Source organism: Saimiri boliviensis, chromosome 7 (genome assembly GCF_048565385.1).
Source record: "Saimiri boliviensis isolate mSaiBol1 chromosome 7, mSaiBol1.pri, whole genome shotgun sequence".
Taxonomy (NCBI): domain Eukaryota; kingdom Metazoa; phylum Chordata; class Mammalia; order Primates; family Cebidae; genus Saimiri; species Saimiri boliviensis.
The window spans coordinates 10,210,745-10,783,789 of record NC_133455.1 but is presented as its reverse complement, the minus strand read 5'-3'; the positions used below and the strand labels follow the sequence as shown (position 1 = coordinate 10,783,789).

Below are 573,045 nucleotides of genomic sequence, written 5' to 3'. Positions count from 1 at the left end.
AAGTTCCAGTCTATGCCAAGGGAACAAGTGTCACAGAGGTCCGCGGTGGGGCCGAGGATGGATTGCAGACCCTAAAGGCCAAGTCCAATTTCCCTCTGTCGCTCCTCTGAGTGAAGAATGCATGTTTTCTCCAAAGCCTCGGGTTAAACATCCCTTGACCTTTGTCTCTCCAGTTCTGTTTCCCTCTTCTTCCCATAGGGGTCGCCCTCCCTCCCCAGACCTCAAGTGGGGCGGGCACTTATCCCAGGGTGGCCATGTGACCCAGTCCTATCCAATCACCATAGTCCCGCCTCCTAGCTACCCCAATTGGTTCAGGGATGAGCACGTGGCCCAATGAGAGTCAGCCCTGAGGTTTCTGTGCGAACTGGTGGGAAAAAAATTCTGCCTGAGCATCTGGAGTTGCTCAAATGGAGGCCTGCAGCTATCTTTCCCTCCACGTGGGGAGGAGTCGGCCTGAGAATGAAAGCAGCACAGTAAAGGGCTGAAAGACAGTGAGTATGTGCTTTTTTTTTTTTTTTTTTTGAGACGGAGTTTCACTCTTGTTACCCAGGCTGGAGTGCAATGGCGCCATCTCGGCTCACCGCAACCTCCACCTCCTGGGTTCAGGCAATTCTCCTGTCTCAGCCTCCTGAGTAGCTGGGATTACAGGCACGCGCCACCATGCCCAGCTAACTTTTTGTATTTTTAGTAGAGACGGGGTTTCACCTTGTTGACCAGGATGCTCTCGATCTCTTGACCTCGTGATCTACCCGCCCCGGCCTCCCAAAGTGCTGGGATTACAGGCTTGAGCCACCGCGCCCGGCCGAGTGTGTGCTTTTTGAGGGCAGCATTTGAGACTTGGCCCCAGCTGGCCCCGAAGCCAGCACTCCCCCTGAACGTCTCAATTTTGTGAGCCAATATATCCCCTTAATGGTTTAGGCGAGTTTTCACTGGGTCTTACCCTACGTGAGCCCCCACTCGTCCATATGGACCTGTTTTGGAGCAGTGAGGCATCCCCATCTGTAGTCTTCAACATTCGGAGCGTCATCACTCCTGAGCAGTGTGACCTCAGGCAAGTATCTTAGCCTCTCTGGGTCCCTGTTTCTTCATCTGTATGGTGGAGAGAATAATAGTGCCTACTAAGGTTGTTGTGAGGATTAAATGAATACGTGTAAAGCACTCAAGGCAGGCCCTGGCACATGGTGAATCTCAAATGTTAGCTGCTACTTTATGATTATTATCCTCACGCACCTCTAGCTCCGGAAGACCAGTTCCGAGGGCAAGAGGCACAGGGAAGAGAAGAACGGCACCACCTCTGGTGGCCTTGGGTTTGCCCTCAGTACACTTTACTCTCTGAAGACCCGCCTCTTCCCCAAGTGATTGACACTGGAGTCATCGACACAGCAAATCCCAGATGCCGCACAGCCTGAGTCAGGCCTTGTGGGATAAATCCACCCGGGAACAGGAAGGAAAGACGTGCCTGACTGAGCAGAGCTAGAGGTCAGACAACACGTCCCTACCCTAGGCACTGGCTGCTCAGTATTTTAAAGCAGACCCAAATAGCTTCTGGCCCGGGGCTCAAAGGAACAGCCTATTAGAGACTCATTTTTCCAGTCTCTCTTCCACTGTTGTTGTGTCTCCACAGGTGGGGTTGGGGAAAGACTCAGGGTGGCAAGGACCAGGATCTGCTGCCGAGCCTGTGGGTCCTGTCTCCCTCTGGGATGCCCCTGGGACTCTGTGTCCATGGATGCACTGGGTGACTTGAGGTCAATGGCTTTCTCTCTCCAGATTTAGGCAGAAAAAAGCAATCTGCTTTGCTTTGGAGAACCTCAAGAGGCTCTTAATCCTGCTGTTTTCTCCCTCTGGGCTCCCTCTGTGATGAGCTCATCTGACCTCCTGGCAACCCCAAAGGGTAGTTTAGAGCAGGGATTCAGCCTCCCGATTTACAGAAAGGATAACTCAGGCCGGGGAAGTGACTTGAACAGAGTCCTGTAGGGACTCAGTGAAGGAGGCTTCGGAACCCAGCCTGTCTTCCAGCAGACCCGGAATCAGCAAATCTGGCTGACCACCTGTTTTTTATGTATGTATGTATTTATTTAGAAACAGAGTCTCGCTCCTGTTGCCCAGGCTGGACTGCAGTGGTGCAATCTCAGCTCACTGCAACCTCTGCCTCTCGGGTTCAAGTGATTCTTGTGCCTCAACCATCAGAATAGCTGGGATTACAGGTGCATGCCACCACCCACCTGATTTTTTTTTAAACGAAGTTTTATTGGAACAAGCCATGCTCACTCATTTACATATTGTTCCTGGCTGCTTTCACCGTACAACAGATGCTCTTCAATTTACAATGGGGTTACTTCTCACTAAGCCCATAAACTGGCCTGTGGTCCCAGCTAACTTGAGAGGCTGAGTGGGGAGGTTGAGGCTGCAGTGAACTCTGATGGTGCCACTGCACTCCAGCCTGGGTGACAGAGTGAGACCCTGAATGAGGGTCCCAAGCGGCCGGAACCACACAGGTGTGTGCCACAATGGGCAGCTAATTTTTTTATTTTTATTTTTTGGATTTTTTGTAGAGATTGGGTTTTGCCATGTTGCCCAGGCTAGTCTTGAACTCCTGGCTTCAAGTGATCCTCCTACCTTGGCCTCACTAAGTGTTGGGATTACAGGCATGAGCCACTGTACCCAGCCCTGAATTTTTAATCAACATATAAGGGTGTAGCTCAATGATTTTTCACCCACTGCACACACCTGCGTGACTTGCACCTGGATCAATAAACAAAACAGTACTAATCCCAAGTCTCCTTCTGTTGGAAATAGACGCTCGGTGTTGCAAAGAAAAATGAGCACTGAGACAAAGTATCTTTTCAGCAACACAATTTTTACTTCCTGGACTGCAGGAAGGGTACCCTCTCTAGCCATCTTGCCACGAGAGTACCTTCCTATCCCCGTCTAGTCCTTACCCCGCTAAGTGTGGCTGATACCCTGACTTCTACCTGCACTGATTTCTTTGACTTATTTTCGAGCTTTGCATTCACAGAATGATGTAGCATGTGCTCTTGTGTGTCTAGCTTCTTTCACTCAACACAATATTTGTGAGATTCAACACTGGTATTTGAGAGTGTATGCCATACATTCTCATGGCTGGAAAATACTCCATAGGGTGAGTGTACTACAATGTGCTATCCATTCATTGGACATTTGAGATATTTCCAGCCAATGGGGTGGGGAGAATTATAAATTCTGGAGGATTGCTTAAGGCCAGGAGTTCAAGGCCAGCCTGGGCAACATAGCCAAACCCCATCTCTACAAAACAATTTAAAAATTAACCGAACATGTGATACCCACCTCTAGTCCCAACTACCCAGGAGGTTGAGGTGGGAGGATCGCTTGAGCACAGGAGTTGAAGAGTGCAGTGAGCCAAAATTGTACCACTGCCCTCCAGCCTGAGCAAAAGAGCAAGACCTTATCTTAAAAAAAAAAAAAAAAAAATGGAAAAAAGGCCTGGCACAGTGGCTCATGCTTGTAAGTCCATCACTTTGGGAGGCCGAGGCAGGCAGATCACTTGAGGTCAGGAATTCAAGACCAGCCCGGGCAACATGGTGAAACTGTCTCTACTAAAAATTAAAAAGTTAGCCGAGTGGCCAGGTATGGTAGGCATGTAAGCCCAGCACTTTGGGAGACTGGCCAAGGTGGGTGGATCACCTGAGATCAGGAGTTCAAGACCAGCCTGGCCAACATGGTGGAAACCCGTCTCTCCTAAAAATATAAAAATTAGCTGGGTATGTTGGCAGGGGCCTGTAATCCCAGCTATTCGGGAGACTGCGGCAGGAGAATCACTTAAACCCAGGAGGCAGAGGTTGCAGTGAGCCCAGATTGCGCCACTGCACTCCAGCCTGGGTGACGGAGTGAGACTCTGACTCAAAAATAAAAATTCACTTTGGGAGGCCGAGGCGGGTGGATCACGAGGTCGAGAGATCGAGACCATCCTGGTCAACATGTGAAACCCCATCTCTACTAAAAATACAAAAAAACTAGCTGGGCGTGGTGGCGCATGCCTGTAATCCCAGCTACTCAGGAGGCTGAGGCAGGAGAATTGCCTGAGCCCAGGAGGCGGAGGTCGCCGTGAGCCGAGATCGCGCCATTGCACTCCAGCCTGGGTAACAAGAGCGAAACTCCGTCTCAAAAAAAATAAAAAAATAAAAATAAAAATTCGAAGCCCACACTCATCTATTTCTTCACCCTTCTGAGCCTCATGTTTCCTATGTGTAAGATGAAGGTAACTGTCCCTGACCTGCCCACCTCCCAGGGTTTTGTGGGAGCCAATTAGATTGGACCTGTGAGGAAAACTGTCCAAACCCTTGAGGGCTGTTCAGTCAGGAGACTTCTACCCACACCCCCTACATACAATTAGGTGCTTGCTGCAGAGGCATCGGGGTCTTTGGCCAGAGGCGACATCTGAAGCAATCAGGATCCTGTTCGGTTTTTCCACATCCGACCTGCCGCCGGGCCAGGGCAAGAGAGCCACGCGCGGCGGATGCACCAGCCCTGAACTCTTTCCCGAGTAGTCCCCAGAGGTAGCTGCTGCCTTTCAGTTTCTGCGCTTGTTTATTTTCAAAGGGACGTTGCCAGACCGCGAGGCCACCCTGCCCTTTCATGGTTTGTTTTATGCAGATTTCAGGAAGAGAGAGAAGAGGTAAAGGGACCAGAAACAAAGTCTTCTGCGAGCAAACAACGGCAACAGGCCCCAGCTGTTAGGTTTCAGGGGCATATGAGGCAGGGAACTGACTGCAGAGTTGGGCCAGAGGTCCCCTTGCTGACCCCCTGAGCCCCAGGAGCCTTGAGAATACTGACCGTGTTAACAATAACTGCAAATATCCCACATAGGATGCTAGAATAATCCCACAAAATTCACTCAAAACGGATCAGAGACCAAAATGTAAAACATCAAACTGAGAATAGCAGGGGAAAATGGGAGAAAATCTTTGTGACTTTGGAGTTAAGCAAAGCTTTTTGCTAAATACACTGATAAGAGATTGAAAACCAAGCAGACAGATTGGTAGATAATCTTTGCAAAGCATATATCTGATAAAAGACTTCTATCCAGAATATATAAAGAACTCTCTCTTTTTTCTTGATTTGTTGTGTTGTGTTGTGTTGTGTTTGAGACGGAGTCTCATTTTGTTGCCCAAGCAAGAGTGCAGTGGGGCGATCTGGGCTCACTGCAACCTCTGCCTCCCTGGTTCAAGCAGTTCACCTGCCTTACCCTCCTGAGTAGCTGGGATTATAGGCATGAGCCACCATATCCTTTAGATATATACCCAGTAATGGGATTGCTGGGTCAAATGGAATTTCTATTTCTAGGTCCTTGAGGAATCGCCACACTGTCTTCCACAATGGTTGAACTAATTTACACTCCCACCAACAGTGTCAAAGTGTTCCTATTTCTCCACATCCTCTCCAGCATCTGCTGTCTCCAGATGTTTTAATGATCGCCATTCTAACTGGCGTGAGATGGTATCTCCGTGTAGTTTTGATTTGCATTTCTGTAATGACCAGTGATGATGAGCATTTTTTTCATATGTTTGTTGGCCTCGTATATCTCTTCTTTTGTAAAGTGTCTGTTCATATCCTTCGCCCACTTTTGAATGGGCTTGTTTTTTTCTTGTAAATCTGTTTTAGTTCTTTGTAGATTCTGGATATTAGCCCTTTGTCAGATCCATAGACTGCAAAAAATTTTTCCCATTCTGTTGGTTGCCGATTCACTCCAATGACTGTTTCTTTTGCTGTACAGTAGCTGTGGAGTTTGATTAGGTCCCATTTATCTGTTTTGGCTTTTGTTGCCAATGCTTTTGGTGTTTTGGTCATAAAGTCCTTGCCTATGCCTATGTCCTGAATGGTTTTGCCTAGATTTTCTTCTAGGGTTTTTATGGTGTTAGGTCTTATGTTTAAGTCTTTAATCCATCTGGAGTTAATTTTAGTGTAAGGTGTCAGGAAGGGGTTCAGTTTCTGCTTTCGGCACATGGCTAGCCAGTTTTCCCAACACCATTTATTAAACAGGGAATCCTTTCCCCATTGCTGGTCTTTGTCAGGTTTGTCAAAGATCAGATGGTTGTAGATGTGTGGTGTTCCCTCTGAGGCCTCTGTTCTGTTCCATTGGTCTCTATCTCTGTTTTGGTACCAGTACCATGCTGTTTTGATTACTGTAGCCTTGTAATATAGTTTGAAATCCAGTAGTGTGATGCCTCCAGCTTTGTTCTTTTTGCTCAGAATTGACTTGGCTATATGGGCTCTCTTTTGGTTCCATATAAAGTTTAAGGTTTTTTTCCAGTTCTGTGAAGAAGGTCATTGGTAGCTTGATGGGGACAGCATTGAATCTGCAAATTACTTTGGGCAGTATGTCCATTTTCATGATATTGATTCTTCCTAGCCATGAGCATGGAATGTTTCTCCATCTGTTTGTGTCCTCTCGTACTTCGTTGAGCAATGGTTTGTAGCTCTCCTTGAAGAGGTCCTTTACGTTCTTTGTTAGTTGTATTCCTAGGTGTTTTATTCTCTTTGTAGCAATTGTGAATGGCAGTTCGTTCTTGATTTGGCACTCCAAAAATATGGAACGCTTCACGAATTTGCATGTCATCCTTGCACAGGGGCCATGCTAATCTTCTCTGTATCATTTCAATTTTAGTATATGTGCTGCTGAAGCGAGCACAATTTTTTTTTTTTAAACAGACAGAGTCACCGGGCGCGGTGGCTCAAGCCTGTAATCCCAGCACTTTGGGAGGCCGAGGCGGGTGGATCACGAGGTCAAGAGATCGAGACCATCCTGGTCAACATGGTGAAACCCCGTCTCTACTAAAAACACAAAAAATGAGCTGGGCATGGTGGCGTGTGCCTGTAATCCCAGCTACTCAGGAGGCTGAGGCAGGAGAATTGCCTGAGCCTAGGAGGCGGAGGTTGCGGTGAGCTGATCGTGCCATTGCACTCCAGCCTGGGTAACAACGAAACTCCGCCTCAAAAAAAAAAAAACAAAAACAAAAAACAGACAGAGTCTCACTTTGTAACCCAGGCTGGAATGCAGTGGTACGATATCTCAGCTCGCTGCAACATCTGCCTCCCAGGTTCCAGTGATTCTCCTGCCACAGCCTCCCATGTAGCTGGGACTACAGGTGCATACCACCTTTGCCTAGCTAATTTTTGTATTTTTAGTAGAGATGGAGTTTCATCATGTTGGCCAGGCTAGTCTTGAACTCCTAACCTCGTGATCCACCCACCTCCACCTCCCAAAGTGCTGGGATTACAGGCATGATCCACCACACCTGGCCCAATTTTTATATTTTTACCAGAGATGGGGTTTTGCCATGTTATCCAGGCTGGTCTCTGACCTCAAGCAATCTGCCCATCTTGGCTTCCTAAAGTGCCGGGATTACAGGCGTGACTCACCACACCCAGCCTCTTTTCTCTTTTTTTTCTTTATTTTTTGTTGCGACAGGGCTTTGTTCTGTCAACCAGGCTGGAGTGCAGTGGTGCGATCTCAGCTTATTGCAACGTCTGCCTCCTGGGATCAAGCAATTCTGCCTCAGCCTCCAGCATAGCTGGGGCTTCAGGTGTATGCCACCATGCCTAACTAATTTTTGTATTTTTAGTAGAGACGGAGTTTCACCACGTTGGCCAGGCTGGTCTTGAACTCCTGACCTTGTGATCCGCTCGCCTCCACCTCCCAAAGTGCTGGGATTACAGGCGTGATCCACCACACCTGGCCCATTTTTTTTTTTTTTTTTTTTTGAGACGGAGTTTCGCTCTTGTTGCCCAGGCTGGAGTGCAATGGCGCGATCTCGGCTCACCGCAACCTCCGCCTCCTGGGTTCAGGCAATTCTCCTGCCTCAGCCTCCTGAGTAGCTGGGATTACAGGCACGCGCCACCATGCCCAGCTAATGTTTTGTATTTTTAGTAGCGATGGGGTTTCACCATGTTGACCAGGATGGTCTCGATCTCTTGACCTTGTGATCCACCCACCTCAGCCTCCCAAAGTGCTGGGATTACAGGTTTGAGCCAACGCGCCCAGCACTTTTTTTTTTTCTTTTGACAGAGTTCACTCTGTCGCCCAGGCTGGATTGCAGTGGTGCAATCTTGGCTCACTGCAAACTACACATCCCAGGTTCAAGCAGTTCTGCCTCAGCCTCCCAAGTAGTTGGGATTACAGGCGCATGCCACCACACCCAGCTAATTTTTGTATTTCACCATGTTGGCCAGGCTGGTCTCAAACTCCTGACTTCAAGTGATCCGCCTGCCTCGCCCTCCCAAAGTGCTGGGATTATTAACGTGAGCCACCGCGCCCAGCCCTGTTCTGTATCTTGATTATGGTAGTGGTCACTTGACTGTGTATGTTTGTCAAAACTCCTGGAACTGTACATTGAAAACAGAGAACTTTTCCAGGCGCAGTGACCCATACCACCACTTTGGGAGGCCGAGGCAGGTGAATCATTTGAGGTCAGGAGTTCAAGACCAGCCTGACCAACAGGGCAAAACCCCGTCTCTACTAGAAATACAAAAATTAGCTGGATTTGGTGGCACATGCCTATAGTCCAGCTACTGGGGAGGAGGAGGCACAAGAATCCCTTGAACCTAGGAAGCGGAAGGTGCAGTAAGCCAAGATCACGCCACTGCGCTCTAGCCTAGGTGACAGGGTGGGACCCCATCTCAAAATAAATACATAAATGAATAAAGAGGACAGTCAAGCTGTGCACAGTGACTCATGCCTGTAATCCCAGCACTTTAGGAGGCCAACGCAGGAGGATCTCTTGAGCCCAGGAATTCAAGACCAGCTTGGGCAACATAGAGAGACCCTGTTCTCTATAAAAAAAATTAAATAGCTGGGTGTGGTGACTCACGCCTGTAATTGCAGCACTTTGGGAGGCCAAGGAGGGTGGATCACCTGAGGTCAGGAGTTCAGGACCAGCCTGGTCAACATTGTAAAACTTGTTTCTACTAAAAATACAAAAATTAGCCGGGCGTGGTGGTGCACCTGTCATCCTAGCTATTTGGGAGGCTGAGATGGGAGAATTGCTTGAACCTGGGAGGCGGAGGCTGCAGTGAGCTGAGATTGAGCCTCTGCACTCTAGCTTGGGCAACAGAGTGAGACCCCCATCTCAAAAAAAATAATTAAATGATATAAAAATAAAGAGGACACTGGCTAGGCATGGTGGCTCACGCCTGTAATCCCAGCTCTTCAGGAGGCTGAGGCAGGTGGATCACCTGAGGTCGGGAGTTTGAGACCAGCCTGACCAACATGGGGAAACCCCATCTCTACTGAAAACAAAATTAGCCAGGCATGGTGGCGCATACCTGTAATCCCAGGGCTGAGGCAGGAGAATCCCTAGAACTTGGAAGGTGAGCCGAGATCACTCCCTTGTACTCCAGCCTGGGCAATAAGGGTAAAACTCCATCTCAAAAAAAGTAAACAAATGAAGAGGATAGTTGCTCCTGAGCTCGTTGCTTGCTGTTATGTGGAAATAAAGGCTCAGTGTTGTCAGGTGTTCTGATAGTTCAGAAAAATTCTAACTTTTCTTTCTTTCTTTTTTTTTTTTTTTTTTTTGAAAAAGAGACCCACTCTGTCACCCAGGCTGAAGTGTAATGACATGATCTTGGCTCACTGCAACCTCCGCCTCCCAGGTTCAAGCGATTCTCCTGCCTCAGCCTCCCAAGTAGCTGGGACTACAGGTGCGTGCCACCACGCCTGGCTAATTTTTGTGTGTTTTTTTTTTTTTGAGACAGAGTTTTGCTCTTGTTACCCAGGCTGGAGTGCAATGGCACGATCTCGGCTCACCACAACCTCCGCCTCCTGGGTTCAAGCAATTCTCCTGCCTCAGCCTCCTGAGTAGCTGGGATTACAGGTACGCACCACCATGCCCAGCTAATTTTTGTATTTTTAGTAGAGACGGGGTTTCACCATGTTGACCAGGCTTGTCTCGAACTTCTGACCTCAAATGATCCACCTACCTCGGCCTCCCAATGTGCTGGGATTATAAACATGAGCCACCTCACCCGGCCAATCCTAATATTCTTATGTCTCTATAATATGAAATGTCACGATTTTTACAACCTTAGCAAATCATTCAAAATTTTACTAAACTGTCTAGATGTTAGTTTTTACTATGGTAAAAACATGGTCACCCCTTTTGTTCCCAAATCATCCTCAAAGTACAAGAGAACAAGAAACCGAAGGAGAAAATCCATATTGAGTGAAATAAGACAACACCTGTAGCCCCAAACCTACAGAAGCAGATCCCAGTGAAAGCAGGCCAGTCCTCTCCTGGAATCCCAGAAAGTCTCAGGAATTGGAGGCTTCCTTGCTGCCATAGGGAGGGGACATCCAGGTTCTCATCCCCATCTTGTGCGGTCTTGGGTGACTAGCTCTCTCCCTCTTCAGGTTTAGCTTCTGGAGAAATTAAATCAAAGAGGCTCCAGAACTGGGGATGGCATAGAATGAGTGCAGGGAGCGAGTGAGTTGCCAGAGGCTGATAGCAGAGAGATTTAGTGGCAGTGGGCAGAGCAAACAGCAAAATGACTGCCCTCTTCCCTGACCTTGCTCCAGAAACTGAGCAGCCAGACACACTTTCCCAGAAGGCAATTGGAGGTCCTCGCCTGGGCAATCAGAACCACCCACAGAGAAGACCTCCAGATACTGACATTGAGAAGCCTCGGACCAGAGAGCCGCCTGGCCACCCACTGGCTCACTCGCTGACAGGCCAGGCTCCTGCCGTACACACCGATCCTATCAGTCATCCTCATGGGCTCCTTTCCAGACTTCTGAGGAAAGCTTCCAACATGAAGAGGGAGTTCAAAACAAACTAAAAGAGAGAGAGAGAGAGAGAGAGAGAGAGAAAGAGAGAGAGAGAAATGTAAACAATTCAGGGAGCAAAAGATAACTTCAAATAAACTCAAAATATTCTTCTGGGAGAGATAAGAGACATTATTGCATACATGAACCAAGAGGAGGATGCTGTTGCTATTTAAAAAAAAAAGAAAGTAAGGCCGGGCGCGGTAGCTCAAGCCTGTAATCCCAGCACTTTGGGAGGCCGAGGCGGGTGGATCACGAGGTCGAGAGATCGAGACCATCCTGGTCAACATGGTGAAACCCCGTCTCTACTAAAAATACAAAAAATTCGCTGGGCATGGTGGCGCGTGCCTGTAATCCCAGCTACTCAGGAGGCTGAGGCAGGAGAATTGCCTGAACCCAGGAGGCGGAGGTCGTGGTGAGCCGAGATCGCGCCATTGCACTCCACTCCAGCCTGGGTAACAAGAGCGAAACTCCGTCTCAAAAAAAAAAAAAAAAAAAAAGAAAGTAACAGAAAGTAAGAAAGACCTCTAAGAAACTTTTCTGAAATTAGGTATAATTTTTTTTTTTTGAGGGGGAATCTCAACTCTGTCGTCCAGGCTGGAGTGCAGTGGCGCACTCTCAGCTTACTGCAACCTCCGCCTCCCAGCTTCAAGTAGTTCTCGTGCCTCCGCCTCCCAAAGTGCTGGTATCAAAGGCGTTACCTACCATGCGTGGACTTTTTTTTTTTGAGACAGAGTTTTGCTCTTGTTGCCAAGGTTGGAGTACAATGGTACAATCTCAGCTCATTGCAACCTCTGCCTCCTGGGTTCAAGTAATTCTCCTGTTGTAGCCTCCTGAGTAGCTGGGTTACAGGCACATGCCACTGTGCCTGGCTAATTTTTTATTTTTTTTATTTTTAGTAGAGACAGGGTTTTACCATGTTGGTCAAGCTGGTCTTGCACTCCTGACCTCAAGTGATCCACCCACTTCAGTCTCCCAAAGCGCTGGGATTATAGGCATGAGCCACCGCACCCAGCCTGAAATGCGGTACATTTTATTTATTTATTTATTTATTTATTTATTTATTTATTTATTTTTGAGACAGAGTTTCGCTCTTGTTACCTAGGCATGAGCCACCGCACCCAGCCTGAAATGCGGTACATTTTATTTATTTATTTATTTATTTTTGAGACGGAGTTTCGCTCTTGTTACCTAGGCATGAGCCACCGCACCCAGCCTGAAATGCGGTACATTTTTTAAATTTATTTATTTATTTATTTATTTTTGAGACGGAGTTTCGCTCTTGTTACCCAGGCTGGAGTGCAATGGCACGATCTTGGCTCACCGCAACCTCCGCCTCCTGGGTTCAGGCAATTCTCCTGCCTCAGCCTCCTGAGTAGCTGGGATTACAGGCATGCACCACCATACCCAGCTAATTTTTTGTATTTTTAGTAGAGACGGGGTTTCACCATGTTGACCAGGATGGTCTCGATCTCTTGACCTCGTGATCCACCCGCCTCGGCCTCCCAAAGTGCTGGGATTACAAGCTTGAGCCACCGCGCCCGGCCTAATTTTTTGTATTTTTAGTAGAGATGGGGTTTCACCATGTTGACCAGGATGGTCTCGATCTCTTGACCTCGTGATCCACCTGCTTCGGCCTCCCAAAGTGCTGGGATTACAGGCGTGAGCCACCACGCCCGGCTTATTTATTTATTTATTTATTTATTTTTTTTTTTGAGACGGAGTTTCGCTCTTGTTACCCAGGCTGGAGTGCAATGGCGCGATCTCGGCTCACCGCAACCTCCGCTTCCTGGGCTCAGGCAATTCTCCTGCCTCAGCCTCCTAAGTAGCTGGGATTACAGGCATGCACCACCACGCCCAGCTAGTTTTTTGTATTTTTAGTAGAGACGGGGTTTCACCATGTTGACCAGGATGGTCTCGATCTTTCGACCTCATGATCCACCCGCCTCGGCCTCCCAAAGTGCTGGGATTACAGGCTTGAGCCACCGCGCCCGGCCATTTATTTATTTTTAAGATGGGGTTTCACCATGTTGGTCAGGCTGGTCTTGAACTCCCGACCTCAGGTGATCCGCCTGCCTTGGCCTCCAAAGTGCTTGGATAACAGGCATGAGCCACCATGCCCGGCCCAAATGAGGTATAATTTTTTATTTATTTTTATTTTTTGAGACGGAGTTTCGCTCTTGTTACCCAGGCTGGAGTGCAATGGCACGATCTCGGCTCACCACAACCTCCGCCTCCTGGGTTCAGGCAATTCTCCTGCCTCAGCCTCCTGAGTAGCTGGGATTACAGGCATGCGCCACCATGCCCAGCTAATTTTTTGTATTTTTAGTAGAGATGGGGTTTCACCATGTTGACCGGGATGGTCTTGATCTCTTGACCTCATGATCCACCTGCCTCGGCCTCCCAAAGGCTGGGATTACAGGTGTGAGCCACCGTGCCCGCTCAATTTTTAAAATTTTGGTAAAATTTTATTTTTAGTGGGTCAAAAAGGCAAAAATGAGAAAATGTAATATAAATGGAGGGTTGATTCAACAAGTTCAATATCTAAAAGAAGTTCCAGAAAGCAAATGAAAAAATAAAAGGGAGAAGATAATCAATTAGGTAATATAACAAAATAACTCTCAACTGAAGACATGAACTTTCAGGTTAAAAGAGCCTACAGAGGGTCACCATTTTTAATCTTAAAAGGACCTACACTGGCCAGGCACGGTGGCTCATGCCTGTAATCCCAGCATTTTGGGAGGCTAAGGCAGTTGGATCACGAGGTCAAGGGATCGAAACCTTTCTGGCCAACATAGCGAAACGCTGTCTTTACTAAAATACAAAAAGTGGGTGTGGTGGCATGCACCTGTAGTCCCAACTACTCGGGAGGCTGAGGCAGAAGAATTGCTTGAATCTGGCAGGCAGAGGTTCCAGTGAGCCAGTATCACACCACTGCACTTCAGCCTGGTGACAGAGCAAGATTTCCTCTAAAAAAAAAAAAAAAGGGACCTACACCAAGCCACATAATTATGAATTCACAAAATTCAGAACACTAGTGATAAAGAGATTTCAAAGCTCCCAGAGGAAAAAGACAGCTCACACAAAAAGGATCTGACATAAAAATGACATTGGACATCTCAAAAGCAACAAGACAATGGAATGATACCTTTCAAATTCCAAGGACAAATGATTTTTTTTTTTTTTTTTTGAAACAGAATCTTCCTCTGTCACCAGGCGCCAGGCTGGAGTGCAGTGGCACAATCTTGGTTCACTGCAACCCTCACTTCTCGGGTTCAAGCAATTCTCCTCAGCCTCTGGAGTAGCTGGGACTACAGGCGCGTGCCACCACAACCAGCTAATTTTGGTATTTTTTTTTTGTAGAGACGGGGTTTCACCATGTTGGTCAGGATGGTCTCGATCTCTTGTCCTCGTGATTCACCCGCCTTGGCCTCCCAAAGTGCTGGGATTACAGGTGTGAGCCGCCGCGCCCGGCGACAAATGAATTTTAATTTACATTCCTTTTCCTAGCCGAACTGTCAAATACATGTGCAAGTAGAATGAAAGCACTTTTAGAGATGCAAGATTTCAAAAGTTCTTTCCATGTCCTTTCTGAAAAGGCTTCTGGAGGATATGCTTCTGCAAAACGAGGAAGTAACCGAGGAAGACAAAGACAAAGGATCTAGAAAAGAGTAGATTTTACACAAAATCCCAGGGAGGGGAGTCGAGACTTCCTCCTTGTTCTTACGGACACTGATTGTGAGCTTGGAGCACCTTTCATGACTGGACCTCCCATGCAGTGGTCCTTTGCTTTTTGCAATTTTTTGTTTTTTATTTTATTTTTTCCATTCACCTAATACACTTATTTGCTTTTTGCATTTTTAACTGCAATTTCCCCCAAGAGTCTTCCCTGATATAGTCTCTTAGGAATTGATGGTACCATTAAACAAGGCATGTTTCTGCATTGAATATGGTCCCTGGGTTGCCACTTTGCAACCTCAGCCTTGAGGCTTATCTCCTCCCAGGGAACTGATTTTTTTTTTTTTTTTTTTTTTTTAAATCAGCCCTGCAGAAACAGGGCCTCAAAAAATTGGATTAAAACTCAGAATTAGGCCGGGCGCGGTGGCTCAAGCCTGTAATCCCAGCACTTTGGGAGGCCGAGGCGGGTGGATCACAAGATCAAGAGATCGAGACCATCCTGGTCAACATGGTGAAACCCCGTCTCTACTAAAAATACAAAAATTAGCTGGGCGTGGTGGCGCGTGCCTGTAATCTCAGCTACTCAGGAGGCTGAGGCAGGAGAATTGCCTGAACCCAGGAGGCGGAGGTTGCGGTGAGCCGAGATCGCGCCATTGCACTCCAGCCTGGGTAACAAGAGCGAAACTCCGTCTCAAAACAAAAAACAAAAAAAACTCAGAATTGTTCCTCTACACGGAAATCTTAGTAAAAGGTGAAAGATTTATATGATTTGAAGCGAAACCAGAGTCAGAGAACTGATTTTAACCTTTTTAAAAAAAAAAAATAATAAATACAAATAACAGGGTCTCACTCAGTCACCCAGGGCTGGAGTGCGTGGTACAATCTCGGCTCACTGCAGCCTCTGCCTCCCAGGTTCAAGCAATTCTGCCTCAGCCTCCTGAGTAGCAGGAACTACAGGTGCATGCCACCACACTTGTCTAATTTTTTAAAATTTAAAATTTTAGGCTGGGAGCGGTGGCTCATGCCTATAATCCCAGCACTTTGGGAGGCCGAGGCAGGTGGATCACATGGTCAAGAGATCGATACCATCCTGGTCAACATGGTGAAACCCCGTCTCTACTAAAAATACAAAATTAGCTGGGCATGGTGGCATGTGCCTGTAATCCCAGCTACTCGGGAGACTGAGGCAGGAGAATTGTTTGAACCCAGGAGGCGGAGGTTGCGGTGAGCCGAGATCGCGCCATTGCACTCCAGCCTGGGTAACAAGAGTGAAACTCCATCTCAAAAAAATAAATAAAAATTTAAAATTTTATCCTATATCTGTATTTCTAGTTATTTATTTTTATTTTTATTTTTTAACTTTTAGTAGAGATGGGATTTCACTGTGTTGCCCGGGCTGGTCTCGAACTACTGAGCTCAGTCAATCCGCCCACCTTGGCCTCCCAAAGTGCTGGGATTATAGGTGAGAGCCACCGACCAAACTCAGCCAATTTTAACTTAATTTAAAAATGTTTATCTACATAATACACGTTTATTTTGGAAATTAGAAAATACAGGCTGAGTGTGGTGGCTCATACCTGTAATCCCAGCATTTGGGGAAGTCAAGGTGGGAGGATTGCTTGAGCCCAGGAGTTCAAGACCAGCCTGGGCAACATAGGGAAGCCCCATCTCTATAAAAAATTAAAAATTAGCTGGGCTTGGTGGTACCCACCTGTGGTCATAGCTAACTGGGAGGCTGCAACCCCCGCCCCAGATTGGTTTTGAGGTGGGAGGATAGCTTGGGCAGGGGAGGTTGAGGCTACAGTGAGCCGTGATCACACCAATGTGACACAGTGAGACCCTGTCTCAAAAGAAGAGATAAAATATAGGTAAACATAAAAACAAAAATAAAAACAGGGCATGGTGGCTCACACCTGTAATCCCAGCACTTTGGGAGGCTCAGGTAGGAGGATCACTTGAGGTCAGGAATTCGAGACCAGGCTGGGCAGCATGGTGAGACCCCCATCTCTATAAAAAATACAAAAATTAGGCCGGGCGCGGTGGCTCAAGCTTGTAATCCCAGCACTTTGGGAGGCCGAGGCGGATGGATCACGAGGTCGAGAGATCGAGACCATCCTGGTCAACATGGTGAAACCCCGTCTCTACTAAAAATACAAAAAATTAGCTGGGCATGGTGGCACGTGCCTGTAATCCCAGCTACTCAAGAGGCTGAGGCAGGAGAACTGCCTGAACCCAGGAGGCGGAGGTTGTGGTGAGCCGAGATCGCGCCATTGCACTCCAGCCTGGGTAACAAGAGCAAAACTCCGTCTCAAAAAAAAAAAAAAAAAAAAAAAAAAAAATACAAAAATTAGCAAGGCACAGTGGTGTGCGCCAGTGGTCCTGCTATTTGGGAGGTTGAGGTGGGATCACTTGAACACTGGAGGTTGAGGTTGCTATGAGCCATGATGTCACCACTCCACTCCAGTCCAGGTGACAGAGCCAGACCCTGTCTCAAAAAAAAAAAAAAAAAGTGGCTGGCCATGTAAACTTACCAAGGAGACAAGTCTTCAGATAAAGGAAGGCAACTCAAAGGATGAACTTTCAAACATTTGCAGCCAGCACTGGGAACAGGAGGAGGAGGGAAATCTAGAACTCACGCCTGAAAGCTGCCAGACATCCAGCCCATTTTTCCTTACAGACATTTGGAAAGAAGTTAGTGTGGCCATTTTGGTGAGAGCCCTCTGTTCCCTTCAGGGGGCGCTTGTCAGGAGGGTGGAGAAGGGTACTTATCCCCCACCCAAATCTGGAACTGAAACTGGCTTCAAAGCCCAGTGCAGAGCCAGATTGGTGGCTCTCTCCTGTAATCCCAGCACTTTGGGAGGCTGAGGTAGGGGAATCACTTGAGGTCAGGAGTTCCAGACCAGCCTGGCCAACATGGTGAAACCCCGTCTCTACTTTAAAAATACAAAAATTAGCCGGGCATGGTGGCAGGCACCTGTAGTCCTAGCTACTCAGGAGGCTGAGGCAAGAGAATCCCTTGAACCTGGGAGGTAGAGGTTGCAGTGAGCCAAGGTCGCGCCACTGCGTTCCAGCCTTGAGTGACAGAGCAAGACTTTGTCTCAAAAAACAAAACAAACAACAATAAATCAAACAGAGTGCGGGAATGGCGGTGGAGGACTCTAGACGCCCTGCTAGGATTAGGATGGGTGCTTCTGGCTCATGGGCCTCCCTGGCTCTCCTGCTGCACTGCCACCTCCACCCCAGACTGGTTTTGAGCCCCGGAAACTTTGATAGCTTTCTAGAGGTGTCTGTAAGCTTGGTTGTTCCATGTGAATTTGTTTCTGCAGGTCAAAAGTGGTAGACTATTGGCAATTTCTAGGCACCTCTGGTCTGGATGATCCAAATCCTCCAACCTGTGGCACGTTTATTTAGTGCTCATTTTGTACCAGCGTCCCTGCTAAGCACCTTATAGCCACTTTTGTTTGTTTATTTATTTATTTATTTTTGAGACGGAGTCTCGCTCTGTCGCCCAGGCTATAGTGCAGTGGCGTGATCTCGGTTCACTGCAACCTCTGCCTCCCGGGTTCAAGCGATCTTTCTGCCTTAGCCTCCTGAGTAGCTGGGACTACCGGCGCCGGCTACCACGCCCAGCTAATTTTTCTTATTTTTAGTAGAGACGTGGTTTCACCGTGTTAGCCAAGATGGTCTTGATCACCTGACCTCGTGATCCACCCGCCTCAGCCTCCCAAAGTGCTGGGATTACAGGCGTAAACCACGGCGCCCCGCTATAGCCATTTAAAAATTGTGACAAGTTCCTGAGGCACAGAAATTTTTCCCCATTTGACAGAGAAGAAAACCCTGGCTTAGATATTCCCCTTTTGGAATTGTTTCGGGCGCTGGCTTGTCTGTTGAACTTAAAAAAAAAAAAAAAGCATCCTGAGTTGAACTTAAAAGAGCTGGGGTCTGCAGGCCGCTCGGCTCAGGGGCGCTGCCACTCAACAGCTGCGCCGCGCTGCGGTTGTGCACGGGCAGCAAGTTCCCAGCTCTCTGGACGCCAGGTCTTAGAAAAATCCTGTCGGAGGGGTGGGGAGTTGGGGAGAGATAGCATGCGGAGAAATGCCAGATATAGGTGATGGGGAGGAAGGCAGCAAATCACACTGCCATGTGTGTACCTATGCAACAATCTTGCATGTTCTTCAATGTACCCCAAAACCTAAAATGCAATAAAAAAAATTATAAAAGAAAAAAGAAAAATCCTGTCGGTATTCAGCCACCCAGTCTTCCCATCAATACGATGAGAATAATGGGGACAATAGCTACCACGCCCGGCAAAGTCAGACTTGAGTTGCAGGACTCGGTTACCGCCCGGCCGGGAAAGCAGGGTCTGGAGGGAGAGGAGCCCCTCCCGCACCCACCACGTGGAGCCGGCCCGGTCCGCGGCTAGGCCGCAGGGCTACTCCAGGGGCGCGGGGCGGGGAGGGGGTGGGACCAGCACGGCCCCACTCCGCCGACGCCTCTTCCAGGCCGCGACACCGGCGAGCTGCTCCGCCCGGCCACCGTGTCCCTCGGCACCCGCGGCCGCCGGGAGGGGAGGAGGAGGCCAGGGGCAGGGCCGGGAGGCGGGAGGGGAGGAGGCGGCCAGGGGCAGGGCCGGGAGGCGTGGCCTCCGCTTCCCTTTTTTTTTTGGTCCACTTAGCTAAGGAAAGGTTCCCCTGCGCCTTTAAGAGGCCGATGCGGGCAGCCGATTGGCCCAGATGCCCCGGTGACGTCACGCCGGGGCCGGCGCCTTCCCCCCTCCCGCCGCGCCGCGCCGCGCCGAGCCGCGCGCTCGCGAACAGTCGGCGCGCGGGCCGGGCCGGGCCGGCGCCCCTCAGCCACAAGCTCCTGTAGCGTCTCCCTGGGCTCCGGGGGATGCCGGGCCCTTCTCATGGCCGCCGACGTCTTCATGTGCTCCCCGCGCCGGCCCCGCAGTCGGGGCCGCCCGGTGCTGCTCAAGCCCCAGGTGCCCGAGGACGACGACGACTCGGACACAGATGAGCCGTCCCCGCCGCCCGTCTCCGGTGCGGCCACCCCGGCTCGGGCCCACGCGAGCACCGCGCCGCCGCCGCCCCGGGCCGGGCCGGGCCGCGACGAGCCTCCGCGCCGCCAGCAGATCATCCACAGCGGCCACTTCATGGTGTCGTCGCCGCACCGAGAACACCCGCCCAAGAAGGGCTACGATTTCGACACGGTCAACAAGCAGACTTGCCAGACCTACAGCTTCGGCAAGACCAGCTCCTGCCACCTGTCCATCGACGCCTCGCTCACCAAGCTGTTCGAGTGCATGACTTTGGCCTACAGGTAGGGACCCCAGCGACCTCCGGAGGCCCCTCTTTGACAAAACAAGCGTGGAGGGAAGGGCCACCTGGCAACTCCGTGGCTTCATGCATTTCCTTTGGGTCTTACCCCTTCGGGAGGGTGTATGAATCTGGGGTTCCCCGCACTGCCAGAGGGGCCGGGGTCCTGGCCGCTTCCCCTGCCAGCAGTTCCGGGGTGCTTTCGGCTTCACGTTCCCCATCCAGGCTCTCCCCTCCAGTATCCTGGGGCCACCGATCTTGGACAAGAAAGAGGTATAAACACTGGCTGGATTTTGTGTTACCCGACTCTATCGACTCCTTCCCCCAAACGCTTTGTGTGTTTCCCGCATATCCAGCGGTGGTCAGGACCACCTGTTCGGGGTGTCTGGAGGCTGGCTCTGCTGTTTAATGGTTGTGTAACACCTCGGAGCCTGTTTCCTCCTTTATCAAAGGGGAATGACTGTAGTGTCTGCCTCCCAGGGGCTGTCGTGGGAAATGGAGTGAGGTGGGTAAATTGCTTATTCCAGTGCTTGGCCAGAGTTAGGTGTCCCTGCACCAGGAGGCTGGCCCCCTTACAACCGGCTCATCGGGAGGCCCTCCCCCATCTCGGGAGGGTTTTGGGTGCCTCCTAAGAAGACTTTTGGTGCCACAGCTGTTGGAGGTGCAGTCTGTCCTGGCAAGTCGGAGGGTTTTCTGGCCGGTCCTGAAACATTATATGAGGGAGATGTCAGTGTTGAGGGCAGACATCCCAGACACCATCCTGACATGTGGATTCAGCTCTGGGCAGAGATCCGTCTTTTCCAAGTCAGGGAAAATGCCTGGTGCTCAAAGGTTAAAGCACTTTTCCACTCTCTCTCCCTTCCCCAGTATGAATATTAGGTATTTGCTGCAGGTAACTTTTCCGCCTTGTGCAACCGAACTTCTTTGGACGGGCATCAGCGGCCTTGATCAGCTCGGCCCTGCGTAAAACTCATGATAGGATCGCTGCTGAGTTGAGCGTGTTGCATTAGTAACTGGACTGGCTGGGACTGTCTTAGATTTGCTCTGCAGGCATCTCGGGAGAAGTTTCCTAGGAGACTCCAGAAACAGTGTAATGAAAGAGCAGGAGTATCCTGCCCCCCACCCCAGGTTTAAACCTGGATATGCTTGTGAGCTCCAAGCATATCCAGGTTTAGACATTACGCATTTAACTGAAGTTAAAATACTAGATACTCAGCTCTGGATGCCCCCACCCCCACCCCCCACTGCCGCCATCCCAGGAATAAACGATTAGTCAACTTGTTCTTTGTTATGTTCCTGAAACACCCCTATTTCCTCTCTTGAAGGTTTCCCTGATGATATGTTCCCGTAGCTCTTCCTCCCATCCCCCCATACCCAGCACATTGGTCAGTCTCTGCTGATTCTCTGGTCTTGCCAGTTTGAGCTGGCACTAAGCCTGTAAAGATGTTCTCCTTTTTAAAAAACAAATGGCGTTGAGCCTGCAGCTCTGTGCGCCCTCCAGTCTCAGATTTTGAGCACTTCCATTGTAATCAAACCCAACTGGATCACAGGATATGCTATGCCTTTAGAGAGCCGTTTCAAACAAAGCTCGAGGTGAAAGACTGGAATGTGTCTTATTAAGAAAACTTAATCCTCTTGTTCATTTTAATATAAAAGTCTACATATACAGGGAGAGAATGGATGATTGAGTCACCGGAGGCATGGGCTGGGAAGGTCTCACCTAAGTAAGCTCTGCTAAATGAAAACCAAATCAGTCTCTCCTTTGCACTGTTTGGGTAACCTAAAGGCTTATTCAACACCACCAAAGAATTTTAGTAATGGCATTTTTTCCCCCCATTTATTTAAAAAATACTTTGGCAGCCAGCAATTGCTCAGTTAACTTTGGTGACTGCAGAATGCACCATCAGTTTGGTTCAAGCTTACCTTGCACTCTTTGCTCTCCCCTTTTGCTGCTTTTCCCTGTGCCTAAGGTCGTCCCTGCTGAGGTCTACTCCGCAGGCGCTTGGGTGGGATCTGTCCAGTACTTTCTCGTGAAGATGCCCTTTGTCTGTCTGTGTGAGGCTAGTTTGTTCAGTCCTGAGTTTAGTTGGCAGTGTGGAACTTTGGTATGGATGACAGACAAATGACTCAAAACCAGTTGTCTGGGCTGTAGCCTCTGGCACAGAAATAAGCTCCGAGAAGGTGAATTTCTGACCCCAGCTCTCCTAGTGAGGACCACTACCTGGCTTTCAGGGAAGGAAGGTCAAGATTGGGGCAACGCCGGGGGCGGTGGCTCACGCTTTAATCACTTTGGGAGGCCGAGGTAGAGGATTGCTTGAGCCCAGGAATTCAAGATCAGCCTGGGCACTGCAGCAAGACCCCATCTCTAAAAAAGAAAAAGAAAAAAAGGATTGGGCAGGGCAGAAAGAAGACAACCTCAGAGCTGGTCTGGCTCCCATCCCGGTGGGGCTGATGCCTTCTCTGCCGGCCGTCTGGGCCCTCCCCTCCTGCCTGGGCTGAGGAAGGCCAGCTGGGTCTCCTCTTCTGTGACTGTTTCTGGCCTAGGTTCTTTCTAACTTCAACTTCCTGTCTGTCCCCTGGCCTCTTCGTTCTTCTAGCTGCCTAACTCGCCGTGGTACACTCTGCTTTTTTGTTGTTGGTATTTGATTTCCGGTTAGCTGCTGCCTCCCAGCAGTTTCCAGATGAGGTTCAGCAGCTCTTTGGGGAGGAACTAAGTGCAGGGGAAGTTGTGGTTATTTTTTACCGAGTCCTGAGAAGTGGCCTAGGGATTCGACTGTGATCCGTTCCTCAAATGGCAGCAGCTTCACCTCCTGAAGGGTCTTTGCCCAAAGCTGACTTTGGGTGGGGAACAGGGTGTTTGAGGACTTGGGTGTGAGTGTGCCCAGGGCATGCTGGGTAGGGAACAGTGCAGATGGGATTTCATGTTCTTCTCGCTCTGTTTTGCTGAGAAGCCCTGTGGCAAAGGGTCTTGATTTGGTCAGGAAAACGTGCTCAATTACTGAGACCTTTTGGAGAGAAGGGGTTGCCTTTGCCCGAGGCAAACCAGGTGTAAAGGATGGTGGTGGGGGCGGGGTAGTTAGCATACCTTGTCTAAACTCTAAGAACTCTATTCCTTGGGGAAGATAAAACTTCCCTGCGAAGTGGAAGTGAGGATCAGCAAAGATAACCTGGGAATGCAGCTGGTGCTGGCAAATAACAGACTAGAGGAGGGTTAACTGGCTCCGCACAGCAGTGGGGTGATGGCGGAATTTTAGTTCTGCATCCGCGTTCATCTGACATTTATGAGGAGCCTGTGTCTTATCTATGAACTGAAGGAAATAGTGTATCTGACTGGGGTCTCAGCTGGGCTTTCGCATGCCAGCTTGACAAATACTAAATAGAAGCATTCTTGATTTGACCGGGTGCTTTCTGAGGCTCTACAATGGAGCTATGTACTGCGGAACATAGTTCATGGTTCTTGCCCTCTTAGCACTGTAAGGAATGTCACACATGTACATCACCCACACAGATTTTTTTAAAAAATTAATTAATTAATTAATTAATTATTTTACTAAGATGAGGTTTCACCATGTTGGCTAGGCTGGTCTTGAACTCCTGACCTCTAGTGATCTGCCCACCTCCACCTCCCAAAGTGCTGGGATTACAGGCGTGAGCCACCACGCCTGGCCCAGAATTTTTTTTTTTTTTTTTTTTTTTTTTGAGATAGGGTCTCACTCTGTTGCCCAGGCTAGAAGATAGTGAGCAGATCATAGCTCACTGCAGCCTTGACCTCCTAGGCTCAAGCAATCCTCTTGTCTCATCCTATTGAGTAGCTGGAACTGCAGGTGCACACTATCATGCCTGGCTAATTTTTTATTTTTTGTAGAGATAGGGTGTTGCTATGCCTACCAGGCTGGTCTCGAACTCCTGGACTCAAGCAGTCCTTCCACCTCGGCCTTCCAAAGTGATGGGATTATAGGAGTGAGCCATGGTGCCCAGCCCTGCCCACAGATTCTGAACACATCTAGTGTGTAGCTTTTTGTGGTTGGTTTTGGTTCTTTTATTTGCCTTTTTAGAAACTCCTTATCTCAGGGAGCCTTGGTATGAATATTTCAGGGTGGGGGGAAGAGATGGTCTTTTTCTATATTTAGAGATAATCATTTTCTGCAAAATGGGTTTCTGTTTAAAAAGTGGATGTTTGAGTAGACTTACATTAGGGCTTGTAAAATAACCTTGGGTTGTAAGTTTCCAAGATGTAGCCCCAGCCAGGTGTGGTGGCTCACGCCTGTAATCCAAGCACTTTGGAGGCCAAGGTGGGCGGATCACCTGAGGTCAGGGGTTCAAGACTAGCCTGACCAACATGGTGAAACTCCATCTTAAAAAAAAAAAAAAGATGTAGCCCCCTACATGAATGCTTTGTCTAGTAACTCTTCGTTCTTGATCAAGGTGGGAATCTGTGCCAGACTTAAGGAATAGCAAGGACCAAAGGTTAGAGCACTGTGTCTTGCAAATCTTGAATTTCCAGTAGAGGAACACAGTTAACCAGTTGTAAATGGAAACCTTTCACGCAAATAACTAAATTGGTTTTTCTCTTTTGCGGTCATCACGAAGATAAGCAGTATTTCTTCTCTTGCATTCTTCAGTCTTTTTTTTTTTTTTCTTTTTTTTTGGAGACGGAGTTTCGTTCTTGTTACCCAGGCTGGAGTGCAGTGGTGCAATCTCGGCTCACCGCAACCTCTGCCTCCTGGGTTCAGGCAATTCTTCTCCCTCAGCCTCCTGAGTAGCTGGGATTGCAGGCACGTGCCACCATGTCCAGCTAATTTTGTATTTTTAGGAGAGACGGGGTTTTACCATGTTGAGCAGGATGGTCTCGATCTGTTGACTTCGTGATCCACCTGCCTCAGCCTCCCAAAGTGCTGGGATTATAGGCGTGAGCCACCGCGCCCGGCCCATTCTTCAGTCTTTAACCATTGGATAGCGTGCCATTGCGGGGTGTGCACTGAGGCAGGAGCTGGGGTGCAGAGATGAAAAGCAGTGTCTCCCCTCACAGGCTAGGCGTAGTGACTTACGGTTGTAGAACAGTTAGTAAGGGCTGTGAGAACTGTGACCAGGTTTTGTGGCCGTACTGGGGAAGAATGTCTCAGCCAGACTGACAGAGTGCGTGCGTGTATGTGCGTGTGTGTGCATGCGCGTGCGCATGTGCACGTGTTGACATGACCAGGAGCAGTGCGGATGGTTTTCCTGACATCAGGGTTTAACGCATATCTCCCCTTTTGCTGTTAACTCTCAAAGACTATGGACCATATTACCCAACAGGAAGCCCCAGTGCTCACCGCTTTAGTGGTGCGGGACCAAACTTCCATTGTATGTAGAGGCTGGTTGGTTCATTGCCCACGTGCTGGAAGGGGAGGAAGGGTTGTTAGACTTGGGGAAACAGAGTCTGGGCAATGAGGTTGGAGGAGAGGATGGAGAGAGGCTATTTTCTGGGTGGGAGAAGAAAAGAGAATTCACACAGATTGAGCATTTATTTTGTTCCACATTCTCTTTCCATTTTGAGATGGAATTTTGCTCTTGTTGCCCAGGCTTGAGTACAGTGGCACGATCTTGGCTCACTGCAACCTCTGCCTCTCGGGTTCAAGGGATTCTCTTGCCTCAGCCTCCAGAGTAGCTGGGATTACAGGCATACACCACCATGCCCAGCTAAGTTTTTTTCTTTTTAGTAGAGACGGGGTTTTGCCTCAAGTGATCCACTGGACTCGGCCTCCCAAAATGCTGGGGTTACAGGCTGTCAGCAACTGTGCCCGGCCTTTTTGCATGATCTTAAGCAACTCACCCAACAACCCTCTCAGATAGGTGGTGGTGGAGTCCTCATTTAAATAAACAAATAAATTAATCAAGCTCAGAAGTTAATTAGCTGTGTTGCGAGAGATTAGGCACCTTGTCCGTGGAAAAGTGTCTCTAGCAAAAAAGTGACCTCCCTTATCTGCCCACAAAGCCCAGCTGCTGTTAGAGGGGAGTGCAAGTGCCTGTTCCTCTCCAGAAGGGGGAACCTAGATGGGGAAGGCAGATGGCTCGGGCTACTCCACATCCCTCTGTGCTGCCCTCCCTGCCGTCAAAACCCTGTGCTTCCCAGAGTGCATGAGCATCACATGCCCCTGGAAGCTGCCCTGATGTCATTCGGCCTGCGTCATGGTGTGATCCCGGCTTACCAGAATCCCTGCTATCTTCACCTTTGACTTCCCCACTGAGCCTAACAGTGTCGGTGCAGCCTAGACGATTCGGAATTATATGATGGATTGAAAGGGACACTCAGGGACCTGGAAGCCAACTTTATAACCTTAGCAAAACCTTTTTTTTTTTTTTTTGAGACAGTCTCACTCTGTTGCCCAGGCTGGAGTGCAATGGTGCAATCTCAGCTCACTGCAACCTCCACCTCCTGGGTTCAAATGATTCTCCTGCCTCAGTCTCTTGAGTAGCTGGGATTACAGGTACACCACCACACCTGGCTCATTTTTGTATTTTTAGTAGAGATGGGGTTTCACCATGTTGGTCAAGCTGTTTTTTGTTTTTCTTTTCCTGCTTGCAGGCTAACAAGTTAAGCGGATCCTGTTTATCTTCAGCTCTGTAGAGACAAACACAAGCTTTGTGGAATGTGCTTTAGGGGACATTGTCGTGGAGTGGGACAACAGGAGAAGTGCTTTTGCTGGATGGTGTTTGTATCATGGCCGGCTTGGGCTGGTATGGTGGGCAGATTAATGGCCCCCCAAAGATGTGCACATTCTCATCTACAGAACCTGTGACTGCGTGAGGTTATATGGCAAAGGTGAATTCGGGTTACAGGTGGAATTAAGGTTGCTGGTCTACTGACCTTAAAATAGGGAGATTATCTGGATCATCTGAGTGAGCCTGGTGTTATCACAAGGGTCCTTAAAATTAAAAGGGAATCAAAGAGAGAACCAGAGAGCGAGCAGTGGAGGAAGGACGTTGGCTGCTGTTGCTGGCTTTGAAGATGGAGGAAAGACCATAGGATTAGAATATGGGCCCCTCAGAGCCTGAAAAGGCAAGGGGACGAGGTCTCCCCCAGAGCTTCTGGGAAGAACGCAGCCCTGCTGAACCTTGGTTTTAGCCCCGTGAGTCCCAAACCAGACCTCTGACCTCTGGAACTGTAAAATCATAAAGTCTGTTGTTCTAAGCCACTAAGTTTGTGGTAATTTGTTATGGCGACATCAACTCCCCTTCACTCTTCTTCCACTACAGGAGAGCACAGCAGCCTACCCTGGTGTAAGATTGAGCTATGCCGTGTGTCCTCGGCACCAGCCGGGGCATCTAGTGATAGGAGGGCCCTGGTTATAAAAGAAAGGGTTTGTGAAGTGGATCCTTGTTCCCTGGCATAGTTTCTATAATAGAGTGTTGCAGAAAGTTAATTTTCCTTTTTTAAAAGGATTTATTTAATGGCCAGTGGGAGCCTGAGCTCTCATTCCCTAGAATTGAATTACTTCTTGGGTATAAACTGTAGAGTCCAGATAGCCAGTGTCTTAGATGATTGCTTTCTGTATTTTGTTGGAGTTCTCTTGTCTATTATTAGAATTCAGGCTACAGGGCTGAATTCCAATGTGTTTTAGGCATACCTCTCTGTCTGCATGGATCAGGGGCCCTCATGCTAGCCTGTGGAATGGGGATGCTGATTACCTCATGCTAACTCCAGGACTCGCAGATTTCAGTGGAAACTGGTCCTGGGTTCCAGGTAGCGCTAGGTCCCCAGCAGGGGGAGATGCTCTTCTTCACTGTTAGGCCAGACGCCGTGAAGAGACTGGCTTTCACAGGCTGGCCCCCAACTGCTTTGCATCCCTGCTTCTGGCTGCCAGTGGCTCTCACCCACCACCCTGTTTCTTCTCTGGTGGACAGCTCTGCTCCTGAAAGCTTCTGTGTCTGCCAAGCTTGAGCCTGCTAGGGCCTGTGTTTCACATATGGACTTCACTATGAGCTTCCTGGGACTATCAGTGCTCTTTGCCAGTTGTCTAATTGAATTAGCCCCGTGGTCTCCATGTCTGATGTTTGAGAGGGATCCTGGCTGGCTGGGCCCCACAGCATGGGTTTGGCCGCCCCAGCATGAGTGCTTTTTCCCTCCAGAAGTATTAATCAGGCACATAATGTCGTGTGCAAGCACGGTTCTAGCCCTTGGGGGTAAAGCAAGATGTGTTGGTCTTCTCCCCGTATGGGACTTCTATTCTAGTGGGGGGATCATCAGCACATCAGATCTTATATCGTGAGTGCGGGCAAGAATGGAAAGAAGTTGAAAGTTAGAGAGTACTGGGGTTGGGGAGGCTGGGCAGATACTTTAGGCTGGGCAGAGAAGTCCTCTGAGGCAGGTGACCTTTCTGGGTGAACTCTGAAACCTAAGTGCCTAGTAGGAGCCAGGCACCATGGTTGTTCTTCCAGGCGCGGGAAGAAGCCCAGGCAGAGGCCCTTGGTCGAGTGAGCTTGGTGCATCGTAGGGTTAGAAAGAAGGCTGGCTTGGCTAGAATATTGAGGGCAGGGGTGAGCAGTAAGAGGTAAGATAGAAGAGGCAAGGGGCCTGTGGGCCAGGATAAGAAGTTAGGAGACGGTTTGGGTTGCACTGGGGAATACTGGTGTACCTCTACAGGGCAGCTCGGGCCAGTCTGCAGGAGACGGGTGTAAGGAGGGCGAGAGCAGGGGCAAGGCTACCAGTTGGGCAGCTGTGGAACTCCAGCCTCAGACTAAGATGGTAGCCGCCAACATGGTGAGGAGCCGGATTCAGGGTGGTTTCTGGACTTGCTGGTGAATTGGACCTGGCAGATGAAAGGAAGAAAGGAATCCAAAAAAAAAAAAAACAAAACACGAACAGCCTAAAGAGGCTGGGTGACTCTGAGATTTGGCCTGAGAGCCGAGGCCATTACTGAAATGAGAAAGGTTGGGGAAGGAGCGGTCCGCTGTGAAGCTAGGGTGTGTCACGCTGAGGACACCACAGTGCACCAAGCCCAGCTGCCCCAGGGCTGCCCTGACAGCCAGAGGGCGGGTAGCTTCCCTGAGAAGGCCTGAGGAGGTGTCAGTGTGGTGGGCACCACAGCTGTCCACTTTGCTCTGCCCTGCCTAGGTGCCCTGGGTTTCTTCTTGCCCCCTAAGCTCTGCTGTCCCTCTCAAGGGGAGGCTTTGGAGTTTGGAGCTTGCATTCTGAGTGCTGTGGAAAATGTACCTCCTGCGGGCTGTTTCTGCTCAACTGCGTCTGGTGGTGCTGGGGAAATACTGTCCACTTTGTATTCCCCAGAGACCTCTCCAAGCCTAGCATTCTTGATGTATTTGGGAGTTGACTGTACCATCAGAAAAATCTAGAAAGAGGCAGTGGAGATGGGGTGATTTGGTTAGCTCCAGAAGGGGGTCCAGGATCTGGAGAAAGAATTCTAGAAACAAGTTTCCATGTCATTCACCTTTAAGTCTCAGAAGTGAGCATGAAGAATCCCCATTGGGTGAAGGAGAGGAAAGGCTGAGGAGTGAGAAAAAGCTCCTAAAAAAAGACTGAGCAGTTCCCACAAAGAGGTGGCTGTGGGTAGAAGCAGCGGCCTGGGGGAGTTTTCAGGCATTGGAGAGGGGAAGCAGCTTCTCTGTTGAGGAATATTCTGCGAGTGGGCGATCCAGTTTGAAAGCTGGTTACTATTCCTTCCTTCTAGGCCTGTGGGCAGGGAAGGAGGGCAGTCGTTTTTGCTGTGCTCCCATGAGGCAGATTCGGTGACCAAAACAAAAAAACAGCTTCATATATGGAAAGTAGGGGAATTAACCTGGTTTTCAAATATTCACTCAGTATTCCAGAACAGTCTGGGCCAGGCGGAGTGGCTCACGCCTGGAATCCCAGCACTTTGGGGGGCCGAGGTGGATCACGAGGTCAGGAGATTAAGACCATCCTGGCTAAGATGGTGAAAGCCCATCTCTACTAAAAACCAAAAACTAGCTGGGTGTGGTGGCACATGCCTGTAGACCGAGCTACTTAGGAGGCTGAGGCAGGAGAATCGCCTGAACCCAGGAGGCAGAGGTTGCAGTGAGCCAGGATCATGCCACTGCATTCCAGCCTGGGTAACAGAGCCAGACTCCGTCTCAAAAAAAAAAAAAAAAAAAAAAAGAACAGCCTGAAGAGGCTGGGTGCAGTGGCTCAAGTCTGTAATCTCAGCACTACGGGAGGTTGAGGCAGGAGAACTGCCTGAGCCCAGGAGTTCGAGACCAGCTTGGTCAGGAGTTCGAGACCAGCTTGGTCACTGTAGCGAGACCTGCCCCCCTCCCCACCCCACCGCCATCTCTACAAAAATAAAAAAAAAATTAGCCAAGCATGGTGGCATGTGTCTGTAATCCCAGCAACTGGGGAGGTTGGGGTAGAAGGATCCCTTGAGCCCAGGAAGTGGAGGCTGGAGAGCTATAATCCTACCACTGTACTCTAGCCTGGATGGCAGAGCAAGACACTGTCTCAAACAAGCAAGCAAGTAAAACAGAACAGCTTGAAGAACCTCTTTATATGCTTACGTGGCCACATGGTAATCAGCCCATTCACAAATGGGCTGCCTCATTTTAAGACTGGCGCTTGGGACCTGCCCAGATAGCTTGATACTAAGCTTTTTTGTTGATTTTTTTTTTTTTTTTCTTTTTGAGATGGAGTCTCAGTCTGTCGCTCAAGCTGGAGTGCAGTGGTGTGATCTGGGCTCACTGTGACCTCTGCCTTCTGGGCTCAAGCAATTCTCCTGCCTCAGCCTCCCTAGTAGCTGGGATTACAGGCACCCACCACCATGCCTAGCTAATTTTTGTATTTTTAGTAGAGACGGGGTTTCATCATGTTGGCCAGGCTGGTCTTGAACTCTTGACCTCAAGTGATCCACCCACCTTGGCCTTCCAAAGTGCTGGGATTACAGGCGTTAGCCACCGTGCCTGGCCTGATACTAAACTTTTGAGAGAAAGTAAATCAATAAATCCCTTTTATTTATTAAAAGGAAACACTTTCAATGCATTCTTAAAACAGTACATAATTATCTTAGCTGGCTATTTTAAACAACTGTTTTCTAGTTGAGTAACGGGGTCTTTTAAATTGCCTCCTTTGTTCTTTAAATTTTCAAACAGATCTTTCTCTGCCTTGGAGCAGAAGCCTCTTGCATCCATTTGTAGTCGGACTTTTTTCTTTTTAAAGCAACTTTCTGTAAGTGTAATTTACATAGCATAAAATGTGCTCATTGTAAGTGGAAGGTTCCGTCATTTCTTTTTTAATTGTGCAGTCATTGTCACAGCCCAGTGCTGGCACATTCCATCACCTCAGTAAGATCTCCAAAGTTCATCATGTTGTAGCACACATCAGGTATTTAGCTTGAATAGTGTTCAGTTTTTTGGATGTACTACATTTTGTTTCATTGACATGTTTTTGAGGAACCACCTAATGCCTTTGTGATTCGGATATTGACTTCCCATTCTCTCTAATAAGTCTCTCTTATAGAATCAGCTAGGAACCTCCTTACAGGGTGAGAACGAAATGGCTGTGAGGTATGTGGAAAGATGATTCTTGCCGTTTGGGAATGGGAGCCTAGTGTGATGGAAGCCACAGGACAGCGGTGCCACAGGTTAGCGTCTACCACTTAGCTCCGCTATGTCTTGGTGCCAATGAGGGTGGGGGATGCAAGAGAGAGAGGGTTAGACTGGAGTCATGGTTACCAACCTGACTCTTCTTCATGGCTTGATTTTTTTGGAAAGATATTACCTTAGGAACAGTGCATTCAGTAATTTAAAAAGAAACAAATTATCGGTATATGCCACAACATGGATGAATCTCAGAAACATTATGTTGAACGAAATAAGCCTTACCCAGCTGGGTGGTGACTCACGCCTATAACCCCAGCACTTTGGGAGAGTGAGGCAGGCAGATCACTTGAGGTCAGGAGTTCGAGACCAGCCTGGCCAACACAGAGAAGCCCCGTCTCTACCAAAAATATGAAAAATTAGCTGGCATGCTGGCATGCGCCTGTAATCCTAGCTAATTGAGCGGCTGAGGCAGGAGAATTGCTTGAACACAGGAGGCAGAGGTTACAGTGAGCCAAGATCTTGCCACTGCCCTCCATCCTGGGCAACAGAGCGAGACTCCGTCTCAAAAAAAAAAAAAAAACAAACAATAAAACAAAACACCCATAAAATAAAATAAGATACATTAATGGATGGAGAGATGGCTTAGTGGTGATAATTGTAGAATCCAGGTGGTGGGTACTTGAGTATTCATTGTACAGTTCTTTCAACTTTCTTGTATATTTGATCATTTTCTTAGTTACTGTAATTCATAAAATGTCAGGAAAATTACATTTATTTAAAGAATGACCATCATGGCTTTATCATGGGCAAATAAATACTTTAAAAAGGATTGATCTACCTGAAGCTATCTTCCCAGAAATAAAAGAAAAAATATTGAAACCAGCTTTTGAAATGAAGTACTGATGCGTGTTCCAACATGGAGGAACCTCGGAAACTACGCTAGGTGAAAGAAGCCAGTCGCAAAAGGCCACATATGTGATCCTGGGTTTTTGTTTTTTTGTTTTTTTGAGACAGAGTGTCGTTCTTGTTACCCAGGCTGGAGTGCAATGGCGCGATCTCGGCTCACCGCAACCTCCGCCTCCTGGGTTCAGGCAATTCTCCTGCCTCAGCCTCCTGAGTAGCTGGGATTACAGGCACGCGCCACCATGCCCAGCTAATTTTTTGTATTTTTAGTAGAGACGGGGTTTCACCATGTTGACCAGGATGGTCTCGATCTCTCGACCTCGTGATCCACCCGCCTCGGCCTCCCAAAGTGCTGGGATTACAGGCTTGAGCCACCGCGCCCGGCCGTGATCCTGTTTATGTGAAAGGTTCAGAGTAGCAAACTCATAGAAACAGAAAGCAGGGTAGTGGCTGTCAACGGCTGGGGGAAGGGAAAATGGATAGTCACTGCTAACGAGTTTTTTTTTCTCCTTTGAGGCTGTGATGAAAATGTTCTAAAATTAGGGCGGTGATAGTTACACAACTCTGAATATACTGAAAACCACTGAACGCTTTTAAAAGGTCACTTTGATGGTATGTAAGTTATGTCTCAGTAAGCCGTTATTGTTTCAAAAATATTGAAAACAGTTTTGATTTTCAACATTATCTTTAGCAGTCTGACTTGGGAAGTGCAAGATCAGATGATCTTAGAGATCCTAAAATGTCAGCATCTAGAAATTCCATGATTCTGTATCCTTACTGTGTACAGTAAGTGGAGTAATGTTTAGGAAAGTGACCTCCTTGGAGCATTCCTTCTAGACTGAAAATGACTTGGGAATTGGTTTCTCCACCTTGCACAGAGCTTGCCAAATCACCCTCTATAAAGTTAGTTTGTTAAGACCTTTTACAGCCAGGTGCATTTGCTCAGGCCTGTAGTCCCAGCACTTTGGGAGGCTGAGGCTAATGCATTGCTTGAGCTCAGGAGTTTGAGAGCCTTGGAAACATGGCAAAACCTTGTCTCTATTTAAAAAAAAAAAAAAAAAAAAATTGCTTCTCTTAACATTGTTTATCTGGGACAAGGGTCACAAACTTAAACGCTCACAAGGGTCAGGAAACAGGATATCTATAAGGCTAAAAAGACCTTTTCTATCATTTTTTTTTCTCCTTTTAGTAAAGTCATGATCATGGAGAAATCTTTCTTTTTTGGGAACACTGTAAGCATAAACTGCAGTTGACTTGGTCTCAATGGCAGGCAGTAGGGAGTAGTGGAGACTGTGGCCAACCACAGAGTGTTTGCTGAAAGGGCAGCCATCACTAAACTTCGGGTGATTCTTACCATTTGGGAATGTGAGGCTAGTGTGATGAGATCTGATGTATTTGAAAAACTGGAGGAAATCTGGATTTAAAGTTGGAATTCAGCTATTAGGTCTTCTGGGGATGTGAGTTTAATCTAGATTGAATCTGGTTTAGAAGTGAGTCTTGGCCTAAGGGTGGTGTGCCGTTTGTCACAGATTGGCTCTGGCACAAGAAATATTGTTTTTTTTTTCTTTTCTTTTTTTCTTTGAGACAGGATCTCTTTCTGTTACCCAGACTGGAGTACAGTGGTACAATCTCAGCTCACTGCAGCCTCCACATCCCAGGCCCAAACTACCCTCCTGCCTCAGTCTCCCAAGTAGCTGGGACTACAGGCATGCACTGCCATGCTTGGCTAATTTTTGTCTTTTTTGTAGAGAGAGGGTTTCGCCATGTTGCTCAGGTTGGTCTTGAACTCCCGGGCTCTAGCAGCTCACTCGCCACAGCCCCCCAAAGTGCTGGGATTACAGGTGTGAGCCACTGAGCCCAGCCAAGGTAGATTTTTTTTTAGGTGTTCTTATGCTTTGTCTACTTTCTTGCCTCCGCTCTGTTGAAAGTCGAAGGACAGTAATCTTCTGAATACCAAATCTAAGGGTGTCTGCCTGTTAAACCCCAGAGGTATGCATGTGCCTAGGAGACAGTTACTCTGAGTTAGTAGGAGCTAGGGTGATGATTTTAAATATTCTTGTCCTAGCCAGGCGCAGTGGCTCAAGCCTGTAATCCCAGCACTTTGGGAGGCCGAGGCGGGTGGATCACGAGGTTGAGAGATCGAGACCATCCTGGTCAACATGGTGAAACCCCGTCTCTACTAAAAATACAAAAAAAATTAGCTGGGCATGGTGGCACGTGCCTGTAATCCCAGCTACTCAGGAGGCTGAGGCAGGAGAATTGCCTGAACCCAGGAGGCGGAGGTTGCGGTGAGCCGAGATCGCGCCATTGCACTCCAGCCTGGGTAACAAGAGCAAAACTCCGCCTCAAAAAAAAAATAAATAAATATTCTTGTCCTAGGAATGGAGGGCATATTCTCCACTTTGTAGAATTCTTGGACTATAGCTTACATTCCATTTTAAACTCTCACCCCGGCCGGGCACGGTGGCTCACACCTGTAATCCCAGCACTTTGGGAGGCCAAGGTGGGCAGATCTCCTGAGGTCAGGAATTTGAGACCAGCCTGACCAACATGGAGAAACTTCATCTCTACTAAAAATACAAAATTAGTCGGGCATGGTGGTGCATATCTGTAATCCCAGCTGCTTTGGGAGGCTGAGGCAGGAGAATCGCTTGAACCTGGGAGACGGGGGTTACAGTGAGCCGAGATTGTGAGATTGTACTCCAGCCTGGGTGACAAGAGCAAAACTCCATTTCAAAAAAATAAATAAATAAAAATAAACGATTACCCCTCAGCATCACCACCATATTTGACTAGGATGTTGCTGTTTGCATAGGGTAATTTTGGGATGGGGGAAGGGACAATATTTTGAGCTATAAGCAGTTGATTTGGCTGGAGTTGAAACAAAATTACAGCATGAACTTAGACTGAGGAGGCCTCTGTCTTGGCTCTTCCTTAGTTTCTGACCTGCAGGTTTTATATTATGTTACATATCTCTGGCTTTGCTTCCCTAGTGTATGTGTTGTGTGTGATGTGTGTTGGTGTGGTGTGGTATGTTGGTGTGTGGGATGTGTGTTGGGGTGTGTGTGTTGGCATGTGGGGTGTGGTGGGTGTTGGTGTATGTGGTGTGGTGTGTGTTGGTGTATGTGGTGTGTGGGGTGTGTGGTGTGTATTGGTATGTGTATTGGTGTGTGTGGCATGTGTATTTGTGTGTGTAGTGTGTTAATACATGTGTTGGTATGTGGAGTGCATGTTTGTGGCATGCATGTCGGTGTGTGTGGTATTTATGTTTGCAGTGTGTATGTGTGTGTTTGCACTATCTGTTGGTGTGTAGTGTGTGTGTTGGTGTGGGGTGGGTGTGTTTGTGGTGTCTATGTGTATGGTGTGTGTTGGTGTGTGTGTGGTATGTTTGTGTGTGTGTCGTGTATGTGTGTGGTGTGTGTGCAGTATTTGTGGGGTGTGTGTTGTGTGTTGGTGTGTGGTATGTGTGCAGTGTTGGTGTGTTTTCAGTGTGTCTGGTGTATTTGTGGTATTTGTGGTGTGTGTGTTGGTATGTGTGTAGAGTACATGGGTTGTGTGTGGTGTGTGTTGGTGTGTGGTGTGTGTTTGTGGTATCTGTGTGTGGTGTGTATATTGGTGTGTGTGATATGGTTGGCATGTTTTTGGGGGGTGTGTGTTGGTGTGTTGTGGTGTTTGGTGTGTGGTGTTTGTGTTGGTGTGTTAGTGTGTGTGGTGTGTTTGCAGTGTCTGGTGTGGTGGTGTATGTGTGGTGTGTTGGTGTGTGTGTTTGCAGTGTATGGTGTGTGCAGTGTTTGTTGGTTTGTGTGGTGTGTTTGTGGTATTTATGGTGTGTGTGTTGGTATGTATGTGGGATACGTGGGGTGTGTTGGTGTCTGTGGTGTATTAGTGGTGTGCATGATGTGTGGTGGGTGTGGTGTGTGCGTTGGTGTATATGTTGGTGTATGTGGTGTGTTGGTATGTGTGTGGGGGATGTGGGTGTGTGCAGTGTCTGGTGTGTGTTGGTGTAGTGTTGGTGTGTGTGGGGTATGTGTGGATGTGTGTTTGCAGTGTGTGTGGTGTGTAGTTCGTTGGTACGTGTGTGGGGTGCGTGGGTGTGTGTTTGTGGTGTCTGTGGTGTGTTGGTATGTGTATGGAGTGTTTGTGGGTGTGTGTATGTTTGCGGTGTCTGTGTGGCATGTGTTGTGTGTGGTGTGTATGTGTGTGGAGTATGTGTGTGTGTGTGTGTATGCAGTGTCTGTGTGTGGTGTGTGTAGTGTGTTGGTATGTTTGTGGGTGTGTGTTTGCAGTATCTGTGTGGTATGGTGTTGATGTGTCGTGTGTGGTGTGTTGGTATGTGTGTGGGTATGTGTTTGCAGTGTCTGTGTGTGTAGTATGTTGGTATTTGTATGGGCTGTGAGTGTGTGTTTGCTGTATCTGTGTGGTGTGTTGGTGTGTCATATGTGATGTGTTGGTATGTGTGTGGAATGTGTGTGTGTATGTTTATGGTGTCTGTGGGTGTGGTGTGTTGGTGTTTGTGGTGTGTTGGTATGTGTATGGGTGTGTATGTTTGTGGGGTCTGGTGTGGTGGTGTGTGTCGTGTGTGTGTTTTGTTGGGGTGTGTGTGTGTGTGTGTGTGTGGAGTGTGTTGGGTGTATGTATGTTTGCGGTGCACACTCACATGCACACGTAATGCTTGTGCAGCCGCTTTGGCACAGGTTCCTTAGGATTCCCAGCTGTGGCTTTTGGATCTGATTTAGAAAGGTGTTGGCAAGTAGCTTTATGGTTCTTAAGTGCCTTAGCAGAGGCCTCTAAACCAGATTCAAGGAGCATTTGTATTTATCCCAATGCAGTGCTTCCTCTGTGGAGATGTGTTTGCTGAAAAGTGGGGAATTCTTTGAAGCTTAGGACCTTACTTTTTGGAATTTGTCCACATCTTTCAGGCCTCCTTCCAGATTTTACTCATTGTTATTTCTCTATGTTCATAGTATAGATTTTTTTTTTTTTAACATTTTAAAATTAAAATTAACCTTTTCTTTTCAAGTTGCATTTTAATTATCACAGAAAAATCAGAAATATAGGTAAAGCTAAAAGAAAAAATAAAAACTACAGCATCCAGAGATAACCTGTCAATTCTCTAGTGTTTATCCTTATAGACTTTATTTTTTATTTTTATTTTTTGCATGGTGAGTGTATATATTTTTTCCTTATTTTTATTTTAGTTTTGGGATGGAATCTTGCTCTGTCACCAGGCTGGAATGCAGTGGCACGATCTTGGCAGACTGCAATTTCTGCCTCCTGGGTTCAAGTGATTCTCCTGCCTCACCCTCCCAAGTAACTGGAACTACAGGCACATGCCACTGCAGATTTTTCCATTTAATAGAGTGTGAGCATCCTTCCAAGTCACAAAATATTCATTTGCAATTTTTTATTTTATTATTTTATTTTATTTTATTTTAAAGACAGGGTTTCACCGTGTTGGTCAGGCTGGTCTTGAACTCTCGACCTCAGGTGATCTGCCTGCCTTGGCCTCCAAAGTGCTTGGATTACAGGCGTGAGCAATCATGCCTGGCCTGCAATTTTTTATTTTTTAAAGACAAGTTTCACTCTGTTGCCTAGGCTGAGCTGCAGATGTGTGATTGTAGCTCACTGCAGCCTTGAACTCCTGGGCTCCAGCAATCCTCCAGCCTCAGCCTCCCAAGGAGCTGGGACCACAGGTTCATACTACCACACCTGGCTTCTGCAGTGTTTCTTAGTGGCTGGATAGTATTTCTTTGTGTGGATGTACTATTGTTTATTTACTCTCTGTTGATCACTGAGAATATTTCCGTGGTGTTTTTGGTAACCCCTCCTGTGTTTCTGGGCCCCTGTTCCATTCATCTCTGTTTTCATACCCCCAGTTGGCTACTTTCTCTGAAAGTATCTTTGCGTCCTCTTTCTTCCTGACAGTAGCCTTTATCCTGGGAAGCTTTCAGGACTCTAAAACGGCAGCAATTCCTGTCATCACATTAGGCACCCCTCCCTGTCCCACTGTCCTACCCTCCTGGGACAGGCATGTCTGGTGGAATGGTGGTCAGCAAGTACGCAGCTGATCTGTTTACTCTGGGTCCAGGGCTGAAAGCTCCTGCACTTTCACATGTGTCCAGCAGCCTGCAGCGGGGCAAGGGTAGAACGCACGGTCAGCAACGTGCCCACAGGACTGATGTCTCAGCTTGCGTGCCTTGTGGCACACTCCGCCGACAGACCCCTGAGGCTGTGACGGTAGTGTCCCTGCAGTGATTCCTGCCTTTGGCTGTTTATTCTGCCTGAGGTAGGAAGAGCAAGACTGCATGAAAGTTGTGAGTCCTCCCAGCTGGCGTGAGCTCTCACGTGGTACTGGAACGCTGCGGATACGTGTCCCTGTGAGTTACAAAACTAGGGAATGACTCAGTACGTGGAAGGAAGAGCTGACTCAACACTCTGAAAAATGATTTAAGTACTTCTTCTCAGATCGAGTCTGGAGGTGCTGCTCGCTGGCTTGGCAGCCTTGCTTCTCAGCAGCTCGCTTATGGTGCTTCCATGGTTCTATCTGTCCTAATACTTGCGCTGTCAGCGGAGTGCTTGGCAGAGGGGCTGTGGGTTGAAGGCATGAGGACTTTGGTTATGTTTTGTTTTTGTTTTTTGTTTTTGATGGAGTTCTGCTCTTGTTGCCCAGGCTGGAGTGCAATGGCGCATTCTCAGCCTGCTGCAATCTCTGCCTCCTGAGTTCAAGCAATTCTCCTGCCTCAATCTCATGAGTAGCTGGGATTATAGGCACCCGCCACCATGCCCGCTAATTTTTGTATTTTTAGTAGAGACGGGGTTTCACCATGTTGACCAGGCTGGTCTCAAACTCCAGACCTCAAATGATCTGCCCACCTCAGCCTCCCAAAGTGCTAGGATTACAGGTGTGAGCCACAGATGCGAGCCACTGTGCCTGGCCTTTTTTTCTTTTTTTTGAGACAAGGTCTCTCACTTGGTTGCCCAGGCTGGAGTGCAGTGGTGCGATCACAGCTCACTGCAGCCTTGGACCCCTGGGCTTAAGCGGTCCTCTTACCCTGGCCTCACTGCAGGTGTGAGCCACTGCACCTAGCCTCAATTTTAAAACATAACCAGGGCCAGGTTCAGTGGCTTATACCTGTAATCTCAACACTTGAGCTCAGGAGTTAAGATCATCCTGGGCAACATAGCAAGACCCTGTTTCTACAAAAACCAAAAGATTAGCCAGGCATGGTGGTCCCAGCTACTCAGAAGGCTAAGGCGGGAGGATCTCTTGAGCCCAGAAGTTGGAGGCTGCCGAACTATGATCACTGCACTCCTGCCTGGGTGACTGAGTGAGACACTGTCTCTAAAAAAAACCGCAACAATAAAATAAATTAAAATTGTTTAGGCCCAGCTGTGTGAAGGCCAGTGTCCCCTGCCCTGCCCACCATCCCCCTACTGTGTTCTTGCTGAGAACTCCTTACTGAGGGCTCCATTTCCTGGCCCAGTGGAAGGCCTACTCCCAGCTCCCTAATCTCCCAGGCTGGTCCCTTATCTGTTGGCCTAGTCTCTCTTTCCCTTTAGTTTTGGAATCCGCAGTTTTTTTCCCTCCATGAGAAACCTTGGCAGAAGGCCTTGTCCATGGGAAATCAAAGAACCCAGTTAGCAGCTCAGCTCTGGCCTGTCCTTGGCCTTGGCCTCGGCTTTGGCTTTGCACAGTACTGTGAGCCAGCAGGTAGGTAAGCTCACCTGTGCTATGCACAGCCTTCTCCAGATCCTTCTCAGAGCAGCCTACCAGAGACTATTTGCAGAGGAGCTGGCAGGGCCTATGCGGAGCCAGCTGCACTGCACCTGATAAGTTTGTTTGCTTATCTTTGTTTGTGTGCTTGTTGCTGGCTCCTTGGAGCTACGGGTGTGTATGTGTGCTGTTGGAGATGGCTGACCCTGATTGGTAAAGTAGGGATAAAGCAAGCAGGGCAGGGTGTGGTGTAAGAAATTCTGTCATCTGTTCTGCCCGTGCCCCCAGTTCTCCACAGAGAGATTTTCCTTCTGTTCTCTGTCCTAGAGGGCCCTGGAACAGCCACTTTTAGGTTCTTAGAAAGATGGGGAGCAGCCACCCCGGCTAAGCAGCTCAGATTGAGGTTGGGGTGTGCTGCCCTCCCAGACAACTGGAAGATTGACACAGCACCGCCGTGTTTCAGTGCTTTGTTCTTTGTTGGCTGGGATCACTGGAAATATATCAGTGAGATGTAAATGTGTCCTGGGAGCTTGAGCTGCCCAGTAGGCGACCCATGGCTGCAGAACAACCAGCTCCAGTGATGTGTTGTCTTGGAAGGGCAGCTGGCCTGCCTTCTGTCGGGTCTCATGGGTTGGCTGATACTGGTTTATGTGTAATTTTTTTTTTCCTCCTTTTTAATTAACATGGTGCCTGAAAGTCATGGGGACTTGAGGATAGAAATTAGGAGGGAAGGGCAGGTTTTTCAACTGGCTCCTGGGCTATGCTTGACAAAGGCATTATTGTTTTGAATAAAGTGCCAGTTGGTGTAGTTTGCGTCACTTTGGTGCTCTGAAACTGGCTTCTCTTCTTCCAGCTCTGCCGCTGATCCTGGGGCTGGGTTGGGAGGAGGACCACTGTTTCCAGAGGAGAAACCACTTCCCTTTGTGTCTCTGCTTAGCAGGAGCAGTGGGAACACCTCTTAGGACAGTGAGTTAACTACTGCAGAGCACCTGGGCGTGGCAGCTCACGCCTGTAATCCCAGCACTTTGGGAGGCCAAGGCGGTAAGATCACTTGAGCCCAGGAGTGTAAGACCAGCCTGGGCAACATAGCAAGACCCTCTACAAAAATTATCTTAAAAATTATCCAGGCATGGTGGCCTGTGCCGGTGGCCCCAGCTACTTGGGAGGATGGCTTTAGCTGGGGAGTTTGAGGCTGCAGTGAACCATGATTGTGCCACTGCACTTCAGCCCGCCTGGGCAACAGAGCAAGGCCCTGTCTCAAAAAAACAAAAACAAACCCCAAAACAAACAAACAAGCACAAAAGCCAAGCTATTGCAGAGCAGACTGCTGTCTCTCGGTCTGTTGGGCATCCTGGACCCCAGCCGTTGCAGCCAGCCTTGCCTCTTGGTAATGCCCCAGGGGCATTGTGCTTCAAGGCATTACGCTGTATGCTGGTGGCCTCAGCCTCACTTGGCCCTTGCTTGTTCCAGACTTGAGACCACCTGCTCTGGCCAGGTTCCCCACCTGCTGTCCCTGCAGCCCCGGCTGATCTTCCCAACACCTTTTTGGTCCGGTGTCTTTCCTATGTGTGTATGATGCTTCAGGCTACAAATAACCAGCAAGAGAGAATAGTTCCTCTGCTGAACTCCCTCAGGCTGAGGAGCAGAGCCTCGGGGTTTTGGCTTTCTGATGCCAGCTTAGGTTGCATTGTCCTACCTCTACCCCTCCTTGGTTTCCTATTTGTGTGGCTATATGAGGAATATTCCTCATACCCAAATATCTTTGTGGAAATCCCAGCCCCGAAGGAGTTTAGTGCATTAGGAGAACTCCATGGCGGGTGGGAGGATGGAGGTTGCTCACATGGAGAAGTGTTTGTAGTGAGAAGATGGAGACTCATTTCCTCCCCAGGTCAGGAACTTCGTTTCTCTGCATTTGAATTAGTAGCTCTCCAAGTGTGGTGTGGTTATACCCCTACATTTGAAGAGCCTAAAAGAAGGAAATGCAGAGTGCAAAAAACATGTCAGGTCCCTTGCCCCAGACAGCCAAGTTCAAGTGTTTTTTTCTCAAAGCTAGAGCTGCAGTGCAGGAGGAGTGTTGACCTGGTAGACAGAGGAGCTGGATGGCTGGGTGGTGAGATGGAGTGATCTTATCCATAGGGTTTGTCTTATTCAGAGACAGACTTGGGAAGCACCTCCGTGGTACCATTTGAGGAACACAGAAGAATCTGTGAATTGATCTAAAATGACTTCTTTAGGTCAGTCTTTTGAGTTTTATGGGATTAGAGTTGGCTTGCTATTAAAATGTTTTTGCAAAAATAACTAGTTTGTCTTCCCCTCTCTTATTTTTTTTTTTTTGTTGTTGTTGCCCAGGCTGGAGGGTGGTCGTGCAATCTTGGCTCATTGCAACCTCCACCTCCCAGGTTCAAGCGATTCTCCTGCCTCAGCCTCCTGAGTAGCTGGGACTACAGGCACCCGCCACCATGCCCAGCTAATTTTTGTACTTGTAGTGGAGACAGAGTTTCACCATATTGGCCAGACTGATCTCAAACTCCTGACATTGTGATCCACCCGCCTCAGCCTCCCAAAGTGCTGGGATTACAGGCGTGAGCCACAGCGCCCAGGCTGTCTTCCCCTCTCTTAAGGAACAGAGAGCTTCCATTGATGTTAACCAGTTTTCTACATCACTGTTGTTTATTGTGTTAATCATCTCTTTTATAAAAATTAATCATTTTTGATCGGGCATAGTGGCTCACGCCTGTAATCCCAGCACTTTGGGAGGCCCAGGTGGGCAGATTAAGAGGTCAGGAGTTTGAGATCATCCTGGCCAATATGGTGAAACCCCATCTTTAGTAAAAATGCAAAAAAATTTAGCTGGGCATGATGGCATATGCCTGTAGTCCCTTCTACTTGGGAGGCTGAGGCAAAAGACTCGCTTGAACCTGGGAGGTGGAGGTTACAGTGAGCCGAGATTGCACCACTATACTTCAGCCTGGGCAACAGAACCAGATCCTGTCTCAACAACAACAAAAATTAACCATTTTTAATGGGAAGTGGAAATCTCTCTCAAATGCATACTCATTTTGGCTGCTTTCTTGAAAATATTAAACACAATATAACTTTTGATTATTTAGAAACATTTTGAATATTATTTATTACATTATTATGTAATCTATTATTTATTTAATATTATTTATTACATTATTGTGTAACAATCTCCGTTGTTAAGGTATATTGAATTCTCTGCTCAGCAGTCCTATATTCTCTCATGAGTTAGGTTTTCAAATTGAATGATCGTCTCCTCTAGGCTGTTGGCTGCCAGTTGCTCAGCAGTGAGTTTCCCTTTTTGTCTGGTGTCTCCCATTTTCTGTTGGTTTGCATATGTTGTTAAATTGAGTGTAAAATCAGGGTAATTAACTTAGTGAGGGTTTAGAGACTCTCCTCTGAGTCAAGTGCAGAGACCTTTGTTATCTATCTTTTTTTTTTTTTTTTTTTTTTTTTTTTTTTGAGACAGAGTTTCGCTCTTGTTACCCAGGCTGGAGTGCAATGGCGCGATCTCGGCTCACCGCAACCTCCGCCTCCTGGGTTCAGGCAATTCTCCTGCCTCAGCCTCCTGAGTAGCTGGGATTACAGGCACACGCCACCATGCCCAGCTACTTTTTTGTATTTTTAGTAGAGACGGGGTTTCACCATGTTGACCAGGATGGTCTCGATCTCTCGACCTCGTGATCCACCCGCCTCGGCCTCCCAAAGTGCTGGGATTACAGGCTTGAGCCACCGCACCCGGCCTATCTTTTTTTTTTTTTTTTTGAGACGGAGTTTCGCTCTTGTTGCCCAGGCTGGAGTGCAATGGCGCGATCTCGGCTCACCGCAACCTCCGCCTCCTGGGTTCAGGCAATTCTCCTGCCTCAGCCTCCTGAGTAGCTGGGATTACAGGCACGCGCCACCATGCCCAGCTAATTTTTTGTATTTTTAGTAGAGACGGGGTTTCACCCTGTTGACCAGGATGGTCTCGATCTCTTGACCTCGTGATCCACCCGCCTCGGCCTCCCAAAGTGCTGGGATTACAGGCTTGAGCCACCGCGCCCGGCCTGTTATCTATCTTGAATTACTTTAACTTACTTCTGGATAACTAAATTAAGCTCCAGATCATTGTGAGATAATGGTATATGTACAGACTCCTTTTACAGAATATTCCAAAGCCATTATTAACCAGTAACATCAGTGAATGTTGTTCACCAGATTAGCTTGTATATGTTATAGAAATTATCTGCAAATCATGTGAAAGGGCAAAGATCCTAAACTCTTTTCTTTTTTTTTTTGAGACGGAGTTTTGCTCTTGTTACCCAGGCTGGAGTGCAATGGCGCAATCTCGGCTCACCGCAACCTCCGCCTCCTGGGTTCAGGCAATTCTCCTGCCTCAGCCTCCTGAGTAGCTGGGATTACAGGCACACGCCACCACGCCCAGCTAGTTTTTTTTTGTATTTTTAGTAGAAACGGGGTTTCACCATGTTGACCAGGATGGTCTCGATCTCTTGACCTCGTGATCCACCCGCCTCGACCTCCCAAAGTGCTGGGATTACAGGCTTGAGCCACCGCGCCCAGCTGATCCTAAACTATTTAAAAAATTACAGTATATTCTCATTTTTGTAATGTGGCAGATAAGTAAACTCAATCAACAGGGTAGACTGTCCCAAGCTAACTGAATTTTGCTTTTTGTCAATTATGCGATGGACATTCCCTTCTTCCCCTTTGCCAAGAGGAAATCGTTTCGTGGAGGTTCTTTTTCTTCCCCCTCCCTCATTGTATAGAGGTGCATACTTTTGGTCAAATACGGGATTCAGACATTTCAGAAGATAGGAAGAAAAGAGCCTTGGAAAGGTGCTCTTGGAGTTACACCCTGTTGTTTTGTCACTTTGCTTTCTTTTTTCTTTTTTCTGTGCCCATGTAGTTAAAAATAGACCTGCAGCATCATTTTCAGTAGTCTTTTGAAGAGCAAAAGTTTATTTTGAAAAAGTCTAATATATCTGTCTTTTTTTCCTTGTCGTGCTTTTTGTGTTAGATTTAAGAAATCTTTGCCAGTCCAAGTTCTCTAAGGTTTTTCTCCTATAGTCTCTTCAAGAAGTTTTATAGTTTTAGCTCTTACATTTAGGATGTGAATAATTTTAAGTTAATTTTTGTGTATGGTGTGAGGTAAGGGTTGTGATTCAGTTAAATAGTCCTTTGATGAATATTCTTGTTAATAGCTCTTCTAATTACACTTCTTAAATTATTTCCTTAAGATACATTCTTAAAAGTGAAACTACAGTGTCAAAGTAGGTATCTACACTGAAGTCTGATGTATATTGCGAGGGTAGTTTTCAAAAGTTCTATTAATTAGAAAAGACAGCCTCTAGAATGGGAGAACATATTGGCAAAGTATATATTTAATAAATGATATATATTTTGAATATATAAAGAATTCTACAAATTAAAAATAACTCAATTTAAAAAAATGGACAAAGGACTTGAGTAGACATTTTCCCAAAGAAGATATACAAGTGGCCAATAAACATGTGAAAAGATGTTTAATACCAATAATTGTTAGGGAAATGCAGGCAAAAACCACAGTAAGAGGCTACTTCATAGCATTAGTATGTGGAATGTGTTGGTGAGCATGGAGATTGGATCCCTCTGCATGCTGGTGTGAATGTACAATGGTGCAGCTGCTGTGGAAAACAGTCTGGCAGCTCCCCAACACACTAAACATGGCGTTACCATGTGACCCAGCAATTCCTTTCCTAAGAATCTCCCCAAGAAAATATAGTCCCTACAAAAACTTGTACACAGATGTTCACAGAAGTGTCACTCATAACAGCCAAAAGTTGGAAATAATCTAAATGTCCACCAGCTGATGAATGGATTAAACAATGTGATATATGCATACAATAGAATATTATTCAGCAGCAAGCAAGAATGGAATGCTGACAAATGCCACATGGACGACCCTTGAAAACATGATGCAGAGTGAAAGAAGTCAGTCCCAAACAGTTACATATTATATGATTCCAATTATATGAAATACCAAATGTCCAGAATATGTGTTCATACAGAGACAGAGTGGATTGACAGTTGTTTAGGGTTGAAGTGGAATAACTAAAGAGTGTGGCCATTTCTTTTAAATGTGCTAAAATTGTGATGGCAGTTGCATAGCTCTCTGAATATATGAAACATGATTGAATTGTACACTTTATTTTTTGAGGCAGGGTCTCACTCTGTCGCCCCGGCTGGAGTGCAGTGGCGTGATCACGGCTCTCTGTAGCCTTGACCTCCCAGGCTCAGGCCATCCTCCTGCCTTGGCCTCCCAAGTAGTGGGGACTACAGGTGGACGCCGCCATACCTGGCTAATTTTGTATGTTTTTGTAGAGATGGGTTTTTGCCCTGTTGCCCAGGCAGGTCTCTAACTTCTGGGCTCAAGCAGTCCTCCCACCTTGGTCTCCCAAAGTGCCGAGATTACAAGTGTAAGCTACCATGCCTGGCCGAATTGTATACTTCAAATGAGTGAACTGTATGGTATGTGAACTATATTCCAATAAAGCTGTTACAAAAAGCAAGTCGTAGCTGTTAATAGTCCCACTAGCGTTATTTAAGAAGGTCCAACTCCTTACGTTATTCCTGACCCTGGATGTCATTACTATAATTTAGAAACTTCAATCAGCTCTATTAAGGTATAATATGTAAACAATAAAATTCATCCTTACAAGTGTACTTATCTATAGTTTTGGCAAGTTTATGCACATGTGTGACCACTGCAATCAAGATGTAGAACATTTCCGTGACCCTAGAAGGTTCCCTTACCCCCTTGCCAGGCATCCTCCCCTTCACCATCTGTGTGCTATCACTGTGAATTAGATTAGTCTTTCTGTGTGTTTTATATAAATGGAATCAGACAGTTTGTATCCTTGTGTCTCTCTTCCTCTGCTCAGCATGTTGCTGTCTGCACCTGTAGTTAATATTCTATCATATGGATGTAGCAGTGTGTTTTCTCCATTCATCTGTCGATAGATGTATTTGGTTTAGCTTCAGTTTTCTTGTCTTCAGCTTTACTGTAGTTACCCTTTTTATTTTTTTTTGAGACAGTGTCTCTATTGCCCAGGCTGGAGTGCAGTGGTGTGATCTTGGTTCACTGCAACCTCCGCCTCCCATGTTCAAGCAATTCTCCTGCCTCAGCCTCCTGAGTAGCTAGTACTACAGGTGTGCACTACCATACCCAGCTTTTTTTTTTTTTTTTTTTTTTTTAGTAGAGACAGGGTTTCACCATGTTGGTTAGGCTGGTCTTGAACTCCTGACCTCAGGTGATCCGCCCGCCTCGGCCTCGCAAAGCACTGGGATTACAGACATGAGCACCTGGCCTAACTACCCTGCTTTTAAAAATCTTTGTTAATCTGAAAGGCAAAAGAAAAAACAAGGTATCTCTGGTGCTTTAATTTGCATTTCTTTAGTCTCCAGTCTTCTAAGTTTCTTTATATTTGAGAACGTCCTTTTACCTCTTCTGTTTTTTTTTTTCTTTTTTTTAATTGGGATATTGACCTTTTTGCCAGTTTTTTTTTTCCAACTTTTTATTATTAGAAAAATCGTAACAGAGAAAAGTTGGAATAATGGTGGCGTCATCTTTACAGCCACTGTCCCACTTAACATTCGCCTCACTTGCTTTATGGATCTCTCTCTCCCACTTTGAGACAGTTTAGGGGAAAAATTGCAGATATTTATGACATTTTATTCCTGAAAATAAGGATATTCCCTTTCATAACTATTATGTCATTTTTATGCCAAAGAAAATGTTGATTCTATAATATGTAATGTATGGTCTATATGAAAAGATTTCCCAGTTTTCCTCAAAATGTCTTTTGTGACTAGTTTTATGACTCAGGACCCAACCTGGCACTTGGTTTTCATCTCTGTAGCCTTTTTTTTTTTTTTTTTTTTTTTTTTTTTTTTAGACGGAGTTTCGCTCTTGTTACCCAGGCTGGAGTGGAGTGCAATGGCGCGATCTCGGCTCACCGCAACCTCCGCATCCTGGGTTCAAGCAATTCTCCTGCCTCAGCCTCCTGAGTAGCTGGGATTACAGGCACGTGCCACCATGCCCAGCTAATTTTTTGTATTTTTAGTAGAGACGGGGTTTCACCATGTTGACCAGGATGGTCTCGATCTCTTGACCTTGTGATCCACCCGCCTCGGCCTCCCAAAGTGCTGGGATTACAGGCTTGAGCCACCGTGCCCGGCCTTCATCTCTGTAGCTTTTTTTTCTTATGGAAAATCCTTCTGCCTTTCCACCCGCTGTGGCTCTGAACTTTTGAGGGGACTGGCCCAGTTGTCCTGAAGTTTGTCCCACAGTCCGCATTTGTCCTCGTGTGGGATGTGTTTCCTCTAGACCACGTGTGAGTCCTGAAAGGCTTTGTTAGATTTAGGTGGAACATTTTTGGTGGGTACTTCATGGGTGATCACATCAAAGGTACATACTGCCAGGTTGGCGCACTGTTGGTGGGGCTAAGTTTGGCCATTTGATTCAGATCTTGACAGCCACATCTTTTTGATCTCTATGTGGTGAAGCTTTACTGATTGTGGAACTCCTTACACCTTTACGACTAAGCTTTTTTCACAATGCCTCCCTCGGTTTCAGTTTGACACTTATCTTCTTCTTCTTTTTTTTTTTTTTTTTTTTTTTTTTTTGAGAGGGAGTTTCGCTCTTGTTACCCAGGCTGGAGTGCAATGGCGCGATCTTGGCTCACCGCAACCTCCGCCTCCTGGGTTCAGGCAATTCTCCTGCCTCAACCTCCTGAGTAGCTGGGACTACAGGCACACGCCACCATGCCCAGCTAATTTTTGTATTTTTAGTAGAGACAGGGTTTCACTATGTTGACCAGGATGATCTCTTGACCTCATGATCCACCCGCCTCGGCCTCCCAAAGTGCTGGGATTACAGGCTTAAGCCACCGCGCCCGGCCAGTCTGACACTTATCTTCTAACTTTGATTATTGATTTTTTTTTTTTTTTAATTTAGAAGAGATTTTTCACTTAAAAAAATTTTTTTTATAGATACAGGGTTTCACCATATTGGCCAGGCTGGTCTCAAACTCCTGACCTCGTGATCCGCCTGCCTCAGCCCCCCAAAGTGCTGGGATTACAGGCGTGAGCCACTGCGCCCAGCCCACTTTTTTTTTTTTTTTTTTTTTGAAATTGAGTCTTGCTCTTGTTGCCCAGGCTGGAGTGCAGTGGTGCCCTCTCGGCTCACCACAGCCTCCGCCTCCCACGTTCAAGTGATTTTCCTGCCTCAGCCTCCTGAGTAGCTGGGATTACAGGCATGTGCCACCACGCCAGGCTAATTTTGTATTTTCAGTAGAGACAGGGTTTCTCCATGTTGGTCTCAAACTCCTGACCTCAGGTGATCTCCCCATCTTGGTCTCCCAAAGTGCTGAGATTACAGGGGTGAGCCACCGCGCCCAGCTGATTTTTCACTTTTATGTAGTCAAAACACCCATAGTACAAAAGTCGTGTCTCTCAAAACCTTCCCTTTTATAAGCTCTTCCTTCCCCTTCTTTTCCTCCCCTCTTTCTTGGCCTGCTTTACTTCAGAACCTGGTATGATAAGTTAGCTTTGATTCCTATTCTGTTGTCTTTTTGGACTATAGATTCAGAAAATTACATTTGACTCAAGTGTGAAATCTTGGCCAACTAGCTTTTCCATCGCTTCACTTGCTCTTCTTTTTCAAGGACTTGGCTGTCGCCCAGGCCAGCCCCTGGCTGGGAAAAGTAGCAGCAAAGTTGGGACTTTGATCCTAGGCTCCGCACCACTAGTGGTGTTATCTTAACTCCTCTGTCTTCAAAGCTGCAGGCCCATTTATGGTGGCGATGGAGAAGGGAGGGAAGAGCATGGGCCAGATGCCAAAGCCATTCATATCTGGAGAAGGCCTCCTGATTCCCTCTGCCTGAAACCCTTTTCTCTACCTTCTCTTTCCCTTGGAGATACTGCTCAGGCATCCTGATTAAGGAAAACACCATTGAGTGCCCCTCCATTGTGTTTCTGTACACTCTACATGCCTTTGTTCACTCAAAGGAAGACCTTTTATCATTTTTTTTTTTTTTTTGGAGATGGAGTTTCACTCTTGTTACGCAGGCTGGAGTGCAATGGCGCGATCTCGGCTCACCGCAACCTCCGCCTCCTGGGTTCAAGCAATTCTCCTGCCTCAGCCTCCTGAGTAGCTGGGATTACAGGTACGCGCCATCATGCCCAGCTAATTTTTTGCACCTTTAGTAGAGACGGGGTTTCACCATGTTGACCAGGATGGTCTCGATCTCTTGACCTCGTGATCCACCCGCCTTGGCCTCCCAAAGTGCTGGGATTACAGGCTTGAGCCACCGCACCCGGCAGACCTTTTATCTTCTACATTAGCTCATGAGATCCTGAGGGCAGGGCCAGGGATGGCGTCATCTCTGGCCCTCCGTGCAGAACCTGACACATCAGGCTTTGGGAAGTGTTGCTGGGGTGTTTCATTCCCTGGCCTGCAGAGGGTTTCTATATGGTATGGATGCATTGATTCCTGGTAGTGAAAGCCAGATGGAACCGCTGGCTCCTTTTTTTTTTTTAATCCAAACAGACATTTATCTTTACCTTATAAATAGAAAGGACCTTTTGTCCTTTCCCTTTGTAACCATTGCAGCTCCCCTGAAGCTGGCTTCTCAGCATTCTAGGGGAATCATTTCTTATTTCACTACTTTTTTTTTTTTTTAAAAGACAGAGTCTCTGTTGCCCAGGCTGGAGTGCAGTCGTGCAATCTCAGCTAACTGCAACCTCTGCCTTCCGTATTCAAGTGATCCTCCTACCTTAGCCTACTGAGTAGCTGGGATGACAGGCTACTCAGTCCCAGTAGTCCCACTACTCAGTGCACCACCATGCCTGGCTAATTTTTGTATTTTTAGTAGAGACAGGGTTTCACCGTGTTGACCAGGCTAGTCTTGAACTTCTCACCTCAGGTGATCTACCCACCTTGACCTCCCAAAGTGCTGGGATTACAGACGTGAGCCACCACGCCCAACCTTCACTACTGTTTATTCCCATAGATTCGTAGAACTGAAAGAGATGCAGCAGCATCAGCGGCACTAGCTACTGGGTGCAGGACTCCAGCTGGGCCTGTGTTCCTCGTCGGAGAGCACTGACAGGTGTTCACCCATCACCAGCACTCCTCTTTGTGTTCTCTATCTCTCACCCTCTCCCAGGTTGTCCACTCTCTAGCCTGACTAAGAGGCACTTGATAAGGGTCACTGCTGTGAAGTGTGCCTGAGAGCTGATGCTGCAGGCAGTCATCGGGCCCTCAGCAGCCTTTCCTTGCTGCGGGAGCTGGGGGTGCAGGTGATGGGACAGCTGTGAAACCCCAGCTGCGATTCCTGTGGAAAGGCTAATAAAGAAAGACACTTACTTCTTCTGCTTGTGCCGTAGCTGCTGGTAGGATGCGTTTGCATTTTCCTGGATGTACCTAATCTCACAGCTCTGGTACTCTCCAGCTTCCTAGCACCTTTGCCCATCACCGTCTCCCCCATCCCCCACAGTAGTTCCTCCTCTTCCCCTCCAGAATTACAGAGACTTTAATCATGCCTTCCCATAGCACAGCGAGTCAGAGAGCCCTGAACGTCTTGGGAAGCATCAGCTGAATGCATGAATTCTTTTTACTGAGAACCTCCTGTGTTCTAGATAGAATACTCAGTCTGCTCTAAATACCTGGCTTCATTTCCTTCTTGCCACAGCTCTGTGAAGCAGGTTTCTTTTTTTTCCCAAAGAAAGTGAAGTTCTGAAAGGCTGCAGAGCTGGCAGGGGGTGACACTGGCTGCCTTCTCCTGGCTCTCCCGTAGCCAGTGGTGATGGGATGGTTAGAGAAGTATCTTTCTGAGTTGGCCCTGATTGGAAGGTGTGGGGTTTGGGGGGACACTGCCCTCTCTCGGCTCTCCCCTGGCCAGCGGTGACCAGGTGGTGATAAAAGCATCTTTCTGAGTTGGCCCTGATTGGAAAGTGTGCCATGTGTCTCCTGTGAAGGGCAGCCTGGTCTGTGATGCTGCTGATGGAGAAAATGAATTATTATTATTTTTTTTTTGTAGAGAAAATGAATTTTTATGACGTTAAGAAAGAATCAGATTTCCTCAGTAAAATCTGGGATAATATCTGATTTCTTCAGATATTATCATTCCTCCTTAGGAAAGGGTAGCAGGCGTTTGCACGTAACATGAGTCACATTACAGTAAAAAATCAGCATAAGTGGTTGGCTTTAAGTTTTGTTCATAATTCCTCTCTCCCTTCTTGACTCCTCCCCACCTCTAAATGCATACTGGTCCCCAAAATCTGCAGGAAGAAGAAGACACAAAATCTCCTTCGAATTTGGGTCATACCCTTTCATTAGTCTGTGATCACTGCAGAGCCTGTGTTTTGATTTCATTTGTGAGTGTGGCGGGAACCCATAGTACATCAGGGACTTCTGAGAAATACCACTCTCTGGGCAGACTTCTTTTTCCTGCTATGTAGTTTTTCTTAAATTATCAGTGCCTTACAAATTCTCATTTCATTTTAGTCTATTCTTCCGGGAGGCCTTGAAACACAGGGATAAATGAAAAAGAGAGACATTAGTTACTCTGACCTTGACTTTTAGTGACTAAACGGGTGCTCACCCTCACATAAAACTATAAAAAATATACTTTCCATTTTAGGTGGCACAATCTGAGCTCACTGCAACCTCTGCCTCCTGGGTTTAAGTGATTCTTCTGCCTTAGCGCCCCGAGTAGCTGGAATTACAGGCACCCACCACCACGCCCAGCTAATTTTTGTATTTTTAGTAGAGATAGGGTTTCACCATGTTGGCTAGGCTGGTCTTGAACACCTGATCTGAAGTGATCCGCCCGGCTTGGCCTCCCAAAGGGCTGGGACTACAGGTGTGAGCCACCATGCCTGGCTAATTTGTATTTTTAGTAATGACTGGGTTTTGCCATGTTGGCCAGGCAGGGCTCAAATTCCTCTCCTGAAGCAATCCGCACTAGGATTATAGGTGTGAGCCACCATGCCTGGCCCAAACTGTTGCTTTTGACAGGAAGGAAAGAAATGTCTGTGGAATGCTGACAAAGATGTAATTCATCCATATGTCTCGGGACACAGAGGGGCTGTTTGACCTCAGTTGGTTTGGCCAAGGAGATTTGCAGCATTTCTGAAATACAAAATCTGTTTCTACAGTTTGCCTTCAGTTTAGTGGATTAGGCTTAAACTCTTTTGCCCATCCCAAACTCCTCTGCTACTTGGAAGGTTAATAAGTTGACTAAAAGACACCCATGGGAAGAGGATGAAAAGGAGAGATTTAGGATGACGACCGATTCTCAGCAGCAGATGGGAGGGAAATCATCTTTAGCAGGCAAAGGGAAAACGAATTTTATTTTAGAATTTCTATTACGTGAGGAGGGTAGTACAAAGTTGTTTGTATGCTTTTTTGAATTCTCTTACTCAAGCCAGAATCCTGTGTTTGCAGTGGGTGTTACAGGATCCAGCTATTCTTCCTTTTGCCTAATGGAAGAGGGTGTGACCCCAGTGCATCCCTGCTCTGGGTGCCTCTCATTTGTATTCTTTAGGCCCAGGAACTCTTTTTCTGGGGAGGGATACAATTCCAGACCATTAAAAGTAGAAAATAATTGGGAACAATCTTATTTAATTATCTCTTGTCTTTAAAAGGGAAAAACAAAACCTATTTAAAGCCTATTTAGGTTTAGGGGCAGGCATGGTGGTTCACATGTGTAATCTCAGCACTTTGGGAGGCTGAGCAAGGCAGGAGGATTGCTTGAGTTTAGGAGTTCGAGGCCAGCCTGGGCAGCATAGGAAGATGCTTATCTCTACCAAAAAAAAAAAAAATTTTTTTTTTTTAGCTGGGCATGTTGGTGCATGCATGTAGTCCCAGCGTCTTGGGAGGCTGAGATGGGAGGATCACATGAGCCCAGGAGTTCAAGGCTGCAGTGAGCTGTGATTGTGCACTGCACTCCAGCCTGTAACAGAGCTAGACCCTGTCTCTTAAAAAGAAAAAAAAAGTCTATTTATAGGTCTTGGCTACCTGGCGAGTGTTACCTTATCCTTTTAAATGCATCAGATAGCTTCAGATTTCTCTGACTTGTAAGTAGCTTGTGTAGCCGGCAGTGCCTTGAGATGACTAATAATGGTGATAATAGCAAATTTGTTTTTTGTCAGTCTTCATAGGAGCGTTTCATTTGCAAGTATGATCTGTTTCTATTACCTCTCTGGTAGCCAGTTTCTAGAGTCTTGATTCCAGGTGTGTACTCTGGCCAGAGAACACTGTTCCTTGATTTATTTCCTCTTTAAGCCAGATGTCTGCAGTTGGGTGGAGTTTTTCATTCTTTACATAAACATTTTACCTTGGTGAATATTTGAACCAACTACCCACTAATTACCTTTTTATGAAGGTGCTAGGGAAAAGCTGTATTCTTTGGGGACAGTCATTTCTAGTACTGAATATAGTGGAAACCTTGCGCTTTTGTCTGTGGCTTAGCCACTTGGTCAGGGAGAGGGTGGCAGTTGCCCTAATCAGTTAGGTGGGGCTATGTCAAACACAATAAAATGTGGATAGTGCTTGTGTTTGAGTGCCGTAACTGCGTGATTTGGTTTGTTTTGCTGTTTTTTCTTTCTTAATTTCCTTTTTACATTATTTGGAAATGTTACAAAAGTATGATCGGAAATGTGAAAGAGGTACATGAAGCAAATTATAGAAAACCGGACAGCTTTAGATTTCTCTTACGTTTAAGTAGGTTAAGGTAGAGTAACATTCCTTAATCTGGTGTGGAGATGGCCCAGTTTGAAGTGGGGTGCTGCCCACATTAATTTATTAAACACAATCCCAATCAAAATATTAGAATATATTTTTTTCTTTTAGAATAGTTAGTTTTCTTTTGAGATTTGTCGACATGGTTGTAAAGTTCACTTGAAAGAACAGTAGGCAAGAATTCTAAAATTGTTTTAAAAGATGATAGGTGCTAACCTTACCTAGATAGTAAAGCATATGACAGAGTCGTAATTGTTAAATCAGCGCGATAGCAACATGGGATTGGACACAGGTCAGTGGTGATGCAGGGCCAGAACAGGCCCTGGTGTATGTGGAGAATCAACGTATGTTAATGGAAGTGTCATAAGTCACTGTGGGAAGATGAGACGATGAGATAACTAGTTGGAATTTGTTTTGGTGAGCTGAATAAAGACTAAATTGTTTTTTTTCCCCAGATGAATCAGGTATATGAAAAGTAAAATCATTAAACATGTATGTACAAGACACCATAAGAAACAGAACATCAAGAAGTGGTCTCAAATATATGTATCTATGGGGAGGTGGGTGTATGGTGAAGATGGACCTTAGTTTAATGGGGAAAGATGGATTATTTAGGAATCCTACATAAAGCAGGATCACTACATCATCCCTATGTGTTCATTCACCAAATAAATCCCAGTTGACTTTATTAAACTGAATGTAACAAGGGAAGCTGTGAAAGTTCTAGAAGAAAATAGATAAGTGTTTTCACAGTCTTAGGCTAGAAAAGCCTTGTTAAGTACAACACCAAAAACAGAAACATAAAAGAAAGGACTTTTAAATTTCAACTATGTTAATGAAAATTAGTGTTTATCACAGCATTGTTTGCAATAGTGAAGAATTGAAACAGCACATCTCTTAATATATATGTATATCTATGGGGAAATAGCTAAGTGGATTATGGTAAATATGTACAGTGAATACTCTATCTAAAAATAAAAACAATATAAAACTTTATTGGCATAAGATGTCTGTGACATATAAGTGAAAAATGGGTAATAAAACAAACTTGTTGCTACCTGTTTTTCATTATGTTATTCATATCTGTGTGTGTGTGTGTGTGTGTGTGTGTGTGTGTGTGTGTGTGTGTATTTTGTTTGTTTGTTTGTTTGTTTGTTTCCTGAGGCCGGGTCTCACTCTGCCACCTAGGCTAGACTACAGTGGCAAGATCACAGCTCACTGCAGCCCTGGAGCCTCTCCCTCCCGGGCTCAGGTGCTCCTCCCACCTCATCCTCCTGAGTAACTGGGACTGCAGGCATCTACCACCATACCTGGCTAATTTTTTTTTGAGATGGAGTCTCGTCCTGTCATCCTGGCTGGAGTGCAATGGTGCAATCTTGGCTCACTGCAGCCTCTGCCACTGGGGTTCAAATGATCCTTCTGCCTCAGCCTCCTGAGTAGCTGGGATTACAGGCATGAGCCACCAGGCCTGGCTAATTTTTTGTATCTTTAGTAGAGATGGGGTAGCCAGGCTGGTCTCAAACTCCTAACCTCATGATCCACCCACCTCTGCCTCCCAAAACGCTGGGATTCCAGGCATGAGCCACTGCGCTGGCCAATTTTTGTATTTTTAGTAGAGATAGGGTTTCACCTGGTTGGCCAGGTTGATTTCAAACTCCTGACCTCAGGGGATCCACCGGCCTCGGCCTCCCAAAGTGCTGGGGTTACAGGTGTGAGCCACCACACCTGGCCCTAATTTTTGTATCTTTTGTAGAGGTGGGGTTTTGCCATGCTGTCCATGCTGGTCTGGAAATCCTGGGTTCAAGTGATCTACACGCCTTAGCTTCCCAAAGTGCTAGGATTATAGATGTGAGCCACCACACCTAGCCTATTCATATTCTTTATTTGTATAAGTATGTAATCAGATAAATACGTATTGCCAGGACTTAAGGGCCAACTACAGAGTTAGAATAGTACATACAACTACCTTCATTTTCTTTTTTCTTTACTTTTCTTTTTCTTTTTTTGAGACAGTTTCACTCTTGTTGCCCAGGCTGGAGTTCAGTGGCACGATCTTGGCTCACTGCAACTTCCATCTCCCAGGTTCAAGTGATTCTCCTGCCTCAGCCTCCCAAGTACCTGGGATTACAGACATGTACTACCACACCTGGATAATTTTCTATTTTTAGTAGAGATAGGGTTTCATCATGTTGGTCAGGCTGGTCTCGAACTCCTGACCTCAGGTGATCTACCCACCTTGGCCTCCCAAAGTGCTGGGATTACAGGCATAAGCCACTGCGTCCAGCTGACTGCCTTCATTTCTTCTTTTTTTTTTTTAGACGGAATTTCACTCTTGTTACCCAGGCTGGAGTGCAGTGGTGCACTCGGCTCACTGCAACCTCCACCTCCTGGGTTCAAGCAATTCTCCTACCTCAGCCTCCTGAGTAGCTGAGACTACAGGCATGCGCCACCATGCCCAGCCAATTTTTGTATTTTTAGTAGAGATGGGGTTGCACCATGTTGACCAGGATGGTCTCGGTCTCTTGACCTCATGATCCACCCGCCTCGGCCTCCCAGAGTGCTGGGATTATAGGCGTGAGCCACCGTGCTCGGCCGACTGCCTTCACTTCTAACACCAAATGAAAAAAAGCGTGGATGGAGAGTTCCTAAAACCACCCTCAGGTTCAGTAACTCACTGGAAAAACAGAACACACTGAAAAGGATTATATTCATGGTTGCAGTTTATTATAAGGAAAGGATTCAAATTAAAATCAGCCAAGAGCCGAGTTTTTCCTGGACATGATTCATTCCACCCCTGTGGCTGACCTATAGTCTCCAGCTCCTCCCAGATGTCTGGCAAAGACCTTTAGTTATCCTTTCCTCTGGAGGTTGGAACTGATTCCCTGTGCTGCAGGACCCTCACTGTAAATCACATTGGCCTTTCTGTGCCGGTAGCGCTCACGCAAAAATGGTGAACGTTCCTAAAACCCGCCGGACTTTCTGTAAGAAGTGTGGCAAGCACCAACCCCACAAAGTGACACGGTACAAGAAGGGCAAGGATTCTCTGTATGCCCAGGGAAAGCGGCATTATGACAGGAAGCAGAGTGGCTATGGTGGGCAGACTAAGCCGATTTTCCGGAAAAAGGCTAAAACTATAAAGAAGATTGTGCTAAGGCTCGAGTGCCTTGAGCCCAACTGCAGATGTAAGAGAATGCTGGCTATTAAAAGATGCAAGCATTTTGAACTGGGAGGAGATAAGAAGAGAAAGGTCCAAGTAATCCAGTTCTAAGTGTCATCTTTAATGAAGACAATAAAATCTTGAGTTTATGTTCAAAAATAAAAATAAAAAATCAAATTGGCAACTGTTCTGTGGCTAAACAAAGACACTCCCATCAGGCAGAACTAATTTCTAATTTCAGGAGCCTAGAATTCACCTCCCAGAGTATAGGCTGGACCTCTCTTTGGGAAGGTCACTTCTTTTTTTGGGAGGAGCGAGGGCAGGGACAGGATCTCACTCTTATCATCCAGACTGGAGTGCATGGCGCAATCTTAGCTCACCGCAACCTCCACCTCCCGGGTTAAAATGATTCTTCTTCCTCAGCCTCCTGAGTAGCTGAAATTACAGACATGTGCCACTACCGCCCAGCTAATTTTTGTATTTTTAGTAGAGACAGGCTGGTCTTGAACTCCTGACCTCAAATGATCCATCCGCCTCAGCTTCCCAAAGTACTGGGATTACAGGCATAAGCCACTGTGCCGAGCCAGGAAGGCTACTTCTTTACTACACAGTATTATTGCCAAAATGTAACAAATTATTTTTAGGTGGTAGAATTGAAGGTGACTTTGTTTTTGTTCTTTGTACTTTTCTTTATTGTTTGAATTTTCGTTCATTATGAGTGTGCATATATATATATATATATATATATATATATATATATATATATTAAATCAATAAAACTACAAAAGCTTAAAAGATAAAAGTGAAAACTTAATCTCTGAATGGGTGGGAGGGCAGACAGGGAGGCAATACAAGAAATTATAAAGAACGACCAGTAGAGGCCAGGTGCGATGGCTCACGCCTGTAATCTCAGCACTTTGGGAATCTGAGGCAGGTGGATCACCTGAGATCAGGAGTTCAAGACCAGCCTGGCCAACATGGTGAAACCCTGTCTCTACTAAAAATACAAAAAATTAGCCGGGCATCGTGGCGGGCACCTGTAATCCCAGCTGCTTGGGAGGCTGAGGCAGGAGAATTGCTTGAACCTGGGAGGCAGAGGTTGCAGTAAGCTGAGATTGCACCATTGCACTCCAGCCTGTGACAAGAGAGAAACTCCATCTCAAAAAAAAAAAAAAAAACACCAATGGAGATGACTCCGCAAATATGTAACCTATATTCAAAGACTTGCCATAAAAACAAGTAAAGGCAGTGAAAATCTTAGGGGAAACATTTGCTGAAACATCACAAAACATTAGTACCACTAATATTATAGTATTGCAAATATAAAATAGCAAGGAAAACAACAGCTGACAGCTGGGCGTGGTGGCTCATGCCTGTAATCTCAGTACTTTGGGAGGTCGAGATGGGCAGATCACCTGAGTTCAGGAATTTAAGACCAGCCTGGCCAACATGGTGAAAACCTGTCTCTACAAAAATACAAATATTACCCAGGTGTGATGGTGGGTGGCTGTAATCCTAGCCACTCAGAAGGCTGAGGCAGAAGAATCACCTGAACTCAGGAGGCAGAGGTTGCAGGGAACTGAGATCATGCTGCGTCACTCCAGCCTGGGCAACAGAGCCAGACTGTGTCTCAAAAACACACACACACACACACACACACAGAGCGACTGACGTTTTAATGGCTGTAAATGATGTGTAGTCTGTTTACTAGTAATGTCTCAAAGCAGATTTCCCACTTTTGACATTGTGCTGCAGCAACACAAGAGCCACCACTGGGGAAAGCTGGGTGAAGGGTACATGGGGCCCTTTGTTCTATTTGTGTGACTTCCTGTGAGTCTCTAATTATTTCAAAATAAGTTTTTAGAAAAAGCGAAGGGCATGGACAAACAGCTCAGAAAATAAGAGACGCATAGCTAACGTACAGGTTTTTAATTATGAAATTTCATTAATGATACAAATTGAAGTGAAACATGGAGTTTGTCTATCGCAAATCTGGACTCCCATCTCCAGGCCAGAGGAGTTGGGAACACCCTGGAGTCTGACTGGGGTTTACTCACCTGGCGAGGAAACCTGGGACTCTGGCTTTAAATGGTACCCTGCCCAGGGGTGGCTGCCCCTGCTTGAAAGTCCAGTTATGGCTTGAATCTGACAGGAAACTTAAGAACATGCCCAATAATCTCCTAAAACTCAGGAGCATGCCTCAGTATCCCAGCATTGACCCTCCTACCTGCTGTGGCTGACCCAGCTGTCCTGCCTGGTGGATCGTGGTTGCTGTTTTGCTGAGGGTAGGCTGGGGCGGCCTGAGTGACGAGGCCAGAAATGGAGCCACTCTCCTTTCTTTGTTGGTTAGCAGTGGTGTAGGCATGATGGTGTCTGTGCTTCAGCGAAAGGCCAGGACACAGCTCTCCCAGGCAGAGTGAAGTCACCATCGCAGCAGGCACATCTTGCCTGGTATCCATGTCCTCAAGTTGCACTATTTTTGGGTCATCATGGAATGATTACTCCCTGCTTTTCACAAACACAAAAGACAAATATATACCCTCACAAACAAGCTGGCACACATGTGGGCAGAGCACCTGCAAGTACTTGAACGCTGGCACACTGGAGGGTACTCCTGCCTTCCTGTCACAGTCCTTGGAGCCCACTTCTCTTAGCAAGATGTTCTAGAACAGAAAAAATGAAGATGCCAAGGGATCCACTATGAGGTTGCAGCAGGGCCTGAAACCCCTGGGCTTCCTCTGTAGGAGGCTCTCTGTGGGCAGGTGGCCCACAGAGGTGCACACTGCCCCTCCTGCCAGGACACTGGTTGTGGCCCCTCCCGCAACCCGGCTCCTCAGTGTACCTTTGTCTGTCTGTAGCCTGTTAGCTTTGGCTCCTGGCAGCCTGTGCTACCAGGCCCAGATTCCAGGACCAGCCAATAGAGACTGCCCTTTTGAAGCAAGTGAATTGGACTCCTGGAAGAGTCATTCCTCCATTCCCTCATTGAAACCACCTAATAACCGTGATCCTCATATCTGGATCTGGTGCACAAAATTGACTCATCCATAAGTTTATATCTGTTTTTGTAATTAATTGCCTTTCATAACTAATTAGAAGCCCTGGAATGTCTTGTACCTGGCCTGGTCTTTTTTCCTTGTTTATTTTGAAAAAGTACTACAGTATCCCCCCATATCTGAGGGCATGTGTTCTAAGACCCCAGTGGATGCCTGAAAGCACAGGTAGTACCAAACCCTGTATACACTACATTTTTTCACTGTATGTATTTGTGATAAAGCTTAATTGATAAGTTAGGCACAGTAAGAAATTAACAACAGGGGGCCAGGCGCGGTGGCTCAAGCCTGTAATCCCAGCACTTTGGGAGGCCGAGGCAGGTGGATCACGAGGTCAAGAGATTGAGACCATCCTGGTCAACATGGTGAAACCCCGTCTCTACTAAAAATACAAAAAAGTAGCTGGGCATGGTGGCACGTGCCTGTAATCCGAGCTACTCAGGAGGCTGAGGCAAGAGAATTGCCTGAACCCAGGAGGTGGAGGTTGCGGTGAGCCGAGATCGTCCCATTGCACTCCAGCCTGGGTAACAAGAGTGAAACTCCGTCTCAAAAAAAAAAAAAAAAAAAAAGAAAGAAAGAAAGAAATTAACAACAATAATCACATAGAGCAGTGACGGCAATCGGCGATTCACAATTGCATGGACAGAAGATACATTTTTACCATAGATCTTAGCCACCTCAGCATGTGATTTTTTTCTTTATTAAGTTAAGAACTTGCCTTTTCACTTCATGAAAACACTTTAAGTCTTCTAGTGGTCATATCTGAATTACCAGCATCACTACTCTTTCGCTTTGGGGCCATTATTAAGTAAAAGTAAAATAAGCGCTACCTGAACATAAGCACTGTGACACCGTAACCATGGATCTGATCACTGAGATGGCCACTACATGACTTAGCAGACAGGTGCCATTTACAGCATGGATCTGCTGGACAGAGGGATGAGTCATGTCCCAGGCAGGACAGAGTGGTATGGCATGAAATTCCATGCACGGTTTACGATTTACAGATTGTTTATTTCTGCAACTTTCCATGTAATATATTCAGACAGCAGTTGATCGTGGGTAAACCACAATACCGCAGAAAAGGGAGGAATGCTGTACATTCCAGTGTTCTGTTTCAACAACACTAAGCAGTGACCAGTGAACACTGCAGCTCACTGGACCCCTTGCTTCTCCAGCACATCTCTGCAAAGAGAAATTGCTATGTCACTCTTAGCCTTTTCTAATGTATCCATCTTGAGATCTGCTGCCTGTCTTTTCTCCTTCCTTTCCTATGTGTCTGTGTGACTGTGTATATAAATGATAGCCATACTGGGCAAGGCGTGGTGGCTCACACCTATAATCCCAGCACTTTGGGAGGCTGAGGTGGGTGGATCACATGAGGCCAGGAGTTGGAGACAAGCCTGGCCAACATGGCAAAACCCTATCTCTACTAAAAATACAAAAATTAGCCAAGTGTGGTGACATGCCTGTAGTGGTGGCACATCGCAGCTACTCGGGAGGCTGAGGTATGAGAAACACTTTAGCACAGGAGGCAGACGTTGCAGTCAGCCAAGACTGTGCCACTGCACTCCAGCCTGGGCAACAGAGTGAGACTGTCTCAAAAAAAAATAGGCTGGGTATGGTGGCTCTCACATGTAATCCCAGCACTTTGGGAGGCTGAGGTGGGCAGATCACGAGGTCAGGAGATTTGAGACCATCCTGGTCAACATGGTGAAACCCCATCTCTACTAAAATATGAGAAAAAATTAACCGAGTGTGGTGGCGTGTGCCTGTAGTCCCGGCTACTCAGGAGGCTGAGGCAGGGGAATTAGGCAGAGGTTGTGGTGAGCCGAGATTGCGCCACTGCACTCCAGTCTGGTGACAGAGTGACACTCTGTCTCAATCAATCAATCAATCAATCATTAAAATAAAAAATAAATGGTAGCCACACCTTATATCTTGCGCCTTGGTTTTGTTTTTGTTTTTTCACTTACTTAACAGTGCGTCTTGTAGGTCTTGCCTACGTATTACCACATAGGAATGTGTTATTTTAAAAATTGCCCCATAGTGTTCCACTATGTAGATATGCCACAGTTTTAGCTGGTCCCCTGTGATGACTATCTAGGTTATTTCAACCCTTTGCTGCTGCAAACAGTGCTGCAGTTTCATGTCCCTCTCTTCACGTCTCTGTGCCTATGTGCAAGTGGATCTGTGGAATCACTTCCTAGAGTGGATTTGTGGGTCACAGGGATGCACATTTTTGATGTCGATGGGCAGTGTCAGCTTGCCCTTCAGGAAGGCTCACAATTGTTTTTGCCCATCGTTCTATCCCCAGCACCAGCTCAGTGATGAGAACTCTTCCCCACCAAGAGTCCTAAACTGATTGGGAAATAAAACAGAGGAGTCACTTTGTAACAGCAGTATTCACAGTAGCCCAAAGGTGGAACGACCCGTGTCCTGCTGATGATGGATAAACAGAATGTGGTCCATCTATGAGTGGAGTATGATTCTGCCTTGAAAGTAGTGAAGTTCAAAAAATAATTTTTCTTTCTTTCCCTCTTTCTCTCTTTCCTCCCCCCCCTTCCCTCCTCCTCCTTCCCTCCCCCCTCCCCTCTTTCCCTTCCTCCCTCTTCCTTCCCTCCTTCCTGCTTCTCTTTTTTTCCAAATTATTTGGGAAAGAACTTCCTCTCTCTTTCTCTCTTCCCTTCCTTCTTTCCTTCTCTTTCTTTTCTCTTGTCTTCTTTTGAAACAGGGTCTTGCCCTGTCACCCGGGCTGAAGTGCAGTGGTATCATAGTGGCTCACTGCAGCCTCGACCTCCCAGGCTTGAGCAATCCTCCGCTCTCAACCTCCTGAATAGCTAGGAACACAGGCACATTCCACAAAGCCCAGCTAATTTCCTAATTTTTGTAGAAATGGGGGTCTCACTATGTTACCCAAACTGGTCTCGAACGCCTTGGCCCCTCAAAGTGCTGGGATTACAGGTATGGAACTAGGTAATTAATGGTGCTGGTTATAAAACATGGTGAATGTTCTTAATGGCACAGAATCACCTACTTTAAAATGGTAAAATGGTAAATTTTATATTTATTTTCCACAAGAAAAAGAGTCAGCAGATGGTGGCCAAAATATTTCCTTTATTGTTGTCCAAGTGAGGATATGGCTTGTTAAGTAAACCCCAGACTGACCTCCTACCCCCACCCTCCCTCCAGGAGCAGAGGAAAGAGGGAACGACCCCAGCCCAGGTTCCCCTTCAGCGCTCACTGTGACATGCCCCACTCTACCTGTCTGTCAGGGAGTAGGGAGGGTCGGGAGGAAGCCAGGGATGTGGTTTTTTTGGTTTTTTTTTGTTTTTTTTAGGTGGAGTCTTGCTCTGTTGCCAGGCTGGAGTGCAGTGGTGCACTTGGCTCAGCTCACTGCAGTCTCTGCCTCCTGGGTTCAAGTGATTCCCCTGCTTTTTAGCCTCCTGAGTAGCTGGGTCTACAGGCATGTGCTACCATGCCCAGATAAGTTTTGTGGTTTTAGTAGAGATGGGGTTTCTTGATGTTGGCCAGGATGGTCTTGAACTCCTGATCTCAGGTGATCCACTCACCTTGGTCTCCAAAAGTGCTGAGATTACAGGCATGAGCTACCACACCCAGCCATTTTTTTTTTTTTAATTTTTTTTTTTTTTTTGGAGACAGAGTGTCGCTCTTGTTACCCAGGCTGGAGTGCAATGGCACGATCTCGGCTCACCGCAACCTCCGCCTCCTGGGTTCAAGCAATTCTCCTGCCTCAGCCTCCTGAGTAGCTGGGATTACAGGCACGCGCCACCATGCCCAGCTAATTTTTTGTATTTTTAGTAGAGACGGGGTTTCACCACGTTGACCAGGATGGTCTCGATCTCTCGACCTCGTGATCCACCCGCCTCGGCCTCCCAAAGTGCTGGGATTACAGGCTTGAGCCACCGTGCCCGGCTTTTTTTTTTTTTTTTAACTGAGACTGAGTCTCGCTCTGTTGCCCAGGCTGGAGTGCAGTGGCAAGGTCATAGCTCACTACAACCTCCACCTCCTGGATTCAAGCCATTCTCCTGCCTCAGCCTCCTGAGTAGCTGGAATTACAGGCACACACCACCACACCTGGCTAATTTTTGTATTTTTAGTAGAGACAGGGTTTCACCATGTTGGCCAGGCTGGTCTCGAACTCCTGACCTTGTGATCTGCCCACCTCGGCCTCCCAAAGTGCTGGGATTACACACATGAGCCACCACACCTGGCCTCTGTGTGCTTTCTTTTGGAGAGAATGATCTGAGCATGAGTCAGGAGTTCATCCCAACCGGAACCAACAAAATTAGCCATGCCCTGCCTGCCCTTTCTGCCTGCCCCTGTTCTTACTTCCAGCTTGGTCTGTGCAAGGCTTTCAATTTAATTTCCTTCCATTCCAAAGCACTCTTTTGCCAGACTTCTGAGGAATTCATGGTTTGCTAGTTTCTTCCAAGAAAAGTTTTGAGAGAGACCTTTGTTGTACTGTGAATTTCCTGTTTCATGTCAAGAACCTGCCTTCTAGGAAGGGCGGCCATGGCAGAGCTGTGTAAAGATTGTTCTTCATGGAAAATTTAGCATTCGTTTAATAACTCCATATTTAAAACACCTCTCATGTGCTAGGCCCTGTGCTGGCGACCCTAGGCAACAGTCTTCCCCCAGAGGGGAGGAGAGGGCTAGCGAATGGGTGAATGCAGTCCGGCTTCGCTGTTTTCATGGGGAGATGGCAGGGGTGGGTTCAAGGGGCAGAGGCCGGAGGAGGATTGTGGGTCTTGGGGGGAAGCCAGTGGTCTCACAGAAATGGTCAGAACATGTTTCTGGTCTACTTCTAAGAAAGATTCCGACATAATTCTGAGTTAGACTCAGGGGCAGCCCAGTCACCTTTGTCTGGAATATGTTAAGCTGGTGGCGTGAGTTGGGAGAGCAGAAGTCCTCCCAACCACAGATGCTTTCTGCTGGTGCTGCCCTGGGGGCTCTGCCAGGGCAGGCTCCCTCCACTGCCGCATCCCTTGTGGGCTTTTTAAAAGAGAATTTTAGACAGGGTCTCTTGTCACCCAGACTGAGGTGCAGTGGTGCCAGGATAGCTCACTGCCCTCTCCAGCTCCTGGGATCCAGGGATCCTCCCAGCTCAGCCTTCCAAATAGCCTGGACCACAGGCTGCTTGGTCTGTACTTGGCTACTTTAGCATTAATTTAATAACTCATTTAGTAACTGCACACATTGCATCCAAAGGCACAGGTCACCACTCCCCGCTATTTTCTTTTTTCTTTTTGAGACAGAGCCTCGCTCTGTCACCCAGGCTGACAATCTTGGCTCACTGCAACCTCCGCCTCCCAGGTTCAAGTGATTCTCCTGCCTCAGCCTCTTGAGTAGCTGGGATTACAGGTGCCCACCACTGTACCCGGTGTATTTTTAGCAGAGACAGCGTTTCACCATGGTGTTCAGGCTGGTCTCTTAACTCCTGACCTTGTGTCGCCCGCCTTGGCCTCCCAAAGTGCTGAGATTACGGGCGTGAGCCCCTGAGCTTGGCCGGCTTTGTCTGCCTCCTCTCTGGTCCCTCCCCTCCCCTCCCCTCCCCTCCCCTCCCCTCCCCTCCCCTTTCTTTCTTTTGTCTTGCTGTGTTGTCCAGGCTGCTTTGGAACTCCTGGGCTCAAGTGATCCTCCCACCTCAGCCTTCCAAAGTGCTGGGATTACAGGCTTGAGCCATTGCACCTGGCCTCTTGTGGGACTTTTGGAACAGGTTTTCCTGAGTACCTTGTGAAGAAGGGTCCCCGTGGATGTCTTGTCCTCTCCCCTCCTTTGAAGATTGACAGTGCACAGCCTAACAGCTCTGCCAGGCCCATCAGGAGAGAAATCTACACAAGCCTGCCCAGCGTTGCCAGGCATGAGTTGTCCAGGGCATCCCTTCCTTTGTAACACCTGAAGCATTCATTTTCCCTCGCCACCTTCTGAGGCATCATAGAACTACACGCATTACCTCCACAGATCTTGACTTGAAATTGCCGTGGGGGTGGTCTGGAGGTGCTGGTGGTCGACCCTTTCTGGCTGTGGCTGGTCGAAGTTTGGGTTTTGATTTGGACACCCTTCTTTGTGTTGGTTGAGCACCACCTGTTGGCCATGGAGGTATTACAGAAACCCGGGGTGGAGGGGTGATCCCATTTGGGAGTTCTGGTCTCTGTGTTGCTGCTGAAGTCTGACTGCTGGACGTAAACACCAAAGAAAAGGGAAACATTTCAGCTCACGGAGAGGAAGAAGAGAGGACCCTCAAACTAAACCTTGAGGTTTCTAGCCGGTAAGGCTAAATTTCCCTGCATCTTGCCACTCCCCTCATTGCATGGGATTGAAGCTGTTGGTGTGTGACACCCTTTTTGGTTTCTTTTTTTTTTTTTTTTTTTTTGGAGACAGAGTCTTGCTCCTTCACTTAGGCTGGAGTGCATCGGTACCATCATGGCTCACTGCAGCTTCAAACACCTGGGCTCAAGCATTCCTCCTGCCTCAGTCTCCCCAGTAGCTGGGACTACAGGCAGGTGCTACCACACCTGGCTCACACATTGAGGGCTTTTCACTGCCTGGATCAGGCTGAGTTCCTGCTCACTGGAGCCACCACAGGCCAGGCAGAAGGAACTGCATGGGCCTGGCCTCCTCTCGGCTGAGCTGGTGTTCCTTATCCACTAGGCCTTTGCTTAAATGCCACTTCCTCCAGAAAACCTCTCCTGGCTGCTCTGGCCAGGTTGGTTATCCACCTTGTGCCTACAACTGTCTGCCCTTCAGGACACTCAGCTTACAGGCATGACATGTGCCTCCGCCAAGGGCATGCTGCATGAGGGGGACCTCACCGCCTCACCCGTCCTCCGACCTCAGTCTTCAGCTCTTCACAGTGCGGAGCGGGTGAGGCTTCTGCAGCTACAAGGATCCTACCCTCAGGGCTGGCCTCTCACTTGAGGCCGACCTCTGCCCAGGTCTCTGTTCCTGGTGTTGGCAGAGGGCACAGGTGTCACCTTTTCCACTTGTGGAGGAAGAGGAACCACATGGCAATATGGCAAATGTAAGAGAAAGGGCTTTTGAAGTCAGGGCAGGGGTTGTTAAAAACATCATGCCCGGCTGGGCGTGGTGGCTCATGCCTGTAATCCCAGCACTTTGGGAGGTGGAGGTGGAAGGATCACTTGAGGTCAGGAGTTCAAGACCAGCCTGGCTAACATGATGAAACCCCATCTCTACTAAAAATACAAAAATTAGGCCGGGCGCAGTGGCTCACACCTGTAACCCCAGCACTTTGGGAGGCTAAGGTGAGCGGATCACCTGAGGTCAGGAGTTTGAGACCAGCCTGACTAGCATGGTGAAACCCCGTCTCTACTAAAAATACAAAATTAGTCAGGTGTGGTGGCACATTTCTGTAATCACAGCTACTTGGAGGCTGAGGCAGGAGAATCACTTGAACCTGGGAGGCAGAGGTTGCAGTGAGCCAAGATCGTGCCACTGCACTCCAGCCTGGACAACAGGAGCGAAACTCCATCTCAAAAACAAAAAAAATTTGGCAGATGTGGTGGCTTGTGGCTGTAGTCCCAGCTACTCGAGTGTCTGAGGCCGTTGAATCACTTGAACCCAGGAGGCAGAGGTTGCAGTGAGCCAAGATCGTGCCTCTGCACTCCAGGCTGGGCAACAGAGTGAGACTCCATCTCAAAAAAAAAAAAATATGCTTTTCAGTAATAACTGTAGATCATTAAGATGGTTATTAATATCTTTGTGTTTGCCGGGCGCGGTGGCTCAAGCCTGTAATCCCAGCACTTTGGGAGGCCGAGGCGGGTGGATCACGAGGTCAAGAGATGGAGACCATCCTGGTCAACATGGTGAAACCCCGTCTCTACTAAAAATACAAAAAGTTAGCTGGGCATGGTGGTGCGTGCCTGTAATCCCAGCTACTCAGGAGGCTGAGGCAGGAGAATTGCCTGAACCCAGGAGGCGGAGGTTGCGGTGAGCCGAGATCGTGCCATTGCACTCCAGCCTGGGTAACAAGAGCGAAACTCCGTCTCAAAAAAAAAAAAAAAAAAAAAAAAAAAAAAATCTTTGTTTTTGCTTTAGGGTTTACCAGTTGTGTGTGTCTAAGCATGTACGTGTGTGTGTGTGTGTATTTTACTGTACACAAGTATGCTCTCATTTAGTCCTTATTAACATACTCTGGAGGAGAGTGTGTCATTCTGCTTGTACCCAGGACACTGCTGTGGCTGCCACAGGTAGGCAGCAGGTATGCCATGACACAGTGATGGCTCTCTGGTGCCGCAGCTGCCTGCTGTACCACCAGTGAGGCCAGGCCATCAGCATGGAGGTAGGTTAGACAAGCCTTTGAACTGGGGAGAGAAGGAAGGAAGAAAACGTGTGATTGCTCTGAGTGCCTGACCTGTTGGGCGGAGGCTGCTGCTCTCTGCATGTCTCTCGTGTGCTAAGAGGATGCACCGTGACATATTTCTGGGGGTGACATAACCTTCTGGCCTGTATTGCCCAGAACCTGGGCTCCTTGCTGGGTTGGGTGTGGACAGGCGTGAGGGTCCTGCCAGGGTCATAGTCAGGGGCATCTGCCTTCCAGAGCAGGTTCCAGCCTCACGGAATGTTTGTTGCTCAGGCGCTTCCTGTGAAGTCTGCAGCTATTGTTGGCAGATGTTGGCTTGCCACGTGGCCTTTCTGAGTGGGACTGGAGAAGGGGCAGGGCTGTGGCCTGTGGTCAGATAAAACCTCCACAGCCCCCCTGTGGTAGGGGCCAGAAATAGTGCCTTGCCCATCTCAAGCCATCTGAAAAAGAGAAACCCTATGCCACTCCCTAGAGACGGCTCCTGGCCTAGCACTTGGAAAACTGAGCTGCCCAAGACGGCTGTGCCATGGGGAGGCTGGGTTTACAAGTGCTCTTGACTTATTTAATGAAGAATTGTTAATTGAGCCCCTACTGTGTGCCAAGCCACCTAATGGTCCTCCCTAGAGAAGCTGCACTGTCCACAGGGGAAGGTGCGTGTGTGCAGACACTGCTACAGAAGTGCTCCTGTGAGACTGTCCTGAAGCGGAGAGCAGACAGACGCTGAAGGAATCGGCGCAGCCTGGGAGAGGCCAGGCCAGCTCAGAGGAGATGATGTGGGGGCAGCATCTTGAGGGATGAGGAGGTGGCCAAGTGGAGGGACATCAAGAGTGAGGACCATGTCAGAGGCTCTGGGAGGCAGGAAGGGCCCTGCCCTGCAGCAGCTCAGGCCAGCAGGATACTCAGGTGCTTGGGTTGTGAATGCCTCACGGGGGCTGGTGGCAAAGCAGATCAAAAGAGCCTAGTTTTCACTCTGTGGTCAACAGATTTCTTTTTAATTTTTAGTTATGGAAAATATGTAGCATAGGCCAAAGTAGACAGAGACTATAGTGAACCCCATATGCCGTTGCCTGCGCCAGTGGCTACACTCCATGGCCAGTCCTGTCCTCTGAACCCTGACAGCATCCCGACCACTCCCTGCCCCATGTATCGCTCTGAAGAAATCCCCCAGTGACCTGAATTCCATGAAGCCCGACCTGTGGCTGGGGTGGATCAGTCAGGAGTTTGGACCTGGAATGATTGGGTAGCACTTTTAAATTTCACTTCATTTTCAGAGGAACCACTGAGTCTCCCCACTTTGCTTTGCCTTTCAGTGGGAAGTTGGTGTCTCCAAAGTGGAAGAATTTCAAGGGCCTGAAGCTCCAGTGGAGAGATAAGATCCGGCTGAATAATGCCATCTGGCGGGCCTGGTACATGCAGTGTAAGTGCCGCCCAGCCTGCGCGCCTGTGGCGGTCAGAGCTCCATGCCTGGAGGCCTGGGCACCCAGGGGCCAGAGTCTGCTCTGCCGACAGGAAACCCAAGCCAAGTTTCTAACAGAAGTTTAGTCTCTGCCGACAGGAAACCCAAGCCAAGTCCTAGGGAAGTGGACATTTGAGGGGTGACATCTGAAGAGTCAGGGAGCAGGTCTAGGAAGACTCGGGCACGGGCCGTCTCTCTCCAGCCTGGGTGCCACGGACCTGGCAGCTTCTCCAGGAAATGAGTGTGCTGGGGCAGGCTTGTGTTGGGCTGGTCTTTCTCTGAGAAGCCACGCTGCTTTTCTGGCTGAGGGGTTATTGACAGATCCTCCCCTTTCACCTGGACTCCTTTATTCCCCTGAAATCTCCTTTTCGAAGGGAAGGAGAAGGAAAGGGTACCTGGGAATTTGTCCGCCCTTGGGGAGGGGTGCAGCAGACAGGACAGGGCTCCCTTGGGTCTGGATCATGGTGATGACTTTCACCCTCTCTCTTCTCAGATCTGGAGAAGCGCAAGAATCCTGTGTGCCACTTTGTGACGCCCCTGGACGGCTCTGTGGATGTAGATGAGCACCGCCGGCCAGAGGTACTTGGCGGTGACTCAGGGTGGCTGAGAGAGGAAACGCACTGGCACCTCACCAGGAGCGGCTCACAGCGGGCTAGTCCTGCAGGAGAGGCTGTGGAGGGGAGCCCTGGGCCTGCCCTGTGCCATCCATGGCGTGGGGGCCAGGCCTGGAACCTGGTGGCCTCTGGCAACCCCAGGCTGCCAGAGCCTCCCCCTTCTCAGAAGGGCCAGCTCGAGGATGGAGAGGGTTAATGTCTTTCTGGTAATTTTTAAAGTGTTTGTCTATGTGTGATTATACATGCACAGGAAGCGTCTAGAAGAATATACAGAAGTCTCTTAATAGCAGGAGCCTCTGGGGATAGGATTAGGGCTGCCAGGTGAGGGGAGGTTGTATTCTTCACTGCATATTCTTCCGCGTTGCTTTCATGTTGTCCAGGCATGTCTCACTGTTACGATAAAGATGGAATTTAGAAGGTAAGCTAATGAAAGACAGGGGTAATCTGGCATTAGATAGTATCAAGGGATATCATTTTGTTGGGTATGGCAATATTGTCATCAGTTCTTTATAACAAAACGTCTTTGCCATAGAGGACACACACGGAAGTGTTTGTAGGTGAGGTGATTCGGGCCTTGAGATCTGAAAGTGAGGCAGGCCCAGGCACGGAGGGGGCTCCTTAGCTCTAGAGCTGGAAGGCTGTCGTGCACGGCATCCACACTGGCAGCACTCGATGGTTGGATGTGAGGCCCCTGGAGGGCGCATTCCACCTGAAACTTCCTGGAATTGGCTGTTCATTTTTGCTCTTTGAATGTGGCAGAGGCTTTGGGGAAGGGGCATTTGTGGCGGGGGGTTGGGAGTTTCCGCAGCATTTCCCTGCTTCTTCCCCTGCTGGAGCATTCTGCTCTCAGCCCATACTCCTGGGCAGAGCCTCAGGACCGTGCCCCCAAGGCCTTTGGCTACCTTAGGTCTTGAAATGAAAGTGCATTATTAGCTAGAGGACCTGCTCGAGCACAAAAGTGGGATTTGTTTTCTGAGTGACATGGTAGCCATTGTGGGATTTCCAGCTGGATTGCCTGAGTCCTGATCATAGTGCCAGACAGGTACCTCAGTTAAGCTTTGCTGATCAAGCAGAGCCCCCTCTTTTCACTCTGCCCTCTGTCTCTCAGGCCATCACCACGGAAGGGAAGTACTGGAAGAGCCGCATCGAGATTGTGATCCGGGAGTATCACAAGTGGAGAACCTACTTCAAGAAAAGGGTATCCGGCTAGAGTTTTCAGGCAGCCAGCCGAGGGAGGGAGGGGCAGAGCCCGGGTTCAGAGCCCTGGCCGAGGCCGTAGACTCCACAGCTGCCCCACCTGGGTGTGGTGCGTCAAGAAGTAAAGCTGGGGCCCAGCGTGCCAGACTAGCCCAGGCGATGGCCTGCCGAGGTCGTGTCGTTTTTGCTCTGTTTCCCCATCTGTGCCCTGGGTGGGAGTCTCCTTTGTGCAGGCATCAGCCTGGGGTGGCATGAGCAGGACTCTTCTCCCTACATGCCTCCCTGAGAGTTCTGTATATTCTAGAGCCCTTGGGCTCTCCTAGAGCCCCTGGTGACCACCCTGTTCTGTCCCTTTGCCTACAGCTACAGCAGCACAAGGATGAGGACCTCTCCAGCTTGGCCCAGGTGAGTGGGCCTGGGATCTCTGAGGACCCCCACTGTGACATGAGACAGCAGGCACTTCAGTGGCCCACTGGGAGCCCTGCAGAAGGTGGCAGGCCATGAGCCCTCACTGGGGTCTTAGGAATGGCTCAGAAGCAGTCCAGCTCTCTCTCCTGGGTGAGCTGGAGGGAGCCACTCTCTGAATGCCTCCACCCTGGTGCCTTACTTCCGTGGAACAGCCCCTGTGACAAATTTCCCAGGTGACAGGTGTGGGAATTCTGCGTCCCACTGTTACCCTTTGACACTTCCTCCCCTGTGTTGGTGTTGTGTTAGGACTATGACATGCTGTACTGGCACAAGCACAGGGACGGATGGAAGACCCCCGTCCCCATGGAGGAGGACCCCCTGCTGGACACAGACATGCTCATGTCGGAATTCAGTGACACCCTCTTCTCCACGCTGTCTTCACACCATCCAGTGGCCTGGCCCAATCCCCGGGAAATAGGTAACCCAAACCAGGGCCTTGGGCTTTGAACAGCCAGCTGCTTCCTTCTCTGCCAGCCCGCTCCGGGCCAGGCTTCCTTCAGGGCCGGCTCTGAGCTGCTGCATGTCACGGTTGGGGGTGGGCAGTAAGGAAGGGAAGGATAGTTGGCCTCATTTAACATCCAGGCTGCACATACTGAGTGGGTGGGGTCTGCAGAGTGGGCCTACTGGGCAGCTGCCATTCCCGTGGTGCCATGGTGGGAAGACAGCAGCAGGGTCTGGTCTGAGCCAGTGGCACATTTCAGTACTGTTGTCTTCACAGGGGACATGGGCCTTGTCTAGGCTGAGGTGGCCGGGCCGTGACTCATGCTAAAGAAAGTCAGAAGCACCCCTGGGTGTGACCGCTCACCTCAGTGACATTCAGTCTTCAGTTAACCCCTCAGGGAAGAACACAGAGATTGAAAATTAGAACAGTGTTGGAGGAGGTCTCTGTTCTCTGCTGAGCTCTTCACAGCTTCCTGGGGTGTCCATTCCCTGATACTCAATTTTACCTTCCTGGCAAAAACTTACTTTCCTGCCTTTTGAGCGTGCAGAATGGCCACAAACCCATGAGAAGGTAGAAATCCCAGCCAGCTCCTTGGAAAACTCTAGAATGTGAGCAGGGCCTGGCAGGTCTGTTCCAGCCCTTTCTTCCATTCTTACATCATTGTCTGAAAAGACAAAATGGTTCCTCTTCTCTGTGGTTCCTGCAGCACATCTGGGAAATGCAGACATGATCCAGCCGGGGCTGATGCCTCTGCAGCCTAACCTGGACTTCATGGACACCTTCGAGCCTTTCCAGGGTGAGGACCAGAGGCCGAGCGCGCGGCTGCCTGCCTCTCCCGGCCCAGCACAGAGCAGATCACTGCCTTCCTTTAAGAACAAGAGTTGGTAGAATGGACAAGGGGACAGGCACAGAATTTTTTTTTAACTGAACTGTTTTTTGTAGTAACTGCAAGGTCTGGAAAGTTTTTCTGGGACATTGTTCTCCAAGGAAATTGGCCCTGGGTTTAGCCATGACTGTAAGCAGTTCTCCCTCGAAGCAGCAGAGGGCAGTGATGACACAGCCAGTTCCCTGCGAAGGCCCTGCAGTTAGATGGGTCTTTGAGCCCCTGCCATGTGAGAACAGCAGAAATCCCAGGCCTGGGCGTGTTTCAGAGCCCAAGATAGTTGACAGCATGTGTGGTTCCAACCAGAGTCCCCTTTCTACAGAAAAAAAAAAAAGACATCTCTGAGGGTAATACCCTCTGGCCATGGCATCCCCCCTCAGCCATGTGGGGTTTAGGGGTTTAGTCCTTGGTTTGTTTGAGTTTTTTGTTTTTAGAGACAGGGTCTTGCTGTGTCACCCAGGCTGGAGAGCAGTGGCTTAATCATGGTTCACTGTAGCCCTGAACTCCCAGGCTCAAGTGATCCTCAGACTTCAGCCTCCTGAGTATCTCGGACCAGGGGCATGCACCACCACACCCAGATTATTTCTTCATTTTTAAAAAAGATGGAGTCTCCTATGTTGCCCAGGTGATCCTCCTGCCTCTGCTTCCCAAAGTGCTGGGATTACAGGTGTAAGCCACCACACCCAGCCTGTTTTCGTCTTTTATTTTGAGACAGAGTCTTGCTCTGTAGCCCAGACTGGAATGCAGTGGCATGAACACAGCTCACTGCACCCTCAATCTCCTGGGCTTCAGCGATATTCCTGCCTCAGCCTCCCATGTAGTTGGGACCAATGGTGTGCACCGTCGTCATGCCTGGCTTTTTTTTTTTTTTTTTTTTTTTTCCCCCTCCAAAGATGGAGTCTTGCTCTGTCGCCAGGCTGGAGTGCAGTGGTGCGATCTCGGCTCACTGCAACCTCTGACTCCCTGGGTTCAAGCAATTCTCCTGCCTCAGTCTCCTGAGTAGCTGGGACTACAGGCACGTGCCACCACATCCAGCTAATTTTTGTAGTTTTAGTAGAGACGGGGTTTCACCATGTTGGCAGGGGTGGTCTTGATCTCTTGACCTCATGATCCACCCGCCTCGGCCTCCCACAGTGCTGGGATTACAGGATGGTGTTGACCTCACGATTTGCCCACCTTGGCCTCCCAAAGTGCTGGGATTACAGTTGTCAGCCACCACTCCTGGCCGGCTTTTTTTTTTTTTTTTTTTTTTTTTTTTTTATAATACTGATGAGGTCTCATTTTGTTCCCAGCCTGGTCTTGAACTCTTGATCTCAAGTAAGTGATGATCCCACTTAAGCCTCCCAAAGTGCTGGGAGTATAGGCATGAGCCGCCATGCCTGGCCCTGTTTGAGTCTTGATTCCAGCAAATGCCAGGCACACTGAGCTCAAGAGACCCTGTTGTTGTTTTTCAGACCTCTTCTCTTCTAGCCGCTCCATTTTTGGCTCCATGCTACCTGCACCTGCCTCAGCACCTGTACCAGATCCCAACAACCCACCTGCACAGGTAGTGGAAGCTGGGGAATGGGTGGAGGAAGGGACCAGCAGGCACAGGGCTGCTCATCAAAGCTTTACCGCCAGAGCGAGGCTAATGACACAGCCACACAGTCACCAGCAAAGCACCAAACAGTGCCAGACCAGCGCTAATGTGCAGAGGCACAATTCCAGCCCTGTTGATGGCATCCTTCAGCACCCATGAGGTTCGAGAGACCCTGTTGGTCCAGGTGTGCTCCTGCCTGAGGTGCCAGGTAACCTATATGCAGCTAGGTCTGCTCCAGCTAATTAAGGCAGAATTAGCTAGACAACGAAGAAAAACATGGATTACTAACAAAAATAACATCTGTATATTTCTTTCACATTTTACTAAGCAATCAAAAAAGTTGCTTACAAGTGCTTGGGCTACAGAGCTGAGTGAGGAACCGTTCTTTGTCCTTATGGATCCCTCATGATTATGCCCATGACCAGTTAGACACTGGTAATAACCTGGCACCATCTTCAAACCAACTCCGGAAAGAATTTCTGCTGCAGAGACTGGGATCTGAACTACTGATTCCTCATAGCTTTTCCCATTTAGCAAGAGGTGGCCTCACAAAGAGTTGACACGTGAAACTGTTCTCGGGAGCCCCGAGCAGCTGCAGTCCAGGCTGCCTCTGCTCAGTAATAGAAGATGGCAGAGACTGGGGAGAGCTGGATTCTAGAAACAAAATATTCCCAGGCTGCTAACCAGCCGTGCCAGGGCCGCTGCCTGGTCTGAGGACTGAGTATTTAGTTTTTAATGGAAACAAGACCCCTAAGCCACACAGGAAAACACAGATCGGTGTCCCGAGATTAGCAGCCACAGGCATGGAGACCTGGCCTTTGTCCCTCTGTCCCAATGCCTAGCCTGTCTCGTTGGACTTGCTAGTGTGCAGCTCTCGAAAGGAATCGTCTGAACCAGCATTGCTTCCAAGCTCCTCTGTTCCTTTTTCAGGAGAGCATCCTGCCGACCCCCGCCCTCCCCACCGTGAGCCTTCCTGACAGCCTCATCGCGCCCCATGCTGCCCCATCCCTGGATCCTGTGGATGGGCAGGGCTGTGAACCCGCTTCCCGGACTGAGGACCCATTTATCCAGCCCACAGACTTCGGTCCCTCAGAGCCGCCTCTGAGTGTCCCACAGCCCTTCCTGCCCGTCTTCACCATGCCCCTGCTGTCCCCCAGCCCTGCCCCGCCATCTGTGTCCCCAATGTTACCGATAGTTCCTCCTCCAGCCACTGCCCTGAACCCTCCGGCTCCACCCGCCTTCCAGCAGCCACAGAAGTTTGTTGGAGTCAGCAAACCGCCGTCTGTCATCACCCACACAGCCTCCGCAACCCTCACCCATGATGCCTCCGCCACCACCTTCAGCCAGAGTCAGGGCCTCGTCATCACCACCCATCACCCTGCCCCATCAGTGACTCCCTGTGGCCTGACACTGTCTCCTGTCACCCGGCCTCCCCAGCCTCGGTTAACTTTTGTGCATCCCAAACCTGTATCCTTGACGGGGGTAAGGCCTAAGCAGCCTCACAAAATAGTGCCTGCTCCCAAACCAGAGCCCATGTCCTTGGTGTTGAAGAATGCCTGCATCGCCCCAGGTGAGCCAGGTGGGGGACTCAGTGTGGGGCTCCCCCAACCCAGAGGGATGTTTTCCTGTCCCAGAGGCTTTCAAACTTGTTATCACCACCACCCTGGTTCTCACACATGCGCACGTGCATGTGCGCACACACACAAATGAAACAAAAGTGTCATGAAATAATACATGTGTATGATCTATTCTGTTTTCTATTCTCTATGTTTTGTTTTTTGTTTTTTTCTTTGAAACAGAGTCTCACTCGGTTGCTCAGGCTGGAGTGCAATCTCGGCTCACTGCAATCTTCCCTCCTGGGTTGAAGCGATTCTCCTGCCTCAGCCTCCTGAGTAGCTGGGATTACAGGCATGCACCACCATACCTGGCTGATTTTTGTATTTTTAGTAAAAATGGGGTTTCACCATGTTGGCCAGGCTCGAACTCCTGACCTCAGGCGATCTGCCCACCTTGGCCTCCTAAAGTGCTGTGATTACAGGTGTGAGCCACTGCACCCACCCTCTACTCTACCTTTTTTTAAAGTTAGTCACAACCTACAATGTTAAAACATGTGGCCCTGGCCATCTCTTTCCTGGGTCTATAACATGTCTCCTTCAAGAAATTACACAAAGTTTTAGGTGCCTTGATGGCTTTGTCTTCCTATCCCCTGTGATTGGGAACAAGCTGTCTCACTGGCAGAGAGGCAGCCTCTGCAGGGCGGGCCAGGCGCTGTGTCCCAGGGCTACAGCTGAGCCTCCTCCTTGTCCTGGCAGCTCCCTTTTCAGGCCAACCACAAGCAGTGATCATGACATCAGGGCCTCTGAAGAGAGAAGGGATGTTGGCCTCCACGGTGTCCCAGTCCAACGTGGTCATCGCACCTGCCGCCATCGCCAGGGTGAGGAGGGCCCTGGACAGACCCCCGGTGTCCTTATCACCCTGGAGCAGCTTGCTCTTGGGCGGCCCTCACCTGAGATGACAGGTGTCCTGCCCTGCTGTGCATCAGCGGTCGAGGGTGACCTCTCTCCCATGTCACTGCAGGCTCCTGGGGTCCCGGAGTTCCACAGCAGCATCCTGGTGACAGATCTCGGCCACAGCACGAGCAACCCACCCGCCCCCGTCTCCCGGCTCTTCCCAAGCACAGCGCCAGACACCCTGGGGAAGGCCGAGCAGGTCCCACTGCATGGGGGCAGCCCCCAGGTCACTGTCGCAGGGCCCAGTGAGTATCCACTCAGGGACGGTTGGGCATCGCAAGGGAAGTAACTGGGCCTGCCGTGGATCAGGAGGCTGCTTGCCAGGCTCTCCAGGACAGAGCCTGGGCTTAGGACACACAGTGAGGTCTTGGGAGCCTACTGATAACACAGGCTGGGAACACGCTCTGTGGATGGCACGATGACCTGTGGTGGCACTGGCAAGGCGAAAAGTAGTGGGCACGTGGCAGTGTAGGTGGCCGGTGTGCTTTGGAGTCCCTGCTGGCCACCCTCAAAGGCCTGGCTCTGAGCTGCCGTTCTCACCCAGAGAAGGGATTGAGGGACCCTGGTGTTCCAGTTTCTGGGAATGTCAGCCTGGGGTTGCTGTGGTCACAGAAGCTGCCCGGCCTTATTTGGGCACCAATGTGGCCTTCCCCAGCAGGTCTTAGCCTACAGGGCTGTGGCCCATGTCCACTCTTGGTTCTCCCAGGGATGAGACAGTCAGGGCAGGACTGATTTTGCCCAGGGACATCTGAGAAGCCAACAGGCCATGTCAGGGATGAACGGCTTGCCCAAGGCTGTGCTGCTGGTAGGGGATGCAGGCAGATGGGGGCCCCTTCCCTCAAATGCCTGCCATGCCAGGAAGGGAAATAGAAATGGCCCCTTTTCTTTTTTTTTTTTGAGACGGAGTTTCACTCTTGTTATCCAGGCTGGAGTGCAATGGCGCGATCTCGGCTCACCGCAACCTCCATCTCCTGGGTTCAAGCAATTCTCCTGCCTCAGCCTCCCGAGTAGCTGGGACTACAGGCGTGCACCACCATGCCCAGCTAATTTTTTTTTTTTTTTAAGTAGAGACGGGGTTTCACCATGTTGACCAGGATGGTCTCGATCTCTTGACCTCGTGATGCACCCGCCTCGGCCTCCCAAAGTGCTGGGATTACAGGCTTGAGCCACCGCGCCCGGCCTGGCCCCTTTTCTTAAAAGCACGGTGTGGGTCGGGGGCAGTGGCTCACATCTGTACGCCCAACACTTTCAGAGGCTGAGATGGGTGGATCACTTGAGGTCAGGAGTTTGAGACCAGCCTGGCCAACATGGTGAAACCTCATCCCTGCCAAATAAAAAAAAATTACCCGGGTGTGGTGGCATGTGCCTATAGTCCCAGCTACTCAGGAGACAGAGGTGGGAGAATCAGTTGAACCTGGGAGGTGGAGGTTGAAGTGAGCCAAGATCAAGCCCCTGCACTCCAGCCTGGGTGACAGAGTAAGAATCTCTCTCAAAAAAAAGAAAAGCATGGTATAGCTGCTCCTGGAACTCTGTGAGCCAACAGTTGTCTCCCTCCTCCCTCAGGAAGACACAAATGAGGAGGGAAAGTTATGAGTCAAGCCCCTGAAATAATTGAGGGAGAGGTTAGGGCCAACATCACCTCATCTCTGGAGTCACAGGACACAGAACTTAAACAGCCTACTGCACAGCCTCACGGGGAGCTGGAGGATGGTCATCCAGCACAAAGGAAAGGAAGCGGAGGCATGTGTACAGTAAAGCAGGATGGGCCGAGAAGGCTGAGTCCACCCGGGCGGGCACAGTGGCTCACTCTTGTAATCCCAGCACTTTGGGAGGCTCAGGCAGGTGGATCGCTTGAGCCCAGGAGATTGAGACCAGCCTGGACAATATAGTGAGAACTTGTCTCTATAAAAAATGTTTTTGTGGCCTGGTGTGGTAGCTCATGCCTGTAATCCCAGCACTTTGGGAGGCCTAGGCAGGCGGATCACCTGACATCGGAAGTTCAACACCAGACTGACCAACAGGGAGAAACCCCGTCTCTACTAAAAATACAGAATTAGCTGGGCATGGTGGCGCATTCCTGTAATCCCAGCTGCTCAGGAGGCAGAGGCAGGAGAATCGCTTGAACCCAGGGGGCAGAGGTTGTGGTGAGCCGAGATGTCACCATTGCACTCCAGCCTGGGCGAAATGCCATCTCAAAAAAAAAAAGAAAAAGTTTTTAAATTTAAAAATATGATAATAAAGAGCCCACCTGGGAAATACCTCCTAAAGTGCCACCAGTGACTGGACTATGTCACACAGGGTTGCTCCATTGTGTTCTGTGTGGGTTAAGGGTGTTTTTGTTGTTATTAATTTAAAATTTTCAGGGAATGGGTAAGAAAAATCCAAGGAAGCATGTGTGCGCAGTTTAAAGAACTAAGTGCCATATGCGGGTAGCAGCAAGCACCTCGTAGCCCTGCAGAGACCCCAGGCTGCCTCCTGGTGGCTTTGGGGGGCCAGAGCTCCATCCCTCAGAGGAGACTGTTCTCACCAGGTCGGGACTGCCCAAACTCAGGGCAGGCCTCTCCGTGTGCGTCAGAGCAGAGCCCCAGCCCTCAGTCTCCCCAGAACAACTGCTCAGGGAAATCCGACCCCAAAAATGTGGCTGCATTAAAGGTACCGAATGTCTCTCTCAGGTCTTGGTTCCCTTGGGAGGATGGGAGGGAAGGGCAGAAGGATGTTAAGGAGCTGTGTCTGTCTGGAACGGAGACCTAGACCCAGCCAGAGCTGCCCCAGGCAGGGGTGGATCAGAAATCGTTTCTCCTTGTCCCTTCCCACGAACCAGCCCTGTGGGGACGGTGGGCCCACCGGAGGCTTCTGGGTAGGCCCAAGCCCGGGAGCCAACAATGAGTCCACCTAGTCTGGCAGGTACCTCTCAGGCTGCCCAGCTCCAGAGGGGCATGGCCACCACCGGGGCTGGGTTAGGGGGAGGAGGCGGGACTGGGTGGGGAAGGAGAGGCTTATCGGCGGGCTGGGCAGGACCCAGTTCAGCCCGTGGTTTCCTGCCCTGGCTGCACCCCATTTTGCAGTGCTGGTTTTCTAGGGTTCCTAGTCCTGTCGCCTCCTGGCTCCTCATTGGAGCCTTCAGCTTCTCGTTGTGCCCTCCTCCCACGTAGCTCTCTAGCCTTGGCCCTTAGGCACCCACCATCAGCATAGCGGGCGAGGAGGGGTGGGCAGCGTGCCTGCAACATGCCTGTCTCAGTGATCAGCGGGTTCTCCAGCAGAACCGGCAGATGAAACACATCTCAGCTGAGCAGAAAAGGCGCTTCAACATTAAGATGGGCTTCAACACACTCAACAGCCTCATCTCCAACAATTCCAAGCTGGTAAGTTGCCAAGAGTATGGGGCCGTGGCAGGGCAGGGGAGCTGGCAGGATGTGCTCCCTGCGTGGTCGTTGCTGGTGGCAGGCCTGCTGGTTGTGGGCGCCGCCTCCAGCCGCCTGCCCCTTCTGCAGACCAGCCATGCCATCACGCTGCAGAAGACCGTGGAGTACATCACTAAGCTGCAGCAGGAAAGGGGCCAGATGCAGGAGGAGGCCCGGCGGCTGCGGGAGGAGATCGAGGAGCTCAATGCCACTATCATGTGAGCTTCTGAGCCTTGGGGCTCCAACCAGGCACCCCATCCCCATGCAGGGCCTGTCTCAGAGGTGGGACCCTGAGGCCTCATCACTGATCGATGCCTCTTTACTCCACTTTTGGTCACCCTCCTTCCACAGACCTCTCTTCTCTGCACCTGGCTGTGGCCCAGCACTAGGCCAGCCCTGCCCATCTTGTGTCCCAGGGTCCTTATGGGCCACTGGCTGCTCCACAGCTCCCCTGGCTCCTGTCATTTCAGCTCCTGCCAGCAGCTGCTCCCTGCCACAGGAGTCCCCGTCACCCGGCGCCAGTTCGATCACATGAGAGACATGTTTGATGAATACGTGAAAAGCCGAACCCTACAGAATTGGAAGTTCTGGATTGTATCTTTCGGTTTTCTTTTTGCTCTTCCTAGCCCTCAGCCAATGCACTGAAGCCACAGACCGTGACACTAGTTACTCTAGAAAGACTCTTTAAATGGCTGTTACCAAGCTCCTCACAACAGGCAGTGCTAATGTTCGTCTCAGAAGAGAGTCTGGCCTGGCCTGCTGTGTGGGCTATGGCTGTTGATGGAGCTTCAGGGTGCTTTGCAGGAAAGGCTAGGAAGGTGGAACAGTGGGCTTTGCTCTCTAGGTCCTTAAGAAATCAGGACAGGCCGGGCACGGTGGCTCACGCCTGTAATCCCAGCACTTTGGGAGGCCGAGGTGGGTGGATCACGAGGTCAAGAGATCGAGACCATCCTGGTCAACATGGTGAAACCCCGTCTCTACTAAAAATACAAAAAATTCGCTGGGCATGGTAGCGCGTGCCTGTAATCCCAGCTACTCAGGAGGCTGAGGCAGGAGAATTGCTTGAACCCAGGAGGCGGAGGTTGCGGTGAGCCGAGATCGCGCCATTGCGCTCCAGCCTGGATAACAAGAGCGAAACTACTCCATCTCAAAAAAAAAAAAAAAAAAAAAGAAATCAGGACAGTGCTAGAGCCAGTTGCAGAAGGTGCAGGGGAAGGAGGCGTGGTCCCACACAGCCCGGCAGCCAGCTTGGTCCTTGAAGCCACCGGGAGGGCGAGTAGCAGAGCCCAATTTGAAGCCTAGTGAAGCACATCCACTTGAGCGCTAGGAGCTGTCTCGGGCCGGGGCTCTCACGGGGAGTGGTTCCGGCCTGGTCACTCCCCACCCTGCCACCGCTCTACCACTGAGTTAACAGTCAGCACATGAGTTGATTTAGCCGTGACACTGGGGCATGGGTCTGACAGTCAGAGGAGACAGTTGTGCAGGAGGAGAGAATCCCAGTTGCCGCTGCCGGGCAGGGCAGGCACAGCAACTGTGTATGCTGGAAGGGGCAGGCTTTTATTTGTTTCTTTTTTCCCCCTGAGAAAGGGTCTCACTCTGTCACCCAGGCTGGAGTGCAGTGATGCAGTCATGGCTCACTGCAGCCTCCACCTTCCCAGACTCAGGTCATCCTTCTGCCTCAGCCTCCTGAGTAGCTGGAACTCCAAGTTCATGCCACCATGCCCAGCTAATTTTTGTATTTTTTGGTTGAGACAGGGTTTCAGCATGTTGCCTAGGCTCTAAGGGGCAGTTTTATTTTCTTTCTCCTTTTTTTTTTTTTTTTTTTTTTGATTCCGGAGTATCACTCTGTCACCCAGGCTGGAGTGTAGTGGCATGATTTCCACTCGCTGCAATCTCCACCTCCCAGGTTGAAGTGATTCTCCTGCCTCAGCCTTCCAAGTAGCTGGGACTACAGGTATCTGCCACCACGCCTGGCTAATTTTTGTGTTTTTAGTGGAGGCGGGGTTTCACCATGTTGGCTAGGCTGGCTTCAAACTCCCGACCTCAGGTGATCCACCCACCTTGGTTTCCCAAAGTGCTGGGATTACAGGTGTGAGCCACCGTGCCTGGCTATAAGAGGCAGTTTTTAAATGAAGAGATGACAGGCATCAGCTCTGGTTCCCCTGTGTTGCTATTTTACCACCCGCCTTGTCCCTGTCATTCATAGAACTGGACGATGTCTGGAAGGAATCAGAGCCTCTTTGATAAAATGGCACACTCCCCACATCAGGCTGAGGTGGGGGAACTGGGCACCTTCCTGATCAAAGTCCCAGAGGAAACAGGCCTTGGGCCTTCACTAAGCTGGTCTAGGACACCCACACGCACCTTTACATTTAACACAGAAGGCAAACACCACCTTCAGGCAGATGGCTGCTGCCTTTTTTTTTTTTTTTTTTTTTTTTTGAGACAGAGTCTGTCTCTGTCGCCCAGGCTAGAGTACAGTGGTGCCATCTCAGCTCGCTGCAACCTCAGCCTCCTGGGTTCAACCGATTCTCCAGCCTCGGCTTCCTGAGTAGCTGGGATTACAAGTGCCCAGCGTCACATCTGGCTAAATTTTGTATTTTTAGTAGAAATGGGGTTTCACCATGTTGGCAAGGCTGGTCTCAAACTCCTGACCTCAAATGATCCACCTGCCTTGGCCTCTCAAAGTACTGGGATTATAGGTGTGAACCATCTTGCTCAGCCAGCTTCTGCCCTTCCCCCTGCTCTGCGCCTCTGATGTTCCTGCCAGTGTATGTAAGAACCATTTTGGTCACGTGTTTGTGCTGGGACCTGTTCCATACTAGAGACCTCTGTGTCCCTGCCTCCTGCCTGCGTGGGGCTCGGCCCTGTTGTCCAGGTACAGTTAAAGCAGAGTATTTTCATGAAGTAGAAGACACTCCTTGCCTAGAGGTCTCTCCCCCTTTTCCCCAGTGATCCATTCTCTGTGTATAGATACTTAGTAGTCCCAGGGAAAATGAGTAGGCCAGCCCAACCACCTTTGGGTCCGCAATCCCCAGCCCTCCTCCGTGCCTGCCTTTTCTTTAACCACAGCTGCAGTTCAGCATCATCATCAAGCCGCTGTTCGAGTCGTTCAAGGGCATGGTGTCCACCAGCAGCCTGGAGGAGCTGCACCGCACGGCGCTGTCCTGGCTGGACCAGCACTGCTCCCTGCCCATCCTCAGGCCAAGTGAGTGGGGCAGTGCCAGGGCGGGGGGCTTCATGCTAGTCCTGGAAGGAGGATAGCCCTGGGATGAGGACAGTGTTGGGGGAAATCCAGACTCCAGTTTGGGCAGCCAGGTGGGTCAGGGTACAATGCCGTCCAGGAGGCCCTCAAGAGCCCCCAGTGGGGGCAGGAGTGGGCACTAGGCTCCTGTCCTCACGTTCTGCCAGCCTGCTCAGATCCCAGCTTGCATGGATCAAGTGCCCACTATTTGTCAGGCCCTGTATCAGGTGCCTTCAGGTGTGTTTTCTTGTTTAATTCTGATAATAACAAGCAAAGATGATCCCATATGTTAAGGTTATAGATGCTTAACATCAGAACAGCTGGCAGCCCTGTGCAGCAGAAGCAGCGTAGGATGCTCCGCCCATGGCAGCTCCTGCTTGGATTTGGGGAGGCTTCTGGAGGCAGAGGGGTGAGTGCTCAGGTCTTGGAGAAGGCCCCCGGCACTCCTCCTTGCAGTCCAGTGCGGCTGCCGCTCGCCAGTGCCTGAGCATTTTCACGTGGCTTGTAGGTCCCAAGCTAGGCGTGTGGTGTGTGATGGGTCTGTGTCCCGCCTGTGTCTGACCCTCTCTGTCTTTCAGTGGTGTTGAACACGCTGCGGCAGCTGAGCACCTCCACCTCCATCCTCACAGACCCGGCGCAGCTGCCGGAGCAGGCGTCTGAGGCCATCACCAGGATTGGCAAGAGACTGGGGGAGTCTTAGCTGCTTAGCTGGCATGTGGCCGCATGAGATGCCAGGAGACCCTTCCCTGCCCATTGAGAGGAGGCTGCGCCGCCCCCCCAGCCCTTCCTGACACTCAGCCTCGGTGCCTCCCTCCAACTCTGCTGGCCCACCGCACCGTCGGGAGGCCTTGCTCAGGTCTGAAGCAGGTTTGGGGCCTGCTGACAGCAATAGCCCACCTTTGGGAACCCCTTGCTGTGAACTCTCTCACTCAGTGACCTCAGTCACCAACCTCCACTGCCCTTGGGGCAGACAAAAGGGAAGTGCTGGCCGTGCTAGTCTGCCCTCCTGGTGGCCTGCCAGGCCGAGCGCCGGTGAGTGGAACCCTTGAGTTGAGGGTGACAGGGCCTGCTCCTGCCCTGAGACCCAGCCTTGTCCCTCTTGCCATGCCTGTCCACATGCATGCCTCTGATGTCCTGCTCCACTCTCTGGCCTGCCCATGGGGCTGTTAGAAGGTGTCTTTCTTTCTCCCCTCAACTCTGACAGCACCCAGCCCTTGTGGATGGACTTGGGCTTCTTTTCAGGCTTATGCATGGCAGGCTGCGAGGGGGAAGTGCCTTCTTCAGAGACCGCTGAGGACACATGTTTGCAAAAACAATGGATGTGACACACAGGACCAGAATGGAAGTGTACGATGCCCAGTGGCTGCTCTGGCTGGGAGGCCCTGCTGGGCATGTTTCATCTGTCCTCTTATAGTTCCACGGGGCCTTCTTGGATGTCACCTCACCACCATGGCCCTTCTGCCATTCTTCTCCACACACCTCCAGCGGCAGCTGTGGACAGGTCAGGTGTGTCCGTAGGAGCTTAGAACCCTGAAGTTCTAGCATGCAGAAGATCAGACTACACGTCCTGCTGTCAGCCTTGTCATCTTGTCTGACGTTCAGCTAGGAGCCCCAAACCAGGACAGTTCTTGGACCAAAGATGCCCCCACAATCAAAAGTCTGTCGCGTCATGTGTTTGGAGAAGGAAACAATGTTGGCAGGCAGCAGTCTGCGGTCATCAGTCCTCAGCTGTCTCTAGGCATCTCTCAGATCAGACAGCAAAGAATCTACCCAGATCTGGGCTGGGTGGAGGCATGGCTGGGCTGAGGGCCATTCTGAGCCCACAGCCAGAGGCTGGCTCAGCCTCAGTCCTTGCCTTTCTCTGGTTACCTCTGCAGAGAGCTGCAGGGGCAGGCACTCTCTCCAGCACTCAGGAAGCCCAGCCAAGAGTACCTCCACGTGGAAAGAACGTGCTTTAAAGCCCTGCTGAGGAGTTCGGAGCTGCCAGCAGGCTTTCCAGGCGACCTCTGCCCTCTCTGCCTGCAGGGCCTGGGGAGGGCTTTGAGGGAGCCTGGGAGCCATGTGAAGAGGGGCACCCCTGGGATGCCCCCAAAGTTTAGATCCAGTTGGAGGCTCTCCCTGGCTCCTGCAGGCCTGCAGGGGTTCCCCTACTGTAGGCCATGGGCCAGCTGCCTGCCCCTTTGTGCTTCAGCCCCACACAAGAGCAGCTTGGTGACACCACTCAGCTACCCAGAGCGCGTGTTTAAAGGCTTTCCAGATCACCTTCCCGTGGGGTGAACGTAAGATGAGGCCAGGCTGGTCCTTGGAAATTCCCCTGGGAAATGCTAATAGACTCCATCCTTTACGTGGGGATAAGCATGAAGGCATCATCCCAAAGGTAGAGACCACCGTGGTAGGAATTCCACCAAGGCCAGAAGGGAAAAAGGAAGCACCAGCGTGGCCAGCTGTGCAGGCGCTGGGGAGGGTTGCGAGTGCAGCCCCTCTCCACTTCCGTGCCTTTGTAAAACGTGTAGATCACCGCAGTGGTTGGCTGAGCCAAGAACTCCTAAATCAATGGCTTTCTCCCCACCCCTTGCCGGGGAGTCATTTTTTAAAACTCCGTGGGATATAAAATTGGCCTCCTGCCGCTTCGGCCTACCTCTCCCTCTGCTGACTTAATGTTGTGATTCTGTTTCTTCAGATATTTAAGGCTGTTAGGTTGTATGAGCCTTGAAGGATGTGTGTGTGTGTGTGTGTGTGTGTGTGTGTGTGTGTCTGTGTGTCTGTGTGTCTGTGTGTCTGTCCGTTCGTCCTAGCGACTGCCTAGTAGATGCATATCTTTGGAGACATTTCTGTAACTCATTCTCTTGGTGCTCACGATTGCCATGGCCATAGGGCCACAGTGCCATATCTCTGCTGCAAACATGATCGTTTCTTTCTCTAGAGGTTTTCTTGTTTTGGAATCTTGCCTGATGAATCCAGCCAGACCAAGGGCCCTAGATTTGATCTCTGTCCTGGGCTCCTGGGCCAGGCGCAGGGACGTCTGAGGCCACTCTGCTGGCCGCCTCCAGTGGATGCTGACCACAGGGTGGGCTTTGTTTACACTCACTTCACCCTGATTCTTGTCCCCACTTCCATAAAAGAAACTTGCCGTTGCTTTAGAGAGAAAGAAAATCAACCTGGGCCATGCGCGGTGGCTCCTGCCTGTGATCCCAGCACTTTGGGAGACTGAGGCTGGAGGATCACTTGAGCTCAGGAGTTGGAGACTAGCCCTGGCAACATAATGAGACCCTGTACTCTATAAACACACACACACACACACACACACACACACACACACACACACTTAGCTGGATGTGGCAGTGAGCACCTGTGGTCCCAGCTACTTGGGGGGCTGAGGCTGGAGGATTGCTTGGGCCTAGAAGTTGCGGTGAGCTATGAACATGCCACACTGCATTCTAGCCTGGGCGAAAGAGTGAAACCCTGCCTTTAAAAATAGATGCCAGGTGGGTGGCTGACACGTGTAATTCCGGTACTTTGGGAGGCTGAGGCAGGTGGATCACCTGAAGTCAGTTCACAACCAGCCTGACCAACATGGTGAAACTTTGTCTCTATTAAAAATACAAAAAAATTAGTTGGGCTTGGTGGTGCACCCCTATAATCCCAGGTACTCAGGAGACAAGAGAATCACTTGAACCCGGGAGGCAGATGTTGCAGTAAGCCGAGATTGTACCACTGCACTCCAGCCTGGGCAATAGAGCGAAACCCTGTCTCAAAAAAAAAGAAAATACAAAGTCCGAAAAGAAAAGCCAGAAGAACTGATGGCATACAAATCCCTGTGCTAGTTTCTGGGAAATCCCTGTACACTGCACCTACTGCTTTCTGTGGTGGGTGGGAGACCCCAGGGCAGGGCAGGTGCCACTGAGGGCCTTTCTGGGAGCCAGCCAGCAGGCCATGCAGCAGCTGACACCCCAAGCGGGCTGGCCTCCTTCAGCAGGAAGCAGTGGCAGCTCTGGCTGTTGGTGCTGATGACAGCACTGGGTTGAGGGGAAGGGGCTAGAAAGCTGCAGACCCTCCCGGTGCTGCGCAGGGCCCTGGAGTTGTCAGCCAGGAGAGCAGGGTCAGCGGTCAGCCAGCCCTCCCATTTCCCGCCCATGGACCCTGACCACACTCCCTTTTCTAGAAGTCAGTCCTAAGGTTTGTCTGCTCTGGCTAGGAGGATGTAAATTTGGATTCTTAGAGGGGACAGCACCCAAAATCCCAGGGTGGTGCCAGACCCCCCGTCCCTGCCCAGATAAAGTGGCACAGTGGCATGCAGCACTACTGTCTGTTGCTGGGGGTGGGGACGTCTCAAACACCCACCCCATCTCCATGCACAATTGTGACTGGCCCCGGTGGCAGCTGGGGTGCAGGTAACTCAGAGATGGGAGCTGCAGCTGGGAGCTGGTGAGGTCTTGCTGTCATCTGGACAAGACCTTGTGCTCTCAGAACTTGTGGAGTGGAGCTGGGCCTGCCCCGGGCCAGTGGACCCCTGTATGTCAGGGGATTTGGGTGCTGTGGGCCTGGTCCTGCACTGGCAGATAGACCTTGCTTTGGCACAGCTCTTTTTTACCCTGGCTCTGACGGCAGGCTTGAAGCACCCTCTCACCCCTATTCACCCTCAGCTGTCCCTTTCCCTTGTCTGGCCCCTGCCTGGTCCATTTGAGGCCTCCTAGCAGGCAGCCTGGGTGTGATTTGAGCCTCTCTGTTTTCCCTCTGGTGGGAAAGTGGCCTTTTACCTCTATACCTGCTCCCCAGTGTTTCCTTGGGGAGGAGGGAGAGAGCTGAGCAGCAGTGATCCAGGCAGGCAGCACGTGCAGTGGTGGCCAGCCAGGATGCCAGAGCTGCCCGGGGATGTGGCGTGTGTCTCCGGGCCCTTGTCATCTCTGCTTATAGAGGATTTTACCACGTCTGCACACCTGTCGGGGGAGAGGGGACAGCAAGGAGGGAGACTGAAGAGCTTTGAGGCTCAGCAGCATGTTTGTGGCATTCGGTGGGCGCTGTGGCCTTGGGCGGCTGGACAGGTTTTTGTGATGTGAGGGACACACATGGGGCAGGTGTGAAGCTTGGCAGAGGCTCCAGGAATACTGAGGAAGCTTTTTAGGACCCCCAGCTCCATGCCTTTACCAGGGCCGGCCCCCTCTCCGCCCCCCACCACCACATGGGACTCTGCTTGTCAGGGCTTACAAAAATCAACCTTTAAGAAAAGGGAACTCAGGCCGGGCGCGGTGGCTCAAGCCTGTAATCCCAGCACTTTGGGAGGCCAAGGCGGGTGGATCACGAGGTCAAGAGATCGAGACCATCCTGGTCAACATGGTGAAACCCCGTCTCTACTAAATATACAAAAAATTAGCCGGGCATGGTGGCGCGTGCCTGTAATCCCAGCTACTCAGGAGGCTGAGGCAGGAGAATTGCCTGAACCCAGGAGGCGGAGGTTGCGGTGAGCCGAGATCGCGCCATTGCACTCCAGCCTGGGCAACAAGAGTGAAACTCCGTCTCAAAAAAAAAAAAGAAAAGAAAAAAAAAAAGAAGAAGAAGAGGGAACTCTTAACATTGAATGTTGACTGTCTGAGTGTGCATGTGTGTGTGCACAGGCGTGCCCTTGCACAAGCTTGCGTGTGTGTGTTTACTTCATGGAATTTTGTGTGAAATTCTCTTCAAGCGTATAGCAGAATTCACCTCCATTTCCTAGTCACACTGTTGGTTCTGTGCTCTGAACCTGGGTGTAGCTCATTTGAAGGACTCTCTTCTGCATTTCCTAACAGGTATTTGTTGGTCTCAAGAGCTGAGATTGTGGTGGGTTGGGAGAAACCGAAGTTCTGTACATTTCTATAGAGTTTACATCCTGCAGTTAAAAAGGCAGGAAGGGCTCAGCCAGGGCCCCACAGCTCCAGGCCGTCCCCCACAGGCCTCCCAGAGTGCCCCTGCTTCTCTAGCTGAATCTTTTCCCACAGCCTGGGAAAGGAGAGTGGGTTCACTTGCTGTTCTGTTCACAGCAGAAGCACCATGTTCTGGTCTTTTTTCAGGTTCAGTTTATTGTGTAAATGGCGTTTTTTTTCTGGTGTGAGCTTTGGTGATCATGGCTGGGCTCCTTTGAGGTGATGGTTACACCTCATGGTCTGAAGAAGAAACCCAGAAAAGAGTCTGGTTTGGCCAGAGGCCCCCCGGCCCACGCCATCCTGAGCACGCCCCTCTGATGCTCTGCTGTCGAGAAGCACGTTTCCACCAGCTGTATTTAACACTACAATGCATTTTTAAAACTATATTTGCATCCAAGACAATAAAGAAACCTTATTTTTTGAAAAGCCTGTGATGTGTGGCCTTAAATGCTATGCTGTTGAGCTATGGAAGAGATGGGAAAATGAAGAGATCTGAGCACAGCGATGCCCTTGGCCAGCTCGCTTCTAACCTCAGGAGGGTAATCAGCCCGGAATGGAGGCAACCGGGTGAGGAAGAGGTCCAGGGTGGGAGGGCAGTTCTGGAGGTGTGTCCAGAAAGTCGACGGTCCTTAAGACAGGCCTTCCCACAAAGGCTGATAAGAAAGGCCCAGTGGGGTGGATTCTGCCTGTGGCCTCAGCAGGGGCTGGTGAGTCAGGCCACTGCTCCAGGCCATACCCAGGTGGACAGAGCTCACTGGTGCCCCTATAAACTTCTCCTCATCCAGGACTTGGGCAGACAGCACCAGCCCTGCACGATCGGCAGTTTCACGTGAAATCACGTGTGTCTGAATGTTCAGGAGACTGTGGAGCTCTGTGCTTAGATAGTACAGTCATCAGCAGCGAGCACTAGCCCAGCTCTGCAAAGGCTTCAGAAATAGTGGTGGCCTCTGGGCACCGTGGTCCCCGTGCTTGTTATTGACCCCACACCAGAGGTGGGAAAGACTAGAAAGCTGACCAGTAGAAATGCCCCTTTGTTCAGGTACCAAGAAGGTTTGGCTCATCTCTGTTTAATGTAGAAGCTTTTCTCTGCCATTTTCCTGGGCCCCACACCCACCCACTGGCTCCTTGTGCTTTGCCAGGGTGACCCAGTGAGAAGAGCCAGCCTGCACAGAGCCGCGGGGTTGCTTCACGGGATGACTGCCAGGATCTGGATCTCGATGTAGAATGCAGTGGGTTGATACACAAGCTCTTGTTGGATCAAACCCCCATGCCTCCCCTGAGGAGAAGTCCATGACTCAAAGCAAGCCTGGGCCCTGAGAACCGGGGGTCCTAGAGGGAAAGGTGAGTGCCTCACAGGTTCCTTTGGGCTGGAAGGAACTTGGTTTCCGCTGAGCTCAGCAACAGGGGTCTGTGTTCATGTTTTGAATGCAGCTCCATATTTACCTGGGATTTCTAAAAGATGGTAGAGGCATGAGTGGAGGAGAAAGCAGAGGTTGGGTGGGTGGGGGAGGGAGGAACAGGGACACGAGCAGGACGGAGTGCCGTTCCTCTGTGCGCTGGGCGGTGCTCAAGCTCACACTTTGGGCTGCTGCAGGGGTGTATATGGCCCTGAACGGTTCTCAAGGTGGTGGCGTGGCTTATTCCATTTACAGACAAACCAGAGTCATGTCCAAGGTAGTAAGGCCACATGGGTAAAGCCTGTTAACAGGGCTTTTCCATCGTGTAAGTGGCCTCTTCATCCACCGTTTGCCAAGCCCAAATCCAGAGAATTATCCCCAGTGCCCTTCCTCTCCTTCCCAATACCAAGTCCTGCCGAGTTTCCCTTCTCTGTGTCTTCTAAATACGTCACCCGCTTTTCTCCATCCCCGCTACCGTCACCTCCATCCAAGTCATGTCACTGCCCAAGCGGCTCAGCCGGTGGCCTCACCCGTCCTCCACGTCCATAGCATGAGCTTTCAAAAGCCCAAGTCTAGCCAGGTTGCTCTTCAATTTTTCCAGCGCTTTCCGGATAAAGGCCCAGGCCCTCATGGAGGCCCCTCCCCTGCTTTCTTGGCTGTTTTTTCATTTTCTGAACACACCAGGTTTGGTTTGGTTTTGCCCTTGACAGTTTTCCCAGGGCCTGTCTCCTCTGCCCAAGCCCTTCCCCATCTTCACTCTTTCCCTTCAGGGTCTTCCTTAAACATCAGATCCCCAGAAACCAGCCTTCATATTCCCTCCCCACACACAGGCATGCGCACACACAGAGTCTGGCCTCAGAGCGGCTCTCAGGACACCGATTGTGTTGTGATTACGCAGTTTCTCTTCCCCATCGGATTCCAAGCCCACCGGGACGAGGGCCTGGTGCTGCACCTCACACAGACCTGGCAGGAGCAGACATCCAGACAGCCTGTGGATGAAGCCTTGCCACGCCACCCCACTCCAGCTGCCTCTGCCCACCGCCCTGGGCACCGGCGGGGCAGAAGAGGAAGGGGGATCAGAGGGCGTTGACTCTGAAGACTGCATAGGTAATTTCAAAACTTCAACTTGAGTAATTGTAGATATAAGATTCATCTCTAGATGGCATGAAAAGCATTTCATCTTGATATGCACTTGGCTTCTGCAGAACATGGTTTCCCTTAGTTTTAGTCAAGATCTGAAATTAGATTTGTATAGGGTGGTATGATTGAACTTATCCTGAAGTTTGATGAATACACTTTTTACCTTTTGAGTTCAGAAAATCTCCAGTACACACAGAAGTGGAGAACGGTATAATGAACCCTCGTCTCATCAAGAATGCCCATCATCCACTTTAACAACTGGCAACTCAGAGCCAATTTTGTTTTCTTCTAAGACCTCATGCCCACCTCCATTATTTTGAAGCACATTGCAGACACCATATGGATTTCTTCTGTTAAGTATGCCTTTCTTTGCTTGGTTGCTTGCTTTTTTATTTTTTTTTGAGACAGACTCTCACTCTGTTGCCCAGGCTGGAGGGCGATGGTGTAATCTCAGCTCACTGTAACCTCTGCCTCCTGGATTCAAGTGATTCTCATACCTCCTCCTCCCAAGTACGTGGGACTACAGGTGCCTGACACCAGGCAGGGCTAATTTTTATATTTTTAGGAGAGACAGAGTTTCACCATGTGAGTCAGGCTGGTCTCAAACTCCTGGCCTCAAGTGATCCACATGCCTTGGCCTCCCAAAGTGCTGGGATTACCGACATGAGCCACCACACACAGCTGTAAGTATGCTTTTTAATACCAGTTCCAGAATTGCATATATACCTGCAATATTGGTCATTTAGAAGTTCCCAATCGCCGGGCGCGGTGGCTCACGCCTGTAATCCCAACACTTTGGGAGGCTGAGGCGGGTAGATCACGAGGTCAAGAGATCGAGACCATCCTGGTCAACATGGTGAAACCCTGTCTCTACTAAAAAAATACAAAAAATTAGCTGGGCATGGTGACGCGTGCCTGTAATCCCAGCTACTTAAGAGGCTGAGGCAGGAGAATTGCCTGAACCAGGAGGCAGAGGTTGCGGTGAGCCGAGATCGTGCCATTGCACTCCAGCCTGGGTAACAAGAGTGAAACTCTGTCTCAAAAAAAAAAAAAAAAAAAAAGTTCCCAAAGGGGCAGCTGGGCATGGTGGCTCATGCTTGTAATCCCAGCACTTTGGGAGGCCTAGGCAGGCAGATCACCTGACATCAGGAGTTTGAGACGAGCCTAACCAACAGAGAGAAACACCATCTCTACTAAAAATACAAAATTAGCTGGGTGTGGTGGCACATTCCCGTAATCCCAGTTACTAGGGAGGCTGAGGCAGTAGTATCACTTGACCCAGGAGGTGGAGGTTGTGGTGAGCCGAGATCTCGCCATTGCACCCCATCCTCAGCAACATGAGGGAAACTCTGTCTCTTTCTTTTTTCTTTTCTTTTTTTTTTTTTTAAGACGGGGTTTCACCATGTTGGTCAGGTGGTCATGCTGGTCTTGAACTCCCGACCTCAGGTGATCCGCCTGCCTTGGCCTCCAAAGTGCTTGGATTACAGGCGTGAGCCACCACACCCGGCCTCTTTCTTTTTTTCTTTTTTCTTTCTTCCTGGAAGATAATCACACTAGTCCAGAAACTCTGTCTCAAAAAAAAAAAAAAAAAAAAAAAAGTTTCCAAAGTCTTTGTGAAAAGCTACAAAATCACAGTTAGTGAGAAACCTGGGGAATGAGGCATTCTGATTGATCAGATATTCTGTTTTACTGAAAATCATTAGCTAGAAAACCCTTATTGTGTAGAGAGAGGAAAAGCTTTTTAAGATAAAAGTCTCCTTTCCTGCCTTAATGGGTATGGCCCAGTGAGCAGTCTAATCTCTTCATCTAAGTCTGACTGATTTTCACTCCCGGGGAAAGTACTGAACCGAGCTGGTTAGTTCTATTACAGTTATGCAGTGGGGGTGGGGCCTGAGTGAGCAGGGGTTAGTGGTCCTCCCCACCGGCCCCCCTCACCTGTCCCACAGCCCTGATTCCAACCTGTTGGTGTCTCCCAAGTTCCCAGCACCACCCATCGGTGGACTATAATGACCTTGTGTCAACTCTCCTCTATGTACTGAGATCTGTGTAAGTTTCTCTAGCTTCTCTCCCTCCTTTCCCTAATACTTGCTGTGTGTTTACCCGACTCTTCCTTTTTATTCTCCTTTGATTATGATGTGTGTACTGGCGGGGCGCGGTGGCTCACACCTATAATCCTAGCACTTTGGGAGGCCGAGGAGGGGGGACCACTTGAGGTCAGGAGTTTGAGACCAACATGGCCAACATGGCGAAACCCTGTCTCTACTAAAAATACAGAAATTAGCCAGGCGTGGTGGTGCATGTTTATAATTCCAGGCACTTGGGAGGTTGGGGCTGGAGGATCACTTGGAACTCAGGAGGCAGAGGTTGCAGTGAGCCAAGATCATGCCACTGCACTCCAACCTGGACAGCAGAGCGAGACTCTATTTAGAAAAAAAAAACAAAAAAACAAAAAGACCAGGAGCAGTGGCTTACATGTGTAATCCCAGCACTTTGGGAGGCTGAGGTGGGTGGATCACCTGAAGTTAGGAGTTCAAGATCAGGCTGGCCAACATGGTGAAACCCTGTCTCTACTAAAAATACAAAAAACAATTAGCTGGGCACGGTGGCAGGTGCCTGTAATCCCAGCTACTTAGGGGGCTGAGACAGCAGAATTGCTTGAACCCAGAGGCAGAGGTTGCGGTGAGCTGAGATCTCAACACTGCATTCCAGCCTGGGTGTCAGAGTGAGCCTCTGTTTCAAAAAAAAAAAAAAAAAAAAAGATGTGGCCGGGCGCGGTGGCTCAAGCCTGTAATCCCAGCACTTTGGGAGGCCGAGGCAGGTGGATCACGAGGTCGAGAAATCGAGACCATCCTGGTCAACATGGTGAAACCCCGTCTCTACTAAAAATACAAAAAAACTAGCTGGGCATGGTGGCGCGTGCCTGTAATCCCAGCTACTCAGGAGGCCGAGGCAGGAGAATTGCCTGAACCCAGGAGGCGGAGGTTGCGGTGAGCCGAGATCGCGCCATTGCACTCCAGCCTGGGTAACAAGAGTGAAACTCCGTCTCAAAAAAAAAAGAAAAAAAAAAAAAAAAAAGAAAAAAAAGATGTGTGTACTGAAGGTTGCATTTGAATGAGGCTCAGAGAATACAACAGTGACTTTACTGTAAATGCAATAAAATCTGTGTTGATACTTGTGGTAGGTTGTGGTAGGTGACTTCTGAGCCAGGAACCAGCAGAACAAGCAGATATCAACCAGCGAAGGGTTGTGGGGGCGAGGAGGCAGAAGGGAGCTCCCATGCAGAGCCCCTTAGGGAAGAGCAAACTTCACAGGAACAGCGGCCACATCGCAGAGGTGGTGTCTTTTCCTGGACCATTGCCTTTGTTCCCCGCTGAGGCTTTCTCTTGTCAGTGATCTCTTCTGTCCCTTGCATTTTTCTCCTTTTTCATTGACTCATTCCTCTCTATTCACAAGTTTCTCTTTCTCAAGTCTCTCTCCCTCTAACTAACCCTACTTTCCATCTCTGTGCCCAAAACTTGTTCTTCCGCAAACACTCTGCATCCCGATAAACGGCACTGGCATCTCCCCAACTGCTCCAGCGGGACACTCAGACAGAACCCTGGCCTCTCCCTTTCCCTGTCTTCCCACATTCAGCCTATTATCAAGTCTCCCCAATAACACCTCCAGAATACAGACGGCCCTGGCTTCCCCCTTCCTCCCCTGCCAAGATGGAGTCTTACTCTGTCGCCCAGGCTGAAGTGAGGGGTGCAGCCTCAGCTCACTGCAACCTCCACCTCCTGAGTTCAAGCGATTCTCCTGCCTCAGCCTCCTGAGAAGCTGGGATTACAGGTGTACAGGTACCTGCCTCCATGCCTGGCTAAATTTTGTATTTTTAGTAGAGATGGGATTTTACCATCTTGGCCAGGATGGTCTTGAATTCCTGACCTCAAGTGGTCCGCCTACTTCAGCCTCCCAAAGTGCTGGGATTACAGGCATGAGCCACCGCATCCAGCCTGGAATGGTCTTTTAGAAAGATGCTGCTTCAACTTCCAGCAGCTTCCCATTGCATTGAGAATTAAATCTAAGGCTGGGCGTGATGGCTCACACCTGTAATCCCAGCACTTTGGGAGGCCGAGGCAGGCAGATCACCTGAGGTCTGGAGTTTGAGACCAGCCTGGCCAACACAGTGAAATCCCGTCTCCACTAAAAATACAAAAAATTAGCCTGGCGTGGTTGCAGGCACCTGTCATCCCAGCTATTCAGGAGGCTGAGGCAGGAAAATCGCTTGAACCGGGGAGGCGGAGGTTGCAGCAAGCCGAGATCGTGCCACTGCACTCCAGCCCAGATGACAGAGCGAAACTTCATCTTAAAAAAAAGATGAATCAAAAGTCCTCATTGGCCGGGCGCGGTGGCTCACGCCTGTAATCCCAGCACTTTGGGAGGCCGAGGCGGGTGGATCACGAGGTCAAGAGATCGAGACCATCCTGGTCAACATGGTGAAACCCCGTCTCTACTAAAAATACAAAAATCAGCTAGGCATGGTGGCGCACGCCTGTAGTCCCAGCTACTCAGGAGGCTGAGGCAGGAGAATTGCTTGAACCCAGGAGGCGGAGGTTGCGGTGAGCCGAGATCGCGCCATTGCACTCCAGCCTGGGTAACGAGCGAAACTCCATCTCAAAAAAAAAAAAAAAAAGAAAAAGAAAAAAGAAAAGTCCTCATCATGAAGTGCTAGTCCCTCAAGATCTGGGTCCTGAGTGACTGCCTGGGTGAATGACAGTATCCTGTGCCTGGAAGTCTTCTATGAAATGTGGATAATAATCACACCTCTCCTGTGGATTCCTAGAATTACATATGCTGAGTTTGTAGTCAGCACCTATAAAGGCAGCAACTTTTCTTATTCTTCATATCTGTTCCAATTCCCAACAAAATGTCTTGGTTTATATCAAGGCCACCATTAAGACTGGTTGGCTCAGTCAGTAACACCCTGGGCAGCATTTCTGAGTTTTCTTTCTTCACGACAGCCTGCCCTCCCCTTCTCATTCATCGAATCTTGGACTGTGAATTCTTTCTCCAAAATGTTGCTAACTGCGGTCCCATCCCCTGCCATGCACACAGCTGGCATAAGTCAGAATTCTGTTATCTCCTAACAGAACTCTCCCAGCGCTGATCAAAAAATATCAGGAAACATCATCCTGCTTTCTTTTCTTTCCTTTTTTTAATTTTTATTTTTTTTAAAGACGGGGTTTCACCATATTCGTCAGGCTGGTCTTGAACTCCTGACCTCAGGTGATCCACCTGCCTTGGCCTCCAAAGTGCTTGGATTACAGGCATGAGCCACCTCGCCTGGCCCTTTTTTTTTTTTTTTCCCCCCCCGAGATGGAGTCTTGCTCTGTTGCCCAGGCTGGAGTGCAGTGGTGCAATCTCGGCTCACTGCAACCTCTGCCTCCCAGGTTCAAGTGATTCTCCTGCCTCAGCCTCCCGAGTAGCTGGGATTACAGGCTTCTACCACCATGCCTGGCTAATTTTTGTATTTTTAGTAGAGATAGAGTTTCACCATGTTGGCCAGGCTGGTCTAGAACTTCCAACTTTGTGATCTTCCCACCTGGGCCTCCCAAAGTGCTGGGATTACAGGCGTGAGCCGCTGTGCCTGGCCAACATCATCCTGCTTTCTAACACCTATTCCTTTTTCTTTTTCCTTTTTTTTTGTAGAGACAGAGTCTTGCTATGTTGTTCAGGCTGGTCTCAAACACTTGAGCTCAATCAGTCCACCCACCTCAGCCTCTGAAAGCGCTGGGATTACAGGTGTGAGCCGCCACACCCAGCCTTTCCTCCTTCCTTTTTCTTTTCCTTTTCTTTTCTCTTCCTTCCTTCCTTCCTTCCTTCTTTCTTGCACTCTCTCTCTCTTTTTTGAGATGGAGTCTTACTCTGTAGCCCAGGCCGGAATGCAGTGGCACCATCTTGACTCACTGCAACCTCCACCTCCCTGGTTCCAGCGATTCTCCTACCTCAGCCTCCCGGGTAGCTGAGATTACAGGCATGAGCCAACACGCCCAAGCTAATTTTTTTTTTTTTTTTTTTAGTAGAGACAAGGATTTACCGTGTTGGCCAGATTGGTCTCAAACTCCTGACCTCAGGTCACCAACCTGCCTCGGCCTCCCAAAGTGCTGGGATTACAGGTATGAGCATTGCACCCAGCCCCCATTCTTTTGTCAAAACTCTGCCTCCCTTCACCCCTGCCCCCAGCCAGAGCACTTGAATTTACATGTCTGCTAGAATAAATCCCCCCATCTCCATCCATTGCTCAGCATTCAATGCAACGGTAACTTCAATCCCATTGCTTCTGATTCCACAGCCCAGCTCCCACCAAGAGGAGCTCCCTGTGGCTACTCAACCACCCTCCACACTTCTTCCCTCTGTGCCGCTGCCAACGTTTCCCTCCCTGGAAGGGCGAGAGCTCTCTCCCCACTGTGGCCTGGCCTGCTGCCCTCCTGTGTACCGGACCCACCGCCAGTGCTCCATTTCTGTTGCCAACATCACATGTGATGTTGCTGTCAGTACCACATTTTATCTCTCTTTTCTCAGGACGAGGACTCATTTTATCTGTCATCTATCACAGCATACGCTTTCTACGTCCCAGGCACGTAGCAGTCTCGCTATTTAAATCACATCTACCACTGCCTGCCCATGAGGTAGGTGCTTTATAATACCCATGCTAGAGATAAGAAATAGAGGCCTACAGGGTTAAATCAGATGTACCCCAGGCGTGAGCCACTGCACCCGGCCTTATGTTATCCCATTTTCAACCTCAAAAAACTCTCTACATAGAGATTGTTGTCTTCATTTTACACATGAGAAAACCGAGGTCTACCTTTCAACATAAGAACATTCCGCAAACCAGGAGTAGTTGGAGTAGAACTTCCCCAGCCTGATGAAGAGCAGCTACAAAAAGTCCAAGCTAACATCACGTTGCATGGTGAGAGACTGGTGCTTGCCCTGCAGTCAGGAACAAGAAGCGGATGACTGCTCCTTCCCCTTCAGTGTTGTCAATATCAGTATTGTTGTGGAGGTTCTGGTTAGGGCAATTAGGCAAAACATAAAAATAAAAGACGACCCAGCAAGGTGGCTGACACCTGTAATCCCAGCACTTTAGGAGGCCAAGGTGGGCAGAGGGATCACTTGAGCCCAGGAGTTCCAGATCAGCCTGAGCAACAGTGAGACCTTGTCTCCACACAAAAAATAAGCAAAATTAGCTGGGTATGGTGGTGCACGCCTGTAGTTCCAGCTACTTAGGAGGCTGAGGCAGGAAAATCTATTGAACCTGGGAGGCGGAGGTTGCAATGAGCCAAGATCGCGCCATTGTACTCTAGCCTGGGCAACAAGGGCGAAACTCCATCTCAAAAAAAAAAAAAAAAAGAGGCTGAGCATAGTGGCTCACGCCTATAATCCCAGCACTTTGGAAGGTCAAGGCAGGTAGATTGCTTGAGCCCAGGAGTTTGAGACCAGCCTGGGCAACTTAGCAAAACCCCATCTCTACAAAAAAAATACAAAAATTAGCTGGGTGTGGTGGTGCATGCCTGTAGTCCCAGCTACTCGGGAGGCTGCAGTGGAAGGATCACTTGAGCCGGGGAGGTCAAGGCTGAAATTCAGTGAACCATGATTACACCACTGCACTCCATCCTGGGTGACAGAGTGAGACCCTGTCTCAATCAATCAATCGATCAATCAAAAAAAGAGAAATGGGCCGGTCGCAATGGTTCATGCCTGTAATCTCAGCACTTTGGGAGGGTGAATCACCTGAGGTCAGGAGTTTGAGATCAGCCTGGCCAACGTAGTGAGACTCCATCTCTACTAAAAATACAAAAATTAGCTAGGTGTGGTGGTGGGCACCTGTAATCTCAGCTACTCAGGAGGCTAAGGCAGAAGAATCACTTGAAGCCGGGAGGCAGGGGTTGCGGCGAGCTGAGATCATGTCACTGCACTCCAGCTTAGGCGACAGAGCCAGACTCTGTCTCAAAAGAAAAAAAAAAAAAGGCAGAAGTAGTGTCGAAATGTTGGTTAAGGTGGAGAGATATTGAAACCATCATACATGGCTAATGGGAATATGAAATGGTGCAGCCGCCGTGGAAAACAGCCAGGCATTTCTTCCGGAAGTTAAAAGTAGCACTACCATGTAGCCCAGCAATTCCATTCCTAGGTATAGACCCTAAAGAAATGAAAACAGAGATACTTGTAGGTAAATGTTGGAAGCAGCATTATTCACCATGGCCAAATGTGGAGACAGCCCAAGTGCACCTGAGGTGATGACTGAATAAACAAAATGCGATCCACCCGTACAGTGGGATGTTACCTGCCATCGGAAGGTGGGGTGCACTGACACACGCGGCAACATCGATGAACCTTGAGGAAGTCAGACTTAAGAGGACGAATGCCATATGATTCTCTTTGTAGGAAATTGTGGTCCGGGCGTGGTGGTTCACACTTGTAATCCTAGCACTTTGGGAGGCTGAGGCAGGCACATCACCTGAGGTCAGGCATTTGAGACCAGCCTGGCCAACATGCTGAGACCCCATCTCTACTAAAAATAGAAAAATTAGCTGGGCGTGGAGGCAGGCATCTGTAATCCCAGCTACTCAGAAGGCTGAGGGAGAAGAGTTGCTTGAACCCAGGGGACGGAGGTTGCAGTGAGCAAAGATCCTACCACAAGGGGCCGGGCGCAGTGGCTCAAGCCTGTAATCCCAGCACTTTGGGAGGCCGAGGCGGGTGGATCACGAGGTCAAGAGATCGAGACCATCCTGGTCAACATGGTGAAACCCCGTCTCTACTAAAAATACAAAAAATTAGCTGGGCATGGTGGCGCGTGTCTGTAATCCCAGCTACTCAGGAAGCTGAGGCAGGAGAATTGCCTGAACCCAGGAGGCGGAGGTTGCGGTAAGCCGAGATCGTGCCATTGCACTCCAGCCTGGGTAACAAGAGCGAAACTCCGTCTCAAAAAAAAAAAAAAAAAGATCCTACCACTGTACTCCATACTCCAGCCTGGGCAACAGCACGAGACTGTCTCAAAAAAAAAAAAATTGTGGAATAGGCAAATCCATTGAGACAGAAAGCAGATTAGTGGTTGCCAGACACTGGTGAGATTGAAAGCAAATGGGGAGAGAAGAATGTTCTGGAATTATATAGTGATGATAGGTGCGCAACTGTGAATACACACACACACACACACACACACACACACACATACACACACAACTAAATTATATAATTGTTTAATTGAAACTTTTAGAGATGAAGTAGTTTGTCTAAGGTTACGTCACTTATGGTAAGTAGAGAACCAGAAACTGGAATCCAAGATTAGCTGCTCTCAGCACTAATGCTGTTGGGGGAAATGTTTCCAGGGCCATTGAATAGGAAATGAATAATGGTATCTTGGAGAGCCTCAGAATTGTCATTTTAAATATTACCTCTCATGTAAAGTACTGTCGTTTTGGGTAGTGCATAAAAGGGCTGAAAGAAATAAATTGCATTGGTTTTACTGTAAAATTGGTTATACAAGGAGGCATGCCGAGGGGCCACTTTGCCCATTCAGCTGGGAGATCCGAAGAGCAGGTGAAGAGCTGTGAACAGTGGAGCCAGGCTTGATGTCAGACGTCATTGAGGAGAAGCACCGACGTCACAAACTCGCTGCTACAGTAAGAAACCTGGGGGGTCCCATGGTCTTTTACCCTTAATACCAAGACTTGAAAACCCTTCACTTAAAATTTGAAATCATGTTTATTTGACTGATTTCTAAAATAATACACACTAACTTTAGAAACTTTGGAAAACACATGAAAATATAAAGAAAATTCTTGACTGAGCATGGTCACTCATGCCTGTAATCCCAGCACTTTAGGAGGCTGAGGTGGGCAGATCACTTGAGATCAGGAATTCGAGACCAGCCTTACCAACATGGTGAAACCCCATCTCTACTAAAAATACAAAAATGTGCCTGGTGTGGTTGTAGGCGCCTGTAATCCCAGCTACTCAGGAGGTTGAGGCAGAAGAATCACTTTAGCCTAGGAGGCAGAGGTTGCAGTGAGCAGAGATTGCAGCATTGCAATCAAAAAGGAAAAACTCTCACCCTGCCCAAAGATGTTTTTTGCCAGTCTCGCTTTCTGTCTATATGTAAGACAGATGGGGACATACACACACACAGACACACACACACAGACACACACACACAGAAACACACACACTTTTAAAAAAATGTTTATTTTAGGTTCAGGGGCACATGTGAAGGTTTGTTACATAGTGACATGGCTAGCTTTGTGTCGCCACCCAAATCTCATCTTGAATTGTAATCCCATGTCTAGGGAGAAACCAGGTGGAGGTGATAGCGTCATGCGGGCGGTTTCCCTCATGCTGTTCTCGCCATAGTGAGTGAGTTCTCACTGAAGGTTTTATAAGGGGCACTTCCTCCTTTGCTCGCCGCTTTCTCTCACCTGCCGCCATGTAAGAAGTGCCTCTTCCATGTCTGCCATAATTGTGAATTTCCTGAGGCCTCCCCAGACCTGAGAAAAACTGTGAGTCGGTTAAACCTCTTTTCTTTATAAAATACCAAGTCTCCGCTACATCTTTATAGCAGTATGAAAATGAACTAAGTAAACTTGTGTCATGGGGGTTTATTATACAGATTATTTCATCGCCCGCGTATTAAGCCCAGTATCCAATAGTTATCTTCTCTGTTCCCCTCCCTTCTCCTACCCTTCCCTTTCCCCCTCTCCCCTCCCCCCTCCCCCCTCAAGTAGACCCCAGGGTCTGTTTCCTTTTTTATGGTCGTGAGTTCTCATCGTTTAGCTCCCACTTATAAATGAGAATGCATGATATTTGGTTTTCTGTTCTTGGGTTAGTTTGCTAAGGATAATGTCCTCCAGCTCCATCCACATTCCTCCAACACGTTATTTTTTAACTTAATGGGGGCCCGTCATAAACATATTTTGTGACTTGCTTTTATAAATTAACATCATACTTGAAGCATTTTACCCTGCCATTAAACATTCTTTGAGAAAATGACTTTGAACGGCCACGTAATGCTGCCGTTGAGTCATTGCCTTATTATCAGTCGTCGGGGTTGTATGGCAGCCGTGAAAATGTGCCCCTCAGATTTCCCACTCTGGGGAGTATAATTGCCTGAGGGCCCAGCTGCTGTGCCCCGAAATCACCCGGCTCATGGGACCCAGCTTCCTGCAGGCTTCTCCCAGCTAGGGACAGCACAGCAGGGATGCTGGGGGCGGCTGGTTCCTGGGAGACCGGGGCTCCTCTGTCCGAGGATTTTCCCACATTCGTGCTGAACTCTCACAGGATGGCACCCCCAACTTCCCTTCCTTCTTTCCTCCTGTCGTCCAGCAGGAGTCAGACCTGCCTTGTGGCGGGACAGCTCCCCCAGACCCTGGCTCCCTCCTCTTTTCCCTCCCAGGCTTGGCTCTGATGAATCTCTTTCTTCTTTCTTTCTTTCTTTCTTTCTCATTCCTTTCTTTTCCTTCTTTCATTTGAAACAGTCTTGCTCTGTCACCCCGGCTAACCTCCGCCTCCTGGGTTCGGACGATTCTCCTGCCTCAGCCTCCCAAGTAGCTGGGTTTACAGGCACACACCATCACGCTCTGCTAATTTCTGTATTTTTAGTAGAGACGGGTTTCACCATGATGGCCAGGCTGGTCTGGAACTCCTGAGCTCAGGTGATTCTCTCACTTCCGCCTCCCAAAGTGCTGGGATTACAGGCATGATTGCACCTGGCCTTAATGAATCTCTTGTATGGCAAAGAATCCCATTTGGCCTCTGCTTCTAGAGGGCCTGGACTAGCACAGGGCATCTCCACTTTTGTTGGCTTGTTTGGGTTTTGGTGTTATCCTTAATGCTGGTATGAACATATACATGCACATATCCTGTCCAAATCTAGGATTATCCCCTTAGGAAGTTCTGTGAGGAAGGAATACCAGGAGGGGGTTATTGCGTGGAGACAGAATCCTTTTGTAAGGCTCTGATGCATGTTTCAGAAGTGGCTGGGTGGACCTCTCTCATCCTCTGGCCTGCACCCTTGTAAAGCTCTGCTGATGTGAAGGTATTAAAAACCTCCTGTTGGCTGGGCACGGTGGCTCACCCCCTGTAATCCAAGCACTTTGGAGGCCAAGGCAGGTGGATCACCTGAGGTCGGGAGTTCAAGACCAGCCTGACCAACATGGTGAAACCCTGTCTTTATATAAAAACAAAACAAAACGAAAAACTCCTGTTTTGAGAATTGCTTGAACCCGGGAGGTGGAGGTTGCAGTGAGCCGAGGTCGCACCATTGCACTCCAACCTGGAGTGAGACTCTGTCTCAAAAAAAAAAAAAACAAAAAACAAAAAACCTCCTGTTTATTTGCCTTTCTTAGTTACCTCTGTGGTTGAACAGAGTTTCACATTTACTGCCTATTTGATTTCTGGTTTTATATTTAAGCTTTTCTTTTTTGTGTTGTTTTTTTGAAATGGAGTCTTGCTCCGTTGCCCAGGCTGGAGTGCAGTGGCACGATCTCAGATCACTGCAACATCCACCTCCTGGGTTCAAGTGATTCTCATGCCTCCCAAGCAGCTGGGATTACAGGCATGCACCACCATGCCCCGCCAAGCTGTTCTTTTTTTCTCTCTCCCCTCTCGCCGCCTTCTTTTCTCATCTGTCTCTCTTTATCTGATTACCTCTTCTATTTGCGTTTTCTTTTCTTTTCTTCTCTCTTTTTTTGAAACAGAGTCTCGCTCTGTCAGCCAGGCTGAAGTGCATGATCTTGGCTCACTGCAACCTCTGCTTCCAGGGTTCAAGCGATTTTCCTGCCTCGGCCTCCCAAGTAGCTGGGATTACAGGCACTCGCCACCACGCCCAGCTAATTTTTGTATTTTTAGTAGAGATGGGGTTTTACCATGTTGGCCAGGCTGGTCTCGAACTCCTGACCTCAGGTGATCTGCCCATCTCCACCTGCCAAAGTGCTGGGATTACACGCGTGAGCCACCGCACCCACTTCTTTTTCCTCTCACCTCTTAATTCTCCAGAATAGGGAAATGAATTTCTTTAAAATTGTTTTCTTACCACTATGTATTCCCTGTTCTTCCTTGATAAACTGGGCATGTTTAAGCTTTCACCTTGTCTTGGAAAGGTTCCCTTGAAATAAATAAATCATATTATCTTTACTGTTTTGGTCTCTGTGACTCTTGGTTTTTTGTTTGATTGTTTATTTTCCTTTCCTTTCTGATTCTGTGTCACTGATTTTTTAAAAGTCAGTATTTTGGACTGTTCCCATCACACTATACGTCCTCAAATTGATGTCTTTTCTCCTCTTTCTATTTATGTATTTATTTCTGAGACAGAGTCTCACTCTGTTGCTAGGCTGGAGTGCATGCAGTGGCTTGGTCTCGACTCACTAGAACCTCCACCTCTTGGGTTCAAGTGACTCTTCTGCCTCAGCCTCCGAAGTTGTGGGGATTATCCACATGCACCACCACAGTCAGCTAATTTTTTTGTATTTTAGTAGAGACGGGGTTTCATCATGTTGGCCAGGATGGTCTTGATCTCCTGACCTCATGAGCTGCCTGCCTCAGCCTCCCCAAAGTGCTGGGATTATAAGTGTGTGTGAGCCACCGCGCCCAGCCTTTTTTTTGAGATGGAGTTTTGATCAGTTTCTCAAGTAGCTGGGATTACAGGCCCCTGCCATCATGCCCTGCTAATTTTTGTATTTTTAGTAGAGACAGGGTTTCACCATGTTGGTCAGGCTGGTCTTGAACTCCTGACCTCAGGTGACCCACCTGCCTCGGCCTCCCAAAGTGCTGGGATTACACGCGTGAGACACCACACCAGGCCCTTTTTGCCTCTTTCTAGGTTTTGGCAGATTATCATAAAAATAAATTTGGCCGGGCGCGGTGGCTCAAGCCTGTAATCCCAGCACTTTGGGAGGCCGAGGCGGGTAGATCACGAGGTCAAGAGATCGAGACCATCCTGGTCAACATGGTGAAACCCCGTCTCTACTAAAAATACAAAAAATTAGCTGGGCATGGTGGCACGTGCCTGTAATCCCAGCTACTCAGGAGGCTGAGGCAGGAGAATTGCCTGAACCCGGGAGGCGGAGGTTGCGGTGAGCCGAGATCGTGCCATTGCACTCCAGCCTGGGTAACAAGAGCAAAACTCCGTCTCAAAAAAAAAAAAAAAAAAAAAAAAAAAAAAAAATCCTAGTGACTTGAGAGTTTGTGCTAGCTGTGTTCCAGGTAACATAGGATTCATCGCACTCACCCCTGTGGTCGGTTCTGTCCCATGTTGCGTCTTTCGGGAAAGGCAAATATGAATTAGGTTTTTTCCTCTTGCGTAGACTGTGGTAGGTGACCTTGATTTACATGCAAATGTCTGCCCCTAATCTCCTTCTCTATCTCCTTTTGAAGTTTTTCTTCTTTCTGAGAATCTGTGGGGAAAACAGGCATCAAGTCAAATGTTGCCACACAGGTAGACCCCCTGCGTCAGTCCTCGGGGGCTTGCGCAAAAAACATCGATCCTGATGAGTAGGCATGCTGATACAGGCTGCAACCTGGATGAACCTTGAGGACACCAGGCTAAGAGAAAGAAACAGCCACAGAAGGCCGCATGTTGTCGAGTCCATGCATATGAAATGGCCAGACAGGCAAACCCAGGGAGGCAGGGAGTAGCTTAGTGGTTACTGGGGCTGAGGCTAGGGAGGGATGGGAAGTGTCTGCTCATGAGCACGAGGTTTCTTTCTTTTTCTTTCTTTCTTTTTTTTTTTTTTTTTTTCCTAGAGATGGGGTCTTGCTGTGTTTCCCAGGCTGGTCTCCAATTCCTGGGCTCAAGCGATCCTTCCACTTCAGCTTCCCGAAGTGCCGGGATTACAGGTGAGCTGCCTCGCCCAGCATGGTAGAGTTCCTTTTGGGGATGATCAAATGTTCTGGAATTAGATAGCGGTGATGTGGCACAACTGTGACTATCTTTAAAAACATCAAACTGTGGTGGCTCATGCCTGTAATCCCAGCACTTTAGGAGAGTAAGGTGAGAGGAAGGCACGAGCCCAGGAGTTCGAGACCAACCTGCACAACATAGTGAGACCTCGTCTGTATTAAAGCACACACACACACAAAAGATACCCAGCTGTACACTTCATGTATGTATGTATTTACTGAGATGGAATCTCGCTCTGTCATCCAAGCTGGAGTGCAGCGGCACCATCTCAGCTCACTGCAACCTCTGTCTCCCAGGTTCAAATGATTCACCTGCCTCAGACTCTCGAGTTGCTGCGATTATAGGTGCACACCACCATGCCTGGTTGATTTTTGTATTTTTAGTAGATATAAGGTTTCACCATGTTGGCCAGGGTCGTCATGAACTCCTGATCTCAAGTGATCCACCCGTCTCAGCCTTCCAAAGTGCTGAGATTACAGGCATGAGCCACTGTGCCTGGCCCAAATGTACACTTTAAATGGGCTAACTTTACAGTATATAAATTATATGTTTAAAAAAACAATGTAGGCTGGGGGGCACGGTGGCTCAAGCCTGTAATCCCAGCACTTTGGGAGGCCGAGGCGGGTGGATCACGAGGTCAAGAGATCGAGACCATCCTGGTCAACATGGTGAAACCCCGTCTCTACTAAAAATACAAAAAATTAGCTGGGCATGGTGGCCCAGCTACTCAGGTGGCTGAGACAGGAGAATTGCCTGAGCCCAGGAGGCGGAGGTTGCGGTGAGCCGAGATCGCGCCATTGCACTTCAGCCTGGGTAACAAGAGCGAAACTCCGTCTCAAAAAAACAAAAACAAACAAACAAAAAAAAATGTAAAATGCTGATTCCGGGCCAGGCACAGTGGCACACGCCTGTAATCCCAGTACTTTGGGAGGCTAAGATGGGTGGATCACATGAGGCTAGAGTGCATGACCAGCCTGGCCAACATGGTGAAACCCCGTCCCTACTCAAAATAACAAAAATCAGCCAGGCGTGGTGGCGTCCATCTGCAATCCCAGCTACTCAGGAGGCTGAAGGAAGTGCATCGCTGGAACTTGGGAGGCAGAGGCTGCAGTGAGCTGAGATTGTGCCACTGCACTCCAGCATGGGTGACAAAGCAAGATTCCATCCAAAAAAAAAACTGATTCCAGGGCCCAGCCGAAATTACTAAATCAGAACCTCTGGCTGTAAACCCAGGAATGTGCATTTCAACTCCCCATCAGCAGTACTGGCTGTGCAATTTGTTTAAAAATCACTAAGCATTTCAAGACAGATGAGAACAGAGGGTGAAAACAAGCTCGGGGCCCTCTGAGCTTCAGGCCCCATGACTCAGTAGGTCACAGGCTCGAGAAGCTGCCGTCTCTGCAGCCCGGAATGACGCCTGGAAAGGACGGATGGAGCGTTTGTTTAGCGGGTTTGCCTCTTCCTCCGAGGACCTGGAAGTAGGAGAGGAGAAATTAGCAACTTCAAAAGGTTTCCTCTCCCTGCAAGAGCAGTGCGGTGGTTTAATGAGAAGAGTGCAGCGGAGTCCCCCAGCTGAGTCATCTCCAGAACTGTGGGCTATCAGTGACAGATGGAGAAAGGCTGAGTCTGCGCGAGATCTGCGAGCGCTCCTAGGTCAGTGCATCCGTCTGTCGGCATTGAATGACTCTTCTGGTGGGTAAGCAGAATGGGAGTTCATTAAAGGAGACCAGGTGGCTCGCGGAATCGCTGCGAGCCTGTTGCTCACGGGGAACCCCTCTGGGGTGGGAGCACCAGGCGGCCACTGAGAGTGCAGCCCCTTTTCCTCCAGAGAGGGAATCTTGTTGCAGTTGCCACCTCTCCCTGCAACGAAGCACCTGCCACCATCTCTGCTGCTCGTGTCACCAGCGTCTGATCTGAAGTCCGATTGCATTGCCACAGTCTCGTGCCCACAGCTTAGCGACAAGATAGGCTGGGAAGGCAGGTGTCACATTTCAGCTTTTGCAGCCGACAGCAGGCCCTGCCGCACCAAACAGCCCTTACCCAGAGTGGGCACGAGTCAAGCTTCTATTCAACTCAGTGCTCAGGGAATCTGCATGACACAGCTGATTCAAAGGAGGAGGTGAGAGACTACTATCGGCCTCTCATCTGCCTGTCTGTCTGTCTGTTGTCCTCGAGGACAAAGAATGCCAGAAGCAAACAGCTCTGTTAGATGGAAAGTGGTTAATGGCCTACATTAACACAGTACAAACGTCAACACAACCTTTGGAGTCATCTTCTCTACTTGGTAGAGCTCATTTGCATCTTATCTGTTTTCTCTAAATTGAAAGACCCTGGGGCCTAATGAGGAATAAATAATACGTCAAAGTTGCAACGCCATCTAACAGAACTTGCTGCGGTAAGGGAGATGTTTGTCTGTGCTGTCCAGTAATGTCACCTCTAGCCTCTGTAGCTGTCGAGTACTCAAGATGTGAGCGACACTGAGAAACTGAATTTTTTAATGTTTTTTTTTTATTTTTTAAATTTTTTGAAATGGAGTCTCACTCTGTTGCCAGGCTGGAATGCAGTGTTAGACCATGATCGATATCATAACCTACTTAACCTGTACTTTTATATACACCGAATTTACTCCATCTCAATGACAATATTCCCCACATCTAATAATATGAAAATAAAATGACAGTTTGAAAACACAAAACCCGTACGACTCCTCCCCCTACTAACCATTTCTTCTACCCTCCTCTTACCCATCTTGCCATTAATATTAACTATAACTTAGAGATTTAGGTTAAATAAGACCAAAAGGGCTGGGGGCAGTGGCTCACACCTGCAATCCCAGCACTTTGGGAAGCCATGGCGGGTGGATCAGGAGGTCAGGAGTTCGAGACCAGCCTGACCAACATGGTGACACCCCGTCTCTACTAAACTTACAAAAATTAGCCCGGCATGGTGACGCGCACCTGGAATCCCAGCTACTCAGGAGGCTGAGGCAGGAGAATCGCTTGAACCTGGGAGGCGGAGGTTGCATTGAGCTGAGAGCATACCACTGCACTCCAGCCTGGGATACAGAGTGAGACTCTGTCTCAAAAAAAAAAAAAAAATGACCAGGCTGGGTGGGGTGGCTCATGCCTGTAATCCCACCACTTTGGGAGGCTGAGGTGGGTGGATCGCCTGAGGTGAGGAGTTCGAGACCAGCTTGACCAACAAGGTGAAACCCCCGACTCTGAAAAAAAAAAAAAAAAAAAAAAAAAAAAGACCAAGGGCCTTCAACACCCTTAGTTAGTAAATTACACTTAATTTCTATAACAGACCTAAGGACTGCAAGACTCTATTCTGCATCAGTTGAACGCAAATCAACCACTTTCATTAAGCTAAGCCCTTGCTAGATTGGTGGAATTCAAACCCAGAAAAACTTAGTTAACAGCTAAACACCCCAATCACCTGGCTTCAATCTACTTCTCCAGCCCTTCCCGGGAGAAAGGCAGGAGAAGCCCTGGCAGGATTGAAGCTGCTCCTTTGAATTTGCAATTCAACATGACAGGTCACCTCAGGGCTGGTCAAAAGAGAGGCCTTGACTCCTGTCTTTAGATTGACAGTCTAATGCTTACTCAGCCATTTTACCTTTTTTTCCACTTATGTTCATCAAACGTTGATTGTTTTTAACTAACCACAAAGATAATCGGAACACTCACTATACCCGCTATTCTGAGCATGAGCGGTGAGAGGGGGCACCGCCTTCAGCCTTCTAATTTGAGCAGAATTAGGCCAGCCAGGAACTCTGCTAGGAGATGATCATCTATAATATTATTGTCACTGCCCATGCATTCGTCATCATCTTCCTTATAGTCATACCAATTATAATTGAGGGTTTTGGCAACTGACTGGTCCCTCTGATAATTGGTACCCCCAGTATGGCATTTCCCCAGATAAATAATATGAGCTCTGACCTCTCCCCGACTCTTTCCTACTTCTGCTTGCATCTTCAATAGTAGAAGCTGGTGTGGGGACTAGGATTATCCCTTTAGCAGGAAACCCAGCACATGCAGGAGCCCGTGTGGATCTGACTGTCTTCTTGTTCCACTTGGCAGGTGTTTCTTCTATTTTAGGGGCATTAACTTTAATACTACAATTATTAACATAAAGCCCCCAGCCGTATCTACCATGTTGGCCAGGCAGGTCTCAACTTCTGACCTCAGGTGATCCACCCGCTTCGACCTCCCAGTGCAGTATAAGCCACTGCACTCAGTCAGAAAAAAAAAAAAAAAAAAAGTTTTGGGCTGGGCGCCGTGGCTCACACCTGTTATCCCAGCACTTTGGGAGGCCGAGGCAGGTGGATCACGAGGTCAGGAGTTCAAGACCAGCCTGGCCAAGATAGTGAAACCCTGTCACTAAAAAAAAAAAAAAAAAGAAAGAAAAAGAAAGAAAGAAAACAATGTTTTAAATTATTTTTAAAAAAAATAGAGGTGGGAGGCCGGGCAGGGCGGCTCACACCTATAATCCCAGCACTTTGGGAGGCTGACGATGGCAGATCACCTGAGGTCAGGAGTTTGAGACCAGCCTGACTAACATGGTGAAACACTGTCTCTACTAAAAATACAAAAATTAGCCAGGCATAGTGGCGGGCACCTGTAATCCCAGCTACTTGGGAGGCTGAGGCAGGAGAATTGCTTGAACCCAGAAGGCACAGATTGCAGTGAGCGGAGATTGCGCCATTGCACTCCAGCCTGGGCAACAAAGGCAAAACTCCCATTTCCAAAAAAAAAAAAAAAGAAGGAAAATAGAGGTAGGATCTTGTCATGTTGCCCAGGCTGCTCTCAAACTTCTGAGCTAAAGTGATCCACTCGCCTCAGGCTCCTGAAGCTCTGGGATTACAGGGGTGAGCCATAGCACCTGGCCTATTTTAAGTAATTTTAGATTTATAGAAAAGTTATAGACAGTACAGAGTTCCCCTACATCCTTCACCCAACTTCCTTTTACAAAACTGTGCACATTTATCAAAACTAAGCAATTAACGCTCGTATGATATTAATAACTAGACTAGCAGCTGGCTTTGAATTTTCTTCTGTTTTTTCACTAATGTCTGTTTTCTGGTCCAAGAGTCAGTCCAGGTTCCCACATTCTGCTTAGTCCTCAAATCTTGTTAGTCTTCAGTCTGTGACCCTTTCTTTTTTTTTTTGAGATGGAGTTTCACTCTGTTACCCAGGCTGGAGTGCAATGGCGCGATCTCGGCTCACCACAACCTCTGCCTCCTGGGTTCAGGCAATTCTCCTGCCTCAGCCTCCCGAGTAGCTGGGATTACAGGCATGCGCCACCATGCCCAGCTAATTTTTCGTATTTTTCAGTAGAGACGGGGTTTCACCATGTTGACCAGGATGGTCTCGATCTCTTGACCTCGTGATCCACCCGCCTCAGCCTCCCAAAATTGCTGGGATTACAGGCTTGAGCCACTGGGCCCGGCTGTGACCCTTTCTTAACCTCTCCTTGTTTTTCATGACCCTGACACTTTGGAAGAGTGCCAGTCAGGGGTTTTGTGAAATGACGCTTGGTTGGGCTTGGCAGGTGTTTTCTCCTGATTGGACTGGGATGGTGGGTTTGGAAGATCACAGAGAGGTTAGGGAGGTACCTTCTCATTGTGTCACCTGAGGGCTGTGTGATACCCAAGTGCTGGGCGACATTCACCTGGATCGCTGGCTGGAGGTGGTGTCTGCCACCCATCTCCCCCTTCTCCTTGCAGTATTCCCGCTTGTGCTCTGTCTTTTTTTTTTTTTTTTTTGAGATGGAGTCTCACTCTGTCTCCAGGCTGGAGTGTCATGGTGCAATCTTGGCTCACCACAACCTCTGACTCCCTGAGTTCAAGTGATTCTCCTGCCTCAGCCTCCCCAGTAGCTGGGACTACAGGCGTGTGCCACCGCGCCCAGCTAATTCTTGTATTTTTAGTAAAGACGGTATTTCACTATGTTGGCCAAGATGGTCTCCATCTCTTGACCTCATGATCCTCCCGCCTCAGCCTCCCAAAGTTCTGGGATTATAGGCGTGAGCCACTGCATTCAACCTGTGCTCTGTTCTTTAGAAGAGAGTCACTAGGTCCTACCCACCTTCAAGGGGAAGGAGTTAAGCCCCACCTCCTGGAGGGGAAATATTTGTGGACACATGTTAAAGCCACCATCACAGTTTGAAGGCAGATTCTTTGAGGCGGTGCAAATTTCCTGTTTCTCCTTGAAGTTCCACCTGCTAACTTTAGCATTCTTCCGTGGATTCTGCCAGAGGCAGCTATTACTGTGGTGCTCTAATGATGATTTTCTATTTCCCTCATTCCTTCTGTATTTATGATTTATCAGTTAGAATGCTGTAAGGGACATTTGTATCATTTTCCTCATTTATTCATTTTGTCAGCCATTTATTTATTGTGTTTTTTGTTTGGTTTGGTTTTTGTTCTTGCGGCAGGCTCTCACTGTCGCCCAGGCTGGAGTACAGCGGCACCATCGCAGCTCATTGCAACCTCCGCCTCTCGGCTTCAAGCAAGTGATGCCTCCGCCTCCCGAGTAGCTGAAATTACAGGCGTGAACCACCACACCCAGCTAACTTTTGTATTTTTGTGGAGATGGGGTTTCACCATGTTGCCCAGGCTGGTCACGAACTCCTGACCTCCAGCGATGCTCCTACCTTGGTCTCCCAAAGTGCTGGGATTACAGGTATGAGCCACCATGCCTGGCCGAACTATTTGTTAATATCACAATGAACTTGTAGATGTTTACTTTATTCTTTGAAAGGACATATGGCCATCTTTTTGCCTGATTTCCCAGTTTTAGATAATGTTTCTAATATGAGTGAAGGTGTTCTGATGTAGGGCAGTCAAGAGAGACAGAAGTCTGCCACAGTGGACGTTTTCTGGAAAGATCACCAAAACCTTGTCACTGGAGGCTAGGCTATCTGGAGACTTTAAAGCCTGCTACAGGGGCGGGTGTGGTGGCTCACGCCTATAATCCCTGCACTTTGGGAGGCCGAGGCAGGTGGATCACTTAAGGTCAGGAGTTTGAGACCACCCTGACCAATATGGCAAAAACCCATCTCTACTAAAAATACAAAAATTAGCATGGTGGCTTGAGCCTGCTGTCCCAGCTACTTGGAATGCTGAAGCAGGAGAATTGCTAAGGTGGAGATTGCAGTAAGCCAAGATTGTACCACTTCACTCTAGCCTGGGTGACAGAGTAAAACTCTGTCCAAAAAAGAAAAAGCCTGCTAGGGGACTGCAGTAGAAATACCTACAAGAGGCCAAGCGCAGTGGCTCATGCCTCTAATCCCAGAACTTTGGGAGGCGAGACGGGTGGATCACAAGGTCAGGGGTTTAAGACCAGCCTGACCAAGATGGTGAAACACCATCTCTACTAAAAATATAAAAATTAGCCGGGCGGGGTGGCAGGCACCTGAAATCCCAGTTATTCAGGCAGAAGAATCGCTCGAACCTGCGCGACAGAGATTGCAGTGAGCCAGGATCACGCCACTGCACTCCAACCTGAGTGACAGAATGAGACTCTTGTCTCAAAAAAAAAAAAAAAAAAAAAAGAGAAAAAGAAATCCCTACAAGAGTAAAACTGAAAAGTCCAAGACTGAACTGCATGTCTCAGAGTCCTGACCACATCCTCCCTTACATGTGCAAACCGCACCTCTTTGGTCCTCAGTTTCCCCAGAGATAACATGAAGATATTGGTGCTGGTAGACTCAAGATTAGTGATTCTCAAACTCAAGGGTGTCTTAGAATCCCATGGAGGGCTCCATAAAGCCCAGATTGCTGGCTGTACCCACAGACCTTCTGATTCAGTAGGTCTGGGATGAGACCTGAAGATTTACATTTCTAAAATGCTGCCACAGGCTGCTTCTGCTGCTGCTGGGGCAGAGACCCTACTTTGAGTCCGAGTGATCGCTAAGAAACTTTAACAGTTTGGGACTTAACACTAATTCAAATGACAAATTCTTTGAACCTGGCTATCAAGAAGTCCCCTAGGCACTGAAAACCAAGTGAGGAGTTGTGCCCAGGATACTGTAAGATTGCTGCATGCCACACCTGGCATCGAGGGCCTGTGAGACCCAGCCACTGCCCAGGGAGGAACAAAGCCTGGGTAAAGCAGAGAAGCCCAAGCTGGAATCTGGGCTCTACCCCTTAAGAGCAGTGTGGCCTTGAGCAAGTGACTAACAGACTTCCTGCCTTGGTTTCCCTACCTATGAGAAAAGGATGATACTTAACATGTCTTGGCATAAAGAAAATGCTCAATGAGTGTTTATTGCTGCTAGGATCACACTTTGCCTCTGGGGTGCAGTGGTGCTGTCCTAGCTCACTGCACCCTCAGATTCCTTGGGCTCAAGCAATCCTCCCACCTCAGCCTCCCAAGTAGCACACCACCATGTCTGGTATTTTTTTTTTTTTTTTTTTTTAGAGATGGGATCTTGCTATGTTGCCCAGGCTGGTCTGAAACTCCTGGCCTCAAGCAGTCCTCCAGCCTCAACTTCCCAAAATGCTAGGATACCTGATCCATGTTGCAACCCTGTGAGGCTGTGGCCATCACCAACACCATGTCCAGACAAAACTAGCCACTGTGCCCGGCCAGGATCATTATTATTTTTTCTTTCTTTTTTTTAAATAGAGATGGGGTCTCACTATGTTGCTCATGCTGGCCTTGAACTCCTGGGCTCAAGTGATCCTCCTGCCTTGATCTCCCAAAGTGCTGGAATTATAGGTGTGAGCCATGGTGCCTGGCTCAGGGTCATTATTTTTTTACTGAGCCTGTCCAGTGGGGAGTAATGACAGTGGTAGAACTGACGCCTCTGTCTAGAGCATGTCCGTCTGCCCTCTGCCACAAGTCTACCCAGCTTGGAGTCCCATTTGCTAATTTCAAGCCCTTCATCACAGATTATGAGAAAAAATCAATACAGTTTATTAAACAGATTGCAAGGGCCCTCCCAAGAAGCATTAACAACTCTTCATATAATGAATACCAACAAATTAACACAGCTGCCACCTCCAACTCTCACAAGGGTGTAATAAGTAAGATTTAAGCCTGCAGAAGAAAAACATTCCATAAATACCAAGACTAATAACAATAGCATAATGTTTTTCAAGGTAATCCACAAATTTACATCTCAGCCCTCCCAGGACTAGCCCATCTGAGGGGTCGCTGAGATTATTGGAAAAATATACTTTAGGAATCATGGCAGAGTTTCCACATATAGCTGTCAGTCATTTTTTTAAGGCTGCTTAAGCTCCTGCCATTTAGATGGCCTTAGGTGGTGGCCTGCTGGGCTCCAGAGGTCAATGATTTTAATGCGAGGTCCATGCATTCTGAAAACTGCTGAAAAATAGTCAGGATGAAGCGTTTACGTTCAAAGGTGCCTGTTGGCATAGAAATGTTTGTTTCTGATGCATCTTGAAATATGAGTTTGTCAAGTTGCTCTATGATTTCGTCAATAACAGGTTTGCTGTCTACCTGACTGATCACCTTGAGATAGGCCCGGATGGCTAAGCTGTGGATGTTGTTTGGCGGCTGGGCGTTGGGGCCGAAACACGGCAGCGTGTAGTTCTGGGACACGGGCACCCCCTTCTCTTCCTCCGCCTGTGGAATGAGGAGAAATGGTGAGTGCTGGGTTTGCAATAACAGCTGAAAGTCTCAGCAGCGAATGTTCACATGCTTCCTCCGTGACCCGCCTGGTTGATATATTTATCTGACCAGTGTCACAACCCTATGAGGCTGTGCCACCCCCAACCCCATTTCCAGACAAAACTAGAGCTTAGGTGGCCGCAGTCCTGAAGCCCGTGCTCAGAACCGCTGCTCCATCCAGCTGAGGTGTGTCCAGCCTTCCAGAAGCCACACTAACATGCCCAGCGAGGTGGGAATTGGAGCACATCTGGCCTTCCACGGCAGCTCCCTGCCCTGTGGGACTCCGTGTTGAAGCCACACACATCCCACTTACAGAGGAGAGTGTTAGGCTTGTCCAGAAAGGCCTCCGAGATGCAAGGAAGAGTTTTCCAAACAAACCAAGGAGTGCGAACCACTCCGTCCCTTCTCTCTTCCTAAGGACTAATCATTTTTGGGTCAGACCGAATTGCTAGCAACACCTCACTCACCAACCTGAACTGTCCAGTCACCTTTGCTTGGTAACAACCTCAGCCTTTTATAAAAGCCAAGGCTAGGCCGGGCGCGGTGGCTCAAGCCTGTAATCCCAGCACTTTGGGAGGCCGAGGTGGGTGGATCACGAGGTCGAGAGATCGAGACCATCCTGGTCAACATGGTGAAACCCCATCTCTACTAAAAATACAAAAAATTAGCTGGGCATGGTGGCACGTGCCTGTAATCCCAGCTACTCAGGAGGCTGAGGCAGGAGAATTGCCTGAACCCAGGAGGCGGAGGTTGCGGTGAGCCGAGATCGCGCCATTGCACTCCAGCCTGGGTAACAAGAGCTAAACTCCATCTCAAAAAAAAAAAAAAAAAAAAAAAGCCAAGGCTGAAGTCTAAATGCCAAGGTAGGGCCGGGCTCGACGGCTTATGCCTGTAATCCCAGCACTTTGGGAGGCCAAGGTGGGCCGATCACAGGGTCAAGGATGGAGACCATCCTGACAAACATGGTGAAACCATATCTCTATTAGTAAAAATACAAACATTAGCTGGGCGTGGTGGCACGTGCCTGTAGTCCCAGCTACTCAGTAGGCTGAGGCAGGAGAATCACTTGAACCTGGGAGGCAGAGGTTGCAGTGAGCCGAGATTGCTCCACCACACTCCAGCCTGGGCAGCAGAGTGAGACTGTCTCAAAACGAAAACAAAAACAAAAAGCCAAGGTAGATGAGAAGGGTAATGCCAATTTTATGAATTGTTTCCAAGTTTGGGTATTTGTTCATTGGACAAAGCTATCTTGTCGGGGCGCCGATGCCTCATGCCTGTAATCCCAGCACTTTGGGAGCCTAAGGTGTATCAGAGGTCAGGAGATCGAGACCATCCTGGCCAATATGGTGAAACCCTATCTCTACTAAAATACAGAAATTAGCTGGACGTCGTGGCACACATCTCTAATCCCAGCTACTTGGGAGGCTGAGGCAGGAGATTCCCTTGAACCGGGGAGTCAGAGGTCTCAGTGAGCCAAGATTGCACCATAGCACTCCAGCCTGGCGACAGAGGGAGACGCCATCTCAAAAAAAAAAAAAAAAAAAAAAAAAAATGGCCATCTTCGCCTGTCTAGTTGCCCCCATCCCTTCCTGGCATAGCCACAGACCCAGCTTCAGGTCTGAAGAGAGGAGCCTCTTTGGAGAGCAATGGAAGGCATTTTTAAAACATGGTTTGGAAAAGAAATCTCTACAGCACTCACGTCTTTCAAAAGTATCTTCGACAGGAACTGCAGTTCCTCAACTACCTTCTGTACTTCACTTGGTTGTAGCAAACGGACGGGCAGCATGTGGCAAGCCAGCCAGCTTCCCAGGCAGCAGAGCAGGAACAGCACAGACGTGGTGGGGCCTGAGGAGAGAAGAATGAGGTGAGCACATGCCTCACACACCCCTGCCCACCCCAGCTCCATCCCTCCAGCCGCTGCTGAGCCATCCCTGGGGTGAATGCTTCCAGAATCTTCCTGGCGACATAGATGCTGCCCAAGACTTCGGAAGCACCAGAACCAGTGATACCTGAGTGAGAGGCCATGGCGAGAGGGCGTGAGGCTGGCTTCGGTGGGGGCGCTGGAGCCAGATGTGCCAGCCATGGCTGCCTGGAGATATATAAAGGGCCGGGCTGAGGAGGAAGAGCCGTCAGCGTCCTGCCCGTGGCAAAACTACTACTCAGCTTTTCCCCAGAAAACACTCAAAGTTCTGCTGGTCATGGTGGGTGAAAGGGCTGGAAGGAAATGCTGGGGTTACCCTCAAGGTGGGCAGATGTCTGACTCAGCGCAGATACGCGCAGACTTCACAGGAAGGCACAGGCATCTTTGCCTTTTCTTCTTGGAAGGAGCCTGTTGATTTGACTAGACAAAATTTTGAAGCCCAGCGTTGACAGACACAATCTACCACCAAGGAGCGGGTGACCTACAGGGGTTCACGGCCAGGGCCCATAGGGAATTTCTGGGGAGGAAACGCGAAGCTGGCATAAGATGCGCAGAATGTGGTATCTCTGGAAATTTCTGCAGCCTGTGCCCACACTGGTGTGAGGGACTGCCCTGTAGCTGCGGCTGGAAGGCTCCATCTCAGCTCTGGGTGGCCTTGGACGTCACTGGACTCTCTGCCATGGCTCAGCAACCTCAGGGTCCGGAACCAGAGACTGTGCTCCAGAGTTATTGGTTGAAATCCTTGTTCATATGGCTTTGAACACCTGATCTCGAGATCTGCCTTGGCCTCCCAAGGTGCTGGGATTACAAGCGTGAGCCACCGTGCCTGGCCTCAATTTTTATGTTTTTAGTAGAGATGGGGTTTCACCATGTTGGGAGGAGGTCGGTCTGGGCGGCTCATAGAACCCAAGATATGCAGAGGGACCCAGCCAGGAAGCGCCACCACCCTTGACCCCGAGGCTCTCTGCAGCCACCACTGACTTTTTCTTTACTTCCCAAACTGCCACAATATGGCTTTCACCACCCCAATAATGTAATCAAAATCCTCTAGCAAAGTCCATGGTAGGCATGACTTTCATCCACAGGTGTTTACTACGATAATTCTGTTGCATTGCCTGGCAAATGGATTTTGTAGATGTAGTCATAGTTACCAATCAGTTTACCTAAGATAGAGACATTATCCTGGGTTCCCTGGCAGGCCCCAGTGCAAGCCCATGAGCCCATAAAGCAGAAGAGGAAGTCGGAGAGATTCCGAGTGAGAGAAGGGCTCACCTGCTGTTGCTGGCTTGAAGATGGAGGGGGCGGCGTGGAAAGTTCGAGAGGGAGATAGTTTGGTCAATAACCACTGAGCTTGGAAGAGGATGCTGAACCCTAGATGAGAAAGAACCTTAGCCAGCCAGCACTTTTATTTTAGCTCAGTAAGTTCCTAAGCAAAGAAGCTATCCACAGCATGCTAGGACTGACCTACAGACACTATGAGAAACAAAGTGTGTGTGTGTGCACGCGTGTGTGAGTGCGCGTGTGTGTGTGTGTGTGTGTAATGGACAGCATCTTGCTCTGCCACTCAGGCTGGAATGCAGTGGTGTGATCATGTCTCACTGCAGCCTTGACCTCCCAGACTCAAGTAGCCCTCCCACCTCAGCCTCCCAAGTAGCTGGGACTATAGGCCCACACCACCATGCCTGGCTAATTTTTGTATTTTGTAATGATGGGGTCTCACTATGTTGGCCAGGCTGAGGTTGAACTCCTGGACTCAAGCAATCCCGCCTCAGCTTCCCAAAGTGCTGGATCACAAGCGCGAGCCACTGCATTTGGTCACATTTGTGTGTGTGTGTGTGTGTTTTAAATTTTTATTTATTTATTATTATTTTGTGATAGGGTCTGGCTCTGTTGCCCAGGCTGGAGTACAGTGGCACAGTCTTGGCTCACTGCAACCTCTGCCCCCTGGGTTCAAGTGATTCTCCTGCTCTAGCCTCCTGAGTAGCTGGGATTACAGGCGTGAGCCACCATGCCCGGCTAATTTTTTGTATTTTTTAGTTGAGACGGGGTTTCACCATGTTGACCAGGATGGTCTCGATCTCTTGACCTCGTGATCCACCCGCCTTGGCCTCCCAAAGTGCTGGGATTACAGGCTTGAGCCACCGCGCCCGGCTTGTTTTCTTTAAGAGGCAAAGTCTCACTCTGTCACCCAGGCTAGAGTGCAGTGGTGCCATCACAGCTCACTGCATGCAGCCTCAAACTCCTAGGCTTCAGTGATCCTCCTGCCTTAGCCTCCTGTATAGCTGGGCTACAGGCACACAGCACACCACCATGCCTGGCTAATTTTTTAACTTTAATTTTTGTAGAAATAAGATCCTGCTATGTTGCCGAGACTGGTCTTGAACTGGGCTCGAGCAATCTACCCACCTTGGCTTTCCAAAGTGCTGGGGCTACAGGTGTGAACCACATGCCCAGCCTAATTCAGTTTGTTTGTTTGTTTTTGAGACTGAGTCTCACTCTCACTCAGGCTGGAGTAAAGTGACCAAATCTCGGCTCACTGCAGCCTCCACCTCCCGGGTTCAAGGGATTCTCCTGCCTCGGCCTCCAGAGTATCTGGGATTACAGGTGCCCACCACCACGACTGGCTAATTTTTGTATTTTTGGTAGAGACGGGGTTTCGCCATGTTGGCCAAGCTGGTCTTGAACTCCAGAGCTCAAGAGATTAGCCTGCCTCGGCCTCCCAAAGTGCTGGGACTCAGCCTCCCAGGTGCGAGCCACACGGCCAGCCTGATTCGGCTTGTGACACAGTGAATGCGAACGTTACAGAACGCTCAGCTGAAGACACACAGCAGGCCATTGGACTTGTGGACCTGAGCGTGAAGGAAGGAACTGTCAACATAAAGGTGGGTGCCATCAAGGTATTGTGGCAGATAAAACCGTAAGCCAGTAAGAGATGAGCAGTGTGAGGTATGGGAGTCAAGTGTGGAGCCCTGGGACATGCCTTCATTAACAGGACAAGGAGAAGATGATGATTTAGTCTAGAACATGGAGAAGGTGCTCTCAAGAGAAAAAGAAGGCCAGGCGTGGTGGCTCAAGCCTGTAATCCCCGCCCTTTGGGAGGCCAAGGTGAGCAGATCACAAGGTCAAGAGATTGAGAACAGCCTGGCCAACATGGTGAAACCCCGTCTCTACTAAAAATACAAAAATTAGTTGTGTATGGTGGTGGTGCCTGTAATTCCAGGTACTCAGGAGGCTGAGGCAGGAGAATCACTTGAACTCAGGAGGTGGAGGCTTCAGTGAGTCAAGATTGCGCCACTGCACTCCAGCCTGGTGACAGAGCAAGACCCTGTCTCAAAAAAAAAAAATGAGAGTGAGAAAAAGAAAAGTACTAGAAATACATGTTGTTATGGAACAAGATGAAAAGTAACTTTCGGACCGGGCGCAGTGGCTCAAACCTGTAATCCCAGCACTTTGGGAGGCTGAGGTGGGTGGATCACGAGGTCAAGAGATCAAGACCATCCCGCTCAACATGGTGAAACCCCGTCTCTACTAAAAATACAAAAAGTTAGCTGGGCATGGTGGCACGTGCCTGTAATCCCAGCTACTCAGGAGGCTGAGACAGGAGAATTGCCTGAACCCAGGAGGCGGAGGTTGCAGTGAGCCGAGATCGCGCCATTGCACTCCAGCCTGGGTAACAAGAGCGAAACTCTGTCTCAAAAAAAAAAAAAAAAAGTAACTTTCAAGAAGGAGGAAATGGTTGACATCATCAAAAGCCATGAAGAGGGCCGGGCGCGGTGGCTCACGCCTGTAATCCCAGCACTTTGGGAGGCCGAGGCGGGTGGATCACACGGTCAAGAGATTGAGACCATCCTGGTCAACATGGTGAAACCCCGTCTCTACTAAAAATACGAAAATTAGCTGGGCATGGCGGCGCATGCCTGTAATCCCAGCTACTCAGGAGGCTGAGGCAGGAGAATTGCCTGAACCCAGGAGGTGGAGGTTGCAGTGAGCCGAGATCTCGCCATTGCACTCCAGCCTGGGTAACAAGAGTGAAACTCCGTCTCAAAAAAAAAAAAAAAAAAAAAAAAGCCCTGAAGAGGTGAAATAAGGTAAAGATTGCAGAGATTGGGCAACATGAGGTCACAGGAACTGTGCTAGGAGAGTTTGAATACATTTTTGGTTTGGTATATTGTGGTGGTTTGGGAAGTGAGGAAAAAGTGAGCATAGGCCGGCTGTGGTGGCTTACGCTCGTAATACCGGCACTTTGGGAGGCCAAGGCAGGCAGATCTCTTGAGGACAGGAGTTTGAGACCATCTTGGCCAACATGATAAAGCCCCATCTCTACTACAAATACAAACATTAGCCAGGCATGGTGGTGGGCACCTGTAACTTCAGCTACTCGGGAGGCTTGAACCCAGGAGGCGGAGGCCGCAGTGGGCCGAGATTGTGCCACTGCACTCCAGTCCATCAACACAGCAAGACTCCGTCTCAAAAAATAAATAAGGGAAAAGAAGGGAGCCTAGACCACTGTGTCAAGAAGCATGGATGACAAGGAAGAGAAAAAGAGACAGCGGTGGCTGCAGGGGGACTTGGGATGAAGGGTGGAAGGGCTTCCTGGCGGGGCCCTTCTGTGCATCTTGGGTTCTGTGTACCACCCAGACCTGACCGCATCCCTGAGCCTCCTAACCAATGGCTAGTCTGACAGACGCCCATTGGCATCTGGACCTTAACTTGTTTCAAACAGGATGTTTGATTTCCCCTCTGAGTCTTGTCTTCCTTCGCTGCACATCGTCCACCTGTTGCTCCATCAAAATCCCACGAGCCCCATCTGTGGTTCATCTCCTTGACTTATTTACATCAGTATGGACTCATAGATACTGATTTTATTCTTTGAGGGCCAGGCAGGGTGGCTCATGCCTATGATCCCAGCACTTTGGGAGGCTGAGATGGGTGGATCACTTGAAGTCAGGAGTTCGGAACCAGCCTGGTCAACATGGTGAAACGCCATCTCTACTAAAAAATACGAAAACCTTAGCCAGGCATGGTGATGCGTGCCTAAAGTCCCAGCTACTCAGGAGGCTGAGGTGGGAGGACCACTTTAGCTTAGGGGGTCCAGGCTTCCGTGAGCTGCTATGATCACGCCACTGCACTGTTTTCTGGATGACAAAGTGAGACCTGTCCCCACCCCCCAAAAAAATGATATTTTCTTCTTTGAAAGAAGATATGGTCATCTTTTTGCCTTAGATCCCAGTTTTGGATAATTTTTCCAATAACAGTAAAGTTGTCCTGATACCGTTTAGTTAAAAAGAATGAGAGATGTTGATGTGTTCCTCCATGTGGGGGATGGGTCAGAGCGGCCAGAGTGGTGAGAAAAACTACTGTATAGGAAAAGGACGCAAACCTACTGAAAAGTCAAAGGTTTTGTCGAGCCCTGGGGGAGAATAGCTGAAGGCAGCTGTTATCTAGCCCTGACGCAGAGGGCGAGGAGTGAAGGGGGAAGTTATCTTGATCAGGCTTGTTTGTTTGAAGTTGTCCAGGAACTGACCTTTGAACATCACTGGTGAAGTTCCCTGAAAGGGGAACAATAAGTGTTAATTACTTACAGATTGTGTTTGCTCCAGGCATTCGGCATTGTGCCTGCACTGGGTAAAAGCAAGCAGCTCCAGCTTCTGGGGCTGCCTCTCTGGCCACTAAAGCCAGGCAGTCCCCTTGCTGCTCTTACACTGCGCTGAGTACTCATTTCATCCGCCGCCAGAGTCTGTGGGACAGACCCAGAACCTCCAAAATTCATTTGTTGGAACCTGATGCCCAGTGTGATGGTATTAAGAGGTGGGGTCCTTTGGGAAGTGATTCAGTATGGGGGCTCCTCATGAATGGGATTCATGTCCTTACAGAAGCGGTTTCATGGCTGCGCGCAGGGTGGATTGCCTGGCCTCAGGAGTTCGAGACCAACCTGGGCAACATGGTGAAACTCCATCTCTACTAAAATACAAAAAAATAGCCGGAAGTGGTCGTGCGCCTGTGATCCCAGCTACTCGGGATGCTGAGGCAGGAGAATCGCTTGAACCTGGGAGACAGGTTGCAGTGAGACGAGATTGGACCCCTGCACTCCAGCCTGGGCGACAGAGCAAGACTCCATCTGAATAAAATAAAATAAAAAATAAATAAAATAAGGTCTGAGTGCTTAAACAGTTATACAGGTGGACAGTGATAAAACCCCTGACTGCAGGCTTAGAGAGACCCACCCTGGCACCCACTGGCTGGCTGGAGATGTTTGACGTTGGGGTCTCTTCTTTCTCGATCTGTCAGATGAGTATAGGATGACTTTTGGTGGGGAGTGCTTGAGAGGAGGTTAAGAAACAGGTCAGCTACAGCGCTCACTGCCTGCGGGAGCTGCCACACCTGGAACCACCAGCTGTGATCCCATTTTACAGATGAGGGCGGAAGAGAAAACCCAGGTGGTTGGGCCCGAGCTGTCTGTGATCCGGGTGGGGGGGGTCTCTTCCTCGCGGCAGGTGAGCGCACCTGGAGAGGCCCCGGGCCTCGCGCACGCGTCCCGGCGGTTGCCGGGCAACGCGGCCCCGCGGCCATGGAGGCGTCCTCGGAGTCCGAGTCTGAGGACGGGCCTGGGACCCAGCGGCCCGGGACGGGGACCGTGAGCGCGGCGGTGCGCGAGCACCTGCGGAAGCTGTGTCTGCGCGAGTTCCCGTGCGGCTCGGGCAGCTGGGTGCGGGCGCAGGGGCCGGGGCTCTGGGGGCCTGGAGCGGCTGCAGGGAGGGACGTGCCCGGGCGAGCGGGGTGGGCCGAGGGGCTGGCGCAGGGGCGGGCTAGTCCCTGGGGCCTGGGATCTGCGCATTTTGGGGGCCGCCGATGTGGGGGCGGGTGGGGCTCGGAGGTGACGGTGGGGCCCGGGCCGTGGGTACTGCCTGGGGAAGCGCAGGGCCGGTCCTGAGCACATCGGCTGACCTGGGCCGGGGCTTCTCCCTGACTTGAAGACGCCAACACCCCAGATTTCCAGTGGGCAGGCTCCTTTTGGGGTGAAAACCTTTTGTTTTGGTCAAAGAGTTTCGCAACTTTTCCCAGCCTCGGAGCATGTAATGAAAGCCCAAGGCAGCGTGAGAGGTAGCTCTGAGCCTGCAGCCTGCGACCTGGGGTCCAGGAGAAGGGGTCACCCCCCACCCATCCCGTCTCCAGAGTCCTAGACCCTTCCCTACCGTGGCTTCAACCACGAGGGGAGCCCAAGTGTGGCCCAGGACGACCTCAGGCTGGAGTGCAATAGCACCATCTCAGCTCACTGCAACCTTCGCCTCCCGGGTTCAGGCAATTCTCCTGCCTTAGCCTCCCCAGTAGCTGGCATTACAGGCCTGCGTCACCATGCCTGGCTAATTTTTGTATTTTTAGTAGACACAAGGTTTCACCATGTTGCCCAGGCTGGTCTCAAAGTCCTGACCTCAAGTGATCCTCCCGCCTCAGCCTCTCAAAGGAATGGGACGTTTTACTTATTTTGTATCTTCTCTCGTCTATAGTTATATCTGTGGCTAACAATCCATCAGAATTATTGATTACTGTTTAGATTGCTAAACTCTTTTTTTTTTTTTTTTTTTTTTTGAGACGGAGTTTTGCTCTTGTTACCCAGGCTGGAGTGCAATGGCGCGATCTCGGCTCACCGCAACCTCCGCCTCCTGGGTTCAGGCAATTCTCCTGCCTCAGCCTCCTGAGTAGCTGGGATTACAGGCAGGCGCCACCATGCCCAGCTAATTTTTTATATATTTTTAGTAGAGACGTGGTTTCACCATGTTGACCAGGTTGGTCTCGATCTCTCGACCTTGTGATCCACCCTCCTCGGCCTCCCAAAGTGCTGGGATTACAGGCTTGAGCCACCGCGCCCGGCCAGATTGCTAAACTCTTTATCCCCAATCTTCCAGTTTTACGATCTGTTCCGTTTTGAGAGTCTGGCATCCATAGGGGGCTGTGTCACACCTGGAGAAATCCCCTCTCTGCCACTGCAGAATAAGTCGCGATTTCTTCCTCAAACTTGGCGAACGTGGAGGGAACTGGTCCCCAGAGAAGAGAACGTGGTGAGCCCAGGGGAGGAGACGGTGGAGGCCCTGCTGGGCCTGGTCCGCAGCCCCCACTCCCCCTGGGCTCTGCTGAATGACTCCAATTCGGAAGACAGTTTCCTTAGAGAACTGGCCATCCGGAACCCGCTGATGATCAGAGACACCTTCTTCTACTCCTACTTCCGGTCCCTGCGGGTGGTGGACAAGGAGGTGAGTGCCGGGCATGGGTCGGGGGGTGATGTTGGGGTGGCCGCTCCCCTAAGGGAGGTTGGGGGGAGGGCACCCTTCCCACAGTGCCTCTGGGGTCCTCTTTTGGGGGCTGGAGCCAAGGCCAGCCTGCCCTCCATCTGCTTCATCTCCCTGGCTTGTCAGCCTGTGTCTCTTCTTCCTTCACCCTTGACCACCATCTGCTGAGTTCTGCAGTGGACCCAGCTGGGTCTAGCAAAGGTTTTTCGAAGAGTCTGTTTTAGTTTTACTTCGTCTAAACCATGGGGGTCAGGGGAGTGGAGGGTTGGTGTAGTTCTCTTTTAATTTCTGTCACCAAAAAGCCACCTTTGTCTACATTGGTAGCAGAGCCCAGGCTGGGCGAGGTGGCTCCCTGGTGCTAATAATCCCAGCACTTTGGGAGGCTGAGGCAGGAGGTTCCTTTGAGTCTAGGTGTTAGAGACCAGCCTGGGCAACATAGTGGGACCCTGACTCTATAAAATTTTAAAATGTAGGCCAGGCACGGCAGCTCATGCCTGTAATCCCAGCACTTTGGGAGGCCAAGGCGGGCGGATCATGAGATCAAGAGATCGAGACCATCCTGGCCAACATGGTGAAATCCCGTCTCTACTAAAAAATGCAAAAATTAGCTGGGTGTGGTGGCACGCACCTGTAGTCCCAGCTACTCAGGAGGCTGAGGCAGGAGAATTGCTTGAACCCAGGAGGTGGAGATTGCAGTGAGCCGAGATTGCACCACTGCACTCCAGCCTGGCACCTGGTGACAGAGTGAGACTCTGTCTCAAAAAAAGAAAAAAAAAAATTTTTTTAATGTAGCTAAGTATGGTGGTGCATGCCTGTAGTCCCAACTACTCAGACGCTGAGGCAGAAGGATCACTTGAGCTGGGGAGGCAGAGGCTGCAGGGATCGTGATTGCACCATTGCACTCCAGCCTGGGTGACAGAATGAGATCGTGTTTCCATCAATCAAGCAAGCGTGAGACTCTGTCTCAATAAATAAATAAATCCAGCAAGCCAGCCCAAAAATTGCCTGGAAGCAGCGGGTGGGAAAGCAGGGCAGGCAATGCTGATGAAGGAGCCACTGTCTTTCTACTGTGGGCGGGGGCTCTGTGCCTGTGCTCCCTCACCCACCGCAGCCCTCGGCTTCTCCCCTCTTCCAGGTGACCCTGGTGGATAAAGACCTCCTGAAATTTCTAAAGCTGGAGGAATTGGTACTGAGTGCCAATCGAATCAAGGAGGTGGAAGCTGCCAATCTGCCCCCCACACTTAAGGTGAAGGAACCCCGGTCCGTGCCGAGTCTTTGGGCCAGCACTGCCCAGAGGCCTTGCCCTACCCTGCCCGGCATAGATGTGGCCAGCGTGGGTGGAGGCTAGGACCCAGCTCCAGGCTTTTTAAAATGTAGGTCACTTTCCTCAAAAAGTTAATCAAAATTACTGCAAGACCCAGCGCTTCATTTCCTAGGCGTATCCGTGAAGGAACTGAAGACAGGGATGCAGCCAGAGTCTCATCTTCAGAGTTCAGAGCTGTGCTACTCACCATAGGGGAAGGGTGGGCTCAAGTGTCTAAAAACAGATGAATGGATAAACAAAAAAATGTGGTCAGGCTGGGCGCAGTGGCTCGCGCCAGTAATCCCAGCACTTTGGGAGGCTGAGGCGGGCTGATCACCTGAGGTCAGGAGTTTGAGACCAGCCTGGCCAACATGGCAAAATCCCATCTCTACTATACAAAAATTAGCTGGGTGTGGTGTCGCATGCCTGTAATCCCACCTACTTGGGAGGCTGAGACAAGAGAATCGCTTGAACCTGGGAGGCAAGAGTTGCAGTGAGCCGAGATTGTGCCACTGCACTCCAGCCTGGTGAGAGTGAGACTCTGTCTCAAGAAAATAAAAGTCATCTCTCCGTACAATAGAATGCTATTCACTCATAGAAAGGAATCAAGTCGGCCTATAATCCCAGTGCTTCGGAGGCCGAGGTGGGCAGATTGCCTGTTCTCAGGAGTTCCAGACCAGGCTGGGCAACATGGGGAAACCTGTCTCTACAAAAACAGAAAAATTAGCCAGGTGTAGTGGCATGCTCCTGTAAGCCCAGCTACTCAGGAGGCTGAGGCTGGAGAATCTCTTGAACCTGGGAGGCGAAGGCTGCAGTGAGCCAAGATTGTGCCATTGCACTCCAGCCTGGGTGACAGAGCAAGACTCCACCTCAAATAATAAACTATAAATAAATTAAAAAACAAAAAAACAAAAAAACAGCAACAACAAAAAAAATGGGTGAGGCTGTGGATAAGAACCATGAACCCAGAAGGTTAGTGTTGGGTTTATTCTGGATCCATCCAGGGTCCCTTTTGGCTTCCCAGGGAAGCATCCCCATGGGTTGAGAAGGTGCCAGATCTATGCAGCTTCTGCACCGCCAGTCCGACATCATACCCCCCACCCCCCGTTCCAAATATTGACGTGTCTTTCACAAAAGGAAAAGAAACTTCCCAAGACCTGCTGCAGGAACCTTTTCTTCCTGGGTCTTTCACAGGGAGGCCGGGTGGCGCCAGGGGGGGCCAGGCGTCAGTAATTTGTGATTCTTCCGAGTTTCTCAGCGCAGAAGGGCGGGCCTGCTCCTCACCGCTGACTCCTGCGGCCCGGCCGTCTGTGGTCTCCCAGGTGCTGGAGCTCTACGGCAATGAGATCAGCAGCATGGAGTGTCTGTGCGCCCACCCACCCCCCGGCCTGCAGCACTTGGGGTTAGGCCACAACAAACTTCTAGGCCCCTCGGAAAGTCTCCACATCACCACTGACCACTGGTAACTCAGGAGCCCAGATGGAAAGAGAGGGAGGAAGTCTTAGGCTAGGGGGACTCCTTCCCGGCGGCCTGAGAACTTAGCTTTGCTGTTTTCTGTAACTCCCAGTTGGCTGCCAACTCCAGACCTTTGGTTTATTTCTCTGACCCAATAGCAAAATTCCACTGAGGCCCTGGGAAAGAGAACAAGAGGTGGGGGGTGTGAGGCAGAGCCTTTGCTTTGGTGCCATATTTTATTTTTTATTTATTGATTTTTGAGATGGAGACTCACTCTGTTGCCCAGGCTGGAGTGCTGTGGTGTGATCTCTGCTATGCAGCCTCCACCTCCCGGGTTCAAGCAGTTCTCCTGCCTCAGCTTCCCAAGTAGCTGGGACTACAGGTGCCCACCACCACGCCTGGCTAATGTTTGTATTTTTAGTAGAGACGGGGTTTCACCATGTTGGCCAGGATGGTCTCGAACTCCTGACCTCAAGTGATCTGCCCACCTTGGCCTCCCAAAGTCCTGGGATTACAGGTGTGAGCCACCGCGCCCGGCCTGGTGCCATGTGCTAGAGCAGAGTTCCTCACCTTGGACTCCGTTGGCATTGGAGTCCTGTCATTCCTTGCTGTGGTGCTGCCCTGGGCACAGCAGGATATTGAGCGGCGTCCCTGGTCTCCACCTGCAGAGCCAGGAGTACCTCCCTGCTAGTTGTGACAAGCAAAAGTGTCTCCAGACAGAACCTAATGTCCCTTGAGCAGCAAAATACCCTCATGCTGAGAACCACTGCCCCGGTACCAGGCCCTCCTAGTGCCAGGCGCCCCATCGCTATCGAAGGTTCAGGCTCATTAGGAAGCCAGCAGAAGGTTCTGGTCCCAGTGGATATTCACCTTGGTCTCCTTGGTGGGCAGATGGTAGAAACCTTAACATCCTGGATCTGAGGGGCAGGAGGGGACCAGAGATCACCCAGAAAAGGCCATGAAAGGAAGCCAGGAGGGGAAGGCTTTGCAAAGCATGCTCTGAGACGTGCAGGACTTGAGTGGCTTGGCAGCATCTCCGTGGTGCCCATTCGAAGCTAGGCAAGGGTGGACTGGGTAGAACCACCTCCCCTCTCTCCTTCCCCCAGGAACCTGGAGGGCATGCCCTTGGGGGGGGTCCAACCCTCCACACGCCTGCAGGGAAGGGAAGCTCCCTCTCCGACTCTAGATTCTTCTTCCTCCCCTTCTCTTCTGCTCTTAGGGGAAGGGCAAGGCGGGGCGCCTCACTGGGATTGGGAGAGGCTGTGCTGACAGCGGCCCCTTGTGTTTTTCTTGTGTCTGTTCTCAGCTGAGATCAATTTGCTTTCCAGTTTGTGGCAGCAGGAAAGTCACCCTGCCCCTGCCCTGTGTCTTGGTCTGGCCGAAGGCCCCTCCCAGCCCCCTTGCCTCCTGGGGTCCCGCCCCAGTCTGGCTTTGAGATGCCATCTCCAGCTTCTGGACCGCCCAGCCCTCCGGCCTCTGGCTCCCTCCTCCCAGCCCCCAGCGTCAACCCCATACCTGCCCTGTCCAAGGCTCCCCCAAGGAGGCTGTCCCCGGCTGTGCCACCCAGTCTGCCGGCAGTATTTGTGCAGAACCTTCTTGACGCACGCAGTGCACAAGGCTCCACGGGAGCTACTGAGAGGTTTGGCCAAGAAGAGAGGAGCCCTGTGAAGGGCGGCCTGTGGGGGCCAGTTGTGAGGGACATCCCTGTGGCTCTGACTGTGAGGATAGCAGTGCTATGGAGAGAGGAGACGGGAGCCAGGCACTCGTTCCTAATGTGGGTTAACTTGGGTCAAGTTGACAGGGTGTGCAGCCCACGGATGGCAGAGTCCTCAGCCCCAGGCCCCTGTCTGCTTTGGCTGTAGGGCTGCTGGCCCCTGGTCACCTGGCTTCTTGACCCTCAGAGAGTCCTTGCTCACCTTCCAGGCCCAACCTTGTCTCCCTGGACCTGGGCTTCAACGACCTGACGGACCTGCAGAGCATGCTTGCCAGCCTGAGGACCCTCCGGCACCTGCGGCTTCTGGTGCTGCAGGGAAACCCGCTGGCCCTGGTGCCCTACTACCGAGGCCTCACTGTCGACAGCCTGGCCCAGCTCTGCGTGCTGGACGACATCACCGTGTCTCCCAACGAGAAGCATCTGTTCCGGGGGCTCAGCCTCAATGGCGGTGAGGGTGCCAGCGTGCAGGGAGGGGGTGGCACGTGACACCCCAGCCTCCGCCTGGCTGTGCCCTGCCCTCCTGGGTCTGTGCACCCATCTTTCCTGCAGCTCCCCATCTGACCCAGACCCTAGTCAGGTGTAGCCTCACTTCCGGGTCAGACATTTCCCAGGCTTTGATTCCTGTGATTGGGATTTGGGGACAAAAGTGGTAGTGGGAGGCCAGGCGCAGTGGCTCACACCTGGAGTCGTAGCACTTTGGGAGGCTGAAGCGATCACTCTTTGGGATCTCTTGAAGTCAGGAGTTCAGCACCAGCCTGGCCAATAAGTATCTCGTCTCTACTAAAAATATAAAAATTACCCAGGTATGGTGGCGGGTACCTGTAATCCCAGCTACTCGGGAGCCTGAGGCAGGAGAATCTCTTGAACTCAGGAGGTGAAGGTTGCAATGAGCTGAGATAATGCCACTGCACTCCAGCCTGGGCGACAGAATGAGACACTGTCTCAAAAAAAAAAAAAAAAAAAGAAAAGAAAGTGGTGGGAGCGGATCACTTGAGCTAAGAGGCAGAGGCTGCAGTGAGCTCTCATCTCACCACTGCACTCCAGCCTGGCCACAGAGCAAGGCCCTGTCTCTTAAAAAAAAAAAAAAAAAAAAAAAAAAAAAAAAAAAAAAAAGAAATAGCAGGGTACGGTGGCTCACACCTATAATCTCAGCACTTTGGGAGGCCGAGGCGTGCAGATCACCTGAGGTCGGAAGTTCAAAACCAGCCTGACCAACATGGAAAAACCCCATCTCTATTAAAAATACAGAATTAGGCTGGGCGCGGTGGCTCACGCCTGTAATCCCAGCACTTTGGGATGCCGAGGCAGGTGGATCACGAGGTCAAGAGATCAAGACCATCCTGGTCAACATGGTGAAACCCCGTCTCTACTGAAAATACAAAAAATTAGCTGGGCGTTGTGGCGCGTGCCTGTGATCCCAGCTACTCAGGAGGCTGAGGCAGGAGAATTGTTTGAACCCAGGAGGCGGAGGTTGCGGTGAGCCGAGATCGCGCCACTGCACTCCAGGCTGGGTAACAAGAGCGAAACTCCGTCTCAAAAAAAAAAAAAAAAAATACAGAATTAGCCAGGCACGGTGGCATGTGCCTGTAATCTGAGCTACTCGGGAGGCTGAGGCAGGAGAATCACTTGAACCTGGGGGGTGGAGGTTGTAGTGAGCGGCGATCACGCCACTGCCCTCCAGCCTGGGCAGCAAGAGTGAAACTCCATCTTAAAATAAAATAATAAAATAAAATAAAATAACGTATAGGGAGTTGGGACGGTTATTTTAATTAGCTTCTTTATCTCCCTGCTGGCTTGAGATCGCCCCCTTGTGGCCTATACCACAAGGTGCACCGGAGGCTTCTCCAGGTCATAGTGACATGCTGGATAATGCTAAGGTGACCTGCAGAGCAGCCGTCATCGCTGCCATACACAGATCAGGAAAACAAGGCCAAAGAGGGGTGTGATGACACCCAAATCACTCCAAGTCAGCTTGCCATAGTGGCACGTGAACCTGCCTGCCCCACTAAGGCTCAGCCCTGAGTGGTGGAGTGAATCCGGGGACCCGTACCTTCCCGTCCTCTCGTTTTTTCTCTGCCCACTTATATTCCATGGGGCCCCTCTGTCCTGCCCATTTCTCTCTGCAGATCTCTTGGCACAGGAGGCGCAGTTTGTGGTGACCATTGGAAACATCAGGGGAGTTCTGGACGCTTCTCTCTTGGACCCGGAACCAGGGCCCGAAGGCCCTTTCATCACTTACAGCTATTACGTGACCTACGATTTTGTGAAAGACGAAGAAGGTGAAGCGAATGAGTACCCGGACGTGCTGGCCGAGGTGCGCCCCAGGCTGTCCGGGAGTATGGGGGCCCTTGTGCAGGCTGAACTGCTTCGTGGAACCAGGAATATCCTTTTTTTTTTTTTTTTTTTTTTAATTGAGACGAAGTTTCGCTCTTGTTACCCAGGCTGGAGTGCAATGACGCGATCTCGGCTCACCGCAACCTCCGCCTCCTGGGTTCAGGCAATTCTCCTGCCTCAGCCTCCTGAGTAGCTGGGATTACAGGCACGTGCCACCATGCCCAGCTACTTTTTTGTATTTTTAGTAGAGACGGGGTTTCACCATGTTGACCAGGATGGTCTTGATCTCTTGACCTCGTGATCCACCTGCCTTGGCCTCCCAGAGTGCTGGGATTACAGGCTTGAGCCACCGAGCCCGGCCTTGGAAAATTCTTAATGTGGAATCTGGTGATTCATGCAGGCACCTGGCTTCAGCTCGGCTTCTTTTTTGCAGCTAGAGCAGTTTTCAGCCATGCACACATTCCTCTTGCCCTCTTAAAATCTGAGCCTAAAAAAAAAAAAAAATCTGAGCCTAAAAAGAGAGCCACCCAGTGTTTCATAACTCGGCCCCTTGCTCCCAGCCCCATTCTGCAATTTCTACAACTACTTCTATCTCCCTCCATATCACAAGTAAACCCAAGGACACCATCTGACTAGGGGAAGCGTGATGACACTGGTCTCCTGCTCCCACGTGGAAGTGGTTATTGCTTTCACACTTAATGTAGGTCTTTCAGAAGAGACAAGACTGGGTTTCTCAGAGCCTTCCTGCCTCCTAGCATGTTCCTCTGCTCACACGTGAACCTCAACTAGATGTTGGGAGCTGTGTTACAGACACGGCCTGGGCACCAGCTGAGCACGTCTTGGAGACGGCAGCCTTGGATGAGTTTCTGTTTTTCTGCAGATCGTCAAGCCCTCTCCCAGCTTAGAATTATTAGTTGAGGAATCTCCTGAAGAGGTCATTGAAAGCGTCATCGAAGATGTTGTTGAAGAGGTCACTGAGGAGATGGAAGGATCCCTGGAGTCTGAGGTGGAGGAGTGGGGAGAGTCGGAGGTGTCCATCATCTCAGTCCCTTCAACTGTCTTGCCGACGCCCAGGGCCTCTGCAGAAGAGCTGGCCAAATTGCGGCCACGTATAGATCCCCGGCTCTGCCCATCCCCAGGGTAAGGTTGGAAACCTAAACCAGGGCAAGTGGTCAGAGCAGTAGGGTCATAGCCTAGACCACACCGTGGCCTCCGCTTAAAAGTCCTGAGGTGGGCTAGGCGCAGTGGCTAGGCGTGAGCCACCGCGCCTGGCATATATTACATTTCTACATGCCATAGCCCAAACTGCAATTTTATAGATGTTGTCTTATGCTATTGCATTTTATTCTTTTTTTTTTTTTTGAGACGGAGTTTCGCTCTTGTTACCCAGGCTGGAGTGCAATGGCGCGATCTCGGCTCACCGCAACCTCCGCCTCCTGGGTTCAGGCAATTCTCCTGCCTCAGCCTCCTGAGTAGCTGGGATTACAGGCACACGCCACCATGCCCAGCTAATTTTTATATTTTTGGTAGAGACGGGGTTTCACTATGTTGACCAGAATGGTCTCGATCTCTTGACCTCGTGATCCACCCGCCTCGGCCTCCCAAAGTGCTGGGATTACAGGCGTGAGCCACCGCGCCCGGCTGCATTTTATTCTAATTAGAATCAAGGACAAGAAATATATAACTATACTGTCTTCTGTATTTGCCTACATGATTACCTATATTGGTGCTCTTTCTTTTTTCACATGAATTTGAATTACCCTCTGGTGTTACTTCCTTTCAGCCTGAAGAACTTCCTTCAGGAAGTTAATGTATTCATGTATTCAACTTCTTTTCATGTTTTGTGTAAGGCAAATCTATTGGCAACAAAGTCAGTTTTTTGTTTCTCTTGATATGTCCTTATTTCAAAAGCAATTTTGAAAGATAGTTTTGCTGGGTATAGAATTGTTGGTTGACAGGCCGGGCGCGGTAGCTCAAGCCTGTAATCCCAGCACTTTGGGAGGCCGAGGCGGGTGGATCACAAGGTCAAGAGATCGAGACCATCCTGGTCAACATGGTGAAACCCTGTCTCTACTAAAAATACAAAAAATTAGCTGGGCATGGTGGTGCGTGCCTGTAATCCCAGCTACTCAGGAGGCTGAGGCAGGAGAATTGCCTGAACCCAGGAGGCGGAGGTTGCGGTGAGCCGAGATCGCGCCATTGCACTCCAGCCTGGGTAACAAGAGCGAAACTCCGTCTCAAAAAAAAAAAAAAAAAGAATTGTTGGTTGACAGTTTTGGTGGGGTTTTTCCCCCCACTACCTCAGAACATTTGTTTTGTTTTGTTTTGTTGAGATGGAGTCTTGCTCTGTCACCCAGACTGGAGTGCAGTGGTGGGATCTTGGCTCACTATAACCTCTGCTTTCTGGGTTCAAGTGATTCTCCTGCCTCAGCCTCCAGAGTAGCTGGGCTGACTTCATTAATCTACTGGGCTTATCTGCTGTGATATTTCAGTCTGCAACTTGGTCTCTACTTATCTTTGAGGGAAAATGTTCTCCATCCTCAGTGATGGAATTAGTGAGGAGGTTTGTATTAACATTTAACTTGGACATACTTTAAATTTGATAGAGTATATTATTAATTCTCCTTCAGGCTGCGATCCAATTGGTAGAACAATTTATGTTAAATCCCTTCCAGAGTGGGATGCTACTTCATGGTTGACATGGTGTTCTGAGACTAAGGCAATGCCAGTCAGGGATCTGTGTTCTAGCCTGGGGCTAGGCTAGATTTGTTTCTGCTTTTTTTTTCTCCAGCAGCAGGGTCTCACTTTGTCACCGAGGCTTGAGTGCAGTGGCATGAACATGGCTCACTAAAGCCTTGACTTCCCAGGCTCAAGCAATCCTCCCACCTCAGCCCCCAGAGTAGCTGGGACTATAGGCATGTGCCACCTTGCCCAGCTAATGTTTATATTTTTGGTAGAAATGAGGGCTCAACTTGTTGCCCAGGCTGTTCTTGAACTCCTGGGTTCAAGCGATCCTCCCATCTTGGCCTCCCAAAGTGCTAGGATTAGAAGCGAGAGCCACCACGCTCAGCCCTTTGCTGAACTTTTAACAAATACCTCTTGGTGAGTTTCAAATGGTTTCTATCAGTTGTTCAGGGTGGTCTTGCCCCTGAAGGAGGGCCCCATGTGCCTTTTTTTTCTTTTGCTGTCTCCTCTGCGTCCACATTCCTTTCTGGCCTTCTGGTCCCCTCACCTTGCCTGGTGGCAGCCAGGTCCCCTGCCTCACTCTGTGGGCTTTTTTTTTTTTTTTTTTCTTTTTTTTTGAGACAGAGTTTTGCTCTTGTTAACCAGGCTGGAGTGCAATGGCGTGATCTCGGCTCACCGCAACCTCCGCCTCCTGGGTTCAGGCAATTCTCCTGCCTCAGCCTCCTGAGTAGCTGGGATTACAGGCACGTGCCACCATGCCCAGCTAATTTTTTGTATTTTTGGTAGAGATGGAGTTTCACCATGTTGACCAGGATGGTCTCGATCTCTCGACCTTGTGATCCACCCGCCTCGGCCTCCCAAAGTGCTGGGATTACAGGCGTGAGCCACCGCGCCCGGCCCACTCTGTGGGCTTTGATGCTTATGGTCTCCTCGGATGTCCCCTCACCGTCCTGTCCCGGGTTCCCGGCCACAGCCTCTGGGTGACGGCACCACGTCTTCATCTCTCCTTCCCCAAGGACTGTCCTCTTCAACACCACCCACAAGCCCTGGGCTGAGGTCATCCCATGCAACTATGAGATGCAGCACGTGCTCAGGGACCTGGTACCGCTGAAGGCCTTCCTGCTGGCAGGGACCACCGTGACTATTGTGGAGGAGAAGGTGGGCAGGTAGAGGCAGTGCCTGGCCACCCACAGGCTGCATCTCTGCCCCTGTTGCTGTTCCCACTGGGCCGTCCCCTGTAGAAACCTCACTCCCTGCTTAGCTGAGGTCTCAGCACCGCTCCAGAAAGGGTGAGGGAGAGGCAACCCCAGACGGCCCCCATGGGCCTCTGCTCACTTGAGGCCACATCCCTGCCCCTAGATTCTCTCCTGGCCGGTGGCGCTGCCTGCTGTCGACAGTCCCCTGTCTGCCAAGAAAGGAAAAGGAGAGAAAGACAAGAAAGAGAAGGAGAAAGACGGGAAGGGGAAAGGAGAGAAAGAGCCGGCCAAGGTACCGGGCCCTGGTGCTGGGGAGGGCGGTCCGGCCACAGCCTCAGCGGTCCTCGTCCCACCTCGTCGCACCCTTCTGGCCTCCCCCAGCAGGCACCAAAGAAGAAGAAAGAGCCACCCAAGGAGCTCCGGCAGGACCCCCCCACCCTGCAGGTGCTGGGCCGAGGCCTGGTGGTTCTGGAGCCCCTGCTGGTGGGGGAGCCCCTGGTGTCCACCGTGTGCAACTTTGGCGTGGTCCGCACCTTGGCATCTAACAGGCTGGCATTTGCCAGGGTACCATATCCTCTGCCTCTGCCTTTGCCCTCCCCATGGGAACCCCGAGGGCAAGCAAGGGCTGTGGGCCCAGGTCACTGGATGGGGAGAGGGGCTGGGGAGGGCTTTTCCCTGGGTCACACAGCCGGGTGCTGGTGCTGCCACCTGCACACAGGGCCCCTCCATGGGTTTCAGGCCAGTCAGCCTTCCCCTTGGGGTGGGCACCCCTCTCTGAGAGACCCCCACCTTCCTGGACCTGTTAGAAGGAGTGGAGGAGGTGGGGCCCCAGAGAAACCCCTTCTCCAGCACCTCCTCTCTCGTTTTGTGGTTCTGTCTCTCAGGATTCAAAGAAGATTAAGAAAACTGCCAAAAAAGGTGAGTGCTGGTGGTGGTGGCCGAAGGCAGGCAGTGGCAGGAGGACCTGCCGAGGGCCGGCTCTGGTAGAGGCCAAAGGAACAGAAGGGCAGGGATGGGTGCTTCCGGCCTGGGGAGAGGCCACGTCCCGCCTTAGGATCCAATGTTAATACTCCCTCCCTGCGGCCCTCAGACCACCCGACCTGCGGGTTGTGACGCAGGTGGGGAAGGCGCCTGTGGTAGAGCCACAGCGGGGTGAGGGCTCACAGCTGGGGTGGTTTGGGGTCCCTCCGCTTCCGAGGTGTCTGCATCCAGCTCTAGGCTATTGGGCCTCATTTGCTGTAAGAGGAGCCTGGACTTGTCCAGTGGGGAGCTGCAGAAGCATCTGAAATGGGTGCATCTCGGGTTTGAGGTTCAGAAAGAATGTCCGGCTGGGAGGGAGAGGAAGGAGACGGGGAGCGCTGTGGGAGGCAGCTGCAAAGCCTGAGGCCCAGTCACAGCCGAGCAGCCATCATGCTGAAGCTGAGAAGTGGAAACAGGCAAGGGGTGGTGGCTCCCGCCTGTAATCTCAGCACTTTGGGAGGCCGAGGTGGGCGGATCACCTGAGGTCAGGAGTTCGAGACCAGCCTGGCCAACATGGTGAAACCCTGTCTCTACTAAAAATACAAAAATGAGCCAGGCACGGTGGCAGATGCCTGTAATTCCAGCTACTTGGGAGACTGAGGCAGGAGAATTGCTTGCACCCGGGAGGCAGAGTTTGCAGTGAGCCAAGATCGGGCCATTGCACTCCAGCCTGAGCAACAGAGTGAGACTCTGTTTCAAAAAAGTAAATAATAAAATAAAATCACTGAAGAAGTAAATGTTGGAGAGCATACGCTACTGGACTTCAAAACCCATGCCTATACGAACACGTGATTTGTGACACTTACATGTGGGTTAAGATGGACTTAAAAAGGTGTTTTTTTGTTTTTTTGTAAATCTCTTTAATGTCTAGCTGAATTGAAGACACCTGGATTCTTATAGCTACTTCTGCAGTCAACTGCTTGCAATATGTTGCTGTAATTGAAGTGCGTAAAGAAAATCCAACCTCAGCCCCATAATTGGAAAAGAGGGGAGTATTTTAATAGACCCTCAAAGGGCCGGGCGCAGTGGCTTACGCCTGTAATCCCAGCACTTTGGGAGGCCGAGGCGGGTCAAGAGATGGAGACCATCCTGGTCAACATGGTGAAACCCCGTCTCTACTAAAAATACAAAAAATTAGCTGGGCATGGTGGCGCGTGCCTGTAATCCCAGCTACTCAGGAGGCTGAGGCAGGAGAATTGCCTGAACCCAGGAGGCGGAGGTTGCGGTGAGCCGAGATCGCGCCATTGCACTCCAGCCTGGGTAACAAGAGCGAAACTCCGTCTCAAAAAATAAATAAATAAATAATAAAAAATAAATAGACCCTCAAATAATTGGGGATTTTTTCTTTAAAATTACACCAAATTTGACAAGTGGTAGTTTCTTTTTTGAGACAGAGTGTCATTCTGTCGCCAGGCGCCAGGCTGGAGTGCAGTGGAACAATCTCGGCTCACTGCAACCTCTGCCTCCTGGGTTCAAGCAATTCTTCCGCCTCAGCCTCCCAAGTAGCTGGGACTACAGGCACACGCCAACACGCCCAGCTAATTTTTTTTATTTTTAATAGAGATGGGGTTTCACCATGTTGGCCAGGATGGTCTCGATCTCTTGACCTCGTGATCCACCTGCCTCGGCCTCCCAAAGTGCTGGGATTACAGGCTTGAGCCATCGCGCCCGGCAGACAAGTAGTAGTTTCTTAAAGGTTGTTACAATGTGAAAACTGAATGTATATTCAATTTTTCATAATCAGATTAAAATTCATTGGCCCAGTTTACATTTTGAATGGATATTTTACCATGCACAATTTGTAACATGCATGAGTTACTTATAAAATACAGGTTAACCAACTTAATCAGATGTTCCAGCTGTTGACCCCTGTCACTATCCATTTTCCAAAAATGATGTTCTTTACTATCACCACCCACGTCATTAGAAAGGTCTTTGAGTATTGCAAAATTGATAAAATTCATGGTGGCAGATACAACGTTATCTCATTGTTAGGGCGAATGTTCTAAATCTATTGAAATACTTTCAGTTGTTTTGCCTCAAGTGCCAGAATTACAGAATTACTTTTCTTTTTTCTTTTTCTTTTTTTTTTTTTTGAGACGGAGTTTCGCTCTTGTTACCCAGGCTGGAGTGCAATGGCGCGATCTCGGCTCACCACAACCTCCGCCTCCTGGGTTCAGGCAATTCTCCTACCTCAGCCTCCTGAATAGCTGGGATTACAGGCACGTGCCACCATGCCCAGCTAATTTTTTGTATGTTTAGTAGAGACGGGGTTTCACCATGTTGACCAGGATGGTCTCGATATCTTGACCTTGTGATCCGCCCGCCTCGGCCTCCCAAAGTGCTGGGATTACAGGCTTGAGCCACCGCTCCCGGCTCTTTTTCTTTTTAACTATTGTCCAGGCTGGACTGCAGCAGCGTGATCTTGGCTCACTGCAACCTCCACCTCCCGGGTTCAAGCAATTCTCTTGCCTCTGCCTCCATTGTAGCTGGGACTACAGGTGCACACCACCAAACCCGGCTAATTTTTGTATTTTTAGTAGAGACGGGGTTTCAACATATTGGCCAGAATAATCCCGATTTCCTGACCTCGTGATCCACCTGCCTCCGCTTCCCAAAGTGCTGGGATTACAGGTGTGAGCCACCACGCCTGGCCGAATTACCTCATTTTTGAGAAAATATCTGCAGCCAGGCGCGGTGGCTCATGCCTGTAATACCAGCACTTTGGGAGGCCGAGGCAGGCGGATCACTTGAGGTCAGGAGTTCGAGACCAGCCTGGCCAACATGGTGAAACCTGTCTCTACTAAAAATTAGCTGGTCGTAGTGACGGGCGCCTGTAATCCCAGCTACTCGGGAGGCTGAGGCAGGAGAATTGATCCCAACTACTCGGGAGGCTGAGGCAGGAGAATCGCTTAAACACAGGAGGTGGAGGTTGCAGGGAGCCGAGATCACGCCACTGCACTCCAGCCTGGGCGACGGAGCAAGACACTCTCAAAATAAAAAGCAGCTAGTACGTCTTGCACCTCACAGCTGCGACTTATTAAATGATCTAATTAAATGCAATTTGATTTTATTTCTCATTAGTTAAGACCCGAAGACCAAAAACTCCTGCCAGGACGGAGTCCAGGGCTTGCATTTGGAATGAGTCAGGGCTGCCGAGAACGCCAGCCCATTTGTTTCCCGGGACTCATGCTCGCATTTTTATTTTCTCAGAAAAGCCAAAAGCCGTGATTCCCATCGACGAAGGCGATTACCACCCCGAGCCCCTGACGGTGGAGGTGCAGATCCAGCTGAACCAGTGCCGCTCGGCGGAGGAGGCGCTGCGCACGTTCGCCGTGTAGGGCGCGGGCAGTAAAGGCTGTTCCCAGCACTCCCGCGTCGGTGTCTGTCTCGCCGCGCGCGTCGGAGGGCGGGTGAGGCGCCGGCGTCCTAGGGAGGAGGAGCCTCTGCCCCACTGGGCTCTTGCGGACCCCAGGACTGGGTGGGGGTCGGGACACGTGCGTCCAGCCGCGGGCGTGGCAGAGACTGGCGGCCCGGAGTCCGCCCTCGCCAAAAGCCCCGCCTCCCCGTAAGCCTCGCCCCAAAGAGCCCCCACTCGAGCTCCGCACACCTGGGCACTATCAGCCCTGGCTCCGCTGCGCTAGCTCCTCGCCTCTGCCCCGGCGTCACGCTCAGGTAGGTCGGGAACCGGGACCCCGCTGCTGTGAGGGAGGCTGGGTCACCATGTGGGGAGGGGCGTCGCTAGGGCGGCCGTACCTTTGCACCCCGCAGCCTGCTCTCCGGTCCTCTCCCGGGTCCCGGCGAGGACGCCGGCCCCGCCCGGGTGCTGCGCGGGTCTGGCCTTGGCAGGCCGGGCTCGGGGCCCACGGGCCGTTCGGCTTCGGTTCTCCGGGCTGGGGCTAGAGACCGGAGCCGGGCGTCGTGGACCCCGCCAGCCTGGGCTGCCCGCCCCCAACGCGCCGCGCTGCCTCCAGCCCCGGCCCGGGGTCCCCCGCGGGGTGGGTCCCTGTCTCCGCCAGCCCTCCGGAGACCGTCGCGTTGAAAGAATGAACCAGAGCTCGGCCCCTGCCCGCGCCGGGGCACTTGGGTCGCTGCGTCCTGTGGGGACCCCAGGCGGCTCTCGCCCCAGGCCGAGCCTCAGGACCCGTAACCACCAGGAGGGGTCGTGCGCCCCGCGGCGGGTGGAGAACGGGGCTTTGGGGTCACTGCGACGGGGACCCTGCTCGGAGGGCGGCGGGGCGAGGCCGTGCGGCCAGCGCGTGGGGACGCCCGCGGAGGGACGGCGCCACCCGGGCCGCGGCGCAGCCTGGGCTGAAACCTCCCGGGACAGAACCAAGCCACCTACTGTGCGCGCTTCTCGTTGAATGGCACCGCCGCACACCCGGGCCCCTCGCCCACAGCCCGCGGTGCTCGCACACCTGAGACCCATCTCGCTCCGACCCCGCCACCGGCCGGCATTCTGAGCATGGAGACAGCCTCCAGCTGCCCTTCCTCCTTCCTCCCCAGCTTTCCGCAGCCCACCAGGGAATAAGCGGTAGGAGTGAGCTTTTACCAAACGTAGATCCTTTTACGGCCTCTGCCAGACCTTCCTGTCCCCCGGCCCCCCCTCCGCATAGATCTCCAGGGCGCTCAGAAAATCCCGGTAGGTGGCTTACGCCTGTAGTCCCAACACTTTGGGAGGCCAAGGTGGGAGGAACGCTTGAGGCCGGGAGTTCCAGACCAGCCCAGGCAACAAAGGGAAACCACATCTCTACTAAGCAGAGCCGGGCCCTGCAAGGCTGCAGTCCCAGCTACCGGGGAGGCCGAGGCCAGAGGATCGCTTGAAGCCAGGAGTCCCAGGCTGCACTGAGCTATGATTGTGCCACTGCACTAGAGTCTGGGTGACAGAGACCCTGTCTCAAAACAACAAAAACCCTAGCTCTTTCCCTAGCCTGGTCGACGTTTCCTACTGTAAACCCGCTCGGCCGCCCCAAATCCCGCACCCCCCACCTCCCCGCCCCGCCCTTCTCTCCCCCCTCACTCCTGCTCTGGAGCCGCCTGGCTGCCCTGGGCCTGCAGAGGCCCCCGGTCTTCACACAGGGTACCCTTCCTCAGTCAGTTCTTGCTCAAATGTCCCTCCATCAGGGAGGGCTTTGTTAGCTACCCTTGGCTATGAGGTCCGTCCTCCAGCCATCTCACTTCGTTCGGCTGTAACTTCTAAGCGTACCTGTTTCTATGTGTTTTGTGCTCTCCTGTCGGTAGCGGCCCTATCTTGCTTGCCACTGAATCCCTAACACCAAGCAGTTGCTTTTCTGGTAGTAGCAGCTACGGCAGTGGCCAGTGCGGCAGACTGGTCAGAGGTGAAGGGCCAAAGACTTGGCAGTGGAGGGGACTGGGGCAGTGGAGGGACAAAAATGATGAGAAACTGAAGCCTGTCTTTGCTACTGTGGACCTCAGGCAGGCCATTCTGGTCGATTCCATCTCCTCCTCTTTTCGTCCCTGGGAGAAATCAGCACTTAGAATGGGGTGGGAAGGCATGGCGGGGTGTCTCGGAAGCCAACCCTGATACAAGTCCCCAGCTTTCCTGCTTCCCTCTTGCTGTGTGTTTTATCTCACTGACTCCCCCGGAAGCCCTGGTCTCTGAGGCAGGTGTGAAGGGGTGTGTGCTTTGTTGACCACAGCCACCTTGCTGGTTCCTCTTCCAGGGAGGCAGTGCACTCCCGGTCATCTTGGAGAGGCCCAACACAGAACCCCACAGGCACCAGGCATTTTTTTTTTTTTTTTTTTTGGAGAGTTTGACTTCACACTTGAAGAGCCCTGAATGCCAGTTTCATGCTTAGTGAATTTGATCCAAAGCTATACTGAGTCTGTGCCATTTTCTTTTTTTGAGACGGAGTTTCGCTCTTGTTGCCCAGGCTGGAGTGCCATGGCACATTCTTGGCTCACGGCAACCTCCACCTCCTGGGTTCAAGCGATTATCCTGTCTCAGCCTCCCAAGTAGCTGGACAGACATGTGCCACCACGTCCGGCTATTTTTTTTTGTATTTTTAGTAGAGACTGGGTTCCACCATGTTGGCCAGGATGGTCTCGATCTCTTGACCTCGCGATCCACCTGCCTCGGCCTCCCAAAGTGCTGGGATTACAGGCGTTGAGTCACTGCGTCCGGCCCATTTTCACTAAAACTCATCAGGTGCTCGAGTTTCCTGGGAGAAAGGCGGGGAACGTTTATGGTGTCAGCTGTAAAGTGGCTGCAAGTCATTTTGGGAAAAACAGACCCCGGAGTCCTCAGATGATGGCAGAGGGCAAGGGCTGGATGTGCTTGGCCCATCCTTAGGGGAGGGAGGACTCTGGAAAGAGCGTGAGGACATGCTGAGAATAAAAAGAAGCCTAGGGGCCAGCAGGGACTTAGCTGCTGGGGTGCAGTTAACTCCTGCCCAGCTCCTGGGGCTGGGACCTGCTCAGGCGGCTCTCTCCTTGCAGGGACTGGCAATGCTCCGCAAGCTGGGCTGGCTGGTTTCCTACAGCCTGGTTGTGCTGTTGCTGGGCTGCCTGCTCTTCCTGAGGAAGGAAGCCAAGCCCATGGGAGACCCCACAGCCCGCCAGCCTTTCTGGGCTCCTTCAGCACCCTGCCACAGCCGATGTCCACCCAACCACACAGCGGCTAGTGCCTCTCTGTCCTTGCCTAGCCGTCATCGCCTCTTTTTGACCTATCGCCACTGCCGAAATTTCTCTATCTTGCTGGAGCCTTCAGGCTGTTCCAAGGACACCTTCTTGCTCCTGGCCATCAAGTCACAGCCTGGCCATGTGGAGCGGCGGGCGGCTATCCGCAGCACATGGGGCAGGGCTAGGGGCCAGCAGCTGAAGCTGATATTCCTCCTCGGGGTGGCAGGACCCACTCCCCCAGCACAGCTACTGGCCTATGAGAGTAGAGAGTTTGACGATATCCTCCAGTGGGACTTCACTGAGGACTTCTTCAACCTGACACTCAAGGAGCTGCACCTGCAGCGCTGGGTGGCGGCTGCCTGCCCCCAGGCCCGCTTCATGCTAAAGGGAGATGATGATGTCTTTGTCCACGTCCCCAATGTGCTAGAGTTCCTGGATGGCTGGGACCCGGCCCAGGACCTCCTGGTGGGAGATGTCATCCGCCAAGCCCTGCCCAACAGGAACACTAAAGTCAAATACTTCATCCCACCCTCAATGTACAGAGCCAGCCACTACCCACCCTATGCCGGTGGGGGAGGATATGTCATGTCCAGAGCCACTGTGCAGCGCCTCCAGGCCGCCATGGAAGAGGCTGAACTCTTCCCCATCGATGATGTCTTTGTAGGTATGTGCCTGAAGAGGCTAGGGCTGAGCCCCACGCATCATGCTGGCTTCAAGACATTTGGAATCCGGCGGCCCCTGGACCCCTTAGACCCCTGCCTGTATAGGGGACTCCTGCTGGTGCACCGCTTGAGCCCCCTCGAGATGTGGACCATGTGGGCACTGGTGACAGATGAGGGGCTCAAATGTGCAGCTGCCCCCATACCCCAGCACTGAGGGGTGGGTTGGGCAACAGCCCGAGTGGACTCTTGATTTTCTATCATGATGAGAAATTGTTCCCTGCTGGTCTACAGGAAATGCCGACTTGAGTTTTTGTAACCCCCTCACCTTGTTAGCTCTAATTAAAAATACTGCAACCTGGCTAACTTGTGTTGAATGGGAGCCAAAGTGGTGCCAGGAACCTGTCGGGGATTCCTGAAGCCTGAAGGAAGGAGGCTGCGTAGGGCCCCAGGAGTCACATTTTCTCATTTAGATGCAGAAAAAATGTTACTCTTCTCCTTTGGATACAATGCAGAAATGCAAAGAAAAGAAAGGAACAAGAAGCATGTGTTAGGAAGAGTCCTGTTGAGAGTACCAGGTAAACACTCTGCATCCCTTTCCTTAGTAGTAACAGATTTTTCACTGCTTGGCCTGAGCTGTCCTCACAGGGCAGTGGGGGCAAATCAGAAAACACATTAGAAACACTTCAGTCGTACAAACTGGACAGGCTTCCCGCCCCCTGCCACAACGCGCATCCCAACAGAGGAACAAACACTAAATCATTTTCACAATAAAAACAGGTTAAATAGCTACTGAACTTAAAGGGCATGACAAAAAGGATTCCTCTATCTAACCCAGGTTGGCAAAATGCTTTGGGTGTGAGGTAAAAAGATGGGTGGGTAAGAGAGCAGCTGAAGAGTGGGATGAAATGTTAAAGAGGGTGCGGTGCCCAAGAGGTCCAGTGCAAGCCTGAGACCACAGGAGGAGCACTGACGGCTCACAAAGGCATTCTGCCTGATTGGCCAGAGCCGGACCTGCTGCCTCTTCTCAGTGCAGACAGTCATGCCAACTCTGGGCAGGATGGCGTCTGCCCCTGCTTTCTCCACTGAGTGGGGAGACAGGGCAGTAGGCTCAGGCCTCAATCCTCACGCAGGTAGGCTTCCTGCTCTGTCTCCGCCTGCTCGTCCCCTTCCTCCTGCATTTTCTGACGGAGCTCTTTTATTTGTGCTTCTGCCAACTTGGTTTCTGCTTTCTGGGAGAGCTGGCGCACCTCCTGCACCTGCAGTTTCACCAACTGAATGTGATTCCTGGCGGTTATAGAGGCCTGATCTGCGCCTGCAAAAGATGGGACAATCGGGTTGAGTAGCTGAGCAGGGCAGAAGGCACATGTGGATGTTGGCCTGGGGGTGCTATGGCTGTCATGTGAAGCCTTCCTGGGGTCACTTTCCTTGACCTACCAGCCTTCTCTCTGCAGAGAATTTTCTACCTCTGTGTTCAGGTCTGCATTTAACCAACAGTCAAAAACAGCATTTTTCTTCAGCTACCAGTGGCTAACATCACAATTATTAAATGCAACTCTCACAATCTTTATAGCTAATTTTTTTTTTTTTTGGTTATGATCAGTGTATGACAGAACTGTATAGCTAATTTTTTTTTTTTTTTTTTTTTTTTTTTTTTTTTTTTTTTTTTTTTTAGACGGAGTTTCACTCTTGTTACCCAGGCTGGAGTGCAATGGCGCGATCTCGGCTCACCGCAACCTCCGCCTCCTGGGTTCAGGCAATTCTCCTGCCTCAGCCTCCTGAGTAGCTGGGATTACAGGCACGCACCACCATGCCCAGCTAATTTTTTGTATTTTTAGTAGAGACGGGGTTTCACCATGTTGACCAGAATGGTCTCGATCTCTTGATCTGGTGATCTGCCTGCCTCGGCCTCCCAAAGTGCTGGGATTACAGGCTTGAGCCACTGTGCCCGGCCTATATAGCTAATTTTTTTTTTTTTTTTTTTTTTAGATGGAGTTTCACTCTTGTTACCCAGGCTGGAGTGCAATGGCGCAATCTCGGCTCACCGCAACCTCTGCCTCCTGGGTTCAGGCAATTCTCCTGCCTCAGCCTCCTGAGTAGCTGGGATTACAGGCACGTGCCACCATGCCCAGCTAATTTTTTTGTATTTTTAGTAGAGACGGGGTTTCACCATGTTGATCAGGACGGTCTCGATCTCTCAACCTTGTGATCCACCCGCCTCAGCCTCCCAAAGTGCTGGGATTACAGGCTTGAGCCACCGTGCCCGGCGGAGTTTCGCTCTTGTTACCCAGGCTGAAGTGCAATGGCGCGATCTCGGCTCACCGCAACCTCTGCCTCCCGGGTTCAGGCAATTCTCCTGCCTCAGCCTCCTGAGTAGCTGGGATTATAGGCATACGCCACCATGCCCAGCTAGTTTTTTTGTATTTTTTTTTTTAGTAGAGACGGGGTTTCACCATGTTGACCAGGTTGGTCTCGATCTCTCGACCTTGTGATCCACCCACCTCGGCCTCCCAAAGTGCTGGGATTACAGGTTTGAGCCACCGCGCCCGGCCATAGCTAATTTTTAAACTACACATCATCCATTTCTTTTTGACAGATCCCGAATAAAATTGTCAAAGATCCCTTTTATCACCCTACCTAATCTTTGGAGGTAACCCCTTGGGATTTTGGGGTATTCTCATCTTTCAAAATGTGACCACACACATACGGAATGCATAGAAAAATATTTTGTTGCTGGGTGTGGTGGCTCCCGCCTGTAATCCAAGCACTTTGCAGGCGGATCACCTGAGGCTGGGAATTCAAGACCAGCCTGACCAACGTGGTGAAACCTCGTCTTTTTATTTAAAAAAAAAAAAAAAAAAAAAAAAAAAAATTGTTACTATAAATTTACATAACGGCATAAAAGAGATTAAACATGTTTTATAATTTTTTCTTTTCACTTGAAAATTTGTTTTGAGCTCTATCATTTTACTTGCTGCTACTATATTTCATCACCTAGGTATGTATATTTTATCAATTCACCTATAGAACATTTTAATCTGTTCTCACTGCACTAACAAGAACCTTCAGCACAATGCTGACGGGTAGAGAATGCAGCCGTCCTCGTCTTCTGACCTTGATGAACACACTTGATAGTTCACAATTAAGTGGGATTACTTAACCTTTATTTCATTAAGAAAATTCTATTCATAATTGTATTTACATTCAAATCTTAAATGGCTACTACATTTTATTGAAGGTTTTTTTTTTTTTTTTTTTTTTTTTGAGACGAGTCTCACTCTGTCACCAGGCTGGAGTGCAGTGGCATGATCTTGGCTCACTGCAACCTCCACCTCCATGGTTTAAACAAGTCTCCTGCCTCCGCCTCCCAAGTAGCTGGGACTACACACTTGCGCCACCATGCCTGGATAATTTTTTGTATTTTAGTAGAGATGGGGTTTCACCATGTTGGCCAGGATTGTCTCAATCTCCTGACCTCAGATGATGCACCCGCCTCAGCCTCCCAAAGTGCTGAGACTATAAGCATGAGCCACCAGGCCTGGTAATTGACATAAATAAGTGGTTTTTCTCCTTTAATCTATGGATAGATGATCTCAGTAGTGAATTACATAGTTTTTTTTGTTTTGTTTTGTTTTTTTACAATGTTGAACTATCATTCTGTTTTGAGGGTAAAGGGCTACATTTGATTTACAGCTACATTTTGAAGTGATACTGAACTATAGCCTGTTTTGGTGCTGCCCCAGGCCAGTCTGAGATCAGGGCTATGCAGGCATCATATAGTGGTAGCTTGGCATTACTTTCTATGCACTGGTACACTTACAGTAACATAGGTATTATGGTTTTAGATTTTTTTTTTCTTTTTTTTGAGTCAGAGTTTCACTCTTGTTACCCAGGCTGGAGTGCAATGGCGCCATCTTGGCTCACCGCAACCTCCGCCTCCTGGGTTCAAGCAATTCTCCTGCCTCAGCCTCCTGAGTAGCTGGGACTACAGGCACGCGCCACCCTGCCCAGCTAATTTTTTGTATTTTTAGTTGAGACGGGGTTTCACCATGTTGACCAGGATGGTCTCCATCTCTTAACCTCGTGATCCACCCGCCCTGGCCTCCCAAAGTGCTGGGATTACAGGCTTGAGCCACCGCGCCCAGCGGTTTTCGAATATTTGATAAAACTCTTCCACAAAACATCCTAGGCCTGGTGTCCATTTTGGGGACATCAAAATCTTTGAATAACATTTCTACTTTTATAGTTACTGATCTTTTGTTTTGTTTCTGGGGATGCAGTTTCTCTCTGTTGCCTAGGCTGGAGTGCAGTGGTGTGATCTTGGCTCACTTTACCCTTGGCCTCCCAGGTTCAAGTGATTCTCCGGCCTCAGCCTCCCGAGCAGCTGGGATTACAGGTACCCACCACCATGCCCAGCTAATTTTTGTACTTTCAGTAGAGACAGGGTTTCACTATGTTGACCTGGCTGGTCTTAAACTTCTGACCTCAAGCGATTCCCCGCCTCAGCCTCCAAAAGTGCTGGGATTACAGGCTTTTTGTTTGTTTTGAGATAGGTTCTCTCTCTTGTCCAGGCTGGAGTACAGTGGCACAATCATGCCCATTGCAGCCCTGAACTCCTGGCTCTTAAGTGATCCTCCCATCTTGGCTTCTCAAGTAGATGGGAACACAGGTGCATACTACCATACTTGGCTTTTTCTTTTTTTTATATAGAAATAGGTGCCTAGGCTGGTCTCGAACTCCTGAGCCCAAGTGATCCTCCTGCCTCAGCCTCCCAAGTGCTGGGATTACAGGTGTGAGCCACTGTGCCCAACCTAGTCTTATACACATTCATTTTTTTTTTTTTAGAGATGGGGTTTCACCATGTTGGCCAGGACGGTCTCGATCTCTTGACCTCGTGATCCACCCGCCTCGGCCTCCCAAAGTGCTAGGATTACAGTCGTGAGCCACCGCGCCCAGCTCTCATACACATTCTCTACTCCTTGAGACTGGCATAAAGATGATAATATTCTCATATAATTAAAAAAACTATATCTGTAATGATTCTTTCTGATGTTACTTTTGCACTCTCTAAAAAATCATACTTAAATCCTTGCCTCATTTTTTAGTCTTTTCAAGGAAGATTTTGCCTTTGTGATTATTCCTATATAACTTCCAATACTTTTTTTCTGTTCCACTATTCTCATTTTGCCTTTCTGGTAACTTACGAAGTTGAAAAAGTTTAATTTGCTTATTTTCAGTACTTTGTTACAGTAAACATTACCTGTCATTCATGGTGTTCATATTAACGACATGTGGCGTAAAACTCCCTTTAAGCACTAATTTTGGCTGCAGCCTCCCAGTTCTGCTATATACTGTGCTTGTCATCACAGTTCTAAATATTTTTAGATTTCCATTTACATTTCTTTAGCCTGTAGTTTTTTTTTTTTTGAGACGGAGTTTCGCTCTTGTTACCCAGGCTGGAGTGCAATGGCGCGATCTCGGCTCACCGCAACCTCCGCCTCCTGGGCTCAGGCAATTCTCCTGCCTCAGCCTCCTAAGTAGCTGGGATTACAGGCATGTGCCACCACGCCCAGCTAGTTTTATTGTATTTTTAGTAGAGACGGGGTTTCACCATGTTGACCAGGATGGTCTCGATCTTTCAACCTCGTGATCCACCCGCCTCGGCCTCCCAAAGTGCTGGGATTACAGGCTTGAGCCACCGCGCCCGGCTAGCCTGTAGTTTTTTAAGAAGCATGTCTTTAGCCAGGCGCGGTGGCTCACGACTGTAATCCTAGCACTTTGGGAGACTGAGGTGGGTGAATCACCTGAGGTCAGGAGTTCAAGACCAGCCTGGCCATCATGGTGAAACCCCATCTTAAAAAAAAAAAAGCATGTGTTTAAACTTTGCAGACATAAGGAATTTTGTTTTTAGTGGTGAGGTGAAGGTTGGTGAATGTGATATATCAACTTTTTAAGTGATTTTGTTGTCTTTTTGTCACCTGGTACAAAATTAACTGTGTCTTAGAAGAATATGTAGTTTTAGAGGGGAGGGGGAAAAGTTTTATATTGTTTAAAAATCACTGCAAAATCAGCCTGAGAAACTTAGCTAAACTCTGTCTCTACTAAAAATACAAAAATTAGCCGGGGCATGGTGGTGTGACCCTATTATCCCAGTGACTGGGAGGCTGAGGTAGGGAGGAGGTCCTCTACTCGAGCCCAGGAGGCCGAGGCCACAGTAAGCTATGATCTCTGATTGCACCGCTGCACTCCAGCATGGACCCTGTCTCTCTCACACACACACATCTGATTTTCCTTTGTTTAATAACAACAATAATCACAGACAGGCATGGTGGCTCATGCCTATAATCCCAGCACTTTGGGAGCTGAGACAGTTGCATCACCTGACCGCAAGAGTTCAAGACTAGCCTGGGCAACACGGTGAAAGCCCATCTCTACTAAAAAATACAAAAAATTAGTCGGGTGTGGTGGCAAGTGCCTGTGGTCCCAGCTACTCAGGAGGCTGAGACAGGAGGACGGATTGAGCCTGGGAGGTAGAAGTTACAGTGAGCCAAGATCAAGCCACTGTACTCCAACCTGGGCGACGGAGTGGGACCCCGTCTCCAAAATAACAATCAGTCTGAGCTGGACACAGTGGCTCAGCTCAAGCCTGTAATCCTAGCACTTTGGGAGGCCAAGGCGAGAGGATCAGTTGAGCCCAGGAGTTCAAAATGAGCCTAGGCAACATAACAAGACCCCACCTCTTAAAAGAAAAAAAATTAGTTGAGCCTGGTGCATGTGCCTGGCCTCCCAGCTACATGGGTGGCTGAAATGGGAAGATGGCTTGAGCCCAGGTTGAAGCTACAATGAGCTGTGATCATGCCATTAACACTCCAGCCTGGTCAACGGAGCAAGACCCTGTGTCCAAAACAAATTCTGTTCTATTCCTTAACAGCTTTAATTTTTTTTGGTCTTCCTGACCTACAAGGGTGCTCAGAAAATTGAGTTTTACACATATCTCTGAGATCTCCTTGTAATTCTGTCAATTTTTGCCTTATGTACATGTTTCATGATTGATAATGTCTTAATGAATTGTTCTGTCCTTTTTTTTTTTGAGACAGAGTTGCTCAGGCTGGAGTGCAATGGTGCAATCTCGGCACATGGCAACCTCTGCCTCCCGGGTTCAGCCTCAGCCTCCCAAGTAGCTGGGATTACAGGAATGCACCACCATGCCCAGGTAATTCTGTATTTTTTTTTTTTTTTTTTTGAGATGGAGTTTTGCTTTTGTTACCCAGGCTGGAGTGCAATGGCGTGATCTTCACTCACTGCAACCTCTGCCTCCTGGGTTCAAGCAATTCTCCTGCCTCAGCCTCCTGAGTCGTGTGCCACCATGCCCGGCTAATTTTTATATTTTTAGTAGAGACGGGGTTTCACCATATTGACCAGGATGGTCTCAATCTCTTGACCTCATGTGCCACCATGCCCAGCTAATTTTTATATTTTTAGTAGAGACACGGTTTCACCATGTTGACCAGGATGGTCTTGATCTCTTGACCTCGTGATCCACTCTCCTTGACCTCCCAAAGTGCTTGGATTACAGGTGTGAGCCACCGTGCCTGGGCTCTCTGTCCTATTTATTGCTTTTTATCTTGAATCTTTCCTCTGATTTAGCTAATTTTAGCTAGATTTTTTTGGAATACAATATAAAAGTATCATTTAATAAGTGTATTATTGCAATCACTGATGTTTGAAATTATTCCTATAATTTTGTATTTTCTTTTTTTTTTTTAAATTAGAGATGGGGTTTCGACATGTTAGCCAGGCTGGTCTCGAACTCCTGACCTAAGGTGATCTGCCTGCCGTGATCTCCCAAAATGCTGGGATTACAGAGGTGAGCCACCGAGCCCAGCCCAATTTTGTATTTTCTTTTTTTTTTTTTTGAGACGGAGTTTCGCTCTTGTTACCCAGGCTGGAGTGCAATGGTGCGATCTCGGTTCACCGCAACCTCTGCCTCCTGGGTTCAGGCAATTCTCCTGTCTCAGCCTCCTGAGTAGCTGGGATTACAGGCACGCACCACCATGCCCAGCTAACTTTTTGTATTTTTAGTAGAGACGGGGTTTCACCATGTTGACCAGGATGGTCTCGATCTCTTGACCTCATGATCCACCTGCCTCGGCCTCCCAAAGTGCTGGGATTACAGGCTTGAGCCACCGCGCCCGGCCCAATTTTGTATTTTCTAATTAACAGGTTTTATTTCTTTAAACCTTTCCTGCCTCAATTGGATCTATCAAGTTTCCTCCCACTAATTCTCTTTGCAGTGTTTAACAACGTCTAATGTTGTCAATGTGCTTAGCATGTTTCACTTTCCCAAATTTAATTTAAAAACCTGTTTTACACTCAGAACTTCTGGAAAAAAATCTCAGTAACTTCTTTCAAAACTCATTTTTCCTTCTTCATAGTTCTTCCAAAAAGTGTATGCAGGTGGTACTTTGAGTCTATGTCAGAAGGTATCTTTTATTCTCACATTTTGATGGTAGTTGGCTGTATATAAAAATGCTGGGTTATTGATTTATTGTCACCTCTAGTGTTGCTGAGAAGATGCCTGATGTTTGATTCTACTTCCTTTGTAAGTAATCTCTTTTTTTCCTAGTTTTTGGGATTTTGTTCTGAATCTTTTTGTTATGCTGTTAATGTTTATTGTTTATTTTGTTTATAAGACAGGGTCTTGCTTTGTCAACCAGGCTATAGTGCAGTAGCCCAATCATGGCTCACCGAAGCCTTGACCTCCAGGGCCCAAGTGATCCTCTCACCTCAGCCTCCGGAGTAGCTGGGACTACAGATGCCCACCATCATGCCTGGCTAATTTTTTTTATAGAGACCGGGTTTCACCATGTTAAGGCTGGTCTCAAACTCCTGAGTTCAACTAATCCCACGCCCAAAGTGCTGGGATTACAGGTATGAGTCACTACACCTGGACCAGAATTTTTGTTAAAAAAGTGAAATTAGCTGGGCATGGTGGCCAAGCCTGTAATCTCAGCACTTTGAGAGGACGAGCCAGGTGAGTCACAAGGTCAGGAGATCAAGACCAAGGTCAGGAGATCAAGACAAGGTGAAACCCTGTTTCTACTAAAAATGCAAAAAATTAGCCAGGCGTGGTGGCACACGACTGTAGTTCCAGCTACTCAGGAGGCTGATGCAGGAGAATCGCTTGAATCTGGGAAAGGCAGAGGTTGCAGTGATCTGAGACTGTGCCAATGGCACTCCAGCCTGGATGACAGAGTGAGACTCCATCTCAAAAAAATAAAATAAAATAAATAAGGCCATGCACAGTGTCTCATGTCTGTAATCCCAGCAGTTTTAGAGGCCAAGGCAGATGGATCACTTGAGCTCAGGAGTTCAAGACCAGCCCTGGGCAACACGGCAAAACATACTCTCTACCAAAAACACAAAGTACACCTGTAATCCCAGGTACTTGGGAGGCTGAGGTGGTAGGACTGCTTGAGCCCACAGGTTGAGGCTGTAGTAAGCAGTGAGCCGTGACTGTGCCATTTTATTCCAGCCTGGTGACACAGTTAAGACCTTGTCTCAAAAAAACAAAAATCCTGTTACAACTTTGTTACCCCTTTCGATGAGTTCTAGGAAAATGTCTACTTTTTTTCAGATGATGCTTACATATCCTCTCCCTCTTTTCTCCTTCTAGATGTAAGCACATCCTCCTGTTCACTGCACCTGAGAATCCACTGCCATTTTTGTGTGGCACGACTATAATGCTTCTGTTGTTTCCACACTTCCGTTGTTTCATTCTTTGTTCTGAATCTCCGATCCCTCGGGATCACTAATAATTCTTTTTCTGGGCCAAGCGTGGTGGCTCACGTCTGTAGTCCCAGCACTTTGGGAGGCCGAGGCAGGCAGATCACTTGAGATTAGGAGTTCCAGACTAGCCTGGCCAACATGGTGAAACCCCATCTCTACTAAAAATACAAAAATTATCCAGGTATGGTGGCAGGCGCCTGTAATGTCAGCTGCTTAGGAGGCTGAGGCAAGAAAGAGAATTGCTTGAACCAGGGAGGTGGAAGTTGCAGTGAGGGGGACAGAGTGACACTCTGTTTCCAAAAAAAAAGCCAGGTGTGGTGGCATGTGCCTGTAGTCCCAGCTACTTGGGAGTCTGAAGCTGGAGGATCACTTGAGCCCAGGAGTTCTGGCCTGTAGTGTGCTATGCCAGTTGGGTGTCTGCACTAAGTTCGGCATCAATACGTTAATCTCCCAGGAGCAGGGGACCACCAGGTTGCCTAAGGAGGGGTGAACCAGCCCACCAGCCCAGGTCGGAAATGGAGCAGGTCAAAACTCCTGTACTGATCAGTAGTGGGATCGCACCTGTGAATACCCACTTCACTCCAGCCTCGGCAAGATAGACCCTGTCTCTCTCTTTTTTTCTTTTTCTTTGAGACGGAGTTTCACTCTTGTTACCCAGGCTGGAGTGCAATGGCGCCATCTCGGCTCACCGCAACCTCCGCCTCCTGGGTTCAAGCAATTCTCCTGCCTCAGCCTCCTGAGTAGCTGGGATTACAGGCACGTGCTACCATGCCCAGCTAATTTTTTGTATTTTTAGTAGAGACGGGGTTTCACCCTGTTGACCAGGATGGTCTCGATCTCTTGACCTCGTGATCCACCTGCCTCGGCCTCCCAAAATGCTGGGATTACAGGCTTGAGCCACCGTGCCCAGCTGAGACCGTGTCTCTTAAAGTAAAAAATATATATATATATTTTTTGTTTTTTCAGTATGATGATGGGACATTTACCCTTTTTTATTTTTTGAGATGGAGTTTCACTCTTGTTACCCAGGCTGGAGTGCAATGGCACGATCTCGGCTTACCGCAACCTCCGCCTCCTAGGTTCAGGCAATTCTCCTGCCTCAGCCTCCTGAGTAGCCGGGATTACAGGCACGCGCCACCATGCCCAGCTAATTTTTTGTATTTTTAGTAGAGACAGGGTTTCATCATGTTGACCAAGATAGTCTCGATCTCTTGACCTCGTGATCCACCCGCCTCGGCCTCCCAAAGTGCTGGGATTACAGGCTTGAGCCACCGCGCCCAGCCTAATCCTTTGTTTTTTTGAGATAGGGTCTCACTCTGTTGCCCAGGCTGGAGTACAATGGTGTGATGTGATCTCACCTCACTGCAACCTCTGCCTTCCAGGCTCAAGTGATCCTCCTGCCTCAGCCTCCCAAGTAAGTAACTGGGATTACAGGCACAAGCCACCATACCCAGCCCTTTATATCATTAAGATTTGATGCTTGAGACCACAGTCTGCTAATCCTGACAACAGAAAACAAGAGTATGTTTTAATATAACTTCGTTTTTTTTTTTTTTGAGGTGGAGTCTCACTCTTATTGCCCAGGCTGGAGTGCAATGGCGCGATCTCGGCTCACCGCAACCTCTGCCTCCTGGGTTCAGGCAATTCTCCTGCCTCAGCCTCCTGAGTAGCTGGGATTATAGGCACGCACCACCATGCCCAGCTAGTTTTTGTATTTTTAGTAGAGACGGGGTTTCACCATGTTGACCAGGATGGTCTCGATCTCTTGACCTCGTGATCCACCCGCCTCGGCCTCCCAAAGTGCTGGAATTATAGGCTTGAGCCACCGCGCCCGGCCAAATTGTATTTTTTTTTTTTTTTTAAGAGAAAGGGTCTCACTCTTTTGCCCAGGATGGAGTGCAGAGGCATGATCATAGCTCACTGCAGCCTTGAACTCCTGGGCTCAAGCAATCCTCCCACCCCTCAGCCTCCAGAGTAGCTGGGACTAGAGGCACGTGTCAGGCTCCATCAATCTGCCCACCTCAGCCTCCCAAAGACAGGCGTAAGCCCCTGTGGCCGACCCCTATCAGCTTTTTTCTTTTTTTTTTTTCTTGAGACAGAGTCTCATTCTGTCACCAAGGCTTGAGTGCAGTGGCGCCATCTCTGCTCACTGCAGCCTCCACCTCCTGGATTCAAGCGATTCTCCTGCACAGGTGTGTGCCACTACACCCCACTAATTTTTTTTTTTTTTTTTGAGACGGAGTTTCGCGCTTGTTACCCAGGCTGGAGTGCAATGGCGCGATCTCGGCTCACCGCAACCTCTGCCTCCTGGGTTCAGGCAATTCTCCTGCCTCAGCCTCCTGAGTAGCTGGGATTACAGGCACGTGCCACCATGCCCAGCTAATTTTTTGTATTTTTAGTAGAGACGGGGTTTCACCATGTTGACCAGAATGGTCTCGATCTCTCGACCTCGTGATCCACCCGCCTCGGCCTCCCAAAGTGCTGGGATTACAGGCTTGAGCCACTGCGCCCGGCCAATTTTTGTATTTTTAGTAGGGACTGGGCTTTGCCATATTGGCCAGGCTAGTCTTGAACTCCTGACCTCAAGTGATCAGCCCACCTCGGCTTCCCAAAGTGCTGGGATCACAGGCATAAGCCACTACCTTGGCCACCAGTTTCTTAATAAGAGCTAGTACTAGGATATAAGTTCTGTGAGCTGGCTCAAACAGTGTGGTGGCTCATGCCTATAATCCCAGCACTTTGGGAGGCCAAGGTGGGTGCATTACCTGAGATCGGTGTATTACCTAAGGTGAGGAGTTTAGTGAGACCAGCCTGGCCAACATGGCAAAACCATGTATCTACTAAAAATACAAAAATTAGCCAGGCATGGTGGTGCATGCTTGCGACTGGGAAGCTGAGGCAGGAGAACTGCTTGAACCAGAGAGACAGAAGTTGCAGTGAGCTGAGAACGTGCCACTGCATGCACCCTGAGTGCCAAGAGTGAAATTCCGTCTCAAAAAAAAAAAAAAAAAAAAAAAATTCTGTGAGCATACCTAGTTTGGAACCAATCAGATAAGATGTTCTATGATGGGCACCTTGGGGCACTGGCTGCTAGGAGAAGGAAAGGCTTCAGAATTCGACCCACTTGGCTAGGTGGCTCACGCCTATAATCCCAGCATTTTGGGAGGCCAAGGCAGGTAGAGTGCTTGAGCCTAGGAGTTTGAGATTAGCCTGGGCAACATGGTAAAACCCCATCATCACTATTAAAAAAAACAAAACAAAACAAAAAACCTACTCAGCTTAATCTCAGTTTGGCTGCTTACTCACCATACCATGTCATCTTAGGTGCATTATTTGGACTATCTGCCCTCTAGTTTCTTCATATATAAAAAGTGCCTATGAAATGCTTACCACAAAGCCTGAAACAGACACATAATAATTTGTCCTGGTTTTGCCACTATGATTCCAGGTCTCATTTTCTCTACCTGTACAAAAAGGTTCACACAGACTAATGATCTCAGGTCTCACCCAACTGTGTAATTCTTTTTTTTTTTTTTTTTTTTTTTTTTGGCGACGGAGTTTTGCTCTTGTTACCCAGGCTGGAGTGCAATGGCGCGATCTTGGCTCACCGCGACCTCCGCCTCCTGGGTTCAGGCAATTCTCCTGTCTCAGCCTTCCGAGTAGCTGGGATTACAGGCACGTGCCACCATGCCCAGCTAATTTTTTGTATTTTTAGTAGAGACGGGGTTTCACCATGTTGACCAGGATGGTCTCGACCTCTTAACCTCGTGATCCACCCGCCTCGGCCTCCCAAAGTGCTGGGATTACAGGCTTGAGCCACCGCGCCCGGCCCCAACTGTGTAATTCTATGATTAATTCATACAGACTAATGACCTCAGGTCTCATCCAACTGTGTAATTCTATGATTAACTGTTAAAAAATTGTATTGCTAAAAAAAAGCTCAAACTATTTAGAAGCAATCCAATTTTCCAATGGTAATAGTTTGATCATTTTTCATTTTGAAGATACTGACAACCGAGCTTCTACTGGTCTGGTCTGCAGGGATATGCTCATTTTTTCTATTGTGGAAATAAAATGTTGGTTAATATACAGAAAATGGAGAAAATTTCTCAAAGTTAGAGCCACAGAGACCATCTAATATAAAGCCCTCATTTTAGAAAACCAGATGAAAACTCAAATGGCACCTCCCTAGTTAAATAAAACCAACACAAAGCTTTAACCTACCAGTTTGATATGCAGCTTCTGCTGCCATCTCTGAAAGACCAACTGCAGTCATCCAAGTGGTTTCCAGCTTCAAGTATTCTTGTTGTTTTGAAGTCATCTATATAAAACAAGCAAAGTGCTTCATACAGCATGAGTATGTATAGCCCATTTAAATGGACTTAAAGTAGTAGATTTAAAGAACAGTCACTGATTATATTCGACTTAATAATTTAGATACCACCTGAGGTAGGTGCACTAACACAGAAATGCCTATAACTTTTTGCTTACCTCAACTCTGGCTCCTATGATCACCTGCCACACTTCATCTTCCTCCTGTGAATTCATTTTCCCAAGTAAACTTGTATATTGTCGGTAAAGAGAAACTAAGGTATAAACAGCCTGCAAATATAGAATAAGTCTGAGTAAAATAAGTGAGACATATTAGAAGGAATAGAGAGATTTCCACCTGAAGGAAATTAAGTCCCATTATAGCAAACTGGCTCTTTCATACTACGGCCTCACTAAAAAACTGCACTATTATGAAGTAAAGTTATCACTCCAGGACATCAATATTTTTTTTTTTTTTTTTTGAGACGGAGTTTCGCTCTTGTTACCCAGGCTGGAGTGCAATGGCGCAATCTCGGCTCACCGCAACCTCCGCCTCCTGGGTTCAGGCAATTCTCCTGCCTCAGCCTCCTGAGTAGCTGGGATTACAGGCACGCACCACCATGCCCAGCTATTTTTTTTGTATTTTTAGTAGAGACGGGGTTTCACCATGTTGACCAGGATGGTCTCGATCTCTTGACCTTGTGATCCACCCGCCTCGGCCTCCCAAAGTGCTGGGATTATAGGCTTGAGCCACCGCGCCCGGCCAGGACATCAATATTTCTATCTGTAAACTTCTGTGTTTTTAAAAGCTTGTCAACAATTCAGACACAGAGAATACAATGCAAGGGAAAACTCTAAAGCCTCAGAAAAACAGCTACTAGAAAATATATGTAAAATAAATGCAAAAAATGAGACTTCAATAATTTTGATTCGCTACTTTCTTTTTTTTTTTTTTTTTTAAGACAGAGTCTCTGTCTCACCCAGGCTGGAGTGCAGTGGCACGATCTCGGCTCACTGTAGCCTCCACCTCTTGGGTTCAAGTGATTCTCCTGTGTCAGCCTCACAAGTAGCTGGGATTACATGCACGTGCCACAACACCTGGCCAATTTTGTATTTTTAGTAGAGACAGGGTTTCACCAGTTTGGCTAGGTTGGTCTCAAACTCCAGACCTCAGGTGATCCACCCGTCCTGGCCTCCCAAAGTGCTGGGAATACAGGTGTGAGCCACTATGCCCAGCATCCATATACTCTTTAAAAATGTTATTTTTTTGGCCGGGCGTGGTGGCTCAAGCCTGTAATCCCAGCACTTTGGGAGGCCAAGGCAGGTGGATCACAAGGTCGAGAGATCGAGATCATCCTGGTCAACATGGTGAAATCCCATCTCTACTAAAAATACAAAAAATTAGCTGGGCATGGTGGTGTGTGCCTGTAATCCCAGCTACTCAGGAGGCCGAGGCAGGAGAATTGCCTGAACCCAGGAGGCGGAGGTTGCAGTGAGCCGAGATCACGCCATTGCACTCCAGCCTGGGTAACAAGAGCGAAACTCCGCCTAAAAAAAAAAAAAAAAAATTATTTTTTACAAACAGGGTGCAACATCACCCAGACTGAAGTGTAGTGGCATGATCGGAGTTCACTGTACCTCAAACTCCTGGACCCAAGTGATCTCCTACCTCAGCCTCTGGAGTAAGTGGGAATAAAGGCACACAATACACCATGCCTGGCTAAGTTAAAAATTTTTTTTTGGTAGAGACGGGGCTCACTATGTTGACTGGGCTGGTCTTGAAGTCCTGGCCCCATGTGATCCTCCCACCTTGGCACCGCAAAGTGCTGGGATTACAGACGTGAGCCACCATGCCTGGCCCATACTAGTTTAGATCAGTGGTTTTTAAATAATCCTTACAGAGACGCCTCTGTTGATAGACCATGGACCCCTTTATCTGTAACTGAACCACATCAGCTTGACTCCTGTTTTATATTCTAAGCTGCCATATTTAAGACTTTTCTGTAAAAAAAAAAAAAAAAAAAAAGGTTCCTGGAAAAAGTCTAAAAACCAGTGATTTAAATCAGGGGTCAGCAAACTTTCTTTGTGAAGGGCCAGACAGTAAATATTTTAGGCTTTGTGGTTGTTATAGCCTCTGTTGAAACTACTCAAACTCTCAAAAACAGTTATTGACAATACATAAATAAATAGGCCAGGCTGTGTTCCAATAAAATACCAACATGGGCATCAGACAATTTGGTTTTGAGTCATTATTTGCTAAACCATTGTTTAGAAGAGCAAGAGTTAACAAGAGGAGACATACCTTAGTATAGTCAGTAATAGCTTCAATCAACGCATATGTGGTCTGAGAGAGAAAGGTAGAGGTGCTATCTGTTACCAAAGACACCGCCCTCCTCATCAATGCTTCATTACTAAGGGAATGAGGCTCCGATTTCTGAAAGATACAAACATTGTCACTAGACCTCTAGAGCTCAAACTGAGAACTTTTTCACCAACAGGCAAGTTAAAAAAAAAAAAAAACGTCATGCTGCTTAGTGCTTTAAGCTGAAACTGCACTATATTTGTGGGAGTTACATTTTTTTTTTTTTTTTGAGACGGAGTTTTGCTCTTGTTACCCAGGCTGGAATGCAATGGCGTGATCTCGGCTCATCGCAACCTCCGCCTCCTGGGTTCAGGCAATTCTCCTGCCTCAGCCTCCTGAGTAGCTGGGATTGCAGGCATGCACCACCATACCCAGCTAATTTTTTGTATTTTTAGTAGAGATGGGGTTTCACCATGCTGACCAGGATTGTCTCGATCTCTTGACCTCGTGATCCACCCGCCTCGGCCTCCCGAAGTGCTGGCATTACAGGCGTGAGCCACCGCGCCCTGTGGGAGTTACATTTTTTAAGGCCTTATTTAGGCAATTTAAGCAATATAGGGAAGTAATTCCAGAGTATATTTTCTACTGACTTTCATTCTCTGCTCCAAAAAGCAAATTATTTCTTTCTATATAAAATAAAATGGGGCTAGACATGGTGGCTCACGCCTGTAATCTCAGCATTTGGGAGGCCGAGGGTGGGGGCCAGATCACTTGAGGTCAGGAGTTTGAGACCAGCCTAGCCAACATGGCAAAACCCCATCCATACTAAAAAATACAAAAATTAGTCGAGTGGTAGTGGTGTGTGCCTGTAATCCCAGTTACTTGGGAGGCTGAGGCAGGAGAACTGCTTGAACCCGGGAGGCGGAGGTTGCAGTGAGACAAGATCACACCACTGCACTCCGGCATGGGCGACGGAGCAAGACTCTCAAAACACACACACACACACACACACACACACACACACACACACACGCTATTGATTATAACCAACAGATTCATAAGATTACAATTCATTAACAGTGTTAGATACTTGAGACACAAAGTCTCAATAAGACATTCTCTGCCCCCCAACACAGGTGCAGAGGCAGAGAGAGGAAGATGACGGGCTAACAGAACTAGAAAAATGAACACAATCATGTATCATGGAAGCAGTGGCAGGAGTACGTATGAGCTACAGTGGGGGCATGCAGAAGGGAGCAATCGGTTCTACTTAGAGTGATAATGGCTTAGAAAAGGCTTCACAAATTTGATGAGGATTAAGCTGAGTCTAAGTGGACAGGGAAGGCAATTCTGAGCAGAATGAAGCAGTAGGGTGTTGATGGGGGGACCTCAGCTATTTTATTTGATTTTTTTTTGAGACAGAGTCTCACTCTGTCGCCCAGGCTGGAATGCAGTGGCTAAATCTTGACTCATTGCAACCTCTGCCTCCCAGGCTCAAGCAGTTCTCTTGCTTCAGCCTCCCAAGTGGTTGGAATTACAGGCACCTGCCACCACACTTCGCTAATTTTTTTGTATATTTAGTAGAGATGAGGTTTTGCCATGTTGCCCAGGCTGGTCTTGAACTCCTGATCTCAAGTGATATACCCACCTCAGCGTCCGTAAGTGCTGGGATTACAGGCGTAAGCCACTGAGCCCGACCTGACCTCAGCTCTTTTAAAAAAGAAAAGACCAATATAATCATCACCTGTGGCTACCTTGACTAAATACTGGCAACTGTAATGACACATCATCCATGACTCTGCCTTTTTCCTCCTCAGCGAAGCACTTCTTGTATCAGAACCAAAAAAGAAATCAGTCACTCAGCTGGGTGTGGTGGCTCATGCCTGTAATCTCTGCAGTTTGGGAGGCAGAGGCAAGAGGATAACCTGAGGTCAGGAGTTTGAGACCAGCCTGGCCAACATGGTGAAACTTCATCTCTACTAAAAATATAAAAATTAGCTGGCGTGGTGGTAGGCGCCTGTGATCCCAGCCACTTGGGAGGCTGAGGCAGGAGAATTGCTTGAACCCAGGAGGTGGAGGTTGCAGTGAGCCAAGATCGCATTATTGCACTCCAGCCTGGGTGACGAGTGAAATTCCATCTCAAAAAAAAAAAAAAAAAAAAAAAAAAAATACACCATGTTCTGTCTTGTTTTTGATATTCAGAGTACAAACACTCAGAATCACTGCATGTTGAAAGCATCAGTCAATAAATATTTTTGATATGAACAAATCAAGAACTTTATATTTCATTCAATCAAGTACAAAGGGAAGAATGACATCTCTGCTCACAAGAAGCTAATTTTGTCTTAATGTTCTGATAAGTCTTTATAATGTACTATATTTTATAATGTGTTTTCACTTGTTTCTCACAACAGTCCAGTTATTATCACTTCTTTTCTACAAGCAACAACATGGAAGCTCAGAACAGTTATGTAACTTTTCTAAAAAGTCACATCTAGACCTCAAACCAAATCTCACCCCAAAGTCTGTACCCTTCCCATTATGCTTTGCTGACTCAGGAGAGTGCCATAGGATTATCATAAAATATTAAAATACAAAATATTAAGTGGCAGGAAAGGAGACAGTTGTTGGACAGGAATAAGGAAGGGTTTTAAACAGAGGTGAGACTTAAAGACTCCTAGAATCAGAATGGCCAGGCATCCTGGATAATAGGAAACAATGAGGAAAAGAATTCATTTGTTGCAGGGGATGTCCAGGGACCTAGACTGGTTGGAGCAATGGCACAAGACAGATGAGACTCGTCAGGGCTTTGGAGTGCAGGGCGACTTGGCTGGATTTTAGTTCTGAACACCTCATGGAGAGCCATTCTAAGTTTTTCATTTCTCATTCTGTCACTCAGGATGGAGTGCAGTGTTGTGATCCCAGCTGACTGCAGCCTTGAACTCCTGGGCTCAAATGATCCTCCCACCTCCCAGGTAGCTAGGACTACAGACACATGCCACTACACCTGGCTGTTTTTTGTAGAGGGAAGGTTTCGCTATGTTGCCCAGGCTGGTGTCAAACTCTTGGCCTACGGTGATCCTCCCGCTCAGCCTCCAAAAGTACTGGGATCACAAGACTGAGCCATCATGCCTAGCTGACCACTGAGGGGTTTTAAAGAATGGAAGTGGGATTGCTATACTAAATGACTAGAGGACCCAGTCATGTGGCCCAGAACTGAGGTAAGTGGGACTTAGGAAGTAATATAATAACTGAGAATGGACAAATCTTAAAAAAAAAATCTTTTGAATGAAAAAATGTTGTCCCATTTGTGGCCGAAAATGGCCTGGTATTCCAGTGAGCGTTGTTTTAGGGCTATAGATTCATCAGCATGCAAGGATGACAACTGAAGTGAAGTACAGTAAGACAAGGGCTCATGAGTGAGCCTCAGAAGATGCTGAAAATACCTGTGATACATGGAATTAATCTTGCTTTTGTGATGAACACACACATCAGTAGCAGGAATATTTTGCTGAAGTGGAGCTTGCTGGTTTCCTACCTAGTTCTTACCATAAACCATTTAAGCTACAATTTTTAAAATGAAATGCCGCCCCCCACCCCACCCCCTTTTTTTTTTTGAGACAGAGTCTCGCTCTGTCTGTCGCCCAGGCTGGAGTGCAGTGGTGCAATCTTGGCTCACTGCAACCTCTGCCTCCCAGGTTCGAGCAATTCTCTTGCCTCAGCCTCCCAAGGAGGTGGGACTACAGGTGCATGCCGCCACACCTGGCTAATTTTTTGTATTTTTTTTTTTTTTTTCCTAAACAGAGACAGGGTTTCACTGTGTTGCCCAGGCTGGTCTTGAACTCCTGAGCTCAGGCAATCCACCCACCTTGGCCTCCCAAAGTGCTGGGATTACAGGCGTGAGCCACTGCACCCGAATGAAGTGCCATTTTTTTTTTTTTTCTTTGAGGCGGAGTTTCGCTCTTGTTACCCAGGCTGGAGTGCAATGGCGCGATCTCGGTTCACCGCAACCTCCGCCTCCTGGGTTCAGGCAATTCTCCTGCCTCAGCCTCCTGAGTAGCTGGGAATAAAAGCACGAGCCACTATGCCCAGCTAATTTTTTGCATTTTTAGTAGAGATGGGGTTCCACCATGTTGACCAGGATGGTCTCGATCTCTCGACCTCGTGATCCACCCGCCTCGGCCTCCCAAAGTGCTGGGATTACAGGCTTGAGCCACCGCGCCCGGCCTTTTTTTTTTTTTGAGATGGTGTCTCGCACTGCACCCAGGCTGTAGTACAGTGGTGTGATTTCGGCTCACTGCAATCTCTGCCTCCTGGGTTCAAGTAATTCTCCTGCCTCAGCCTACCAAGTAGCTGGGACTACAGGTGTACACCATGCCCAGCTATTTATTATTATTAGTAGTAGTAGAGATGGGGTTTCACCATGTTAGCCAGCATGGTCTTGATCTCCTAACCTCATGATCCGCTTGCCTCGGCCTCCCAAAGTGCTGGGATTTCAGGCATGATCCACCGCACCCAACCAAAGTGCCATTTTTTTAATCAACTACTTAATTGACAGCTCTACCTAGATGTTTCTTAGACATCTTGGAAATGACATTTCCAAAACTGAATTGATTTTTTTTTTCCCCTTTCAAAACTCACTCCCCTCCATCCTACTAAATGTCTACTCCATGCATTCAGTTGCTAAGGTCTTTAAAAAAATCTTGGAATCGGCCAGGCACAGTGGCTCACGCCTATAATCCCAGCACTTTGGGGGGCTGAGGCAGGTGAATCACCTGAGGTCGAGAGTTTGAGACCAGCCTGACCAACATGGAGAAACCCCGTCTCTACTAAAAATACAAAATTAGTCAGATGTGGTGGCACATACCCATAATCCCCGCTACTCCAGAGGCTGAGGCGGGAGAATCATTTGAACCCAGGTGGCAGAGGCTGCAGTGAGCTGAGATTGTGCTATTGCACTCCAACCTGGGCCATAAGAGCACAACTTCGCCTCAAAATACATAAATAAAAATAAATAAATCTTGGAATCTAAAGCAGTGGCCCTCAACCTTTGTGGCACCAGGGACCAGTTTTGCAGAAGACAATTTTTCCATGGACTGGGTGGGGGAGGATGAGGTGAAACTGTTCCACCTCAGATCATCAGGCATTAGATTCTCATAAGGAGCACACGACCTAGGTCCCTCGCATGTATAGTTCACAAAAGGGTTCATGCTCTTATGAGAATCTAATGCCACTGCTGATCTGACCAGAGGCGGAGCCCAGGCGGTAATGCTCGCCTGCCTGCCACTCACCACCTGCTGTGCAGCCTGCTTCCTCACAGGCCACAGACCAGTACTAGCCCAGGGGTTGGGGACCCCTAATCTAGAGAATACATCCCACATCCAATCCATCAGCAACTCCTGCTGGCTACGTTCAGCTAAATTCCCCTCACCTCTCCTGCTTGCCTGGTCCAAGCCACTATCATTTCACGCCTATATATGGCAAGATCCTTCTATTAGTCTTCCTAGTTCCACACAGCAACTTTTTAAAACTTTTAAAAAATTTAGGCCAGGTGTGGTGGCTCATGCCCGTAATCCCAGTACTTTGTAAGGCCGAGGTGGGCGGATCACCTGAGGTCAGGAGTTCAAGACCAGCCTGACGAACATGGAGAAACCCCATCTCTACTAAAAATACAAATTTAGCCAGACATAGTGGCACATTCCTGTAATCCCAGCTACTCAGGAGGCTGAGGCAGGAGAATCGTTTGAACCCGGGAGGCAGAGGTTGAGTGAGCCAAGATTGTGCCATTGCACTGCAGCCTGACAACAGAGTGAGAGACTCTGTCTCAAAAAAAAAAAAGAAAAAAAAATTCCTGTGGCTTCTTTTTCAGAATAAAACTAAAAGCCTTACAATGGCCCACAAACTATAAAGCACACAATCTGATTATCAGTTAACTCTCTGGCTTCATTACTGTTTCTCCCATTCCACTCCATCCACATTAGTCTCCTTGCTCCTCAAACGTAAGAGGCATACTTCTGCTTTTAGGTCTCTGCTCTTCTGAGTTCCTTCTGCCTGGAAAGCTCTTCTCCCCACCAGACAGTATAATGGCTTACTTTTTCAGAATTCAGATCTCTACTTCTCTACTCTACATTCAGAGCAGCTCTTCTTGACTACCTTTATCTAAAACAAAACAACCCCCTCCCAGTATTGCCTATTCACTTACCCTATTTGTTTTGTTTTCTCTTTTTTTTTTTTTTTTTTTTTGAGAAAGGATCTTGCCCTGGTGCCCAGGCTAGACAGCAGTGGTGAGATCACAGCTCACTGCAGCCTCAAACTTCTGGGCTCAAGCAATCATCCTCCTGCCTTAGCCTCCTGAGTAGTTGGGATTACAGGTATGGGCCACCACACCTGGCTAATTTTTTTTTTGAAGAGACAAAGTCTCCCTATGTTGACCAGGCTGGGTCTCAAACTCCTGGGTTCAAGCCATCCTCCCACCTCGGCCTCCTAAAGCACTGGGCATCAGCCACTGTGCCTGGCCCTGTTTTCTTCCTACCATGTATTACCAGCTGATAATTTTATATTTACTTATTTGCTCCTCTTTCATCTCCACAAAGCATTTTGTGAGAGCAAGAATTTTTTGTTATTCATTCTTACATTCTCAGTACCTGGCACATAAAAGTTGCTCAATAAATTTTTGTTAAAGACTATTTTGTTGACAGACTGTAATATCCTCTTATTTCTCTCTCTCTCTCTCTCTTTTTTTTTTTTTTTGAGACAGAGTCTTACTGTTACCCAGGCTGGAGTGCAGTGGCAAGATCTCGGCTCATTGCAATCTCTGCCTCCCGGGTTCAAGCGATTCTCCTGCCTCAGCCTCCCGAGTAGCTGGGACTACAGGCGTGTGCCACCATACCCGGCTAATTTTTTGTACTTTTAGTAGAGATGGGATTTCACCATGTTATCCAGGATGGTCTTAATCTCCTGACGTCGTTATCCACCCTCCTCCGCCTCCCAAAGTGCTGGGATTACAGACATGACCACCATGCCTAGCCTACCTCTTACTTCTCTCTATCCCCTTTATACAATTTGATGTGCTGTTCCTACCTGTTGGAAATAGATGCTTGGTGCCACAAATAAAAATCAGCACCAAGACAAAGGATCGTTTAGCAACGCAATTTTTACTTCCTGGACTAGAGGAAGGGTACCCTTACTAGTCATCATGCAAGAAGTAGCAATCTATTGTCATTAGCAAACAGGAGTACCCTTTCTGGACGAAGTAAAAAGAACTGCTTTGCTGAGAGATCCTTTGTCCCAGTACTAATTTTTCTTTGTGGTACCAAAAAGAAAAATGTAACACTACCAAATGAGACAATCAAAATGAGAATATTAATACATCTGCTCAACTGTGAAAAGATCCTGGTGTCGTACAAAGTATATCATCATGTGGGGGAAGGGATAGGCGCACTGGGTAAAAACAATGGTAGCTTGTCTGATGCTTCACTGCCCACTTGAGACTTCAAGAGAACACGGTACACTAAGATAAGAAACACTGCACAGGGCAGTACTTTACCTGTGCCATAGGAACCGCACACAGGGTTACTCCAAAGCCAACTGCCACCGTTTTGTGCCATGGCCTTATCAATTCTGAGAAACAACGCTTCTTAAAGTTAGCCACGACAGGAACACACTGTCTGTACCTGGAAATAGAAGTCATATTTCATAAGGCACAGCTGCCAATCTGTAACAGGCTCTTGGATTTATTTGCAGGGGCTATAAAACTCAAACTCGGGCCAAGCAGGAACCTAAATGAGGATGTGGGACAGCCTTCCCGATGACAGGGCACAGTGCAAGTGGGCAGGGGGGGCGGGCAGCGGGGCGTGACGGCCTGGGGAGCCAGGCCAACCATCACAAGCAGGAAACCAGCGAGGGGTTTTGAAATTTTCAACAGACAACACTTCAGTTTAAAATGTTGCCTCAGGTAGGGCGTGGTGGCTCATGCCTGTAATCCTAGCACTTGAAAGACCAAGACAAGAGGATTACTTGAGCTCTGGAGTTCAAGACCAGACTGGGCAATATGGCTGGCAAAAAATAAATAAATAAATAAAAATAAAGGCTGGGCACGATGGCTCACGCCTGTAATCCCAGAACTTTGGGAGGCCGAGGCGGGTGGATCATCTCAAGTCAGGAGTTCCAGACCAGCCTGATCAACATGGTCAAACCTCGTCTCTACTAAAAATTACAAAAACCAGCCGGGCATGGCGAGGAGCTCCTGTAATCCCAACTGCTCGGGAGGCTGAGACAGGAGAGGAGAATAAGCTTGAACCGGGGAGGCGGAGGTTGTAGTGAGCTGCGATCTGGCCAAGCACTCCAGCGTGGGCGAGAGAGCCAGATCCTGACTCAAAAAATAAAATAAAATGTCGCCTTAAAGCTTTTTACAGCCGGGCGCGGTGGCTCAAGCCTGTAATCCCAGCACTTTGGGAGGCCGAGGCGGGTGGATCACGAGGTCAAGAGATCGAGACCATCCTGGTCAACATGGTAAAACCCCGTCTCTACTAAAAATACAAAAAAATTAGCTGGGCATGGTGGCGCGTGCCTGTAATCCCAGCTACTCAGGAGGCTGAGGCAGGAGAATTGCCTGAACCCAGGAGGCGGAGGTTGCGGTGAGCCGAGATCGCGCCATTGCACTCCAGCCTGGGTAACAAGAGCGAAACTCTGTCTCAAAAAAATATATATAAATAAATAATTTAAAAATTTTAAAAAAGCTTTTTACAATAAACGCTCCTGCAGGCAGGATTTAGCTCTGCACCCCTGGCCTGGGTACCAGGTGTGTCTGACGATCCCGTTACCAACGCCCAGGAGCCTGCAGCGCGAGGAGTAAGCCCCGCGCCGAGGACGCCCGCGCCAGCTCCCCAGGCCCCTTCCGCCCTCTGGGAGGACGTCCTCAGACGCTCCCTTCTCTCCCCTGGCTCCCCCACGCCGTGTCCCGCCTCCTCTCCAAGTCTCCTCAGGGACTAAGAGGGGCCGACGCGAGCTGGCCGGGAGGCGGAAACGCCCCATGAAGGCAGCTTAGGGTCTGGGAGGCTCGCTTCTAGAAAATGGACGAACTCAAAAGAAAGGAAGCCCGGCTTGACCCAGGGGGCGGAGGCAGGACGGTCCTCAGTCATCCCGAGCCGGGAGAGACGCTCGGGCATCTCCCGGCGCGGCTCGGCCGACGAGGGATAAGCATGTAAGCAAAGCGAGCGCCGTGGGCCGTGCCTCAGCGCTATCCACGTCGGTCCCTCCCTCTGGTTCTGCCCCACTACGTGGCTGCAGCGGTACCTGAACAGCGAGGTTACGCTGCGCGACAGCCAACTCCTCAGAGCCGCCATCCCGCGGCGGGCGGACGCCGGACGCACACGCCGGAAGCGACGTAGCTTCGTGAATGCGGGGCGGGGCGCGGCCTCCACCTGAGAGAGCATCGCCCCATGGCCACGCCCCCACCCAAGGAAGTAGTCGGGATAGGGCAGATGGGGAGAGGGCGGGGCTTAGGGCAACGGTCGTAACGGCCGCGCCAGGCAACCAACTGCCGGAGCTTCCGCGCGGGGCGGGGCATACGCAGGGCCTGAGGGCGCAGAGCTGAGTCGGGCGCCGCGGCGCTGGGGGGTGGGCGGGGCCTCGGCTCCCGGACTTGAGGGGAGATCCGCGGTGAGTTGGGTCCGGCGAGCGGAGGGGCGGGGCGCGGCGGCGGCGCTGTCACTTCAGCACCAGGAAGTAGGTGGTCCAGCCGGCCAGCAGCAGCGCCCCGATGAGCACCGTGTAGCTGAGGAGCACGAAGGCGAGCAGCTCCCGCAGCAGCTGCAGCACGTGGACGGTGGACGAGGCCGGCATCGCGCTGCGCAGGAGCCCCGGGACGGTCGGCAGCTTTGAGGCTGGCGCCGTCCAGAGGGGCGGACGGGAACACACGAGGTCCTGGCCCTCGAAACAGCAAACGAAGGCTAGGGAAGCCCACAGTACCAGCCTCCCCAGCAGCCTCCTGGACGCTCGCTTCTTGGTTACACTGGAGACTCCTTCTCAACCCAGACTGCCCTCGTTCTTCGGCTCTGATCTAGGCTGAGGAGGCAGAACCCGGCTCTTCCCCGCGCCTCGCTGCTGCACGAGTCTTCCTCCCGGCCCTCTCTTCCCGCCACCTCCTGCATTTTTAATGCTGTTTGTGCCGCTAATGGGCTGGTAAAGTAAAGCTTTCTTTTCCCGTCACTCAAGCTGCAGCCCCAGCTGCGGCCCTGGCTGGAAGGGGAAGGGGAGAGAGACCCATCTGGGCAGGAGGAAGGCACGGGCCCAAACCTGCCCTTCTGTGAGTTCCCTGGCCCCAAGGCTTGCCAGCAGCAGAGTCGGAGGATCTTTGCTTTGTGGTCCAGCATGCTTGTCTCCTGGCCAGCCAGGACTGCAGGGTGCCAGGTGGTGGGTGGGCATCAATCCGATCCTGGGCTCGCCTCCCCTACCGTGCTCTATGCATCTGCCCCCTCGCTGCTAACTTCCACCAGAGACGGCATCAGACAGTAAGAACCCCACACCAGCTCATCAGACAGTAGGAACCCTACCGCACCGCCACTGCTGCCCTGCCCAGCTACTCCCCGCAGTGCCAGGCACTGGCTTCCCTCTCTCCCATCTCACTTACTTGGCAAAGTTTCCAGACTCTTCCACCCAGAAGCTCCGCTGTTCCCTTTCTGCCCTGGTGCCCAAAGGTAGCTTGTGTGTACTCCGCGATCTCGGCAGAACTGAGATTTTCAAGCAGCGGCACTCAACAACTAGGTGTGGTCTAGAGACCAATTACAACCTCCGCGTGGTCCCTGAGCTCTCAGGGAGCTGCGCACAGGCGTTCCCAGCCCAGGCGGGGCGCTGGCAACCCTGCCCGCCCTCCGCCCTCCGCCCTCGCCACCACAGCCCACACGGCTCAGCTGTGGTTTCACAGACCTAGATGGGCTGAGCAGGTGGTACACTAGGGGGTATTTCAAGCCTCTTCTTGTCTTGTGTTTTTCTCAATACTGTAAGGGGTTAGAGTGACAGTAGTTTCGTTTCTGACACATGGAGGGCAGTCCCATCTCCTCCGAGTCTGGGCACCAGAAGAACCACTGCACCAGTGGTCACTTAGGACCACCCAAATAAAACAAAAACTGTTGTCTTAAAAAAAAAAACATGCAAATGCAAGCATGCACGTGTGTGAGAACCAAGCTTAGGTGACCGAAATCTCCCAAGTGCTTGATTCCAATTTACAAAGAGTTTCACAGCTTACAGACTCATTATACAGGCAGGCACCTTTCCAATGTGACACTTCCAATTTCACCTCCTCCAAATGTGAGGCAAAAGGAGCCAGTGACGATTTCTGCAATGAACACTTTCCCAGATGCAACAACAAAGGAAACGAAAACACAAACTAAGCTACTTCCCATTATTTTGCTTGTTGCAGTTTTTACCTCAAGACTTGTTTTTTTGACCTTAGAACGAGCAGGCAGTGTGGACATCAACCCTTTTATCAACATCATCATCCAGAAGCAAATGGCTCCTTAATTTAATCAGGATCTCTTATTATCAAATTATAGCTTTGGCCACAGTGAGGCTGAAAACAGGAGCAGAACATTATCAAGCTGCTCAGGAAGCCACTGAGTAGTAATTACTACCCCAGAGAACTGGTCATCTTCCGTGTCCTACCTACTGGAAACGGAGTACAGCTGAGATTTATACCATCCCCATCAAAATAATGGATGAACCAGACAGGCTATTAAAAATAGGCCTGATTCTGTTCCCTTTTAACTCTCACATCCTCCAAATGATGTCTCCAGGCAGTTACACGTTCTAGCCTTTGTAGCCTCTTGTTACCACCTGATTTTGGGTGTTTCACAGCAACAGGGTAACTGAAGCTAAGAAACACTATGTGGCTGGAAATTCACACTAATCCATTTAGAAATAAAATGAATCTGAGAAATTTTAAATAACTGCCTTTTGCTTCTGTTGTCTGACCAAAAAAAGTATCCTCTATTTTCTATGGGATGTCATATTAAAGCATATGATTGAATATGTCAGACTTTACAGTAAATTCACAGTCCAAAGAAGATGGTCTACATGATGCCTGCATTTCTCACGATCTTTATCATAGTCCCTCTTTATCAGAGTCCTTCTTACTGTCTGCTTTAGACATCCAGTTCATTTTGATATTGTAAAAAGAGTCTTTCAGCTGGTGTGGTGGCTCACACCTGTAATCCCAACACTTTGCGGGGGCTGAGGCAGGAGGACTGCTTGAAGCTAGGAGTTTGAGACCACCCTGGCCAACATAGTGAGACTGTCTCTATAGAAAATTAAAAAGATAATACATTTAATAAAAAGGAAAAAAAAAAAAGACTTCTCTTGAGGCCAGGAATTTGAGCAACATAGACCCTGTCACAGGAGGAAAAAAAAAAAAAAAAATAGCTGGGTGCATTCCTATAGTCCCAGCTGCTCATGAGACTGAGCCAGGAGGACTGCTTGAGCCCAGGAGTTCGAGGCTGAGGTGAGCTATGATTGTGCCACTGCACTGCAGCCTGGCCAACAGAGTAAGACCTCGTCTCAAAAAAAATTTCTTCTTGAATTAAACTCTGCTCAATACAAACACTTCCTCCTGGTGACAGGCTGGTCTTTACCGAACAACTGAGAACAAGACAGACCAGCATGTCATGCTTAATCATAATCCATTTCCAGTGAGGAAAGATCTGAATGGAATAGAACTCACAATGAGACTGTCCCAGCTTTCTCTGAGAATTACATGTGCTGTTTTAAATCATTCCTCTTTCACCATTAATCTTTTGCTCCACAATTAACAAATACTTAATTCTCTGTTGGCCACAATTCAACAGTGTGTAGCAAGACACAAAACAGTGTCTATGTAGACTTCTTTAGTTAGGGGGCTGCGGGTGTGGAACTGTCTACCCAACTAGACAAAAGTGCAGACACGATGTAAACGATCCACTCTCTCCGACAATAAATGTACCGTTCACATACCCTTTCTCGGTAAGGGCACACTCTTTTGCGACAAAGACTGCTTCAAGTATTAAATGAACTTACACAAAGGCATACAATATATAATTCTCTGCCACTTTCTATTTGGATACAAATGAAGCAACTGATATTTTAAAGTCTTCTGCTGAATGCATTTTTAAGAGCTGACCTAGCTATGTTCTGAGCAAGCAAGCATATGAGTGAATGCAGACACATGACACTACAACTGAGTATCTGTTCACAGGACAGAATCCCCAGCCAGGGAGACTTGAACAGACTTGAATTGAGCCCCAGGAGGCAAAACATAGAGAGGCAGGGTAGATTTCATTCTCTAAAGCAGCAGATGACTGCCTGAGGCGGAAGGTATAAACTAATCTCCCTGGGATAACAAGCATTTGAAAAAGGATTTTCTACAACGAGAATGGTTTTCTTAAAGACATTTCCCAAATACTGAATGTCAAGGCCAAATTAATTCCATGAGAAACAAATCTTTCAAATATTATCTCTGCCACCCTTCATTCTTTTACTAAAGAGATTTTTTAAAGTATACAGAATTTCTCTTTCATTAATAACATTTACCGTGCCCATCAGAACTCCACTAAAGGTCCGGGTACCGTGGCTCATGCCTGTACTCCCAGCACTTTGGGAACTGAGGTGGGTGGATCACTTGAGGTCAGGAGTTTGAGACCAGCCTGGCCAACATGGTGAAAACCCATCTCTACTAAAAGTACAAAAAATTAGCTGGGTGTGGTGGCGCATGTCTGTAATCCAAGCTACGTGGGAGGCTGAGGCACAAGAATTGTCTGAACCTGGAAGGTTGTAGTGAGCCAAGATCGCACCACTGCACTCTAGCCTGGGCAAGGGCGTGACTCTGTCTCAAAAAAACAAACAAACAAACAAACAAACACTCCGCTAATGAAAAAGGTGGGGAAAAACAATGTGTGGTTAAGTAACAACCAAAACCACAGCTGGCTGGGATCCAGCAGAGCAGGGGACCAGTTAATTTTGCTGGAGGCTTGGGCAAGGGCAGCGAAGTCACCAACCTTAGTGCCCTTCTTGGTGCCTCAACTCCTCCAGAAGCTGAGATGGAGCAGCTTAGAGGCAGGGAACACACAGATTTCTAACTTCTCCTCCAGCACCCCTGCTCTCCACCACAGCCTGACAGTCTCCTGCATGAGTAGCAGCAGCTTGACTGCTGGTCTCCAAGATCATCAAGAGGTACAACTGGAGAAGGCTGAGTTCACCGGAGAGGGGCCTGAAACAGAGTGTTTTCTAGAAAAGTACATGTGGCAGTTACCATGGAGATGAAGTGGCCAGAGGCTGAAGAGGCAAGAGCTGCCCCTGCTCACTGTGGGATCAGCTGGATGGTGGGCCCATGATGGACATAAGAGAAAATGAAAACCACAATGGAGGTATCCACCACTGCTGTGTCTGGAGTTAATAATGTGTGGGCTAAGAAAGCGTCTTTGAAGCTGGGCACAGAGGCTTCTGCCTGTAGTCTGAGCACTTTGGGAGGCTGAGGTGTGTGGATCACTTGAGGTCAGGAGTTCAAGATCAGCCTGACCAACATGGTGAAACCCCATCTCTACTAAAAATACAAAAATTAGCCAGGCATGGTGGTGTACACCTGTAATCCCAGCTACTCGGGAGGCTGAGGCAGGAGAATCGCTTGAACCTGGGAGGTGGAGGTTGCAGTGAGCCGAGATCACGCCGCTGCACTCCAGCCTGGGTGACAGAGCGAGACTCTGTCTCAAGACAAAAAACAAAACACCAGGAAGTGTCTCTGAATTCTTTCAAAGCTGAATTCTCAGAAGGCTGCTCCCCAGTTACCACATTCTTTCATGTCAAAAGCCGCTGATAGGTATGGAACCTACAGAGATGCAGCTGATCCCATAGAGCATAAACTTTGTTGCTGGCCAAGAAGCTCCCCCAAACCTCTTGCTTTGTAAGAAGCAAGCAAAGCTGCCTTAGTGATCAGTTAAGACAGCGACTGGTGACCCTAAATATAATCTCCCATACTCGCAGGAAAAATAAATCTCAATTCAGTGGTAAAATGATCTCCAGCTCCTAACACTTAACCACTGTCCTAGGCCTGATGCACCTTGAAGAAGTACAGCACTGGAGATCAGGGGATGGACTTCCTCTTTTTATTTTCAGTTTTACCTCCTCAGTCTCAGCTTTAAGAGCTGGCCCCGTTTGTGTGGCTGAATGGATTATCTACCCCCACCATCCTTAATGTATTTCCAGAGGTCTCTAATGAAGACCCTAAGCTTAGAAACCTCAAAACCAGTGCTTCTTTCACTCAGGCTGATTCTCTTCTATTCTTCTTTCTTCAGAAGATTGGAGGCCAGGGATGGTGGCTCATGCCTGTAATCCCAGTACTGTGGGAGGCTGAGGCAGGTGGATCACCTGAGGTCAGGAGTTCGAGACCAGCCTAGCCAACGTGGTGAAACACCATCTCTACTAAAAATACAAAAATTAGTCAGGCGTGGTGTCGCATGCCTGTAGTACCACCTACTCAAGAGGCTGACGCAGGAGAATCACTTGAACCCAGGAGGTGGAGGTTGCAGTGAGGTGAGATCATGCCACTGCGCTCCAGCCTGGGTGACAGAGCAAAACTCCATCCCCTCACCACAAAAAAAAGGAATACAAAAGAGAAGGAGAAAGGAGTAAACAGTAGTATAATTTAAGAAGCTGACCCCAGGTTATATTCTGTAATCCCATGTTTCTTCCATGGGGTTTTAATTCCTTTCAGCAACTTCTTCAATGAGGCAGTTTACTCTGCAGTACACTTGTTAGGTCTCTTCTGAACACCCTAGAAAGGTTTTTCCATCAGAGCCTCTATCCAACTGGTTCCATTCATTAGTTTAGTGGTGGCAATGACATATTCTGTACCTCCGTCTTCCAACTGGGATAGAAATCGCAGGGCAGCAATTTCAGCAAAGGTTACGCCTCCGAGGAAAAACACCAGAGTGACTCGGTTTTCTCCTGGTTGACCTAAAATGTAAACATTTCAGAATTAAAAACTATTTATTAGTGGTGCTTCTCTTCCCACCCCTTCAAACATTTTATCATTCATCATAAATGAGAGTCTTCATCCAGACAGTTCATCTGAAACCCAGGAACACTGATTTTAATCTCAATGTTTTTTCTAACTCCTTAGAGTCTCAACACAGAGGTTGAAAGCTGTTACCCCTCGGAATAATCTGATTCTCGTGCCTACTATATACAATAGCAACGAACAAAAGAGGTATATTTAATTGACTCCTCTGTGCTTTCCCAAGTATTTTACAAAGCCAACTGTCCGATACCTGAAAACCACACTGACAGTACCTAATTATCTGTAGATGCTGGACTGGGACTTACGTTTCTTCTGCAGTCCTGTGGGCAGTGGCTGCCTCTCCTCAAAGTGGGGCCCTGGGAGGATGCGGAGGACCTCCTCGATGCTCCGCCAGCCAGGCCGGGAAAGCAGCTGAGCCAGCCGCACGCTGAGCGGGGCATAGCCGCTGTACACATAGGATATGTCCGTGGGGTTCTGTGAGATTTAAAGAACAAAAGCCTGTCGATACAGAGTCTTAGAGCTACCTGACTGTGGCCTTTTGGGTAATCCGAAATTATTTGATTTGGACTTAAAGACAGATATACAACTGCCACCCCTGTTCTCATCCACCCCAGCGGGGCTCAATTTTAGCAGCCAGAGCTTCACTTTTGACTCAAATCTTGAAAAGCTACTCAAAGCAGCTCTAGGTACAGATGAAAAACTGTTACTTGGTCTGACATGAAACTTCTTTTTTTTTTTTTTTTTTGAGACAGAATCTTGCTCTGTCACCCAGGCTGGAGTGCAGTGGTGCAATCTAAGCTCACTGCAACGTTGGCCTCCCAAGTTTAAGCAATTCTCCTGCCTCAGCCTTCCAAGTAGCTGGGATCACAGATGTGCACCACCACTACTGGCTAATTTTTTGTATTTTTGGTAGAGATGGGGTTTCACCATGTTGGCCAGGCTGGTCTTGATGACCTCAGGTGATCCACCCGCCTTGGCCTCCCAATGTGTTGGGATTACAGGTGTGATCCACTGCGTCCAGCCAGCAGGAGACTTCTTGTGTGGGTGGAACTTGGCACTCCCTAGCTGAGCAACGATGTACGATTACCTTTGAACTTAGCAATTCTACTTTTAGGCATTAATACTACAGAGTTGCTTGCAGAACAAAAGATAATAGACCAAAGTATAAACATATTTACTGCAACACTGCATGTAATAGCAAAGACTGGAAACAATCAGAATTTCTATCAACTGGAATCTGTTAAATCATTAAATAAGGTATAGCCTCAAGACCACTATGTAGCAATTTAGAAAAATTAAAAAGAAGGGGAAGACCACAGAAGACTCTTCAAGATCCTTTTGTTAAGTGGTGGGTGAGTCCAAAGACAGAAAGGTCAGAACAGTGAAGACAGCTGAACTAATATGTACATGATATACATAATACACATTAGAGATCTCTATTTTTCCAATGGGAAAACAAATCATCCAATTTTGCTCCTGACAGAGGAGACTGTCTAGTTATCAGCTTTTGTTGCAAGAGGCAGCCTAATAAATTCCCTTATGAAAAACCAAAAGAGACTGAAATTTAGAAACATAAGAAAAAATAATAAATATAAAGCAAAGTGCACCCCGCTCTGGAGACCAACAGTAGAGAATATGCACTTTGTGTAAAAATATTTGTATATGCATAGAATCTTTCTGGAAGGATAGATAAAAAACTGGCCACAGTGGCTGCCTTTGAGGGGAAACTGTGGAAGGATACTCACTTGACCCTGACGGCCCTGCTTTTGCATAGCTTTTTTAAAATTTGAGACAGGGTCTCATTCTGTTGCCCATGCTGGAGTGCAGTGGTGCCGTCTCAGCTCACTGCAGCATCTACCTCCCAGGCTCAAGTGACCCTCCCACTGTAACCTCCTGAGTACAGTAGCTGGGACTATAGGTACATGCTTCACCATCTGTATTTTTTTGCATTTTTTGGAGGATCACTTTTGTATTTTTTGGTAGAGACAGGGTTTCACCATGTTGGCCAGGCTGGTCTCAAACTCTTGACTTCAAGTGATCCTCCTACCTTGGCCTCCCAAAGTGCTGGGATTACAGGCATGAGCCACCGTGCCCGGCCATGGCTGGTTTGTTTACGAGTGCTGGACATCTCCTGACTCCTTTCCACCCTGTCCGCAATGCTCTATGCCCAGAGATGGGCCTGTAGGTCTCACACCAACACTCTCCAATGCCTTCTCTTTGGGTCTGACCAATGCAAAGCCTCAGAGTGGACTGGAGAGTGGGCGGCAATGTGAGGACAAGGTTGTCACTGGCCGGCTCTGTCTGCTGGAGATCGACCATACCTTCAGCCAGGGGCCCCCTCACCCCTTACCTCATCAAATGGCCCCACCACAGCTCTTCGCTCCAGGTTCCAAGATGAGTTTCTAGAATAGCCCCTCTCCTTGCCCTTCAGGCCTTGGCTGGCAATGACTCCCTCCTGCACTGCCTCTTACTGGTGTCACTCTTGCCACACCTTTATTTGAGACAGGGTTTCGCTCTGTCGCCCAGGCTGGAGTGCAGTGGTGCAAACATGATTCACTTCAGCTGCCTCCCAGGCTCAGTGGTCCTCTAACCACAAGCTCCCGGTCTAAAGAGTCATGCCACCATTGGCGTTTTTTTTTTTTTTTTTTTTTTTTGTAGAGCCAGGGTTTTGCCATGTTGCCCAGGCTGGTCTCAAACTACTGGACTCAAACAATCTGAATGCTTCAGCCTCCCAATATATTGGGGTTACTGGCATGAGCCACTGCACCTGACCCCATACCTTTTTTTTTTTTTTGAGAGAGACAGAGAGTCTCACTCTGCTGCCCAAGCTGGATTGCAGTAGAGCAATCTGAGCTCACTGCAGCCTCCACCTCCTGGGTTCAAGCGATTCTCCTGCCTCACCCCCTCAAGTAGCTGGGGTTACAGGTATGCACCACGACGCCCGGCTAATTTTTGTATGTATAGTAGAGATGGCGTTTCACCACGTTGGCCAGGCTGGTCTCGAACTCCTCAGCTCAAGTGGTCCGCCCACCTTGGCCTCCCAAAGTGCTGGGATTATAGGCGTGAGCCACTATGCCCAGCCCACATCTTTATTAAACTCTCTAGAAACTCCCCAGTTTAAATGTATTCTCTGTTTCCTACTGGGATTCTGATAGATACCGTACATGAATACATTACTTTTTCAAAAACATTAGAAAACTGCTTTCAGAAAGCAAGGCAGACGTGCAGGTTCAGAAGCATATGTTGTCATGTGGATGATCTAACCAGTCACTAGGCTGAGGTAAGTGTGGCATACCTGCTCATTGACATCATCCATCCAGAGGCGTAATGTTTTCCGAATAGTCGGGTAATTGTTTCTGCCCCCCGTCTGTGGTTTCAGCAGGCCAGCCTTCTCCAGGTTATGTAAGGTCAATATGTGCTCATAGCCGTACGTCTGCAAGGGAAGTCATTTGGCCTTGATGTCGGATCAGGAAAAGGATTTCTGCAATTTTCAAAGAAGGGCACTTCCAACAAATCAATTTGGTTTGTACTGCAGGACATGCTACCGAAGTCCAGCAATGCCAGTGGACGGGCACAGAGGACAGGGTGGAGGGATGAAACCTGCCCTAAAACTCCTTCACCTGCTACTGTTAATTAGCAGTTCCAAAAAGAAATTTAAAATTTTTACTTTAAAGTCAGAATTTATGGACTCAACGTAAGTGAGCATCAAATAAATGACAGTATATTTATATACTGAATATAATTAGCTCTAAAAAAGAATAAGGCATATCTATACATCCTAATAAGAAAGCTCTCAAGAATATATTAAAAACAATAAAAAACATTGTGTAGATTAGGATATTATTTCTATTTTTTAAAAGTAGCCAAGGGCCGAGCATGGTGGCTCACACCTGTAATCCAAGCACTTTGGGAGGCCGAGGCGGGTGGATCATGAGGTCAGAAGTTCAAGACCAGCCTGACTAATATGGTGAAACTGTATCTCTACTGAAAATACAAAAATAAGTCAGGCATGGTGGCGTGTGCCTATAGTCCTAGCCACTCAGAAGGCTGAGGCAGAAGAAAAGCTTGAACCCTGGAAGTAGAAGTTGCAATGAGAAAAGATTATGCCACTGCACTCCAGCCTGGGCAACAGAGTGAGTCTCCAACTCAAAAAAAAAAAAAAGTTGCTAAGGTCTGGACGTAGTAGCTCACGCCTATAATCCCAGCACTGAGGTGGGCAGATCACTTGGGGTCAGGAGTTTGAGACCAGCCTGGCCAACATGGTGAAACCCTATCTCTCCTAAAGATACAAAAATTAGCTGGGCCTGGTGGCAGGTACCTGTAATGCCAGCTACTCGGGAGACTGAGGCAGGAGAAGGGCTTGAACCCAAGAGGCAGAGATTACAGTGAGCCAAGATTGTGTCACTGCACTCCAGCTTGGGCAACAGGGTAAAGACACTGTCTCAAAAAATAAATAAATTTTAAAAAGTAGCCAACATTTATGTAATACTTTCGACGAGCTGGGCCCCGTTCTGGTCTAAGCACTTTTATACATTAACTCAGTCATCCTGGCTCTAAACCCATGATATAGGTATCATTATTATCTTCATTTTACAGAGATGTTTCAATAACCTGCCTAAAGTCACACAGTTAGTGAAGAGCAGAGCTGAAGGATCCAGCCAATCTCGCTGTGAAGTCTGTGTATGGAAAGATTCTCTGTCTATAAATGCAAAGAATGGAGTTTGGAAGGAAGCAAACCAGACTGCTGACACTAGTCACCTCTGGGGAGGGAAATGGGGGTGTGAGCAGGGTATAGGGGACGTTCACATTTTGTTCCGTGTACTTCTGCATTATTTGACTCTTATACAAGAATGTATAACTTAAAAAAAAGACAAAAACAAAAAATTAATGAGCTCTTGATTTTAATAAAAATGTACTTAACTGTGCCTGGTAATAGCAAAGAAATACTACCTGAGTCATCTTCAAACGAAGGGGAGAATTTTTTAAAATAAGAGTGGGCTCTTCCTTATTACAAAGTAACATAGGCTTACTTTAAGTAAATCTGCTAAGCAACTGTTATCAGAAACTGGCAGAAAGTTCTTTTCCTCCATTGTATAATTGCCAAGTTAAGAACATGGGCACTACACCCAAATTGCCTGGGTTTTACCACTGGCTGTACCACTTACCAGCCAGGTAACCTTGGGTGAGTTACCTAAACTAGTCTGTGCCTCAGTTTTTCATCCATAAATCTGGGATGATAACAGTGTCTAACTCACAGGGTGGTTGTGAAGATTTGTTGTTGCTATTGTTGTTAACTACAGTTAACAAGGTACAGTGTTGTGAAGATTAAACGAATGCACATAAAACTTTTCCAATAGACCCTAGCATAGACTAGATGCTCAATAAATGTTATCTATCATTATTTTTTACTTTCTGTAAAAAAAAGCTATGTTGCCCAGGCTGGTCTTGGTCTTCAGGATCTTCCTGCCTCAGTCCCACAAAATAGTGGGATTACAGGGGTGAGCCACTGTGCCTAGCCTGTTAGCTGTTATCACACAAATGCAATAAGCAATGATGGCTTCCAAGACCAATTCCTCTAGGTGTTAAAAAATTTAAAAAACAGTGGTAACAATACACCAAAATGGCAGCTTTGAATTTTTTATTTTATTTTTTTAATTTTTATTTATTTATTTATTTTTTTTTTGAGACGGAGTTTCGCTCTTGTTACCCAGGCTGGAGTGCAATGGCGCCATCTCGGCTCACCGCAACCTCCGCCTCCTGGGTTCAGGCGATTCTCCTGCCTCAGCCTCCGGAGTAGCTGGGATTACAGGCACGCGCCACCATGCCCAGCTAATTTTTTGCACCTTTAGTAGAGACGGGGTTTCACCATGTTGACCAGGATGGTCTCGATCTCTTGACCTCGTGATCCACCCGCCTCGGCCTCCCAAAGTGCTGGGATTACAGGCTTGGGCCACCGCGCCCAGCCTTGAATTTTTTATTTTTAAAAAAAATTTTATTTTATTTTTTATTATTTTTTGAGACAAAGTCTCACTGTGTCACCCAGCCTGGAGTGCAGTGGTGTGATCTTGGCACACTGTAACCTCCGCCTCCCGAGTTCAAGTGATTCTTTTGGCTCAGAAGAATTCTCCCAAATAGCTGGGACTACAGGTGCACGCCATCACGTCTAGCTAATTTTTTCTATTTTTACTAGAGACAGGGTTTCACCATGTTGGCCAGGCTGGTCTCGAACCTGTGACCTCAAGTGATCTACCTGCTTCACCTTCCAAAAGTGCTGGGATTACAAATGTAAGCCACTGTGCCTGGCCCATGATGTATTTTTTAAAAAGATGCTGTCCCCCTTGGCAAATTAATAATTTAAAAATATACTTACCTGGAGAATCTCTCTTTTGTAATAATCCAAAACTTTTTGTTTGAGCCCACTATTACACACGGATTGGAGGCAAACTAGTCTTAACACCTTGATCAATGAGTGCTTTTGGGCAATACAATCCTCAATGTAATTGTTGACCTAGAAATAAAGTAGCATACATATACATATATACATACACACACACACACACACACACACACACACACACACACACACACACACACGAATGTGTACACACACACACACACACAATATCCCGTTTGGGAACTTAAAAGAACTTGATGTTTACTATTATTTTTCAAAGTCCAATAAAGGAGACGTGGGAAAATGAGTTATTTTTTCACAATTCCTAACCCCTCCCTGAAATAGCTCTCCTAGCCCCAGCCACATATACACCTTGGCTAACACACACACACACACACACACCCCCCCCAAGTGATTAGGCCAAGTCACTGGAGCCCAAGGCCACTGAGAATACAATTGGTCACTAGAAATGTCTGTTTGGACCCATCTGTCTCTAAGGACATGCTTCTGAGAGGCTACCAGATGCCTAGTCCATTTCAATAATATCAACAATTTATCTAGCAAAAAGTATCAGTAATTGTTTAATGTTAGGAATTTTCATAAAGTTAATTTAAAATTTGTTAACGGCCAGGCGTGGTGGCTCACGCCTGTAATCCTAGCAGTTTGGGAAGCCGAGATGGGTGGATCACCTGAGGTCAGGAGTTCAAGACCAGCCTGGTCATCATGGTGAAACTCCATCTTAAAAAAAAAAAAAACTGTTAACAGAGCTAGATATTTAAAGGAATTATATAAGAAACTCTCTCAAAAGAACAAATACCTTAATTTAAAAATATTTGATTTCAGGGGTTAGGTCTCATCTTGCCATGTATGGCAGAAAGAATCTTGCACAGAATAACGGTAAATATCTGTTACATGATAAAATCCACACTTGCACATTTATTTGTTTTAAAAAATATTTAGGCGGCTGGGCGCAGAGGTTCACGCCTGTATTCCCAGCACTTTGGGAGGCCAAGACGGGCAGATCACCTGAAGTCAGGAGTTTGAGACCAGCCTGGCCAAAATGGTAAAACCCTGTCTCTACTAAAAACACAAAAATTTGCTTACACCATTACTGGAGACAGTAAAACAAACAAACAAAAAAACAAAAACAAAAACAAAACAAAAAAATTAGCCAGGCTTGGTGGTACATGCCTGTAATCCCAGCTACTCAGTAGGCTGAGGCAAGAGAATCACTTGAACCCGGGAGGTGGAGGTTGCAGTGAGCCAAGATCGTGCCACTGCATTCCAGCCTGGGCAACAGAGTGAGACTCTGTCTCAAAAAAAAAAAAAAAAAATTTAGGCAAGGCATGGGAATCAAAGCAGTTGCTTTTCTGGCTATAATCTGATGTTTAATAAGCTTTTAATTACTTGTTAAAGAGGTTTTTTTCGTCCACATACCTTATCGGTGTCTATTCCAGACATAAACTCCTGTTCCACGGTTAATTTATCAAAGAAGTCTTCAGAAGCTAAAATGAATTAATTAGCAAATTTGCAACTTAGAAATTAAATGTTAATTTACTAGAGTGGCATGCTTTTATACACAGAGCATGGTTCAGAAACTAGACAGGAGGCTGGGCATGGTAGCTCAAACCTGTAATCTCACAACTTTGGGAGGCTGAGGTGGGTGGATCACTTCAGGCCAGAAGTTCAAGACCAGTCTGATCAACATGGCCAAACCCCATCTCTCTTTTTTTTTTTTTTTTAATAGAGGTGGGGTGTCACCATGTTGGCCAGGCTGGTCTCGAACTCCTGACCTCAGGTGATCCACCCATCTCGGCCTCCCAAAGTGCTGGGATTACAGGCATGAGCCACTGTGCCCGGCCAGCCAAACCCCATCTCTACCAAAAATATAAAAATTAGCCAGCTGTGGTGGTGCACACCTGTAGTTCCAGCTACTCAGGAGGCTGAGGCGAGAATCACTTGAACCTGGGAGGCAGAGGTTACAGTGAGCTAAGATCATGCCGCTGCATTCTAGCCTGGGCAACAGAGCAAGACACTGTCTCAAAAAAAAAAAAAAAAAAAAGAAAGAAAGAAAGAAACAAACCAGACATCATGTAAAAAAAGCAAGCAAGCAATAAGCAATAAGTTCAAGTCATCATCTCAAGAAAATCTTCTAGGAAACATGAAAAACCCTAGGCCACTGTACTCCTAAGTTACACTGAGATAGAGTTGACAACGGCCCTCCTTTGTATCCTTAGGATTTCAGTACAGACCCCAGAATGAGCATCAGTATCAATAAAGGCTAATTCCTCAAGAGCATTTCATTTTCATCATTAGGTTCAACCCAATTTCAACTGGTTTCCACTTCTACTAACAGGAAAACAAAGGACTGATTTTCCAACACCATGCTCTAGTTAAGATTCGAAGTATACTTCATGAAACAATCTCCTAGTCAGCTTTTACAGCCCTGTGTTGTAATGAACAAACTCATGTCTGCTTTAATAGACATCTGAGCTCTTTCAAAATACTCAGCATATACTCTCTGTACCAATTCTGCATAGAGTATTCAAGGTAAGAACAACAACAACAACAAAATCACCCTGCGCCAATTAAGTAATCCTTCAAAAAGGAAAAAAGCAGCCAGGCGCAGTGTTTCACGCCTGTAATCACAGCACTTTGGGAGGCTGAGGCAGGCGGATCACCTGAGGTCAGGAATTCAAGACCAACCTGACCAACATGGTGAAACCCCATCTTGACAAAAATACAAAATTAGCTGGGCATGGTGGCACATGCCTGTAATCCCAGCTACTTGGGAGGCTGAGGCAGGAGAATCGCTTGAACCCAGGAGGCGGAGGTTGCGGTGAGCCAAGATAGTACCACTGCACTCCAGCCTGGGCAACAAGAGTGAAACTGTCTCAAAATAAAAAAGGAAAAGGAAAAAAGCTATATTAAAAAAATTAACCAACTCGGCCGGGCGCGGTGGCTCAAGCCTGTAATCCCAGCACTTTGGGAGGTCGAGGCGGGTGGATCACGAGGTCGAGAGATCGAGACCATCCCGGTCAACATGGTGAAACCCCGTCTCTACTAAAAAAAAAGTGCAAAAAATTAGCTGGGCACGGTGGCACGTGCCTGTAATCCCAGCTACTCAGGAGGCTGAGGCAGGAGAATTGCCTGAGCCCAGGAGGTGGAGGTTGCGGTGAGCCGAGATCGCGCCATTGCACTCCAGCCTGGGTAATAAGGGCGAAACTCCGTCTCAAAAAAAAAAAAAAAAAAAAAAAAAAAAAAATTAACCAACTCAAATAATGATGTCAAACTTAAAATTTTTTTCTCTTATCTACATTCCAAATATTTTTCATATAAATGATAATGAAAAAAATTGAGTTAACAAATGGAACATTCTTTTTTTTTTTTTTTTTTTTTTGAAATGGAATCTTGCTCACCCAGGCTGGAGTGCAGTGATGTAATCTCAGCTCACTGCAACCTCCACCTCCAGGGTTCAAGTGATTCTCAAGTCTCACATTCCTGAGTAGCTGAGACTACAGGCATGTGCTACCATGCCCAGCTAATTTTTGTATTTTTGGTAGAGACGCGGTTTCACCATGTTGCCAAGGCTGGTCTTGAAGTCCTGGACTCAAGTGATCTGCCCGCCTTAGCCTTCCAAAATGCTGGGATTACAGGCGTTAGCCTTCATGCCCAGCCAACAAATGGAACATATTTTTGTTGTTGTTGTTGTTTTGAGATGGAGTCTCACTCTGTTGACCAGGCTGGAGTGCAGTGGCATGATCTCGGCTCACTGCAACCTCTGCCTTCAGGGTTCAAGCGATTCTCCTGCCTCAGCCTCCCTGGTAGCTGGGACTATAGACATGCATCACCATGTCTGGCTAATTTTTGTATTTTTAGTAGAGACAGGGTTTCCCCATGTTGGCCAGGCTAGTCTCAAACTCCTGACCTCAGGTGATCTGCCTACCTCAGCATCCCAAAGTGCTGGGATTACAGGTGTAAGCCACCATGCCCAGCCTGGAACATTCTTTTTTTTTTTTTTTTTTTTTTTTTGAGATGGAGTTTCACTCTTGTTACCCAGGCTGGAGTGCAATGGCGCAATCTCGGCTCACCGCAACCTCCGTCTCCTGGGTTCAGGCAATTGTCTTGCCTCAGCCTCCTGAGTAGCTGGGATTACAGGCACGCGCCACGATGCCCAGCTAAGTTTTTTTAGTAGAGACGGGGTTTCACTGTGTTGACCAGGATGGTCTCGATCTCCTGACCTCGTGATCCACCCGCCTCAGCCTCCCAAAGTGCTGGGATTACAGGCTTGAGCCACCGCACCCGGCCACCTTGGAACATTCTTAACTGTTAACATACGTATGCTTAGTTAACACAGGGAATAACACATGGTATTAAGACAGAGCTGACTCTCCCACGGAGGCATCGTGGTGTTGATGACCTACGTGTAAAATGTTGTGTGTGCTAGTGGCCTCAGATGGAAACCACCATTACAAAGGATACTCACTAGTGACATCTTTGATCAATTCTGCAATTGAGGTATGGTTTGCCAGCGAGCCCCTTGCTGCCTGCATGTGTGGCAACTGGGAAACAAACTGCTTGATCTCCCCCACAGTCTTTGCGTTGTGTCTTTCCTGAAAGAAACAAGACAGCAGTGCCTCAGGCAGGGAAGACAGTTTGTTTATGCATTTATTTATTTTATTTATGTTTTTGAGACAGAGTCTTGCTCTGTCACCCAGGCTGGAGTGCAGTGGTGCTATCTTGGCTCACTGGAACCTCTCCCTCCAGGATTCAAGTGATTCTCCTGCCTCAGCCTCCTGAGTAGCTGGGATTACAGGTGCCTGCCACCACGAACAGCTAATTGTTGTACTTTTGGTAGAGATGGGGTTTTACCGTATTGATCAGGGTGGTCTCAAACTCCTGACCTCAAGTGATCCACCCACCTTGGCCTCCCAAAGTGTTAGGATTACAGCTGTGAGCCACCACGCCTGGCTGATATTTTAAGTGCTCTGTTTTTTGTATTGTTCAGAGGAGGTTTCATTTATATTAATATGAAAGGCAGAATGAACAACAAATAAATCGGGCCAAACACAGCTCCAACATTATACAGAAAAACAGACATTATACATGTCACTGAAACGTAGAGCTCATGGTGCCTGTCTCCCAAATTAGCACTTCTTAAGAGAAGCAGATGTCTCAGCATCTCTCTTCCAGTGTACCAGCTCACACACTGTGTCAGTATTTTGTGGGCATCTGGGTATTGGTAAAAGACGGTATTACATAAATCATACAAATTTCTGAGTAAAAAACTAAGACAAAAAATGTTTAGAGGGTACCATAAAGAGGAAAAGTTTCCTATGTAATAGAAAAAAAAAAAACAAACACCGTTTTTTTCTGTTGAACCTTAGTCTTGTCTTTGAGACAGGGTCTCTCTCTGTCGGTGAGGCTGGAGTGCAGTGGCACCATCACAGCTCACTGCAGCCTCTCAGCCTCCCGAGTCACTGGGATTACAGGCACATGCCACGGTGTCCAGCTAGTTAAAAAAAAAAGAAGAAGAAGTTGTTTTGTAGAGATGGTGTCTTGCTGTGTTGCCCAGGCTGGGCGCGAACTTCTGGGCTCAAGCGATCCTCCTGCCTCAGCCTCTGAAAGTGCTGGGATGACAGGCAGGAGCCACCGCACCCGGCCTGAACCTTAGTCTTGAGTATGGTCTATGAACAAAGCAAAGCTAGCTTGGTGATGGTATTTTTTGGCAAAATGTAATAATGTAAACGAAAAGTAACTACAGAAATATGAAAATCAATTAATGAATATAATTCCTAAGAAAGATAAAATCTGGAATTACATGGCCAAGTTCCAAGCCAGCCTGGAAAACACAGGGAGACCCTGTCTCTACAAAAAAAAAAAACCAAAAACCAAAAAACTTAGCCGGGCATGATGGCATGTTCCTATGGTCCCAGTTACTCGGGAGGCTGAGGTGGGAGGACTGCTTGATCCTGGGAGGTAGCAGCTGTAGTAGGCCGTGATTGTACCACTGTCTCCATCCTGGGTGACAGTGAGACCCTGTCTCAAAAAAAATAAATCTGGAACTACATACTCAATGAAAAATCCATCCTCAGAAACTTCCGATTTATGTTTCTAAAGTCTTTTTTTTTTTGAGACTGAGTTTCGCTCTTGTTACCCAGGCTGGAGTGCAATGGCACAATCTCGGCTCACCGCAACCTCCACCTCCTGGGTTCAAGCAATTCTCCTGCCTCAGCCTCCTGAGCAGCTGGGATTATAGGCACGCGCCACCATGCCCAGCTAATTTTTTGTATTTTTAGTAGAGACGGGGTTTCACCATGTTGACCAGGTTGGTCTCGATCTCTCGACCTCGTGATCCACCCGCCTCGGCCTCCCAAAGTGCTGGGATTACAGGCTTGATCCACGGCGCCCGGCCTTCTAAAGTCTTAAGTATTCAGAGTTTACCATCTTGTTGAATCCCCATGTTTCAAAAAGGAGCCTGAGCCAAAATAAGCTAGTGAATGGGCAAGAGGAGGCAGAAAGGTGATAACTAAGCCACTAATTTAAAAGCCCTGGGTTGCTGGGGATTTCAGTCTCATTAACACTCACCAGACGTGCTAGGGTCTCCTGCCACAGTCACACTGGCTAAACTTGAGTTTGCGGCATGAACCACACGTTCCATTAGAGAGGAACTGTTATTTATAGTACAGATGGCTTCCTCTTAAACGAGGTAGGAAATAATTTAAAAGATGATAAAGCAAATGTTTATGATGGAAGTCTGTAAACTGTAAACACTTGTGCCTCCACCTACCCCCCATGCAAAAAGAGCTTTACACCAACCACATGGGTGTGAGAAAGTTTAAAATGAAAGAAAACCTTGGATCCTCCAATACGGAATTTGTAGTTACTGAAGATTCGTCAAGTTGCACCGAAGCCCAGCTTAATGGCTCCATATTTTTGGAGCTTTTATTCACTCCCCTCTGGGATGGGCATCTACCTGAGACCTAGAGTTTCAGAATGACACCCCAAACTTGCCTCACCTCGAATGCTGCAGAGATGATCTTTGCTTTCTTGCTGAGCACAGAGCCCACCGCATTGAAGTTCTTATCTCGGATCTCAGCATAGAGCTCCTCTGCAGAATTCAGCTGCAGCTTCTTTGCTTCTGTGGGGAGGTCCTTACCACCATCGCCCTGTTTCTTAGGTGCAAATTTCTCTGGAGGTAATTTCACATAACCTGAACGGCAGTGGAAGGGAATAAGCACCTGTGTGCAATGACTGGAAGAACCAATCAAGCGCCCAAGCACAAAACGGTTTCCAGCTCAGGAGACAATGTAAGATGGCAAACGACACACAGCTCTGAGCTTTCGATTTTCCATATCAAAGTACAGGAAGTAGTGACTCTAATATTGATACCACAGTTCTAATTATCTTTGGCGCATTTATGTAAACCACATGCAGCAATGTCCACTTCCTGAACTTATTCAGAGAGTAGGTCACTTTTCCACTCAGAAAGCTTACAAGGATCTCCCTAGTGTCTCTGTGTTTTTTCAAACTGTAGATCATGTTCCATTAATGGATCATGAAATCAAGCTGGTGGGGTGCAAGTAGTATCTTAAAAACAAAAAGAAAACAACAGTACCCAAAACAGCACAGAGCAGAAAATACAAAAGCTGATCACATGACATTAGAGAAGCTAGTGGTGGCTTCAGTTTTTTTTTTTAAATAAAACTTTTGTTTCAGTTTCACATGCACATGCATATACATGTATGTATATACTGGGTCATGATGTAAAATATATTACTCACTGATTCTCACTCTATCTCATGACATAAAATACATTTCTCATATATTTCTCCAAAATAGCATGGTATTCACTTCCTCTGCGAAGTAACCTTAATCTCCTTCTCTCCACTCTGCTCCCGCCAAGCCAAGTGAGTCTCTATTTCCCTGGAACACCCCACATGTGCTCATGCACAGCTGATGGCATGGAGCTGGTGTCACTCTGCAGTAAAGCAATTTGGCAACATGTACCAAGTGCCTTTTACCCCAAAATCCTGCATCAGGGAATCCAGGGAAAGAAAATCATCTGATGTATTTAAAAAAGTCTTATGTAGGCTGGGCATGGTGGCTCACGCCTCTAACCCCAGCACTTTGAGAGGCTAAAGTGGGAGGATCTCTTTATATTTTATTTATTTGAGACAGAGTCTTGCGCTGTCACCTTGCCTGGCTAATTTTTATATTTTTAGTAGTGACGGGGTTTCACCATGTTGGCCAGGCTAGTCTTGAACTCCTAACCTCATGTGATCCGCCCACCTCAGGCTACCAAAGTGCTGGGATTACAGGCATGAGCCACCACACCCGGCCACTTTTTTTTTTTTTTTTTTTTTTTAACTGAGACAGAGTCTCGCTCTGTCACCCAGGCCGGAGTACAGCGGCGTGATCTGGGCTCACTGCAACCTTGGCCTCCCAGGTTCAAGCGGTTCTCCTGCCTCGGCCTCCTGAGTAGCTGGGACTGCAGGTGCACACCACCATGTCTGGCTAATTTTTGTATTTTTAGTAGAGACGGGGTTTCGCCATGTTGGCCAGGGTGGTCTCAAACTCCTGACCTCAAGTGATCTATCTGCTTCAGCCTCCCAAAGTGCTGCGATTAGAGGTGTGGGCCATCATACCTGGCCTGGGAGGATCTCTTGAACCTAGTTCAAGACCAGCTGGGGAAACACAGGGAGACCCTGTCTCTATAAAAACTTGAAAAGTTAGCTGGGCCTGGTGGAGCATTCCTCTAGTCCTGGCTGCTTGGGAGGCCGAGGTGGAAGGACCGCTTGAGCCAAAAAGGTCAAGGCAATAGTGGGGTATGATCACGCCACTGTTCGCTAGCCTGGGCGGCAGAGTGAGACCCTGTCTCAAAAACAACAACATTGGCTGGGCACGGTGGCTCACACCTGTAATCCCAGCAATTTGGGAGGCTGAGGAGGGTAAACTGCTTGAGCTCAAGAGTTCAAGACCAGCCTGGGCAACATGGTGAAATCCGTCTCTATTAAAAACAAATAAACAAAAAACAAAAACTCCACTTATGTATATAGATGTTTTTATAATGACACACACAGGAAAAAACCTAAAATGCCCAATATTAAAGGAATGATTCTGTCAACTGGGGTTTAAATGTACTGTGGATTTTTTTTTTTTTTTTGGTGAGACGGAGGAGTTTCACTCTTATTGCCCAGGCTGGAGTGCAATGGCATGATCTCAGGTTACTGCAACCTCTGCCTCCTGGGTTCAGGCAATTCTCCTGCCTCAGCCTCCTGAGTAGCTGAGATTACAGGTACGTACCACCATGCCCAGCTAATGTTTGTTGGTATTTAGTAGAGACAGGGTTTCACCATGGTGGTCAGGCTGGTCTCGAACTCCTGACCTCCAGTGAACTACCTGCCTTGGCCTCCCAAAGTGCTGGGATTACAAGCGTGAGCCATTGTGCCCAATCTATATTGTGGATTTTAATGAATGCATATGCTAGGAAAATGCTCGTTAGCTTACCAAATCAAAACTCAGGTTTGAAACTATTTGTGCAACCTGATTCTATTTTTCATTCATTAAAATAAACTACTCAAGGGGAAAAAAAGACGATAAGGAAATACACCACAAAATTAACAGTGGTTTTCCCAAGGTTTGAGGCCACAGGTCCATAGGGTAGGGTTGGAAGATAATAAGGGATCTATGTTTTCTTCTACTTTTCCAACTTTTTCCCTAATCAATGTTTGACTTATATCACAAAAAAACTTGCTACAAGGAGGCTGGGAATTTAAATATACTGTCTTCTTAGAAAGCTCCCTCCCACCCACCCCTCTCACTTGTCCTGCATAGCTGTCTCCTGGGCCAATTCCCAGCCCCCTTTCCCGTGTGCCACTCCCCATCCTCAACTGCAAAGCACTCCTTTCATGCCTTCCTGGGTGGCACACACTCTGGGACCACCCCATTTCGCTCATTTCCACCCACGACCCAGCAGAGGGCTCTCCTGAAATGAATTCCTCCGTCAATAAATAGAGTTTTACAAAGTAGTAGCCATTTTTTTGACAAATAACAATAAGAAGAAGAAAAAGACTTTTTACAATCTTATAAAAGACCTTAAGGAGGCGTGTGTAGAAACACCTGTTCATGTCTCTCTCTTCATTCCCTCACCCAGGTCATGCATTCATTCATTCTTGCGGTAAATTGCACATCATACAAAAATTACCACTTTGTTTTACGATGAATGATCCAGTAGCATTTAGTACATATACAACGTGGTAGGACCACAGCCAGTCTCTAGTTCCAGCGTTTTTTAACCCAAAGGGAGGCCCCATAGCCAATAAGTAGTCACTCCCCATCTCCTTCCTGCAGTCCTGGCAACCAAGAGTCTGTTTTCCCTCTGAATTTTAGGCCTATCTTTTTAAAAATATTTTTTCAATTTTTCACCTTGTTTTTTTTTTTTTTGAGACAGAGTCTCACTCTGTCGCCCAGGCTGGAGTGTAGTGGCATGATCTTGGCTCACTGCAACTTCCGCCTCTTGAGTTCAAGCGATTCTCATGCTTCACCCTCCTGAGTAGCTGGTACTACAGGTATGTGCCACCAAATCTGGCTACGTGTGTGTGTATGTCTGCCTCAAACTCTTGACCTCAAGTGATCTGCCTGCCTTGGCCTTCCAAAGTGCTAGGGTTACAGGCGTAAGCCACTGTGCCCAGCCCCATCTTCCTTACACATCCCTCCCCTCGGGCCCTTCCTTGGACCCCTGTGACTTCATTCAGGATGGCAATAGAGGCCGGGGACTACGCAGATGAGGGAAGAAGGCAGGCTGAGACAGGCGTTGGGTCTGTGGTGAGGCACGAAGCTCTGGATACTGGGTCTCAGCCACCCAGTGGGAACATGGCCTCTTGCCAGTGCTTCCAGAATTTTTCAAGTTATGGCAAAATTCAGGATTATTACTTAAAATGTATCACATTAAAGCCGACAAAAATATCATGTGGGCCAAGACCAACCAAACCAAAATGCTTGTGACTCTCACCAAATCACCCACCAAGCCCAAGCTCTGGCCAGCCACCCAAGTCTTCCATCAAGTGGCCTCAACCTTCTATACCAGCCGTTTCTCTAAAATATTTCCCCAGTCGTGCGCTCCGCTCAAGCACGCCGCTTGGCTCTCATCATGACTTTTTGTGTGAGGCCGCCTGCCCCTGCCCCAGGACTCCCGTCTAAACTGTGCTTCTTTCCAAACCCAGCACAAACGCCACGGCTCCCACAGCCTTCCTCAACTACTGCTGGCCGCCAGGATGTGCGCAGCCCATACGCCAGTGCCCTCCGTAGGAGCCCCGCTGCCTCGGCTCACAGGGGACAAAGACAGGCCTGGGCACCAAACTGCTGCCAATTCTTGTGTCACCAACAACCGCAGTTTGCTCAGAGGTCACTGAATCCCAGTGTCTGAAAGTCAAAGTCAGTACTTTTATTGTTTCAAGGATTCTCTGATTTATATGTAAAGCAAGCAGCTTTCTGAAAACCGACCCTTTGGAGGCATGATCTGATTAATACGCCTCCAGTTATTTCCCTTTCTTATGATATTCTGAGTTATTTTTTATATATTATAAATATAGTTTGGAACACAAATACATACGCATACAAATATATAATAATTTCCAATTGAAATAAGCATGCCTATGCAGCTTTTTATGTTCCACAATTACTATTTTGATGTTTACATAATTTCTTTGTTTTTTGAGACAAAGTGTCGCTCTGCCACCCAGGCTGTAGGACAGTGGTGCTATCTCGGCTTATTGCAACCTCTGCCTCCAGGTTCAAGCAATTCTCCCACCTCAGCCTCCCAAGTAGCTGGGATTACAGGCACACACCACGATGCCCAGATAATTTTTTGTATTTTTAGTAGAGACAGGTCTCACCATGTTGGCCAGGCTGGTCTCAAATTACGGACCTCAAGTGATCCACCTGCCTTGGCCACCCAAAGTGCTGGGATTACAGGTGTGAGCCATCATGCTGGTTCCATAATATTTTATAACATACTCCACCACTGAGATTGTTTGGGAAATTCCGGTAAGAAAATGGAAATTGAGGCCGGGCGCGGTGGCTCAAGCCTGTAAACCCAGCACTTTGGGAGGCCGAGGCGGGTGGATCACGAGGTCAAGAGATCGAGACCATCCTGGTCAACATGGTGAAACCCCGTCTCTACTAAAAATACAAAAAATTAGCTGGGCATGGTGGCACGTGCCTGTAATCCCAGCTACTCAGGAGGCTGAGGCAGGAGAATTGCCTGAACCCAGGAGGCGGAGGTTGCGGTGAGCCGAGATCGCGCCATTGCACTCCAGCCTGGGTAACAAGAGTGAAACTCCGTCTCAAAAAAAAAGAAAATGGAAATTGAATTTTTTTTTTTTTAGGTGGAGTCTCACTCTGTTGCCCAGGCTGGAGTACAGTGGTGCCATCTCAGCTCACCACAACCTCCACCTTCCAGGTTAAAGTGATTCTCCTGCCTCAGCCTCCCAAGTAGCTGGGACTACAGGTACACACCACCACGCCTGGCTAATTTTTATTGTTTTTCATAAAGACAGGGTTTTGCTATGTTGACCAGCTGGTCTCAAACTCCCAACCTCATGATCTGCCTACCTTGGCCTCCCAAAGTGCTGGGATTACAGGCGTGTGCCACCATGCCCAGCTTGGAAATTGAAATTTTTATGCAAATCTCATGTATCCCCTTTTTTGGAATGATTCCTCAAAGGACGTTCTTAGGCTTTGGGTTTTCTTGAGCCAAGGATTAGAAAAGTTTTATATGGGCCGGGCGCGGTGGCTCAAGCCTGTAATCCCAGCACTTTGGGAGGCCGAGGCAGGTGGATCACGAGGTCGAGAGATCGAGACCATCCTGGTCAACATGGTGAAACCCCGTCTCTACTAAAAGTGCAAAAAATTAGCTGGGCATGGTGGCACGTGCCTGTAATCCCAGCTACTCAGGAGGCTGAGGCAGGAGAATTGCCTGAGCCCAGGAGGCGGAGGTTGTGGTGAGCCGAGATTGCGCCATTGCACTCCAGCCTGGGTAACAAGGGTGAAACTCCGTCTCAAAAAAAAAAAAAAAAAAAAAGAAAAGTTTTATATGTTGCCAAATGGTTTACAAAAGGGTCTGTATTAATCTACACTTTGAAATCATCATTAAAATTGGATCTCTGACTTCAAATCCGCTTAAGTGTCCAATATACAAACAGCAGCCTCCACAAAAGATATTCTTCTCATATTACCTATTAGTAGAAACAGACATCATGTACTTACTGTTCTGAATGCCATAAATTTCATCAATGAGTCCTTCATATGTCAGCTGAGTGGCAAGGGGCGTTAATAAATCCACATTCCGATCAAGCAACAAGAGATTATCAAAAACAGGAAATATTGAATTCTGGCTTCCTGTAAACTCTCTCTTCATCCTGATCATCATATTGGCCACTTGCTGGAAACAAAACATTGGATGAGGTGGGGCCCTCCTGGGAACCAGCAGATTTTAAATTTTGTCCAAAACCAGAAAGAAAATCAAAAAAGTAAAAATGGAGAAAACTGTGGAAGAGTGCATTGCTAAGAAATGCGCAGCTCTAGAAAGCGCCTTGCTGCCGGCACCCGTCCCGACACTGGCGCCAAGGGAGCTGCCATTGGCCAATGAGGCATAAAATCAGGTCAGTCTGTTCTTGGGATTTGCAGTAGTTATGTTCTATGAAGTCACTGTAAACACTAAATTAGCGAAGATGGGACCACTGTTCCTGGGGGAAATGCAGAGTTAGCTTCCTGTGAGCCTCTGATCTCAACGTTTTTGTCAAATGATCAACACAGAACCCAGTTTTATATGTGTTTCTGCTTAAAGATGCCTGACTAGCCGGGCGCAGTGGCTCAAGCCTGTAATCCCAGCACTTTGGGAGGCCGAGGCGGGTGGATCACAAGGTCGAGAGATCGAGACCATCCTGGTCAACATGGTGAAACCCCGTCTCTACTAAAAGTGCAAAAAATTAGCTGGGCATGGTGGCGCGTGCCTGTAATCCCAGCTACTCAGGAGACTGAGGCAGGAGAATTGCCTGAACCCAGGAGGCGGAGGCTGCGGTGAGCCGAGATGGCGCCATTGCACTCCAGCCTGGGTAACAAGGGCGAAACTCCGTCTCAAAAAAAAAAAAAAAAAAAAAAAAAAAAAAAAAGATGCCTGACTTAACATCATTGTTATCATTCACCTTGAACTCACAGTCCCAGCTCTCTGTGCCTGAATGAAGTGTCTCTGACACATGCAATGTCTCTGCCAGGCATATCACAGCCTTCTTGTGCTCAGGACACCAGACTGCACCTCAGCCCTACGACTGGGGGCCATTTTAAGTAGTGAAATCACCAAAAAATGTACAAATGTGTGAAAAGCATGACAGTGAGACTGTGAAAAGGACACTTGCTGGCAGTCTGAGAGCTGAAATGCGAAAGTGGAGGGTCACCCTGCCTAAGATGGGAACATGCACAGTTGGTTACTCAAACTCACCACTGTGCCCACCCATAAAAGCACCCGGAATACTAACGTGGACGGTTCTAAGTGCATTTTAATGAGCAGGCAAATTCACAAGTACAGTATTCATAAATAGTTAGGATCAACTGAATTTGTGTGTAAGGAGCTTCCCGTTCCTGCTCCCTTTTGGGGTGTGAAGGGCCCCTCCTTTGCCACCAGAAAGCAGCCGGTTCTCACCCGAGCGCATTCTCCTTTCCCGAAGATCTGGGGGATCGTTCCGTACAGGGCTTGCAGGGTCATCAGCCCCTTGGCTGCGTGGTACAGGCTCGTCTGGTCGCCCTCCAGGTAGCACTCCTGTGAGGGGAAAGGCCAATTACTGCCAGGCCACGGGGTCCTCCTAGGGGCCCCTCTCTGTTCCTGGGGCTGGGGCACAGCAACAGATAATATAATCATTTCCGGTTATTTCACCCTGTGCCAGGAATACTGGGGACTCAAGTTCATTTTCCAAATTGCTGCCTGCCAGTCTAGGCCCTAAGGCTGGCAGCCCCAAGGGCGGGTGCAGCCATGGAAGCACCTTTCCTGGGCAGAGCTGGGGCTTCTGGAAGAAAACTGTTCACCCAGCATGCCAGCTCTTCTGAATCAGCTCTTGAATAAAAGACTGTAGAACACAGACTTACACTGAGACATGGGGTCCTATTCACTGGTGAGTGTAAACTCTGGCAGGACATGCTGGGAGAACCACATGCTAATGCCCAGAAATGCAAAAGACCACAGGACAGATACTGCATCCTTCTTACAAAGGATGAAGCAGATTTTCACGACAAGTGACAACTGAAAGCCACAATCTCTTGAGAAATGAAAAGAACAAGTTGAACAACCTTGAGTATAATCTCAGTTCATAAAATATATATATTTTTGCATTGAAAAAAGGACCTCCAAAATACACACAAAACCACCTGGGAAGACTGGGTGCAGTGGCTCATGGCTGTAATCCCAGCACTTTGGAGGCTGAGGCAGGTGGATCACCTGAGGTCAGGAGTTCGAGACCAGCTGGACCAACATGGTAAAACCCGATCTCTACTGAAAATACAAACACTAGCCAGGTTGGTGGAGTGTGCCTGTAATCCCGGCTACGCAGGAGGCTGAGGTGGGAGAATCACTGGAGCCCGGGGGACAGAGTTTGCAGTGTGCTGAGACTGAGATCGCGCCACTGCACTCCGGGCTGGGTGACAAAGTGATAATCCAAAAAAAGACAGAACAACAAGGGTGTCCATGTGGATGTGCAACTGGACCCCTCACACACTGCTGCTGGAAGTACAAACGGTACAGCTTCAGCGCAGGAGTCTGGCATCTCCTCAAAATGTTCAATGTAGAGTTGCCCTATGAGTCAGCAATTCTACTCCTAGGTATATCCACGATAAATGAAAATATACATCTACAAAAAAACTTTTCTCAAAAATATCATGACAGCCAAACAGTGGAAACAGCCCATCAGGTGTCCATCAACTGATGAATCGTATCATTACAATGCCATGCTATTCAGCAACAAAAAGAAATGAAGCCCTGACACAGGCTACACCCTGGACGAACCCTGAAAACATGACACTAAGTGAAGATGCCACACACAAAGACCACATACGTATTATATGATTTCATTTCTAAGAAATCTCCAGAATAAGTTCAAAACCAGCCTGGGTAACATAGTGAGATCTGTCTCTCCACAAAATAAAAATAGAAATAAAGGAAATTTTAAAAATACTAGCCGGGTGTGGTGGCACATGCCTGTAGTTTCAGCTAATCAAAAGGCTGAGGCTAGTGGATCACTCAAGCCTAGAGGTCAAGGCTGCCGTGAGGTATGATCACATCACTGCACTCCAGCCTGGGCAAAAGAGTGAGACTCTGTCTCAAAAAAAAGAAAGAAAATTCCAGAATAGCCGGGCGCGGTGGCTCAAGCCTGTAATCCCAGCACTTTGGGAGGCCGAGGCGGGTGGATCACAAGGTCGAGAGATCGAGACCATCCTGGTCAACATGGTGAAACCCCGTCTCTACTAAAAATACAAAAAAATTAGCTGGGCATGGTGGCACGTGCCTGTAATCCCAGCTACTCAGGAGGCTGAGGCAGGAGAATTGCCTGAACCCAGGAGGCAGAGGTTGCGGTGAGCCGAGATCGCGCCATTGCACTCCAGCCTGGGTAATGAGAGTGAAACTCCGTCTCAAAAAAAAAAAAAAAAAGAAAAGAAAACTCCAGAATAGGAAAATTCAAACAGACTGAACTAGATTAGTGCCTGCCAGAGGCTGGGGAAAGGAAGGAGAGGGATGGACTGCCACCGGGCACGGGCTCTTTTTGGGGTGGTTAAAATGTGCCACACTTCGACAGTGGTGATAGCTGCACAACTTTGTGAATACACTAGAAACCATGTATTCTAACCGTCAAGGAGAGAATTTCATGGTATTGTGAGTCGTTTTTTTTTTTTTCCTTTTTGAGATAGTCTCCCACTGTCACCCAGGCTGGAGTGCAGTGCCACAATCTTGGCTCACTGCAGCCTCTGCCTCCTGGGTTCAAGTGATTCTCCTGCCTCAGCCTCCTGAGTAGCTGGGATTATACCCGGCTAACCTTTGTATTTTTAGTTGAGATGGGGTTTCGCCATGCGGCCCAGGCTGGTCTGGAACTCCTGACCTCAGGTGATCCACCCGCCTCAGCCTCCTAAAGTGCTGGGATTATAGGCGTGAGCCAAAGCGCCCAGCCAGTATTGTGAGTTATAATAAAGCTATTATTTAAAAATTTAATGGCCGGGCGCGGTGGCTCAAGCCTGTAATCCCAGCACTTTGGGAGGCCGGGGCGGGTGGATCACAAGGTCGAGAGATCGAGACCATCCTGGTCAACAAGGTGAAACCCCGTCTCTACTAAAAATACAAAAAGTTAGCTGGGCATGGTGGCACGTGCCTGTAATCCCAGCTACTTAGGAGGCTGAGGCAGGAGAATTGCCTGAGCCCAGGAGGCGGAGGTTGCGGTGAGCCGAGATCGCGCCATTGCACTCCAGCCTGGGTAACGAGAGCGAAACTCCGTCTCAAAAAAAAAAAAAAAAAAAAAATTTAACTACTTTTAATGGGAAATGTCTACATGACAAAAGACATTATAAACAAAGTTAAAAGACAAGTCAGACTGGGAAGACACTTGCAGCTTTTATAATCCATAATGATCGACACCCAGAATATACAAAGAATTACCCAAAAAGAAGAAAAGGGGAAAGAAAATGAACAATTTGCTGAAGAGAAAATCTTAAACATCAATAAACACAAAAAATGGAACTCAGCTTCACAGTAATCACAAATTACAACAATACTGCGACACTTTCACACTCATAAAGTGGGCAAAAATTAATGCCTGATGTTAAGGAAACACCAAACTTACTTTGAATGCACACTCCGATTCCATGGATAAGAGATCCCCATCGAACGGAATGAGATCTAAGCTGTACTCTTCCCTATGAATAAAGGATCCCAAGACACCCAGATCCTTCAACCGCTGTTCACACAACAGGCTACGGCGTGGCACAAACAGAATGTGGAAATCTCTCGCTGGGCCTCGTCTATCTTCACTGCAAAGGAAGTAACATTTGTTAGCTTATGAGCTCCTAAGAGTCATGGACCATTTTGCTTTGTATATCCTTATTACCTGGCACATCCTAGGCACTATAAAGCTGGCTAGACAAATCATATAAATAATGACTCTCAGGTCGGGTGCAGTGGCTCACACCTGTAATCCCAGCACTTTAGGAGAACACAGTGGGCAGATCACCTGAGGTTAGGAGTTCAAGACCAGTCTGGCCAATGTGGTGAAATCCCATCTCTACTAAAAAATGCAAAAAATTAGGCGGGCATGGTGGCAGTCACCTGTAATCTTAGCTACTTGGGAGGCTGAGGCAGGAGAATTGCTTGAATCTGGGAGGTGGAGGTTGCAGTGAGCTGAGACCATGCCACTGCACTCCAGCCTGGGCAACAGATCAAGACTCCGTCTCAAAGATAAATAAATTAATAAAATATACAAAAATTAGCCGGGTGTGGTGGTGTGTATGCCTGTAATCCCAGCTACTCAGGAGGCTAAGGCACGGGAATCGCTTGAACACACGAGGCAGAGGTTGCAGTGAGCAGAGATCCCACCACTGAACTCCACCCTGGGCAACAGAGTGAGCCTGTGTCTCAAAAAAATAACCAAAAACTGACTCTCAGACCCAAACTGTTACAGCCGCACCCACTCTCTCTTTCTTCCCCGACAGAAAAGCAGCATTGAGTCCTGGCTAGTACTTTTTTAGTATTCTCTTAAACTGTCTATGGGGCATTAAAGCTCTGAAGTTTACTGAAATACATATTTGTGTCTCACTAAATACAAATGGCAGCCACAAAGAGTCTTAAATTAAAATGAAAGATCACTCTTGACTCCCACCCCTACTCTCAATGACAGCAGACTTCCAAAAATAGCCCTTATGCTTTTAAGATTTTAGGGGCTACATCAATCAATTGTACCACAGAGTGCAGACTGGGCTGGGAGCACTTCCTCTATAGACTGGATGCTGTATTAAATTTTAATCAGCTCTTTTTTTTTTTGCTTATGAAATTCAAGTACATGCAGTATATTTAAAAATAACTGCTGGAGGCTTATTTTTTAAAATCAGGGTCGTTTTACTGACACGTTTAAACTTTTGGCTATCCTTAAAGAATGGGGTTAGAAGATGATCCTTCTCTCAAACTGCTGAGAACGACTTCCTCAGTTTCCCATCCTCTCTCTTTTACATATTTAATTTTTTGGAGGTACACAGCAGGTGTATACATTTATGGGGTCCATGAGATGTTATGATATAGGCATGCCATGTGAAATAAGCACATCGTGGAGAATGCGGGGGACACATCCTCTCAAGCACTTAATGAGTTACAAACAATCCAATTACACTCTTTTTTTTTTTGAGACTGAGTCTCCCTCTGTCGCCCAGGCTGGAGTGCAGTGGCAGGATCTCGGCTCACTGCAACCTCGGCCTCCCAGGTTTAGAAGACTCTTGCCTCGGCCTCCCAGGTTTAGAAGACTCTTGCCTCGGCCTCACAGGTGGCTGGGATTACAGGCACGTGACACCACACCCAGTGAATTTTTGTATTTTTAGTACAGATGGGGTTTCACTACGTTGGCCAGGCTAGTCTCGAACTCCTGACCTCAAGTGATCCACCCACCTTGGCCTCCCAAAATGCTGGGATTACAGGTGTGAGCCACCTTGCCCAGCCTCACTCTTTATGTTTAAAACTATGCAATTAAGGCTGTGGCTGATGGCTCACACTTATAATCCCAGCATTTTGGGAGGCCGAGGTGGGCAGATCACCTGAGGTCAGGTGTTCGAGACCAGCCTGGCTAACACGGTGAAACCCCATTTCTACTAAAAATACAAAAAATCAGCCAGGCGTGGTAGTGCACACCTGTAATCCCAGCTACTCAGGAAGCTGAGGCAGGAGAATGGCTTGAATCCGGGGGTGGGGGGATGGAGGTTGCAGTGAACTCCATCTCAAAAAAAAAAAAAAAAAGGCTCACACCTGTAATCCCAACACTTTGGGAGGCCAAGGAGGGTGATGGATCATGAGGTCAGGAATTCAAGACCAGCCTGACCAACATGGTGAAACCCTGCCTCTACTAAAAATACAAAAAAAAGAAAAAAAAAGAAAAAAAAAAAGCAATTAAGTTACTATTAACTATAGTCCTCCTGTTGTGCTATCAAATAGTAGGTCTGATTCATTCTATTTTTTTTTGTACCTATTAACCATCTCACCTTCCCCCAGCCCTCATCTTCTCTTTTATATTCTTCCACGCCTATCTCAGTTTTCCAAAAGACCACCTAGCACTGGCAAGAGTGAGGGTCTTCCATGAGAGGGAGCTCATACATTAAAAACATGATAGGGACCAAACTCTTTTAGATCAAACACAAGCTCTGAGATACCTGAGCACGTTTTCAGCAATTATATCCATCAACTCTAGCCTCGGTCTGACAAAAAAAATAATATTCTTGACATCAGCTGCCGGCAAACGACTTCCTTTAAGTGTGAACATTTTTTCCACTTCATGTTCCTAGGCAAACACATACACAAAAGGTTAACAAAAAGACTGAAATTTACCTATCATTTTCAGACTCAGAAATCATAAACACTTCCAGTCAAGTGCATATCAATATTTTAATATCAAAATTTAGATTCCCTCGAAGCCAAATATATACAGAACAAAGTTTCAGTATACAGCCACTGTTTTTGGTTTTTTTGAGAGGGAGTCTCACTCTGTTGCCCTGGCTGGAGTGCAGGCTCACTGCAGCCTCCACCTCCTGGGTTCAAGTGATTCTCCTGCCTCAGCCTCCAGAGTAGCTGGGATTACAGGCACCCACCACAACGCCCAGCTAATTTTTGTATTTTGAGTGGACACGGGGTTTCATCATGTTGGCCAGGCTGGTCTTGAAATCCTGACCTTATGCAATCCACCTGCCTCAGCCTCCCGAAGTGCTGGGATTACAGGTGTGCGCCACCACGCCCGGCCCTAAAGCCACTGTTATTGCAGCAGCATTCAAATGACTCTTACATAATGAACTCTCAAAAACATCAGGTAATGGTTACATAATATAATGTTGGGATCAGTACAGAACCACTGGCCAATGGATACAACATGTTAATTGGGCACTAGTATCAGTGTTTATAAAGACCAAACAGCTTTGCAAAGCAATGATTAAGGAAGAAATATAAAATCCTATCATAACAGCTGAAGTACAGAATTATTATTCCCCTAACAAAACCCAAATAGCTCATTTACCTTCAATAGTGAATATTGCGCAATCAGGCCAAAGGGTCCAGTTAGGTATTCATCCCAAACTATTGCCTGTGAGAAGGGAGAAACATTCTCTTATTATAGTTAATATCAGGAATTTAAACAGTATCAATAGAAAATAGCCTATAACAAACAGAAGGATTATTTGCTTTGAACTCTGGTGATTAAAAAAGTTACTCCTTGTGTTACAAGATTTAAAAAATAAGAGAGAGATCCAAGATGGCTGATCACTAGCAGCTCGGGATTGTAGCTCCCAATGAAAGTGCAAAGAACGAGAGGACGCCACACCTTCACATGAATTCTTGTTGCTCACGCACCAGGAGATTCCCAGCGGAGGAGCCCCACGGGTCGCCAGCGCGACTCTTGTGACCAGTGAGGCGGTTTTGCCGGCGCCTCGGAGCGTCGGTTCTTGGTGCAGAGTCAGAAAAGCACCGTCAATCTTAACGCCGCTGATTTAGTCGGCGCAGTGGGTTGCTCAGACTTCGGCGCTGAGAATCAGTAAGTGGGACGTCCACTCAGAAACCCAATTACAAAGATGGTAATTATAAAGACCACAGATGGATAAGTCTACAACCAAGGGAAGAAAACAGCCAAAAAAGGCTGAGAATACCCGAGATCAGAACGCCTCTCCCTCAGCGGGGGATCCCAGTTCCTCATCAAGCAACGGAACAAGGCTTGATGGAGAACGAGTGTGTTCCAATTGCAGAAGCAGGCTTCAAAATGTGGATAATGAGAAACTCCTGTGAATTAAAAGAACTTGTTCCAACCCAATCCAAGGAAACTAAGAACTTTGAAAAAAGGTTTGACGAAATGTTAACATGAATATACAATTTAGAGAGGAAAATAAGGGAATTGATGGAGCTGAAAAACACAATACAAGAACTATGTGAAGTATGCACAAGTTTTAACAGCCGAATTGATCAAGCAGAAGAAAGGATATCAGAGGTCGAAGACCAACTCAATGAAATAAAACAAGAAGACAAGATTAGAGAAAAAAGGATAAAAAGGAACGAGCAAAGTCTCCAAGAAATATGGGACTATGTGAAAAGACCTAATCTACGCTTGATAGGTGTACTGAATGTGACGAAGAGAATGAATCCAAGCTGGAAAACACGCCTCAGGATATTATTCAGAAACATTTTCCCAACCTACTAAGGCAGGATAATATTCAACTCCAGGTAACACAGAGAACACCACAGAGATATTCCTCAACAAGAGCAACTCCAAGGCACATAATCGTCAGATTCACCAGGGTTGAAATGAAGGAGAAAATACTAAGGGCAGCCAGAGAGAAAGGTCAGGTTACCCACAAAGGGAAGCCTATCAGACTTACAGCAGATCTCTCAGCAGAAACCCTACAAGCCAGAAGAGAGTGGGGACCAATATTCAACATCCTTAAAGAAAAGAACTTTCAACCCAGAATTTCACATCCAGCCAAACTAAGCTTCATACGTGAAGGAAAAATAAAGTTTTTTGTGAATAAGCAAGCACTCAGATTTCATCACCACCAGGCCTGCTTTACAAGAGCTTCTGAAAGAACCACTACACATAGAAAGGAACGAACAGTATCAGCCTTTCTAAAAAAATACCAAAAAGAGCATCAATATGATGAAGAATTTACATCAACTAATGGGCAAAATAGCCAGCTAATATTAAATGGCAGTATTAAACTCACATATATCATTATTAATTCTAAATTTAAATTGACTAAATCCCCCAATCGAAAGACAGACAGGCAATTTGGATAAAAAACTAAAACCCATCAGTATGCTGCATCCAGATCCATCTCACATTCAAGGATACACAAAGACTCAAAACAAGGGATGGAGAAAGATTTACCAACCAAACAGAGAGCTAAAATAAATAAATAAAAAGCAGAAGTTATAATTTTTGCCTCTGATAAAATAGTCGTTAAAGCAACAAAGATCAAAAGAAGCAAAGAAGGACATTATATAATGATAAAAGGATCAATGCAACAAGAAGAGCTTAAGATCCTAAATATATACGCACCCAATACAGGAATATGCAGACATACAAGACTTATAAAGAGACTTAGACTCCCACATAATAATAGTGGGAGACTTCAACATTAATATTAGACAGATCAATGAGATAGAAAATTAACAACGATATCCAGGACTTGAACTCAGATCTGGAACAAGTAAACGTAATTAACATTTATAGAACTCTCCACTTTAAATATACAAAATATACACTCTTATCAGTACCACATCACATCAACTTAGAAGTTTAAACGAAATGTCGGTTGGCTCCTTGTTTGTTATTCTCTTCCCTCATTTTCTTTTATGTCTCCATTATTAAGGACAATTATAGGCATACCCATATTTAGACTGCATTCTAGCCCGGGCAATAAAGCAATACCCCCATTCTCTCTCCCTCTTCCTCTTTCTCTTTCTTCCTCTTCTTTATTCTTTTTCTTATTATTCTTTAAATAAATAAATAAATAATAATAAATAGTAATAATAAAGCAGAAAAAAGAAATTAAAACATTTTGGGGTTTTTTGTTGTTGTTTTGTTTTTGAGATGGAATCTTGCTCTGTCACCCAGACTAGAGTGCCATGGTGTGATATCAGCACATTGCAACCTCTGCCTCCAGGGTTCAAGTGATTCTCCTATCTCAGCCTTCTGAGTAGCTGGGATTACAGGCATGCAGCACCATGGCTGGCCAATTAAGTAGAGATGGGGTTTCACTATGTTGGCCAGGCTGGTCTCTAACTCCTGACCTAAGGTGATCCACACACCTCGGCCTTCCAAAGTGCTGGGATTACAGGTATGAGCCACTGAGTGCAGCCAAATAAAAACAAATTAGCTCTGAACACATTTACATACTTAATCTAAAGAAAAATCGCATCCAGGGAAAGCAATGCTACTGTTGGTCCTGAGAAAATCAGAAGTAATCAGTGTCCTGAACAGAAAGAAGGAACTTTAGTTGACTGTATTATCTGTGTTATGGTATTATTAGATCGAGCCATATGGAAATTGTCAATTATACAAAATTAAAACCTATGATATAGGTATTACAAATCTTATTTTGACAAAAGAGGATTTTTTTTTTTTTGAGACAGGGGTAGTGGTGGAATCACCGCTCACTGCGGCCTCGATTTCCCAGGCTTCGGTGAGAGTAACTGGGACTACAGGTGTGTGCCATCACACCAGGTTAATTTTATTCATTTATTTATTTTTTATTTTTTTTAGTAGTAGAGATGAGATTTCGCCATGTTGCCCAGGCTGGTCTCCAACTCTAGGCTCAATCGATCTATCTGCCTGCCGTGGCCTCCCAAAGTGCTGTGATTCCACTGCACCTCCTCTTCCACCACGCCAGGCGAAAAGAGAAAATTCTTAAAAGCTCATTAAGTTTAAGTACTTTCCAAGGCCATATAGAGATCTGGAATCACACAGTGTGTAAGGGAGAAAGGACTCCAACCTATGACTTTTTGACACCCCGAGTCATTGCTCTGGGCCCCTATGAGTATTTCTACTACTAAACTCCAGTATCATTTCTTTTTCTTAAATTGAAATATTTATTTAAATAATTGTATATTAACATTTAGTTAAAAGAAATAATACAGAGGGAGCCCCTATATACTTTGCTCAGTTTCCTCCAGGGGTAACATATTACAAACAGGATATTGACATTGATACAATCCACGATGTTACTCAGATTTCAGCATCCTTCGCTGAACTGAAACTGGACCCCTATGATTTAGCCTGCTTTCTTCTCTCAAAGGCTGCTAGCACCCTCTCTACTTCTTGGGGTTCTGCTCTCTCCAAGACTGAGGCTCCCCAGTTGGACCTTTCACAGTTGTACTGTCAGTTACTTAGGGTGACTGATTAACCCTAAGGGGATGAGGAAGGGGTGATACCATTTAAAAGGAATCCTGGCCAGGTGCGGTGGCTCACGCCTGTAATCCCAGCATTCCGGGAGGCCGAGGCGGGCGGATCATGAGGTCAAGAGATCGAGACCATCCTGGCCAACATGGTGAAACCCGTCTCTACTAAAAAATACAAAAATTAGCTGGGCGTGGTGGCGTGCACCTGTAGTCCCAGCTACTCGGGAGGCTGAGGCAGGAGAATTGCTTGAACCTGGGAGGCGGAGGTTGCAGTGAGCCAAGATTGCGCCACTGCACTCCAGCCTAGCGCCTGGCGACAGAGCAAGACTCTATCTCAAAAAAAAAAAAAAAAAAAAAAAAATTCTATAAAATCTCTGATCTAGTTCCTGATTCCCTTGTGAAAAGGGTGCTACTAGAGAAGAAATACGATTTTAGGAGGCCGGTTTAAAAGCCCAAATGATTACAACGTCTCTACTAACATGCGTGAACAGCAGGTTGTGAGGTGTTGGTGTTTCAAGAGACTTTCTAACGTTACGATATGTACTGACACGTATGATCCCTGTAATGAATGGACACTTGACCATCCACATTCTTGGGCCGCCCACCCGTCCCGCGCCTCGGCAGGCAGCAGAAGAGGCACCTGACGTAAACCGGCTTATCAGGAGCCAGGATAGCACAGTGGCTTACTCCGCTCTCACAAAACAATCTGGAAGCCACTCTGGCTCCAGGCTGTTCGCCCAGGCCCCCCCCCCCCCCACTTCATCGTTAACGCCTGCACAGGGGTGCAGGTAGAAAGGCCTTGAGGCTCGCCTCCTGGGAAGCCCTGGGGACCTCGTACACCGCGAGTTCAGGCGGTCAGAGAACGGATTAAGGCAGGCCGGACTAGGGGAGGCGAGGGCGGTGTTGCTGCCTCCCGCCCCTCACCTTGCTTCCCGCGCACTTGTCCAGGAACTCGCGCAGCTCGCGACGCACCGCCTCGCGCAGCACGTTCAGGTTGACTCGCCCGTAAGATAGGTGCGCCGCCATCTTGCCCCACCACCCCCTGCCCCACAATGTCCACCACGTCCACTGGTTCCAACGGGAGGGCCATGGACGCAGTCACGTGACCACGCGTCCACGTGACCTGTGCGGCTGCGCACGCCAACCCGGAAACTGGAATCGCCGGGTTCGGCTTCTATCTCGTCTGGCCCTAGTGTCCACCTCTTTCTTCTACCCCGGTGGTGGTTCAGACTCCTGCTAAGACTCAGTTCGCGTTTCAGACCCTGCGTCACTCCAGGAGTCGTCTGGCGCTGAAAGGCGATTTTAAAGATGTGGACTAAGCCTAGGCTCGGTGGTTCACGACTGTAATCCCTAACACTTTAAGAAGGCGAAGTAGGAGTAATCTCTTGAGGCCGAGAGTTCGGGACCAGCCTGGGCAGACTTCGTATCAAAAAAAAAAAACAAAAACAACTCTCTAGTCTCTTTTAAAAATCGCGAATTTTTATTTTCAGCAAAGGTGCTTGCTGTAAAATCATATCTTAAGGCTAAACTTGGATAGAAAAAGACATATTTTTGAGACAGGGACTCCTCGACAGGTCGCCCAGGCTGGAGTGCAGTGACTTAATCATAGCTCACTGCAGCCTCCACCTCCCGGGCTCAAGTGATCCTCCCACCTCAGGCGCCGGAGAGGCTGGGACCACAGTTGCGCGCCGCCACCCACTGCGCAAATCTTTTAAATTATAGCAGTCACAAGATTCTTAGCTTTGCACTAATGAAGACTGTTTTGATTTGTGAGCTAAAATGTATGAATATAGGGATCGAGGGAATTTTGAGTGGACTTTTTTGGTAATCCCTTCCTAACAGACTTTTACAGCGACATGGCATTTCACACGAATAGTATTGCTTCTGAAATCCAGGTCCTATCACTTGCCTCAGTAAAATTCCATGTTAACTGTGAGTTGTAGTGAGGATCAAAGAAGGTATGAATTACATCACGTAGTCCACGTGAGAAGCTTAGCTGGGTGCCTGGAATTTAATTGCTCAATAAGCTTAGTATTAGTAGGACATAAGCTTTTAGATACTTTGGGGTGGACATGGGCTTTTGGAATCTGGTCAAAGATGAAAATTTTCTTCTTCGAGTGCATAGCTTCCTTCAGTATCTTCTATACACTTTACATGAAGTGTATAGAAGCACTCACCACAGAGTCTGAACGAGCAAAAAGTGGTATTTGTGGTTGGTGCGGAAAAGCAGCCACTCAACCAGAACTTCTATTCTCAATCTTATTTCAACAAGGACATTGATATTTTAACAATTTAACACACATGGAAATGCTTCCACGCGTTAGTTCTCAACCTGGTTTTCAAGGTGGTTCTCCAGCCTCAACTGAGAATTTAAAAAATAATAATTAGAGATGGGATTTCCCTATGTTGTCCAGGCCGGGCTCTAACTCTTGGGTTCCAGCTAACATATGGCCTCAGCCTCCGGAGTAACTGGGACTACAGATACCTCTACTGCTCCTGGCTGATAATACACAATTTTTTTTTCTATTTACAGACTCATAGCCAAGAGAATGCATCATTTTAACACCTGTGAGAATAAATGTTGTGTTCAGCAGGACATGTTATGAGCTGTTAAATGAGGGTATAACTTACTGTAAGAAGTGAAATCTCAAGCATGCATGAGTGTACCTAAGACAAGGACGATAAACTATCCCTAAGCAGGATCAGGATGCTAGAAAATGGTTAAGTAACAACAGGTGCTTTTATAGACCAGGAGAGACATTGCTGAATTACTATAGTTCCTCTACAAATACTGCAGACTTGTTTAGTCTTTTAGTCACCTAAGGTCAGTACTAAAGTTGAGAACTACTGTGTCTTAGCATATTATTTAGGTAGAAGTAGTATTCCTTTTTTTTTTTTTTTTTTTTTTTTTTTTTTTTTTTTTTTAAGACAGTCTTGCTCTGTCACCAGGCTGGAGTGCAGTGGTGCAATCTCGGCTGACTGCAACCTCCACCTCCTGGGTTTGAGCGATTCTTCCACCTCAGCCTCCCAAGTAGCTGGGACCACAGGCATGTGCCACCACACCCAGCTAATTTTTCTGTATTTTTAGTAGAGACAAGAGTTTCACCATGTTGGCCAGGATGGTCTCAACCCCTTGACCTCATGATCCACCCATCTTGGCCTCCCAAAGTTCTGGGATTAGAGGCATGAGCCACCACACCCGGCCTAGAAGTAATATTCTTATTCAAGGAGTAACTACTTTGGAAATATCTACCTGTGGGTGAATCTGTATTCATGAAACGGATGTTAGGTGAGGCATGGTGGCTAACGCCTGTAATCCCAGCACTTTGGGAGGCCATCGTGGGCAGATCGCTTGAACTCAGGAGTTTGAGCCTGGTCAATGAAGCAAAACCCCGTCTCTACCAAATATACAAAAATTAGACAGTACGGTGGCATCTGCCTGTAAACCCAGCACTTTGGGAAGCTGAGGTGGACAGATCACCTAAGGTCAGAGTTCGAGACTAGTCCGGCCAACATGGTGAAACCCCGTCTCTACTAAAAATACAAAAATTAGCTGGTTGTGGTGGTACATGCCTGTAGTTTCAGCTACTTGGGAGGCTAAGGCAGAAGAATTGCTCAAACCTGAGAGGCAGAGGTTGGAGTGAACCAAGATGGCACCACTGTGCTCCACCCTGGTGACAGAGTGAAACTCTGTTTCAAAAAAAAATAATAAAATTAGTCAGGCATGGTGGCATGCGCCTGTGGTCCCAGCCATTCAGGAGGATCACTTGAGCACTGGAGGCGGAGGTTGCAGTGAGCTGAGATTGCACAACTGTACTCCAACCTGAGTGACAGTGAGACCTTGCCTCAAAACAAGAAAAGCATGTTCAAAGGACTAGCACTCAGTTGGTTCAGTAATAATTTTTGTAAATGTCATATTGACATTTTAGTTTCTAAGACTTCATGAATGAATAGACAGTTGGCACCATATGGTGACACATTTTTTTTTTTGGTCAGGTAATGTGGCATGATATAGTAATGGATAACCATAGATACATTATGCTAAATATCTCACGAAACACTTTAAGAAGGACAGAAAGACATACCACAAAAAATTTTTAAGAGACTGTCTTACTCTATTGCCTAGGAGTGCAGTGGCACAATCATTGCTCACTGCAGCCTCTTATCTCCTGGGCTCAAGCAATCCTCCTGCCTCAATTTCCTAAGTAGCTGGGACTACAGATTTGTGTCACCATGCTTAGCTATTTTTTTTTTTTTTTTTTTTTTTTGAGAGATGAGATCTCATATTGCCTAGATTAGTCTTAAACTAACTCCTGGGCCCATGTGATCCTCCCACCTCAGCCTTACAAAGTGTTGGGATTACAGGAATGAGCCACCGATGCCCAGCCACCAATTTCTTAAAAGTCGTTTAGTAACAAGACTGCAGTAGAAATTGCTGTATGGATGTATAGGGCTTGCTCATTGGACAAACCTGAGAATAATATCAGTTTACTACCACTAGCAAAAAAGAATAACCATTTATTGGCTGGGTGTGGCAGCTCACACCTGTATTCTGAACACTTTGGGAGGCTGAGGTGGAAGGATCACTTGAGCTCAGGAGTTCTTTTTTTTTTCTTTTTTTAAAAAATTCTTTTTAAGACAGAGTTTCACCATGTTGGTCAGGCTGGTCTTGAACTCCCGACCTCAGGGGATCTGCCCGCCTTGGCCTCCAAAGTGCTTGGATTACAAGCATGAGCCACCATGCCCAGCCTTGAGCTCAGGAGTTCAAAACCAGCTCGGGCAACATAAGGAGACTCACTCTATACAAAAAATTAAAAAATTAGCCAGGTGTGGTGGCACTTGCCTGCAGTCGTAGCTACTTTGGAGGCTGAGGTGAGAGGACTGCTTGGGCCCAGGAGTTGGAGGCTGCAGCAACCTATGATTGTGCCACTGTATTCCAGCCTAGACGACAGAGTGAGACCCTGTCTAAAACAAAATAAAACCAACAAAACAAAAAGAATAAGCATTTATTAAAGTAGATACAGAACACTTGTTTGGCCAGATTTTAATACTGCTTTACATATTTTCTGTTTGTGAAACAATTTGTATTACATTTATAATCAAAAATTTCAACTCATAACAGATTTAATATTCACTGTCAAACACACGGTTGATAATCTTCAGGGGAAAATACATCAAAGGCATATATACAATTATAGAAGTTCTTATTGTACATGTAACATGGAAGATACATTTTATTACTTTTTACATATTCTAGAAGACATTCAAATGAAGATAAATAGATTCAAAATGGTTGATAAACTGTTCTGGTGCTTTGAGGTCCTTCATTTTCTTTTTTGTGATAAGAAAATCCAAAATTATTAATGTTGAATTTCTCATCGTACATTCATCTAAAAACAGTAAAAAAAAACTTGTAAAGGAAGATTGTAGATTGGTTAATTTAGGCATTTTATAGTGGCTATTGTTAACTGACTGCTGGGGATACCTGCTACAGAAGGAAAAAAAATTGGAGAAAATTCCTCCATTTATTTAAATATAATAAAGAAATAAAAGGAAAACAAATGAAAATAGTTGCAAAGCCACGTGATGTTATTTCTGGCTCAGATTGTTATGTCCTAATGATCATTTTAAGTGTTTCCCTTTTCATAAAGGTAAGTATCCAAAAAGAAAGACACATTGTGTTTGTTTTTTCCCAAAATAGAGATTTTTAAAAAATATATACATATAATATATAGAAGCCGAAATTATGCAAAACTAATGAACCAAACACCACAGTAGAGTAAGTGGGTGCAGCATAGAGATTATAAAATGTCCCCACAGCAGTTTGGGGGTTTCCCCTCCCTTTACCTGCTTCATGATTTTATAATCACACCTAAGTATTATCAAGCCTGAAATAAAGGCACTACTGATAACAGGTAGTGCAAAGAGCTCAGATATTTCTTTGAATAAGAATAAAATACTTTAAATGAGTAGATGAAAATGCAAAATGGCACATTTTTTCAACTCATTCCAGTGTCAAAGCTTAACCAAAAAATCTAAATATACAAATGCAGCCTGGAAATATTTTAGTGCAAATATGAAAAGTAACGGCATAATTTAAAGTTACTTAAATAAGGTATTGCAAGGGTAGGGATTTTTCTATGAGGTCTAGGGACAATAAATGTAATGGCATCTGGTGCAATGTCTTCAAACTTAAATACCAAGAAAACAAAATCTGAGGTGAAATTTCACCTACTAAATATTTATTATTCTAACTCATAAGGGGAGACTAAAGGGTAATTTGTTGAAGATCAAAATATTTTCCTAGATTTGTTGATGGGGTAAAAAATAATATGAGTTCTCCCGAAATCTGCACACACAATGCTGGTGTTATGTTGTGTCAATGCAAGTGCATCTGAGAAAGCCCAGTTCTCCACTTGAGGCTTCATCAGAAGGTCTCGTCGTCATTGCAGTTGGTGGCCCAGTGTCCAAACATCTCACAGATTTCACAGTATGGCCGTTCCTCACTCCGACTGCCATGGTGTGTGGAATGGGGAGGGTCCTCTGACATCTGTGCCTGGGTAGGGCAGTCCTCTGTGTCGTGGAGATCAAAGCAGTCACAAATGTCACAGAAGAGGCGAGGTTTCTTCTTGGACTGTTTCTCCTGATCATCACTATAAATGTTAATGTGTGAAATCAGAAAATTTATCAGAAGAAACTGAAGAGACAAGAATGCTTGCAAAGAATTTAAAAATTAAGCAAGAACTAATTATGGCCAAGTCTGTGAGCATCAGTGGTAGTAGTACATTATTCCACATTTAAAGGTTGTTTTTTTTTTTTTTTTTTTTTTTTTTTTGAGACGGAGTTGCTCTGTTGCCCAGGCTGGAGTGCAGTAGCATGATCTCAGCTCACTGCAACCTCCACCTCCTGGGTTCAGCCTTCCAGGTAGCTGGGATTACAGACACGCACCACCATGCCCAGCTAATTTTGTTGTATTTTTAGTAGAGATGGTGTTTTGCCAAGTTGGCCAAGTTGGTCTCAAACTCCTGACCTCAGGTGATCTGTCCACCTTGGCCTCCCAAAGTGCTGGGATTACAGGCGTGAGCCACCGTGACAGCCTCACATTTAAAATTTTCATGTTAAACCATTTGTAGTCTCCTCTTGCTTGCCAGATTTACAAAAATCTATTTATGGCAAAGGAACTGCAAAAACAATTGTGGTTTTTTTTGTTGTGTCTTTTTACAATCCACTAGAGAAGCTCACTTTAAAAACATACATTTATTTTGATGACACTAAGGTTCCAATCTGTATGGCTTTTTTTTGAGACAGGGTTTTGCTGTGTTACCCAGGCTTGAGTGTAATGGTGCAATCTCAGCTCATTGCAACCTCCGCCTCCCAGATTCAAGCACTTCTGCCTCGGCCTCCTAAGGAGCTGGGATTAAGAGGCATGTTTCTAGACTGGGTGTGGTGGCTCACGCCTGTAATCCAAGCACTTTGGAGGCCAAGATGGGCGGATCACCTGAGGTCAGGAGTTCAAGACCAGCCTGACCAACATAGTGAAACCCCATCTTTAAAAAAAAAAAAAAAAAAAGAGGCATGTGTCACCACACCTGTCTAACTTTTGTATTTTTAGTAGAGATGGGGTTTCACCATATTGGCCAGACTGGTCTTGAACTCCTGACCTCAAGTGATCCACCTGCCTCCGCCTTCCAAAGTGCTGGGATTACAACAATCCGTATGTCTTCCCTATGAAATACCTGTCATAATTGTTCAAATCATCCCCGTTCCCATTCAGGGCTGCTTCTGACATCATCTCCACCTTCATCTTGAGGTCTTGATTCTTTCTTTGAAGGTCCACTATTACCGAATTTAGGAAATCAATCTGTTAAAAAAAAAAAAAAGAAAGTAAGATGTGTAAAATGGCAAGAATATATATATAAGCTGGAGCATCAACAAGTCATGAAGTATAGGCCTTTAAGCTATGGCAGCAAAGTGTGCCAAAGAGGCCAACAGTGGCTGTTAGGAACCCATACTTTTCACTCTCCAAGGACAGGAATGCTGAGATTGTGTGAGTAAAGAGCTGAACTTAAATGAGGTCATGTCTAGGTGGTGAAGTTATGGCAGTTTCTTTTAACCCCTCACACCTTTCAGTATTCTTCAAATGTTCCTTACTGAGTAGATGCTATTTTATCTTTAAAAAAACATTTAAAGTATACTTCATTGAATATTTCTAGGTATAAATGGATAAACTTCATTTGTTTTTGAGGCAAATGAAATTACTTTTTTTTTTCTTCTCACTGTGTCGCCCAGGGTGGAATGCAGTGGCAGGATCTTGGCTCACTGAAACCTCCGCCTCCTGAGTTGAAGTGATTCTCCTGTCTCAGCTTCCTTAGTAGCTGGGATTACAGGGGCATGCCACCATGCCCAGCTAATTTTTGTATTTTTAGTAGAGATGGGGTTTCACCATATTGGCCAGGCTGGTCTCGAACTCCTGACCTCGTGATCTGCCCACCTCCCAAAGTATTGGGATTACAAGCATGAGCCACCGCACCCCACCGAAATTATTCTTAAACATATAAATCTGTGGGTTGGTGGAGTGCTATTGATTCTTGAAAAAGTATAAGAAAATTTTTTTATTGGAAAAAAAATCTTGCATTCTCCAAAAGTCATAATCTTACATTTCTGAATATATGGGCACAAGTTTGTTATCATTCTACCACATAAAAAATATTGGCTGGGGACAGTAGCTCACACCTGTAATCCCAGCACTTTGGGAGGCAGAGGTGTGTGGATCACCTGAGGTCAGGAGTTCGAGACCAACCTGGCCAATATAGTGAAATGCTGTCTCTAGTACAAATACAAAAAAAAAAAAAAAAAAAAAAATTAGCTGGGTGTACTGATGCATGCCTGTAGCCCAGCTACTAAGGAGGCTGAGGCTGGAGAATTGCTTGAACTCAGAAGGCAGAGGTTGCAGTGAGCCAAGATCAGGCCATTGCGCTCCAGCCTGGGCAACAGAGCAAGACTCCATCTCAAAAAATAGAAAAAAAAAAAAAAATATATATATATATATATATATATATGTGTGTGTGTGTGTGTGTGTGTGTGTGTGTGTCTAACATATATATAAAATCTTGCATTCTACAAGTCTCACACATGCGCGTGCGTGCGCGCACACACACACACACACACACACACTTTACAAAATGCATAAAAAGGTTAGTTCTTCCATTAAACTCCAGAATTCATCTAAGACTTTTCCATTCTGTAGATTTGAAAAAGTCATATGGAAATTTCCTTCAGACTGTCCTTTATCAGCTGACTGGTAATGGTGGAGAGATAAGTACACATGTCCTCAGGGAAAATGGAGAGGGCTAACGCTCTCTCCAAACCGAGGACAAACAGCCTGGCACACCAACAGGGCAGCGTTCAGGGCACCCAGAGGAAGAGCACCTATGCCAAGCCCTGGGGTAGGGGGGACACAACAGGAGGGACTGCTCTTGTCCTAAACATTTCCTTTCAAACTAAGGGCACTTTAACTTAAAAACAAAAAATTTCTTTCTTCTTCTACAAATAATAAAAAGGTCTCATTTCTGTAAATTGAAAAATTCCACTTTATAATATTTAAAATACACACACACACACACACACACACACATACATATTTTACTTCTTAAAGAAATATTTGTTTTTTTTTCTCCTGCTGGGGCAAGTTACGAAGCAAAGTTAGCAATCACTCCAGTCTTTCTCCGCAGAATATCCCCAGCATCATGGAGGCCCTCTAAAGGCAGACCTGCTGAGTCCATCCTCACTTCCCAAAGTACATTTTCTAAGTCATTTTCGTGTTAAGAGCTCCATTGCAGGAGGAAGAAAAAGCCAAACAATGGACATTAGTGGGAAACCATACACACACACACACACACACACACACACACATGCTTGTACAAAAATTAGGAAACATGAAACGAACCATTTGCTGATTGGAAGAAAAGTGTTGTCAGCAGCAGATGAAACAACCGAAGCAGAAAGGAAAGGGGAGAGAAGACACTGTTAGTTATTAAGCCCAGTAGACATAAAAGAGGACCGTGCTACTCCATGTAAGTTTATACAACGTTGAATCATTGCATGCCCCTCAAAGGAGATGTCTGGCAGCTAAAACAAATCTCAAGGTGAGTTTTCTTTTATTTAAAATTTAAAAGTGGCTTTTGTACTTTTGAATTTTGAACTTAATACATCCAAAATATATCAAAATTAAAAGATCGGCCAGGCACGGTGGCTCAAGCCTGTAATCCCAGCACTTTGGGAGGCCGAGGCGGGTGGATCACGAGGTCGAGAGATCGAGACCATCCTGGTCAACGTGGTGAAACCCCGTCTCTACGAAAAATACAAAAAACTAGCCGGGCGTGGTGGCGCGTACCTGTAATCCCAGCTACTCAGGAGGCTGAGGCAGGAGAATTGCCTGAGCCCAGGAGGCGGAGGTTGCGGTGGGCCGAGATCGCGCCATTGCACTCCAGTCTGGGTAACAAGAGCAAAACTCCGTCTCAAAAAAAAAAAAAAAGAAAAAGAAAAAGAAAAAAGATGGGCCGGGCGTGGTGGCTCACGCCTGTAATCCAAGTACTTTGGAGGCCAAGGCGGGCGGATCACCTGAAGTCGGGAGTTCAAGACCAGCCTGACCACCATGGTGAAACCCCGTCTTAAAAAAAAAAATTAAAAGATGGATGTTTGTTGCGTTATACAATTATATTTACAAATACAGAATACTTTGCCTTTATATAATCCCTTTTTACAAATTTTTGTTTGTTTTGAGACAGGGTCTTGCTCTGTCACCCAGGCTGGAGCACCCATGTTGCCCAGGCTGGTCTTGAACTCCTGGGCTCAAGCAATCTGCCTACCTTGGCCTACCAAAGTGCTGGGATTTCAAGTGTGAGCTACTGTGCCCAGGCCCCCAACCCTACCTTTTTTTTTACTGCAGCCTCAACCTTCTGGACTCAAGCAATCCTCCTGCCTCAGCTTCTGGGGTAACTGGGACTATAGGAGCATGCCACCATGCCCGACTAATTTTATTTTTTGTAGACACAGGGTCTTGCTATTTATTGTTGCTCTGGCTGATCTCAATCTCCTGGCCTCAGACAGTCCTCTTGCCTCAGCCTCCCAAAGTGTTGGGTGCTGGGAATATAGGTGTGAGCCACTACACCTGGCCCAGGCTCTTAAAAAAATGCCCTGTCACCCAGGCTGCAGTCTACTTTTGTTTTTGTTTTTGTTTTTTGAGAGATGAGGTCTTACTATGTCCAGGTTGGTCTCAGACTCCTGGGCTCAAGCAATCATCCCACTTTGGCAACCCAAAATGCTAGAATTACAGGTATGAGCCACCGTTCCAGGCCTAATCCCATTTTTAGTTTAAAACTTTAGTTGTTTTGTTAATGTTTACTCTAAGAGACTGAGTTTTCAAGACACCAGTCTTTTAAAGATTAATAACAAACCCTTTGACAGAGCAATTCTACTTCTAGGAATTCATCTTGCAGAAATACTAATATGTAAATGATAGCTGCCCAAGATAATTACTTACAGCATTGTTTATAAAACACCCAAAGGACCAGAAACATCACAAGGGTCACTGTCAACCAACAGCAAACTGACTCAATTATGGTAAATCCACATAATAGAACATTAGATAGCTGTAAAAAAGGTTAGGTGCAGAACTGTTTATATAGTATGCCATCACTTATGTTAAAAAAAAAAAGGGAGGACTGTATTAGTGCTGGCTTATACATACATTTGTAAAAATCTCTGAAAAGGAAAGACACTAATAACATTAATTTCTTGTTTGGGGAATTGGGAACTGAGCAGAAGAGATAGAAGGTTTGGAGGAGAACATTTAATGTATATAATTTTTAATTCTGTTTAATGTTTGAACCAGAGGAATGTATTATCCATTCAAATGACTAACTGATACCAAAGGCATCAAATGAGAAGGAAAATAAACCAAAAGATTAAATGATTTTGAAAAATAGCAACCAAGCAAAGCAAGAAGACAGGAGCATTACCTGACTCTCCTGGGCTCTTTCATCCTCGTCTGCCTGAGTATCGGTATTACCTTATATTTGAGGAGAAAAAAAAATAAAACAAGTGGAGGGAGGATATATGTATATTTTTAATCACAATCTAAACTGCAGTGAAAGGGCCAGTGTTAAAAACTCATTTTCCCGTGTACTTCCCAATATACCACTTTGAGCACATGTGGATGAGGTCCTGTCCTCGTGTGGGACCCTATGGGCTCTCACAGACACCAGCCCTGCCCTTCACGTGCCCTCGCTCAGGCCGGCCAACTCCCGAGTAAGAATGCCGGTCACATCCATCTGAATGTACAGTGGCGATCCACCCTTCTTCACCACAGGAAACACCTCCTTCTCCTGCACTGTTGTGTCCTTTAATACCCCCCAGTCTGCATAGCAGCAGGCAGCCATCATTGTAGGTTTGTGACAACATTCATAGACCACAAGAAAGCCCATTAAGTGGTGGAAGAGCTAAGGAGAGTAGGAGTCAAGGCAGCATGCGAGCTGTCTTTGAAGAGCGTCTGTACTAGAAAGGGCTCCTTGGGAGGAAGTGTGGCGTACAGAGAAGCCCTGGGCAGGCGTCTTTTACCTGAGGAGCTGCTGAGCTGCCTCTTGTTTTCTTTGAGTTGAAGCTCCAAGTTCTTTACTTTGAGCTCAAGCTTCACCTTATCAGACTCTAGAGTCTGAACGACTGAATGCAAGGACTTGGCAGAGGCGTTTTCTCCCCTGAGCACTGTGACCTGAAACACAGTTGTTTGGCTTAGGCTCGGAGTTTGAACAAAAGGAGGCGGAGTGAAAGCTCATGAGCCCTGGGTGGTACTCTACCTCATTTCTCAGTTTCTCCAGTTCGGCATCCTTTTCTGTGAGTAAGGCACTAGTTATACTGATGGATTTCTGCAAGGAAGCTTTTTCTTCATCTGCGTCTTTTATGAACTTGGATTCTCTAAAAGATCAAAGAGTTAAAAGTTCCACAAATCAACCGAAAGAGCGGTTGATATACAACTGTTCTAGAACAAACACATAATTAACGTTAATGTAAAAAAAAAAAAAAAAAAAAGTGTAACAGGGAAGTTTTATAGGGAGTTAAGGCCATTATGCTCACAAAATTTTACTTGAAATTTTACTTACTGTGAGGGGAGAAAAAGTGTACCTATGCATAGACATGCCAGAATCTGCATATGATTGTATCCATTTGAACTTAAAGAAACAAGTTAATAAATTTGGAAGAGGTAGAGTTAAAAAGAAAGAACGGTTGCACCCTCCCCAAAATTCTACCAAAATCTAAACCCGAGTTGAATTTTGTTAATTCTCGAATAAATGATTACCAAGCAATACCAACAATTAAAATACACACATGCAAAGCAGTTATACAGATGTCATGCAGAGCAGCTTTATGCTGGACATATCGATTGGTTCTCACTAATTTCAGTAACTTTTAGCAAGTTCCAAGAATGAGTATTTATGATGTTATGGGCCAAAACAGTAGCAAAGATTATTATTATTACTCATTACTTTCCAGCCATAGACTCTGAAGAGGACATTAAATTAGCTCATAGAAATTAATGGTAATTACATAAAGGCTAGAACAGAAAATGTTAAAATGGTTTTCTCAGGTGCAGAATGAAAGCATGGGAGCCTGGAAGGAGAAATTCAGAGCGCCTGATTTATGTTCTTGGCCTGACTCAGCACTTGATTATCAGCAGAGGGAGGGGGTGAGACCTTTAATGAGAGGGTCAGGGGAGTGGGAAGAGAAAGGGAAAGATGAAGGAAGAACAGGGAGGGACACCGGGACACAGTGAAAAGAGCCCAAAGGGCAGGCTAGCATGTGTTACATATGTGTACCTATTTAAAGTTGTTGGGGGTTTTTGTTTTTATTTTTGAGAGTCTAACTTTGTCGCTCAGGCTGGAGTGCAGTGGTGCAATCTCGGCTCACTGCAACCCCCACCTCCTGGGTTCAAGAGATTCTCCTGTCTCAGCCTCCCGAGTAGCTGGGATTACAGGCATGCACCACCATGCCTGGCTAATTTTTGTATTTTTAGTAAAGATGGGGTTTCACCATGTTGGCCTGGCTAGTCTCAAACTCCTGACCTCAAGTGATCCGCCCACCTCAGCCTCCCAAAGTACTGGGATTACAGGTGCACACCACCATGCCCAGCTAATTTTTATATTTTTAGTAGAGACGGTTTTACCACGTTAGCCAGGATGGTCTCGAGCTCCTGACCTCAGGGGATCTGCCCACCTTGGCCTCCCAGGCATGAGCTACTGCACCCGGCCATACTTAAAGTTTTCTTATAAAAAAAACTACATGCATTCAAGAAAAGGCTGAGAAACTGTCACATATAGAAGAGACGAAGGAGATATGACAACTAACTGCCAGATCCTAGTTTGGATGGTGGAACACAAAAGGACGTTAGTGAGAAAACTTGGTGAGATCTGAATGAAGTCTCTTGTTTCAGCTGAGAGTATGGTGCTCATGGTAATTTCTTAGTTTTGATAAGTGTGCCAGGGCTGTGTAGGCTGTTCAATTAGGGGCAGCTGGGGGAAGGTCTATGCAAACTGGATGCACTACTTTTGCAACGCTTCTGGAAATCTAAATTATTTTTAAATAAAAAGTTTTTAAAATGACATGCAGTGTGAAACACGAGAGGAAAATGACAAAAATACTTCAGGAAAAACAAAACTGGAGAAAAATTTCCTAGGTTAGGCCAAAGGCCATACAACCTAAGACACTGCCTTAGCACAGGCGATCATCAGTGAGCCATCGTGACCTTAACAAGAAGCCAAATCACACCTGGCTCTATTCCAAGTAACTGGGAAATCCAGAGGATGTACTGCTTGTCTGTTTTGGAACCAACTGGAAGAACAGGAAACTGAGGCCCAGGTTAGAAACGGCAGAATGTATGTCTGGTTAGTGAGACCCAAGATATCCGGCACACAAGTTACAGAAATCTCATGATTTATGGCAAATTGAAATTCTACACAAAGATGAAAATATAAGTGTTGTATTTATCTCATTGTGTGGCTTACACTTACACTCCAGAATGAGAAGTAGTAAGAAAAGAATCTGAGACAGAAACTTCTTGAATTAAAAACCCCAGCATTACTCACGCACTGGAAATGGGTAGGCATCAGTGCGGGTAAATTACTAAGCTAGTAACACCTTGTTAGGCCATAGGCTCTTGCTTAGGTTAAAACAGCAACTTACATGAAAGGAATGTACAGGCACTTTTTGCCACCTGGGAAGTAAAAACATCTGATGTAATCCAAAGATGCAATAAAGCCTGGGTTTCAGCCAGGTACGGTGTCTCATGCCTGTCATCCCAGTACTCTGGGAGGCCAAGGCAGGAGGATCACTTGAGCCCAGGAGTTCGAGACCAGCCTGGTTGACACAGTGAGACCCCTGTCTCTACAAATACTTTTTAAAAAAATTAGCTAGGCATGGCAGCGCATGCCTGTTGTCCCAGCTGCTAGGGAAGCTGAAGCGAGAGGATCGCTTGAGCCCAGGAGCTTGAGGCTGAAGTGAGCTGTGATTGTGCCACTGTACTCCAGCCTGGGTGACAAAGCAAGATCCCATCTAAAACAAAATATCAAAAAAAAAAAAAAAAAAAAAAAACCCGGGTCTCTTATGTTTCTAGTAAATGTACTTGGTAGTTGATTCTGTTATAAAAATGATTTTCAGAGCTTCACTTGCTATAAATCCAACTCAAATTTGAAAAATGTAATTTTAAATGCTTTTACTAAAAAAAAACACCAGGATTTGGGGGTTGTCAAGAAGAGATTTCGATTTTCCTATAATCGGGACTCCAGTTGGCCAAGATCCCACAGATGCTTAGTGCTGGGGAGGGATAAACAAATGTACAGCTGGTAGAAGGAAAAAGGGACAGGTGTCCTTTTCTGGGGCCACCAAACAGACTCTGCTCATCATCACATAGACACACAACCTCTCAGCCCCCTGCTTTCTAAGGAGATGGCTGCCAGAATGCTCCCTATACAAGTTACCGACACGTGCATGATTAAGAAAGAAATCTGACTTGTGATTTATACACCAAATGACAGGATGAGTAGCCTCTGGCAGCTCATCTTTGTGACCCATCATCACTGCTAGCTTCTTAGGCCATCTCTAAGGCTCAAATCCACTGTGCAAACCACCAGCAGGGGCTAAATTAAACCACTGTTTATGCCAACATTACTGATGTCTGAGTCACAAATCGTATTAAGCTATTAGCTGGAATGACTTGGTATTACAAAAAAATCAAGAAGGGAAAATAAACATAACATGAAAGAAGGGATAGAGGGACCAGAAATTTTTCTCTCCCCATCCCCCAGGGGAATATTTTATCCAGATTCTTTCCTTACTACTTACATAAGAAATAAATTCCAGTAATGAAGCAAATACCTTAAAGTGTTACTGGGCAAGCTTTAAAAATGCAAAATAACAAGAACCAAATATTAGAATCATGAAGAGAAATGCAAATACAGTAAGGAGACTAAATTTGCACTGAAGTTCTTTGCTGTATATAGATATAAAAAGGAAATATATGTGTGTGTGTGTGTGTGTGTGTGTGTGTGTGTGTGTATGTATATATATATGTATATATACTGCTGAGAATATTTTACAAAACAAAAGCAAGACACAGAGGGACAAAGGCAGCCAAAAAATATATACAACAATTTGGTTTGCTAAAAATATATGAAATTTATTTATTATAACGTGGATAGACTTTCTTTAGTCTTACCATTAAAGACACACAGATATAGCAAAGGAAGCAAGAGTAGGAAAGGGAAAAGAGAGGGGTGAAATGAGCATTGGTAAGTAGCGCAAGCTCGGAGACAGTCAGACAGTTAGCAACCCACAGTGAGCCGGATGAACTGAAGTTGCACGGGACCTCTTCAGAATTTGGGGGCTTTATGGTCAAACCAGTTTTTACTCCTGACAGAAATCCTGCATTGGCACTGATAGGATGAATTCTGACTCCAAAAATCCATGCCTCATAGTTTGGCTTTGGAGTCCCTTCTTTGACACTAAAAAGCCCGGAGAAGGGAGCAAAACCAAACCAGCTCCCAAATCTGCATCTGGCTTCAGTTTAATGCTACAGTTGGGAGTAAATTCTGCACTTGAAAATCATGACCATCTGGCTGAAGTGATTATATAACTATCTTAACTATGTATGTTTAATGATCACTTCTGAATTCAAGTGTTGACTAAGCTCTCAGTTCTTGCATGACCAACTACATTTAAAATACTTTTCTGTGTAAGTATTTGGAAGGCTTTCGAAATTAACAGTGTATCAAGTTCTTTTTAGTACTCAATGCTTGGTACATTTATTTAACCATTACACACATAGAGCTACATATGAATCCTTTATCAAACTGACTTTTAGAAGGCATTTAAGGGTCCCAACTATAAGCTAAAATAAATTTACATTCATTTCTAAAATCGAAATAACTTTCCATAAGGGTTAATTAACAAAGAACACGTCTACATATGATAAACTAGGAGTGAAATTTTCACTCCCAGAAAAAGTCATCTTTATATTTTCTGATGAAAATTAAGAGTGATTTTTCAAGACACATTCTCCTAAACAATGAGGACATAAAACAGAAACAGAGAGAAGGAACAGAGAGAACTTCACAGCCCCCAAATTTGTTCCATCTTTTTTTTTTTTTTTTTGAGACCGAGTTTTGCTCTTGTTGCCCAGGTTGGAGTACAATGGCGCAATCTCAGCTCACTGCAACCTGCCTCCTGGGTTCAAGGGATTCTCCTGCCCTCAGCCTCCGGTGTAACTGGGATTACAGGCATCTGCCACCACGCCTGGCTAATTTTGTGTTTTTAGTAGAGACGGGGTTTCACCAAGTTGGCCAGGCTGGTCTCAAACTCCTGCCTTAAGTGATCTATCTGCCTCGGCCTCCCAAAGTGCTGGGATTACAGGCATAAGCCACTGTGCCCGGCCACGTTCCATTTTTCTTTTTTTTTTTTTGAGATGGAGTCTCGCTCTGTCACCCAAGCTGGAGTGCAGTGGTGCGATCTTGGCTCACTGCAACCTTCGCCTCACTGGTTCAAGCAATTCTCCTGCCTCCGCCTCCTGAGTAGCTGAGACTACAGGTAAGTGCCACCACATCCAGCTAATTTTTTGTATTTTTAGTACAGACGGTGTTTTACCATGTTGGTCAGGATGGTATCGATTTCCTGACCTTGTGATCCACCTGCCTCAGCCTCCCAAAGTGTTGAGATTACAGGCATCAGCCACCGCGCCCAGTTCACATTTCATCTTTTTAAGCCACGAAAAAAGTCCCATGCCTAACCATATTTTGAAAGGCATGTAATTTAGTTAAAGTTACATGATAAAGACTTCATCATTAAGCATGTCTTCTCTTTTTTAAAAAGCCGAACCAGCATAAAAATCTGATGACCTGAGTCTTCAGCCTGCACTTGTCCTTTATTAGTCCTGAGTCCTGGGATAACATGCCTAACTTCTTGAGCTTTAGTTTCATTGTTTTATTTCCTTATTTTATTTAGAGACAGACTCTTGCTATGTCACCCAGGCTAGAGGGCAACGGCTATTCTCAGGCATGATCCTAGTGCACTACAGCACTGAATACCTGGGCTCAAGCGATCCTCTCGCCTTAGCCTCCTGAGTAGATGGGACTACAGGCACGTGCCACCATGCCTGGCTAATTTCATCCTTTAAAAATGCAAGCTCCACCATATAGTTCACTGCGTTGTTTTGAGATTAATTTGTGAATTATGAAGTGCTATTTAAATGTAGGGGTATACCAGTTTTTTGGTTTTTTTAAAATGGAGACAGAGTCTCACTATGTTGCCCAGGCTGGTCTTGAACTCTTGCGCTCACGTGATCCTCCCTCCTTGGCCTCCCAAAGTGCTGGGATTACCATCATGAACCACGGTGCCCAACCACAGCTCCCTTGCCAGAATGCCACAGGAACAAGCCCTGTGGTCCTAGCTACTCGAGAGGCTAAGGCAGGAGAATCGCCTGAACCCGGGAGGTGGAGGTTGCAGTGAGCTACGATTGCACCATTGCACTCCAGCCTGGGCAACAAGAATGAAACTCCATCTGAAAAAAAAAAAATTAAAAAATAAAAGAGCAAAGACTTATCAGGGTCATGGCAGTGGTGAAACACACATGCATTCTTTTTTTTTTTTTAATTTATTTTTATTTTTTTTTTGAGACGGAGTTTCGCTCTTGTTACCCAGGCTGGAGTGCAATGGCGCGATCTCGGCTCACCGCAACCTCCGCCTCCTGGGTTCAGGCAATTCTCCTGCCTCAGCCTCCTGAGTAGCTGGGATTACAGGCACGCGCCACCATGCCCAGCTAATTTTTTTTTTTTGTATTTTTAGTAGAGACGGGGTTTCACCATGTTGACCAGGATGGTCTCGATCTCTCGACCTCGTGATCCACCCGCCTCGGCCTCCCAGAGTGCTGGGATTACAGGCTTGAGCCACCGCGCCCGGCCAACACACATGCATTCTGAGTATAAACACCACCTTAGTTAATTTCACTACGTATTTCTTAATTTAAATAAAGAAAAGGCAGCCTAGGCAACATAGCAAGACCTTGTCTCTATAAAACATTAAGAAAAAGAATTAGCCAGGTGTGGCCGTGCATGGGTGTAGTACCAGCTACTTGGGAGGCTGAGAGGTGGGAAGATCAATGGAGCCCAGGAGATGGAGGCTGCAGTGGGCCATGACTGAGCTGCTGCACTCCAACTGGGGTGACAGAGAGAGGCCATTTCTCAAAAAAAAAATATTAAAAGAAAAGTAAATGCATCCCTGGACCAAGGCCTAATGTCCTTTAGAGTGTGGCTTATGGAATCCAAATAGCTAACTCTAAATAAATAAATAAAGCCCTCCACTCCTAAGCAACTGCCATGCTGGCAGAAGAGAGACTGCTGCATAAAACACACACCTCAGTAGGCGGGTGGGGATCCATCCTCTGCCCTGACAAATGGGAATAAAATGCTTCACAGGACCATGGAGAAATTATTGTTTATGCTATTCTTTAAGGTTTGTTTTTTAGTTTTGTTTCTAAGAAGCAAAAAAGCACATCACTGTTGTGGTATGCACCCATTCTGCAGCAGCCACTGCACAGGCCATGGTTCTCAGCAGTAGCAACCCCTAAACCTGCTTGTCACCATGTAAAGCACAGACATTCTCTAAACAAGACTGCACGTTTTAAAACAGCAAAGACTTATCAGCTTATAGAAGCATCAAGCTTCCAGGTGTCCCCAAACTTTTTACACAGGGGGCCAGTTGACTGTCCCTCAGACTGTTGGAGGGCCACCACATACTATGCTCCTCTCACTGACCACCAATGAAAGAGGTGCCCCTTCCTGAAGTGCGGCGAGGGCCGGATAAATGGCCTCAGGGGGCCGCATTCGGCCCGCGGGCCGTAGTTTGGGGACGCCTGTTCTACACAATTATTTCTGTGGGCCATGTTCTTCCTTACTGAAAAGTACTGAAAAAATTATACTAATTTTTAATTTGAATACCATTTGACTACCATGGGAGAATAATAAGTAACAAAGCCTTTTTAAAGAAAATAGAAACACTTAAAATGATGTTACCCATTATTCATGAACATTAAAATTATTTATTTTTGAGACAAAGTCTCACTCTGTCACCCAGGCTGGAGTGCAATGGCACAATCTCAGCTCACTGCAACCTCCGGCTCACTGCAACCTCCGCCTCCCGGTCTCAAGCAATTCTCCTGCCTCAGCCTCCCAAGTAGCTGGGACTACAGGCACGTGCCACCACGCCCAGCTAATTTTTTGTATTTTTTGTAGAGATGGGGTTTCACAGTGTTAGCCAGGATGGTCTCGATCTCCTGACCTCATGATCTGCCTGCTCTGGCCTCCCAAAGTGCTGGGATTACAGGCGTGAGCCACTGCGCCCAGCCTAACATTTTTATGTAATTGAAATCAGTATTTATATCCAGATCAATAACTACATGTAAGATTATAGTATTTTTAGTTACTGAAACTAGGAGGTAACAGTCGTATACATGAGACAATCTGATTTTAGATCATCTCTAAATAAAAGCAACTCAGCATGGCTTAAAATAAGAATTATTTTTGTTTTAGTAATAGTGAAACTTTTGCAAATGGATTTTCTTTTTCTTTTTTTGAGAGGGAGTCTTGCACGTTATCCAGGCTGATGTGCAGTGGCGCTATCTTGGCTCAGTGCAAGATCTGCCTTCCAGGTTCAAGCAGTTCTCCTGCCTCAGCCTTCTGAGTAGCTGAGATTACAGGTGCCTGCCACCATGCCTGGCTAATTTTTTGTATTCTTAGTAGAGACGAGGTTTCACTATGTTGGTTAGGGTGGTCTCGAACTACTGACCTTGTGATCCACCCGCCTCAGCCTCCCAAAGTGCTGGGATTACAGGCATGAGCCACTGTGCCTGGCCCAGCAAATGGATTTTCATAATTTGTCAATTACAAATACCTAACTATCACAATGCCATTTTCTGAATATAAGGAGGTCACTTGTTTTCTACTGCAAGTTACCATATACAGTATATCATGTTCTGACATCTTATTAAACACACACACACACACAACAATAAACAGAAAGCTTACCTTTTTTTCATTTCTAACAACTGATTATTGAGCACAGATCTTTCTTCCTCCAGCTAGGAAAAAAACACAAAAAAAGTTCAGTTCATAACCAGGCCACAGAGAGGTATATTTCTCATTCACATGTCATCCCCTAGGCTCCAGGACAGCTAAAGCCACTGGCTTTCCTCAGCACCAATGAAGACGAAAAAGTGGTTACTCTATCACAGGATGTACAGTTATTAATATATAAATCACAACCTCAGTAACTCCCCCTCCTCAGGGACCTGACAGTTAAAAATATTAACCTTGAACACAACAAAGCACACTTAAGCATTCAAAAATGTTCGTTGGCCAGGCATGGTGGCTCACACCTGTAATCCCAGCACTTGGGGAAGCCAAAGTGGGTAGATCACCTGAGTTTAGGAGTTTGAGACCAGCCTGGCCAAGATGGTTAAAGCCCATCTCTACTAAAAATATAAAAATTAGCCGGGTATGGTGGTGTATGCCTGTAATCCCAGCTACTGAGAAGGCTGAGGCAGGAGAACTGCTTGAACCTGGGAGGCAGAGAGCTGAGATCCTGTCACTGCACTCCAGCCTGGGTAACACAGTGAGGCTCTGTCACACCCACACACACACACACACACACACACACACACACACAAATTGTTAAATGAGTGAGTAAAGCTCCAATGCTAACAACATTCTGGTTCCTTTACTTAAACCACAGAGATCAAGTGTCACTAAACTGCAGAGGAATAGGAACAGGCCATGTATTCTCTGTAGACCTCAATTTACTCATCCATCAATTCAACACACATTCACTGAATTGTTTCTACATTCATGCATTAGTAAAGCATGTGTTTCTCACCTACAAAAACAAAGAGGTTACAAAAGAATTTCCAGTGGTTCTTTATTATCCCATTAAGGATTAACAAACCCAAAAGATTCAGGTAGTTGATCTTGTGAAGGAAGAATCACCTCTACGTCCAACCTGCAGTTTGGCCAAATACCAATTTCAACTCGCTTTTTTTTTTTTTTTTGAGATGGAATCTTGCTCTGTTGCCCAGAGTGGAATGCAGTGGTGCAATCTTGGCTCACTGCAACCTCCACCTCCTAGGTTCAAGTGATTCCCCTGCTTCAGTCTCCTGAGTAGTTGGGTTTACAGGTGCTTAGCACCATGCCCAGCTAAAGTTTGTACTTTCAGTAGAGGCAGGGTTTTGCCATGTTGGCCAGGCTGCACACTGTTAATTTTTTTAAAAGGGTAAAAAAGCTCTCGAGTGTGTGTGTGTGTTATTGTTGTTTTTTTTTTTTTTTTAAATAAAAAGATAACACCAAAGATATATAATGGCTTCCAAAAGCCTAGAATTTACTAGCTCACTCTATGTAGTTACAGTCATTATTAATTATGTATTAGGTATGTTCATGCTTTGCTACAAGGTCTTATTTATTTATTTATTTATCTTTTTTGTCTGTGTGGAGAACAGGGACTCGCTATATTGCCCAGGCAGGTCTCGAACTCCTGGGCCCAAGCTATCTTCCCACCTCTGCCTCCCTAAGAGCTGGGATTACAGGCGTGAGCCACTGCACCCGGTGAGGTCTTATTTTTTAAATTCTTTAATATACTGGGACTTGAATGTAGCTATTAAAAAAATTCTTTAATGTACATAAACACATGTTCTGAACATAAATATCCCTTTACCATGAAATCTATAGAGGTTAACATAACATACTTTTATAGAATCTTTGATGTCCTAACCCATTAAGATATATGTTTTTGCTGTATGACTAATTCACTGAAATATTTAGAATGAAAGGAAGAAAAGAGTGGGAGGCAAACTTTAAAAAATGAAATGAGAAAGAGAACATCTGGAGAGTGGGATATGGAGATGAGAAGGGCTTTCATTTTGGTCTTTATGCCCTTTGTACAATTTATATTTATTCTTTAAAGAAGGAATCTGTTTTACTTTTATAATTTAAAAGTTAAAAAAAGTTGGCCAGGCGCGGTGGCTCATTCCTGTAATCCCAGCACTTTGGGAGGCCGAGGCGGGCGGATCATGAGGTCAAGAGATTGAGACCATCCTGGCCAACATGGTGAAACCCCATCTCTACTAAAAAAAAATACAAAGAGTGCGGGGTCGCCATGGCGGAGCTGCAGCAGCTGCGGGTGCAGGAGGCGGTGGACTCCATGGTGAAGAGTCTGGAGAAAGAGAACATCCGGAAGATGCAGGGTCTCATGTTCCGGTGCAGCGCCAGCTGTTGTGAGGACAGCCAGGCCTCCATGCAGCAGGTGCACCAGTGCATCGAGCGCTGCCATGCGCCTCTGGCTCAAGCCCAGGCTTTAGTCACCAGTGAGTTGGAGAAGTTCCAGGACCGCCTGGCTCGGTGCACCATGCATTGCAATGACAAAGCCAAAGATTCAATAGATGCTGGGAGTAAGGAGCTTCAGGTGAAGCAGCAGCTGGACGGTTGTGTGACCAAGTGTGTGGATGACCACATGCACCTTATCCCAACTATGACCAAGAAGATGAAGGAGGCTCTCTTATCCATGGGAAAATAAAAGTCTTTGCCAATGCCCATTGGGGCGGAGGGCAAGGATATATTTTTTATAAGGAATTGGGAATTTTAGTCTTTTAAGCAAAGTTTATGAATGAAGAAATTAAGGATGGCCGCAAGCGTAAGGCATATGTCAAAAAAAAAAAAAAATACAAAAATTAGCTGGGCATGATGGCATGCGCTTGTAGTCCCAGGTACTTGAGAGACTGAGGCAGGAGAATTGCTTGAACCCAGGAGGCGGAGATTGCACCACTGCACTCCAGCCTGGCGCCTGGCGACACAGCAAGACTGTCTCAAAAAAAAAAAAAAAAAAGTTAAGGAAAATCAATACTTACAACTTGAAAATTTTTACAATGAATGGACAAAGAGCATGGCAGATAACTCATAATACAGAAAATAAAAATTATTAATGAACATTTGAAAAATCATTCAACCCTACAAAAAAGTATGCAAAGATTCTCCCTCTTTCTTAGAGGGTCCATGTGCCTGAACTTCCAAGAAAGAAATGTTTGGTATTTATAATACTGATCTTTATACAAAATGATGTTTGTTGTTCTTCTGATCCAGTATTGTTACCCAATCCAGGAGATAACAAATTGCATCTAAAGTTTTATTTCTTTTTTTTTTGAGATGGAGTTTCACTCTGTTTCAAGATGGAGTGCAGTGACATGATCTTGGCTCACTGCAACCTCTGCCACCCGGGTTTAATCGATTCTCCTGTCTCAGGTTCCAGAGGAGCCGGGATTACAGGGATGTGCCACCACGCCCCACTAACTTTTGTATTTTTAGTAAAGACGGGGTTTCACCATGTTGGCCAGGCTGGTCTTGAACTCCTAACATCCGGTGATCCGCCTATCACCTAACATTTTTATAGAATGTCAGTTTGGATTCGTCTGATGTTTCCATTTGATTAGAGTCAAATCATGCACTTTTTGTCAGGAATACCACAGAAGAAATCCTGTGCCCTTCTCAGCACATGGTATCATGAGGTACACACTGTTGATTTTTGGTGAGGTTAACTTTGGTCACTTGGTTAAGGAGGAAATACCTTCCATGTTTCCCCACTGGAAAGGTACCATGTTTTCCTTTGTAATTAATCTGTACTTTTGGGGAATACATTTTAAAACTATGTAAATATCCTGTTATTCAACAAACTATTGCCTACTTGTTTAAGCACAGATTGATGATTCTTGCCTGAACAAATTATTAACATGCTGGTTACCATATGGTGATTGTATGATTCCATTATTCCATCCATTAAATATTTATTAGTTGGTCTTCTACCCTGAGGAAGGGCTGTCATTTTCCATTCATTCATTCATTCATTCATTCACTCACTCACTGAAGAGGCTTGCTCTGTCACACAGGCTGGAGTGCAGGGATGCAATCTCAGCTCACCACAACCTCCGCCTCCCAGGTTCAAGCAATTCTCGTGCCTCGGCCTCCCAAGTAGCTGGGATTACAGGCATGCACCACCATGCCTGGCTAATTTTATGTATTTTTCTTTTTTACTTTTTTTGGTCATGTAACAAGAACCTAGTTTTAGCTGAGGTTTTGTTTCGTTTTTTTTAAGTAGAGATGGGGCTTCACTATATTGGCCAGGCTGGTCTCAAACTCCTGGACTCAAGTGATCTGCCTGCCTCGGCCTCCAAAAGTGCCAGGGTTACAGGTGTGAGCCACTACTCCTGGCTTCCATTTATTTACTAATGCCAGTTTAGATTCATGGTTTCCTGTTACTCAATCTGTTATAATCCATTATATCTTTATGTATTTTTTCTCATATCTTTATGTATTTTGATGTTCAAATATTTGGTCAGTGGGAGTTTCTTCAAGATGGTTCTAATGTCCTCTTCATTAATCTCCATTATTCTTTTTTTTTTTTTAATCTTTTTCTTTCTTTTTTTTTTTTTTTTCTAATCTCCATTATTCTTTGAGCACTTCTTTGCTTTTTGGGACACAAAATATTCCAGGCTCACCTTATAGTCTTTCTGTCTATGGATTTCTGGTTTCTTTAGTGAAGAGTATTTATAAAACAAGCTCTAGGGACTAGCTGTGCTCATTGGTACTGGGTTTTGTTGCTTCTAAGCCCTGTCAATGGAGTTAACCAAAACTTAAAACTTCTACTCTTCAAAAGACACTGTTAAGAAAGTATAAAGCCGGGTGCGGTGGCTCAAGCCTGTAATCCCAGCACTTTGGGAGGCCGAGGCGGGTGGATCACGAGGTCGAGAGATCGAGACCATCCTGGTCAACATGGTGAAACCCCGTCTCTACTAAAAATACAAAAAATTAGCTGGGCATGGTGGCTCGTGCCTGTAATCCCAGCTACTCAGGAGGCTGAGGCAGGAGAATTGCCTGAACCCAGGAGGCGGAGGTTGCGGTGAGCCGAGATCGCGCCATTGCACTCCAGCCTGGGTAACAAGAGCGAAACTCCGTCTCAAAAAAAAAAAAAAAAAAAAAGAAAAAAAGAAAGTATAAAGCCACAGATGAGGAGAAACCATTTGCAAAACACAACCCAATAAAGAACTTGTATCTAGAAAATATGAAGAACTCTCATAACACAAAAATGTGCAGATTAAAAAAAAAAATAAATGAAACTGACCAAAAGATTTGAATAGACGTTTTACCAAAGAAGAGAGACAAATGGCTAGTAAGCACAGGAAATGACACTCAGCATCATCAGTCATCAGGAGAATGCAAACTGAAACCACACTGATACACTCCACGTGCCACCTGGGCACCCAAGCCCTCTGTCCCAGCAGTTCCCTAGTTGACAAATGGATAAATGCTTAATATTAAAAAGATAAAAACTGAAGTTTTTCTTAGTGCTGAAAAGTATGTGGAATAACTGGAAACCTCATAAATTGCTGGTGGGAATGTAAAATAGTACTCATTTTGGAAAATCGTTTGATAATTTCTTAAAGAGTTAAACATAGACTGACCATACTAGCAATTCCACTCTTAGGTATTTACCCACGATCAATGAAAACATATACCCTGGCCTCTTCACAAATGTTCAAAGCAACTTTACTCATAATGGCCCCAAACTGGAACAACCTAGCATCCAAATGGATAAAGCATCTATGATATAATCCCAAACTACTGATATACATAACATGGAGAGATCTCCAAGGCATTATATTAAGTGAAATAAGCTAGCAACCCGGTGCAGTGGTTTATGCCTGTAATCTCAGCACTATGGGAGGCCAAGGCAGGAGTATCACTTGAACCCAGGAGATTGAGACCAGCCTGGGTAACACAGTGAGACCTTGTCTCTACAAAAAAAATCAAAAAATTAGTGTAGTGTGGTGTGCATGCCTGTAGTCCTAGCTACTCGGGAGGCTGAGCTGGGAGGCTACAATGAACCAAGATTTTGCTACTGCACTCCAGCCTGGGTGACAGAGTGAGACCTTGTCTCAAATAATAATAAATAAAAATAAAAAATAGAAAAAGATTTTATCTTTGGGAGGCTGAGATGGGCGGCAGATCATTTGGGGTCAGGAGTCCAAGACCAGCCTGGCCAACATGATAAAACCCCATCTCTACTAAAAATACAAAAATGAGCCATGTGTGGTGGTGTGCACTTTTAGTCCCTACTACTCGAGAGGCTGAGGCAGGAGAATCGCTTGAACCAAGGAGGTAGAGGTTGCAGTAAGCCAAGATCATGCCACTGCATTCCAGCCTGGGCAACAGAGTGAGACTCCATTTCAAAAATGATAAAAGAAACTAGATACATAAGGCTATATAATGTTTTGAATTACCCAAATTGCCTTATGTATAATGTCTAACCTTTTCTACTGTGGTAAGGGAACATACTAAATATTTCATCCTTTTAAATTTATTGAAAATCATTTTATGGTCTAACACATAACCTGTCCTGGAGAATGCTCCATGTACACTTGAGAAGTGTGTGTTTTCTGTGGCTGATGGATGGAGCAATCTACAGATGACTATTAGGTTTTGTTGATTTGTAGTGTTTTTCAAGTCTTCTGTTTCCTCCTTCATCTTCTGTATAGTTGTTCTATCCATCACTGAAATGGGGTATTGAAGTCTTCAGCTATAATTGTTGAATTGTCTATTTCTCCTTTTTATTCTGTCAGTTTTTGCTTTATGTATTTCAGGACTCTGTTATTAGATATATCTATGTTTAAAATTGTTATATCTTCCTGATGGATTGATATTTTTTTGTCATTCTCTGTCTCTAGTAACAATTTTTGCCTTAAAATCTATTTTGTCTGATACTAGTAGTTTCTCCAGCTTGCTTTTGGTTCCTGTTTGGATGGTATATCTTGTTCCAACCTTTTACTTTCAACCTATTTATGGCTTTGAATCTAAATGGTATCTTTTCTAGACAGCATACAGTTAGATTATGTTTTTTAAAAAAATTCATTCTGCTAGTCTCTGCCATTTATTCAGAATGTTCAATCCATTTATGTTTACTGTGTTTGTGAATAAGGTTACATACTGTTTTGACTCATTTATGTGACCTACCAAAAAAAAAAAAAAAGGCAAAACTATTGGGCCAGAAAAGAGATAATAAGCGTTTTCAGGGAGTGAGAATGAACTGACTGTAAAGGAGGATAAGAGAACCTTTTGGGGTGAAGGAAACTTGATTGTGGGGTCAGTTTTATGACTGTATATATTTGTCAAAACTCACCAAACTATACACCTATGAAGGATGAATTGTATTTTATGTAAATTAGACCTCAGTAAAGATGACTTTAAGAAAAAGAAACCAATTTGGAGTAATTTGTACAATATAGCTTTTGTAAAAAACAAAAACACTGTATGCATATATGCATTTGTATATGCTAGCATACAAATAAGGAACACCAAGGAAAAATATACCAAACCATTTATAATGAATGCAGCTTCAATGAAATGGCAATGAGAGGAGTAATAATTTTTAGATTATACATATTTGTACTCTTTCATGTTACAAATGTATTTCTAATTTAAAAATAACATTATAATTTAAAATAAATAATTCTAACTTCTTTGGAAATAAAGAATTTATAGATGAAGTGACAGGATACCTAGGATTTAGGATTTGCTTCAAAATACTCAGGGTAGAGCTGGGTACAGTGGCTCATGCCTATAGTCCCAGCTACTCAGGAGGCCAAGGCAAGGAGGATTGCTTGAGTCCAAGAGCTGAAGGCTTCAGTAAGCTGTGATCGTGCCACTGCACACCAGCCTGGGTGACCAAGTGAGACTAACTAAAAAAAAAAAAAGAAAATGCAGAAGTAGAAAGGATGAATGGGAATAAAGCTGAGACGAGTGGCCAAGAGTTAATTGCTAATGAAATTTTATACATGGAGATTCATTGTACTGTGCATTCTGCTTCTGTGTATGCTTGGAACTTTCTATAATAAAACGTTAAAAAAGAGGCAAAAGAGGCCAGGCATGGTGGCTCATGCAGTCAGGAGTCTGAGACTATCCTGGCCAACATGGTGAAATTCCATCTCTACTAAAAACACAAAATGTAGCCGGGCATGGTGGCGGGCACCTGTAGTATCAGCTACTTGGGAGGCTGAGGCAGAAGAATCGCATGAACCCAGGAGGCAGAGGCTGCAGTGAGCCGAGACCATGCCATGGCACTCCAGCCCAGGTGGTGATAATCATAGTTTGGGGAACACTGGACCGGAAAATCTCCGAGAGCTCATCTATGCATAACCCTACTTTGAAAACAAACATGGTGGGTACTTTGTTCCATGTCTGTTGGTTAAGCTAAGAAAAATACTAGCTCGGGTGAAATGAAGGGCGTGTAAAAGTTCTTAGTCATTATATACACAACTTCCACTTTGAGGCTCAGTAAAACCACTTGAATAAAAACCTCCAGAGAGAAGTGCTTTTCTGTTTTGTTTATTGTGATCTCCTCTACTTTTGGAACACTGATGGGCACACAGTAGGCACTCAATAACTGCACTGAGTGAACGAATGTGTCATCGTCAGTAAACTGGTGCTCTCAATGGGTGTGAGTTAGTAGTGGCACTCAGAAGCCAGGGTTCTCACAGAATGAAGAACTCTCTGCTCAACTGAGGTGGTTCACATTTGGGCTATTTTAGTCTCTTCTTGAACCAAGCAAGTGTTCTGAGGTCCAAAATAGCAGCCCTACCTTGACAGCACAAAACACACTCCCTGCATCTGAGAAATTCTAGTCTCGCCTCCCACATACAGACAGACTTCTACTGCTGGAAGTGGAGAAGGTAATGGGAAAAAATGAAAGAGGAAGACTCAGTCATTTTTGCATGGCAAAGCCCTTTCAGAAAAGAAAGGAGTAGGGCAGACACAGTGATCAGCTGTGCAGATGCCCCTTTTCTAGGCAAGCTGTGTTGCCCAGCTTCTGGGACAACTTAGCTGGTGATCCCCTCAGGGATCATCACAACTACAGAGCCACTTCTGGCAGGGTCACGTTGGATAACATGGATGACTCGGACAAATCTGCATAGCCACTCCAGCTCCAGAGCTCTGGAGCTGTGGAGCTGTGGCTGGGGCTGCATCATGCCTCAATTTTCCCCACTGTCCAATCCTGTTTCTTTCTCCTCCTTTCCACAGGAGCTGCCCCGAGAGTATCCTTTAATAAAAGTCATGACACTAAACTCTCTCTCAGCCTTCTTCCTAGGGAACTCAGCCTGATGCAGTATGCATTATGCTACCAATCTAAGTTCTATATAATGCAGGAAAGACTGCGTGCCTTAGGACTGGTTTAAGTTTATATGAACATGTACATGAATTATGTAAGAATATTTACATCTTCAGGCCAGGCAAGGTGGGTGGATCTCCTGAGGTGAGGAGTTCAAGACCACCTGGCCAATATGGCCAAACTCTGTCTCCACTAAAAATAAAAAAAATTAGTTGGGTGTGGTGGCAGGCACCTGTAGTCCCAGCTACTAGGGTGGCTGAGGCAAGAGAATTGCTTGAACCCAGGAGGCAGAAGTTGCAGTAAGCTGAGATCTCACCATTGGACTCCAGTCTGAGTGACAGAGCAAGACTCTGTCTCCAAAAAAAAAAAAGTATTTACATCTTCAAATACATTCACACAGAAATCACCATCCTTTACCAAAGAATGGTATCAGGGCCGGGCAGTGGCTCACGGCTGTAATCCCAGCACTTTGGGAGGCTGAGGCCAATGGATCACTTGAGGTCAGGAGTTCAAGATCACCCTGGTCAACATGGCAAAACCACCTGCCTCTACTAAAAACACAAAAATTAACTGGGCATGGTGGTGCATGCCTGTAGTCCCAGCTACTCGGGAGGTTGAGGCATGATAATCGCTTGAACCTGGGAGGCGGAGGTTGCAGTGAGCCAAGATTGTGCCACTGCACTCTAGCCTGGGCGACAGAGCAAGACTCCATCTCAATAAAAAAAATAAAAAATAAAAAATAAAATGATATCGATGGTGAGGCCACAGGGTGGGGGTATCGTGACTGCCTGAAGCCAATACATACGAGTAGTTCTTCACAGAGCATGCGTCACCCTAATCTTCACTTTTTACTCCTGGGTGCTGAAAAGACAACAGCTACTCTTCCCTTAATACTGCTAGTATCTTTAGTGCAGCTAAAGTGCATCTTCTGTTCAGATGCAAACATCAATAACTATGCAGAGGCAGAGTGGAAAAGACCTCCAACCTTTGGCCTAGACTCTGGCAGTCATTTCCAGAGTGAATGACTGGAAATGACTTTCTACAAAACCCCTCAAAAGTCGGAAAGACTAAGAGGACTGGCTGGTTGCGGTGGCTCATGCCTGTAAATCCCAGCACTTTGGGAGCCAAGGCGGGCAGGTCACGAGGTCAAGAGATCAAGACCACCCTGGCCAATGCAGTGAAACCCCGTCTCTACTAAAAATACAAAAAAATTAGCCAGGCGTGGTGGCACGCACCTGTGGTCCCAGCTACTCAGGAGGCTGAGGCAGAAGAATCGCTTGAACCCAGGAGGTGGAGGTTGCAGTGAGCCGAGATTGCGCCACTGCACTCCAGCCTGGTGACAGAGCAAGACTCCGTCTCAAAAAAAAAAGAAAGAAAAAAAGAGGACTCTAGATAAGTCTAGAGAAACGTCTCAAGCAAGAAACTTAAAAGATGCCAAAGAGAATATACAGGCTGTAAAAAGACTTTCAGGAACTGAACATATCCCTTGGACCACTTCCTAAATGTAATAATGATTGAACACGCTTGACTGGATAAAAGGATGATTCCCCCAGAATCTAAACAAATCAGAGGTTTGGCTTTAGTGATTCCCAAAGTTGTAGATATAATTATTATTTTTTAAAAATAATGACATTATTGTTTATATGATACATGCTTTTTTTTAAAAAAAAAAGAATTCAGCAATATTTAAAAAAAAAAAAAGACCAAAAAAAAGGAAAAATATTTCCCCAATTCTTCCACTTAGAAATAACCACAAATAGGCTGGGTGTGATAGCTCATGCCTGTAATCCCAAGCACTTTAGGAGGCTAAGGCCAGAGGATCACTCTTGAGTCCGGGAGTTCAAGATCAGCCTGGGCAACATAGCGAGACCCTGTCATTACCAGAAAAAACAAAACGAAACAAACAAACAAAAAAACAAACCTTAAAAATCAGCCAGGCAGGCCAGTCACAGTGGCTCACACCTGTAATCCCAACCCTTTGGGAGGCCAAGGAGGGTGGATCGCCTGAGGTCAGGAGTTCAAGGCCAGCCTAGACAGCATGGTGAAACCCCGTCTCTACTAAAAATACAAAAATTAGCCAGTCATGGTGGCAGGCACCTGTAAGCCCGGCTACTTGGGAAGCTGAGGCAGGAGAATCGCTTGAACCCATCAGGCGGAGGTTTCAGTAAGCTGAGATCATGCCATTGCACTCCAGCCTAGGCAACAGAGCGAGACTCTGCCTCAAAAAAAAAAAAAAAAAAAGTTAGCCAGACATGGTGGTATGCGCCTGCAGTCCCAACTACCCGGGAGGCTGAGGTGGAAGGATGGCTTGAGCCAGGGTAGTTGAGACTGCAGTGAGCTGTGATTATGCCACTGTACTCAAGCCTAGGAGGCAGAGCAAGAAACAATCAAAAGAAAAAAAAAGACCATAATTAACACTAGCTGAATGACATGCCAGACATCTCCATGTATATACAGAATGAAAAGGACAAAGAGAGGGAGGGAAAAGCAAATTTAATTTTACTTTAATAGGAGGGAGAAAAAAATTGAAGTAAACAAAATAAATTTGTTGAGAGCAAAAAAATATTTACCACAAGATACATATGATTCTAAGACATCCCAATAGGTTCACACTATTGTTTTGTAAAAATTTTTTAAGTAAAATATGTTTTTAAAATGTAAGACGTTGACATCATTTCAAATTAATTCTTTTTTTTTTTTTTGAAGCAGGGTCTTGCTCCGTAACCCAGGCTGGAGTGCAGTGGCGATCAAATTTTGTTAGTCAAGTTCTCTATGTATTTTTTCTACATTTTTTCTTTTTCTTTTTACCTTGCAAATGTTTTAAACTTGTATTCACCAAATGATCAAAATTAACATCACCAATAATGGGACAAAGAAACAGCATATGCTGTTAAGATTCACTTGGGGTAGCTGGCTTAAACAACATGCCTCCTGGCAGGACACAGTATCACTTACATAGTCTTCCTGCTAAAAATGCGTAACCTGAATATCATCAGGAAGAAACATCACACAAACTGAAAATGAGAGACTTTATGCAGCTTTAACTGGCCTGTTCTTATAAAAAATGCCAATGTCATGAAAGACAAAAACAGAGGAATCTTTCCAAATTAAAGATGACTAAAGAGACATGACAATTCAGTGAGAAGAATGCATGAAATTGGACTGGATCCTGAATTTAAAAAATAAAGCTGTAAAGGACATTACTGGGACAACTGCCTGAACAGGAATAGGGTCTGTACATCGGTGATTGTGTTGCATTGAGGTTACACTCCCTGAATTTGATGACTGCATGGTGTTTATGTAAAAATAATAAAATATGAGCATTATTTGTTCTATTCTTACAACTTTTCACAAGGTTTGAAATAATTTCCAAATAAAATATTAAAAACATTAGTATGGGCTGGGCACAGTGGCTCATATCTGTAATCCCAATTGGGAAGCCAAGGTGAGAGGATCATGAGGTCAGGAGTTTGAGACCAGCCTGGCCAACATGATGAAACCCCATCTCTACTAAAAATACAAAAATTAGCTGGGCGTAGTGGCATGTGCCTGTATTTCCAGCTACTTGGGAGGCTAAGGTAAGAGAGTCCCTTGAACCTGGGAGGTGGAGGTTGCAGTGAGCCGAGATTGCGCCACTGTACTCCAGCCTGGGCAACAGAATGAGACTCCGTCTCAAAAAAACAAAGAACCCCACATTAGTATGTGCCCATAAACCCCACAGCTCTGTGCTTAGCTATCTGTTTACTTGGATTTAATGCTCACAGCCAATCCTTGTGTCCATTTCTCTTTTGCTAATGCCTTTATTTTGATTCATGTCTTGCTTGGCTCAAATTTACCATCAAGTGTCTACTTTCCAGAAGGACCCACAGACACCACAGCTTCCAAGTCCTTTCATATCTGAAAACATGAACCTGAATAGGCATTATCTGGATATGACAACCTTGGCCATATTTCCTGTCCCTCAGAACTCTGGACGCAGTGCAGCAGAATTTTCTGGCACTGAACATATCTACAGTGGGCTGGTTTTTAAAGTTTTTATAAGAAATTTGATTTTTCTGCCTGGGCACTTAGAATTATTTCTATATTGTTGAATTTCAATAATCACCAGGGTATTTGTGTGTGTGTTTATTATTTTGGACCAATTTTTCCCAGTGGGTTCCCCTACTGGGTTTCCATACAACCCACTCTCTTTTCCATTTGCGGATTCAGTTCTTCCTTTACTTGGGAAAACTTCTTATCTCCTAATACTTAAAAAAAATTATATACATATATATATACACACACAATATATATATGTATATATGCATATAACATATATGTATATTATAACATATAACACATGTTATATGTAATATACACATTCATAATACATTATATATGTATAAGTATATATTATATGTAACATACATATAACATAGGTGTAACATCTATAACATGCTATACATGTATATTGTACATATTATGTATACATATATGTATATGTTTATATATATGTTTATATATTATACGCACATACCCACACATATATATTTTTTGAGATGGAGTCTTGCTGTGCCCCCCAGGCTGGAGCGCAGTAGTGCCATCTCGGCTCACTGCAACCTCTGTCTCCCAGGTTCAAGTTGTTCTCCTGTGTCAGTATCCAGGTAGCTGGGATTACAGGTGCTTGCCACCATGCTCAGCTAATTTTTGTATTTTTAGTAGAGACAGGGTTTTGCCATGTTGGCCAGGCTGGTTTCAAACTTCTGACCTCAAGTGATCCACCTGCCTCACCTCCCAAAGTGCTTGGATTACAGGCTTGAGCCACCACACCCAGCACATACACACACACACACACACACATACATACATACATATATATATTTTTTGAGACAGGATCTTTCTATGTTGCCCAGGCTGGTCTTGAACTCCTGGGCTCAAACAATCTCCTGCCTTGGCCTCCCAAAGTGCTGGGATTACAGGAGTGAACCACTGCACCCGGTCCTTTCCTTTGTATTTTTAGGAAATGTTTATAAGGCTGCTTTCTGTTTCTGATTTATTTAGTAGTCTTGATATGGTATGGTTTGGTCTTGAATTTGTTTCCTTAATTCTTCAATCTCCCTGTTAAATTTGTGTCATTTTATCATCTCCTCTTAGAACAGTTGTTTTATTCAAATAACTTTAGTTTTACGTAACACAAAGCACTATTTTCCCTGGGTATCAACTTCTCTTGGCCTGAATTCCTGTCTCTCTCTGGCTCGCAGTGTTCTGTTCTTTCCCTTTTCCGTCTTAGGTTATGGTATGCATACATTTCATCTTATTCTGGATGGCTCTACCTAGACCTTCCCTTTGCTCCATATGCCATGAGTTTCTCCCAACACCCTTCCTACCTTATCTGAGGCCTTTATCTTCAACCCTGTGCTAAACATAGACTCTGTTGGCGATCTCTTTCCTGAGATTTTTCTTCAGTGTTCTGCACATATCACTCACTCTACCTGAATACAGGTAATCCCATTCCCACAGGAGAATATCCTCTGCCTTGGGGCACGTATCCCCAGCAAGCTCTTTCCACAACTGCTCCTACCACTTCTGCCTACCTTCCCTTCCTAGAGACTGGACCCCAGCCTCTCCTGTAGTCAGAGATGGTTATGTGATACGATCACAGAAATGTGAACTTTCTTCCCCAAATTAGAAGACAGGGCATGTGAGAAGCGCTTTTCGTTTCCCTGCCTTGTCCTCCCCTGCTTCCTTCCGGACAGCTCTGCGATGCTTGAGGTACAATAGCCAACCGGGGATCAGGTGGACAAGAACTACACGCCTAGGAGGGGAGCAAGCAGAAGGAAGAGCCAGCTCCGTGAGGACGTTCCGGAGGAGACACCAGCCCTGGGCTGCCCACCTGCAGACTTCTTATCACTTGGAAAAAATACCCGTGGTGCCCTGTGCCTGTCAGCCACAGTTTGTTGGCTGGCCTAGCTACAGAAAATGAACACTGGCAGATGTTCCCACTGCTAGTAAAAAATCCTGAGGTGGTACAAGACGGTATCAAGCCTCAAATTTTTCCTTGACTTTTCCCAGGCTGTCTACTCACCTCTTCAGTCTAATTTTTTCCAAACTGGACTGGGCAAAGGGACAGACAGAATTTGAGTAAAAATTCTCAGGATTTTGCTGTTCATCATTCTTTCCACTTACCACTGGGGACACAGTGTCAGAGTCAACCCACAATTTTGTTTCCTTTTTTGGTTGCCAATTTACTTTTTATTTTTTGAGACAGAGTCTTGCTCTGTCGCCCAGGCTGGAGTGCAGTGGTGCAATCTCAGCTCATGCAACCTCCGCCTCCTAGGTTCAAGAGATTCTCCTGTCTCCTGCCTCAGTCTCCTGAATAGCCGGAATTACAGGCATGCACCACCATGCCTGGCTCATTTTTGTATTTTTTATTGGAGATGGGATTTCACCATGTTTCTCAGCTGGTCTCGAACTCCTGACCTCAGGTGATCTGTCTGCCTCAGCCTCCTAAAGTAAGTGCTGGGATTAAAGGTGTGAGCCCCTGCACCCAGCCTTGGTTGCCAATTTAAAAGTTTACAGCAGCACTTTGGGAGGCCAAGGCGGGTGGATCACAAGGTCAGGAGTTCAAGACTAACCTGGCAAAATTGGTGAAACCCCATATCTATTAAAAATACAAAAAAATTAGCTGGGTATGATGACGCACAACTGTAGTCCCAGCTGCTTAGGAAGCTGAGACAGGAGAATTGCTTGAACCTGGGAGGCGGAGATTGCAGTGAACCGAGATTGCACCACTGTACTCCAGGCTGGGTGACAGAATGAGACTCCGCCTCAAAAAAAAAAAAAAGTTTACAGCATGAAGTTGACTGTCTTTGTTGGCTTTTGCTGGACACATTTTTTAATGCAGAAAAACTGTGTTCGTAGCATTGGGTACTGAAGGGAGACAGCAGAAGGCGGTGATCCCGCTTCAATTGGCCCTAGTTGCCCAGAAGTCCTCTGAGCCCAGATTAAAAATATGATGGCTGATAACCACCATTTTTCCAAACTAATACACAATAAGCTAAAAATAGCTTTCCCTTTCTAAGCATTCATGTCTGGGAATTCAGGCTCATTTAAATGGCAGGTGACTACTCATGATCAATTTAGTTGCTAACCCCAGTTTTTTTGTGTAACACATCTACTGTAACCTCTGTCAGGAAAAATTGTTCATGAAATACACTTATTGAGTCATTTAATCCCTGTCCAGTTTCCATAAGCAAACTGTAACCTCATTCCACAAATAGCCAGGGGGAGAATCAGCTCTGTTCCCATAGTGACAGCTCACTGTATTTGCTATCTTTACAAGGGGGAACACATGTGAGGTTTGGAAACAATAAATCAGACATATCAAAAGTGACTACCTAAGGTGACTATTTCTATAGAAGAACTAACACTATTTTTAGAATTCCCTTTGAAAATAAAATAGCGGCTAGACTATACCTGTAGTCCAGCTCCTGGGGAGCCTGAGACTGAAGGATCCCTTGAGCCCCGGAGGTTGAAGCTGTAGTGAGCTATGATAGCATCACTGCACTCCAGCCCAGGTGATACAGTGAGACCCTACCTCTTAAAAAAAGACATGATACTCTGCATGGTTTCCAATAATCTTAAACTACATGACCCTGCCTGAATTTACACTATATGCTTCTACCAGCCACGCAGAAAGCAAATGCCCTACTAAGTTGGCGATGAGGTTTTTGGCAAGTACAGTTCTCCAACAAAATCTGTTGTGATGGTTCATACTGAGTGTCAACTTGACTGGACTTTGGAAGCAAAGTCTTGATCCTAGGTATGTCTGTGAGGGTGTTGCCAAGGGAGATTAACATTTGAGCCAATGGGCTGAGAAAGGCAGGCCCACCCTTAATCTGGGTGGGCACAATCTAGTTAACTGTTACGCAGCCAGAACAAAAAGCAGGCAGATGGCCGGGTGTGGTGGCTCACACCTGTAATCCCAGCACTTTGGGAGGCTGAAGTGGACTGACTGTCTGAGCTCAGGAGTTCGAGATCACCCTGGGCAACAGGATGAAACCCAGTCTCTACTAAAATACAAAAAATTAGTTGGGTGTGGTGGCACTTGTCTGTAGTCCCAGCTACTAGGGAGGCTGAGGCACAAGAATCACCTGAGCCCTGGAGGCAGAGGTTGCAGTAAGCCGAGATAGAGCTTCTGCACTACAGCTTGGAATACAGAGTGAGACTCCAGCTAAAGAAAAAAAAAGCAGGCAAAAGAATGTTTAAAGGCTAGACTGGCTTAGCCTCCCAGCCTACATTTTTCTCCCAGGCTGGACACTTCCTGCCCTTGAACATTGGACTTCTAGTTCTTCGGCTTTGGGACTCGGACTGGCTTCCTTGCTCCTCAGCTTGCAGACGGCCTCCTGTGGGACCTTGTGATTGTGTGCGTTAATACTCCTTAATAAACTCCTCTTTATTAGATTCTGTCCCTCTAGTGAACCCTAATACAGCTATGAAACTGGAGGTAAATGGAATCATCTAAAAAAGTGGAAAGAGCAATCACAAAGTCTCTTTTCTGTAAAACAGAAACTGGGGCTCTGGCTAAAAACAAGATACTCACCAAACACCCATGCATTCATTCAAACCTACACGTGGTGCTCTATGATTCCTATTTTCTCACAGTCTGGGAGAAGCAGAAGCACATGATACTGACCACAGTGCTGGGTTCTAAGGGTCATGGCACTGCAGAGCCCACACCTGATCACAGAGTGGCAGGAGCTTGCTATGCTTGAGATCAGAGGCAATGACCATTAAGATGGGCCTCTAACAATGAGACACACTTACCAACCGGGAAAGGAGACAAGAAAGACACAAAAGCAGATCTGTGAATGGCAAGATTCTGAGATACACTGGGTTTTCTAAGCAAAATAAACATTTGAGGCAGGAAAAAACAAGTACCAGTAGTGTTCCAAGTGCATTTTTAGAGCACTGTTTGACCCCACCTACCCTATTTCTAGCTCACAGCTTTTTAAAAATCTTGAACAATAATAATGAAGTAAGTAGAAATAAGTTTTATTCTCAGTATAGGACAGCAGCTGGACAAACAGGCTTTCAAGTTAGACAGACATGATTTCAAACCTCAGTTCCTCCACTGCCTATCTGTGTATCCTTGGTAAGTTAGTTCACTTTTGAGCCTGTTTCCTGTCTAAAAAGAATCCTACTATCTCTGAGGTAGGTTGTGATGATTTCATGAAATTATGGTAAAGAAATCAGCTCAGTTCAACAAATTATGGTGCTTCTAAATAAGGAATCAGGAGAAATTCCTAGGTTGTGGGTCAGTATTTACCTTTCCCAAGTCAATCTAGTCTCCACTGTCTCGATTTTAGAATGAAAAAGTAAATTTTTCTGTAGTACTACAATTGAAAATCTTTTTTTAAATAGCATTTCTGCCAAATACTATAGCTTTATAATGTATTTCTAACACAGCTGATCAATAATAGTTTGACTTAACTATAGAAAGCAACTAAGTGAAATTTTATAGAAATCTTGGAGATGATATAGTAAGAGAGTAACAGAGCCCGATGATTAGTCAGTCTTTATTAAACTAAGGTTGCTTCTAAGTTATTTTAAATGGGTGGCTCACTCCACTCTTTTGAAATATATATTCCATGGAAAGAATGATCTGTAATCTTTTTGGGTAATCAATATTTTCCACAATCTCCATCATGAAAGCCTATCACATTTTAGTTCACGCCCACATTATTTCTCCTTCTGAGTTAAATACAGAAAACTACCAGTAGCAAATTCCTCAAGGACCTAGAAATAGAAATTCCATTTGACCCAGCAATCCCATTACTGGGTATATATCCAAAGGATTAAAAATCGTTCTACTATAAGGACATGTGCACACGAATTTTCATTGCAGCACTGTTTACGATAGCAAAGACCTGGAACCAACCCAAATGCCCATCGATGATAGACTGGACAGGGAAAATGTGGCACATATACACCATGGAATATTATGCAGCCATAAAAAACAATGAGTTCGTGTCCTTCGTAGGGACATGGATGAACCTGGAAACCATCATTCTCAGCAAACTGACACAAGAACAGAAAATCAAACATCGCATGTTCTCACTCACAGGTGAGTGTTGAACGATGAGAACACATGGGCACAGGGAGGGGAGCACTACACACTGGGGTCTGTTGGGGGGAAATAGGGGAGGGACAGTGGGGGGTGGGAAGTTGGGGAGAGATAGCAGGGGGGGAAATGCCAGATACAGGTGATGGGGAGGAAGGCAGCAAATCACACTGCCACGTGTGTACCTATGCAACAATCTTGCATGTTCTTCACATGTACCCCAAAACCTAAAATGCAATAAAATAAAATTTAAAAAAAGAATCCACCCCATTCTTTAAAAGGAAGTCACTTCTTCACTCGCACCCCACCATCCCCCTGTTCCTGTAGGCAATATTTTCTATCACTCTGCAAAGTGCCTGATTTTTACATTTTTAAATCGCAAAACCTTTTCAGTAGGAAGCTAACTGAAATCTCTACTGCAAAAAAGAACAGAGTTGCTAGGATAGAGAGGAGTCCAACACAGGCAAAGAAACTGTGGGAAATTCTAAACAAGGAAGCATGATGTCTCCTGAATCCCTTCTGGTTCCGAGTGACAAAGACAAGAACTATAAACATCAGTCCAGTTAAGGTCACAGCATAAGATAAGAGGATAATCTCTGTATGTTCCTCCTATTTATGGAAACCACTCTCTCTACCAGAGAAATGATACAAGATGGGAACAGACCCAGCACTTAGCCAAAATCCTTCTCTTCCAAGTCCCTGTGGACAAACTGATATTGGAGATGCCAAATGATATGCGTGTTTCAGCTTATGCCAGAAAAAAAAAGAACCCCTGCTGGTCAATGGTCTTTGATCCTTCATGAACTCCAGTTTCCCACAAACTCATCAAAGGAGAGTGCAGTGACCCTAGTTAAGTCAACACACTGATTCTTTCCTTGGCCTCCATCAGAAGATGACATCTCTTGACACTACTCACCGAATAATGCTGAACAAATTACTATCATCTTTGTGCTCCCGTTTCCCCTTTCACAAATGGGGAGAATAATAGTGCTATTGCTTAGAATTATGGCAGGGACTGAGATGATAGCTACCATTTATTTGTGCCTGTCACATAGCAAGAGCCCGTAAGTGTTAGTTACTATCACCAATAGCATCGTCATCAACTTGGAGTCTGGAGAGACGTGGCATTTCTTTCACAAAATAAGAAAATTGTGGAGAGTGATAGTGAAGATTTTAAAATCTAAAATTAACTCTCCAAAAAGTGCTTTTGCCACAAACTGCACCACGTCAATGGCTACTCCTTACAATTACGCCAAACTACTCCATTCCAAGTAAGAATTAATGTTTGCAACATATAATGAAAAAAAAATTCCTCTTGGAGTACAAAGCAAGAATGAATGACTACACAGCAAAAGTCTCTTAAAAATGTAATTTTAAGCTGCTGCGCTGAAGTCAGATGTGACTCACAATTCAGCACTTTGATTCAACTGTTAGAGAAGAATAAAAGGTAGAATACAGCTTCCTTTAAAATCAATTTTGTTGCCACGTTTAACTTCTGTAAGAAACCTCTGTAATTTAAATATAGAAGCGAACAAGTTGTGGTCTGCTTGTAGTTCATTCCAGTTGTAACATACATTTTCTATTTACCAAAGCACACAAGGGCACATATATGCACAGTTCCATTAGGAAAGGCATAAGCATGTTTTCTAATTTAAAGAAAAGCAGAGTTCTATTAAAAATCAGTTGCCAACACTCATTATCCTTTACACATGAATATGCACAATATTTGATCACACCAAATCTATATTCTTGGAATCTGTTCTTCGAAATCAATTTTGATCAAAGTGAAAAAAATCTTAAGACAAAAATAATTTTGAAATCCAAGTCGTAGTAGGTAGAAGATACTGTCCTCTTCTATTTAAATGTTTAGCTGTAAGATTGTCTAATAAAGACCATATTTTCTACTTGCTTGGAAGTTCCAATATTTTGTGTGTTTTTTGAAGGACTTGTCAAATCGCTGCTACCCTAAATCCTACAGCAGTACGTTTGAAAACAAGGAGACACATAGCACAAGTAACTTGGAATTCCATTTGGAATGACCCCACCACACTGAGCAGACCTCTGAGTAGCCTCTGAGCACGCTGCCAACAGCAGCAGCAGCAGCAGCCATGGCAGAGCTGGAAACCCTGCCAAAGGACACTGACCTTTTGATGACTTGTGACTTCGTCCCTGCTTCTCCCCAGCTCCTCAGCAAGTTTAACGTTCTCTTCTTGCAATGCTGAAAGCTGCTGGGACTTCTGAGCTGCTGCCTGCTTTAGGGTTTCTCTGCAAGGACAGTGAGTGCCGGGTTACCATAGAAACAAGACAGGCAAGGAAACTGTGGGAGACAACCAGCTTCACAGCACTGAGGAAAATATATCTGGGTCACGTGACTGATAGGATCTATAATAACAGCAGACAGTATTATCTACATGCAGAAGGGCTAAATGGCCATAACCTCCCAAAAGGAGGACTGCCACCCACAATTACATTTTTCAGAACCTAATAAACCCTGTCCCCACCCTCCCATCACTCGAACTTACACCATAAAAAAGGAATTTTGCTATAAAATAAATGGCAGAAGAGATGGTCAGCCCTCCTTTAGGAATATTTCCCTTAGATGATTTTACTAAAACACACTTCATTGATAAAGTGATTTAATTTGCTGCCAAGGCACTCTGTTCTAACTGCATAGATCTATAATTTGTTTTTCTCTGGAAGAAATAAAAATCCAATGGTCCCATTTACCAGTATCTGTCAGAGTCAAGTGCTGATGTAAATCTGAGTATATTTTTAGGACAACTAGAGGCGGAATGCCCAAAGGAAATAGTTTTCTAATTACATAACAAGTGTTTTATTTTGATAGTCTTTCCACAATGCTAATTTATAACTGAAAAAAGCAAATAAAAATATAATACAGCCTGCTAACCTATACCATGAATAACCATAGAAAATATGAACAGGATAGGTATATTTATTAAACATCTTCTTGTTCTTAAAATAATCAAAAACATACATCCTAAACATTATCCTTTATATATGAATATGCACAATATTTGATCACTAAATCTTAGTTTTATGCTGTAGAGGGTTTTGATGCAATTGTGAATTTTAAGTACGTCTGTGTTGGTTAAACTCCATTTAGCAAGCTGTCATACATGGCTGAATTCTGAATCAAGTCATCTGGGTATGAATCCATCCGCTGATGCATGAACGCATCTATTTTTAACTTCAATTGTCTAATGGGTGGCGGTTCTCCGCACATTCAATTTTCTCAATTTTTAATTCTCCATCCACCTATAATATGCACACTGGGATGACCTCAGGAAGACTTAGGGAAATAAATCTACACAAAAATTCTCTTAGCACACTAATTAGGTAGGCTTTCTACAGAGATGTTTATTTAGCAATTAAAGAAAAACTGAGAAGGAATTTTAGCCTCAGCTAGTTACTCACAAGAGAGATTCATATATACGAATTTCTATTCATATATGTATGTATGTACACATGCATACACACATCACAGCTAAAGTTCATCTGTCCAAGTCCATCAATCCTTGACAAATCAGATTTCCTTATGATAAAATTATCATAAGCCAAATGTTATATTTTCCAGGTGGTCACTACCTTCATGAGTGGCTACATGGTGTCTGCATGTGTGTGGCCTGTCAAAGTACTACACTTACACTCGTGTTCCTTCTCTCTCAAGCCCACAGAAAAGAAAATTAAAACAATGCATCAAGGAAGTAATCTAAAAGTGGCCAAAGTGGCCTAAAGCACTGACCTATAAAAACAAAATTTAGTGTTTTAAAATGTACAAAATGCCTCCATGTCCATTTTCTCACTTAATCCTGGAAGCCCAAAGAGGCTAATGTTATTTATGTTTTAACAGGAAGATTGAAGCTCTGGAAAGTAAACAGATTTGCCTCAAATCATAAAGCCAGTAAGCAGCAAAACCACAAGAATAGGAGCTACAATTGGCAGATGACTTCAGTCGTGATTCAGATATAGAGCACTTCATTTTTTCTTTAGTGGGTAGCGGGTGAATTCATTTCATAGAGGACAGAGGCTCTAATAACCCAAATTCTGGAAATACTCAAAGAATGATTCTCAAAATAGCCACAAAAATATTTCCAATGGTTTTTAAAGAAGCTACTTTTCTTTCTACATGACAAGATACCTTGACACAGAAAAGACTGTGGGTTTAAAATGGAAGACAAAATAAACATAATTAATCCTGACATGCAAACATTTCACTTATAAATCCATCATAAATCTATTATCATGCTAAATATATTGTAGATTTACTACTGTGTCAGGTGAGTAAAGACAAAAATTAAATTGCTTGGCTGGGCATGGTGGTTCACGCCTGTAATCCAAGCACTTTGGAGGCCAAGGCGGGCGGATAACCTGAGATAGCGATTTCAAGACCAGCCTGACCAACATGATGAAACCCTGTCTTTAAAATTAATTAATTAATTTAAAAAATTGAAAAAAACATTAACTTGCTTATATCCTTTTTTCCCTAAGATCCAAAATTATACACCATGAGAAACTGTTTTATTGTTGATCTCCAACTGAAAATAGGAGCTGGCTAACTGAAATCAAGCAAGAGCTTTCCTAAAACCAGCCTTGTAAGTGGTACACAGGAAAAGAACATTCAGTTACAAGTGCTGGTTTCCAGGGGCAAGGGCAATATTCTAGAGGGAGTGGCTCCTATTAGAACCCCTGTGGTGGCCGAGTACAGTGGCTCAAGCCTGTAATCCCAGCACTTTGGGAGGCCCCGGCAGGTGCATCACTTGAGGCCATGAGTTTGAGACCAGCCTGACAAACATGGCAAAACCCCGTCTCTATTAAAAATACAAAGATTAGCTGGTCGTGGTGGTGCGCGCCTGTAATCCCAGTTACCTGGGAGGCTGAGGTGGGATGCTGAATTGAACCCAGGAGGTGGAGGCTGTAGTGAGCTGAGACTGCTGCCACTGCATTCTAGCTTGGGCAACAGAGTGAGACCCTGTCTCAAAAAAAAAAAAAAAAGAAAAAAGAAAAAGAAAAAGAAAAAAAGAAACCCTGGTAGGCCGGGCGCGGTGGCTCAAGCCTGTAATCCCAGCACTTTGGGAGACCGAGGCGGGCAGATCACAAGGTCAAGAGATCGAGACCATCCTGGTCAACATGGTGAAACCCCGTCTCTACTAAAAATACAAAAAATTAGCTGGGCATGGTGGTGCATGCCTGTAATCTCAGCTACTCAGGAGGCTGAGACAGGAGAATTGCCTGAACCCAGGGGGTGGAGGTTGTGGTGAGCCGAGATCATGCCATTGCACTACAGCCTGGGCAACAAGAGCGAAACTCCGTCTCACAAAAAAAAAAAAAAAAAAAAGAAAGAAATCCTGGTCTATGTTGGTGCCTCCTTTTCTCCAGGAACCACAGTCCTATTAGGTGAGGAGAAACACCAAAAAAGCTCCAGAGGACACACAAAATCCCACACACGCTAAACCACCACCGAAGAGGCAAACAGCTGTTCATTCTCCAGCTTTGAGCCCTGAGGAATAAGACTAAGGAAAGGCAAAGTGACTGCTGTGTCTTGAGAAGCATGTTCCCATTACACAGTCCTCTTACAGCAGAAGGCCCTTGAAATCTGACCAGGGAGCCACCAGTCATCAGGGGTAGGGGCTTTTTCAACCTGCTCCCCATACCTCCTGTGCCAGCTTCCATGGAACGCTACCAACGTGTCTCCCACTGCTCCTCCCTCTCGTAAACAGTCCTGGCCATGAAGTGTCATGTCACTGACAAGAGAGTGTGATTTCCTCACGTCTGTTGGGGCAAAAAAAAGGTAGAGAATCCAAAGCAGCTGAGGCTTTTTCTACCTGGGATCTGGTTGCTCCTCACCTGAATGACTGAGCTCAGGGATCAGAGGTCTGGGAAGCGCAGCAGCAGGAACAGCTCAGCACAGGCTGGGGTTAGCGCGACAGCAGCTGTAGCTACTATCTCAGCTAAGCTTTTATTAGTCAACGAAATAATTCGAAGGAGGCGGGGCACAAAAACAATTTATGTCTTCATGGGGTGAAAACAACCCCACGCTAACGGCAGGTAGATGACATGACAGGATTCAGTGAGGACTCTGAACATTAAAGGGTGATCTCACTGGAATACTAATAATGACCGCAACAAAAGACTACTAATGACCGCAACAAAAGACTACTAAGAGCTGGCGCAGTGGCTCACGCCTGTAATCCAATCACTTTAGGAGGCCAAGGCAGGCAGATCATTTGAGGCCAGGAGTTCAAGACCAGCCTGGCCAACAGAGTGAAACCCCATCTCTACTAAAAATGCAAAAATATGGCCAGGCACGGTGGCTCACGCCTGTAATCCCAGAACTTTGGGAGGCTGAGGTGGGTGGATAACAAGGTCAGGAGTTTGAGACCAGCCTGGCCAATATGGTGAAACCCAGTCTCTACTAAAAATACAAAGATTAGTTCGGCGTCATGGCGCATAACTGTCATCCTAGCTACTTGGGAGGCTGAGGCAGGAGAATTGCTTGAACCTGGAAGGCGGAAGTTGCAGTGAGCTGAGATTGCACCACTGCACTCTAGCCTGGGCAACAAAGTGAGACTCCATCTCAAAAAAAAAAAAAAAAAAATAGCAGAGCATGGCAGTAAGCACTTGTAATCCCAGCTACTTGAGAGGCTGAGGCATAAGAATCACTTGAACCGGGGAGGCGGAGGTTGTGGTGAGCAGAGATCACGCCACTATGCTCCAGTCTGGGCAACAGAGTAAGACTCTGTCTCAGAAAACAACAACAACAACAACAAAAGACTCCTAAGTAGTACTACATAAAACAAGAATTTTATCTAAACCTTAAGAGCTCTATTGCACAGGTCCACTTGGCCCTGCCCCTCCATCACCTAGTAGGACTGAGTTAGCATCAACAAAGGAAGTATTAACAGTCTGTCTGCCTGAAACCGTGAAACAAATTGATGTGTAAACCTTAATTTTAAAGTCTTCCAAAAATGCTAGTCATTTCATTTCCATGCCAGATGATTTGATTACTCTTAAAATTGAAATACTGAAAATGTAGAAAGTGACATGCTGTTTGTTTTTCCTAAAAAAAGAATTTTGAGGGACTTGCTAATAAAGGGTCTGACATTTCCAAATGTTAAAATTGGCTGGGGGCCGGGCGCGGTGGCTCAAGCCTGTAATCCCAGCACTTTGGGAGGCCGAGGCGGGTGGATCACAAGGTCAAGAGATCGAGACCATCCTGGTCAACATGGTGAAACCCCATCTCTACTAAAAATACAAAAAAGTAGCTGGGCATGGTGGCATATGCCTGTAATCCAAGCTACTCAGGAGGCTGAGGCAGGAGAATTGCCTGAACCCAGGAGGCGGAGGTTGCGATGAGCCGAGATCGTGCCATTGCACTCCAGCCTGGGTAACAAGAGCGAAACTCCGTCTCAAAAAAAAAAAAAGAAAAAAAAATTGGCTGGGTAGGTGTGGTGGCTAAAGCCTGTAATCCCAGCACTTTGGGAGGCCGAGGCGGGAGGATCAGTTGAGGTCAGGAGTCCGAGACCAAATGTTAAGACTGGCCATTCTGACTCTACTTGTACTTTCATAAGGCTTTCAAGTCACTTTTTTCTTTTCTTTTTTTTTGAGACAGGATCTCACTCTGTCACCCAGGCTGGAGTACAGTGGCATGATAATGGCACACTGCAGCTTTGACCTGCCGGGCTCATGTGATCTTCCCACCTCAGCCTCCCAAGTAACTGGCACTGTAGGGATGCACCACCATACACAACTAATTTTTGTATATTTTGTAGAAACAGAGTTTCATCATGTTGCCCAGGCTGGTCTCAAACTCCTGGGCTCCAGTGATCTACCCACCTTGACCTCCCAGTGCTGGGATTACAGGCATGTGCCACCGCACCCAGCCCCAAGTCACATTTGAATCCCCAAGATAACTCATCAGCCAGTACACATTTCATTCTGATCCTTTAACTTAGATGTGGTTCTGACTTAACAGTGGTTACTGATGTTACCTCCAGGGTATGCGACAGAGTTTGCATACTTTATGTACCTCTCAAATTTTTTTTTTGGGATGGAGTTTCGCTTTTGTTACCCAGGCTGGAGTGCAATGGCGCGATCTCCGCTCACCGCAACCTCCGCCTCCTGGGTTCAAGCAATTCTCCTGCCTCAGCCTCCTGAGTAGCTGGGATTACAGGCACGCGCCACCATGCTCAGCTAATTTTTGCATTTTTAGTAGAGACGGGGTTTCACCTTGTTGACCAGGATGGTCTCGATCTCTCGACCTCGTGATCCACCCGCCTCGGCCTCCCAAAGTGCTGGGATTACAGGCGTGAGCCACCGCGCCCGGCCTCAAATATTTTTTAACTGATTAGCAATGTGTTCACTTTTTCAATTTAAAATAAATTTCATAATTTTTCTCAAAGGAGATAAACTTACATTTCTTTCCTGAATTCTTCCATTTTTTGATTCTCTACAGTCAGGAGTTCTTTTGATTTGTTCAGCTCTTCCACATTTTTCAAGTTGTTTTCTTTAAGTGTGTCCAACTTAAAGACCAAGAGAAAAAAACTTGATGAAATTATTTCCTTTTCCAATGACATAAATGAACAAATTATTGATGAAAATGTGTATTGAAAAGATAGATGAAATTAGTCACTTGCAAAAAAAGTCTCCTGAGTCTCAGATGACAAGTCTATTACAAACTGTAAACCTCTTCCTTACATTTAGTCTGACATATCCTGTACACCTGGCCAAAATGTCAAACTAAATTGCTACACAAAAGTAAAATTTTCTTTCATCTTGTGTACAATTCTCAGCACTTATCACTGAACTTCCTAACCAAATGATTAAAAAAAAAAAAAAAACAAGAAATAAAATGCAAAGTAATGACATAAGCAAGGATTATTCTTTGTAATGAAAAGAAGCCCTTTTCTTTCCCCAAAGATTAGTGATTTAGGATATGATTTTTTTTTTCTTTTTTGAGATGGAGTTTTGCTCTTGTGTCCAGGCTGAAGTGCAATGGTGCAATCTTGGCTCACCACAAGCGCCACCTCCCAGGTTCAAGCGATTCTCCTGCCTCAGCCTCCCAAGTAGCTGGGATTACAGGCATGAACCACCACACCGGGCTAATTTTTTTTTGCATTTTTAGTAGAGACGGGGTTTCTCCATGTTGGTCAGGCTGGTCTCAAACTCCCAATCTCAGGTGATCCGCCTGCCTTAGCCTCCCAAAGTGCTGGGCTTACAGGCGTGAGCCACCACACCCGGCCAGGATATGAAAGTTTTCAATGTCAGTGCCAGATTTACATAGTCCTCACTACAAAAATTATTTATTTGAATCAAAAGTATTTGTAGATTGGAAAAAAATTTAGTTACCCATCTGAACTTGAAACTGAAGAGGAAAAAGCCATAACATGGGACTGAAGAGCACTCACACCCACTTAGCCACATCAGTAGCCCATGGGGATGCAGCCAGGTGTGGGCCTGGCCCTTGGTGGAAAGCCAGAGTTGTCACTGGGATAAGTGGGAATGTGACTGATTACAGGCTCTGGCAGGCGGCTGGAACTCTAGGTGTAGAGACCTCACCAAGGATGGTAGCTCATGTGGGCCTCCATTCCTCAAAGTGGCTCCTCGGCCTTGGGAAGTTGTCTCCTACAGCCAGAAAAGGGAGCTATCTCCTTTTGCCATGCTACATGCCACCAGTCAGGAGTCCCAGAAAGTGTCTTGCTCATTTTAAAACCAACACCTTCCTTTTAACACCTTCTAACATTCCAGATTAACAAAACAAGAAAAATAAAATATAACAATGGGTCCGAAAACATGGTTCATCCAACCCTGTATACTGGCTATAACAAAGACACAAAGGAATTTGTGGTAGGACACAGTTTCCCCGATTCCACTGCTGCAGGTTAGACACATTCCCTAAAATCTTCTCATTTACTTCAGGTTCTAATTTTGATTAACAGCTATGTTTTTAAATGCTTTCATATTTTTAGCTTAAGTCATCTTCTCTTAGGATTGCCCCTTCTATAAATGTACTTCCTTCAATGTGAAGTGCTGTTATTGACCCTATCATTACCTCCAAATGTTCATCTCCTTTGAGAAGTTGATCCTTGACCTCCACAACAAGGAGTCCTAGTTTTTACAGTGGCTCCTCAGTTTGGTCACCGCCTTCCCCTTGTTTTCCTTCCTTAATGTCTTACCTGCCTGTTACTTTTAAAACCATCTGGGCCAGGCGCAGTGGCTCATACCTATAATCCCAGCACTTTGGGAGACCGAGGCAGACGGATCGTGAATTTGAGACCAGCCTGGCCAACATGGCGAAACCCTGTCTCTACTAAGAATATAAAAATTAGCCAGGTGTGGTGGTGCACACCTGTAATCCCAGCTACTTGGGAGGCTGAGGCAGGAGAATTGCTTGAACCTGGGAGGCGGAGGTTGCAGTGAGCCAAGATTGTGCCATCTAGCCTGGGTGACAAGAGCAGGACTCCATCTCAAAAAAACAAATGAAAAAAAGCATCTGAAGTTCCATAGGACTCCACATAACCATTTCGGTGCATCAGTCTTAGGATTTAGATAACAGCTTTCCAAACAAAGACAGGGTTGGTACGAGCTGGGAGGGTGGGAGCAGGAAAATCGAGGAGGAGAAATGCTACAGAAGGAGAAATGCTACTTGTGGACAGAATCAAAATATCTTGACGCCACAGATTTGTCCCAGCTCCAAAAGTGACTCATTCAAGATGGTACAAAAGGAAATCAGTACTGAGCTGGGCCAAGAAAAGGCCTACATCAAACTCAGGGCTGAGGAATGAAATTTAGTGGCTCAAAGTTGGGAAAGAGAGAAAAAACAAAGGGTGTGATGTAAGACAAAGGATACAAAAGCTAGAGCAGGCCATCAGTACCTCCTTTTGCTACTGCTATTACTAAATAGTTATCTTAGAAACCCACGCTATTAAGGTTTTTTCCTCAATTTTTAAAGTTTGATCCCAATAAGTAATGAAGTGATACACTTTATTAAATATTATCATGGCTCTGGCATACATTTCAAACCTGTGTAAGGCCACACTTCGAAAACATAAGCAATCCTGAGTTAGTGATCAAACATTCCATCAAGTCGGTAAGCTGTTCTTTGAACAAAAAGCCATTTAAATCTGATTACTTCATTCTGTAGTTTTGCATTTGTTTGCTTGGTGTCCTCCAAGGAGGCCAGTGTCTCGGTCTTCTCTTTGGTCATCTGTTCCATTATCTGCATTGCATCTTCTGCTGTTTGAGCAGCCTAAATACAAGGAAACACTGTGAGAAATGAGGACACCCCTCACCGACACCATCAGGTAAGGGAGGCACACTGAGAGGGTGAATCAGTCACCAATCCAGACAGGAAATCAGTCACAGACCAAGACAGGAAAGGTCTTTACTCTGAAGTAGAATATGCAGACCCCTTTCCTGCCATTTTTCAATGTCAATTGTTATGCAATTTGCATGTTTTCAGAACCTCTAAACATACATCTTCCAAGGAAAGTTCCAAGTTATACTGACAAGCATGCTCCCTTCATTCTGACTTATGCTTAAAAGACTATTCAGTGGTAACAATGAACAACACCCTTATTTAGCCGAATTTCTTGGAATCATATTTACTATTAAAAGTTTAAAATACTATCCTTGCTATTTCAAATCTGGGGCTTTTGAAGTCACTCAAATTTAGGTTGAGAAATTTTCAAATATATATCGAAATTATTTGGGCACTTCTAACATAAGGCTGAAGTGTTTAATGAGAAGTATTTAATGCAAGCTGTGGGCAATGAAAAAAACACGGCTATGAATAAAAAGAGGCATGTGGAGACCAACTCTTAGCTGCTATAAAAAGTTTAAAAAAGTTAGATATGGCCAGGCGTGGTGGCTCACACCTGTAATCCCAGCACTTTGGGAGGCTGAGGCAGGGAAATCATGAGGTCAGGAGTTCGAGACCAGCCTGGTCAACATAGTGAAACCCTGTCTCTATGAAAAATACAAAAATTAGTCAGGTGTGGCGGCATGCGCCTGTAGTAGCAGCTACTCAGGAGGCTAAAACAGGAGAATCGCTTGAATCTGGGAGGCGGAGGCTCCTGGCTGGGTGACAGAGTGAGACTGCATCTCAAAAAAAAAAGTTAGATATAAAAATAACCATAAAAATAAACCAAAATATAGCCAGGTGCGGTGGCATGTACCTATAGTCCCAGCTATTCAGGGGGCTGAGACAGAAGGATTGCTTGAGCCCAGGAGGTCAAGAGCAGCCTAGGCAACCAAGCAAGATTTCCACCTTTAAAAAAATAAACGAACAGGCAAGCTGCAGTGGCTCATGCCTGTAATCCTAGCACTACGGGAAGCTGAGGTGGGCAGATCATGGGGTCAGGAGTTCAAGATCAGCCTGGACAACATGATGAAACCCCCTCTCTACTTAAAAAAAAAAAAAAAAAAAATGACAAAAATTAGCCGTGAATGGTATCGGGGGCCTGTAATTCCAGCCATTCAGGAGGCTGAGGCAGGAGAATCGCCTGAACCCGGGATGTAGAAGTTGCAGTGAGCCAAGATCACACTACTATACTCCAGCCTGGATGACAGAGAAAGACTCTGTCTTAAAAATAAATTAATTTAGAAAATCCTTTTAGGCACTTGTTTATAATTTATTGGTCTAATAAAGTTTATGAAAATTCTCCATTATACCTATCCAATTATCAGCCATGAAGATTTCAATGGAATCTTCCAACTCCAAATGGATAGACACAATGATTCTCCATTATACCTATCCAATTATCAGCCATGAAGATTTCAATGGAATCTTCCAACTCCAAATGGATAGACACAATGAAATAGTTAAAAGCCAAACAGAAGACTCTGTATTTCAATATGTGCCAATTTCACCACTGCTTTTCTTTTTTTTTTCCCTTGAGACGAAGTTTCACTCTTGTTGCCCAGGCTGGAGTGCAATGGCGTGATCTTGGTTCCCTGCAACTTTTGCCTCCTGGCTCAAGCAATCCTCCCATCTCAGCCTTCCTGAGTAGCTGGGACTACAGGCATGTGTCACCATGCCAGGCTAATTTCTGTATTTTTTGTAGAGACCAGGTTTTGCTATGTTGTCCAGGCTGGTCTCAAACTCCTGGATTGAAGCCATCTGTCCACCTCAGCCTCCCAAAGTGCTGAAATACAGGCATGAGTCACTGTACCTGGACGACTTTCACTATTGCTCCTAAGCCTTTAAGAAACCACAGTTGGGCCGGGCGCAGTGGCTCAAGCCTGTAATCCCAGCACTTTGGGAGGCTGAGGCAGGTGGATCGTAAGGTCGAGAGATCGAGACCATCGTGGTCAACATGGTGAAACCCCGTCTCTACTAAAAATACAAAAAATTAGCTGGGCATGGTGGCGCGAGCCTGTAATCCCAGCTACTCAGGAGGCTGAGGCAGGAGAACTGCCTGAACCCAGGAGGCGGAGGTTGCGGTAAGCCGAGATCGCCCCATTGCACTCCAGCCTGGGTAACAACAGCGAAACTCTGTCTCAAAAAAAAAAAAAAAAAAGAAAAGAAACCACAGTTAACTTTTTCACAAAGTTTCTCGTTAAATTTAAAAATAAATCCTTTTTATTCACAGTTTGCAATTTTTTCAAATGGGGAGAGACTACTGCAATGAGATATTAGGTTTAAAAAAAAAAAAAAAAAAAAAAATCTCCCTTTCAGAGGCAGAGGTTATGGTGAGCTGAAATCATGCCATTGCACTCCAGCCTGAGAAAAAGAGCAAAACTCCATCTCAAAAAAAAAAAAAAAAAATCTCCCTTTCAGACTGTAACAAACAGCTTGAAACATATAAGCAACTGACTTAATGAGGTGGATTTCCCTGAGCAGAAACGAAGAAAGATGACCTACGCCACTTGAGTTAGTGCACAGTGTTAGTAAGCAGTCTGGGTGCTCAACACTTGACTTCTCACTTTACCGTAAGTGAATGAAGAGTCTCGAGCTCTCTAATTTTAAGGGTAAGCTTGCTCTTGTCTTTCCTCAAAGTACGGTTTTCATTTTGAGATTCTAGGAGATTGGCTGAAATATGGCTGTTGGTTTTGGCCAACTGACTGATCTCTTTCTGAAGGATGAAATAGCTTTCTGCCAGGGTTTCCTTCTCCTTCAGGAGCTCATCCTTTTCCAGCATCATTTCATTTTTCTCAGCCAAGAGGTTCTGGTTGTCTTGCATCACCTGGGCTTTTTCGGCCAGGGTCACCTCGTGGTTAAGCTGAAGGTCATCCAGAATCTTGGTGAGGCAACTGTGCAGTTCCTGCAGTTCTGCCTTGGATTTGGACATGGCAGCAAAATCGCTTTTCAGAGTCTTTATATGGGCAGCGAGTTGAACTGCTTCTGCAGTCAACAGTTCCTTCTCCTCAATGATCACTGCCACTTCTTGCTCCAATTTGGTCTTCTCTTGGAGTAGCGCAAACTTCTGGGACTCCAGCTCCTCAATACACACTCTTAACTCCCCCACCTCCTGCTCCAGGAGCACCATCCTCCCATGAAGTTTATTGTTTTCATACAAGGATGACTCATTCTCCTTTGCTCTGGCTTCCTTTTCCAGGATTAAGGACTGCTGCATTTCCTGGATCTCCTCGCTTAATTTCTGACACTCTTCTTGCAGGGTCAAGCCATCTCTCAGCAAAATCTTCTTCTCAGAACAACACGTGTTAAGTTCAGCATCCAAACTTTCCTTTGCTTGCAATATGTGAGTGTGTTCTTTTTCTAGATTCTTTTTGGCATTTTGAGCCTCTTTCAGCATCAAAGACAGGTCGCACTTGCTGGCCACTAGTTCTTGGTTTTCCTTTTTTCTCTCTTGAAGCTCCTTCTTCAGAGCATCAATATTACCAAGGAGTTTCATTTTCTCATGCACAATTATCCTTCTGTTTGCAGACTCTTGATCATATTGCCTTTTGAGGTCTCCTATGGCTTTGATGGAATCCTCTCTCTCTGCAAGTAAAACTCCATTTTGTGTTTCCAGTGCGGATTTTTCTTTCAAGAGACTATCCTGCTGCTTTTTAAGTTTAGTCATTTTCTGAGAAGCCATCTCCTTCTCAGAAGTCAGGTAAGTGATCTTCTCATTCAGGCTCATCTCAGTATGGGCAGCCTCTTCTGCGCATTTGTGGAGTTTTTCAGTGATGATTCTGTTTTCACTTAAAAGTTCCTCTTTCTCTGCCAAGAGCCTTCTCTCGGAGGCAGCCAAAGTTTCTTTCTCATGCAGAAGCTGGATGCACTCGGAGTCTGTGACTGCCCGGCTGGCCTTAATTTCCTCCAAGAGCTTCGTGAGGCTTGTGTTTGTGGCCTGGAGTTGCATGTTCTCCAGCTCTGCCTTCCTCAAGGCCTTGCTGGCATCATCCAGCTGTAAGCAGAGCCCACTGGCTTCTGAGCGGAGCAGCTGTTTGACCTGGAGGGCAGCCTGGAGGCTGGCATTCAGCTTTTCCTGATCTTGAAGCAGCATGTCCTTCTCTAACTGCAGATCTCTGTTGTTCTGAAGAATATTATCTCGTTCTACCTTTAAGGACATGCATGTGTTATCGAGATTGGACAGTTTCTCTAAAGCTGACTTTTTCTCAGCTGTGATATCTTCAATCTCCTGTACCAAAGTTTTCTGATCTTTGACTAGCTCCTCATAAGAGCTTTGAAGCTTCTGAATGATGTCATCCTTATCCTTGGCCAAGATGAAGTTTTCGGTAATAAGTTTCTTGACCTGGTCCTCCAGGTGATCTTTTTCTTCCTGGTCCTTCTTACTCTTAGCAATCAAATTATCTTTGCTCAGCTGGAGTTCTTCGATGAGGGCCTGCATGCTCACCTTAGAAGCTTTCAGAGAGTCATTTTCCACATTTATCTTCAAGAGTTCTTCCTGTGCTATGTTGATTTCTTTAAGCAGTTTCTCCCTCTCAACAGCCAAAGCTTCTTTACTGAGATGTTCTTGCTCATAAAGCTTTTCAGCATCTTGCTTTTCTTCTAAGAATTTCTCCTTTTCTAAATTAAGAGTTTCATTCACTGACCACAGTTTCTGCTGGTCTCCCTGAAGTAAAGCTATTTTGGCCTCCAATTCTACAAACTTGGATAAAAGTGAACCGTTTTCTAACTTTAAATCATTTCCCTCCTGCGAAAGAAGCTGCTTCTCTGATTTCAGACCCCTCAGCTCTTCTGTCATTAGTTCAATTTCTTTTTTGGCTGATGTTAACAAATAAGTTAGCGACTACAGAAACAGAAGATGAAAAGAATGGAAACAAAAATGAAATCAAGCAGACAAATGCAAGCCCAAATAACTTAATGTAACTTAAATGATAAAAGCTTTAAAATTTCTACAATAACTTTATAGAAACTATCTGAATAACAAGGGAAAGAAACAAAACAGAGCCCACAAAAGATAATTCAAAAGTGTAGCTTTGCAAAGTGCTTCCATATCTGCTAGTTTATTTTATCTTTGAAACAACTTGTGAAATTATTCCCAGTAGCTACCTAGAAGATAAAAATAGTAGCTTGATTTTGGTATCAGGGCATAAGATTCTTTCCTGCCATTCCAATTATCTAATTATTTTGAATGCAGAAAGGATTCATAGAAGAATTTTTAAAAATACAATTAAAAGAAGTACATAAAGTCAGTATATTTTAATGAAAAATGGAAGGGGCCTAACAACAACAACAAAAAACTATTGCCTTCCAAACGTACCACAGGACCTTACGTAAGGGCAGCCACGGGGCTGAGAGTGATTTAGTCCAAATGTCACATAAAAACATAAAAACTAGCCTAAATTCTAGGCTTTGATAACTATAATAAATAGTGTTTTTGTTTTTGTTTTTTTTTTAATTTACAGAGTTATAAGATAATTTGACCACAGTGTCTATACTAGTGCTAGTGCTATCCGGAACTTTCTGCAATGATACACATTTTATTTTATTTATTTATTTATTTTTTTTTGAGACTGTGTCTCGCTCTACTGTCTAGGCTGGAGTGCAATGGTGTGATCTCAGCTCACTGCAACATCCACCTCCCAGGTTCAAGCTACTCTCCTGCCTCAACCTCACGAGTAGCTGGGATTACAGATGCCTGCCACCATGTCCAACTAATTTGTTTGTTTTTAGTAGAGAGACAGGGTTTCACCACATTGGCCAGGCTGGTCTCCCTCCTGACCTCAAGTGATCCACCTGCCTCGGCCTCCCAAAGTGCTGGGATTACAGCCGTGAGCCACCGTGCCGGCTGATATAAATGTTCTTATCTGCACTTGCATAGTGGTGATCATATGACTACTGAGCACCTGAAATGTGGTGAGTGCATGAAGAGCTAAATTTGTAATTAAAATATAACAAATTTAAAATTTACTTATTTATTTATTTATTTATTGGAGACAAGAGTCTCACTCTGTGGCCCAGGCTGGAGGGAAGTGGCATGATCTTGGCTGACTGCAACCTCTGCCTCCCAGGTTCAAGTGACAGAGTAAGACTGTCTCCAAAAACAAACAAAAAAACTGAGGAAACCTTAAAACAGTTATAGAATGCTGTGATTTGCTCAGTCTGCAACATTTTAAAAGGCAATACAAAAAAAAAAAAAATCTGAAGTCTTCCCAGATAAAAGAAAGCACAAAGACAAAATATCTGGGAATTATATCTAGTGTTAAATGGCACATAGAACTGGAGGTATTTCAGAGAAAGAAGAGAAATCCTCAACTATCAGCGTGTAGAAGAGGGAGAATATGGGTTTCGCAGATGACACGCATGGCACATACATACCATGTCATGTCCACTTAGTTAGCAGAAGGTTTTTCATGGGATTGGTTTCAAGTCCTATGCATGCTCTTTTTTCATTTCTACTAAACTCCTATAACACATTAAAAATAAATAAAAATGAATCTTTACTTTCCTTTGAGCAATAAAAGGTTAAATTGTGGGAAGGTTGAACTTCATGAAGTTACCAGAGTCACAAAATACACTGGGCAGGCCAGGCGTGGTGGCTCGCACCTGTAATCCCAACACTTTAAGAGGCTGAAGTGGGAGGCCTGCTTGAGCCCAGGAGTTCGAGACCAGCCTGGGCAACATAGCAAGACTCCATTCTCTTAAAAAGAAAAAAAGAAAAATATATGTATTGGGGACAGATACAATCCTGAAATCATAAAATAAAATCCAACGTATGGAGTTCTGCTCTATCTACTAACAGGATGTTTCCTCCCTGCCCTTGAATCCAGCTTCCTTGTCAATAAGCTCACGGTACCTTCCTGGGGACACATAAAAGCCCCTCTGTAATTTCTCAATTTTAACTCTTCCTAGAAGAGCTCTGTTCCTCCAACCAGGCTCTCTCTCGTCCTGATTCCTTGCTCGCTTGCTTCATGTGAGCTCTGCCTCTTGCTTTATTGCAATTTCTCTCCTAACCTAGTGCAAGGCAGCAACAAGCATGGCCAAGATTAGAGCAAGAAGCAGGCAAGCAGAGCTCAGGCAGCGTCAGAACCTTTGTGACAGCTGGGAAACAGGTGGCACGGGGTGACAGCTGCACCGTCCATTCCAGTAAAGACCTGCAGCCATCACTGACCCTCAGAAGGAACAGCAGCTGGCACAAAACACTTGAAGCCACAGGAAACATAATGCGCCACCCTGCCATGCACTGAGAAGAGTAACATTTATAGAGGCCACCTTAACTTGTCCCACTGACTGCTGCTTTCTAAGCACCCTTCCTGCTTTGACAAAGAGCTCAGGCAAGCTACAGCATAAGGCAATTCTCTCCCGTCGCGTACTTTGGCTTTATCAGCTTGCTTTCTCAGCTCCTGCAGCTCCTGCAGCAAGCCACCGCTCTCCTCTTGTGCAGCCTTCAGCTTGCCCTCTGTGTCCAGCAGCGTCTTCTGGAGGTTCTGTAGGATTTCTTCATGCTTGGTTTTTGTCTCGGAAGTGGCTTTCTCATACCTGGCTTTCAGATCCTGACACTGGTTGTGGCTCGTTTCCATCTTCTTTTCCTGCAGAGACCCCAAGTGAGGGAATGAGTCATCCAGCCATATGTGTACTGCCCCTTGCCTTCCTTGCCAGCAAACAGGCCCACTGAGGCTCTCCTTACCAGGTCCAACAATTTCTTCTCCAATTCTTTCTTTTCTTCCTCGTGCTTTTTAGCTGCTTCTTGCTGGTTCTGTTCAGCTTTGAGAGTCACATCCTCAATACTTTTTTGCAGAAAACTTGCATTTTCATTAGCCTTTGTAAGTTTGAGCTGTAATTCTTCTACATATCTAGAAAAAGTTTAGATACAAGATGTCAAATTTTTCATAAGAATGTTTTAAATTTAAGATTTATATTAATATATCCTATTAATAACCATTGTATTAATAATTTTCAATTTTAATTTTTTATTTTGAAACAGAGTCTCACTCTTGTCACCCAGGCTGGAGTGCAGTGGTGCAATCTCGGCTCACTGCAACCTCCGCCTCCCTGGCTCAAGCAATTCTCCTGCCTCAACTTCCTGAATAGCTAGGGGGTACCTGCCACCATGCCCAGCTAATTTTTGTACTTTTAGTAGGTTTCACCATGGTGGCCAGGCTGGTCTCAAACTCCTGACCTCAGGTGATCCACCCACCTTAACCTTCCAAAGACCTGAGATTATAGGTTGTGAGGCATGGCACCCAGCCTATATTAATGATTTTTAAAAGTTATGTGTAATTAATAACATCTAAAATAGGCAAAAAAATTTTTAAAGCTTTGCCTAAAGAATCATTTTACCAGCTGGGCGCAGTGGTTAACGCCTATAATCCTAGCACTTTGGGAGGCCGAGGTGGGTGGATCACCTGAGGTCAGGAGTTCAAGACTAGCATGGCCATCATGGTGAAACCCCATCTTTAAAAACAAAACAAAACAAAAAGAATCATTTTACCAATTATGATAAGTAATTATTTAGAGTAACAACTACTATAATTGTGAAGGTTTACTATTTTATGTCAATAGATCAAAAAAACAAAAAAAAAGGGTAAATAATAAACATATTAAAGGAACTGAAGGCAGGCATGGTGGCTCATGCCTATAATCCCAGTACCCTGGGAGGCTGAGACAAGTGGATCACTTAAGTTCAGGAGTTCGAGACCAGCCTGGTCAACATGGCGAAACCCCATCTCTACTAAAAATACAAAAATTAGCCAGGTGTGGTGGCACCTGGATTACAGGATTACATGCTTGTAATCCCAGTTACTCAGGAGGCTGAGGCAGGAGAACTGGTTGACTCTGATAGAGTGAGGTTGCAATGAGCCGAGATTGAGCCACTGCAGTCCAGCCTGGGCAACAAAGCGAGACTCCGTCTCAATTAAAAACAAATAAAGGAAATGGGGCTTTTAAAAATTTTAGCATACTAGATTACCAAAAAATCATTCTAGTACTTCTGAAGAACAGAAGATACAAAAATCACAATAAATAACTCAAAGTTTTACCTTAAAGAGATCATGTGGTTGAACAAAAATATACTTATAAAATATGGGACACTGACCTAGAAAACAGACTCTCAGATGAATCACAGATACACGAGGGAAACTTGGGGGTAATTCGAGATTTTACATTCACAAAACACCTATAAAATGGAGCTTCTTGAAGGCACCGAGCCACCACCACCTGTGCCGGGGCACCACCTCAAGGCAAGTTTGACCACAGTTGTCCAACTAAGGCCTGGCCACCACTCAGCACTGACTGAATTGTGTGGGGTGAAAGGTTGGATATATTAATAAATAGAACTTTGCAGCCAGGTGCAGAGGCTCATGCCTGTAATCCCAGCACTTTGGGAGGCCAACATGAGAGAATCACGAGGTCAAGAGTTCGAGATCAGCCTGGCAAACATGGTGAAACTCTATCTCTACTAAAAATACAAAAAATTAGCTGGGTGTGGTGATGGGTGCCTGTATTCTCAGCTACTCGGGAGGCTGAGGCAGGAGAATCACTTGAACCCAGGAGGCAAAGGTTGCAGTGAGCAGAGATCGTGTGCCATTGCACTCCAACCTGGGTGACAGAGCGAGACTCACTCTCTCTCAAAAAAAAAAAAAAAAAAAAAAAAAAACACACACACACAACAAAAAAGAACTTTGCAGATATTAACACTTTTAAGTAGAAGTCTAATGCGTACAGACTTCATTTATAAATCTTTGCCTTATAAATTATTTGATTTTTATATGACAGCTATTAAAAGAAAAAGATCAAAGCAACAAAATTCCAGAATAAAGACAAGAACAGATATTAAGACAGAAGAAACTTGAGCACTGAGGAAGTACAATGCAGTTATTAAGAGCAGGAAGGGCTCTGGGACCAGACTGCCCAGATCTGAAACATCAGGCTTAACCCCAGTTAGCCTCAGTTTCCCTTCCTCCCTGCTTCTCTCCCTCCCTTCCTTATTTTTTTTTTTTTTTTTTTTTTTTTTTGAGACGGAGCTTCGCTCTTGTTACCCAGGCTGGAGTGCAATGGGGCGATCTCGGCTCACCGCAACCTCCGTCTCCTGGGTTCAGGCAATTCTCCTGCCTCAGCCTCCTGAGTAGCTGGGATTGCAGGCACATGCCACCATGCCCAGCTAATTTTTTGTATTTTTAGTAGAGATGGGGTTTCACCATGTTGACCAGGTTGGTCTCGATCTCTCGACCTTGTGATTCACCCACCTCGGCCTCCCAAAGTGCTGGGATTACAGGCTTGAGCCACCACGCCCAGCCCATTCCTTATTTTTTAATTTTAATTTTATTATTATTATTTTTTTTTGAGACAGAGTTTCACTCTTGTTGTCCAGGCTAGAGTGCAATGGCGTGATCTCAACTTACTGCAACTCTGCCTCCCAGGTTCAAGTGATTCTCCTACCTCAGCCTCCCAAGTAGCTGGGATAACAGGCATGCGCCACCACGTCCAGCTAATTTTGTATTTTTAGTAGAGAAAGGGTTTCTCTGTGTCAGTCAGTCTGGTCTCAAACTCCTGACCTCAGATGATCCACCTGCCTCAGCCTCCCAAAGTGCTGAGATTACAGGTGTGAGCCACCACCCTTGACCTTATTTATTTCTTTGAGATGGAGTCTAACTCTGTTGCCAAGGCTGGAGTGCACTGGCATGATCCTGGCTCACTCCTGGCAACCTCCACCTCCTGGGTTCAAGTGATTCTCCTGTATCAGCCTCCCAAGTAGCTGAGATCCCGGGTGTGCGCCACCACAACTGGTTAATTTTTGTATTTTTAGTAGCAATAGGGTTTCACTGTGTTGGCCAGGCTGGTCTCAAACTGCTGACCTCAGGCAATCCGCCTGCCTCGGCCTCCCAAAGTGCTGGGATTACAGGCGTGAGCCACCATGCCCAGCCTCTTTTTCTTTTTCTATGAGATGGAGTTTTGCTCTTGTTGCCTAGGCTGGAGTGCAATGGCGCGATCTTGGCTTACTACAACCTCCACCTCTCCCCGGGTTCAAGTCATTCTCCTGCCTCAGCCTCCTGAGTAGCTGGGATTTTAGGCATGCACCACCACACCCAACTAATTTTGTATTTTTAGTAGAGATGAGGTTTCTCCATGTTGGTCAGGCAGGTCTTGTACTCCTGACCTCAGGTGATCTGCCCACGTTAGCCTTCCAAATTGCTGGGATTACAGGGGTGAGCCACCGTGCCTGGCCTGTTTTTCATTAGAATGGGAAAAATGCTAAATTCACCTCCTCTCACCTCATAGGATAATGATAAGAATTAGAAAGCTGTTAGCATAATGCACAGCCCACAGTGATAGGTAATATGTGCTTCCCATTAAAATAAGTTAAGGTCAGGCATGGTGTCTCACGTCTGTAATTCCAGCACTTTGGGAGGCCGAGGCGGGCAGATCATTTGAGGTCAGGAGTTCAAGACCAGCCTGGCCAACATAGTGAAACCCTGTCTCAACTATAAATATAAAAATCAGCTGGGTATGGTGGCACACACCTGTAATCCCAGCTACTTGGGAGGCTGAGGCAGAAAGATCACTTGAACCTGGGAGGTGGAGGCTGCAGCAAGCAGAGATTAAGCCATTGCACTCTAGCCTGGGCAACAGAATGAGACTCTATCTCAAAAAAAAAAAGTTAAAAATATTTTTAACTGCCTGTAAAAGATATTATTGCCATTAGTGAACTACTGCCTTTTCTTTTTTCTTCTTTCTTTTTAGATAGAATGTTGCTCTGTTGCCCAGGGTGTAGTGCAGTGGCACAATCACAGTTCACTGCAACCTCCACCTCCTGGGTTCAAGTGATTTTCTCATCTCAGCCTCCTGAGTAGCTGGGATTACAGGCAGACACCACTATATCCAGCTAATTTTTGTTTTTGTTTTTGTTTTTTTTTAGACGGAGTTTTGCTCGTTATCCAGGCTGGAGTGCAATGGCGCGATCTCGGCTCACCGCAACCTCCACCTGCTGGGTTCAGGCAATTCTCCTGCGTCAGCCTCCTGAGTAGCTGGGATTACAGGCACACGCCACCATGCCCAGCTAATTTTTTGTATTTTTGGTAGAGACGGGGTTTCACCATGTTGACCAGGACGGTCTCGATCTCTTGACCTCGTGATCCACCCGCCTTGGCCTCCCAAAGTGCTGGGATTACAGGCTTGAGCCACCGCGCCCGGCCACAATTTTTGTATTTTTAACAGAGACAAGGTTTCACCATGTTGGCCAGGCTAGCCTCGAACTCTTTACCTCAAATGATTCACCCACCTTGGCCTCCCAAAGTGCTGGGATTATAGGCATGAGCCACTGCGCCCAGCCTTATTATCTTTTCTTTACAAGTCACCAAATGGTCTATAAATAATATTGTATTCCTTAATTCCGTTGTTCTTGATAAGATAAGTAAAACCCATTTTAGAAGGTTAAATAGTTTATTCAAGGACACAATGAGGTAATAATAGAAAGGAACAGAGATGGGAGATTTTAAAACGTAATAATCCTAAACATTTGTCTTCCCTCCCACCTAGACCTTCCCACAGAGCCTAAGGTGGGCACTCTAATCAACAGTCACCTATACCTTTCTTTCAGACGTAATTCATCATTCATTTTCATCAGCTGAGAAGAGTTATCTCCTGACATCTTCATTATTTCTGCAATGTCATTTTCCAGTTTTTCCTTTGCCTTTATCAGCTGCTCTTCTCGCTCATCTTTCTCTCTAAATTTTGCCTCCATATCTAAATATATAGAGAAAAAGAGAATAGCACGGCTGTGTCATAATCAACAAACACTGACCGAGTGCATCCTTGCTCTGGTAATATTTTCACAAAGCAATTCCTGTCCTCATAAAAAGCACATTCTAGTGAAGAAGGCAGACAATCAGAAAGATAAAGGAAAGAAATCGTAGAATTAATTAAGTGCTAACAGGAAGAAAAATCAATGCAGGGAAAGGAGCTGGGAAGAAGGTTAGCATCTTAGACGGCACTTCCCTGAGGTGGTGACATGGACGGGAAAACCTGAAGGAAGTGAGGGCACAGGGAAAAGTAAGCACACAGGCTCTGTGGCAGGAACACGCCTGACACGTCCAAGCACGAGCAAAGAGGCTGAGGTGGCTGGAGTGGAATGAGCAGGGAACGGGGGTCCCAGATGAAATCCGAGAGGTAATAGGGCCTGATCATGGTAAGGACCACAGCTCTTTCCCTGTGTGGGATGGGAGCTGCTGGATGATCTCGAGCAGAGAAGCAACATGATCTGACTTCATATTAAAAGGATTGCTCTGGCTGTGGTGTGGAGAACAGACTGAAGCAGGCACGGGCAGCGGCAGTGAGCCCAGGTGGTCAGCTGTTATGGTAGTTCAGGTGAAAGACAGCCATTGGCTTGGAGCAAGGATAACAGTGGGAGTGGTGAAATGCGGCAGATTCTGGCTCTCGTGAAAACAGAGCAAAGAGGACTGGGTGTAGGTTACAGATCTCAAACAAGTATTTCGTCATGTTTTTATGTCACCATAATGAGTAAAGAGGCTACGCTTGAATAGCACATTTGTTATGTAACATCCTACAACTGTCTCAAATATGAGGAAGCCTGTATTTAATGTTTAGTCACCAGAGATGTCTTCTTACCTGCTAAGTTTTCTCTCAGCTTCTCCAAGTCAGAAGACAGCTTGGTAAACTGTTCCTCCTTTTGGTGTAACTTATTTACAGTTTCTATTTAGGATAAAGTTAGAAGTTTAATAAGCTTCATATTTTATAAGCTATCTGGATCCAATCATATGCTCAAGAGATCTGAGAACACAGGAATACTAAAAAATCTCCTTCCAAATCACACTGCTAGGTGCATCCTGAAAAAAGCAGGTCTGCCGCTCTCTCTGGCCTCCCCAAATCTGTACTTGAGAGGCATCAGGCCCTTTCCACTCATCTCTTTTCCACTTCCAGTTAAAACTCAATAAAGCTATTAATGATGAAAGCATAAATAACACTCTTCCCAAGAATATTTACTTTTTTTTTTTTTTTTTTTTTTTTTTTTTTTTGAGACAGAGTTTCGCTCTTGTTACCCAGGCTGGAGTGCAATGGCGCGATCTCGGCTCACCGCAACCTCCGCCTCCTGGGCTCAGGCAATTCTCCTGCCTCAGCCTCCTGAGTAGCTGGGATTACAGGCACGCGCCACCACGCCCAGCTAGTTTTTTTGTTTGTTTTTTTTTTTTTTTTGTATTTTTAGTAGAGACGGGGTTTCACCATGTTGACCAGGATGGTCTCGATCTCTCGACCTCATGATCCACCCGCCTCGGCCTCCCAAAGTGCTGGGATTAAAGGCTTGAGCCACCGCGCCCGGCCGAATATTTACATTGTAATGCAGAACAAGCCTTAAGCCAGAAGAAGAAAAAATTAATTGGGAGTTTGAGGCTTCAGGAAACCAATGGAAGCCAGTATTTCTGAGCATGGCAGGAACTCCCAGGAGAGTGAAATTAGGCTACAGGCAGCGTCTACTCTGTGCACTCCACAGGCCAGCTCCAGTTTAAGAGTACGATATTCTTTAAAGCGATCTACGCAAGCTCTAGTAAGACGTACCTTGCATACTTCTCTGAACGGAGACTGCCTCCTCCGAAGCTTCAGCAAACTTTTCTTTCTAAAGAAAAAGAACCAGAGATTCTGAACAGAAAGATTTCACATTGTAAAGATAAAGAGTTTCTATCAATTATAACTACAATACTATCGACTTTTCGTTGCTGGTCTTGTTTTATTAAAACTAATATATATGAAACACGTGATGCCAATCACTACCACATGTGGGTCATACACATGTGCATGGATACACACAAATCAGTGCAGTTTGCATGTGTGTGTGTGCACGCATGGGAAGGCATCACCTGCATGCACCCGTAGGCATGTTCATACCTAGGGAAGTACATGCACGTGTGTGTATACACATGGTGCACGTGTATGCTTCAAGTTGCTACCCCTCAAACAGCAGTGCTTCTCTTCAGAAATCTGCCTGAGATGGTGAAGAAAGCTCTGAAATTTGTTATTTCTGAGAGTAATCTGAGTCTAATATCTTGAATCTAGGTCGGTATCGCTACTTTTTAAACTGAAAAGGCCCATCAGTCACTTACTGTTCAAGGACTTCTTTTCTAAACATGACAATAGGCCAAGTTAAAAATCATTCTCCTAGTTGTCCTGAGATGAACTTTGAGCTAGCTACATCAAGAGGATTGTTACATGGGTATTTCTAACTAGCTGGGATTATGAAAAGATGGCGCAGGAGCCACAGTGTATCCCAGCCCACAGGCTGCCCCCTGTGCATTCCCACAGTCACACTCAAGGTAGCATGTCTTGTCCTAAGATATACGGAAGGATATTCTAACTTAGGGGGGTAAAAAAGGCAAGGTTTCCTAAAAGCTTTGGAAGGAGGGCAGAGAAATGATGAACTTAAAACATTTTCTTAAAGGACATCAAGCTGGGTGCGATGGCTCACGCTTGTAATCCCAGCACTTTGGGAGGCTGAGATGGGTGGATCACTTGAGGTCAGGAGTATGAGACCAGCCTGGCCAACGTGGTGGAACCCCATCTATATTAAAAATATGAAAATTAGCCAGGTGTGGTGGTGTGCACCTGTAAGCCCAGCTACTCAGGAGGCAGAGGCAGGAGAATCTCTTGAACCTGAGAGGCGGAGGTTGCAGTGAGCCAAGATAGCACCACTGTAACTCCAGCCTGGACAAAAGAGAAAGAAAGGAAGGAAGAAAGAAAAGAAAAGAAGGAAAAGGAAAAGGAAAAGGAAAACAAAGAACAGAAACGAAGGGAGGGAGGGAGGGAAGGAAGGAAAGAAAGACAGGAAGAAAAGAAAAGAAAAGAAAGGAAAGAAAGAGCCATACATTTTTATTCACACTGTTAATAGCATAGAAGTGTAATGAATGGGTAATGGGAAGGGACGTGGAGGACCTGAGACAGCCGACCCTTCGCGGATCATGTGCCTCTTATCTAGTTTCTCCATAAGCCTCTGGCTTTTCTTTCCATGGTGCGTGGGTGGGCACTCTTGGCACCCTTTGTGAATATCAGCCTTGTTTAAACTTGGTTTTAAAGTGCAGGAGGCAAGTAGGAAGGAACTAAGTTGAGAAAAGGTAAAATATATACATATATATGTCATACAACTTGAGATTAAGGAACTAGAAAAAATGAAAGGGAAGGTAATTTTCTGAGGTGGAATAAACTGAGTTAGATTTCTTTGAATTTGTTTGATTAGACGGCAAGCATTCTGTCTCACCGAAGGAGGGCGCCGATGGCCCAGGACGACTGCTGCCCTGAGACTCACAGATCAAGTAGGAGAAAGCACAGTTTAGGTGCCTCATTCAATATGAAACCTAACTGTGTTTGATGCATAACTTGGAAGGGCTCTGCGTTTAGCAAAACTAAGTAGTCAATAACATTCCAAGCAGTGCATTAATAGAGGCAAAGGGATAGATTAAAAAAAAATAATAATAATACCTACCTTGGCTGTTAGTTTGGGTTTGATCTGACTCCCCTGGAGGGACAATTATCTACCAGCCAGTAAGTAATACACTCAAGCTGAATCAACACTTAGAAAGAGAAGGCAAACAACTACAATATTTCTTACTGGAGGATTTTTTTTAAAACAGGAAGTGGCCAGAAACCCTGAGATTCAGATTCCCAAGAGGTACTTACCAAAATCTGAAGTTCTTTTTCCAAAGTCTCTTTCACTTGACTGACTTCACTCAAATTTTCCTGAAGGTTAGTAAGCTTTAGCTCTCTCCCCTGGAGCTCTTTGGTAATGCTACTAGCCTAACACACGGAGTTACATGGCATAGAAGTAAATGAACAAAAGGAAAACAAAAAAGAATGAGAAGAAAAAAAAAACGTAAAAAATTTATGAGCAACATAACAAAACAAAACTGAAAGGAATACAACAAATTTGGTGTTGGTTTTTAATTCTTTTTGTTGCTGTTTTTTGTTTTAATCTTATCTTATTGGTGTTTAATTCTAAGAGGTCAACAACTTCTTGAACAATCAGTTCTATATATGATTTTCTAGTGGCTATTTTTTTTTTTTTTTTTGAGACAGAGTCTCCCCTGTTACCCTGGCTGGAGTGCAGTGGCGTGATCATGGATCACTGCAACTTTGAACTCCTGGGTTCAACTGATCCTCTAGCACCAGCCTCATAAGCAGCAGGGATTATAGGCACATGCCGCCACAGCTAATGTTTAAAAAAATTTTTTTCAGATGGGGTCTCTGGCCAGGATTGGTGGTTCATGCCTGTAATCCCAGCACTTTAGGAGGCCGAGGCGGGTGGATCATTTGAGGTCAGGAGTTCGAGACCAGCCTGGCCAACACGGCAAAACCCCATCTCTACTAAAAATACAAAAATTAGCTGGGCGTGGTGGTGTGCGCTTGTAATTACAGCTACTCGGGAGGCTGAGGCAGACGAATCGCTTGAGCCTGTGAGGTGGCTGTTGTGGTGAGCTGAGACTGCGCCAGTGCACTCCAGTGTGAGTGACAGAGTGAGACCCTGTCTCAAAAGAAAAAAAAAAAAAAAAAAAAGAGAGAGAGAGAGAGGGGGTCTCACCATGTTGCCCAGGCTGGTCTCAAACTCCTGGACTCAAGCAATCCTCTTGTCTTGGCCTCTCAAAGTGCTAGGATTAGAGGTGTGAGCCACTGTGCCCAGCGGCTATTTTTATAGTCAAAATAGACTACTTATATCAGCATGATCTGAAGCAGAAGGTATGGATGCTTACTTTCTAAATGAGCTACTTGAGTAATTTCATTTCCTAGACTTTAAAAACCTTAAGGCCGGACGCGGTGGCTTATACCTGTAATCCCAGCACTCTGGGAAGCCAAGGCAGGCAGACCTCACCTGAGGTCAGCAGTTCAAGAACAGCCTGGCCAACATGGCCTGACTCTACTAAAAATATTTAAATTAACCAGGTGTGGTGGCACGTGCTTATGATCCCAGCTACTCAGGAGGCTGAGGCAGGAGAATCCCTTGAGCCTGGGAGGCAGAGGTTGCAGTAAGGGCAACCGAGCGAGACTCTGTCTTAAAAAATAAATAAATAAAACAAAAACCTTAAGATGGGAATGGAATATATGTGGGCTACATTATTTTCTCTATTTTTGTATATGCTTAAAGTATTTCAACACTTAAATAAAAATGAAATTTAAAAATCCACTGGACAGGCCGGGCTGGACAGCTCAAGGCTGTAATCCCAGCACTTTGGGAGGCCGAGACAGGTGGATCACGTGAGGTCAGGAGTTCGAGACCAGCCTGGCCAACATGGTGAAACCCTGTCTCTACTAAAAATACAAAAATTAGCCCGGTATGGTGGCGGATGCCTGTAATCCTGGCTACTCAAAAGGCTGAGGCAGGAGAGTCGCTTGAACCTGGAAGGCGGAGCTTAAAGTGAGCCGAGATTGCACCACTGCAGTCCAGCCTGGGTGACACAGTGATAATCTGTCTCAAAAAAAAAAAAGTCCACTGGACAACAGTCATTAGAACTTGGCTTTCATGAAATCTTGATGTGAAAAACTAAACATTAGCTAAATATTATCTAATTAATTTTTGTGTTTTGATTAGTATTTTGGTACCACATGAGGAGATTTGAGAAAAATTTCCTGTAACCAGTTTGTCATCTCAACTATGGTTAGTTAGCAATTTTCTGCTGTTTGTCAGTCCTCACCTCACCCCATTTAACTATTACAACCCTTCCTTCTTTGCCAAGAGAGCAGCTTCTCCCACAAAAAGCTCAGAACATTCAGCATCAATACCAGTACCACAACTAGCAGCAGGACTGCGAAAGAATTCCTTGAACCACCCTTAAAAATAAAAATGACATTTAACAAGGCTAGTTAGTAAGGAATGCAGCTGGCAAATGTTTCATGTAATTTCCTAAGCCTTGACCAAATGCATACTTGTTCAGTATTTCCCCCAGTAGAGGAGGGGACAGATTGTATTCTCATTGTGCCATAGAAAAAACTCCAAAGAGTTTTTCTGCCATGCAAAGTGCTCCAGGCTCTTATCCTTAATTTTGCTGTGAATGTTATTTAGCACAGCATGCTTTTTTGTTTTTGTTTTTGTTGGAGATCGAGTTTTGCTCTGTCACTCAGTGGCACAATCTCAGCTCACTGCAACCTCTGCCTCCTGGGTTCAAGAGATTCTCATGCCTCAGCCTCCCGAGTAGCTGGGACTACAGGCGCATACCACCACGCCTAATTTTTGTATTTTTAGTAGAGAGGGGCCAGGCTGGACTCTAACTCCTGACCTCAAGTGATCCACTTGCCTCGGCCTCCCAAAGTGCTGAGATTACAGGTATGACCACCTCGCCTGGCCAACATGTTAATTTTAATAGTCAAGAAGCATTGAGCTCACATTCTGTTTTTATACATAACCCTATAGATAAGGCAATTACAGTCATGCATTGCTTAAAAGAACCAAGATACCTTCTGAGAAATGCATTACTAGGCAATTCCACTGTCGTGTGGACATCATAGGGTGTACTTACACACACCTAGAAGGTATAGCCTACTACACACCTGAGCTACCTGGTACAGCTACCTGTTCCAAGACTATAAACCTGTAGAACATGTTACTGTACTGAACACTGCAGGCAACTATAACACAATGCTGAGTATTTGTGTATCGAAGCATATTTAAACATGCAAAAGGTAAAGATACCATATTATAGTCTTATGGAACCACCTTCGTTTATGTGGTCCACTGTTGATTGAAACATCATTATGTGGCACCTGAGCGTATATGGTTAGGAAAGGAGGAGATGATCTTTTAAGTTTCTTTTCTTTTCTTTTCTTTTTTAATACAGAGTCTCGATCTGTCATCGAGGCTGGAGTGCAGTGACATAATCTCAGCTCACTGCAACCTCCACCTCCCAGGTTCTAGAGATTCTCCTGCCTCAGCCTCCCAGGTAGCTGGGATTACAGACATCCACCACCATGCCCAGCTAATTTTGTATTTTTAGTAGAGATGTGGTTTCATCATGTTGGCCAGGCAGGTCTCAAACTCCTGATCTCAGGTGATCCACCCACTCTAGCCTCCCAAAGTGCTGGGATTACTGGTATTAACCACTGCGCCCAGTCAATCTTTTTTTTTTTTAACTTAACCCAAAGAATAGTCATCTAGATGACGATCTTTTAAGTTTCTGTTCATTCATTCATTCATCTTAACACCACAGTGTTAGGGCATTCTCTATTTTAACTAGAATATAGTCTGGAGCTAAGCTTAAAGAAGAGGTCATAGCATAGCCCAGAGATTAACAGATAAGGTACCCAGATAATAGGCAACCAAAATAAATTCACGTGGTTAAGCCATTATTTTCTCTAATCTCCTCAGATGAAACCATACTCAGAATATACTACACTATACTCAACTGGGGACATCAAGCAATTTAATTAAATCGGCAATTTGGAAGATGAATGACCTCAACTCAAAAGTAACAATGCAAAAGAAGAGTAACAAATGGAAAAGAAAAAAATGGAGGATGTCAATACAAACCTTGCTACTTTCAGCATTCTTTTCAATCTCTAAATGTTTAATCTGTTTCTCAGCTGCCTCAAGCTGCTGTCTAAGTTTCTCAATTTCCGATTTACCTTCGGAACCGGCTTTCCGAAGTGCATCAAGATCCAAGAGCTTTTCTTCGGTAGCCTTGAGCTGTGATGTAAAATTATCAATAACCTTGGTTTGTTCATTGCATTTGGCTTGCAGTACCTCTAGCTCCTTTACCTTTATTTCAGCTTCCTGTAATTTGTTTAACGTCTCTTCCATTTCTACGAGATGCTGGTCTTCTGCTTTGTCCAGTTTCGACTTGATGGCTTCCAGGCTGTTCTCCTTTTCTTTAATGACTTTCATCAGTTTAGCCCTCAGGGCTTCCATCTCTTTAGCATGAGCAGACCGTTCAGATTCTTGTTGATTCTGCAAATTTTCTATTTCGTGTTGGTAATCTAGTCTTATTTTCTCTATTTGTGTTTTTAGCTCAGCAAATTCTGCCGTCTCTGTTCCAAGACCTTTGCTGAAAGATATCTTCAGTTCTTCCATCGCCTGCTGGTGGGATGCGATGGCAGTCTCCAGTTTGGACTTCCACAGGGCTATCACATCTGAGTTCTCTTTGTTGGCATGCTCGAGCTTGCTTTTCAATGACTCGTTCTCTTTGGAGAGCTTTTCCGTGGCAGTATACAGAGCCTTTATCTCCTTCTGATGAGTTTCTTCCCGTGCTCCAAAATGCTCCTTCAGTGAAGTTATTTCTCGCTGGTGGTCAGTACGAGAGACTTCTAACTTTTCTTGCAAAGAGCTTATCTCTTGTAAAAGGGAAAGTGACATATCCACATCCCCAGCAGGCTTATTGGACTCTAGCCTTCTTCGGAGCTCAGCTACTTCTTGTACTCTCAATGCTAGGTCTTTCTCCAGTTCCATTATACGCGACTTTTCTGAAACTGTAGCCACCTATTAACAGCAGTCCAAAGAAGAAAAGATCATTTAAATAACAAGTCACTGACAATTTCTTTTTTCTTTTTTTCCCCAAGATGGAGTTTCGCTCTTGTTGCCCAGGCTAGAGTACAATGGTGTAATCTTGGTTCACTGCAACCTCCGCCTCCCTGGTTCAGGCAATTCTCCTATCTCAGCCTCCCAAGTAGCTGGGATTACAAGCACATGCCACAACACCTGGCTAAATTTTGCATTTTTAATAGAGATAGGGTTTTACCATGTTGGTCAAGCTGGTCTTGAATTCCTGACCTCAGGTGATTCACCCGCCCTGGACTCCCAAAATGCTGGGATTACAGACATGAGCCACTGAGCCTGGTCTGACGATTTTCTGTAACACTGAAGATATTTAATAACTATCCCATTTCAGGCAGCAAACAATTATGAATGTTTACAGGTTAATACATATTTCTATTTGTGGTAATGGCTTAAGTCCAATTTGGTAGCTCCAATTCTGAAGAAGCTTAAATCAGAGAAATACCCATTAACTGGTAAGTTAAAAGAAACAGTTAAGTTTCAAAGTTCTCAGATATATCTGCCTCCTGAAAGACACCATTTCCTTATTTTGCCAGTTTGTTCTACCCCACTTCATCCAGGCTGCATAAATGCTTATCCATTTCATGGAAGTGATCTTACAGAACTGTGCCATCGGAACATTAACTGTTACTCACTCATGGCCACAGGGCACTTGAGATGTGGTTAACCTGAAGTGAGGTGTGGTTTAAGGGTAAAATATACATCAGATTTTGAAGACTTAGAAAAAAGGAACACAACATGTCTTGTGGGCCAAGCAGAGTGGCTCACGCCTGTAATCTCAGCACTCCAGGAGGCTGAGGCAGAAGGATCACTTGAGGCCAGGGGTTCAAGATCAGTCTGAACAACATAGCAAGACCCCATCTCTGCAAAAAATAAAAAATTAGTCAGGCATGGTAGTACCTGCCTGTGGTAACAGCAACTTGGGAAGCTAAGGCAGGAGGATCGCTTGAGTCCAGGAGATTGAGGCTATAGTGAGCTGTGATTGCACCACTGCACTCCAGCCTGGGAGACAGAGCAAACCCTGCCTCTTGGGGGGGAAAAAAAATTATATTTTAAAATGTTTAAAATATCTTGTTTATAATGTTTATATTGATTACATTAAATGATATTTTGGATATATCAGTTTACATAAAATATATCATTAAAACTAATTTCACTTGTGACTTACAAAAAAGTAATGTGAGTACCAGAAAATTATAAATTGTATATATGTGGCTTGCATTATACTTCCATTGGATAGCACTTGCATTAAAGGTCTAAAATTACCTGTCAAATGTTTCAATGTAGAATGAAAGCTTCAGTTGAAAAATGAATAATTAATGTACTATGTACTAATCTTTTTTTTTTTTTTTTTTGAGACAGAGTTTTGCTTTTTTCGCCCAGGTTGCAGTGTAATGGTGTGACCTCAGCTCACTGAAAGCTTTGCCTCCCAGGTTTAAGCGATTCTCCTGCCTCCTACCTCAGCCTTCCAAGTAGCTAGGATTACAGGTGCATACCACCATGCCTGGCTAATTTTTGTATTTTTAGTAGAGATGGGGTTTCACCATGTTGGTCAGGCTGGTGTCGAACCAGCCAGTGATCACAGCCAGTGACCTGCCTGCCTCGGCCTCCCAAAGTGCTGGGATTATAGGCGTGAGCCACCATGCCCAGCCTACTAATCATTTTATTAAAACACAAAGTAAGAATGATTACTTACCTGCAATAATACATAAGAATGTTACACAAATTCCCCTTTTTAGATTTTATAATTCTATCGGCATTTTGATGGAAACATCTTCCTCTAACCCCCTAACCCAGTGGTTCTCAGACATTAGTACGTACATGAATCACCCGGAATGGACGACTAAAGTACAAGTTTCTACCTATTCCCACATACTTTGATTCTATCTGAGCTCTGGGGTAGTACCCAAGAATTTTCTTCTTTTAAATAAATACCCCAGGGCTAGAAAAACACTTTCTTAACCTTGTCCCTTCATTGCTAGAAATTTATTTCCCTCTGCTACCTGCTATGCAATCCATTTAGCACATAGGATATGTGGAAAATAGCTTCCAGCATAAAAACTCAGACTAATCTAGGAAATGAAAGGAAACAAAATAATTTTAAAACAGCAGTGAGTCCAAACTTTCAAGGATCAAAACTCCTCTGACTGGCCAGGAGAGGTGGTACATGGCTATAATCCTAGTGCTTTGGGAGGTCAAGGCAGGAGGATCACTTGAGGCCAGTAGTTCAAGATCAGCCTGGGCAACATAGAAAGAACCTCATGTCTACAAAAAAATGTTTTTTTCTCTTTTTTTTCTTTAAATTTATTTTTATTTTTGTTTTTATTTTATTTATACAAAATAATGTTTAAAAATTCCTCTGAATTTAAGACTCCTCTCCCATACTGCCTTTCTTTGAGACAGAAAATAACAGATATGCTTCTTTCATTTCCTCTGCCCACCTACAGGCTGTGACACCAATAAAGATTACAATGTTCACAAGAGAAGAGGAAAAGCAAGCACTGGGGGTCTCCAAAACTGCACAATCAAAGCAAATAAAATTAAATATTACAGAGCTGATTATAACTGTTGTGCTTCATAGTTATAGACTCCTCAGGTTAAAAGATGTTAATTCATTTACAGCTGATTTTCTGGGGAGGGAAGAGTCCAAGAGTTTGTTACCTCAAAATGACATACAAAACATTAATAAACCTATCAGGATCTGATAGAATTTGCTAAAAAATACAAAACATTAACAAACCTCATTGCTACAAGGTCTATAGCATAAATACATTAAACCCAATAGGGCAATGATTCTTAGTTACAACAAAACAGGTACAGAAAAATGCCAAGTAAAAATAATAAATAATAATGTGATTTTACGTTCCATGGCATTTTCCTATAAAGTATAGCAATTTATTTTTCATTTCCCAAAATCTGCCCTCATTCAAAACTCTGTGTATGTCTGCTTCTCCCACTAGTTCAAGACCATAAATTAAGTCAGAAATCATTTTTATTCTTGCTCACATCTCTACAGCACCAAGCACACTCTTTGGAAACTGGATTTATCGGCTAAACAGAATTCTAAAGTGCTTCCTAAAAAGTAACATAGGTGATATAAAACTTACACGGGTACTTGGTTATTTTAACACTTGGAAAACCAAGAGTGAGGATCCACAGAAGATATACTTTCGTTACGGAAAGATATAAAAAGATATAAGCTTTTTTTTTTTTTTTTTGAGAAGAGTCTCGCTTTGTCACCCAGGCTGGAGTGCAGTGGCAGGATCTCAGCTCATTGCAACCTCTGTCCTGCTGGTTGAAGCGATTCTCTTGTCTCTGCCTCCTGAGTAGCTGTGATTACAGACATGTGCCACCATGCCTGGCTAATTTTTGTATTTTTAGTAGAGACGCGGTTTCTCCATGGTGGCCAAGTTGGTCACAAACTCCTGACCTCAGGATCCGCCTGCCTGAGCCTCCCAAAGCCAAAGTGCCCGGATTACAGGCTTGTGCCACTGTGCCCAGCCGATATAAGCTTTACACTGAAATGCTTAAATAAATCATGGTGTAAATGAATGCCTTCTTATCTAGAGCGGGGGAAAAAAAACATCAAAATTGTTTGCCGATGAAACTAAGACAAGGGAGAGGAGTTTACCTGTTTAAAAAAATTTTATTACTTCAACAGCCATCACACTAAAGGAACTCAATCTCATTAGTCCATTGTATTTCCCAGATCAATTATTTGGCTCTAAGTTAGTAAGAAACAGCACCAAATTACCACATTAAATTTTTTTTTTTTTTTAGTTTCATTCTTGTTGCCCAGACTGGAGTACAATGGCGCAATCTCGGCTCACTGTAACCTCTGCCTCCTGGGTTCAAGCCTCCCGAGTAGCTGGGATTACAGGTGTGTGCCACCACACCTGGCTAATTTTCGTATTTTTCGTAGAGACGGTGTTTCACCATCTTAGTCAGGTTGATCTCCAACTCCTGACCTCATGATTGGCCTGTCTCGGCCTCCCAAAGTGCTGGGATTACAGGTGTGAGCCGCACTGCGCCCGGCCTCATTTTTTTTTTTTTAAAACAGGGTCTTGCTCTGTCACCCAGGCTGCAGTTCAGAGACAAAACATGGCTCCCTGCAGCCCCGACCTCCTGAGCTCAAGAGATCCTCCCACCTCAGCCTCCTGTGTAGCCACCACACCCAGCTAATTTTTTTTAATTTTTTGTAGAGGCAGGGTGTCACATCATCTTACCCAGACTGGTTTTGAACTATTGGACTCAGGCGATCCTCCTGTCTCAGCCTCCCAAAGTGCTGGGATTACAGGCATGAGACACCATGCCTGGCCCACTTTTTTTTGTTGTTGTTGTTTTCTTGCCAAATACACAGGAGAAATCTTTAGTTCAGGGGCCAACAGAACATGTTCCTTCTTCTTAAGAAATAAAAACGTATGATTTAGAAAAGAAAAATTATCTAGATTTTTAGATTAGTCAGTGAATTCCCAACATGAGAAATTTCTACAAACACTAACAATTTTTTTTAAAATGAGGATAGCAAATTTGATTAGAGACAGAGTAATTTTTTAAATTCTGAAGTTAAGGATCTGGGCAATTTAGTCACTGACAGACAAATTCATTATTTAAAAGGGAATGTGAATATATATTTTATATGTAACTGACTATTTCTTAATCTTTAAACACAAAACAACTTCCATAATAGACAGCCTCCATCTTGTGGTCTTTAAGAGCACCGCTCTGAGGCCAAAGGGCCTAGATGCAAATCCTGCCTCCACTATTACTATTTGCTGTTTTATCTTAGGCAAGTTACTTAACTTTGCTGTGCCTCAGTTTTCTTGTCTGTAAAATGGGGACACTAATACTCCCTATCTCCTAGGGTTGTGTTGAAACTGAATACTTGTAAAGACACAACAATGTCTGGCATGAAGTTCGCACTATATAGGTGCTTTAATATATCAATAAACTAAAATATGACTAATGTCCTGGCTCCAAGGGCCAAGCACAATGAGCTGGGGGCAGGAAGAAGCCATTCTGTTCCCAACATACATTTCCCTCCTGACAACTGAGATTTTTTTTTTGTTTTTTGCTATTTTTTTTTTGAGATGGAGTCTCACTCTGTCGCCCAGGCTGGAGCACAGTGGAGTAATCTCAGCTCACTGCAACCTCCGCTTCCCAGGTTCAAGCGATCCTCCTGCCTCAGCCTCCCATGTAGCTGAGATTACAAGCACATACCACCAGGCCCAGCTAATTTTTGTATTTTCAGTAGAGACAGGGTTTTACCACATTGGCCAGGCTGGTCTCAAACTCCTGACCTCAAGTGATCCACCTGCCTCAGCCTCCCAAAGTGCTGGGATTAGAGGCATGAGCCACTGCATCTGGCATTCACTGAGGTTTCAATCCCCTGAGTGACAGAAAGCAGGAAGATGCAGAGATCAGCCTTCCAAAATAAAAAGGTAACTGGGGTGAAAGTCCTTAACTCTCATTAAACAGAGCCCATGTTTCCATTTCCTTCTCCCATGAGACCAGGGCAGAAGGCAGGAAAAGAGCTAAAGTAAAACAACAGTAACAAAAAATTATTTAGAAAGCCTAATAACTAGACATATGAGAACAAGAGGACAATTGACTGCTTGTGGCCAGCTGGAGAAATGTGTTTCATGGTATTAATATAAACAACTTTAAATACAGTTACACCCGTTTGTTTATTCAGTTGTAAAGTTTCTGATCTTGATTTGGTTGGGTTACCAAAGGAACCAGTCTTTACTTTTGACAAAAGACTAAATATAAAACACCTGTTCCTACTCATCAGTCTCATCTCACGAACACCTGAACAGTAACAAGACCAAACTCAGGTTGAACCACTGGGTCAAGGCTCAGGCCAGTATAAAGCATGTCACCTGAGGCGTCCACCATTCACATGCATGGGTCTGCTTCATTAAATAGTGAAAAGCATTACCCTAGTGTCTTCTAACTCCCTCTGGAGTTTGTCAGCTTTGGTCTTTTCAAAGAGCAGGCTCTGTTCAAGCTCCTTAATGCGGGCATGCTCCAGTTTGGTCTGCGTCTGTTAGTAAAAAGGAAGAGGAAGAGAACACAACAGTGCCACCATGACATGCCAGCACGAGAGGAGAGAGAGCGGCATGCAGGCTGAGCCACCAGTACCTTCTGCCAAAGGATGAACAAAAGGGGAATGGAGAAGGGAAGAGGTGGAGGTGAGATGAGGTGGGCAGTGAGGATGAATACCATGGACAAAGGATGCTGGTGGGCAGGGGGCATGGGCTAGTCTGTTCAGAAAGAAAAAATGGAAACACATGAGGCCAGATGAAGTGTCAGAGGCATGCAGCCAAATATAAGTAATATTGATAAGTGAAGTTTATCAGCACCAATTAGAATAGTTAATATCCCTCCCTCTAAACTATCATTTTCCCTCTACCCCACAAAGGCTACTTGACATTAATGTGTATGTAACTGACTCAATAACTTTAAAAGGTATATTGACCCTCAGAATGATCATCACCATCACTATCATCTAAATATGGCAAAGATAATGTCATAAATTTTAAAAGTGTTCAACAGGTCCTTAGAGCAGATCCGTGCACCCTAGCATATAATCTGATGTAAATAAAGGTCAGATAGTAACCCCAAAAGAAGGAATCTGGAAACTAGAGCTAAGGAAATCACGCTAGCAGCCTCTGCAGAAATGGGTGAAAAGGGTCTGAGTTAGATCCTCAGCAACATTCCTGTTATGACGGGGAAAGCGCCATGGAAGCTCTAGTTTCCTTCCAGCAGTGGATTTCCCAAAGGCTACTTGGCTCCAGGGAGGGAAAAAAAGGAACCATAATTACAAAGAGAAAATTTGGTAATAATTATCCTCTATCATATCCATCTCTGAAGCAGGCCAGTTAAGAGGCTCAGGGCAGAAGGAAAGTTTAGCTCAAATTGGTAAGGGGTTTATTATTTTTACCTTAAGATGAAGTTTTTATTACTCACACGTAAAATGGCAACTCAACCCAAAGGCATGAGTTTGAACTCATGCAAAAACAGCTGGTGAGTTAGTAATGTGATTTACAACCTCTGTTAACTCAGATATTCTGCTCTCCCCACTATCAGGCACTTGGATGTAGCCTGATGGGGAACACAGAGGATAATCTCCAACAGGTTTAAGTGCAGCAGAAATCTTAATCAATTTGAAATAATCTGGGTCCAAATATCTCTCTTCCCACCCCCATCTCTCCTACACAAGAGGTTCCCCATTATCAGAATAAGCCACTGACGAGGTCCCCACCCACAGGGCTGCTCTCAGCAGCTGTCATTTACTTGCAGTAATTTAAATAATTTGTGGTTCTAACTGACGTATCAATCTGGACAATTAACAGGCAATGAAAAAATGACAACAGACTCTAAACAAAGTGACACAAAGTGGTGCAGAGCTTCAGTAGAGGGAGGAATGTTAAAGTGAAGGTTACAAACATCTTCACTCATTCCAGTGGGACTCAGGGACCTCAATGCATTCAAGAGGTCACTTTGCTTGTAAATCAGGTATCGATGGACCATCATGGGATATTTAAAAGGTGAACAAAAATTTGTTTTTTCAATTCATCACCTGCTTCAACTCTGTATACTCCACAAAATAATGGAATATAATTCAAGCCCTAACTGTCTGGATAGTCCCCTTGGTCCGTATGTGCCTTGGATGGACACTGTTTCGTTTCCCTGCTTTTATAAGAACCTAATCTTGATCTTCATAATTGAGGTCACAGCCTCAAGAACTGAAATCCAAAACTACAGTAGTTGGAAAAAGAAAAGGCACTAGAACCTTTCTTCTCTTGACACTGTTAAGTGTCCTCTGGGTAAAAGGTCACTATTTCCAGATAAAAAGCAAATATACATTTAATGTGATCTCCTCCCCATTCAGAGATCTTCCAGATGAGCGTGGCCAACACCTCCTTACTGATTGATGGGTCTATATACACATTATCTAGGGTTCTACAGTGCTTCAACCTCCCTAGTAGCTGGGATTACAGGTCAGCACTACCACACCCAGCTAATTTTTATATTTTAAGAGGCAGGGTTTCACCATGTTGGCCAGGATGGTACTGAACTCCTGACCTTAGGTGGTCAGTCAGCAACGAGGGAACTAGTGATCCACTTCCATGTCGCAGCACACAGTAAAAATGTGACACTGAACAGGACAACCCTCCTTGTAAAAATCATTCCTTTCTTTGAATAAGACACAGAGTATCCCAGGAGGAAAGTCCTGGGACAGGGGATTGAGAAGGAAAGCAAAGGCTTTGTGAGAAGCGCACAAGAGAGGCAGGGGGAAATCCCATGCAGACTGACACCGAGGGCAGCAGGAGCCTGTTTTGGAAGGAAAGAAGAGACCCAGATCACTGAAGTAGCTTCACAAAAAGGAACCCTTTAGAACAAAGACCTTTCAGAAAGCTCAGGTTTTTTTGTTTGTTTGATTTTTGTGTTTTTTTTTTGAGATGAAGGTTTGCTCTTGTTGCCCAGGCTGGTATGCAGTGACGTGATCTCTGCTCACTGCAACCTCCGCCTCTTGGATTCAAGAGATTTTCCGGCTTCAGCCTCCCTAGTAGCTGGGATTCCAGGTGTGCACCACCACGCCTGGCTAATTTTTATATTTTTAGTAGAGATGGGGTTTTACCATGTTGGCCAGGCTGGTCTCAAACTCCTGACCTTAGGTGATCTGCCAGCCTCAGCCTCTCAAAGTGCTGGGATTATAGGTATAAGACACAGCGCCCGGCCAAAAGTTTAGTCTTGAGTTGTTTATTTCAGCTGCCAGGAGGTGGTAGGAAGTAATGTCATTCTTTAAATTCCTTCTTATGTGGCAGTAAATCAAAGCAAAACATTTCCAGGTTCTTTACAACCAGCAGCACAGCTGGCAGGGTACACCAGGAAGCAATGCTCTGGAGACAACATGGCAAGGACTTGCACTGGGTGTATGGACTTAGAGGAAGAAAAGAAAAATATCTGCATACCTAGTAATGCTACAGCTAGAAAACTCTCACTTCAGTAATAACAATTTAAAACATACTGTGTCTTCACTGACAAATGCTTGCCTCTAGGTTCACAACTAAGGAAAATACTGTAGAAACAAAAGGAAGTTTGAATGTCTCATCAGCTGCACTGGCAGGCACTGGTCAGTGGCGGGGGGCACACTGAAAAGGCAGCCAGTCAGCTCCGGGACAGCCACCAGCCTCACAATCCCCTTTCTTCTCATGGGAAGCAAAATTAGACACCTTGGAAACTTCCCCAGAATTCCCACGACTTTACATCTAGAATGTTTTTTTTTTTTTTTTTTTTTTTTTTTTTTTTTTTGAGACGGAGTTTCGCTCTTGTTACCCAGGCTGGAGTGCAATGGCGCGATCTCGGCTCACCGCAACCTCCGCCTCCTGGGCTCAGGCAATTCTCCTGCCTCAGCCTCCTGAGTAGCTGGAATTACAGGCACGTGCCACCATGCCCAGCTAATTTTTTGTATCTTTAGTAGAGACGGCGTTTCACCATGTTGACCAGGATGGTCTCGATCTCTTGACCTCGTGATCCACCCGCCTCAGCCTCCCAAAGTGCTGGGATTACAGGCTTGAGCCACCGCGCCCGGCTAAAGGAAAGTTTTTTTTTTTTTTTTTTGAGATGGAGTTTTCGCTCTTGTTACCCAGGCTGGAGTGCAATGGCGCGATCTCGGCTCACTGCAACCTCTGCCTCCTGGGTTCAGGCAATTCTCCTGCCTCAGCCTCCTGAGTAGCTGGGATTACAGGCACACGCCACCATGCCCAGCTAATTTTTTGTATTTTTAGTAGAGACGGGGTTTCACCATGTTGACCAGGATGGTCTCGATCCCTTGACCTTGTGATCCACCCGCCTCGGCCTCCCAAAGTGCTGGGATTACAGGCTTGAGCCGCCGCGCCCGGCAACATCTAGAATGTTTTATGCTCCAGTCAGGTATCATCTTTTTTGGAATAGTGCCACTAAAATTAGAACACATTACGAATTAGGTGAAGGAGGCCAGGTCTCCAGACAAAAAGTTCTTATCCCCCTTTTCTGGCAAAATTACTTATAAAACAAACATTGGCCTATTCATTAAACACATGAATTTGTGGAGCTTAGTCATTACATACAATTTCTTCAGGATATAAACATAACTGCTTTGAAAGCCACATGCACAGAAATATTAAGGTCAATGTCCCAAGGTCAGATTACGGAGTTAGTGTTTAAGTATTATCAATAAGCATTTTAATCTGTGATCAATCTTTGTTAACAAGGGAAATATCCACACAGTTAAGTGCCCTCTTACATTCTCAGGATCTTCAGAAATCTGGCTCTTTTGCTATCAGCAAAAAAATAAAATAAATTAAACAACAACAAAAAAGAGATTCCACTAAAGTTTCAATATGTGTTAGGGTTTCGAGATAATTTGATTAATTTCAAGTAAGTTTATCAGACAGACTATACAAGCCTAGAGCTAATGTAAATTATTTTAACTGGACCCTCTCCAAGATACCATAGGCTATATTTTATATGAATTAGATGATGATATGAAACTTCTAATGAGACTTTGGGGTGTTTTTAAATGGATGAGAACAACACAAAAGTCGACTAAAGAAATGTGGCTGTATATGAAATGAGTGAAGAAGATATCTATTAAACTGTTAATGAACCGTTAAATTCTGGGCCCCATACAACTAGAACCCAGAAAATGTTCCCCTTGCTCTTGGTTAACTGTAAAGATACATTTATTTCCACAGAAATCAGAGTTGCTGTTTGGAAGTGCCTCTCAAATTTAAGCATGGTGTGAGCAGCCAATAGACTCTAAAATTGTAGTAAAACTGAGTATTTGGGAAATGCACAGTTAAGTGCAATTTTTATTAAAATATTGTAGACTAAAGAACCACAAATCTGGAAAATTTGAAAAACTGAATGATTTACATTTGTCATATATCTAGCAATGGCTTAAAACCATCAAAATCATTTAATTCTAGTGTCTAATTTAAAAACTAATATGAATAAATTGTTAAGAAGGGATGAAAAACCTGACACTAAAGGAAAATCCATGAATTCTACAAATGTCATGGAAGTAAAAGAAGCTGAAATATAAAGTGTTCTTAGTTTTTGCTCTGCTAATTACTTTTTTAAAATCACCAATTAGAATATATAATTCATTCCTTTTATAGGTTTATAAAAGGATTTAGCTTGCAACTGAAAAAGCAAAGCTGAGATAAAGCAAACAGCTTTGTTACGAACTATTGTTTTTCTTTTTGAGACGAAGTCTGCTCTGTCCCCTAGGCTGGAGTTCAGTGGCGTGATCTCAGCTCACTGCAACCTCCACCTCCCGGGTTCAAGCAATTCTTCTGCCTCCACCTCCCGAGTAGCTGGGATTACAGGCACCCGCCATCATGCCCGGCTAATTTTATATTTTTAGTAGAGTCAGGTTCTCACCATGTTAGGCTGGTTTTGAACTCCCGACCTCAGGTGATCCACCCACCTTGGCCTCCCAAAGTGCTGAGATTACAAGCGTGAGTGAGCCACTGTACCTGGCCTGTTATGGACTACTATGACAAATTTAAAATGCCTTTTCTAATCATCAGAGGAACATAAGTAAGTTTCACTTCAGGACTGCTTTAAGTTAAGGACACACTGCCAGATTTATGACGATGAAATTCAGTTCATGGTTTTGAATTTTGAAGCATGAGAAAAGAGTAGTGCAAGTTTCACTCTGCCATAGGAAGTGGGACACACAATCACAGGCTCAAGGACCAGCACTGTTACCACAAAGCCACCCTCCAGAATCCAACATGGCCAGAGAGGCCAGGGTTTCCCCTGCCACTTCCTCAGCTGACTGTTCTGGCCACTCATTTCAGTTGGCACATTATTTCACCCATGTTTCTGAATATTGATACCCATAAAAGTTTTAAGAGAGCTGGAGGGATTTTACCTCAAGATCACCTTTGGTAATTGATTCTTCTTCAACCCGAAACTGAAGGTCCTCAACCTTCCTGTGGAATAAAACCCAAACAAAACACTTAAGAAAGTAACACTCTTCCTTAAAAAAAAAATAAAAATAAAAATAAAATAAAAATCACGTTGGGTATGGTAGCTCACTCCTCTAATCCCAGCAATTTGGGAGGCAGAGGTAGAAGGATCGTTTGAGGCCAGGAGTTCAAGACCTGCCTGGGCAACATAGTGAGACCCAATCCTTGTATTAAAAAAATAAAATCTATAATCACTACTCTGGTGAATTCAAGCAGACAGCAGCAAGAAATGCCTTAGAGACATAGCAAGTTTAAAAATGCTATGTACCGGCCGGGCGCGGTGGCTCAAGCCTGTAATCCCAGCACTTTGGGAGGCCGAGGCGGGTGGATCACAAGGTCAAGAGATCGAGACCATCCTGGTCAACATAGTGAAACCCCGTCCCTACTAAAAATACAAAAAATTAGCTGGGCATGGTGATGCGTGCCTGTAATCCCAGCTACTCAGGAGGCTGAGGCAGGAGACTTGCCTGAACCCAGGAGGCGGAGTTTGCGGTGAGCCGAGATCGCGCCATTGCACTCCAGCCTGGGTAACAAGAGTGAAACTCCGTCTCAAAAAAAAAAAAAAAAAAAAATGCTATGTACCTTGGGAGGCCAAGGTGGGAGAACTGCTTAAGACCAGGAGTTTGAGAGCAGCCTAAGCAACATGACAAAACCCCATCTCTACCAAAATATAACAAAATTAGCCAGGTGTGGTAGCGTGTACCTGTGATCTCGACTACTTGGGAAACTGAGGTGGGAAGATCTCTTGAGCCCCAGCAGTCAAGGCTGCAGTGAGATATGATTGTATCACTGCAGTTCAGGCTGGGAAACTGAGTGAGACCTTGTCTCAAAAAAAGAAAAAAAAAACTGTAATTCCAGCACTTTGAGAAGCTAAGATGGGCAGACTGCCTGAGCTCAGTTTGAGACCAGCCTCGGCAATATGGCAAAACCCCATCTCTACAAAAATATAGATTAGCCAGGCATGATGGCATGTGCCTGTAGTCCTAGCTATTTGAGAGGTTGGGGTAGGAAAATCACTTGAGTCAGGGACGTCAAGGCTGCAGTGAGCCATGATCACACCACTCCACTTCAGCCTGACTGACAGAGTGAGACCCTGTCTCAAAAGATAATTTTTTTTTTTTTTTGGATGGAATCTCGCTCTGTCACCCAGGCTGGAGTGCAGTGGCATAATTTCAGCTCACTGCAACCTCTGCCTCCTGAGTTCAAGTGATTCTTCTGCCTCAGCCTCCCAAGTAGCTGGGATTACAGGCATGTACCACCAGGCCTAGCCACTTTTCATATTTTTAGTAGAGACGAGGTTTTACCATGTTGGCCAGGTTGGTCTCGAACTTCTGACCTCAAGTGATTCACCCGCTTCGGCCTCCCAAAGTGCTGGGATTACAGGCATGAGCCACCGCAGCCAGCCATAAATTTTTTGACAAAAGAATAGAAGCAAATGGAACTGGTACCATGGAATTCAGAAGGGCCTAGAAGGTCTATCACCGTCTCCTGTTTACTTGTAGCCATTTTTCAAATATGAAGAGAATTTCCTAAGCATAGTGTTTCTCTCTCCAGTGAGAAAGTAAGTGATGGCAGTGTACCCTCACTGTGACCCCTGACTACAACATTGCTTATAACTGGCATAAGCACACAGCAATATTAAATCATTACTGAATTAAGTCACTGTTTTCAGAAATGACAGAAGATGGCATTAAATCCAACAGAGACAAATGTCCCACAACCCAGGGATGTTCAAATGATTTCCATGCAGACATTTTTTACAGAGACTATGTCTGTTCATGGGCTTAAGAAAGTTCCTTTGTTTCTGAGACAGGGTCTTACTATGATTGCCCAGCTGAAGTACAGTGGTGCAATCTTGGCTCACTATAGCCTTGATCTCCTGGGCTCAGGTGATTCTCCCACCTCAGCCTCCTGAGTAGCTGGGACTATAGGCATGTGCCACCAGGTCTGGCTAATTTTTCTTTTTCTTTTTAGTAGAGACAGGGTTTTGCCATGTTGCCCAGGCTGTTCTTAAACTCCTGGACTCAAAGCAATCCGCCTGCCTCAGCCTCCCAAAGGACTGGGACTACAGGTGTGAATCGCCACACTCAGACTGAAAGTTCCCTTTATAAGAACCAAAGTCTCTGTCTCACACCATTTAACATTTTATTTCATATGGACCCCTGTAATTCTCTAATTGTTTCACAAGTGAGAATTCTGTTTTCCTAATAAGGTACTGAATTTCTCAAGTACAGGAACCTTATGTCACTCACCAGACATAATACATTTCATAAACACAAGGTACCTTGAACCCAGAAAACCAGTAAATCAGTTCCAGGTGAAAACTGGTGGGGAATAACGACCACAATTCTGGTAACAGCTACCCTCAAGAGGATGTTTGGAATGCATCACGGCTCATGAAATATGTTACGTTAATCAGGTCTTGTCTTTTTTTTTTTTTTTTTAAGACAGAGTCTCGCTGTCACACAGTCTGGAGTGCAGTGGCGTGATCTTGGCTCACTGCAACCTCTGCCTCCTGGGTTCAAGTGATTCTCCTGCCTCAGCCTCCTGAGCAGATGGGATTACAGGTGCCTGCCACCACATCTGGCTAATTTTTTATTTTCTTTTCTCTTTTAGTAGAGATTGGGTTTCACCATCTTGGCCAGGCTGGTCCCGAACTACTGACCTCATGATCCACCTGCCTTAGCCTCCCAAAGTGCTGGGATTACAGGCTTGGAGTCACCATGCCCAGACAATCAAGCCATGTCTAAATAATTCCAAACTTATTTTAAAAAGTTGAATCAAAGCAGACCCTCTTCACACAGTATGGCAGAGTTCAATTTCTGCTGGATACATAGTCATTCCTTTGGTTCTAAGGGTTGATAGTTACATGGTTATTAATAAGAAATTGTCTTCTAAGATCATTTAAAAGGAAAATTCCACTGGGTGCAGTGGCTCACGCCTGTAATCCCAGCACTTTGGGAGGCTGAGGCGGGCAGATTGTAGATTGCCTGAGCTCAGGAGTTCGAGACCAGCCTGGGCAACACGCTGAAACTCCATCTCTACTAAAGTACAAAATAATTAGCCAGGCATGCTGGTGTGTGCCTGTAATCCCAGCTACTTCGGAGGCTAAGGCAGGAGAATCACTTGAACCTGGGAGGCAGAGATTTCAGTGAGCTGAGATCGCACCACTATACTGTAGCCTTGGCAACAGAGCTAGACTCCATCTCAAAAAAAAAAAAAAAAAAAAAAAAAGAAAAGGCCACACTTCCACCAGGAAACAGTCTGAGGTTACCTTTTCTCCTCTTCCAGCTGGTTGAGAAGCTCCACCTTCTCCCTGTCAGCAGCTTCCACCATTGTTCTCAGCTGGTCCATTTTGGCTTCCAATTCCAGGACATGCTGGGGAAGGCAAGGATGTCAGTTAGTGGGCTATTTTTGACCCAGATACAGACCCAAAGATACTTCCCCAAAGAGCTCTGGGTTACCACGATGGGTGGGTATTACTCTAAAACCTTATGTTAATATACTTTCTCTATTTTAATAGGTTATTCTTGACAGCTTTCCTGGAAGATAGATGATGAAAAACCACACCATTAAAGTGATAAAGGACAATGTTAAAAGAACTCTCATCTTTTTTGAAACTGAAACACATATTAAGAGTAATCCACAAACAGCAGCTGTAATCATTGGTAACCAAGCTGGCCTAACACAGGCCAAAAGACCCGGACACAAAGACCAGACACTAAAGTAGAATCAAGAAGAAAACTTCATCTCTGTGATCATAGAAACTGGCACCCCAGGTTGTAGCTTTCAAACAAGCACAGCAAAGAAATGTACACCCATTTTTCCAGTGCTCTCAAGGATAGATCCTCGGTGCCAAGCACCAGGCATACTTCTGGCCCTCCTCAGTGGATTTGGAAATTATCATCATCTCCACAACAAGGTCAGACTTCACCTGGTCATGTCCATCCCGGGCCAGAGCTAGCTCCTGCTCTATCTCCCCAACGTGGCTTGTGGCCTTGGCCACCTCCGCCCTCTCCAGATCCCGTTCCGCCAGCAGCTGCTCAATGTGCTGCTGCTTCTCCTTCAGGGCCTCCTGGAGGGCAGTGGTACCAGAGATCTTCCTGGCGTAACGGGAGGAGGTTTCAGTCAACTGCAAAGGAAAGTTAGAGAAGTGAAGGGCGATGATGCTGTCAGGAATGCGAGGGAGGTGTGATGCATGCATGGCGGGCATCTGCTTGGCAAAGCAAGGGCACTGCTCCAGCTAGCAGGCTGGCCAGGATTAGGAAAGGCTTCCTCAAAAACACAAGACAGCATGGGCCTTCTGTCTATAAACCTCGCAAAGAATACATCAGTGTAAAGAGAACACACCAGCTGGCTGTCGTGGCTCACGATTGTAATCCCAGCACTTCAGGAGGCCGGGGCAGGTGGCTCACTTTAGGCCAAGAGTTTGAGACCTGGCCAACATGGTTAAGACCCCAACTCTACTAAAAATACAAAAAGTAGCTGGAGTGCAGTGGTGTGATGTCAGCTCACTGCAACCTCCACCTCCTGGGTTCAAGTGATTCTCCTGCCTCAGCCTCCCAAGTAGCTGGGATCACAGGCGTGCACCACTACCGCCCAGCTAATTTTTGTATTTTTAGTGGAGATGGGGTTTCGCCATGTTCACCAGGCTGTTCTCAAACTCTAAAGTGCTGGGATTACAGGTGTGAACCACCACGCCCAGCCAAAGGCCATCTGCTGAGCCACTGCTGGCTCCAGACCAAGTCAGCTTTAACTTTATCTGCTGTAGTCAGAGCTGCAGCTGTCACCTGAAAGCTCTTCTCTTCATCAGTTTCCCTAGGACCTTGCTGCAAGACGCACAGGATACAAATGTACAGCTAGGATCTTTCTTCAATTAACAACTCAGCAACTTGAGAGCTACAAAAGAATCCAATCAAACCCAAATTTGCCCTTTGCTGTTTCATTTAGTCAAAGTTCTTGAAATTACTTAAACATACTGGGAGGAAACTCCTGTTGTCTTTTTTTAATCATTTGACCCTGACCTTCCAATTTCATTATACAGCTAAATTATACCTTCTATTGCTAATATTTCTTCCTGAACTCATTAAATGTGTGGTTCCCAAACCATGTGCAGAGATGCCCCAGCATGAGGAGCAAACTCACCAGTGCACTACAAGAGGTTTTAAATTTTCAAGAGAAACACAGCGACATCTGCAGGACACCATGCAAACTACTAGTTCAAGACAATTGAGTCTCATCATTAGATTGTCCTACTGTCCTTTCAATAACATCATGTCTTTCAAAATTGGGTTTTAGCTATTGCCATGACAAGAAAGAAAGTACTATGCAAAAATCAACATGCACAAGAAATGAGGTTGGTGATGAGAAAGACTCCAAGTCTTGACTAGATGTACAGAGCCCAACAGCGGTGGACATGGAAACACTAAGTCGCTGTGGTTAAAGAATGAATTGGCGAGGCATGGTGGCTCACACCTGTAATCCCAGGACTTTGGGAGGCCAAGGTGGGTGGATCACCTGAAATCAGGTGTTCGAGACTGGACTGGACAACATGGTGAAACTCAGTTTATACTAAAAATACAAAAATTAGCTAGGCATGGTGGAACACGCCTGTAATCACAGCTATTAAGGAGGCTGAGGAGGGAGAATCACTTGAACCCAGGAGGCAGAGTTTGCAGTGAGCTCAGATCGCATCACTGCACTCCAGCCTGGCCAACAGTGAGACTCATCTCAACAAAATAAAAAATAAAAATAAAAACAAAGAATGGGCTGGGCACAGTGGCTCATGCCTGTACTCCCAGCACTTTGGGAGGCCAAGGTAGGCGGATGGCTTGAGGCCAGGAGTTCAAGACCAGCCTGGCCAACATGGTGAAACCCTGTCTCTACTAAAAATACAAAAAAAAAAAAAAAAATAGCTGGGTGTGGTGGCAGGTGCCTATAATCCCAGCTACTTGGGAGGCTGAGGTAGGAGAATCACTTGAACCTGGGAGGCAGAGGTTGCCATGAGCTGAGGTCACGCCACTGCACTTCAGCCTGGGTGACAGAGTGAAACTCAGTCTCAAAAGAAAAAAAGGGAAAATAAAAATTTTACTTTTTCAGCCAGGTGCAGTGGCTCACACCTGTAATCCCAGAACTTTGGGAGGCCAATGCAGGTGGATCACAAGGTCAGGAGATGGAGACCATCCTGGCCAACATGGTGAAACCCCATCTCTTATAAAAATAAAACAAAATTAGCTGGGTGTGGTGGGGCATGCCTGTAGTCCCAGCTACTTGGGAGGCTGAGGCAGGAGAATTGCTTGAACCCAGGAGGCAGAGATTGCAGTGAACCAAGATCATGCCACTGCACTACAGCCTGGGCAGCAGGGGGAGAATCTGTCTCAAAAAAAAAAAAAAATTTTTTTTTCAATTTTTGTTTTTCTAAAACAGAAATACATTTCTGAGCAAAATAATTGAAATGACATTATATCTTTGTCAAATGGTGACTTTTGGCTTAGAAACCATAAAGACACAAAAATAAGCTGTCTCACAAGGTACAGAAACTCATGTCTCTTGTCAATTTTCACCGAATTAGGTGAGCTAAGAGGTATGAGAATTGGTCAGAAAAATAAGAGGAGAAATTGGTGGGAATCGGAAGAACTTGGTATTTCCCAAAGAAATGGACACAATTACAAGGTAATAAACATTCTCAAGAAATTTCCTAATCCAGAATAGACCCTTCCATGGAACTGTTCAAAGAATAGCAAAGGAGGAAAGATGTATGTATCAGAGTTTCTGACCTACATTTAAAAAAGCTTTGTCTCAACTCTGGGGTTTGGGGTTCTTCTTCAATTCACTGTTCTTGCATTGCTTTTCTCATAAAAGTAATTTTTTTGTTGAAGACACAGGCTTTCTTTTCATATGCAAATGAAAATGCTCCAAGCAGTGCTTATTCTACCTGAACACAGAGGAAGAAACCCTAGCTGGCTGGCAGAGGAGCACAGCCCCACGTAAAGATTTCAGGGCCTATCTCTTCTCTGCCTGACGACAATGGAAGAGCAGGCCCCGAGAGACCCTGGGCTAACCACCCTCCTCCCCACGGCACCACGCACCATCCTGGCTTGTGGCCTGTGCTTCCCCGACACATAGCGGAGACCTGAACTCAGTCTAGAGGAGAGTCTGAGGCTGCCATTTCTAACTTAATCAGTATTTGTCCCACTGCTAGGAAATAAACTTACGGGCAGGGCTTTTGACCCTAATAAAATACTACATTAACAAACAGAATGAGGTGTTGCCTATTTTATTACTGGTGATTCTATTTTTACTGTTTTAAACAGGAAAAAGAGGGAGAGAGGGAAAAGGACCAGGAGAAGAAGATGAAAGGAGAAGATGATGAAAAGAAGAGAGTAATCAAAACAGGGCTTTCCCAGTATCCTCTTCCAGCTCCAGAAGTTCCCTTTAGTGTCCTCTGGTTCAAGTCAGGGACACTCCACACACTAACTGGTTCCAGTAGGTTAGGTTGTATTAACATAGTATTAAAATTCTACAAACACACCTTTTCTCAAAACACTTCAGTTCCTAAAATTATTTGAAGTCAAAGAGAAAAATAGGCTGAGAGTGGGGGCTCACGCTTGTAATTCCAACACTTTGGAAGTCCAAGGCAGGAGAATCACTTAAGCCTAAAAATTTGAGACCAACCTGGGCAACATAGTGGAACCCTCTCTCAATAAAGAAAAAAAAAAAAATTAGGCTGGGTGCAGTGGCTCATGCCTGTAATCCCAGCACTTTGGGAAGCCAGGGCAGGCAGATCATCTGAGGTTGGGAATTCGAGACCAGTCTGACCAACATGAAAAAACCCCACCTCTACTAAAAATACAAAAAATTAGCCAGGCATGGTGGCACATGCCTATAGTCCCAGCGACTTGGGAGGCTGAGGCAGGACAATCACTTGAACCTGGGAGGCGGAGGTTGTGGAGAGCCTAGATTGCACTATTGCACTCCAGCCTGGGCAACAAGAGTGAAACTCTGTCTCAAAAAAAAAAAAAAAAAAAAAAAGAACAATTAGCCAGACGTGGTGATATGTACCAGCAGTCCCAACTACCAGGAGGCTGAGGCAGGAGGATTGCTTGAGCCTGGGATGTTGAGGCTGGGAAACAGTAAGACCCTGACTCAAAAGAAAAGAAAAGAGAGAGAGAGAGAGAGAGAGAGAGAGAGAGAGATCGATTGATCTATGGACTTGAAGGATCTCTCCAATGTCACATCATTTTGTCCTAAAATAATCTCATAGAAAATAATTTGACCCCTTATGAAAACAGATTAATACAGTAAAATGGTCAAAAAAAAAAAAAAAAAGCAAAAATAATAATAACTTGACCCCTATGTTAGAGTAAGCAGTAGTTACACAGATTCACCAAAAACAGATGCATTTTTAAGCTTTTAAGAATCTGAAAAGGGCTATTAAAAATGCTTTCTGATTTCAAAAGATGTATTCTTGCTGGAGTTACATTTTTCAAAACTTACTTAGCAAGGACTTTCACAGCAAGTTGCAAGCAACATTCAGCACAAGGACAAGCAAAGCAGCAAAGCAGCAAAGCAGGGGCACTGCCCACGGGCCTTAGTCATGCCTGGGAAATGGAGGCAGGTAATGAGAAAGGGAGCTTACTAGTCCTGTCCGACTGGGCCTGCTGCTCACAGAGGAGGCCACTGAGCTCATGGAGCTGAGGGAGGAGGCAGAAGGGCTGCGCTTCAGGCTGGCGGGTGTGGTCGCCATCACTCGCCTCACTGCACTGGCCTTGGCTTTGGCTGGTGTAGTGGAAGGGAAGCCAATCTTGGTAACTTTGTGGACAGGAGCAAACAAGCCATATTTGGGTTGACACTGAAAATACCTTTAGAGAACAACAATAAGAACAGTAAGAAAAAAAACTTAATGACAAGAAATAATAACTATAACCAAAAGGCTCTCCCAGCTCCTAACCTGTGGCTGGATTCCTGAAAATTCTACCACTAAGCTGGGGTTATATACCAGCATGTAGCAGTCACATGTATGTAGGCTGACTAACAACCGCAATGATGGTTTTAGAACACACACTGGTGACAATGTAGGCTAACTAATAACCTCAATGATGGTTTTAGAACACACACTGGTGATACACAGAGTCAGGATTGCTCACCTGTTGCTGAGGTTCTACATAAAGGAAATAAATATTTCCACCACCTGATAAATGTACAGCAGACGAGTTTAGCAACAGAGCAAGCCCATTTAATAAAATTGTGCCAAACAAAGGGAAAAGAAATCAAACAGGCACCTAACTTTGGCAGATCCATTAAAGTAAACATGAAGAGTCAGATGTGGTGGCTCACTCCTGTAATCCCAGCATTTTGGGAGACCAAGGCAAGGGATCACTTGAGCCCAGGAGTTCAAGACCAGCCAGAGCAATACAGAGAGACCCCATCTCTACAAAAAATACAAAAAATTAGCCAGGTGTGGTGGTGCAGAAGGATCGCTTGAGCCTGGGAAGTTGAGATTGCAGTAACTCAAGATCACATCACTGTAGTCCAGCCTGGGTGACAGGGCAAGAGCCTGTCTCAAAACAAACAAAAAAACTCCAGTGATGGGTGCATCAACATCTCAGATATCACCACTAAAGAACTTATTCACGTAACCAAACACTACCTGTTCCCCAAAAAACCTACTGAAACAAAAATTAATTAAAAATACGTATTTTTAAAAATAAAAAAAAAAATCTACCCCTAATCAACTGTAGAGAAATATAAATACAAAATGACTCATTAAACATACACGAAAAATCCAGTCAAAAAATAAATACAAATGCTCATTGAAAATTTTTTATTTGGCCGGGCGCAGTGGCTCAAGCCTGTAATCCCAGCACTTTGGGAGGCCGAGGCGGGTGGATCACGAGGTCGAGAGATCGAGACCATCCTGGTCAACATGGTGAAACCCCGTCTCTACTAAAAATACAAAAAATTAGCTGGGCATGGTGGCACGTGCCTGTAATCCCAGCTACTCAAGAGGCTGAGGCAGGAGAATTGCCTGAACCCAGGAGGCGGAGGTTGCGGTGAGCCGAGATCGCGCCATTGCACTCCAGCCTGGGTAACAAGAGCGAAACTCCGTCTCAAAAAAAAAAAAAAGAAAAAGAAAATTTTTTTTTTTTTAATTTTTTGAGACGAAGTCTCAGTCTGTCGCCAGGTTAGAGTGTAGTGGCACAATCTCGGCTCACTGCAACCTCTGACTCCCTGGTTCAAGTGATTCTCCTGCCTCAGCCTCCCAAGTAGATGAGATTACAGGCAAGCACCACCACGCCCAGTTAATTTTTGTATTTTTAGCAGAGATGGGGTTTCACCATGTTGACCAGGATGGTCTCGATCTCTTGACCTTGTGATCCACTCGCCTCGGCCTCCCAAAGTGCTGGGATTATAGGCGTGAGTCATTGTGCCCGGCCTCCAAGAGATCTTTATCTCCATGAGTCATAATTACTGTATGTGGTAGATTAAGCCCTTTTCTTTATAATCAATTTGCTTATAACCAATTTGTCTATGTTTTATAAGTAAAATGTTAATTACCACACAAGCAATGCATTAATATACTGTATACTACTAATAATACTGAATCATAGACAACGCCTGTGCCTTCAAAACATTTTGAAAAGAAGAGGGGGAAATTCCTCCTGCATCCGTGTGCATTACTGTACTCCCATCCTGTGTCTGGGAGGCAAGATGGGGTTATCCAGGCCAGGGCATGGTGGCTCACGCCTGTAATACCAGCACTTTGGGAGACCAAGGCAGGCAGATCACTTGTATCCAGGAGCTTGGGACCAACCTGGGCAACACCCCATCTCTACTAAAAATACAAAAATTAGCCAGGCGTGGTGGCGCATGCCTGTAGTCCCAGCTACTGGTGAGGCTGAGGTAGAAGGATTGCGTGAACCCAGGAGGCAGAGGTTGCAGTGAGTGCGGATGGTGCCACTGCACTCTAGCCCGGGCGATAGAGGGACACCCTGTCTCAAAAAAAAAGAATGGGATTATCCTTACAATGGAAGAGATCCGCCTGCCAGTCTGTTCTCCTGCCGCAGGATGGAATTCTCATCAGGTATAAAGACACGTTCTGCAGTTCTTTTACTAACAAAGGTGACTAACTTCTACCACCACTCCCACCCCAGATGCACAGGTACTCTTTCAGAGAGCAACTCCTATCAAACAGGAGAGAAGGCCAAGCACTGTGGCTCACTCCTGTAATCCCAGCACTCTGGGAGGCTGAGGCGGGTGAATCACTTGAGGTCAGGAGTTCGAGGCCAGCCTGGCCAAAATGGTGAAACCCCATCTCTACTAAAAAAAGAAAAAAAAAAAAAAAAAAAAAGGTGGGCGGTGAGAGAAGCCAGACAGATAACATAGCATTTCCTTTCTATTTTGAGAAATAAACAGAATTCTTGTTCAGAATCTACTCAGACAAACTACCTGTATTACTAAGGAGACAGTCAAAAGAACAGTCCCAATTCTAGTGTGGAGGGAAAAAAACCAGCAGATGGGTCTCAGGAAATAAGAGTGCCACTCTTCCGAACATGTCTTTCCACGTTATGACACACATGCTTGGTGAGACTGGCTTGAGCATCATCACCACATACAAGAGTGAGACAAGATGTTGCACAATGCCAAACAAACCTTGTTCCAGCAACAGCACCATCGTTCTTCCCAAGAGGCTCGTCTAACTCCACACCACACCATTCCCCCTTGGCAAAGTCGGTCTCCCCAAGAAACCGGACTACACCAGCCTTAGTGCCACCAACCTGGAAGAAGAGAAGGTTAAAATAAAGAGATGAACATAGTTCTATACCTTAATCATTTGTGGTGCCCACTATTAACTAGCTACTATATTCCTTCAATTCCACCAGCAACTTCTTTGCTCTACCTTCTCTTTGACTCTCAGAGTTCTCTTGAAGGAAGTCTGGCAAAGAAACTTACCTGGCTGACTTACATTACCAGAGTGATTTGATGCCTAACACATTGCAATGAGATAGATGATCTAATATGTAGTCATTAAGGCTGTCTACCAAGCTCATTATTCCTTTTCTTTTTGTCTTTTTTTTTTTGAGACAGAGTCTCACTATCACCAGGCTGGAGTACAGTGGCGAGATCTTGGCTCACAGCAACCTCAGCCTCCTGGGTTCAAACGATTCTCCTGCCTCAGCCTCTCAAGTAGCTGGGACTACAGGCACCTGCCACCACGCCCAACTAATTTTTTGTATTTTTAGTAGAGATGAGGTTTCACCATGTTGGCCAGGCTGGTCTCGATCTGTTGACCTTGTAATCCACCCACCTCAGCCTCCCAAAGTGCTGGGATTACAGGCATGAGCCACCACACCTGGCCCATTATTCCTTTTCTTAGAAAATACTTTATCATCTTTTTTTTTTTGAGACAGGGTCTCACCCTGTTGTCCAGGCTAGAATGCAGTGGCACAATCATGACTCACTTCAACCTTGACCTCCTGGGCTCAGGGGATCTTCCCACATTGGCCTCCTGGGTAGCTGAAATTATAGGTACACACCACCAAAAAAGCTAATTTTTTTGTATTTTTTGTGGAGATGGGGTTTCACCATGTTGCCCAGGCTGGTCTTGAACTCCTGGGCTCAAGTGATCACCCACCTCAGCTTCCCAAAGTGTTGGGATTACAGGTGTGAGCCACCACTCTTGGACCTTTATTTTTCTAACAGAAATTTTCCTGCTTCAAAACAAACTTGCGGCTGGGCACAGTGGTTCATGCCTGTAATCTCAGCATGTTGGGAGTCCCAGGCAGGAGGATTGCTTGAGCCCAGGAGTTCAAGACCAGCCTTGACAACATAAGGAAGACTTCGTCTGTACAAATAACTTAAAAAAATAAAATTAGCCACGCATAGTGGTGTGCACCTGTGGTCCCAGCTACTCAGGAAGCTGAGGTGGAAGGATTGCTTGAGCCCAGGGGTTTGAGGCTGCAGTAAGCCGCAATTGTACCCTGCACTGCAGCCTGGGTGACAGAGTGCGACGCCACCTCAAAAAACTAAAAAAGTAAATAGGCGGGGCACAGTGGCTTACACCTCCCAGCACTTTGGGAGGCTGAGGAGGGTAAATCACCTGAGGTCAGGAATTTGAGAGCAGCCTGGCCAACATGGTAAAACCCCATCTCTACTAAAAATACAAAAATCAGCCAGTGTGGTGGCTCACGCCTGTAGTCCCAGCTACTAGGGAGGCTGAGGCACGAGAATTGCTTGAACCTAGGAGGCAGAGGTTGCAATGAGCCAAGATCACGTCACTGCACTCCAGCCTGGGTGACAGAGCGAGACTCTGACTCAAAAAAAAAAAACAAAAAAAAAAAACCTTTAAGTACTTTAAAAAATAATTGAGGCCGGGCGCGGTGGCTCAAGCCTGTAATCCCAGCACTTTGGGAGGCCGAGGCAGGTGGATCACGAGGTCAAGAGATCGAGATCATCCTGGTCAACGTGGTGAAACCCCCTCTCCACTAAAAACACAAAAAATTAGCTGGGCATGGTGGCGCGTGCCTGTAATCCCAGCTACTCAGGAGGCTGAAGCAGGAGAATTGCCTGAACCCAGGAGGTGGAGGTTGCAGTGAGCTGAGATTGCGCCATTGCACTCCAGCCTGGGTAACAAGAGCGAAACTCTGTCTCAAAAAAAAATAAAAAATGAAAATAAAAATAAAAAATAATTGGCCGAGTATGGTAGTTCATACCTATAATCCCAGCACTTTGGGAGGCTGAGGTGGGAGGATCGTTCAAGTCCCCAAGGCTGCAGTAAGCCATAATCTGTGCTACAGCCTGGGCAACAGAACAAAACAATGTTTCAAAAATTAATAATAATTGACTCTTGCTATTTTCCACAGTGAGGTTCTCTGTTTTTTCACAACTATTAAAATTAATCATTTCTACACTGGGCACAGTGGCTCACGTCTGTAATCCCAATTTTAGGAGGCCAAGGCAGGCAGATCACTTGAGGCCTGGAGTTAAAGAGACCAGCCTGGCCAACATGGTGAAACTCCATCTCCACAAAAAATACAAAAATTAGCTGGATGTGGTGGCACACACCTGTAATCCCAGCTACTTAGGTGGCTGAGGCATGAGAATTACTTGAACTCAGGAGGTGGAGGTTGTAGTAAGCCAAGATTGTGCCACCGTACTCCAGCCTGGGTGACAGAGTCAAACCTGTCTCAAAAAAAAAAAAAAGCGTATTAGTTCTAGACATGACACATTTGACCTTTTAGTACTCCTGTCAGTACTAATACACAAATAGTCACCTATATATAATTGGCCTTACTGCAGTTGAGTCAAAAGAAAATGAAGTTGGCCTCAGTTTTCTCTTTCCTCCCACACCACACCATTCCGAGCAGCAGTCCAACCAGAATCACGTGAGCAGGACACAGCACATTACTTAAAGATGATGCAACCTCTTCAGATAATCTGTTAAAATTCTTTGGGGGTGAGTCTAAGTTACTGTCATGATAATTGTTTTTCCAAGAGGCATCTAACAGGCTATAGGCAGTAATTCTCCAAGCAAACCACAAGCTTCATTTAGATCAGCTTTGTAAAAGGTAACCACAAACAACAAATTAGCAACGATTTCTCTAAATGCAGGTAATATACATGTATCCTGGAAAAAAAGTCACGTCACGAAGTTTGTCTGAAATGGATGACTACTAGTTCCTAGAACAGAAAGTTTTGTTATACTTTTTTTGCATCAAACATGGAACTCTTGACTCATATAACAGAGAACGTATTTTCCCTTTCCCTGTAAAAAATCAGTAATTATTCTACAGAAATAGAAAATCACATGAAGTCCTAAAATCGTCAAATGTTTTTCTATTTAATCATTCCACAATTTTTTTAAAAAGTGTTTAAGCATTTAAACATAACCTAATAAACTTAGGTTTTATTTCTTATGTGTTCCAGACAATACAGAAAAGTTTAGTACATGCATTTACAGTAAATAGAAGCATTAAATAATGCATTTACAATAAAGAGAAGCCACTATTATCAACTAATATCTAAGAAATCTATGTTCTAGGGACAAATATCTACGTTATTAAAGAAAAATATTTTCAATATTGAAACAAAAAGACAAGGTCAGGTGCAGTGGCTCATACTCATAATCCCAACATTTTGGGAGGCCAAGGCAGGAGGATTATTTGAGGCCAGGAGTTTGAGACTGGCCTGGGCAACACAATGAGATACTGTCTCTACATAAATTTAAAAATTAGCCAGGCATGGTGGTACGTGACCCCAGCTACTGGTGCTGCAGGTGAGCTGTGATCCTGACACTGCACTCCAGCCTGGACAATAGAGTGAGACCCTGTCTCAAAAACAAACAAACAAAAAACGTCACAAAAAACTAAAAGACTCCCATGGCAAACACAAAGAAGCATAATTCACTCTCTTTACTCTCAGAATGTTGGCATATAACTCCTAACACTGTGGTAAAAGTCACTATTGAAAACAGAATTAATTTAAACAAGAAACTTAAAAAAAAAAAAAAAAAAAAAAGCCGGGCGCGGTGGCTCAAGCCTGTAATCCCAGCACTTTGGGAGGCCGAGGCGGGTGGATCACGAGGTCGAGAGATCGAGACCATCCTGGTCAACATGGTGAAACCCCGTCTCTACTAAAAATACAAAAAAACTAGCTGGGCGTGGTGGCGCATGCCTGTAATCCCAGCTACTCAGGAGGCTGAGACAGGAGAGTTGCCTGAGCCCAGGAGGCGGAGGTTGCGGTGAGCCGAGATCGCGCCATTGCACTCCAGCCTGGGTAACAAGAGCGAAACTCTGTCTCAAAAAAAAAAACAAAAAACCTAGCTACTATTTTTTTTTTTTTTTTTGGAGAGGGAGTTTCGCTCTTGTTACCCAGGCTGGAGTGCAATGGCGCGATCTCGGCTCACCGCAACCTCCGCCTCCTGGGTTCAGGCAACTCTCCTGCCTCAGCCTCCTGAGTAGCTGGGATTACAGGCACGCGCCACCATGCCCAGCTAATTTTTTGTATTTTTAGTAGAGACAGGGTTTCACCTTGTTGACCAGGATGGTCTCGATCTCTCGACCTCGTGATCCACCCGCCTCGGCCTCCCAAAGTGCTGGGATTACAGGCTTGAGCCACCGCGCCCGGCTCCTAGCTACTATTTTTATGCTTTAGCAAATCTCAGATTTTTAAGTTCTCATTCATTTATTCAATATATATTTGATTGTTTAGATCCCTGAAAAACAAAGATAAATAGAATACAGCATTGGCCATTTAGGAAGAGAGACAAGAAGATTCAGACAAGAAACTCCTGTAAAAAAAATGTTAAATGCATCTAGAGGTTTCTACAAAATGCTGTGGAAACAGAAACAAATACCCTTCCTGTAAGCTCCTGTAAAAAAATAAAAACACTGATAAATTCTTCTGGGTTAATGAGTGCGTCGGCCAGGCATAGTGGCTCATGCCTGTAATCCCAGCACTTTGGGAGGCCAAGGCAGGCAGATCACAAGGTCAGGAGTTTGAGACTAGTCTGACCAACAAGGTGAAACCTCATCTCTACTAAAACTACAAAAATTAGTCAGGCATGGTGACGCACGCCTATAATCCCAGCTACTCAGGAGGCTGAGGCAGGAGAATCGTGTGAACCGAGGAGGTGGAGGTTGCAGTGAGCCAAGATCACGTCATTGCACTCCAGCCTGGGCAACAGAGTGACACTCTGTCACAAAAAAATTAAAAAAAAAAAAAAAGAGTGGGTCTACAAACAGGAAACAGAAACAGTTCTCTATGGACTCGCCTATCTATTCATTATCCAGTTCTCAGCCAGCCATTTAATCTCTCAGTGCCTTGGTGCATAAAGCTATAAAATGTCCAAAGAGCAGTAATAAGGGGTTGTTTCACAGGAATTTTGTGAGCAGTCTTTTTTTGGGGAGGGACTGGGTCTCGCTACATTGCCCAGGCTAGAGTGCAGTGGCTATTCACAGGCACTCCAATCCCACTACTGATCAGTACAGAAGTTTTGACCTGCTCCGTTTCCAACCTGGGCCGGTTCACCCCTCCTCAGGCAACCTGGTGGTCTCCTACTCCCAGTAGGTCACCATATTGATGCCAAACTTAGTGTGGACACCCAATTGGCATAGCACACTACAGCCCAGAACTTCTGAACTCAAGCGATCCTCCAGCCTCAGCCTCCTGAGAAGCTAGGACTACAGGCACACGCCACTGTGCCAGGCTGTGAGCAGTCTTGTAAGGTGGCTTCTTATCTACCATATTCCAAGATAAACAGTTTATTTTAAAAGGTAAACATGGGGGCTGGCCGGGCGCGGTGGCTCAAGCCTGTAATCCCAGCACTTTGGGAGGCCGAGGCGGGTGGATCACGAGGTCGAGAGATCGAGACCATCCTGGTCAACATGGTGAAACCCCGTCTCTACTAAAAACACAAAAAATTAGCTGGGCATGGTGGCACATGCCTGTAATCCCAGCTACTCAGGAGGCTGAGGCAGGAGAATTGCTTGAACCCAGGAGGCGGAGGTTGCGGTGAGCCGAGATCGCGCCATTGCACTCCAGCCTGGGTAACAAGAGCGAAACTCCGTCTCAAAAAAAAAAAAAAAAAAAAAACATGGGGGCTGCTCATGGTGACTCATTTCTGCAGTCTTACCACTTTGGGAGGCTGAGGCGGATGGATCACTTGAGGTCAGGAGTTTGAGACCAGCCTGGACAACATGGTAAAACTGTCTCTACTAAAAATACAAAAATTAGCCAGGCATGGTGGGGAACATCTGTAATCCCAGCTACTCAGGAGGCTGAGGCAGAAATTACTTGAACTCCGGAGGTGGAGGTTGCAGTGAGCCAGAATCACACCTCTGCACTCCAGCCTGGGAAAGACTGTCTCAAAGAACAATAAATACGGCTAGCTGATATTTGCCAAATACAAACACAGGCCTCACGTAAAACTTAATTGCCTGTGACATGAAAGAGCCAGTACTGGCTTTTTTTTTTTTTTGAGATGGAGTCTCGCTCTGTCGCCCAGGCTGGAGTGCAGTGGCTTGATCTCAACTCACTGCAACCTCCGCCTCCTGGGTTCAAGAGATTCTCCTGCCTCAGCCTCCCAAGCAGCTGGGACTACAGGCCTGCACCACCACATCCAGCTAATTTTTTTGTATTTTTGGTAGAGACAGGGTTTCACAATGTCGGCCAGGCTGGTCTCAAACCCCTGACCTCAAGTGATCCACCGACTTGACCTCCTAAAATACTAGGATTACAGACGTGACCCACCATATCTGGCAACTTTTTATTACCTCAAGTAATATAATTACCTCCAGTGGAGGTTCAGTTCACCTTCCAGCCACGCTCCTACAGAGAAGGGTAAAATCTTCATTGGTCCTAAGTCAACCTCTGATTGTCCTACTTTACTATCTCCTTCTTGGGTATAGAGTGACGACTTTATTGAAAACCCTCTGATTCTCTCAACACTATTTAATGAGCTCCTACTATGTGCCAGGCACTGTCCTAAATGTTGGGGGTGTGAAACTGAATGAGACAAAAAGTTTCCATGCTTTCACAGAAGTTAAATTCTGGTCAGGGAGAAAAAGAAAATAAGCAAGTAAATAAATGAAAGATAATTTCAACTGGTGAAGAGTGCTATGAAAAAAATAAAACAGAGTAATGTAACGCTGCTATAGAAGGTGTCTTTGAGTAATGTAACACTGCTATAGAAGGTGTCTTTAGTTGGGGTGGCCAAGGAAGGGATGCCTGAGGAGTTAAAATTTGAGGCGTGACTTGAGTGACCACAAGGCACCTGGGACAAAACATCCCAAGCAGAAGAAACAACAAATTCTGAAGTGGGACTGAGTCAGGGTGTTTAGAAACAGCAAAGGGGGCTGAGTACAGTGGCTCAATCTGTAATTCCATCACTTTAGAGGGCCAAGGCAGATGGATCATTTGAGGACAGGAGTTTGAGACCAGCCTGGGCAACGTGGTAAAACCCTGTCTCTACTAAAAATGCAAAAATTAGCTGGTCATAGTGCCTCACGCCTATAATCCCAGTTACTCGGGAGGCTAGGGCGCAAGAATCACCTGAGCCCAGGAAGCGGAGGCTGCAATGAGCCAAAATGATGCCACTGCACTCCAGCCTAGGTGAAAGAGCAAAACCCATCTCAAAAACAAGAAAAGAAAAGAAACAGCAATGGGGCCAGCATAGCTGGAGCAGAGTGAGAAAGTGGGGTAAGAAGGAAGGACAAGAGGTTGGGAGGCTAAGCAGGGTCCAGGATCCAGAGTACAAGGGGCACTGCAGGTCCAAGGAAGGAGTTTCAATTTTTATTTTAATGCAATGAGGAGCCCCATTAGATGTGTTGTTCTTGATTGTGCCACATCTACAGCACCTAGAACAACATCTGGTGCATAGAAGATGCTCAGGATATTTACTGATTGAATTGCAGGGTGTTAAACACAGCCTTTATAAAGCCATCATATTTTCTCTAAGCTAAATAAACGGTCCCAGTTACTTTACTCCTTTTATGATATCATTTTGAGTCTCCCAACCTCTAAAAGGTGACAATAAATAAATGCCCTTAAAAATAAATATGACAAGAGCAGATGACATATAACAGATATCCTCTCATAAGTCTAACTCTCCCTAGAACAAACCGGTAAACAAAAGATGCCTAATTATGAATAGACGTTTTGGCTAAAAGATGACGAAGTTATGCTTGACTTGCACTTCCTATTTCAAAACTATTTAATCTCCCCTTCTGAAGGTATCTGAGATTCCACAGGATCCAGGCCCCCAAGAATACCAAGACACAGGAAACGGGGATAGTTAACTTGGTTACCTTGAAGAGTGAGCATGAGACTGCTGATTTAATGTAAGCTTATACACACCAAAAAATTCATTTTAAACTATAAGCACAGATTCCCTTAAGAAAAATGTAAATTAAAACTAAGAAAGGGCCAGGCTTGGTGGCTCACGCCTATAATCCCAGCACTTTGAGAGGCCGAGGTGGGCAGATCACAGGAGGGTGGGAATTTGAGAACAGCCTGACCAACATGGAGAAACATCATCTTTATTAAAAATACAAAATTAGCTGGTCAAGGTGGTGCATGCCTGTAATTCCAGCTACTCGGGAGGCTGAGGCAGGAGAATCACTTGAGCCCAGGAGGCAGAGGTTGCAGTGAGCCAAGATTGTGCTATGGCATTGCACTCCAGCCTGGGCAAAAAGAGCAAGACTGTCTCAAAAAAAAAAAAAAATCTAAATAGATAGGTCCCTAGCTTGGTGGCTCATGCCTGCAACCCCCACACTTTGGGAGGCTGAGGTGGGTGGATCACCTGAGGTCGGGAGTTTGAGACCAGCCTGACCAACATGGTGAAACCCCATCTCTACTAAAAACACAAAAAATTAGCCAAGTCAAGTGGCGCATACCTGTAATCCCAGCTACTTGGGAGCCTGAGGCAGGAGAACCTCTTGAACACAGGAGGCAGAGGTTGCAAGTGAGCCAAGATCATGCCATTGCAGTCCAGCCTGGGCAACAACAGTGAAACTCCGTTTCAAAAAAAAAAAAAAAAAACTAAATTAATAGGTCGAACACAGTGGCTCATGCCTGTAATCTTGGCACTTTCTGGTGAAATTGTGGAGGCTGAAGCTGGCAGATCACTTGAGATCAGGAGTTTTGAGACCAGCCTGGGCAACATGGCGAAACCCCATCTCTACAAAAAATACAAAAATTAACCTAGCATGTTGGTGCATGCCTATAGTCCCAGCTACTCAGGAGGCTGAGGCAAAAGAATTATTTAAACCCAGGAGGCAGAGGTTGCAGTGAGCCAAGATCATGCCACTACATTCCAGCCTGGGTGACAGAGTGCGATAGTGTCTCAAAAAAATTAAAAAATGTTAAGACCTAAATAGACGAATTGATAAATAACATATGGTAAGTCCACAAAATGAAATACATGAAACAATGATGAAGTACTGACACATACCACACTATGACGTCGTCAGACACAAGGAAATGCATGTTCCATGATTCGATGGACAGAAGTGTACAGAAAGGACAGAGTGAGCAGCAAGTGGACCATGGATTGCCAGGGGTGATGGTGGGAGTGGAAAAGTTACTGCCAAAGGGCATAAGGGAACTTTTAGGGTGAAGGAAATGTTTTAAAGCTACATCACAGGCCGGGCGCGGTGGCTCAAGTCTGTAATCCCAGCACTTTGGGAGGCCGAGGCGGGTGGATCACGAGGTCAAGAGATCGAGACCATCCAGGTCAACATGGTGAAACCCTGTCTCTACTAAAAATACAAAAAATTAGCTGGGCATGGTGGTCCGTGCCTGTAATCCCAGCTACTCAGGAGGCTGAGGCAGGAGAATTGCCTGAACCCAGGAGGCGGAGGTTGCGGTGAGCTGAGATCGCACCATTGCACTCCAACCTGGGTAAGAAGAGCGAAACTCTGTCTCAAAAAAAAAAAAAAAAAAAAAAAAAAGCTACATCACAGTGGTGGCTGAACAACTCCATACACACCTCTCTAAGCAGTGTTCAAGACATTCTTTGCCCAAACTCCTGAACATATCAATCAAACAAAAAAGCAAAAAAAACTAAAATAATCATTTTTGAAGTAGGCAGTTTAGGCAAATATATTCTCTGGGTCCCAAAAATATTCCATTTAAAAATATTTTCAACTGTTTAAAAACCTAAAGAAAACAAACAAAAAAATTCACCTCTGCCAGGCACGGAGGCTCACACCTGTAATCCCAGGACTTTGGGAGGCTGAGGCAGATTACTTGACGTCAGGAGTTTAAGACCAGCCTGGTCAACATGGCGAAATCCCATCTCTACTAAAAATACAAAAATTAGCTGGGTGTGATGGCACATGCCTTTAATCCTGGCTACACAGGAGGCTGAAACAGAAGAATCACTTAAACCTGGAAGGCAGAGGTTGCAGTGAGCCGAGATTGCGCCACTGCACTCCAGCCTGGGCAACAGAGCAAGACTCTGTCTCAAAAAAAAAAAGTTCACCTCTTCTATCCCTGGAGTTGATAAAATAGGGAATATTTACTCACCAGAGGCAGTCTTGTATACGGCACCCACTTGACCAAAATACTAGCAAAGTTTGCTTTTTAAATCTACAAAAGATCATAAGCTACCAAGTACGTCAGACTCAAGATATTTTTGTTATTATGCTTAGAGAACTCACAGGGACAATAAAGTTGTCAAAAGTTAGGTGATGTGATCCAGTAATAAGACAACACTGGCACTCAGTCCTCAGGCCTGGCGTGGTCAAACGTCCCTCTCCCCAAGTTCCAACACAGTGGCATGGGCTCCTCAACACAGAAAAGCTCCAAACTCCCAAGCCCCAAGAGCCTATACAAAGTTCTCCAGGCTAGACAGATACCAAATCTGGTAACTTTGGGGTTAAGATACTAGCTCAGGTTTGCAAAAACAAACCACTGCCCAATTACTGTGCACCACAGAGAACACTCCTAACATCGTGAAAATCAAAGCCAACATTGCAGGCAGACTGGCCACTACTAAAAGGATTTTAGGCAAAGGAATAGTAACACCAAATTGGTATTTTAATTGACTCTCTCTGAATTGTGCTAAGAATAGAAGTAAGGAGAGACAAGGCAAGCGGCATGGATAGCATCCTGCAAATCCAGGTAAAGATGACGATGGCCTGACCCAAAGCAGTCAGGGCTGCAGGATGTGGGTGAGGAGGATGGACAGCAAGACCAGAGGCATGGGATCTGACAGGCAGATGGATGGTTTACCGTGTTTCGAAGACTCAAAAGGAAATCCGGGAACCCTCTCACAACTGAAAGCAAGGAGCAGAAAGAGCACTGACAACGATGACCTGCTAAAATGTGACCCCACTGAGTCTGCTGTGCACAAACAGGAAAAAGCTGCCAAACACAGTTTCTCTGCAGCAGTATGAGGTGCCCAGTATTTCCCTCGTGGACAATCCTGAAAGGTCATACTGGGTGAAGTTTAGAACTGCTGGGAAATTGAAAATTAAAAAAAAACTTGGCCAGGCACAGTGGCTCACGCCTGTAATCCCAGTACTTTGGGAGGCCGAGGTGGGTGGAACACTTGAAGTCAGAAGTTCAAGAACAGACTGGCCAACATGGTGAAAACCTGTCTCTACTAAAAAGAACAACAATAATACAAGCCAGGCGAGGTGGCTCCTGCCGGTAATCCCAGCCCTTTAGGAGGCCGAGGCGGGCAGATCACGAGGTTAGGAGTTCAAAACCAGCCTGGCCAATATGGTGAAACCCCATCTCTACTAAAAAAATGCAAAAATTAGCCAGGCGTGGTAGCCTGCGCCCCTAATCCCAGCTACTAGGGAGGCTAAGGCAGGAGAATCGCTTGAACCTGGGAGGTGGAAGCTGCCATGAGCCGAGATTGTGCCATTGCACTCCAGCCTGGGCAGTAAGAGCAAAACTCTGTCTCAAAAAAAAAAAAACCCACAAAAATTAGCCAAGTGTGATGGTGGGCGCCAGCTATGCTACTTCGGAGACTGAGCAGGAGAATCACTTGAACTCACAGGGCAGAGGCTGCAGTGAGCTGCGATCATGCCACTGTACTCTAGCCTGGGTGACAGAGCAAGACTCCATCTTGATTTTTAAAAAAACTAAAACTAAAATCAGAAAAAAATATATTCAAATCTGCAGCAAACTTCATTGCAAAGGAATTAAGCTAAGTAAAATCCATTGTGCTAGAAAAGATCTCAAGATTCAGGCAAAAGGGGCTTTTAACATAATGTGACTATGTAGAGTCTTCTCAATCGTGCCCCTAACTACTCCATCCTCAATCAAGGCAAAGGGATTTCAGATAAACAACAGCTTCCCCAGAGCACAAATCCCTACCTAAAAGAGCCTAAGAATTCCCCAAGTAAACAATGAACAAACACTCAATGTAAATGCAAGGTCACCAGGCTCATAGGTCTGAGGTTCTAAGTCACTGGTAAGAGGACTGAGGAAAAATAGAAGAAATCAAATTATTAGGTGCAGTGTATACTGCTCGGGTGATGGGTGCACCAAAATCTCACAAATCACCAATAAAGAACTTACTCAGGTCAAGCCTGTAATCCCAGCACATTGGGAGGCCGAGGCGGGTGGATCACGAGGTCAAGAGATCGAGACCATCCTGGTCAACATGGTGAAACCCTGTCTCTACTAAAAATACAAAAAATTAGCTGGGCATGGTGGCACATGCCTGTAATCCCAGCTACTCAGGTGGCTGAGGCAGGAGAAGTGCCTGAACCGAGGAGGTGGAGGTTGCGGTGAGCCGAGGTCGCGCCATTGCACTCCAGCCTGGGTAACAAGAGCGAAACTCCGTCTCAAAAAAAAAAAAAAAAGAACTTACTCAGGTAAGCAAATAGCACCTGTTCCCCAATAACACCTATGGCAATAAAAAAATTTTAATTAAAAAAGTAAATAGGCGGGGTGCGGTGGCTCACGTCTGTAATCCCAGCACTTTGGGAGGCCGAGGCGGGTGGATCACAAGGTCAAGAGATCAAAACCATCCTGGTCAACATGGTGAAACCCTGTCTCTACTAAAAATACAAAAAATTAGCTGAGCATGGTGGCACGTGCCTGTAATCCCAGTTACTCAGGAGGCTGAGGCAGGAGAATTGCCTGAACCCAGGAGGCGGAGGTTGCGGTGAGCCGAGATCGCGCCATTGCACTCCAGCCTAGGTAAGGAGCGAAACTCCATCTCAAAAAAAAAGTAAATAAGGGCCAGGCAGTGTGGCTCACACCTGTAATCCTAGCACTTTGGGAGGCAGAGGTGGGTGGATTGCCTGAGCTCAGGAGTTCAAGAGCAGCCTTGGCAACATTGCAAAATTCCATCTCTACTAAAAATACAAAGAATTAACCGAGTGCAGTGGCACGTGCCTGTAGTCCCAGCCACTCCAGAGGTTGAGGAACAAGAATCACTTGAACCTGGGAGGCAGAGGTTGCAGGGAGGCAGAGGTTGCAGTGAGCCAAGATTGTGCCACCAGACTCCAGCCTGGGGGACAGAGCAAGACTCCATCTCAAAAAAAAAAAAAAGTTAATATGTTAAATGAATCTAAAAAAAGAATTTTAACTAACTTAACAAGGTGGGGGAAAAAAGCACCAGTAAAATGGCTGGGCTCGATGGCTCATGACTGTAATCCCAGCACTTTGTGAGGCCGAGGCAGGCATGAGGTCAAGAGATTAAGACCATCCTGGCCAACATGGTAAAACCCCATTTCTACTAAAAATACAAAGATTAGCTGGGCATGGTCGCATGCACCTGTAGTCCCAGCTACTTGGGAAGCTGAGGCAGGCCAATTGCTTGAACCTGGGAGGCAAAGGTTGCAGTGAGCCGAGATCTCACCACTGTACTCCAGCCTGGTGACAGAGCGAGACTCCATCTCAAAAAAAAAAAAAAAAAAAAATCAGGAAGGACATACTTGTATACTGTTTGTAGAAACAAAAATAAAGACTTTTTAGATTGCAATTTGGCAATACCTGCTAATGATTTTAAATTATTTATATCCAGGCCAGGCGCGGTGGCTCAAGCCTGTAATCCCAGCACTTTGGGAGGCCGAGGCAGGCGGATCACGAGGTCAAGAGATCGAGACCATCCTGGTCAACATGGTGAAACCCCGTCTCTACTAAAAATACAAAAAATTAGCTGGGCGTGGTGGTGCGTGCCTGTAATCCCAGCTACTCAGGAGGCTGAGGCAGGAGAATTGCCTGAACCCAGGAGGCGGAGGCTGCGGTGAGCCGAGATCGTGCCATTGCACTCCAGCCTGGGTAACAAGAGTGAAACTCCGTCTCAAAAAAAAAAAAATTATTTGTATCCCTGGACTCAAATTTCTAGGAGAAAAATGGGTGCAATCTACATGCATATGATTAAATTAGGTATAGTACATCCAAACAGCAGCTTAGTGTTTTAAATTAAGACCTGTATTTCCTTCCATACAAATGCCCCAAATCTACAGCTACAATCTACAAAAGTGTATTAGAAAAATGGTCTATATTGCCGGGCGCAGTGGCTCACGCCTGTAATCCCAGCACTTTGGGTGGCCGAGGCGGGTGGATCACAAGATCAAGAGATCGAGACCATCCTGGTCAACATGGTGAAACCCCGTCTCTACTAAAAATACAAAAAAATTAGCTGGGCATGGTGGTGTGTGCCTGTAATCCCAGCTACTCAGGAGGCTGAGGCAGGAGAATTGCCTGAGCCCGGGAAGCGGAGGTTGCGATGAGCCGAGATCGCGCCATTGCACTCCAGCCTGGGTAACAAGAGCGAAACTCCATTTCAAAAAAAAAAGAAAAATGGTCTATATAAAATAAGAACCCACTATGTGTGTGTTTCAAATCTACACGTTATAGACAAACCTCACAAAAACAGTGTTCAACAAATGCAGACATAAAAAAAGCACATAGTGGATAAATTATAGTTATTTAAGGTTCAAACACAAGCAAAATAAACCTTATAAATAAATATATATTTTTTAATTCTCAGGAAGATATATTTCCCCTTTCACAGTATCAAAAAGACCTGTATAAAAAGTGTTGAGAACAAGAAAAATTTGCTTTAAGATTCTTAGTATAAGGGCCCTGGGAGTAGCTCACAGAAAGATGAAGCTTGTCAGTTCAAATATAAAAAGCTGACAAAGGCCGGGCGTGGTGGCTCAAGCCTGTAATCCCAGCACTTTGGGAGGCCGAGGCGGGTGGATCACAAGGTCAAGAGATCGAGACCATCCTGGTCAACATGGTGAAACCCCGTCTCTACTAAAAATACAAAAAAATTAGCTGGGCATGGTGGTGTGTGCCTGTAATCCCAGCTACTCAGGAGGCTGAGGCAGGAGAATTGCCTGAGCCCGGGAAGCGGAGGTTGCGATGAGCCGAGATCGCGCCATTGCACTCCAGCCTGGGTAACAAGAGCGAAACTCCATTTCAAAAAAAAAAGAAAAATGGTCTATATAAAATAAGAACCCACTATGTGTGTGTTTCAAATCTACACGTTATAGACAAACCTCACAAAAACAGTGTTCAACAAATGCAGACATAAAAAAAGCACATAGTGGATAAATTATAGTTATTTAAGGTTCAAACACAAGCAAAATAAACCTTATAAATAAATATATATTTTTTAATTCTCAGGAAGATATATTTCCCCTTTCACAGTATCAAAAAGACCTGTATAAAAAGTGTTGAGAACAAGAAAAATTTGCTTTAAGATTCTTAGTATAAGGGCCCTGGGAGTAGCTCACAGAAAGATGAAGCTTGTCAGTTCAAATATAAAAAGCTGACAAAGGCCGGGCGTGGTGGCTCAAGCCTGTAATCCCAGCACTTTGGGAGGCCGAGGCGGGTGGATCACAAGGTCAAGAGATCGAGACCATCCTGGTCAACATGGTGAAACCCCGTCTCTACTAAAAATACAAAAAAATTAGCTGGGCATGGTGGTGTGTGCCTGTAATCCCAGCTACTCAGGAGGCTGAGGCAGGAGAATTGCCTGAGCCCGGGAAGCGGAGGTTGCGATGAGCCGAGATCGCGCCATTGCACTCCAGCCTGGGTAACAAGAGCGAAACTCCATTTCAAAAAAAAAAGAAAAATGGTCTATATAAAATAAGAACCCACTATGTGTGTGTTTCAAATCTACACGTTATAGACAAACCTCACAAAAACAGTGTTCAACAAATGCAGACATAAAAAAAGCACATAGTGGATAAATTATAGTTATTTAAGGTTCAAACACAAGCAAAATAAACCTTATAAATAAATATATATTTTTTAATTCTCAGGAAGATATATTTCCCCTTTCACAGTATCAAAAAGACCTGTATAAAAAGTGTTGAGAACAAGAAAAATTTGCTTTAAGATTCTTAGTATAAGGGCCCTGGGAGTAGCTCACAGAAAGATGAAGCTTGTCAGTTCAAATATAAAAAGCTGACAAAGGCCGGGCGTGGTGGCTCAAGCCTGTAATCCCAGCACTTTGGGAGGCCGAGGCGGGTGGATCACAAGGTCAAGAGATCGAGACCATCCTGGTCAACATGGTGAAACCCTGTCTCTACTAAAAATACAAAAATTAGCTGGGCATGGTGGCGCATGCCTGTAATCCCAGCTACTCAGGAGGCTGAGGCAGGAGAATTGCCTGAACCCAAGAGGCGGAGGTTGCGGTGAGCCGAGATGGCGCCATTGCACTCCAGCCTGGGTAACAAGAGCGAAACTCCGTCTCAAAAAAAAAAAAAAAAAAGCTGACAAGTCACTTCCTCATACATGGTCATGAGCTAAAAATTCAGCACAGAACATGCAATCCAAGGCATGGAGACAACCATGTTGAAACAGAACAGCTGAGTGTCAGTCAAATTTGTTCAAGAACCTGACATCACATCCTGGAAATATCAAATATAGTCAAAATGCAGAATTTTAGCCTCACTTATAGAGGTCAGGAGACTAAGTTGTTAAACATCTTACTGTGTTCACAAAGCCAAAACAGGAACTCAGCTTGTGTTCTTAGCACTATGCTACACGGTTCCCTTTAAAAAAAAAACAATTACTAAATTCAGAGGTTCTAGAATGTAGAGCGCGTAGACCTTATACCTTGCATTTCCACTTATTAGTCAAACAGTAACTACTGTACGTTTCCTTCCAAAATTGAAACCTGACCATCTGAAAGGCCCAGAAATTTTTTTTTGAGACAAAGTCTCGCTCTGTTGCTCTGTTGCCCAGGCTAGATAGAGTGTAGTAGAGAGGCCTCGGCTTACTGCAACTTCTGCCTCCTATGTTCAAGCAATTCTCCTGCCTCAGCCTCCCAAGTAGGTAAGATTACAGGTGGCCACCACCACATTCAGCTAATTTTTGTATTTTTAGTAGAGACAGGGTTTCATCATGTTGGCCAGGCGGGTCTTGAACTCCTGACCTTAGGTGATCTGCCTGCCTCAGCTTCCCAAACTGTTAGGATTACAGACGTGAGCCACTGTTCCCATCCTTAGCTGGGAAATTCTTTTTTTTTTTTTTGAGTGTCACTCTTGTTACCCAGGCTGGAGTGCAATGGCACGATCTCGGCTCACCGCAACCTCCACCTCCTGGGTTCAAGCAATTCTCCTGCCTCAGCCTCCTGAGTAGCTGGGACTACAGGCACATGCCACCATGCCCAGCTAATTTTTTGTATTTTTAGTAGAGACGGGGTTTCACCACGTTGACCAGGATGGTCTCGATCTCCCGACCTCGTGATCCACCCGCCTCGGCCTCCCAAAGTGCTGGGATTACAGGCTTGAGCCACCGCGCCCGGCCGGGAAATTCTTAAGTAACATCCTCTGACACCTTGAGTTTTCCAAGACATTTAAAGTAGTAGGATCTTACACACACTCACATAATTTCATTAAACCAAAAATTAAAAACTAGAAGGTAAAAAAAAAATCAAATTTTTATAAACACATTTAAGTTCACTTCTGAGCTTATTTTATCAATACAGGTCCTTTTTTTTTTTTTTTTTTTTTTTTGGAGACAGGGTCTTGCTGGATAGCTGTGGCATAATCATAGTTCCCTGCAGCTTCCATCTCCCAGGCTCAGCCTCTTGAGTAGCTGGGACTATAGGCACAGGCATGTGACACCATATCCAGCTAATTATTTTATTTTATTTTATTTTATTTTATTTTATTTTACTTTTTTGAGTTGGAGTCTTGCTTTTATTCCCCAGGCTGGAGTGCAATGGCACGATCTTGGCTCACAGCAATCTCTGCCTCCCGGGTTCAAGTGATTCCTGTCTCAGCCTCCTGAGTAGCTGGGATTACAGGCATGTGCCACTACACCTGGCAATTTTTGTATTTTTAGTAGAGACGGTGTTTCACCATGTTGGTCGGATTGGTCTTGAACTCTCAACGTCAGGTGATCCACTCACCTCAGCCTTCCAAAGTGCTGGGATTACAGGCATGAGCTACTTCGCCCAGACTATTTTATTTTTTTGAGATATAGTCTTGCTCTGTCTCCCAGGTTGGAGTGTAGTGGCATGATCTCAGCTCACTGCAACCTCCACCTCCTGGGTTCAAGCTGTTCTCCTGCCTCAGCCTCCCCAGTAGCTTGGATTACAGGCACCTGCCACATGCCTGGCTAATTTTTGTATTTTTAGTAGAAGTGGGTTGTTGCCATGTTGACCAGGCTGGTCTTGAACTCCTGACCTCAAGTGATCTGCCCGCTGGGCCTCCCAAAGTGCTACAATCACAGGTGTGAGCCACCACACCTGGTCTATTATTTTATTTTTTATAGAGACAGGTTTCATTTTGTCGCCCAGGTTCAAGTGATCCTCCCATCTTAGCCTCCCAAAATACTGGGATAACCAGCATGAACCACCGCACCTGGCCACAATTACCTTAATATTTACAAGTTCCTTGTTAGTATAGTGATGAGTGTTTCTGCCTGTCATATGGAGACTGGAGATCGAGTCCCCAACAGGAGTTATGTAATATTAAGAAAAATTTTAATAATAAAAGTAAATATTTACAAATTACAAACTCAATATTCTTTTAGCTAAACTGGTAGATACAACCAGAGTAGAACACTGCAAACCTATGCTCTTTCTAGACACAAACTTCACAGCCAGTTTCTAATTTGTTGCATAGTTACCCACAAACTGAACTGATTAATTTTTAAGAGTGGTCATCCCTCCAGAACAGACCGTGAGCCAAGGAGTATCATATGTGTGTATTTCTGTATTTTTCTTTTTTTTCCTTTATTTCCTTAGAAGGCCAGAAGTTTTTTTTTTTTTTTAAGACAGAATCTTGCTCTGTCTCGCAGGTTGGAGTGTGGTGGCATGATCTCAGCTCACTGCAACCTCTACCTCCCGGGTTCAAGCAATTCTCTGCCTCAGCCTCCCGAGTAACTGAGATTATAGGCATAAGCCACCACGCCCAGCTAATTTTTGTATTTTTAGTAGAGACAGGGTTTCACCATGTTGGCCAGGCTGGTCTTGAACTCCTGACCTCGTGATCCACCCCACTTAGCCTCCCAGAGTGCTGGGATTACAGGCGTGAGCCACTGTGCCAGACAAGAACATTTCTCTACTCACCAATACTCTGTCTCCAATTTTGAGCTCTCTTTCTCCTTTCTTAATTGAGCCAGCCTCTGAAAGGTTGGAGATAGATTCGCTGGCAGTTTTTGTAAGGTTGCTAATTGGAGGCATAGCTGAAGGTTCCTTTGCTGCTGGCTGTGATGGTTTTTGAGGGACGTTTGAGGGGGTGGCCGGGAAGGAAGACACCATGCTGGCTGCAGAAGTGGATAGAGGTGAAGTAGCTCGGGAAGTGGAAGTTGTCTGCAAGCCATTAGCTTCATCTTCTGCTTGCACCTTCCTTGTTAACTTTGAAGGTCGGGTAAATATGCCCTTTAAAGGTTCACACTGGAAATACCGAACTCCGGCCACCGAACCATCATTCTTGCCTATGGGTTCATCTAAAACAATTCCAGCCCACTGGCCTGGTGCAAACTGGGTTTCTCCAAGAAACTGGATAAATCCAGGCTTATTGCCATTCACCCAAACTCGCTCCCCAACTCGAAAGTCATCCATAAATTCTTCTTGAGTCTCAGATGATGGTGTGCTTGATGCTTTTTCACTGGATATTGTTTTTTCTACTGGAGCTACAGCTAAAAACAGAAGATCAGAAGAGATTCAATTTAATATTCAAACAGACAACCTCTAACTTAAAGAAAACCTAGAGAAAGCCAACAGCCCACAGGAGTAGCTTACAACTCTTAGAGAGGTGTTCTAGTCTTAAGTGTTGTTTTTTGTTTTTTGAGACAGAGTCTCGCTCTGTCAGCCAGGCTGGAGTGCAGTGGTGTGATCTCGGCTCACTGTAACCTCCACCTCCCGGATACAAGTGATTCTTACGTCTCAGCCTCCTGAATAGGTGGGATTACAGATGTGTACCACCATACCTGGCTAGTTTTTGTATTTTTAGTAGAGATGGGGTGTCTCACTACATTGGCCAGGCTGGTCTCAAACTCTTGACCTCAGGTGATCCGCCTGCCGTGGCCTCCCAAAGTGCTGGGATTACAGGCATGAACCACCATGCCTAACCCAAGTGTTTTTGTTTTGTGTTGTTTTATTTTAAACTAGGAGGCCAAGAATACTTGATCCTTCACCACCATCTTCAATGCTGCTAAACTCAGTGAGCTGGTGGTTGAGGTTTATTTCTTTACTTGCAATTAAGATTAGAAAAAGTTAAAACAAGAAAAAAATAAAATCAGTCATTTTTCCAGGCCTATATTCATAATTGGCCTGATTTTATTATTTCATTCTGGGGCATGCGGGGCACCTTCGTGTTGATCCTGTATAATGAGCTGAAGAAGGTCATCTAAGGGCCACAGCCACCTCCACACACACACAAAGGGAACCAAGAGAACCATGTAGAATCTTCAACTGTGCGGACCATCGACCTTCAAGAAATTCCAGTCTTTTTCCTAGCCACCACCCTGCACATCATGAGCATAATACTCATTCAGATTCACTAAGCACCACTACTCCACAATTAAGGAGTCAGTTGAAGCTGACAAAAACAAGGATCATTTGGCCAGGGACAGTGGCTCACACTTGTAATCCCAGTACTTTGGGAGGCTGAGATGAGCAGATCATTTGAGGTCTGGAGTTTAAGACCAGGCCAGCCAACATGATGAAACCCCATTCCTACTAAAAAGCACAAAATTAGCCAGGCATGGTGGCAGGTGCCTTTAATCCCAGCTGCTAGGGAGGTGAGGCAGGAGAATCACTTGAACCTGGGAAGTGGAGGTTGCAGTGAGCCAAGATCACGCCACTACACTACAGCCTGAATGACAGAGCAAGACACTGTCTTAAAAAAAAAAAGGCCAGGTGTGGGGCCTCATGCCTATAATCCCAGCACTTTGGGAGGCCGAGGCCGGCGGATCACCTGAGGTCAGAAGTTCAAGACCAGCCTGACCAACATGAAGAATCTCCGTCTCTACTAAGAATACAAAATTAGCCAGGCACGGTGGCTCATGCCTGTAATCCCAGCACTTTGGGAGGCCGAGGCGGGTGGATCACGAGGTCAAGAGATCAAGACCATCCTGGTCAACACGGTGAAACCCCGTCTCTACTAAAAATACAAAAAATTAGCTGGGCATGGTGGCGTGTGCCTGTAATCCCAGCTACTCAGGAGGCTGATGCAGGAGAATTGCCTGAACCCAGGAGGTGGAGGTTGCGGTGAGCTGAGATCGCACCATTGCACTCCAGCCTGGGTAACAAAAGCAAAACTCCATCTCAAAAAAAAAAAAAAAGAATACAAAATTAGCTGGGCATAATGGCACATGCCTGTAATCCCAGCTACTTGGGAGGCTGAGGCAGAAGAATCACTTAAACCCAGGAGGCAGAGGTTGCCGTGAGCTGAGATCACACCGCTACTCTGCAGCCTGGGCAACAAAAGTGAAACTCCATCTCAAAAAAACCTAGAAAAAAATCATTATGCTCTCCACATATAAAATTTTATGTCTTTTAATTACAAATTCGTTCAGGCTGGGTGTGGTGGCTCACACCTATAATCCCAGAACTTTGGGAGGCTGGGATAGGCAGATCACTTGAGGTCAGGAGTTCGAGACCAACCTGGCTAACATGGTAAAACCCCATCACTACTAAAAATACAAAAATTAGCTGGGTATGCTGGCGGGTGTCTGTAATCTCAGCTACTTGGGAGGCTGAGGCAGAAGAATCAGTTGAACCCAGGAGGCAGAGGTTGCAGTGAGCCAAGATCGCACCATTGTATTCTAGCCTGGGCAACAGAGCGAGACTCTATCTCAAAAAAAAAAAAAAAAAAAAAAAAAAAAAAAATCTTTCAAATATTTTCAAGAGTATGAATGTATATAAAGTAATGTTTTAAAATTAAAAATCAGGCTGGGCGCGGTGGCTCAAGCCTGTAATCCCAGTACTTTGGGAGGCCGAGGTGGGTGGATCACGAGGTCAAGAGATCGAGACCATCCTGGTCAACATGTGAAACCCTGTCTCTACTAAAAATACAAAAAAACTAGCTGGGCGTGGTGGCGCGTGCCTGTAATCCCAGCTACTCAGGAGGCTGAGGCAGGAGAATTGCCTGAGCCCAGGAGGCGGAGGTTGCAGTGAGCCGAGATCGCGCCATTGCACTCCAGCCTGGGTAACAAGAGTGAAACTCCGTCTCAAAAAAAAAAAAAAAAAAAAAAAAAATTAAAAATCAAATCGAAGTTTCCACATAGGATAATTTGTTTGCCACAAAGGAAATGCAGAAAGTATTACCAGCCGTAGGTGTCTTCAGAGCTGTGCTTCCAGGCTTCAGGATCTTGGTGGGAGCCTTAAGCCCACTTGGCTTTAGCATACTCATTTTCTTTAAATGTCAGAGCTGCTTCTCCTTTCCCTGTTGCCACTATCTTTCCCCAATCATTGATACAACTGTGGGTGCTACAGTAAAGTCAGTCTCCGGATTAAATCTGCAAAGAGAAATAAAAAGATTTTATAATCTATAGGAGAAAGCAGGAACAACAGGTAACTTTCACAGACTAAAGCTTTCCTTTTGACAATATCCATCTCCACACTAAACCTAGAAACATAGAAGACTCTGGTTATTACAAACATGAAAATGCTGCTGAAATAGATTTCAAGACAATACACTATCTTCAAGAGAAGCAGTTAGCTAGGTGCCATGACCCACTCCTCACACCTGTAATCTCAGCACTTTGAGAGGCTAAGGCAGGAGGATTGCCTGAGGCCAGGAGTTGGAGACCAGCCTGATCAACACAGCAAGACCCTGTCTCTACAAAAAAAAAAATTTTTTTTAATTAACCAGGAGGCTGAGGCAGAAGGATTTCATGAGCCCAGGAGTTTGAGGCTGCAGTGAGCCATGATCACGCCACTATACTCCAGCCTGGGTGACAGAGCAAGACCCTGACTCAAAAGAAACAAACAAAAAACACAAAAACAAGCAGTTAAGACACACAAAATATTAGCTTTGTTTTATATATCTAATATTCTTAGCTCAGTGCAAAAACCCACACAATCCATAAAACAGAATTCAGAAAAATCTGCACCAAACAATGTCGGGGGGAAACGAAAGCTTTTAGTTTTTAACTTTCATTTTTTTTAAAAAACGGGGTTTCACCATGTTGGTCTGGCTGGTCTTGAACCCCCGACCTCAGGTGATCTGCCCACCTTGGCCTCCAAAGTGCTTGGATTTACAGGCGTGAGTCACCACACCCGGCCTTTACTTTCATTTCTATATTGCTTAAGTTTTACTATAACAATGCTGTATTAGTTATATTTTTAAATCCACAGAATTATTCAACTTACAGTATAAAACTATATATACAGTATGTTAAACACTACAGGAAGATTAAAACCCTATAACAAAAAGCCCTATCTGGGAAGTGATGAGGGAAAATTATCTTGCTTCTATCTAGAAAAACACAATATATTGCTGGTTTACTCAAGACCAGATATGAATCTATGACTTTTGGACTAAGGTAAAATAGTATCCTGTCATATTCCCTTCACCTCCATGTAAAGCGAGTTGAAGAAAACCTTCGGGTTTTAGAATATAGAAGAATATTTTCAGATAAAATACCTAAAAACAGAACAATTCAAAGAGAAAAATGCTGCCATTTAATGACTCTCTGTCAAATGGCTGTTATGCATTTTTCTCTGCGAGCAGAGCTTGGACGATGAAACACAAACCTCACATTCTCATCTTGTGTCCCTCACAGCCAACACCAGGCACTAGCAAAGAATCTGGCCAGGGATGACAAAGGTACCCGAAGGCCGTTGCAGCATATGGAACAGTGCCCTCCCCCAAAGACATGGCCACCTGGCACCTGTGAATGTGACCTTAGTTGGAAAAAGCATCTTTGCAGATTTAATTAAGAATCTTGAGAAAAGGGCATCCTAGATTACCTTGGTAGGCCCAAAACCCAATGAAAAGTGTCCCTATAAAAAGAAAACAGGCCCAGGAGTGGTGGCTCTTGCCTATAATCGCAGTACTTTGGGAGGCTGAGGTGGGCAGATCACTTGAGGTTAGGAGTTCAAGAACAGCCTGGCAAACGTGGTAAAACCTCGTCTCTACTAAAAACACAAAAATTAGCCAGGCGTGGTGGAACCTGCCTCCTGTAGTCCCAGCTATTCAGGAGGCTAAGGCACAAGAATTGCTTGATCCCAGAAGGTGAAGGTTGTAGCAAGCCAAGATCATACCACTACACTCCAGCCTGGGCAACTGAGCAAGACACTGTCTCAAAAAAGAAAAAAGAGAAGACAAGAACACACAGAAGAGAAGGCCATGTGAAAACAGAGGCAGAGGCTGGGCATGGTGGCATGCACCTTTAATCCCAGCTACTTTGGTGGCTGAGTCAGAATTGGTTGAACCCAGGAGGCAATGGCTGCAGTGAGCCAAGATCACCCACTGCACTCCAGCCTGGGTGACAGAGCAAGACTATGTCTCAAAAAATAAAGATTCTGACAGACAGAGTAAGAACTGGTATTTACTTGAAGACAGAAGTCACTATCCTGATTATGAATATAAAATTCCCATGTTCCTCACTGCTATCACCACTGCCATCAGTGATGAGGCAAAGAGGGGTCTGGGTAGGAGTTCCTATTCTAAGGCCGTAGTTCTGATTCAGAGTCAGGTTTGAAACTATCTGCTTTGCTGTCAGACTCTCATCCCACAGCTTGCGAATTTCAAGCAGAGTTATTTGTTCCTGCTGCTGCCTTAAAGAGACAGAAGGGATTGGCCAAGTCTCCTTTGGACTTGACCAACAAAGGCCATGCCTATGCCCACAGAATTTGAGAACGATGGGGACAGTCTAAGTGTAGAAATTCCCTGGGGCCTTCCCGACTCTTCACCCTGGGCCAACATCATAGAGTGACAAGGGCCAGGTAGAACAGACAGAGAACAGATGGAACAGGCACAGTGTCCTGGAAAACCTTTTATGGTGACAAAATGAAAAACAAAATGCTCCTTAAACTATTTCACTTGGGCAAAACAGGGAACTGCTGGGCTTAGGTCAAGCACTCCTGAAAGAGGAATTTCGAAAACAACAATACATAACTAGGGAGCTTTCAAATCCTGCAGCTCAGTATCATAAACTCACAAAAATCTGACCATCTGCAAGCCTCAGCCTAAAACACAGAAGCATGTGGTTATTACAAACCGAAGCCTAATCCTAAACTCTGTCTAGGACTCTGCTATCCACCAGTCCTCATGCCTCTGGTTGTCGGTCCATCTGTGTTCCTTGAATCTAATGTAGAGAACTATGATCAAGATTTTTTTGTTTTTGTTTTTGTTTTTTTGAGACGGAGTTTTGCTCTTGTTAACCAGGCTGGAGTGCAATGGCGCGATCTCGGCTTACCGCAACCTCCACCTCCTGGGTTCAGGCAATTCTCCTGCCTCAGCCTCCTGAGCAGCTGGGATTACAGGCACGCACCACCAAGCCCAGCTAATTTTTGTATTTTTAGTAGAGACGGGGTTTCACCATGTTGACCAAGATGGTCTTGATCTCTTGACCTTGTGATCCACCCACCTCAGCCTCCCAAAGTGCTGGGATTACAGGCATGAGCCACCGTACCGGCCTTATGATCAAGATTTAAAGAAGGAGAAAAATCTAGTCTGTGTCAACAAAAGAATCAGCAGCAACACCACCAATGTTGGTTTTTTTAATCTTCCAATTTATAGTTGTTTTTCATGTATCATTAATAACTGGCATGTCAGGCTTGCTTCAAAAAATCAATTCAATGAAAAACAAAAGATCAAAGTCTTTGTCATGGTGCCCACAACATGTAATGACCAAGAAGCAATATCTCTGTATAATATTTCAAGGTCAGTGAATGTCACATTGAAACTAATCAATTCCAAAAAACAAGCAAAAAAAAAAAAAAGACATCCTTGCCTCACTGATAAGCTGGGCAAATTTGAATTTTTGACACCTGTGCTCAATGAATCAGGAGATCTGGACCTAAAATAAGACGAACTACCCTTCTCTCCCACCCTCCCAACACGTAAGGACCATAACATATAGAACATTATAACTCAGAAATAGGCCGGGTTCGGTGGCTCACGCCTGTAATCCCAGCACTTTGGGAGGCCAAGGCGGGTGGATCACGAGGTCAGGAGATCGACACCATCCTGGTCAACATGGTGAAACCCTGTCTCTACTAAAAATACAAAAAGTTAGCTGGGCGTGGTGGCGCGTGCCTGTAATCCCAGCTACTCAGGAGGCTGAGGCAGGAGAATTGCCTGAACCCAGGAGGTGGAGGTTGCGGTGAGCCGAGATCGTGCCATTGCACTCCAACCTGGGTAACAAAAGCAAAACTCTGTCTCAAAAAAAAAAAAAAAAAAACTCAGAAATAATTTTTATCTGAATTACTATCCCATTTGAGCATTACAATGCTATGAATTAGCCACTATTATTAACTCTTGTTTACAAATGAAGAAATGTCGCAGAAATTAAGAAATTAACAGATGTGTTTCCTCATTTGTTAATCACCTGTCTCCTAAGGTCACTTGGCTCAGTGGCAGAGACGTGAACATAGGTATTGTGATTCCAAAGTTCATCTCTTTTCACTAAATTTAATATTCAAACTTAGGAGCTATCACACATCAAGATGAAAAACATCAGTACTGGCACTACGAGAATGACCTACATATGTATGGCATAAAGAGTTCACACAGCACAAATTCAAAACTACCTGTGTCTCTGCTTTTAGCTGTGAAGGTAGGTGTGCAATGACCATTATGCCCAATCAGGAATAAATAGAATGAGGATTTAAAAGGCTAAGAGACCTTCCAAAGGTCATTCAATTAAAGAAGTGGTGGCACTCAAGGGCCAGGCACAGTGGCTCATCCCTGTAATCCCAGCACTTTGGTAGGCCAAGGCAGGTGGATCACCTGAGGTCAGGAGTTCAAGACCAGCCTGGCCAACATGGTGAAATTCCATCTCTACTAAAAACATAAAAAATCAGCTGAGCGTGCTAGCAGGCGCCTGTAATCCCATCTACCTGGGAGGCTGAGGCAGGAAAATCACTTGAACCCAGGATGCGGAGGTTACAGTGAGACAGGATTGCGCCACTGCACTCCAGCCTGTGCGACAGAGTGAAATGCCATCTAAAAGAATAAAATTAAAAAATAAGCCGGGCGTGGTGGCTCAAGCCTGTAATCCCAGCACTTTGGGAGGCCGAGGCGGGTGTATCACAAGGTCAAGAGATCGAGACCATCCTGGTCAATATGGTAAAACCCTGTCTCTACTAAAAATACAAAAAATTAGCTGGGCATGGTTGCATGTGCCTGTAATCCCAGCTACTCAGGAGGCTGAGGCAGGAGAATTGCCTGAACCCAGGAGGCGGAGGTTGCGGTGAGCCGAGATCGCGCCATTGCACTCCAGCCTGGGTAACAAGAGCGAAACTCTGTCTCAAAAATAAATAAATAGCCGGGCGCGGTGGCTCAAGCCTGTAATCCCAGCACTTTGGGAGGCCGAGGCGGGTGGATCACGAGGTCGAGAGATCGAGACCATCCTGGTCAACATGGTGAAACCCCGTCTCTACTAAAGGTGCAAAAAATTAGCTGGGCATGGTGGCGTGTGCCTGTAATCCCAGCTACTTAGGAGGCTGAGGCAGGAGAATTGCCTGAGCCCAGGAGGCGGAGGTTGCAGTGAGCCGAGATCGCGCCATTGCACTCCAGCCTGGGTAACAAGAGCGAAACTCCGTCTCAAAAAAAAAAAATAAATAAATAAATAAATAAATAAATTAAATAAAATAAATAAATAAATAAACAAATAATAAAGTTAAACCATTCTTCTCAGCTTCTCTCTCTCTCTCTCTCTCTCTCTCGTATTGCTTTTCTGTTCAGGCACAGGCACAAAAAAGATACCTCAATTCAACCATAATCAAAATTTGCCAGCTAAGTTAAAAATGGAAGGGTAACAAGGGAGTTGATGGTAATTTTTCTCTCTTTTTGATACAGAGTCTTGCTCTGTAGCCCAGGCTGGAGTGCAGTGGTACGATCTCAGCTCACTGCAACCTCCGACTCCCAGGTCCAAGCGATATATGTATGAGACTGGGTAATTTATTAGAAAAGAGATTGAATTGGCTCACAGTTGTGCAGGCTATAGAGGAAGAACAGCATGTGTTTCTGGGGAGGCCTCAGGAAGCTTCTAATCGTGGTGGAAGGCAAAGGGGGGAACGGGTGCTTCACATGGCGAGAACAGGAGCAGGAAAGAGAGTTGGGGAGAGGAAGTGCCACACACTCTTAAATGACCCATCCTGCAAGAACTTACTATCACAAAGACAGCACCTGCAAGAACTGACTGTCACAAAGATAGCACCAAGCCATGAGGGATCTGTCCCCATGATCCAAACACCTTCCTCTAGGCCCCATTTCCAGCTCTGGGGTTTACAGTTCAACATGAGATTTAGCAGGAGACAAATATCCAAACTGTATCACTCCTCTACTACATTATGAATTTTTTTTTTTTTTGAAACAGGATCTCATTCTGCTGCCCTGGCTGGAGTGCGTGGCTCTATCTCAGCTCAATGCAAGGGACTACAGGCACACACCACCATGCCCGGCTAATTTTTGTATTTTCAGTAGACAGGGTTTCACCATGTTGGCCAGGTTGTTCTCAAACTCCTGACCTCAATTGATTGGCCCACTCTGGCCTCCCAAAGTACTGAGATTACAAGTGTGAGCCACTGTGCCTGGCCCATTATAAATTCTTTGGGCTTACATGTCTGTTGTATACTTTCCTGTTATCTGTAGCAAGCAACAAGTGTAATTTTGTTTTGGTACTGGATATACCTCAGCTGATTTGTAGAGTCATTTAAATACTTGAGATTATTTTTCTCATTCATTTCATTTAGTGAGCATTGTTTATAAAGTGTTAGGCTAGGGCACAGTGGCCTACTCTCAGTTCACTACAACCTTCACCTCCCAGGCTCAAGCAATCCTCCTGGCTAAGCCTCTCGAGTAACTGGGACTACAGGTACACGCCGCCCCCGGCTAATTTTCCTATTTTTAGTAGAGATGAAGTTTTATCATGTTGGCCAGGCTGGTCTTGAACTCCTGACCTCAAGTGATCCACCCGCCTCGGCCTCCCCAAGTGCTGGGATTATAGGTGTGAGCCACCACACCCGGCCAGAAATGTTTTTAATAATGAAAATTGATCTAAAGCAGTTAAATATTGCCTCTGTGGCTAAAATTCACGGCAGATTGGCAATCTTTTTTTTTTGAGATGGAGTCTTGCTCTGTTGCCTGGGCTGGAGTACAGCGGCATGATCTTGGCTCACAGCAACCTCCATCTCCTGGGTTCAAGCGATTCTCCTGTCTCAGTCTCCCAAGTAGCTGGGATTACAGGCATATGCCACCATGCCCAGCCAGACTGGCAATTTCAAGTTCTTACAACCTATGTGTACAGTATGGCTCATTTCTACAAATGTCTTAAAGACATCCCAGTTAAAGAGAGACATTTGAAAGGGCACATAATGTCTCCACTTAAATTCACAGTCAAACCTGGAAAAAACTTCTATTGTTTACATACAGCATTACTTAAGTAAAAAATGAAAAGGGAGGCTGGGCATGATGGCTCACACCTGTAATCCCAGCACTTTGGGAGGCCGAGGCGGGCAGATCACCTGATGTCAGGAGTTCGAGACCAGCCTAGCCAACATGGTGAAACCTCGCCTCTACTAAAAATTACAAAACAAATTAGCTGGGCATGGTGGCAGGTGCCTGTAATCCCAGCTACTTGGGAGGCTGAGGCAGAAGAATCACTTGAACCTGGGAGGTGGAGGTTGCAGTGAGCTGAGATCGTGCCACTGCACTCCAGCCTGAGCAACTGAGTGAGACTCCGTCTCAAAAAAAAAAAAAAAAAAAAAAAGAAAGAAAGAAAAGAAAAGAAAAAAGATTTTGCTGGAACAGTAGTGGTAGCAAAAGAAAAAAAAATGAAAACGGGCCACGCACAGTGGCTTACACCTGTAATCCCAACACTTTGGGAGGCCAAAGTGAGAGGATTACCTGAGGTCAGGAGTTCAAGACCACCCTGGCCAACATGGTAAAATCCTGTCCCTACCAAAAATGCAAAAAAATTAGCTAGATGTGGTGTTATGTGCCTGTAATCCCAGTTACTACAAAGGCTGAGGCAAGAGAATCGCTGAATCCAGGAAGTGGAGGTTGCAGTGAGCCGATACTGTGCCACAGCACTCTAGCCTGAGCAACAGAGTGAGACGCTCTTAAAAAAAAAGGCCGGGCGCGGTGGCTCAAGCCTGTAATCCCAGCACTTTGGGAGGCCGAGGCGGGTGAATCACGAGGTTGGGAGATCAAGACCATCCTGGTCAACATGGTGAAACCCCGTCTCTACTAAAAATACAAAAAATTAGCTGGGCATGGTGGTGCGTGCCTGTAATCCCAGCTACTTGGGAGGCTGAGGCAGGAGAATTGCTTGAACCCAGGAGGCGGAGGTTGCGGTGAGCCGAGATTGCGCCATTGCACTCCAGCCTGGGTAACAAGAGCGAAACTCTGTCTCAAAAAAAAAAAAAAAAAAAAAAAAGATGGAAAGAGACAATTTACCAAGTGCTTGCACCCAGCACACAGAAACACAGGGTTTTCCAAGTTTTTATATACTTGAAAGACAGTCCTTTAGGCCGAGAGCAGTGGCTCATGCCTGTAATCCCAGCACTTTGGGAGGCCAAGGTGCATGGATCAAAAGGTCAGGAGATCAAGACCATCCTGGCCAACACAGTGAAACCCCATCTCTACTAAAAATACAAAAATTAGCTGGGTATGGTAGCCCATGCCTGTAATCCCAGCTACTCAGGAGGCTGACACACGAGAATCACTTGAACCCAGGAGGTAGAGGTTGCAGTGAGCCGAGATAGCACCACTGTACTCCAGCCTAGACAAGAGAGCAAGACTTCATCTCAAAAAGAAAGAAAGAAAGAAAAAGAACAATTCTTTAAAAAGTTAATATTAGGCCGGGCCCAGTGGCTCACGCCTGTAATCCCAGCACTTTGGGAGGCCGAGGCGGGTGGATCATGACGTCAAGAGATCGAGACCATCCTGGTCAACATGGTGAAACCCCATCTCTACTAAAAATACAAAAAGTTGGCTGGGCATGGTGGCAAGTGCCTGTAATCCCAGCTACTCAGGAGGCTGAGGCAGGAGAATTGCCTGAACCCAGGAGGCAGAGGTTGCGGTGAGCCGAGATCGCGCCATTGCACTCCAGCCTGGGTAACAAGAGCAAAACTCCATCTCAAAAAAAAAAAAAGAAAGTTAATATTAACTCTCAGAGACTAGGTTTCTGAATATTTGTATAAACCAACACCTTTTCTTCCAACTCCAACTGAAACAGGTACAAAGAGCACAAGGAAAAATAATCAACAACAGATGGTGACAACTTCTGGATTATGATGCATCTGAATTCAGACCTCTGGCTCATAAAGAATTTATACCACTAACAACCAGTCTGATCATTACAAAATGTTACTTGCCTGGCATTGTAGATGTATTTTCACAGAAGAAAAAACAGTATGTTTATTTTCAGGGAAAACTGATAGTAAATTCTATAGTAAACAGAGCCACTTACTCACCTCATACACACAGTGAAAACACTTTCAACTCAACTATGGAGTTTTCTGCCTTTAAAAGTCCTGCCAGAGGATATTCTCAATGATTTTTTCATCATTACACAATCTCTTTCAGCAAAATAAAGAAGGCCTGGGGTCAATGTCTTTACTTTTTATCTATAGGAAGTTGAAGACAGTCAACACCAATCTAGAATATGAAAATAGTACCTCATGGTGTCTGTAGAATTGGGGCAGGCATCAATTCATATCCTGCCAGAAGCTGCCCAGACATTTTGAACAACCTGGCTGTGAGGTTATGATGACCTCACAAACAGGAATTCTGATGTTAGTCAGGCTGAAACCTTACCAATTTAAAGAAAAACCAGAAGGTTCTGTATCCTTGAATCTGGAGCTGATAACTGAAGAAATGTCCTTCCTCCTAAGAAATTCTCCTCCCATCTGAGATTAGCAGCATCTAATCTCAGTTTTCTCCACTGCTGACCAGCATCAGCAACACAGGTAAGCAGGGGAAAACGCGTCCACCCAAACAGCTGAACACCAGTCATGTACTCATGTCTATATCACCTGCAAACTTCAAGTAAGCAAGTTTTTATCATGGGTCAGTTCCAAACACTTTTTCTTAGTATTCTTTACCAGAAAATTGGGCTACGTTTAAGAATCCTAATAACTGAGTAGGAAATAAATCATAAGCTTAAAATGTTACTCTAGCCATTCTAATAAACTATTAAGTTTGCCAGCCCCATATGGACTCTGTTTACTAAGGAGAAGTGGAGACTCACATGTGTAAGTTCACTTTGAAAATACCTAAAGAGCCAGGCGCGGTGGCTCAAGCCTGTAATCCCAGCACTTTGGGAGGCCAAGGTGGGTGGATGACGAGGTCAAGAGATCGAAACCATCCTGGTCAACATGGTGAAACCCCGTCTCTACTAAAATTACAAAAAATTAGCTGGGCATGGTGGCGCGTGCCTGTAATCCCAGCTACTCAGGAGGCTGAGGCAGGAGAATTGCCTGAACCCAGGAGACGGAGGTTGCGGTGAGCCGAGATCGCGCCATTGCACTCCAGCCTGGGTAACAAGAGTGAAACTCCGTCTCAAAAAAAAAAAAAAAAAAAAAAAAAAGAAAGAAAAGAAAATACCTAAAGAATAAAGCCTCAAGACAGCGCCTCAAGATAGCCCTGTGTATCTTTGTGAGGAAAAAGCAAAATGGCCAGGCTGTGGTTTCCTCCCTCTTAAGAGGTTTGGAGTTTGCAAGCCAGGACAGAGTAAGAATTAGGGACATTTTATCATTTCTAAGTGCTTACAAATTCTTAAATTGAAGGGACCTATAACAGGGGCTCAGAACAATTATCTCAATTGATAATTTTTATCTTTTGTGTTTTCTCGGGCCTCTACAAAGTTTATTTAATGAACAGGTATAATTAATTTCATCAGAGGAAAAAAAATCATGATTTTTGAGCTACAATAAGACAGCTTCAGCCGGGTGCGGTGGCTCACTCCTGTAATCCCAGCACTTTGGGAGGCCGAGGCGGATGGATCACAAGGTCAAGAGATTGAGACCATCCTGGTCAACATGGTGAAACCCCATCTCTACTAAAATTACAAAAATTAGCTGGGCATGGTGGCACGTGCCTGTAATCCCAGCTACTCAGGAGGCTGAGGCAGGAGAATTGCCTGAACCCAGGAGGCGGAGGTTGCAGTGAGCCGAGATCTCACCATTGCACTCCAGCCTGGGTAACAAGAGCAAAACTCCGTCTAAAAAAAAAAAAAAAAAGACAGCTTCAACTGAAAGAGTGAAGAAACAGACTCTACTGTGCTTTCTACACAGAAACAAGAATGCAGTAAGCAAAGCCAGGATAGAGGCGAAGACATATAGAGAGGGTGGCTGGCTGTTCACCAAGACTTTTTTTTTTTTTTTTTTTTGAGACCAAGTCTCGCTCTGTTGCCCAGGTTGAACTGCAGTGATGCACACATGGCTCATTGCAGCCTTGACCTCCCCCACTCCAGCCATCGTCCCACCTCAGCCTCCCAAGTAGCTGGGACTACAGGCAGACACCACCACACCTAGCTAATTTTTTTTTTTTTTTTTTTTTTTTTCCCAGAGAAGGGGTTTTATCATGTTTCCTAGCCTAGTCTTGAACTCCTGGGCTCCAGCGAACCACCAACCTTGGCCTCCTAAAGTGCTAGGATTACAGGCATGGGCCACTATGTCTGCCTTCTTTTTCTTCCTGGATTCACACCATATTCCCCAGCTCCCGCTACAGCTCAGTATGATCATTGACTGAGTTCTAGCCAGTGGAATGAGAGGAGTATGTCAGACACGTGCCACTCCAGGCCTAGCCCAGAGGAACCTGCTATATGCAATCCCCCCATGCTCTTTCCCCTTCTAATGGCTTGATGGAGACAAGCCCAGCAACCTTGAAAGCATGTAATGAACACAACAGAATCAAAAGATGGAAAACGTCGGGCACAGTGGCTCACGCCTGTAATCCCAGCACCTTGGGAGACCAAAGTGAGTCGATCATTTGCGGTCAAGAGTTTGAGACCTGGGCAACATGGCAAAGCTCCGTCTCCACAGAAAATAAAAAAATCAGCCAGGCGTGGTGGCACACACCTTTAATCCCAGAGGTTGCAGTGAGCCAAGATCCCACCATTGCCCTCTAGTCTGGGAGGCAGCCAGATCTGTCTCAAAAAAAAGAAAAAAAGGAAGAAGCCTAGACACCTGAATCACCTCTCCCCATTTTCCCATCAGTAAATACCTACCCTAAACTTTTCCAAAACTGAAAATCAACTTATTGGTTAGGCTCAGTGGCTCATGCCTGTAATCCCAGAACTTTGGGAGGCCGAGGTAGATGGATCACAAGGTTAGAAGTTCAAGACCAGCCCGACCAACATGGTGAAACTGCATCTCTACTAAAACAAATACAAAAATTAGTCCATCGTGGTAGCACGCACCTATAATCCCAGCTACTCGGGAGGCTGAGGCGGCAGAATCACTGAACCCAGGAGGTGGAGGTTGCAGTAAGCCGAGATTGTGCCACTGCACTCCAGCCTGGGCAACACAGCAAGATGCTGTTTCAAAAAAAAAAAAAAAAAAAGACTTCAACTTATCAGTTTCAGCCACTGAAATCAGTGTGCTTATTTGGTATAGTGGCAAGCTTATTTTATGTAATACAGAGGCAAAGAGATAAAAACTTTGCTTAGAGCTTTGAATCATCTTGGCCAAGTAAACTCCTCAAATAAATTCATTTTAAGGGGCCAGGCTTGGTCGCTCGTGCCTGTAATCCTAGCACTTTGGGAGGCCAAAGCAGGCAGATCACCTGAGGTCAGGAGTTTGAGATCAGCTTGGCCAACATGGTGAAACCCTGTCCCTATTAAAAATAAAAAATAAAAAATAAAAAAAAATTAGCCGGGCTTGGTGGCGAGTGCCTGTAATCCTAGCTACTTGGGAAGCTGAGGTGAATATATTGAACCCAGGAGGCGGAGGTTACAATGAGCCAAGATCACGCCACTGCACTCCACTCTGGGCAAGAGAGAGAGACTCTACCTCAAAACAAAAAAATTAATTTTAAGGATGAACCTCCAAGATGGAAATGCTTTATACCACAAAAAGCATAATAATGTGGCTAACAAAAATACTACCTCTTCATAAAAGCAAACAGACATTTTACTGGTAAGAACAAAATATGTTTTTAAAACACACAAGTTTGGCCGGGCATAGTGGCTTACACCTATAATCCCAGCATTTTGGGAGGCTGAGGCAGAGGGAACACTTGAGGCCAGGAGTCTGAGACCTGCCTGAGCAACACAGTAAAACTCATCTCTAGAAAAAAAATTTTTTAATTAGCTGGGCAATTCAAAAAGCTTAAGCAATTTACAGAAACAAGAAGTTCCACAAAACAAGCAGTTCCTGAAAACAAGAATGGTTAACATCACACTCACACAAAAAGGAATAATATTCTTCATAATTCTCACCTGATTTCTTTTTTAAATGTCATGGTTCAAATAAAGTTTTAAAAAGTATGGACAGAGAGCTGGACTAGGAAGTGAGACACCTAGATTCCACCCCAGCTGGATGACCCTGAACCTCTCATGCCACCCTTCCCTGGCTCAGTATTCCCAACGGCAACCTGAGGACACTAATTAAATGAGATCTGTTTCTAACTCCATCCCTTTACGGTTCTAGTCCTGTTTCGGGTATCAAATCCAAATCCTGTAAGTGAAAGGTCAAGGATTCAGAAGTGAAAGGAAAGATTGTGGCTCTAACTTTGCCAGAGTAAAAAGTACAGGCCTCTGCCATCAGTGAAGAAAGAACCCAAATCTGATAAGAGCTTGAAATAGGCTCAGCACCTCCTGGCACAGAGAGAGCGGCATCGAGTTGCCCCAGGAAAATCACTTCTCTAATGCGTCAGACCCTTCTTCTTTCCAGTCCATTTTGCCCCATCTACAAAATGAAAATGCCACTTTATTTACTAAGTCTGGAAAGCAAAGGGGAGTTGAAGAATTTGCAATGAATTTAAACTGCCAGGAGAGGGAGTTTAACACCAAGCTTCCAGAAACAGACTGCGTGCTAGCTCCAACGTCCAGAAACCCAGGTTGCAACCTGGCCCTGCTGCACGACCCAAAGAAAATTCAGCACCAGGCGGGTGAAGTGACTTACCTGTGCACAGTTGCACTCGCAGACTTCAGAGCCCCTACCTAATTCTAAAAGGCTGTATGTCCACGAAGTTAATAATGGAAGGACAGGGGAAAGACGTTTTAAGAGCAATGGAAGTCTATCTTAAGATAAAGATGTTTCTGAAGCTGATTTTCAAGTCAAACTTAAGAGAGAAATTCAAAGGCTATGTTCTCATATCATATTCCTGGGTTTGGGAGGTTCATTCACAGCTTAATCCTGTCCTATGAAGTCATGGTTACGTAAGTATGCTGTGTCACTTGCTGTCCCCACCCCCAACACAGGAGATGCAGCGTAACCTGAGCTCCTCGGCTTCAGCCACTGAAAACACTTGCACAACACTGAGAGCTTTCCAAATTGACTTGTTTCCCCTAAAGAAAGGGCAAGCTATATGATTGTTTTTCTTCTTTCCATTTCATTCCCATTCATATTTCTGTATATACAGAAGAGACTGAAAAAGATAAATAAGATTGAAGAGTAACTACACATTTTCTTCAGTTCCTAAGAAAAACAGGTAGGTCAACTATTTCGACATCACAGAAAAGTACCAAAAAAAAAAAAAAAAAAAAAAAGTTCATGGGCCTACTTGGCCCCAATTTAAAAACATCGTGCCGGGCGCGGTGGCTCAAGCCTGTAATCCCAGCACTTTGGGAGGCTGAGGCAGGTGGATCACGAGGTCAAGAGATCGAGACCATCCTGGTCAACATGATGAAACCCTGTCTCTACTAAAAATACAAAAAATTAGCTGGGCATGGTGGCGCGTGCCTGTAATCCCAGCTACTCAGGAGGCTAAGGCAGGAGAATTGCCTGAACCCAGGAGGCGGAGGTTGCGGTGAGCCAAGATACGTGCCATTGCACTCCAGCCTGGGTAACAAGAGCGAAACTCCGTCTCAAAAAAAAACAAACAAAAAAAACATCGTATCTCCTGGCTGAATTGAGCTTAAGGTTGTGGGATGGGCTTCATTTTCCCCGTACAGGGTGTTTCTAGAGCCAAGCACCATACTCTACTGCCATACAGAAGGGCTTTGGGGCACAGGGCAAAAGGCTCTCCAAGAACACAGGAGACATATCAGCAGTCTCTTCCGACTGCTCTTCTCTTGCCTCTCTGGACTACTCCAGCTATTAGGCAGCCTTCGATTACAGAATGATGACTCACAGGCATTCCTGTCTTGTTTGCATATGACTAAGTTCCATGAGATTTGATTTGTCTTCTCATGCAAAGAACCTAAAAAAGTTTGATACACAGGAATAGTTCAAAAAACTTCTCAAGTGAGTCAATAGTAAAATGAGAATCCATAAAATGATGCAAAACGATGTGATTTTCAAACTAAAGCATCAGGTAACAGTATCTTCCCCTCTAAACACTTGATGAACACAGCAGCATTAGAGGCTTTCCCAATCCTGGATGCTTTTTTTTTTTTTTTTAAGTGGGCCAATGAGGTTTGGGTATTGTGGTTCACACCTGTAATCCCAACACTTTGGGAGGCTGAGGCGGGAGGATGCTTTGAGCCCAAGAGTTCAAGACCAGCCTGGGCAATTTGGTGAGACCTCATCTCTAATTATTAATTAACAAATTAATAAAAAGTAAGTCAATGGGCTGGGTGCAGTGGCTCACACCTGTAATCCCAGCACTTTGAGAGGCCAAGGCGAGTGGAACTCCCGAGGTCAGGTGTTTGAGACCAGCCTGGCCAACATGGTGAAACCCCATCTCCACTAAAAATATAAAAATTAGCCGGGCATGGTAGCAGGCGCCTGTAAATCCCAGCTATTCAGGAGGCTGAGGGAGGAGAATTGCTTGAACCTGGGAGGCAGAGGTTGCAGTGAGCCAAGATCACACCGCTGCACTCCAGCCTGGGGAACAAAAGTCAGACTTCATCTCTTAAAAAAAAAAAAAAGCACTTACAGTAAGAGGAACTTTAAAATATCTATCTGACAGGTGATACATACATAATGTATAAGAAAGCCCTGCTGGCAGCACAAGGCACTGCCCAGCAAAACTGAGAGCTCAGCACAAAGAGTTTGAAAACACGCCCACATGAAACTCAAAGCAAAATACAGTACAGAGATTGAGCTACAGATGAAAAATTTAATAATCATGTCTCAAAACACAAGAAACGAATCTGTGGCTGGCAGGATTAAGGCCAATACAGCAGGAGGCATCATTTCTTTCTTTTTTTTTTTTTTTGAGACAAGAGTCTCGCTGTCTCCCATGCTGGAATGCAGTGTCACGGTCTTGGCTCACTGCAACCTCCACTTTCTGGGTTCAAGCAGTTCTCCTGCCTAAGCCGATTACAGGCATGTACCACCACAGCCACCTAATTTTTGTATTTTTAGTAGAGACAGAGTTTCACCACGTTGGCCAGGCTGGTCTCAAACTCCTGACCTCAGGTGATCCACCCACCTCAGCCTCTCAAAGTGTTGGGATTACAGGCATGAACCACTGCACCCAGCTGCATATAACTGTTTAATTGGCCCATATTCTAACATGGGAAACTTGTTAGTCTTCTGAATAAGATACAGAACATTCCTTGTACACACTGACACAGTGTCCAGTGACATGATGACACTATGTGACTGATCAGAATGTGTGCTAACAATAGTTCTGTGACTCAGAAACTAAAACCACAGGGGATGAAGACAGAGAGCATCCACTCCAAGGTGGAATATCTGGTAAGCATGTGAGTGGTCCATGCGAGTGGAGGATCAGTGACAGAGACACCTAAGAGCATCGTTAGCTCTGGCCTCCCAAAGCTTGGCTCTCAACACAGGGAAAATGTGTGTGATGGCACCAAATACAATTTGGGGCCCAAGCCACAGAAGGGCCAATGTTTCAGATCAGTGTACTAACAAGCAAGATAAACTGGACAGAATATAAAGCAGGGACCTGGAGACACTTGGTTTCAGTATCCTAATAGGCTGATTTAAAAGGTAAGACAAAAGGCCAGGCATTATGGCTTATGCCTGTAATCCCAGTATTTTGGGAGGTGAGGCGGGTGGATCACTTGAGGCCAGGAGTTCCAGAACTTCCAGCCTGGCCAACATGGTGGAATCCTGTCTCTACTAAAAATATAAAAATTAGCCAGAAGTTGTGGTGCATTCCTGTAATCCCAGGTATTCTGGAGGCTGAGCCAGGCGAGTCGCTTGAACCTGGGAGGTGGAGGTTGCAGTGAGCCAAGATTGCACCACAGGGCTGGGCGCGGTGGCTCAAGCCTGTAATCCCAGCACTTTGGGAGGCTGAGGTGGGTGGATCACGAGGTCGAGAGATCGAGACCGTCCTGGTCAACATGGTGAAACCCCGTCTCTACTAAAAATACAAAAAAATTAGCTGGGCATGGTGGTGCGTGCCTGTAATCCCAGCTACTCAGGAGGCTGAGGCAGGAGAACTGCTTGAACCCAGGAGGCGGAGGTTGCGGTGAGCCAAGATCGCGCCATTGCACTCCAGCCTGGGTAACAAGAGCGAAACTCCATCTCAAAAAAAAAAAAAAAAAAGATTGCACCACAGCACTCCAGCCTGGGCGACAGAGCAAGACTCCATTTCAAAAAAACAAAAAAACACCAACATGGTGCCATGTGTTCACACTTCCATTCAGTTCTACATATCCACATTAAGTTCACTGCTTTGTCTATAGGACTGACTTATACCAACTCCAGAGTCAGGTGTCAGAATAAGAGCATTCAGTCTTCCACACTTCCACAGAAACTAGATAACCAGTTTAAAAAAAAAAAAAAAAAAAAAAGAAGAGCATTCAGTCATCTTCAAAAATATGTGCCTTTCACATGAGATTAAATGTTTTATTGAATATTAAGTCATTTAGCCTGTCTTTTTTTCCATTCCTGTCATGACTATTTATAAGCACCAGTATTTCTTCACATGACTCCATCCCCTGTGTAATCCCATGAGATGTTCTACCACTGCTGTATGGCTCCCGCTGCTGTCAACACCTGGATACACTCACTCAAGAACTACAGTCAAGAAAGAAAGATTTCAGGAGCCGTAACTCTAGGTTTTTTTAGTCTTCTGTCACTTTACTGTGCTAGGACCACTAAGATCTATTTTCACTGATATTTCTCTACGTATATGGGTATTTATGTACACTTCATACATGATATATTATATATAACTTTTTAAACAGGCCAGACTCAGCTTTAAAATTAACACAAAGATTTAAAAAGCAAACAGCAGCTGGGCGCAGCGGCTCACGCCTGCAATTCCAGCACTTTGGAAGGCCGAGGCGAGTGGATCACCTGAGGTCAGGAGTTGGAGACCAGTCTGGCCAACATGGTGAAACCCCATCTCTACTAAAAATACAAAAATTAGCCAGGTGCAGTGGTACACGCCTGCCAGCTACTCAGGAAGCTGAGGCAGGAGAATCGCTTGAGCCAGGGAGGTGGAGGTTGCAGTGAGCAGAGATCATGATACCACACTCCAGCCTGGGCAACAGAGCAGGACTCTATCTCGAAAAAAAAGAAAAAAAAGAAAGCAAACAGCAGCCGGGTGTGGTGGCTCATGCCTGTAATCCTAGCACATTGGGAGGTCAAGGCGGGGGGATCACCTGAGGTTAGGGGTTCATGATCAGCCCGGCCAATGTGGCAAAACCCTGTCTCTACTAAAAATACAAAATTAGCTGGGCATGGTGGTGGGCACCTGTAATCCCAGCTACTCAGGAGGCTGAGGCAGAAGAATCTATTGAACCCAGGAGGCAGAGGTTGCAGTGAGCCAAGATCATGCCACTGCACTCCAGCCTGTGCATGGTGGTACATGCCTGTGGTCCCACAGAGTGAGATCCTGTCTCAAACAAACAAACAAAAAAATAAGTAAATAAATAAATGGATCAATGGGAAAAGCCCTTTCAGACACTAAAGGACTGACATAAGTCAGTAAGGGTAAAAAAATTAATTGGGTCCTTAATTCAAAGGTGCTATAAGGGAGTTTTCTTTCCAATTTCTAACAGAGCTAGCCCTTACAGAGCAACTGATAAAATCAGCCTGCTAACCTTAAGTGTTGATTTGAAAATATCATACAATAAGACACTGACAGTAAGCACAAAGTTTATAGTAGCTTTCCAATGTCAAGAGTAGACATACCCCTTTGAAAAATCACTCTGTGCTTGAAAATTATATGTTTTTAAAACTTAAGCTGTGTATGGCACAGTACAGAATACAAGCTGTACCTAGAGCAGTTTTAAAAAGGAAAGACAAGATTAAAAACCAACCCAGGGAGAAGGCTGGGGCATAGATAATGTTTTGTTTAGGGATGAAACTGTGCTCTGATGCAACTGCCTGCAATAATGAATGCCTCTGCACAGCTCAGTCTGAGTGACGATTTATGTTCCTACTACTTAGCAAACAGAAAATAAACAGCCTCCCGATCCTCTTCCATCTGCAAAAAAAAATTTTTAAGGGAACATGGAAAGCTCAATAATTTATTTTGCTCATTTACACAAAAATTCTACAAAATTCCTGTGACTTTGTAACTCTTAACACACACCACTAGCTTAGACACAGATCTTAAAAGAGGCTGAAATTATCAAGCCTCTCTAGTATCTCCCAGAAGAACTTAATGGGTCGGCAGCAGTCAATTATACTAATGTGAAAAAGAAGCAATGTGCTTAATATAGCATCATAAAATTTTAGAATCAGAAGAGACTTTAGCAATCTAGTTCAACTTCCTCATTTTACCAACAAGAAAACCGATTCTAAAAAGTGAAATCATTTGTCAAGGTAATACTTACTTAACAGTCCAGGACTAAAACCCCAATCTCCAGGCTGCTGACCCTAATGTAAACTGATGAATAAATGTTTCTGAACTGTTATATACAGCAGTGGGATGAAAGAGTCAATCTCAAGGCAAGTTAAAATTGACCTCCCAGCCAAGGTGGCTCATACTTATAATCTCAGCACTTCGGGAGGCTGAGGCAGGAAGATCACTTGAGTCCAAGAGTTCAAGACCAGCCTGGGCAACACAGCGAAACCCCATCTCTACAAAAAATTAGCCAGGTGTGGTGTCGTGTGCCTGCAGTCCCAGCTATTTGGGAGGCTGACACAGAAGGATCACCTGAGCCTGGGAGATTGAGGCTGCAGTGAGCTGTGATTGTGCCACTGCATTCCAGCCTGGATGAGGTGTTTTTTGTTTTTTTTTTTTTTTTTTTTTGTGAGACAGAGTGAGACCACGTGCTACAAGGAGGGTTTTTGATGAGACCGTGTCTTAAAAAAAAAAAAAAAAAAAAAAAAAAAATTGATTTCCCTTTCCATTCTTTACAAAGGAAAAAAGTAGGCATATTGTTGCCCACCCCTTAAACAGTCAGACACAGCCCACACTAAAAGCAAAAGCATACTAAAACGGTTTGTTCTGAACAAGAAAAGTGCACAAAGACAACTCAGAAGAACCAAGGACTTTCTAATTTGGTTGGTTTTTCTCTTTATAAAAGCTTTCTTGCTGGTAGTTCCAGCACTTTAGGAGGCTGAGGTGGGTGGAACACCTAAAGTCAGAAGTTCGAGACCAGCTTAACCAATATGATAAAACTCTGTCTCTACTAAAAATACAAAAATTAGCCAGGCGTGGTGGCAGGTGCCTGTAATCCCAGCTACACAGGAGGCTGAGGCAGGAGAATCGCTTGAACCTGGGAGGTGGTGAATCACTTGCACTCCAGCCTGGGCAATAAGAAACTCTGTCTCAAAAAAAAAAAAAAAAAAAAAAAAAAGTGCCCTTCAATAACAGCAAGACAGAAAAAAGAAAACAAAAATAAATAAATAAAAATAAATAATGGCAAGACACTCTTACTCAAATTCACTTTCTAAAACATGGTATAAAGAAAGGTTTTAATTTCCCATCCCAATAAAAGTGTTTTCTCCCATTCTGATTTAAATAAGAATAAAATTGAGGGGTTGAAGCGTATCTTCCTTTAGCAGTAAGAGATAAGACACCAGGATTACAGCGAAGAATTGTAACATTTACTGAGTTTTACACACATTAATTCACTTAATCTTTGCAATCACTACATGAAGCAGCTATTATCTTCAATTTATAGGTGAGAAAACTGAACTCCAAAAGGTTAAGAAATTTGTACTATCTTCCAAAAGTAACAAAACTGAAATTTGGCTATATATAGTTTGGTTTTTGAGAGAGTCTCGCTCTGTCACCCAGACTGGAGTACAGTGGCGTGATCTCAGCTCACCGCAACCTCTGCCTCCCAGGTTCAAGCGATTCTCCTGCCTCACCCTCCCTCGTAGCAAGTGTCTGCCACCATGCCTGGCTAATTCTCATATTTTTATTAAAGATGGGGTTCTGCCCTGTTGGCCAGGCTGGTCTTGAACTCCTGACCTCAAGTCATCCACCCACCTCAGCCTCCAAAAATGCTGGGATTACAAGCATGAGCCACCATGCCTAGACTTATAAGTAATAATTTGAAGGCAAAAAGAAAAAGATAACATGCTTGTTTCTCCAAAGAAGCTATACAAATGGCCAATAAGCACATGAAAAGATGTTCAATATTACTAGCCACCAGGTAAATACAAATCAAAATCATGACGAAATACCACACTGCACCCTCTCTAGTTTGACTATAATCAAAAACACATAAAAGTACTGGGGAGGATTTGGACGAGCTGAATCTCATTCATTGCTGGTGGTACAACCACTTTGGAAAACAGTATTGCAGTGCCTCAAAAGGTGCAGTTCCCATATGACCCAGCAATTCTACAGCATTCTAAGGCATAGACCCAAGATAAAAGCAAGTATATGTCCACAAAAAAATTTATACACAAAAATAAAAATAAAAAAACAAAAAAATTATACACAAGTGCCAGCCGAGGTGGCTCACACCTGTAATCCCAACGCTTTGGGAGGCTGAGATGGGCAGATCAGCTGAGGTCAGGAGTTTGAGATCAGTCTGGCCAACATGGTGAAATCTGTCTCTAATAAAAATATAAAAATTAGCCGGGTGTGGTGGCAGGCACCTGTAATCCCACATACTGGAGAGGCTGAGGCAGGAGAATCACTTGAACCCAGGAAGCGGAGGTTTCAGTTAGCCAAGATCACACCATTGTACTCCAGCCTGGGCAACAAGAATGAAACTCCATCTCAAAAAAAAAAAAAAAAAAACGTATACATGAATGCTCACAGCGGCAGTGTTCATGAGACAAAAAGTGAAAAAAATCCAAAGGTTCATCCAGTGATGAAGAGACTAAATGTGGTATCGGGGTATATCTACCTAACAGAATATTATTCAGTTATAAAAAGGAATCAAGGGCAGATGCATGCCACAACATGGAGGAACCTTGAAAATGCTGTATTAAGTGAAGGAAGCTAGTCATAGTGTATGAGACCCTTTAAATAAAATGTCCAGAATAACCAAATCTGTAGAGATGACAGCAGATTTGCCATGTTGCTTAGGCTGGCATCAAACTCTTGGCCTCCTGCCTAGGGCTGGGAAAGTTGGGATGAACAAGGAGTGACTGCTAATGGATACATGATTTCTCTTGGGGATGATGAAAATATACTAAAACTTACTTTTCCAACTGGGAGAAAAGAAAAAAAATGAAAATATAGTAAAACTGATAACGGCGATGGTTGCACAACTGTGAGTATATTAAAAACCACTGAATTGTATACTTTAAGTTGGTAAACTGTATGGCATATAAATTATATCTCAATAAAGCTGTTGTTCTTAAAAAATAACTAATATACTTAGCAGTTTTCCTACTATCTACAACCAGTTATTTTTTCTTTTTTTTTTTTTTTTTGAGACGGCGTTTCACTCTTGTTGCTTAGGCTGGAGTGCAAGGCACAATCTCGGCTCACTGCAACCTCTGCCTCTCAGGCTCAAGCAGTTCTCCTGCTTCAGCCTCCTGAGTAGCTGGGATTACAGGCATACACCACCACACCCAGCTATTTTTTGTATTTTTAGTAGAGACGGGGTTTCACCATGCTGACCAGGCTGGTCTCAAACTCGTGACCTCATGTGATCTGCCCATCTCAGCCTCCCAAAGTGCTGGATTTATAAGCATGAGCCACTGTGCCCGGTCTCTTTTTTTTTTTTTTTTTTTAAGAGACAGGGTCTCACTCTGTCACCCAAGCTGGAGTGCAATGGCACAATCATGGTTTTCTGCAGCCTCAAGCTCCTGGGCTCAAGTAATCCTCCCACCACAGCCTCCTGAGTGGCTGAGACACACATCATCATGCCTGGATAACTTCCGTTTTTGTAGAGATGGGGTTTTGCCATGTTGCCCTGAGTTCTAACTCCTGAGCTCAGAGAACCCACCCACTTCAGCCTGCCAAAGTGCTGGGATTACAAGGATGAGCAAACGCACCTGTTCAAAAAAAATTTTTTAATAAGACGACTGAGGCCAGGCATTGTGCCTCACCCCTTTAATCCCAGCACTTTGGGAGGCTGAGGTAGGCAGATCTCATAAGCTCAGGAGTTCGAAACCAGCCTGGCCAACATTGCAAAACCCTATCTCTACTAAAAATACAAAAATTAGTCGGTCATGGTGGCATGTGCCGGTAATCCCAGCTACTCGAGAGGCTGAGGCTGGAGAATCATTTGAACCCAGGAGGCAGAGGTTGCAGTGAGCCGTGATCAAACCACTGCATTCCAGCCTGGGAGACAGAGTCAAACTCCATCTCAAAAAAAAAAAAAAAAGCCGGGCGCGGTGGCTCAAGCCTGTAATCCCAGCACTTTGGGAGGCCGAGGCGGGTGGATCACAAGGTCGAGAGATCGAGACCAACCTGGTCAACATGGTGAAACCCCGTCTCTACTAAAAATGCAAAAAATTAGCTGGGCATGGTGGCGCGTGCCTGTAATCCCAGCTACTCAGGAGGCTGAGGCAGGAGAATTGCCTGAACCCAGGAGGCGGAGGTTGCGGTGAGCCGAGATCGCGCCATTGCACTCCAGCCTGGGTAACAAGAGTGAAACTCCATCTCAAAAAAAAAAAAAAAAAAAAAAAAAACTGAAAGGACATAGTCTAAAATATTGAAGGGATTCCTCTGGGCAGTAACATCATTAATAATATTCTTTTTTCCGTGTTTTTGTATATATGCAAATGTTATAATTTATGCAATGAACCCACATATTTTAAGAGGAATACATTATGTTACTAAAATGTAATGACCATCTTAAAACTAATAAATAAGGAAAAAAAATAAACCTAACACCCTCAAAAAAACTTCACTGGAAAACATTTTTTTCTAAAATCTAAACCTGATTCTAATACTAGATTCTCCAGATGACAACCTAAGCATGCTACATATACCTTTCAACACAAACTAGTAATATGGTTTCATGTAATAAAAATACACACTTTTCAGAAGCCCAGGCATTAAGTTTTCTTTCACTTATGCTATAGAAAAATCATCCTAATGCCGGGCGCGGTGGCTCAAGCCTGTAATCCCAGCACTTTGGGAGGCCGAGGCGGGTGGATCACGAGGTCAAGAGATCGAGACCATCCTGGTCAACATGGTGAAACCCTGTCTCTACTAAAAATACAAAAAATTAGCTGGGCATGGCGGCGCGTGCCTGTAATCCCAGCTACTCAGGAGGCTGAGGCAGGAGAACTGCCTGAACCCAGGAGGCGGAGGTTGCGGTGAGCCGAGATCGCGCCATTGCACTCCAGCCTGGGTAACAAGAGCAAAACTCCATCTCAAAAAAAAAAAAAAAAAAAGAAAAATCATCCTGCTTATAAAGTTTGTTTATTCTACAGTCTTGAAAGGAAAAGTCTAAATAGCTTCCTTCCTACTTTAAAGATTAGAACATAATGTCTCTAATAAGAAGTCATGGCCCGGGGCAGTGACTCATGCCTGTAATCCCAGCACTTTGGGAGGCCAAGGCAAGCAGATCACAAGGTCAGGAATTCAAGACCAGCCTCATCAACATGGTGAAACCCCGTCTCTACTAAAAATACAAAAAAAAAAAAAAAAAAAAAAAAAATTAGCTGGACAGGGTGGTGCATGTCTGTAATCCCAGCTGTTCGGGAGGCTGAGGCAGGAGAATTGCTTGAACCCGGGTGGCAGAAGTTTCAGTGAGCCGGGATCATGCCACTGTACTCCAGCCTGGGCAACAGAGCAAGACTCAAAAGAAAAAAAAAAAGTCATTATATGGCGTAAATCAGCCAGAAGAGGAAGCAAGAGGGCAAAGCCTTGATTAAAAGATTTTCAGGAAAACATCCCTAGTGGCTCTTATCTTTCCGAAGAAGAGGGGAAATAAGCCAAATATTTCACTGCAATACTTGAGTAAAAAAAGAGATTTTTAAAATCAGGGGGAAAAAAAGACTCATTATAGTGCCTTCCCTTTATACATCAAACCCAAATTTTGGATGATTGGCACATCCTGAACATCTGGATCTTCTGGCCCTTGACTTCAGAGAAGATATTATAAATCAAGGACTCCGCAATTTTAAGTGTTAAAAACGGTCAGAGTTAAACTGGAATCTATCCAAGCCATACTTAGATATAAGTAAGCAAAGGAGCAAACAAACACCAATCTACTTAATTCAAGTCGGAAGTATTTTAGAGCTTGTGCTTATAGAAAACATTAGGGCAGCAAAATGTCTGCCTGTAGTCTCATTAGCATTCCTGCAAAGAGGTAGATCAGAATATATTTCCCCAGGGTAAGAGATACCAAGGAGGGTTCCCAGTAGGGACTCTCTGTAATATGCCTACTTCCTCTTTTCAAAGATTTTGAAAAGCATACTTTTAAGATTTTGTTACTGAACCACAATAAATAGACAATTATAAAGCAGACCCACCCATTCAGTTAGCGCTAGTGGAATCTGTCCTTCTGAAAGTACCAGATGGAGATTGAAAAAAAAAAAAAGCTCTTTACTAACTGTGGCCAAGATTCCTTGGTACTTGGTGCCAGGGCCAGAATTTTACTCCAGATGTCCTAGCCAAACTCAAGGTTGGCTAATTAATTATAGTCTGCCAACCTACAAACAACAACAACAAAAGGCCTCCCTCTGTTCCCTTCATTGAAACCTGAAGAGGTCATTCTTCCTTGAAATTATTTTTATTTTTTATTTTTTTTTTAAAGATGAGGTTTCACCATGATGGACAGGCTGGTCTTGAACTCCTGACCTCAGGTGATCCACCCACCTCGGCCTCCTAAAGTGTTAGGATTACAGGCGTGAGCCATCACACCCGGCTATTTTTATTTTTTAATTTTGATTGAATTGTACACTTTAATATATGTACTTTGTTTTTTGTTCTTTTTTGAGGCAGGATCTCTTTGTCGCCCAGCTTGAAGTGCAATGGTATGAACACAGTTCACCACAGCCTCCTGGGTTCAAGAGATCCTCCTGCCTCAGCCTCCCAAGTAGGCGGGACTACAATCATGTACCATCACACCCAGCTAATTTTGTTAAGTTTTTGTAGAGAAGGGGGTCTCACTGTGTTGCCAAAGCTGGTCTCTGGACTCCAGTGATCCTCCTGCCTTAGCCTCCCAAAGTGCTGGGATATCGACATGAGCCACTGAGCCTGTCCAAAATTCCTGTATAGTACCATCGGTCATTATGGTTTCCCTTAAGAGTGCATTGTAACCCAAATGCCAACTTAAAGTATACAGATTTGAATTCCGCCTTTATGGGAAACACACCATGTATATTAAAAGTACTCAAAAATTGTCTGGGCATTGTGACACATGCCTATAATGCCAGCTACTCAGGAGGCTGTTTGAACTCAGGAGGCGGTTTGAACCCAGGGGGCAGAGACTATAGTGAGTGAAGATCACACCACTGCACGCCAGCCTAGGTGACAGACAAAGATTCTGTCTCCAAAAAATAATAATAAATTATATATATATATATATATATATATATATATATGAGTCTGTTAATAGTTTAAAGCTTCCCTAAACAGCTATCTAAAAATTCATATCTAGGCCAGGTGCGGTGGCTCAAGCCTGTAATCCCAGCACTTTGGGATGCCGAGGCGGGTGGATCATGAGGTCAAGAGATCAAGACCATCCTGGTCAACATGGTGAAACCCCGTCTCTACTAAAAATACAAAACATTAGCTGGGCATGGTGGCACGTGCCTGTAATCCCAGCTACTCAGGAGGCTGAGGCAGGAGAATCGCTTTAACCCAGGAGATGGAGGCTGTGGTGAGCTGAGATGGCACCATTGCACTCCAGCCTGGGCATCAAGAGGGAAGCTCCATCTCAAAAAATAATTATAACAATAACATGGTGCCCGGGTGTGGTGGATCACACTTGTAATCCCAACACTCTGGGAGGGCAAGGTGGGAGGATCGCTTGAGACCAACAGTTCCAAAAAAGTTTTGCTGAGCATGGTGGTGCCCACCTGTGGTCCTAGATACTCAGGTGGCTGAGGCAGAAGGCTGATTTGAGCCCAGGAGTCCAAGGCTACAGTGAGTTATAATTGTACCACTGCATACCAGCCTGGTGACAGAGTAAGACACTGCCTCTAAAAAATAAAAGCCATAAAAGGCTGGGCACAGTGGATCATGCCTGTAATCCCAGCACTTTGGGAGGTGAGGTGGGCAGATCACCAGAGGTCAGAAGTTTGAGACCATCCTGGCCAACATGGTGAAACCCTGTCTCCACTAAAAATACAAAAATTAGCTAGGCATGGTGGCATACGCCTGTAATCTCAGCTACTCAGGAGGCTGAGTCAGGAGACTCGCTTGAAGCTGGGAGGCAGAGGTTGCAGTGAGCCAGGATGGAGCCACTGCATTCCAGCCTGGGTGACGGAGTGATACTCTGTCTCAATTAAATAGAAAACATAAATAAACAAAAGTTAAAAATGCTGGGGCAGTGGCTTACGCCTGTAATCCTAGCACTTTGGGAGGCTGAGGTAAGCGGATCATGAGGTCAGGAGATCAAGACCATCCTGGCCAACATGATGAAACTTCATCTCTACTAAAGATACAAAAATTAGCTGGTCGTGGTGGTGCATGCCTGTAAACCCAGCTACTCAGAAGGCAGAAGCAGGAGAATCACTTTGTTGTTTTTTTTTTAATTGAAAATAAAATTGCACTTTTTAGGTACAACGAGAATCACTTGAACCAGGGAGTCGGAAGTTACAGTGAGCTGAGATCACGCCACTGTACTCCAACCTGGGGACAAAGCGAGACTCCATCTCAAAAAATAATAATAATAATAATAATTCCATATTTTTTCATATTTCAACAAATACATATTTTAAGGACTCCAGTCTAGAAAGTCTTAAACGTCCTGCCTCCTCCTTCCTTCTTCCTAGGATGTTTTTCTCTCTGGATTTTACATTCTCTCACTTCAAGTCTTTACTCAAAGTCACCTCCTAAGCTAGGTCTCCTCTTGCTGCCCTAGGTAAAATTTCCATTATTCTAACTCATAGCCACAGTACTTCATACTTTCCCTTCTCTGATTTTTTTTTTTTTTTTTTGAAACAAGAGTCTCACTCTGTCGCACAGGCTGGAGTACAGTGGCACGATCTCGGCCCACTGCAACCTCTGCCTCCAGGGTTCAAGCCATTCTCCTGCCTCAGCCTCCTGAGTAGCCTTCGCTGATTTTTTTTTTTCGTTGCTATGTATCACCTAACCTAAAATAAATTTAATTTCTGTTTCTTGTCTGCCCTCCCTACTTGAAGGGAAGTTCCAAGAGAATAGGGATTTGTCTTTTATTCATTGTTGTATTACCAGCATCTAGAATGGTACCTGGCACACAGTACATGCTCAATAAATATTTGTTGCGTGAATACCAAATGAGACATAGTTACAGCCCACAGATAGGTACATCATAGCCCTACAAGCTGCCTTTAGAGAAGCTGTCACACTTCAAAAATACTGCGACAGAGAACTACAGACTTGTCATAATAAACAACACTGTCTACTCTTCAAATAAAAGAAAAACACACTTGACCTTCCACCTCATTTGTACAAGGAAGAGGAAAGAAGTTAATTATTTGGATAGTGGGGCTGGACAAGGTGGCTCATGCCAGTAATCCCAGCACTTTGGGAGGCCAAGTTAGGATTGTTTGAGCCTAGGAGTTTGAGACAAGCCAGAGAAACATAGCAAGACCTCATCTCTACAGGAAAAAAAAAAATTGTTTAGCCAGGCATAGTGGTTCACGCCTATAATCCCAGCACTTGGTGAGGCCAAGACAGATGGATCACCTGAGGTCGGGAGTTCAAGATCAGCCTAACTAACATGGTAAAACCTCGTCTCTACTAAAAATACAAAAATTAGCTGCGCGTAGTGGCAGGCACCTGTAATTCCAACTACTCGGGAGGCTGAGGCAGGAAAATCACTCGATCCTGGGAGGCAGAGGTTGCGATGAGCTAAGATCGCGCCATTGCACTCCAGCCTGGGCAACAGAGACTCTTTCTCAAAAAATATATATATACACATGTATATGTATATATACACACATATATGTACATATATGTATATATACGGGTATATATGTATATATACACGTAGATATATACATGTATATATATATAATATATACACACATATATACATATATTTATGTAAATATATATACATGTTTATATATATTTTAAATTAGCCAGTCATGATAGCATGCACCTGTAGTCCTAGCTACTCAAGAGGGTGAAGTGGGAGGACTGCTTGAGCCCAGGAGTTCGAGGCGGAAGTGAACTATGATTGTGCCACTGCAATCCAACCTGGGTGACAAAGTGAGACCCTGTCTCTTAAAAAGTACTGTATCAGGGCCGGGCGCGGTGGCTCAAGCCTGTAATCCCAGCACTTTGGGAGGCCGAGGCGGGTGGATCACGAGGTCAAGAGATCGAGACCATCCTGGTCAACATGGTGAAACCCCGTCTCTACTAAAAATGCAAAAAATTAGCTGGGCATGGTGGCGCGTGCCTGTAATCCCAGCTACTCAGGAGGCTGAGGCAGGAGAATTGCCTGAACCCAGGAGGCGGAGGTTGCGGTGAGCCGAGATCGCGCAATTGCACTCCAGCCTGGGTAACAAGAGCGAAACTCCGTCTTAAAAAAAAAAAAAAAAAAAAAAAAAAAGTACTGTATCACGCCTGTAATCCCAGCACTTTGGGAGGCTGAGGCAAGGGGATCATGAGGTCAAGAGATTGAGACCATGTTGAAACCCCGTCCCTACTAAAAAATACAAAAATTAGCTGGGCGTGGTGGTGCGCGCCTGTAGTCCCAGCTACTCGGGAGGCTGAGGCAGGAGAATCGCTTGAACCCAGGAGGAGGAGGTTGCAGTGAGCCGAGATCGCGCCACTGCACTCCAGCCTGGCGCCTGGCAACACAGCGAGACTCTGTCTCAAAAAAAAAAAAAAAAAAAAAAATAGTTCTGTAAAGGAGAACTACAGGCTTGCCATGACTAATAAACACTGTCTATGTCTACTCTTCCTATCAGAGAAAAACACATTTGACCTCTCAGAGGAGAAAGAAGGTGATTATTTGGATAGTGAAAAGTCATACAAAGTCAAAGTCTCAATTTAGTTAACACTATACAAACAAAATTCTCTTGTAATGTTAACAAATATTAAACCCTCTTCCTGTGACTTTACTAAACTACCTTCTGTTTTTTCCTTTGGCTTTGACTTCTATAAAGTCAATCCTAAAATTTATGAACCTTATATTTTCAATTAACTAAGAAATGGCCAGATGCAGTGGCTCATACCTATAATCCCAACACTTTGGGAGGCCAAGGCAGGTGGATCACTTGAGGTCAAGAGTTCGAGACCAGCCTGGCCAACATAGCAAAACTCCAGTTCTACTAAAAATACAAACATTAGCCAGGCGTGGTGGCAGGTGCCTGTTGTTCCAGCTACTTAGGATGCTGAGGTGGGAAAATCACTTGAACCCAGGAGGCAGAGGTTGCTGTTAGCCAAAATTGCACCACTGCACCCCAGCCTGGGCAACAGAGTGAGACTCTGTCTCAAAAAATAAATAAATAAAAATAAGAAAATTTTTTTAAATGAAAGAAGAAAAAGAAAAATCTTAATTAAAAAATATATAAGAAATAAACATTTACAAAGTACATGAAACGCCGCAGAATTCTGCAAGAATCCATAAAGTGAAGACCCTGGCCTTGATATATCTATTCAAGGAAGACCACAAATCTACCTGTAAGTAATAATGAAGAACACCAGGTGACCAGTATGTGACATAAGATAATCAATTCATCTCTTACACCCAGCAGACAGTACTTAAAAAGCAAGAGTCAAACATGACTGAGTTAGTTCACACCCGTTATGAGTCACATGGGATGTGACAGGGCGAATGTTAGCCACTAGGTTAAAAAAAATTTTTTTTAAAGATAAGGACACCAGGCCGGCACAGTGGCTCACACCTATAATCCCAGCAGTTTGGGTGGCTGAGGCATGTGGATCACCTGAGGTCAGGAGTTAGAGACTAGCCTGGCCAACATAATGAAACCCTGTTTCTAATATAAAACTGCAAAACAATTAGCCGTACGTGGTGGCAGCCACCTGTAATCCCAGCTACTCGGGAGGCTGAGGCAGGATGATAGCTTGAACCCAGGAGGCGGAGGCTGCAGTGACCCAAGATTGCACTACTGTACTCCAGTCTAGGCAACAAGAGTGAAACTGTGTCAAAAAAAAAAAAAAAAAAAAGATAAGGATGTCAGATTCTAAACTCGTCAATAGGACAGAAATCAGATTAGTTTATGTCATACTCAAGTGCAAGCTGGAGTTAAGCAATGATTTAAAAAGTAGGGAAGGAAGGCCGGGCTCGGTGGCTCAAGCCTGTAATCCCAGCACTTTGGGAGGCCGAGGCGGGTGGATCACGAGGTCAAGAGATCGAGACCATCCTGGTCAACATGGTGAAACCCCGTCTCTACTAAAAATACAAAAAGTTAGCTGGGCGTGGTGGTGCATGCCTGTAATCCCAGCTACTCAGGAGGCCGAGGCAGGAGAATTGCCTGAGCCCAGGAGGCGGAGGTTGCGGTGAGCCGAGATTGCGCCATTGCACTCCAGCCTGGGTAACAAGAGCGAAACACCGTCTCAAAAAAAAAGGAAAAAAAAAAAAAAAAATTTGCTGGGCATGGTGGCACATGCCTGTAATCCCAGCTACTCAGGAGGCTGAGGCAGGAGAATTGCCTGAACCCAGGAGGCGGAGGTTGCGGTGAGCCGAGATCGCGCCATTGCACTCCAGCCTGGGTAACAAGAGCGAAACTCCATCTCAAAAAAAAAAGGTAGGGAAGGGGAAAATCTTGATCTTCAGGCAAAATACCTACCCAGGGTCCCATGCAGTTTTGGTGTTAACTCTCTGAACTAGATCTACTGGGAAGACATACTTAACTGCTTTCTCTGAACCTTAAAAATTGGGCACAAGCAATCACCAATTTCAACTTCGCTTTCATAAAGACCAGCCTTGTGGACAGGTGCGGTGGTTCACACCTGTAATCCCAGCACTTTGGGAAGCCAAGGCGGGTGGATCACTTGAGCCCAGGAGTTCGAGACCTGCCTGGGCAACATGGTGAAACCCCAACTCTACTACAAATACAAAAATTAGGCCGGGTGTGGTGGCTCAAGCCTGTAATCCCAGCACTTTGGGAGGCCAAGGCGGGTGGATCACGAGGTCAAGAGATCGAGACCATCCTGGTCAACATGGTGAAACCCCGTCTCTACTAAAAATACAAAAAATTAGCTGGGCATGGTGGCGCGTGCCTGTAATCCCAGCTACTCAGGAGGCTGAGGCAGGAGAATTGCCTGAACCCAGGAGGCGGAGGTTGCGGTGAGCCGAGATCGCGCCATTGCACTCCAGCCTGGGTAATAAGAGAGAAACTGCATCTCAACAACAACAACAACAAAAAAAAAAAAAAAAAAAAAAAAAAAAAAAATTAGCCAGGCATGGTGGCAGGCACCTGTAATCCTAGTTACTTAGGAGGCTGAGGCATGAGAATAGCTTGAACTCAGGAAGCAGAGGTTGCAGTGAGCTGAGATCTCACTGCACTCCCGCCTTAGCGACAGAGTGAGGCACCCTCTCATAAATAAACAAGCCAGACTTGCTTTTTGCCACAGATTCCCTAATCGAATAACTAAGCACCTTAAGTCAGAATACCTGAGCTCACACGCTGGTGAAAGGTATTCTGACTTCAGGTACTTAGTTATTCGATTAGTATAGGGTTATCAGCTGTATGGCCCCTGTCAAGTTACTTGACCTTTCCATGACCTCCTGTCAAATGTACATAATTACAGCACCCTCACTGGGTTGGGTTGATTAAATGAAATAAAGCAAATAAAAGACTTGCCCAGAGCCTGGCCACAAGATGCCTTCAATACATGTTCATTGTTATAATTTACAGAGGAAAAAAAGACCCCAAGGCTGAGAAGTGACATGCCTGGGGATTCCTGCCAAAGGTTACCATTAAATCTGAAAGTCAAACACACACATTCCTGACTCTGAGACACTCTCCTGATTCGTGGATACCATAGGTAACAGTAGTGATAAAAATCAAATAATAAGAACAGCCAGAATCATAACCCTAACGACGGCGGCGGCGACAACACTTAATACTTACAGAGCTGCTAGGGGCCACTGTCCTCAGAGAGGAAGAAGGCCAGGCTGCTGAATCACACACACACAATTACAGAATCTTCTCCGCCCTCTTTTTAAAAAAACAGTTCACTGGCGCCCAAGTTTTGCTAAAAACAGGTATCTAAACCGATGACGGACAACGTGTAATTTCTCCATACCAAAGAGGTGGGGCTGTGCAGGGAGGAGGGGGTGGCGCTCGGCTCCTGCCAGATGGAAAAGCCACATGAAGTGGAGAAACAGCCGGATTCAGGACTCACCCCCGAATCAAAATCCGGTGTTTGAAAGCCAGGACCTTCCGATCCGGGCAATCGCTGGGCTCTGCTTGTACAATCGCCTCGGAACAAGTGTCACCCGCCTTCAACGCCAATCCCCTGCCGCGGTAGAAGGTTCGGGTTACCGGGCAGCGGTGTGATTTCGGAAACCCGAGAGCGATCTGGTCACCTCCAGCCTCCCCCGGTCCCCGAGAATCACAGCCCGACTCGGGAGGGAAACAAAAGCCGGGGCAGCAGGGGAAGCCGGGCCAGGGTGCCCTCCATGCCGGCTCGAGGGCGCCGGGCGCCCAGGGCCCGAGGAATGCGCTCAGGTGACAGGCGCGGCGCCCAGGGCAACAGGTCCCGCCCGGCCTCGCCCTCCCGGGGGTCCTGCCGACCCCACACCCGCCCCGCGGCCCAGGGGGAGGGAGCAGGACACGAGGGAGGGAGCGGCGCCTGGGGCGGCGCAGGGGCAAGGAGTCCAAGCTCCATCTTGAGGCGGGCGGAGGAAGGGAAGGCCCGGCTCGGCGCTGACAGGGCCGCCACTCTTCCAGCGCCAGAGGGACCCCCGGCCTCCGGCGCCGGCCACCCGAGACTCCCGCGCTCCCCTCCCGGATGGCCCCGGCGCCCGAGGCTCAGCCCCGCTCCGGGACGCCGGGCCTCGACCCCCGACCCGACCCCGGGCGGGCCCCGCGCGCGGGCCAGGAGGCGGGCAGGGGAGGAGGGGGCCGGGAAGGGCAGAGGGCCCGCGCCGCGCTCCTCTCACCGCTTCTGACGCCACCGGTCGCCGCCACCTGCCCCACTGCAGCAGCAGCAGCAGCCGCCGCGGCCGCCGCCTCCCGCCTGCCGGCTTGTCGGCTCGGGGCGGGGGAGAGCGTGACGCGCCGCCGCCGCCGCGGGGCCGGGCGGGCGCGCGCCGCCAGGAGAAGACGCCGCGCGACTCCTCCCTGCGATCCGCCGCCGCGCCCGCCTGGCGGGCCCGGCCCCCCGAGCCCGCACCGGCCCTGCCGCCCGCGCCCGGCACCGCGCCGCCCCCCCGCCTCTTTGTCTGCGCCCACCGCGGCCCGGGGAGGCGACCCGGGGAGGCGACCCGGGCCCCGGCGCGCCAGCCGCTCCGCCCTCGGACCCTCCCAAGCCCCGGCACTGGAAGCAAGGTGCGAGGGAAAACCCAGAGGCCTGCTTGGAGGGGCTTCTCGTCATTTCTTCTGCTAAGTGCTCCCATAATTTGCAAGTCACACCCAAGAGCCCCGTTCAGCCTCGACCTCAGCCTGCTCTTTGGGGCCGATTCATTTTGTTTGCCCTTCCCCTTCCCGCCAGACCAGGGTGAGAAATCCTTTGAACTGGCTGCAAGGAGCTTCCGACAGCAGGTTAAGGTTGGGATCGGGAAGGATCATCTCTGCCCTCGCCTCCCTCCAGGGAAAGACCCTGAATGAGGCATCCCTGGAAAAAAATGCTGAAAGGAGCTCCCTACAGCAGGTCAAGCTCGGGAAGAACTATCTCTGCTCCCCACTTCCCTTCGGGAAAGACCGCGGGTTAAAAATCCTTTGAAACAAGCCCAGGGTTTGCCCCGTTCGTTTGAGAAAAGCCTCTTTTATTCGCCCTGGCTGCCTGGACGGAAGCCCTGGTTAGTGTCCCATCCTCCCTCCCCCCTGGGATCGCCTTTAAAAGCTTTTGAAAGGGGCAGGAGAGAAGGCTGCAACAGCCTGCTCGGGGCTGGGGCAGCAGAGGGCGGCCAGCATTTCACTCCCATGGACCATGGCAACCCCAGAAGCTTTGCAGCCCCAGGGAGGAATTTGCAGCTGTCTGAGAAGCCCAGGATTTTTCGGGGGATAAGGGGGCAGGGGCTTCCTCCTCCTTGCCAGTAGAAGAGAATAATTGGCGGGTGACCCTCTAGCTGACCTTTATTCAAAGCACTGTGCTGCCTGGACCAGCAGGGGGAGGGAACTGCACTGGAAATGCACGAAGTTCTGAACAAAGTAAATTTATCTCCTGGCCCCTCCTCCCCATTCATGTCTGAAATCCCCCAAAATGCTGTTACCTAATTCAACATCGCCCTAATTTACAGGCTGCAAGGTCAGGTGGTGGTAGTCCTGAAATCCCATATCCATATTCCTAATCTGAAAGGCATACCTCACTCCCTATCTAAACAGTTTTCGGCTCTGAGTAGCGAACTGTGGTCTCATAGATGCCATAGAATGAGGCACAGACAGGAACACTTACGGGCTTATCTTTTCTCCTCTACTCATTCTGCGGAGGCTGTCTTTATTAAAAATATTGTTTTGGGCCGGGCGTGGTGGCTCACGCCTGTAATCCAAGCACTTTGGAGGCCAAGGCTGGAGGATCACCTGAGGTCAGGAGTTCAAAACCAGCCTGACCAACATGGTGAAACCCTGTCTTTAAAAAAAAAAAAAAAAATTGTTTTGGGGCCGGGCGCGTGGCTCTCGCTGTAATCCCAGCATGTTGATAGGCCCAGGTGGGTGGATTACCTGCAGTCAGTAGTTCAAGACCAGCCTGGCCAACATGGTGAAACCCTGTCTCTAACAAAAAATACAAAAATTAAGTGAGTGTTGTGGTGCATGTCTGTAGTCCCAGCTACTCAGGAGGCTGAGGCACGAGAATTGCTTGAACTTAGGAGGTTGAGGTTGTAGTCCCGAGTTCAAGCCACTGCACTCCAGTCTGGGTGCTGGAGGGAGATCCTGTCTCAAAAAAAAAAAAAAAAAAAAAAAAAAAATATATATATATATATATATATATATATATATATATATAATTTTGTTCATCATGGAGTCTCAGCATTAATTTTGATTTTAAAAATATATATTAAATGGCTGGGCACAGTGGTTCACGCCTGTAATCCCAGCACTTTGGGAGGCCGAGATGGGTGGATCACGAGGTCAAGAGATCGAGACCATCCTGGTCAACATGGTGAAACCCCGTCTCTACTAAAAAAATACAAAACATTAGTTGGGCATGGTGGCACGTGCCTGTAATCCCAGCTACTCAGGAGGCTGAGGCAGGAGAATTGCCTGAACCCAGGAGGCGGAGGTTGTGGTGAGCCGAGATTGCGCCATTGCACTCCAGCCTGGGTAACAAAAACGAAACTCCGTCTCAAAAAAAAAAAAAAAAAAAGACAGGGTCTCACTCCTGTTGCCCAGGCTGGAGCACAGTGGTGCAATCATGACTCACCGCAGCCTCAACTTCCCGGGATCAGGTGATCCTCCCACCTCAGCCTTCTAAGCAGCTGGGACTGCAGGCATGCACAGCCATGCAGAGCCACGCCCAGCTAATATTTTGTATTTTCAGTAGAGATGGATTTTGCCATGTTGCCCAGGCTGGTCTCAAACTCCTGGGCTCAGGCAACCTGTCCCCCTCAGCCTCCCAAAGTTCTGGGATTACAGGCATGAGCCACCGTGCCTAGCCCACAAGTATATTTTTAGAGAAATGGAAGTTAACACCAGAAGAACTAAAAGCAAAAAATTAGTAGTCTCTACTAACTAAGATTAAGAACAAGGCTAAGACTAAGGAGGAGTGGGGTAGAAGAACTGAGAACTGTTGCTTTTTCAAAAATAAAGAAAGAAAGAAAAGAAAAGAAATAGTTCTTTTCTTTTATAGAAAATAATAGCAAGGTCTTGCTCTGTTGCCCAGGCTAGAGTACAGCAATGCAATCATGTTTCACTACAACCCAGAACTCCTGGGCTTGAGTGATCCTCCCACCTCAGCCTCTAGACTGGCTGGGACTACAGGCACATGCCACCATGCCCAGCTACTTTTTAAAAATTTTTAGTAGAGCCAGAGTCTCTCTATGTTGCCCAAGATGGTCTCAAAATCCTGGGCTCAAGCAGTCCTCCCATCTCAGCCTCCCAAAATGCTAGGATTACCAGCATGAGCCACCATGACCAGACTGCTTTTTTTTTTTTTTTTTTGAGACGGAGTTTCGCTCTTGTTACCCAGGCTGGAGTGCAATGGCGCGATCTCGGCTCACCGCAACCTCCGCCTCCTGGGCTCAGGCAATTCTCCTGCCTCAGCCTCCTGAGTGGCTGGGATTACAGGCACGCACCACCATGCCCAGCTAATTTTTTGTAATTTTAGTAGAGACGGGGTTTCACCATGTTGACCAGGATGGTCTTGATCTCTTGACCTCGTGATCCACCCGCCTTGGCCTCCCAAAGTGCTGGGATTACAGGCTTGAGCCACCGCGCCCGGCTCAAGACTGCTTTTAATGATAAACCTGAATGTATTTTATTTTTAAAAAACTGTGTGCAGAGGCCGGGCCCAGTGGCTCAAGCCTGTAATCCCAGCACTTTGGGAGGCCAAGGCGGGTGGATCACGAGGTCAAGAGATCAAGACCATCCTGGTCAACATGGTGAAACCCCGTCTCTACTAAAAATACAAAAAATTAGCTGGGCATGGTGGTGCGTGCCTGTAATCCCAGCTACTCAGGAGGCTGAGGCAGGAGAATTGCTTGAACCCAGGAGGCAGAGGTTGCGGTGAGCCGAGATAGCGCCATTGCACTCCAGCCTGGGTAAAAAGAGTGAAACTCCATCTCAAAAAAAAAAAAAAAATGTGCAAGGTCAGGAGTAGTGGCTCACATCTGTAATCCCAGCAATTTGAGAAGCCAAGGTGGGAGAATCGCTTGAGCCCTGGAGTTGGAGACCCACCTGGGCAACATAGCAAGACCCCATCTCTACCAAAAAAAACATATAAAAAATTGGCCAGGCTTGGTGGCTCACGACTGTAATCCCAGCACTTTGGGAGGCTAAGGTAGGCGGATCACCTAAGGTCAGGTGTTTGAGACCAGCCTTGCCAACATGGCAAAACCCCATCTCTACTAAAAATATAAAAATTAGCCAGGCTTGGTGGTAGGCACCTGTAATCCCAGCTACTCAGGAGACTGAAGCAGGAGAATCACTTGAACCCAGGAGACGGAGGTTGCAGTGAGCCAAGATGGTGCCACTGCACTCCAGCCTGGGTGACAGAGCAAGACTCCATCTCAAATAAACAAATAAACAAATAAATAAATAAGCAAGCTGGGTATGATGGTGTGTGCCTATAGTCCCAGCTACTGAGGTTGCAGTGAGCCATGATCTCACCACTGCACTCCATCCAGCCTGGGTGACAGAGCAAAGCCCTGTCTCAAACACCAAAAAACATTACTTTGATTTATTTGTTGTTGTTGTTAAATACGGAGATGAGGTCTCACTATGTTGCTCAGGCTGGTCTCAAACTCCTAGGCTCAAAGGATGTATCCGCCTCAGCCTCCCAAAGTGTTGGGATCACAGACGGGAGCCACTGCACCCAGCTGTTTTTTTGTTTTGTTTTGTTTTTTGAGAGGGTATCGTTCTGTCACTCAGGCTGGAGTGCAATGGTACAATCTCAGCTCACCGCAACCTCCGCCTCCTGGGTTCAAGTGATTCTCCTGCCTCAGCCTCCTGAGTAGCTGGGACTACAGTCATGAGCCACCACGCCCAGCTAAGTTTTGTATTTTCAGTAGAGACACTGTCTCTAGACAGTGTTTTGCCATGTTGGCCAAGCTGATCTTGAACTCCTGACCTCAAGTGATCCACCTGCCTTAGCCTCCCAAAGTGGTGGGATTACAGAAGTGAGCCACTTCCCCAGGTTCTGTTAAAAAAAAAGAAAGAAAGAAAGAAAGAAAGAAAAAGAAAAAGAAGAAGGTCTTAAGGTCCTCAACCAAAGTGAGTAGGGATTATTCTCTGCAAAATGATGGGTGTTGGTGGTTTCTTTCTCCACAGCTCTTTAGCACTGATTCTGTGACAGGTTTGGGAAGTACAACAGGCTTGTTTTGTTTTGTAATCTGTCTGCTTCCATCCCTACAGGAATGTGAATTCTGAGAGAGCAGGGGTTGTTGACTCTTCTTGCTGTATTTGCATCCCTTGAATAATATAAGGTCCATAGTAGATTAGTTTTTTAAAGGATGTGGTGTAATACTCCTATATTCTAAATAACTAAAGAATTTTTCCCAGGCTGGGTACAGTTGCTCACGACTGTAATCCCAGCACTTTGGAAGGCCAAGGCAGGCGGATCACCTGAGGTTTGGAGTTCAAGACCAGCCTGACCAATATGGTGAAACTGTCTCTAAAAAAATAAAAAGAAAAAGAATTTTTCCCTGTATTTTGTCTTCTTTTTTAAAAAAGAATGATAGATGTTCGTTATATAAAATTAAGGCAAGCAAAATGAAGGCAACAAAATAGGTACAATCCCACAGACCCTGAAAAAATTACATAAATATGTCTAAATTAATTCATTACGGTTTAGAAAGATTTTAAATCTCTTTACCAAGAGACTAGTAGTTCTTAATCACCATTCGAGGACAATACATTAAAAAATAGTGGTTAGAAAATATTTCATAAACTGTGCCTGTGATCCCAGGACTTCAGGAGGCCAAAATGGGCAGATTACCTGAGGTCAAGTGTTCAAGATCAGCCTGGCCAATATGCTGAAACCCCATCTCTACTAAAAACACAAAAATTAGCTGGACATGGTGGTAGTACATGCCTGTAATCCTAGCTACTTGGGAGGCTGAGGCAGAGAATCACTTGAACCCACGAGGTGGAGGGTGGAGTGAGCTGAGATGGGCCACTGCACTCCAGCCTGGGTTGCAGAGCAAGACCTTGTCTAAAAAAAAAAAAAAAAAAAAACAAGCAAACAAAAAAACCCAGATAGATAGATAGGTTTCATAAATTGCTGTAAAGATGAAAAAGGAGACAAAAGCTGTCAAAATAAGCACACTTTTTTTTTTTTTTTTTTGAGATGGAGTCTCTCTCTGTTGTCCAAGCTGGAATGCAGTGGCATTATCTTGGCTCACTGCAACCTTCACCTCCTGGGTTCAAGCGATTCTCCTGCCTCAGCCTCCGGAGTAGCTGGGATTACAGGCATGCACCACCATGCCAGGCTAATTTTTGTATTTTTAGTAGAGACGGAGTTTCACCATGTTGGTCAGGGTGATCTCAAACTCCTGACTTTGTGCTTCGCCCACCTCGGCCTCCCAAAGTGCTGGAATGACAGATGTGAGCCACCACACCTGGCCAGTAAGCACACTTTTATTTTTTTATTTTATTTTATTTTATTTTTGAGACGGAGTTTCGCTCTTGTCACCCAGGCTGGAGTGCAATGGCGCGATCTCGGCTCACCGCAACCTCCACCTCCTGGGTTCAGGCAATTCTCCTGCCTCAGCCTCCTAAGTAGCTGGGATTACAGGCACACGCCACCATGTCCAGCTAGTTTTTTGTATTTTTAGTAGAGACGGGGTTTCACCATGTTGACCAGGATGGTCTCGATCTCTTGACCTCGTGATCCACCCGCCTCAGCCTCCCAAAGTGCTGGGATTACAGGCTTGAGCCACCGCGCCTGGCTAAGCACACTTTTAAAATTAAAGATGTTTTGGCCAGGTGTGGTGGCTCACACCTGTCATCCCAGCACCTTGGGGGGCCAAGATCACTTGAACCCAGGAGTTCAAAACCTGGGCAACATATTGAGACCCATCTCTGTTACTATACATTTTTATAAAAAAGAAAAAAAATGAGCTGGGCGTGGTGGCTCACACCTGTAATCCCAGCACTTTGGGAGGCCGAGGTGGGTGGATCACCTGAGGTCAAGAGTTTGAGACCAGCCTGACCAACATGGAGAAACCCTGTCTCTAAAAAAAGAAAAAAGAGGCTGGGCAAGGTGGCTCACGCCTGTAATCCTAGCACTTTGGGAGGCCGAGGTGGGTGGATCACCTGAGGTCAGGAGTTCAAGACCAGCCTGGCCATCATGGAGAAACCCCATCATTTTATAAAAAAAAAAAAAAAGGATTTTAAAAATACATATTTTTTGAAAATATTTTGAAAGTAATTAAGATCCCTGATTGGAAAGGGGAAAAAAATCAACACAATGAAATTTAGAAACAGAAATCCAAAAGCAGCTGCTGCATCTGGCCCTTTCCACCCGAGGGGCACAGCCGGGAGATGAAGCTCATTTTATGATCCCAAGTGCACGCTCTGGTCAACGCAGAATCACTTAATTACCAGCCTTGTGGTGGAAGGACCCTGTCCAAAGTCAGGGTCAGAAATAGGACATTTCATCGTGCTTGGCTTTGTTGGTCTAGTAGTTAGACAAGGTCAAGGGCTTGTTTTCATGAGGGAGACTTTGGAATACTCTCGAATAGACAAATTCCTCATCACTGACATGCACCTTGATGAAGTAATTTGTCCCCGCAACCACCTGGCTCCTGAAGGACACAGCCTTAAACACGAGGAACTTCCTCAAGCTGGGACCTCACCAGGTCGGTGATGTTCTGGGTCTCAGCAGTAGCTGGCTGAGCAGCGGAGGGCGCCCCGCACATCATCTTGGCGGCAACAGAGGGACTCGGTGAGGGGACTGGGCCTCCTTTTTGTTTCTTTAATTTCCTGAACCATAGTAAATAGGAAACAATTACAATTTTTTTTTCCTTTTTTTTTTTTTTTTTTTTAAATAGAGACAGGGTTTCACCATGTTGGTCAGGCTGGTCTCCAACTCCTGACCTCAGGGGATCCACCTGCCTCAGCCTCCAAAAGTGCTAAATTACAGGTGTGAGCCTCCGAGCCTGGCCACAATTACAAATTTAAATCTTTACTATACATGATGGTGACCACAGTTAGTAACAATATATAATTGAAAATTGGTGGCCGGGCGTGGTGACTCAAGCCTGTAATCCCAGCACTTTGGGAGGCCGAGGCGAGTGGATCATGAGGTCAAGAGATCGAGACCATCCTGGTCAACAAGGTGAAACCCTGTCTCTACTAAAAATACAAAAAGTTGGCTGGGCGTGGTGGCGCGTGCCTGTAATCCCAGCTACTCAGGAGGCTGAGACAGGAGAATTGCCTGAGCCCAGGAGGCGGAGGTTGCGGTGAGCCGAGATCGCGCCATTGCACTCCAGCCTGGGTAACAAGAGCGAAACTCCGTCTCAAAAAAAAAAAAAAAAAAAAAATACAAAAAGTTAGCTGGGCATGGTGGCGCGTGCCTGTAATCCCAGCTACGCAGGAGGCTGAGGCAGGAGAATTGCCTGAACCCAGGAGGAGGAGGTTGCGGTGAGCCGAGATCGCGCCATTGCACTCCAGCCTGGGTAACAAGAGTGAAACTCCATCTCAAAAAAGAAAAAAAAAAAATTAGCTGGGCATGGTGTGGGCACCTGTAATTCCAGCCACTTGGGAGGCTGAGGCAGGAGGATCACTTGAACCTGGGAGGCAGAGGTTGCAGTGAGCCTGCACCACTGCACTCTAGCCTGGGGGACACAGCAAGAGACTCTCTAGCAAAACAAACAAACAAACAAACAAAAAAAAACAAAAAAAAAACTATATGTATTACCTTACATACTTTTTTTTTTTTTTTGAGATGGAGTTTCGCCTTCATTATCCAGGCTGGAGTGCAATGGCGCGATCTCGGCTCACCGAAACCTCTGCCTCCTAGGTTCAGGCAATTCTCCTGCCTCAGCCTCCTGAGTAGCTGGGATTATAGGCACGCGCCACCATGCCCAGCTAATTTTTTTTGTATTTTTTTTGTATTTTTAGTAGAGACGGGGTTCCACCATGTTGACCAGGATGGTCTCGATCTCTTGACCTCGTGATCCACCCACCTTGGCCTCCCAAAGTGCTGGGATTACAGGCTTGAGCCACCGTGCCCGGCCTACCTTACATACTTAATTTTTTTTTTTTTTAAGACAATTTCTTTCTGTGTCGCCCAGGCTGGAGTGCAATGGGGCGATCTCAGCTCACTGCAACCTCTGCCTCTCAGGTTCACGCCATTCTTCTGCCTCAGCATCCCGAGAAGCTGGGATTCCAGGTGGCCATCAACACGCCCAGCTAATTTTTCTACTTTTAGTAGCGATGGGGTTTTGCCATGTTACTCAGGCTGGTCTCAAACTCCTGGCTTCAAGCAATCTGCCCACCTTGGCCTCTCAAAGGGCTGAGATTATAGTCATAAGCCACTGTGCCTGGCTTATTTTTAAAATTACATCTACTTTTATTAATATTGCTTCAGAAATCAGAATCCAATTGATTAGCCCATTCAACAAAAATTTACTGAAATCCTGCTTAGTCCCAAGCAGGTACTGGGGCTATAGCAGTGAAGCTCAAGTCCCTGTCTTCAGACTGTTGACTATTACTGCTCACTGGTTTACGAAATCAAGGTGGAGTAATCACAGTTCCCTGATCTCCCCTGGTTTTATGTTGAAGGCACCAGATCACAACCCTTATCAACATTTGGAAATGTTAACATTTCCAAAATATTTCTAAAGGTAGGGAGCTAGTGCTGGTTCATTTCATAAAAAAGTGACTGAGCCAGAGGGAGACAGAGTCTTAAACTGCAAAGAAAAGAAACAAACAAACAAACAAACAAAAACCACAATTCATGATGATGTATTCATTGACTATTTTGGACCAAAAATTAATTTTATCCCTGAATCCAATTAAGACTGCCGTATCCAGGCCAGGCAAGGTGGCTCATGCCTGTAATCCCAGCACTTTGGGAGGCCGAGGCAGGCGGATCACAAGGTTAGGAATTCAAGACCAGCCTGACCAACATGGTGAAATCCTGTCTCTATAAATAATATATATATATATATATATATATATATATATATTAATTAATTAAAGCTTTTTTCAGCGCTACCCACTGAGGGCTCCAAACGGCGTTGTTCACAATTCCCGTCATAACTTAAAGGGAAACTTTCACAATGTCTGGAGCCCTTGATGTCCTGCAAATGAAGGAGGAGGCTGTCCTTAAGTTCCTGGCAGCAGGAACCCATTTAGGTGGCACCAACCTTGACTTCCAGATGGAACAGTATATCTATAAAAGGAAAAGTGATGGCGTCTACATCATAAATCGGAAGAGGACCTGGGAGAAGCTTCTTTTGGCAGCTCGTGCCATTGTTGCCATTGAAAACCCTGCTGATGTCAGTGTCATATCCTCCAGGAATACTGGCCAGAGGGCCGTGCTGAAGTTGGCTGCTGCCACTGGAGCCACTCCAATTGCTGGCCGCTTTACTCCTGGAACCTTCACCAACCAGATCCAGGCAGCCTTCCGGGAGCCACGGCTGCTCGTGGTTACTGACCCCAGGGCTGACCACCAGCCTCTCACGGAGGCGTCTCATGTTAACCTACCTACCATTGCTCTGTGTCACACAGATTCTCCTCTGCGCCATGTGGACATTGCCATCCCATGCAACAACAAGGGAGCTCACTCGGTGGGTTCGATGTGGTGGATGCTGGCTCGGGAGGTTTTGTGCATGCGTGGCACCATTTCCCGTGAACACCCGTGGGAGGTCATGCCTGATCTCTACTTCTACAGAGATCCTGAAGAGATTGAAAAAGAAGAGCAGGCTGCTGCTGAAAAGGCTGTGACCAAGGAGGAATTTCAGGGCGAGTGGACCGCCCAGCTCCTGAGGTCACTGCCACTCAGCCTGAGGTTGCCGACTGGTCTGAAGGCGTGCAGCTGCCCTCTGTGCCCATCCAGCAGTTCCCCACTGAAGACTGGAGCACCCAGCCTGCCACGGAAGACTGGTCTGCAGCTCCTACTGCTTAGGCCACTGAATGGGTAGGAGCAACCACTGAATGGTCTTAAGCTGTTCTTGTGTGGGCTCTTAACATACAAGATTCATGGAAAATAAACATCGAGTTTCTAAAAAAAAAAAAAAAAAAAAATTAAAAAGACTGCTGTATCCACTTTATACAGAAAAAATGCTGATGGCAGTGGTTTTATAGAATGCTTTAAAAAGCAAAACTGGGCCAGGCGCGGTGGCTCAAGCCTGTAATCCCAGCACTTTGGGAGGCCGAGGCGGGTGGATCACGAGGTCAAAAGATCGAGACCATCCTGATCAACATGGTGAAACCCCGTCTCTACTAAAAATACAAAAAATTAGCTGGGCATGGTGGCGCATGCCTGTAATCCCAGCTACTCAGGAGGCTGAGGCAGGAGAATTGCCTGAACCCAGGAGGCGGAGGTTGCGGTGAGCCGAGATCGCGCCATTGCACTCCAGCCTGGGTAACAAGAGCGAAACTCCGTCTCAAAAAAAAAAAAAAAAAGCAAAACTGGAAGAATGACTAGTAGCTGCCAAATATATATATATATATATATATATATATATATATATATATTTTTTGGACACAGAGTCCTGCTCTGTTGCCTAGGCTGGTGGTGCAATTATAGCTCACTTTAGGCTCAAACTCCTAGCTCAAGCGATCCTCTTGCCTCAGCCTCTCAAGTAGATAGGGCCACAGGCATGTGACACCACACCCAGCTAATTTATTTAGTTAGTTTTTTTAGAAGTGGAGTCTCACTGTGTTGCCCAGGCCAGTCTTCAACTCCTGGATTCAAGAGATCCACCCTCCTCAGCTTCCTAAATGTTTGGAATTACAGGCGCGCATCTCACCAAGTGGCTATTCAATTTAAATTCATAAAACCACTTCTCAAAGTGAATCATCTTGTGACAACAAAGACTGCATTGTACACATTCAGTTAACAAAGAACAATATCAATAGCGCACCACACACCATGATGGAAACTGTATTTGGGGCCTTCTAAATAGACTAGTACTTTGAGTGCCTGCAGTTTCAAGACAAGGGGTTGAACAAGATCACTTATAAACTTCCAACCGAAAACATCTTTAAGATTCTGTGACTTTTACCCACTAAAGCAAAACATTGTGAAATTTGTGTTTGAGGCAGCAGTTGTTATCTAATTCAACAAATATTTGTTGAGTACATGAAAAATTGATTCTCTCTTCAGCAAAAATCTAACAGACTCGGCTGGGCACAGTGGCTCACGCACTTTGGGAGGCTGAAGCAGGTGGATCACCTGAGGACAGCAGTTCAAGACCAGCCTGGCCAACATGGTGAAACCCTGTCTCTACTAAAATAGAAAAATTAGCCAGGCATGATGGCAGGGGCCTGTAATCCTAGCTACTCAGGAAGCTGAGACAGGAGAATCACATGAACTCGGGAGACAGTGGTTGCAGTGAGCCGAGATCGTGCCACTGCACTCCAGCCTGGGCAGCTGAGCAAGACTCTGTCCCCCCCAAAAAGAAAAATCGCTGGGCATGGTGGCTTACGCCTGTAATTGGCTCACACACTTTGGGAGGCCGAGGCAGGTGGATCTCCTGATGTCAGGAGTTCGACACCAGCCTGACCAATATGGAGAAACCCCATCTCTACTAAAAATACAAAATTAGTTGGGCTTTGTGGCACATGCCTGTAATTCCAGCTACTTGGGAGACAGGGGCAGGAGAATTGCTTGAACCTGGGAGGCAGAGGTTGCAGTGAGCCAAGATTGCATCATTGCACTTTAGCCTGGGCAACAACAGTGAAACTCCGTCTCACAAAAAAAAAAAAAAAAAAAAAATCAAGCTGACTCAAACACATGTACACCCACATTCGCAGCAGCAGTATTCACGGTAGGAAAAGGTGGAAACAACCCAAATGTCCATCGACTAATGAATGAATAAACAAATTGTGGTCTTTCCATGCAGTAGAATATTACTCAGCTGTTAAAAAACAAAAAGAGTACAGATGCATGCTACATGCCTGGATGACCCTTGAAAACATTATTACGCTGAGTGAAAAAAGCCTGATACAACAGATCGCATGCTGTATGATTCTCAGCCAGGCGTGATGGCTGACACCTGTAATCCCAACACATTGGGAGGCCAAGGTAGGTGGATCACTTGAGGTCAGGAATTCAAGACTAGCCTAGCCAAAATGGCAAAACCCTGTCTCCACTTAAAAAAAATAAAAAAAAAAAAAAATTAGCCGGGCATGGTGGTGGGCACCTGTAATTCCAGCTACTAGGGAGGCTGTGAGACATACTTGAACCCAGGAAGCAGAGGTTGCAGTGAGCTGAGATCATACCACTGCACTCCAGCCTGGACAACAGATCGAGACTTGGTATCCAAAAAAAAAAAAAGAATCATATAATATTGTTGTTGTTGTTGTCTGAGATGGAGTCTCACCCTGTTGCCCAGGCTGGAGTGCAGTGGTGCAATCTTGGCTCACTGCAACCTCCACCTTCTGGGTTCAAGCAATTCTGCTTCAGCCTCCCAAATAGCTGAGACTGCAAGCATGTGCCACCATGCCCCGCTAATTTTTGTATTTTTAGTAGATAAGGGGCGTCACCATGTTAGCCAGGGTGGTCTCGAACTCCTGACATCAAGTGATCCACCCACCTTGGCTGCCCAAAGAATTGGGATTATAGGTGTGAGCCACTGCACCCAGCCACATATTCTGTGGTTCTTTACATGAAATGCCCATAGAGTGGAGGGCAGATTAATGGTTGTCAGGGAGTGCAGAAGGGGAGAGTTAGGAGAAACTGCTTAAGAGGTACAGAGTCAGCTGGGCGGGGTGGCTCATGCCTGTAATCCCAGCACTTTGGGAGGCTGAGGTGGGCAGATCACAAGGTTAGGGGTTCAAGACCAGCCTGACCAACATCGTGAAACCCCGTCTCTACTAAAAATACAAAAAATTAGCCGGATGTGGTGGCACACACCTATAATCCCAGCTACTCAGGAGGCTGAGGGAGGAGAATCACTTGAACCCAGGAGGTAGAGGCTGCAGTGAGTTGAGATCACACCACTGCACTCCAGCCTGGGCTATAGAGCAAGACTCTGTCTCAAACAAACAAACAAAAAAGGAGAGATACGGTGTCCTCCAAAAAAAAAAAAAAAAAAAAGGTACAGGGTCTCCTTTTGGGGCTGGGTGCGTTGGCACACACTCGTAATCTCAGCACTTTGGGAGGCCAAATCAGGCAGATCACCTGTAGTCAGAAGATCAAGACCAGCCTGGCCAACATGGTGAACCCCATCTGTACTAAAAATACAAAAATTAGCAGGGCATGGTGGTGGTCGCCTTTAATCTCAGCTACTTGGGATGCTGAGGTGGGAGAATCACTTGAACCTGGGATGGGAAGCTTGCAATGAACCGAGACGGTGCCACTGCACTCCAATCTGGGTGCAACAGAGGAAGATGCTATCTCAAAACAAACAAACAAAAAGGTCTCCTTTTAGGATGATGGAAATAATTTGGAACTAGAGGAAAGGTGGTAGTCACACAACATTGTGAACATACTAAATGCCACGCACTTGTTCATTTTATTTGTTTTTATTTTTAGTTTTGTAGAGACAGGGTCTTCTTCCATTGCCCAGGCTGATCTCAAACTTCTGGGCTCGAAGGGTCCTCTGTCTTAGCTTCCCAAAGTGTTGGGATTATAGGCGTGAGCCACCATGCCCAGCCTGAATTGTTCTTTATTATCATTATTATTTTTAAATCTGAGACAGTCTCTCTGTGTCGCTTAGGCTGGACTGCAGTGCGCCATCTCGGCTCACTGCAACCTCTGCCTCCTGAGTTCAAGTAATTCTCCTGTCTCAACCTCCCCCTAGTAGCTGAAACTACAGATGCACACTACACACTACTACACTCAGCTAATTTTTGTATTTTTAGCAGAGATGGGGGTTTCACCATGTCGGTCAGGCTGGTCTCAAACTCCTGACCTCAGGTGATCCACTCACCTTGGTTTCCCAAAGTGCTGGTATTACAGACATGAGCCACCTTGCCCAGCCAAATTGTTCATTTTTAGATGGTTAACTTTATGTTGTGTGAATCTCATATTAATAAAAAATAAATCAAAGGAATAAATTATTTTAAAAATAAAGTCAAGTAGAGAATGCATGACAACCAGGTAGACGCGAGATTTTAGAGAAGAGATTTTTAAATTCAGAGGCAGTGGCAACCAGGTGAAGTGGCTCACACCTGTAATCCTTGCACTTTGGGAGGGTGAGGCAAGAGGATTGCTTGAGTCCAGGAGTTTGAAACCAACCTCGTCAACATAGCAAGACTTCATTTCTACAGAAAAACTTCTTACAAAATTAGATGAGTGTGGTGCCTCACACCTGTATTCCCAGCTGCTCAGGAGGCTGAGGCACGAGAATCACTTTAGCCCAGGAGTTTGAGGCTACAGTGAACTATGATTGTGCTACTGCACTCCAGTCTGGGTAACAGAGCAAGACCCTGTCTCTAAAAATAAATAAATAAATAGGGAGTCAGTTTGGACTAAAGTTCTTCCCAACTCGAATATTTTGTTATTGTGCAGGTTCAGCTCTTAGTGTTCTGAAAACCGGATGAATCACAGCTTTCTTAGATCTATCATCTAACTCTATAAAAGAGACCAGAATTAAATTTTGGCTAGAAATCTAAAAAAAACATGTACAAGAAATATTCAGCCTCTGCCAGGTTTTTTTTTTTTTTTTTTTTTTTTTTCTTTTTTTGAGACAGAGTCTTACTCTGTTGGCCAGGCTGGAGTGCAGTGGCACAATCTCGGCTCACTGCAGCCTCCACCTCCCGGGGTTTGAGTGATTCTCCTGCCTCAGCTTCCCAAGTAGTGGGATTATGGATGTGTGCCACTACGCCCAGCTAGTTTTTTTATTTTTAGTAGAGATGGAGTTTCACCATGTTGGCCATGCTGGTCTTGAACTCCTGACCTCAAGTGATCAACTCACCCCGGCCTCCAAAAGTGCTGGGATTACAGGTGTGAGACACTGCGCCCAGCCCTAATTGTGTGTGTGTGTGTGTGTGTGTGTGTGTGTGAGATGGACTCTCGCTCTGTCGCCAGGTTGGAGTGCAGTGGTGCGATCTTGGCTCACTGCAACCTCCGCCTCCCGGGTTCAAGCAATTCTGCCTCAGCCTCCCGAGTAGGGAGGGACTACAGGCACACACCACCATGCCCAGATAATTTTTGTATTTTTAAGTAGAGATGGGGTTTCACCATGTTGGCCAGGACGGTCTCGATATCTTGACCTTGTGATCTGCCCGTCTCAGCCTCCCAAAGTGTTGGGATTACAGGTGTGAGCCACCACGCCCAGCCTGGTCCTAAATTTTTATTTGTTTATTTATTTTGAGACAGGGTGTCACTCTGTTGCCCAGGCTAGAGTGCAGTGTGCAATCACAGCTCACTGCAGCCTGAACCTCCCAGGCCTAGGTGATACTCTTACCCCAGCCTCCTGAGTAGATGGGACCCAGGTGCATACCACCGCACTCAGCTAGTTTTTGTATTTTTTTTCGGAGACAGGGTTTTGTTATGTTGCCCAGGATGGTCCTGAACTCCTAGGCTCAAGTGATCCGGTTGCCTGGGCCTCCCAAAGTGCTGAGATTACAGGTGTGAACCATCCACCTGGGTACCTTTTTTTTTCTTTTTTTTCATTAGGCCTGACTTTGATCTCAGACAGCCCAAGGGATTTGCCATGACTGGAAGGCAGAAGAGAGGGAAGGTAGGGTTGCTTCCTAAGAAGAGCAAAGAAAAAAAAAAATAAGGAATTGATATTCAGGTTTTGACATTCAAAATGGGATTTTAAAAACAGTTTGAGGCCGGGTGCGGTGGCTCACGCCTGTAATCCCAGCACTTTGGGAAGCCGAGGCGGGTGGATCACGGGGTCAAGAGATCGAGACCATCCTGGTCAACATGGTGAAACCCCGTCTCTACTAAAAATACAAAAAATTAGCTGGGCATGGTGGCACGTGCCTGTAATCCCAGCTACTCAGGAGGCTGAGGCAGGAGAATTGCCTGAACCCAGGAGGCGGAGGTTGCGGTGAGCCGAGATGGCGCCATTGCACTCCAGCCGGGGTAACAAGAGCGAAACTCCGTCTAAAAAAAAAAACAAAAAAACAGTTTGAGATGTAATTTACATACCCTACAATTCACCCATTGAAAGTGTTAAATCAGCTAGGCGTGGTGGCTCACACCTGTAATCCTAGCACTTTGGGAGGCCGAGGTGGGTGGATCACAAGGTCAGGAGTTCAAGACCAGCCTGGCCAAGATGGTGAAACCTGGTCTCTACTAGAAAGACAAAAAAATTAGCTGGGCCTGGTGGTGGGCGCTTGTAATCCCAGCTACTTGGGAGGCTGAAGCAGAGAACTGCTTGAACTGGGGAGGCAGAGGTTTCAGTGAGCCCAGACTACAACACTGCACTCCAGCCTGGGTGACAGCGAGATTCTGTCTCAAAAAAAAAGAAAACGAAAGTGTAGGCGGGGCGTGGTGGCTCACGCCTGTAATCCCAGCATTTCGGGAGGCCAAGGCGGGCGAATCACTTGAGGCCAGGAGTTCGAGACCAGCCTGGCCAACGTGGTGAAACCCTGTCTTTAAAAAAAAGAAAGAAAGAAAGTGTAATTCAATGGTTTTTAATATATTACATTAAGAAATTTTTGGCCGGGCGCGGTGGCTCAAGCCTGTAATCCCAGCACTTTGGGAAACTGAGGTGGGTGGATCACAAGGTCAAAAGATCGAGACCATCCTGGTCAACATGGTGAAACCCCGTCTCTACTAAAAATACAAAAAATTAGCTGGGCATGGTGGCGCGTGCCTGTAGTCCCAGCTACTCAGGAGGCTGAGGCAGGAGAATTGCTTGAACCCAGGAGGCGGAGGTTTCGGTGAGCCGAGATCGCGCCATTGCACTCCAGCCTGGGTAACAAGAGCAACACTCTGTCTCAAAAAAAAAAAAAAAAAGAATTTTTTAGACTGTGGTAAATTATATATAACATAAACTTTTCTGTTTTAACCTTTCCCCCAACTCCCCCAGGTAGAAACGAGGGTCTTGCTCTGTTGCCCAGGCTGTTCTGGAACTCCCGCCTCAAGGAATCCTCCTCCTTTGGTCTTCCAAAGTGCATCTGGCCCGTTTTAACCATTAAGTGTACAATTCAGTGGCATGAATTGCATTTACACTATTGGTGCCACCCCGAACAGGATTTTGCAGAGAAAAAAATGGCTTGAAATCCCAACATGGTTAAGCAACAAAGAATTTTCTCTCTCTCTCTTTTTTTTTAGAGATGGGGTTTCACCATGTTAGCCAGGATGGTCTTGATCTCCTGACCTGGTGATCTGCCCACCTTGGCCTCCCAAAGTGCTGGGATTACAGGCGTGAGTCAGGCCAAAGAATTTTTTTTAATTCCTTTATCTTTCATTTGTCATATCAAGGACCCCGAAGGCCAGAGTTTCTACTACAGTATACAGAAGAAACTCCTCTCTGACATTAAGACTTAGCCACTCCAGCCTGGGTGACAGAGCGAGACCCTGTTTACACAAACACACACTCACTCTCTCTCTCTCTCTCTCTCTCTCTCCCCCTCTCTCTTTCTCTCTCTTACACTTACCCAGGAGGCTGAAAATGGTAAGAAGGAAGATACGACATAGAAGAAATGAAAGAGAGCAGTGTCCTTCCAGGCGCAGGAGTCAATGGGGAGAAGGGAAGACGGACAGGTGAGGAAGGCAGCTTCACCGACTGAGATCTCCGACAGGGAAGGGAGCCTTTGTCCCCATTCCATATTTGAGAAAACTCCTGGGCAGGGTGGTGGCCCCATGCCAACATTTTTTTTTTCTTTTTTTTTGAGACGGAGTTTCGCTCTTGTTACCCAGGCTGGAGTGCAATGGCACGATCTCGGCTCACCGCAACCTCGGCCTCCCAGGTTCAGGCAATTCTCCTGCCTCAGCCTCCAGAGTAGCTGGGATTACAGGCACGTGCCACCATGCCCAGCTAATTTTTTGTATTTTTAGTAGAGACGGGGTTTCACCATGTTGACCAGGATAGTCTCGATCTCTCGACCTCGTGATCCACCCGCCTCGGCCTCCCAAAGTGCTGGGATTACAGGCTTGAGCCACCACGCCCGGCCCCCATGCCAACATTTTTAAGGTGCGTGGCAAGGTCAGAAATAAGGAAGACTCGGTTTGCGCTCCGGGACCTTCCTTAGACACTCAGCAGCGTGAATGGCTGTTGAGAGCTTTGGGCGCCTACTCTGGGAGCCACTCTGGCAGCATCACAGCAGAGATTCAGAGGCGTCAGCTGTGCCGGCGATTGGAGGGGAGGTTGACTCAGCAGGGAGGAGGACTGAGTCCTGACGGAGCCAAGAAAGAGCATATGTTAGGAGCGGACTCCAACCACTCAGACCCGGAACTGGGACACGGCGTTACAGGACCCAGCTGTGGCTAACATTGCTAATTGCCTCCCTGAGATTCACTCCCTTTTGTACTAGACAAACCTCTATTTTATGTGGCATGGCAATGTGCCCAACAATTTATGCCCACTTCCTCAGGCTTCTCCTAGGAAAGGCGGCTAGAGGTGCTCTGGGAAAAAACTTTTCCTTTCCCGATAAATGGGCACAGACATAGGTGTGCTGTCTGGGGCTGGAGCAGCCACGTTGTCACCCTGAGGTAATGAAGATGACGACAAAAGCCATCAGGCCAACGTGGCAGAGCAGAAAGACTAAAAGAACAGAACAACTCCCTTGGGAAGGGCCCTATTTATCTGGAGCAAATACTTTAATAAGAACCATAGCTGGGCATGGGGGCGCGTGCCTGTAATCCCAGCTACTCAGGAGGCTGAGGCAGGGGAATTGCCTGAACCCAGGAGGCGGAGGTTGCGGTGAGCCGAGATCGCGCCATCGCACTCCAGCCTGGGTAACAAGAGCAAAACTCCATCTCAAAAAAAAAAAAAAAAAAAAAAAGAACCAAATTAGGCCAGGCGCGGCGGCTCATGCCTGTATCCTAAGCACTTTGGGAGGCTGAGGCGCGCAACCCATCTCAATAAAAAAAAAAAAGAAAGAAAGAAAAGAAAAGAAAAGAAATTAATAGCTAGCAGACTGATAGGGAAGGGACTTTCTGAAGAAAATAGAAATCGTTGCTTGAAGGTTTTCTTTTAGGTGAAGTCTCACTCCGTCGCCTATGCTAGAGTTAAGTAGTGTAATCTCTGCTCACTGCAACCTCCACCTCCTGGATTCAAGCAGTTCTCAACCTTAGCCTCCTGAGTAGCTAAGACTACAGACGCACGCCACCATGTCTGGCTAATTTTTTTTTTTTTTTTTTTTTTTTTTTTTTTTTTTTTTTTTTTTGGTCAGGGCCTTAGAAGTCTGGCTAATTTTTATATTTTTAGTAGAGACACGTTTCACCATGTCAGCCAGGCTGGTCTCGAACTCCTGGCCTCAGGTGATCCACCTGCCTCGGCCTCCCAGAGTGCTGGGGTTCCAGGCGTGAGCCACCGTGCCTGGCTGCACTTGTTTAACTTCACTGCATATTGCCCAATTATTCTCTAAATGGCAGTTCTAGTTCTACTACATTTCCTGCAGTAGAATGTAAGAATTCCCATTGCAAAGCCTGGCATGATGGCACACACCCATAGTTCCAGCTACTTGAGAGGCTGAAGTGAGACGATCCTTTGAATCCAGGAGTTTGAGTCAAACCTGGGCAACACAGTGAGAACCCCTATCTTTAAGAAAAATAAAAAAAAATTCCCTTGCTCATTAACATGTGGTAATACTATTAGTCATTTAAATATCTGTCCAGGTCGGGTGTGAGGCTCACATCTGTAATCCCAGCACTTGGGGAGGCCAAGGCGAGAGGATCGCTTGAGGCCAGGATTTCAAGACCAGTCTGAAAACACAGCAAGATCCTCATCTCGATTTTTTAAATTAAATATTTGTCCATCTAAAAGGCTTGAAATAATTGCGACACAGTCTTGCTCTAAAACCTAGCCTGGAGTGCAACGGCGCAATCTCAGCTCACTGCAACATCTGACGAGGGAGTTCAAGCAATTCTCCCGCCTCAGCCTCCCGTGTAGCTGGGATTACAGCAACCACCATCATGCCTAGCGAATTTTTGTATCTTTTTTTTTTTTTTTTTCTTTTTTTCTTGAGATGGAGTTTCGCTCTTGTTACCCAGGCTGGAGTGCAACGGCGCGATCTTGGCTCACCGCAACCTCCGCCTCCTGGGTTCAGGCAATTCTCCTGCCTCAGCCTCCTGAGTAGCTGGGATTACAGACACATGCCACCATGCCCAGCTAATTTTTTGTAATTTTAGTAGAGACGGGGTTTCACCATGTTGACCAGGATAGTCTCGATCTCTTGACCTTGTGATCCACCCGCCTCGGCCTCCCAAAGTGCTGGGATTACAGGCATGAGCCACCCCGCCCAGCCTGTTATATTTTTAGTAGAGATGGGGTTTCATCCTGTTAGCCAGGATGCTCTCGATCTCTTGACCTTGTGATACACCTGCCTCAGCCTCCCAAAGTGCTGGGATTACAGGTGTGAGCCACCATGCCCAGCCTGTTTGTTTTTTGAGACAGAGTGTCACTGTCATTGCCGAGGCTGGAGTGCAGTGGCAAAATCTCAGCTCACTACAACCTCCACCTCCTGGGCTCAAGTGATCCTTCTGCCTCAGCCTCCTGAGTAGCTGGGACTACAGGTATATACACCACCATGCCCAGCTAATTGTTTTCAGTAGAGACAGGGTTTCACCATGTTGACCGGCCTGGTCTCAAACTCCTGACCTCAAGTGATCCACCTGCCTCAGCCTCCCAGTGTGCTGGGATTACAGGCGTGTGCCACTGTGCCCGGCCGTGTGTGTGTGTATGTGTGTGTGTGTGTGTGTGTGTGTGTGTGTGTATGTGAATGTGAGACAAGGTCTTGCTCTGTCACCTAGGCTGGAATGAGATAGCAAAATGAGGGCTTACTGTACCCTCAACCTCCTGGGGTCAAGTAATCCTCCAACTTTAGCCTCCTACCTCCTCAGTAGCTGGGACTCAGTAGCATGCACCACCACACGTGGTTAATGCTATTTATTTAATTTTTGGGGGGTGGGAGGACAGGGTCTCACTCTGTTGCCCAGACTGGAGTACAGTAGTGTGATCTTGGCTTACTGGAGCCTTGACCTCCTGGGCTCATGTGCGTGCCACCATGGCTGGCTAATCTTTGATTTTTCGTAGGGTTTTGCTATGTTGCCCAGGCTGGTCTTGAACTCCTGGGCTCAAGCTGTCCTCCTGCCAGGGCCTCCCAAAGTGCTAGGAACACAGGCATGACCCAACGTGCCTGGTCCAAAGCTCTTTCATATAGATTGTTTTGATTCATCACACTAGTGTTTCTCACACATGGGAACTCACTGCTGCTGAGAATTTGTTCTTGGTTTCTGCTTGAGAAGCACTTCATTTAGAAGTTCCTTTAGGCCTGAGGCGGGAGGATCACTTGAGGTCAGGAGTTCAAGACCAACTTGGCCAACATGGTGAAACCTTATCTCTACTAAAATATAAAACTTAGCCAGGCATAATGGGTGCCTGTAATCCCAGCTACTCAGGAGGCTGAGATGGGAGAATCACTAGAACCAGGAGATGATGGTTGCAGTGAGCTGAGATTGTGCCACTGCACTCCAGCCTGGACAGCTGAGTGAGACTCAGTCTCAAAACAAACAAACAAAAAAAAGTTTCTTTAGACCTAGAGCAGTGGCTCACGCCTGTAATCCCAGCACTTTGGGAGGCCCAGACAGGTAGATCAACTGAGGTCAGGAGTTTGAGACCATTCTGGCCAACAGGGTGAAACCCCAACTCTACTAAAAATAAAGAAATTACGGTGGGTGCAGTGGCTCACACCTGTCATCCCAGCACTTTGGGAGGCTGAGGTAGGCAGACCACGAGGTCAGGAGATTGAAACCATCCTGGCCAAAATGGTGAAACCCCATCTCTGCTAAAATACAAAAAATTAGTTAGGCGTGGTGGCACGCACCTGTAGTCCCAGCCACTTGGGAGGCTGAGGCAGAGGAATAGCTTAAACCCAGGAGGTAGAGGTTGCAGTGAGCCAAGATGGCACCACTGCACTCCAGCTTGGGTGACAGAGCGAGACTCTGTCTCAAAATAAAATAAATAAAAATAAATAAATAAATAAGCAAGCCAGACATGGTTGGGGGGCACCTGTAATCCCAGCTACTCCAGAGGCTGAGGCAGGAGAATAGCTTGAGCCTGGAAGGCAGAGCCTGCAGTGAGCCAGTTGCGCCACTACACTCCAGCCTGGGCAACAGAGCAAGATTCTGTCTCAAAAATAAATAAATAAATAAAAAGAAAAGAAAAGAAATTCCTTTAAGGGCCAGGTGCAGTGGCTTACTCTGTAATCCTAGTACTTTGTGAGGCCGGGTCAGGCAAATTGCTTGAGCTCAGAAATTTGAGGCCAGCCTGGGCCACATAGCAAGATCTTGTTTCTACAAAAAATTTTTTTTTTTTTAATTAGCCAGGCATGTTGCCATGCACCTATAGTCCCAGGTACTCAGGAGGGAAAATAGCTTGAGCCCAGGAGTTTGAGGGTGTAGTGAGCTGTGACCGCGCCACCGTGCTCCAGCCTGGGCAACAGAGCATGACCCTGTCTCATAAATAAGTAAATAAATAGAAATTGAGCCAGGCATAGTGGCACATGCCAGTAGTCACACCAGGATACTGATGTTGGGGGCAGGGGTCCCTTGAGCCCTGGAACTTGAGGCCAGCCTGAGAAATATAGCAAGACACATCTCAAGACCAGGTACGGTGGCTCATACCTATATCCCCAGCACTTTGGGAGGCTGAGGCGGGTGGATCACGATGTCACGAGTTCAAGACCAGCCTGGTCAAATGGTGAAAGCGCCTCTCTACTAAAAACTACAAAAAAATTAGCCAGGTGTGATGGCAAGTGACTATAGTATCAGCTACTCAGGAGGCTGAGGCAGGAGAATCACTTGAACCCGGGTGGCAGAGATTGAAGTGAGCCAAGATCATGCCACTGCACACAAGCCTGGGCGACAGAGACTCCATCTCAAAAAAAAAAAAAAAAATTAGCTGGGCATGCTGGCATGTGCCTTTAGCCCCAGCTCCTTGGGAGGCAGGGCAGGAGGATTGCTGGAGCCTAGGACTTCGAGGCTACAGTGAGCTATGATCTCATCACTGCACTGAAGCCTGGGCAACAGAGCAAGACCCTTTCTCAACAACAACAACAAAAACGAGTTGGAAGGAACCTTTGCAATCATTGAGTCCAAACTCCTACCTTGAGCACAAATCTATTTAGATGTCAGCCAGTTTCTAAAAGGTAATAAACAAGTAGGCTATTTCAACCTCTGAATCTACTCACTTATTCAACAAAACCTTTTTTTTTTTTTTTTTCAGAGACAGGGTCTCACTCTGACCCAGGCTGAAGTGCAATGACCTGATCACAGCTCACTGCAGCCTTGACCATCTTCCTATCTTAGCTTTCCAAGCAGCTGGGACCACTGGTGCCTGCCACCACATCAAACTAATTTTATTTTTTGTAGAGGCAGGTCTGGAACCTTGCAATGTTGCCAAGACTGGTTTCAAACTCCTGACCTCAACCTATCCGCTTGCCTTGGTATCCAAAGCATTGAGATTACAGTCCCGAGCCACCAAGTCCAGCCCTACTACTGCAAGGTTCTTAACTGGGGTCCATGGATCTTCTGGATAGAAATTGGGGAAATTTGACATTGACTGTAGGCAAATATTCTGTTCCTCCCACATGCCTGCTATGCCTGTCCTAATCTTTGACTCTCTAAAGTCGTGAACCCTATTTGGTTTCAACTACCCCAGGAGTTCAGGATTCCTCCAAATGTTCTAAATAAATACTTAGTAGACTGGGCTAGTACAATGAACAGAGTTGTAATTGGTTTGAAGAATCCAAGATCAGGACTGTGGTAGAACAGAAGGAAACTTGTTCCAAGCCTGTGAGAAATTTGCTCTAGGTCTAATCCCACAACCTGTTCCAATCCAGTTTCATTTGTCATTCTCACTTATGACTGATGAACTTGCTTCCATCACGGAAAACGTTAAGAACTCACTCTGGCATGAGGTCACCCTACAAAGGCGCACTCTTAGCTTCCCAGAATGTTAGCGTTCAGCAGGGACCACACCCCTTGCCTTTTCAGTAATTCCTCCTATTACGAAATTCCAAATGCAGCACATTGTTGATAGGAAATTTTTTTTTTTTTTTTTTTTTTTTTTTTGAGACGGAGTTTCGCTCGTTACCCAGGCTGGAGTGCAATGGTGCGATCTCGGCTCACCGCAACCTCCGCCTCCTGGGTTCAGGCAATTCTCCTGCCTCAGCCTCCTGAGTAGCTGGGATTACAGGCACGCGCCACCATGCCCAGCTAATTTTTTGTATTTTTAGTAGAGACGGGGTTTCACCCTGTTGACCAGGATGGTCTCGATCTGTTGACCTCGTGATCCACCCGCCTCAGCCTCCCAAAGTGCTGGGATTACAGGCTTGAGCCACCGCGCCCAGCGGAAATTTTGTTTAGAAAGAATATTTCTGGCTGGGCACGGTGGCTCACACCTGTAATCCCCACACTTTGGGAGGCCGAGATGGGCGGATCACGTGAGGTCAGGAATTCGAGATCAGCCTGGTCAACGTGGCAAAACCCTGTCTCTTCTAAAAATACAAAAATTAGCCTGGCGTCATGGCAGGCACCTGCAATCCTGGCTACTCAGGAGGCTGAGGCATGAGAATCTCTTGAACATGGGAGGCGGAGGTTGCAACGAGCCGACATCGTGCCACCCCACTCCAGCCTGGGTGACAGAGTGAGCCTCTGTCTCAAAAAAAAAAAAGAATTCAGGCGAGTCCATAAAGTGAAAGCCAGTTTATCAGGAAAGTAAAGGAATAAAAGAATGGTCACTCCATAGGCAGAGCAGCCCCAGGGCTGATGGTTGCCCATTTTTAAGGGAGGATCTTCCTTGCGTCTCCTTTTTAGACTATATAGGGTAACTTCCTGATGTCGCCATGGCTTTTGTAAACTGTCACGGTGCTGGCAGGAGTGTAGCAGTGAGGACAACCAGAGGTCACTCTCCGGACCATCTTGGTTTGGGCGGGTTTTAGCCGGCTACTTTACTGCAACCTGTTTTATCAGCAAGGTCTTTAGGACGTGTATCTCATGCTGACCTCCTATCTCACCCTGTGACTTAGAATGCCTAGTCATCTAGAAATGTAGCTCAGTAGGTCTCAACCTCATTTTACTCAGCCTCTATACAAGATGGAGTCACTCTGATTTAAACGCCTCTGACACAAGCAACTTGGGTACTAAAAGTTGTGACAACACCCTTGCTGGTTTTGCCTGCTAATGATAATCTACAAAATTCTAAAGATTTACCTAGAGAGAAAAAAAGTAAAAAACCACAATTCAAGACAGAAGAGCAAAATGATTCCAGCCGAGAACTTGAAGGATAAAATCAACCAGGAGGAAGCTTCATTTTAGTAGAAACTAAACGGTATTTTCACCACATAAGGAAATGTGACCTTTCGGAAAAAGAACAAGGTCGTTTTGTACTTTAGTAAGGGCAGTTCCTTCTTGCCACTAACCTGCTTCCATGAGACAACAAACAGCTGGGTTTGTTTTAGCAACCAGCATTGCAATTCACATTCCCTTTAAACCAAGGCAAAGATTAGAGAGAGATCCCCAGCCCTGCTGCAAGTCAGTCTTGAAGGACAAGTGTGTGGTTCTGACCTCATCTACCCACACCTGGAGACCTGTCACAGCACCGGCAAGTTGAAACAGTAACTTCTTCCTCCACCCAACAGTCTTGCAATACTCCAAACAGCAAACTTTTTTTTTTTTTTTTTTTTTTGAGACAGAGTCTTGCTCTGTTGTCCAGACTGGAGTGCAGTGGTGCTATCTCAGCTCATTGCAGCCTCCTGGGTTCAAGCAATTCTCCTGCCTCAACCTCCCGAGTAGCTAAGATTACAGGCACACGCCACCACACCCAGCTAATTTTTGTATTTTTAGTAGAGATGGGGTTTCACCATCTCTGGTCTCAAACTCCTGACCTCGTGATCCGCCCACCTTGGCCTCGCAAAGTGATGGGATTACAGGTGTGAGCCACCTTGCTCAGCCTAAAAAATATCTTTTTGAAATGGGGCACCTGCTCGAGGCAACTACTTCCTGCTTTATGCCCTCCCTCCCATAAATGGTCTCTCTTCAATTCATTCGGACTTCTGCTTTAGGAATTATCTTCTTTTTTTTTTTTTTTGAGACGGAGTTTCGCTCTCGTTACCCAGGCTGGAGTGCAATGGTGCGATCTCGGCTCACCGCAACCTCCGCCTCCTGGATTCAGGCAATTCTCCTGCCTCAGCCTCCTGAGTAGCTGGGATTACAGGCACGCACCACCATGCCCAGCTAATTTTTTGTATTTTTAGTAGAGACGGGGTTTCACCATGTTGACCAGGATGGTCTCGATGTCTTGACCTTGTGATCCACCCACCTCAGTCTCCCAAAGTGCTGGGATTACAGATGTGAGCCACTGCGCCCGGCCAGGAATTATCTTCTTAAAACACCACTTAGAGAGCCAGGCACGGTGGTTCATACCTGTAATCCCAGCACTTTGGGAGGCAGAGGCGGGCGGATCATGAGGTCAGGAGTTTGAGAGCAGCCTGGCCAATATGGCGAAAACCCATCTCTACTAAAAATATGAAAAGTAGCTGGGCATGGTGGCAGGCGCCTGTAGTCCCAGCTACTCAGGAGGCTGAGGCAGGAGAATCGCTTGAACCCAGGAGGCGGAGGCTGCAGTGAGCTGACATCGTCCCACTACACTCCAGCCTGGGTGACAGAGCTCAAAGAAACAAAAAAACACCACTTTTAGGAGGACACTCTTCACTGAAAGGTCTTTCACAGACCACAGAGAAAGCAATCCAGAGTTCTCAGCATCAATGAATACGCCACTCGTAATTGAAGTCTTTTTCACCATTCTACATTTCTTGCGTGTTCCTGCTTCTGCTTTACTCATTGTTTTCTCTAGAGTTCAACGTGCATTTTTGTCTATGATTCCCCCTACCTATGCTTTAAGGATTAGTTCAACGGTTATCTGTTTCCAGAAGTCTTCAAATTTCCTCCAAATGAATACTAAATCCAGTGGTCCTGAGAATTCGAAGTCAGTTCTCCGTAAGTGATTCTCTCACCACGAAATGGCCCAGGTACCTTGCCTTCCTCCCATGGCCGCCAGCTGAATTGTGTTGTAATTGGGAGGGAACCCTCCATTTCCTCCCAGTACCGTATAAGCTCCTTAAAGGCAGATTCCAGCACTTTTTTTTTTTTTTTTTTTTTTTTTTTTTTTTTTTTCTGAGACAGAGTCTCACTCTGTCACCCAGGCTGCAATGCACTGGTATGATGTCAGCTCACTGCAGCCTCCACCTCCTGGGTTAAAGTGATTCTCCTGCCTCAGCCTCCCAAGTAGCTGGGACTACAGGCATGCACAACCATATCTGGTTAATTTTTGGTAGAGATGGGGTTTCACCATGTTGGCCAGGCTGGTTTCAAACCCCTGACCTCAAGTGATATGCCTGCCTTGGCTTCCCAAAGTGCTGAGATGATAAGGCATGAGCCACCGTGTTGCGCCACAGTATTTTTTTTAAATGCTGCAAAACACATTAAAGAACACTTAACACAAGTATGTCCTCAATGAGGAACTGAACAGGCTGAGTGTAGTGGCTCACACCTGTAATCCCAGCTACTCTGGAGGCTGAGGCACAAGAATCTTTGATCCTAGGTGATAGATCGAGACCCTGTCCGTCCGCCCACCCCCCCAAAAAAAAAGAACAAATGAAGAAATAGCCCATTTTTTGAGAATCCGTGCTTTTATAGAGCTTTCGACAAGAAGGCGGTACAGCAGTTAAGAACATGGATATGGGAGGCAGAGAGACACGGATTGAAATTAACTAGGCTGCGTATCAGCTGTGTGTTTTAGGTATGTGTGTATTTAGCTGTACTTCTTCTAAACAACGAGGTCAACAATACCTACCAATATGGTGATTATGAAAATGGGGTCATGAGCAAAAATATCTTAACGTGACGTATGGTATATGGCAGAGATGAGTATTAAGAGACCGCTGGTATTCACAGGTGACTCTACTAATGCACTGCTTCTTAAAGGGAATTTAAACAACCACTGCTCTGATTTAGGGAATAGTCAAAAGCTTTAGTTGAACACTGGCCTCTCAAGAACCACTTCTGGAATGTCGACAAGTTCCATTAACCTCTCTTCCTCCCTTTCCTTACTTCCAAGGGGTGATAATTATTTGCCTGACAGAAATGCTGAGCGAGATCAGGTCAAAAATACTATGTCAACAACTGCAAAGGATGGCTTTTATTATGAACTTAAACTCAAGAGGAAAAAAAGCCGGAAGTATTTTAAATTTTATTCTTTTTCTAGCACATTCTGTGAGGGCTTTAAAAATAAATTTCTCTTTATAATTTTCCTTTCCTTTATTCTTTACAGAACAGTAAATCTGATTACTCAAGTTCTCAAAAATGAAAACTATACTGGAATGTTTCTATTTTGGTCCCCCTGCTGGCCTGAGAGCAGGATAACACTGCCTGAGACTAACAATTCAAGATGATCTAAACATTTACTTTCACGGACTTGACTAATATAAAGATGTAATGTCATTCCATAGAAAGACCTAAACCACAGTTTCAGCTCTATCTTATATAGATACCCGACAACTGAAAGCAATATGTTTATCTGATTTTTAACTATTAGGGTTCAAATCTAGAAAATTATTTTTATACAAAGGCTAGCTGCACGCCATTCATTCTTCCAAAAAATTACTTTTCAAAGATTCTGCTGTTTCTGTATTTCAGGCTGAAATCCACTGAAAGCACCCAAACTTGCGATTTTTGCAACAACTTACTTTTTTTTTTTTGAGATGGAGTTTCCCTCGTTGCCCAGGCTGGAGTGTAATGGCATGATCTCGGCTCACTGCAACCTCTGCTTCCCAAGTTCAAGCGATTCTCCTGTCTCAGCCCTCCCGAGTAGCTGGGATTACAGGAACGCACCACCACACCCAGCTAATTTTTGTATTTTTAGTAGAGATGGGGTTTCACCATCTTGGCCAGACTGGTCTTGATCTCCTGACCTCAGGTGATCCTGCTGCTTTATTCTCCCAAAGTGCTAGGGTTACAGGCATGAGCCACTGCGCCTGGCCAACGATTTACTTTTAAACTTAAAAGTTATTATATATACTAATTTACCTGTTAATCACTTGTTTTGTATTCAAAGTCTTAGATTATGTCTATGAAAACTAATTTATTAAACCTCTGTACACAAAGATGAACATACCTGTATAGCAAGCATATGTGAAGCATGAAGTTACAAAAAAGTAAAAGTATTACTAAAATTGATACATGTAATTCACTTATAAAAATACCCCAAATGGGATAAAGCTGCTCATCCCTGATTTGTCTCATTTGGTTGTTGGAGTTGAAATATGAATTTAAAATGGTAGAATTTTCTTTTAAAAAGTGATATATTAAACTTATATACAGGATAATTAGCAAAATGTAGAAAGGGAAAACAATGTACAAAAGACAGATAAAAACCATCGATCTCAACAGACAGTCACAATCCAAAAATAGTATAAACCTTAACAAACTATGTCTAATCCAGGTCATAGTCACATCTCCCCCCGGGTTTTGTCAGTGAGAATAAAATATAGTAAACTAGCGAGCTCAGTCTTTCCATTCTTTAAAACAGGCCTGACTTTGGAGCACAAACCTTGGATAGATTTTTAAACATGGGAGGAACAAACAGGAAAACAATTTTATCTATCCATTTAATTAGTACTAATTAATGGAACAAAGTTATTAAATAGCTCTCAGTGCCAAGTCAAGCCATTATTCAGAGGCCTTTTTGTTTTTCTGCTGGTTTCTGGGTGAGTTCTTTAACAAGCTTCTTATCCTGAGGTACATTCCAGTAGATTCTGCCATATTCTCAAATTCAAATGGTGTGATTCCAGTTGCAAATTTGCTCATGTCAGGTATAGGGCTATGCATTTTAGTGGCCGTTGAAGGACTGGCGTCTGCAGGAAAGAGCTTCCGGCTGCCCCCATTGCTGACATCACAGTTTGGTATGACACTACCATCGTCAGTACAGGCACCTTCAGCATCTACTGGAGCCAGCTCTGCCTTTTCCTTCTGACAAAGTGATGTTACCTCAGAATCTGGGCTGGAGGCATGTCCAGCTTCTGATTTCTTTGTAAAAATGTCTGGTACCTCAGGCTCATCCAGGGCCTGCTTTTCAGATGTTTTTCCTTCGGGGACAGGGAGGTCTAGCTCATTTGGACAAGGTGAAGAGGCAACCGAATTCCCAGTTAAAGGTGTGTCCACAGGAATGTCAGAGTCGCTGTTTATGCTCTCAGCCTGCTCGAGAGCCGCCCAGATCCGCCTCTGCTGTTCTTCAAGTTCTTCTAGAGTCAGGGCGTCCTCATCCACAGCTGCAGATGCTGTTCTGGTCTGGGGTGAGTCACTGGGAGTCAGTGGTGGGGTGCCCTTGGGGAGAGGAGGGGTGAAGACGGGTGGAGGAGTCCCCCGAGGGAGTGGAGGAGGAGTGTCAGGAGGTAATGGTGGTTGAAACTGAAAAGTTTCGCCGCTCTGAGAACCATGTGGTACCTCCACATCTGAAGTAAGAAAATTAAGAGACACCTTAGAACTTGTAATAGCCTTTGATTTACTAAAATGTGTCATTTGAACTCAGGTGTATCCAGAAATTCAATGGCCAAAAGTAACTGGCTTAAGAGAAGGAAAATTCTGGATTCTCAGGTGCCATGACCATCACCTGGTGCCCTTAGTTCACCTGAAAAGATCTACAGGCATAGCTGTCAGGATCTTCTGGTGCTAGAACTTTAGCCATACCCCTCGGGAGATCTGTTTCTGTGCTGCGTGCATTATTTTAGATTGAGGAAGTATGAGCAATTGTATGGAGACTACAGAATTTCAAGGCAGTGCGCTCTACCTAGAAATTCATGGCAGAATGCAGTAGGAAATTTGACTGGAGGAGCAGGCTGGCTACTGAGTGGGTAGAAGGCTGATGGGGAGGAAGTAAGGCGCCAGGCGGGAGTACGCCTTGGGTTATTTCCCAACCTTTTTTTTTTTTTTTTTTTTTGAGATGGAGTCTCCTGTTCCCCAGGCTGGAGTGCAGTGGCACTCACTGCAAGCTCTGCCTCCTGGGTTCAAGCGATTCTCCTGCCTCAGCCTCAGAAGTAGCTGGGACTATAGGCCCGTGCTACCACGCCTGGCTCATTTTATGTATTTTTAGTAGAGATGGGGTTTCACCGTGTTAGCCAGGATGGTCTGGATCTCCTGAACTCGTGAGACTTTGCCCTCCTTGGCCTTCTAAAGTGCTGGGATTACAGGTATGAACCACTGTGCCCAGATCTTTTTTTTTTTTTTTTTTTTTTTTTGAGACAGAGTCTTGCTCTGCTGCCTAGGATGGAGTACAGCGGCACAATATTGGCTCACTGCATCCTCTGCCTCCCAGGTTCAAGTAATTCTTCCGCCTCAGCCTGCTGAGTAGCTGGGATCACAGTCATGCACCACCACGCCTGGCTAATTTTTGTATTTTTAGTAGAGAAGGGGTTTCATCATGTTGGCCAGGCTGGTCTTGAACTCCTGACCTCAGGCGATCCACCTGCCTTGGCCTCCCAAAGTGCTGGGATTATAGGTAGGAGCCACTGTGCCCAGCCTTATTTCCCAATTCTTTTTTTTTTTTTTTTTTTTTTTTTTTTGAGACGGAGTTTCGCTCTTGTTACCCAGGCTGGAGTGCAATGGCGCAATCTCGGCTCACCGCAACCTCTGCCTCCTGGGCTCAGGCAATTCTCCTGCCTCAGCCTCCTGAGTAGCTGGGATTACAGGCACGTGCCACCATGCCCAGCTAGTTTTTTTGTATTTTTAGTAGAGACGGGGTTTCACCATGTTGACCAGGATGGTCTCGATCTCTCGACCTCATGATCCACCCGCCTCGGCCTCCCAAAGTGCTGGGATTACAGGCTTGAGCCACCAATTCTTATCTCTAATCTAGACTGCTCACTTTAACTGCAGGTTCAGGTATCTAATTGCCCACTGACCACCATCACCTATAGGTTCCACAGACACAATCGGTCCAAAACAAATGATCTCTTACTAAAATGTGGACTGTTCTCCCATCTGCTGTTGTCACTAATGGCACCACCAGGGGTATCTGCTTGTCACTTGGGAGTACTCTTTCCTTCCACCCATCCCTAGGTCTTTGGCTCTCTGGGGAGCATGCTCTCCTGCTGGCTGCCACAGCCGCAACCTGGCTTCAGGTCCATTACCACTTGCCAGGAACATGAGAGTCACCCTCACCTCTGGATTCATCTCCCTTGTGTCTGTCCTCCAAACCACTGCTACATCCATCTTTTTTTTCTTTTCTTTTCTTTTTTTTTTTTTTTTGAGGCAGAGTTTCGCTCTTGTTACCCAGGCTGGAGTGCAATGGCGCGATCTCCGCTCACCGCAAACTCTGCCTCTTGGGTTCAGGCAATTCTCCTGCCTCAGCCTCCTGAGTAGCTGGGATTACAGGCATGCACCACCATGCCCAGCTAATTTTTTGTATTTTTAGTAGAGACGGGGTTTCACCAGGATGGTCTCGATCTCTTGACCTCGTGATCCACCCGCCTCGGCCTCCCAAAGTGCTGGGATTACAAGCTTGAGCCACCGCGCCCGGCCCTTTTCTTTTCTTTTTTGTTTAAGACGAAGTCTTGCTCTGTTGCCGAGGCTTGAATGCAGTGGCACAATCTCAGTTCACTGCAACCTCCAACCCTTGGATTCAAGTGATTCTCCTGCCTCAGCCTCCTAAGTAACTGGGATTACAGACAACTACCACCATACCCGGCTAATTTTATTTTTTATTTTTTATTTTTAGTAGAGATGGGGTTTCACCATCTTGGCTGGGCTGGTCTTGATGTGATCCACTCACCTCAGCGTCTCAAAGTGTTGGGATTACAGGCATGAGCCACCACATCCGGCCCAGATTCATCTTTCTACAACAAAAGTCTGGCCCTATACCCTTCCCATCTCCACTGGAATCCCTTCAGTGCCTGTCCAGACCCCACAGGAGGAAGTCCAATCTTCCTCCAAGGCCCTCTAGGATACAATTTCCCTACTTCCATCACGTCACCTCCTACTGCCTGGCTCAAACTCCAACTGTCACCCTGCTGCTGACCTGATGTGCCGTGAAGTTTCACGATCCTGCATTTGCACTTCCCACTGTCTCAAATGCCCTCATCCACCTTGTCTCCTTGGTAAATCCCTGCATTCATCCCTCAAGATGCAGTTCAAAGTTACCCTAGAACTTCATTCAGCACAGCTGCTCAGTTTTTCCTCTGTGCCACCATTACAATCTGGAACCTGCTCTGTAGCAGCAACATGTAATACTTTTGTTCCGTACATATCACTGTGGGCCACCAAATTTATATGAAACTGATGTTGGGGCCAGGCACGGTGGCTCACACCTGTAATCCAAGCACTTTGGAGGCCAAGGCAGGTGGATTACCTGAGGTCGGGAGTTCAAGACCAGCCTGATCAACAGGGTGAAACCCGGTTTTAAAAGAAAAAAAGGAAAAGAAAAGAAAATGATGTTGACTCATCTGCAATCCCAAGGTGAGATGACAGTGATAGCTGGGGCAGCAATGCTATCTTTTTTTTTTTGATGGTTTGTTCATTTTTTTTTTTTTTTTTTTTTTTTTTAGACGGAGTTTCGCTCTTGTTACCCAGGCTAGAGTGCAATGACGCGATCTCGGCTCACCGCAACCTCCGCCTCTTGGGTTCAGGCAATTCTCCTGCCTCAGCCTCCTGAGTAGCTGGGATTACAGGCACGTGCCACCATGCTCAGCTAATTTTTTATATTTTTAGTAGAGACGGGGTTTCACCATGTTGACCAGGATGGTCTCGATCTCTTGACCTCGTGATCCACCCGCCTCGGCCTCCCAAAGTGCTGGGATTACAGGCTTGAGCCACCGCGCCTGGCTGGTTTGTTCATTCTTAAACAGCGACTCCATATTCGCTGAGAACCGATAGCGTCTGGGCATCCATGGGACCATTGATATAGCCCCTTTTTATTTATCTCTGTACAGCCATTTGAAGCAATGGGAGTGAGAGATTTGAACCTGGAATAATCTCCAGAGCTTTAAATCCAGTAAAGGTTGGGTTGTTTCTTTTCATCCAAAAGTTAGCCGCTGTTGCCAAACTGGGGAACATTCTTGGCGCAATCTCCAGCATTGCTGAATGGTGAAGAGCTCCCGCCCACCCAAAGAATTCATCCATTCTGTCTCTTGCAGTCTTCTCTTGAACTCTATGATATCAGATATAATAGATGGTAACTTCATTGTTTCATCCATGCACTGCTCGAGACAGGCTTGAATAATATATACAATAGTCATCTGAGCCTTTGTTGCCACTAATTTCACCTGATGCAGGAGCTCCTTTCCAGGGGATTTGAATTTTGTGAACAAGAATGTAAACGCAAATTCTCCAACCCATTCATGACTATTGATCCAGTCAATGGCAGGGCCGGCACTGTAACCAACCAGAAGATTTGCACTTTCACTATCAGGTGCTCAGACAAGTGCGGCCGTCATTGCGTAGAATCTCTTCTGGACCAGGATACTGTTTGACCTTATTTTGTCACTTGACCCAACCACTATACCAATCAACAGATGACCGCAATGATGGAGAACAGAGCTATCTCCACTCTGGTTAGGATAAGCCCCTCTTTCACGGATTTCTTGTGGAACGTGAGGGTATACATTTGCTTTCCCTCCATTGTGATTCCACGTTTTTCTTCCACTCCAACTGCTTTGAATCCTTCATGCATCTCTTCAAAGGGCACGGAAACATGAGACTCGGCATGACTGGATGGAAGAGCTGACGAAAGTTTGGATCCACAAATGATTTTGTGTTTTCTTTGATTTCTGTAACGCATTTCCATTGAGATGCTGTGGCATATTCTCGACTGAAATCTCCATCGGGGCTTGAGAGAGCTCCACGGCAGCTGATCAGTTTGAGTAGGTTCCCTTTTTTCTTCTTCTTTTTTTTTTTTTTTGTGAGATGCAGTTTCGTTCTTGTTGCCCAGGCTGGAGTGCAATGGAACGATCTCAGCTCACTGCAACTTCCGCATCCCAGGTTCAAGCAGTTCTCCTGCCTCAGCCTCCTGAGTAGCTGGGATTACAGGACTGTTCCACCACGCCCAGCTAGTTTTTTAACTTTAGTAGCGACAGGGTTTCTTCATGTTGGTCAGGCTGGTCTCGAACACCCAACCTCAGGTGATGTGTCTGCCTCAGCCTCCCAAAGTGCAGGGATTACGTGTGTGAGCCACCGCGCCCAGCATAATGTTATCTTATTAAGCTTTCTGTCCTCAGGGACAGAAATTTACTAGTAGAAATTTATCTAGTAGAGAGTCTGAAATTTACAGGTAATAAGATTTGTGGAAAGAATAACACACTCTCACTTAGAAGTCAACTCACAGGCCAGGTGTGGTAGCTCATGCCTGTAATCCCAGCACTTTGGGAGGCCGAAGCGGGTGGATCATGAGGTCAAGAGATCGAAACCATCCTTGCTAACATGGTAAAACCTCATCTCTACTAAAAATACAAAAATTAGCTGAGCGTAGTGGCATGTACTGGTAGTCCCAGCTACTAGGGAGGCTTTTAAGAAAGGAGAATCGGCCGGGCGCGGTGGCTCAAGCCTGTAATCCCAGCACTTTGGGAGGCCGAGGGTGGTGGATCACAAGGTCAAGAGATCGAGACCATCCTGGTCAACATGGTGAAACCCCGTCTCTACTAAAAAAAAAATACAAAAAATTAGCTGGGCATGGTGGCGCGTGCCTGTAATCCCAGCTACTCAGGAGGCTGAGGCAGGAGAATTGCCTGAACCCAGAAGGCGGAGGTTGCGGTGAGCCGAGATTACACCATTGCACTGCAGCCTGGGTAACAAGAGCGAAACTCCGTCTCAAAAAAAAAAAAAAAAAAAAGAAAGGAGAATCACTTGAATCTGGGAGGCAGAGGTTGCAGTGAGCCGAGATGGTGCCACTGCACTCCAGCCTACCAACAGAGTTAAGACCCTGTCTCCAAAAAAAAAAGTTAATTCACAGCCCAGCATGGTGGTTCATGCCAGTATGCTAGGAGGCTGAGGCAGGCAGATTGCTTAAACTCAGGAGTTCAAGATCAGCCTGGGCAACAAAGTAAGACCCTGGTCTCTACAAAATATACAAAAATTAGCTGGGTGTGGTGACGCATGTCTATAGTCCCAGCTACATGGGAGGCTGAGGTGGGAGGATTGCTTGATCCCAAGAGTCTGAGGCTGCAGTGAGCCACGATCGCACCACTGTATTCCAGCCTGGGCAACCAAGCCAGACCCAGTGTCAAAAAAAAAAAAAAGAGAAGAAGAAGAAAGAGCCCCTAGCACAAAGCTGAACATGCCTACACAGAAGTGTGTGGCCCTGGTGACGGGGGTGCCACCACCACAAATCCCAACTTCAAAAAACAATCATGCCTCAAATGATCAACAAGGATAATCTGCTTTCTTCCACAGGATTGGAATTGCGTGAGACCCAAATTCACTTCTTTCGAGGCGGTTTCATCTGACTAAAAATATAAAAATTAGCCAGGTGTGGTGGTGCATGTCTGTAGTCCAGCTACTTGGGATGCTGAGGCAGGAGAATCGCTTGAACCCAGGAGGTAGAAGTTGCAGTGGGCCAAGATTCATGCCACCGCACTCCAGCTTGGGTGACAAAGACTCTGCCTCAAAAGAAAAAAAAAAAAAAAGAAAAAAAGCTAGGGAAGTCTCAGAGAGCAAGCCCGTTCTCCTATTTTATGCTTTGGGAAAGCAGATTTTCCTCAAGGCCTCTCTTTCTTGGGTGGAGGAGCGATGTACTGGATTAGTATTACTGAAAAGAGTAACTGGGGAAGCTTGGCCCAGCTCTGCTCTTCTTCCTCTTGGGACCAAGCTGCTAGAAGGGCACACACTTTCCACTGCTTGTCTCAGAGCGCGGAACTGATCAAAGGGGCCTGTCTGGATGCAGCACTGTTGGGACAGGGTCGGGCTGCTAATTCAGGAATGGGCCAGGCACTGTGGCTCGAACCTGTAATCTCAGCACTTAGGGAAGCAGAGGCAAGAAGACTGTTTGAGCCTGGGACTTTGAGATCTGCCTGGGCAATACAGTGAAACCCCATTCTACACCAAAAAAAGGAAAAAAAAATAATGGAACTCCCCTAATTCAGGAATGCAGCCAGCTGGGCCAACTGGCTCGCACACCAAGCTCTGGCTTTCAATTAAGCTTTTATCAGTGAAAATGGTGATGCTCTGATCTCCAAGAATAAAACAAAGATTTACTCTTTAGTCAGTGCTCACAAAGGAGCTTCCCCTTTCTTATGGAACTCAGGAGCATACAAATGTGTCTTAGCTTCTGGATGAAATCAAAGCCACATGATGAAACCTACCTGAGTCGAGCTCCATGTCGGCAGGGGAGCCTGCTGACGTGCTCTCCTTCTTCTGCTTCTTCGGACTACCCGGGCTAGAGTGAGATGAAGACCTTTTGCTGCCAGACTTCACAGCTGGCTAAAGAAGCAACCAAAAGAAACACAAGTTAGGTGGGGTAGAAAACGAATTACACTCCATCCCTTCACTTAAAATTATGTAGAAAAACAACCCGGAGCTAAGTCTAGGTAACTGGTAAATTTCGCCACTGTTTTCCTTTTGGTTAGTCAGGTAACAAAGCAAGGAAAGGCTATAAGACACTAATAAATTGCCAAATCTCTCAGATACAACAACATTTTATAGACCACACCCTTAAAATCTATTTACCGCTTGGAAGTTAGAAGTAAGGTAATTGGCAAACACATCCTTCTGTTGACATGCCTGCATTGGTATGGAACCAAACATCCTCCATTCCTAATGATGAAAAGAGAAGGAAAACAAAACGCATGTGTTTGAAAAATGTCATGTTTTCACATTTTGCTCAAAGGAGGCACAGTGGAGATCTCAAAATTACATTTTTCCTTCTTATCTGACTTTTCCTTTATTGAAAATTAAGGAAAATAATGATGTGTTAAAGGAAAAATAAACCTGTCTGCAAAATAATTAAGACTGAATACTAAAAGACTACTTGACACAATCACTTGTCCAAAAAGGTTCTACGTACTGCAAGCAGAAGATGTAGGCCGGAACAACTGCTCTGGGGCCTCCCAGGCTCCAGTCTCTCTCCCATCAAGCACTGGCACTGCTAACAGGGCCCACTTCCCCTAACACAATTACTCATGAGTTTTCTATCTTCTGTTCTTTCTCTTTCCAAATATAACACTCATCTTTAAAGATTCCACAAAGTTTGTTTCTCTCTCATCACCAATCGCACATTCAGCAGTGGTTCTCAGTAGGAGTCAACCAGAACTCTTGTGAAACATACAGATCTCAGGGTTTAAATTAGTTAAGTCTAAGGGTGGGACTCAAGAATGTACAGTTCTAATGAGTATTCCCAGGGGACTCTGAAGCAGACTGGAAGCTGTACTGGCTTCCAGAAGCATTTCCGCCTGTAATGAATGACATACTGTCTTGTGTGATTGATAACTTTGTATCTGTGGGACTCAAAAATGTATATTTCTAATGAGTATTCCCAGGGGACTCTGAAGCAGACTGGAAGCTGGACTGGCTTCCAGAAGCACTGATCGCTTGTATCATGCAATTCTGCCTGAAATGAATGACACACTATCTTGTGTGATTGATAACTTTGTATCTGTTCACTAGACACTAACTTCAAGTCTTTGGCTACTTCCCTACTGTCCAGTTTCTAAAAACACCAAGGATACACTTACTTACTTTTTTTTGAGATAGAGTTTTGCTTTTATCACCCAGGATAAAGTGCAATGGCACGATCTCGGCTCACTGCAACCTCCACCTCCTGGGTTCAAGCGATTCTCCTGCCTCAGCCTCCTGAGTAACTGGGATTGCAGGCACCTGCCACCATACCTGGCTAATTTTTGTATTTTTTAGTAGAGATGGGATTTTGTCATGTTGGCCAGGCTGGTCTTGAACTCCTGAGCTCAGGTTATCCACCTGCCTCAGGCTCCCAAAGTGCTGGGATTACAGGCATGGACCACTGCGTCCAGCAAAGAATATGCTTTTTAAATAAAACAGTACAATAGTTCATTGTTGAATCTTGAGACCTAAGATGGAAGCTGAAAAAGAGTTAAGTGTGGAAAAACCATTCATATACAAAATGAGAAATTTTACAGCCGGGCGCGATGGCTCAAGCCTGTAATCCCAGCACTTTGGGAGGCCGAGGCGGGTGGATCATGAAGTCACGAGATCGAGACCATCCTGGTTAACACGGTGAAACCCCATATCTACTAAAAATACAAAAAATTAGCTGGCCATGGTGGTGCGTGCCTGTAATACCAGCTACTCAGGAGGCTGAGGCAGGAGAATTGCCTGAAACCAGGAGGCGGAGGTTGCGGTGAGCTGAGATTGCGCCATTGCACTCCAGCCTGGGTAACAAGAGCGAAACTCCGTCTCAAAAAAAAAAAGAAATTTTACTTTGAGGGGAAAAAAGGCAAGAATGAACAGGAAAAAGAGTTATAGTATATTTAGATTTATTATAGATAGAAACTTACTTCCCAAGCTAAGTCTGTAAAATATATAATACTGTCTCAGAACCATGCATCTTTTTTAAAACTTTAAAATTTTAGAATAGTTTTGACTATTCTACAGAATAGAATAGACTGTAACCAATCTATTTGGCTCCCTTTCTGAGGGCACAAAATTAGAGAAAACTGCTGTTGATGAATACAACACTTTAATTAAGATTCTAGCAAGATTCTATAAAGGAAATTAAAAATGTAAACAAGTAACAAATTTATTCCTTTAAATAGTAACTGCTATATAAGTTTGTATGTGTATATGAATTAACTAATTATTTTTTGAGACAGGGTCTCATGTGATCTCACGTCACTGTAACCTCTGCAATCCTTCCACCCCAGCCTCCCTAGTAGCCAGGATTACAAGCATGTGCCACCACCCTTGACTAGTTTTTAAATTTTTAGTAGAGACAAGGTCTTGCTATGTTGCTCAGGCTGGTCCCGAACTGTGGGGCTCAAGCAATCCTCTTGCCTCTACCTCCCAAAGTGCTGGGATTAACAGGTGTGAGGCACTGTGCTTAGCCAACAAGTTAATATTTTGACCAATCTTTAACATAGTACTATCGTATCACACAATAATTTAAAAAAATCAATATACTTACATCTGGAATTCCTCTGGGAGTGGATATATTAAAACCAGGATAGTTGACCAATTTTGAGAGATCGTAAGTGACAATTTTATTCTGCTGTATTTCTCCAACTTCTGGTTCCCCATCAGTGCTATCTATTACAGACCATAAAAAGTGTTAGTATTTTTAAATGTCAATATACATCTCTCCTCAGACCAAAAGCACACCTGGAAAATGCTTATACTCATGACAACAGAATTAGTTTTGAAATAGCTATAATTTTTCTAAACCATTAGGACATTAAGTTTTTTTGTTTGTTTGTTTGTTTTTTTGAGACGGAGTTTCGCTCTTGCTACCCAGGCTGGAGTGCAATGGCACGATCTCGGCTCACCGCAACCTCCGTCTCCCGGGTTCAGGCAATTCTCCTGCCTCAGCCTCCTGAGTAGCTGGGACTACAGGCACGCACCACCACGCCCAGCTAATTTTTTGTATTTTTAGTAGAGACGGGGTTTCACCATGTTGACCAGGATGGTCTCGATCTCTTGACCTCGTGATCCACCCGCCTCGGCCTCCCAAAGTGCTGGGATTACAGGTGTGAGCCACCGCGCCCGGCCTTTTTTTGTGTGTGTAAGAAAGGTTCTCGCTTTGTCACCCAGGCTGCTGGAGTACAGTGGCACCATCTTGGCTCACTACAGCTTTTACCTCTCAGGCTCAGGTGATCCTCCCACCTCAGCCTCCTGAAGAGCTGGTACTACAGGTATGTACAGCCGCTCCTGGCTAAGTTAAGTATTTTTAGTAGAGACAGAGTTTCACAATGTTGCCCAGGTTGGTCTCAAACTCCTAAGCTTAGGCAATCCACCCGCCTTGGCTGAGATTACAGGCAAGCCAACACGCCTGGCCAGAACAAATATATATATTTTTTGAGATGGAGTCTCACTCTGTTACCCAGGCTGGAGTGCAGTGGTGAGATCTCGGCTCACTGCACCCTCTGCCTCCTGGTTCAAGTGATTCTCCCACCTCAGCCTCCTGAGTAGCTGGGACTATAGGCATGTGCCACCACACTTGGCTAATGTTTTTCCTTTTGGTGAAGACGGAGTTTCACAATGTGACCCAGGCTGGTCTCGAACGCCTGAGCTCAGACAATTTGCCCACCTCAGCCTCCCAAAGTGCTGAGATTACAGGCGTTGAGCACTGCACCCAGCCCAGAACAAAATTTTTAAACAATGTAGGCACGTTACCTTTGTAAAAAGTAACACGAAAGGGCCAGGCGCAGTGGCTCACGCCTGTAATCCCAGCACTGTGGAGGCTAAGGTGGGCGGATCACGAGGTCAAGAGATCGAGACCATCCTAGCCAACATGGTGAAACTCTGTCTCTACTAAACTACAAAAATTAGCTGGGCATAGTGGCATAGTGGTCCCAGCTACTCGGGAGGCTGAGGCAGGAGAACTGCTTGAACCCGGGAAGCGGAGGTGGCAGTGAGCCGAAATTGCGCCACTGCACTCCAGCCTGGCGCCTGGTGACAAATCGAGATTGTGTCTCAAAAGGAAAAAAACAGCAGCAGCAACAACAACAAAAACAAAAGTAACATGGAAACTTAAATCTTGGAAACTCTGGTTGTTCTATGGGTTTCTTAAATGTCTATTTTGGTTGAGAATGGTGGCTTATGTCATTAATCCCAGCACTTTGGGAGGCTGAGGTATGCGGACTGCTTGAGCCCAGGAGATTGAGACCAGCCTGGGCAACAGGACAAACTTGTGTCTCTACAAAAATATAAAAATTAGCTGGGTGTAGTGGCATGTGCCTGTGGTTCCAGCCACTTGGGATGCTGAAGTGGGAGGATCACCTGAGCCTGGGGAGGTCAAAGCGGCAGTGAGCCATGATCGTGCCCACTGCACTCCAGCATGGGGGGCTCTATTTCAAAGGAAAAAAAGGCTACTTGAGGTCAGGTGCAGTGGCTTATGACCGTAATCTCAGCACTTTGGGAAGCCGAGGTGGGTGAACCACCTGAGGTCATGAGTTCGAGATCAGCCTGGACAACATAGTGAAACCCCATCTCTACTAAAAATACAAAAATTAGCTAGGCAGTTTGGGTGAGGTGGCTCACGCCTGTAATCCCAGCATTTTGGAAGGCCGAGGTGGGTTCATGAGTTCAAGACCAGCCTGGCCAACACAGTGAAACCCTGCCTCTACTAAAAATAGAAAAATTAGCCAGGCATGATGGCACGTTCCTATAGTCCCAGCTACTCAGAAGGCTGAGGCAGGAGAATTGGTTGAACCTGGGAGGTGGAGGTTTTGGTGAGCCGAGATTGTGCCCCTGTACTCTAGCCTGCGAAAACAGAGCAAGACTCCGTCTCAAAAAAAAAAAAAAAATTAGCTGGGGTGGTGGCGGGAGCCTGTAATTCCAGCTACTTGGGAGGCTGAGGTGGAAGAATCACCTGGACCCAGTTGCAGTGAGCTGACATTGTGCCACTGCACTCAAGCCTGGGCGACAAGAATAAAACTCCATCTCAAAAGAAAAGAAAAGAAAAAAAAAAAAGTCTATTTGATACTGACTTTAAGATGTCACGAATGCTCTAATTCTAATGCTTTTATTTCATTTAATAAATATTTATATAGTGTTTACTATGTGTCCAAATAGTTATTATTATTATTTTTTTCAAACAGGGTCTTGCTCCGTCACCCTAGCTGGAGTATAAGAACACAATCATAGCCGGGCACGGTGGCTCAAGCCTGTAATCCCAGCACTTTGGGAGGCCGAGGCGGGTGGATCACGAGGTCGAGAGATCGAGACCATCCTGGTCAACATGGTGAAACCCCGTCTCTACTAAAAGTGCAAAAAATTAGCTGGGCATGGTGGCACGTGCCTGTAATCCCAGCTACTCAGGAGGCTGAGGCAGGAGAACTGCCTGAGCCCAGGAGGCGGAGGTTGCGGTGAGCCGAGATCGCGCCATTGCACTCCAGCCTGGGTAACAAGGGCGAAACTCCGTCTCAAAAAAAAAAAAAAAAAAAAAGAACACAATCATGACTCTCTACAGCCTTAACCTCCCAGGCTCAGAAAATCCTCCCACCTCAAGGTCTTGAGTACCTGGGACTACAGGGACATGCCACCATGCCCAGCTAATGTTTTAAATTTTTTTTTTTTGAGACGGGGTTTCACTCGTTACCCAGGCTGGAGTGCAAGAGTGCGATCTCAGCTCACCGCAACCTCCACCTCCCGGGTTCAGGCAATTCTCCTGCCTCAGCCTCCTGAGTAGCTGGGATTACAGGCATGTGCCACCATGCCCAGCTAATGTTTTGCATTTTTAGTAGAGACGGGGTTTCACCATGTTGACCAGGATGGTCTGGATCTCTTGACCTCGTGATCCACCCGCCTCGGCCTCCCAAAGTGCTGGGATTACAGGCTTGAGCCACCGCGCCCGGCCAAGCCAGCCATTCCTATTACATTCTGTTGTGATTCTTTCATTAAAAAAACAAAAAAACACTTCAGGTGACTTCTCTAACTTAAGATACTATACCTTTTCCATCATAGAGTGCAAGCCCTGAATTCTCCAATTCAGCCTCTTTGAGCCACCCTGGTGGGTACCCTAGCTGGCGCATCCGATAGATAAAAGGTGGAAGACTCTTGTCCGTCACACCTAGTGCATCTTGAAGTTCTTCACTAAGTAAAAATAAAGGAGGAAGAAAAATACTGAATTCTTGTTTGCATGAAACACATAATATTCTTTTAAAACATTTCTTATATTACATACCATGTAGCATGATGTCTAACAAATATAATTAAAATTTCAAGTGTTTCTGTAATGTATATTACCTAGGGCTTTGCCAGAGTACACTTATATCCTGATAATTACCCTGAAGATACACAGAACATTCCAAGTGCTAGGGAAATAAAAACCACATTCTGTGGTAAAATGCCATTACTACCTAATAACTCCTGGCTTGAATCTTCCAAATCTTTCTTCTACTTCTTCTGCGTGGTATCGCTGCTGGAAATTCTGATTGTTTGCTTCCCCACAGGCATCCATATACTCTTTTCTCTTTTCACTTATTCGAGCAGCATTCCGAGGCTACATCATGACACATTTGAAAAGAATGGTGTCATGCAACTCAGAAATATTTCAGAAATTAAATAAAAATACTTACTTTTTTTTTAAGATTAAGTAAACAAATCATTTTAGTTTTAATGTATGATGAACAAGTGTAAAAGAGGGTGAATATTTTTAAAAAATATGTAAGGAAGAGGAGCAGTCTATTATCTCAATATTATCATAAATTAAATCAAGTTTTTAGGATAAACTCTACAGATTAACTCTCCTGTTTATTCATCTCAAATAGACAGTAGTATTTTATTTACTAAAAAATTTTAATGTCTTAAAATATAAACACAAATTTGAAAACATTTCAAATTAAAGGACTACAGGAAAGTAACAAAGAAAGTTCCTTCATGTCACACAATGCTATAAATCTGTTGAAAACATTAGAAAGCTCTTGTTCAAAGACTTCTTAACATGAGAAAAATTTACCATTGGGCAATCTTTCATTTGGTGTTCTTCAGAACCACAATTGAAACAGTGAGGCTTTGGCCTATTTGGTCAAAAGACAAAGATTTTTATGCCGTAAATAAAAATATAAAAGCAAATCAATAAAATTCTATATGACAGCAAAGTGTATCAGAGAGACAAGAAAGCAAATCAATCACAGATCACTAATATCTGCAACAAGAAGTACACTTACATCTCCTGCATTTAGTGATCTAAACAGTACTATGCAGAGTCTTTTAACCAAGAACCATTCTGTTCCTGACTGATCTGTTACCTCTTTTGAGTTTTTTCACTGGCTAACAACAGAAGAATCGAGCCAAACAGATGATCATATTTCCATAAAGTAACATGGAAAGAAGGCAGATGGTTATAAGACTACAATCAAATTGACAGCAACAATTATACCTTTCCACCCACCCCGGCACATTAGGTGAGAACCAGTGAATTTCAAGAAACATTTAAACATTTAATATATGTGTATGGATTGAAATTCTAGCTCAATCTGTAATTAACCTTAGAGTAAACCAGCAGTAAAGAACATTAACTTTTCAAGCCCAAAGTTTATGATTTCGGTTAAAAAAATAAATAGGTAAAACAAAACAACTCCCCACACAAACCTTTTTGCCTTTACTTGTATTTCTTGCCCTTCTAGAGAAACAATGTGGCTGAAGACTTGCTGGTACCTTTAGTGAATTTTATTAAGGAATAGTTATCATGGTCTGCAAAATTTGGAAATTGTTTTAAAGGTGAACTTAGTGGCAAGATGCATAAAAGATCTTCATTCACTATGTAGGATACTTGGGTATTTCCCATCCTTCGGAAAGCTGAGGGTTTTCATTTAGAAGCGGTTGCCCCAATTTATCAAGGCAAAAATTAGTAAAATACAGGACACTTCCTACAACCTGCAGAAAACAAGTCAAAAAATATTGCTATTTAAGCAGAAAAAAAGACATTAAATAATCTAAGACTAACTGTTTTAACAATTTAATTTTGGATGGAATTACTAGAAATAATAACTTCCTAGTTATTAAGAAGACAGACTGATGTGTAAGTAGAAACTACATCACCAGTTCCCTCTCTCTCCTAGATCACTGTTTTTCCTCTGTATTGGATCATGACTGTCAGCTAAATTCTCTCCAGAATTCAAACAAAAAATGAAAACCTTGACTTTCACATTTCTCTTCAATGCCCCATTTCATTGCTTCTTTTTGCAAGACATGCAGACCCTATAGTTATTGTTTCCATTTCCTTTCTTCTCATTCACTCTTTTCTTGTCCCTCCAGTGCTTTTTCAAAAAATTCCATACAGGGCCAGGTGCGGTGGTTCACGCCTGTAATCCCAGCACTTTGGGAGGCCGAGGTAGGTGGATCACGAGGTCAAGAGATTGAGACCATCCTGGTCAACATGGTGAAACCCCGTCTCTACTAAAAAAAATACAAAAAATTAGCTGGGCGTGGTGGCGCATGCCTGTAATCCCAGCTACACAGGAGGCTGAGGCAGGAGAATTGCCTGAACCCAAGAGGCGGAGGTTGCGGTGAGCCGAGATCACGCCATTGCACTCCAGCCTGGGTAACAAGAGCGAAACTCCATCTCCAAAAAAAAAAAAAAAAAAAAAAAAAAAAATTCCATATAGGCAAGTAGGATAAGTGGTACAATGAACACCCAATGTATCCTTCGCTGAGATTAAACAATTGTTAATAGTTTACCATTTCTGTCTGCACTTCTCTGTCTTTACAAATACACCTAACACACACATATACACTTTTTTGTTTTGAGACAGGGTCTCTGTCACCCAGACTGAATGAAGTGCAGTGGTGCAATCTTAGCTTACTGCAACCTTCGCCTGATGCTCAAACGATCCTCCCACCTCAGACTGAGTTTCACTCTTGTTGCCCAGGCTGAAGTGCAATGGCGTGATCTCGGCTCACCGCAACCTCTGCCTCCTGGGTTCAAGCAATTCTCCTGCCTTGGCCTCCCGAGTAGCTGGGATTACAGGCATGCGCCACCACAACTGGCTAATTTTATATTTTTAGTAGAGGCAGGGTTTCTCCATGTTGGTCCAGCTGGTCTTGAACTCCCAACCTCAGGTGATCTGCCCACCCTGGCCTCCCAAAGTGCTGGTTTTACAGGCGTGAGCCACCTTACCCGGTCAAATTTTCTTCTTTTTTTTTTTTTTGAGGCAGGGTCTTGCTCTGAGCTAAGGTGATCCTCCTGCCTCAGTCTCCCAAGTAGCTGTGCCACTACAAACAGCTAAATTTTTTTTTTTAAAGAGATGGTGTCTTGCTGTGTTGCCCAAGCTGGTTTCAAACTGCTGGACTGAAGCAATCCTCCCTCCTCAGCTTCCCAAAGTGCTGGGATTACAGGTGTTGAGCCACTGTGCCTGGCTTCCCCCATTTTTTAAATGACACCGCACTCTCTCTTGAACATTTCCAGTAATGCTTCTATACCTATCACAGGGCTGAACTCCTGAAAAATGGAGCTCTGCAATGACTTTCTTTCTTTCTTTCTTTTTTTTTTTTTTTTTGAGACGGAGTTTCGCTCTTGTTACCCAGGCTGGAGTGCAATGGCGCGATCTCGGCTCACCGCAACCTCCGCCTCCTGGGTTCAGGCAATTCTCCTGCCTCAGCCTCCTGAGTAGCTGGGATTACAGGCACGTGCCACCATGCCCAGCTAGTTTTTTGTGTTTTTAGTAGAGACGGGGTTTCACCATGTTGACCAGGATGGTTTTGATCTCTTGACCTCATGATCCACCCGCCTCGGCCTCCCAAAGTGCTGGGATTACAGGCTGGAGCCACCGCGCCCGGCTGCAATGACTTTCATGTAGCCAACTTCAACAGACAGTTCTCACTCTTCATCTTTCTTAACGTATCTGCAACAATTGACACGATTCTTCCTTCCTCCTAAAAACATCTTCCTTCCTTGGCTTCTAGGACACACTTCTCAGTTCTCTTTTTTCCTTCCTGGCCGAGCCTTGGTCTTCTATGCTAGATTCTTCTTATCCCTCTATCTTCCATGTATTAGAGTGCCCTAGGGCTCAGTTCTTAATCCTCCTCTCCACTTTCACTACCCAGGTGGTCCATCCTGACCCATGGTATGAAGCGTAATGTATATGCTTACTACTTCTAAAGGTCAAGTTATTATTTTTTAATTATTATTTTTTTGGCCGGGTGTGGTGGCTCAAGCCTGTAATCCCAGCACTTTGGGAGGCCAAGGCGGGTGGATCACGAGGTCAAGAGATTGAGACCATCCCGGTCAACATGGTGAAACCCCGTCTCTACTAAAAATACAAAAAATTAGCTGGGCATGGTGGCGTGTGCCTGTAATCCCAGCTACTCAGGAGGCTGAGGCAGGAGAATTGCCTGAACCCAGGAGGCGGAGGTTGCGGTGAGCCGAGATCGCGCCATTGCACTCCAGCCTGGGTAACAAGAGTGAAACTCCGTCTCAAAAAAAAAACATTCTTCCAAATGTTTAGGCCAACAACCTGAGTCACTCTGATTACTCTCTTGCTCTCATATTCTACATCCAGTTCACCAACACATTTGATCAGCTCCACTTCCCCAGTATGCCCACATTTTTTTTTTTTAAAGACGGGGTTTTTACCATGTTGGTCAGGCTGGTCTTGAACTCCCGACCTCAGGTGACCCACCCGCCTTGGCCTCCAAAGTGCTTGGATTACACGCGTGAGCCACCACACCGGGCCTCAGCATACCCACATTCTAACCACCTCTCAGCAGCACTACTCTCACCCCAGTCTCAGTACTATTTTGTCTCACCTGAGTTGAATACAATAACTTCCTAATTGGTTTTCAGCTTCCATGCATAACCAGCTACAGACTATTTTCCACAGAGAATCCAGCTCTTTTAAAAAGTCAATTCAGCCGGGCTCGGTGGCTCAAGCCTGTAATCACAGCACTTTGGGAGGCCGAGGTGGGTGGATCACAAGGTTGAGAGATCGAGACCATCTTGGTCAACATAGTGAAACCCCGTCTCTACTAAAAATACAAAAAACTAGCTGGGCGTGGTGGCGCATGCCTGTAATCCCAGCTACTTAGGAGGCTGAGACAGGAGAATTGCCTGAGCCCAGGAGGCAGAGGTTGCGGTGAGCTGAGATCGCGCCATTGCACTCCAGCCTGGGTAACGAGAGCGAAACTCCGTCTCAAAAAAAAAAAACAAAAAAACAAAAAAATAAAAACAAAAACAAAAAAAAAACAGTCAATTCATATCGTGTCACATTTCTACTTAAAACCCTCCACAGCTTCTCATTTTACAGTAAAATCTGAAGTTCTCATTACAGCCTATTGGACAACATGAAGATTCAGATCATGTGCTCCAGACTCCAAGGGCCTGGCTTTTCTTTTTTTTGAGACAGAGTCTTGCTCTGTTGTCCAGGCTGGAGTGCAGTGGTGGAATCTCAGCTCACTGCAACCTCCGCCTCCTGGGTTCAAATGATTCTCCTGCCTCAGCCTCCCGAGTAGCTGGGATTACAGGCGTCAGTCAGCACACCCTGCTAATTTTTGTATTTTTAGAAGAGATGAGGTTTTACCATCTTGGCCAGGCTGCTCTCGAACTCCTGACCTCAGGTTATCTGCCTGCCTTGGCCTCCCAAAGTGCTGGGATTATAGGCATGAGCTGCTTGCACCAGGCCAAGAGCCTGGTTTTAAACTCTGCCCTGGCTTTGCCACTTACTAATCCACTGGCGAGTTACTTAGCTTTCCATCTGTTTCCTCACCTGTACAACTGAAGCCTAACAGTACCTTCATGAGTAATACCTGTTATGAGCTTAGAACTTACACGCCAGGTAGTGCTCCTGTCTTGGGGCTTTCTACTTACCTTTCCTACTGCCTACAGTGCCTTATTCAAACCACAGCCTCCGCTCACTCCCTTAATTCATCTAAGGCTCAGCTCAGAGAAGCTGTCAGTCACTACAAACCACCTACCCCACAGCTACTCTTTAACTGCTTTCCCTGCTTTATTTTTCTTCAGGGCACTGCCTTCCCTGACTAGAAAGTAATTAAACAAGAGCTGGGACTTTGCCCTTTTTTTCATTCCTGTCTCCCTGGAACCTAGAAGGGTCCCTGCGACAAAGTAACATTCACTAAATATTTTCATATTTGTTAAAGGTCTAAATTAATAAATAAATAAAATTCCCAGTTTCTAGGCAGGTGCCACTTTAAATTCCAGAACCTTAAGGTCAGAAGGAAAATGAAAAATTACCTCATTCAAATTCAGAAATTTCTTTTTAAAGTGCCCTGATAACATCTCAGTTCCTATTTGACTCCAGTAACACTGAATTCACTTTTATAAATGAGAAGTGCCACTTCACTTCTTTTTTTTCCCCTTCTTTCTTTTGAATGACAGTCATATCATTTTTTACATCTCTGATAAAAATTCAAGTTTTCTAAAGGTTGAGTTGAAATGTAACTTCTTGTACTAAATTCAATCACTCGTCTTAATTCTGTCACTTGGCATTTCAAAGGGTAATTTAAAATAACTTTTATTCTTTTACAAACAGCCTTTATCCTATTTGTAGAGACGTGACATCCCTTGCAAATCTTCCTTTCAATAAAGCTTGTGGGCTCTTCATCATCCCAGTAGGCCCATATCGTTTCCAAATATACATTCATACACACATACACACACACACACACACACACACAGACACACACACACACACACACACGCACATCTTTATCTTTTTTTTCTCCCATTTGGCTAATTTTTTTTTTTTGAGATGGAGTCTTACTCTGTCACCCAGACTGTAGTGCAGCAGCATGGTCTTGGCTCACTGTAGCCTACCTCCCAGGTGCAAAGTGATTCTCATGACTCAGCCTCCCCAGTGGCTGGGACTATAGGTGTGCACCACCACGCCTGAGTAATTTTTATATTTTTAGTAGAGACAAGGTTTTGCCATGATGGCCAGGTTGGTCTCAAACTCCTGACCTCAAGTGATCCATCTGTCTTAGCCTCCCAAAGTCCTGAGATTACAGGTGTGAGCCACTGCACTCAGCCACAGTTGGCTAATTTCTTAGGAATTTTTTGTAGAAGTTAGCTCTGGCTATGTTGCTTAGGCTAGTATAGAACTCCTGGACTCAAGTAATCCTCCCACCTTGGCCTCCAAGAGCACCAGGATTACAGGTGTGAGCCACTGCACCGAGCCTAAAATTGTGGTATATTAATAAGGCATAATACTACATAAATGTGAAAACTAGTTTTCCTTCAATATTATAGAATCCACTATTCCCTTTTAAAATATTACAAGCTACAGTATCATACTACTACATTGTATTAACACTACTGAATTTTGCATAGATATTGAAAGGCTGTAGCCTACATGGAGGTCATCCTTGTTAACTTCTGCTATTTTTTCACCCACCATTTAAGCCTGTCAACACTTTAAATTCCAAATTTGCCATCGGTTGTATTAGCTACCTATCCCTCTCAGCTTTAGCCATGTATAAGTTCAACAAGCAAGCCTTCTATATCTCTTCACCCAAGTTCTTGAATAAACAAAGCAGTTGATCAATACAAAAATAAAGTTCTCCAGGCCGGGAGTGGTGGCTCACGCCTGTAATCCTGGCACTTTGGGAGGCGGGGGTGGGTGGATCACGAGGTCAGGAGTTCAAAGACCAGCCTGGTGAAACCCTATCTCTAAACAAAAATGCAAACAAAAGTTCTCCAAAGTATGTTTTACTGTGCCCCAGGTTCACAGTCATTATTAAAAAGCAAACTGGCCGGGTGTAGTGGCTCACGCCTGTAATCCCAGCACTTTGGGAGGCCTAGTCAGGTGGATCACCAGGTCAGGAGTCAGACCAGCCTGGCCAACATGGTGAAACTCAGTCTCTACTAAAAATAAAAAAATTAGCCTGCATGGTGGCACGCACCTGTAGTCCCACCTACTCGGGAGGCTGAAACAGGAGAATTGCTTGAACCTGGGAGGCAGAGGTTGCAGTGAGCCAAGATTGCGCCACTGCACTCCAGCCTGGGTGACAGAGCAAGACTCTGCCTTGGGAAGAAAACCAAAAAGCACACTGTAATATTTCGAGGATAAAGTCCAAACTGCTATTTGCCACACAGAAAGATGCTATAATCAAGTGAAGACATATGACTATACTACTTTATTTTTTAAACACCACCCAGTTGACACAGGATAGGAAACACCTATCGGCAAAATTCAAAACTGAAATGTCCAAACTTACACTGAAAGCTTCCTTGTTGTTTTTCATGGCGCAGGACTCTTCCACTTTCCCGTCCTCTTCTAGCACAATACTGGATGGCTAATACAAAGAAAAACACATATTACAAAGGCTAACCAATTTTTAACAAGTTTACATTTCAAATCTGAGGAAGTCGAATACACTTATTTTCCAACAAACACCAATAAGACATGTAGAATTTCAAATCTGGTGAGTTTATAAATTAACATAAGAATGTTTATGAACGACATTTCTTGTGGGAGAATGGAAGAAGATGTAAAAGGAGAGCTGCTTCTGAAGCATTAGCATGCATCATGACTGTTTTTTAACTAATGTTACTTATGCCACTTTCAACACTTAAACGGGCAAGGCAGAAAACCAGAAAGATAAAAAAATATATAGTTTTACATTACTGGTCAATACTGATAAATATAACCCTCAAGCTACTATAGAAGTTTCCCTGAATCAAAAATAATGTTCAGTATGGTTTTTATTGTTAAATGTATTTTGTTTGCTGAATTGTTAAAAGCTGTATAGAATACATAAAAACCAAAGGTGATAAAAATAGGAATCAATCAGAACATTCTGTTCTCCAAAGCCTGAGGATAAACAGCTAAAGCTCCTTATTTAGGAGCTTCTACTTACCTTAATTTTTAATTTTAAAAAAAGACCTAGAAATCGTAACTCTGACTCTTCTTTTTTTAAAACATAAATGCATAGTCTAATACTCACATAGTAAAACTTCTCAGATTTCTTTGGGCACACAATTGTTCTAAAAACAAGTAGAGGAGAGCACACAAACCTGTTGGTTTTAGATCAAAGGAATCCATCTTTCACAGACCCCAGAAACTCAGATTATCTTCTGGCCTAAAATTAATTTTCTGCCCAAAACCACATGTCCACGTTAGGCAATGTAAAAAGTCTGAGCTACAGTCTAAAAGAACACCGTGTGGCTAAACCAGTCAGACTTCGAAAAAGAAAGCTAGTGGAGGGAGGGAGGTGAATAGTCTTAATCATTTTGGTTTTGATTCAAGAAGATCCTTGTGGCCCAATAATTGGCAGTGAAACCCATAACCTACTAATCTTAAAGTCTCTTAAATTTGAAATACCTGGGGCAAAAGATTAAAGGAAGTCTTTTCCACATCATTTTTCTGCTGTTCCTCAAATCTTTTTACTAAATTTGATACAAATTCCTCTATTTCTTGATGATATTGCCTGTGTAAGAGGACAAAATGGTCAGAACCCAGACAGAGTAAAACATTCAATAGACTGAAGTCTTATGCATTACTATAAGATATCAAGTTCGAATGCTGTTATTTTGTTTTTCAGAAGTTTATCAAATCACTGACTCTTCGTAATACTCAGGAACATATTCCTTAAGGTAAAATTATACATTGTTTCCAAGTTAGTGAAATGATGATGATAAAGTAACACAGTGATTGGCATGACTGTCAGTCAGTTGCCCAAAGAATACATGGATTTTATTTATAAATTCTATGTACTTAATTTTTAAATAGATACTACATGTAAATAGTTCAAAATCCAAAAGAAGTAAAAGGGTTACATAATGGAAAGCTCCCTTCCTACCCTGTCTCCTAGTCACCTCTTTTTTTTTTTTTTTGAGACGGAGTCTCGCTCTGTCACCCAGGCTGGAGTGCAGTGGTGAACTCTTGGCTCACTGCAACCTCCGCATCCTGAGTTCAAGTGATTCTCCTGCCTCAGCCTCCCGAGTAGCTGAAACTATAGGTGCACACCACCACGCCCAGCTAATTTTTTCATTTTTAGTAGAGACAGGGTTTCACCATGTTGGCCAGGTTGGTCTTGATCTCCTGACCTCATGCTCCACCCACCTCGGCCTCCCAAGGTGTTGGGAGCTACCTCATCGGTAGTTATCATGTAGTTACCTCATGTAGCTACCTCAAAGGTAGTTAATATGACTGTTCTGTTTTCTAGTGAAGAAATGGATGATGCAGCAAAGATCTGTGAGCCACCGTGCCTAGCCCTAGCCAACTATTTCTGCAACACTAAGACGGTCAATACATTCAGGTCTTCCTCCCAGAGATTCTTTATACACATATAAGGAAACACCAATATAAATATGAAACCGGGAAACATAAAATCAAAATGCAAAGAAAGAAAAAATACTGAGGTCTACTTTCTCTAGGTCTCCAGGTCAAGAACCAAGCTCATCATATATTCCGTAGTGCTCAGTTCAGGAGGTGTCAAAGGAGTCCACGACTTACTAGGATGTAACTGGGGAGCCATAATGTCTCAGACTCAGTTTCCTTTTCACAGATTTGATGATCTTTCAGGTGTCTTGTAGCTCTGACATTTTAAAATTTCTGCAGGTGAAACACTAGGTGAATGGTGCAGAAATGAGACTGTCATGAGCTAGAGTAGTTACTGATTCTTATCTGGGCATGGGAGGGACAAAAGTACTACAGGTCAGTTGTGCCCAGCACCTTGCTGCTGCTGTATTTAGCATCCAGCTTCCCCACCCTCAGAGACTTGGGTTCCACTTCTGCTGAGATAAAGTAGGTTACGAACCTGGCACTGTTCCTATCCTCTTGACCTTGGTCAGTAAAGAAGACAACAATATGACCAAGTGACTTTCGAGAGAGCAAGCAACCATGTAAGATGTCTATGATCATGCTCTGAAGAAGGGACAGAGCATGACCTGAAAGCATTTCAGAACACTCTAAGCAAGCCCTGCAGGAACGCATTGGGTCATCCTAAACCCAAGCATGCTGGATGGTTTGCAAAAGTCAAGTTTTGCTGTTAAAAAAATAACCAAGTGAGTAGGCTCTGAAGATGGCCAACACGGAAAACTCAGTTACCTGATTTGGAAAGAAAAACGGTTAACATCACTGTTATTGTTACGGTGGTCGTGATTATTTGTATTAGAAGCTATTTAATGAGCTCTTAGAGGTGATCATGTTGCTACCTCACAGGTATTACATAATACTTATAAAGCTTAAAAGCTTTATTCTTTTAAGTAAAAGAATAAAGATGATCTAAGTACAAATGAAAACAGCATACTTATAGAGAACATTGTTCCATAAACACATTAACTTATTGTATTTAAGAAAGAAAAAAATTACTTACTTTGAAATAGCATTGTTCATAAATAGAATCTGTAATATAGGTCCATCTAACTTAGTATTGTTCACCAATATTCCACTAAAACAGAAGTTAGAACATATTCTTAGAAGGTATTTAAGTAAACTTGCATACGTATATATAAACACATAACTTTTATAAATTTTCTTTTCTTTTCTGAGACAGGTTCTCACCCTGTCCCTTGTGCTGGAGATATCTTGGATCACTGCAACTTCAGCCTCCTAGAATGAAGCAATCCCACCTCAGCTTCTCAAGTAGCTGGGACCACAGGCACATACCACCATGCCCAGCAAATTTTTATGTTTTGTAGAGAAAAGGGTTTTGCCATGCTGGCCAGGCTGGTCTCGAATTCCTAAGCTCAAGGGGTCCACCTTCCTCAGCCTCCCCAAGTGCTGGGATTACAGCTGTGAACCATCTCCCCTAGACTCATAATTCTTAAGTACCAAAGATCATTTCGTATTTTATACATATTGCAGTTTTCTCAAAAAAATTATACATTTTCACCAATTCTACCTACTTTATTAATAATTTTATACAGGGTCATCACTTAACATTTTTAAAAAAACGTTTAACAAAAAATTAAGAACTGCAGTTAATCTTTGCAGTTTCGACCGCAAAGTTTGTCTAATGGCTAGTTTCCTTTTTTTTTTTTTTTTGAGACGGAGTTTCGCTCTTGTCACCCAGGCTGGAGTGCAATGGCGCGATCTCGGCTCACCGCAACCTCTGCCTCCTGGGTTCAGGCAATTCTCCTGCCTCAGCCTCCTGAGTAGCTGGGATTACAGGCACGCGCCACCATGCCCAACTCATTTTTTTGTATTTTTAGTAGAGACGGGGTTTCACCACGTTGACCAGGATGGTCTCGATCTCTTGACCTCGTGATCCACCCGCCTCGGCCTCCCAAAGTGCTGGGATTACAGGCTTGAGCCACTGCGCCCGGCTAATGGCTAGTTTCTTTACAAATTAGGGGGAGGGAAGGACTAGATAAACAAGTTACAAGAATATACTTCATTTTCTTTTTTTTTTTTGAGACAGAATCTTGCTTTGTTGCCCAGGCTGGAGTGTACTGGCAAGATCTCAGCTCACTGCAACCTCCACATCCTAGGTTCAAGCGATTCTCCTGGCTCAGCCTCCTGAGTAGCTGGGATTACAGGCACATGCACCACACGTGGCTAATGTTTGCATTCTTAGTAGAGAGGGGTTTCATCATGTTGGCCACGCTGATCTCAAACTCCTGACCTCAAGTGATGCGCCCACCTTGGCCTTCCAAAGTGCTGGGGTTACCGGAGTGAGCTACCATGCCTGATATATTTCTAAAGGAATCTAAGTAAATATGGCTTGGAAGCATATAGGAAAGAACACTTTTAAATAGATTCTTGGAGGGCAAAGCATCTTGTACTAAACATCTCAAATCCAAGATTCTGAAGCAGAGATATAAAAGAGTATACTATTCCTGGATTTGACTTTCAAATACTGAAAAAAACAGAACTAGAATGCAGCCTGGAAACTTGTTATATATCCCTTTGGTAACCTGGGGCCAGCTGAATGTCTGATTCTTCCTCTTCTCACCTGCCTCATATTCCTTTACCTGTACAGGATGTGAAATAAATGTCTCTATTTAAAATTGTCCATATGAAGTAAAGAAATAAAACAAGAGGCTGGGTGCGGTGGCTCACGCCTGTAATCCCAGCACTTTGGGAGGCCAAGGCAGGCAGATCACGAGGTCAGGAGTTCAAGACCAGCCTGGCCAACATGGTGAAACCTTGTCCCTATTAAAAATACAAAAAGTAGCTGGGCATGGTGGCACACACCTGTAATTCCAGCTACTTAGGAGGCTGAGGCAGGAGAACTGCTTGAACCCAGGAGGCGGGGGTTGCAGTGAGCCAAGATCACGCGACTGCTCTCCAGTTTTGGGCAACAGAGCAAGATTTTGACTCGAAAAAAATAAAAACTTAATAAATAAAATAAGAAATTTCAGAGACAGGTTTCAATTGGGGCAAACTTCAGGTTTTAAAAACACATGTTTTTATTTATTATTATTATTTTTGAGATGGAGCTTTGTTCTTGTTGCCCAGGCTGGAGTGCAATGGCACAATCTCTGCTCAATGCAACTTCTACCTCAGCCAGCTCAACCTCCACCTCAGCCGAGTAGCTGGGATTATAGGTGCCCACCACTATGCCTGGCTAATTCTTTTTTTTTTTTTTTTTTTTTTTTTTTTTTTTTGAGACGGAGTTTCTCTCTTGTTACCCAGGCTGGAGTGCAATGGCGCGATCTCGGCTCACCGCAACCTCCGCCTCCTGGGTTCAGCCAATTCTCCTGCCTCAGCCTCCTGAGTAGCTGGGATTACAGGCACGCGCCACCACGCCCAGCTAATTTTTTTGTATTTTAGTAGAGACGGGGTTTCACCATGTTGACCAGGATGGTCTCGATCTCTTGACCTCATGATCCACCCGCCTCGGCCTCCCAAAGTGCTGGGATTACAGGCTTGTTCTTATATTATTAGTAGAGACAGGGGTTTCACCATGTTGGCCAGGCTGCTCTTGAACTCCCGACCTCAGGTGATCTGCCCATCTTGGCCTTCCAAAGTGCTGGGATTACAGGGGTGAGCCACCATGTCTGGCTTTTTTTATTTTTTGAGACAAGGTGCCACTCTGTCACCTAGGCTGCAGGGCAGGGGCATAATCATGGGTCACTGCAGCCTCAACCTCCTGGGCTCAAGTGATCCTCCCACTTGAGCCTCCATAGTAGCTAGGACTCCAGGAGTAAGCCACCATACTAATTTTTTAATTTTTGGTAGAAACGGGTTTTTGCCATTTTGCCAAGGCTGGTCTCAAACTCCTAAGTTCATATGATCCATCCACCATAGTTTCCCAAAGTGTTGGAATTATATGCGTGAGCCACAGTGCCCAGCCAGAGAATTTCTTTTTTTCTGAGGTTGAGTTTTGTTCTTGTTGCCCAGGCTGCAGTGCAATGGCGCAATCTCAGCTCACTATAACCCATGCCTCCCGGGTTCAAGCAATTCTCCTGCCTAAACCTCCTGATTAGCTGGGATTACAGGCACCAACCACATACCCAGCTAATGTTTTGTATTTTTAGTAGAGACGGGGTTTCACTATATTGGCCAGCCTGCTCTCGAACTCCTGACCTCAGGTGATCCGCCCGCCTCAGCCTCCCAAAGTGCTGGGATTATATGCATGAGCTACTGTACTGTGCCCAGACTTTTTTTTTTTTTTTGAGACAGAGTTTCACTCTGTTGCCAAGGCTAGAGTGCAGTGTTGTGATCTCAGCTCGCTGCGACCTCCACCTCCTGGGTTCAAGCAATTCTCCTGCCTCAGCTTCCTGAGTAGCTGGGATTATAGGTGCCTGCCACATGCCAGCTACTTATTTCTATTTTTAGTAGAGACGGGGTTTCACCATGTTGGCCAGGCTGGTCTCAAACTCCTGACCTCCAGTGATGTTCCTGCCTCAGCCACCCAATTCCCTGGGATTACAAGTGTGAGCCCACCAGGCCTACCAGGGTTGTTTTTAAATGTCACATGCAACTGCATGATTCGTAATTGGAGTCCAGTTTGAGAAACCAGCTATAGATATACTTAGTTGGAGAAATTTGAACATGGAGTTGGTAGGGGACATGATTAAGGAAGTCATGCCAATTTTTAGGTGTGATAATGGAGTGGTTGTCATGCATGAAGAAGTCTTAACTTTTAAAAATACACGTTGAAGGTGGGCACGGTGGCTCATGCCTTGTAATTCCAGTACTTTGGGAGCCCAAGATGGGTGGACCATGAGGTCAGGAGTTGGAGACCAGCCTGACCAACATGGTGAAACCCCATCTCTACTAAAAATACAAAAATTAGCGAAGCATGGTGGCACATGTCTATAATCCCAGCTACTTGGGAGGTTGAAGCAGGAGAGTTGCTTGAACCCAGGAGGCGGATGTTGCAGTGAGCCAAAATCATACCACTGCATTCCAGCCTGGGTGACAAAACTCCAGCTCAAAAATTTAAAAAAAAAAATTATGACTTTTATTAGGAATCCTAACTATATTTAATACATTGAATACCTAAGAAAAAATGAATTTTTTAATAATTTTTTTTTTTGAGACAGAGTCTCCTCTCTGTCGCCCAGGCTGGAATGCAGTGGTGTGATCCTGGTTCACCGCAACCTCCAGCTCGCAGGTTCAAGCAATTCTCCTGCCTCAGACTTCCAAGCAGCTGGGATTATAGGCACGTGCCACTATGCCCGGGTACAAAAATGAGTTAATTTTATTAAGCCACCCAAGACAGAGTCAAACCCCGTCTCTACTAAAAAGCACGAAAATTAGCCAAGCGTGGTGGCAGATGCCTGTAATCCCCGCTACTCAGGAGGCTAAGGCAGAAGAATTGCTTGAACCCAGGAAGCAGAGGTTGTAGTGAGCTGAGATTGCATCGCTGCACTCCAGCCTGGGTGACAGAGCAAGACTGTCTCAAAATAAAGAAAATTAGGCCGGGCGCGGTTGCTCAAGGCCTGTAATCCCAGCACTTTGGGAGGCCGAGGCAGGTGGATCATGAGGTCAAGAGATAGAGACCATCCTGGTCAACATGGTGAAACCCCGTCTCTACTAAAAATACAAAAAAGTAGCTGGGCATGCTGGCACATGCCTGTAATCCGAGCTACTCAGGAGGCTGAGGCAGGAGAATTGCCTGAACCCGGGAGGCGGAGGTTGCGGTGAGCCGAGATCGCACCATTGCACTCCAGCCTGGGTAACAAGAGCGAAACTCCGTCAAAAAAAAAAAGAAAGAAAATTAAAAAAATGAATTAAAAAGTGCATGTGGCCGGGCGCGGTGGCTCACGCCTATAATCCCAGCACTTTGGGAGGCCGAGGCAGATGGATCACGAGGTCAAGAGATCGAGACCATCCTGGTCAACAAGGTGAAACCCCGTCTCTACTAAAAATACAAAAATTAGCTGGGCATGGTAGCACGCACCTGTAGTACTAGCTACTCGGGAGGCTGAGGTAGGAGAATTGCTTGAACTCAGGAGGCGGAGGTTGCGGTGAGCCGAGATCGTGCCATTGCACTCCAGCCTGGGTAACAAGAGTGAAACTCCATCTCAAAAAAAAAAAAAAAAAAAAAAGCCGGGCGCAGTGGCTCAAGCCTGTAATCCCAGCACTTTGGGAGGCCGAGGCGGGTGGATCACGAGGTCAAGAGATCGAGACCATCCTGGTCAACATGGTGAAACCCCGTCTCTACTAAAAATACAAAAAATTAGCTGGGCATGGTGGCGCGTGCCTGTAATCCCAGCTACTCAGGAGGCTGAGGCAGGAGAATTGCCTGAACCCAGGAGGCGGAGGTTGCGGTGAGCCGAGATCGCGCCATTGCACTCCAGCCTAGGTAACAAGAGTAAAACTCCGTCTCAAAAAAAAAAAAAAAAAAAGTGCATGTGAAATTACACCATGGTACCCCCAAATTCTGAAAGCTTGAAAATATCATTCTTCATAATCTATACTTTAACAAATACTTTAGATTTAGTGACCTGCTAAATAAGTTTATATTTTGAGATACCAGGATTTAATATCTTTGTTAAAGTTAGGTGCCTAAGCTGGGCATGGTGGCTCATGCCTGTAATTTCAGCACTTTGGGAGGCCTAGGCAGAAGGATCAGTTGAGGCCAGGAGTTTGAGACCAGCTTGGGCAACATAGCAAGATCCTAACTCTATTAGGAAAAAAAACACCAGGTATGGTGGCTCGTGCTTGTAATCCCAGCACTTTGGGAGGCTGGCATATCATCTGAGGTCAAGAGTTCAAGACCAGCCTGGCCAACATGGTGAAACCCCGTCTCTACTAAAAAAAAAAAAAAAAAAAAAAAAAAAAAAAAAAAATACAAAAATCAGCTGGGCGCAGTGGCGCAAGTAATCCTAGTTACGCAGGAGACTGAGGCAGGAGAATCACTTGAACCTGAGAGGCAGAGGTTGCAGTGAGCCAATATCATGCCACTGCACTCCAACCTGGGCAACAGCAGTGAAATTCCGTCCAAAAAGAAAAAAAAAATTAGCTGCGTGTGGTGGTGTCTGCCTGAAGTGTCAGCTACTTGGGAAGCTGAGGAGGGAGGATCAAGGCTTCAGTGAGCAATAATTACAACCCTGTACACCAGCCTGAGGGACAGAGCGAGATCTTGTCTCAAACGAAAACAAAAACATAAAGTCAGATGCCTAAATGCAAATCTACACTGTAACTTTTTCAAAAGCATATTACTTTTTTTTCTAAAATGCTGTATGTATCTTGCATTGTTTCTATTTATGAACACATTTTCTTTTTTTTCTTTTTTTTTTTTGAGAAGGAGTTTCACTCTTGTTACCCAGGCTGGAGTGCAATGGCACGATCTCGGCTCAACGCAACCTCTGCCTCCCGGGTTCAGGCAATTCTCCTGTCTCAGCTTCCTGAGTAGCTGGGATTACAGGCACGCGCCACCATGCCCAGCTAATTTTTTGTATTTTTAGTAGAGACGGGGTTTCACCATGTTGACCAGGATGGTCTCGATCTCTTTTTCTTTTCTTTTTTTCTTTTTTTTTTTTTTTCTTTTTTTTTTTTTTTTTGAGACGGAGTTCCGCTCTTGTTACCCAGGCTGGAGTGCAATGGCGCGATCTCGGCTCACCGCAACCTCCGCCTCCTGGGTTCAGGCAATTCTCCTGCCTCAGCCTCCTGAGTAGCTGGGATTACAGGCACGCGCCACCATGCCCAGCTAATTTTTTGTATTTTTAGTAGAGACGGGGTTTCACCATGTTGACCAGGATGGTCTCGATCTCTCGACCTCGTGATCCACCCGCTTCGGCCTCCCAAAGTGCTGGGATTACAGGCTTGAGCCACCGCGCCCGGCCTTTTTTTTTTTTTTTTGAGACGGAGTTTCGCTCTTGTTACCCAGGCTGGAGTGCAATGGCGCGATCTCGGCTCACTGCAACCTCCGCCTCCCGGGTTCAGGCAATTCTCCTGCCTCAGCCTCCTGAGTAGCTGGGATTACAGGCACGCGCCACCATGCCCAGCTAATTTTTTTTTTTTTTTTTTTTTTTTTGTATTTTTAGTAGAGACGTAGAGACGGGGTTTCACCATGTTGACCAGGATGGTCTCGATCTCTAGACCTCGTGATCCACCCACCTCGGCCTCCCAAAGCGCTGGGATTACAGGCTTGAGCCATCGCGCCCGGCTTTCTTTTTTTTATTTTTTTAGTCTCATTCTCTCACCCAGGCTGGAGTGCAATGGCATTATCTCAGCTCACTGCAATCCCTATCTCCCGGGTTCAAGTGATTCTCCTGCCTAAGCCTCCCAAGCAACTGCGATTATAGGTATCCACCACCACGCACAGCTAATCTGTGTGTTTTTAGTAGAGACAAGTTTTACCATGTTGCCCAGGCTGGTCTCGAACTCCTGACCTCACATGATCTGCCTGTCTCAGACTCCCAAAGTGCTGGGATTACATGCGTCAGCCACTGCGCCCAACCCATAATACTGTAACTTTTTTTTCAGGTGCTGGACTTTCAGGCATGAGCCACCAGACCCAGTCAAAACTATAATCTTAATTCTAGCTTTCTAGAAATGTTTGTTGAATAGGTTAACAACTTGCCTGTTCTGAACATTAAGTCAACATTTTCTGGATTGTGTTTCATAAATACTTTCACCCAATAAATCAGCTTAAAATTTTAATACACTTATGAGAATTCAGACCTTATCCCAGAGTATGCTGAACAAATAAAAATGATACAAAAACTCTATACACTTTTTACAAAGAAATTGTGATTAAATATGAATATCAGGATAAATTAAGAGACAACTATGGGGTAATTTCAAAAATCTCATACCTCGGTCGAGTCAGAATGTTCAATTTTCGTTTAAGTTCCTGATGTTATTACTTGTTAAGGAAGATAAGCTGTCATTAAACAATCCAGATTATGAAATTCAACTACTACTCTCATTTTGGGTGTCAGAATATTATAAACATAAAAGACCCACAGATATTTTGAGGATGACACACTTACTGAGCTTCTATTTTGTTGCAGGGCTAGGCTTTTGAAACTCCAAATTAAAATATAGTTTCTGTCCTTTCGAACATATATTCTAAGACATAATCCTGAAGTTAAAGAGACTAAAAAACAACCAAAAACACTATTAAAATACCAGTGTTGTTGTCAAACCTTTCAACAGCCTCTATGTGATAAAGTGAATGCAGTGTAATAAGCTGTTAACTTTAGATTTGGAATGAAATCTATGGATGTCCACTGCAGAATCCTTTTAACTTTTTTTTTTTTTTGACATGGAGTCTTGACATGTCACCCAGGCTGGAGTGCAATGGTAAGATGTCAGCGCACTGTAACCTCCACCTCCCGGGTTCAAGCGATTCTCCTGCCTCAGCCTCAGGAGTAGCTGGGATTACAGGCATGCACCACCACACCCAACTAATTTTTATCTTTAGTAGATACGGTATTTCACCATGTTGACCAGGCTGGTCTGGAACTCCTGACCTCGTAATCCGCCCGCCTCGGGCTCCCAAAGTGCTGGGATTACAGGTATGAGTCACCAGGCCCTGCCGCAACATTTTCTATTTTGAAAATTATTCTCACAACGTGGAGAAAGATGACATTCTGGGAAAAATAAATCGGGCTTCAAAAACCTAAAAAGCTGATATACCCGCTGGGCACAGGGCCTCAGGCCTGTAATCCCAGCACTTTGGGCAGCTGGGGCGGGCAGAAAAAGTCAGGAGTTTTGGACCGCCTGTCCAACATAGTGAAATCCCCGCCTCTACTAAAAATACAAAAATGAGCCGGGCATAGTGGCGCGCACCTGGTAATCCCAGCTACTCGGGAGGCTGTCAGGAGAATCGCTTGAACCCGGGTGGCGGAGGTTGCAGTGAGCCGAGATCCAGCCACCACACTCCAGCCTGGCCATCCCTCAAAAAAGCTGACATACCAGCCACTTTCAGGTCTCTACAAATTTTAAAAAGAAATCTACCCGAACCGAAGTTATCTAACTATGAAACTCCACAAACGTAAATAAACATAGTAGCAAATCACGAAAAATCTGCAATCATGTTAACTCAAGACTAAAAGAAACTTCTTTGGCGAGTTTTATCCAAGGCGCTGCAATCCACGTTCAGCACAGAAGCAAGCTCCGGGTGGAAGAATTCTAAAATTAGTCCCCAATTTTAATCAAGCGATTACCCAATTCCCTCGGCACACCCGGATTCACCGAGGCCCCCAACTCTGCACCCCGGGACCACTGGCGTTGGCCCCGCTCTAAGTACCCGGTATATTTCATCACCTACAACTATAATATGCCGGACAACTTGAGCGTGGCTGCAAAATATGAAATCTTCTCGCGACCTCCAGGCGAGGGGGCAAGCGGGGGCCTGTGTACAATCTGTCAGGTGGGCAGCCTGCAATAACCCTAAAACGCGGCCCCAGAGTGGGAGGCAGGCGCGGGGCCGGCCCGGAGACCGCCTGCCGGAGGGGAAGAGGTCTGCGGCGAGGCGCCGGGGCAGCCTGCGCACCCCGCACCCCAGACTCGCGGCCCGCGGGCGAGTGACAATCACTTGGAACGCCGGCCCTCCTGGAATTTCCGCCCGCGCCCGCGCCCTCGCCGGGCGCTCGCCGGAGCCCACGCCCAGGTGACAGGGCCCAGCGAGCGGGAAGGATATTCTCGGAGCGGAGCTGCTCGATGGTCTCCTCGCACTGCCGAAGCCGCTCCCGCAGCTCCGCGTCGCTGACCGCATTCCCGGGCTCCTCGTCGCCGTCGTCGTCCTTGAAGCGAGTGTGAACGGGCTTCGGAATCGACTCCTCTGGGTGGTCGAACGGCTCGAACAGCTCTAGATCGCCAAAATACACCTCCGCCGCCATTTTGGGCTGTGGAAAAGATTCGACAAGAGGCGGAGTCGACCACCAGGGCTCGGGGACCAAGGTTTGAGGGCAGCACCGCTCTCCAGGGTTTGGGCCGCGGCGAGCGGCACCAGCTAGGGTTTTCTCCAGACGTAGGCCCCGAAAACGGCACACGGGGTGGGGCCAGTCGCGACAGACTACAACTCCCAGAATGCAGCGGGGCCAATCGCGCTCCGCGATTGCCTGAGGGACGGCATGCTGGGACGTGTGGTTTTAAGCGACTGGTACTCATTGTCTGCATTGCATCCTGGGATTGGTCCTTTTTAAACGTGAAGAAAGCCTGAGTAGGTTAGAATGCGGTAAAGGAATATGGGGCTAGGGCGCGGTGGCTCATGCCTGTAATCCCAACCCTTCGGGAGGCCGAGGCGAGAGAATCACAGGAGCCCAGGAGTTGGAAGCCACCCTGGGCAACAGAGCGAGACCCAGACTCTACAAAAAATATAAAAATTAGCCGGCCGCCGGGCGCGGTGGCTCAAGCCTGTAATCCCAGCACTTTGGGAGGCCGAGGCGGGTGGATCACGAGGTCAAGAGATCGAGACCATCCTGGTCAACATGGTGAAACCCCATCTCTACTAAAAATACAAAAAATTAGCTGGGCATGGTGGCGTGTGCCTGTAATCCCGGCTACTCAGGAGGCTGAGACAGGAGAATTGCCTGAAACCAGGAGGCGGAGGTTGCGGTGAGCCGAGATCGCGCCATTGCACTCCAGACTGGGTGACAAGAGTGAAACTCCGTCTCAAAAAAAAAAAAAAAAAAAAAAAAAAAAAAATTAGCCGGCCGATTGTAGTTCCAGCTCCTCAGCCGGCTGAGGCGGGAGGATCGTTTGAGCCCAGGAGGTCGAGGCTGCAGTAAACCCAGATGGCGCCACGGCACTCCAGCCTCGGCAACAAAGCAACAACCTGTCCCAAAAGCAAAAGCAAAACCAATATGGGATGTTCCTGTTAGGCAACTAAGGCTGAAAAATCAGAGCACGACGCATAGCTTCTCACGGATTCTGGTGCGTGTGCTTAATAGCAGCATTAGAATAAGTAACTCCACAGCCTGAAAGGGAACGGAATGAAACTAAATATAAAAAGAGAGCCGGGCGCGGTGGCTCAAGCCTGTAATCCCAGCACTTTGGGAGGCCGAGGCGGGTGGATCACGACGTCAAGAGATCGAGACCATCCTGGTCAGCATGGTGAAACCCCATCTCTACTGAAAATACAAAAAATTAGCTGGGCATGGTGGCACGTGCCTGTAATCCCAGCTACTCAGGAGGCCGAGGCAGGAGAATTGCCTGAACCCGGGAAGCGGAGGTTGCGGTGAGCCGAGATCGCACCATTGCACTCCAGCCTGGGTAACAAGAGCGAAACTCCGTCTCAAAATAAATAAATAAATAAATAAAATAAAAGAGAGTAAGAGACTTCAGCTTTGCTACAGAAACGACTTTTGTATGTTAGTTTATTGAGCTTGTTTCGTTTTTAATGTCAAATTAGCTATATTCGACGATGTTAGTCTATTAAAGCTTTCTGTGTTCAATGACTTGTTCATTCAATCGTATTATTTATTTACCACTTCAATGAGCCAGGCACTTGTCGAGTACCCTAGGATGCAAAGAATAACCAAAATAGAGTAATTCCTCCTCTCACGAAGACTATAGTCCACAAAAAGCAACAAAAACTTACTAATTTTAAATGTTCCTGCTCTTGGGTGGAGATGGTGTTGATGGATATGCATCAAACAAATGTGAAAAACACAGGAAGTTATGAATATTTAACAAACACCATAGTCTGTTGCGAGTCAGTGCAGTCAGGAAGTGAGATTTTCAGGGTGGGCAAAGTTGGGGGTGGGCACATGGGAGGATGGAAGGAAGAGTGTCTTAGGTGTGAGAACCACCATGTTGAATGAAAAGGCAGAGTGGACCTAGATGAGGCTGGAACACTACTAGATCAGTACTCAAAGGCCCTTAAGGAAGCCTCTCTCCAATCCCAACATTGGGAAGTCATTTACACATTTTACACTTTTTTTTTCCTTTTGGTGGACAATGGGATCTTGCTGTATTACCCAGGCAGGGCTTGAACTCCTGAGCTTAAGCTATAGTTCTGCCTCTGCCTCCCTAAATACTGGAATTTCAGGCAGGAGCCACTGTGCCTGGCCATTTAAAATTTTTTTTAATTCTGTTTTTTGAGACAGAGTCTCACTCTGTCACCCAGGATGGAGTGCAGGGTCATGATCTCAGCTGACTGCAAACTCTGCCTCCCAGGTTCAAGTGACTCGCCTGCCTCATCCTTCTGAGTAGCTGGGATTACAGGCGCATGCCGCCCTGCCTGGCTAATTTTTGCATTTTTCCTTTTTTTTTTTTTTTTTTTTTTTGAGATGGAGTTTCGCTCTTGTTACCCAGGCTGGAGTGCAATGGCACGATCTCTGCTCACCGCAACCTCCGCCTCCTAGGTTCAGGCAATTCTCCTGTCTCAGCCTCCTGAGTAGGTGGGATCACAGGCACGCGCCACCATGCCCAGCTAATTTTTTGTATTTTTAGTAGAGACGGGGTTTCACCTTGTTGACCAAGATGGTCTCGATCTCTTGACCTTGTGATCCACCCACCTCGGCCTCCCAAAGTGCTGGGATTACAGGCTTGAGCCACCGCGCCCGGCTTAATTTTTGCATTTTTAGGAGAGACAGGGTTTCACTATGTTGGTCAGGCTGGTCTCAAACTCCTGACCTCGTCATCTGCCCACCTTGGCCTCCCAAAGTGTTGGGATTACAGGTGTGAGCACCACACCGGCCTTGGTTTTTTTTTTTTTTTTTTTTGAGGCGGAGTTTCGCTCTTGTTACCCAGGCTGGAGTGCAATGGCACGATCTCGGCTCACCGAAACCTCCGCCTCCTGAGTTCAGGCAATTCTCCTGCCTCAGCCTCCTGAGTAGCTAGGATTACAGGCACGAGCCACCATGCCCAGCTAATTTTTTTTGTATTTTTAGTAGAGACAGGGTTTCACCATGTTGACCAGGATGGTCTCGATCTCTCGACCTCGTGATTCACCCGCCTCAGCCTCCCAAAGTGCTGGGATTACAGGCTTGAGCCACTGTGCCCGGCTTGGCCTTGGTTTTTTTGAGATGAGGCGGAGATTGCAGTGAGCCAGGATCACGCAACTGCACTCCATGTAAGTGGACTCTTGAAGTTCAAACCCATGTTGTTCAAGGGACGACTATAATTTCATCCTTCAACTATTTGCATTTGGCTACTCAAATTAAAAAACAAACAAACAAACAAACAAAAAAAACACTATTAAATAAAAGATACTGTTAGGCCAGGCACTGTGGCTCATGTCTGAATCCCAGGTGGCACTTTGGGAGGCTGAGACGATGATCATTTCTACGAAAATCATCCCCGTATGCTGTCATGGACCTTTGGTGCCAGCTATTCAGGGGAGTGAGATGGATCACTTGGACCAACATACATGTATTTTATACAATACATACAGCAGGCTGGATGCAGTGGCTTATGCTTGTAATCTCAGTACTTTGGGAGGCCAAGGTGGGTGGATCATGAAGTCAGGAGTTCAAAAACAGCCTGGCCAACACAGTGAAACCCCATCTCTACTAAAAATACAAAAATTAGCTGGGCGTGGTGGCAGGCACCTGAAATCTCAGCTACTTGGGAGGCTGAGGCAGGAGAATCGCTTGAACCCGGGAGGTGGAGGTTGCAGTGAGCAGAGATCGTGCCACTGCATTCTAGTCTGGGCAACAGAGCCAGATTCTGTCTCAAAAACAGTAATATATACAGTGCTGCTCTAGATTAGCAAAGAATAGAACGTACCACTCATTATCTATGGTCAGCTTCTAAAATGCTGTAGACACACAGGAAGCTTTTGCATCCACATTGCCTTACAAGGTCATGAACATTTTTAGGAAGATTGATTTGAGAAGGCTGAGCTTAACTGAAAAATGTGATGATCACGAAATGATCCGTAACGTCATTTCCTTGGCTTAGATTTGTCACTGAAACATGGTGAAAAGCCATTTTCCTATAGAATTACTGTGCTCCGGAAAAATGAAGGGCTTACTAAAAAACATTAAAATCTTATAAGGCTGGGCGCTGTGGCTCATGCCTGTAACCCCAGCACTTTGGAAGGCTGAGCCGAGTGGATCACGAGGTCAAGAGACCGAGACCATCCTGGTCAAGGTGAAAACCCATCTCTACTAAAAATACAAAAAATTAGCTGGGCATGGTGGCGCGTGCCTGTGATCCCAGCTACTCAGGAGGCTGAGGCAGGAGAATTGCCTGAACCCAGGAGGCGGAGGTTGTGGTGAACCGAGATGGCACCATTGCACTCCAGCCTGGGTAAGAGCGAAACTCCGTCTCCAATAAAAAAAAAAAAAAAATTAGCTGGGCATGGTGGTACACACCTGTAATCCCAGCTACTCAGGAGGCTGAGGTAGGAGAATTGCCTGAACCCAGGAGGCGGAGGTTGCGGTGAGCTGAGATCGCACCATTGCACTCTAGCCTGGGTTACAAGAGCGAAACTCCGTCTCAAAAAAAAAAAAAAAAAAAAAGAATCTTACAATCTCTGGCTGGGTGAAGTGGATCACACGCCTCCCATCACTTTGGGAGTCCTGAGACGATCGGAGGATTGTTTGAGGCCAGGAATTCAAAACCAGCCTGGGCAATGTAACAAGACCTTGTTTCTACAAAAATTTAACAAGCTAGGTGTGATGTTGAGCACCTGTGGTCCCAGCTACTTGAGGCTGAGGTGGGAGGACTGCTTGAGCCTGGGTGAGTTCTAACTTATAGTAAGCTATGATCGAGCCACTATACTCCAGCCTAGGAGAGCAAGAGGAAAAAACCCACTTATTTTCATGTGTAACAAAAATATACCTTAACAACGAGGTTTGTAGCACTTAATTCCAGCTTTTAAAATAAGGCTGTCAATCTTATTCCTATAAAATCTTCCCTTATTGTAACTCATTCTTATGCTGTTTTCCAAATGATTTTCAAAGGAAGGCTAAACCTTACTAATTTGTTGTAGTGAAAGCAGATTAACTTCAAGTTTTGCAATTGTCCCTTAGCTCCAGATTTATGCTCGAACTAGTGACAAAGCATTTTCTAGGGCGGGTGCAGTGGCTCACGCCTATAATCCCAGCACTTTCGGAGGCTGAGGAAGGTGGATCACCCGAGGTCAGGAGTTTGGGACCAGCCTTGCCAATAAGGTAAAACCTCATCTCCTCTAAAAATACAAAAATCAGCCAGGCGTGGTGGTGCACCTGTAATCCTAGCTATTTGGGAGGCTGAGGTGGGAGAACTGTTTGAACCTGGGAGTCAGAGGCTGCAGTGAGCCAAGATAGGCCACTGCACTCTAGTCTAGGCAACAGAGCAAGACTCCATCTCAAAAAAACAAAAACAAAACAAAACAAAAAATGTTTTGTTATTCTGTAATTTATGTCAGAGAAGACTTCAAAGGGATAATGAGCAAAAGGCATACAAATAACTTGTTATAAGGCACTTTATTAAAATAAAAGTGCTTACATCCCTTTAATGCATTAATCTATTTCCTGAATAACACATGTAATATTTGACAAATACTGTATACCATCCGTCCCTTATAATAGGAAAACATTATTTTAATGTTTGCTCCTCCCAATTTTTACTTTTGCTCACCATGGTATTGCCTGTAGTATAGTTAACTGACCTTAAAAAAGGGGGAAGAGGAAATTTCTAGCTAGTGTTTTCTAACAGCAATTGCCAAATGCTACAGAAACCATAAAAGAAATTCAAAGAAACATCCCAGGTAACTTAAATTAACACCAGTTTTGAGAAAACCATTTTTATTATCATCACCACCCAGCTTATCTGTGCTGGATTATGAGCCAAATGGCCAGATCTTCTAAAGAACGTCTACATAACATTTCTTTCATGTTTCAAGAGATGAAAATAACTGTACAAGGTTAAGTACAAAAGTACACAAGACAGCAGACACGAAAAAAATCCATGTATGAGATTTTATCCCCACCTGCAGCTTTTATATTTGAAAAGTAGAATTCATGAACTAAAAAATATTGTCCTTCTATAGTCCTGTCAAGTTTAATGGAAGTGGGTTTAACCTGATTACAACACTAACACCAGTATCACTGATCTGATATTTACAAAAATTCGGATTTTTCAATAAATTAAAGTCAATGCAACACCCATGCAAGCTAGAATGCTAGCTGTTTGGTGAACAAGGACCTGACATCAGAACAAGAAGTCTATAAAGTCCCAAACTTTACAGGTGTGATCTTTTTCAAACTGCATCCATTCCTCGCATTGAAGATGTGAAACCCAAACCCATTCCTCTTTGTGTGTGGGTTTGTGATCTTGCCATTTCATACTGAGCATCTAGATTTCTAAATACTTCTTCCTGTTGCTTGAGAGTCTTGTAACTTTCTTCATCAACTGAGCTACAACCAGCTTCATCTTCACTCTAAAGATTAGACAGAAAGCATACAATGAATTCAGATGGAAATAAGTATCTCTCACTTGACACTATTTTTTTTTTGTTTGAGACGGAGTCTCACTCTGTTGCCCAGGCTGGAGTGCAGTGGGGCCGTCTCAGCTTACTGCAACCTCCACCTCCCAGGCTGAAGTAATTCTCCTGCCTCAGCCTCCTGAGCAGCTGGGATTACGGGATTACAGGGGCCCACCACTACGACCAGCTAATTTTTGTATTTTTAGTAGAGACAGGGTTTCTTGGTCAGACTGGTCTTGGACTCCTGATATCGTGATCTACCCGCCTCAGCCTCCCAAAGTGCTGGGAATACAGCAATGAGCCACTGTGACTGGCCCTAATTTTTGTATTTTTAGCCACCATGCCTGGCTGACACTATTATACTACTGGCCAGTCATAGTGGCTCACGCCTGTAACAAGGTGAATTCCCTGAGATCAGGAGTGTGAGACCAACATGGTCAAAGTCTGTCATTACTAAAAAAAACCCAAAAACCAAAAATTATCTGGGTGTGGTGGTGGGCACCTGTAATTCCCAGCTACTTGGGAGGCTGAGGCAGGAGAATTGCTTTAACCCAGGGGGTGGAGGTTGCAGTGAACCGAGATTGCACGACTGCACTCTAGCCTGGGTGAGAAAAGCGAAACTCCATCTCAAAACAAAACAAAAAACATACTCTGGGGTACATATTTGCTCTCAATTAATTTCATTATTAAGCACCTCCAAAGTGCAAGGTAATGTTCTTTCTAGGTCTGGAATACAGCAGGGTGTAATGAAAATTAACTTTAGTGGGATGGAAAAATACCATATAACATAAAGAACATGTCAGGGTATAAATGCCACAGAGGAAAGTAAAGTAGAAAATGGGGATGGAGGCTGGGTGCAGTGGCTCAGTACTGTGATCCAGGGCTATGAGAGGCTGAGGTGGAAGGACTACTACTTGAGCCTCAAAGTTTGAGGCTGCAGTGAGCTATAATTGGACCACTGTACTCCAGCCTGAGTGACAGAGCAGGACCCTATGTCTCTCAAGAAAAAAAAAAAAAAAAAGTGTGTGTGTGGGAGGAGAGTGGGTAGGGGAGATGGGAGGGTTTTCAAAATGGGATTGCTTGTTATTTTACAAAAGGTGGTGGGAAAGAGCCCAAAAAGGTGTCACCTGAGCAAAGACCAGAAATAAGAAAATGAGGGAAGAATAGTAGCAGGAGGGCTAATAGCTAATGCAAACATCCCCTGGCACATTTGAAACTCACCTTAATACCCATCAATTTCCTAAATTTCACATTTTGGTCCTTGTTTCCAAAATTCAATTTTTCCCATATTTCAGCAGACTGGGATTTGTCCTGTTAAGAAATATTAAACTTTAAAATATGTCAAATTTAAATATATTTTTCAGGACATTAAATCTGTCAACAACGTAGCCTAAATTAAAAAACAAACAAACAGCATTTAAGGCATTCAATCAAGTTTAATTATTTAAAGACTTAAGAAAGAGATAACAAAGCAAAGAAATACAAGCAAGAGGCTGGGGCATAGTGGCTCATGCCTATAATCCCAGCACTTTGGAAGGTAGAGGTGAGCGGATCACCCGAGGTCACAAATTCCAGACCAGCCTAGGTAACATGGTGAAACTTTCTGTCTCTACTAAAAACACCAAAAAATTAGCCTGGTGTGGTAGCCCATGCCTGTAGACCCAGCTACTTGGGATGCTGAAGCTGCAGTAAGCCAAGATCATGCCACTGCACTCCAGCTTGGGTGACAGCGAGACAATGTCTTAAAAATGATAAATAAAATCAAAAATGGATTTTTTTCCTGTCATAGACCTTTTTTAACATGCCATTTTTGTGATGGCAAAGTGTCATTTACAATTAATGTCATTTGTCATTGCAAATTAATGTAAAACAAATAAGTTCCTCATAATCTATGAAAAATCCTAAAACCAAGTAGCCTCTTTTCCTTAAACTACTTCTTTTTTGTTTTGTTTTTTTTTTTGAGACGGAGTTTCGCTGTTGTTAACCAGACTGGAGTGCAATGGCATGATCTCGGCTCACCGCAGCCTCCGCCTCCTGGGTTCAAGCAATTCTCCTGTCTCAGCCTCCCGAGTAGCTGGGACTATAGGCATGCGCCACCATGCCCAGCTAATTTTTTGTATTTTTAGTAGAGACGAGGTTTCACCTTGTTGACCAGGATGGTCTCGATCTCTTGACCTTGTGATCCACCCAACTCGGCCTCCCAAAGTGCTGGGATTATAGGTGTGAGCCACCACGCCCGGCCTTTTCCTTAATACTTCTATGATAATATCAGTTGTCCTTGAAAGCTTGACTTTGATCATGTATGTTTATTTTAATATTTAATAAACTGGCAAATTAGACCATCCTAAGGTTTTTTTTTTTAGACAGGGCCTCACTTCGTCACCCAGGTTGGAGGGTGCAGTGGCATGAATTTTTTTTTTTTTTTTTTTTGAGATGGAGTTTCGCTTGAAACTCACTGCAACCTCCACCTCCCAGGTTCAAGGTATTCTCGTTTCAGTCTTCCAAGTAGCTGGGATTACAGGCGCCCGCCACCATGCCTTGCTCAGTGGCATAATCTTGGCTCACTGCAGCCTCTGTCTCCCAGACTCACTTAAACAATTCTCCTGTCTCAGCCTCCCAAGCAGCTGGAATTACAGGTGCATATCACCACACCCAGCTTATTTTTAAATTTTCTTTTTAGTAGAGACAGAGTTTTGCCAAGTTGGCCAGGCTGGTCTCAATTCCTTATCTCAATGTTCCGCTTTACACTGGCCTCCCGAAGTGCTGGGATTACATGCATATATCACCCGTGCCTGGGCACCCAGGTTCTTAAAAAGAAAGGTAAGCCCAAAGTAATCGTTTTCTTTTTTCTTTTTTTGAGACAGAGTCCCGCACTGTCTCCCAGGCTGGAATGCAATGGTGCGATATTGGCTCACTGCAACCTCTGCCTCCCAGGTTCAAGCGATTCTCCTGATTCAGCCTCCCAAGTAACTGGGATTACAGGTGCCCACCACCATACCTAGCTTATTTTTGTATTTTGAGTAAGAGACAGGGTTTCACTATGTTGGCCAGGCTGTTCTTGGAACTCCTGACCTTGTGATCCGCCAGCCTTGGCCTCCCAAAGTGGGATTACAGGCTTGAGTCAACGGCCAAGTAATCTTTTTCAATCCAAATTTGTTTTCCTTAGCAATTACTAATTAGGAATAAATGATAGAAGAGCAGAATAAGAGAACTTACCCCTTCTTTCTTGCCCTGCCAAAGCATTTTCCTTTTTTTCTCTTGTTCAGCAAATTTCATTGGATTTACAGCGGCTGGGTTATAGTAGCTAGGTACAGCGATTCCCGTCTCTGCCAAAGCTTTAGCTTGCAGGGCTGCCATCTGAGCTGCCATGGCTATCTGAGGTGTTACTTGCGTTCCTGATGCCAAGAGGGCAGCAACATTGAGAACAGAACCTCCAGTAGCTGCAGCTGCTTGAAGAGAATATAAAAATGGATTTTAAAACATAAGCAAACCCTCTGATTTACATTAACAAGTGGTTTATTAAAAAAAAAGCTACCAGCCGGGCGCGGTGGCTCAAGCCTGTAATCCCAGCACTTTGGGAGGCCGAGGCGGGTGGATCACAAGGTCGAGAGATCGAGACCAACCTGGTCAACATGGTGAAACCCCGTCTCTACTAAAAATACTAAAAATTAGCTGGGCATGGTGGCACGTGCCTGTAATCCCAGCTACTCAGGAGGCTGAGGCAGGAGAATTGCCTGAACCCAGGAGGCGGAGGTTGCGGTGAGCCGAGATCACGCCATTGCACTCCAGCCTGGGCAACAAGAGCGAAACTCCTTCTCAAAAAAAAAAAAAAAAAAAAAAAAAAAAGCTACCAATGTGTAAAAAGGCAGGATTTTCACCAAATATAAGGAAATGACTATTAGCTCACAAGTTTTTAGCAAACATTTGTTGAGTGTGTTCATCAATGGACAAATTTCTGCATAAAATCCTTGATATATATTTGCAACCACACTCCAGCCTGGGCCACAGCCTGAGACTGTTTAAAATACATGAATAAAAATAAAAATTAAATTGGCCAAGCACAGTGGCTCACGCCTGTAATCCCAGCACTTTGGGAGGCCGAAGTGGGCAAATCATGAGGTCAAGAGATTGAGACCATCCTGGCTGACGTGATGAAATCCTGTCTCTACTAAAAATACAAAAATTAGCTGGATGTGGTGGCACATGCCTGTGTGTAGTCCAGCTACTTGGGAGGCTAAGGCTACTTGGAGGCAGTGAGTTGAGATCATGCCATTCCACTACAGCCTGGGCAACAGAGTGAAACTCCATCTGAAAAAAAAAAAAAAAAAAAAAAAAAAAGCCCCAAAACAAAAGACATCTGTAGTGATAACTACAGTGTTACATTAACAAAAAAAATCATTACTAATTTATCAGCAAAAATTATCCAAACGCACACCAGAAACAAGCTATAAAACACTGAGGTGAGAAAACACTAAAATTAACTTTTACAGTGTACTAATGGGAAACAGAAATCACAGGTAATTTTCTTCCTATTTTTGTCAATTTTTCTACAAAAAGCATGCCAAACTTCCTTAATAATAGAAAAAAAAAAAAAAAAAGTCTGGCCAACTATAATCCCAACACTCTAGGGAGGTGAGGCAGGAGGACTGCTTAAGCCTGAGATCAAGAACAGCCTGGGCAACAGGGCGAAAGGTCCTCACTACAAAAAAATAAGAAAAAATTAGCCACGTGAGGTAGTGTGGCCTGTAGTCTCAGCTACTCGGGAAGCTGAGGTGGGAAGATCACTTGAGCCTGAGAGTTTGAGGCAAAGTGAGCTATGCTGGAGTCACTGAACTCAAGTCGAAATGACAGAGTGAATTCCTGTCTGAAAAACGAAACAAAAACAAACATGCAAGAATGCTAATCGGGATAAGCAAAAAAGAATTAAAATTAAAAAAATAAAAAATTACCCGCAGCTATTTCTTGTTGTTTTTGTTTTTCAACCATTTCCTTTTCTCGCTGTTCTTGTAATTTCTTCGCCCTTTCCAACCTGCAAAAGTAATTTCAATACATTTAAAATAACACAATATAAAATCTGTATCTCTTCTCTCTACATGTGTATGTACAGAGACAAGCCAATTTCCATAAAATTTTAAATATTTAACATCCCCCCAACACCTGATATTTGCAGGTGAAGAAAAAGCAATCATTCATAATGGTGTAAGTTACAGCTGAAGGATATTGCAACAGTGGTTTTAAACATTTTTGAATTGACTAAATAGAAACAGGCATAGTTTTTATAGGCAGTTCCAATCAAAAAGTGAAGAAAAAACTCGATCTTACAAGTAACACACTGAGAGCTGAGTAAATTTTAAGGCATGGGAACTAGTAAATAAATTCATAGAATTATCAAAATGTTTCTTGAGGGAGAGCAAGCCAAGATAAGGCAGCCAATCAAGATATTCGGATAACTTTTTATATTTAACAGACCTTAGCGTAGTCTTCAATTTAATAAAAATCAAAAAGCCAAAACCAGAAGGTCGAGCAAACCTTGCCATTCTCTGTGTAATCTATTACACTGGGAGAAAAACTTGTCTGTATTAGGAAATTATTTTTAGCAGCTGAAGAAATTTATCATTTACAAAGGAACTGGTAACACAAAACACAAATTCATTCCAAAACAAAATGAAAATTCTTGTTCACTCTAATTAGTGTGCATATTCCTTAAATTCACTAATGAGTATGCACACCAGACACTGTCAAGTTTACTCTTCCTATATAATAAGTAACAGGTAACAGTATCTTCACAATGAATTCCTTAAACTCTTTTCTTCATAAGGGCTCTCTGATTTACCAATCAAGTCAAATGCCACTACCCCTTCTTTAATATGGTGTAAAGTGGCAAGGAATGAGAAAAGCATTGTTTTTGCTTTGGGGCACTATGGCTAATATAATACAGTGGTAGTAAATTGGATTTAAGAATTGCTGAAATTAGCCAGGCGCCGTGGCTCTCGCCTGTAATCCCAGAACTGTGGGAGGCAGAAGTGGGTGATCACCTGAGGTCAGGAGTTCGAATCCGGCCTGCCCAACATGGTGAAATCCCACCTCTACTAAAAATACAAAAAATTAGCAGGGTGTGGTAGTGGGCACCTGTAATCCCAGCTACTTGTGAGGCTGAGACAGGAGAATCACTTGAACCTAAGAGGCAGAGGTTGCACTAAGCTGAGATCGTACCATTGCACTCCAGCCTGGGGAACAAGAGTGAAATTCCAACTCAAAAAAAAAAAAAAAAAAGGCTGGGCGCGGTGGCTCAAGCCGGTAATCCCAGCACTTTGGGAGTCTGAGGCGGGTGGATCATGAGATCAAGAGATTGAGACCATCCTGGTCAACATGGTGAAACCCCGTCTCTACTAAAAATACTAAAAATTAGCTGGGCATGGTGGCGTGTGCCTGTAACCCCAGCTACTCAGGAGGCTGAGGCAGGAGAATTGCCTGAACCCGGGAGGCGGAGGTTGCAGTGAGCTGAGATCGCACCATTGCACTCCAGCCTGGGCAGCAAGAGCGAAACTCCGTCTCAAAATAAATAAATAAATAAATAAATAAAATAATAAAAATTGTTGAAATTTACACAAAAGAAATTTAACAAGGTATAATTTTTATTCTCTTTTATGAAACATGCATGGAAGGCACAGCATAGACTTGATTATATCTTTGATAACACAAGTTTGTGAATTAGTAGTAACAATAAAATTTAGGTAACAGGCTGGTTAAGGGGCTCATGTCTGTAATCCCAGCACTCTGAGAGGCCAAGGCAAGAGGATTGCTTGAGGCCAGGAGTTCGAGATCAGCTTGGCCAACATGGCGAAATTCGTCTCTATGAAAACAAACCCAGGCATGGTGATGAGCATCAGTAATCCCAGTTTCTTGGGAGGTTAAGGCATGAGAACTTCTTGAACCCACAAGGCAGAGGTTGTAGTAAGCTTACACCACTGTACTCCAGTCTAGGTGACAGAGTGTTAGACTCTGCCTAACAAATTTTAAAAATGAGGTCACTGATCTAAAAACTATTTCCTAAACAGCTTTAAATACTGACATTTAAGACCAAAAAAGTAACAAACATAAAAGGTCTATACATGCTAATTTCTTATTAACAAAAAAACCCTCCAGATTTCAAGGTAGTCAAGGAATAATCTGACATTCTGAAATTAAAGGACTGTATTTAAAACTTTATCTAAAAGATCACCAAGTAGTCTAAGTCAATGAATTTTTAGATGCTAGTATAACAGCTTCACTTTAAAAAAAATCCAAAAAAGAAAGCAGAATAGACTTATGACATTCAAATAAATAACTTAAGGGCTTAAAAAATATGTCAGAGTTAATAAAATTATAATTTAGTATAAATTAAATCCTATTTTATATTAAATTATTTATTTATTTGTGTTTTTTTTTGAGACAGAGTTTCACTTTTGTTACCCAGGCTGGAGTGCAATGATGTGATCTCGGCTCACCGAAACCTCTGCCTCCTGGGTTCAGGCAATTTTCCTGCCTCAGCCTCCTGAGTAGCTGGGATTACAGGCATGTGCCACCATGCCCAGCTAATTTTTAGTATTTTTAGTAGAGGCGGGGTTTCACCATGTTGACCAGGATGGTCTCAATCTCTTGACCTCGTGATCCACCCGCCATGGCCTCCCAAAGTGCTGGGATTACAGGCTTGAGCCACCGTGCCCGGCCTAGCAAATTATTTCCTAATCTACTGGTAATAGTTTCAGAAAGAAGGTATGTGTGACTACAACTGGCTGCATTAAAATGGCCATTGAAGATCTGGAATTAACACCATTCACTAAGGTGAATGGAAAGAAGAGGTGAGCTCACGCTTTTGCTGCTGTTCAGCTGCAGTTTCTGTCAGGCTGGGTTCCCAGGGCACCACCACCAGGTTACACTGTGATACCAGCCTGGGCAACACAGGGAGACCCCATCTTCTCTACAACAAATACAAAAATTAGCCAGGCATGGATGCAGTGGCTGTCATCAGGTGGCACTGCACTCCAGTTTGGGCAGGACCCTGTCTCAAAATACAAAACAACTTAATTTACATAAAGAGAGGAGGAAAAAAAAAAAGAGAAAATTCAAACCTAAAAAGACTGTTTTTCAAAATACTGGAAATGCCGCAAACAAGTGCTTGTATTTTATTTTGCTTTTTGCCTTTCTATGAGGCAGTTCTTTGAAAAGTTTTGCGATTTCAATTATACAGCCCTCCTGTGTGTGGTTCCACCACTATCATCTTTGAAACAACAGAATATTTATTTATTTATTTACTTATTTATTTATTTTTTTGAGACGAAGTTTCGCTCTCGTTACCCAGGCTGGAGTGCAATGGTACAATCTCGGCTAACCGCAACCTCCGCCTCCTGGGTTCAGGCAATTCTCCTGCCTCAGCCTCCTGAGTAGCTGGGATTACAGGCATGTGCCACCATACCCGGCTAATTTTTTATATTTTTAGTAGAGATGGGGTTTCACCTTGTTGACCAGAATGGGTCTCGATCTCTTGACCTCGTGATCCACCCGCCTCGGCCTCCCAAAGTCCTGGGATTACAGGCGTGAGCCACAGCGCCCGGCCAAATTTATTTATTTTTTTTTGAGATAGAGTCTCGCTGTATTGTCCAGGCGAGATCTCAGCTCACTGCAACCTCTGCCTCCTGGGTTCAAGCAATTCTTGTGCCTCAGACTCCTGAGTAGCTTGCCCGTCACCACACCGAGCTAATTTTTTTATTTTTAGTAGAGACAGGGTTTCACCATGTTAGCCAGGCTGGTCTCCAAACTCCTGACCCCAAGTGATCTGCCCACGTTGGCCTCCCAAAATGCTGGGATTACAGGCATGAGCCACCACACCCAGCTGAAACAGCAGAAAAAAAAAAAAGTTATAGTTATCAGGAATCAAACTTACAAGATCAAATAAACTGGTTTATAATGTCTGTCATTTGCCATCTTCAAAATAATACTGACAGAATACTATTGTTTCAGATATTTGTCTATTTGAGGGAGAAAAACCAAAAGTAAAGGAAAAGTCATCTTAGATGTGAAAATAGTAGTTCTTTTGGTGACAAAACAAAAAGAAAAAAAAAAAAAGAAAATAATAGTTCTTGAACCAGATTTGATAGTAAAAAAAAAAGTTTCAAATGCAAACTTAAAATATTTGGGAGTCTACATTTGAGAAAAATGAATTAGTTAATCGCAAAGGGAAAAACAGAAATTGTTGTAGACATCTGAATCTTTTAATTGTGCAAATATTTAAGATGAAAATTAAACTATTTACATAGCTCTAAATCACAAATATGCCAGCATATTTACTATCAAAGTTTCTGAATCATTCTCTTACTGAAAGAATTCATCTTATCCACACAATTGAGCATCTACTTAAAGGTAAATAGGAAGAAATGAAGAAATACACACCTCCTAGCTAAAGCTTCTTGGGCATCCATTGCTGTGTTTCTGCCTCTGAAGGGAGGTGGACTTGGAGTCCGGCTTAAACTTCTGCTAAATCTTCTCGGCTTTTCAATTCTCTTCTTTCTATCTCTGTAGTAAACCGTATTTCACATGTCACATTATGGCCAAGTCATACTATTTTGTTCACAAGAAATCAATTACATTTACAAAGTTCAACAAAAATCCCAGTGATACAAAAACATTTATATTTTGAGATACAAACATTTAAACATCTGTGTTACAGCTGAACTAACTGGACACAATAGTTGTTTGTTTCCAACTCCCTCATCCCCTTTTAAGAGACAGGGTCTCGCTCTGTTGCCCAGGCTGGCCTTGAGTGATCCTCCTGCCTTAGCCTCCCGAGTACCTGGCTCTACAGGGATGCCCCACTGTATCTGGTTGTCTCCAATCTTTTGCACAGTACATCCAATGTTGCAAAAGCTAGCCTTATACATTAGTCATTTTGTACTCATGTAGTCAATATGTACATCACAGGAATTCCTCCTATATATTTTAATCTATAGTGAATTTGTAGATGGTTTTCAAAAATAGAAAGTTATTAACCACTAAAAAACTAGATATCTGGCTGGGTGCAGTGGCTCACACCCGTAATCCCAGCACTTTTCGAGGGTAAGGTGGGCGGATCATCTGAAGTTAGGAGTTTGAGACCAGCCTGGCCAACACCGTGAAACCTCGTCTCAACAAAAACACAAAAATTAGCTAGGCATGATGGTAAGTGCCTGTAATCCCAGTTACTCCGAAGGCCGATGCAAGAGAATTGCTTGAACCTGGGAGGGTGAGCCAAGATTGTGCCACTGCATTCCAGCTTGGGTATCAGAGACTCCGTCACAAACAAACAAACAAACAAAATGTCAGTGACCAAAACTGCCAAAAAAGCAAATAAAAAATCTCCTAATTGGTAAGGTTTAAATCAGTAAACTACTACAAACTAGAACCACTGACTAAAAACTGATACTGATATAAAGATCAAACAAGTGATAAACCATAAAAACCTAGTTACTGTATTAATGTGTATTTCAATCTTTTATACACTGACCTAAGTTGCAATAAATCAACAAAATAGTATACTACTATCTTAGGTAAATGAGCAGAGAAAATCACTGAACAATATTTATAATTAAAGTTTTCTTCCTGTGCTCTTTATTGTATATTTCCTATCTCAACAAAGCCTCCTCACAGCAATCAAGATAAATCTGAATTTTGTTCATTTACAAACAAAATCTGAAGTAGTCTGTACAGAATAGTAGGTTAAGCATATGCATGGAATTTGTATCCAGATATATCTGAAACTGGGTCCTGGCTCTAGCACTTAATATGATCTTGGCTCATTGCAACCTCTGCCTTCTGGGCTCAAGCAATTCTCTCACCTCAGCTTCCCAAGTAGCTGGGATCACAGGTGTGTGCTACCATGCCAATCTAATTTTTTAAAATCTTTTGTAGAGGTGTGGTTTCATCATATTGCCCAGACTGGGTTTGAACTCCTGGGCTCAAGGGACCTGCCTGCCTCAGCAGGGTTACAGGCATAAACCACTACATGTAGCCAACATAGGCCTATTCACACCTGCACTCCACAAGAGATTTATCAATCACATAAGAATACTTGTATTTTTATTCAAGTAGTTAGGTCTGTTCAATTGTTAGATAATGATTAAAATAATTTTACCACAATCTATAAATTCTATTTATCATGCCATAGATTTACCATAATCTATGAATCCTACATAAATTATTATAGATTTATGAATAAATCCTATTTATAGATTACAGTAAAATTATTTTAATCATTACCTAACAAATTTAATATTCTCTTACTGAGAGAAGATAAATGAACTCTCTGAGGGGCCTATTAAATTTTATTCAAGATGATGGTCACCTACCGACTCCTACTCCTTGTCCTACTCCTGCTTCTAGTCCTATGCCTGTGTCTTGATCTTGAGCGAGAACGAGACCTGATCCGCCGTTTTCTTTCCCTGCTTCTGGATCTTGATTTCTTCCTTTCTCTGCTTCTGGATCGAGATTTCTTCCGATCCCTACTCCTGGATCGAGATTTCTTCCGCTCCCGGCTTCTACTACGATGGCGTCTGAAATTAAAGTGCACAAATTTTAATTATTTAGAGTTGTTTCACTTATATGCATCATAAATTAGTTATCTGTAGTACTGCAATTAAGACAAGCAATTAGGTACATTACATTGTTTACAGAAAGAATAAGTGAGGTTTTCAAAGGAAATATAAACTAAAAATGGACCTTCATGTTTGTTCATCTGTCCCAGAAAATATAGTAAAGCTATTAACATGTCAAACGGGTTCAATGCATCCTATCCAAATTTATGATTCTATTTAATACTCTTTCCACAGTATTTACAAAGCTTAAGTAAAATACTTTAGTGTATCTACTGAAAACTTTTGAGCCTCGTACCATGCATGAATTCCCCACAGACTTCTTCAAGAAAAATCCACCAAACACCATTCATAAATTTGAGCTGTGATCCAGTTTCTCAAAAATCTTTTTATCTATACTCCAACATCAAAAAAATCTAGCTGGGCGCAGTGCTGTAATCCCAGCACTTTGGGAGGCCGAGGCTGGTGGATCACGAGGTCAAGAGATCGAGAGCATCCTGGTCAACATGGTGAAACCCCGTCTCTACTAAAAACACAAAAAATCAGCTGGGCATGGTGGCACGTGCCTGTAATCCCAGCTACTCAGGAGGCTGAGGCAGGAGAATTGCCGGAACCCAGGAGGTGGAGGTTGTGGTGAGCTGAGATCGTGCCATTGCACTCCAGCCTGGGTAACAAGAGCAAAACTCTGTCTCAAAAAAAAAAAAAAAAAAAAAAAAAAATCTAGATTGCAGTTTAGCAGCAAACACCTTCAATAGCACATTGACAATGCAAAAAGACTGTTTACTGGCTTAAACTATACAGTTTAACGATATCATTTTTTTCAGTGCAAAAGAGATTAAGTGGTTAAAAATCTCAGCTGGGGCCGGGCGCGGTGGCTCAAGCCTGTAATCCCAGCACTTTGGGAGGCCGAGGCGGGTGGATCACGAGGTCGAGAGATCGAGACCATCCTGGTCAACATGTGAAACCCCGTCTCTACTAAAAATACAAAAAAACTAGCTGGGCGTGGTGGCGCGTGCCTGTAATCCCAGCTACTTAGGAGGCTGAGGCAGGAGAATTGCCTGAGCCCAGGAGGCGGAGGTTGCGGTGAGCCGAGATCGCGCCATTGCACTCCAGCCTGGGTAACAAGAGCGGAACTCCGTCTCAAAAAAAAAAAAAAAAAAAAAAAAAAAAAAAATCTCAGCTGGGTAGAGTGACTCACTTCTGAAATTCCAGCACTTTGGGAGGCCAAGGCGGGCACACTACTTAAGCCCAGGGATTTGAAAACAGCTTGCACAACATGGCCAAAATGTCTCTACAAAAAATACAAATAAATTAGCTGGGTGTGGTGGCACATGTCTGTGGTCCCAGCTACTCAGGAGGCTGAGGTGGAGTACTTGAGCCTTGGAGGCTGAGAGGCTGTGTGCAGTGTGCTGCGAACACACCATTGTATTCTAGTTAGGGCAACACAGAGAAACCGTCTCAAAAAAGAAAATCTATGCTGGGCATGGTGGATCACCCAAGGTCAGGAGTTCGAGACTAGCCTGGCCAACATAGTGAAACCTTGTCTCTACTAAAAATATGAAAGTTAAACACACATGGTAGCACACGCCTGTAATCCCAGCTACTTAGAGGAGGCTGAGATGGGAGAACTGCTTGAACCCAGGAGGCAGAGATTGCAGTGAGCCGAGATCTCACCACTGCATTCCAGCCTGGGGGACAGACTGAGACTCTGTCTCAAAAAAAAAAAAAAAGGAAATCTAGCCATTAATTGAATATTAGTCATCCCTTATCCCCCATTCTCGGAAACCATTTTTTCATGGTAAGAAAACAAAGCCCAAAGCAAAAAAAACCAAAAAAAAAAATAAACAACAACCCCCCCCCAAAACAAACAAGAAACACTCCCTATTTTTTTTGGGTATTCGTGGATCAATAAGAGCTTTATGTAACTTAAATCTTGTTATAAGGTATTAATATAATACAAAATGACTTACCTTTCACGAGACCTAGATCTTGAGTGACTTCTGCCTCTTGATGACTTTCTTTCTTTACGTTTGTGCCTGTCCTCACCATTTTCAGATGAATTCAGTCGCTCTCTTCCTTTATCAGAAGGATGTTCTTTGTCATTATGTTCCTCAGACTTGTATTTCTTAGAGGATTTATCTTTGGATTCATGTCTTCTTGCCTGTTTTAAGAAGAAGTTGGTTCTTTCAGGAAAATAGTGCAACAAAGAGAGTTAGTATGGGTATCAATAGACAAAAATGTTGTGATGCAACATTAGTAACCTTAGGAGTGTGTGGCAAATAAAAAAAAGATCTAGTTTCACATCACCCAAATGTTGCTGATATAATTACTATTTTTTCTTTACTATAAAAACCCAAATGCAGTTCCTCCCAAAATATTTTCAATTACAATAGAAACAATGATTTTCAAAGTTGAAATATTGAAAGCCATTATGCCAGACAAAAGAGGAATCCCTTATATTTATCTAAAATAATACAGACCATGTATATACATCAACTTCTAAATCCAGAGTACCTTACATTAAGTTTAAGTAAACAATAATAGAGATAATGACACAAAAAGTACACCAGAAATGCATTTCAATTAGGTAGCTAAGTATAACTATTATGAAGCACTAGTATTTTCAATAATTTCAAATTATTTTACACAGAGATGCAGTGTCCCTTTTATAGCTATACTGCCGGCTACATCCTCTAAAAGACAGCTCTTGATTTTCCTCCCAATGTCTAAACTGTGAAGCAATCTCTTTTCATCTTGCAGTATCCCAATAGGCTTGGAGAAGTGTTACACTTCATGTACCTAGGGTAGAAATGGCAACTGTATGTTTCAGTTTTAAAGAAACCAAATTAGGTATAACAATGAACCCATATGCTCTCACACAATACATACTGCCCCCATACTTTAAAAAGACCAAGGCTTTCACATGTGCATTCAGAGACTCAGCTAAAATTAACTGCATGATCAAGTCTCATCCTACCAAATACCAAAGTAGGAAGTGGTACATACTATAGTTCCCTACACGAAGACTTGTCAAATCCACCTTGTAGCAAAAGCTTAAAATACTAAACATTTCTGAATCACTAAATTTTAAATGTGGAAGGCAACTCAGATCCTCTAATTGAATCCCTTTATGTGTAACTAAACTAAGATCCAAAGTTACGAAGCTACATGCGTGAGCTGAATGTATACCCCATGTTTTTCTAATGCCCAGGCTACCACTTTTCTACCATAATAGGACACTTAATGTTTCCCAAAATAGGTCACAGCATATTTCTTTCCACTCAAGATTAATGTTTCTTAAAAATAAAACTTGGCCAATCATTTTGGAACATGCATGATGATATAGCTGAAAATGATCATAGTATGTAATTTATTATTTGCAGAAAAGTAAGAGACCTGGAGACCCAAGTATTTAGTTTCATTGCCAGTTCTCTATACGAGCTTACAAAATAAATTGTCCTTGGTTTTGCTATAAAGAGACAGACTGGAAAAGTCTTAAGTGGTTAAACTTCTAAAGGTTTTAGAGTTTATTTCAAACCAGTTTCTCAAACATAACATTACTATTAATTTAAAAAAAAACATTAAAACCCTTAACTGATTTAAGATATATTTAAGGGAAATAGGAGTTTGAATGACTAATAGTTACCTTATCATGAAGTAGGCTTATTATTTTGCTATCTGAGTCTGCAGCGTCTTCAGTTCAGTCTCTTCGCGCATTAGCACGCTGAGTATGATTTATTATAGAAATGTTATCATGTGAGCTAAACAAAATAGTCATTTTCACAAAAACTCTCCTAAATTAAAAATTTAACAGAGCTTCCATTAGGGGAAGAGGTGAAGTCCCTGCCCACATTTTTTTTTTAGGAGTCCCTTGCCCAGCCCCCACAAGACTCTTCTCCCTTTCCAGCTACTACTTCTACTCTTCCTTGTTGGCTCATTCCTTGTCTTCTTAGGTGGGTGAACAAGTAACTCCTCTGCAATACAGCTGTTGCTTTTCTTTTTTCCTCAAGTTTTGCTGTCACCATCACCTTTTCAGCTGTCCCTCACTCAAACCTTTACTTCAAAATTTACTACTACTACTATTAGGGAAACTGAACTAGTTTACAAAAGAAAAGAACTCTTGTTACCTTTCATAAAGAAAAAGCAGCCCACAGATATCTAGGGTATTGCTATGTAAAGATGATTGCTGTTTAAAAATCCTGAGCAATTGTCAGGCACCAAGAGACTCAGGACCTCACATTAATGGAAGCTCTGTGTGACAGGCCTAAAAAAACCAATTATATTCTTCATATGAAATTTTTATTGTGAATATTTTCACAATATAATAAACTTAAGGTTTTGAAGGTACTTTTCACATAAACATCTTCTTCAAAACTGATGAATCTAAATCATGCTCATTTTATAACCCAATTAACCTTTTAAATTTCAAGTTTGGTACTTACCTTGACAATGTCATATATTCATACAAATTTTTCTACCAGACACTTTTTAAGTATTTTAAAGTACCTATTCACTACAAAGTGTTAATTACCTCTTTGCTTCTGCTCCGGCTCCTGTGTTTTCTTCCTTCATTATCTGTGAATACACACAAAAATATTCACCATAAACAAAGCTGGAGAAACATCACATCCTGAAATAACTCTAACGCTGGAGAAAAATTACTCCCACTAGTCTTGTTCTAGTAACTAAATTTTTTAATGGTTCATGGGATCATTCTACATTAATACTACACATACGTACAACAAATCAAGAAATCAGAGCAAACCAGGATGTAAACCAGCCCATACACATTTTTTAAACAGTCAGAGACCTTTAGTATTTTACATACATTCTGACAAGCCTATCTAGTTTCCTAATCTATAGTAAATTTATAAGGGGGTTTGGTAGAGAGAGGTAAGCTATTAAGAACAAAAAAAACCCTAAAGAAAATAAAGAGGCTGAGGTTGGGCACGGTGGCGCGTGCCTGTAATCCCAGCACTTTGGGTGGCCAAGGTGGGTGGATCACAAGGTCAAGAGATGGAGACCATCCTGGCCAACATGGTGAAACGCTGTCTCTACTAAAAATACAAAAAATTAGCTGGGCATGGTGGCGCACATCTGTAGTCCCAGCTACTCAGGAGGTTGAGGCAGGAGAACTGCTTGAACCAGGGAGGTGCAAGTTGCTGTGAGCTGAGATCGCACCACTGTACTCCAACCTGGTGACAGAGCAAGACACCGTGTCCAAAAAAAGAGAAAAAAGAAAAAAGAAAATAAACAGGTTGAATTATATTTGGTAGGTTCCAACATAGCTAAACTCTTTCCTTACTAAAAATAAAAAAATTAGCTGTGCATAGTGGCACATGCCTATAATCCCAGCTACTTGGGAGGTTGAGGCAGGAGAATCTCCTGAACCCAGGAGGTGGAGGTTGCAGTGAAACAAGATCATGTCACAGCATTCCAGCATGGGCGACACACACCTTCTCAAAAAAAAAATTCCATTCAAAATATTACAATACTAAATGGTTTCAAATACACAGATGAAAACTGCATTCTGTAGGTTATCTGTAGGCACAAAGAATAACCAGAGGCCAGGCATTTCAACTTGTAAACTCAGAACTATTTTAACTTCTCAATCGCTTCATTCAACAGCAATGCTGACTTTTAAAAACAGCGAAATACTGTCTTCCCTATCAGTTTCACCTTTTTCAAAAAAAGGAAATATAGCCAGGTGCAGTGGTTCATGCCTGTAATCCCAGCGCTTTGGGAGGCTGAGGTGGGCGGATCACCTGAGGTCAGGAGTTCGAGACCAGCCTGACCAATATGGTGAAACCCCATCTTAAAAAAAAAAAAGGAAATATGGAGACTTCCCAAATGTCAAACCCCTTGCTTCAGAAAAATTATATCGTTAAGTTAAAAAGAAAAACAAGGATAAAAATGTTTTTGTAACAAGTGCAGAATATACCAGTGTCCAGGTTACATCTTGAAAACTCTATTTTGCCAATGTTGAAAGAATAAAATTTAAACATCTTGGGGTTATTAAATACAATAACCCAAATACAAATATGTATTCTTATCTTTCAACAGTTAACAAAATTTCTGCATTAGGACATTTGTATTTCTTCTAACTGAAAAATTATCTAGAGAATTATCAATATATTTTCATTATACATTCCTCAGCTGGGGAGAACATTTATTCTTCAACAAACTAAATGTATGTCTTTTTTTTTTTTTTTGAGACGGAGTTTCGCGATCTCGGCTCACCGCAACCTCCACCTCCTGGGTTCAGGCAATTCTCCTGCCTCAGCCTCCTGAGTAGCTGGGATTACAGGCACATGCCACCATGCCCAGCTAATTTTTTGTATTTTTAGTAGAGACGGGGTTTCACCATGTTGACCAGGATGGTCTCGATCTCTCGACCTCGTGATCCACCCGCCTCGGCCTCCCAAAGTGCTGGGATTACAGGCTTGAGCCACCGTGCCCGGCCCGTCTTTTTTTTTTTTTTTTTTTTTAAGACCGGAGTCGTCAAGTCGTCAAATCGGCTGGAGTGCAGTAGTGCTATCTGGGTTCACTGCAAACTCCACCTCCACAGTTCAAGAGATTCTCCTGCCTCAGCCTCTTGAGCAGCTGGGATTACAGGCATGCACCACCACGCCCGGCTAATTTTTGTATTTTTATTACAGATGAGGTTTCACCATGTTGGCCAGGTTGGTTTTGAGCTCCTGGCCTCAGGTGATCCACCTGCCTTGGCTTCCCAAAGTGCTGGGATTACAGTCTTGAGCCAGCATGCCTGGCCAACAAACTAAATCAGTATCTTCTTATACAACACATCTACATGTCTTATACAAATGCTGATAGTTGTTGCCACCTCTAAGAATCATACCTGACTTTCGTTTTCTTTCTCTTGACCTTGATCGTGATCTTGAATAATGATGTTTTGAAGCTCTAGGAGAAACAGATACATCTGACTGCTCTTTTTTCTTATCTCTATCTGGTGATGTCTTTTCTGGGGCTAGTCCATCTCGTTCTGTATCACTAGCCTAAAAGTTTAAAGACAATGATTAAAGTTCTTAATTACATTTAAAATGTTTTCAATTCCTTAAAAGAAGAGGGACAAAGGGATGGAAGACAGCCCCCATCCAACCAATAAACCTGAATGGCTGCTTTCCAAGTAGCTAAATATGCTTTGTACACTGATAAGCCTGAATGACTTGAAATGATGAACCTGATACCAAAGCGAGAGGTACATTAACTTTCTAATGATTATTTTTAGAACTTTTTTTTTTTTTTTTGAGACGGAGTTTCGCTCTTGTTACCCTGCAATGGCGTGATCTCGGCTCACCACAACCTCCGCCTCCTGGGTTCAAGCAATTCTCCTGCCTCAGCCTCCTGAGTAGCTGGGACTACAGGTGTGCGCCACCATGCCCAGCTAATTTTTGTATTTTTAGTGGAGACGGGGTTTCACCATGTTGACCAGAATGGTCTCGATCTCTTGACCTCGTGATCCACCCACCTCGGCCTCCCAAACTGCTGGGATTACAGGCGTGAGCCACTGCACCCGGCCTTATTTTTAGAACTTTTAAAAGGGGGTTAGGAATAAGGGCTCCAAGTATTTCAAATAAACATTCAAGCAGAGAAAATACAGTCCTTTTAGATGTGTGAATACATTCAGCTGTCTTTACCAATACTTTTCTCTTAGATTAGCATACACGTAAAACATTAAAAATGGGTTGTTAAAGCTCAGATACTCAAGACCATAAAATCTTAAAAGAGACAATGCCTCAAGATTATAAAATAATAAACAGAAAATTAACTTACCTATGTGAGAACCCCATCTTAATTTCATTAACCCTCTTTAACGAAAACAGCCCCCTGGCACAGTGCTGCTGCCAAATATGGTCTGCCTCTCCTCACATGTGCTCTGGGCTATGAAAACACTGTTTCTGCTTCAAAGCATTTTATAAGTAATTATTACAATATAAATTTTACAAATTTCAACTAATGTGGAAGGTAGACAATGGCTGGTTATCTGACCAGAGAGTTTGATTACTTAAGAAAGGTTGGCTGGCTGGGCGCGGTGGCTCACAAGGTCAAGAGATCGAGACCATCCTGATCAACATGGTGAAACCCCGTCTCTACTAAAAAAATACAAAAAAATTAGCTGGGCAAGGTGGGGCGTGCCTGCAATCCCAGCTACTCAGGAGGCTGAGGCAGGAGAACTGCCTGAACCCAGGAGGCGGAGGTTGCGGTGAGCCGAGATAGCGCCATTGCACTCCAGCCTGGGTAACAAGAGCAAAACTCTGTCTCAAAAAAAAAAAAAAAAAAAAAAAAAAAAAAGGTTGGCAAGCTAAGGTCCTCCCCTCCAGTTTCTGTATGGCTTTCAGCTAAGAATGGTTTTCACATTTTAAAAAGGGCTGTTAAAAACAAGCAGGGCCAGCGCTGTGGCTCACACCTATAATCCGAACACTCTGAAAGTGGAGCCAGGTAGATAACCTGAGATGAGGAGTTCAAGACCAGCCTAGCCAACAAAGGGAAACCCTGCCTCTACCAAAAATACAAAATTTAGCCAAGTGTGGTGGGGCACGTCTGTAAGCCCAGCTACTTAGGTGGCTGAGATGGGAGAATGGTTTGAACCCAGGAGGCGGAGGTTAAAGTGAGTTAAGATTGTGCCACTGCCCCCTCCAGCCTGGGTGACAGGGACCGTCTCAGAAAAAAACAAAAACAAAAACAAACAAAAAAACCACCAAAAAACCCAAAACAAAACCAAAAAAACCAACCAACCAAACAAAAAACAAGCTAGCAAACAAAAGAATGTGTCAGAAACTGCACAAGACCCACAAAGCCAATAGTATTTACCATCTGGCCCTTTACAGAAACAGTTACGGACTTTTCACTTAGAACATCAGAAGGAATCTGGATTGAATAAATAGGGAATCAAGATACACTCTTCAGCAGGAGGAATCATATAATGGAGAACTTCTTCCCTTAGGAGGATTAGTCCAGAAATATCAAGTACAATAAATGGGGGTATTGTATTTTAACAAAGTAGGTTGTGAGAGGTTGCATTACTTCAAGTATTTACTGAGGGTCAAAAATGTGCCAAAACCAATGCTAAGACTCACGGAATAAAACGATAAATAAAACAGAAAGGATTTACAGTTCAATTGTGCTGAAAGACAAATTATGTGTTATTCCTCTAACAACGGTATAAAAAGAACAGTAAGAAATAAAAGAAAGTAACTACCACGGAGGCTCTCATGCCAGCATACTGTATATGGACTTATTTCTCCAGTCTGGGTGACTTCTGGAACCACCAAATTTTTATGCTAAATGTTTTCATGCCATAGAATAGAGTTCAACTTTCTCATTCACAGATGAGATCCAGCAACATTAGCTGACTCGCTTAAAATGATTCTCCATCTCTATCTCTTTGTTGTTTTTATTACTAATGATACTGTATTATTAAGGATGATTCTGATTTTTTCCACAATGAATAGCGGACATTTTAATATATATTTTTCCTCATCATTATCCTTGAGGACTATTTCAGATTCATCCATTACTTGCTAAGTACAGCTCACACTTGGTAAACAGAAGTGATTTCAAAAATTTTTAGCACCGCTATCACTTTCAGTGCATGACAATTTACTGTCAGAATTTACTGACAGAATTCCCCCAAGTACTGGCAAATCCCATTTACTTTTGCAGAGAACAAGACTAGAAGTGAAAACAGCCTTCGCATGTAAAAGCTAGTGCTTAGCCTAGGCAGTAGCTGTCAGGCAATGGTTTATCTAACGTTATGCTTAACATCACAAAGCTGAGCAACAGAGAAACCACTCTGTGACACAGGCTAACTTAAACTTACCTCAATCATTTTCATCTGTAAAATATGCTATGGAACAACAAAAACCACCTTAAACTAAACATGAATGATGGGTGGCCACTGAGGCCATGGAAAACTTTTATTTCCCCGACGATATCTTATAGTAGCATAACACGGGTATCCAGGAAAAAAAAAATGACTGAATATTAAAATTGCTCTGAAAATTTCTAAGCTTTAATTTAGTACAAATCTTATGTGTATACATAAATGTTAACTGCAAAACAGCCTTTTCTATTCCAGAATTGGCTCTAAGAGGCAGCCACTTTAGTTTCTTACAAATTTACATTTTGTTGCAAACACCTAATAACTGCTTGAAACAAAGTAGACAAATCTTTTTCCACTACGAAGGAGGTAAGCACTGGATTGAATTCTAGGCCACTTCTCCAGGGGATTGTCTTTTTATTTAACAAGGCACGGCAGAAGCAAATGCTTGAATTCACTTTTAAAAATACTGGAACCCGGGCAGGCGCAGTGGTTCACACCTGTAATTCTAGCACTTTGGGAAGTCGAGGAGGTGAATCACCTGAGATCAGGAGTTCGACACCAGACCGGCCAATCCAGGCGTCCCCAAACTTTTTACACAGGGGGCCAGTTCACTGTCCCTCAGACCGTTGGAGGGCCGCCACATACTGTGCTCCTCTCACTGACGACCAATGAAAGAGGTGCCCCTTCCTGAAGTGCGGCGGGGGCGGGGGGCGGATAAATGGCCTCAGGGGGCCGCAGACTGGGGACGCCTGTGGTGAACCCCGTTTTTACTAAAAATACAAAAAATTTCGCCGGGCGTGGGGGTGGGCGCCCGTAATCCCAGCTAATCGGGAGGCTGAGGCAGGATAATCGCTTGAACCCGGAAGACGGAGGCTGTGGTGAGCCGATATCGTGCCACAGCACTCCAGCCTGGGCGACAAGAGCAAAACTCTCCATCAAAAAAACAAAAAAACCTGGAACCCAAGAAAAATAGTATTACTCTTTAGAATATACTGAGGCCTCAAACTCTAAACAAATGAAAACACTAAGTAAAAAAACTGGTCTAAACTCAAATCAACTAAATATCCGGAGGTGAGTTGGGGGGGCGGGGAGGAAGAAAATCATCTGCCTAATCCCACACATTCTAATCGTTGGGAAGAGCAAACTTTAAATTTTTCACTACGTTTAATAGTTATAATTATCATAAAAAAACAAGATATAATTTAGTCAGCAAGAAGAAATGCAAAATCTTTACATTTTCCTTTCAACAGAATAAAAACGGAGCAATTACACTGTAACGTGGATTCGTCAGAATCGGGCATCGTATACACACGGCAGACTTACGTTCAGAGCAGGTAATGTACAAACTGTAGCTCGTTTGGGGTCAACGAAGGGTTTAAATTTAAAGGAACAAGGTCAGTGACAGGACTTAACTATAATGCTTCCCAGACTTCAAATTGATTACATCACGGGCCACTTCAGAAACCGCTCATCAGTCAGAATTGGTAGTAGTTCCACAACCTTTTAAGTTGAATTTTCACTCCCTTTTAGCAATACCTTCCTCTAGCTCATTACTACACAATAAGTTAAGGTTTACACTGGCAAATACTAATTGAAATTATGCAACTAGAAGCATCTCATTGGAGCGTACAAAAAAAAAAAAAAAAAAAACTACAAGTCTCTCTCTTCTTCCACACTATCCCTTACGGAAACCCCCTTTTTGACTCAGTACTTTTCAGAGACCACTCTTGATCGTCTCCTTCCCAGCCCCTTTCTCCACCGCAAATTCTCAGGCCCTAAAATACTCAGTAAAAATCACTAGCCAGGGTGAATAAGCGAAAATGGAGGAAGTTCAGTGGGACGAAAAGGGACGTAGCGTTGGGAAAGAGACGAGGAAAGTTCTGGAAAAAAAAAAAAAAAAAAAGGCACTCCCTGCGGCTCCCCACCCCCATCGACGGCGCCTTACTTCCCCCTCCCTACAGCAGGCAGCCATGATGGCGGGCGCAGAAGAAGGCCGCGGCGCCATTTTGTCCACATACACACACAAGAATAAGGCTCTGGGAACTGTTCATTCACTCTTTGGAAAGTAGCAGAAAAGCATCCCTGGCTTTAAATTCAGATTCGGTACCTACCGCCATAGTCCAGAGTCCCGGCCGCTAGAGCGGCGCCTACACTTGCCGCTTTCAACAGTACCGGCCGCTCCGAAGCTTCGCCTCAGACTAAATCGCAAGCGCGAGAGACCCGGATGGCACAAAGGCGAGGAAGCCCGGTGCGTCGCACAGCTTGCTGGGAGGAAAGAGGGCGGTAACAAGAGTTTCTATAACAACGCATTTCGAAGCGGTGATTGGGTGTTTTTCAAAGGGGCCTGTAAGGACAGTAAAGAGGGCGGGGCGAAGGATACACCCTAGGAATGCGCTGTCGGGAGAACGAACTGGGCGGAACTCAGGGTGGGGCAACTTCTTATTTCGAGTCTAAAGTAATTTTGGTCTTGTCCGGCCGCCGTAAAGGGGTTGGGTCTAGTGTTCTGCCGCCAATTTTAACTTGTGGGATGGAACCCAAAGATTAGAGGCGGTTGCGTGAGTCTGCAAGAGGGACGAGATACTTGATTATTGTTCCTCTTTAGTTTCTTCAATTGCAGGTGAGGACGGGGAGCTGCGCTGTGTACGGAACTGGGGGTGCGTTCAGGACGAAGTACCTGCAGCGTCTGCTCAGTTCCTTTTGTTCTCCCCTTGACGCCGGCATTAGAGAGGTTGGAGTCGGTTTTTGCTGGCGGCGATGACCAGCGGAGAGCGTTTAAGTGTGGAGGCCTAACTGACAGTGTTTCATCTTGCTGGTTCTCTCCTATTCGCGCATCTATTCTGCATTTGGCCGCCAGAGTGATCTCAAAATATGTATGAAATCAGGCCATTCGTTTGCTGGGTTCTCTGCCCCGCCCCCAACCCCTTGCACTGAGAATAAAATTCAGTCTTGAAGTCGAGGTTTTATTGGGCTTCACTGATCTCTCCCTCACTGTTTTCTGCCTTTGCTTTGACCCGGCAGCAGCGTCAAACGCTTCCGAGCCTCTGAGCCTTTGCACTCTGTTTCCTCTGCCTGCATCGCTTTCTGCCTAAGCTTTGCATACTTGACTTCTTGTTATTCAGGGCTCAGCTCAGATGTCACCTTCCCTTTCCAAACAAATCCTTCTTCTGCGACCCCTCACCTCATCCATCTAAGTGCTGTTTCCTTAAAATCATTTTTACTTTTTGTGATTGTGTATTTACTTTTTTTTTTTGTAGAGAGGTAGCGTAACATAAGATACCTACTATTTTATTTTTGTCTGTTTTTCCCGCAAGAACGTAGACTTCATAATGGCAAAGACATTTTGTGCTTTGTTCACAGCTGTATTCCCAGTTCCTGGAAAGGTGCCTGGCACGTAATAAGTAGGTATTCAATAAATGTTTGTTGAATAAGTAAATTTGGCAGTTCTGGGAGGTTTCTCTATTTCACAGATGTGGGAAATTGAGACCCATAAAAGTATTCACTTCAACCTGTCCCTCCTTCATTTCCTCTCTCTCACCCAAACACCAGCCCCTAAAACTGTTTTCTATTCTCCAAACATGTTTTGTTTGTTTCCTTGTTTATGTCCTTAGGAAGAACTCTTCAAACATTTAAAAAACTATGACCTTCATTTCTCAGCCTAAGTGTTACCTGCTTCCACCAATAACAAATTAGCTAACACCTAAAACCGAATGTTTGCTGTGAACCAAACAGTATTCTGTGGACTTTGAAAACTCAAAACATTGGGAGGCTGAAGCAGGAGGAATGTTTGAGCCCAAGAGATCAAGGCCAGCCAGGGCAAAATAGTAAGACTCAAAAAACCAAAAGTAAAAAATAGAAAACTCTTTCAGTTGGGTACAACTACCTTAGTCCCTTGGTATTGGTATCCATGGGAGATTGGTTCCAGGACCTCCCACAGATACCAAAACCCTAGGATGCTTAAGTCCCTGTCAAAAAATGGCATATTATTTGCATGTAACCTAGCAACATCTGCCTGTATACTTCAAATCATGTCTAGAGTACTTATCTTGCCTAACACAATGTAAATGTCATATGCCTGTAGGTGGAATCTAGGGATGTGGAACTTATGTATATGGAGAGCCAACTGTATATATATATATATATATATATATATATATATATATATATATATTTTTTTTTTTTTTTCCAAGACGGAGTGCAGTGGGGCAATCTCGATTTACTGCAACATCCGCCTCCTGGGTTCAAGCAATTCAGCTTCAGCCTCCCGAGTAGCTGAGATTATAGGTGTGTACCATCAAGCCCGGCTAATTTTTTTGTATTTTTAGTAGAGTTGGGGGTTTCATCATGTTGGCCACGCTGGTCTTGAACTCCTGACCTCAGGTGATCACCCACCTAAGTCTCCCAAAGTGCTGTGATTACATGCGTGAGCCACCATGCCCTGCCTGTGTATTCCTATTTTACCGATTAGAGAATTGAGGAACCAAAAGATTAAGTGCTTACCCAAGGGCAACTACCTAGTCATTGTGAAAGAGCACCAAGTCAGAAATTGTTTCTTCCCTGTGCTATCCCCCTTATAGCTATTAACACATACTTATAGTAGCACTTATCAAACTAATTGTAATTATTTCATTATTGTTCCCCACCAGTCAAGGATTGTTTTTCTCCTTACTGTTCTTTTCCCACTCAAACTCCAGACAAAATGATTTATGTAAATCTTTGCGTGTTGAGATGGGTAAATGACTCTCCTAAGGTTTCAAGCTTAGTCTTTGGTCCAGAAATCTAATTAATTTTTTCCTTTCCCCTTATCATTTTTATTTATTGTATAAGAATACTATGATAGTATTAATGGACTTTTTCTGAACTTCATCTCTTCATCTGAAATCTTACCCTGTGATATCTCAGACCATCTGGCAATCTAAACCTACACTGTTTGGTGCTATATGTATTAAACTTTTATTTCAAATGAAAACTTAGTATAATTCCAAACTAGATACCAAAGTAATGTAAGCTCCAGGGTGCATTGGTGATATCGGAATTGTTGGTTTGTGTGTGTAAACCAATATGTTGTTCTCTGGTAATCATCGTAGCTCTAGTTCCATTTATGTTATTGGCCCAAAGTGTTTAGTGGCCACAGCTGTAACAAGAAGACAAAGATGTCTGTGTATGTTAATGTTAGGCTTTTGTTTTTGTTTTGTGAGTAAGCTTTCTCATTTCCCAAGGAACCAAGTTCCATGCAACAAGATAATTTGGTGTCTAATTTTAGGTTGTTAGAGGAAAGACAGTGGTTCCTGACTCAGGAAGACAGTCTCAGAAACATGTGGAATGATATTGAGCTGCTAACAAATGATGATACCGGAAGTGGCTACCTAAGTGTTGGTTCAAGAAAAGAACACGGAACTGCTTTATATCAAGTAAATTTGCTAGTGAAGATCTCTTCTGAAAAGGTATTGATTATTACACTGTTTTATTCACAGAAGTTTTACTGAGTGCTTGGTAGGCATAGTAGCCCACAGTAAATGTTTTGTGAATGAATGTAACACTTCCTCAGGGAATCAAGATTCAGTCTCAGATTGCTAGAAATTCACATCGGAATACCCCCTGCATCATGTCAAGATCAGTATTTTCAAAACTGAAGGATTCATAGCTCCTCTTGATATTTCATACAAAATGTAAGTTGATACAAAGAATATCTACCACTTACCTAGGAAATAAAATGCTACCAATGGCTCTGAGATTCATCCCTGAATCTGTGTTCCTCCTGTTGCCTGCCAGAGTCAAGCATCCTGCTGAGTATGAGGTTTATGCATGCATTTTTTTTCTTTTTTTCTAGACTGCTCAGCATGATTTTTTTTTTTTTTTTTTTTTTTTTTTTTGAGACGGAGTTTTGCTCTTGTTACCCAGGCTGGAGTGCAATGGCGCAATCTCGGCTCACCGCAACCTCCGCCTCCTGGATTCAAGCAATTCTCCTGCCTCAGCCTCCTGAGTAGCTGGGATTACAGGCACGTGCCACCATGCCCAGCTAATTTTTTTGTATCTTTAGTAGAGACAGGGTTTCACCATGTTGACCAGGATGGTCTCGATCTCTTGACCTCATGATCCACCCGCCTCAGCCTCCCAAAGTGCTGGGATTACAGGCTTGAGCCACCGCGCCCGGCTTTTTTTTTTTTTTTTTTTTTTAAAGACAGGGTTTCACCATGTTGGCCAGGCTGGTCTTGAACTCCTAACCTCAGGTGATCCGCCTGCCTCGGCCTCCCAAAGTGCTGAGATTATAGGCATGAGCCACCACGCCTGGCCTATTCATGCATTTATTTTTACATCTTAACTTTCTTCTGTCAGTAATTGCACCGTTCTTGCTTCATGCCTAAAACCTTATTCTTTGCCTTCTATAGAAGGTACTATTAGCTGGGTGTGGTGGCACACACATGTAGTCTCAGCTACTTGGGAGGCTGGTATTTAATTATCTTCCACCCTCTCCCCCAAACGGATTCTGATAGACAATTCTCTTAAAAAAACCTAGAGCAAAAGGCAGAGCATCCGCTGGACATTCTTAACGGGTATTAAATTTGTGCTTTTGACATTTTTTTAACTGAGTGATGGGATTTTAAAAAGAAATCGTTCTTTATGCAGCTTTAAGCTTGTGTCTGTTGGACTGTACTGCTTTTTTTTTTGAGACAGTGTCACACTATTGCTTAGGCTGGAGTGCAGTGGCACAATCTGGGCTCACTGCAGTCTCTGCCTCCTAGGTTCAAACAATTCTGTCTCCATTTCCCAAGTAGCTGGGATTACAAGTGTGTGACACTGTGCTTGGCTAGTTTTTGTATTTTTAGTAGAGATGGGGTTATGCTTTTTAGTAGAGATGTGGTTACACCCTGTTGTCCAGGCTGGTCTTAAACTCCTGGCCTCAAGTGATCTGCCTGCCTCAGCCTCACAAAGCATGAGCTGGGAGGCTGGGATTACCAGCATGAGCCACTGTGCCTGGTTTGTACTGCTTTTAGTGTACCATGAATTGTGTTAAAGGCAGTATAGTCCAACAATAAAATAATTAATATAAGATAAACATTAACTGTGTTATGAGTAGTACAAATAAATCTCATTGTATTTTTTGGCATAAAATTGTTTATTAGAATTTTAAAGTAAAATTTTAAATAAAAATTTAAAGTATAGCACAATTTCTTTTTTAAAAATATTTTGAGTACTCTAAGCCATCTGAAAGCACAGTTTCTATAATGAGGAAGTGACATGTTGCGGAGAACCAACTCAGCTGGGAGACCCTTGGCCTCCCAAAATGATGGGATTACAGGTGTGAGTCACCACGCCCAGCCTATTATCACTCTTTTACAGGGAGTGAATTGATACATTTGCCTAAGATCACTCAGTTAGTAAGGGGACTGAGCTTACTCAACCACTAATCTTTCCAAGTGCTTTGAGACGGCTATGTGTGGGGAGTTCTCCGCAACAGAAACCGAATACTAGAGACTCTGATTTGGCTTATCTAGTGTTTTTAAAAAGGTTGACTTGGCTGCCAACATTTAAAAGTTAGAGCATTTCACATAAAGATCCAGCTTCTATTGATGAATTGGGAGGTATGGCCATGCCAGTGTTGCATCCCCACTGGGCTTCCCACTGGCTGGTGTGAAGTAGATTCTGTTCTTTCATATTTACAGGGTTGTGGACCCTCCAGTTCACAGTTCACCACCATTCCCCAGCCTGGTGTATCCATGACACCCAGACTGTATGCCAATCTTGATTAATTCATTATGTTAATGCCTGGCTCCTGCAGCATAAAGTCAATCCTGAGGAGACAAGGACTTGAACACGAGACTCCTTTGCCCTTCCCGCCCATGCTGTACTGTTTTTCTACATAGGATCCTGGAGGGATTCAAGATATACCATACAAAGAAAAACTCAATGGTTAATTAGTTAGCGGGGCTAAAGAAAAAAAGCCTGTCAAGTTTTAAAGTGGAGTATTTGGGAATTTGATGATACTATTGACAAGTATTGTTAAACTCATAAAAATGTTTTAACTTTAGTCATGCTTTTCCCTCTCACAGGCCTCATTAAATCCAAAGATACAGGCATGCAACTTAAGTGATGGGTTTATTATTGTAGCAGAGCAATCAGTGATATTGCTTGACAGTACTTGTAGATCACTTCAATTGCAACTCTTCTTTGGTAAGTATAATGTAATGAAATAAGATAAATTGGAAGTCAAATATATCTGCTGCCAATTTCTACTGGATCGTGTCCTCTTTATTCCATTTTTTCTAAGATTTCAAATTTGACCGATTTCAAGTAATTAAACTTGAATGCTTAGTGCCTTATTTACGCGGGGCATTAGAGTCAAAGGACACTAAGATGATCCCATCTCTCAATAAATCTATGGGGAAATACACGAGTAAAGCAACAACTTAGTTTACTTGCTTATGTTACAATACTGTGGAAAACACGAGCTCATTTGTGTTCAAATTCCTGAATCTTGTACAGAGTTTTGGATATTTGTATACTTTTAGAATGACTAGCTCTGAAAATCCTTTGACATACTTATAAATTAATTCTTCATCAAGCTACAAGACTTCAAGTACATGCAAATGTAGACTTGAGAGTGAATTAAGGCTGGGTGTGGTGGTTTATGCCTGTAATCCTAGCACTTTGGGAGGCTGAGGAGTGCAGATCACTTGAGGTCAGGAGTTTGAGACCAGCCTGGCCAACATGGTGAAACTCTGTCTCTACTAAAAATACAAAAATCACGCCTGTAATCCTGACACTTTGGAAAGCCCAGGTAGGTGGGTTGCCTGAGCTCGGGAGTTTGAGACTAGCCTGGGCAACATGGTGAAATCCTGTTTTCTCTACTAATATACAAAAAATTAGCCAGGCATGGCGACATGCCCCTGTGGCTCCAGCTACTCAGGAGACTGAGGTAGGATAATTGCTTGAACTAGGAAGGTGGAGGTTGCAGTGAGCCAAGATTATGCCACTGTACTCTTTAGACTGGGTGATAGATTGAGACTCCTTTTCCAAACAACAACAAATTACCTGGGCATCGTGGCATACACTTGTGATCCCAGTTACTTGGGAGGCTGAGGCAGGAGAATTGCTTGAACCCAGGAGGGAGAGGTTATAGTGAACTAAGATTGTGCCACTGTATTCCAGACTGATAGAGTAAGACTCTTGTCTGAAAAAAAAAAAAAAAAAAAAAAAAAAAGAGTGAATTAAGGGCTAACTTAGTAATTCTGCTGAGCTTAGACAAAAATATTATGGAAGTTTTTTCTTTCTTGAGTGAATTTTTTTTTCTTTTTGTGAGACAGAGTCTTACTCTGTGGTTCAGGCTGTAATGCAGTGGTACTGTCTTGGCTCACTGCAACCTCCACCTCCTAGGTTCAAGAGATTCTTCTGCCTCAGCCTTCCAAGTAGTTGGGATTACAGGTGCCCACCACGATGCCTGGTAATTTTTGTATTTTTAGTTGAGATGGAGTTTCACCCTGTTGGCCAGGATGGTCTCGAACTCCTGACCTCAAATGAGCTGCCCACCTTAGCCTCTCAAAGTGCTGGGATTACAGATGTGAGCCACTGTACCCGGCCATTGAGTTGAATTTTTTTTTAATTTTGAGATGGAGTCTTGCTCTTGTCCCCCAGGCTGGAATGCAATAGCAGGATCTTGGCTCATTGCAATCTCCACCTCCTGGATTCAAGTGATTATCCTGCCTCAGCCTCCTGAGTAGCTGGAATTACAGGCATCTGCCACCACACCCAGCTAATTTTTGTATTTTTAGTAGTGATGGGGTTTCACCATGTTGGCCAGGCTGGTCTTTAACTCCTGACCTCAGGTGATCCTCCTGCCCTCAGGTGACCCTCCTGCCCTCAGGTGACCCTCCTGCCTCGGCCTCCCAAAGTGCTGGGATTATAGGTGTGAGCCACCATGCCCAGCCTTTTTTTTTTTTTGAGATGGAGTTTTGCTCTTGTTGCCCAGGCTAGAGTGCAATGGCACAATCTCCTCTCATGGCAACCTCTGCCTCCCAGGTTATAGCAGTTCTGCCCCAGGTGATCCGCCAACCTCGGCCTCCCAGAGTGCTGAGATTATAGGTGTGAGCTACCACACCTGGTCTTTTATCAGCTATTTCTATCCGAAAATATGAGCTTCCTGATGGTGGGAATATTTTGCATATAGGTCTAGAACAATGGTTAGCATATAGTAAGTGCTCGGTAATTATTTGCTGACTGGCTGCATGCAGTGGCTCACATCTGTAATCTCAGCACTTTGGGAGTCAGAGATGGGCAATTGCTTGAGCCCAGGAGTTCGAGACCAGTCTGGGTAATGTCGCAAAACACCGTCTCTACAAAAAAGCTACAAAAATTAGCTGGCTATGGTGGTGTGTACCTGTGGTCCTAGCTATCTGGGAGGCTGAGGCAGGGGAATTGCCTGACTGGGCCCAGGAAGTCAAGGCTGCAGTGAGCTGAGGTGGTGCCACTACGCTTCAGCCTGAGTAAGCAGAGCGAGACACTGTCTCAAAAAGAAAACAAAGCAAAATATTTGTTGACTGAATAAAAGTCGACGACATTCTTTTTTACTTTCATCACAACTGTTTTGCAGTATTTAGAAGTATCTTAAGTAATCATTGGTTTTTTAATGACAAAATTTGTATTTTTTTGTATTGAAAATAAGCATTTTCAAAGGAAGAGCATAACTTTGATTTGAAATTTTCAGATACAGAAGTGGATGTAGTTGGCCTTTGTCAAGAAGGAAAGTTTCTTTTGGTTGGTGAGAGAAGTGGCAACCTACATCTTATTCATGTAACATCAAAACAAACGTTACTCACTAATGTAAGATCTTGTTATACTTTAATTTTCATTATTTAAATTCTAAATAATCTCTTGGACAACTAAAACGCTAGCAAACTATAACTTAACATGTGTTTTAAATTAAAAGAATTTTTTTTTTAACAAACTCTGAAGGTGTTGCCACAGCTTGGATCCTGAGTTCTTGGCTCTCGTGTAAATAGACATTAATAACAGGTCAAACAGAAATTTTCCCAGGTAAGGTTTAGTAGTCTTGTGGCTCAGGGAATCACAAGGGAGCAGCATATGGGAAAGGGATCCCAGTGCTTGCTCCCCAAAGGTCTTAGCTCTTGTCATTTTGAGAAAACCGAGGTGAAAAAAGGAGTGACTTGTAGGCATACAGAGGCAGGGAACTTTTAGCACCTGTGAATTTTGATAGCATGCTTTTTCATGTGTTGTATGTCTCATTAGCATGTTAAATCTCCATTCCTGGGTGTGATTTTTAGCATCATAATTAGGTTAAAATGAGGAACTCTTCAGTGAAAGGCCACTGCTGGATTCCGTCTTGTCTTCAGCTGGCTGGATCTGGTCAGATTCTTAGCAGGACTGCTGGAGTCCTGCTTTAGTAACCTTGGAAGATGGTCAGGTTTTTATTAGGAATGCTAGAGTCCCACCTTAACACTTTGGGAGAAGTAACTCCAGGAGACAAATGGTTAGGTTCTTGTATGGTTGGGAATTCAGCTTGTTCAGCTAAGTCAGGAGGGAGCAGCTTTCTGCTGTGTGACTTGGGTCAGCTTGTTAAGGGAGGCAGGAAGGTAAAGGAAGGAATGCCCAGGCATATGAAGCCTTTGGGGTGTTGGTTACTGTGTCTTTTGCCTGCCAGGATCCAGTTTCTTCCTTGTACTGAAAGGTATTTTAAATTAAAAGAATTTTTTTTGAAAAATTAAGCTTTAAATGTGTTACCACAGCTCGGATCCCGAATTCTTGGGATTCTACGCTCTCGCGTAAATAGAAGTTTACACCAGGTCAAACAGAAATTTTCTCAGGCCAGGTTTGGTAGGCTTGTGGCTCAAGGAATCACAAGGGAGCAGCCTCAAAGGTATTTAGTACACTTGTCTAAAATAGCTTTCCATTTTAAAAGCAAGATGTTTGTGACTTTCTCAGTGTTGGTTCCCAAGAAAAAAATAAATTAATTAAAAATAAAACAAAAAGCAAGGTGTTTGGAATATAGGCAGAATTATTGCTAATGATAATTGATAACTCTAGAGTTTAAAGAATAAAATCCTCGATTGCATTTTTCAGTGTTTAATTTTATTATTTGAAATTAATTTGCATTTAGGAATTTGTTCAGAAAGCTAATGATGAAAATCAGCGGACTTACCAGAATCTTGTCATTGAGAAAGATGGTGCAAATGAAGGTAAGTTTTCTTGAATTTTTTTGAATGACTTCATTTTTGTTTTTTCACATGGAGTCTTGCTTTGTCACCCAGTCTGAAGTGCAATGGTCAGTGGAGTGATCTTGGCTCACTACAATCTCCCTCTCCTGGGTTCAAGCGTCTGCTGCCTCAGCTTCCTAAGTAGCTGGGATTACAGTCGTGTGCCACCACACCCAGCTAATTTTTACATTTTTAGTAGAGATGGAGTTTCACCATGTTGGCCAGACTAGTCTTGAGCTCCTGACCTCAAGTGATCTGCCCACCTGGGGCTCCCAAAGTGCTGGGATTATAGGCGTGAGCCATCACACTCAGCCTGAATGACTTCTGACTAATACTCAATCAAAATTCAACTTTGTATTTAATGAATTATATGAATTCATTGTTATGCTACCTACATTTTTTTTGTTTTTTGTTTTTTAGAATGAGTTTCGCTCTTGTTGCTCAGGCTGGAGTGCAATGGCACTATCTCAACTCACTGCAACCTCTGTCCCCTGGGTTCAAGCGATTCTACTGCTTCAGCCTCCTGAGTAGCTGGGATTGTAGGTGCCCGCCACCACACCCAGCAAGTTTTTTATATTTTTAGTAGAAATAGAGTTTCACAATGTTGGCCAGGCTGGTCTTGAACTCCAGACCTCAGGTGATCCACCTGCCTCAGCCTCCCAAAGTGCTGGGATTACAGGCGTGAGCCACTGTGCCCAGCCATTTCTGTATTTTTTATACATTTTTTTTCCTATTAATCCAATTAGTATTATAGGAACCAATTTTTAAATTTTTTCTTTTTAGAGATTTAAATATATGCTTTTCCTAAATATAATATTCTAAATTTATTTTTAAAGTTTTGAGATTTGTATAGGTTACCAAGGAGACATTATATTCTTTTAAAATGTGTTTCTGGGTTTCAGTATGTTTATCATATTTTTATTTTGACAAATGTTAACTGGGCCTTAGTTTCTTTTAATATATCTGAGATTTTTGTTTCTGGCACATGAAGTTTGTTATTTCAATAAAATTTCAAAAGAAGTTATCAGTGGTTTTGCAAATAACTTACTAGTTCTTTGTAAATAAGTTTTATCTGTGACATTAATATTTGATGATTAGCATTTAAATGATCGAGTTGGTGTGGTGGCTCACATCTGTAATCTTAGCACTTTAGGAACCTGAGCTGGAAGGATCGCTTGAGTCTAGGAGCTTGAAACCAGCCTGGACAACAGAGAGAGCTCTCCACCGCTATAAAAAATAAAAATTAGCCAGATGTGTTGGTGTGTGCCTGTAGTCCCATCTGCTCAGTAGGCTGCATTGGGAGTATCTCTTGGGCCTGGAGGTTGAGGCTGCAGTGAGCTGTTATTGTACTATTGCACTCTAACCTGGGAGATAGAGTGAGACCCTGTCTCAAAACAAACAAAAAAAGAGCCAGGCTCAGTGGCTCATGCCTGTAATCCCAGCACTTTGAGAGGTCGAGGTGCGTGGATCACAAGGTCAGGAATTTAAGATGAGCCTGGCCAACTTGGTGAAACCCCATCTCTACTAAAATACAAAAATTAGCTGGTTGTGGTGGTACGTGCCTGTAATCCCAGCTATTCAGGAGGCTGAGGCAAGAGAATTGCCTGAACCCAGGAGGTGGAGGTTGCATTGAGCTGAAATTGCACCATTGCACTCCAGGCTGGGCAATAGAATGAGACTCCGTCTCAAAAAAAAAAAAAATTCAAATTGACATATTTTTAAGGTAGTTTCAAAAACTGTTTGTATCTGCCCACCTGCCTTTCTGCCTGCCCGCCTGTCTTCCTTCCTTCCTTCCTTCCTTCCTTCCTTCCTTCCTTCTTCCCTCCATTCCTCCCTCCCTCCCTCTCTCCCTTCCTTCCTATTCTGACTCCCTCCCTCCCTCCCTCCTTCCCTCCTTCCTTCCTTCCTTCTTTTTCTTTCTTTTTTTTTTTTTTTTGAGACGGAGTTTCGCTCTTGTTACCCAGGCTGGAGTGCAATGGCGCGATCTCGGCTCACCGCAACCTCCGCCTCCTGGGTTCAGGCAATTCTCCTGCCTCAGCCTCCTGAGTAGCTGGGATTACAGGCACGTGCCACCATGCCCAGCTAATTTTTTGTATTTTTAGTAGAGACGGGGTTTCACCATGTTGACCAGGATGGTCTCGATCTCTTGACCTGGTGATCCACCCGCCTCGGCCTCCCAAAGTGCTGGGATTACAGGCTTGAGCCACCGCGCCTGGCCTCCTTCCTTTTCTTTCTTTCCCACGTTCAAACAGACACTGGTTTAAATTTTATATCCATGTGCCTTTTAAAGAAACTGCTTTTGACTTTATTTCAATAGGTATCTATTATATGCTACTTCTTACATACAGTGGATTATTTTGTATTACAAACCTTCAGCTTTTAAAAATTCAGCAAGGTAAGTAATGCATTATATGCTTATTTTTTTTTGTAGCAATATTTATTAGTTTTATTGAGTAATTAGTAAATTTTTAAGTCCTCTCCTTAAGCTTATTTTAATTGTGTTCAGTGATAATTGAGTAGTATATACTTTTAAGTAGAATACACTTACTCTCCTCTATTAGAGCTGTAAAAGTATCTGAATAAATGTAATTTGGGTATGGCCTTCAAAAAGTTTACAGCTTAGTTGGGGAGACAAGACATATGCTAGCACAATAATAAATGCTTTTTAATGTGGTGAATGAACCTGGAAATGGAAATGCCTACGTAGTGTTAATAGTGCAGAACAATAATGTATAATATGTTTTTTTTATTTATTTTTTATTTTTTTATTTTTTTTTATTTTTTTATTTTTTATTTTTTTTGAGGCGGAGTTTCACTCTTGTTACCCAGGCTGGAGTGCAATGGCGCGATCTCGGCTCACCGCAACCTCCGCCTCCTGGGTTCAGGCAATTCTCCTGCCTCAGCCTCCTGAGTGGCTGGGATTACAGGCACACACCACCATGCCCAGCTAATTTTTTTTTGTATCTTTGGTAGAGACGGGGTTTCACCATGTTGACCAGGATGGTCTCGATCTCTCGACCTCGTGATCCACCCGCCTCAGCCTCCCAAAGTGCTGGGATTACAGGCTTGAGCCACTGCGCCCGGCTTATAATATGTTTTAAGCTAGTAGTCTGGACCATTTGTCCCTCTGAGCCAAGTGAAATTATTTGAAGAATCGATTTGGAACAGATGTTTAACTAACATTTTATTTTATTTATTCAATTTTGAGACGAGTGTCTTTCTCTTGCCCAGGGTGGAGTGCGGTGGTGCGATCTCTGCTCACTGCAACCTCGGCCTCTCACGTTCAAGTGCTTATTGTGCCTCAGCCTCCTGAGTAACTGGGATGACAGGTGTACACCATTACACCTGGCTAATTTTTGTGTTTTTAGTAGAGGCAGGATTTCACCATGTTGGCCAGACTGATCTTGAACTCCTCATGTCAAGTGATCTGCCCACCTTGCCGTCCAAAGTGCTGGGATTACAGGCGTGAGCCACTGTGCCCAGCCTAAATGACTTTTAAAAAATACTGATATGCCAGGCCTGTGCCAGGTCTCTGGTATATGACAAGATTGAAGATATGTTGTTTTCCATAGCTTAATGATTGAGCTGGGAAAGTAAGAGCTCTTCCAAACAGTGAGAAGTGCAGGAGAGTTGGAGTAGGGAGAAGATTCTCTTAGTAGGAAGTGAGGTGGTAAGGGGAGGTATGGAGAGGCACTAGCTGGTGCCCTGAATATTTCATGTCACAGTTTGTGTATTTTGGTCAGGGGCAAAACTTGATTCTCAACAGTATTCTTTGAACTAGATTGTATTTAATTTCACCTTGACACAAAAGATGTGTCTTGTATTATTTTACAGATTAATACTATAAATTTAGCCTGCTTTCTTTTTTAATGCAGCTATTGAGAATGTAGACTTCAAGACAGTAAAAAAGGTAAGAAAATAAAGCCATATTGTCCTCTTAAAGAAACTACATTTAATATAAATGTAAGAGTGTATTTCTGTACATAATTGGTCTACTTCTTGATATTTTAGGAATGATGACATTTTAATAACATTTTATTTAAAAATACATTTATAACTGATATAAATTGATGTTAGTGATTTTGTGGAACATAAATATATATTACATATGACTTTTTTTTGTCCTCCTTTCTTTCTTTCTAAAGAAGAAACATTCTTACTGTTTTTAATTTTGCAGTTACAAGGTCAAATCAAGTCCAGTTTTATTTCTACGGAAAATTATCATACTCTTGGTTGTCTCAGTCTTGCAGCTGGAGATTTAGCAAGTGAACTCTCTGTGATAATTGGGGTAATTGTTTTTATGAAGTTTTGTTTTTTGTTGCCTAAAGTGTTTCTCACCAAAATGTTGCTGTTTTGGTTAAATTACGAAGTAATTTGTAACGTATAACAGAAACAAGGAAATTATAAAATTAAGGTAATCAAAAATAACTCAATAGTTTTCTGTCATGAAAAAAATACTGCATTTTTACTTTCCCTAGTTTTTACCTGAAGTAAAGCATTTCTTTTAATTCTGAGAGCAGACAAAAACGATAGAAAATAAAACCAAAAAATTCCATTGTCATAGTACCTATGACTTTGTCACTAGTAGAAACACAGCACATTATGGCAGCTGTCTTGAAATAATGTTTACACTCCACTACTTCAAAATTATGGTTGTCAAAGTTTATCTAAGTGTAGTTACTACCGGTGACATATAGGGACTGCCAATTCTACCGCTTTTTGTTTTTTGAGGTTTTTGTGGCCTATGTTCATAAATGAAAGAAATTCTTTTTCAGATGGAGATTAGCGAAAAAGTTGTAAATTTTTTGCCCATCCACCTTCACAGATCCCTTGAATCTTTTTGTTTATTTATTTGTTTATTTTTTGAGACGGAGTTTCCTCTAAGCTGGAGTGTAGTGGTACGATCTTGGCTCATCCATCACAACCTCCACCTCCCAGGTTCAAGGGATTCTACTGCCTCAGCCTTCCAAGTAGCTGGGATTACAGGCATGTGCCACCATGCCTGGCGAAGTTTAAGTAACATTTGATTATTGGTATGTCACTTCCAGTAACCCTGATCATAATTTCTATGAATTTTGGGGAAAAATAACTAATGTTATTTATATTCAAAGAATAGGCAAAACTCATATAATTACAACATTTGCAACATTTTTACTTGCCAAATATATATATTAACAAGTAGTCAGCTGTGTGCCATGGTATGCACCTGTGGTCCCAGCTGCTTGGGAAGCTGAGGCAGAAGAATTTCTTGAGCCCAGGAGTATGAATGAGGCTGCACTAGCTCTGGTGACACCTATGATCATGCCACTTCACTGCAGCCTGGGCAGCATAGTGAGATTACTGTCTCTAAAAAAAAAATCAGAAAGAGAGAAAAGAAGTAGTCACATTTCCACATTGTACATATCTAATTTAACATTTCACCAGGGTTTCAAATAATTTAAAATTCATATTTATAATTTTTTTCTAAATATTTGTGGTATTTTAATCAAAATATTCATCAAAGACTATATTTTCGTAATACTGGAAGAGATCTTAAAGTTCACTGCATGTCTTTAGTGCTAGTTGCCTAAATATGCCAATTCCTCAGTAAATATTTTTGTAAGGGCTGGCATGGTGGCTCACACCTGTAGTTTCAGCATTGTGAGACAATGAGGTGGGAGGATTGTTTGAGTCCAGGAGATTGAGACCAGCCTCAGCAACATAGGCAGACCCTGTCTCTACAACAGATAATAAATTAGCTGGGTGTGGTGGTGCTCACCTGTAGTTTCAGGTACTGGGGAGGCTGAGGTGGGAGATTTGCTTGAGCCCAGGAGTTTGAGACTGCAGTGAGCTTCCCTCCAGCCTGGACAATGGAGTGAGACTCTGTCTCAAATTTAAAAAAAAATTGCAATAACCATGAATTCTTTTTTTTAATGCATAAGGGGTTTAAATGTTGCCCAGGCTGGCCTCAAACGCCTGACCTTGCCTCCTCACATGCCAGGACAACTGGCCTGAGCCACCAAGCCTCCCAATAACCATGAATTCTAATAGTACACTGTTTTATTCATTCTCTTCTGAAACCAAGAGAGGAACTGGAAGGTAAAATCTAGTTAAGTTAGAATATGTAAATATATTTTGAAATTAATAACCTATAAAACTTACATGTTTCTGCTTTGAGGAAGGCTCAGGTCTAAGAATGAAATTTGCATTTGATGTGCTATGTTCATTTTTTTAGGGAACTGGTAATTATGCATTCTCAAAATGGGAACCAGATTCTTCCAAGAAAGGAATGACAGTTAAGAACCTTATTGATGCAGAGATTATTAAAGGTAAGTTAATGAAATTGCTTTAGGCAATTATTAGTGAGGTTTTTTTTTTTTTTTTTTTTTTTTTTTTTTTTGAGACGGAGTTTCGCTCTTGTTACCCAGGCTGGAGTGCAATGGCGCGATCTCGGCTCCCGCAACCTCCGCCTCCTGGGTTCAGGCAATTCTCCTGCCTCAGCCTCCGGAGTAGCTGGGATTACAGGCACGCGCCACCATGCCCAGCTAATTTTTTGCACCTTTAGTAGAGACGGGGTTTCACCATGTTGACCAGGATGGTCTCGATCTCTTGACCTGGTGATCCACCCGCCTCGGCCTCCCAAAGTGCTGGGATTACAGGCTTGAGCCACCACGCCCGGCCTATTAGTGAGTTTTAATTTTTATGTCAGTGTACTTAGGCTGACATATGGAACATTTTATCCTACCACTCTTTGAAACAAGCCAGAATAGTCTGATGGTTGTTCACATACAGAACCATTCTTGACATGACATGTTACAATTGTTACTCTTCATTTAGGGAGGTTTTACTTTTTTATTTTTTTTCAAGAAGGCGTCTCGCTTTGTTGGCCAGGCTGGAATGCAGTGACGTGATCTCAGCTCACTGTAACCTCTGCCTCCTGGGTTCAAGTGATTCTCCTGCCTCAGCCTCCCAAGTAGCTGGGATTACAGGCATGTGCCACGATGCTTGACTACTGTTTTGTATTTTTAGTAGAGATGGGGGTTTCACTGTTTTAGCCAGAATGGTCTTCATCTCCTGACCTCATGATCCACCTGCCTCGGCCTCCCAGAGTGTTGGGATAACAGGCGTAAGCCACTGTGTCCGGCTGGTTTTAACATTTTAGTGATCACCTAACAGAAATAGAGACAGGAATAAATGAAAATGGGAACTAGTAATTATATGGTTTTACCTTTCTGTAAATATGTCAGTTTACTGTTTAGATATATGAAACATTGAAATAAAATTCTTAGACATCTTATTTTCTCTTTTGTAGGTGCAAAGAAGTTCCAGCTGATAGACAATCTACTTTTTGTTCTTGATACTGATGTACGTTTTTTGTTTCTCGTTTGATGTTTTTACTTGATACCATGTTTTACAACAAAAATGTTGTCAGACTTAGAAAGGCAAGGGTTTTAGTTAGGGTGTATTGCTATCTTCTGTACTATGCTTTATTTCAGTATATGCATCAAAAAGTTGATCCTGAAATGTAAATTTTTTTTTTTGAAACAGGGTTTTGCTTTTGTTGCCCAGGCTGGAATGCAATGGGACTGTCTGAGCTCACTGCAACCTCCATCTCCTGGCTTTAAGTGATTCTCCTGCCTTAGCCTTCCAAGTATTTGGGTTTAGTGCCCACCATAGGTGCCCACCACCATGCCAGGCTAATTTTTTTGTATTTTTAGTAGAGATGGGGTTTCATCATGTTGGCCAGGTTGGTTTCAAACTCCTGACTTCAGGTGAGGCTGGTTTTGAACTTTTGACTTCAGGTGATCCATCCACCTAACCATCCCAAAGTGCTGGGATTACAGTTGTGAACCACTGCACCTGGCCTACATATCTTCCTAATGATTAAAAATGTGCATTTTAGGCCATGCGTAGTGGCTCATGCCTGTAATCCCAGCACCTTGGGAGGCTTAGGTGGGTAGATCATCTGAGGTCAGGCGTTCAAGACCAACCTTGCCAACATGGTGGAACCCAGTCTCTACTAAAAATATAAAAAATTAGCTGGGCTTGGTGGTGGGCACCTGCAATCCCAGTTGTTCAGGAGGCTGAGGCAGGAAAATCACTTGAACCCAGGAGGCAAGGTTGCAGTGAGCCAAGATTCCACCACTGTACTCTGGCCTGGTGACAAGAGTGAAACTTCATCTTAAAAAAAAAAAAAAAAGACATGTAAATGAAATATCTTTATTGCAGAACGTGCTGAGTTTATGGGATATTTACACTCTAACTCCTGTATGGAACTGGCCCTGTCTTCACATAGAAGAGTTTCTTCTTACTACAGAAGCAGATTCTCCTTCATCAGTCACGTGGTACGTTATGACTATGGCTAGTAGTCATTTCCCTTCTGTTAGCACCAGGTTTCTTGTCGTGTTTCGTTCAGATTATTTATTATGTTCTGTATTTTAAACAACACTCAGTCTGACAGAGTTAAGACTGATTTATTGTTTGGAAAATTCATTGGGAATAAGTTGTCAATATGAACCTCCAAGTGATTGTGTTAGAAAGTGTCACTCTGGTGAATAAACATGCAGAAATGGAATACAGTGTCTACTACAATGTGTATTTTATTTTTTATGCAAGAGTGTCACTTTAACTTAGTTTACTATGTCTTGCAATTGGCAAGGCATACTTTTTTAAATTGACAGATAACATTGTATGTTTTTATTGTGTAAAAGCTTATTTGAATTATTTAAAGCTTCTTTTATCTTTTAGGCAAGGAATTACAAATCTCAAATTAATAGCTCTGACAGCTACAGCTAATAAGAAGGTATTGGAAAATTTTATATCATGCTTGTCCATATTATGTGTTAGAAAAAGCATTAGCTAATACAAAAGTAAATGTTAAATAGTTCAGCATATTAGCTCTTAGTTCACACAGAAACTTGACAATCAGAAATAGTCCTGCAGAACTTTTTTTTTTTTTTTTTTTTTTAAAGACGGGGTTTTACCATGTTGGTCAGGCTGGTCTTGAACTCCCTACCTCAGGTGATCTGCCCACCTTGGCTTCCAAAGTGCTTGGATTATAGGCGTGAGCCACCACGCCAGGCCTAGAACTCTTTTTTTCCCATTTAAAATAAAAAGTTATAAATCTTGACTGGTTTTTTTCTTTTGAGAGGAGAAACTGTCTCAAAATAAGTAAAATAAATCATACAGTAACAAACTTATAAATGCTTACTTTTTGCATGTAGCTTTATACCATGTGTTTTATTATTTATTTATTTATTTGAGACAGAGTCTTACTCTCACCCAGACTGGAGTGCAGTGGCGCAATCTCGGCTTACCACAACCTCTGCCTCCAGGTTCCAGCAATTAACCTGCCTCAGCCTCCTGAGTAGCTAGAATTATAGACGTGCACCACCACACCTGGCTAATTTTTTGTACTTTAGTAGAGATAGGGTTTTGCCATGTTGCCCAGGCTGGTCTCAAACTCCTGAACTCAGGCAACCTGCCTGCCTCAGCCTCCCAAAGTGCTAGGATTATAGGCATGAGCCACTGTGCTCCACGACTCCCATGTGTTTTAATCTGCTCTTAATTGTGAAGTGCTGTTTTGTGTTTGCAGGTTTAAATTGATCTGCTAAATTAATTGCTCTGCTATTTTTCTTAGATGAAAAACCTCATGGTTTATTCATTACCTACAATGGAAATACTATATTCTTTGGAAGTATCTAGCGTTTCTTCTCTGGTCCAAACAGGAATTAGCGCAGTAAGTTTATTTGCATTTTAAAGTATTTTTTTAACTACTTTTTTCTTTATCCAGTATCTAACAAGGGATCACTGAAAGCCTTCATAACTAAGCTAAGCATTAGTGGAACCTAGTGGAAACCTGGATAAGTCTCAGGTTTTTAAGTATATATTTATATTTATTTTTATTTTTATTTTTTTTGAGACGGAGTTCCGCTTGTTACCCAGGCTGGAGTGCAATGGCGCGATCTCAGTTCACCGCAACCTCCGCCTCCTGGGTTCAGGCAATTCTCCTGCCTAGCCTCCTGAGTAGCTGAGATTACAGGCACGTGCCACCATGCCCAGCTAATTTTTTGTGTTTTTAGTAGAGACGGGGTTTTACCATATTGACCAGGATGGTCTCGACCTCTCGACCTCGTGATCCACCCGCCTCGGCCTCCCAGAGTGCTGGGATTACAGGCTTGAGCCACCGTGCCCGGCCAAACTATATTTATTAATAGAGATCCTCAAATATAATTATTTGTTCAAGGTTAGTCATCATATTTTAAAAAAAAGAAAATCAAACACCAGTCAATATAATTATTTGTTCAAGGTTAGTCATCATATTTTAAAAAAAAGAAAATCAAATAAAACACCAGTCATTTGCTTATTCTTTTTTGTTTCTCTACAGGAAGTATAAATCATGATGGGAGGTGGAGGCTATTGCTCTTACATATTTATGTAACTAATTTTCATATTTATGTAACTAATTTGTGTATTTAAAAAAATACTGTAACACATTTGTTTCATTTTTTATACACACACTGTATTTTTCCAAACCATTTAGAAATTATTTGTAGACATCATGACCTGTCATGCCTAAATCTTCAGAAGGTATCTCCTAAAAATAATGACAGTCTTCTACAATGCAATTATCACACTCAAAACATGTAACATAAATACAGTACTATTTATTATAAACTCTTCTAAATTCAAATTTTAGCTAATTCGGCCAATTACTTTAATGCTTTTTTTTTTCCTTATTCATGATCTGTAGGGAGCCAGCCCTATATCACCTCTAGGTACCCCAAGTTCGGTGGCAATATAGGAATCGGAAAAAGATTAAGAGTGACAGTGGGACCAGGAGGCCATCAGCTTATTACTTTGGAGAACGCAGTGAAGGCCCAGAGCTCCGATGATCCACACTATTTATTGATTACAGTTACTTTGATCTATAGGGTAGGGGTGGAGTGAATCAGTGAGCCGGAAGTGAATCAGTGAGCCGGAACTGGTGTGTCATTCTAAGGACTGATAACGGTGGTTTGGGAGTTTCACAAAACAAGAACATGTCGTTATCTTTAGCTTATTGTTTATGTGCAGCTGATGAAACACAGGCCTTACAAGGAGCCTACAAGTCTGGCTATGTCATAGTGCTATGAAGGGGTTTTACATCCTTGAGCACAATATTTATGGTAACAGCCTAGGTCACCCTGCACCAGAACATGAGGCACAGAGAGGCTTTCCTCCTCAGAGGCCTCCAGTGGCCTTACACAGTTTATTATTCCTTGTTTATATGTTACTCATAACCAGTTTAGGCACTCTGTAAGTCCTTTCTCCTTTGCTGCTTTTCCCAACAATGATCTAGTCAAGAATCACTCATCAAATTTATTTGTCATGGTCATGTGATAGTCTGATGTATAATAGTTCCCTAATTTTTTTTTTTTTAAGACAGAGTCTTGCTTTTTTGCCCAAGCTGTACTACAGTGGCACAATTATAGCTCACTACAGCCTCCAACTCCTGGGCTTGAGTGAGCCTCCTGAATAGCTGGGACTATAGGTGTGCACCACCAGGCCTGGCTAATTTTTTATTTTTTGAGACAGGAGTTTTGCTCTTGTTGCCCAGACTGGAGTGCAGTGGCACCATCTCTGCTCACCACACCCTTTGCCTCCCGGGTTCAAGAGATTCTCCTGCCTCATCTTCCTGAGTAGCTGGGATTATAAGGAGTACGGCTAATGTTGTATTTTTAGTAGAGACGGGATTTCTCCATGTTAGTCAGGCTGGTCTCGAACTCCTGACCTTAGGTGATTCGCCCACCTCGGCCTCCAAAAGTGCTGGAATTACAGGCGTGAGTCATTGTGCCCGCCCCTGGCTAATTTTTAAATTTTTTGTAGAGAGTTCTCACTATGTTTCCTGGGTTAGACTCCAGCTCCTGTGCTCAAGTGAGCTTCCTGGCCTGGCTCTCCAAAGTGCTGAGATTACTTGTGTGAGCATATCCTGCCTATTTTTTTCTTTTAAGACATTGACATTTTTGAAGAGTCCCACCCTGAGGTTTTGTAGAATGTCTCTCTATTGGATTTATTTGATGTTTCACCATGATTAGATTCATGTTAAGCTTTTTTGGCACAAATACTGCACAGGTAATAATACTGTTTTCTAAACACATCACTTTAAGGGGCTCATGGTATCATCCATTTGTCCTGTTATGGGTGATTTTAAATTTGATCATTTGGTTAAGGCAGTTCTGTTAGATTTCTCCATTTGTAAAGTCTTTTTACCTAAATAGTTAATAAGTAACCTGTGTGATGTTATTTTTAGTCTGTGGAAATTTTTTTTCCTAGCCATTTTTTCCTGGTGTTTTTTTTTTTTTTTTTTTCTTAAATTTTTGTGGATACATAGCAGGCATGTATATTTATGGGATACCCAGTTTTAAAATCCACTGATGGATAATTTATGCCTGAACCAGTAGTCACTCTAGTAATTATAAAATACATTGCTCTTATATTGGAATTTTAATCATGTTTTTGTTGTTATTGTAGGATACCATATACCTTTTAGAAGGAATTTGCAAAAATGATCCAAAGTAGGTCATGTTTTATCATTTTAAGTAATAGCTACATTAAATTTTACATATTCATATTAAAAGCCAAGTGCATTTATAGTGAAAACTTTTTCCAGATTGTCTGAAGACTCGGTCTCTGTGTTAGTACTCAGATGTCTTACAGAAGCTTTACCAGAAAACAGGTAAATTCTTATTTTCTTTTAAGCTTTACCCTTTAGTTAATAACTTAAATTCCCTGATTAATAAGCATTTAACAAAATTTCTTTTCCAACCTATCAGATTGAGTCGGTTACTTCACAAACACAGATTTGCTGAAGCTGAGAGCTTTGCAATTCAGTTTGGACTAGATGTTGAGGTAATCATTCATGTATTAATTTGTTCACCAAACAAGCATTTGCTCATGTGCTAGAGGCTTAGGGGACAGACATGTAAAACGTAATTGGAATTTACTGTGAATAGGCCTGTAATTAAGATACGACTGAAGTCAAGTAGAGATTCCTAGGAAAGAGTGACCCACAGTGGGGCAGAAAGATGTCATTGAGGAGGTTGTTTTCAGGTCAGGTCTTTTTTTTTTTTTTCTTGAGGTAGAGTCTTGCTCTGTTGCCTAGGCTGCAGTGCAGTGGTGCAATTTTGGCTCACTGCAAATTCTGCCTCCTGGGTTCAAGTGATTTTTCTGCCTTAGTCCCTTGAGTAGCTAGGATTACAGGCATGCACAACCATGCCCAGCTAATTATTTTATTTTGTTTTATTTTTTTGAGACGGAATTTCTCTCTTGCTGCCCAGGCTGGAATGCATTAGTGCGATCTTGGCTTACTGCAGCCTCCACCTCCTGGGTTCAAGTAATTCTTCTGCCTCAGCCTCCTGAGTAGCTGGGGTTACGGGCATGTGCCACCACGCCTGGCTAATTTTGTATATTTTTTTTTTAGTAGAGGCAGGGTTTCTCCATGTTGGTCAGGCTGGTCTCAAACTCCTGACCTCAGGTGATCCACCTGCCTCGGCCTCCCAAAGCTTTGGGATTACATGTGTGAGCCACTGCACCTGGTCTAATTTTTATATTTTAGGTAGAGATGGGCTGGTCTCAAACTCCTAACCTCGTGATATGCCCGCTGTAGCCTCCCAAAGTGCTGGGATTACAGGCATGAGCCACTGCACCTGGCCTCAGGTCAGGTCTTGAAGGTGTTCCAGACAGATCATGGAGGGGAAGGAATTCTGGGTACTAGGTCAGCATGGATAGAATGAACAGGACTTGTGATGCTTCATGAAGTCCTACTTATTAGGTAGGACTAGAGTGTAGGTTATATGGGCAGCAGAGCAAAAAAAGATGATGCTGCAGAAGTAGGGGCCTTTGTCACCCAGGCTGGAGTACAGTGGGGCAATCAGCTTACTGCCACTTTGACCTCCCAGGCTCAAGTAATCCTCCTGCCTCAGCCTCCCAAGCGACTGGGACTGCAGGTGTATACCACCATGCCCAGCTAATTTTTAAATTTTTTATAGAGACAAGGTTTTACTGTGTTGCCCAGGCTGGGCTTGAATTCCTGGGCTCAAGAGATCTGTCTACCTTGGCCTCCCAAAGTTCTGAGATTACAGTCCCAAGCCACCAATTCTGGCCAGGAGTGAGAGTTGATTTTGCAGGTGATAGGAACCTACTGACCGTTTTAAGCAGGAGAGTATCTTGATTAGGTTGTCATTTTGGAAAGACAGAATTGTTTGGGGAGGGGTAAGTGCATTGGGACTAAGCATCTTTCTCTAGGAGACCTGAACCTGGGCAATGAAGTATAGATACAGGTGAGAGAGAAGACTGATAAGAGAGGAATACAGGCCAGGTGCGGTGGCTCACACCTGTATCTCAGCACTTTGGGTGGCTAAGGTGGGCAGATAATCTGACATCAGGAGTTCAAAACCAGGCTGAGCAATATGGCAAAACCTAAATCCTCTACTAACAATACAAAAATTAGTCAGGTGGTGTGGTGGATGCCTGTAGTCCCAGCTACTCAGGAGGCTGAGGCAGGAGAATTGCTTGAACCTGGGAGGTGGAAGTTACACTGAGCAAAGATCATGTAACTGCACTCCAGCCTGGGCAACAGAGCGAGACTCTGTCTCAGAAAAAAATAAAAGAGAGAGGAATATAGAGGGTAGAATCAGCAGGACTTAGTGATCAAAGGGAAGGAAGGGCAGGAGACTTGAGGTTGACTTGCTGAACTATGGCTCATCATACACATTGGGTGATGATGGCATGATATAAAATGAGGAATAGGTGTGGAAGAGCAGTTTAGGAACAAAAGTTGAAAAGTTCTTTATGAAAACTGGATGTGAACTGAGCATTGTGGTGCATGCTGGTAGTTCTTGCTGCTCAGGAGGCACGGGCAGGAAGATTCCTTGAGTCCAGGTGTTTGAGGCTATAATGCAACATGACTGGCCTGTTAACAGCCACTGCACCCTAGCCTGGGCATCATAGTGCGCCTCTCTCTCATCTCTAAATTAAAAAAAAAAATTGGATGTGAGCGGTCTGGTGAAATAGAGATGTCTGGTGGGAAGTGGTGTAAGCTGCCTCCAAAGGTGGGAGACACCAGTGTAATGGCTCAGACCAATCCACCAAATGGAGAGAGTAAAAAGATTTGAGTACGTGATATGGGGGCAGTAGCATAAGAGGGATGGAGGAGGAAGGGTTATACACATATTTGAGAAGAAATGAGAGAGGAAAACTGTAAGAATGTATGATCATAGAAGCCAAGGAAGCAGTAAGTTTTAAATGTACTGGGGAGTGATCAGTAGTTTCAAATACTACAGAGAAGATCAAGTATAAAAGCTGAAAGATGTCTGGAGGATGCAGCAATTAGGTCATTGATAATCCTTGAAAGTTAGTTTTTGGGGAAGTAATGAAAGAGAAAGTCTGATTGTAGTTGGTTAAATAATTAATATTTACTGGCTGGGCATGGTGCCTTACGCCTGTAATCCCAGCACTTTGGGAGGCCAAGGTGGGTGAATTGCCTGAGCTCAGGGTTTGAGACCAGCTTGGGCAACATAGTGAAACCCTGTCTCTACTGACATACAAAAAAAAAAAAAATTAGCTGGGCGTGGTGGTATGTGCCTGTAGTCCCAGCTACTTGGGAGGCTGAGGAAGGAGAATTGCTTGAATCCGGGAGGCAGAGGTTGCAGTGAGCCAAGATTGCACCGCTGCTCTCCAACCTGGGCAACAGAGCAAGACTTCATCTCCAAAAAAAAAAAAGAGTTAATATTTACTAAGTCGGTGCTTGCTATTCATGTGTTTGTTTTAAAAATACAGTGTTTTAAAACATACAGAATAATTCTTTAAAAATATATACATGTATACATATGTATACGTAAATACATACATATATATATGTGTGTATTTTTTGTAAAGATGGGGTTTCATCATGTTGGCCAGGCTGGTCTTGAACTCCTGACCTCAAGTGATCGATCCGCCTCAGCGTCCCAAGGTGCTGGGATTACAGGCATGAGCCACTGCGCCTGGCTGAAAAAAAAAATATATTTTTATATATGTTTTGTAGAGACAGGGTCTTGCTATATTGCCCAGGCTGGTCTTGAACTGTCCTGACTTCAAGTGATCCTCCCTCCTTGGGCACCCAAAGTGCTGGGATTATAGGCCTGAGCCACCATGTCCAGCAAGAATAATTCTGTATATTTAGAAATGTATATGAGTTAAGAGACAAAGGAAGTAAAATAAAATAAGTACTAAATACAAGAATAATGTATACTTCTGGTTGGGGAAGGAGGATGATATATTTGGGAAGAAAACAGTGGGATCTGAAACTATTGGTAACATCTGCTTTAGTTTTTTAAACTAAGGGTGATGAGTATATTACTATTATAGTATTTATAATTTACACTATTACCTTTTTGAACATCTGAAAGATTTTAAAACTAATGTAATCTCAGCTCTTTGAGAGGCCAAGGCGGGTGTATCACTTGAGACCAGGAGTTCAAGACCAGCCTGGCCAACATGGTGAAACCCTGTCTCTACTGAAAATATAAATAGTAGCTGGGTATGGTGTTGGGTGCGTGTTGTTCCAGTTACTCGGGAGGCAGAGGCAGGTGAATTGCTTGAATGAGAAGAGGTTGCAGTGAGCCAAGATTGCACCACTGCACTCTAGCCTGGACAACAGAGCGAGACTCTGCCTCAAAAAAAAAAAAAAAGAGAAAACAAGAATAATTGTACATATTTTCGAGGTGCAATGTGCTTTTATACATTTACATTGTGCAGTGACTAAATCAAGCTAACTAACGTATCTGGCACCTCACTTTTTTTTTTCGTGGTGAGAACATTTAAAACCTGCTTTTTTTTTTTTTTTTTTTTTTTTTTTTTGGGGAGACAGAGTTTCGCTCTTGTTACCCAGGCTGGAGTGCAATGGCGTGATCTCGGCTCACTGCAACCTCCGCCTCCTGAGTTCAGGCAATTCTCCTGTCTCAGCCTCCTGAGTAGCTGGGATTACAGGCACGCGCCCCCACGCCCAGCTAGTTTTTTGTATTTTTAGTAGAGATGGGGTTTCACCATGTTGACCGGGATGGTCTCGATCTCTTGACCTCGTGATCCACCCACCTCGGCCTCCCAAAGTGCTGGGATTACAGGCTTGAGCCACTGCGCCCGGCAAAACCTGCTTTTTTTTAAGCAATTTTTTTCTTTTTTGAGACAGTCTTGCTTTGTCTCCCAGACTGGAGTTCAGTGGTGCAATTTCGGCTCACTGCAACCTCTATCTCCAGTGTTCAGGTGAATCTTGTGCTTCAGCCTCCTGAGTAGCGGGGATTACAGATGCACACCACCATGCCTGGCTAATTTTTTGTACTTTAGTGGAGACGCGGTTTCGCCATGTTGCCCAGGCTGGTCTCGAACTCCTGAGCTCAGGCAATCTGCCTGCCTCGGCCTCCCAAAGTGCTAGGATTACAGGTGTGCCACCACACCTGGCTCTTTTAGCAATTTTGAAATATACATTATTACTAATTATAGTCATTATAGACCTCTGATCTCTATAGACCACTATAGACCTCTATAGTCATTATAGACTTCAGTTATTCCTCCTTCTAACTGAAGCTTTACAGCCTTGGAACATCTCTGACACTTCTGTATCCCTCAGTCCCTTCCCCTGGGCTCTAGTTATCGCCATTCTATTCTCTACTTTTATAAGTTTGTCTGTTTCAAGATTTTACGTGTGTCTGACTTATATCACTTAGCATAATGTTCTTCAGGTTTATCCATGTTGTTGCAAATGACAAATTTTCCCTTTTTTAAAAATATACAGAGGCCGGGCGCGGTGGCTCAAGCCTGTAATCCCAGCACTTTGGGAGGCCGAGGTGGGTGGATCACGAGGTCGACAGATCGAGACCATCCTGGTCAACATGGTGAAACCCCGTCTCTACTAAAAATACAAAAAATTAGCTGGGCGTGGTGGCGCGTGCCTGTAATCCCAGCTACTTAGGAGGCTGAGGCAGGAGAATTGCCTGAACCCAGGAGGCGGAGGTTGCGGTGAGCCGAGATCGCGCCATTGCACTCCAGCCTGGGTAACAAGAGCGAAACTCCGTCTCAAAAAATAAAATAAAATAAAATAAAAATATACAGGATCTTACGATGTTGCCCAGGCTGGCCTCGAACTCCTGGTCTCAAATTATTATCCCGCCTTGGCCTCCTGAGCAGGCTGGCACTACATGCAGCTTCTAGACTAAACAATATTTTATTGTGCAAATATGCCACATTTTCTTCATTTGCTTATCTGTTGATGGATAGCAGCTTCTAGCCTGAACAGTATTTTATTGTGCATCTTTATTCAATTATCTGTTGATGGATATATAGATTTCATATCTTAGCTCATATGAAGCTGTTAGTAAGTGTACTGCTTGACATGTTTAATAAGGGCTCCACATAAATGGTTCCATACCTGCTAATAATCTGGATTATCTCTCAGATATCTAAATGTTACTTTCTCTAAATCTTATTCCTGGAGTGTATGAGGATTCACCTTTTTCATAGTAGTTTGTCTTACTCAGCTTACTGTGAGAATAAGCCATCCTCTGGTATTATTGTACTTCAAATTGCTTCATGTGGCATGTTTATATTACAGCCTGTTTACAAGGTCAAGTCAAATCATATATTAGAGAAACTGGCTTTGCGTTCCGTGGATGCCAATGAAGAGACTGAATGGCAACAACTTATAGACGATGCTAAGGAAAATCTACATAAAATCCAGGTATGTTTTCCTTGTCATATACTGGAATACTGAGATTGATGTGTTGATCAACGTTAGGTTGCCTTACTGTGTCTGGCATTTGTGAAACAGGATGATGAATTTGTGGTGAATTACTGCCTGAAGGCTCAGTGGATAACCTATGAAACCACTCAAGAGATGCTGAATTATGCCAAAACCAGGGTAGGTTCATTTTTTTGTATTTTGGAGTGGGTGGTTTTTTTTGGTGGGGATAATTTGCTTTAATCTCTCAGAATTCTACCACCTCAAAAATATTTTTTCCTCCTATCCTCTGTGTGTGTCATTAATAAAAACGTTTTTGTAACAGCTTTATGGAGATAATTCATATCCTGTACAATTTACCTATTTAAAGTATACAGTTCAGTGGTTTTTAATATATCCATTGAGTTGTGCAAGCATCATCATCAGTTATAGAACTTTTAAACCTCTCTAAAAAAGAACCTCTATCTCAGGCCAGATGCGGTGGCCCCCACCTTAATCCCAGCACTTTGGGAGGCCAAGGTGGGTGAATTACCTGAGGTCAGGAGTTTGAGACCAGCCTGGCTGACATGGTAAAATCCCATCTCTACTAAAAATATAAAAATTAACTGGGTTTGGTGGCATGCACCTGTAGTTCCTGCTTTATTTGGGAGGCTTAGGCAATGAGAATCGCTTGAAGCTGGGAGACAGAGGTTGTGGTGAGCTGAAATTGCACCACTGCACTCCAGTCTGGGTGACAGAGCGAGACTTTTTCTGAAATAATGAACTTAGGGCTGAGTTCAGTGGCTCAGACCTGTAATCGCAGCAATTTGGGAGGCCATCGCGGGTGGATCACCTGAGTTAAGGAGGAGTTCAAGACCAGCCTGGCCAACATGGTGAGACTCTGTCTCTACTAAAAATACAATAATCAGCCAGACGTGGTAGTGCACACCTGTAATCCCAGCTACTTGGGAGGGTGAGGCAGGAGAATTGCTTGAACCCAGGAGGCCGAGGTTGCAGTGAGCCAAGATCACTCCACTGCACTCCAGCCTGGGTGACAGCCTGAGACTTTGTCTCCAAAACAAAACAAAATAAAAAGTTAAATTAAAATGACTGGGTGCGGTGGCTCATGCTTGTAATCCCAACATTTTGGGAGGCCAAGGCGGGTGGATTGCAAGGTCAAGAGATCGAGACCATCCTGACCAAAATGGTAAAACCCCGCCTCTACTAAAAATACAAAAATTAGCTGGGCATGGTGGCATGTGCATGTAGTCTTAGCTACTCGAGAGTTGAGGCAGGAGAATCGCTTGAACCCGGAAGGTGGAGGTTGCAATGAGCTGAGATCGTGCCATTGTATTCCAGCCTGACGACAGAGTGAGATTCCGTCTCACAAAAAAAGAAAAAAATCAAATTAAAAAGTTTAAATGGTTGGGCGCTGTGGGTCATGCCTATAATTCCAGTAGTTAGGGAGGCAGAGGTGGGCAGGTCACCTTAGGTCAGGAGTTCGAGACCAGTCTGTACAATACGGTGAAACCACTTGTCTACTAAAAATATAAAAATTAGCCGGGTGTGGTGGTGTCCTTCTGTACTTCTAGCTACTCAGTAGGCTGTGGCAAGAGAATCTCTTGAACCTGGGAGGCAGGGATTGCCGTGAGCTGAAGCTTTGCCACTGCACTCCAGCTTGGGTGACAGAGAGAGACTCTATGAAAAAAGAAAAAGAAAAAAAAGAGAACTTCTATGCCATTAATAGTCATTTCCCATTCCCACAGTCCCCCAGCTTCAGGAAACCACTAATTTACTTCCTGTCTCTCTAGATTTGCCTGTTCTGGACAGTTCAAATAAGTGGAGTCATGTATGTGTCCTTCATGTCTGATTTCTTTCACTTAGCATAATATTTTCAGGGTTCATTCATGCTGTGGCATGTGTCAGTGCTATATTTCTTTTTATTGCCAAATATCCTATTTTATGGATATACCACATTTTGTTTCTCCATTTATCAATTGATGGACATTTGGGTTATTTCTACTTTTTCTCCCAATTTTGTTTTTGTTTTGTTAAAAAAAAAAATAACATGAAATTTACCATCTTAACCTTTTTTTTAAAAAATAAAAAAATTATTTTATTTTATTTTTGAGAGAGAGTCTCACACTGTTGCCCAGGCTGGAGTGCAGTGGCGTGATCTCTGCTCACTGCAGCCTCCACCTCCTGGGTTCAAGTGATTCTCCTGCCTCAGCCTCCCAAGTAGCTGAGTTTATAGGTGCCCACCACCACACCTGGTTAATTTTTGTATTTTAGTAGAGACAAGGTTTCACCACGTCAGTCAGGCTGGTCTCAAATTCCTGACTGCAAATGAGCTTCCTGTCTCGGCCTCCCAACGTGCCATGATAATAGGCATGAGCCACTGCATCCTGCGTATCTTAACCATTTTAAAATTTAGTTGTGTTAAATACATTTATAATCACATGCAATCATCATCCAACTCCCCAACTCTTTTCATCTTTATGAAACTGAAACTCTAAACACTGACTTCCCATTTCCCGGTCTCCTCAGGCCGTGGCAAACCATTTGCTGTCTATGTATATAATTTTGACTACTATAAGTACTTTATATTATATGGACTCATACAGTACTTTTGTAACACTTACTTCACTTAGCATAATATCTTCTAGGTTCATTTATGTTGCAAATGACAGAATTTCTTTCCTTTTTGTTTATCCATGGTCCCTGACTCTGACCCTAACCCTGACTTCTTATTTTCACATTTTTGCTGCTATGCATAATGCTGCTATGAACATGAGTATACAGATGTCTATTCGAGTCCCTCTTTCAGTTCTTTGGAGTAAATACCCAGAAGTGGAAATGTTAGGTCAAATCCTGATTCTCTTTTTTTGAGACAGACTCTCACTGTTGCCCAGGCTAGAGTGCAGTGGCGTGATCTTGGTTCACTACAACCTCTGCCCCTCCCACTCACCACTGCCCAGCTCAAGTGATTCTCTCCCCTTAGCCTCCCGAGTAGCTGGGATTATAGAGGTGTGCCACCACGTCCAGCTAATTTTTGCAGTTTTAGTGGAGACAGGGTTTCACCATGTTGGCCAGGCTGGTCTGGAACTCCTTACCTCAGGTGATCTGCCACCCACCTTGGCCTCCCAAAGTGCTGGAATATCAGGCATGAGCCACCACATCGAGCCCTAATTCTCTCTTTAATTTTTTAAGGAACCGTATTAGTTTCCACAGTGACTGTGCCATTTCACATATTCAGCCACACTGCATGAATGTTCCATTTTCTCCACATCTTTGCTAATACTTTTTGTTTTTGAGACAAAGTTTTGCTCTCACCCAGGATAGAGTGTAATGGTAATGCATTGCAGCCTCAAACTCTTGGGCTCAAGCAATCCTCCTGCCTCAGACTCTCAAGTGTTGAGATATTGGGCCAAGTGCGGTGGCTGTAATCCCAGCACTAATGGATGTGAGGTGGGAGGGTAAGTTCTTTTTTGAGATGGAGTCTTGCTCTGTCACCTAGGTTGGAGTGCAGTGACGTGATTTCAGCTCACCACAACCTCCCCATCCTGGGTTCAAGTGATTCTCCTGCCTCAGCCTCTCAAGTAGCTGGGACTACAGGTATGCGCCACCATGCCCAGCTAATTGTTTGTATTTTTAGTAGAGATAGGGTTTCACTATGTTGACCAGGCTGGTCTCAAACTCCTGACCTTGTGATCTGCCTGCTTCGGCCTCTCAAAAGTGCTGGGATTACAGGCATGAGCCATCTCACCTGGCCAGAGGATAAGTTTTGATACTGTTTGCGTATATTAGTTTGTCTTATATGTAAGAAATAATTTTTAAAAAATTGATTCTTTGCTGGGCTCATGCCTGTAATCCCAGCACTTTGGGAGGCCCAGGCAAGCAGATCACTTGAGGTCAGGAGTTCGAGAGCAGCCTGGCCAATATGGTGAAACCCCACCTCTACTAAAAATATGAAAAAAAAATTAGCTGGACATGGTGGCGTGTGCTTGTAATCCCAGCTACTTGGAAGGCTGAGGCAGGAGAATTGCTTGAACCCATGAGACAGAGGTTGCAGTGAGTGGAGATTCTATCACTGCACTTCAGCCAGGATGACAGAGCAAGACCCTGTCTCAAAATAATAATAATAATAATAATAAAGATAAAATAAAAAATCGTTTCTTTTCCTGTCATGGACCTTTTTTTACATGCAGTTTTTGTGCAAATAATGCCATTTTGCAATGACCTATGAGTATTGTTGCTATTTATTTATTTTTGTTTATTCTTTTTTATTTGAGATGGAGTCACATGTTGTACCCCAAGCTGGAGTGCAGTGGCACCATTTCAGCTCACGGCAAGCTCAGCCTCCTGGGTTCAAGGGATTCTCATGCCTCAGCCTCCTTAGTAGCTGACACTACAGGCGTGTGCCACCATGCCTGGCTAATTTTTTTGTATTTTAGTAGAGACAGGGTTTCACCGTGTTGCCCAGAGTAATCTAGAACTCCTGAGGTCAGGCAATCCACTTGCCTCAGGCTCGCAAAGTGCTTGGATTACAGGCATGAGCCACCGCCCCCAGCCAAAAGCATTACTTTTTTAAAAAAGTCACTTCTTTATACTTTAATATTCATTTCACACTTAAATGCAATTTGTTAAATTTTTTTTTTGTTTTTGCTGGATGTGGTGGTGGGCGCCTGTAATCTCAGCTACTTGGGAGGCTGAGGCAGGGAAATCGCTTGAACCCAGGTGGTAGAGGCTGAAGTGAGCTGAGATTGCACCATTGCACCCCAGCGTGGACAACTAGAGCAAAACTCCATCTCAAAAAAAAAAAATTTTTTTTTATTCACAGAAAATCCATCTTTTAGGAAATAGCTAACATATGAGATTTTCTTCTAACTGTATTTCTTATTATTCTTAGCTTTTGAAGAAAGAAGATAAAACTCTTCTTATTTATTCTGATGGCTTGAAAGAGGTAATTTCATTAGATGTATAGGTTAATATGTGGGTGAATATACCTTTATAATATATTTTCTATTCAAGATAGGCCCATATTTTATCAAGAGCAAGTTATTTTAATACCTTAGTTTTCTTATCTACAAAATCGTAATAGGTACATACTTTATAAGGTCATTTTGGGATCAAAGGAAATAATTCCTATATACTGTTGTGCATAGTACCTGGTACCTGCTAAACATTGAAATGAAGATAAACTGTGATGATGATTATGATGATGCCAGAATACATGTGTGCGTGCATGTGTGCATATAGATATTTAAATTCTTAAAGTAATATTGTAATCCAGCTGGATTTGGCCATAAGAACTTAGAAGTCAGTGGGAAAACTGATTTTAAAGAGTACCTATAGTCTGGGCTTGGTGGCTCACACTTGTAATCCCAGCACTTTGGGAGGCTGAGGTGGGCGGATCACCTGAGGTCAGGAGTTCGAGACCAGCCTGGCCAACATGGTGAAACCCCGTCTCTACCAAAAATACAAAAATTAAATGGGAGTGGTGGCAGGTGCCTGTCATTCCAGCTGCTTGGTGGCTGAGGCAGGAGAATAACTTGAACTTGGGAGGCAGAGGTTACAGTGAGTTGAGATTGCGCCACTGCACTCCAGCCTGGCTACAAAAGTGAAACTCTGTCTAAAAAAAAAAAAAAGAATACCTATAATTTTTTTTTTTTTTTGAGACAGAGTTTCGCTCTTGTTACCCACACTGGAGTGCAGTGGCACGATCTCGGCTCACCGCAACCTCCGCCTCCTGGGTCCAAGCAATTCTCCTGCCTCAGCCTCCTGAGTAGCTGGGACTACAGGCGCGAGCCACCATGCCCAGCTAATTTTTGTATTTTTGGTAGAGACGGGGTTTCACCATGTTGACCAGGATGGTCTCGATCTCGTGACCTAGTGATCCACCCTCCTCATCCTCCCAAAGTGCTGGGATTATAGGCATGAGCCACCACGCCTGGCCAAGAGTACCTATAATTAATGTGTGTGTGCTTTTATAATTGGATGTAACTGGAAATTTTTAGTCTCGTGTTTTGTGTGTATGTATATGTGTATGTGTGTGTGTGTGTGTGTGTGTGTGTGTTAAATAAAGGAAGTCCTGTGGGAATTGAGTTGTGATGTGAGATAAAATGTCAATGTGTATTCACATGTGAAATGTAATGATTAATTTTTAGTGTTTTTTAAATTTCAATATTATTGCATATAAATTCAGATTATTAAATTATTTTTTCTTCAGGTGCTAAGAGCTCATGCAAAATTGACTACCTTTTATGGAGCATTTGGACCAGAAAAATTCAGGTGTGTATATTCACTGTTAAAATTTTTTAGGCCAGGCATAGTGTCTCACACCTGTGATCCCAGGACTTTGAGAGGCAGAGGCGGGTGTATCAGCTGAGATCAGGAGTTCGAGACCAGCCTGGCAACATGGCGAAATTTCGTCTCTACTAAAATGCAAAAATGAGCCAGGCGTGGTGGTAAACACCTGTAATCTCAGTTACTAGGGACGCTGAGACAGTAGAGTTGCTTTCACTCGGGAGGTGGAGGTTCCAATGAGCGAGATCACACCAATGCACACCAGCCTGGGCGGTAGCACAAGACCTGATCTCAAAACAAAACAATTTTTTTTTAAGATTATAAGTTGCATAGAAATTTCGAATGTCATAAAAGCTATAGCATTCCTCTTCGTGATTTGTGTTTCTGTTGGGGGGGTGTTGAGTGATGGAAAATACTGTCTTTCCAGCAACAAAACTGGCAGAACATCCTTGTTGTCATTCCTTTTTTTTGAGACAGGGTCTTGCTCTGTTACCCAGGTTAGAGTACGGTGGCACAATCATAGCCCACGGCAGCCCCAACTTCTTAGGCTCAGTAAAAATCTAGCCATTCTGGATAAATCAAGTATTTGGTTCCTTATCTTCAAAGAAGTAAACTCTCTTAAAACCATTTCTGGCTGGGTGCAGTGGCTCACGCCTGTAATCCCAGCACTTTGGGAGGCTGAGGTGGGCAGATTACGATGTCAGGAGTTTGAGACCAGTGTGGCCAACATAGTGAAACCCCCATCTCTACTAAAAATACAAAAATTATCAGGGCATGGTGGTGTGCACCTGCAGTCCCAGCTACTCAAGAGGCTGAGGCTGGAGAATGCCTGAACCTGGAAAGTGGAAGTTGCTGTGAGCTGAGATCATGCCATTGCACTCCGGCCTGGGCAACAGAACAAGACTCTGTGTCAAAAAAAAAATAATAATAATAATTCTAAGTTGTGGCTGGGCGTGTAGCTCACACCTGTAATCCAGCACTTTTGGAGGCCTAGGTGGGTGGATCACAAGGTCAGGAATTCGAGACCAGTGTGGCCAACATGGTAAAACCCTGACTCTGCTAAAGATACAGAAATTTCCATGCACCTGTAATCTCAGCTATTCAGGGAAGGCTGAGGCAGGAGAATCACTTGAACCTGGGAGGCTGAGGTTGCAGTGAGCCAAGATCATGCTATTGCACTCCAACCTGGGGGACAGGGTGAGACTCTATCTTAGAGACCAAAAAAAAAAGGAAAACCATTTCTAAGTTTGAAGATATCTAAGATTATATAGATTTATATGGATTCTGTAGCTGACATTACTATTTAACAGTAATAATTCTGTCCTATATAATACAAAACATAGTTTATATTGCAAGGCATTATAGAACAATTTCGTCTACAACAGCTGTTCCAAGACACCCTGTAACCCGCAGCTCCCAGGTCATTCTGTGTGAGCTCAAGAAGCTGCTCCAAGGCAGCCCTAATCGTTTGTCTTTCTAGAAGTAAATTTACCAAGAACTTTTTTCACTAGACCACCCTAGCAGTGAGAGAGGTAGATCTTCATATATGTAAGTTCATCTTTTCCATCCTATTGATTAATAGCCATAAAAATTGGATTTACTTATATTTTACTTAGTGAAAATCTCACCTCTTTAGAATGATCTGACTCTTTTTATAATGCCAATCGTGGCTCATGCTTGTAATTCCAGCTACTTGGGAGGCTGAGGCATGAGAATTTCTCGAACCAATGAGATAAAGGTTGCAGTAAGCTGAGATTCACTCCACTTCACTGTAGCCTGGGCCACAAAGTGAGACTTCATCTCAAAAAAATAAAATACAATAAAAATGCCTGTAATCCCATCTATTCAGGAGGCTGAGATGGGAGGATTGCTTGAGCCCAGAAATTCAATTCCAGCCTGAGCAACAAAGTGAGATAACATCTTCAAAAAGCAAAAACAAGAATAAAAAATAATTATTTCGCCGGGCGCGGTGGCTCAAGCCTGTAATCCCAGCACTTTGGGAGGCCGAGGCGGGTGGATCACGAGGTCGAGAGATCGAGACCATCCTGGTCAAGATGGTGAAACCCCGTCTCTACCAAAAATACAAAAAACTAGCTGGGCATGGTGGTGCATGCCTGTAATCCCAGCTACTCAGGAGGCTGAGGCAGGAGAATTGCCTGAGCCCAGGAGGCGGAGTTTGCGGTGAACCGAGATCGCGCCATTGCACTCCAGCCTGGGTAACAAGAGCGAAACTCCGTCTCAAAAAAAAAAAAAAAAATTTCTACATGTAGTGAGTATCTGAGGAAGGCCCTACAAAAAGCTGCATTGCTCTGGGGAAGATGTCAGGAGTTGTAGGGTCTAAGATAAGAAGGAAATGTACTCTGCACTCTTTTTAACTTTATGAAGAACAAAACTAATTAAAATGCATATAAAGATAAGCACTTAAAAGGTATAACCTTAATTTTTTTTAAACTAACTTTTTCCCCTTCTTTGTCTATGCAGTGGCAGTTCTTGGATTGAATTTTTAAATAATGAAGATGAACTTAAAGATATTTTTTTACAGCTAAGAGAAGGAAACCTTGTTTGTGCACAGTACCTTTGGCTTCGACATCGGGTAACATGTTTCACAGTTTTTCCTTGACAGCTTTGTAGCTCCTGAGTTAGGTGATTGAATCAATGTTGGAAGCTAACAGAGCACAAGTGCGACTGGGTGATGAGGTGTTTTTTGATTGGTTCCTAAAATATGACTTGCTTTTGTTTGCAAAGGGCAAGGGGATAAAAAAGACTTTGCCCATTGGCCAGACACATTGGCTCACTCCTGTAATCTCAGCACTTTGGGAGACCAAGGTAGGTGGATCACTTAAGGTCGGGAGTTTGAGACCAGCCTGGCCAACATGGTGAACACTGTCTCTTCCAAAAATACAAAAATTAGCTGGGCATGGTGGCATGTTCCTGTAGTCCCAGCTACTTGGGAGGCTGAGGCAGGAGAATTTCTTTTTTTTTTTTTTTTTTTTTTGAGACGGAGTTTCGCTCTTGTTACCCAGGCTGGAGTGCAATGGCGCGATCTCGGCTCACCGCAACCTCCTCCTCCTGGGTTCAGGCAATTCTCCTGCCTCAGCCTCCTGAGGAGCTGGGATTACAGGCACACGCCACCATGCCCAGCTGATTTTTTGTATTTTTAGTAGAGATGGGGTTTCACCATGTCGACCAGGATGGTCTCGAACTCTCGACCTCGTGATCCACCCACCTCGGCCTGCCAAAGTGCTAGGATTATAGGCTTGAGCCACCGCGCCCGGCGAGAATTTCTTAAACCTGGGAAGTGGAGGTTGCAGTGAGCAAAGGTCATGCCATGGCACTCCAGCCTGGATGACAGAATGGCACTCTGTCTCAGAAAAAAGAAAAGAAAAGAGACTTTTCCCAGGGAAAATTGTCCTCTAGTGATATTAAATCAGAAGAAGTACTATGTACTGTGAGGATACAGTATAACCTTATTTTATCCAATCATTAAGAGTCTAGATTTTTGGGAGCTAAATGATAAGAACACATGGACACATAGAGGGAAACAGCACACACTGGTGTCTTTCTGAGAGTGGAGGGTGGGAGCAGAGAAAGGATCAGGAAAAATACCTAATTGGTTAATAGGCTTAATTGCTGGGTGATGAAATAATTTGTACAACTATCTTTCTTGACACAAGTTCACTTACATAACAAACCTACACTTATACCGCTGAACTTCAAATAAAAGTTAACCAAAAAAGAGTCATCTAACTCCTAATCTTAGCTCAAAAGGCAACATACTATTATGTGATTTATTAGTGGACTTTTTTTTTTTTTTAAATTTGGGGTTTCACCATGATGGCCAGGCTGGTCTTGAACTCCTGACCTCAGGTGATCCACCCACCTCGGCCTCCCAGAGTGCTAGGATTACAGGTGTGAGCCACTGCGCCCGGCCTATTAGTGGGCTTTCTAATGTAGCACTGGTGGAGAAGATGTTGCTACTGCAGCTCAGATTGTAGGAAAAGATTTCCCCTTAAAATTGCTTGTCTCTTATCCCTTTAAGGTTGGCCTAGAACATTAGATCCAAAAAGTCATGACTTGTCATGATGCCATTAATGGCCGCATTGCTTGTTAGAATTCCTACTGTCACTTCCAGTTAAGTTTTCCTTAGAATACTCTCTTTGCTGGTTCCTCTGCAACATGATAAATTATTTGGCACTCAGTGCCATGACGTTTCATGCACTGCACAGCTCCCAACTAGAATCATTTGCATAGTGTAAATCTCCTTTAGCGCTCATTATTAAATCAGTAAGCTATTCCTTAAAATCACTTCCTAAATCGTCTTTGTCAAACATTTGGGAGGCTTTTGGTTTAAATTTGTCAGATATTAATTTCTCGCTCCTTACAATTTAGGCAAACTTTGAAAGCAGATTTGATGTCAAAATGCTGGAGAGCTTGCTTAACTCAATTTCTGCACCAGTCTGTTTGCAAAAGCTGTGCCCATGGTTTAAAAATGATGTTATTCCATTTGTAAGAAGGACTGTGCCTGAAGGACAGGTGAGTTGTCTTAAGTATTTCCACTCTTGAGGACTTTATTTCATATTTTACATTAGGTCATTGAAGATTAAGTCACGTTAACACCAGCTATTTGAACAGTTAGTTAACTTACACCAGTATTAATTAAATTGTCTCTTAAAAGACAATCATGGTGGTTCAGAATGAGATTCTGTCATTTGCAACAACGTGGATGGAACTGGAGATTATTATGTTAAGTGAAATAAGCCAGACATAGAAAAACATTGTATGTTCTCACCTATTTGTGGGATCTAAAAATCAAAACAGTTGAACTCATGGACAGAGAGTAGAAGGATGGTTACCAGAGGCTTGCAAGGGTTGTGGGGTGATCAGGCAGAAGTGGGTATGGTTAATGGCTATAAAATAAATATTTAGAAAGAATGAAGCTGGGTGTGGTGGCTCATACCTGTAATCCCATCACTTTGGGAGGCTGAGCTGGGTGGATCACCTGAGGCCAGGTGTTTGTAACCAACCTGACCTACATAGTGAAACCCTGTCTCTACTAAAAATATGAGAATTAGCCGGGTGTGGTGGCATGCACCTATTATCCCAGCTACTTGGGAGTCTGAGGCAGGAGAATTGCTTGAACCCAGGAGGTTGCAGTGAGCCGAGATTGAGCCATTGTGAAGGAGCACAAGTGAAACTCTGTATCTTTAAAAAAAAAAAAAAGGAATGAATAAGACATGCTCTTTGATTGCACAATAGAGTGACTATAGCCAATAACTTAATTCTACATTTATTGCTTATAGCCATTACTGGAAAAGGGGAAAAAAAATTCTACATTTAAAAATAACTAAAAGAGGCTAGGTGCAGTGGCTCATGCCTGTAATCCTAGCACTTTGGGAGGCCAAGGCAGGCGGATCACAAGGTCAGGAGTTTGAGACCAGCCTGGCCAATGTGGTGAAACCTCGTCTCTGATAAAATACAAAAATTATCCGAGAATGGTGGCGAGCACCTGTAGTCCCAGCTACTTGGGAGGCTGAGGCAGAAGAATCACTTGAACCTGGGAGGGGGAAGATGCAGTGAGCCAAAATTGAACCACTGCACTCCAGCCTGAGAAACAGAGGAAGACTCTGTTTCAAAAAAAAAAAAAACTAAAAGAGTGTAATTGGATTGTTTGTAACACAAAGGGGATGGATACCCTATTTTCCATGATGTGATTATTTCACATATCATGCCTGTATTAACACATCTCATATACTCCACAAGTATGTACATCTGCTGTGTACCCACACACACACACACAAAAGACAATTGTAGATAAGACATTTATGGACAAAATAAATTTCTAAAGGAATAAAAGAAAATCATGGAGGTTTTTAGTTACATCAGTGATTATCCATTAAGAATTTTGTTTTTAAATAATCTGTTTCAGATAATTCTAGCAAAATGGTTGGAACAAGCAGCCAGGAACCTTGAATTAACTGATAAGGTAATGCTGATTTAATTAACAGTAAAAAGGCATTTTTCACATTTCCAACAGCATAAAACATTGTTCTGAACTGTCTGTAATATTTTTTAAAGGCAAATTGGCCAGAAAATGGACTTCAGTTGGCAGAGCTATTTTTCACAGTAGAAAAACCAGATGAGTTGGGATTGGCATCTTCTTGGCGTTGGATTTCCTTGGTATGATGTGGAAAGCAGATTTTTAGTAATCAAACAGTCAATTTACCTGAAAGGGTTTGTCTGCATATATATGAAGTATCTGGAAATACATCATCTTCTTAAACTTTCTGTTTTTTTGTTCCTTTGTTTTGTGCCTTTCAAATCCACATGAAAGAAAATTGTTTTTTTTTTTTTCTTTCTGATATTTGTGTTACAACTTCAACCTATTTTATTTATTTATTTATTTCTGAAACAAGGTCTCACTCTGTTGTCCAGGCTGGAATATAGTGGTGCGACATTCCAGCTCACTGCACCCTCAACTTCCTGGGCTCAAGTAATCTTCCCACCTCAGCCTCCTAAGTAGCTGGGACTAACCTGTGTGCATCACCATGCCTGACTGATTTTTGTGTTTTTCGTAAAGACAAGGTTTTGCCATGTTGCCAAGGCTGGTCTTGAACTCCCGGGCTAAGCGATCCACCCACCTGGGCCTCCCAAAGTGCTGGGATTATAGGTGTGAACTATGGTGCGCAGCCCCCGCAACCCATTTTTTGTTTGGTTGTTTGAGATGGAGTCTCACCCTGTCGCCCAGGCTGGAGTACAGTGGTGCAATCTCAGCTCACTGCAACCACCACTTCCTGGGTTCAAACAATTCTGTCTCAGCCTCCCACATAGCTGGGACTACAGGTACCCGCCACCACTTCTGGCTAATTTTTTTGGAGTTTTAGTAGAGTCAGGGTTTTAACAAGTTGGTCAGACTGTTCTTCAAACTCCTGACCTCAAATTATTCACCCTCATGGGTCTTGAAAAGTGCTGGGATTATAGGTGTGAGCCATTGCGTCTGGCCCCCCTCAACCTATTTTAATGAGCACTTTTTCTCTCTTGAACCAACCAGAAGGTGAACTATGTAAATATTCTGCTAAGTAGTATAATTGGGATTTTCTGCCTTAGCAGCATTTGACAGTCCTTTGAAAAATAACTCTTGGCTTGGCACTGTGGCTCATGCCTGTAATCCCAGCACTGTGGGAAGCCAAGGCGGGATCATTTGAGGTCAAGAGTTCGAGACCAGCCTGATCAACATGGTAAAACCTTGTCTCTGGTAAAAATACAAAAAAAAAAAATATGCATGGTGGTAGGTGCCTGTAGTCCCAGCTATTTGAGAGCTTGCAGCAAAAGAATTGCTTGAACCTGGTAGGCAGAGGTTTCAGTGAGCCGAGAATGACTCCCATCTCCAAAAAAAAAGAAAAAAATTAATCTTTTCTTTTTTGAGACAGTCTTGCTCTGTTGCCCAGGCTGGAGTACAGTGGCACGATCTTGGCTCACTGCAACCTCCCACTCCTGGGTTCAAGCAGTTCTGCCTCAGCCTCCCAAGTAGCTGGGATTACAGGTGTGTGCCACTACATCTGGATAATTTTTCTATTTTTAGTAGAGACAGGATTTCACCATGTTCGCCAGACTGGTCTTGCATTCCTGACCTCAGGTGATCCGCCCTCTTCGGCCTCCCAAAGTGCTAGGATTACAGGCTTGAGCCACCTAACCTGGCCTAGTATTAGTTTTCAAAGGTTGTATCTATCAAGTCAACTTTTCTATATAAGAGCTTTTTCCTCTTGCTGTAAAACATTGTTTTTATCTGCTCCCTGTTGGTTAACTTTTATCAATACTGAAGGTTGTGTTCCTCATATATAATTTTAGGAAATGTTATGCCTTTATATCTGGTTGTAATATGTAATCTCTGTATATAGATGGGATACTGGGCACTAGCTAAATGATGCTGTGTACTGTGTATACTTGGATTCTGAAAAAATATTATGCCAATATTCTTAATTTTTCTAATTTTTTTTAAAAGACAGAAAATTTCAGATTCTGATCTGTACTAATTTAGTTTAAATTCTACTAAATTTAGAGCATAAGTTGGTTTAAAATTGCAGATTTTCTCTTATGTACATATCCAGGGTCATTTCTTATTTTATCTGAAAGAATTCTGATTCCATTTCCCTCTCACGCTTTTCTTTTATATCCGTAACAACTTTAACACTTTTGTTTTAGAAGGATTATCAGAACACAGAGGAAGTATGTCAGCTAAGGACTTTGGTAAATAACTTGCGAGAGTTGATCATGTTGCATAGGAAATACAACTGCAAATTAGCCCTATCTGATTTTGAGAAGGTAAAGTCCAAGGTCAAAATAATTATTTTGTATATCAAATTATGGGTAGAGTCTATATTTATGCCCTCTTTGTTTTGGCATCCAGGAAAATACAACCAGCATAGTATTCCGAATGTTTGATAAAGTGCTGGCCCCGGAGCTTATTCCCTCTGTCCTTGAGAAGTTTATAAGAGTTTACATGAGGGAACATGACTTGCAGGAGGAGGAGCTTCTCTTGCTGTACATAGAGGTAACTTTTCCTTTAGATCTAGTCTTATTTCTTGGATCTATGTGGTGTAGCACTGTAGTAAATATCTAACTCTTTAAGGAGTGTAATATGCTTTATCAGTCGGACTCATGCAGCATATTGAATTGGTTAAGGATGTGGGTTAATTGTGCGACTAACCCTCTTCAGCAAAAGGTGACTTATTAGGACTATAAACTCAGAAAATTGAGACAGGTCTCAGTTAATTTAGAAAGTTTATTTTGCTGAGGTTGAGGACACACCCATGACACAGCCTCAGGAAGTCCTGATGACATGTGCCCAAGATGTTCTGAGCACAGCTTGGTTTTATACATTTTAGGGGTACATGAGACATCAATCAGCAAATGTAAGAAGTACATTGGTTTGGTCTGGAAAGGTGGGACAACTTGAAGCAAAGGCAGGAAGACAACAAGTTAGGGCAGCTTCCAGTTCACAGATAGGTAATACGTAAACGGTCACATTCTTGTGAGTTTCTGATTAGCCTTTCCAGAGAAGGCAGTCAGATACACAGCTATCTCAGTGAAAAGAGGAGTAACATTGATAGAATGAGAGGCAGGTTTGCCCTAAGCGGTTTCCAGCCCAAGGTTTTCCTTAGTGATTTTGGGGGCCCAAAAGATTTTCCTTTCACAATACTTTCTTCAAAGGGCTATTGTGAGATCATAGCAGCATGAGCTCAGTAACTATTAGCAGTTATTTTCTGTGGACATTATTAATGTGCTACGATAATCTTATTTGTAGATTCTTCAAGAATGTTTTCATTCTTAAATTTTCTGTACCATATAAAACTAAAGGCTAATGTTTTGGCACTTTTATATTTTTAGACCATTGTTCAACATTCATGACTAATTAGAATTTTAGGGTTTTTTTTTTTAAACTCATCTATCAAAACCATCTATCTGTATCTAGCTGTATGTGGCATTAATTTTTTAAAAACATACATCTTTATCCCTTTTTAGGATTTACTGAAGAGATGCAGCTCAAAGTCCATATCAAAGTCCACATCACTCTTTGAAACAGCATGGGAAGCAAAGGCCATGGCAGTAATAGGGTGTTTATCTGACACTGATGTAAGTAAATAGTGATCATTTGCGTTTTGCTTTTGAGCATTAGATCTTTTCTGAAAGCTTTTTTCTCTTCATAAAAGTGACACATACTTGTTTTTGTTTGAGATGGGGTCTGGCTCTGTTGCCCAGGCTGGAGTATAGTGACATGGTCATGGCTCACTGCAGCCTCAACCTCCCTGGCTGAAGGGATCCTCCCACCTCAGCCTTCTGAGTAGTTGGGACCATAGGCATGTGCCACTACAACTGGCTAATTTTTGTATTTTTTGTAGAGACAGGGTTTCCCAGTGCTTCCCAGGCTGGTCTCGAACTCCTGGGCTCAAGTGATCTTGCCCTCTTTCTCCTCCTAAAGTATCTGTTTTATTTAATTTCAGAAAATAAAAAGTGAATGTTTTCTCATTTCTACCCCTAGGAGAACCTCCATGCACAGTTGCATGCATATCTTTCCAGGCTTTTCTGTGGTTATGCAAACATGGAGACTTGACTTTTCTTTTTCAGTTACTCCCTGCAATGTGAGACATTTTTAAATATGTCGTAATGTGCCTTTATTTTAACTTGGCACTGTTATTAGTTACCACAATAAAACATAAATAAAATAATGAAAACTGCTTTTTTTTTTTTTTTGAGACGGAGTTTCGCTCTTGTTGCCCAGGCTGGAGTGCAACGGCGCGATCTTGGCTCACCGCAACCTCTGCCTCCTGGGTTCAGGCAATTCTCCTGCCTCAGCCTCCTGAGTAGCTGGGATTACAGGCACACTCCACCATGCTCAGCTAATTTTTAGTATTTTTAGTAGAGACGGGGTTTCACCATGTTGGTCTTGATCTCTTGACCTCGTGATCCACCCGCCTCGGCCTCCCAAAGTGCTGGGATTACAGGCTTGAGCCACCGTACCCGGCCACGAAAACTGCTTTTAAACCAGAGACCGAGGCTGGACACAATGGCTTATACCTGTAATCCGAGCACTTTTGGAAGCCAAGGCTGACAGATCGCCTGAGCTCAGGAGTTTGGGACCTGCCTGGGCACCATGGCAAAACCCTATCTTTACAAAAAAATACAAAAATTAGCTGGGTGTGTTGGTGCACAACAGTAGTCCTAGCTACTTGGGAGGCTGAGGTGGGAGGATCACCTGAGTCCCTTAAGTTGAGGCTCTACTGAGCCATAATTGCACCACTGCACTCCAGCCTGGGCAGTGGGAATCCAACCCTGCCTGGGAAAAAAAAAAAAAAAATCCCAGACATCGTCGAGACCCTAGAAAGCAATAAAGTTGTATTTTTAGCTTACAATAGACAAAATACTCTTCTGAATTTTTCTAAATAGTCAAATTGTTCTCTGTATATGAAAACTGAAGAACTATATGGTTTTCCAGTGAGTGGATGAAATATTTTCAAACTACCATATGGTTGATGTAAGAGCTCTGCTCGTTAAACTGTGCTATTCACTTACATGCATCATAAACCTGAGAGCTGTTTCTTGTCCATGTGTGCATCTCTTTATAGCTCATATTTGATGCAGTGCTCAAGATCATGTATGCAGCAGTGGTTCCTTGGAGTGCAGCTGTGGAGCAGCTGGTGAAGCAGCACCTGGAAATGGACCATCCCAAGTAAGATTACAGTCTACCAAACAATGATTTTGTGCTTTGGAGAAACGTGTTTTGAGTTGACATTCATTTATGTTTTTATATTGTTTACTGTGTCCCTTATGATCCATGTTAATATCGATAAATTTGCTTTCAGAGTCAAGTTATTACAGGAAAGTTACACGCTAATGGAGATGAAAAAACTTTTACGAGGCTATGGAATAAGAGAGGTGAATCTCTTAAACAAGGAAATAATGGTAAGTATACTCTTTGAAGAGTCTTTTTTCTCTTTCCTTTCATTTCTAGGGCAACATGGGAAATTTAATGAGGATTTTATATTCTAGGAGGCTAGTAGAGCCAGGTTTTTTCACTACATTACTTTTGTTAGATATAGTATTAATAAGGTGTTCAGTTATTTATGAGAGTATTAAAGACACCAAATAGTAAAATGAAGAAGCTAAAGAAGAAAGAAGACAGGACTGTGGAATGATCAGAATATAAATCGTGTTTTAATCTTCAATACAATTTAGTTTTTTGCTGACCCCCTTTTTTTTTTGACACGGACTCTCACTCTGTCGCCAGGCTGGAGTACAGTGGTGCGATCTCAGCTCACTCAACTTGCCTCAGCCTCCTGAGTAGCTGGAACTACAGGCACACACCACCATACCCAGCTAATTTTTGTATTTTTAATAGAGACAGGGTTTCGCCATGTTGGCCAGGATAGTCTCGATCTCTTGACCTTGTGATTCACCTGCATCGGACTCCCAGAGTGTTAGGATTATAGGCAGGACCCACTGTGCTTGACCTGCTGCATTATTTTAATTTTTTGGCCACTTTGCTCTTATGGGCAAATGATTTCTTGGTTCTCTGTGAGTTTTCATAACAAAGAAATGTGCATATTGTCTGTTTCAGGGGGTGGTTAGATACATTCTCAAACAAGATGTCCCATCTTCTTTAGAAGACGCTTTAAAGGTGGCCCAAGCATTTATGTTGTCTGATGATGAGATCTACAGTCTAAGAATTATTGACCTGATTGATAGAGAACAGGTTTGTAAGTTTTATGTTTTCATTTCATATGGCTTCTTTGTTTGTTTGTTTTTTTGAGCCAGGGTCTCACTTCATTTCCCAGGCTAGAGTGCAGTAGCCGGGTTTCACCATGTTGGCCAGGCTAGTCTCAAACTCCCGACCTCAAGTAATTTGCCTCCCTCAGCCTCCCAAAGTGCTGGGATTACTGGTGTAAGCTACTGTGCCAGCCTTTTGTGTTTTTAAGTGTCATTATTTTTATATAATTCTATAATCATAGTAATGCCTAGGAATTAAATCTTCAGTACCTAGGATCATATTTTATATTTTAAATTTATTTGATTGTTTGCTGTCATTAAAAATGGATTTTCAGCAGCAGGATGGTTAGCTGATGCATGCAGGGCTTAAAACGTGGATGATAGGTTGATGGGTTCAGCAAACCACCATGGTACATGTAACAAGCCTGCACATTCTGCACATGTATCCCAGAACTTAAAATTAAATAAAAATGGATTTTCAGATTATTAAAACATTGAACCATAGTCTATTTTTCCAAATGATGTATTTTCATCTTTAAGTAGAAAGGAAAGAAGGAAGTCCACACTGTCCTTTGCGAATACCAGCTGTTTTTTCTTTCTTTCAAACCCTTTTTATAGGGTGAAGACTGTCTCCTTCTGTTGAAGTCTTTGCCTCCTGCTGAAGCTGAGAAAACTGCAGAAAGAGTCATCATATGGGCACGATTGGCGTTACAAGAAGAGCCAGATCATTCTAAAGAGGTGGGATTTTCATTAAGTAAAATATAAGTAAATCTCATTTTTATGGCTATTAATCAATAGGATAGAAAAGATGGACTTACACATAGGAAGATCTATCTTTCTCACTGCAAGGGTGGCTTCGTATTAGAATTCCTGGGTAAATTTACTACTAGGAAATAAAAAACAATTGTGGCTGCCTTGGAGTGGCTCCTTGAGCCCACACAGAATGACCCGGGAGCTGCAGGTTGGAGGGTGTCTTAAAGTAGTTGTTGTACATGAAAGGTTTCTATAATGCCTTGCAATATAAACAGTATTTTTTGTTATATAGGACATAATTGTTGTCAAATCGTAATATCAACTAAAGAACCAATATAAACCTGTATAATCTTAGAACATTGAAACTTAGAAATGGTTTTAAGAGAGTTTACTTCTTTGCAGATAGGGAACCAAATACTTGATTTTTCCAGGATAGTTGGATTTTTACTGATTTTTGATTTTTCTCCTTTTTCAGTATTATGTATAGGAGATCAGGTGTTGATATGTTGCCCAGACTGGTCTTGAACTCCTGAGTTTAAGTTCTCTCCTAGTCTTAGCCTCCCAAGTAGCTGGGATTACAGGCATGCACCCACCGTGCCCAGTAGTTAGGTTTTCTTTTTTTTTCTTTTTTGAGATGGAGTCTTGCTCTGTCGCTCAGGCTGGAGTACAGTGGCTCGATCTTGGCTCATTGCAACCAATGCCTTCTGTGTTGAAGCAGTTCTTCTGCCTCACAGGCGTGCACCACCACACCTGGCAAATTTATGTATTTTTAGTAGAGATGGGGGTTTTACCATGTTGGGCAGGCTGGTCTCAAACTCCTGACCTCGAGTGATCCCTCCTCCTCGGCCTTCCAAAATGCTGGGCTTACAGGCGTGAGCCACCATACCTGGCCAATAGTTGGATTTTTAAAACCCCTAAGGTTAGATCCCTCCCAACTTCACTCAGTCTATTTCAATAATGTTTTTTCCTTTTGGAAAATGTTGTTTTTAAACACCTAATATTTACTATGCAATAGGTGTTAGGTTAAATACTTTATCTACTTCCTGTTGATAACAAAGCTGTAAAGTAGTTCCTACTGTTGTCTCCTTACATACTAAGTTCAAAAACTAAAATATTAAGGTAAATGCCTTCTTCCCGAGGTTGTTAGAAACGAGCAGAACCTCAGCTCAAACTCTCTAATGCTGTAGTCTGTATTCTTAACTACCAGCTTGAACTGCTCCCGTTATGAAAATATTTGAATATTTTTTATTGCCAAGGCTCTTACTAAGCATTTTACATACATCATGTCTTTTAATTAAAGCATCTCCTTTTTTTCCTTGTCTTTAAAAAAACTTTTTTTTTTTTTAAATAATCACTGAAAGGTAGTGATTCTTTATTAGACTTCTGTTCTCTAGGCCATTTTTCAGACTTTTGTTCTGTTTAACGTTTTCCAAATGTTTTTTCAAATAGTAAGTAACTCGAAAAGAGACTAAGGATCTGTTAATCATAGTGTAGCTGAAAGTTTATTAGGGAGAGTTGCATATTCTTTGGTATTTATAGATCATATATCCAGGAGTTCATACCGGAGTTTTTCATGTCTGCCCCATATGATGCTCATTAACGATTCATTGCTCAGCCGCCCAACTCCTCCCTGATTGTCTTTTGTGCTGCTGCGGTTTTTATGTATTTGTATGTGATCTACTGAAGTGACCAGAAAATAAAGTAGATTTTCTTTTATTTTATTTGCTTATTTTTAGGGCAAGGCCTGGAGAATGTCTGTAGCCAAGACATCCGTGGACATTCTTAAGATACTGAGTGACATTCAGAAAGGTAGCTTTTACCTGTGTTTTCTCATCTCAGTTTTGTTCCAGAACTCATCCCCTTCAGAAAGAGGCATCAATGACAACTGTCACCACACCCACAGTTTGTCTGGCTCTGATTGTCTTTATTGATCTTATCTATTTTGCTTCATGAAAAGTCTTTCTTCCTTTATTTCTTTATGAGCAATGTAAGAACAGACACATGCAAAATCAGCCTATCGTTTGTTTATATGCTTCAGTTACAATTTAGTGCCAGACTAGATTTCCTTGGTGTCTGGCACTCATTGCTCATTTTTCTCATTTATCACTTGGTTATGTTCAGAGGGAAAGCCATTTGAACTAAAAGTTAAATGCAACAGTTAGGAAAATAACTTTCCAGGGGGGAAAAAAGGAAGCTGCAATTTATTTCAGAAAAATGACTTTTTCTTGTGACCCATAAACTTCTGTTTTCTACCTCCTGAAAGAATAATTAGCCGGGCACATGGCTCATACCTGTAATCCTAGCACTTTGGGAGGCCAAGGTGGGCGGATCATGAGGTCAGGAGTTCCAGACTAGCTTGACCAACATACTGAAACCCCGTCTCTACTAAAAATATAAAAATTAGCCGGGCATGCTGGCATGTGCCTGTAATTCCAGCTACTTGGGAGGCTGAGGCAGTAGAATTGTTTCAACCTGGGAGGCAGAGGTTGCAGTGAGCCGAGATCTTGCCATTACACTCCAGCCTGGGCAACAAGAGCAAAACTCCGTCTAAAAATAATAATAATAATTAGATTTTTTTCAAATTAGATTTCTTTTTGTGCTTAGTTAGTGTACCTCAGCATCTGAAAAGAACTACTGAAGACTTGAGATGAGAGAACCGAAGCTAACTAAAATTTCTTTTCTTTTTTTTTTCTTTCTTTTTTTTTTTTTAAGAGATGGGGTTTCACCATGTTGGTCAGGATGGTTTCAACTTCCTGACCTTGTGATCCATCCGCCTCGGCCTCCCAAAGTGCTGGGATTACAGCTGTGAGCCACCATACCCGGCCTTAAAATTTCTTTTTGAAGTTCTGATAATAAGAGAATTTGTATGTTTGCTATAATTTTTAAAAATTTAATTACAGATAATCTGCAGAAGAAGGACGAATGTGAAGAGACGTTGAAACTATTTAAAGAGGTTGCCAGCTTACAGGTAAACATGTTGAGCCACGTTAAACATTATTACTTGACCAATCAGTGCATTTGTCCCTCCTTAAAGTTTTCTGCACAGCGGCTCACGCCTGTAATCCCAGCACTTTGGGATGCTGAGGCAGGTGGATCATGAGGTCAGGATCGAGACTATCCTGACTAACATGATGAAACCCCGTCTCTACTGATATTACAAAAAATTAACTGGGTGTGGTGGCACATGCCTGTAGTCTCAGCTATTTGGGAGGCTGAGGCATGAGAATCACTTGAACCTGGGGGGGCGGAGGTTGCAGTGAGCCAAGATCACACCACCGCACTCCAGCCTGGGTGACAGAGCGAGAGTCGGTCTCAAAAAAAAAGTTTTCTCCACTAGCCTTAGGGACTGGAGATACTGGCTTTTCTTTGCTCTCTCTCTTTATCTCTCTCACAGCAGTTGTGTTGAGATATAATTTACTTACCATACAATTAATCCATTTAAAGTATACAATTCAATGATTTTTTTTGTATGTTGCTTTATTATTATTATTAATTATTATATTTTTTGAGACAGAGTCTTGCTCTGTTGCCCATGTTGGAATGCAGTGGCACCATCTTGGCTCACTGTAGCTTCTGGCTCCTGGGTTCAAGAGATTCTCATGCCTCAGCCTTCCAAGTAGCTGAGACTCGAGGTCCATGCTACCATACCTAGCTAATTTTTATATTTTTAGTAGAGATGGGGTTTTGCCATGTTGGCCAGGCTGGTCTCAGACTTCTGGCCTCAAGCAGTCCTCCCACCTCAGCCTCCCAAAATGCTGGGATTATAGGCATGAGCCACCATGCCCAGATGCATTATTAATTTTTAATTGTGGTAAAATACATATAACAAAATTTTTCATGTTAAGAATTATTTTGTTTGAAATTCAGTGGTGTTATTTACATTTTCAGTGTTATGCAGCCATCACCTCTATTTTTTCTTTCTTTCTTTTTTTTTTTTAAATATATATTTTATTGTACTTTAGATTCTGGGGTGAATATGCAGGATTGTGGCATAGGTACATACATGGCAATGTGGTTTGCTGCCTCCATCCCGTCACCTATATCTGGCATTTCTCCCCATGTTATCCCTCCCCAACTCCCTACCCACCACTGTCCCTCCTCTAGTCCCCTTCAACAGACCCCAGTGTGTGTGTGTGTGATGCTCCCCTCCCTGTGTCCATGTGTTCTCATTGTTCAACACCTGCCTATGAGTGAGAACATGTAATCTTTGATTTTCTGTTCTTGTGTCAGTTTGCTGAGAATGATGGTTTCCAGATTCATCCATGTCCCTACAAAGGACACAAACTCATCATTTTTTATGGCTGCATACTATCCCATGGTGTATATGTGTCACATTTTCATTGTCCAGTCTATCATCGATGGGCCTTTGGGTTGGTTCCAAGTCTTTGCTATTGTAAACAGCGCCACAGTGAACATACATGTGCATGTATCGTTATAATAGAATGATTTATAATTCTTTGGATATATACCCAGTACTGAGATTGCTGGGTCAAATGGAAATTCTATTTCTAGGTCCTTGAGGAATTGCCACACTGTCTTCCACAATGCAAATTGAATTAATTTACACTCCTACCAACAGTGTAAAAGTGTTCCTATTTCTCCACATCCTCTCCAGCATGTTGTCTCCAGATTTTTTAATGATCGCTATTCTAACTGGCGTGAGATGGTATCTCAATGTGGTTTTGATTTGCATTTCTCTAATGACCAGTGATGAGCATTTTTTCATATGTTTATTGGCTTCATGTGTGTCTTCTTTTGAAAAGTGTCTGTTCATATCCTTCATCCACTTTTGAATGGTTTGTTTTTTTCTTGTATGTCTGTTTTCTTTGTAGATTCTGGTTATTAGCCGTTTGTCAGAAGGGTAGATTGTAAAGTTTTTTCCCCTTTCTGTTGGTTGCCAGTTCACTCTAATGATTGTTTCTTTTGCTGTGCAGAAGCTCTGGAGTTTAATTACCATTTGTCTATTTTGGCTTTTGTTGCCAACGCTTTTGGTGTTTTAGTCAGGAAGTCCTTGCCTATGCCTATGTCCTGAATGGTTTTGCCTAGGTTTTCTTCTAGTGTTTTTATGGTGTTAGATCTTATGTTTAAGTCTTTAATCCATCTGGTGTTAATTTTAGTGTAAGGTGTCGGGAAGGGGTCCTGTTTCTGCTTTCTGCACATGGCTAGCCAGTTTTCCCAAAACCATTTATTAAACAGGGAATCCTTTCCCCATTGCTTGTTTTTGTCAGGTTTGTCAAAGATGAGATGGTTGTGGATGTGTGGCATTGCCTCCGAGGCCTCTCTGTCTACTTTTTCATCACCCTAAGCAGAAACTCTGTAGCCATGAAACAGTAACTCCCCTTTCCTCTCTTCCCCCAGCCCCTGGTTATCTCTACTTTCTGTTACTGTGAATTTGCTTATTCTAGCTATTTCATGCAAGTGGAATCATGCAATTAAGAGTGTAAAGGAGTCTTATGATCTAAAAATTTGAGACCTGCTATATTAGATAATAGCTTTCTCTGTGAAAAGCATCTGGAGGCCAGCTGTGGTGGCTCACCCCTGTAATCCCAGCACTTTGGGAGGCCGAGGTGGGTGGATCACAAGGTCAGGAGATCAAGACTATCCTGGCCAACATGGCGAAACCCTGTCTCTACTAAAAATACAAAAATTCACTGGTGTTGCGCGTGTCTTTAGTCCCAGCTACTCGGAAGGCTGAGGCAGGAGAATCTCTTGAACCCCGGGAAGCAGAGGTTGCAGTGACCCGATATTACGCCACTGCACTCCAGCCTTGCGACAGAGCAAGTGTCCGCCTCAAAAGAAAAAAATAGAAAAGCATCCGGAGAGTGATCATCGGTTAACTTCTTTGTGTTTTTATTAAGTTTGAAGGTTAGAGGTATTTTAAGGCAGTACTTTTGATCAAGGCAAAGTCATGCGCATATATCATGCTCTTGTGTATCATGCTGGGTTTCGTGCATATCTGTAGTCTTTACGCGAAGCTTGGAGATGGCCATTGTCTTCATTTTGAAAAATGTGCAGAACCTAAAGCTCAGCAAGCTGCGTAACTTGTCCAAGGTCTTACTGTTGATCCCTGGAGGCATATTCAGGCAATTTGGCTTTAATACCATTGCTTATTCTAATTAATTTTTTTAAAAATTTGAGACAGGGTCTCACTCTGTTGCCCAAGCTGGAGTGCAGTGACATGATCCTAACTCACTGTAACCTTGAGCTCCTGGGTGCAAGCGATCCTCCTACCTTAGCCTGCAGAGTAGCTGGGATTACAGGCACTGACTACCACTCCTGGATAATTCTTTTTTCTTTTCTTTTCTCTTTTCTTTTCCTTTCCTTTCCTTTTTTTTCTTTTCCTTCCTTCCTTCCTTCTTCCTTTCTTTTTTTCTTTCTTCTTCTTCTTCTTCTTCTTCTTTTTTTTTTTTTTAATGAAACAGGGCATCACTGTGTCACCCAGGCTGGAATGCGGTGGCATAATCATGGTTCACTGCAGCCTCAACCTCCTGGGCTCAAGGGATCCTCCCACCTCAGCCTCCCAAGAAAGTGGGATTACATGCCCATGCTACCACACCCAGCTAATGTTTTTGATTTTTTGCAGAGACAAGATTTGGCTCTGTTGCCCAGATTGGTCTCCAACTCCTGGGCTCAAGCAATCCTCTTATCTCAGCCTCCTAAAGTGCTGGGATTACAGGCGTGAGCCACTGCACCTCATGTCTTGCTTATTCTGTTTTATTACCATCTCACTAGCATTAAACAGTTAAAATAAGATTTTTTAAAATTAAAAAAAAAAAAAACATACCCTGTAAAATTCAAAATCTGTTGACTCTACACAGATTCTGCATTACTTTGCAAGATGCACATTGAGAAATCCCTTAAAAAGAAGATGTGGAATCACTCATATTTTGTTTATTTTTGTTTGTTAGTTTTTCCTTTTTTTTTCTTTAATTTTTGAGACGGGATCTTGCTACATTGCCCAGGTCTCGAACTTCTGAGCTCAAGCAATCTCCCCACCTTAGCCTCCTGAGTAGCTGAGATTTTAAGTGTGAGCCCCTGTGCTGTCAGTTCTGTTTATTTTTGAATAGATTAAACATGCATATGATATGTAATTCAAGGCCAGGCGTGGTGGCTCACACCTGTGATCCAAGCACTTTGGAGGCCAAGGCGGGCAGATCACCTGAGGTCGGGAGTTCAAGACCAGCCTGACCAACATGGTGAAACCCTGTCTTTAAATAAATAAATAAGTAAATAAATGATATGTAATTCAAAAAGTTTAAAAGAAAAATGGTTAATATGATAAATTTTGTTATTTATGTTTTATCACAATAACAAATAAGTGAGGTATGGTGTCTCATGCCTGTGATTCTAGCTACTTGGACGCTGAGGCAGGAGGGTCACTTGAACCCAGGGATTCGAGACCAGTCTCCTACTCTGACACTCCAGGTGTCCAGTTTCCCACAATGGATGAAGCCACTGTACCGTTTCTTATATGTCGTTCCAGGGATATTCTCTGGCTATCCAAACACAGACATGTGTATGTTTTCTAATAGAGGTTGCTGTGCAACTACCATGGCATACGTTTACCTATGTAACAAAGCTGCACATCCTGCACATGTAACCTTGAACTTAAAACAGAAGTTTAAGAAAAATATTATTATTTTTTGAGACAGAGTTTTACTCTTTTACCCAGTCTGGTGTGCATTGGCATGGTCTTGGCTCACCGCAACCTCCGCCTCCTGGGTTCAAGCAATTCTTCTGCCTCAGCCTCCTGAGTAGCTGGGATTACAGGCATGCGACACCACGCCTGGCTAATTTTGTATTTTTAGTGGAGACGGGGTTTCTCCATTTTGGTCAGGCTGATCTTGAACTCTCAACCTCAGGTGATCCGCCCTCCTCAGCCTCCCAAAGTGTTGAGATTACAGGAGTGAGCCGCCTTGCCCAGCTATTTTTTTTTTAAGGAGGTTGCTGTGACATAGCATGAAAAGTCTTCAGAAACTTGTTTAATAAATAGTAGTGGGTTCTCATTTTTGCTTCTATAGACAGTATTTCTGTATGATGCAGCCTCTTTAGAGAAAGGTCAGTACTATTTTTGGGGAGGAAAACGTTGGTTTGAAATTGTTATCACATCTTTTTTTGTTTGTTTGTTTTTTGAGATGGAGTTTTGCTCTTGTTGCCCAGGCTGGAGTGCAATGGCACAATCTTGGCTCACTGCAACCTCCGCCTCCCAGGTTCAAGCGATTCTCCTGTCTTAGCCTCCTGAGTAGCTGTGATTACAAGAGCCCACAACCATGCCTGGCTAATTTTTGTTGTTGTTGTTTTGTTTTGAGACACAGTCTTGCTCTGTTGCCCACACTGGAGTGCCGTGGTGGGATCTCAGCTCACTGCAACTTCCGCCTCCCAGGTTCAAGCAATTCTGCTTCAGCTCCTGCGTAGCTGGGATTGCAGGCACGTACCACCACGCCCAGCTAATTTTTTCTGTATTTAGTAGAGATGGGGTTTCGCCATGTTGGCCAGGCTCACTTCAAACTCCTTATCTCGGCTGATCTGCTCATCTTAGCCTCCCAAAGTGCTGGGATTCCAGGCATGAGCCACCATACCTGTCCTCATGTGTCTTATTAATATTGATTCTACCATAGGTTTTGTTATGCAGCCACCAAAAATAATACTTATGATGTCTATAAAATGACAGGGAAAAGAGGAGATTACATGTTGTTAACTGGAAAAGTTAATATATGCAATTATACAGTATAGCCATAAAATGGCTAATGAAAGGATTGTCCCCAAAATGGTCAATGCTTATTAGGTTAAACTGGTCCAGTGAGGTGACAAGGCATAGTTTCATACCCCAGGAGACAGTTGCCATGTCTGGGGACATTTTTGATAGTCTTAACTGGTGTGCGGAGGGTGCTGCTGTCATCTAGTGGGTTGAGGCAGGGATGTTGCTAAACCTTCTGCAAGGTATAGGATAGTCTCCTCCAACAGGGAGTTAATCCAGCCAAAGCCTTGCCAAGATAGAGAAACCCTGCTCGAAAGTACAGCATCAAAGCAAAGAGTCTGACACATGCCCACTACCTCTTGCTGTTCTTCCTCTGGCTTCAGTGGGATTTTTTGTAGTGGCACAGAGAAATAAATTATAGGTCTAGAGTTAGCTATAGATAAGAGCAAAGCTGAGTTCTTCAAGCCTCTAGAGTAGAATCACCCAAACCTAATATTTAATCTCTTCCTCTTTCTATTGAGGACTTTCCCACAACGAATAACTATCTGACCAAAAAAGAGTAGTCCTGAAACTGAGAAACCCTGGGTTAAAGTGATATTTCCTTATTTTCCAAACTTTTAATAATATTTTGTAACTAGACAAATAAAGTCTTCATTTTTAATCTATGAGGGAGCAGTCTTTGAGGGAGAGGTATAAAGAGAGTTTTAGGCTGGGCGTGCTGGCTCATGCCATAATCCCAGCACTTTGGGAGGCTGAGGCAGGCAGATCGCTTGAGGTCAGGAGTTCGAGATTAGTTTAGCCAACATGGTGAAACCCATCTCTACTGAAAATACAAAAAATTAGCTGGGTGTGGGGGCATGCGCCTATAATCCCAGCTACTCGGGAGGCTGAAGCAAGAGAATTGCTTAAGGAGGCAGAGGTTGCAGTGAGCTGAGACTGCACGATTGCACTCCAGCGTGGGTGAAGAGTGAGACTCCATCTCGAAAAAAAAAAAGAGTTTTAAAAAATAATGACCCAGTCATAAAAAGAATGAAGTCATGTCCTGGCTAGGCACAGTGGCTCACGCGTGTAATCCCAGCCCTTTGGGAGGTTGAAATGGGCAAATCACGAGGTCAAGAGATCGAGACCATCCTGGCCAATATGGTGAAACTCCATCTATGCTAAAAATACAAAAATTAGCTGGGCTTAGTGGCATGTGCCTGTAATCCCAGCTACTGAGGCAGGACAGTCACTTTAATCTGGGAGGAGTAAGTTTCGGTGAGCCAGGATCATGCCTTTGCACTCCAGCCTGGGTGACAGAATGAGACTCCATCTAAAAAACAAACAAGAATGAAATCCTGTCCTTTGCAGCAACATAGATGCTGCTAGAGGCCATTATCCTAAGTGAATTAACAAAGGAACAGAAAATCAAATAGCACACGTTCTCATTTGTAAGTGGGAGCTAAGCACTGGCAACTCATGGACATAAAGAGCAAAAATAGAAACTAAGATAGGCCAGGTGCGGTAGCTCACACCTGTAATCACAGCACTTTGGGGAGGATGAGACTGGAGGACCACTTGAGCTCAGGCGTTTGAGATGAGCCTAGGCAACATAGTGAGACCTCGTCTCTACTAAAAATAACAAAAATTAGCTGGGTGTGGTGATGCGTGCCTGTAGTCCCAGCTACTTGTGGGGCCGAAGTGAAAGGATCATGTGAGACTGGGAGGTAGAGGGTGTAGGAGCTGTGTTTGTATCACTGCATTCCAGCCTGGGCAACAAAGTGAAATCCTGCCTTAAAAATGAAAGAATGAATGAATAGATGAAAACAACTGGGAACTCTACTGGGCAGAGGTGGGATGGGGAGGAGGGCAGAGGTTGAAAAACTACCCATCAGGCGCTATGCTGGGTGATGAGATCAGTGGTACCCCAAGCCTCAGTGTCACACAATATACCCAGGTCACAAACCTAGACATGTACCCCTCAATCTAAAATAAAAGTTGAAATTATAGAGCTGGGTGCAGTGGCTCATGCCTGTAATCCCAGCACTTTGGGAGGCCGAGGCGGGTGGATCACCTGAGGTCAGGAGTTTGAGACCAACCTGGCCAACATGGCGAAATCCTGTTTCTACGAAAAATAAAATAAGCCGTCATGGTGGCACGAGACTAATCCCAGCTATTCGGGAGGCCGAGGCAGGAGAATCGCTTGAACCTGGGAGGCAGGGGTTGCAGTGAAACGAGATTGCACCATTGCACTCCAGTTTAGGCAACAAGAGCGAAACTACGTCTCAAAAAAAAAAAAAAAAAAAAAGTTGAAATTATAAAAAAGAAAAAACTAATAAAAATGATTATTTTAAACAATAGATTAAACAGACTTAGGACTTTGTCTTGCTTACCTTTATTACAGGAGAACTTTGAGGTCTTTCTTTCATTTGAAGATTATAGCAATAGTTCCCTGGTAGCAGATCTCCGTGAGCAATACATTAAAGTTCATGAAGTTGCACAGGCGAAACATAAACCCAGGAACACCCCAGAGCCCATAGCTGCTGAGATGAGGAACCCAAGCATGGAATCAAAGCTACACAGACAGGCGCTGGCCCTGCAGATGTCCGAACAAGAGCTGGAGGCAGAGCTGACCCTGAGAGCTTTAAAAGACGGGAACATCAAAACAGCACTGAAAAAATGCAGGTGACAATCCAGATCCCTGAACTGCATAGCTTCTCTGAAAGTAAAAATTGTGGCTAGGCGCGGTGACTCATGCCTGTAATCCCAGCACTTTGATAGGCCCAGGTGGGTGGATCTCTTGAGATCAGGAGTTCTAGACCAGCATGGACTAGAACAACATGGTGAAACCCCATCTACTAAAAATACAAAAATTAGCTGGGTGTGCTGGCAGGCACCTGTAATCCCAGCTACTTGGGAGGCTCAGGCATGAGAATCGCTTGGATCTGGGAGGCAGAGGTTGCAGTGAGCTGAGATCGTACCACTGCACTCCAGCCTGGGCAAGAGCGAGTGAGACTCAGTTTCAAAAAAAACAGATTGGGCGCAGTGGCTCACACCTGTAACCCCAGCACTTTGGGAGTCTAAGACAGGAGGATTACTTAAGCCCAGGAGTTTGAGACCAGCCTGAGCAACATAGTGAGAACTCATCTCTACCAAAAAAATTTAAAAATTAGCCGAGTATGGTGGCACACACCTGTAGTTTCAGCTATTTTGGAGTCTGAAGTGAGAAGATTGCTTGACCCTGGAGGCTCTAGTGAGCCATGATTGCGCCACTAAACTCCTGCATAGGCGGTAGGGCTGGACCCTGTCTCAGAAAAAAAAGAAAAGACAAGAAAAACTACACTGTAAACCTCAAAAACATTTAAAAGACAATTTATGCACTTTGGGAGGCCGAGGCGGGTGGATCACGAGGTCGAGAGATCAAGACCATCCTGGTCAACATGGTGAAACCCCGTCTCTACCAAAAATACAAAAAATTAGCTGGGCATGGTGGTGCGTGCCTGTAATCCCAGCTACTCAGGAGGCTGAGGCAGGAGAATTGCCTGACCCCAGGAGGCAGAGGTTGCGGTGAGCCGAGATCGCGCCATTGCACTCTAGCCTGGGTAACAAGGGCGAAACTCCGTTTCAAAAAAAAAAAAAAAGACAATTTATGTGTTGATGGTGGTGGTGATGTATTAAACCAAGAAAGGCACGTGTTTACTTTCAATGTGAGCATTCTAACTACGAATACTTTCTTTCTTCCAAAGAGACTTGTTTAAGTATCACTGCAATGCTGACACTGGGAAATTGCTGCTTCTGACGTGTCAGAAGCTTTGTCAGATGTTGGCTGATAATGTCCCAGTGACGGTGCCTGTGGGACAGAACCTTCCTTCCATGATACACGATCTAGCATGCCAAGCTGCCACCATTTGCAGTCCAGGTGACAAGATTTATAATATACATAGTTGCATGCTCCCTGGTTCATGTCGTACTTGTCTCCCAAATGCTGTCTCTTTACCACTGGACATCACGGTAATCAGTTTAGAGATACCATCTCCATTTTATGAAGGGATGCTTATAATTGATTCTCTTTGAGGATTATTGTTTGAAAGTATTTCAAAATATTAACAATGTCGTTTGTGACTATTGACATTAATCACTTTCATAGGATTATGAAGTTCTTTGCCTCTCATATCTGATTTTATTTTAAAGCCAAGCTCGAGAAAAAGGTTTAACTGACTTTTTAGGGTGGTCAAAGCTATATGGAGACCTTTGTATCTACATTGTGGCCTTCCTTAGAATTTTACATGGTAATTATTAAAAGGTTGTTTTCATTATCCTGAAGACATAGAATATGAGTTTTGTGACTTTTCTCTATTTCAGATTTTTTACTCGATGCTTTAGAATTATGTAAACATACTTTAATGGCTGTAGAGCTTTCCAGACAGTGCCAAATGGATGACTGTGGAATCCTCATGAAGGTAAGTTACTTTTGAGTTTTTTCCCTTAAGCAAATCCCTGGCAACCCATTATGCACCTTTTTTTTTTTTTTTTTTTTTTTTTTTTTTGAGACAGGGTTTTGCTCTGTCACCCAGGCTGGAGTGCAATGGCATAATCAAGACTTAACTGCCCCCTTGAACTGGGCTTAAGCAATCCTCCCACATCAGCCTCCCGAGTAGCTGGGACTAGTTGGATGTGTGCCACCACATCCAACTAGTGTAAAAAAATATTTTTTGTGCAGACAGGGTCTCACCATCTTGCCCATGGTGGTTTTCAATTCCTGAGCTCAAGTGATAACCCCACCTCAGCCTCCCAAAATGCTGGGATAACAGGCATGAGCCAATGCACCTGACCCGTTTTTTATTCATTTGCAAAGTTTATGAAGATACTGAATCCACCTCTTACATTTTCTTAGCCTAGACTAGAAAATAGCATAAAGGTGTGAGGTCACTTCTCTGTTCCAGTCACGTTATTGGCTTTAATTTGCACTATCTTTCAAAACACAGGGCCTCCAACAAGGCCTCCCTTGACATTGTCCTCCTCTTAGAGTTTAACTTAAAATTAAATATTTTTTTGGAGATGGAGTCTCACTTTGTTGCCCAGGCTAGAGTAGAGTTGTGCAATCTTGGCTCACTGCAACCTCCACCACCTGGGTTCAGGCAATTCTCCTGCCTCAGCCTTTCAAGTAGCTGGGATTACAGGCATCCACCACCATGTCGGCTGATTTTTGTTATTTTTAGTAGAGATGGGGTTTCACCTTCTTGACCAGGCTGGTCTTGAACTCCTGACCTCATGATCCACCACCTCGGCCTCCCAAAGTGCTGGGATTACAGGCGTGAGACACTGTGCCCAGGCTTTAAAATGAAATTTCTATAAGCCATAGACCAGAAGAAACACAGAACGTGGTTGTGTTTGGCCGTCCAAGCTGTTTGGCTCTAGGCCAGATGTGATAGTCTCATGCCTTATAATCCCAGCACTTTGGGAGGCCGAGGTGGAAGGATTATTTGAGCCCAGGAGTTCAAGACCAACCTGGAGAACACAGTGAGACCTCATCTCTATTGTAAGTTTAAAAATTAAAATAAAGTCCAGGTGTGGTGGTTCATGCCTATAATCTTAGCACTTTGGGAGGCTGAGGTGGTGGGTGGATTACTTAAGGTTGGGAGTTTAAGACCAGCCTGGCCAACATGGTACAACTCAGTCTCTTCTAAAAATACAAACACTAGCCAGGTGTGGTGTCGTGCGCCTGTAATCTAAGCTTCTTGGGAGGCTGAGGCAGGAGAATTGCTTGAACCCTGGGGGCAGATGTTGCAGTGAGCCAAGATTGTACCACTGCACTCAGCCTGGGTGACAGAGCGAGACTCCGTGTCAAAAAACACAACATAAGGGCATGAGGCCACTTCTCCGTTCCAGTCACTTTATTGGCTTTAATTTGCACTCTCAAAACATTAGGCCTTCAATAAGGCCGAGATTGTCCCATTGCACTCCAGCCTGGGCCATGGAGTGAGACTCTGACTCAAAAATAAATAAATTAAACTAAAGTAAAATGTTTGGCTCTCATAGATCTGATTCTGGATTCGGCTTGCTGAAGATGGTTACTTGTGTTGTGCAGCAAACTGACTTCTCTCTTTTTTGTATGATTTGGCACCTAGGCTTCTTTGGGGACACACAAAGATCCATATAAAGAGTGGTCTTACAGTGACTTCTTCAGTGAAGATGGAATTGTTCTTGAGTCACAGATGGTGCTGCCGGTTATTTATGAACTGATTTCATCTCTTGTGCCTCTAGCTGGTAAATCTTATTTGTGTCATTATTTTCTATGTATTTCTGCCTTATGTAAATTTAAACTGTAGAGGTTTGGAACTAGAACTACACGTAGTAATGTGGGTGAATCTTAGAGGCATAATGTGGAGCAAAAGACCCAGATGCAAAAGAATAAGTACTATATGATGTCATTTGTACCAAGTACAAACAGAGGCTAGGACTAAGCTGGTGCTGTCTGAAGTCAGGGCAGTGATTACCCTTAAGGGTGGGAAAGGGGAAGGAGCGGGTAGCTGGGAAGTTGACCGTGTTGTTTCTTGTTCTTTTTTTGTTGTTTTTTTGGGAACAGAGTCCTGCTCTGTCACTCAGGCTGGAGTGCAGTAGAGTGATCTCAGCTCACTGCAACCTCCACCTCCTGGGTTCAAGCGATTCTCATGCCTCGGCCTCCCAAGTAGCTGGGATTATAGTCTTATGCCACCATGCATGGCTAATTTTATATTTTTAGTAGAGATGGGGTTTCACCATGTTGGCTAGACCGGTCTCAAACTCCTGACCTCAAGTGATCTGCCCGCCTTGGCCTTCCAAAGTGCTGAGATTACAGGCATGAGCCACTATACCCGGCTGATGTTCTGTTTCTTGATGTGGATGCTGCTCCTTCAGTTTATGGACATTTATCCGGTTATACACTTAGCTGTGCATTTTACTGTATGTATTTATTTATTTTTAAAGCAGCAGTTTCCTTTAGAACTTTTTTATAATAGTGGGCCTGGCATAGTGGCTCATGCCTGTAATCCCAGCACTTTGGGAGGCCGAGGCAGGTGAATCATGAGGTCAGGAGTTTGAGACCAGCCTGGCCATTATGGTGAAACCCCATCTCTACTTATAAAAATTAGCCAGGCGTCGTGGCATGCACCTGTAGTTCAAGCTACTCTGGCGGCTGAGGCAGCAGAATTGCTTGAACCTGGGAGGCAGAGGTTGCAGTGAGCCTAGATTGAACCACTGCATTCCAACCTGGGTGACAGAGCAAGACTCTGTCTCCAAAAAAAAAAAAAAAAAAAAAAAAGAATGTTTTTATAGTGAAATATTTACACATCTATGAGTGTATGTGCTGTATGAGAGTTATTTTATTTAGTGTTAGTTGTATACATTTAAGGGATCCAAGTGCTATTTTGTTATGTGGATATATTATATAATGATGAAGTCTGGGCTTTTAGTGTGGCCATCGATTTACTGTTATTTAACTTATTTGTATCTTTTGTAGAAAGCAAGAGATACCCCTTGGAGTCTACCAGTTTGCCATACTGCTCCATTAATGAAGGTATTTGACATCAGAAATGTATCACATTCTATTAAGGTTTCTTTCTTTCTTTTTCTTTTTTTTTTTTTTTGAGACAGAGTCTCTCTCTGTTGCCTAGGCTGTAGTGCAGTGGCACGATCTCTGCTCACTACAACCTCCACCTCTCAGGTTCAAGCAATTCTCCTGCCTCAGCCTCCTAAGTAGCTGGGATTACAGGCTTGTGCCACCACGCGTGGCTAGTTTTTTTGTGTTTTTACTAGAGACAGGGTTTCACCATGTTGGCCAGCCTGTTCTCAAACTCCTGTCCTCGAGTGATCCACCCACCTTGGCCTCCCAAAGTGCTGTGATTACAGGCATGAGCCACCACAGCTGGACTCAAGATTTCTTAATAGAAAGAAATGGTGGTGTACACCTGTAGTCCTGGTTACTTGGGAGGCTGAGGTGGGAGAAACTCTTGAGCCCAGGAGTTCAAGGCTGCTGTGAGTTATGATGGCACTACTATATTCCAGCCTGGGCAACAGAAGAAGACCCTGTCTCTAAAAAAACAAAATCCCATAGTAGTAGAAATTTCTTTGAATTCTAAATATGAACGTGATTTAATATCATTAATGTAATTGTTTAGTTATTTTTATATTATTCATGTAAAAGTTCAGTAGATTATGTGATTTGGCTTAATAGTGTTAACGTCTATGAATTTGTTTACAAATTTTTATCTTTCAAAAGGAGAAATGGTTTTTCTTCAGCTAAAGATATGAACATCTCAATTAAAATAGTCAAGTTACAATCAAAGTATCTCATTAGCTAGCTAGTGGACTTAGTTTCTGGTTTAACTCAAGCCTTATATTAGCTTCTCATTAACCAATTTTGAGAACAAACTCCATGACTTATCTGTATTGAAGAAATAGGCTGTCTCTGAAAACAGTTTTCAGTAATATGATCTTTCTTTGTTTAAAAAATCTAAATATTAAAATCCTTTATCACTGCAGGAGATGGGCTTGTTTTACCTGTTTTAAATTCGATCACTGCCCTGCTTCAAAATCTTCAGGAATCTAGCCAGTGGGAGCTGGCCCTAAAATTTGTGGTTGTTTCATTTGGTACCTGTCTTCAGCACTCTGTGTCAAACTTCATGAATGCCAGTTTGAGTGAAAAGGTATAGCTTCAAGAACAAATACTTTGACTTTGGGTGAATATAGATGTAAAAGCCCTAACAAAGGAATTTGGAGTCCACGTTTTCCTTTTGTCTTTGTAGCAAAGAAATTGATAATTCATCAGATTTAAGAACGTTTGTTGAGCATCTACTAAGATTCCAGTGTGTAAAGAAAGTGCCTGTACACATTTTCATACTCATTCTCTTTTTTCTTTTCTTTTTTTTCTTTTTTGAGACTAAGCTTCTCTCTTTTTGCCCAGGCTGGAGTTCGATGGCAGGATCTTGGCCCACCACAACCCCCGCTTCTTGGGTTCAAGCGATTCTCTTGTCTCAGCCTCCCGAGTAGCTGGGATTAGGCATGCACCACCATGCCCAGCTGTTTTTGTATTTTTAGTAGAGATGGGGTTTATCGATGTTGGTCAGGCTGGTTTCGAACTCCTGATCTCAGGTGATCCACCTGCCTCAGCCTTCCACAGGAGTGTGCCACTGTGCCCGTCTCATACTCATTCTTTACCACAGCCCTGAGAGTTTCCATTCTACAAATGTGGAAACTCAGATTCAGGGAGGTGAAATAAGTTACCCAGAGTTTTATATTGTAGTGGTAAGTCTTCACACTCCAAGCTCAGTGCAGTTTCTACTGTACCACATTTGGTCAGAATATCTGTGTGTTGTTCGTTTAGTTATCACCTAAATGGCCAAGTTATCATAATTACATCTGAGAGCGTCATTGACAAGCTTCTAGAAGACAGACTAACTGTGGATAACTGTTTTAGCTGGGCCTCAGAGGGAGTTGTCTTCATTTCTACTACTCCGTTGATATGTATTAAATGCTGGTTCTTTTTAAATGAACTGTATTGAAGTATAGCTTTCAAAATTAAAATACACATGTTTTAAGTGTATCAACCAATATTCACCTTGTCACCAACACCACAATGAAGACTTAGGGGTATTTTTAAATACTTCCTTTTTCCTCTCTCCAGTCAGTCCCCCACCCCCAGACACAGCTTTCTATCACTATAGGTTAAATGCTCATACTTTTTGGATATAATGATGAATTTTCAAAGTTCCTTAATATTTGAAAAAGTTTTCAGAATAATACATAGAACTAGATCTAAATATTTTTTTGTTCTTTTTTAAAAGTTATTTGGAGAGACTACATTTGTTAAATCAAGGCATATTGTTACAGAATTGAAAGAAAAAGCTGTTATATTTATCAGGAAAAATGCTACAACACTACTGCACAAAGTAAGTATTTGTTCTTAGTAAAAAAAAAAAATTTTTTTTTACCTTTTACCTCAGTTAGCTGACATATGATCCAATAGTTTATGATTCAGTACAGTAGTATTTTATTATTCAAAACTTAAACTGTGTTATAGCTAATAGTGTTGTTTTTTTTTATTGTGGTAATTGACATTCTGTAGAGATTTTATGAAATAGTAGTCAGTCTTTTCTGCTGTTGTCTCTTGATTTTAGTTACTTCTATTTGTATTTGTTTATTTTTCAGAGATGAGTATTTTTTCTGTCAGCCAGGCTGGAGTGCAGTAGTACAATCATAGCTTGCCACAGCCTTGAACTTCTCGGCTCAAGCTATCCTCCTGTCTTAGCCTCCCAAGTCACTGGGATTACAGGCATGAATAACTGTGCCACACTCTGTAGTTATTTTTTTTTTTTTTTTGAGACTGAGTCTTGCTCTGCCACCAGGCTGGAGTACAGTGGTACAATCTCAGCTTATTGGAACCTCCGCCTCCTGGGAAATGATCCTCCCACCTCAGTCTCCCAGGTAACTGGGATTACAGGTGCCCACCACCACGCCCAGCTAATTTTTTAAATTTTTAGCAGAGACAGGGTTTCACATGTTAGCCAGGATGGTCTTGATCTCCTGACCTCGTGATCCGTCTGCCTCAATCTCCCAAAGTGCTGGGATTACAGGCGTGAGCCACCGCGCCCGGCCACGTGGTTATTTATTTTATAGATTAAAGCATTCCAATGATCCTATTATTTCTATTTCAGAAATCCTAATTTTCCATTACCCTTTATTTTTTAAAAGATTCGAATAGACTTTCGGTGAAAAACTGGTTGCATTAGGCATTTAATTTTCATTTGTCAGATTACTTTTTTAAAAAAATGTTGGTTTTCTTGGAGACAAGGTCTGACTTTTTCACCCAGGCTGTAGTGCAGAGTTGCCATCATAGCTTACTGCAGCTTCAAACTTATGGGCTCAAGCAACCCTCCCGCCTCAGCCTCTGAGTGTCTGGCACTGCTGGTGCGCCACCATGCCTGGGTAACTTTTAAATATTTTGGGAGAGACAGGTCTTACTACGTTGCCCAGGCTGGTCTTGGACTCTTGGCCTCAAGCAATCCTTCCACCTTGGCCTCCTAAAATGTTGAAAGTACAGGCATGATAGTATGCCCAGCCCCCAAAATTTTTAATTTGGAGATAATTTTAAAGTTTCAGGAAAATTTTAGCAGTAGTACAAAGATCTCTGGTATACCCTTTATTGCTTTATCATTCACTGGCATGCTCTATTTTTCTATTTATTTATAAAATCATTTTACATTTTGTATATACTTTTTCTATTTGTAAATAAGTTACATACATTATGGCTCTTTACCCCTAGACAACATTTTAGTGCCCTATAGAATTTGTAGTTTCTTTTCTTACTCTTCGGATAGTGATAAAGGACATTAAACTTAAGCGAACACATTAGAACTATGTTACTGTAACTTTTCATGAAACACTTGTTCTTCTGTAGTGTTTGTAATTCAATTTAATGATAAACCTTGAGACACTTAATTTTAAAAGTTTTTAAAATTATAAATTAAAATTCTTCCTCTTTGTGTTTCTGCCCTTTGTGAACAAAGTTAATTCTGTTTAGATTATGAAGAGTTTGCTTCTTTTGCTGCTTTCTTCCTGTAGGTATTTAATTGTCGCTTGGTAGATCTTGACCTGGCGTTGGGTTACTGCACTCTCTTACCTCAAAAAGATGTGTTTGAAAATCTCTGGAAGCTCATAGATAAAGCATGGCAGAATTACGACAAAATCTTGGTATGCCTAAGGAAGCACACCTTCAATTCTTGAAGTATTCAAGATTTGGGGGGGGAGAAATGAAGTTGGCTTTGCCACTTGGTCTTAAAGATTTAGTAGAAGAAATGTTGAGCTAACTCGTGATTTCTACCAACTTCTCCTTGATTGGTGACATACTGTTGCCTGTATATGCAAGTTATGAGCATTGTTCAACCCAAAGAATTACAGTTTACTTATTTATTTATTTATTTTCGAGACGGAATCTTGCACTGTCACCCGGGGTGGAGTGCAGTGACATGATCTCAGCCCACTGCAACCTCTGCCTCCCGGGTTCGAGGGATTCTCCTGCCTCAGCCTCCCGAGTAGCTGGGATTACAGGCTCCTGCCGCCATGCCCAGCTATTTTTTTGTATTTTTAGTAGAGATGGGGTTTCACTGTGTTGGCCAGACTGGTCTCAAACTCCTGACCTTGTGATTTGCCCTTCTCAGCCTCCCAAAGTGCCAGGATTACAGGATTCAGCAGTTTTTTAATTTCTTAAAATCTCTTTACAGCCTTAGAATGTCAAATCTTATTCTGGTATATTTGAAACCCCAGACCCACGTATGAATCCGTTCTTTTTTTTTTTTTTTTTGAGACGAAATCTCACACTGTCGCTCAGGCTGTAGTGCAGTGACATAGTCTCTGCTCAGTGCAATCTCCTCCTCCTAGGTTCAAGCAATTCTCCTGCCTTAGCCTCCCTAGTAGCTGGGACTACAGGCATGCGCCACTATGCTTAGCAAATTTTTTTGTATTTTAGTAGAGACGGGGTTTCATTATGTTGGCCAGGATGGTCTCAATCTCCTGACCTTGTGGTCCGCCCACCTTGGCCTCCCAAAGTGCTGGGATTACAGGTGTAAGCCACCACTCCCGGCCCATCAGTTTATTTTTGTAGGCTAAGTTTAACAGATAGAGAACTTCTTTTGGATGTTGTGTTAAAATTTGCCTTTTTTGGGGAGTTTGCTTGCAAGATAACTAAAATTTGGCCTTTCATTATAAAAGAAAGCCAGGCTAAATGTATGACATTATGCAATAAGCTGGATTACCTAAATATTACATAAGAAGTAATGACTGTGTACATAATAAATGTAACATTCGGGCCGAGCGCGGTGGCTCAAGCCTGTAATCCCAGCACTTTGGGAGGTCGAGGCAGGTGGATCACGAAGTCAAGAGATCGAGACCATCCTGGTCAACATAGTGAAACCCCGTCTCTACTAAAAATACAAAAATTAGCTGGGCATGGTGGCGCGTGCCTGTAATCCCAGCTACTCAGGAGGCTGAGGCAGGAGAATTGCCTGAACCCAGGAGGCGGAGGTTGCGATGAGCCAAGATTGCGCCATTGCACTCCAGCCTGGGTAACGAGCGAAACTCCATCTCAAAAAAAAAAAAATAATAATAATAATAATAATATGTAACATTCTATACAGTTATCACAAAGGAAGTTATGACTTTCATTGTTGGGTTTCATCTAAAAGGTATTAGAATATATTTATGATTTAACTTTAATTCTATTTTAATTTTTTAGGCAATATCTCTGGTGGGCTCTGAGCTGGCAAGTCTCCATCAGGAAATAGAAATGGGGCTTAAGTTCCGTGAACTCAGTACTGATGCCCGGTGGGGCATTCGTCTTGCTAAACTTCGTGTGAGTATTCTTTGTACTGCTATCATTGATTCTGATAATTACCTGGTTGGAAAATTTAAAACAAAACAAAGATCTCCTTTTCCTTTACTTTTGGGAAGAGAGTGTCTGTGTACCGCCTTGTACATTTTATTAAGTACACACTTTGGTGCTTCCAGACAAATAAGAAATTTTTGCCTCATTTCCTTTTGTCTGTATTTTCAAGGAAATTAAAAGTGGCCTGACATTTTCAGCTGCTTAACTTTCTCATTTATAGGTATATATCTAGTATCAATTGACATTTATGCTATTTCAGGCATAGCCTTTAGCCTCATACTTTTGTTTACCACTGTTGTTAAAGATAATATTAAAATGTATATACAGGTATACCATGCTTCAAGAACACCTAGTAGGGGAAAATAAATCGCCTTTATTTTTGACAGTGCAAAAGAACAGACAAGCAAAACCAAGTTTTCTTTTTTTTGAAACAGGATCTCATTCTGTCACCCAGGCTGGAGTGCAGTGGCATGATCACGGCTCACTGCAGCTTCAATCTCTAGGGCCTAAGCTATCCTCCCACCTCAGCCTCCTGATTAGCTGGGACTACAGGCATGCACCACCACACCCAGCTAATTGTTTTGTATTGTTTGTAGAGACAGGGTTTCACCATGTTGGCGAGGTTGGTTTTGAACTCCTGACCTTAAGTGATCCACCCATCTCGGCCTACCAAATTGTTGGGATTACAGGCATGAGCCAAAACCCTGTTTTCTTTACCAAAAATATAAAACATTTTATTTGCAAACAGTTGACTTATCAGGAAGATTACTAGTATAGAAATGCTATATGTTTTGAAGCTTAATTCTTCTGCAGTAATGGAACTGTTGTTCTGTTTGCATTAAGAATCAAACATTTTGTGGGGTGCGGTGGCTCACACCTATAATCCCAGCACTTTGGGAGGCCGAGGCGGGCAGATCACAAGGTCAAGAGATCGAGACCATCCTGGCCAACATGGTGAAACCCCGTCTCTACTACAAATACAAAAATGAGCTGGGCGTGGTGGTGCACACCTGTAATCCCAGCTACTTGGGAGGCTGAGGCAAGAGAATTGCTTGAACCTAGGAGGTGGAGGTTGCAGTGAGCCAAGGTCACGCCACTGCACTCCAGCCTGGCGACAGAGCAAGACTCTTCCGTCTCAAAAAAAAAAAAAAAGAAAAAAGAATTAAACTTTTCAGATGAGGCAATGGTTAGGATGGCTAAGAGGAGTTTTGGACCCATGTACACCTCAAATCTCAGAGTGATGGCTGGGTTGGGTAGTGTGAAGTTGGAGGAGCTATAGACAAATGTTTCTTTATTAAAAAAAAAAAAAGATACTAAGAAGGCAAGTCATTATGTTGCCCTTATTCTGATACATTTCAGTGTAGAGGTTTATTTTATTTTATTTTATTTTTATTTGTTTTGTTTTTTATTTCTAGATTTCTTTTCAACCAGTTTTCAGGCAACATTTTCTCACCAAGAAAGACCTTGTTAAAGCTCTTGTGGAAAATATAGATATGGACACAAGCCTCATTCTGGAATATTGCAGGTAATTCTTTAAACATTAACGGTATTTTTGCTGTTAAACTGGTAATCTTATTTCAAGAACACAGTAATAACGATGATTATTTTATGAGGTCCATGGACCTCTGATATTTTCTTTTGCTCATTCCCAAACTGAGTAAAGATGAAGTCAGATTGGAGTCTCTTATGATATCACCATTTAAATCCACCATTTAGTGTTTCCCAAACTTGCCTCATGATAAGCATCACCTAGGGCACTTGATTTCATGCAGATTTCTGGGGCTCTCTGGCAGTTCTGACTCAGTGGGTCTGGACTGAGCCTAGAAATCATTGGTCTTTAATAGGAGCTCAGGTGATTCCTATGATCAGAAAAGTTGGAGAATATTCTTCTGAGTAATTAAACTTCTAAATCAGATTAACTAGGGAGCAAAGGAATCTTAAACTAAAAATTAGTGAAAAGTATGATTTAGGGAGAATTTCTAATGTCTTATTAAAAATATTTATAAAATTATTTTTATTTATTTTTTCTTTCTTTTTTTTTTTTTAAAGTGGGTGGGACAGGAATGGGCTTGGGGACCTGGCACACCCCACCGAGATGGAGAGATGCCCACCTCCCTGGCCCCTGCACACCGACCCCCTATTTTATTTGTTTATTTTGAGACAGAGTCTTGCTTTGTCACCCAGGCTGGAGTACAGTGGCGCAATATTGGCTCACTGCAACTTCCACCTTCAAGTGATTCTCTGGCCTCAGCCTCCCAAGTAGCTAGGATTACAGGCATGCGCCATCACGCCTGGCTAATTTTTGTATTTTTAGTAGAGACAGGGTTTCACCATGTTGGCCAGGCTGGTGTCAAACTCCTGACCTCAAGTGATCTGCCCATCTGGGCCTCCCAAAGTGCTGGGATTGTAGGCGTGAGCCACTGCGCCCAGCCAAGAATTTTTAGAACTAAGATTAAATGTGTTATTTATAGATTCAGCTTACTTTGATAAGTAAGGATAAGTGATTTATAATTTATAACTCAGATGCTTCTTTTTCTTTCTTTCTTTTTTTTTTTTTTTTAAGACGGAGTTTCACCATGTTGGTCAGGCTGGTCTTGAACTCCCGACCTCAGGTGATCCGTCCACCTTGGCCTCCAAAGTGCTTGGATTATAGGCGTGAGCCACCACGCCCGGCCTGATGTTTCTAGCTAGTAAATACAAGGACTCGTTTTCCGGTTTCAGAATGCTTTCGGACATGTCACCTCATTTAATTTTTACAGTTCTTATTGCATATGTTGCCAGTTGATACATGAGAAAACAAATCCATATTACATGACCTGCTCAAGGTCAAATTATAAATGACTGCTTCTAAAATATTATGGGTGCTATAACCGCCATCTGATTTGTAACAGATTAATGGAATCTGAGTTACTGAGAATGAAACTGCTTGGTACATTTCCTGAACCAGGCAGGCATCTATTTCTTTGTCTCTGTGGATAGTGAGGAGTAGCATAAAGACTGGCTGTCACTATTCTGTACCTGCAAGTCAAGGACTATAGGCTGCCCATAGCTTTAAGGAGCACTGATTTAAAGAGTAGTTTGAAATAACAAAACTATGTCATTCTTCAGTTTGGCCTGTTATAAATCCAGGACAGAATACATACGCTTTTATATTTTTTATTTAACTTGAACTTCTGGTAGATTCTTATGTGATATCCTCTGGTACAGAACACTTTTTTGAAATTTAAATAGCTATAAAGTCAAGTTCATTTCATAATTATTCTATGTACATGGCATTAATGATTTGTATTCATATGATAGTGACACTTTTGCCTCAGGCAGTCTACCTGAATAAATTTAGATAACCTTTAGAATATCAGAAAGTGACTTCAAAATGATGGTACTTAAGCCTCTTATTGATATTTTAGTTACTCTGTATAGCAAATTAAACTATCACTGTCTTATTAGTAGGGTCTAAAAAGCATTTCAGTTGTTACTTTGTCTATAGTAACCAGATTCTTTTTTTTTTTTGTGAGATAGAATCTTACTCTGTTGCCCAGGCTGGAGTGCAGTCACGCAACTCTGCTCACTGCAACCTCTACCTCCTGGGTTCAAGCGATTCTGCTGCCTCAGCCTCTTGAGTAGCTGGGATTACAGGCACGCACCACCCTACCTGGCTAATTTTTGTATTTTTAGTAGAGACAGGGTTTCCCCATGTTGGACAGGCCTGTCTCGAACTCCTGACCTCCCAAAGTACTGGGGTTATAGGTGTGAGCCACTGTGCCCGGCCTAGATAAGCTATTTAACCAGCCCCTTATTGGTGGATTGTTGAGTTGTTTTCAGTTTATTTTATTTATTTGTTTTAATTTTTGTGGATACACATTAGGTTTATATATTACAGAGTTCCTGAGATACTTTGATATAGGCATGCAACGCATAATCATTACATCAGGGTAAATAGGGTATCCATCACCTCAATAATTTATTATTTCTGTTACAAAGAATCCAGTTATACTCTTTTGGTTACGTTAAAATGTACAATAAATTATTGTTGACTGTAGTCACCCTGTTGTACTATCAAATACTAGGTCTTCTTGATTCTATCTAACTGTATTTTTGTACCCATTAACCATCCCATTTCCCCTCTTCCCTCAATTTCCGTTCCAGTCTCTGGTAACCATCATTCTACTTTCTGTCTCCATGAATTCAGTTGTTTTAATTTTTATCTCCCAAACATAAGTAAAAGCTAAAGTCCTACTCATATCTTGGGAAAAAGAAGAAAAAAAGTGAGAGCTTTTGAAATTTGTCTTTGTGTGCCTGCTTTATGTCACTTAACAGAATGACCCTCTGGTTCCATCCATGCTGTTGCAAATAACATAATCTCATTCTTTTTTCTGAATGAATAGTACTCCACTGTGTTTATGTACTACGCTTTCTTTATTCATTTGTCTGTTGATGGACACGTAAGTTGATTCCAAATCTTAGCTATTGTGAATAGTTGCTACAATAAACATGAGAGTATACATCTCTTTGATACATTGATTTTCTTTATTTTGGGTATATACCTAGCAGTGGGATTGCTGGATCATATGGTAGTTCTGTTTTTAGTTTGAGGAACCTCTAAACTGTTCTCCATAGTAGTTGTACTAATTTACATTTCTACCAACAGTGTACGATGGTTCTCTTCTTCTCTGCATTCTCACCAGAATTTGTTATTGCTTGTCTTCGATAAAAGCCTTTTTTTTTTTTTGAGATGGAATTTCGCTCTTGTCGCCCAGGCCGGAGTGCAATGGCACCATCTCATCTCACTGCAATCTCCGCCTCCTGGGTTCAAGCAATTCTCCTGCCTCAGCCTCCCGAGTACAGGCTGGGACTACAGGCGCATGTCACCACGCCTTGCTAATTTTTTTGTGTTTTTTAGTAGAGACTGGGTTTCACCATGTTGGCCAGGATGGTCTCGATCTCTTGACCTTGTGATCCACCCGCCTCGGCCTCCCAAAGTGCTGGGATTACAGGTGTGAGCCACCGTGCCTGGCCTGGTTTGTTGATTCTTAAAATATGTATGTATGTATGTATGTATGTATGTTTTTGAGACGAGTTTTGCTCTTATTGCCTAGGCTGGAGTACAATGGTGCGATCTTGGCTCATCGCAACCTCTCCCTCCCCGGTTCAAGTGATTCTTCACCCTCAGCCTCCGAAGTAGCTGGGATTATAGGCATGAGCCACCACACCTGGCTAATTTTTATAATTTTAGTAGAGACGGGGTTTCACCATGTTAGCCAGGCTGGTCTTGAACTCCTGACTTTGTGATCCACCTGCCTTGGCTTCCCAAAGTGCTGGGATTAACAGGTGTGAGCCACCATGCCTGGCCAAAGTTTTGTTACTTATTTTATTTTTGTTTTTGAGACAGAGTCGCGTTCTGTCACCTAGGCTGGTGTGCAATATCTTGATCTTGGCTCACTGCAACATCTGCCTCCCAGGTTCAAGTGATTCTTGTGTCTTAGCTCCCAAGTAGCTGGGAGTATAGGTGCATGCCACCACTCCTGGCTTACGTATTTATTTATTTAAAGACAGAGTCTCACTCTGTCACTCAGGCTGGAGTGTAATAGTACAATCTCAACTCACTGCAACCTCTGCCTCCTGGATTCAAGTGATTCTCCTGTCTCAGCCACCTGAGTAGCTAGGATTACAGGTGCATACTGCCACACCTGGCCAATTTTTTGTCTGTTGGTTTAGATGGGGTTTCACTGTGTTGCCCAGACTGGTCTCGAACTCAGCTCAGGCAATTCACCCATCTCGGCCTCTCAAAGTGCTAGGATTACAGTCGTGAGCCACTGTGCCTGGCCTAATTTTTGTTCTTTTAGTAGAGATGGAGTTTCACCGTTTTGGCCAGGCTGGTCTCAAATTCCTGATTGGTGTGTATTAAATGCTTCTTTTAGAACGTTTCAGTTGAACTGTGATGCGGCTCTTCAGCTCTTCATCGAAACGCTGCTCCACAACACGAATGCCAGCCAAGGCCAGGGAGATGCAAGCATGGAGTCTGCAAAGCAACAGCATCCCAAACTCCTGGCCAAAGCCCTCGAGATGGTTCCTTTACTGACGAGCACTAAAGATTTGGTCATCAGTCTTAGTGGAATACTACATAAGGTAGACACATGGTGAAATGAATCGGGTCATCTCAGTCATTTCTCCCACCCTTAGCTAATTATAGACATTTAGTAATAAATTGGATGTATAAGTCTATATTTTATCAACTTTTCATTTGAAATATTCTCTAGATTTGTATATTTGTAATACAGTTAAATACAATTTTTCTATTTTTCAAAATAGAAATAGCTTTTCTTTTCCGTATTTTTGAAAACCTTACACATTCTTGACCAGTCCTGGTGGCTCACGCCTGTAATCCCAGCACTTTGGGAGGCCAAGGCAGGCAGATTGCCTGAGCTCAGGAGTTTGTGACTAGCCTGAGCAACATGGTGAAATCCTGTCTCTACTAAAAAATATATAAAAAATTAGCCAGGCGTGACAGCTTGATCATCTAGTCCCAGCTACTCGAGAGGCTGAGGCAAGAGAATTGCTTAAACCTAGGAGGCAGAGGTTGCAGTGAGCCGAGATCACACCGCTCACTGCAACTGGGCGACAGATCAAGACTCCGTCTCAAAAAAAAAACAAAAGAAAACCTTACACATTCTTTGAAGAGATTGGAACTAGAGAGAAATAAATAAAACAAAACAGGCAATTTCCCTGTAACTCCACTCCCTAGAGATAAAAATGTTAGTAGTGTGGTGTAGTAACTATCCTATACTAAATAATACTATTCTGTGACTCTCTTCACCTAACATGTTGTCATTATATGTCAGTACATATACATCTATCTCAAAAGAAACAATTTCTTCTTCACAGTCCTGCAAGAAATGTCTTTTTTTTTTTTTGTCTTTTCTTTTTCCTTTTTTTTTGGGGGGGGGGGTGGGGAGGGGGGACAGAGTCTCACCCTGTCACCAGGTGCCAGGCTGGAGTGCAGTGGCACAATCTCGGCTCACTGCAACCTCCGCCTCCCGGGTTCAAGCAATTCTCCTGCTTCAGCCTCCCAAGTAGCTGGGACTACAGGCGCATGCCACCACACCCAGCTAAATTTTTTGTGTTTTTAGTAGAGACGGGGTTTCACCATGTTTGCCATGATGGTCTCTATCTCTTGACCTCATGATCCACCTGCCTCAGCCTCCCAAAGTGCTGGGATTACAGGCTTGAGCCACCATGCACAGCCTCTTTTCTTTTTATCTTTTTTGAGACAAGGTCTTGCTCTGTTGCCCATGCTCGAGTGCAGTGCTGTGAATGTGACTCACTCAGCTTCTATGTCCTGGGCTCAAGTGCTATTTCAATCTCAGCCTCCCACATAGCTGGGTTTACAGGCATGCACCATCATGCCTGGTCATTTTTGTATTTTTAGTAGAGACGGGGTTTCACTATGTTGTTCAGGCTGGTTTCAAACTCCTGGCATCAAGGGATCCTCCTACCTTGGCCTCCCAAAATGCTGGAAATACAGAGGTGAGCCACCATGCCCAATGAAACGTTATTTTTGACAGATGCATAATTACTATTCCACTATATGGATAGCATGCTGTATTTAAACAGCCTTTTTTGGATAAACATTTAAATTGTTTCTTTTCTTTTTCTTTTTCTTTTTTTTTTTTTGAGATGAATCTCACTTTCGCCCAGGCTAGAGTGCTGTATATGATGTTGGCTCATTGCAACCTCCACCTCCCATGTTCAACCCATTCTCTTGCCTCAGCCTCCCAAGTAGCTGGGACTACAGGTGCATGCCACCACACCTGGCTAATTTTTTATTTTTAGTAGAGACAGGGTTTCACCATGTTGGCCAGGCTGATCTTGAACTCTTTACATCAGGTGATCTGCCCGCCTCAGCCTCCCATAGTTCTGGAATTACAGACGTGAGTCACCTCGCCTGGCCTTTTTTTTTTTTTTTTTTGAGACAGGGTCTCACTGTTATTCAGGCTGGAGTACAGTGGTATGAACATGGCTCATGGCAGCTTTGACCTCATGAGTTCAAATAATCCTTCCACCTCAGCCTCCCAGGTACCTGGGGCTATAGGTGCATGCCACCATACCCGACTAATTTTTTTTTTTTTTTTTTTTGAGACGGAGTTTCGCTCTTGTTACCCAGGCTGGAGTGCAATGGTGCGATCTTGGCTCACCGCAACCTCCGCCTCCTGGGTTCAGGCAATTTTCGTGCCTCAGCCTCCTGAGTAGCTGGGATTATAGGCACGTGCCACCATGCCCAGCTAATTTTTTGTATTTTTAGTAGAGACGGGGTTTCACCATGTTGACCAGAATGGTCTCGATCTCTCGACCTCGTGATCCACCCACCTCGGCCTCCCAAAGTGCTGGGATTACAGGCTTGAGCCACCGCGCCCGGCCCCTAGCCCACTAATTTTTTAAAAAAGTTTTTTGTAAATATGAATCTCACTATGTTATCCTTGCTGGTTATTATAAATTGTTACAATGAATATCTTTATACATATTTTTATACCCTTGTCTGATTTGGTTTTTATTTTTTACTTTTTTTGACCATCAGCTCCCACAGCATTTTTTTGGGGGGCGGGGGGGCGTTATTTTTTTAAAGACAAGGGGTGGTCTCACTATATTGCCCAGGTTGACCTCTAACTCCTGGGCTCAAGTGATCCTCCTGCTTCAGCCTCTTGAGTAGCTGGGACTACAGGGACTATACCTGGCTTCTACTGAGTATTTGTTTAGGAGATCTTCTGAAAATTACAATATTTGGTCAAGGGGTAGTCTGATGGAGAAATGAAGATAAATGGCAGGGAAATAAAATTTCTTTTTTTGTTTTGAGACTGAGTTTTGCCCTTGTTGTCCAGGCTGGAATGTAATGGTGTAATCTCAAATGATTCTCCTGCCTGTCTCCCAAATAGCTCCGATTACAGGCACGTGCCACCACACCTGACTAATTTTTTTATTTTTAGTAGAGACGGGGTTTCACCATGTTGGCTGGGCTGATCTTGAACTCCTGACCTCAGGTGATCCACCTGCCTTGGCTTCCAAAGGGCTGTGATTACAGGTGTGAGCCAGCATGCTTGGCCTAGAAATAAAATTTTAAGCCTGCAATACATTTTTCAGTTTTATATTTTGCCTGTAATTCACCAAAAATTATATAGGCTGCTCAAATTTTCTAGGTACAATATTTTACCTTTCCATTTTGTTCAATGTTGTTTTTCACGTGACTTTTGTTGGCATTTACAAAATGGGCCAGCCTGGTAAACATAGTAAGAACTCGTCACTACAAAAAGTTTTTTAAAAATTACCTGGGCAAAATGTTACATGCCTGTAGTCCCAGGTATTTGGAAAGCTGAGGTGGGGAGGATTGCTTGAGCCTAGGAGGTCAAGTCTGCAGTGAATTTTGATTGCACCACTGCACTCCAGCCTGGGTGACAGAGTGAGACTCCATCTCAAAAATAAAATAAAAAAGAAAAATGTAATGCTGTATGGGTAGAAAGAAACAAAGAACAAAGGAAGACTTCCTTGCTTTCCTTTTTTTAATTTTTTTTAATTTTGAGATGAAGTCTTACTCTGTTGCCTGGGCTGGAGTGCAGTGGCATGATCTTAGCTCACTACAACCTCCACCTCCCAAGTTCAAGCGATTCTCTTGCCTCAGCCTCCTGAGTAGTTGGGACTACAGGCACACACTACCACATCGGCTAATTTTTGTATTTTTAGTAGAGATGGGATTTTGCCATGTTGGCCAACCTGGTCTCAAATGCCTGACCTCAGGTGATCCACCCGCCTTGGCTTCCCAAAGTGTTGTGATTACAGGCATGAGCCACCACGCCCGGCCTGACTTCCTTTCTTTTTATGTTTATATGTATATAGATGTCACACAATTTATTATTGCAGTATAGTATATAGTTGGAGCTAAAACAAAATCCTTTGAGAAACTTGCTTGGGGGCCCACAGTTTTAGTCATGTCATTTTTTTTTTTTTTTTTTTTTTTTTTTTTTTTTTGAGACAGAGTTTTGCTCTTGTTACCCAGGCTGGAGTGCAATGGCGCGGTCTCGGCTCACCACGACCTCCACCTCCTGAGTTCAAGCAATTCTCTTGCCTCAGCCTCCTGAGTAGCTGGAATTACAGGCACGTGCCACCATGCCCAGCTCATTTTTTGTATTTTTAGTAGAGACAGGGTTTCACCATGTTGACCAGGATGGTCTCGATCTCTTGACCTCGTGATCCACCCGCCTTTGCCTCCCAAAGTGCTGGGATTACAGGCTTGAGCCACCGCGCCCGGCTAGTCATGTCATTTTTAAGAAAAGGATCAGTTTCTTTCTGTTCTAATTTTCCCATCATTAATTGAAGATACGGAACTTTAATTTCAAAATATTATATAAAATTTTGTCCATATGCCTACTCTATATATTTTTTTTTTTTTTTTTTTGAGACAGAGTCTGGTTCTGTTGCCCAGGCTGGAGTGCAGTGGTGTGATCTCAGCTCACTGCAATCTCTACCCTCCAGGTTCAAGCCATTCTCCTGCCTCAGCCTCCCAAGTAACTGGGACTACAGGCGCCTGCCACCACACCCAGCTAATTTTTGTATTTTTGGTAGAGATGGGGTTTCACTGTGTTGGCCAGGCTGATCTCGAACTCCTGACTTCAGGTGATCTACCCACCTTGGCCTCCCAAAATGCTGGGATTTCAGGCAAGAGCATCTTTCTTTTTTAAAACAATACTACCTTGTGTAGCTTGTAAAAACAGCCTTTGAGACCTTTTTTAGCATATATGTTTATCCTAACAGGTAATTTTAGAGGTGAGAAAACTGTAGCTCATTTTTAAGGGAGTAATTAATCTAAACAAGTGCAATGAGCTTTTTATATTTGTAATCTGTGCTGATGAATGTAATTGAATAAAACTTCAACATGGCAAAATCTTAACAAGTTTTGATATATTTTTGTTTTTATACAGTTGGATCCCTATGACTATGAAATGATTGAAGTTGTCCTGAAAGTTATAGAACGAGCCGATGAAAAGATAACCAATATTAATATTAATCAGGTATAACATATATCAAAGATGTAAAAATCAACTTTCTGCTTTTTTTGGATCATAAATCATATCATTATCCAGGGCCTTTCCAGATTAACTGTTGAACTCCTTTTAAACTCTGTGGTTTAGTTTAGGTTTTTAAAAATCTTTACAGGCTGGGCGCGGTGGCTCAAGCCTGTAATCCCAGCACTTTGGGAGGCCGAGGCGGGTGGATCACGAGGTCAAGAGATCGAGACCATCCTGGTCAACATGGTGAAACCCCGTCTCTACTAAAAATACAAAAAATTAGCTGGGCATGGTGGTGCGTGCCTGTAATCCCAGCTACTCAGGAGGCTGAGGCAGGAGAATTGCCTGAACCCAGGAGGCGGAGGTTGCGGTGAGCCGAGATCGCGCCATTGCACTCCAGCCTGGGCATCAAGAGTGAAACTCCGTCTCAAATAAAAAAAAAAAAAAAAAAAAAAAAATCTTTACAAAGGGAAAAAGTTTTTATGGCATTCATATTTTATCACTTATCTTCCTCCTGTTTTTACTGTTTTGAGGTGATTTAACCTCTCCTGTTTAAGAGTATGATGTCACAGCCTGGGTGCGGTGGCTCAAGCCTGTAATCCCAGCACTTTGGGAGGCTGAGGCGGGTGGATCACGAGGTCAAGAGATCGAGACCATCCTGGTCAACATGGTGAAACCCCGTCTCTACTAAAAATACAAAAAATTAGCTGGGCATGGTGGCGCGTGCCTGTAATCCCAGCTACTCAGGAGGCTGAGGCAGGAGAATTGCCTGAACCCAGGAGGCGGAGGTTGCAGTGAGCCGAGATCGCGCCATTGCACTCCAGCCTGGGTAAAGAGAGCAAAACTCCATCTCAAAAAAAAAAAGAGTATGAAGTCACTACAGAACTAATTGTGAAGAATTAAGGAAACATTTGCCATGTAGGAAGTAAAAAGGGCCATGGGGCTGAGAGTTAGATCAGCTTTGTGTATTAACGGATTGGTCCAAGACATACTCAATTGTGTCTCAGTACTTTCATTAACTTCTTCATTATTTCTGGATTTTGGTTGTAGTTGCCTTTATACTTTTTAATTTGATTTTAGAAATTAATATTTTAGAAATATTTTGATATTGTGTTAAGATTTACTATGTAAGAAAATATATCAATTCAAAAAGTTATACAGGTTTGTCTAATATAAAATATAAATGTAAGAAAGTTAAGTGTATAGAGAAATAATTTATATCTGTAGCCTCTGTATTTAAAATGAAATTAAGTATTTTGAAGTACATCTCAAACTGTGTGAAGAGCAGATAGTGAACTGTCAAGCTGTCATTTACCATTTACCAATGGTTTCTCCTCGTATGATTTCTTTGATGATCATATATAAATTATGGTTTAGAAGAATAACATTAAAGGGAATACTAGAAAAGGTTTTGATCATCTTTCTGAAAACAAGATGGTCTCGGGAATGGAACCTTTCGATGATATAGTGTTAGATGATTTTATAACAGTTTAGGACTGGGTTACTCTAACTGGACAAAAGTTTATATTTTATTTTAATATAGGCATTGAGTATTCTAAAACATTTGAAGTCATACAGAAGAATTTCTCCTCCCGTGGATCTAGAATATCAGTATATGTTGGAACATGTCATAACTTTGCCATCAGCTGCCCAAACTAGACTGCCTTTTCACCTGATATTCTTTGGCACAGCACAGAACTTCTGGAAAATTCTCTGTATGTTTTTTTTTCTTTTTAATAAATTTTACTCAATAGCTAAAATTTTTTACAAATCATACTCTCCTTGTTTCCTTTCTAGCTACAGAACTCAGTGAAGAATCTTTCCCAACATTGCTTTTAATTTCTAAATTAATGAAGGTAATTGATTAAAACTTTGTAAGACATTTCTGTATCCTATAATTAAATCTGACCCCATGTAAAAGATTTTTATGCTACTTTCATGTAAAACCTTATATGTGAATATGTGCTTCAGCCATAACCTTCCTTTTCTTTTAAGTTCTCTCTGGATACTCTGTACGTGTCTACAGCAAAACATGTTTTTGAAAAAAAATTGAAGCCAAAGCTCCTGAAGTTAACACAAGCTAAATCCTCAACACTGATTAACAAGGAAATAACTAAGATCACGCAGACCATCGAATCCTACTTACTCTCTATAGTCAACCCGGAGTGGGCTGTAGCTATTGCCATCAGCCTTGTCCAGGATATTCCTGAAGGTAAGAGCTCTTCTTTTAAAATTGCAGTTTAAAAAAAAATACTCCTTCTGCATCTTTAAGGAGAAGCAGATGGTACTTTTCAAATGTATGTGCCTGCTCTCTGTGCTATGGTGGTGTAGAATGCTGAAACAACTCAAATTCAGTGGTCATGGGGCAGGGAGGCAGTCACCTTCCAACTTGACTCTTGTGCCTTCTTTAAGGTGTGACCTTTGCTAGGACTAGGCAGTGATTGGTACTTCTTAATACCCAGTGACACTTTCAGTGATGAATCCCTACATAGTCTCACATAACCAAATAGATAACACAAGCACAGGCACTTCCTGCTACATTTTTTTTTTCTTTTTTTGAGACGTAGTCTCACTCTGTCGCCCAGGCTAGAGTGTAGTGGTGCAATCTCGGCTCACTGCAACTTCCGCCTCCTGGCTTCAAGCAATTCTCCTACCTCAGCCTGCCGAGTAGGTGGGGCTACAGGCATGTGCCACCATGCCCAGCTAATTTTTTGTATTTTTAGTAGAGATGGGGTTTTGCCATCTTAGCCAGGATGGTCTCAATCTACTGACCTTGTGATCCGCCCTCCTCAGCCTCCCAAAGTGCTGGGATTACAGGTGTGAGCCACTGCACCCAGCTGCTACATTTTTGGTCTTAACAAAAGTTGAAAATGACTTTTAAAAATGCTCAGTTCTGGCCAGGTGCAGTGGCTCACGCCTGTAATCCCAGCACTTTGGGAGGCCAAGGTGGGCAGATCATTTAAGGTCAGGAGATCGAGACCAGCCTGGCCAACATGGTAAAACTCATCTCTGCTAAAAAAAAATAATACAAAAAATTAGCTAGGTGTGGTGGCAGGTGCCTATGATCCCAACTACTCAGGTGGCAGAGGCAGAGAATTTCTTGAACCCAGGAGGCAGAGGTTGCAGGAGCTGAGATTGCACCACTGCACTCCAGCCTGGGAAACAGTGAGACTCTGCCTTAAAAAAAAAAAAATGCTCAAGATCAGGAACTGGTTAGAAAATAAGGTGTATTCATAGAATGAAATATTATGGGGCTGATTTGGAAAGATATCCAAGATATAAAGTGAGAACAGCAAATTATACTAGAGTATATATGGTATTACCTCTTAGGGTTCAGATGCACATGCATGCATGCATGAACACAGTCACGTGCAGAAGACTCCTTGAAGGCATGTAAGAATCTAGAGATCAGGAATGGAAACTGATGAAAGGGCCTCTATGGACTTTTTTGTTTTTGACACGGAGTCTTACTCTGTCGCCCAGGCTGGAGTGCAGTGGCGTGATCTGAGGCCAGTGCAACCTCTGCCTCCCTGGTTCAAATGATTCTCCTGCCTTAGCCTCCCAAGTAGCTGAGACTACAGGCACCCGTCACCATGCCCTGCTATTTATTTATTTATTTTTGAGTTGGAGTTTTGCTTTTCTTGCCCAGGCTGGAGTGCAATGGTGACTCTTAGCTTACCACAACATCTACCTTCTGCTTCAAGCAATTTTCCTGCCTCAGCTTCCTGAGTAGCTGGGATTACGCCCCATATCCAGCTAATTTTGTATTTTTAGTAGAGATGGGGTTTCTCCATGTTGACCCAGCTGGTCCCAAACTCCTGACCTCAAGTGATCCACCTGCCTTGGCCTTCCAATGTGCTAGGATTACAAATGTGAGCCACTGTGCCCAGCCATGAGTATGCATTTTGTAATTTTTAAAAACTTGCTAATTAGACCATAATACATTTTCTCGAAAAGATTAAGATTTGCCGGTAATTTTTTTTTTAGGTTCCTTCAAGATGTCTGCTTTGAAATTCTGCCTTTATTTAGCTGAGAGATGGCTACAGAATATCCCATCACAGGTGTGTCTGAACTATCAGATTGATGGCTTCTCTTCCTTCCTAATTTTTTTTTTTTTTTTTTTTTTTTTTTTCTCGAGACGGAGTTTCGCTCTCGTTACCCAGGCTGGAGTGCAATGGCGCGATCTCGCCTCACCGCAACCTCCGCCTCCTGGGTTCAGGCAATTCTCCTGCCTCAGCCTCCTGAGTAGCTGGGATTACAGGCACGCGCCACCATGCCCAGCTAATTTTTTGTATTTTTAGTAGAGACGGGGTTTCACCATGTTGACCAGGATGGTCTCGATCTCTCGACCTCGTGATCCACCCGCCTCGGCCTCCCAAAGTGCTGGGATTACAGGCTTGAGCCACCGCGCCCGGCCTTCCTTCCTAATTAAATTGTACTAGCTTACCTTACCTTCTCATGCTGCCATAGTGCCTAAAATGGAGAAAGAAGACCAAGGTTTTATATAGATGCTTAGGAACATAACTGAGGAAGGGGGTGATTGTGATCAGTAAAGATGGATTCTTGGCTTCAACTGAGACTTATAAAGTAAGGTTTTCTTTTTGCTTGGAATTGTTTAAAAGGATGAAAAACGTGAAAAAGCCGAGGCTCTGTTGAAGAAGCTTCATATCCAGTACCGGCGATCAGGCACAGAAGCTGTGCTCATAGCCCACAAGCTGAACACGGAGGAATATTTAAGAGTGATTGGAAAGCCAGCACATCTCATTGTCAGTCTCTACGAACATCCTACCATCAATCAAAGAATTCAGAATTCATCTCGCGCAGATTATCCTGGTGAGGACAAAAACTATTTTTTTCGTTGTCCAAGAAAAGCTACGATTTTGATTCCCAGTCTTATGTATATTACGTATGTGTGCTTGTATGTTAGTTACTTTTATGTGTATGTATATACACATACACATACAAGTATTCAAATGAGTTTTTCTTTTAATTCTTTATTTTGAATATCTTAGATATTCATACAGCAGCTAAAGAAATAGCTGAAGTCAATGAAATTAATTTGGAAAAAGTCTGGGACATGTTATTGGAAAAATGGCTTTGCCCTTCAGCAAAACCTGGTGAAGTAAGTACTTGCTGGCCAAGGGTATCTGTTGTTGAGCATGCACCGATGGCTTCTCAGAGGCTAAATATCCCACACAATATGACCTTCTAATTAGGAGCACAGATTCTTCAAGAAAGGAACTTTTATGGTTTGTTTTTTAAAGGTAGAACCTTGCTCTGTCACCCAGGCAAGTGCAGTGGTGCAATCACAGCTCACTGCAGACTCAAACTCCTGGGCTCAAACAGCCCTCCCACCTCAGCTTCCCAAGTAGTTGGGACTAATGGGTGCATCACCATGTGTGGCTAATTTTTTTGTGTGTGTGTGGTAGTGATAGGGTGTCATTATGTTGGCCAAGCTGGTCTCAAACTCCTGGCCTCAAGTGATCCCCCTGCCTCATTTTCCCAAAGTGCTGAGATTACAGGCATAAGCCACTGTGCCTGTCTGGAACTTTTGTTTATTTTATTACCCTCTATTATCTGAAGTTTTAATGAGGCTGTTTATTTATTTATTTATTTATTTTTGACACTCTGTCACCCAGGCTAAAGTGCAGTGGCGTGATCTCAGCTCACTGCAACCTCCACCGAGGTTCAAGCAATTAATTCTCCCTCCTCAGCTTCCCAAGTAGCTGGGATGACAGGTGTATGCCACCATGCCCAGCTAATTTTTTAATTTTAGTAGAGATGGGATTTCACCATGTTGGCCAAGCTGGTCTCAAACTCCCGACCTGAAGTGATCCACCACCCTCAGCCTCCCAAAGTGCTGGGATTACAGGTGTCACCCACCACACCTGGCTGGAGATTGTTTACTTTTTGTTTAAATACTGTTTTGTAGCTCTTTTATTTTTCAGTTGATGATTTCAGATGCCATCTGTATGAAAGAACTGGCCTATTCTTTTACTCAGATTTATGTGATTAACTTTTTCTTTAGAAATAATATAAAATGTATAGGAAAGTACAAAAATAGTAAAAAAAAAACAAAAAAAAATGGAATTCATACGTATGCTTTTCACCCAGATCCATAAATTTTTAACATTTTGCCATATTTTCTTCGTCTCTCCTCTATAATACTTGCATAATATTTTTCTGAACCACTGGAGAATAAATAGCATGTGGCCTGCCCCTTTGCCTCCTGACTATTTTAAGGGTACATTCCCTAAAAACAGGATATTATCTTATCCAACCATAATATAATTATCAGAATCAGAAATTTAATGGTGATATTATAATTGAATTTATGGTCCATTTTATGGTTACACCAGTGTCCTAATTATTTTTGTTTTATTTATTTGTTTTTTGAGACAGAGTCTTGCTCTGTCGCCCAGGCTGGAATGCAGTGGCTCGATCTCGGCTCACTGCAGCCTCTGCCTCCCAGGTTCAAGTGATTCTCCTGCCTTAGCCTCCTGAGTAGCTGGGACTACAGGCACATTCCACCACGCCCGACTAATTTTTTTGTATTTTTAGTAGAGATGGGGTTTCACCATGTTAGCTAGGATGGTCCCGATCTCCTGACCTGGTGATTGACCTGCCTCAGCCTCCCAAAGTGTTGGAATTATAGGCATGAGCCACCACGCCTGGCCCTAATAATGTTTTTTGTTTTTGTTTTGAGATGGAGTTTTGCTCTGTTGCCCAAGCTGGAGTGCAGTGATGGGATCTCAGCTCACTGCAACCTCCACCTCCCTGGTTTAAGCGAGCCTCCCGAGTAGATGGGATTACAGGCACGTGCCCCCATGCCCGGCCTAATAATATGTTTTGTAGCCGTTTTCTTCCCCAGGTCCAGGATCTTGTCTAGGACTATGTTTTGCATTTATTGGTCATGTCTCTAGTTTGTTTTTTTTTTTTTTTTTTTTATGACACAGTCTCATTTCATTGCCCAGACTGGAATGCAATGGCGTGATCTTGGGCTCACTGCAACCCCCACCTCGTGGGTTCAAGCAATTATCATGTCTCAGCTTCCTGAGTAGCTGGGATTACAGGCATGTGCCACCACACTCGGCTAATTTTTGTATTTTTAGTAAAGATGGAATTTCACCATGTTGGCCAGGCTGGTCTCAAACTTCTGGCCTCATATGACCCTCCCACTTCGGCCTCCCAGAATACTAGGATTACAAACATGAGCCACTGCACTCGGCCTCTAGTCTCTTTTAAATCTAGGGCAGTTCTGTGACTTTTTCTTGTCTTTTATGATATTGACATTTTTGAAGAATGTAATCCAGCTGTTTCATAAGCTGCCTTCCAATGTGGGTTTGTCTAATAATGCCTCATGATCAGATTCGAATTATGTATTTTTAGCATCATGCCACGATGCCCAGCTAATTTTTTAATTTTAGTAGAGATGGGATTTCACCATGTTGGCCAGGCTGGTCTCAATCTGCCAACCTCAGGTGGTCCACCTGCCTCAGCCTCCCAAAGTGCTGGGATTACAGGTCTGAGCCACTTTACCCGGCCACCATTAAGTTTTTAATTAGCAATTTTTATATCATTTGGCATTTGATTCAACAAGGATTTTTAAAGTACTTACCAAGAGAATGGATTGTTCTTCAGTGGAAACAGGAGTTAGAAGCATTTCTTGGCCACATAGAATATGTGGCTGACTCTTAGAAACCAGCCTTTACAGATGTTTTAACTTATATGTAAGTTCAAGGTACGCACTAAAAGTTCCTTGAGGCTAGAAACTGCATGTATACATAGCACCTAGCACAGTACTTTGTAAGTCCCAATAAATATATACTGAATTCACAAATGGCTCATTTAAAATTCATGGAGTGTTTTCCTTTTAAAAATTATCTAGGCCGATGGGCGCAGTGGCCCTGTAATCCCAGTACTTTAGGACGCTGAGGTGGGTAGATCACCTGAGGTCAAGAGTTTGAGACCATCCTGGCCAACATGGAGAAATCCCCGTCTCTACTAAAAATACAAAAAAAAAAAAAAAAAAAAAATAGCTGGGCATGGTGGCGAGTGCCTGTAATCCCAGCTACTCAGTAGGCTCAGGCAGGAGAATCGCTTAAACCAGGGAGTTGGAGGTTGCAGTGAGCCGAGTGCTACTGCACTTCAGCCTGGTGACAGAGCAAGACTCCATCTCAACCAAAAAAAATTTTTTTTCTAATACTGGGCTGGGCAAGGTAGCTCATGCAAGTAATCTGAGCACTTTGGGAGGCTGAGGAAGGAGGATGTTTGAGTCCAGGAAGGAGGATGTTTAGACCAGCCTGAGCAACATAGTGAGACCCCATCTGTATAAAAATTTTAAATATTAGCCAGGTGCCATGATGTGCACCTGTGGTCTCAGCTACTCGGGAGACTGAGGCAAGAGGACTGCTTGAGCACAGGAGGTTGAGGCTGCAGTGAGCCGTGGTTGTGCCACTGTATTCCAGCCTGAGTGACAGAGCAAGACCCTGTCTCCAAAAACAAAAATAAATCAAAATAAAAATTATCCAATGCAGGTAAGCTCCAGGAGGACAGGAACATTTGCTTTATTTGCTCAGGCAATCTCTATAGTTAGAATTGTGCCTATCATATAGTACGTGCTCAGTGAGTATTTGTTGAGTGAATGAATGTGAGTAAACCCATCATTTAGGCAAAAAAATCTTTTCATAAAGTAATCATTTACATTATAATTTTTCTATGTAAACATAATCTTGTATATTAGGTTTTTTTATCTAATAGATTTTCAGAGAGATGAATGAATGTTTAATCATAAACTTTTTTAGTTTTTGACCTGTTTTTCCTATTTTTTCCAAGAAACCATCAGAATTATTTGAACTTCAAGAAGATGAAGCCCTACGAAGGTACTCTTTTCCTTTACTTGTGTTCACCTATGTTGTGGTGCAAAATAGGAATCTTACCGTACATTTTTCAGCAGTTGATTTTTTAAAGGGCTTTCTTAATAAACTCGGGTCAGAGTTTATGAAATGAATCAGTCCATTGATACATGGCTAGGAGTCTCTCCAGTGGAAAATATCAGAGCCAGCCAAGATCTAAAATTTCTCAACACCCATGAGGGCTGAGGGTTCCTAGCATACCTTTAGGTGGAAGGTGCCTCTCAAGCAGAAGAAAACTCTTTCTTAATTAGGACTTTGGCCCCAGACCCAGACTTTGGCACCCATATGAAATATAAATATAGACACCTTTATATTCTCTTACCTTGCTAAGCTGAGTTGGTTCAGATACAGGCCACCAGATTCCTTTTGCCCTTTTACCTAGAAAGGCCCATTGATTTTATCTAATGTGCTAGATCTGATTTGTCATGGCTTGCATTCTGGAGAAGACTCTTATCTGGGCCCTAGTCAGAACAAATGTGGCAGCCCATTAATGATGCCTGGCATAGGCATGGATAGGGAGCATAGTGGCTCACATGCCAGCCAGCTTTTCCTAAATCAAAAAGCTTGTTTGATCTTCCTAGCCTATGACATTTTGGGCTGGATGATTAAAAAAAAAAAAAAAGCAAAAAGAAAGAAACAAGGTCTTCCTAGCCTAAACCAAAAGTAGGCCAAGTGGCTTTGGAGGCTGTATGTCCAACCTCAGCCTTGGAGAGCTGATACAAAAGACGGAAAGACAACCCCAAGAAATGAATTTCTTCTGGTTTGGAGCAGAGAGCTGTCCTAACTACCCATGCCCTCTTTCCCTCTGGACTCCCACCTTGGCCTCATTTAGTTTTTTGTTGTTTTTTTTTTTGAGACAGGGTCTCACTATGTTGCCCAGGCTGGAATGCAGTGGTATAATCTTGGCTCACTGCAACCTCTGCTTCCGGGTTCAAGCAATTCTCTTGCTTTAGCCTCCCAAGTAGCTGGGATTATAGGCACTTGCCACCATGCCCGGCCAATTTTTGTATTTTTAGTAGAGACAGGGTTTCACCATGTTGGTAAGGCTGGTCTCGAAGTCCTAACTTTGTGATCCGCCTGCCTTGGTTTCCAAAGTGCTGGGATTACAGGTGTGAACCACCACACACGGCCTCGTTTAGTCTTTTAAGGGAAGGGGCATCTTTGTTCAAACAAGAGGTAGCTCCTGGTATGTCTAACTGAACTAACCACATGGAAAGTCTTGGAGGGAAGTGATTTGAAGAGAGAAGAGAAAAAGGAAATCCCAAAAGGCTACTTAATACAAAATTTATAATGTGCTGCTTTTTCCACTAAAAGCTCTGCCCCAGCCCTCCTCCAGCCGGCCTAATTCATCCTTCCTTCCTGGAGAGGGGCCAGCTTGCCCTGGGTCTAGAGCAGGCGTCCCCAAATTACGGCCCCGCGGGCCGCATGTGGCCCCCTGAGGCCATTTATCTGGCCCCCTGCCGCACTTCAGGAAGGGGCACCTCTTTCATTGGTGGTCAGTGAGAGGAGCGCAGTATGTGGCGACCCTCCAACGGTCTGAGGGACAGTGAACTGGCCCCCTGTGTAAAAAGTTTGGGGACGCCTGGTCTAGAGGTTGAAATGGGCTGCTAACAAGGTCCTGCATACCAAACACAGAACTTCCCATGTTTAGCATTCAAGGGACTTTAAAGCTATGGTTTATATTAGTTTCTTTTTTTTTTTTTTTTCCTGAATATCTTTCTTGAATTAATTATATTAGTTTCTTAAATAGAATTTAAGGGATCAGAGATTGATTAGCTATTCTATAGATAAGGAGGCTGAAGCCTGGCATTTGTTGCATGTATTATCACCTTTAGCAACAAAAGAAATCAAGAAAAGATTAAGCAATCTTTAAAGCAAAAACGTCTTTCTGGTCTGCCTTTCAGTTGTCTAATGACCTTTCCATGGATGGAAAGATAAGTCTGTTGTTTTGGTAAATCCATCATGAAATTAAAAGTTAAATGTAATTCAATTTTTTTTCCAGAGTGCAATATCTCCTTCTGTCTCGTCCAATTGATTATAGTTCAAGAATGCTGTTTGTATTTGCAACGTCAACTACAACTGTAAGCTCTGGAAACTTAATCCAGTCTCTTCTGTGCATCTCAGCTTAACATTTTTTTCCTGTTTATTTACTATGCTTGATTGCATTAACAGATGATTCAGATAATGCTTACGTACATATGTACTCAAAGTCTGTCTCATCTCCTAAGCAAGCATTGTTTTTTGCACCATGCTCCATTTAGTGCTGGCCTCTGTAACATCTGCTTAGCTTGCCGTATGGTGCACCTGTTGACAGTTTCCACTGGCTGTCTGCATTCACAGTGGTTAACTCCCTGGTCAGTCCACATTCCTGAAGCCAGGAGCCAAACACACTGGCCATGAACAAGTCTCCACCATGGCCTTATCTGGCTGCGTACTCTGGTCAGACCATCCCCTCTGCCCACTAAAGTTTAGCTAGACTGAACTTGCAGTTTTCCCTGTGGCAGCATGACCTTTGGCTTCAGGCTCTTGCATATAGAAATGTCCTCTGAGGTAGTTGGAGCAGAGAGAGAAGTGGGTGGAGCCAGTAGGCAAATGATTCTCAGATTAAAAGGAGGAAGTCTGAGGTGCTGATTGTAAAGTCCCATAACAGGAAGGAAAAAGCCTCTCCTTATTTTCTCTGCATATAAAAACTTATGACCTAAAAATGGTATTTCATGAAAGGTGGCTAGTGCAGCTCACAGCTCAGCTGTGTACGTGCTTTTCCTTGCAATGTGCCTTATGTGTACTTCCCCTTAATTAGTATTAGCATGTATTCAAATGTGAATTCACATTAATATGATATATAGTAATCCCTCCGTATCTGTGGGAGGACTGGTTCCAGGACCCCCCGAGGATACCAAAATCTGAGGACGCTCAAGTCTCTTATATAAAATGATGTCATATTTTATGCATGTCATCTATACACATCCTTCTGTATACCTTAAGTCATCTCTGGGTTACTTATAATACAATGCCTGCAAATCACTTCATCCACATGGATTCAGTGCAGTACTTGGCATGCAGCAAATTCATGTTTTGCTTTTTAGAACTTCATGGAATTTTTTTTTTCTTGAATATTTTTGATCCACTGTTGGTTGATTCCATGAATGCAGAACCTATGAATACAAAAGGCTGACTGTAGATTCAAAAGTTGAGGTTTAGTAAAATTAATTTTTACTGCTTCATCAAGAACATTCTGACTGGGCTTGGTGGCTCATGCCTGTGATCCCAGCACTTTGGGAGGCCAAGGAGGAAGAATTGCTTGGACCCAGGAGTTCAAGACCAGCCTGGGCAACATAGCAAAATCCCGTCTTGGAAGGAAATTTTTTTTTTTTTGGAGACAGAATCTCAAATCTATTGCTCAGGCTGGAATGTAATGGCACGATCTTGGCTCACTGCAATCTCCACCTCCCAGGTTCAAGTGATTTTCCTGCCTCAGCCTCCCGAATAGCTGGGATTACAGGCACATGCCACCACACCTGGCTAATTTTTGTATTTTTAGTAGAGACAGGGTTTCACCATATTGGCCAGACTGGTCTCAAACTCCTGACCTCAGGTGATCTGCCCGCCTGGGCCTCCCAAATTGCAGGGATTATAGGCATCAGCCACTGCACCTGGCCCATCAGGGACATTCTTAAGTGAAAGTTGTCTTTGGTTTTCAATACTGCCAAGGCACGCCTGTGGATACAAAGGCTGCAACAACAGTTGGGGGCTCTGCCTCGATTCTGCTTGCAGTTTCACCCACCATTGCTTTTGCACGATCAGTGCAAATATCAACACAGTGTAAAGGCAAATAACATCTTAGTATCATGAAAACAGCTGTGACCCTTTCCCTCCTGAAGGAATCTCAGGAATACCCCTCCAGGTGTCCATGGGCTACTTGTTAAGAACCAGTTACGCACAATGCCTTCTGCAACTGCAGAGATTGACTTTACATTTTAAAATAATTGCATTGTTTATGTTGCCTATGTTGAAACTCATTTACCCAACTACAATGTGCAGGTGTTAAACTCTCCAAACCTTTTTTGGTTTTGCAGACATTAGGTATGCATCAGTTAACTTTTGCCCACAGAACTCGAGCTCTTCAGTGTCTCTTCTATTTGGCTGACAAGGAAACTATAGAATCCCTCTTTAAAAAACCCATTGAAGAAGTGAAGTAAGTAGAAATGTTTAAATTGTATTAAGAAATAGGAAACAGGTCATTTTTTGGAGCTGTACCTTTTAAGCCCTGAATTCAGAAGAGCGTTGTAGAGTAACTATGTGAATACAGTTCTGTTGCCTTGAATATCCTTGACATTTTGGTAAAGGGAAAATAGGCCTTTGAGAACATCTTGTTTCCATCGTTTCTTGGAGCCATTTAGAAACTGAATGGTTTCCTTATCTTGTTCCAGTTGATTTCTATCTAATGTTTTATATATTTGGTGAATATATTTAGAAGTCCAAAATGGACATTTAAAACAAACTGACCTAATATTTCCATATGGTGGTTTTTATTTTAAATGTAAATGTGGCCTATGAGAATGATTCTTAGAAACGTTTCTGTTTTCCAGATCTTATTTGAAATGTATAACTTTCCTGGCATCATTTGAGTCTTTGAATATCCCCATCACATATGAGTTATTTTGCAACAGTCCTAAAGAAGGAATGATTAAGGGCCTATGGAAAAACCACAGCCACGAGTCCATGGTTGGTACACCTCACTGCCGCATTCCCGATTTCCTGCCCCTTTTCAGATTCCTGAAAGATAAAACCAGAAAGTCTTTTTTTTTTTTTAAAGACAGAGTTTTGCACTGTTCCCCAGGCTGGAGTGCAGTGGTGTGATCTCGACTCGCTGCAACCTCCGCCTCCCAGGTTCAAGCAATTCTCCTGCCTCAGCTTCCCATGTAGCTGGGATTATAGGCGCTCACCCACCATGCCTGGCTAATTTTTGTATTTTTAGTAGAGACAAGGTTGCATCATGTTGGCCAGGCTGGTCTCAAACTCCTGACCTCAGACAATCCACCCACCTGGGCCTCCCAAAGTGCTGGGATTACAGTGTGAACCACCTTGCCTGACCCCAGAAAGTCTTTATCCCTGAACTGCTCTACTGCTCTGAGACCTTTCTACTCTCCTGTACCAGCATGTGATAGATAAGGCAATGTGGAAGCTCCCTTTACCTCTTTTGTCTTCAAGTCTACTGGCTAACGTCATCCCTGGCAACGAGAGAGCACATTTTTTTTTTTTTTTTTTTGAGACGGAGTTTCGCTCTTGTTACCCAGGCTGGAGTGCAATGGCGCGATCTCGGCTCACCGCAACCTCCGCCTCCCGGGTTCAGGCAATTCTCCTGCCTCAGCCTCCTGAGTAGCTGGGATTACAGGCATGCACCACCATGCCCAGCTAATTTTTTGTATTTTTAGTAGAGACGGGGTTTCACCATGTTGACCAGGATGGTCTCGATCTCTCGACCTCGTGATCCACCCACCTCGGCCTCCCAAAGTGCTGGGATTACAGGCTTGAGCCACCGCGCCCGGCGAGAGAGCACTTTTATAATCCCTCCCACGGTTTATCTGTCCTTATCTGGACAGGGAAAGGAGACTGTCTGGTAGAGAGAGGATATCGTTTCTCTTCCTCTTAGTTGCCTTTGGGAATTTAGTCTCTGAGGCAGTTGGAGGCGAGGGTAGGAAGGTTTTTTTGTTCCAACAGGCAAACTTTTTCAATAGAAGAAAGAAAGGGGGAGGAGATGTCTGAGATGGTGTCTGTGCGTCCATAACAGCAAGAAAAAGAAGAGTCTCTTTTTTGTTGTTTCTTTCATTAGAAAGATGAGGCCCTTCAATAGACATTCACAGATTAGAAGCATATTTTGTATTAAGCTGCCCCACTTTTCCAAAGATGGCTTGATTGACTGGTGTCTTGGAGCAGCATGACTTTTTTCTTTTTTCCCCCCCACTCTCTTTTTGGCTTTAGGCAGTAAGATTGGTGACTGAGCTTTGTTTAGAATACAAAATCTATGACCTGCAGCTTTGGAATGGATTCTTGCAAAAGCTTCTGGGCTTCAATATGGTAAGTTAAGACTCAGTGCCCTCAACTGAGTATAACTGAAAGCTTTTGCACAGCATCCTCTAAACATTCTGGATTGATACTTGTTATGGAACAGATTTATGGTGAAAACACAGTCACTCTTACTGAGTTGATGCCAAATTTAAAGAACTTGGTGTTAGACCAAAGAGTGCAAAATCAAAAATGACATAAATTTCACGGGAAACAAATGGAAGGTTCCTAGCCTTTTTTGATATTTATGAACTTGTAAGTGAACTTCTCTGGCAGTTATCCTGGAAGATAAAGTTTTACCAGTACTTCTTTTGGAACTTTAAGAATCTGGTATTTCACATTGAAATTTTCCATTTTGGTGGTCTTTAGAACTTTTTTATTTTTTATTTTTTACAGATTCCTTATCTAAGGAAAGTTTTAAAAGCGATTTCCAGTATCCATTCTCTATGGCAGGTATGTAGTTTTTAAAAATAAATTTTATTGAATTTAATCTTTATACTTTCTGGCCTTGTGACTAAAATTAAATAGTCAACTCCTTCATAAAGAACAGAACTGAGCCAAGTACAGTGGATCACTCCTGTAAATCCAACACTTTGGGAGGCCAAGGTAGAAGAATCACTTGAGCACAGGAGTTTGAGGCTGCAGTGAGCCATGATTGTACCATTGCACTCCAGCTCTGGCCTGGGCAACAGAGCTAGATCCTTTCCTTAAAATAAAGAAAGAAGAAACAAAACTGATTGGCTGCAGGATGATGTTTCATTAAAGTTGTACCTGGACCTGTAATACTCAGCTCACATTACCTCCTGAAGATAACCACTTGCCTGAGTTCTCCAGGCCTCATGAGTCACATCTTCATTTATGCTTGCAAGACATTTTGACTCCACTCTGACTTTTGTCACCATATAGTTTATTTATTTATTTATTTATTTTATTTTTATTTTTTCTCTAAGAAGTGCTGTTTGTTTACTGCTACCATTTCTATTTTCAGAGGCTTCGGGTCTTGTTGGTACTTGTCATGGGCATTTTCACCTTATTCTCCTGTAGTATTTTCTTTTCTTCTTTTTTCTTTCTTTTTTTTAAAGAATAAAGAGCCGGGTGCGGTGGCTCAAGCCTGTAATCCCAGCACTTTGGGAGGCCGAGGCGGGTGGATCACAAGGTCAAGAGATTGAGACCATCCTGGTCAACATGGTGAAACCCCATCTCTACTAAAAATACAAAACATTAGCTGGGCATGGTGGCGCATGCCTGTAATCCCAGCTACTCAGGAGGTTGAGGCAGGAGAATTGCCTGAACCCAGGAGGCGGAGGTTGCAGTGAGCCGAGATCACACCATTGCACTCCAGCCTGGGTAACAAGAGTGAAACTCTATCTCAAAAAAAAAAAAAAAAGAATAAAGAAGAGGGAGAAAGAGGGAGAGAGGATGGGGGTATTGCTTTATTGCCCGGGCTAGAATGCAGTCCAAATATGGGTATGCCTATAATTGTCCTTAATAATGGAGATATAAAAGAAAATGAGGGAAGAGAATAACAAACAAGGAGCCAACCAACATTTCGTTTAAACTTCTAAGTTGATATGATGTGGTACTGATAAGAGTATATATTTTGTATATTTAAAGTGGAGAGTTCTATAAATGTTAATTACATTTACTTGTTCCAGATCTGAGTTCAAGTCCTGGATATCGTTGTTAATCTTCTGTCTCATTGATCTATCTAATATTAATGTTGAAGTCTCCCACTATTATTGTGTGGGAGTCTAAGTCTCTTTATAAGTCTTGTATGTCTGCATATTCCTGTATTGGGTGTGTATATATTTAGGATCTTTAGCTCTTCTTGTTGTTGCATTGATCCTTTTATTATTATATAATGTCCTTCTTTGCTTCTTTTGATCTTTGTTGCTTAATTGTAACTTCTGCTTTTTATTTATTTATTTTAGCTCTCTGGTTGGTTGGTAAATCCTTCTCCATCCCTTGTTTTGAGTCTTTGTGTATCCTTGAATGTGAGATGGGTCTGGATGCAGCATACTGATGGGTTTTAGTTTTTTATTCAAATTGCCTGTCTGTCTTTGGATTGGGGGATTTAGTCAATTTAAATTTAGAATTAGTAATAATATATGTGACTTTAATACTGCCATTTAATATTAGCTGGCTATTTTGCCCATTAGTTGATGTAAATTCTTCATTATATTGATGCTCTTTTTGGTATTTTTTTAGAAAGGCTGATACTGTTTGTTCCTTTCTATGTGTAGTGGTTCTTTCAGAAGCTCTTGTAAAGCAGGCCTGGTGGTGATGAAATCTCTGAGTGCTTGCTTATTCACAAAAAACTATTTTTCCTTCACTTGTGAAGCTTAGTTTGGCTGGATGTGAAATTCTTGGTTGAAAGTTCTTTTCTTTAAGGATGTTGAATATTGGTCCCCACTCTCTTCTGGCTTGTAGGGTTTCTGCTGAGAGATCTGATAGGCTTCCCTTTGTGGGTAACCTGACCTTTCTCTCTAGCTGCCCTTAGTATTTTCTCCTTCATTTCAACCCTGGTGAATCTGACGATTATGTGCCTTGGAGTTGCTCTTCTTGAGGAATATCTCTGTGGTGTTCTCTGTATTACCTGGAGTTGAATATTATCCTGCCTTACTAGGTTGGGAAAATTTTCCTGAATAATGTCCTGAAGTGTATTTTCCAGCTTGGATTCATTCTCTTCGTCACATTCAGGTACACCTATCAAGCGTAGATTAGGTCTTTTCACATAATCCCATATTTCTTGGAGATTTTGCTCGTTCCTTTTTATCCTTTTTTCTCTAATCTTGTCTTCTTGTTTTATTTCATTGAGTTGGTCTTCGACCTCTGATATCCTTTCTTCTGCTTGATCAGTTCGGCTGTTAAAACTTGTGCATACTTCACGAAGTTCTCGTATTGTGTTTTTCAGCTCCATCAATTCACTTACATTCCTCTCTAAATTGTGTATTCTTGTTAACATTTCGTCAAATCTTTTTTCAAAGTTCTTAGTTTCTTTGGATTGGGTTAAAACAAGTTCTTTTAATTCACAGAAGTTTCTCATTATCCACATTTTGAAGCCTGCTTCTGTAATTGGAACACACTCGTTCTCCATCAAGCCTTGTTCAGTTGCTGATGAGGAACTGTGATCCCCCGCTGAGGGAGAGGCATTCTAATCTTGAGTATTCTCAGCCTTTTTTGGCTGTTTTCTTCCCTTCGTTGTAGACTTATCCATCTGTGGTCTTTATAATTACCGTCTTTGTAATTGGGTTTCTGAGTGGACATCCAACTTATTGATTCTAAGCGCCGAAATCTGAGCAACCCACTGCAGCAACTAAATCAGCAGCGTTAAGATTGATGGTGCTTTTCTGACTCTGCACCAAGAACTGACGCTCCAAGGCGCCGGCAAAACCGCCTCGCCGGTCACAAGAGTCGCGCTGGCAACCCATGGGGCTCCTCCGCTGAGAATCTCCTGGTGCGTGAGCAACAAGAATTCATGTGAAGGTGTGGCGTCCTCTCATTCTTTGCGCTTTCATTGGCAGCTACAATCCCGAGCTGCTAGTGATCAGCCATCTTGGATCTCTCTCCGTCTCCCATATACTTTATTTTAATTACATGTGGACTGCTCCCTCACAGATTTTGAAGATCTTTAAAGTCGGATACCATGGCTTGTTTGTTTTTTCTAAATTTCACATAAGCTGTGTGTCCATATAATCATGATGATATATAGTATGTAGAAATATATAATTTATTATTAGTTTAATAGGTTAGGCTAATATAGAAATATACTGAGTAAAACATGAAAATTCTCTCTTACAAATAGTAATTTCCCTTCATAATTATCTCCCTGAGGGAATGACTGCTTGCAATTTCTGCAAGCAGTCAGTGTATTTTAGAGCTTTCCTATTATACAGGCATGTATGCATGTGTGTGCATATCTACAGTGTATACATTTATGCACACATAAATGCAATCACATTCTAAACAAAGTGTTTTTTTCATATAACAATGGTCTCTGGAGATTATTCCATATCAGCACATATACATCTAATTGATTTATTGAGATACAGTTCATATGTAAAATTTATCCTTTTAAATTATACAATGAAATAGTTTTTCGTGTATGCACAGTTATACAGACATCACCATTATCTAATTCCAGAACATTTTCCTTTCCCCAAATAGAAAACTCATATCCATTAGCAATCATTCCCATTCCTCACTCCCTTTAGCCCCCAGTGACCACTAATCCTTCTGTCCATGGATGTGCCTATTCTGGACATTTCATATCAATGGAATTTCCTGCTATGTGGCATTCCATGTCTGGCTTCTTTCACTCAGCATCATGTTTTAAGGTTCATCCACATTGCAGCATGGACCAGAACTCCATTCCTCTTTATTGCCAAATAATGTTCCATTTTATGGATAGACCACTTTTATTTATCCATTTGTCAGTTGATAAACATTTGGGTTTCTGGTTTTGGTCATTATAAATAATGCTGCTATGAACATTTGTGTACAAGTTTTCACATCAACATGTTTTCATTCCTCTTGAGTGTATACCTAGGAGTAGGCTTGTTTTGTCTTCTGGTAACACTCTGTTTAGCCTTTTGAGGTATTTCATTATGTTTAATGCTTGATTATTCTCCATAATATGTAGTAAAATGTACCCAAAGTTATTTAACCACTCCTCTATTGATGGAAGTTTACTTTTTTTTTTTCTTTAAATATATAGAGATGGGTGTCTTGTTATGTTGTCTAAGTTGTTCTTGAACTCCTGGGCTCAAACAATCCTGCCTTGACCTCCCAAAGTACTGGGATTACAGGTGTGAGCCACCGTTCCTGGCCAATGCTCTTTCCTTATTCACCTTCTTGAAATTCTTTCTCTTGTCCCCTTCCTCCTTTCCTGTGACCCTGGCACATAACTGGCTAAGGATTAATTTTATTTTCTGAGTTGGGTTCTGACTTTTTGCCAAAAGAAACAATGAATCAGCCAGGGTTGTATAATGAGATCCTGAAACGTACTGTTATGAAGAACATTATGCTAGAACCTTAATCATCTCAAGCAGGAGGATATCAGCTTATGATTTTAGTCATCTGGAATATAAATTATAAATGTACAGTTTTGTGATCATGTAACAATGCCCTGTGGAGAGTTTTCATATCAGCACATAGCGATCTATTTAATTTTTTTGTTGAGATACAAATTCACTTGTAAAATTCATCCTTTTGAAAGTATACAATCAAGTAGTTTTTGGTATATTCATAAAATTGTACAACCATCATCGTTATTTAATTTCAGAACATTTAGACTGCAATTTAAAGAGAGTTCATAATATCCTTTTTGAGACAGAGTCTCGCTCTGTTGCCTAGGCTGGAGTGCGGTGGCGCGATCTCAGCTCACTGCAACCTCCACCTCCCAGGTTCAAACAGTGCTTCTTGCTGGGATTACAGGTGCATACCGCCATACCTGGCTAATTGTAATTTTAGTAGAGACGGGGTTTCTCCATGTTAGCCAGGCTGGTCTCAAACTCCTAACCTCAAGTGATCCACCTGCCTCGGCCTCTCAAAGTGCTGTGATTACAGATGTGAGCCACCACGCCCTGCCTAGACTACAAATTAAAGAGAGTTTGTAATATCCTTAACATGAATATCCCAAACATTGACATGTTTTCACAGGTTCCCTACTTCAGCAAAGCGTGGCAGCGTGTGATACAGATACCCCTGCTTTCAGGTATTTCACTATCCTCTGAAACATTCACTATAGCATTTTATACTTGAGTATGTGTATATCATGGTTATTTGTTTTATCTTCAGCTGCTTGTCCTTTAAGTCCGGATCAGCTGTCAGATTGTTGTGAGAGTCTCATTGCTGTCCTCGAGTAAGTAGTATATTTGTTCTACCAAAAAATAAAAAAGTTTATTGCTTATATGATTCCTTTCTGATAGATATCTCTTATAAGGAATTCCTTTTGTGAGGAAGTTAAGCGTAACACTTGTTTTTATAATAAAATCTCTTGATTGTTTTTACAATGTGTACTTCCCATATATGGTGCAACTAGTAAACTGAGCATTCTCTAAAATGAGTACCTGCTGTTTATATGAGCATAGAGTACCTTTGGTGACTACCCTAAGTCATACAGTGTTGCCACACAGATTTTGAGTCTTCTGGCTGGGTATGGTGTCTCACGCCTGTAATCCCAGCACTTTGGGAGGCTGAGGTGGGTGGATCACAATCACTTGTGGTTGCAGTGAGTTAAGATCATGCCATTGCACTCCAGTCTGGGCTACAGAGCAAGACTCTGCCTAAAATAAATAAACAAATAAACACACACACACACACACACACACACACACACACATATATTTATATAGAGAGAGTCTTCTGAGAATTTAGAAGCCTATCTTTTGGCATCTGTAGGCTTTCAGACATAATCATGGTAGCCAACTAGTCCTTGTTCCCGTGGGTAGATTCTTTTAGTCTTTGTTCCTGTGGGTAGATTTTTTTCCGTGTAGAATGCCATCAAAGACTCCTATTACTCATTTCCTAAGCATATGTCATGTACCAGCACTTTAGTGTTTAAAATTATTGAAAGCTTGGACAGGTAGATGACTATGGAAAGCTACAAAGGCCAGTATAATCTAGTGAATCTGACAGATTATTAACTAATTAATGTGCTCTCTCGAAGATGTCCAGTCTCAGATGATCTTGACCTGATCGGAATTGCCAAGCAATATATCCAATTAGAACTTCCGGCTTTTGCATTAGCTTGTCTGATGCTCATGCCCCACTCAGAGAAAAGACACCAGCAAATTAAGGTATCATGCACATGATTCCTCTGGGCTGCCAAGGAAATAAAAGGTCTCATCTTGCATGTCCCTTGCAAAAGGTTGCATTTTCATTTCAGCAAACCTGTAAAGCATGAATACATGAGTTATGAGTGAGGCTTGTATGGGGGTTTAGTGGGAGGTAAGACTGGAAGATAGATTAAGGCTCAGCTGAGGGATGTCTTATATGGGGTTTGGGCCTTATTCTCTATCAGTAGGGACACAAGTGATTATTTTAGAACAGCAAGCAAATGATGAAGGAAGTATTTTAGAAGGAATAACCCATTAACCCATGTAGGCTTGGTCAGAAGAGAGGGCAAGAAGGGAAACTTGGGAAGCTGTTGCATTTGAGTAGAATTTTATCTCACTTGATCTCTTCATAACAACCTTGTGCATAGGCAGGGAGGGTTTGAGGGTTAAATACCCATGATAGGGTCTGGTAATGAACTTGAACAAGACAAGAAGGCTACAGGGAAGGCAGCTGACTTAGCAATTGAATGTGGGAGATAAAAGAGAGGGAGAGTCAGATTTTATGTGTGGGTACCCATCAGAAGGAGCCACAAGAATGTTGGGGATGGAATTTAAAAATAACAACTCTCATTTCCTTTATAATATGGAACAAATAGAACAAAGCATTTTGGAATGTTTTATAGTTATCTTCCTAGCAGGTAGGCATGCCAGTAGATAGAGATCTACATGCCTTTGTGCACCTCCCCCTTTTATTTTTTAAGAGAGAGAGTCCCTTTCTGTTACGCAGGCTGGAGTGCAGTGGCGCAATTTCAGCTCACTGCAACCTCACCTCCTGGGTTCAAGTGACTCCCGAGTAGCTCACATTACAGGCTCCTACTACCACACCGGGCTAATTTTTGTATTTAGTAGAGCTGGGGTTTGCCATGTTGGCCAGGCTGCTCTAAAACTCCTGACCTGCGGCAATCCACTGGTCTTGGCCTCCCAAAGTGTTGGGATTATAGGCATGAGCCACCATGCTTGGCTGAACGTGCTTATTTTTAATTTGTCATTTGGTCTATTAATTACATTTTTTAAAGCCATCTGTGCCTGTCTTTAACTTTTTCCCCTCTTTTCATCATTCATACACTCGTCCCTTGATGCCATTCAGCGTTTCAGTATTTAAATAGATTCCATTTGGCACTTTAGAATGACAAAATACCTGATCAATGGCTCTCGCTGTTGGAATAAGTAATAATACTTTCCTATTGTTTCTGCTTTGATTTTTCTCTAGCATTTTCTAGATTCATGTGACCCGCAGTTTATTTTAAAGCAATTGGAAGAGCATATGAACACGGGCCAGCTAGCAGGATTTTCACATCAAGTAAGAGGCAGTTTCATCTCCTTTTTGCTATGAAAATTTTGATACTAGAAGGTCATTATTTTTTCAAACCAAGATTAAGCTGCAAACTGCTATGTCTGTTTGTTATGTATAGAATTATTTTGCTTTTATTAAAGCCTCAGTAATTTTTTTTTTTTTTTTTGAGACAGAGTCTCATTCTGTCACCCAGGCTGGATTGCAGTGATGCGATCTCAGCTCACTGCAACCTCTGCCCCTCGGGTTCAAGTGATTCTCCTGCCCCAGCCTCCCGAGTAGCTGGGATTACAGGCACATGCCACCGTGCCTGGCTAATTTTTGTATTTTTAGTAGAGATGGGGTTTCGCCATATTGGCCGGGCTGGTCTTGAACTCCTGACCTCATGATCCACCGCACCTGGCCAGCCTCAGTAATGTTTTTAAAGGGCAGGGACCCTGACTTTTGTTGACTGCTGTGCTCCATGGAAAATTTGTAGCCTTAAGTGCTTTTGATTGAAAACAGATCTTCTTCCTCATAAAAAGTCTCAAAGTGCACAATTATTTATTGACTGATACTGACAGGCCTCCTTTCCCTCTTCACCCCCTCAAAAAGGAGGCACAGTCACAATGCAGTGCTAATTGGGCTTCCAATTGTCAGAAATGTTTCAATATTGAATAAAGGCTTGGAATTTATCACATTTAATGATACCTGTTCTTTTATAGATTAGAAGTCTGATTCTGAATAATATCATCAATAAGAAGGAGTTTGGGATTTTGGCAAAGACCAAATACTTTCAAATGTTGAAGATGCACATGATGAAGACCAATAATATCACTGAACTAGTACACTATTTGGCAGATGACTTAAGGTAAGTTAATTTTCAAAACAACTTACTGTGGAATTTCCTTAAAATCTATCTTTATGTTGGAGGAAAATGTCAAACAGTTGTAGAGCTATTTGGTTGTAATTAAAAGTTCAAAATATTAAATCTGTCGTTACTGCATATATCAAAAAGTGAATCATTTAATAACTCTATTTCTTGGAACATGACCTTAGAATCTGACAATTAAACAGGTCATCTGAATCTCCAAATCGAGTGTCTCACAGTCCTGCTCTAAATCCTACATTACAATTTTATGTCTTAGACACTTGCCCAGAACATTAATGACTTTAAGTAACACATCATTTTTGCTAAGCCTGGTTATCTAATTTTCCAGCACCCACAAGTTTAGTAATAATAAGCTTCTTGGGATAGAGCTGGGGGCGGATATGGAAACTGAACGGGAGAAGGAAGAAGTGGGCTGACACTAAAGAAAGGGAAGTTCAGGACTGCGGGACGCACCGGATCCATCCCTGCATGTGCTCTAGCCATGCTGGTGCTTGAGAGGTCTTTCTTTCTCGTTACCACTCCATGGATTTCCATCTGCTCGTTTATCTCTTGTGATTCAGCCATAATTAGATATTCTTATTTTTGAGCAAGTATTTTTTGAGTTATAATCGATACATATAATAAACTGGACATACTTGAAGTCTGCAGTTTAGTAAATTTTGACATATGTATACCTATGAAGCCATCACCACAATCAAGAGAGTGAACATATCACTTCTGAAAGGTTCCTCATATCCTGTGTGAAGTTGATTACATGAATTAGGTCATTCTTATAATATCCAAATACATCAGCGTAGAGGGGCTCATGGAAAAAGCACTCATAGTACAAAAGATTTCTCAAAAAATGTAATTCTGGCCAAGGGGTGGCTCACGCCTGTAATCCCAGCACTTCGGGAGGCTGAGACAGGCAGATCACCTGAAGTCAGGAGTTTGAGACCAGCCTAGCCAACATGGTGAAACCCCATCTCTACTAAAAATACAAAAATTAGCCAGGCGTGGTGGCGCATGCCTGTAATCCCAGCTACTCAAGAGATGCGGTGGGAGATTCGCTTGAACCTGGAAGTTGGAGATTGCAGTGAGCTGAGATATAATTCACTGCAAGCCTGAATGCTGAAACTGTCTGTTGTAACCTGAGACTGGTTTTGTCTGTAGCTGCTGAGATAATTTGCTGCATCTCTAGGACTAATTTTGCTCACCACTGTCACCCACCAGTCAGCTTGCCAGCTCCCCAAACCCTTACCTCATCCCTGTAAACTTTCTTAAAGAACAATATGTGGCCGGGTGTGGTGGCTCACGCCTGTAATCCCAGCACTTTGGGAGGCCGAGACGGGTGGATCACTTGAGGTTAGGAGTTTGAGACCAGCCTGGCCAACATGGTGAAACCCCGTCTCTACTAAAAATACAAAAAACTAGCCAAGTATGGTGGTGGGCATTTGTAATCCCAGCTACTCCGGAGGCTGAGGTGGAAGAATTGCTTGAACCTGGGAGGTGGGAGTTTGCAGTGAGCCGAACCGAGATCATGCCATTGCACTCCAGCCTGGGCAACAAGAGAGAATCGCGCTCTCTCTCTCTCTCTCTCTCTCTCTCTCTCTCTCTCTCTCACACACACACACACACACACACACACACACACACACACACAATATGTAACATGTCTCTCTTTCATAGAGATTGGTCTCTACATTTTAATTTTGACATCAATGCCTCTTTTTCTTTCTTTCTTTTTGAGACAGGGTCTTGCTTTGTCACCCAGGCTGGAGTGCAGTGGCACAAACATGGCTGACTTCTGCCTCAATCTCCTGGGTTCAAGTGATCCTTCTACCTCAGCCTCCAGAGTTGCTGAGATTACAAGCACCCAATACCATACCTGGCTAATTTTATGTGTTTTTTTTTTTTTTTTTGTAGAGACAGGGTTTTGCCATGTTGCCCAGGCTGGTCTCAAACTCCTGGACCTAAGCCATCTACACACCTTGGCCTCCCTGAGTGCTGGAATTATTGGCACGAACTGCTGTGCCTGGCCTAACACTTCTTTTTCTTTTTGATTCTGTAGTTTAGATGAAGCTTCGGTCTTGATAACTGAATATTCAAAGCATTGTGGGAAACCTGTGCCTCCAGATGCTGCTCCCTGTGAAATTCTGAAGGTAAGGCTAACGGAGAGTTCTTAGGTTCTAACTTGACACTGTTTATATGTGTAGGCTATTGAAATCAACCAGCCTTTTCTAGTGTTTGGGAGGTAAATGTATTTTTATGTGTAAATTGTTGTTTTTATATTTTACTCTTTGTGTTAGAGAGTTTTAAACTAGAAATCAAGAGGCCACAGTCCTAATCTCGGCTTGTCCCTATAGGCAACAAGGCCTAGTGTGAGCTTAGTCTTCAGATCTGGACCCCATGGTCTCTCAGGTGCTTTCTAGCATTACCATTACTCATAAGGTGGTGTTTTTAATATTGAAGTGGGTGAAAACCTGATTTCTAAAAGGTGTTACTGTCATGCTTGGGTATTAATTGCTTTTTAGATTAATTATTCATCTTTAATTACCTAAAACATATATTCACTATAGAAAAAAGAGAAGTTTGACTGGGCATGATGGCTCATGCCTGTAATCCCAGCACTTTGGGAGGCTGAGGCGGGTGAATCACGTTAAGGTTGAGAGTTCAAGATCAGTCTGGCTAACATGGTAAAACCTCATCTCTACTAAAAATACAAATAAACGAGCTGGGTGTGGTGGCAGGCAAGAGGCTGGAGAATCACTTGAACCCAGGAGGCGGATATTGCAGTGAGCCAAGATTGCACCACTGCGCTCCAGCCTGGGCAACAAGAGCAAAACTTCATCTCGAAAAAAGAGAAGTATAGAGGAGGCAAAGATAATGATAATAATAATACTAAACTGATCTCCAAAATCTCACTATCCAGACATAGGATCACTGTTAATGTTTTGTTGTACATTCTTCCAAGTTTTTTGTATACAAAGTGTGCACATAATTTATTTTACTCCTATTTTGAACTTAAGTACCAAGTAAAATTTTTGCTTTGATCATGTTTTGGTAGTTTTATTTTTTACTTGCCATTTTTCAAATCAGAATATTTTGGAATATCTTGATAGCTTTAGTAAACCTAAGTATAGTGGCTTATTTCTTCCTTTGGTCCAGATCAGGCATATTAGAATAAGTCTGCATTTGTTACCTCTCATTAATAACTTACAGGGCTCACTTCCAGTTGCTTCTGCTCAATGGCATAAGATTACTTTTTTTCCAGAAAGGGAGAATATTAATTCGGGAGACAAATTCATGGCCTTTAAAAATTGTTTCTCTCGGCCGGGCACGGTGGCTCACACCTGTAATCCCAGCACTTTGGGAGGCCGAGGTGGGTGGATCATGAGGTCAAGAGATCGAGACCATCCTGGTCAACATGGTGAAACCCCGTCTCTACTAAAAATACAAAAAAGTAGCTGGGCATGGTGGCGCGTGCCTGTAATCCCAGCTACTCAGGAGGCTGAGGCAGGAGAGTTGCCTGAACCCAGGAGGTGGAGGTTGCGGTGAGCCGAGATCGCGCCATTGCACTCCAGCCTGCGTAACAAGAGCGAAACTCCGTCTCAGAAAAAAAAAAAAAATTGTTTCTCTCTCATCTGCCTAAAATGCCAAACAGTTTTATATGTAGATTTTTATCTCTTCACTTAAGTCTTTCAGTTCTGTACTTTATTTGACCATTTTCAATTTGAAAAACTGACATAAAAATCACTTCTGTGTTTCTTCCCATTTAGATGTTTCTTAGTGGATTATAGTAAATCATTGAACCTTTTTGCAAGAAGGACAAGAACTTTGGAGTCTGCTATTAATGGACCATATGTATTACAGTTTTTAAATTGTGTATTATAGCTATTTGTCCAACTTTACCCCACATGTAATAAATAAAACGCCTAATATGAGCATAATTGCCCCATAAAGAACTCATGTCCTGAATTAATAAGTCTTTTCGTTGCCAGTTACTTAGACAGTTTATAGAGACTATCAACTTTTTGCACCACATGTGAAGGAAACAAAGTACAAAAATAGTTTGCTCTCTCCTTCAAGAAAAGTGAGTGCTTGGCCGGGCGCAGCGGCTCACACCTGTAATCCCAGCACTTTGGAAGGCCAAGGCAGGTGGATCACAAGGTCAGGAGTTTGAGACCAGCCTGGCCAAGATGGTGAAACCCCATCTTTACTAAAAATACAAAAATTAGCTGGGCACAGTGGCGGGTGCCTGTAATCCCAGCTACTAAAGAGGCAGAGGCAGGAGAATCACTTGAACCCAGGAAGCGGAGGTTGCAGTGAGCCAAGATCGTGCCACTGCACTCTAGCCTGGGCGACAGAGCAAGACTTCATCTCAAAAAAAAAAAAGAAAAAAGAAAAGTGAGTGCTTATAGCCTTTTTCTTTCATATAAAAAAGTAAGAATAAGTCTTTTTAATGTTATTCTAAGAAAACATTGCTATAATTCGAAGAAAACACTGTATCAGTCATTGGCCAGTCAGAAAAATAAAAGCCACTCTAGATATGCCAAGCAGAGAAGAATTTCATGCCAGGGATTAGTTACAAAGTTCTTCAAAAGACTGAAAGAGAAGAAGGGAGGTAGAAAGGGGAGCCAGCCAAAAGGAAAGAAGGGCTTTGCAGCCATAGATCAGAAGCTGCTCCTGCCCCTGGCTTAGAGCCCTGAGCCCATGTTTACCATTGAGTTGCTGGAGCTGCTGCAGCCACTGCAGTGCCCAGAAGCCCAGCAGTCTATTCGCCATTGCTGCTGACAAGTTACACTGCGGCAACCCAAGCTGCCAAGCCACCACCAAAAGAAGAAACATTGCCAGGCATGGTGACTCACACCTGTAATCCCAGCACTTTGGAAGCCGAGGTGGGTGGATCACAAGGTCAGTAGTTCAAGATTAACCTGGTCAATATGGTGAAACCCTGTCTCCACTAAAAATACAAATATTAGCTGGCATGGTGGCACGCGCCTGTAGTCCTAGCTACTCAGGAGGCTGAGGGGGAAGAATGTCTTGAACCCAGGAGTCCGAGGTTGTCATGAGCCTAGATCGCACCACTGCACTCCAGCCTTGGTGACAGAGCAAGACTCCATCTCCGCCCCCCAAAAAAGAAGAAGAAACATCTCTGCACTTTCTCCAAGCTTCTAATTTGTGCACTGGTGCCAAGAAATAGCAGAAGCAAACTGGAAGCCACCTGGCTAAAAGTCTGAGAGCAGTGGTCCATAGCTGTAAATCCTCAGCACTGCAGTGAGTGGCCCAGAAGGGCGTGTGGAGTGACAAGCCAGCACACAGAAGTGTTCGTTACACCTGTTATTCTGCCTTTGTAGTCTTTTGCCGTACTTGCAAATAACTTAAGTAGATTTGATATTACTGGAATTGTTTGTCTTTGTTTTGTCAGTTGAAGAAAATATTTCTAAAAAACTCTGTATAACATCATGATTAAACACAGGTTTTGGAGTAAAATAAGTCTGGATTTGTATTCTGATTCTATCACTTACTAGCTGTGTGGGCCTGAGCAAGTTATTTAATTTCCCACCGTCTTTTTTTTAAAAAAAGTAAAAAAATAAAAAGAGAGAAGCAAGGTGGTCTTGCCCTGTCATCTAGGCTGGAGTGTAGTGGTATGACCGTAGCTCACTGTAACACCAAAGTTCTGGGCTTAAGGGATCCTCCCTCTTTAGCCTCCCCAGTAGGGATTGCAGGTACACAGCACGACTTCCTGATTTTTAAATTTTTTTGTAGAGACAAGATCTTGCTTTCTTGCCCAGGGTCTTGCATTCTTGCTCAGGCTGGTCTTGAACTCCAGGCCTCAAGTAGTCCTCCCACCTTGGCCTCCCTAACTGCTAGTATTACAGGCATGAGCCACCTCTCCTGGCCCAATTTATTACCATCTTAATTCCCTTAAAATGAGGACAGTAAAAGTATCTACCTTCTAGTGGCAAGAGGTTTGAATCAGTTCATATAAAGCATCTAGGCTGGGCGCGGTGGTTCACGCCTGTAATCCCAGCACTTTTGGAGACCGAGGTGACAGATCACAAGGTCAGGAGATCG

The 573,045-nt window shown here is 44.9% G+C and overlaps 13 protein-coding genes, 2 non-coding genes and 2 pseudogenes across 39 annotated transcripts; 7 read left to right on the top strand and 10 right to left on the bottom strand.

The window, feature by feature from the left end:
* Window positions 1-6,578: 6,578 nt before the first annotated feature.
* On the bottom strand, window positions 6,579-6,685 carry LOC120365110 (U6 spliceosomal RNA). Its single transcript, XR_005580129.1, has one exon. It is a non-coding gene; the product is annotated as a U6 spliceosomal RNA (small nuclear RNA).
* An 8,484-nt stretch (window positions 6,686-15,169) lies between these two features.
* LOC120365106 (U5 spliceosomal RNA) lies at window positions 15,170-15,280 on the bottom strand. The gene has a single exon (XR_005580125.1). It is a non-coding gene; the product is annotated as a U5 spliceosomal RNA (small nuclear RNA).
* Window positions 15,281-19,274: 3,994 nt separating this feature from the next.
* On the top strand, window positions 19,275-91,444 carry MLXIP (MLX interacting protein). Of its 2 annotated transcripts, none has more exons than XM_003932159.4 (17): window positions 19,275-19,810; window positions 70,635-70,741; window positions 71,274-71,359; window positions 72,503-72,592; window positions 72,955-72,996; window positions 73,306-73,477; window positions 74,208-74,297; window positions 75,839-75,930; window positions 76,894-77,533; window positions 78,276-78,397; window positions 78,541-78,718; window positions 81,004-81,125; window positions 81,734-81,835; window positions 81,965-82,092; window positions 82,345-82,468; window positions 84,953-85,082; window positions 85,697-91,444. In XM_003932159.4, the coding sequence occupies exons 1-17, from the start codon at window positions 19,398-19,400 to the stop codon at window positions 85,816-85,818; spliced, it is 2,760 nt and encodes a 919-aa protein (XP_003932208.3). In that variant the 5' UTR covers window positions 19,275-19,397; the 3' UTR covers window positions 85,819-91,444. The 2 variants fall into 2 exon arrangements, with proteins under 2 accessions (XP_003932208.3, XP_074258222.1); XM_074402121.1 differs by having other exon boundaries at window positions 81,731-81,835.
* On the top strand, window positions 43,869-58,648 carry LOC120364960 (large ribosomal subunit protein eL42-like). The gene has a single exon (XM_074402131.1). The coding sequence runs from the start codon at window positions 57,721-57,723 to the stop codon at window positions 58,039-58,041; it is 321 nt and encodes a 106-aa protein (XP_074258232.1). The 5' UTR covers window positions 43,869-57,720; the 3' UTR covers window positions 58,042-58,648.
* A 25,946-nt stretch (window positions 91,445-117,390) lies between the features above and the next one.
* IL31 (interleukin 31) lies at window positions 117,391-126,625 on the bottom strand. Its single transcript, XM_074403462.1, has 5 exons — window positions 126,560-126,625; window positions 125,508-125,604; window positions 120,541-120,591; window positions 119,834-119,979; window positions 117,391-118,089 (listed from the first exon to the last, which is right to left on the bottom strand). Exons 1-5 carry the CDS (start codon window positions 126,623-126,625, stop codon window positions 117,760-117,762), a joined length of 690 nt encoding a protein of 229 aa, XP_074259563.1. The 3' UTR covers window positions 117,391-117,759.
* On the top strand, window positions 122,761-143,440 carry LRRC43 (leucine rich repeat containing 43). 10 transcript variants are annotated; one of them, XM_039472077.2, is made up of 12 exons: window positions 126,583-126,761; window positions 128,044-128,304; window positions 129,476-129,586; window positions 130,966-131,105; window positions 133,022-133,260; window positions 134,939-135,126; window positions 136,027-136,286; window positions 138,848-138,989; window positions 139,191-139,319; window positions 139,409-139,591; window positions 139,912-139,945; window positions 143,261-143,440. In XM_039472077.2, exons 1-12 carry the CDS (start codon window positions 126,624-126,626, stop codon window positions 143,386-143,388), a joined length of 1,953 nt encoding a protein of 650 aa, XP_039328011.1. In that variant the 5' UTR covers window positions 126,583-126,623; the 3' UTR covers window positions 143,389-143,440. The 10 variants fall into 10 exon arrangements, with proteins under 10 accessions (XP_074258230.1, XP_074258224.1, XP_074258223.1 ...); XM_074402128.1 differs by having other exon boundaries at window positions 126,584-126,761; window positions 139,409-139,471; XM_074402124.1 differs by having other exon boundaries at window positions 126,581-126,761; window positions 139,409-139,945; window positions 143,261-143,361.
* A 207-nt stretch (window positions 143,441-143,647) lies between these two features.
* Window positions 143,648-148,039, top strand: B3GNT4 (UDP-GlcNAc:betaGal beta-1,3-N-acetylglucosaminyltransferase 4). Its single transcript, XM_003932157.4, has 2 exons — window positions 143,648-143,722; window positions 146,507-148,039. Exon 2 carries the CDS (start codon window positions 146,516-146,518, stop codon window positions 147,563-147,565), a length of 1,050 nt encoding a protein of 349 aa, XP_003932206.3. The 5' UTR covers window positions 143,648-143,722; window positions 146,507-146,515; the 3' UTR covers window positions 147,566-148,039.
* Window positions 148,040-148,110: 71 nt separating this feature from the next.
* Window positions 148,111-173,267, bottom strand: DIABLO (diablo IAP-binding mitochondrial protein). Its single transcript, XM_010342777.3, has 6 exons — window positions 173,045-173,267; window positions 171,297-171,423; window positions 163,751-163,882; window positions 161,629-161,739; window positions 161,362-161,458; window positions 148,111-148,663 (listed from the first exon to the last, which is right to left on the bottom strand). The coding sequence occupies exons 1-6, from the start codon at window positions 173,182-173,184 to the stop codon at window positions 148,467-148,469; spliced, it is 804 nt and encodes a 267-aa protein (XP_010341079.2). The 5' UTR covers window positions 173,185-173,267; the 3' UTR covers window positions 148,111-148,466.
* A 76-nt stretch (window positions 173,268-173,343) lies between these two features.
* Window positions 173,344-178,758, bottom strand: LOC141585055 (uncharacterized). The gene has a single exon (XM_074402132.1). It carries the CDS (start codon window positions 173,591-173,593, stop codon window positions 173,459-173,461), a length of 135 nt encoding a protein of 44 aa, XP_074258233.1. The 5' UTR covers window positions 173,594-178,758; the 3' UTR covers window positions 173,344-173,458.
* Window positions 178,759-179,436: 678 nt separating this feature from the next.
* VPS33A (VPS33A core subunit of CORVET and HOPS complexes) lies at window positions 179,437-212,454 on the bottom strand. The gene is made up of 13 exons (XM_039472375.2): window positions 212,270-212,454; window positions 207,480-207,545; window positions 206,626-206,753; window positions 204,063-204,249; window positions 200,888-201,004; window positions 199,456-199,630; window positions 193,206-193,399; window positions 190,673-190,799; window positions 187,624-187,691; window positions 186,163-186,300; window positions 183,088-183,225; window positions 180,098-180,266; window positions 179,437-179,728 (listed from the first exon to the last, which is right to left on the bottom strand). The coding sequence occupies exons 1-13, from the start codon at window positions 212,369-212,371 to the stop codon at window positions 179,547-179,549; spliced, it is 1,791 nt and encodes a 596-aa protein (XP_039328309.1). The 5' UTR covers window positions 212,372-212,454; the 3' UTR covers window positions 179,437-179,546.
* Window positions 212,455-216,332: 3,878 nt separating this feature from the next.
* CLIP1 (CAP-Gly domain containing linker protein 1) lies at window positions 216,333-366,032 on the bottom strand. Of its 9 annotated transcripts, XM_074402117.1 has the most exons (27): window positions 365,881-365,992; window positions 365,121-365,234; window positions 331,385-331,575; window positions 328,181-328,752; window positions 308,827-308,951; window positions 305,813-306,035; window positions 301,109-301,306; window positions 300,449-300,552; window positions 297,078-297,138; window positions 295,440-295,472; window positions 291,087-291,191; window positions 284,126-285,070; window positions 280,291-280,407; window positions 278,182-278,239; window positions 277,237-277,320; window positions 276,198-276,354; window positions 271,301-271,466; window positions 270,987-271,202; window positions 263,392-263,508; window positions 260,676-260,782; window positions 254,387-254,507; window positions 232,969-233,021; window positions 224,200-224,317; window positions 223,964-224,114; window positions 223,366-223,415; window positions 219,082-219,206; window positions 216,333-217,998 (listed from the first exon to the last, which is right to left on the bottom strand). In XM_074402117.1, exons 3-27 carry the CDS (start codon window positions 331,467-331,469, stop codon window positions 217,773-217,775), a joined length of 4,317 nt encoding a protein of 1,438 aa, XP_074258218.1. In that variant the 5' UTR covers window positions 331,470-331,575; window positions 365,121-365,234; window positions 365,881-365,992; the 3' UTR covers window positions 216,333-217,772. The 9 variants fall into 9 exon arrangements, with proteins under 9 accessions (XP_074258218.1, XP_039327831.2, XP_074258217.1 ...); XM_039471897.2 differs by lacking the exon at window positions 365,121-365,234 and having other exon boundaries at window positions 365,881-366,032; XM_074402116.1 differs by lacking the exon at window positions 365,881-365,992 and having other exon boundaries at window positions 365,121-365,410.
* On the top strand, window positions 235,080-235,556 carry LOC104652052 (protein FAM136A). Its single transcript, XM_010342914.3, has one exon. The coding sequence runs from the start codon at window positions 235,088-235,090 to the stop codon at window positions 235,502-235,504; it is 417 nt and encodes a 138-aa protein (XP_010341216.3). The 5' UTR covers window positions 235,080-235,087; the 3' UTR covers window positions 235,505-235,556.
* Window positions 366,033-372,920: 6,888 nt separating the features above from the next.
* LOC141585054 (cystatin-B pseudogene) lies at window positions 372,921-373,750 on the bottom strand (annotated as a pseudogene).
* Window positions 373,751-375,807: 2,057 nt separating this feature from the next.
* LOC120364981 (small ribosomal subunit protein uS2-like) lies at window positions 375,808-376,798 on the top strand (annotated as a pseudogene).
* Window positions 376,799-395,959: 19,161 nt separating this feature from the next.
* On the bottom strand, window positions 395,960-431,837 carry ZCCHC8 (zinc finger CCHC-type containing 8). 2 transcript variants are annotated; one of them, XM_003932154.4, is made up of 14 exons: window positions 431,457-431,837; window positions 429,625-429,667; window positions 421,782-421,856; window positions 419,786-419,891; window positions 418,680-418,757; window positions 412,282-412,385; window positions 412,101-412,166; window positions 411,466-411,526; window positions 410,867-411,009; window positions 410,458-410,600; window positions 406,975-407,096; window positions 404,547-404,633; window positions 404,183-404,300; window positions 395,960-397,348 (listed from the first exon to the last, which is right to left on the bottom strand). In XM_003932154.4, the coding sequence occupies exons 1-14, from the start codon at window positions 431,653-431,655 to the stop codon at window positions 396,567-396,569; spliced, it is 2,127 nt and encodes a 708-aa protein (XP_003932203.1). In that variant the 5' UTR covers window positions 431,656-431,837; the 3' UTR covers window positions 395,960-396,566. The 2 variants fall into 2 exon arrangements, with proteins under 2 accessions (XP_003932203.1, XP_074258215.1); XM_074402114.1 differs by lacking the exons at window positions 412,101-412,166; window positions 412,282-412,385; window positions 419,786-419,891; ... (1 more) ...; window positions 429,625-429,667; window positions 431,457-431,837 and having other exon boundaries at window positions 418,680-418,755.
* Window positions 431,838-437,156: 5,319 nt separating this feature from the next.
* Window positions 437,157-461,858, bottom strand: RSRC2 (arginine and serine rich coiled-coil 2). Of its 3 annotated transcripts, none has more exons than XM_039472123.2 (10): window positions 461,735-461,858; window positions 456,639-456,795; window positions 454,311-454,354; window positions 451,750-451,940; window positions 449,537-449,740; window positions 447,606-447,728; window positions 443,126-443,205; window positions 441,393-441,622; window positions 439,398-439,487; window positions 437,157-438,131 (listed from the first exon to the last, which is right to left on the bottom strand). In XM_039472123.2, exons 1-10 carry the CDS (start codon window positions 461,738-461,740, stop codon window positions 437,952-437,954), a joined length of 1,305 nt encoding a protein of 434 aa, XP_039328057.1. In that variant the 5' UTR covers window positions 461,741-461,858; the 3' UTR covers window positions 437,157-437,951. The 3 variants fall into 3 exon arrangements, with proteins under 3 accessions (XP_039328057.1, XP_039328056.1, XP_039328058.1); XM_039472122.2 differs by having other exon boundaries at window positions 441,393-441,625; window positions 461,735-461,857; XM_039472124.2 differs by lacking the exon at window positions 461,735-461,858 and adding an exon at window positions 453,426-453,503 and having other exon boundaries at window positions 441,393-441,625; window positions 451,750-451,962; window positions 456,639-456,683.
* A 96-nt stretch (window positions 461,859-461,954) lies between these two features.
* Window positions 461,955-572,468, top strand: KNTC1 (kinetochore associated 1). 4 transcript variants are annotated; one of them, XM_074402111.1, is made up of 65 exons: window positions 461,955-462,240; window positions 462,981-463,021; window positions 464,884-465,064; window positions 467,672-467,792; window positions 470,323-470,438; window positions 471,733-471,811; window positions 474,147-474,224; window positions 475,705-475,739; window positions 476,007-476,117; window positions 478,044-478,137; window positions 479,121-479,173; window positions 480,038-480,153; window positions 480,557-480,611; window positions 481,449-481,547; window positions 484,322-484,365; window positions 484,461-484,526; window positions 484,624-484,699; window positions 490,437-490,562; window positions 490,653-490,742; window positions 495,451-495,504; window positions 496,771-496,832; window positions 499,329-499,440; window positions 501,237-501,380; window positions 502,774-502,830; window positions 502,923-503,024; window positions 505,047-505,166; window positions 505,252-505,395; window positions 506,367-506,477; window positions 507,968-508,071; window positions 508,205-508,304; window positions 508,960-509,094; window positions 509,727-509,846; window positions 511,598-511,670; window positions 512,762-512,829; window positions 520,943-521,223; window positions 522,285-522,457; window positions 522,901-522,998; window positions 524,667-524,805; window positions 526,037-526,093; window positions 527,059-527,222; window positions 528,360-528,464; window positions 530,137-530,265; window positions 531,806-531,922; window positions 533,371-533,480; window positions 537,874-538,081; window positions 542,920-543,009; window positions 544,550-544,721; window positions 544,804-544,862; window positions 545,002-545,218; window positions 546,994-547,067; window positions 547,629-547,839; window positions 548,019-548,128; window positions 551,842-551,888; window positions 553,924-554,002; window positions 555,998-556,116; window positions 556,511-556,646; window positions 557,904-557,999; window positions 558,384-558,440; window positions 563,649-563,703; window positions 563,787-563,850; window positions 564,658-564,787; window positions 566,037-566,126; window positions 566,822-566,967; window positions 569,039-569,129; window positions 570,747-572,467. In XM_074402111.1, exons 3-65 carry the CDS (start codon window positions 464,936-464,938, stop codon window positions 570,765-570,767), a joined length of 6,639 nt encoding a protein of 2,212 aa, XP_074258212.1. In that variant the 5' UTR covers window positions 461,955-462,240; window positions 462,981-463,021; window positions 464,884-464,935; the 3' UTR covers window positions 570,768-572,467. The 4 variants fall into 4 exon arrangements, with proteins under 4 accessions (XP_074258212.1, XP_074258213.1, XP_074258211.1 ...); XM_074402112.1 differs by lacking the exon at window positions 462,981-463,021 and having other exon boundaries at window positions 505,050-505,166; window positions 570,747-572,468; XM_074402110.1 differs by lacking the exon at window positions 462,981-463,021.
* Window positions 572,469-573,045: the final 577 nt, after the last annotated feature.

What these genes read in the sequence shown, in the direction of transcription:
- MLXIP (XM_074402121.1), top strand. Translation starts at nt 19,398, where the DNA reads ATGGCCGCCGACGTCTTCATGTGCTCCCCGCGCCGGCCCCGCAGTCGG. An exon ending in CACCTTCGAGCCTTTCCAGG is followed by an intron (nt 74,298 to 75,838) that starts GTGAGGACCAGA and finishes GTTGTTTTTCAG; the next exon opens with ACCTCTTCTCTTCTAGCCGC. An exon ending in GAGCTCAATGCCACTATCAT is followed by an intron (nt 82,093 to 82,344) that starts GTGAGCTTCTGA and finishes CTGTCATTTCAG; the next exon opens with CTCCTGCCAGCAGCTGCTCC.
- LOC120364960 (XM_074402131.1), top strand. Translation starts at nt 57,721, where the DNA reads ATGGTGAACGTTCCTAAAACCCGCCGGACTTTCTGTAAGAAGTGTGGC.
- LRRC43 (XM_074402122.1), top strand. Translation starts at nt 126,624, where the DNA reads ATGGAGGCGTCCTCGGAGTCCGAGTCTGAGGACGGGCCTGGGACCCAG. An exon ending in ACCCGGACGTGCTGGCCGAG is followed by an intron (nt 135,127 to 136,026) that starts GTGCGCCCCAGG and finishes GTTTTTCTGCAG; the next exon opens with ATCGTCAAGCCCTCTCCCAG. An exon ending in GAGAGAAAGAGCCGGCCAAG is followed by an intron (nt 139,320 to 139,408) that starts GTACCGGGCCCT and finishes GGCCTCCCCCAG; the next exon opens with CAGGCACCAAAGAAGAAGAA.
- IL31 (XM_074403462.1), bottom strand. Translation starts at nt 126,625, where the DNA reads ATGGCCGCGGGGCCGCGTTGCCCGGCAACCGCCGGGACGCGTGCGCGA. An exon ending in GGCCCTGGCCGTGAACCCCT is followed by an intron (nt 119,980 to 120,540) that starts GTAGGTCACCCG and finishes TTCTCTCCTCAG; the next exon opens with GCCCCACCACGTCTGTGCTG. An exon ending in CGAAGATACTTTTGAAAGAC is followed by an intron (nt 118,090 to 119,833) that starts GTGAGTGCTGTA and finishes CTCATTCCACAG; the next exon opens with GCGGAGGAAGAGAAGGGGGT.
- B3GNT4 (XM_003932157.4), top strand. Translation starts at nt 146,516, where the DNA reads ATGCTCCGCAAGCTGGGCTGGCTGGTTTCCTACAGCCTGGTTGTGCTG.
- DIABLO (XM_010342777.3), bottom strand. Translation starts at nt 173,184, where the DNA reads ATGCTCTCTCAGGTGGAGGCCGCGCCCCGCCCCGCATTCACGAAGCTA. An exon ending in AGCGTAACCTCGCTGTTCAG is followed by an intron (nt 171,424 to 173,044) that starts GTACCGCTGCAG and finishes TTCTATTTCCAG; the next exon opens with GTACAGACAGTGTGTTCCTG. An exon ending in CTATTACTGACTATACTAAG is followed by an intron (nt 161,740 to 163,750) that starts GTATGTCTCCTC and finishes CTATATTTGCAG; the next exon opens with GCTGTTTATACCTTAGTTTC.
- LOC141585055 (XM_074402132.1), bottom strand. Translation starts at nt 173,593, where the DNA reads ATGCCGGCCTCGTCCACCGTCCACGTGCTGCAGCTGCTGCGGGAGCTG.
- VPS33A (XM_039472375.2), bottom strand. Translation starts at nt 212,371, where the DNA reads ATGGCGGCGCACCTATCTTACGGGCGAGTCAACCTGAACGTGCTGCGC. An exon ending in ACAAGTGCGCGGGAAGCAAG is followed by an intron (nt 207,546 to 212,269) that starts GTGAGGGGCGGG and finishes CCCTTCTCACAG; the next exon opens with GCAATAGTTTGGGATGAATA. An exon ending in AATTTATGGCATTCAGAACA is followed by an intron (nt 193,400 to 199,455) that starts GTAAGTACATGA and finishes ACTGCCGTTCAG; the next exon opens with GTTATGTGAAATTACCTCCA.
- LOC104652052 (XM_010342914.3), top strand. Translation starts at nt 235,088, where the DNA reads ATGGCGGAGCTGCAGCAGCTGCGGGTGCAGGAGGCGGTGGACTCCATG.
- CLIP1 (XM_039471903.2), bottom strand. Translation starts at nt 331,469, where the DNA reads ATGAGTATGCTAAAGCCAAGTGGGCTTAAGGCTCCCACCAAGATCCTG. An exon ending in GAAGAATTCAGGAAAGAAAT is followed by an intron (nt 254,508 to 260,675) that starts GTAAGTTTATCT and finishes CTGTCCTTGCAG; the next exon opens with AGAAACCCTAAAGCAGGCAG. An exon ending in GCAGCTCAGCAGCTCCTCAG is followed by an intron (nt 223,416 to 223,963) that starts GTAAAAGACGCC and finishes CTCAAATATAAG; the next exon opens with GTAATACCGATACTCAGGCA.
- ZCCHC8 (XM_003932154.4), bottom strand. Translation starts at nt 431,655, where the DNA reads ATGGCGGCGGAGGTGTATTTTGGCGATCTAGAGCTGTTCGAGCCGTTC. An exon ending in ATGAACAATGCTATTTCAAA is followed by an intron (nt 419,892 to 421,781) that starts GTAAGTAATTTT and finishes CCTCTTACACAG; the next exon opens with GCAATATCATCAAGAAATAG. An exon ending in GAAGGATGGGAAATACCCAA is followed by an intron (nt 412,167 to 412,281) that starts GTATCCTACATA and finishes AATTCACTAAAG; the next exon opens with GTACCAGCAAGTCTTCAGCC.
- RSRC2 (XM_039472122.2), bottom strand. An exon ending in AGAAAGAAAACGAAAGTCAG is followed by an intron (nt 454,355 to 456,638) that starts GTATGATTCTTA and finishes GTGTATTCACAG; the next exon opens with ATAATGAAGGAAGAAAACAC. An exon ending in ACAACAAGAAATAGCTGCGG is followed by an intron (nt 441,626 to 443,125) that starts GTAATTTTTTAT and finishes ATTCTCTTCAAG; the next exon opens with CAGCTGCAGCTACTGGAGGT.
- KNTC1 (XM_074402110.1), top strand. Translation starts at nt 464,936, where the DNA reads ATGTGGAATGATATTGAGCTGCTAACAAATGATGATACCGGAAGTGGC. An exon ending in AGTCTCATTGCTGTCCTCGA is followed by an intron (nt 563,851 to 564,657) that starts GTAAGTAGTATA and finishes GCTCTCTCGAAG; the next exon opens with ATGTCCAGTCTCAGATGATC. An exon ending in TATTTGGCAGATGACTTAAG is followed by an intron (nt 566,968 to 569,038) that starts GTAAGTTAATTT and finishes TTGATTCTGTAG; the next exon opens with TTTAGATGAAGCTTCGGTCT.